The sequence below is a fragment of the Mercenaria mercenaria genome, chromosome 15 (genome assembly GCF_021730395.1).
Source record: "Mercenaria mercenaria strain notata chromosome 15, MADL_Memer_1, whole genome shotgun sequence".
Taxonomy (NCBI): domain Eukaryota; kingdom Metazoa; phylum Mollusca; class Bivalvia; order Venerida; family Veneridae; genus Mercenaria; species Mercenaria mercenaria.
The window spans coordinates 53,271,762-53,843,113 of record NC_069375.1 but is presented as its reverse complement, the minus strand read 5'-3'; the positions used below and the strand labels follow the sequence as shown (position 1 = coordinate 53,843,113).

Here is a 571,352-nt window from a genome sequence, read left to right as displayed (position 1 = left end):
AGTGCCATTCGTTTAATGCCCCTTGTTGCATACATACATGGTAACTTAGACTAGAATAACGAGATAAATTCCATTGTCGGACTTTCGGGGTGTTCCAACCCATATCGCCTGATATACCATCATTTGGTGAATATTGCCAACACCAAGAAAAACTCGCGTTATTATTATTATTATTATACCAGATTTATATAGCGCCCTTTTCATAACCAATTTCACGTTCAAAGGCGCTTTACATAGTTCAAATGCAGCCACACAGGGCGCATAATTCATCCTCTACTAGTACAGACACAGAGCGATCTGACCAGAGGGACAGAGTGAGACAAAGCCCCCACGACAGAGAGATCAGAAATCAGATACAGGCTAGTCCGGCTAACTTAGCCTAGCTCGTTTCTAATAGACAGCTGGTTCTTTAACGTGCCCAGTGTATAGCACTGATACACGCATTGCTCTATTATGAATGGCTTCGATACATGGATATGATCGAAACCCCCAGAGAGGAGCACTATAACTGATAACTCGCCACTGATACCTTGCCAAACCGTGGAATCATACAATTCTTTAAAAAACATCATATGACCTAATGCACGAACGGCACTCTGAGCAACAGGCTTAATAGTAATATCATAATTAAACAACACCTAGGTAGGCAAATCTATCAACAATATTAATCTGATTCATTCAACACATTTTGATTGGGGCCGAAAATGTACAACATTATTTTTAATTGCATTAACATGCATGCCATTCAAAGTCATTTAGTAGCACTTGTTACATCAGCAGACTCAGACAGTTACACAATATCACCATTGTAGGACGTGATACAAATTTTCTCGTCTCCAACGGAGACAGCTTTCTCAAATGATTTAAGATAAAGTGACAAATCTTTTATGAACAACTGAGGTGAAAGTATACATCCCTGACGTAAATCACAAGTATCATCAAACCATTCTGTCTAAGGGTAATCCTTATTAACGACTTTACAGACATAACGATTTTACAGTGTCAGACATCTTACCAGTTATGCCTATATCAGATAGACGTTCCCATGATATATATTTCTATTGATAGTACTGGGTACATAGGTCTTTTTGAAATCTACAAAGGCACAAAATGATGTTTGACGTAGCCTTTTCCACGATCCATATTATAACTCATGCAGGCAAAATTAAGAAATACTGGTTTGAATTGTAATGAAATTAATTTATTAAATTGTATTACTAGTATGCTTAATGACAGCCAATTATATCTAATTACATATCATAAAAATTATATAACTCCTCATGTAGCTCTGACCTTGATCAATGTTGAATTGGTACATTCTAAGAACACAGTCTGCTGCCTTATACAGCAATAGTAATGTCGTGGTGATCAGACTTTCGTGCAGAAGTAAGAACTTTTTTAAATAACGTTTCCCGAAAAACATGAGCAAAAATCAAAAACATGCACTCTTACTGCTTTCTCTTGCTTTTGGAATAACTATTAATAGCATGGCGGCCAGCTAAACCTACCCATATTTTCCCTGCTCTCTGATATTGACATATTCTTTCTTTTATTTACTGTTATTTCTAAGAAAAATCAGTTTTTAGGGTCAAAAGTTGTATAGGGGGAGGGGGCAAAGCATAGCTGTCCCCACCCACCCTCAAAATTGGAAAGACCCGGCCCCTGGGCCCCACCCCAAACTACAACTATGATATTCCTTATTTTCTAATTCGCTTTGCTCAAGCGAAATAAAATATTTCAGTTATCAATTTATTTAATAAATCAGTCTATTGCATTATGTTATCTTTTTTGTAACTTGAAAATTATACTTTTTCTGTTTCATGAGCAATAAAATCTTAGTAGTGGATTTGTGGGTGGGCAATCGATATTACACGAAATACTAGTATTATTCCTAGCAGCGTCCAATACATAGTTCCCGCTTATCCTTTTATATTAACACATATCGTAAACGTGCAACCATTTCTTTTTCTTTTTTTTTTTTTAATATAGCACCAAATTACTGTGTTTCATCTATACCTGTGAGACCGTGTGCAAAAATACTTATTTTGCACGTGCTTTCTGTGGTTCAGTAGTCTTTCCCCACACGTATATATACAATGGCTGTTAAAATAACTTATGCCATAACTTCAAACTTAGTAGTCAACAAAGACATACTTAGTTACATCATTTATAGAATAAAAGTACAATTTCACTCCAACATGATGGTATAAGATATGGCTGAAGAATCAAAATATTAGTTTTCAATAAGATATATCAAAATAAATGTACATGTAAATATTATACTTTTAAGCATTTTATTTCTCTGGGAATCACCATGAAACAGTCAATTTGTTGGTGTATAATGCCGTAGCAAATTATTTGATCATGGATATTAAATGATTACGTTCAGGTCTGCAAAAAGTCTTGTCCTCTTATGTAATTTAGATAAAACTCCTGAAAATTTTGCAGCATATATGTATACTTCAAACAAGAAGTAATGACTGAGTACCAAGCAATCTACGTTGCATAATATAGACACCTTAGGTACAATGCTTTAGATAAGCCGTGTATGTTGCTCCTGTCACTTGGAAGAAGATGTTATAAATAGGCTGGCAATATGTTTTGTGAAACATATCCCTAGGAGGTAGACTTTGGTGACTCTGATACAATTTCTTGTTATCTTTTTTTTTTAAAATTTAATAGTCATATATACTTTCGTTTCAAACTATATGCTTTAAACGACGCAGCAATACCAGTTTCAAAAATAATAAAAAAGATTTGACAGCTTTTTGTTTTGAAAAAGCTATATAGTTCAATACTCAAGGAATAAAGTACATAAATATCGTAAAGCGGAACGACCATTGTTCCACATGCTATTCTGCTATTTTAAAGCTACAATCTTTATCTAATTCCAAAAATATTCGGCATATGTTTGACATATAATAAGGCACTATTTTGACATGTTCACATCAAATTTTGTCGTAAAAAGCTAGTTATTTAATATAATAAGACACTAGTTGAACATATCAACATAGCATATTGACATAATAGCATAGCTGTTTAACAGAATGACACGCTCTATGGAGAACACACCATGAAATGTTGAAATAAGACGGTTACTGTATTCCATATTAAATGATCATCGAAATCAAAAATGGTGTAGTGAAATCAATATGATTGTTGATATAGAAAACATCGCCAGTCTTGAGTTTAGGAATCATTAAAACACAAAACACTACAAACTGATACTTTGTATGATGATAAAGTACTACCACATGTGAATTTTCAAGAACCGTCAGGAATCTATATATTGATAATCACTTAACTTGGAATAAAAAGATAGATCAAATGTGCATCAATGTTTCATGGACGATAACTTTACTAAACTTAAACTTGCAATGTTTATTATAATTCATACATTTTCCCTTTATTTAATTATGGCTGTGTCGTATAGGGTAGTGCATCTGCCTACAGCTAAAGTAGGATCATCTTTTAAGCTGACATTATGACACCCTCAGCGGACCTATTTTAACAATGGAAGCCTAAGATCGGTATCAAATGAAGATTTCGAAAGTCCGAGACCAGAAGCTGCAATATATGATACTAGTAGGTTATTCTCAATTTGTGATCCCAAGATGTAGAATGAACTCCGTTATGAAATTAGAAAATGTGATACTTTAGTCAATAATAAAAAATATCATACATGAAACTATGTAAGCAAGGTATCAGACATGGCTTGAAGGGTGTTAATTAAACATTTTAATAATATTAATTGTAAGTGGGTAATGTGGCCCTACAAGATTCAGTGAAACTGCTTTAGGAACACATGAGTTCTATATAGGCCATTTCTTTGCAAATTTGATGTCACTTTAATTTAAGATCATTTGTTTTTGTTTGCAAATTTAATGTCGCTTAAAGATCAATTTTTGCTGTGGGATATTGTGACCAGGCTTATAACATATAGCTCCCTCGGAAACTGTTGTATGGTAAGCGTTTTGGTCACTGGGGTCAAGGTCACGGTCGCTGTTATTAAAAGTAGAAAAAACTGTTTCTGTTCAAAAGCTTTACTAAGGAATAGGATATTGCGTCCATACTTGGACTTTAGGAAGCTTGCATGGTTTTAGCTGTATTTTGGGTTGCTTAGGTGAAGGTCAAGAATATTGTTACTAAAAACAAAGAAGTGGTTTTCTCTCAATAACTTCAGTTAGGAATGGGGTAAGCAAACCAAACCTGGTAAACAGGTAACTTCCATTGAGACCAATTGTTTTTGCGCTTTATTTTAGGTAGCTTGGGTCAAAGTCATTGTTACTAAATATAGAACAATGTTTTTTATCAATTATTTAGAATGAGAAGCTTTCAAAGAGCATTTAAGTGTTTTTGTTTTTACAGGCAGAGAATGCTTCCCTATCCCGTTCGGCGGGGGTTAACCAATTCACTGAATTTGTTTGTTATTATTAGGACATATTGCACATGTCGAAAAGCACATGTCGAACTATTAATTGGACAGCACAAACTAGAAATGCACCGGACAAACTAGTAAACGTACATAACAATTTATATACAAGACAAATTATGATATTTACCAAATGTATTAGGATAAAGCACATGACGAACTAGTAATCATTATGTCAAGACAGTCTAGGCGTTCCATAGATATCGAGTTAATTGTCTTACTATTGTCTGATTTGACAGCTTAGGTTATTGATAGGATATCTTCAACTAATCCAAGGCAAACTATACTTAGTGCTGCCTTTAAAAACAACAGTTCTACAATCTTTTATTAATTCTCATGCTAAAAAGTTTAGTGAAACCTATGAATACAACTTATAACACAAAGTAAGTAAATATAAAAGTCGATATAAAATGTACATATATCAATATCATAAACCTTATTTTATCTGACTTCTTTTATAATTCATTCTAGGTGATTTTAGCCACAAAATAGCATTTAATTCTGGATAGTTATAGTCACGATATTGCACTGCAATTAATTCTAGATGATTGTTGTCAGGAAATTGTGACTTTAGCCACAAAATTGCATTTTATTCTAGATGACTGTAGTCACGATATTCGGTTCATTCTAGGTGAATTTAGTCACGAAATTGCAATTTATTACAGATGAAAGTAGTCACGATATTTGTCTTATTGGTGGCGGTAGTAACTTTATTTCGATTCATTCTAGATGTCTGTAGTTTCGATATTTTAATTCCCTCTAGTATCGAAATTCATTTTAGATGACTATTGCCATGATATTGCAATTCATTCTGCTTAGGTGCCTATAGTCACGGCATTGTTATTCATTTTAGTGCTTAGGTGGCTGTGTCATGCTAATGTAATTCCTTCTAGCGCGCAGGTGACTTTAGTCATGAAACTGTAATTCATTCTAGTGCTTAGGTTACTGTGGCCATGGTACAGCAATTCATTCTAGTACTTAGGTGGCTGTGTCAAGGAACTGTAATTCATTCTAGTGCTCAGGTTACTGCGGTCATGGTACTGTAATTCATTCTAGTGCTTAGGTTACTGTGGCCATGGTACAGTAATTCATTTTAGTACTTAGGTGGCTGTGTCATGGAACTGTAATTCATTCTAGTGCTTAGGTTGCTGCGGTCATGGTACTGTAATTCATTCTAGTGTTTATGTGACTATAGTCATGGCATTGTTATTCATTCTAGTACTTAGGTGGCTGTGTCATGGAACTGTAATTCATTCTAGTGCTTAGGTTACTGTGGCCATGGTACTGTAATTCATTCTAGTGCTTAGGTTACTGTGGCCATGATACTGTAATTCATTCTAGTGCTTAGGTGACCGTGCTTACACTTCAGTTGTCCTCCAGATAACTAGTAGCAAGGGTATAATACCAACACACACCACCTTATTTATCATAATGCGGAAACTATTGCTTTTGTACCGTCTCGCCAGACTATGTTCCAACTTGTTTAAATACGTTAACAAAAATAATACAGTTGTTTCACAGTCTTGTCATTTATCTCTGGAAACTGAGATAATTTCAGTACATGTAATTGACATGCTGGAAAAATGTTTTCAGAAACCTGTAATCAATGTAATGTAATATTGACTCTTAAATATATCCCCGCTATAAAGTTATTAACCGGGACAAATAAATCAAGCCAGTTAAAACATTTCTATGATATGTACGTTTGATAATTGGTGTATAACGCAAATACGATTGTTTTTCGTAAAAGAATGGTATGTGTCTTTTTAGATAGTATGTAAGCTTGTGCATTCTTTGAAAGCTCTTTTAAATCTCTTCCCTAAGAATATAAAACAAATATGATCATAGAGCATACGAAAACGAAAGAATATAAATCACGTAATGGAATACAGGGGGTAGAACGTAACTGGTGTCTTTCGGCGGTTTAAGTAAGAAAATTGTGTCTATCGGGTAAATATGGTGGATTTTGTTGACAAATCATCACCCTAGGGCGGATATTTTGCCAAGTATATGAGTTTTTCTTTTATTTCGGAAAAACTGCATGCGTGCGTTCTGTGACCACGCTATTTAATTATATACTTGAAATAGTTCAAGTCCGTCTCAAGGCCACTTTCCCAACGATTTTTGTAAAACAATAATTCTAAAGCCATCATAAATTTGGTCGAACTAGTACTGTTTTTTACAAAATTCGTTGGGAAAGTGGCCTTGAAAAGCACTTGAACTATTTATCTCCGTATAAAGCGTTCAATAATTCTTTTACGGCGCCAGGTACAGACTCGGGGTGAATTGTTGGGAGGAGATACACAGCGTAGTCACAGAATGTGCGCATGCAATGTTTCCAAAGTAAAAGAAAAACTAACATACATGGAAAAATATCAGCCCTACGGTGATGATTTGTCAACCAAATCCGCCATATTTACCCGTTAGGCACAATTTTCTCACTAAAGCCACCGAAAGTTACCATTTACGTCCTACCTTTAATTCCAGGATCAAGGCTTGGGATAACCACATACATTCAAAATTTTAATGCATTTCATACGGTATTCTCTGTCTGAGGTGAACTTTCACCATTTTTTTTTTTAAATGCTTTGTTTTATTTTAGTGGTATTTTTGTTTGGTCCCTGCAAATATAAAGATTTAAAATTTAAGTAGTCATGTTTACGCGTTCGATTAAATAGAAGTGACGACATAACGTCATTAGATGGACCTATTGTTATTTGGTGATTTGGTAGCTTTTATCGGGACAAAGATTGGAATTTTATTTAGATAACTCGAGCCCATTTATAGAAAGTTTTAAGCTGTGAGTATCGTTTACACTGTTTTCGTTATTTTCGTCTTCGAGGACATAACGGTGTACAAGGAGTGGTCATTGCTAGTAATATTTACTGAAATACTCCTGTCTGAATTCTACAATAAAGTACAGACCAAAAGCAAGTGATGTTCTGTTTCAACAATTAATATTCATTGAACAATTAAGACATTGTCCTGTAGTTTGAGGGGTAGTATCGTATCGTATCCACCCGTTTCAATAGCAGATCATGAGATTTTAGCATTACTATTCTGAAACGTAACTCACTGTTTACTGTGTTTGAATATGATGAATATATATTTAAAAAGCTTCGTTTGATTAGAGAAAATTGAACTTGGATTGTAGATTGATTAACCACCATGTTCAAGGCAAGGCCGGAAAGCCTGACAGTATGTTATTTTCTTTTTATATGAAAGCCATCTCCAAGGCTTTCATAACGCTGAAAGACTTTTTTATCGAATCACCATTGAAAAAGATATGGCAGTTTGAAATTTAAGAAAATGGCAGTTAATGGAGACAGTCATTTTAGTGTGTACGACGTCATTTACACACTCTTGAATCCTTTATTTAGCAAATAACCTTTTAAATAGTTTAATTCCGTAAGTTTTTTGAGTGTAAGATGTAAAACATGGTAATTTCTTTCGTTTCAGCTTGAAGAAGTAGATAAATTATTTTACAGAAATAAGTAAATATAGTTCAAATATGTATTTAGAAACTGACTAGATCCGACATTTTGTTTTTTGTTGCCATGGAAACAAAATGGCCGCCATTTTGATCAAATATTTAAATGCTCATAACTTTCTCATTCTGAGCCGATTTTAAAATTTCTTTCACTTTATTAAATAGTTCATGAAACCATAGCAGACGTAGGCCTAATTATCATAAGAACAACACTGCCTTTCCCTTTAAAGAAAGATATTTTTTAGTTGGAAAGCTCTTTTTTCTGTTGTATGTTTTAGAAAAATATCCAACATGTGTTGAAATATTGTCAGTTGTACGTACCAAGCCGTCCCCAGGAGATTCTAAAATTTCTATCCAGACTTCCACATTATACATACAAGACAAATGTCTGATAAATACCTACCTGGGGCACCAGCGGGAAGTTAGCAGTAGAACAGTAACAGCAGTAACAGCAGTATTACTGCTATTACTGTTGTAAAGTTATAGCAGTAACAACAGTATTACTGCTGTTACTGTTGGCAGTTTTAGCAACAACAACAATATTACTAATGCTACTATTGGAAGTTATAGCAGTACCAACAGTAGTTGGAAGTTGCGCAAAGTACAACATGAAATAAATTTTATCAATGTATGCATTATTAGCCATCGAAAAATTTTCAAAGCTGTTCTTTTTATAATATTTTTGTCTTTTTATGTCTCAGGAAACGGGCTTCAATCCCTCGTGCTGCTGTTATTCACAACTTTTATGCAGGCTTTAGGATGCATTTCACGATATCGATATATTGTTGGTATGTTTGTTCAAAAAGTCCTACATATTACATTGCCGGCGGATGTTCATGATACCAATGGCATCATATTTTTTTTTTAAGTTTTTATAATGTCCGAAATGGGCTCAAATCTTTATTACTGCTGTAATTCACAGCGTCCAATGGGATTTTGGGATGAAATAAAACATGTTGATATACTGCTGGTATGTATGTAAAAGTAGCCGACGGATATTCAGGATGCCGACGGCATACGTCCAAAGAAGGCCTCATCGAGAAATTAGAACATGTTTTCATACTCAGTTAATGCTTTATTCTGCACCGAAACGATGCCCTTAAGCCAATGTATGGTCATTTTAGGTCATTGTTGGGGTCTTTATAAGATTCGAAATGAAATCAGTTTCAGCACTTTATGCATAATATTTCGACAAAGAATAGTGAAATGTCCGGAAAATCTTAATTTAAAGCATTTTATAGGTGTACGGAAATGGGCTCGAATCCTTGTTACTGCTGTTATTCTCAGCGTCCAAGAGGACTTGAGGATGAATCAAACCAGATGGATATATATTGCTGGTATGTATGTTCAAATAAAAGTATATATTTCATTGCCAATGGATATTAATTATACCGACGGCATACGTCCAAAGAATACCACATCACGAAATTGGAACATGCTTTGGTGGTCAGTTACTGCTGTTTTCTGCGCCGAAACGATGCCCTTAAAACAATTTTTGGTCATCTTAAGTCATCATTAGGGCCTTTATGAGAATGATTTTCGTTTCAGCAATTTATGCATAATGTGCCGACGTCGAACAGTGTAATGTGTTGAAAATCGTAATTTAAAGCATTTATCAGGTGTCCAAAAGTGGGCCCGAATTCTAATTACTGCTGTAATTCACAGCGCTAAGGTGGACTAGAGGATAAATGAAACCATGTGGATATATTACTGCTATGTATGTCCAAACGATAGTATATATTTCATTGCCGACGGGGTTCCAGGATGCCGACGACATACGTCCAAAGAAGGCCTCATCACGAAATCGAAACCCGTTTTGGTGCTCAGTTACTGCAGTATTCTGCGCCGAAACGATGCTCTTAATTAAGCCAATATTTGAGCAACTTAGGTCAACGTTGAGACTTTCATAATATATGAAGTGAACTTAGTTACAGCAATTTATGCAAAATGTGCTGACGAAGAATAGTGAAATGTATTAAAAATCTTGATTTTAAGCAAGTTTTAGGTGTCCGAAAATAGTCTCGAATCCTTGTTACTGCTGTAATTCGCAGCGTCCATGAGTACTTGAGGATAAATCAAACTATGTGGATATATTGCTAGTATGTATGTGCAAATAAAAGTACATATTGCATTGCCGACCGATTTTCAGTATGCCGACGGCATACTTCGAAAAAACGCCTCATCACAAAATTGAAACATATTTTGGTGCTTAGATGCTGCTGTATTCTGCGCCGAAACGATGCACATGAGCCACGATTTGGTCTCTTGAAGTCATTGATGAAGTCTCTGTTATATACAAAATAAAATTAGTTCTAGCAGTTCATGCTTTATATTACTGTGAAGAACGGTAAAATATGTTGAAAATCGTAATTTTAAGCATTTTTCAGACGTCCAAAAATAGGCTCGAATCCTTGTTACTGCTGTAATTCACAGTGTCCTGAAATACTTGAGGATAAATAAAACCATGTAGATATATTGCTTGTGCATATGTTCAAATGAAAGTATATACAACACTGCCGGCGGACTTGAAGAATGCCGACGGCATACGCCCAAAGAAGACTTCATCTGTAATCTGGAAAATATTTTGGTGGTCAGTTACTGCTGTATTTTGCGCCGAAACAGTCCCCTGAAACAATTATTTAGTCATCTAATGACATGGTTGAGTCCTTTATGAGATATAATATGAATTTAGTTTTAGCAATTTGTGCAATATGTGCCGACGAAGAACAATGAAATGTGTTGAAAATCGTAATTTCCTGCATTTTTCATGTGTCCGAAAATGGGTTCGAATCCTTGTTACTGCTGTAATCCACAGCGTCCAGGAGGACATGAGGATGAATCAAACTATGTGGATATATTGCTAGTATGTATGTGCAAATAAAAGTACATATTGGATTGCCGACCGATTTTCATGATGCCGACGGCATACGTCGAAAACACGCCTCATCACAAAATTGAAACATATTTTGGTGCTTAGATGCTGCTGCATTCTGCGCCGAAACGATGAATATGAGACACGTTTTGGTCTCCTAAGGTCATTGATGAAGTCTCTGTTATATACAAAATCAAATTAGTTTCAGCAGTTTATGCTTTATATTACTGCGAAGAACGGTAAAATCTGTTGAAAATCGTAATTTTAAGCATTTTTCAGACGTCCAAAAATGGACTCGAATCCTTATTACTGCTGTAATTCACAGCATCCTGAAAGACTTGGGGATAAATAAAAACATGGGGATATATTGCTTGTGCATATGTTCAAATGAAAGTATATACAACACTGCCGGCGGATTTGAAGAATGCCGACGGCATACGTCTAAAGAAGACCTCATCTATAATCTGGAACATGTTTTGGTGGTCAGTTACTGCTGTATTTTGCGCCGAAACGATCCCCTCAATCAATTATTTAGTCATGTAATGTCATTGTTGTGGCCTTTATGAGATATAAAATGAATTAAGTTTTAGTAATTTATGCAATATGTGCCGTCGAAGAACAATGAAATGTGTTGAAAATCGTAATTACAAGCATTTTTCAGGTCTCCGAAAATGGGCTCAAATCCTTGTTACTGCTGTAATCCACAGCGTCCAGGAGGACTTGAGGATGAATCAAACTATGTGAATATATTGCTGGTATGTATGATCAAATAAAAGTACATATTGGATTGCCGTCCGATTTTCAGGATGCCGACGGCATACATCGAAATCACGCCTCATCACAAAATTGAAATATATTTTGGTGCTTAGATGCTGCTGTATTCTACCCCGAAACGATGCCCATGAGACACAATTTGGTCTCTTAAGCTCATTGAAGAAGTCTCTGTTATATACAAAATAAAATTAGTTTTAGCAGATTATGCTTTATATTACTGCGAAGAACGGTAAAATCTGATGAAAATCGTAATTCTGAGCATTTTTCAGATGTTCAAAAATGGGCTCGAATCCTTGTTACTGCTGTAATTCACAGCGTCTTGAAGGACTTGAGGATAAATAAAACCATGTGGATATATTGTTTGTGCATATGTTCAAATGACAGTATATACAACATTGTCGGCGGATTTGAAGAATGCCGACGGCATACGCCTAAAGAAGACCTCATCTGTAATCTGGAACCTGTTTTGCTGGTCAGTTACTGCTGTATTTTGCGCCGAAACGATCCTCTCAATCAATTATTTAGTCATCTAATGTCGTTGTTGATGCTTTTTTGAGATATAAAATGAAATTAGTTTTAGCAATTTATGCAATATGTACCGGCGAAAAACAATGAAATGTGTTGAAAATCGTAATTTCAAGCATTTTTCAGGTGTCCGAAATTGGGCTCGAATTCTTGTTACTGCTGTAATCCACAGCGTCCAGGAGGACATGAAGAAGAATCAAACTATGTGGATATATTGCTGGCATGTATGTCCAAATAAAAGTACATATTGCAGTGCCGACCGATTTTCATGATGCCGACGGCATACGTCGAAAACACACCTCATCACAGAATTGAAACATATTTTGGTGCTTAGATGCTGCTGTATTCTGCACCGAAACGATGCACATGAGACACGTTTTGGTCTCCTAAGGTCATTGGTGAAGTCTCTGTTATATACAAAATAAAATTAGTTTCAGCTGTTTATGCTTTATATTACTGCGAAGAACGGTAAAATCTGTTGAAAATCGTAATTTTAAGCATTTCTCAAATGTTCAAAAATGGGCTCGAATCCTTGTTACTGCTGTAATTCACAGCTTCCTGAAGGACTTGAGGATCAATAAAACCATGTGGATATATTGCTTGTACTTATTTTCAAATAATAATACATTTCATATTGCCGACGGATCTTACAGCATACGTCCAAATAAGACTTTATGTCTAAGCTGGAACATGTTTTTGGTGCTCAGTTACATCTGTATTCTACCCCAAAACGGTGCCCTCAAACCAATATTTGGTCATCTTATTTTCGAGGCCTTTATGAGATATAAAATGAATTGAGTTTAAACAATTTATTCTTTATGTGCCGACGAAGAGCGACGAAACGTGTTAAAAATCGTAATTTTATGCATTTTTCGGGTGTCCGAAATGAGCTCGAATCCTTGTTACTGCTTTAATTCACAACTTCAAGGAGGAATTAAGAATAATCAAGAAACAAGATCTTACTTTTCTTTATATTAATTTAGCTCTGAAATGTTCTTCAAGAATCTGTAAAGCACAGACATTTAAACCGTGTCCTGTTGTGTACTTCCAATTTTATTAACGTCATGTAGAATGAATACTTTTTAGTCTATTTATCCCTTAAAACATGTCAACAATACGACACGCACATTTGTCTCCTTTTATCATCATTTTAAGATAATAGATTTAATTAATTGATAAATTTGGATGTTTTAACCACACCCGAGTTAAAACGAAATGGAACCCGAAAATTACGGCATGGAACGGATTTTACTGTTTTCCGCTGTTCGGTCCTTTTTACGCGATGAAATATAAATTGAAATATGACTGATTTTCAGGTTAAATGCTTGAATTTCATCTCTGTATTGTACTCAATATGATTGACTGATACAAATATTATAATCTTATACGCAAACACACTTTGTCAAAAAGATGCATTGAACGAGAATGCCTTTATAAAAAATATCGTAGTAGACCGCAGTTATATAAAGGTAGTGACTAGCGTCCGGTAACCGGACCCGGAGTCTAGAGGTCCGGTAACCGATATACTTATAGTGTTATGTACTGTGTTATTAATGTATAAGATCAAAGAACGATATAATTTGTTGTCATGAAGTTGTCTTTAAGTACTTTTTGTAAATATTTTTGTAAACAGCTCTCGCTCGGACATATATTGAATATGAAATTATAAAATAATTTTGGCGATTTCCATAAGTTATAATACTGTTACTTACTTTAGCAGTACAACGAATTCAGCAATTTATGAGCACAAAAAACAGTCTAAGTATTAAAGTAAAAGCATAAGTTTATTATTTTAATCCTTCATCATGTAAAAACACAAAATTGATGAAAGATCAGGCCTACATTACTACGCACAGTATTGGTATTAATAATCAATTAAATTAGCAATAGTGTTTTTATAGTCCTGAACGGTTTATCATACTATTTTGTTTCTGGTCAGTTGCAATGTACAGTTGTATTTAGAACAAGAAAAAGAAAGCGAAATCTGTTTCTGATGAATAAACGAACTTTGCAAATAACATTTTCAGAAGTATTCATTATTCATCCTAATTATTACTGGAGCTCTAGCTAGACGTTGTCAAATTTATAGGTTAGCAGTTCATAATGTGATATGAACTATCATTATATACATTATTATGATTTATCCTCCTCCAGGATGCTGTGAATTACAGCAATAACGAGGATTTGAGCCTATTTTTGAAAATCTGAAAAAATGCTCAAAATTACGATTTTCAACACATTTAACCCTTCCTCGCCGGAATACAAGGCATAAACTGTTAAAATTGATTTTATTTTGTATATAATAAAGACTTCAACGATGACCTAAGAAGACCAAATCGTGACTCATGTGCATCGTTTCGGCGCAATTCTAATACACCAAATCTAAGAACAAAAACATGTTTCAATTTTGTGATAAGACGTTTTTGTTTCGACGTATGCCGTCGGCATCCTGAAAATCCACCGGCAATGCAATATGTACTTTTATTTGGACATACATACCAGCAATATATCCACATAGTTTGATTCATCCTCAAGTCCTCATGGACGCTGTGAATTACAGCAGTAACAAGGATTCGAGCCCATTTTCGGACACCTAAAAATTGCTTAAAATCAAGATCTTCAACACATTTCATTATTCTTCGACGGCACATATTGCATAAATTGCTAAAACTAAATTCATTTTATATCTCATAAAGGCCTCAACAATGATATTAGATGACTAAATAATAGTTTGAGGGGATCGTTTCGGAGCAAAATACAGCAGTAATTCACCACCAGAACATGTTTTAGATTATAGATGAGGTATTCTTTAAAAGTATGCCGTCGGCATTCTTCAAATCCGCCGGCAATGTTGTATATACTATCATTTGAACATATACACAAGCAATATATCCACATGATTTAATTTATTCTCAAGTCCTTCAGGACGCTGTGAATTACAGCAGTAACAAGGATTCGAGCCCATTTTTGGACGTCTGAAAAATGCTTAAAATTACGATTTTCAACAGATTTTGCCGTTCTTCGCAGTAATATAAAGCATAAACTGCTAAAACTAATTTTATTTTGTATATAATAGAGACTTCATCAATGACCTTAGGAGACCAAATCGTGTCTCATGTGTATCGTTTCGGCGCAGAATACAGCAGCATCTAAGCACCAAAATATATTTCAATTTTGTGATGAGGCGTTGATTCGACGTATGCCGTCGACATTCTGAAAATCCGCCGGCAATGCAATATGTTCTTTTATTTGGACATACATACCAGCAATATATCCACATAGTTTGATTCATCCTCAAATCCCCATGGACGCTGTGAATTACAGCAGTAACAAGGATTCGCGCCCATTTTCGGACACATAAAAATTGCTTAAAATCAAGATTTTCAATACATTTCACTGTTCTTCGTCGGCACATTTTGCACAAATTGCTGTAACTAAATTTACTTCATATATTATGAAAGTCTCAACGATGACATTAGATGATTAAATAATGGTTTGAGGGGATCGTTTCGACGCAAAATACAGCAGTAACTGACCACCAAAGCATGTTCCAGATTACAGATGAGGTCTTCTTTAGACGTATGCCGTCGGCATTCTTCAAAACCGCCGACAATGTTGTATATACTATCATTTGAACATATGCACAAGCAATATATCCACATGATTTTATTTATCCTCAAGTACTTCAGGACGCTGTGATTTACAGCAGTAACAAGGATTCGAGCCCATTTTTTGACGTCTGAAAAATGTTTTCAACAGATTTTGCCGTTCTTCGTAGTAATATAAAGTATAATCTGCTAAAACTAATTTGATTTTGTATATAATAGGGACTTCATTAATGACTTTAGGATACCAAATCGTGTCTCCTATGTATCGTTTCGGCGCAGAATACAGCAGCATCTAAGCATCAAAATATGTTTCAATTTTGTGATGAGGCGTTGTTTCGTCGTCTGCCTTCGGCATCCTGAAAATCGGTGGGCAATGCAATATATACTTTTAATTGGACATACATACCAGCAATATATCCACATAGTTTGATTTATCCTCAAGTCCCCATGGACGCTGTGAATTACAGCAGTAACAAGGATTCGCGCCCATTTTCGGACACCTAAAAATTGCTTAAAATCAAGATTTTCAATACATTTCACTGTTCTTCGTCGGCACATTTATATTTATTTATGCATAAATTTAAACTTAATTCAACAATGACATTAGATGACTAAATAATTGTTTGAGAGGATCGTTTCGACGCAAAATACAGCAGTAACTGACCACCAAAACATGTTCCAGATTACAGATAAGGTCTTCTTTGGACGTATGCCGTCGGCATTCTTCAAATCCGCCGGCAGTGTTGTATATACTATCATTTGAACATATGCACAAGCAATATATCCCCATGGTTTTATTTATCCTCAAGTCCTTAAGGACGCTGTGAATTACAGCAGTAACAAGGATTCGAGCTCATTTTTGGACGTCTGAAAAATGCTTAAAATTACGATTTTCAACAGATTTTGCCGTTCTTCGCAGTAATATAAAGCATAAACTGCTAAAACTAATTTTATTTTGTATATAATAGAGACTTCATCAATGACCTTAGGAGACCAAATCGTGTCTCATGTGTATCTATTTCGTGATGAGGTCTTCTTTGGACGTATGCCGTCGGCATCCTGAAACACCGTCGGCAATGAAATATATGCTATCCGTAATACTGAATTACATATTGGCCTCTATGATTCTTATGGTCCAAGAATATAAGTACATTTGTAACTGTTTTAGTTTCCTGGTTTTTATTTCGCTTCTTTCGGGCGTATCATGCCCTATTCAAAAGGGCACTCTTGTTGAAATAAACGAACCAATGTTGTGTCATTTTGCAATTTTCATCCAAGAATAACATTGAACATGTAGTAGAACTTAAATTTGCTGCAGTAACAGCAAGACATGAATTTGCACTAACACACTGCAATTTAGTGACATTCAGCCAACGCAGATAATCGGAGGACCCCCACGACAGACGGCTGCACGTGCAATGGTAAGATGTTTACAGAGCAGCGTCTTATAAGGTAAAGTATTGGGAGGACAGTTTGTGAAGACTGCGTGTAATGGTTATTGCTAACGGAGATCCAATATACCAATTTCGGTGTTATGTGCTTCACAGTATTTTTCTCATTTGTTATTCTCTGTCTGGATTAGTCAAAAACATGCGTGGATTAACACCTTTGATATGGATTTTTATTAAAAGTTCTATATACTTTTGAAGCAATTATGTGTTTTCAAAATAAAAGTAAATGGAAATACAATGTACTTGAGAACTGTGGTATTCATAGATTTTATCAGCTCGGTTGCGAGTCTCACTATAAAATTCAACTGACGTCAAATCAGGGACAACAATTTTAAAACTGAAATTTTATTCTAAACAGCCATAGGGGAATCAGAATTAATGTAAAAAAAACTTAAAGCTACTCGTCCACGGTTTGGGTGAAATTTTTAAACATGTTCAATCCATCAAGCTTGGCATACAATTTATATATGGCAATGAAAAATTATGGAGTCGGTGAAAATAAAAGTTAGATTTTGGTTAAATGCAACAAGAATGTGAATTTTCAGCATTATTTCAAAAGCGTTGCGACGGTTAACTACCTTCTGCACAATATGTTTAATTATTTATAAAAAATATCTTGCAATAATCTTATGTCAATAAGTTTGTACCGCTAGTAACTTTCAGAATATCTACGTTTTATAGATTTTTGAGAGAAATAATTGTTCGCTTAAAATGTCTGGGTTAGTCTCTTTAAACATGTTCTCGTTTTTCATCAAAATATTTTTTTATTCTATGCAAGATTGAAAAAAATGCATACATATTCAAAATCTCCATGAAACGTCTTTCTGCATTATCCAGGCAGATGGAACATGCTCGCATACTGCACTAAGATATTAGAACATACCTTTTTATTTGATGTGATCGGCTGGAAAAGTGCAATGTGTAACTTAAGTAATTGAGTAAAGGGAGAAAGAACGATAAATCGAACCATATTTTTTTTTAAATTGTTGTTTTGTTTTAGAAGATTGTTTTTTTTCTCTCTCCATATATTATTGATTGAGGTGATATATGATGTTTGGTTGCCGTGCAACGTGACTTGTAGGCCTATCAAATCACTACATTAATGATTTAATTAAAATAGCCTTAAGATATACATGATTTATGGCATACTGTAAGAGCTGATGCTTTAAAGTGAACGCTTCTTGCGTTGGCAAATAACTGATAAAAATTGCTTATGCTGGCCAAAGGCCTTTCCGTCGCAATTCTTAATTCTTCTAAATATTTTTTTTCTGTTACATACTAGTACATTTGTATTTCATATTTATCTAACAAAGACACACATGGAGAAACATGTGTCTCGTGGCAAACAAGCTTTTTAAGACGGTAAATGTAATTTTGGGAGACATAATTATGAAAATAAATAGATGAAAATTCAATACCATGTGAGCAAGATGTAAAATGTACCGTTCGTACATATCTACAATAGCACAAAATAGTTCTCACTAAAGTAAATTTTTGTTTTAATTTTCACAATTTACAAATAAAAAAATAATAAGACAGCATTTTTATAGAGAAGAATTATGAGTTTTTGTATTGAAAGAGTATGAACAAAATTTTTAATAACATTGGGGCGTACATAATTTCTACACACTTTTATTGTGCAATTTTCATTAATGTACCACTGTGCCAGAGAAACACCTATAATTTTATGATGCAACGTGGAATAGTAATCACCATGACAATCCATTTACTTTACAAAATATTTAAAGCGTTTATACTGCTAAGACTTTCGTATCAATTAAATATATGCATTATGATACCTTAAATTTAGAATTTTGAAAGGACAGTTTTCTTTTCATTTTGTCACTCGCAATCATACGATACGGCATGTCCTAAGTGGCTTATATTGAATTTCAAACAAAATTATGATACAAAAGCAATAAAATACCTAAAATGTTTACATGATGCTACTCAAAATAGACAAGTATGTCTGTGAAACACAATCATTTTCTAGAGAAGTTGACATGTTCGAAAATACATATTTTGTCCTTTAAACATGTACTTTGAATATGCATGCTTTGTTGTGTGCTTTAAAACATAAACTTAGACTATCCATGCTCTGTTGTGTCCTTTGAAACATATACTTTGTCCATGCTCTAGTTTGTCTTTCATAACAAATACTTTGACTGTCCATGCTGTATTTTATCCGATATAACATATGTTTTGACTGTCCATTCTCTATTTTATCGTTTATAACAAATATTTTATATGTCCATTTACTTTTTCATCCTTTATAACGTATGCTTTGACTGACCATTCTCTGTTTTATCCTTTATAACATATGCTTTGACTGTCCATTCTCTGTTTTATCCATTATAACATATACTTTGACTGTGCATTCTCTGTTTTATCCTTTATAACATATACTTTGACTGTCCATTCTCTGTTTTATCCTTTATAACATATACTTTGACTCTCCATTCTCAATTTTGTTCGTTATAACAAATACTTTGACTGTTCATTCTCTGTTTTGTCCCTTATAGCATATACTTTGACTCTTAGTTCTCTATGTTATCCGTTATGGCAAGTACTTCGACTGTCTTTCTCTATTTTGTCCGTTATAACAAATACTTTGAGTGTTCATTCTTTATTTTGTTAATTATAGCATATACTTTATCCATTGTAACTTTTACTTTGACTGTCAATTCACTATTTGATCCATTATAACAAATACTTTGTAAATTCTCTGTTTTGTCCTTTATAACATTTCTTTCAAAAGTATTTTTTAAAGAAGTTTGTAATGGTTATGTGTCTAACATACCAGGTAATGCAGGTAACGAACAATGGTTACCGTGAAACATATATGAAAAACAACAGCATTATTTAGTTTTCTGACTGATATTTTCTCTTTCATTTTTTCCCCATTGTTTTGACATGTGCACGCGTCGTAACTGGCTTAAATTAATGTGAGGCACATAATGATCTTAATCAAAGTGATAAAACATTATTTTAAAAAAAGTTGTTTGATGTCCTCTACGAAATAACCCCTGCAAAAAGTCTAACCTACGTCTTGTGAACAAGTTCATAGCCATACTCTAGGATGTATAAAATTCAAAAATGAAAATTCGACGAAGGAAGATAACCAAACACGTTACATGCCAACGTTTTATAGATTTTTATTTCGTAGAATAAAGTAAAATAAATATAAATGCAGAGATTCTTTCACACGCAACAATTGCAAAAAGGGAAAATTTACTTTGAAATATCTACCAAACAGTGACTAGAAAACACTGACAATACTTCTTAAATGCACTGATACATCCAAGAAATGCTTTAAGAGCCATAATTATTTTAAATTTTGTAGATTTAAGTATTTATTCACAATAAAAGCAGGATGTAAAACCAAACGTTACACAGTAAATCAGACGTTTAATTGATTTACAGGCATTTTGTCTTCTAATATTGATGATAATAACATATAACTTTCCGACATTACTTACTAAATAGGATATGTCCGCCATGTCGGTGCCGAATGAAACTCGTTCTTGACATACATATATAATCAGAATTAATAATGTGGATTTACAGAATCTTGTCATGTGTCAATCAGTTTAACACGATCAAAAGTAGTCTTCAGTGACGGAAACCAAAATGGACTGTAAAATTATAGAGGAACTATGTTAACATTTTAACTGATTTGGCAATGACGAAGATGCCGTTTAAAAAGATTCTGATCAGACTGTTTGATCAACGATACCGAAAAGGTAAGTTTTTTTAATACCCTAAGCATGCATAATAACTTCGCTTTTTTCTGTTTTCTTGTTATACAAAGCAGTCTACAAAAAACCTACACGTTTAATTGTGAAACGTATGCAGTGGCGCTAAATTAACAATTGGCGTATTAAAGCATTATTATTTATTTAATATCCTCCACAATGTGAAGATTGCATATAGAATAAGAATACAAACAAGACAAAGAAACAGTACAAACTACAAAAGTCCAGTCACATCAACACATATAAATCAAATGCATTATTAAACGATCATTCTGCAAACAAGTGTAGATATAATTATACATAATATAAAAAAAAAGTCCGTATAAGAGAATAAAAAATGACTTATACATGTACTGACATAAACCTAAACATACATTAACATATAAGCGGTTTAGAACGCGAGTATGACAATAAAAGTAGGCTAGAAGCCAGCAGAATACATTCAAATATGCACGCACATCGCACTTTACCATTCTTATGTCTAAATGATTGTGTCAGTGATCACGTAAAATTCACATTGCAGCTAATAAGACATACAATCATGTACACCCAAAAATATATTAAGAAAACTATTGTTCCTTTATAACTGCTTTCTGATTATCTTACGACACATTCATATGTTACTCAAACAAAAACACGTTTTTATGGCTAGTTATTCTAACTTTACTTAAACTTGGTAGTTAAACTGCGACTGATTTCTTTAAGATGATTACCTAAAATTGCTCCAGAGATATTTTGTTCTCTTTCAAAAGTAATCAGTATGATACCATTGAATTCTGGCTGAAGCAAATATTTTGATGATAGTTTGATGAAAGTTTTCATGACAAAAAAACTGTGAAATGGTGGCAGGTTTTTATGCCACTACAGTTTTAGGGTAAGTTGACAAATCTGTAAGAAGATCCTTTGGAACTTTAATAGAAATTTCCTTTTAAAATGATGTTCAAATTGAAAAAATCTAAATTCGTAAGGTCTGCATCCTATCAAGTAATTTAATTACTATTTGTATTTTTTACTTATGGGATATAACTATACCTAATATACATTTGTATTTCCATCTCCTTTTTATATTCTGTATCATTTTCACATTCATGATATAGTCGAAAATATACCGTGCGCAGAAATGAACAACCTTCAATTAAAATAAGCTTGAATTCCACAAAATATAGGGATCATGTTCTAACATCAGATGAAGAATGTGACTGTAGAACACCCCATCCCCGAACCCCCGTTAAATTTGACCGCTGTGGCCGCCAACCCGAACAACCCTCTTTGATATTATTAAATGAAGACTTTAGAATTGAATACTCAATAGAAATAGAAAATAAAAAAATTAAGATGATAATTAAATTTTGTATACCAACTGAAGCGTCATTTGGATATAACTGCATTAAAAAAACAAAGGAGAGAGGGGATTGGTCCGCCTTCAAATTTAGCATGGATACTTTGTAGGTGTGTGAGGGGGTGTTCACCAAATTGAATTAATCTGTTACCGCGTCTAAAGTCTCTTGTGTTTGAATTTTTAAAATCAATGAATAGAAATAAATTATCTACCTCAACTACTCTTTACTAAACAACGTCTTTCAGTGATATTATTATGTAAGCTAACTGCGACAGGTTATAAGATCTGACATATCATTGTCCATAAAAACATGAGATTTTAAATTGAATTGATGGATATTTCAGTTTCCTATTTTTCTTTAACACAAAGTTGTACAAATGAAGGATCAATATGGCTGAAGAATAGTTTATTGCCTGTTCATTATGAAACCCTTATTTTCAGTTATAATGCGCATTAGTCAAAGCAAGGCAGTTGTGGATCTGCAAAGGATTACATCTTCATATTTTTGTCCTGCAGTGGTAATTTATTATAATACAGGCTCATACTGACCAAATTGGATTGAAATTTGATATAGCTTTAACGCAGTTTACATTCTTTGGTCATGCGCGAAATTTTACGTCCGTTACTAAGTAAAAGGGTGGGTGTAAATTCATCTATAATGTCACTATAAAATATCTGATAACTGGAGATTCAAGTAGAAAGAAAGAAAGAAAAAGAAAAGAGAAAAGAAACAAACGAAAAAGCTATATGTCGAACGAACAAATATTTAGATGTTAGAAAATTATTTTCTTTACTTCAGATATTAGGCAGCAGTTTAAATCCCGACTTTGATCTTCTTTTTGGATATTTCTGTGTTTGATGTATCTTATATAGAACCAAATTCCGGTGTTTTTATCTTTGACTTTAGTTAACTGCCCTCACGTTTCATGATTTATAAAGTCGGAGCCCGACTACATTTCCTTTGTTATTTGTATACCAGTATTACATTTACTTAAATGTTAATATGGATATTGTTGTATATTCATATACAATTTTACAAAACTAACATGGTCTAAAGTCACTTTATTCTCATTATGGATTTTAATATATTTCTGATCAAGTCCTTCTGGGAATTCACTTTGATATTTCCTTAATTGCAATTGAATGTATATCTAAAGTCTAATGGGAAATTATAAAACTTGTGATGTTCGATCTTGCCGCAAGTATTTCATAAAGGAGACAATTTCATTATATCATAAAGTGTTATCCTATGGTGGCAAAAAGGTGACATGTGATTTTTGTGCTTAAAAAAAGACGTACAACGGTCACATCCTTTTTGAGGATAATAAAGCAAGGTACTAAGTCTCGAAATGTCTAGTTTATAAGCAGAAATTTCGAGATAAAAGTTCGTATTTTAAGTTAATAAGTACGAAATGTTGAGTTAGTATATTGAAATTTCGAGAAAATAGGAAATATCAACATGGCACTTCTGCTCTTTCGTACTTTAGATGTGATATTATATTTCCCATATATGTTTGACTGTTTCGTGATATTTTTTACCAAAATAAAAATTGACAAACACTTTTGCTAGGTTTCTGTAATTTCCAAAAGAAAAACTATATAAAGAAATAGATAAAAATATAAAACATGTCAATGTTTTATGACTTTTTAAACAAAATAATGACATGCCATCTTTAAGCGACATTATTACTAAAATAATTGTTTATCGATCCATTTTGAAGATTTTAACATCATTTTCTTACATTCGCAGTTTATAAACAAACTAAAATTAATTTATTTCAGATATAAGCCCCTCTTCCTGTAATTAATACAATTATGTTTCGCTCTTCCTGTGAGTTTCTTGATCTGTATTTTTTTTTCTCTCAGATGTATCTTGACTTACATATTTGTGTTTTTTTTCTATTTTTTCTTCCTGTAATTTATCTTGTTTTTCCCTTCTTACGGTTTCACTTGCATTGCTACTTCTACCTTATGCTTTCTGGCCAATCGTCATGTGATTTTTCTTGCTCTGAACCATCTGTCTGTGATATCATTATTATACTCTTTCTTTCCCACATGTGCTTTATTATGGTCCGTCCCATATTCCTGTGATTTCTCATTCTCTGACCAATCTTCTTGTGATTTATCATATTGTGTCCCATCTTCCTGTGATTTCTCATGCTCTGTTCAATCTTTTTGTGATTTCCAATGTTCTGTCCAATCTTTCTATGATATCCCATGTTTGTGCTCTCTCTAATCTTTCTGTGATTCATTATACCCTGTCAAATCTTCCTGTGAATTCTCATGCTCACGTTCTGTCTAACCAGTTTTCTGATTTCTCAGGTTCTTTTCTGATGTTCTATTCCATCTTCATCTTATTTTTTATGCTTTTTGTGGTTTCCTATGTTTGTCCATTCATGATGTAACTTTTCTTCCTCTGATTTCACGTCCAGTTATTTTCTTGCTCTGTCATTTTCTCTTATGATTTTTAGTGTTATGTTCGTAACTCTGTCTTATCTTCTTGTACTTTATTTTGCTGTGTCCTTCTTTCTCGCGATTTCTCTTGCTGTGTTCTAAATTCCTCGGGGAGTTCTCTTGTTATTTCTTTTTTTCTTTCATTTATCTTGCTCTGGCCTTATTCCTGTAGTTTATCTTACTCTGTCCCTTATCTTTTTGATTTCTACCTGTTGCTTACCTCTTGTCTCCTGGGGAACTTCACTGTCTCTTTTGGACTTTTATCTCCACTTTATCTTCTGCAGGTAAGCATTTCTCACCGCTCTGATATGCATTACAATAATCAGTAACTTCTGACAAATCAAAACGTTTATGATGCCATAACTTTTCTAGTTTGGTTGTAAGGTCAAACACATTTTTCTCACTTACTGTCACTGCTGGGAAAAATGACAGAAACTATTATCTGACAAAGAAAAACTTACCTGTGTCAATATTCTCAGCGATGTATCGGTGTTTCCGCATATAAGTCTTGTTTTCTCAGCTGTATTCTGTATTGTAATCCCAGTGAAAGTTATCCAATGGCTATCTTTCAATAAAAAATATCTTTAGATATTTACTTCAAATGTATAAAATCCTCAGTAAAGTTATTTAACCGAATATATAACTTAAGTTTGCATACAGCGCTACATTCCAAATTAAACGAAAACAACCAGTTCTTTAGGGTAGCACACATTTATACTGTATTTACTATACATGTATACACTGTGTGTAATATCTAAACCCTAATGCATATTACTGTTATACACATGGACTTGTTAATTGTATTACGAAGTAATACTTCATGTTTATAAATATGAAATTTGGATCTAATATACCTTTAAAATATTTATTTTTATATTTAATGTCACTACTTTATGTTTTTGCAGTTCTGTTGGTAACGTATGGCAATAAATTAGTTAGGTACCGTCTATAATTGTTTAATCATTTCTAAATGGAACTGATAGAATTGAAGGGGCCGAATGTTTGTAATATTTTAGGACTAAGTCCTCGACAAGATATCTCTTTAATCATTCCCTGTACGACAATTTATTTAGACGGTCTGCCAGTCTTTCTTTAAACATTCCCAAATGATTGCTGCTCTCATTCATGTCTTGGTGACCCTACAAATGACTTATACAGAACCAAGGACAACTCTGTCAATAAATGAAATATAATAGGCCTACTTTAGTTTTTCTCTCTACCAAAACTTGCTTACTACCTTATCTTGGTCTCAAAGAGATCACGGTGAGCTTTTAGAATGGTTGGATGTCCGTTCATCGTTCGTCCACAACACTCTACTGTGAGCACCAACTTTAACACAATGTATACGGCTATAAGACCTCAGTAACTTTTTATTTTTTACCAAACCCTACCAGTACCTCGAGATTCCTAGCGCTTGAGTTATCATTTAAAAAAAACATGATTACCACTAGTGCCTTTATTTCTTCACCAGTCATAATCATGTTTAGGGACAAAAATCTTAAGTTTGTTTACGGACTGATCGAATATGTCCGTCTAGGGTTATGTGTCCTTTATTGGCCAAAAATGATATATTTTTCTTGCACTTCATTTCTCAATAAGTCACAATGGCATTTTCAAACAATGTCTGTCCATTTAGTTCGATTTGGGTAAGATCAGAGAGGTAAATTCAAAGTTATATATGCTCTTGGTTTACCTGTACACTCTCTTGCACTCATTTCTTTACCTATCATTATATTTAGATTTTTTATTATGAACATTAATTTTAGAACCAGGAGCTGTTGATTTATCAAAATCGATGTAATTCACTAAATTTAAGAAATGATAAGTTCTCAAACGTGGTTTATCGTAGAATAACCCGAGTTTCGAGTTCTTATGCGTAAGAATATATCACGAAGGCCGCATACGAACTAAAAATATTGGGTTATTCTACGATAAATCACACTTGGGAACTTATTATTTCGATTCTAACACGAAATACAAGTATCAACAGTGTTAGAAAATATGGAAACTACTTTTTACGACCGTGCAATGCACCTGAATCGGATGACGTCATTGCACGCGAGTGGTTTATTGCAGAATAACCCGAGATTTTGCTCTATATGTATGTAGGTTATTTGCTGGTCGTGTTAGAATAATACTTTAACCGTCATTTTTCATCAATCTTAATTACATATAGACAGAATGTGAATTCCAATTAAATCTTGATCATCTTATATTGTGGACCAGTTCGATTATGATGACCGAGAATAAGGTGTTTTTTATTAAGCATGTATTGTTCTATAGAATCAAACACAGTTCAGTTTTTTCACCAATATTAATCAGTTTGAGTGCGCGGGCGTATGAGGGCCTGTCAAGTTAGACTATTAATCAGTTTGAGTGCGCGGGCGTATGAGGGCCTGTCAAGTTAGACTATTAATCAGTTTGAGTGCGCGGGCGTATGAGGGCCTGTCAAGTTAGACTATTAATCAGTTTGAGTGCGCGGGCGTATGAGGGCCTGTCAAGTTAGACTATTAATCAGTTTGAGTGCGCGGGCGTATGAGGGCCTGTCAAGTTAGACTTTTGTTAAGGTCACACATTCTCTTGATCATGTAATAACTGTCGACTGTAACTCACATATTGCAAGTTTCAAGTTTATTACATTTTCATCTAGAAGATCTTAGACCCATATGGCATACACATTTATATTAGACAAATATTGCAACAAATATTAAATACATATGCCATAAAATCGTTATATTGTCTTCATCTATCCGTTTGTTCCCTTAGGAATAATGGTATCTACGTTCACTTTGTTGTTCCTAGATAGTTTTTTTCCTATTATCAAACCTGTCTGGATAATACGGAAGCTTAAAATGGACACCGGAATGACGCCTTAATATATTTTCACATTCAAGATGGTTGTAAGTCGTTTTGCGTAAGTCGACCTGGATTCTCTTGTTATCGGGTTATGTCGAATAAACTCGTGATACAAAACTATATCAACACAATGTACCTTTATTCAAGCTTAACTGATAACAACATTGAGACGTTTGTCGCCAAACCGTTTGTCTATATGCGACAAAAAGAAGGTTGGCATACAATGTCTAAATTTAATTAGGATAGGGAAAGAAATGAATACGCCAGAGAGTACAGGTAAAACAAGAGCAGATAACTTTGCATTTACCCGGTGGTACTCCGGTCTAGCACAAATCGAACCTAAATGAGATCTTACATGGATAGACATTGTGAGAAAATTTCATTATGACTAGTTGAGAAATGAAAGTGCTAGAGAAATATTACATTTTTCGATCAGTCGAGGACACACAACTCTAGACGCACTTCTCTGATCAGTCATAAACACAACATATTTGATCGGTGACTTCAGGTTATACATATTCTGTCTATATATGATCATGACAGATAAAGAGTAAACATGGTTTAAAGTTGCATGTTAATGATAGTTCTAGCGCCGGGACTCTCGGTAAAAATTCAAAGTTACTGAGAACTTAAAGCCGTATACATTAATATTGAATTTATTGAACGAGTTGAATAAAGTAATAAATTTTTTATCAGTTTTATTCAACTCGTTTAATAAAGTCAATGTGGAAAGTCACAAATGTAATATTCTTTTTATCTGTCGGGACGTATTTTGTTTTACTTTCTTTAACTACATGTATTATAAACAAGTCAATTTGACCAACGTCTCCTTACATGGAGTATACTCCTCAACTATGCTCTAGCCTTACAATCATATTGCTTCAAATAATTACCCGTGAGAGGGGAAGGTTATTGACCAGGCAGCTCGCGATTATTCTATGGCCAATAGAGTATTAACCATAATTTGCTACTAAAGCCTACTGGCTTATCATATGAGCGTGTTTGTTATAAATGAGTTATTAATCATTTAAGTTGAAAAGAAATGTTATTAAATGTTCTTATTGGGATGTCTCTTTCTCAAAAGTAAAATAATAAGATCTTCAAACCGCTTTATACAGAAAAAAGATAACATTATTATCCATTCTAATATGACTAGAAATTCTCAAATGATCACAATGATATTATGTTGATGTCATGTAGACGTGATATTTAGCGCCATGTATACGTAGAGAAATAACGATTTCAAATTTGATCATTTTACTTAAAACATGTTTAAGACGAAATGTCACATCGCACAATTGTCTTGATTAATTTATATACACACTGAGTTGGTTAATTGCTTTGTAGAAAAGTTGATTACTTTGATTAAAATTTTGCTATTCTGGGAAAGAAATCGTCAGCTATGGGACAAAATGCATGTTTTGTGTTCAACCCATTACGTTTAATAAGTTCCTCTTTACCTGGGAGTGCGTCGGCGGGGCAGATATGGGACTTCATGACACTTAGCTATAAGGATGCTCTGGTTTGTTTTTTTATTTCCAGCCTGCTTCGCCGTTCCTTTAATGGTGTTTCTCTTGGTTTTCTGGCTTCTACAAAGTGTTATGGTTCTATGGGTTTTCATTTATACAGTTGGTGTGCACGTCTGTACATTAACTGCTATCCCTATTTCTATGCGGAGTGGTGTATTTCTGTCTAGGCTCTTTGTGTGTGCCGTTTCCTGTTGGACTATTGACCGTTGTTTCAACTGTAGTTGTCGTATTTGATCCATTTTCCGTTTTTTTCTTTATGGCCACTGCAGGACCTATGTCAGTAGATCTATGACTTGAAAATGTTTTGCTTCTGGTCTTTTATTAAAAACAATTAAACCATAATCACTTAAACGAATCCGTAGTGCAGTGATGTCCAGCTTAATTTTAAAGATTGGTTTGTCAGAATAATGTGTATATTTGATTTATTATTGACATAACACATAAACACAGATAGTGCTTGACTCCCTTGCTATAATTATTGTTGAATTGCTGTTAATAATAGAATTTTGGTCATTTGTCGCTGTTTTGGGTTCATTATGTCAATAGCTGGATCCCAGCATCACACATTATGTCATATACAATAGTTAAAGGGAACAAGTTATTTGTTAGAGCAAGTACTCGTTGTAAATTTGGACCAATCAGAACACATTCTATATATAGCACCAATCAAAGCTGACAGAGAGAATTACGGTCCATCCGTCTGAAAGGGCGGATGGACCTTAATTAAACTTAAATAGACAGACAAACAGAGAGATCATTCGGTATCCAGCGATAGAAGAAGACACATCGAGGATTCAACTAATAATTTATCCAAGTACCTTGATGAGGAAGTTATTGCAACTACACTATCAGGCCAGCGGATAAATTATTAAAAAGAAAACTTTTGAAGTTCATAGACCAAAGAAGAGTTGCAGAATTTCAACAAGGTTTCGAGCTACAGGGCCAGCGCATAGGAATTTTACCTTAAGGGTAGTTGAATGCAATAGACGATAGCATATTTAGGCTGAGCATCGGAAAGCTGATGCAGAGACATAGGTTTTGGTGATCTATTGAGTTCCAGCTTATAGCCGAGGTTCAGCGTTATTGGCGAAGTACAGCCAAGGCATCATGATTATACCTGTAGTTGAATGCTATAAGAGATAGTATATAGGTGCTGAGCATCCAGGAGTCAGGGCAATCTTACTGAGTTGCATTTTTAATTAAGAGAACATAGGCTGAGCATCTATGCGATGGGACTCGTACGTTGTTGTTCAAAGACATTGTCTGAAGGGAACTTCGACACACAAACCAGTTAGGTATAGTATCTCCAGCCTATAGGAGTTTAAGCTGCTGAATTTTAGTTGAGGTTTAATAGTTGAAACAGTGAGTGATTTTGCCTGATCCCTGAAATTATCTAGCTCATAATTGAAATCATTTACGAATCAATGGTACACGAATCATTTAGGAAAGGTAGCCAGAGGAAATTTTTATATATGAGATATTTGATCTCACCAGCGTTTTAACAAAGGACATTCTACATTGTCAGCTGCTCTAAGACATAGTCACCTTAGCGATTGGGCCAATTTGATTGTTCAAGATACTGAAGGCGTAGGCACTTCCCTGTGTCATATAACTCGTATCCTGACATGGTTGACATTTGCAGTTTATATATGATACTGAAATCTTTGTCATAAATTCTTGTCTTGCTATTTTCTACAACGCAAATGAAATCGCTTGCATTCGATATATAAGTGATCACCAGACACAAAGGGTTAGAGCTGGTTTTTCATTGGTGAAAGAACGTTATATAAAACAAATGCACTTTCCTTTTATTGCATGCCCTTACAGTGATTTTAAAGGTAGTGATTTTGATCAAGTAGTTGATTTGATCGGAAGTCAGAAGTCGGATAATTACCACTAAGATCTGTTATTTCTGGAAAGTGTACTTCCTATTTTCTGTTGTTAGAATTAGCTTAATTGTGAGCATATATTTCATGCTGTTAGTTATAAATGGCGTTTGACCTTATTATTAATATTTTTGAACACTTTATAGCAAGAATATTTTTGCTCATCTGTCTTTTTAAATTTTTCAAGATAAAAGTAGCGAGAAAAAAATATCAGAAGTAAGATGATGTAACAAAATACACAGTGAACTTTAAAGAAAAATACTTGTCATTTGTAACTCTAATCTTTGTCAGTTACTCAACTTTATCCAGGTATTGTTATTTCCAGTGAAAGCATTTTTGCTTTGTTTTTGGCGTTAAGGTATTTCTGCACGTTTGATAACCGGAAGTGATTGCGTAACCTCATTAATCCGGAAAACGTAGAATAAAGCCTGGATTTGGCGTACGGTAATGAAAACCATTTTATGAATTAATGGCAACCCGCGATTAGATTTATTACAATGACACTGTTACTCTCTTTCTAAAGTTAAAATATGATAATAAAACATCTGATATGTTAAATAATTTAAAATAATGTTTGAAAATTAGCTTGAAATGTGCGGTTCACTTTAATTATAGTCAAATATCTCAAAAATAAGCACATGGACCTATACATTTTATTTTACCAGATTACAGACAATATGTTTACTTACGACTCTGAGAAGTTTCATAAAAATCTACATTGTACAAAAAATTTTCTATTCGCGAATATATTTTGAATTTTATGAATTTTCCCATAGACTCTCATTATAAAAAATTGCGTGAGGTCCAAATTTTTCATATCAGTCTGGCAAAAAATCAAGGACACGAGCCTATCCTTTTTATTTGCTGAATTTTTAAGTATGTTCTGAACTTTTGAGAAATCAGGGTTTTATCAAAGTCTACTGTTGAAAAAAAAAATTCAATCTCAACGTGCAGTACTACCATAATAGTATACGATCATGTGTAATATTGAAAGTAGTATTTTTGTTTAATTATTACATGAACTGTTTACTGTAACTCTAATCGGACAAAGGAATTACATGTAGATAAAGATAGAAAAGCAAAAACACAGGTTCAGGAAGTTGAAAACAAAGTATTTTCATATCAGACTTATAGGAAACTCGAACAATTTTAAGGCTGATGCTGAAGACATAGAAAACGTAAAGCCCTCAGGTAATGAAACAGGTCGGGCAAAGGGTAGGCACATGTGGTTAAACGATAATAGGTCAGAGTTATCAAGAACAAACTTGCAGTGTTTGGACGTGGCATGTCCAGTGTGTAAGAAGCAGCTCTACAAGGAAATTAAAAGTTCGAGGACCATGACTTGCAATGTGCCCGGACAAGACATCTGTGTTAAATTTGTCAAAGATCGTACAGGAAAGTAAAGTATCTATCAAGACACAGGATAAGATAGATGTTCTTGATTCATCCAAACAAAAAGGTATGGCGATGTAAGGAGGGTTAGCTATTGAAAAGGAATAGCAGGAAGTTGACGTACCAAAAACATGTTCAGGACTGATCAGTAAATGTGAAGAGACAATGATAGAGACACTGTAAAATCGATTGACAGATACCTAAAATAACTGGAGAAAAGTATCAGTCTACAATTGAGACAGTGTTGCAGAAAAATAACAATGAAGTTACTTGTCAGAATATTGTTAAATGTTGAAACAGTTATTTAAATTATATTAAAGGAATGAATGTTAAATGAGGTCAAGCGGGCGCTTAAAAGACAGTTTATTTATTTATTTATTTATTTATTTAGGTTTTACGGCGCACCAACACAGTATAGGTTATATGGCGCCAAACAGGACTACAAATCTTGGTTTCACATCTCATTTACATCGAAATAAAAACATGAGGTATGGAATCAAAATTTGCATACCTGCTGGAATCACAGAGTTACAGCAAAACCAAATGTTAAGATCCTATTAGTCGACTCTTACGATCACTCAATGGTAAGGCGGTGGTTCAAATTCTTTTCATACACAGACAACGTTGGGTGGTTAAAACCCAATTTTCACTGGTCATTGAACATTTTCTGTTAGATTAAATTACAAAGATATATTATTTTTCTACATAAATGTTACAAGTGGAAAAACTGCTAATTTAACTGAACTTGATTTGTAGTAGGTGTTTGATTCACAAGTAATAAATCTAATTATTTTTACTGATATAAATAATTTGATGAAAAATTGCTGTGAACACCTGGACCTTTACATGGAAGTGTTTTGTGTTTTGATAGCAATTGTCACATTGCCTAATTGACACCGTGTCTTACAATATACAGTAGGTACATGTATGTTGCTGGCCTGTTTATCTAGTCACTAATTAGCTGTCATTATCAATAATCCTATTGTACTATTCTCAATGCTCGAACATGGTAACTTTATCTTTAAAAAAGTAATGCAATCAAAGTATTCAATTGACCAGTATTGACCACTACATGTACTGATCAGGAATTTTGCGTATGACCAAAATTTGAATTGACCAGTACCGTCCATTTCAGTGAGTGTATTAATTTATAGTAATAAAATCTTTAATTAATTTAATATAAAGGCTACTGTGTAAGAAGATAAAAGCATTGAATAAACTAGTATTGACCAGTCTAAGTATATTGTCCAAAATGGAGCCTGACCAGGATACATTGCCAAGGACCAAAATTGAATCGACCAGTATTGACCACTATACTTTTTAATGAATAAAACTTTATATTATTCAAATTACTTTATTATCTTTTTATTACTATTAAAGCCTGTGCTAATCTTTGAATGTACATTATGTAAAAGTGTTGAATAAACCAGTATTGACCAACCATGAGTGACCATAGTATTGAATTGACCAGTATTGACCGGTTTTAACCAGTATTGACCGCCAAACCGGTCCATACTCATATTGACCGGTTTTTTGCCAACATTGTACACATATCGTCCCAGAACCACATGGGGCCTTAAAAGACAGCTCAAATAAACATTGAGTTATATTGGAGAAACATAAAAAAGGTTCTTCTCTGAAACTGAGAGGCACGGAGCTTAGATATTTTACATGTTGCATTGTCTAGTGGACCTTTACTAAGATTGTTCAGTCCATTTAAAGCCACGCTCTGGGGTCATATAGTTTTTATATGTGTTATATATAGGAATAAAAATACTTAAAAAAATATCTGATCATATTTCCTAGACTTATTAATTAAAATTACCCGATGACCCAAATAATTAGGGGTCACTTGACTGTGACCTTGACCTAGTTTCTTGTTTTTTTAAGGTTATAATGCAGTAATTCGGTCAGAAAGAAGTCCCTAATAAATATATCCTAATTTTTGCATTTGCGCGTAAATCGAGGGCCAAATGGGCATTATTTCACTCGTGAAATGAATTTTACATAAACTAGGACACTTTACTTTTCATGCTAATATTCGCATGTTTTCGAGTGGGGTGTTTATTCTGCGGACCGCTTTCTAAAATGCGGCAAAATGAGGGTACCTGACTTCAGATGACTTGCATTTCACTGCATACTATTCAATACCCCTTTTTCTTTTCGTTTTCTTGAAGCAAATGTATGGATATCTTGCGGAAAATAGGTCTACGACGGAGTGAAAATCTAGAAACTGTAACAAAATTGTTCTGAAGTAGCTGAATTTTATATGAAACAAAGAACAATTTCTTTCATTGCTATATAGCCTTAAGATACAACCTTGAAATTTAGATGACATACAGTTCTTAAAACTGACTTTCAGTGATCATGAATGTGACGTACTGACCTACTTTCTTAATATTTTAGCATATTAGTTTGACATTTGTATTACTCAGGTGAGCGGTCCAGGGTCTTCATGACCCTCTTGTTTTGTCATGTGACACTTTTAAAAGATACCGATATAAATTGATGTTATATCTGGAAAATGAAGCCCAACTTTAATATGTGATAAATATGTTTCCAGTGACAGGTGGAAACGATAGCAGCGTAAATTTTCGAATATACGAAAAGCGAATGTCATAATCGCCCCTGTATTTGACATTTTCAATGTGAAATTACCCGATGTATACAATTGTAGTCACAGAAAAATTAAGAAGTCTCCCGAGAACACGTTAAACGTTCTTATAGATTTTATGTCTATGTCTCTTTAAACGATTATTGTCGATCTTATTTATGTCCCTTTAAACGAATAACGCCATTTGTAATAAGATCATCAGCAAACACAGTGTTACTCCCCCTTATCTGTCCCTACTAATCAGTAGTGGCGATGGTTTAATATTTACAGACTAGACAAAAAATCCCACAAAAAATGCTTCCAGGTCTGTGATTTTAACAGAATTCAGCTGTCTCCGGTATACTCGGGTTTGAAATGAGAGAGGTGCATGCATTCCCTATCTTTCCGGCAAATTCAAACACCCAGTAATTCGACGCCCCAGAATTAGAATGGCGTAAGTGTTAGTTACGCCCTTTTATGAATCATACATTTTTTGAAACTACACACCAAGGGGCATAATTCTGTAAAAAAAAAATTTTCGTCACAAACTGCTGTGTTGACCAAATTCACCAATAATAAAAGGGCGTAAGTGAAAAGTTTTTCAGAATCCTAATAACAGAAGGGCGTATCTGCACTTAATTGTTGTACCAGAAAAGTCCACTTACGCCCTTAGAATTAGAAGGGCGTATCTGTCATAGACAGTTTTTGTCATTTTGCCGAAAAGTATGATTTTCCACTTACGCCCTTCTAATTCTGGGGCGTCGAATTATTACAAGTTCTTTTTCTACCCGGCTACCATCATTCTCTGGAATTCTTTGCCGGCTGACATTGCTCAGGCACCTACCCTGGACCAGTTTAGGCAAGGGGTAACCAAACTGGGCCAGGACTTCTGAGTGACCAGGCTGTTTTTAATCCTTTTACTGTACATTTCGCCTTTTTATTAGCACTAGAGTGGGTAGACCAATGTTCGGCGTAAAAACTACATATTTTAAATCTAAAAACTGATTTTACATTATATTACCGTACTTTTTTATCGTCAGTTTGTAGAACAATCTTTGAGTATTCAACCATATTATTTACATATTTCTAGTCACGTAATAGGCGGGAGCTAAAAATAGTACCAGTAAAACTTGTGCGGTTCATGCGGAAGTATACCAACGCTCGGGGTACGGCATATTAATCTGCAGGTTGTAATTTTGAGCTATTTATGTATTAAGGTGAAGTATAAGACATATCAGGCCCGTGTGCAGGATTTGTTTGCTGGGGTGGGTTCGGGAGGGCTATCCCTTCCCAACTGCGAAATTTTCTAATATGGCACATAAATAGATGCATTTTCCTGCTACCTGAAACACCTTTAAGGATGCATGAATGTATCATATATTTAAGGAAAAGTCTACTTTTTAATCATTTCATCAAGCCTTTTCAATGTATGTATGATTGTACAGTCACAGTGTATGGACTTATTTTTCTGTATGATACATGTGAATAGGTGTGTATTTTATGCTTCTTTGACTGTACAAACTATAACATCACAGCACATATTAAATGATATTTTTATGTATAAAACCCCTAATAAGTAACGAGTTTTAGATGCGTTTTGTAAGATTTACTGAGAAACTACTTTTAAAACTCTGAGAGTTTTTAAGTAAGGTTATTGGACCCAAAAGAGTAAATTTGATACAGTAGTTTCAAATTCATAATTGTTGTAAAATAAAAAGATAGGATAAATATCTATCAATTTAATAAATTTGGGGAATGTGCCTTAATGTAAAAACAAAATTCAACCATCATAATGTTTCAATTTTCAGATTCATTTTAAGATTTACTTAACAAAACCAACAATGTTCTGATCATTTTATAACACTTCCAAAGAGTAAAAGACATAATAGTTTCTCCACTACACAATCAAGTACGGATCAAGCGATCAACGAAGCATGCACAGATAAACTTTTACCTGTGACATGCCTGGGGCTAATTTCCACTACCGAACACGGTTTTATGGCTCTTTAGCCTGTGTATTGCTGTCAAATCAAGCCAGTTGCGCTGGTGTATAAATTTGTTAATCGAGTAATAGTAATAAAAATCGTAACTAGCCAGCCAGCTGGGGGGCCCCGGGCCCCCTGGCCCCCCACCTGGACACGTGCCTGCATATCTAACACAAGACGTAGGTTGTATTGATTAACTGATTTTTAAGTACGTAAACATGTACGTAAATTACCCCTTTCTCTATTCTGCATCTATAAGTTGAATAAACACATTTTATACAACAATTATCTTAAGAAATTCATTTGAAGATAATTTATATCACAGTTCTGTGAGTCTAACTTCAAGAAATCAATAAATTATGATATTTGATGATTTATTTCCATTATTTTTGGAAATCTTTTCAAAAGTGTCATTAGTCCACATAGTATATCAGTTACTTCGACAGCATAAGCTACAGAAAAGTGCAGTACAATGGGTCCGTATAAAATGCCATAATAAGGGTTTATAGTTTATTTAAGTATAAAGAAATAAAATAATTAAAAAGAAAAATGCCTTTTTTCTCCATAATTCGGCCTGCAAGCTACTTTTTTAATACCTGTTTTACCAGAAAATTTGTTTTAATGAGAGTAGAACACAAAACTGAACGGCTTTCAGCCTTGCATCATCTGCTCTACTGTGACCACGTGACCATACCGGAAATGAATCGCACTTGGATAAAATTACGCGTGATGTAAACAAACGAAAAGGGACTCATAAAAGCTGATATTTTAAATATATATTAAGAAATTCCCAGAGAAACGTGATGATACGCCGAGCGTTGGTATGCGCCGAGCATTGGTCTGCCCACTCTATCAGCTTTGTCTCAAATTCTCACAAATACTTTATGTATTACTTTATTTCTCCTTTACATTCCTGCTTTTAAACTCTTATGCACTGACGCGCTCCTGCATAAAATACTCGCAAGGGTGTCATGCAGTATTTATAGATAGATAGAGAGGTGCTAAGACTACGCTTAAACCCCGCTATATTAGGACGGTAGTACTGGGTAGGCTTTTCCAAAGAATGACTGTGTAGAAAAAGAAGGAATACTTAAAATAGCTGGCAGAGGTGTGAATTTTCCTGAAGGAAAGTGGGTGCATGTGGCGCATCGTTCTCACGGGCACCACAAGATATATTAAAGGAACCGGCACCGCCATCGCCATGTACAGGGCTGTCTAGAGGTCTGGTAATCAATATGAATACTGAAAAGGTACTTACAAAGACTAAAAGAGAAGACTATCTTTAAAAAAAAACGGGAGATGATTTCAAACATTTGCATTCATTGTCGCTTTCAATACATTGTGACAGGAAACAGAAGTATTTAAATCCTTAATCCCCGCAAATTTGATAAATATAATAATCAGCAATTTGTATGCAGTAATTAGAAGCATTTTCAAGTCTTGTTTTTCTGGTGACTGATGAATTGATTTTAAAATAATAAACTTAATGTTTTCTTTAGTATAGATTTAAGATATAGATTAATAGTTAATACTAATTTGTTTTAGCTTGATTGTGATGAAAGCTTCAAGCTTATTGTAACCACTCTAGAGTCTGCTTCCTGCAAAAAACAGTACTCAGGTGTCATATGAGAATTCATGGTCATGACCCCAGTGGGGCTCGAACCAACGACCCCTGGATTGAGCGGCCGACACATTATCTACTAGACCACCACTCCCCTTTAGACAGAGACTGTGCTCATTAATTGTTGAATTTGTTTTACTACTTGAGTAAATAAATAACGATGACTACCAGAAATAGCTGTTAAAATTTCTTATTACACCTGTTTTGAAAAAAGTTACATATTGTGGAATGCCATTGTCCATTTATTGGTCAGTTAACAATTTCCATTTCTGGATTCTAAGTTCACAAAGCATAAAAGCTGTAGCTTTCAATTTTTACCAGATGACTGAGCACCATGTCAGTATGTTAAAGGACGAGTTGATCACAGTGATCTGAAGGCTGGTAGTGGTTTTGGACTCCAAGTCATGATGTTTAATAGCTATGGCTTTCAAACTTAGCAAATGATTAAAGAAGATTAATGATACAGGAATATCCCTATTGATTTTTGGGTTAATGGCTTAAAGGTCAAGGTCATATAGTAATCCTGGCCTAATTTCTGGTATTTTTGTTTTCATTTCTGGTCTCAAAGTCACAAAGTATAATGGCTACAGTTTTCAAACTTACATAATGACTAAGCACTGCTTGAGTAGGATCCCACCTCCCTCCCCCCACCGCACACACACACACAAACTCTGCCTTTAAATCAGCAGATATAATTATGTTTACCTTTTTATGTTAATTTGCTGTTGAATCATACTTACCATACTCACTCACTCACTCACTCACTCACTCACTAGATTTAACTGATAAACATCATTTTTAAGCTTGTTGATTGGTGTAATATAACATTTAAGGAAATTATGCTAGAAAGATGGACACAAGATTTTGTAGTGGCCAATGTTGCTTTATAGTCCAGAGAGGTCTGTTCAAAGGGTTCAGAGAGTTATGCACTTTAGCAAATGTGTGTCATTTTTGAATATACCTATGCCTGATTTTAAGCCTATAAATTTAGTGCTTTAAAGTCATTTTGCTTCCATTATATCAATCAGTAACCAAGATATAATGGACATTATGCCCATTCCCCAATTCATTATATTGCATTTAGCCTCAATATGCCACATTTTGCATCATTACTTACAAAAATATACATAACTGTATTAAGGCACTCTGCAACATATTTCAATGTGCTATCAAAAGAAATGTCCATGTTTTTAATTTAAAGATGGAAGAATGATAAACTGAATATTTTATTTAATACTAGACTGGCTTCCATCCCTATGATTTCTCATATGTAAGTTTTCTTTATTAATAGTGGAAGTAACTCTAGCAGGTTATTTCTATACTGACAATTTTATTGCCCCTGGCTCAATGCTTCAAATTTACTGATAAAGTGTTTGCAGTATTAAAAGAATAACCATGCAGCCAGGGAGCCAGGCTGATTTAATTCAATGAACTATATATTGGACTAAACCCTACTCTATGAAACTCAAATAATGTTTGTATCATTACAATATAAAAATAAGGTCAGAAACTCCAATAAATATATTCTAAATGCATTGATTTTAGTAGATATTCTTTTCTTACGCAAGACATGTTTTGTGTTTGTATCAAAACTCATGAAAACATATGTGCTGTGTGTGTAGAGTTTCTACGAGTATAGATAGAGCGCTACAGGTGAACCTCTCTGTAAAATCCATTAAATCTGTCTGCAATCATTTTCTCTACTACTCTCCATTTAATAGTTTACCTGGCACTCTTCCATTCTACAACATTACATTCATACTCTTGTGTATTTTATATGGAATTTATTCCTTGTTTACACTGTGTAAGTAATTTTACTTATTTTCAGTATTACTAAATAACTGAATATTAATATTAGAAATGTACTTTATGTAGATGATTTCAATAAAGAGAGAATTCAGGCCTTACAAAAGTGTTTATGATAGAATCTGTATGCCTGATGCAGCAGCAGCATTGTGATGATAAAATCATGCAATCTGTGTTCCACCCTGCATGATAATGCATGATTATGATTCAGCTGACAACATTACAAGTTTTGCTATGTCTAACTCGTGGAAGAAAGGTTTGCTCTTTTGCATTGTTATTTGCAGAATTCCCTTTTTTATAGAACATTTATGCTGAGTTATGGAAAAGGAAATTATTGGAATGGTTTGGAGTTTGCAGTGATAGAGAGAAATAAAAAAAAGTTTGATTCTGCCTGCCGGTCATAATATTTTCTTTGAATTTAACACAGCAAAATGTATAGAGTATAATTATTCAGTCTTGCTTTTTCAGTTTAAGTGTAACAGTTGCTGGTGCTGCCTCAGTCATTACATTTGAAAGTGCTTGTACAAATGGGTGGTTTACAAAATAATGAGGTTTTTTCCTTCTCTCACCTTACTTGAATTCATTTCAGTTTTAGAACATATTTTTGGGCTAACTATGTATATTGAAACAATGAAGTCAATAATTGTGAGAAAAAAAGCAGTTTTAAAAGTTATATTAATTATATAGCTATATTTGTCCCCTGTGCACAGCTAAAAGTGATATTTTACATGAAGGCTAGTTTTCAACTGTATTTTATTTTTTCAAACCAAGGCTTTATTGTTATAGCTTTTATTTTTTGATGTAACCTAAACTTTGCTTATTTTTGGCAAAACACTTTTTTTCATAAATTACATCTTGTTCTACCCGGGCGGGGCATATGTTCTCCATGACAATTTGATTAGAAGACATTGTGTCTGAAATCATTCATCCTCCACCTCTGATAATTCATGTGGGGAAGTTGGCAGTTACTTGCTGAGAACAGGTTTGTACTGGAACAGAATCCAGGAACACTGGTTAGGTTAACTGCCCGCCTTTATATGACTGAAATACTGTTGAAAAATGGCGTTAAACCCAAAACAAACAAACAAATATCTTGTTCTAACAAATATTTCACACCTTGTGTCCTAATGTTTTTCTAAGACCTTCAACGTTTTAGCTATAAAGGTAAAATGTATTTTTTGTTGAATCTTGATGCATTGTCTATAGACCCAAAAATGTCCCCTGTGCACATTTTCAATAGTTAAGTGTCAGAATTCTTTTATTCATTAAATAAAATTGTTTTTTACTTTATTTTTCTGGAAATGGAGTTACAAGAGATAAAAAAGCAACTCTCAACTTCATATAACATTCACAAAGCCAAAAGTTGTGTCCCCTGTGCACCCTTTTTAGACATTCATCAGTTACCTTGGCATTACTGAAATATGTGGTGGCAGTTTTATATTCTTAAAATTTAGACATTACTGCATAATTTAACATTGTATTTGCACCGAACAATATAAAATTCATTGTTTACATTTTTGTACCCCCCACCGACAACAAAGTTGTAAGGGGGAGGTATACTGGTTTCAGGTTGTCTGTCTGTCTGTCTGTCCGTAGACGCAATCTTGTGCGCACCATCTCTCCTCATCCCCTTGACACAATTTAATGAAACTTCACACAAGTGATCAGTAACAACAGTAATTGTGCATGGGGCATGTTAGGTTTTTTCAGAAAAAAAATTGCAGAGTTACGGGACTTTGTTTTTTGTACTATACTATATACATAGACACAATCTTGTGCAAACTATCTCGCCTCATCCCCTTGACACAATTTAATGAAACCTCACACAAGTGATCAGTCACAACAGTAGTTGTGCATGGGGCATGTTAGGTTCTTTCAACAACAAAAATTGCAGAGTTATGGGACTTTGTTTCTTGTTAACATACTATGTACATACAGTCTGCATATGCAATCTTGTGTGCGCCTAATCTTCCGAACCCTTGCACACAATTTAATGAAACTTCACACAAGTGATCAGTACCGACCCTAGTTGTGCAAGGTGCATGTTATGTTCTTTTAGATAAATATTCTGCATAGTTATGGGACTTTGTTTTTTGTTACTATACTGTATACATACAGTCTATATTAACATACAGTCCACATAATTATGCAATCTTGTGTGCGTAAAATTGCAATGTACTGTGTCAGTGCATGCGGGGGGTACATTCATCACATTTAGTGATAGCTCTAGTTTTCGAAGTGGCCAGTTTTCAAGTTAAAAAACTGAACCATCAAATTTATTGCTATTTTACCTTAATGTTAATGTAACCAGTGAATGTTATGTAGTGAAAGAATTTTACTTACTATGAATATATTCTAGAAATATACTTTTTGTTGCAATTTGTCCCATGTACACCTTTTCAGTAACATTACAAATTATGTATGAATTTTATTATCCCATTTTACCATTCATTAGATTTTCTTTGTATGAAGCAATGCATGTACGGTTACAGTGTCTTAATTATGCTTAAAGTCACTTATTTTACATGCTCATGAATTGTAATGTTTTTAATGTGAAAATTTTCTATTTTGAAGTGACAAATGTATTTTGTAGAAAATCCTAATTGTTTCATAAGGTATGTTTAAGTTGATCACCAATAATTTTTTTTAAGAACAGAAAACTAATAAAAATGAATATAACACTGATTTTCAATATGTGTCCCCTGTGCAACTGTGAAATAGCTCAATTTGAATTGAATGGACAATTTTGGAAATTAAAATTACTGGACATTCTTGAAGTCAATCATCCATACGTGAAGCCTTGTCTAGATTAGGACTGGGACGATTACTCGGTTAATCACATCCGATTCGATTACTAGGTGAAACCAGTTTTAATTTTGCAAAACCACTAATCGCTGTTAAGCAAGAAACACCCTACTCTACATAAAAATGTGTACTGCTGTATGTATACACTTTTCTGTTAAAACTTATCAACATAATCAATTGTGTCGTGATATGTTTAAAATAGAATACACCAAAATATGTCTTATTAATTATCAAACTGCTTGCAAACAATAAAGTCTGAAAGTTCCTTAAGAAGTAAACTGCCAGAAGTACATTGATACGGTCGTCAGGGAAGAAAACAGCATTTTTAATATTTTGAATTCATCCCAGCCCTAGTCTAAATATCTTCTCAGCAGTTTTCCCCTTGCCTTTGAATCCATCCCTTCATCCATCCGGAAAGCCTTGTCTAGATAATTATCTTCCCAGCAGTTGTGCCAGCATACAGTAGTTGTCCTTTTGAAATGTCTTGTCCAGATAAATCCTCAAACATCTTCAAAGGGTCTGGCCCAAACCTACAGAAATATAACACTATGAAGTAAACTTATGCATATTGTCAAAAATACATGTATCTGACATGCAAAGTTAAGGCCCTTAAAATGTTAAAAGTTTTACAATTGGTGCAGTTCTCCAAATAACTCCTTGTAATTTGCCCAGAGCTTAATAGAAATATATCACTTTCAAGTGAAAATGTGCTTATTACAGTTGTAAGATCCAGGAGTTATTGCTTTTTGAAGTGTTACCCAGACTGCAAAATGCAGCATTTTGTAAAATGGTTCAACAGTTTTCAAGGTGACAAAAATTCATTACTACCGTGGGCAGTCATTAAGTTCCCAGACTGTGTTAAACTTAAAAATATACAAATTACTTCACCCAGTTTAAATTTGGACTATTTTCTGTTAAATTTTCAAAGTTTTGATGAAAATAAAGATACCTAAAGGTAAATTTAATATGATTTTCATATGTACGGTGAATAACCTACAGAGCATTTCAAACATCAGGTAGTGGTGCTATGTTTTCAAAGTTTTCCCCATTTTATTGAAAGCACGGTATGTGGTGTTTGACAACAGTTTCCAAAAAGGTATTCTGTGCTATGCTTTAAGTCCCATGTAGGCACTACTCAGACATTCACCTTGAGCTTGTCATCGTGCAGACTTGATTTTGTGTAAATCAGTGTTCTGTCTTGGTAATATAGCCAAGTCAGCAGGCCTGAGGCACAGACTATATTCGGAATGATTATAACACTCATATTATAGAAAATTGAGTGTTATAAATATGTCCTCCACATGATGGCTTTGAGCGTTATCTTGATGGAAGATAAATTTCTCCATTTGGAGAAATGTGTACTTGTTAGTGTTACTCCTACCAGAAAATAAAACTTAACCTTTACCCTAATTAATCCCCCGCTAGAATGGTGAGGGGTTATAGGAATGGTCTTCGTCCGTCCTTCTGTCCGTCCATCTGTCCGTAACACTTCATGTCTGCTCCATATCTCCTTAACCCCTAGAAGGATTTTCATGAAACTTGGGTCAAATGATCACCTCATCAAGACGATATGCAGAACTCTTGAGTCAGTCTTATCAGCTCAAGGTCAAGGTCACAACTCTAAGTCAAAGGTTTTAGCCTTCCATTTTGTGTCCGCTCTGTATCTTCTAAACCCCTTGAAGAAATTTTATAAAACTTGGGTCAAATGATCACCTTAACAAGTCGATGTGCAGAACCCATGAGTCAGCCATGCTGGCTCAGGTCAAGGTCACAACTTAGGGTTAAAGGTTTGAGCCTTCCATTCTGTGTCCACTCTGTATCTCCTAAACCCCTTGAAGAATTTTCATCAAACTTTGGTCAAATGATCACTTTTACCCTGCTTATTAATCTCCCGCCACAAATGGTGGGGAGGGTTATAGGAATGGTCTTCGTCCGTCCTTCCGTGTGTTCGTATGTCTGTCCGTAACACTTCGTGTCCGCTCCATATCTCCTAAACCCCTTGAAGGATTTTCATGAAACTTGGGTCAAATGATCACCTCATCAAGACAATGTGCAGAACTCATGAGTCAGTCTTGTTGGCTCAAGGTCAAGGTCACAACTAAGGGTTAAAGGTTTGAGCCTTCCATTTTGTGTCCGCTCTGTATCTCCTAAACCCCTTGAAGGATTTTCATCAAACTTTGGTCAAATGATCACCTCATCAAGGCAATGTGCAGAAATCAAGAGTCAGCCATGTTGGCTCAAGGTCAAGGTCACAACTTGGGGTCAAAGGTTTGAGCCTTCCATTTTGTGTCCGCTCTGTATCTCCTAATCCCCTTGAAGGATTCATATGAAACCTTGGTCAAATGATCACCTACCCAAGACAATGTACAGAATTCATGAGTCAGTCATGCTTACTCAAGGTCAAGGTCACAACTCAAGGTCAAAGGTTTTAGCCTTCCATTTCGTGTCCGCTCTGTATCTCCTAAATCCCTTGAAGGAGTTTTATAAAACTTAGGTCATTGATCCCCTTATCAAGACGATGTGCATAACTTATGCATCAGCCATGATGGCTCAAGGTCAAGGTCACATTTTACGGTCAAAGTTTTGAGCCTTCCATTTTGTGTCCACTCTGTATCTCCTAAACCCCTTGTAGGATTTAAATCAAACTTGGGTGAAATGGTCACCTCATCAAGAACTCATGAGTCAGCCATGTGAACTCAAGGTCAAGGTCACAACTCAAGGTCAAAGGCTTGACCTATGTATCTCCTAAACCCCTTGAAGGATTTTCATGAAACTTTGGTCAAATGATCACCTCATCAAGACGATTTGCAGATTTCATAAGTCGGCCATGTCAGTTCTAGGTCAAGGTCATAGCTTAAGGTCAAAGGTTTACCCTTTCACTATCCATAACAGTGGCAGGGGATTTAGCTGTCTTTCAGACTGCCTTGTTTCTAAAATGGACTGGCCTAACATTCAATTTAAGCAGTACCACTTATTATACAAAGGGGTATTCACTGAAAATTTTCTGACTGAATAACGAACAGTGCAGACCATGCACATGCATGCAGGCTGATCTTGGTCTGCACTGTTCGCAAAGGCAGAATCACTTGCCGCCGGCAGGCAAATGGTTAATAACAGCATGCCGCTGTGTGTGTTTCAACATTGGCTTGTTTTGAATAAGTTTTTGTTTCAAGTATCTGTTTCCCTTGCTTATTTCTAAATTGTTATTCTGTGCAAAATGTCAAAAGCTCAATTGGACACGGAGCATATATTAAATTTACATCTTGCAAAATGTTTTTCATATTGCTGATTATATGCGGATGAATAAAAACAGCTTGTGAATCTTTTAACACGATGTATTACAATTTATTTTACAATTTTATGTAAGTTAGAAATTTGGCTCCATATTGTTATAGATATGTTAATTTTTAAGGTAATACACAACTAAAATACAACAGGCATAAACCACAAAATAAAACGGGATCCTATGGAGGTCCGTCATAGACACTACAATGGTTTGATGTTTTTATGGCAAATGCAGAAAGTATCCACTTTCGAAATTAAAAAGCAAAAATTTAGCAACATATTTCCCAAGGTTCGATAAAGCTCTACCAGGTATGCCAATTATAAACTAATTATAACATACTGCTTCAATAAAAAAATCCAGAAATCAGGCATGATAGTTACTCAAGATGATCTTAGGTATAGAACTGAACACTTTATGATTTTGTTTTTAAGGTAATGGACCCATAATGACTGTCAGCAATTTTAGCTCATTTACGTATCATCTGTATGCAATTTTGAGACTTTGAACACTTGCTTACCATCATGGTCACACATTGCCAGCCATATAGTGCAAGACTTATCCAAATCCACAAATACAGGAAACATTGTTTCTCTTATCCATTTTTCTTTTGTCTGAAAATCTCTGGTAATATTTTGACCTCATACTTCCATCAATTCTTAGAATAATCGAGCGCGCTGTCAACAGACTGCTCTTGTTTCAGTTTATTTCTCTCGTTTTGCTCTAGTTTTTGTGCATAATTTTGTTCCCACCATAGGTTTGTAACAGAATCAAACTTGATATACTAATACATGCTTAAATACATCTGAAAATATTACTAAATGACATACCATTTTATTGCTGTTTTTTTTTCTTCATTCTTGTTCTTTATTTTATATATACCAGTATTGGCATGGTAACTGTGTCCAAGATATATTTGGGGAGCCTGCATTGGTTTACTCATAGAGCTTGTTTTGTGTATCATCACACTCCCTGATTACTTAAATAAAATTATATCTGTATTAGTTGTATCAAACAATACAGCACTAGCAAAAATACTCAGCAAAATTATCCTTCTTACTCTGATCAAAATCACCTCTGTAATGTACCATTTATAACTAGAACTTGCTGTTTATTTTACTGCTCACCTCTGTAGTGTACTATAACTGTTTGTTTTACAGCTCACCTCTGTTATAAAAAAATATTCTGTTTGTTTTACAGCTCACCTCTGTTATAAAAAATATTCTGTTTGTTTACTGCTCACCTCTGTAATGTACCATTAAAAGAAGATGCTGTTCCTTTTACAGCTCACCTCTGTAAAGTACCTTTTAAAGAACATGCTGTTGATTTTACAACTCAACTCTCTGTAGTGTACCATTTAAAGAACATGCTGTTGATTTTACAACTCACCTCTCTGTAGTGTACCATTAAAAGAACATGCTGTTCGTTTTACAGGTCACCTCTGTAATATACAGTTACAAGAACATGCTGTTCCTTGTAACTGCTCACCTCTCTGTAATGTACCATTAAAAGATCATGCTGTTCGTTTTACAGCTCAATTCTGTAATGTACCATTAAAAGATCATGCTGTTCGTTTTACAGCTCAATTCTGTAATGTACCTTTAAAAGATCATGCTGTTCGTTTTACAGCTCACCTCTCTGTAATGTACCATTAAAAGATCATGCTGTTCGTTTTACAGCTCAATTCTGTAATGTACCTTTAAAAGATCATGCTGTTCGTTTTACAGCTCACCTCTCTGTAATGTACCATTAAAAGATCATGCAGGGCCTCCGTGGCCGAGTGGTTAAGGTCGCTGACTTCAAATCACTTACCCCTCATCGATGTGGGTTCGAGCCTCACTCGGGGCGTTGAATTCTTCATGTGAGGAAGCCATCCAGCTGGCTTACGGAAGGTCGGTGGTTCTACCCAGGTGCCCGCTCGTGATGAAATAATGCACGGAGGGGCACCTGGGGTGTTCCTCCACTATCAAAGCTGGAAAGTCGCCATATGACCTAAAATGTGTCGGTGCGATGTTAAACCCAACCAAAAAAAAAAAAACCATAAAATAAAAGATCATGCTGTTCGTTTTACAGCTCAGTTCTGTAAAGTACCATTAAAAGATCATGCTGTTCGTTTTACAGCTCACCTCTCTGTAATGTATCATTAGAAGATCATGCTGTTCGTTTTGCAGCTCAACTCTCTGTAATGTACCATTAGAAGAACATGCTGTTCGTTTTACAGCTCAACTCTGTAATGTACCATTAAAAGAACATGCTGTTCGTTTTACAGCTCAACTCTGTAATGTATCATTACAGGAGTGGAGTTCGTTTCACAGCTCACCTCTGTAATGTATCATTACAGGAGTGGAGTTCGTTTCACAGCTCCCCTCTGTAATGTATCATTACAGGAGTGGAGTTCGTTTCACAGCTCACCTCTGTTATGTACCATTAGCTCACCTCTGTTATGTACCATTACAAGAGTGGAGTTCGTTTCACAGCTCACCTCTGTTATGTACCATTACAAGAGTGGAATTCGTTTCACAGCTCACCTCTGTTATGTACCATTAGCTCACCTCTGTTATGTACCATTACAAGAGTGGAATTCGTTTCACAGCTCACCTCTGTTATGTACCATTACAAGAGTGGAATTCGTTTCACAGCTCACCTCTGTTATGTACCATTACAGGAGTGGAGTTCGTTTCACAGCTCACCTCTGTTATGTACCATTACAGGAGTGGAGTTCGTTTCACAGCTCACCTCTGTTATGTACCATTACAGGAGTGGAGTTCGTTTCACAGCTCACCTCTGTTATGTACCATTACAGGAGTGGAATTCGTTTCACAGCTCACCTCTGTTATGTACCATTACAGGTAGTGTTGTTACAGCTCACCTCTGTATTACCATTCAAATGCGTTCGTTTCACCTCCCTCTGTAGTACCTTACAGGGTGGGTTGTTTCACAGCTCACCTCTGTTATGTATCATTACAAGAGTGGAGTTTGTTTCACAGCTCACCTCTGTTATGTACCATTACAGGAGTGGAGTTCGTTTCACAGCTCACCTCTGTAATGTACCGTTTCACAGCTCACCTCTGTTATGTAGCATTACAGGAGTGGAGTTCGTTTCACAGCTCACCTCTGTTATGTACCATTACAGAGTGGAGTTCGTTTACAGTCACCTGTTATGTCTTCGGTATTCACAGCTCACCTCTGTATGTACCATTACAGGAGTGGAGTTCGTTTCACAGCTCACCTCTGTTATGTACCATTACAAGAGTGGAGTTCTGTTTACAGAGCTCACCTCTGTTATGTACCATTACAAGAGTGGAATTCGTTTCACAGCTCACCTCTGTTATGTACCATTACAAGAGTGGAGTTCGTTTCACAGCTCACCTCTGTTATGTACCATTAAAAAGTGTGCAGTTTGTTTTACAGCTCACCTCTGTAATATACCATTTCTATAATATGTGTTTGTTTACCATTCTCCTCTGGAACATTCTTTCAGATTGTTTTCAGATAAGAGTAGTAGCGTATTAAATGAACTCGATATATTTCAGGAATGGTCATTTCTACATAACTGGAATTTAACATTCATAAAATATCTTTTTTACCATTATCTGTAATTTTCAGATAGTTTTAAAAACTGTTCTTTTTAAGTGAACTATATCAAATTATAGAGAGCTATCACTATCGCTCTTGACCAGCATTATATATTGGTACATAGAAACTGTTTGGAAGTTTGAAACACTTTCTCTAGTAATTATATTGCATCCATATGTGGTGGAGTTTGACACACATTCTACCAGATTTATATTGGATCCAGAACATGTGGACATTTTGACAACTTTCACCAGTATTTATATTGCATCCAGTACATGATGGAAGTTTGACTAACTTCACTAGTATTTATATTGGCATCCAGAATGTGGTGGAAGTTTGACACACTTTCACCAGTATTTATATTGGCATCCAGAACATGTTGGACATTTTGACATACTTTCACCAGTATTTATATTTGCATCCAGTACATGATGGAAGTTTGACTAACTTCACTAGTATTTATATTGGCATCCAGAACATGGTGGATACTTCGACACACTTTCACCAGTATTTATATTGGCATCCAGAGCATGGTGGACATTTTGACACACTTTCACTTTGTCTCTGTTATGGCTTCATGGATTTGCTTCAGACTTGAAACACTTGTTTCTCATCATCACTTATATCATATGACACAAGGGCAATAACTCTGGCACAAAACAATCATTAATTATGCCCCTTTTTTATTTAGAATCCCTGGTTAATGTTTTGGTATATTATCTCTGTTATTACTAAATGTATTTGATTCAAATTGAAAGTAGTTGTTCCACATCCATCATCATGGGGTATAGTATTGTAAAACATTATTGGGAGACAGTTTGGGCTAACAGTATCTTTTGAATAAAGTCTGTGAAACTTTTCACATAAAAGGGTAGGGATTCCGTGCGGGGCTTCAAGATTGCTATCAGTATATTCAGAAATGTTTTCTTTGACGGAATTACACCCTGATACGATACATTATAGTGAATATATACCTTATATGCTAGATTTTCACCAGTTTTATTCTTCATTTAAAGGCACATGAATTTTGTAAGTGTTAAAAACAAATGTAATTTACCTTTCAGAATGTGGGAGTATGCCTTCAAAGAAGGAATACGATCTTGTTTCGGATGATGGATATGACAACAAAATTCCGCTACACAATGATGACGCATTTCAGCATGGCATCCACTTCCAGGCAAAGGTATCTATAGAAGGCAGAAGAAAGTGGTTTATAGAATTCACTTCTTAATTGATATGCCTTTATGATAATGTTTTTATTTTCATTTAATTTATAAAAATTCAGTCATTGCATTGATTTAGTCTAGTGTTTCTTACAAAATGTACCGGTATTTAAAGTTATTATATTGGACATATCATGGGATCACTAACATGTGGAGATGGTGTCGTGTGATCACCCGATGGGGTCAGAAAGGCTGAATGTCCACAAAACTTGTATGCTCTATACTTTGCGCAGCTTTTATCCAGTTGCCACAAAACAAAGTGAACACTTTTATGGGTAATCAATCTTGGCCATGTTAGAGTATTTTTTCTCAGAACAAAACCAGATTTGTACGGAATGAAACATGTGGAGATACAAACTATAAAATCTAAACCTAATTTGATGTCTGTATTTGTCAGATGATGTATCAATGAAATAAAAAATCTTTCAGTAACATCCCTTAACTAGAAATATTTTATCATTGATCTTTATACAGCCTACAGCTAAACCGTATCAGTTTTTAGAGTTATTGCCCTTGAATTACTAAAATGGCTAAAAACTGACAACATTTTAAAAGTCAAAATTATTTTGCTGTGACTGGCATATATAGTGACCATGGAATTCTTGTTTTATTTCTGTATTTTGTGAAAGAATAAATGTCCAGGAAGTTGCATTGCAACTGAGACTTTGTATTGAAGACAAGAAACTGAAGACATGTCAGTGCAATGAATACAGGCTGACTCGGACCATGGCTGATTCGGACCAAATTTACTTGGCTTATTCAGCCCAAATTGTTTAAGTTTTCCTGGCACTAATGTCTTGAGTAAAAATAATATTTATGAGTATTAAGTTTAATGTCTGATACAAAGAACAATTGAAGTCCTTATTTAAATGCATAAATGATGCATTTTAGTTTGTCAAAACTTCTTACCTGTTTGTATGGTGTATATTATATGTCCTTACTTCAAGTTAAACCACTATATAAGCTATAATCAACATTATTTTCTGAAAATTGCTGAACCATCCAAATTTATGGTCATTATTGACTGTTAAATAAAAGTTTGTGGTCTGAATCAGCCAAAATATATGGTCATTATCTACTTTTATTCAAAGTATGTGGTCCGAATCAGCCAAAATATTTGGTCCGAATCAGCCACGGTCTGAATCAGCCTGTTTCCCAGTGCAATGATTGTCCTCTTTAAAATCCCTGTTAAACATGTACCAGTGCATGTTTTCTGCTGAATTATTATCTAACTATCTAATGTGAATTTACATCTCTGCAATTTCAAGAGGGTATTGCCCAAATTCAAATGTTTGAAATTCTGAACTTTTCTGATAGGGCACATTTTTAAGGACTTAGAAGAAATTGATAATGAAAAATTGGCACGAATATTCCTCCCATAAAGATAAACTTTTTGTGTTTATATGTAACATCGTTTAAATATTGGCACCTATGTCGGACTGTAATCGGTTCCAAGGAGATGTGAATAGGTGATCTCTTCGGGTGGTAAGAGAAGAAATGCACAAGGTTTTTGTCGTTGTTTAATTACTGCATACTTTTTTTATAGGTCATTTACAGGACTTAGATTTGTTTTATTTGTTTAAACCTGTGTGAATCTTATAAAACATTTCTTCTGCCTTGTTGTTATTTACATCTTGTTTTTTATGCCCCCCTGTGTGAAAGACCCTGGAGGTATATACTGTTTGAACTGTCTGTCCATCATTCTGTCTATTTGTCCCACTTTCTTATGTACTCAACTTGAACAGTTTTCATCCAGTTTATATGAAACTTGGTATACATCATCAACAGTGGATATATGCATTTTATCAGGAATTTTATGTTGTTCTTCTATGCACATCAACCAAGCTGTCTTACCATGTGTATGTATGGTAACTCGTTGTGTCTGTGATGCCACAGTGTGTGTATGTTAACAGTGCCATGTTATATACCTGATAACCTCTTGTTTTAGTTATGACACATAGTGTGTAAGAAAACTGTTTCAGGAAAGATTTAATGTTTATGTTGGTTTCATTGGCCTGAATTAATGTATGTGTTCTTTTTTTACAGTATATAGGTACACTTGATGTTCCAAGACCTAGCAGTAGAGTGGAAATTGTTGCTGCCATGAGAAGAATTCGGGTAAATATTAAGCTTATATATCTGAGACTGTTTTCCTATAGGTTAATATGTTTGTCTGACCTATCAACATATTTCAGTAAGTCTGTCTATTGATTATGCTTTGCAATGTCTGTCTGTTTGTCTTGTGATCTTGCTCTACTACTTTTCAGTATGTCTGTCTGTTTGTCTTGTGATCATGTTCTACTACTATTCAGTATGTCTGTCTGTTTGCCGTGTGATCATGTTCTGCTACTATTCAATATGTCTGTCTGTTTGCCATGTGATCATGTTTTACTACTATTCAGTATGTCTGTCTGTTTGCCCTGTGATCATGTTCTACTACTATTCAGTATGTCTGTCTGTCTGTCCCGTGATCATGTTCTACTACTATTCAGTATGTCTGTCTGTTTGCCCTGTGATCATGTTCTACTACTATTCAGTATGTCTGTCTGTCTGTCCCGTGATCATGTTCTACTACTATTCAGTATGTCTGTCTGTTTGCCCTGTGATCATGTTCTACTACTTTTCAGTATGTCTGTCTGTTTGTCCTGTGATCATGTTCTACTACTTTTCAGTATGTCTGTCTGTTTGCCCTGTGATCATGTTCTACTACTTTTCAGTATGTCTGTCTGTCTATCTGTCCCGTGATCATGTTCTACTACTATTCAGTATGTCTGTCTGTTTGCCCTGTGATCATGTTCTACTACTTTTCAGTATGTCTGTCTGTTTGCCCTGTGATCATGTTCTACTACTTTTCAGTATGTCTGTCTGTCTGTTTGTCCTGTGATCATGTTCTACTACTATCCAGTATGTCTGTCTGTTTGCCCTGTGATCATGTTCTACTACTTTTCAGTATGTCTGTGTGTTTGCCCTATGATCATGTTCTACTACTTTTCAGTATGTCTGTCTATTTGCCCTGTGATCATGTTCTACTACTATTCAGTGTGTCTGTCTGTTTGTCCTGTGATCATGTTCTGCTACTATCCAGTATGTCTGTCTGTTTGCCCTATGATCATGTTCTACTACTTTTCAGTATGTCTGTCTGTTTGCCCTGTGATCATGTTCTACTACTATTCAGTATGTCTGTCTGTTGGCCCTGTGATCATGTTCTGCTACTATTCAGTATGTCTGTCTGTTTGCCCTGTGATCATGTTCTACTACTTTTCAGTATGTCTGTCTGTTTGCCCTGTGATCATGTTCTACTACTATTCCATATGTCTGTCTGTTTGCCCTGTGATCATGTTCTGCTACTATTCAGTATGTCTGTCTGTTTGCCCTGTGATCATGTTCTACTACTTTTCAGTATGTCTGTCTGTTTGCCCTGTGATCATGTTCTACTACTATTCAATATGTCTGTCTGTTTGCCCTGTGATCATGTTCTACTACTTTTCAGTATGTCTGTCTGTTTGCCCTGTGATCATGTTCTACTACTATTCAGTATGTCTGTATGTTTATCCTGAGATCTTGTTCTACTACTTTTCAGTATGTCTGTCTGTTTACCCTGAGATCTTGCTCTACTACTTTTCAGTATGTCTGTCTGTTTGTCCTGTGATCATGTTCTGCTACTATTCAGTATGTCTGTCTGTTTGCCCTGTGATCATGTTCTACTACTTTTCAGTATGTCTGTCAGTTTGTCCTGTGATCATGTTTGACTACTTTCTAGTGTGTTGATCTGAGTGTTTGTGTGGCTTTGTTTTACTATATATCTTTTATATATAATCATGCTTTACTACCGCTAAGTATGTCTGTTTGTGATATGATCATATTTCATAGCAGTTAGCTGTGTTTGACTGCTTGGTCTATGATCATCTTTCATTGCAGTTCAGTATGTCCTGTGTTCATGTTTCATTGCAGTTCAGTATGTCCTGTGATCAAGTTTCCCTGAAGTTCTTTATGTCTGCCTATTTGCTTAATATTCTTGTTTCATTGCAGTTCAGTATGCCCTATGTTCATGTTTCATTGCACTTAAGTATCTCCTGTGTTCATGTTTCACTGTAGTTCAGTATGTCATGTGATCATGTTTCATTGCAGTTCAGTATGCCCTATGTTCATGTTTCATTGCACTTAAGTATCTCCTGTGTTCATGTTTCACTGCAGTTCAGTATGTCATGTGATCATGTTTCATTGCAGTTCAGTATGCCCTGTGATCATGTTTCATTGCAGTTCGGTATGCCCTGTGTTCATGTTTCATTGCACTTAAGTATCTCCTGTGTTCATGTTTCACTGCAGTTCAGTATGTCCTGTGATCATGTTTCATTGCAGTTCAGTATGCCATGTGTTCATGTTTCATTGCACTTAAGTATCTCCTGTGTTCATGTTTCATTGCAGTTCAGTATGCCCTGTGATCATCTTTCATTGCAGTTCGGTATGCCCTGTGTTCATGTTTCATTGCACTTAAGTATCTCCTGTATTCATGTTTCACTGCAGTTCAGTATGTCCTGTGATCATGTTTCATTGCAGTTCAGTATGCCATGTGTTCATGTTTCATTGCACTTAAGTATCTCCTGTGTTTATGTTTCACTGCAGTTCAATATGTCCTGTGATCATGTTTTGTTGCAGTTCAGTATGTCCTGTGATCAAGTTTCACTGTAGTTCTTTATGTCTGCCTATTTGCTGTATGATAATGTTTTATTGCAGTCTAGTATGTCCTATGATCATGCTTCATTGCAGTTCAGTATGCCCTGTGATCATGTTTCATTGCAGTTCAGTATGCCCTGTGATCATGTTTCATTGCAGTTCAGTATTCCCTGTGATCATGTTTAATTGCAGTTCAGTATGCCCTGTGATCATGTTTCATTGCAGTTAAGTATCTCCTGTGATCTTGTTTCACTGCAGTCTAGTATGTCCTATGATGTTGTTTCATTGCAATTCAGTATGTCTTGTGATTATGTTTATTGCATTTCAGCATGTCCTGTGTTCATGTTTCATTGCAGTTCAGTATGCCCTGTGATCATGCTTCATTGTAGTTCAGTATGTCCTGTGATCATGCTTCATTGCAGTTCAGTATGTCCTGTGATCATGCTTCATTGCAGTTCAGTATGTCCTGTGATCATGTTTCCTTGCAGTTCAGTATGTCCTGTGTTCATGTTTCATGGCAGTTCAGCGTGTCCTGTGAGCATGTTTCGTTGCAGTTCAGTATGTCCTGTGATCAAGTTTCATTGTAGTTCTTTATTTCTGCCTATTTGCAGTATGATGATGTTTTATTGCAATTCAGTATGTCCTGTGATCATGTTTCATTGCAGTTCAGCATGTCCTGTGATCATGTTTCCTTGCAGTTCAGTATGTCCTGTGTTCATGTTTTACTGGAGTTCAGTATGTCCCGCGATCAAGTTTCATTGCAGTTCATTATTCCTGTGATCATGTTTCACTGCAGTTCAGTATGCCCTGTGATCAAGTTTCATTGCAGTTCAGTATGTCCTGTGTTCATGTTTCATTGCAGTTCAGTATGTCCTGTGATCAAGTTTCATTGCAGTTCAGTATGTCCTGTGATCATGTTTCATTGCAGTTCAGTATCTTCTGTGTTCATGTTTCACTGCAATTCAGCATGTCCTGTGATCATGTCTTATTGCAGATCTTTATGTCTGCAACAAGTGATTGATGACCATGCTTCGTTTGTAAAAAGATATATCTGAACATGTACCACTAACCGATCATTATGAAAACATACGTCAGAAATAGACATTAGCAGCTAGAAAGGGACTAAGTTATCCAAACTAGTGTACACTTGTTATCCAATCTGTGAGGTTCATGTTTCTGCTACACTCAACATTTTTGTCCTTTTTAGCTACACTATTCAGAGAATAGGGGGGCTATTCTACCCGCCCTAGCATCGGCGTCACTTTGTTACTATTGCATATACCTTACTGTTAGTTCACATAAACATTGTCCAGCATACAAACAAAGTATGTGCACAGGCTGGGCCCATTATACCCAAGGTCAAGGTTACAAACTTGTCATATTTGGAATTATTTTCATGTTAAATTTTTTCGAAATCTTTGTTTATATACATATCTTTGGTACTTTAAAAGATAATGACTTGAAATTAAAAATATTTCTTTATAATCATCATCTGCATGTGTGGTTACAATCCCCATAACTCTTATTTTATTTTTGACAGAATTATGCCCCCTTTGTACTTAATGTTTTTTTTGCAATCTTCACTTTCTGGATATAACTTAGTACAATATAAGATAAAGACTTTAAACTTAATATGAGCCGTGCCATGAGAAAACCAACATAGTGGCTTTGCGACCAGCATGGATCCAGACCAGCCTGCGCATCCACGCAGTCTGGTCAGGCTCCATGCTGTTCACTTTTAAAGCCTATTGGAATCGGAGAAACTGTTAGCGAACAGCATGGAGCCTGACCAGACTGCACAGATGCGCAGGCTGGTCTGGATCCATGCTGGTCGCAAAGCCACTATGTTGGTTTTCTCATGGCACGGCTCATATGTATCTTTATCATCATCATCTGTATGTGTGGTAACAATCCCCTTAACTCTGATTTGTATTTTTGACCAAATTATGTCCCTTTGATACTTAAATATTTTGACAAACTTCGTTTTCTGGACATAACTTTGGTACTATATAAGATAATGACTTGAAACACAAAATATATCTTTACCATCATCATCTGCATGTGTGGTAACAATCACAATAACTCTAATTTGTGTTCTTGACAGAATTATGCCTCTTGGTGTATCTTCCTTTTAAAAGTAGAGGTCTCTTATTCATGTTATTGGACATATATTCATTTTACTGTCTAATTGCGAAATAGTGGAGCGCGCTGTCTTACGGACAGCTCTTGTTAAATATTTAGATGTTTTGTACATATCTCAGTTGATGCATACTTACACCAGAGATTATCATTTAGTATATACACACCAATTAAGTCAAAATAGTTTGATTTAACAATAAAAATGAAATTTTAGAACACCTGACACAAAACTCAACAATTTCTGTGAGTTTAGAAGACATATTATAACTAAATACCATTCAGATCGAAATGCCAGTGTTGTGAATCAATTTATTAATTTATTTTGCAACTTTTGAAATAATAATTTTAATAAGTGTATTATTGCATAATTTGATTTAACTCTTTATTTTGACATGTTATTAACAATTACTTATTCTAAATGTATGTAAATGTTAGATGTGTTATCAAGCAATTTGAAAAGATATTGCCCTAAAAAAACTAGATGTTTTGATAGGAGATATGTAAAATTCATTAGGTACGGATACAATAGGGTTATTATTATGCCCCCCTTCGAAGAAGGAGGGGTATATTGTTTTGCAGATGTCGGTCTGTCAGTCTGTCTGTCTGTCGGTCTGTATGTAGACCAATCCGTTTCAGGATGATAACTCAAGAACGCTTGGGCCTAGGATCATGAAAGTTGATAGGAAGGTTGTTCATCACCTGCAGATGACCCCTATTGATTTTGAGATCTGTATGTCAAAGGTCAAGGTCACAGTGACCCTGAACAATTAAACGGTTTCCGGATGATAACTCAAGAATGCTTGGGCCTAGGATCATGAAAGTTGGTAGGGGGGTTGATCATGACCAGCAGATGACCCCTATTGATTTTGAGGTCAATATGTCAAAGTTCAAGGTCACAGTGACCCAGAACTGTTAAACGTTTTCTGGATGATAACTCAAGATTGCTTGGGCCTAGGATCGTGAAAGTTGATATGGAGGTTGGTCATCACCAGCAGATGACCCCTATTGATTTTGAGGTCAGTAGGTCAAAGTTCAAGGTCACAGTGACCAGGAACAGTAAAACAGTTTCCGGGCGATAACTCAAGAACACTTGGGCCTAGGATCAGGAAAATTGATAGGAAGATTGATCATGACCAGCAGATGACCCCTATTGATTTTGAGATCAGTATGTCAAAGTTCAAGGTCAGAGTGACCCGGAACAGTTTAATGGTTTCCGGATGATAACTCAAGATTGCTTGGGCCTAGGATCGTGAAAGTTGATAGGGAGGTTTGTCATGACCAGCAGATGACCCCTATTGATTTTGAGATCAATATGTCAAAGTTGGAAGGTTTGTCATGACCAGCAGATGACCCCTATTGATTTTGAGATCAGTATGTCAAAGTTCAAGGTCACAGTGACCCGGAACAGTTTAACGGTTTCCGGGTGATAACTCAAAAACGCTTGGGCCTAGGATCATGAAAGTTGATAGGGAGGTTTGTCATGACCAGCAGATGACCCTATTGATTTTGAGATCAGTAGGCCAAAGTTCAAGGTCACAGTGACCAGGAACAATAAAACGGTTTCCGGGCGATAACTCAAGAACGCTTGGGCCTAGGATCAGGAAAATTGATAGGGAGATTGATCATGACCAGCAGATCACCCCTATTGATTTTGAGGTTATTTGGTCAAAGTTCAAGGACAGATTGGCCAGGAACAGTTAAAACGGTTTCTGGACGATAACTTGAGAACACTTGGGCCAAGGGTCATGAAAGATGATAGTGAGGTTCATCATGACCAGCAGATGACCCCTATTGATTTTAAGATCAGTAGGTCAAAGGTCAAGGTTACAGTGACCCAGAACATTTTAACCATTTCCAGACAATGACTTGAGAATGCTTGGGCCTAGGATCATGAAACTTGATAGGGAGGTTGGTCATGATCTGTAGATGACCCCTATAGATTTTGAGATCTGTAGGCTAAAGGTCAAGGTCACATTGACCCGGGACAGTTAAACCCTTTCCAGACAATACCTTGAGAACACTTGGGCCTAGGATCACTAAACTTGATAGGGAGGTTGATCATGACCAGGAGATGACCCCTGTTGATTTTGAGGTCAATAGGTCAAAGGTCAATGTCACATTGAACCAGAACAGAAGAACTTTTGTTTACAGTGAGCAAATAATTTCTGTTCCTTGTGCAATTACTGAATGCATCAAAGGGGACATTTCGTGTTAGATGAGCTCTTGTTGTAATAGAAGCTTGATCTGGGATGCTTTATTCAACTCCATTGGGTTTTTGCCAGATTGAATCTCACAAGGCGGGCAAGGTCTGAGTGTGATCCTACCTTGTAAAATCCACGAGAGCCGAATACAAAATCCCAGATCTAGCTACTGTTTATGCAAATAGAGGTATTTATTTCACCATATTTTAATTTTTATTTGTCATAAAACATGTTTTCATTACTTCGTTTGAATATCAATGATATAATACAGAATGCATGCATTACAGCACCAATTGTTCTGCTTGTAACTATTTAGTCCAGTTCTTTGATAGGTTGAATGCTACACTGTGATTACTGTTACAGTGTAATAGGATACTTGGTCTGCAAGTAGGAGTCCCTTCAATGCTTATATAATTGATACCTGACCACACTGTAGGGAGTACATGTCACTTTCTCTCTCACTTTTGTCCATTTCTTAAAGATTAGACATAATGACTATGAACTGCGTGAGCAACAGTGAAGAATAAGGTTTTCTAGTTAATAACTAGCAGTCTATAGTCTTTTGGGTGAATATTGTGAAATTTGGATATTTCTCAATGAACACTGAAAAATCTGGACAGCTGGAAGCAAAAAACTTGGATATGTTATTGATTCTATCTGTTTTTGTTGTATATTTTTAGAACACAAATGAACAAATTGTAATGTGCTGCAACATTTATTTTTATTGCTTAAGCAAAGAACATAGTTACAACATCTGCAAGCACAGTTTTTCGCTCACCAAGTGCATGTGATGAGCTAATATGATAATTTACCATTTTGTCATCCATCCATCCATTGTTTGTCTGTCCATCTTTACTTTTCTTCAAATGACATCTCCCCTGAAACAAATGGTCAGAATTGCACCAAACTTGGTTAGTAACATCCAGCTATGGTCCTCTATCAAGTTTGTTGGAATGTTACAGCTTGGCACCTAAGTGCTTGATGTATCTTCATCAAAATGTTCTGTAGTATTATTATAAGGTCCTCTCTAAAGTGTGTTCAATTTTGGGTGCTTGGCCCCTTTGGGGGGCAGCTAGAGCTAAAAATAGAAAACAACCTTTGACTTTTTCTCATGAAATGCTTGCTGGATCTTCATTAAACTGGGTCTGTAGCATCATTATAAGGTCCTCTCCCTATGTTGTTCAAATTGGGGCGCTTGGTCCCTTTTAGGGGCCGCTAGAGGTAAAAATAGAAATACTTGAACTTCTCATCAACTGTTTGATGGGACTTCATCAAATTTGATTTGTACATCATTTTAAGGTCATTTCTCAGATTTCTTCAAATTAGGGAGCTTGGTCCCTTTTAGGGAATACTAAATCAAACCTTGAAATACCTATGAATGAATTCTTCTCATGTACTGCTTGACTGATCTTCATGAGACTTGTTTTGTAACATCTAGGGCAATATCTATGGTCTTAAGGAGAGGAATTCCAAAAATAAAACCACAAGTGCAACTTCACATACTGAGGATGGACATACAGAGAAGGGTAAACCTAAGTGTACCCCAAAACCAGATAACAAAAATAGAAAAATATTATCTTTGATTGTAAGAATAAAATAAGACATGATTCTGCAGGAATACCCCACACCTTGCCCACCCACCAACCTCGCCCCATGTCCTTTTGTCCGTCTGTCTAAATTTGTATCTAAAGTGTCTAGAGGGTCTAAAAGCTTGTGTCACCCATATCTCAAAAAGTATTTCACTTGGAGTCAGAAAACTCTATAGGAAAATTGTTCAGCATTTGATGTCATGCAGTTGTAGTTTTATGTGGGATTTAACCCCACTTCCACCTCCTATCCAACCCCGTACCCCCTAAAATGTTCAAATAAAAAACTGTTTTTACTCTTTCAGTTTCCTTTATTTATCTTGTAACGATAGGTTTTGTATATTACAGTATGAGTTTAAAGCAAAGGGAATTAAAAAGAAGAAAGTTGATCTTACAGTGTCAGTGGAAGGCGTCAAGGTGTCCATCAGCAAGAAAAAGAAGGTGAGTAACTCTAGCATCGCAGGCTTGTTATATGTGTATTAACTGCGGCCTGGAGACCACAGGTATATTGGAATGCAATAAGTAGAGTAGCACATGGAGACTGGGTGATTTCACGTGACTTTTTACCGATATGCAATTGGCTTATCGCATTTATGGAACGCCGTTTTTGCATTATAGCTGACACTCTGTATGATATATAGAGAAATGCTTGTGACCTGAATTCCTCATTCATTATATTTCATATAATTTATTCAAGTTTTCAGCAATAATCAGTATTAATACCTAGTGGTGCATAAGGGAATTTTTTTTAATTGCTCTTCAATTTCCTGGATTAAGGTCTTGTGTTGTTTTGCTCTATATGTCAACGAAGTCCAGGGGAAGGCATGAATCACATTTATGACAGCTGTAGTAAAGTATTTCAATAGTCAAGGAAAGTGACCAGTTGAGCTAAAAGTTATGTTATACATGAAAGGAAAATATAGTTAATTTTTGCTAAAAACAATAACTTTCAAAATTAAGAAATACAGTTATCATTGATCTACTTGTAAAACATGTAGAATGGAGTAATATTTCCTACATTAAAGCGTAATGGTATGATAAACACAAGCACACTATTCACCCGTAAGTTACTTTTTAGCTCACCTGTCACAAAGTGACAAGGTGAGCTTTTGTGATCGCGCGGTGTCCGTCGTCCGTCCGTCCGTCAGTGCGTCCGTGCGTGCATCCGTAAACTTTTGCTTGTGACCACTCTAGAGGTCACATTTTTCATGGGATCTTTATGAAAGTTGGTCAGAATGTTCATCTTGATGATATCTAGGTCAAGTTCGAAACTGGGTCACGTGCCGTCAAAAACTAGGTCAGTAGGTCTAAAAATAGAAATACCTTGTGACCTCTCTAGAGGCCATAATTTTCAATGGATCTTCATGAAAATTGGTCAGAATGTTCATCTTGATGATATCTAGGTCAAGTTAGAAACTGGGTCACGTGCGGTCAAAAACTAGGTCAGTAGGTCTAAAAATAGAAAAACCTTGTGACCTCTCTAGAGGCCATATATTTCGCAAGATCTTCATGAAAGTTTGTCAGAACGTTCACCTTGATGATATCTAGGTCAGGTTCGAAACTGGGTCACGTGCCATCAAAAACAAGGTCAGTAGGTCAAATAATAGAAAAACATTTTGACCTGTCTAAAGGCCATATTTTTCATGGGATCTGTATGAAAGTTGGTCTGAATGTTCATCTTGATGATATCTAGGTCAAGTTCGAAACTGGGTCACGTGCCGTCAAAAACTAGGTCAGTAGGTCCGAAAATAGAAAAACCTTGTGACCTTTCTAGAGGCCATATATTTCACAAGATCTTCATGAAAATTGGTCAGAACATTCACCTTGATGATATCTAGGTCAAGTTCGAAACTGGGTCACGTGCCTTCAAAAACTAGGTCAGTAGGTCAGATAATAAAAAAACCTTGTGACCTCTCTAAAGGCCATATTTTTCATGGGATCTGTGTGAAAGTTGGTCTGAATGTTCATCTTGATGATATCTAGGTCAAGTTCGAAACTGGGTCACGTGCCATCAAAAACTAGGTCAGTAGGTCTAAAAATAGAAAAACCTTGTGACCTCTCTAGAGGCCATATATTTCATGAAATCTTCATGAAAATTTGTCAGAATGTTCACCTTGATGATATCTTAGTCTAGTTTGAAAGTGGATCACGTGCCATCAAAAACTAGGTCAGTAGGTCAAATAATTAGAAAAACCTTGTGACCTAACTAGAGGCCATATTTTCCATGGGATCTGTATGAAAGTTGGTCTGAATGTTCATCTTGATTATATCTAGGTCAAGTTTGAAAGTGGGTCACGTACCATCAAAAACTAGGTCAGTAGGTCAAATAATAGAAAAACCTTGTGACCTCTCTAAAGGCCATATTTTTCAATGGATCTTCATGAAAGTTGGACTGAATGTTCATTTTGATGATATCTAGGTCAGATTCGAAACAGGGTCATGTGTGGTCAAAAACTAGGTCATTAGGTCTAAAAATAGAAAAACCTTGTGACCTCTCTAGAGGCCATACTTGTGAATGGATCTCCATAAAAATTGGTCAGAATGTTCACCTTGATGATATCTAAGTCAAGTTCGAAAGTGGGTCACATGCCATCAAAAAGTAAGTCAGTAGGTCAAATAATGAAAAAACGTTGTGACCTCTCTAGAGGCCATATTTTTCATGGGATCTGTATGAAAGTTGGTCTGAATGTTTATCTTGATGATATCTAGGTCAAGTTCGAAACTGGGTCAAATGCGATCAAAAACTAGGTCAGTAGGTCTTGAAATACAAAAACCTTGTGACCTCTCTGGAAGCCATACCCTTGAATGGATCTTCATGAAAATTGGTCAGAATGTTCACCTTGATAATATCTAGGTCAAGTTTGAAACAGGGTCACGTGCCTTAAAAAACTAGGTCAATAGGTCAAATAATAGAAAAACCTTGTGACCTCTCTAGAGACCATATTTTTCAATGGATCTTCATGAAAATTGGTCAGAATTTTTATCTTGATAATATCTAGGTCAAGTTCAAAACTGGGTCACATGAGCTCAAAAACTAGGTCACTATGTCAAATAATAGAAAAAATGACGTCATACTCAAAACTAGATCATGTGGGAAGAGGTGAGCGATTCAGGACCATCATGGTCCTCTTGTTAGACAGAGTGGTCACACATACATCCATAACAATTTCTGGTCTGTATAACTTCTGGTCGCAGGATATCTTTTGACTTATAGGTATTTGGTTTAGGTCAGAGGTAGGCATATCTTCTATATTCTCACAGAGATATAGGTACCTGCTTTTTTGTCTTAAGGGCTGGGGGTATTTGATAAATTCTCAGGGTGTGTGGAGCAACTGGTATCTGCTATATTCTCGGAGGGTTACTGTTGTCTGCTATATTCTTAGATGGCAAAGGATATCTGCTATATTCTACGAGGGGTAGAGGTATCTGCTATATATTTCTTTGAGGGCAAGGGATATCCACTATATTCTACAAAGGCTAGGGGTATCTGCTATATTCAAGGAGGGCTTGGGCTGTCTGCTATATTCTAAGAGGGCTAGGGGTAAATGCTATATTCTAATAGGGCAAGGACTATCTGCTATATTCAAGGAGGGCTTGGGCTGTCTGCTATATTCTAAAAGGGCTAGGGGTAAATGCTATATTCTAATAGGGCAAGGGCTATCTGCTATATTCTAGTAGAGTATCTGCTATATTCTCAGAGGGCTAGGGATATCAGCTATATTCTCAGTGGGCAAAGGTATCTGCTGTATTCCCAGAGGGCAAGGGGTATCTGATATATTCTCAGAGGGAAAGGGGTATCTGCTATATTCTCACAGGGCAAGGGGTATCTGCTATATTCTCAGAGGGCAAGGGGTATCTGCTATATTCTCAGAGGGCAAGGGGTATCTGCTATATTCTCAGAGGGCAAGGGGTATCTGCTATATTCTCAGAGGGCAAGGGGTATCTGCTATATTCTCAGAGGGCAAGTGGTATCTGCTATATTCTCAGAGAGCAAGGGGTATCTGCTATATTCTTGAAGGGCAAGTGGTATCTGCTATATTCTCAGAGAGCAAGGGGTATCTGCTATATTCTTGAAGGGCAAGTGGTATCTGCTGTATTCTCAGAGGGCAAGTGGTATCTACTATATTCTCAGAGAGCAAGGGGTATCTGCTATATTCTTGAAGGGCAAGGGGTATCTGCTATATTCTCAGAGGGCAAGGGGTATCTGCTATATTCTCAGAGGGCAAGTGGTATCTGCTATATTCTCAGAGGGCAAGTGGTATCTACTATATTCTCAGAGAGCAAGGGGTATCTGCTATATTCTTGAAGGGCAAGGGGTATCTGCTATATTCTCAGAGAGCAAGGGGTATCTGCTATATTCTTGAAGGGCAAGTGGTATCTGCTATATTCTTGAAGGGCAAGGGGTATCTGCTATATTCTCAGAGGGCAAGGGGTATCTGCTATATTCTCAGAGGGCAAATGGTATCTACTATATTCTCAGAGAGCAAGGGGTATCTGCTATATTCTTGAAGGGCAAGGGGTATCTGCTATATTCTCAGAGAGCGAGTGGTATCGGCTGTATTCTCAGAGGGCAATGGGGTATCTGCTATAATCTCAGAGAGCAATGGGTATCTGCTATATTCTCAGAGGGCAAGGGGTATCTGCTACATTCTCAGATGGCAAGGGGTATCTGCTATATTCTCAGATGGCAAGGGATATCTGCTATATTCTCAGTGGGCAAGGGGTATCTGCTATATTCTCAGAGGGCAAGGGATATCTGATATATTCTCAGAGGGCAAGGGGTATCTGCTATATTCTCAGAGAGCTTGGGTATCTGCTATATTCTTGGAGGACAAGGTGTGTCTGCTATATTCTTGGAGGGCAAGGGTATCTGCTATATTCTCTGAGGCCAAGGGTATCTGCTGTAGTTTCAGAGGGCAAGGGGTATCTGCTATATTCTTGGAGGGCAAGGGTATCTGCTATATTCTCAGAGGGCAAGTGTATCTGCTATATTTTTGAAGGACAAGGTGTGTCTGCTATATTCTTGAAGGGAAAGGGGTATCTGCTATAGTTTCAGAGGGAAAGGGGTATCTGCTATATTCTTGGTGGGAAAGGAGTATCTGCTATATTCTTGGAGCGAAAGGGGTATCTGCTATATTCTCAGAGGGCAAGGGGTATCTGCTATATTCTTCAAGGGCAAGGGGTATCTGCTATGTTCTCAGAGGGCAAGGGGTATCTGCCATATTCTTCAAGGGCAAGGGGTATCTGCTATATTCCTGGAGGGCAAGGGTATCTGCTATATTCTTGGAGGGCAAGGGCTATCTGCTATATTCTCAGATGGCAATGGGTATCTGCTATATTCTCAGAAGGTAAGGGGTATCTGCTACATTCTTGGAGGGCAAGGGATATCTGCTATACTTTCAGAGGGCAAGGGATATCTGCTATATTCTCAGAGGGCAAGGGTATCTGCTATATTCTCAGTGGGCAAGGGTATCTGCTGTTTTCCCAGAGGGCAAGTGGTATCTGATATATTCTCAGAGGGAAAGGGGTATCTGCTATATTCTCATATGACAAGCAAGGGGTTTCTGCTATATTCTCAGAGGGCAAGGGGTATCTGCTATATTCTCAGATGGCAATGGGTATCTGCTATATTCTCAGAGGGCAAGGGGTATCTGCTATATTCTTGGAGGGCAAGGGATATCTGCTATACTTTCAGAGGGCAAGGGGTATCTGCTATATTCTCAGAGGGCAAGGATATCTGCTATATTCTTGGAGGGCAAGGGGTATCTGCTATATTTTCAGAGGGCAAGGAGTATCTGCTATATTCTTGGAGGGCAAGGGATATCTGCTATACTTTCAGAGGGCAGCGGTATCTGCTATATTCTCAGAGGGCAAGGGTATCTGCTATATTCTTGGAGGGCAAGGGTATCTGCTATATTCTCAGAGGGCAAGTGTATCTGCTATATTCTTGGAGGACAAGGTGTGTCTGCTATATTCTTGAAGGGAAAGGGGTATCTGCTATAGTTTCAGAGGGAAAGGGGTATCTGCTATATTCTTGGTGGGAAAGGAGTATCTGCTATATTCTTGGATGGCAAGGGGTATCTGCTATATTCTCAGAGGGCAAGGGGTATCTGCTATATTCTTCAAGGGCAAGGGGTATCTGCTATGTTCTCAGAGGGCAAGGGGTATCTGCTATATTCTTCAAGGGCAAGGGGTATCTGCTATATTCCTAGAGGGCAAGGGTATCTGCTATATTCTTGGAGGGCAAGGGCTATCTGCTATATTCTCAGATGGCAATGGGTATCTGCTATATTCTCAGAAGGTAAGGGGTATCTGCTACATTCTTGGAGGGCAAGGGATATCTGCTATACTTTCAGAGGGCAAGGGATATCTGCTATATTCTCAGAGGGCAAGGGTATCTGCTATATTCTCAGTGGGCAAGGGTATCTGCTGTATTCCCAGAGGGCAAGTGGTATCTGATATATTCTCAGAGGGAAAGGGGTATCTGCTATATTCTCAGAGGGCAAGCAAGGGGTATCTGCTATATTCTCAGAGGGCAAGGGGTATCTGCTATATTCTCAGATGGCAATGGGTATCTGCTATATTCTCAGAGGGCAAGGGGTATCTGCTATATTCTTGGAGGGCAAGGGATATCTGCTATACTTTTAGAGGGCAAGGGGTATCTGCTATATTCTCAGAGGGCAAGGGTATCTGCTATATTCTTGGAGGGCAAGGGGTATCTGCTATATTTTCAGAGGGCAAGGGGTATCTGCTATATTCTTGGAGGGCAAGAGGTATCTGCTATATTCTCAGAGAGCAAGGGGTATCTGCTATATTCTTGAAGGGCAAGTGGTATCTGCTATATTCTCAGAGAGCAAGGGGTATCTGCTATACTTTCAGAGGGCAAGGGGTTTCTGCTATATTCTCAGAGGGCAAGGGTATCTGCTATATTCTCAGAGGGCAAGGGGTATCTGCTATATTCTCAGAGGGCAAGGGGTATCTGCTATATTCTTGGAGGGCAAGGGATATCTGCTTTATTCTCAGATGGCAATGGATATCTGCTGTATTCTCAGAGGGCAAGGGGTATCTGCTATATTCTTGGAGGGCAAGGGATATTTGCTATACTTTCAGAGGGCAAGGGGTATCTGCTATATTTTCAGAGGGCAAGGGGTATCTACTATATTCTCAGAGGGCAAGGATTTCTGCTATATTCTCAGAGGGCAGGGGGTATCTGCTATATTCTTCAAGGGCAAGTGGTATCTGCTATATTCTCAGAGGGCAAGGGTATCTGCTATATTCTTGGAGGGAAAGGGGTATCTACTATATTCGCAGAGAGCGAAAGGTATCTGCTATATTCTCAGAGGGCAGGGGGTATCTGCTATAATCTTAAAGAGCAAGGGTATCTGCTATATTCTTGGAGGACAAGGGGTGTCTGCAATATTCTCAGAGAGCAAGGGTATCTGCTATATTCTCTGAGGGCAAGGGTATCTGCTATATTCTTGGAGGGAAAGTGGTATCTGCTATATTCTTGGATGGCAAGAGATATCTGCTATATTCTTAGAGGGAAAGGGGTATCTGCTTTATTCTCTGAGGGCAAGGTGTATCTGCTATATTCTCAGAGGGCAAGGATATCTGCTATATTCTTGGAGGGCATCGGGTATCTGCTATATTCTCAGATAGCAATATGTATCTGCTGTACTTTCAGAGGGCAAGGGGTATCTGCTATATTCTCTGAGGGCAAGGGTATCTGATATATTCTCAGAAGGCAAGGGGTATCTGCTAAATTCTCAGAGGGCAAGGGTATCTGCTATATTCTCAGAGGGCAAGTGGTATCTGCTATATTCTCAGAGGGCAATGGGTATCTGCTATACTTTCAGAGGGCAAGGGGTTTCTGCTATATTCTCAGAGGGCAGGGGTATCTGCTATATTCTCAGAGGGCAAGGGGTATCTGCTTTATTCTCAGAGGCCAAGGGTATCTGCTATATTCTCAGAGGGCAAGGGGTATCTGCTATATTCTCAGAAGGCAAGGGTATCTGCTATATTTTCAGAGGGCAAGGGGTATCTGCTATATTCTTAGTGGGCATGGGGTATCTTCTGTATTCTCAGAGGGCAAGGGGTATCTGCTATTTTCTTGGATGGCAAGGGGTATCTGCTATATTCCTGGAGGGCAAGGGGTATCTGCTATATTCTCAGAAGGCAAGGGATATCTGCTATATTCTCAGAAGGCAAGGGTATCTGCTATATTCTCAGAGGGCAAGGGGTATTTGCTATATTCTCAGAGGGCAATGGGTATCTGCTATACTTTCAGAGGGCAAGGGGTTTCTGCTATATTCTCAGAGGGCAAGGGTATCTGCTATATTCTCAGAGGGCAAGGGTATCTGCTATATTCTCAGAGGGCAAAGCGTATCTGCTATATTCTCAGAAGGCAAGGGTATCTGCCATATTTTCAGAGGGCAAGGGGTATCTGCTATATTCTTAGAGGGCATGGAGTATCTTCTGTATTCTCAGAGGGCAAGGGGTATCTGCTATATTCCTGGAGGGCAAGGGGTATCTGCTATATTCTCAGAGGGCAAGGGGTGTCTGCTATATTCTTAGAGGGCATAGGGTATCTTCTATATTCTTGGATGGCAAGGGGTATCTGCTATATTCCTGGAGTGCAAGGAGTATCTGCTATATTCCCAGAGGGAAAGGGGTATCTGCTATATTCTCAGAGGGCAAGCAAGGGGTATCTGCTATATTCTCAGAGGGCAAGGGGTATCTGCTATATTCTCAGATGGCAATGGGTATCTGCTGTATTCTCAGAGGGCAAGGGGTATCTGCTATATTCTTGGAGGGCAAGGGATATCTGCTATACTTTCAGAGGGCAAGGGGTATCTGCTATATTTTCAGAGGGCAAGGGGTATCTGCTATATTCTTGGAGGGCAAGGGATATCTGCTGTACTTTCAGAGGGCAGCGGTATCTGCTATATTCTCAGAGGGCAAGGGTATCTGCTATATTCTTGGAGGGCAATGGGTATCTGCTATACTTTCAGAGGGCAAGGGGTTTCTGCTATATTCTCAGAGGGCAAGGGTATCTGCTATATTCTCAGAGGGCAAGGGGTATCTGCTATATTCTCAGAGGGCAAGGGGTATCTGCTATATTCTTGGAGGGCAAGGGATATCTGCTTTATTCTCAGATGGCAATGGGTATCTGCTATATTCTCAGAGGGCAAGGGGTATCTGCTATATTCTTGGAGGGCAAGGGATATTTGCTATACTTTCAGAGGGCAAGGGGTATCTGCTATATTCTCAGAGGGCAAGGGGTATCTACTATATTCTCAGAGGGCAAGGATTTCTGCTATATTCTCAGAGGGCAGGGGGTATCTGCTATATTCTTCAAGGGCAAGTGATATCTGCTATATTCTCAGAGGGCAAGGGTATCTGCTATATTCTTGGAGGGAAAGGGGTATCTACTATATTCTCAGAGAGCGAAAGGTATCTGCTATATTCTCAGAGGGCAGGGGGTATCTGCTATAATCTTAAAGAGCAAGGGTATCTGCTATATTCTTGGAGGACAAGGGGTGTCTGCAATATTCTCAGAGAGCAAGGGTATCTACTATATTCTCTGAGGGCAAGGGTATCTGCTATATTCTTGGAGGGAAAGTGGCATCTGCTATATTCTTGGATGGCAAGAGATATCTGCTATATTCTTGGAGGGAAAGGGGTGTCTGCTTTATTCTCTGAGGGCAAGGTGTATCTGCTATATTCTCAGAGGGCAAGGATATCTGCTATATTCTTGGAGGGCATCGGGTATCTGCTATATTCTCAGATGGCAATATGTATCTGCTGTACTTTCAGAGGGCAAGGGGTATCTGCTATATTCTCTGAGAGCAAGGGTATCTGCTATATTCTCAGAAGGCAAGGGGTATCTGCTAAATTCTCAGAGGGCAAGGGTATCTGCTATATTCTCAGAGGGCAAGTGGTATCTGCTATATTCTCAGAGGGCAATGGGTATCTGCTATACTTTCAGAGGGCAAGGGGTTTCTGCTATATTCTCAGAGGGCAAGGGTATCTGCTATATTCTTAGAGGGCAAGGGGTATCTGCTTTATTCTCAGAGGCCAAGGGTATCTGCTATATTCTCAGAGGGCAAGGGGTATCTGCTATATTCTCAGAAGGCAAGGGTATCTGCTATATTTTCAGAGGGCAAGGGGTATCTGCTATATTCTTAGTGGGCATGGGGTATCTTCTGTATTCTCAGAGGGCAAGGGGTATCTGCTATATTCTTGGATGGCAAGGGGTATCTGCTATATTCCTGGAGGGCAAGGGGTATCTGCTATATTCTCAGAAGGCAAGGGATATCTGCTATATTCTCAGAAGGCAAGGGGTATCTGCTATATTCTCAGAGGGCAAGGGGTATTTGCTATATTCTCAGAGGGCAATGGGTATCTGCTATACTTTCAGAGGGCAAGGGGTTTCTGCTATATTCTCAGAGGGCAAGGGTATCTGCTATATTCTCAGAGGGCAAGGGTATCTGCTATATTCTCAGAGGGCAAAGCGTATCTGCTATATTCTCAGAAGGCAAGGGTATCTGCCTTATTTTCAAAGGGCAAGGGGTATCTGCTATATTCTTAGAGGGCATGGAGTATCTTCTGTATTCTCAGAGGGCAAGGGGTATCTGCTATATTCCTGGAGGGCAAGGGGTATCTGCTATATTCTCAGAGGGCAAGGGGTGTCTGCTATATTCTTAGAGGGCATGGGGTATCTTCTATATTCTTGGATAGCAAGGGGTATCTGCTATATTCCTGGAGGGCAAGGAGTATCTGCTATATTACCAGAGGGCAAGGGGTATCTGCTATATTCCCATAGGGCAAGGGGTGTTTGCTATATTCTTTTAGATAGCCTTAGTTTAGTTATCTGTGTTAACGTTTCTGACATTATATATAATTCTTTTATGTGAAACTGCATATGGTAACATTTTCTTTGTAGCTCAGTGTTAGATTGATTTACTTACAGAATGCAGGTTGTGTGTATTTTGTCTACAGTTGTTTTCTTCCACAATCCAGCTGTGAGAGAAATATCTGTTACTCTGGGAGGATATTTACATAATTTAATTAAAATGGAACTGTGATTGAAGCTTTTAACTGATTTCATTAATCAATCAACTGTTTGTGGTAATTAATCCCTTAGAGGATTGCATTCTTATCAAAGCTGATTGTTTTCTCTTAATCATTGTTAAATGGATTCTACTGTCACTAGGTTTCCTGACTGATTGCTGCCCTGAGAGGTTTTATGAAACACAAGATAGCTTATATGCTGGTGCTGGTAATGTGTGTATATGCTGGTGCTGGTAATCCTATTTTCTACACCAAACAAGTTATGGGGCTATATGCCATTATTCCAGAATATTGCATATTTTTGCAGATGCTCTCACCTAAACCATTAGGGACCAAACTTGGTCAGTAGCACCCTTTGAGCTGCATTTCTTAAATTTCTCCCACTGGTTCCACTTGACTGCATTTTTCTGGGAGCTGCAAAAGCTTAAAATAGAAAAACCTTCACCCGCTTAGCTCAATAAGGAGAGCCAGACCTACAGATCTCGGGGTCGCAAGTTCGATCCCCGAGCGGGGCATATGTTCTCTTTGACGATTTGATAAAAGACATTGTGTCTGACATCATTTGTCCACCACCTCTGATTCATATGGGGAAGTTGGCAGTTACTTGCGGAGAACAGGTTTGTACTGTAACAGAATCGAGAAACACTGGTTAGGTTGACTGCCCACCATTACATAAGTGAAATACTGTTGAGAAAAAACAACATTAAACCCAAAACAAACAGACAAATAAAGAAAAATCTTCAGAGGACTACTTCTTGTGTATGCACCATGTAACCTTTGATGGACCTTTTTCAAGTTTGTTCACATGGTTCCATTTGATTGCATTTAGGGGCTACCGAAGCTAAAAATAGACAAACCTTCATTAAGCACTTGAAGGATTTTCAGAAAACTTGGCCTGATACAAGGTTAAAACTTCAATTCTGTTGAACAGCTTAGGTTATCATCAATTGTTGTTTGTTTTAAATGAAGACAGCATAAACTCATATATCAAATTCTTAAAATTATATGAAATGAGTCTGTTAGATGTAGATTCTTGTCATTTTCTTAAGATCTGTTTGTCTAACTGATCGTTCTCTTTACATCTTCTCTTAAAAAGTTGTTTTTCTTTTATCTTTGATTTTTGCCATTACTCAATGATTTGCAACTGATATATCAGGACCGAAAGTAGATCACTTTTTGCAACGGAAATTTGAATTTCGTAGATTTCCATTAAATTTTCATTATCATGCAGGGAGAAAGTGTATCTGGTACTATCATTGATGTGATAGGCATCTAGTAGCTCTGTCTGTAAGAAGTTCTGAGATTTTTAAAAAATGTTCTCGAGTCAGTCCATGCCGACAATTCCTATTTATCATATTTACTTTATTTTACGAAGGGATGGTGAAAAATAAGAGCAAGTTTAAGAGTACCCTTTTACTGAGGATCAGCTAAGAGCGAAAACTTTCTGTCTCCTTCAAGAAAATTCGATAATTTCCAAGACATTTTTTCTCCCAACTGGGTAATCTTGTTTCAGTGTTAATGGAATAGTGTGGCATGTCCTGTCACATTTGTATTGGTGCTGGCATGTAACAAATGTTTATGCGTTAATTTAATAGTGTAAAAGATCAATATACCGTCTCCATATACTGTCTCCAAAATGTACAAGTCCAATTTGTCTGTACATTTTCTTATCTTTATTATGTGCTCCTAGCAAAGATATTTATAGAAATGATTTTAATCTGAAACTGCAACTTTTGGGAGGCACAGTGGTGTTAGGAAAGAGCTTCTGTGTTTTTTTAGGAATGTAGGGGTAGCATAACTGTTTTTCTTTGTTTACAAAAGGCTGTCTTGCTCTGTGACACAGATTACTAAGATTATTAATTCCCAGTTTGTAGAGAAGACGTACTTTATCAAGATCTATAGATACCATGGTAATAATTGCTGTTTGCTGTTTTTCTTCCAGAGACTGCCACAGTGGTATGATGATAGTAAACTGTTGATTGTACACCATCCTATATATAGGTTTGTATATTTCTACACAGTGGAATGACCAAATGTTGATTGTACATACAGAGACTGATGGTACCTGAAAAATCATGGTTTTATGTTTGAAAACTTGATACTTGAGTACCTCAATTTTACAAAAATCTAGTTCATTCTTTATTGTCTCACGATGAAAGGCAATATTTAATCTGAAAAGGTGTAGGACTATTTAGTGATCTGGACATGGTATGCATAGATTCTGATGTGCTTCAAACAAAATCTACTTCATATATATAAGTTATTGCTCAATCAAAAATGCTAAACATGATTTTCAATTTTCAAACAAATTAATTCAAAGGTAGACATGGTATTATTACTGTTGATAATTTATACTAGGTAATTCTCTGATTCTATCAAATGGTTCTGCTTGGCATCTAGAAAAGGCAGGTAAAGCTGAAAAAAAGGAAAACCTTTGAATGACTTCTCATGAATAACTTGAAAGATTGTCACAAAACTCAGTTTGTAATATCCTTCTAAATGCTCAGAATTAATAGTGTTTGTGAGCACCCTATGTCTGTCATCCGTCATTGTCCATTGTCAGTATGTTCATCTATGCAAACATTTTACTTAAACTTCACTTTCCTTCTGAAACTACTGGTCAGACACACACGGAACTTGGTCTGTAGCATCCTGGAACTTGACTGCACCTAGGGGCTGCAAGAGTTGAAATAGAATAACCTTTAAACAACTTCTTCTCTTGTACCACAGGATGAATCTTCACTAAACTTGGACTTTTTCAGACTTGTTCAGATGGTTCCACTTAACTGTACCGATTGGTCAAAAGAGCTAAAAATAGAAGAAAGATTTTAAACAATTTCTTCTCAATTGATTTTCACTGAGTTGGTCTGTAGCTTTCTGGGATTAACTTTACTCATATTTCTTCAAATGGTTCTATAAAAACTGCACTTAATGGCCCACAGAATTATAAATAGTTCAACCTTTTGTAAACCACTTGATGGATGTTCACCAAACTTAGAGACAAAAACATGGATCTATCTCGACTTTTTTCAAAAGATTCCACTTAACTGCACTTATTTGCCACAAAAGCTAAAAATAGAAAAGTATTGAAGCAACTCGCTTGATGGATGTTTACCAGACTTTGTCAGAAGCATCATGTTACAGACTTTTCACAAATTGTTCAGATGGTTTTGCTTGACTGCTTTTGATAGCCACCAGAACTCAAAATAGAAAAACCTTAAAATGACTACGTAGGCCTAAAAAAAAATTCTTTGTTTCCGGTAACAGGCTCAGAAAAATTAGGGTAGGTAGGTCGGAAAATATTTTTTTTTTTTGGAAATTTTTTTTATTAAGTGGGACTTTTCGGAAATTATTTTTGTGTCAAAAAATGAATACAAATAAGGGGATTATACCTTTAGAGCATCAGTAAGTTGATTTCTAACATCACTGACCATGTTTAAAGCAGAAAAAGTGCAGTTTTGCAACTTTTTGACAAAAAGTTGAAAAAAATTTCTCCAAAGCAATAAAAACATTTAGGGTTGGGCCAAAAATTTAGGGTAGGTCGGGATACCAGAAACGAACAATTTTTTTTTTTACGCCTTAACAAGAACCACGTCATGCATTTCCACATTTCCACCAAACTTGGTCAATAGTATCTTAGAAAGGGATAATTCTCAGATTTGTTCAATTGGTTTACCTTGACTGCATTTAATGGTGTCAAGAGCTAAAGATAGAAAAACTTTTAAACAACTTCTCTTTTAACCTCTTGATATGTGTACATGAAACTTTGAAATTTTGATAGGTAATCATAACTTTTAATTCTTTTTAATAAAATTCTCAGGATATATAGTTGATATTGTTTGACAGGTAACATGCCAACTTGCAGTCAGATTCATGCAGTAAATCTTCATATAATTTCTTTGTATGTTCCTTTCGTGATTTGCTACCAAGGAGGGCTCAGTCCCAGTCAGTAACAGCCATTGCTGCTATGTGTTGGATTTATAAATATATAATTGAAAACTTACCTTGTTTGAAAGTATTCAGTTTCAAAATAGTTTCATGCAATCTTACCTTGGGTGGTCCTGTACCAAAATAGTTTTAATCATCACAACCACATTGAATTATAGTTGAATTGTGGAACTCTGGTGAGCGATCTAGGGCCCTTTTTTTGTCAAACAAAAAACAGTGCAAGTAGAAAATCTTGCTAAATATCACTTCATTTTGCTAGTTTGCAAGCATAGATATGTACCATGAAATAACTGTTTCTTTTACCTCTACCAAAATTGTTAACACCATGTTGATTTTTAGCCCACCATCATGATGATGGTGGGCTATTAAAATCACTCTGCGTCCGTGGTCCGTCCGTCCGTCATTCCGTCCGTCCGTCCGTCCGTCCGTCCGTTAACAATTTCTCGTTATCGCATCTCCTCAGAAACTACTGGGGGGATTTTGACCAAACTTTGTCAGAATGATGTATTGGTACCCTAGTTGTGTCCCCATGAAAATCAGACTGGTTCAACAATTTTTGAGTGAGTTATGGCCCTTTGTTTATTTCTATAATTTATATAGATTTATATAGGGAAAAACTTTGAAAACCTTCTTGTCCAAAACCACAGAGCCTAGGGCTTTGATATTTGGTATGAAGCATCATCTAGTGGTCCTCTACCAAGATGATTCAAATTATTTCTCTGGGGTCAAATATGGCCCCGCCCTGGGGGTCACATGGTTTATATAGATTATATAGGGAAAAACTTTGAATAACTCTTGTCCAAAACCACAGGGCCTAGGGCTTTGATATTTTGTATGTGACTTCATCTAGTGGTCTTCAACTAAGATTGTTCAAATTATACCCTAGGGTCAAATATGGCCCGCCCTGGGGGTCATATGGTTTACATAGACTTATATAGGGAAAAACTTTGAAAATCTTCTTGTCCAAACCACAAAGCCTAGGGCTTTGATACTTGTAATGTAGCATCATCTAGTGGTTCTCTACCAAGTTTGTTCAAATTATCCTCCTAGGGTTAAATATGGCCCCGCCCCGGGGTCACATGGTTCATATAGACTTATATAGGGAAAAGCTTTTAAAATGTCTTGTCAGTAACTACATACATTCAAACTTGGACCACATGTATTATTTTTGAGTGGCAAGATGAACCTTGACATGAGTTGACCTTGATTTTGACCTAGTGACCTACTTTCACATTTCTGTAGCTACAGCCTTCAAATTTGGACCACATGCATAATTTTGTGCACTGGAAAAAACTTTGACCTTTATTTTGACCTAGTGACCTACTTTCACATTTTTGAAGGTACAGGCATCAAATTTGGACCATATGCATAGTTTCGTGTTTCAAAATGAAATTTGACATTGATTTTGACCTAGTGACCTACTTTCACATTTCTCAAGCTACAGCCTTCAAATTGGATACATGCATAGTTTTGTTTACTGAAAAAAACTTTGACCTTGACATTGACCTAGTGACCTACTTTCTCATTTTGAAGATACAGGCTTCAATTTGGACCACATGCATAGTTTTGTATTCTGAAATAAATTTGACCTTGATTTTGACCTAGTGACCTACTTTTACATTTCTCAAGCTACAGCCTTCAATTTGGACCACTTGCATAGTTTTGTGTACTGAAATGACCTTTGACCTTTACATTGACCTAGTGACCTACTTTCACATTTTTAAGGTACAGGCTTCAAATTTGGACCACATGCATAGTTTTGTATTCCGAAATAAAATTTGACCTTGATTTTGACCTAGTGACCTACTTTTACATTTCTCAAGCTACAGCCTTCAGATTTGGACCACATGCATAGTTTTGTGTACCGAAACAAACTTTGACCTTTACATTGACCTAGTGACCTACTTTCACATTTTTGAAGTACAGGCTTCATATTTGGACCACATGCATAGTTTTGTATTCCGAAGTAAAATTTGACCTTGATTTTGACCTAGTGACCTACTTTTACATTTCTCAAGCTACAGCCTTCAAATTTGGACCACTTGCATAGATTTGTGTTGTGTACGGAAATGAAATTTGACCTTGAGCTAGTCAGTAAGTCTTGAAATTTGGAACACTCAAAAATGGCACATTGGTGGGCGCCAAGATCACTCTGTGATCTCTTGTTTTAAAAAGAATTCTGCCATTATATAATTATTTTTGAGGTTCTGTTTTTTGTGTGCCCATTGTTGAGAGAGTGGTGTGTATATTTTAGGATATTCTACGTATCACATGACTCCCAAGACTTGAAGATCTGGAGTTACATTGCAAGAGATGGACCAACTAACGTGTTTAAATGTAATGTTTTCAAGTCTTATAAAAAGGTAATAAAATATATATAAAAAGGTAATAAAATGTAATAAAACGTATAAAGTTATTATAGTCAGATATTGATCAAGTAATATAGTGTGTGTGACAGGCATGATCTGGTGAGGAATTAAATTTTACTATTTCCATTTTTCCGTTTTCAATTAGTTGATAAGTGAACAATTTTTGATATAAAGTATTGAACAGAAGCTCATTCAATATATGATTAATTTATAAGATCAGTGTTATTTCAATCAAGCATTCTTTGTAGTACATTTGTACACATGTATGACAGATGGTTTATAGTGATGAAAAGTTAATTAAGTGTGGTATTTTTCCTGAAATAGTTTAGTTACTTCATATTATGATTAAATATTTGTAATAAAAGTCTGTTCATTTTAGTTGAAAGTTTAATTTGTATTTTACAGGAGCAAGCGATGCGTATTGTTCGAACAATTGGTCAGGCGTTTGAAGTGTGCCATAAGCTGAGTGTTGCACAGACTGTCCCCTGTCAACATGAAAAAGTAGAAACTTTAAGTAACCAGTCTGTTGAGATAGATAAAGTTAAAAGTAAGTAAGACGTGTTGCATAATACTTATATTCATTGTGTAGGTTATTGCTGACTGACAGCAAAGTAAGAGTCCCAATTTCAAACAAATGATTTCATTTAAAGATATGCTAGTATAACTATAAGCAGTTGATGTTCAGGCTGTTTACATCAGGCAATATTCTGCTTCCTTGAACAGATATGGTAATGCATCTGTTCCTAGACAGCTAATTAAGTTGCAGTCATTCTAATGGGGATTTTTCATGCGATACCAATTAATCACAATTAATCATAGATGGCGTGAAAGTTGTCCATTCTGGAATTGAGGAAGAGTAGAAATGTTCTTTCAGCCGTAACAGATATCAGAATAAGATATAAAAGTATGTAGGTCATGCTAAAAGATTTGTTTGTTTGTAAATAGTAATTTAGACCTTCAAGGGTAGAGAGGGTAGATAGCTGTGGCCCGACGTACGGCTTTAGTATACCTGGATTTTCTGGTATGAAAAAAATTCATTCCCCTTGATGGATTGTCACTACTACTGGATTGCTTGATGGATTGGCACAACTACTGGATTACTTGATAGATTGTCACTACTACTGGATTGCTTGATGGATTGATATGTCACTACTATTGGAATGCTTGATGGGTTGTCACTACTACTGGATTGCTTGATGGTTTGTCACAACTACTGGATTGCTTGATGGAGTGTCACAACTACTGGATTACTTGATGGATTGTCACTATTACTGGATTGTTTGATGGATTATCACTTCTACCAGATCGCTTGATGGATTGTCACTACTACTGGATTGCTTGATGGATTGTCACAACTACTGGATTGCTTGATGGAGTGTCACAACTACTGGATTACTTGATGGATTGTCACTATTACTGGATTGTTTGATGGATTATCACTACTACCAGATCACTTGATGGATTGTCACTACTACTGGATTGCTTGATGGATTGTCACAACTACTGGATTACTTGATGGATTGTCACTACTACTGGATTTTTTGATGGATTGTCACTACTACTGGATTGCTTGATGGATTGTCACAACTACTGGATTGCTTGATGGTTTGTCACTACTACTGGATTGCTTGATGGTTTGTCACTACAACTGGATTGCTTGATGGATTGTCACTACTACTGGATTGTTTGATGGATTGTCACTACTACTGGATTACTTGATGGTTGGTCACTACTACTGGATTGCTTGATGGATTGTCACTACTACTAGATTGTTTGATGGATTGTCACAACTACTGGATTGCTTGATGGTTTGTCACTACTACTGGATTGCTTGATGGATTGTCACTACTACTGGATTACTTGATGGTTTGTCACTACTACTGGATTGCTTGATGGATTGTCACTACTACTGGATTACTTGATGGATTGTCACTACTACTGGATTGCTTGATGGATTGTCACTACTACTGGATTACTTAATGGATTGTCACTACTACTGGATTGCTTGATGGATTGTCAGTGCTACTGGATTGCTTGATTGGTTGTCACTACTACTAGATTACATGATGGATTGTCACAACTACTGGATTACTTGATGGTTTGTCACAACTACTGGATTACTTGATGGTTTGTCACTACTACTGGATTACTTGATGGATTGTCACAACTACTGGATTACTTGATGGATTGTCACTACTACTGGATTGCTTGATGGTTTGTCACAACTACTGGATTACTTGATGGATTGTCACTACTACTTGATTACTTGATGGATTGTCACTACTACTGGATTGCTTGATGGTTTGTCACTACTACTGGATTGCTTGATGGATTGTCACTACCACTGGATTACTTGATGGTTTGTCACTACTACTGGATTGCTTGATGGATTGTCACTACTACTGGATTGCTTGATGGATTGTCACTACTACTGGATTACTTAATGGATTGTCACTACTACTGGATTGCTTGATGGATTGTCAATGCTACTGGATTACTTGATTGGTTGTCACTACTACTGGATTACTTGATGGATTGTCAATGCTACTGGATTACTTGATTGGTTGTCACTACTACTGGATTACTTGATGGTTTGTCACAACTACTGGATTACTTGATGGTTTGTCACTACTACTGGATTACTTGATGGATTGTCACAACTACTGGATTACTTGATGGATTGTCACTACTACTGGATTGCTTGATGGTTTGTCACAACTACTGGATTTCTTGATGGATTGTCACTACTACTGGATTACTTGATGGATTGTCACTACTACTTGATTACTTGATGGATTGTCACTACTACTGGATTACTTGATGGATTGTCACTACTACTGGATTGTTTGGTGGATTGTCACTACTACTGGATTGCTTGATGGATTGTCACTACTACTGGATTGCTTGATGGTTTGTCACTACTACTGGATTTTTTGATGGATTGTCACTACTACTGGATTGCTTGATGGATTGTCACTGCTACTAGATTGCTTGATTGGTTGTCACTACTACTGGATTACTTGATGGATTGACATGTCACTACTATTGGATTGCTTGATTGGTTGTCACTACTACTGGATTACTTGATGGATTGACATGTCACTACTATTGGAATGCTTGATAGGTTGTCACTACTACTGGATTGCTTGATGGTTTGTTACAACTACTGGATTACTTGATGGATTGTCACAACTACTGGATTGTTTGGTGGATTGTCACTACTACTGGATTGCTTGATGGTTTGTCACTACTACTGGATTGCTTGATGGAGTGTCACAACTACTGGATTACTTGATGGATTGTCACTATTACTGGATTGCTTGATGGATTGTCACTACTACTGGATTGCTTGATGCATTGTCAATGCTACTGGATTTCTTTATGGATTGTCACAACTACTGGATTACTTGATGGATTGTCACTACAACTGGATTGTTTGATGGATTATCACTACTACTGGATTGCTTGATGAATTGACATGTCACTACTACTGGATTACTTGATGGGTTGTCACTACTACTGGAATGCTTGATGGATTGTCACTACTACTGGATTGCTTGATGGAGTGTCACAACTACTGGATTACTTGATGGATTGTCACTACTACTGGATTGCTTGATGGATTATCACTACTACTGGATTGTTTGATGGATTGACATGTCACTACTATTGGAATGCTTGATGGGTTGTCACTACTACTGGATTGCTTGATGGATTGTCACTACTACTGGATTGCTTGATGGATTGTCACTACTACTGGATTGCTTGATGGAGTGTCACAACTACTGGATTACTTGATGGAGTGTCACTACTATTTGATTGCTTGATGGATTATCACTACTACTGGATTGCTTGATGGGTTGTCACTACTACCGGATTGCTTGATGGATCATCACTACTACTGGATTGCTTGATGGATTGTCAATACTACTGGATTGCTTGATGCTTTGTCACTTATCACATTATCACTACTGCTGAATTGCTTGATGGATTGCCACTACTACTGGATTGCTTGATGGATTGTCACTACTACTGGATTACTTAATGGATTGTCACTACTACTGGATTGCTTGATGGATTGTCAATGCTACTGGTTAACTTAATTTATTGTCACTACTACTGGATTGCTTGATGGATTGTCAGTGCTACTGGATTGCTTGATGGATTGTCAATGCTACTGGATTGCTTGTTGGTTTGTCACTATAACTGGATTGCTTGATGGATTGTCAATACTACTGGATTACTTAATGGATTGTCACTACTACTTCATTGCTTGATGGATTGTCAGTGCTACTGGATTGCTTGATGGATTGTCAATGCTACTGTATTACTTGATGGTTGGTCACTATAACTGGAGTACTTGATGGATTGTCACTACTCCTGGATTACTTGATGGATTATCACTACTACCGTATTACTTGATGAATTATCACTACTACTGGATTACTTGATGGATTATCACTACTACTGGATTGCTTGATGGATTATCACTACTACTGGATTGCTTGATGGATTATCACTACTACTGGATTACTTGATGGATTATCACTACTACTGTATTACTTGATGGATTATCACTACTACTGGATTGCTTGATGGATTATCACTACTACTGGATTGCTTGATGGATTGTCACTATTACTGGATTACTTGATGGATTATCACTACTACTGGATTACTTGATGGATTATCACTACTACTGGATTGCTTGATGGATTATCACTACTACTGGATTGCTTGATGGATTGTCACTATTACTGGATTACTTGATGGATTATCACTACTACTGGATTACTTGATGGATTATCACTACTACTGTATTACTTGATGGATTATCACTACTACTGGATTACTTGATGGATCATTACTACTTCTGGATTTCTTGTTGTTTGTCTGTCCTACTTGAGTGCATTGTAGATTATATGTACAAATTGAAGATTGTCAGTACTGCTGGTATTATTGCTGGATTAACACTACTGGAAGGATTCTGTGCTGACTTAAATCTTAAATATACGACCATGTATGATTTTGTTAATTTCTTTGTGAACAAGAAAGCTATAATAAAATTACTTGTGTTTGCTGTTTGCACATTTCTGATGTGATTGCATGTTTCAGTTGTAAGCAATAGGAAAGTTCCTGAGGTCATCAGTTGTAAGCAGTAGGAAAGTTGCTGAGGTCATCACTTATTTCAGTTGTAAGCAGCAGGAAAGTTGCTGAGGTCATCACTAGTTTCAGTTGCGAGGAAAGTTGCTGAGCTCATCACTAGTTTCAGTTGCAAGCAGTAGGAAAGTTGCTGAGGTCATCACTTATTTCAGTTGTAAGCAGTAGGAAAGTTGCTGAGCTCATCACTTGTTTCAGTTGTAAGTAGTAGGAAAGTTGCTGAGTTATCACTAGTTTCAGTTGTAAGCAGTAGGGAAGTTGCTGAGCTCATCACTAGTTTCAGTTGTAAGCAGTAGGAAAGTTGCTGAGCTCATCACTTTTTTCAGTTGTAAGCAGTAGGAAAGTTGCTGAGCTCATCACTAGTTTCAGTTGTAAGGAAAGTTGCTGAGCTCATCACTAGTTTTAGTTGTAAGTAGTAGAAAAGTTGCTGAGCTCATCACTAGTTTCAGTTGTAAGCAGTAGGAAAGTTTCAGTTGTAAGCAATAGGAAAGTTGCCGAGGTCATCACTAGTTTCAGTTGTAAGCAGTAGGAATGTTGCCGAGGTCATCACTTATTTCAGTTGTAAGCAGTAGGAAAGTTGCCAAGGTCATCACTTGTTTCAGTTGTAAGCAGTAGGGAAGTTGCTGAGCTCATTACTAGTTTAAGTTGTAAGCAGTAGGAAAGTTGCCGAGGTCATCACTTATTTCAGTTGTAAGCAGTTGGAAAGTTGCCGAGGTCATCACTTATTTCAGTTGTAAGCAGTAGGAAAGTTGCCAAGGTCATCATTTGTTTCAGTTGTAAGCAGTAGGAAAGTTGCTGAACTCATCACTAGTTTAAGTTGTAAGCAGTAGGAAAGTTGCCGAGGTCATCACTTATTTCAGTTGTAAGCAGTAGGAAAGTTGCCGAGGTCATCACTTGTTTCAGTTGTAAGCAGTAGGAAAGTTGCCGAGCTCATCACTAGTTTCAGTTGTAAGCAGTAGGAAAGTGGCCGAGGTCATCACTAGTTTCAGTTGTAAGCAGTAGGAAAGTTGCCGAGGTCATCACTTGTTTCAGTTGTAAGCAGTAGGAAAGTTGCCGAGGTCATCACTTGTTTCAGTTGTAAGCAGTAGGAAAGTTGCCGAGGTCATCACTTGTTTCAGTTGTAAGCAGTAGGAAAACAGTAGGAAAGTATCTCATGACTTATAATTAAGTGTAGTAAATTGTTTAAGAGCATTTCCCTGCACTGGGATATAATGGAGACAATTTTTCATTAACCATGTTGGAACTGATTAAGAATTTTGCTGAGATGAGACAGTCAAATAGCAAGATTACGTGCCAAACAGATGTTAAAGATAGGCATTTAAGTTGTCTGTTACACGGTATGAGTCAAATATGTGTACAAAATTATGTGTTACATTATGATTAATGATTTCACTGTGCCAAATTTGTCTCAATCTCGCAGAGATCTTTCCTTTTCTAATGTCAGAAAGAAATAAAGAAGCAAATTGCTTATTGATTTAGTTTCTAGATTTTCTATAATTTTGTGCAGGCCTCTAAGAATTTTTACACAAGATAATTTATTTTCTATGATATTCATCTGCCAAACTGATATTTGTTATATTTTCCTGAAACTGTTAATCGGGCTGATGTTTCTATAGACTGTGAGTGGATTAGATATTGCATGGCTGCCACACTATTTGATATGAACATAAAAGCTTCATTTCTTGTCATTTCCTTTTATGGTAAATTGTTATCTCATTTTTTTGCCATAGGTTTGAATATTTGATTAACACATTAAAAAAACTTTACTGATTCCAGTATTAAGTCCCCTATTGGTTGAAAACCAGTTTTGGGGGCTATAGGATCTGTCTGTCCATCTGTCCGCAATTTTGTGTCCAGTCCATAACTCTGTTATTCATCAAGGGATTTTAATATTACTTGGCACAATTGTTCCCCATGATGAGACAAGGTGTCATGTGCAAAACTTGGACCCCTAGTTCAAAAGTCAAGGTCACACTGATTAAAAGTCAACAGGGCTTTTTTCTGTTTGGTCTGTAACTCAACAATACATATTTATTTTACTTGGTACAAATGTACTCCATAAGACAATGTGTCATGCACAACTTTCAAACCCCTAGCCTAAAGGTCAAGATCACACTTGGCAGTCAAATGTTAACATGGCATGACCAGGGTCTGTTTTGTGTCAGGTCCAGAATTTGGTCATCCATCAAGGGATTACAATATTACTTGGCATAGATACTCCCCATAATCAGACGACATGTCATGCGCAATACCCAGAACCCTAACGCAAAGGTAAAGGTCACACTTGGAGGTCAAATGCCAATAGGGTTTTTATCCTGTATGGTCAATAACTCTGTCATCTATTAAGGGATTTTAATATTACCTGATACAAATGTTTCCCAACCAAGATAAACAACTGGAGCAAAATGAGAACACATATAAAGCAGGCTGGAATTATTTGCTGAGATACATACAGAGTGTATGGATATACCAAATTTGATTATCAACAATCATACAAAATTGTCAAGTAACTTTAATGTAATATATAAAGAAGATATCAAGTTGATTCAATTACCTCGGCATACAATATATCATCATCCTCGCCAAGGAATTATGGTAATCACTTGGATGATAGGAGAATGTGCTTCCAGAGTTCCATGTCATTACCAGGATAATTGCCTGTTAAATTCATTGCTGGCTTATAACCTAGTGACAATTCAATTACAGGGAAATAATATCAGGACAACAAGCAGCAGTTTGCATGTCAGTGAACACACAATATCTTCATTGCTTTCTCACAGAACACCGGAAATATTTATTGTCCCCAGTAAGAGGATTTTAAAGTTCTATAAAACTTTTAATTTTTTGTTGAAAACAGAAGAAACAGTTGTCCAAACAGAGAGTATCAAAATGACATTGTTGATAAACCCTACTTTCAATATTGCACATGATAAGTGCTATAAATGGAGGAAATCAAAAACAGTAGATTCAATAATACTTCCTACTAATTGAACCAAGTACTGAAACCTTTGACAAATATATAAGAAAGCAATAATCATAAGTCAGATTTTACAAAATGTAGATTTATTATGTACAAAGCAAAATACATCGCAGCTACTTTATAAAATTGTACGCTGATAAAACCTGCTAAAACAAGCTAATTCTCTGTTAACCTTAGGGTGAGAATGGAAGTGTAGAAGTTGGATACTCTAGTTTCTTAGTTTAAAGGCACAATTAGTCATTCGCTTTTATAGACAATATCATACCTTTGCCTGTTGGTATGTCAAACAGCGAAACATTTCAGAATATACAATCCTTTAACAATTGCTAACTGACAAGTTGCATCTACAGTAGCTGAAATAAATTATTCGTTGATTGAGGGCTTAGAGTGAAACTGATCTATCTGCTTCTATTTCTATATACAGATAGACCAGTTTCATGTAAACAAAAGATGATTTGTCAATTGAAGCCAAGTTTATTTCACAAAGAATGTTGTTGTTTGATTTCTTTCACATGATAAAATCAAGGTATACAGTTATCAGAAATGTTTATCGTTTATTTGTATTTAAACTATGCTGGCTTCTGGAATTTGCCAGATATCTAATCATAGAACACCATATTAGATTACACATTCCAGTTTCAATGCTGGTAAATAATTAAATGAGATGTTATTCATACCAGTAATTATATAGAATACAAATACAGATCATGTTGATAGTATTATATTTATATGAAGAATGCTTCATCAAATCTATATTCTCCATATAATTATGTTAGTTACATGTGACCAACTTAATTTGAAATTAAAGTAGTCATGTAACAGCTTGTTAATCCAAAGAGCCCCTAAAACTGAATTGTCTACACCAGGGAGACTCTCCATCAATTAACTTTAACTCTGGTCTAAACAATAGAGTGTTTACAGCAGACGGGACATTATACATGCAAAGCAGCAAATAGAAGTTATAACTTTGTCTTGTTTTATTTGTTCTTTTTTTCTGAAATGTAATTGTTACTTAAATATCACTTCTAGAATATTCCAGTTAAACCTAAACATCACAGAATGTAATATAGTATATACTGCTCAATAACTATTATAGACCACGAGTGCTATTATTTAAGAAAAGTAACCAAATCGGCCTAGGCACTTTGGAATTATGGCCCTTGAAACTTGTTTTTGATAATCAAAGCGCTCAAAGTCTGAGAAGGCATCATATACTTCTATTCAGATGATTAGGCAGTTGTGGGACTGACATGCGCTTTTCTCAAAAGCAGCTCTAGCTATATCTATCTTACTAGCTGTACTGCCATGTTTTCATAATGATTTGTACAGTCTACTAGTACCTTTATAGTTTCCAGTGATTTAGTTTACAACATCCATTTGCCAAACCAGCTCCCATGGAAATTTTCTGCTGACCAGTTTAAACTTTTTTCTCAGAGTCATCTTTGTTAAAAACACTATAGAATCAGATTTTTAGATAAACTGTTGTAAAAAAAAGTCACCATGTACAAATGTGCCAAATTCAGAAAATGTCTTTTACTGTTTTTGGACAATTTTTATAAGTAAGATACGAAACATGCATAAATCATTGAAAAACCAGGTTTAGAGCCATCTTGTTGCTGAATATACTCCAGTAGAAAAACCTGGTTCAGAGCCATCTTGTTGCTGAATATGCCCCAGTAGAAAAACCTGGTTCAGAGCCATCTTGTTGCTGAATATACTCCAGTAGAAAAACCTGGTTCAGAGCCATCTTGTTGCTGAATATACTCCAGTAGAAAAACCTGGTTCAGAGCCATCTTGTTGCTGAATATACTGCAGTAGAAAAACCTGGTTCAGAGCCATCTTGTTGCTGAATATACTCCAGTAGAAAAACCTGGTTCAGAGCCATCTTGTTGCTGAATATACTCCAGTAGAAAAACCTGGTCTAGAGCCATCTTGTTGCTGAATATACTCCAGTTCTCCCTGTAGTTTAAAACAGTATGCTGTCCAATATATAACTTTGCCAGGTTTATGAAAATAATAAATTTAAGTCACAGTAAAGTTGGATTTTTGTCCTTATTCAATTTCTTTTTCCTTTTTCCTTTATCTTTTTGTAGCATGTTTACTTCAAACACAAAATCATTGACAGTGCTGTGATTCATTAGACTTAACAAAAAGAATTGTGGGAGTTCTCGGAAATTATTTTTGTGTAAAAAATCAATACAAATAAGGGGGTTATGCCTTTAGAGCATCAGTTAGTTGATTTCTAACATCACTGACCATGTTTAAAGCATAAAAAGTGCAGTTTTGCAACTTTTTGTTTAAAAGTTGAAAAAACAATCTGAAAGGCCATAAAAACATTTAGGGTCAGGCCAAAAATTTAGGGCAGGTCGGGATACTGGAATTTTTTTTTCTCAGGCCTTATGAACATGCAGTTAATAGATTAAACTTAACATCTAAAATAGAACATTAACAAACAAATATGCAGAACACACATCTGTGGGGATGAGAAGATCATGTATGATTCCACAAGTAGATTACAGTCTCTGTTATTGCTCAGTACTATGTATTGGGCACTAAAGATGGGACTGTAGCTTGTACATATACTCCATACAAGCAATTAACAAGAGACATATTCTTCTTTATATTGTCTCTATGGACAATTTCTTGTTATGTCTCCCCAAGGAGACATATTGTTTTTGCCCTGTCCGTCCTTCCGTCCGTCCATCCGTCCGTCCGTACGTCACACTTCATTTCCGAGCAATAACTGGGGAACCATTTGACCTAGAACCTTCAAACTTCATAGGGTTGTAGGGCTGCTGGAGTAGACGACCCCTATTGTTTTTGGGGTCACTGCGTCAAGGTCAAGGTCACAGGGGCCTGAACATTGAAAACCATTTCCGATCAATAACTAGAGAACCACTTGACCCAAAATGTTGAAACTTCATAGGATGATTGGTCATGAAGAGTAGATGACCCCTATTGATTTTGGGGTCACTCCGTCAAAGGTCAAGGTCAAAGGGGCCTGAACATTGAAAACCATTTCCGATCAATAACTAGAGAACCACTTGACCCAGAATGTTGAAACTTCATAGGATGATTGGTCATGAAGAGTACATGACCCCTATTGATTTTGGGGTCACTCCATTAAAGGTCAAGGTCACAGGGGCCTGAACATTGAAAACTATTTCTGGTCAGTAGCTTGAGAACCACTTGACCCAGAATGTTGAAACTTAATAAGATGATTGTTCATGCAAAGTAGATGACCCCTAACGATTTTGGGGTCACTCTGTGAAAGGTCAAGGTCACAGGAGCCTGAACATTGAAAACCATTTCCGGTCAGTAACTTGAGAACCACTTGACCCAGAATGATGAAACTTCATAGGATGATTGGTCATGCAAAGTAGATAACCCCTAACGATTTTAGGGTCACTCTGTTAAAGGTCAAGGCCACAGGGGCCTGAACATGGAAAACCATTTCCAATCAATAACTTGAGAACCTCTCGACCCAGAATGTTGAAACTTCATATGTAAAATCATTTTTTGGAAATAACTTGAGAACCACTTGACCTACAATGTTGAAACTTAATAGGATGATTGGACATGCAGAGTAGATGACCCCTATTTATTTTGAGGTCACTTGATCAAAGGTCAAGGTCACAGAAGCCTGAACAGTGACTTGAGAACCACTAGGCCAAGAGTGTTGAAATTTAGCGGGATGACTGGACATGCCAAGTAGATGATCCCTATTGCAGCCAACCATCAGTGTCTCTTTGACTTTCGCTCCTGATCCCTATTGACTTCTTGCCTATAGGACTTTGCATTGGGGGAGACATGCGCTTTTTTACAAAAGCATTTTCTAGTTTTCTAAGCTCCTGTGCTAGAAAGTTATTATCCATTATGCAACCAAAAAACATATACAAGAAATTTTATCCTTTGTATGGAATTCCTTGCTAATATTTTTGACATATTTCAGCTAAATTACCTGAAGTGTCACTGTTGTGTTATCTTAAAAAGATAGAAACAAGTTACAATCAGTCGTAAACCATTAAAGAAAGCAATACTTCATACATTTTACTGCAAGAAATGTCATGTTTATGGAGGTGAACAATTCATTTATGACTTTGATTTTCCTGGACTAGATCACTGCCATGTTTTAGTGTCTTTCTGTTTATATCTATTGTCTAATCATTCTGGTTGTATCAGTGTACAGCAGTACTGATCAGAAAAGCTGAACATCTAACTAACCATTCTAAAAATTACATGTTTTGCTAAACATTAAGACATAGTATTTTGCATGATTCCCCAAGAAGGTGACAAGTTGATCATTTTCCTGAAAATTGACTGTATTGTCTGTAAGTATTTACCTGGCACTCATTAATCTTATTCAATAATTTTTGGCATTTACGTTATTCAGCACTGTATTTGTACCCTGAAAATATCTTCATTAAATAAATTATTTTCATTCGCTCTATACTTTTCCTTTGAAAATTATGATGTTCATTTTGTATGAACAGCAAAAGGAAAGACGGTAACAGGCTACTGTTTTGATGACGTCCTCGTATAGTCAGGGAGAACATTCCTTAGATGACGTCGCAGTTGTTCCGTCTGGTGAACGCAATGGCCGGGAAGCTGATTTTAATGTTAAATGCAACAAAATGCGTGCAATCTATAATATCACTTTGTTTAAAAATGGAAAGGAAATATAATGTAAATATAAGAAATGAATTAATTTCTTCTGGGGTTCATGCGAAATGAACTACAGAATAGGATCGGAAAATTAAGCTCGAATTGCTAGCGCAATTCATGTTTTTGGAGATCCTATTCTGTCGTTCATTTTGCATTAACTCCGAAAAAAATTATTTCTCAAAAAACTGGTATAGTTATCCAATGGCATGCTGGCGTAGTGGTAGCACTTCAACTTCTGTGCATGTTACCATGGGTTCAGATTCAGTCCAGACCATTTTTCTAATTCAGTGTTATTGTATTGATATTACTTTTTAGCTCACCTGTCACATAGTGACAAGGTGAGCTTTTGTGATCACCCTTCGTCCGTCGTCCGTCGTCAGTCCGTGCGTCCGTCCATGCGTGCGTCAACAGTTTCTTGTCTGCACGATTGTGGTTTCATTTATGATTTTTTTGAAACTTTCTTGAACTGGCCAGATCCCATTATGGGTTCAGAGTTATGGCCCCTGAAAGGGCCAAAATCAGCTATTTTGACCTTGTCTGCACAATAGCAGCTTCATTTATGATTTGATTTTTTACCAGACTGGCACACAACTTGTATCACCATAAGATCTTGGTTCCTTTCTTGAACTGGCCAGATCCCATTATGGGTTCCAGAGTTATGGCCCCTGAAAAGGCTAGAATTAGCTATTTTGACCTTGTCTGCACAATAGCAGCTTCATTTATGATTTGATTTTAACCAAACTTGCACACTACTTGTATCACTATAAGATCTTGGTTCCTTTCTTGAACTGGCTAGATTCCATGATGGGTTCCAGAGTTATGGCCCCTGAAAGGGCCAGAATCAGCTATTTTGACCTTGTCTGCACAATAGTAGCTTCATTTATGATTTGAATTTAATAAAACTTGCATAAAACTTGTATTGCCATAAGATCTTAGTTCCTTTGTTGAACCGGCCAGATCCCATAATGGGTTCTAGAGTTATGGCCCCTGAAAGGGCCAGAATTAGCTATTTTGACCTTGTCTGCACAATAGCAACTTCATTTATGATTTGATTTTAACCAAACTTGCACACAACTTGTATCACCACAAGATCTTGATTCCTTTCTTGAACTGGCCAGATTCCATCATGGGTTCCAGAGTTATGGGCCCTTAAAGGTCCAAAATTGGCTGTTTTGGCTTTTACAGCCATATAGAGACTTCATTTATGGTTTAATTTGATACAAACTTTCAAAATATCTTCAACAACAATAAATCTTGGATTCCATGACAAATCAGATCCAATTGTAGATTCCAGAGTTATTTTATATCTGATTACCTGCCTTGATTGTAGTCAAAATGGATTTATATCAGTAAGTACTTATAGGACTTATTTGAAATTTCATTATTGTCATTAGTTGGACTGAGCCAATCAGGGTAGATAACTATGGACTGATTTTATGTCAAATTACCTCCCTTTATTTCAAATTAAAATTGGTATATCTCCGTAACTAATGAAGATACTGATCTGAAATTTCATTTATGTCAACAGATTTATTTGGCAGATCCTTCTTTTGTTCACTTAAATAATTTTCTTTTTGATTATTTCCCTTTTACGTTAATATAAATAGCTTATTTTTAGTAACTTTTTTATTAAAGGCCGTAGGGAAAAACCAAGACGACTTTTCTGTGGTACAACATGGATGGTACCTCCAATTTTAGGTGTATTTTGACATATCTGTACCTTGTAAGAATTTTTTTTTCTTTTTGTTTAAATTTCTTTCCTTTGTTGTTCTTGTCCTTTGGACTTAGATATTTTTTCTGAGGACCTTCTTGTCCTCAAGTGCAATGATAACAGGTGAGCGATATAGGGCCATCATGGCCCTCTTGTAGTCTTATTTTATGAAAAATGTGCTGGTGCTAGTTCCTTGAATTATCACACTTGTCCGATCCTGAAGATTTTAGTTAGCATTTTATAGAGCAGTTTACTGACGTGTGTTAAATGTTGAATAATAAAGTGTTTATTACAATAAATGAATGATAAATCATGATCAGTGTGACATTTTTCCCATCTGTCAGTGTTTCACAAGCTTCAGTGTGCGTGAACAAGCCTCAGTGTTTCACAAGCCTCAGTGTGCATCCACAAGCCTCAGTGTGCATCTGCAAGCCTCAGTGTGCATCCACAAGCCTCAGTGTGCATCCACATGCCTCAGTGTGCATCTGCAAGCCTCAGTGTGCATCCACAAGCCTCAGTGTTTCACAAGCCTCAGTGTGTGTCCACAAGCCTCAGTGTGCATCTGCAAGCCTCAGTGTGCATCCACACACCTCAGTGTGCATCTGCAAGCCTCAGTGTGCATCCACAAGCCTCAGTGTTTCACACGCTTCAGTGAGCATGCACAAGTCTCGGTGTGCGTGCACAAGCCTCAGTGTACACAAGCATCAGTGTGCACAAGCCCCGGTACAGGTGCACAAACTTCAGTGTACACAAGCGTCAGTGTGCACAAGCCCCAGTACAAGTGCACAAACTTAAGTGTACACAAGCGTCAGTGCACACAAGCTTCAGTGTATTCAAACCTCATTGCATAAAAGCCTCAGTTCACACAAGCTTCAGTCTCTCAAAACCAAGAAATAGTTTAAATTAATAAAGTAACGTCACACTAATCTCTTTCTCCCATTAATTTTTGCTTCACAATAATGTGCTTCTATTTGCTGGATCAGATTCTGCGTTGTTGACAGGACACCAATGATCAATTTTCTCTGATTGGAATAACAGTTGTCAAGTGGTGCGATAACGCATTAACAAACTCATTGATTACAGAATCGTTTGTGAAATGGCCAAACACAAAGTGACTGGTAGGAAATTTTCCCCAGTTTTAGTCGATATCATTTAGGTTAAAGAGAAGTGTGCCTCAACTTATATGTAAAAATATCTTGATATTTAAAACAAATAGGAATATCATTGTGTTAATCAGTAAGAAAAACTTGTATATTTATATATTTTTAAGCTGTAAAGTAAAGCAAAAATTCTAATGTGAATTGCAGACTTCAAAAGAAACAAATTAGAACCATGGCACTGATTTCACTACTTATATAACAAAGAAAAATATTACACGGTTTTCAATACTTATATAACAAAGAATATTACACTGTTTTCACTATTTATATAACAACGCATATCACACTGTTTTCACTATTTATTTAACAGTGTATCACATTCTGTCACATTGTATTCACTACTTAAATATCAAAGCATATCACAATCTATTATGCTGTTTTCATATCTTATATAACAAAGCATATAAATATCACATTTAGTCACATTGTATCCACAACTTATATAACAAAGCATATCACATTCTATGACATTGTTTTCACTACTTAATTGCAAACTGTATCACAGTGTATCACATTGCTTTCACAACAAAAAAGTGAATCACATTATTTTCACTACCTTTGTAACAAAATGTATCACATTGATTCACATCTTGTGTTACAGAGTGTATTACACTGTTTTCAATACTTACATAATGTGGCCTCAACGCGAAACTAGTCTATCTGCTTCTATTTCTATATACACATAGACTAGTTTCGCATTGAGGCCACGAATTAAGGAAATGTATCACATTGTATGGCACATAGCTTTTATTACTTATATAACAGTAAATCACATTGTTTTCACTACTTATGTAAGAAAGTGTATCACATTGTTTCCACTACAAACAAGTCTACTACAGTGTATAGCATTGTTTCCACTACTTATATAACTAACTGTATCTTATTGTTTTAACTACTTATATATCTGACTGTATCACATTGTTTTACCTACTTATGGCACAGAATGCTTACTCAGTCAAAAGAAAACAAAAGAGGTAAATGTGACTGTGTGTTACTTCACTGGGGCTTTTCTCATCACTACTTAGCTCGTCATGTCCAGACTTGGTCAAGTGTATAAGCTCTGTGTTACCTTCAAAAGGGTGAAAAAAAATTCAAGTAGATTATATGTTCTAGTTCTTTTCAAATAATTAGTGTCAGTTTAGTATTAGGCCAGAATTGAAACTGTGTAAAAACTTGTCCATAAGAATTAAGTCATAATTTTAAAAAAATGTTGAGAAGTTTGAATGAATAACAAAGCAAGATTCACTTGTTAAAAAAAGTATACATTTTTTTCCTGCTTCTGTAAAACAGAAGTCTTATGGTCTATATAAACAATGTATGTAAAAGTACCATATGCCTCAAGTGTAATGTTCCGAATTATTGTTTAATTTTCCTTAATTATTCCTTCATGACGGCATGTAATTGCTGGCTCTCTGGTTAATTTAAATTATCTGGATGCAAGCAGATACAAATCTTCTAGGAAGGGAAATAATCAGAATATAAGAGTATAAAGATAAAAGGTCAATATTTTCTATCAGGCTCTGGAACATTAATGCATCCCAAAGCTCAGACACTTCTATTCTTATGTAAATAACATGAAGTCATTAGGCTAAAACCAATCTTCCATTGCTCAAATTGCCATGGAAATAAATGTTAAGACATTTATTGCTCTATTTAGCAAGCTGAATTGATTTCAAAGATTGCTGGAAGCTACTGAATAAAGTTCATAGACCATACATAATGTATACAGCAGATATTTTAGATAGGTATGCAGTGTTCATAGACCATACATAATGGGTACAGCAGATTTTTAGATGCAGCATTATGTAGGCATTTGTTTAATGTTCTTAGACCATACATAATGGGTACAAATATTTATATACAGCATTATGTAGGTTGTTATGTTTTGTTCATGTATGATACATAACGGGTACAGCAGATATTCATATACAGCATTATGTAGGCATTTATTTAAAGTTCTTAGACTGTACATAAAGGATATAACAGGTATTTATATACAGCATTATGTAGGTCATTGTGTAGTGTTAATAGATCATACATAATGTGTACAGCAGATATTTAAACACAGCATTATGTGGGCATTTGTTTAAAGTTTCTAGAACATACATAAAGGGTATCATAACAAATTAACAGGATTTATATACAGCATTATGTAGGCATTTGATTTAAAGTCTAGACACTATATACATAATTGATTACAGCAGTATCATTGTGTAATGTTATAGAATCTTGTCAATTTAGCGATATAATGGTACAACAGATATTTAACTATATATATGATGGGTCACTTTGTTCAAGATTTTAATATATAGTGTATTCAGTCGATATTTAGATACAGCATAATGTGGGCAGATTTTAGTAAATGTTATTGATATAATGTGTACAGCAGATATTTAAATACAGTATTGTGAAGTTCATAGGCCATACATAATGTGTACAGCAGATATTTAAATACAGTATTGTGAAGTTCATAGGCCATACATAAATACATACAGCAGATATTTTAATACAGTATTGTGAAGTTCATAGGCCATACATAATGTGTACAGCAGATATTTAAATACAGTATTGTGAAGTTCATAGGCCATACATAATGTGTACAGCAGATATTTAAATACAGTATTGTGAAGTTCATAGGCCATACATAAATACATACAGCAGATATTTTAATACAGTATTGTGAAGTTCATAGGCCATACATAATGTGTACAGCAGATATTTAAATACAGTATTGTGAAGTTCATAGGCCATACATAAATACATACAGCAGATATTTATAATTACACAGCATTTTGACTCTCAGTCGTACATTTATTATGTAGATGAGTCTGTAATGCTCTCAGACCATAATTATATAATGTGTACAGATATTTAGATATAGATGTACACTTTTAACAGTGGCTTTCAGTCATACATTTATAGGGTACATGAAGTATGTAATATTGTAACAAATTTCGGTGGGTGCTAATATTTATCCGAGCAGTCTAGATAAAAATACACTAATATCATAAAAAGACAAGAAAGTATAAGAATGCAATAACACTAAAATGATAGTACTTAAAATGCCGTATATATAATTTTTCTAATGACTGCTTGTCAAACTGATTTTGTAGTGAAATGCCTATTATATAAATATTCCTCAAGCTATCTGCTTAGTGATTTAAAAAGAATGATTCGAAAGTGATTAGCTTATAAAAGAATCAGAAGAATAATTAAAGATACTTAAAATGCCAAGAACTACAATACAAATGTATATAAAAAGATAACCCTTAGCTTACAGCAAAATACCTTACTAAAATAACCACCAGAATGCCACGACCCAGGTTTCTATGACCAGTAAAGACACAGAATGCCCTTATCTGTTCTTTGTAGGAATATCAGCCTAAAGTCCTGGTGCAACTAGTATTGACCTTACGCCAGTGTTGATTGACAGGTTCCAACTGACCAATCAGATAACAGAACTGATAAGCCTTGTTGTTAGCCGCCATTTTGTCTGTCAAACTTAGTGCCGGACTCGCCAGTCAAAGAATATAAATACCACCGAAAAATCTTCCAAAATGATAAAAGGTGACGTTATGACACCTTTACATCAGACACAGGGAAGAGAGTGTAATACTGGAGCACTTCCCTATTCCAAATCCACTCTCAGTTTAATAGACAGCGTAAACTTCGTCTAAAATTCCAGAAAAAATAGCATATTTTGTATATTAAAAGAAGATATGTTCTTAAACAAAAAATTATACATTCATTCTGTATACTTTATAAAGAAATTTGGTAGGCTCAAACATTGTTTTAAGCTGCGATGCACCGGTATATGTCTTGAAATATGAGTATGGACTATATTATCGCCTTGGACTATATCTTATTTATTTATCATTTACACATTTTAATTCAAATAAGAGAACTTTCTTTACTTATACTTAAAACACATCATGTCTAAGTGTTAGACATTAAATGCTATTGATCTGAATAATGTTAAACAATGGTATGAGCATCTTAAATGAGTTCCGGTATTTCGAAATCCGATGTTTCTTAAATGACACAAGTGACAATTTTTACATGTAAATTACCTTATTTAATTTATCTTTAATTTATCTAATTATTAGCTCACCTGTCACAAAGTGACAAGGTGAGCTTTTCTGATCGTGCGGTGTCCAACTTCCGTCCGTGCGTGTGTCCGTCCGTAAACTTTTGATTGTGACCACTCTAGAGATCACATTTTTCATGGGATCTTTATGAAAGTTGGTCAGAATGTTTATCTTGATGATATCTAGGTCAAGTTCGCAACTGGGTCACGTGCCGTCAAAAACTAGGTCAGTAGGTCTAAAAATAGAAAACCTTGTGACCTCTCTAGAGGCCATATATTTCACAAGGTCTTCATGAAAATTGGTCAGAATGTTCACCTTGATGATATCTAGGTCAAGTTCGAAAGTGGGTCACGTGCCTTCAAAAACTAGGTCAGTAGGTCTAAAAATAGAAAAAAACTTGTGACCTCTCTAGAGGCCATATATTTCACAAGATCTTCATGAAAATTGGTCAGAACGTTCATCTTGATGATATCTAGGTCAAGTTCGAAACTGGGTCACGTGCCATCAAAAACTAGGTCAGTAGGTCAAATAATAGAAAAACCTTGTGACCTGGGATCTGTATGAAAGTTGGTCAGAATGTTCATCTTGATGATATCTAGGTCAAGTTCGAAACTGGGTCACGTGCCTTCAAAAACTAGGTCAGTAGGTCTAAAAATAGAAAAACCTTGTGACCTCTCTAGAGGCCATATATTTCATGAGATCTTCATAAAAATTGGTCAGAATATTCATCTTGATGATATCTAGGTCAAGTTCGAAAGTGGGTCACGTGCCTTCAAAAACTAGGTCAGTAGGTCAAATAATAAAAAAACCTTGTGACTCCTTGGCCCATATTTTTCATGGATCTGATAAAAGTGTTGAATTTCATTTTGATGAACTAGGTTAAGTTCGAAAAGTGGTCACTGCCTTCAAAATAGTCATAGGTCAAATAATAAAAAAACCCTTGGACTCCTAAAGGCATTTTTTCAGGATCGTATGAAAAATTGGTCTAATTTTCATCTTGTTTATCTAGGTCAAGTCGAAACGGGGTCAACTGCGTCAAAAACTAGATAGTCTAAAAATAGAAAAACCTTGGGACCTCTAGAGGCCATACTTGTGAAAGAATCTTCATGAAAATTGGTCAGAATGTTCCCCTTTAAGAATTGGGTAAAGTTTGAAACGGGGGAAAACTGCGTTCAAAAATAGGTCAGTAGTCAAATAATAGAAAAACCTTGTACCTCTCTAGGGCCATACTTTCATGGGATCTGTATGAAAGTGGTCTGAATGTTCATCTTTGATTTATTCAAGTTGAAACGGGTTCAACTGTGGTAAAAAAATAGGTCATAGGTCAAAATATTAAATCTTTGACCCCTCTAGAGGCATATTTTTCAATGGATTTTCAGAAAATTAAATCTGAAGTCATCTTGATGAATCTAGGCAGATTCGAAACGGGTCACATGCGGTCAAAAACTAGGCCAGTAGGTATAAAAATAGAAAAACCTTGTGACCTCTCTAGGGCCATATTTTTTATGAGATTTCATGAAAATGGTGAGATGTTCCCTTGATGATATCTAGGTAAAGTTCAAAACAGGGTCACGTCCCTTCGAAAACTAGGTCAAAGGTAAAATAATAGAAAAAAACCTTGTGACCTCTCTAGGCCCAAATATTTTTCAATGGATCTTCATGAAAATTGGTCAGAATTTTTATCTTGAAAATACCAGGTCAAGTTCAAAACCAGGCACTATTTTAAAAATAATAGAAAAAAACAACGTCATACTCAAAACTGGGTAAAGTGGGAAGAGGTGAGCGATTCAGGACCATCATGGTCCTCTTTTTTTGAAATAGGATTCAGAATCCACAGTCTGATTTCAACCTTAATTAATAAAAATCAGTGTTCTAGTCTGCTTAATATAGTCATACCCTACATGATTTCCGGGAAATCGAAATTTGACGTTTCTATAATGAAAAAAAAAAAACGGACAATAAACCCCCCCCCCCCAACAAAATCAGCAAAAATGGTTTCAGAGTTTCCCCGTCTTTTTTACGTGTTTTCCGCTCGGCCCCCTGCCTTGTTTAGTTTTCCTCATACTCGGGTGCAGTTCCCGGCTTTTAACAACAAGGGTATTTTTGTTTTTTGTAGAATTTATGTTCGCTACAGAACATCCCTTATTAACGGTTGTTTTTGGGTCTTTTCACTTTAGAAAACGTGTGAATTGAGGTAGCGTATGCCGAAATCAACTAGAATGTCCGGCAAAATATTTCTGCCGTCGCCATTTGATTCCTTTGTTTGTCGGGCCTAGCATGAATTGTTCCCCCTGAAAACTGGTAGGCGTGGCTATAGGCTATCTGGTGTAAGGTCAATTATAAGCCACAAGACTCTTAAAATGCCACTAGAGTACTACGACCCGGGCCTCCAATGCCTTTCAATATATCTAGCTAAAGAAAACCTTTCTTTTGCTTTAAAATTGTCTACTTGGCACTGTCGTCCCAAAGTCCCAGCTTGACTAGTGCAACAAATAAATAATTAAATAATTAATTATTTTCGATGTGTCTCCTTCGAATACCAACAGCAAACTCAGGGTCATCTAAAGTGAAGCCAAGTCCTTTGACTTGCTTCTTGATCTGCGTATGCGCTAACATACTTATCCAATGGAAATTCTTCTAGGAAATGCGTAATGCTACTGAACATAACTATGTAAAACGTCCACTGATTGGATAAAAACACTTACTTTCATTTCTAATGAACACCGTCCTGACAATGACTGATTATACATGTACGAAAGTGCATCATAAACAGAAGAATTATAAATGATCTAACGAAAAATGAATACAATCAATGCTTTAATTTACTTCAAATAAGTACAGAAAGTGATTGAACAGCAAAATAAAGGGGAAAGAACTATGTAGCACCTATCGAAAGCAGTTTTGTTAAAAGGCAGCAATTTTAAGGAACGACCTTATTGGAGTTTCAGGGGCATTTTGTCACAATATTCATAGACCATATATATTTGGGATATGAGATGTTTTATGTCCTTCAGTTTGTCTGTCTGCCTGTTGGTTTGTCTCAAAATACTTATGGGATTACATCCAAACTAAGAAAGTCTCAGACTGTAGGAAAATGTAAAAGATGAAGGAAACATTATTTTTGTGTTATTAATCTAATATCAATTTTTTGTTTAACTTCTGAGATAAGGGTAGTGTTGCATTAGGTGTTGAATGAAAACAAAATGAAGGACGAGAAAGTATGCTGTCACCTTGACTGTGACAGCTCATTCATCTTTTGCAAGGGAAAGAAAATAAAAGAGCATTAAAAATCTTTATAAAATCACAACATTATATTTTGGTAATTTCCCTGTCTATTTTTATAAACAATAAGGTCTAGTGTTGTCCTCATCTTTGCAGTTTTTTTCAATTTCACACTCTGATCTGTGGCACTGTATTGTTAGTATCCGCAGTAACTATCGTGCTGGCGGAGCTATAGGCAAGTGTAAGGTTGCATAGATAAATTGTGAATGTAATGTTAGATTATGCTGCTAGGTAATGTAAATTTGTTGTTCTATGAGGTAATGTAAATGTGTCGATATAATTATGAAGTAATGTAAATGTGTCAATATAATTATGAGGTAAGGTAAATGTGCCGATGTAATTATGAGGTAATGTAAATGTGTCGATATAATTATGAGGTAATGTAAATGTGTCAATATAATTATGAGGTAAGGTAAATGTGTCGATATAATTATGAGGTAAGGTTAATGTAATATTTTGTTTGCTCCTAAGTAATGTAAATGTAATGTTATATTTACAGGTAAAGATGAAGAAGAAAAGTCTTCATTGAGCAGAAGTAACCATGACAGTTCTCCTAGTACCCCTCAAGCCATGCCCCCAAATGAACTGGTCATTAAACAGAACCATCAGAAAATCTATCAGATTGTTTCTTCTCAAGTAAGTGATATAGTATGCTGCTATTTTACCAGGTGGTTAACTCTTACCCTGCTTAATTTCTATAATTAGCTTGTCCATCTTTCTATTTGGACAGTATTATTTACTGTTAAAAGGGGTGCATACCAAAAAGATACTGACTGAATGGCGAACAGTGTAGATCTTGATCAGACTGCATGGAGAAGGCAGAGGCAAAGTCAGAGTCAATCTTGTCTAGAATGATAAGTGTAAGCAGGACAAAACAGAATTAGACTAATGTCAACAAAATTTTAGTAGTGGGCTCGCAGTTTCTCGACTTCCCTTTATAAAAAGTACTACCACCAAAATGTAATAGGCTCAGTGAAAATAATAATGTTGTATAACAAAAGAAATTGTTTGTTTTTAGCTCATCTGATTTTTTGAAAAAAAATGATGAGTTATTGTCATCACTTGATTGGTGTCGGCATCTGCGCCGGCGTCCCGGGTTTAAAAGTTTTTGTTTAGGTCAGCTTTTCTCCAAAACTATCAAAGCTATTGCTTTAAAAACTTGCAACACCTTGTTCACCATCATAGCTGACCCTGTACAGCAAGAAAAATAACTCCATCCGTTTTTTGCAAGATTTATGGCTCCTTTTGTACTTAGAAAATATCAGATTTCTTGGTTAAGTTTTATGTTTAGGTCAACTTTTTCTCCTAAACTATCAAAGCTATTGCTTTGAAACTTGCAACACTTGTTCACCATCATAAGCTGACCCTGTACATCAAGAAACATAACTCCATTCTGCTTTTTGCAATAATTATTGCCCCTTTTGGACTTAGAAAATCAGTTTTCTTGGTTAAGTTTTATGTTTAGGTCAGCTTTTCTCCTAAACTGTCAAAGCTATTGCTTTAAAACTTGCAACAGTTTTTCACCATCATAAGCGGACGCTGTACATCAAGAAACATAACTCTGTCCTGCTTTTTGCAAGAATGATGGCCCTTTTTAGACTTAGAAAATCATGGGTAGGACAATATTTCTGTTATGAAAAAAAATCAGATGAGCGTCAGCACCCGCAAGGCGGTGCTCTTGTTATAAACTAACAATAAAGAAAATATTTTATTTTGAAGAATAAAATAATTATATTGTATCATGTGAACATTGTTGAAACATTTGTTACAATAGAAACTGACTCTTGACAAATAAATTAGTCTCGCACCATGCACAAAAGTGTTTAGTCTTTTGTTTTTGTTGTTATTGTAAGGAAGCTGAGAAGGGACAAGTAATGACTTTAACCTTCAGCAGCCAGAACATGTAGCTTAATAATGAAATTCTTAAAACTACTGAAAACTGAAAAAAAATAATTCCAGTGCAGATGATAGGACAGTCTTGTTTGTCAAAACCTGGAATCCAGAAGGAAAATTCCTGGAGAAATAATAGGCTTGTTTACTTTTAAGTACTACTTCACCTGACAATGAATATGACAGCAGTTTTAAATGCTCAGGTTGTAGTCTGTCCAGTGTCCCTTGGGTAATGAGCAAACACATGTTGATCTAGTTAATCATAGAGACAATGTCCCCTGTTCCTTACCTCATAGTTTACACAGACCAGACATTGTTAACCGGCAGCATGAGAATACATAATTCTTCTATAATCAACTGTCATGTTAAATAAATGCTTACAGATACTGAACAATGTATTGCTTATGAAAATAGGCTCACTAATTCCCCATAGGACACCACATTGAGGAAGTACAGCTTCTCATAACTAAGAAATGGTAGAAAAAATAAATGCTACTGATCACTGCTATAACTGGATATAAACTGCTTCAGGATTTTAGAGGCAGTTTACATTTCAGAGGAGAAAGCCAAAATCTTATTTAAGCAGATAATATGTTATTTTATTGTATAATAATTATTGTAATAGAATACAGTCGTGTAAAATTTGAAAATCAGCTGAAAATAAAAACTCATAAAGATATGAGTGTAACAATAAAGGCATAATATTTCAAGTAGATAAAAAAGTCTGAAAATATGATAAGTGTAATCGGCTTTTTAAACTCACCTGGACTTTGTTTATAGGGTCAGCTGTTAGTAAGATGGAAAATTTTGAGACGTTCTATATAAAATATAGAAAAACCTGTATTCAAGCATATTACTTGCACAAGTTCCTTAAAATATTCAACAGAAACACACTTTTCTATCCAGGCTATCCATGACCTAAAAGTGTGCCCTTGGTATACTATGCAGAAATGGATACACTATGCTAATTGGTACCAAGAGAGCTCTTGCCCTTTACTAGGTCACTGTTCGTTGTTTATCCACCATTGATATATGTCTCATTTCCTGCGAGAAATTCATTAAACATCCTTTTGTCTGTGTTTTATAGATTTTTAGAAGTTTTTTGCAACACTGCACCCTTTGGGTTTTTGCTCTTTGGTCAAGAGGTAATTTCAATTTTATATACACTAACTACCACTGATGAAGCTATTTGGGAAACTGTATATCTCGAGTCTCCAGTTACATGGCTGCTGCAGCAGCAAAATTATGAGAGGATGCTGACGTTTTAGGGCACACTGCAATAGGTCAATCTTGTCTCTAAATTCTCCTGTTTTAAATACCCTTACCCATTCATAAACAGTGGCTTTAGATGGGGAAGAATAACCTTAACCAGATATAAATTCATGTAGTTAGATGGTCTGGCATCTGTCGTCTATTGTCTGTTGCTCATTGTCAAGCATCCTGTGTCAGCAGTTTTACTTAAATATCTTGTTCTCTGAAGCTACTGGTTAGAATTACACCAAACCTGGTCTTGCATCCTGGCAAGGTCTTCTCTGAAATTTGCTCAAATAGTTTATTTATTTACATGTAATGAAACATTTTATTTGTCATACTACAAAATTAATATTGTTGCTGTGTAAGCATGTCTGAATTTTCCATTTCTAAGTAAATTTGAGTTTACTAGCTGAGCTGTCAAATTAAAAGGTAGGAATAAAAGTATGGAAGCAAACTGCAGGACAAATCAGTTTGACACACCATCTGTAACAGTTAAAATCATTGTGGCAGCACCTTAAATATTATGGCGGGGGGTTATAGGAATGGTCTCCATCCATCCTTCCATCCCTCCATCCTTCTGTCCTTCCATCCTTCCATAACATTTTGTGTCCGCTCTGTATCTCCTAAACCCTTGAAGGATTTTCATGAAACTTGGGTCAAATGGTCACCTCATCAAGACGATGTGCATACCCATGAGTCAGCCATGTCGGCTCAAGGTCAAGGTCTCAACTCAAGGTCAAAGGTTTGAGCCTACCATTTCATGTCTGCTCTGTATCTCTTAAACCTCTTGAAGGATAATTATGAAACTTGGATTAAATGATCACCTCATCAGGACGATGTGCAGAACTCATGAGTCGGCCATGTTGGCTTAAGGTCAAGGTCACAACTCAGGGTCAAAGGTTTGAGCCTTCCATTTTGTGTCCGCTCTGTATCTCCTAAAGCCCTTGAAGGATTTTCATCAAACTTAGGTCAGATGTCACCTCATCAAGATGATGTGCAGAATTGATGAGTCAGCCATGCTGGCTCAAGGTCAAGGTCACAACTTAGAGTCAAAGGTTTGAGCCTTCCATTTTGTATCCATTCTGTATCTCCTAAACCCCTTGAAGGATTTACATTAAAAATTGTTCAAATGATCACCTCATCAAGAACTCATGAGTCAGCCATGTCAACTCAAGGTCAAGGTCCCCAAGTCAAGGTCAAAGGTTGAGCTCTGATCTCCTAAACCCCTTTTAGGGTTTCATTTAAATTTGGGTCAATGATCACGTCATCTAGACGTGTGCAGAATTCATGGGTCAGCCATGTCAGTTCAAGGTCAAGGTCACAGCTCAAGGTCAAAGGTTTACCCTTTCACTATCCATAGCAGCGGGGGATTTAGCTGTCTTTCAGACTGCCTTGTTACTATTACATTGCATTATAACATTATATATATTTCTAATATGTTTGTTTCTGTTAAAACATGCTTACGCTAAAATGATTCACGTAAACGTGCGATGACGTCAATGTTTTCATTTGCAACCAAGAAAGAGGGCTACTATATTTTTCAGCTGTTTTAGATTAAGGGCATATTAGAATTGAAATAATGTATAGCAAAACAGTGTTTTACTTAAATACATTCAAAATCAGTTATATGTCGCCAGAATAATTCACTCGGTCCGTGCCCTCCTGAAATTATTCTGCAGATGTAAACCCTTCTATTGTATATTAATAAGGTTAAAACATGGTTTTTCTATACATTATTTAAGAAATATATATATTTTATCATTAATGTCACACAGTTCACGTGTAACATATCTGAAACAATTTAGAGCAGTTTTGCTTATTCATTGCAAATCAAAGTGGTATCTGTCAGAACCATTTATATCTGTTTTGGTTACTGTATTTGATACAGTATCGAAGGGTAATGTATCTGGTTAACCAGAACATTCTTAATGGTAGTAATTGATGCAATAACAACTGTATATGGCATTTAGGTCACTCATCTGGTACTGGCAGATTGGCAGATGTGATTACACTGTGTTTTCACTTTGATCAACCTGAGTCAGGTAGGGAGTTGTAGTGAGTTTTGGGTTTTCTGCTACAAACTTCAGAAAATAATTGATTCCACATGCAGGAAAACTAGCCACAAAACTTTTCAAGTATCTGCCAAAAAAATAAATGCAAAAGCAGAAATTATTACTTGTAAACGAATGAAAAAGCAATTAATAGTTATTGTTTGAGGAACTGCTTGAAAGCCGTTGATTTGATATGAATTGCATCATTAAGCCATTCATTATGCTTAAAATAATTTTTAAAACCAGACCAATATTGAAAAAGCTATGACAATTTGAAATTTAGGAAAATGGCTAACAATGGAGGCCATTTTTATAGTGTTTATTTAAGAAATAATTATAGCAAAAGAGTACTTTAACACGCTTTATGCACGATGGGTGGTTATACCTTGGGCGTAATAATTTCACGAGGGCAAAGCCCAAGTGAAATCATTTGTACGACGTATTACCGCCCAAGTGTATAAATAGTGTTAAAACACAGTTTTGCTATAAATGATTTCAATTCTAATATGCCTTTAATCTAAAACAGTTGATAAAATATTGTAGCGCTCTTTTTTTGGTTGCAACAAAAACTTTGATGTCACCTCACGTTAATGTGACATCATTCTAGCGTAAGCGTGTTTTAACAAAGACAAGCATATTAGAATGCACAATTTATTCACTCCGGAATTATTTATTTATGAAATAGCCTTTTATAGAGATAAATTATGATAGTTTATTGTGTTAAAGATGTAAAGCCCAACGATATGTTTTGTTCTAGTTGTAAAAGTAGAAAAATTATTTTTCAGAATGAAATAAACATCTTGAAATAAATCAAATCTGCCATTTTGTTTTCTATTACCTTGGAAACAAGATGGCTGCCATTTTGATAAAAATTGAAATGTCTGTAACGTTCTCATTTTTAAGGTAGTTTTAACAAAAATTACTTCCTTCAAGTATTTAAGAGGACCTTGCAGGCAAAATGCACATTAAACCAATATTGTCTTTCCCTTTGATTTCCAGCATATAATTGTCAATTTACATACATCTTGGAAAGTCACAAATTTCATAGCTTGTCTGGGGTTTAGCATGCTTGACAATTTTCTTCCATGAATGAATAAAACTTCTTTAGTTGATGAGAAAACAGTCACCAGAACAAAGTCTGTTACTGGTGAAACATAAGGAATGAGATTTTAACAGTCACTAGAATAAAGTCTGTTACTGGTGAAACTAGGAATGAGTTTATTTACAGCCTAGTGTGAGGCTATTTGCCTTTAGTTGCTATATTTTCTCAGATGTCCATATAATACATCATACTGTATTGACAATCTTATAATATTTCCACAAAATCAATTGGATTTGCATACTTTAGCTGTTTGGAATTTTCTGAGATACTTTTACATGAGTTTTTGATAGGTTTTGGTTAAATTGTGACAGACTTTACGACTTGATGTCTCATTTTATATCTTCCTGTATTTTCATGATCAATAAGAGCACTTCTTGAGACAAGTTGCTGTTATAAGACTTAAGTGTAATTTGGAGTAAAGATGGAAACTATCAGTTTTATCACAGTTTGATCCAGTTTTATATTTTAGTAAGTCTGGCACGGATGTCGTATTTGAAATATTTGACTCCCTCCTCTGAAGAACTCATCAAAAACATTGTGATTTTATGATTTAGATGTGCCGCAGCCCACACTTTCAGTTAAATATAGTTTCAGAAAATCCATGGGGAAGAGTATGGTGTAAATCATTAAAGACTGTTGCATGCAGAAACAGCAAAAACAAATTAGTTCAAAAACTAGTCCAATTAATATAATTATGCATATTGTTGATCATATCAGAATTATTTCTCTCTGTTAAAAGCCATTACCTTCATGGTACAAAGACTATTATGTGCAGAAACTGAATATTGCTCCTTGTTTTACAGAGTTATTGCCCTTTGATTATTCAACAGTATACTGTAGTACAATTCTTAGTTCAGTTAACATTCTAGAGGTCACAATAATATATAAATTTTCATGAAACTTGGTCGCTATGTAGAATTATTTATAAAAATGACTTCATCTAAGACTGACAGATATCTTTAGAAGTAAAATGTCTCTTCATATCTAGTGAATTTAAGTTGCAGTAATATGGAAGGGTTAACTTTCTGTAATCTATCTAAAAATGGCATTGAACTCAACACATAACGAGAGGCATAATCTTATAAGGAATGTTCAGAAATAAACTTGTGTGTCTAGACATTTGTAATAAGACAATACCCTTGACTATTGTTATGCAAGTTACTGTAAATTATCAATAGCATTTAAGTTATATTTTTCTACAGGGTTCAATGACTTGAGATATTTATCATCTGACTGCTGACTGTGGTGGATGATACAGTTGACCTTAGTTCATTCTAATACAGACAAAATCCAAGTATAATTTATCAGTATAATAGTTCAACACCCTCACCACCTCCCCCCCCCCCCCCCCCCCCCCCCCCACACACACACACAAAAAAAATAATTGAATACCGATAATTCAAATGCTTGATCTGGACCAGCAGTCCAGACAGATGTTTTTTTATAGTGCATTTCACACCTTTTCACTGGAACAGACAAGATGGGTGCCAAAATATTTGCATCTATAGAATCATTTCCGAATGTCACCTTTCATTAATTATATTGATTGACAGGTGTTTCATCGGTGCACATTTTTATTGCATATATGTACCATTTACTTTAAGGAAGGGACAACACATACATATGCCAGTAGTTGAGTAACGCCTCGGTGTCTCAAACTATTGATAACTCAAACTAATTTTGCCAGTCCCAGTGAGTTTGAGAGAACAAAGTGTGACTGTTAAAAATAGGCGTAGGAGCGAGTTTAACTGAGGGGGGGGGGGAGCGACCTTTTTCGACTGGGGAGCCCGCGGGCTGGCAAGGGATCCCCAGTGCATTCATGACAAAGCCTTGTCCAGGGGCCATAGGCCCCCTCAAGCCCCTGTGTAACCTCTGTAGGCATACGACTACGCACTGAACTGTCTGCAGTGTAACTTAAGCAGTCAAAATATGTATTGTTTTAATCAAGCGTGCCATTTTTTTTTTTTACAGTCTTTGGTTTTTAAGCCCTGGATATACAATCAAATAGCGCTGCATTTGTCTAATTGTGATATAAAGTTGTGGAAATACTATTTCCCTAATGAATAGACAATGAAAAATATAAATACATGTTTTAATGCTTAAACAGGCTAAATACTTACATTGATTTTGCAGACGCTCAAATCAGAACTGTAGTGATGCGCTCAATATTATATTCTTTTTATAAAATATAATCGAACAATCCTCAGTTTGTACGAGGCTTCAGTACTCACCTTACGGAAAGAGACAAGTCAGAATGCAAGGAAAGACAAAATGCAAATCACAAATCAGGTTGAAAAGAATTATATGATACTAAATAAATGTTGTAATAGACTGCAAGTTATATATTGGGGGGTGGGTGGGGGGTGCAAACTATAGTTCAGCCCCCCCCCCCCCCCCCCACCTCCATCCTAGCTTTTGGGGCCCAGGCTTGATGTACAGCAAGCTTATCTGAAGAATTAGCTTTTGATAATATTTGGAATCACTGATACTAAAAGTAGAAAAAAGGTCACTGTAACTAAAACTTTTTGTAGTCTCTATTGTACATGTTGACAGCTGTAGTTTGTAATGTGATATTTGTGTAACTTCTGTTATACATGTTGACAGCAACAGTAGTTTGTAATGTGATATTTGTGTAGCCTCTGTTATACATGTTGACAGCAGCTGTAGTTTGTAATGTGATATTTGTGTAGCCTCTGTTGTACATGTTGACAGCAGCTGTAGTTTATACTGTGATATTTGTGTAGCCTTTGTTGTACATATTGACAGCAGCAGTAGTTTTTAATGTGATATTTGTGTAGCCTATGTTCTACATGTTGACAGCAGTAGCTATAGTTCATAATGTGATATTTGTGTAGCCTCTGTTGTACATGATGACAGCAGCTGTAGTTTATACTGTGATATTTTATGTACATGTTGACAGCAGCTGTAGTTTATAATGTGATATTTGTGTAGCCTCTGTTGTACATGTTGACAGCAGCTGTAGTTTGTAATGTCATATTTGTGTAGCCTTTGTTGTACATGTTGACAGCAGCTGTAGTTTGTAATGAGGTATTTGCTTAGCCTCTGTTTACAGCATCTGTAATAATATTTGTCTGATCTCTGTAGAACATATTGACAGCAACTTTAGCTTGTGATGAGAAAGTTACATAGCTTCTATTGAACATGTTGACAGCAGCTGTAGCTTGTAATGGGATTTGCTTAGCCTCTATTGAACATGTTGACAGCAGCTGTAGCTTGTAATGGGATTTGCTTAGCCTCTATTGAACATGTTGACAGCAGCTGTAGCTTGTAATGAGGGATTTGCTTAGCCTCTGTTGAACATGTTGACAGCAGCTGTAGCTTGTAATGAGGGATTTGCTTAGCCTCTATTGAACATGTTGACAGCAGCTGTAGCTTGTAATGAGGGATTTGCTTAGCCTCTGTTGACAGCAGCTGTAGCTTGTAATGGGATTTGCTTAGCCTCTATTGAACATGTTGACAGCAGCTGTAGCTTGTAATGGGATTTGCTTAGCCTCTGTTGACAGCAGCTGTAGCTTGTAATGGGATTTGCTTAGCCTCTATTGACAGCAGCTGTAGCTTGTAATGGGATTTGCTTAGCCTCTATTGAACATGTTGACAGCAGCTGTAGCTTGTAATGGGATTTGCTTAGCCTCTATTGAACATGTTGACAGCAGCTGTAGCTTGTAATGGGGATTTGCTTAGCTCGTGAAGCAGCTGGCTTGTATGGGGTTTGCTTAGCCTCTATTGAACATGTTGACAGCAGGTTTAGCTTGTAATGGGATTTGCTTAGCCTCTGTTGACAGCAGCTGTAGCTTGTAATGGGATTTGCTTAGCCTCTATTGACAGCAGCCCGTAGCTTGTAATGGGATTTGCTTAGCCTCTATTGAAAATGTTGACAGCAGCTGTAGCTTTTAATGGGGTTGCTTAAATTATTGAAAGTTCTTTATTTAATACACTTAGACCCCTCACATCACCCTTAACATGTTGACAGCAACTGGGAACTTGTGACATTGATAGCCTTTTCTTTATATTATGTCTCCACCACACAGTGTGTGGGAGACTAGATTTACCTGTCTGGATGTCTTGTCTTCATAAAGATTGTCACACTCTAAGTCGAAAATTTCTCACAACGACTTTACAAATGGACAAAAGGTTTGACATAAAACCTCCCGGCCAAGTTGATAACTAGCCCCAAAACGGGCCCCGGGACTTTGGAATTAGGGGCCCCTTTATTACCCAAAATCCTCTTTTCGCATGCTTCCCCGTACAGGATTTGCTGCATGAAAGCGCATGCGAAATTAGTATATAGGTACATTTTGGGGCACGAAAGGGGATTGCGAAAGATGTTTGCAGTTGTGGAGACATGCGCTTTTCTCAAAGCATCTCTAGTTTCCCTTTGCTGATTCTTCTTAATGTTTCAGGCAATTAAAAACATGTAAAATGTTCTTCAAAAAGGAGCCCAGAGGGAAATTAAAATGCAGTGAGTACAGAAACTTTCACCCTGGGAAAAATGTTTGATGTATGTTTTAATTCAATGAGCATTTTACATTGTAGAATGTTTTTTTTCTAAACAGGAATTCAGCCAAACAAACATGTGAAAAATGTAGCATCATCAGAAATTTTATAATTATTTGAATACCCTGTTTAATAAATTTAAGACGAAAACAAATTGATTTACAAATCTACATAATGGTAATTCTGCATGTTAGGATCAAGTCATCTTCTATAATACAGTGTATGATTGCTACCATATTAACCAGAATTTTACGAAATTTGTTTGTACAATACTAAAGCAATTCCGCATAAAGTAGAATAAAATGTAATACATTCTCGTCAATAATAAAAACAATTCCTTATCCTCTTCTGCTAAATCTACATGTAAGTGAAATTGACCGTGTATTACTACTGCACAGTATTGTAGCCATAACAGTATATCACTCTTGGGTTCCGTGAACAATATGTTATGTTGATCTTACGTTTTCTTAAGACTTTCTCCAGCAAAATGTACACCCTCCATCTTCTTTCAATCCATGTTTTGATAACAAAAATTGCATCGTTTGTCCAATGAATTTCGTAAACTTCTGGCTAATTTGGTAACGATTATACACAGTGTATTATGTGGAATCCTGACTGAATACGACATAAAAAAGACAGGGTCAAAAATATAGGTCACAAAAATCTTGACACGGGAAATAAATCAAAATAAGGCTTTCATGTCTTCGTGAAAGCAGATGTCTTAAAACATAGACAAATATCTCAAAAATAAATAAACAGAACTACCGGTATATATTTTATTTGAACATACAGTAGATGTTGTGTTGATTTACACTTTTGAAAGTGCCATTAAAAGCAACATTGAAGAAATTTCTGTATATTAAAATGTCATCTAAATTGTTATTTTTCCAAAGACTTGCATGAGGAGCCACTTTTTCATATCAGTATAGCAAAAAATCAAGCACAGACAAAATCTTTTTTTTTTCAGGTCAAATTTTCTAGATATATTTTTATTTAAAGTTTTGAAAAATATAATTGAGCCAAATTCTACATCATAGAAAAGTCTTTGATCCAAAATTTATAAAACTATCTAAATTTAAAGGAACTACCAATTTCATATGAAGATGAATTTCCAGCCTATTCTGATGCCGATGCCTTTACAGTAGATATTGCGGATCACCTCAAATGTTTTGAGACAAAAAATACAAACAAAATAAAAATTTTGTTAAACACACAAAGGGAAATCTTTAATTTGAATATGTTATGACATTGTCAGTAAGTATGACGACTACCGTTTTATTAATTTTCTACACTCACTAGTGTTCTATAAAGCCTAAAAAGAAATTCTTTTTTTCTGGTAAAATGCTCAAAAAAATTAGGACAGGTTGTAGAAAATTTTTTTATTAAGTGAGACTTTTTCAAGAATTATTTTTGTGTGAAAAAATGTATACAAATAAGGGGGTTATGCCTTTAGAGCATCAGTAAGTTAATTTCTAACATCACTGACCATGTTTAAAGCATAAAAAGTGCAGTTTTGCAATTTTTGTTAAAAGTTGAAAAAAAAATATTCTCCAAGGCTATAAAAACATTTAGGGTCGTGCCAAAAATTTAGGGTAGGTCAGGATACGGGAAACAAACATTTTTTTTTAAAGCCCAACAGCATTAACTCATTATGAATTCTTATGTTGAGATGTCAAATAGGCAAAAGTTCAGGATGTGTTTATGCATCTGTCTGTTATTTTGGGAGTAAAAAGTCTGCCTGCTTAGTTCAAGAGGGACAGTGCAGATCTATGCATCACGGGGTCTTGAATTTGATCCTAATGCAAAGCTTATGTTTTCTGTAACGATTTGATAAACGTCGTATCTGAAATAATTTGTCCTCCGCCTCTGTTTCATGTGGGGAAGTCGGCAGTTACTTGCGGAGAACAGGTTTGTACTGGTTCAAAATCCAGGAACACTGGTTAGGTTAGCTGCCCTCCATTACACTACTGAAATACTGTTGAAAAACGGTGTCAACCCTTACAGAAGAAAAAGGCCTGCTGCGTACTCTTGCTGTGTACATACTGCGTATATGATGCGTACATGATGTGTACTTAAATCAAGGGCTTTAAATAGTACGCAGGATATACACCGCACATACACCGATAGTACGTTTGTAGTACACTTTTGACATGCAAATGAGCTCTGCCGCGTACTACTTGCTGCGTACATGCTGTGGACTACATAGTACACAGGATGTACGCTGGAGGAAATTAGTATGCAGGAAATAGTACGCAGCATGTACGTGGCACATGCACTTTTCACATGCAAATGAGCCTGCGGTGTACTACCCCTGTGGCGTACATGCTGTGTACTCCTGCGGCGTACATGCTGTGTACTCCTGGCCCGAGTCCTGCGGCGTACATGCTGTGTACTCCTGCTGCATACATGCTGTGTACTCTTGTGGCAAAACTGCTGTGATACTGTAAATTCCTTACCCCACCAACTTTCGTATGCAAATGCTGATCATTTGGACAGCAAAAAACAGAAAAAAGATAAGTGACATGCATCAATAAGTATTTACCCTTACCAAAATAATGTAGATTGATGTTATCAAATAAATTAGTATGCTTTTCTTCATCCACTTTTCAATGAAATAAATCAATTTTTGTAGCATGTAATTTGGTAAACATTTGAAGAAAATGGCATAACTGCATCAAGGGGAAACAACTTTAATGCAACTAAATATAAGTGTTATGATTTATTATAGACGATGTGTGCATAGTATGTATTTATTTTGATTAAAATCCATCTGAGAACAATCTAGGACTGGAATTATATAAGCATTTATACACTTTTACGTCCGTAAAAAGTAGCGCACCAAAAAATTTTGGATTGAGTTTTTCCAATGGGGCGAGCGCAATTAGCCAAAAACGTTCTGAAAATATACGAGCGGCAAATCTGATGAACAACTTTTTAATTTGGTGAGGCCTTAATGAGTTAACATAATGAGCATTAAAGCCTTTATAAAACATGATAGAATGGTGTTTTGCTTAAGAGTATTCAAATAACAGTGAGAGCTGTTAATTCTTCTCATTCGGGCGCTGTTGAGGCATTATCTTGATAATTATTTCATGTATTACAAAATGTAATGCAACGAAGTTCAAATAAGGCTTTTTAATTATCCAAGTTAGAAAACTCCAGGATTAATTCAAAATGAAAAGAATATATTTTTACACTGCATGCAAGGTGCAACTCAGAAATCACTAAGATGTAAGCTTCACAAATGAACATTGCAAATAGTTTGGCAAATTTTCATTGTTCAGAATACTGGTAATCTGAACTATTCTATGCTATTAAGATAAAAGTTACTCGGAAATCAAGTTCTTGCTTCCAAAAAAAAAAAAAATGTACAAATCCTTCCTGCATGAAGTGTACTTCAGACTTTTACCTAAAAAAATTCAAATTATAAACACCAAAAGAAAATGAACAAGTCCCTCACGCTTATATGAAGTTTACTTCAGACTTTAACTTATAAAAAAAAACTAAGTATAAATGCCAAAAGAAATTGTACAAGTCTTTCCCGCGTATATGAAGTGTACTGCACAAATTTCAAAGTATCTGCGGTGTACATGCAGTGTACTATTTTCTTGTACAAGTCCCTCCTGCGTACATGCAGTGTACTCCTTAAATTTTCAGAGTCTGTGCTGCGTACTTGAAGTGTACTAGTGACCTCCTGCGTACATGCTGTGTACTCGTCGAAATAGTATGCGGCATGTACGCGGCATGCGGTGTATGTAAAATGTACTCCTCTGGCGTCCTACTGTGTTCGCGGCATATACACAGCAAATACGCAGCATGTACACCACAGAGGCTTGCTTCTGTAAGGGAAACCCAAAACAAACAAAATATTGGGAATAAAGAAAGTAATCCTGTCACATCAAGCTCATTTATAAAAATTGTAAATATCCTTAATCCAGATAGCAGAAAGTAATTAACAGGACTTTCACTTGACTTTTGGTAAAATTTTCAGCTCAGTTTCAAAATTTGAATACATACGATACTGCTATAGTACAAGTGCCATAGTAAGCAGCTGTCATCTAAGGGAGGTAATTACAGCAGAAAAACATGTATAAGACAGAAGTGTAATTATGTATCTTTGTTGTATAATGCTCGTACTTACCAGAATTTCTGTAGCAAGGTAGAATTATCACATTGACTTGTGTGGGACAGTAAATATAGTCAAATAGTGGAGAATACTGTTGACTGGTGATGAGCCACAATTGGCAATGTTTTTTCCAGTATATACTCTTCAGTCTCTGACTGTGTAAATTTGCATGCAAACCTCCATATCATGTATTTATTGTTCAATGATTGTTTACAGGGTCAGACTGGGAGTACAATGCTCATGTCACCTCTCAATGATGAGGATGATGATATAATTGCTTCTGACCAGCCAATCAGTGCACAGCATCAAGTTCAGTTGCTACGACAACAGGTAGAACATGAGCATCAGCAAGCACAGGTTGCTGTGGCCCAGGTCCATCTTCTCAAAGATCAGCTTGCTGCTGAAACTGCTGCCAGGATTGAATCCCAGGTAAACCTATTTGTAACTCGCTGTCTTGGATAAAACCTCAGGTCATAAGACTGTCATTTATACAGTCTGTGTAGGAAGTATGTTTAATTAAGTCAAGTACTTGTTCTGCTAAATCAATATCAAACCATAGAATTCAAAAAGTGGTAATACAAATTTCTATTGTTTTCAAAACATCCAGTTATGTCTTCTGCATGTAGTGTGGGAGATATATTGATTTAGTGCTGTGCATCTGTCTGTCACAAAGTTTGTCCATGCAACTTCATCGACACCACAGGACGGATCAACTTCAAACTCCACAAGAGAGATCATTGCCAAAAGCCTAGTTGTGCATATCGCAAGCATTTTCTGGTTTGTTGATTTTCAGTGGAGTTATGGCCCTTAATTGATTTATTTAATGTTATTCTGTTTTGGTCACTTCTTTTATATCATTGGGCAGATTTCCACTAAACCTTTCAGGAGTGATCAGTGCCTTATTATGCATATTTTTGATTATTTTCAGTGGAGTTATGGCCCTTGATTCATCAAATTTTATGATGTTTTTGCCACTTCTGTTACATTATTGTAGGGATTTGCATCAAACCTTACTGGAGTTATCAGTGCCAGACCATTTTGTGCAGATTATCGAGATTTTCTTCTTCAGTGATTTTCAGTACAGTTATTACCCTTTATTTGTGTTATTTTACCTGGTCCTGGCATCTACTAATACTGTGTTACTTTCCTTGTCTTACAGACATCTTAAATAAATTTCAATAACTATTCTGTTTAACCTGCTCAGTGGGAGTTTATGAAAATGGTTCTATAAACTAAATTTGAAAATTTCACAAAAATAACATTTAAATACATTTATAAAAAGTGTAGATCTGTTCTCTCGGAATATGTAGGTAAAAAACAAACAAACAACAAAGTGCGTAAAGGTCATTATGTCTATACATAAATTTACCTGTCTTTTCTCCATTTTAAGAGAAACATGTGATCCTATATAAAAAAAACCAAAATGATTATTACAGGTTTAGGTTTAAAAGCTTGCCTAAAATATATATGTTAGGTTACTAACCATAGATATTACAGTATAAACAGGAGTAAGATAAGTGTATATAACTTGTATTGTAGGCACGCACACATCAGCTGTTGTTACAGAATAGAGACTTGCTCGACCATATGAAACAGATTTTGTCCCGCTTGCAGACACTAGAGATGCAGTCGAACAGCTCACAGGAAACACAGAAGATGATTGAACAGGTAAAATTCAGTATTTCATGGTAGACATTTAGTCCCATTAACCTTTAGCCTGCTGGCGGCAAGTGATTTTGTTTTGCGACCAGTGCCGACCAAGATCAGCAGACTGATCATGTTCTGCACTGTTTGCTGTTCAGTCAGTAAATTTTCAGTGAATACCTCTTTGAATAATAAATGGCATTGCCCAAATTGAATGATGAACATGTCCATTTTAGAAATTTAGCAGGCTAAAGGTTAAAGCCAAAGGTTTGAAATGAGCTGATGGCAAAAATAGATACTCTGGCCTTCATAACCCATCATGCAGCTTCAGTATATTTCTTTTAATAACTTCTTCTTTCAAACCACTTGATGGTTCTCAACTTAACCTGTTAAAATGATGAAATGGTTACACATCAGATTCTAGCAACAGGTCTTACAAGAATTAAAATTAGAAAAAAAGCACTTTTAGCAACTTCTCTTTCATTTCAAAAACATCTCTAACTTCACTGAACACTTAAATGCCAACAGAGTTGAAACTGTTTAGTTCAGGTTGATATGGAACTTTTATAAGTTGTTCACATAATGTTACAACCTCATAGTTTAAGAGCTAAACTTAGAGCAATCTGTTTGCAGGTCATAAACACTGATTTGTCAAAAATATCTGCAGTTAATAAGGAAACAGTTTCAGATAATTGATTGAGCATTATGAAAATTTCAAGCTCTAATCATTACCCTGCTAAACTTTTATAATGAACATGTCCATCTTTCAATTAGCTGTTAAAAGGGATGCTTACAAAAAGATACTGACTGAACAGCGAAAGTACTGATCATGATCATGATCTACACTGGTTGCAAAGACAGACTCAGTTCTGTCCAGCATTGTAAGTGCTAATGATATAGTAAAAAATACTGATATTTTAGAAAACTGTCTGCTTTTGTTGAAACATTCAGAATTTTTCCAGGTTGTATAGGTGTAGGGATAATGCATGTTTTTTTCATGTAATAACATCTGCAGAATTCTGAGGGATTGGTTTGTGCCCCAGCCTGCTAGGGTGAGGGTACCAGAGTATCCCAACGGATTCTGAAGATGTTATAACACAAATGAACATGTGGTAATGCTATTCTAGCATAAAACTTGTAAAAATAAATAAATGAATATAATGTCCCTTAACATCATTAAATTACCATGAAATGGGCAGGAATGTCTGCACATGTGTTACACGTTGACATCATTTCCTTTTGAATTATCCATTTTGGGGCCGTAGTATGTTTACGCTTTGCCACAGAACGCACATATATAAAAAGGTGTTTTAACAGCACGCAAGCGTGAGAATCTCTCTGTTAAAGCACATCTTTTCTCATGTTATAATACCCCCAGAAAGTGGCAAGAATAGCAGTTTTATACTAGAATATATTATAAATTATTTTCCTGTTTCAGAAGTGGCTAGAAAAGCCAGTGAAATTAACGTTTTGAAAATACTTTCATATTACAAAAAAATATGTAATTTAAACAAGAAATGTCTTTTAGCCAAACTAGACCCAGTCAGAATTTCTATACTTGTTGCATCTGTACTTAGAATGTCGTGACTGGTTGTAATCAATATGCTTAAACAGAACAACACCCATTCTTAAACAGAACATGATGGTTTTTTGTAGGGTTTCCACATTTCTTGCCAGAACTTTGTTAACATCAGTTTACAGCTGTGCAACACTTTTTTAAATTTTTTAGCCTATGGTGTTGGATTTTTTGTTTGGTCTAACATCACTACATGCAGTTATAGGTCATCTGGTGACATTCTAACTTTTCATGGTGGAGGAAGACTACAGGCACCACTCATGACATTATTTCTACCTGGGTAGAGCAGCCAACTTTCAGTAAGCTTATAGGATAGCTTCCTCATCTGAAAGAGTTCTATACCTCATATAAGGTTTCTGTCTCACAAGGATGAAAGGCAAGTGGTCAGCGACCTTAACCACTCAGCCACAGTGGCCCCTTCAAAATGTTGTGAGTTACCTTCTGTGTCGTAACTAAAGTTTGGTTATTCTCAAACTGTAGTTTATTTTTAGCTCATCTGATTTTTTGAAAAAAAATGATGAGTTATTGTCATCACTTGAGCGGTTGTCGGCGTCGGCGTCGGCGTCTGCGTCAGCGTTGCCTGGTTAAGTTTTATGTTTAGGTCAGCTTTTCTCCTAAACTATCAAAGCTATTGCTTTGAAACTTGGAATACTTGTTCACCATCATAAGCTGACCCTGTATAGCAAGTAACATAACTCCATCTTGCTTTTTGCAAGATTTATGGCCCCTTTTGTACTTAGAAAATATCAGATTTCTTGGTTAAGTTTTATGTTTAGGTCAACTTTTCTCCTAAACTATCAAAGCTATTGCTTTGAAACTTGGAATACTTGTTCACCATCATAAGCAGACCCTGTACATCAAGAAACATAACTCCATCTTCCTTTTTGCAAGATTTATTGCCCCTTTTGGACTTAGAAAATCAGTTTTCTTGGTTAAGTTTTATGTTTAGGTCAGCTTTTATCCAAAACTATCAAAGCTATTGCTTTAAAACTTGCAACACTTGTTCACCATCATAAGTTGACCCTGTACAGCAAGAAACATAACTCTGTCCTGCTGTTTGCAAGATTTATTGCCCCTTTTGGACTTAGAAATATCAGATTTCTCGGTTAGTTTTATGTTTAGGTCAACTTTTTCTCTTAAACTATCAAAGCTATTGTTTTGGGAAACTTGCAACACTTGTTCACCATCATAAGCTGACCCTGTACAGCCAGCAACATAACTCCATCCTGCTTTTTGCAATAATTATTGCCCCTTTTGGACTTAGAAAATCATTTTCTTGGTTGAGTATTATGTTTAAGTCAACTTTTCTCATAAACTATCAAAGCTATTGCTTTAAAACTTGCAACAGTTTTTCACCATCATAAGTGGACACTGTACATCAAGAAACATAACTCTATCCTGCTTTTTGCAAGAATGATGGCCCTTTTTAGACTTAGAAAATCATGGGTAGGACAATATTTCTATTACACAAAAAAAATCAGATGAGCGTCAGCACCCGCAACGCGGTGCTCTTGTGTTATGGATGTATTACAGCAAGACTTGATTTTCCTTAAACATTAGCCCTTTTCCTAAAGTTACCAAACCCCATGTCATTGCAACAGCATTATTTTACCATTAGCACATTTTGACATTGATTTGTATTATAAGCAGCAGAATTTTATCATTCTCAGATTCTGATTCGACAGCCATATTTTACATTTCTCATATTCTGACATGCATTTGCATTAAAACAGGAGAGTTTATCATTCTCAGATACTTGCAAGCTTTTTCATGTGAAAAATCAAATTTTATCATTCTCAGATTTAGAGATGCATTTGCATTACGAAAGTGAAGTGTCATCAGTCTCAGATTTTAACATTTTTGCATTTCATCAGTAGAATTTTGTCATTTTCATTGTCTGACGGTTGTTTCGGTGTCTTACTACAGTATGCCTCAGGTTTCCTCTAAGTTGAAAAGGAATTTCTTCAATTCCTATGTATACTTAGAAAATTATATATTGCTTAAAAACAGTGTACTAAACAAAAAAATCCATTTGCTATTGAACTTCCTGTCAGCAATTAAGGCACATGCCTTAAATTTTCCTCAGATATGCCAGTGGATGGTAGTTCAGATAGACCAAATAGTGGTTCCAAACATTAGAAAACCTTTTTTTCTTGTGTGTGTGTGTGGGGGGGGGGGGTTAGGTATGGGAGGGACAAGTCTGCCCCCTCAACCACAGTCAGTTTATGCACACTACTTAAGCACAAGTTAAGCTAACTATTTGTCATACACTTAAGGCGTTAATAGTTGATGAAATCAAGTATCACTCACCCTGTTCACTTACATCTTCAAGTTGTCTAAGTTTTGAATGAGTATACACATTTTAAAGGCATATAGTTGAATTTTTTTTTCACTAGGTCAAGTCTCATAACTCTGACATGCATTTTGGCCAAATTATGCCCCCTTATCCTTATTAAAGTTTTGCATGCATGTTACTATCTCCACAACTAATGTAGATATTGAACTGAAACTTCACATGTGTCTTCGGGGTTATAAAATTAGGTGATAGCATCAAGTCCCATAACTCTGACATGTATTTTGGTCAAATTATGCCCCCTTTTGGACTTAGAAAATCTTGGTTAAAGTTTTGCATGCAAGTACATACAGCTATCATTTAAAAGCATGTATAAAAGTCCCAGCTATTCTGCTCACACTGGGGCCTGCGTCACACCTTGGTTAAAGTTATGCACGCAAGTACATACAGCTATTATTTAAAAGCATATATTTTATTTTTTTATTTTTTTTTCTAGGTCAATAACCAACCTATCTGGGTCAAGTTCCATAACTCTGACATGCATTTTGGACAAATTGTGCCCCTTTTTGGACTTAGAAAATCCTGATTAAAGTTTTGCATGCATATTACTGTCTCAAACACTAATGCATATATTGAATTGAAACTTCACATGTTTCTTTGGATTTATAAAACCAGGTGATAGCATCAAGTCCCATAACTCTGACATGTATTTTGCAAAACTATGTCCCCTTTTGAAATTAACTTCTGGTTAAAGTTTTGCATGTAAATTACTATCTCCAAAACTAATGCAGATACTGGATTGAAACTCTATAGATATTTTAACATTTAGGGTATTCCTGCGTCTGGGACAACAATTTGAATAGTCAAGCACTGGCTGTCTTACGGACAGCTTTTGTTTCTTTTTAAAATGGTTTAATATGTGTAATTACCTCTCAGAATTTGTCCACTTTTGCATGAAGTTTTCATGGATTTTTATAAAGTATCCAATCAAAGAAATGATAAAAAAAAACCTTTAAAAGATGTGTCTACAGTGTACTAAGTTTGGTCACAGCAAAGATTTCCCTCATTTTTTTCAAGTTCATTGTTTTGTAAGTTCATTGTTTCTTGACATAAGAAAGGAAAAGTATAGAAAGTCAGGTATGCTATTGTTTACTTGGACTTCACCACATCTAAGACAATGGTGAAATCCATGAATCAGTTTGTATGTAACTAGTGTAGTTGTAGAAACTGAACTAAAGCTGAAGTTTTATTGTTTCATTTCCATGTAAAGCTCGTGGCAGACAGTTAATTGATCAGTGTTTGACAGTACTCACAGAGTGTTTTTTTTTGTGTTCTTTTTCAGGGAATTTCAGTCCCCGACATGACAACACCACAGAGTGGACCTGTGTACTTGCCTAGAACATTGCTGCCTCACTCTGACCATATGTTAACTACACAAGATCTGTGTTTGACTGAAGACAAGAAATCATTGTTTGATACAGACTCGCCAGACAGTGGACATCGTGAAATGTCCAGTGACAGTCTCTCACTTACACTACAGCAGGCAGACTTTCCATTCTGGGCCATGTCTCATGATGATAGATTGAAATACAGTTTCGGTTTTGGTTCCCCTGTAAAGTATAAGCAGATGAGTTATGAAATGACAGCTGTCGTAAACAGTAACCCATTTGCCAACAGTAGGGAAGATATTTGTGACCAAGATGTTTTGGATTTTACGAATATGGGAGCTGTCTCAAAAGGATTGGGAGGGGATGAGAAGGACAGTAGCGTTGGTGTAACTCCAAAGCTTAAGCCACCGCCTGAGTTTCGAAATTTTGAATCTTTCAGAAATTCACAAGTATCTGATGACTCAAGTAACTCATCTAATTCTGAAACAGACTCTCTGAAAGATGGGATTGTGAATTTCACAGATAGTGATTATTACTCCCACACAGGAAGTAGTTTTCACACACAATCCATGGACCAGTCTGTCCCGCCATTTGTCAACAGCACAGAATATGTACAGTCTGCAGCTGTTTTGAGGCCTAAGTTGGAATACCACTGTAACAATTTCACAGATGGAAAAACAATAATGCAAAAGTATTTTGACGATGTAGGACGGTCAAAAAGACAGGCAAGTTTCTCAGATGAAGACAACACTGAGAGTTATGATGAAGTTCAAGCTCAGTCCCCGCCTCCGCCATACACAGACCTGCAACCAGTGTTTGAAGACTGATAGATTAAGTCTTGCAGTGTGTATAGAGAGGAGAGACAGGGAGAGACTTGCCTTCCTACTCTATAACTAAAATAATGTATATATCTTGTATATACATACAGAAGATATTTTGTATTGTATATACTTCAATGCTTCATCAGATCATTGCTCACAATCAGAACTGGTTGTTTATAATTGGAAAAGGTGTAATAGCCATCTAAAGTGGTTGTTAATAATTAGAAAAGGTGTACTAGCCGTCTAAAGTGATTATTTATAATTGGAAAAGGTGTAATCGCCATCCAAAGTGGTTGTATATAATTGGAAAAGGTGTAATAGCCATCTAAAGTGGTTATTTATAATTGGAAAAGGTGTAATCGCCATCCAAAGTGGTTATTTATAATTGGAAAAGGTGTAATAGCCATCTAAAGTGGTTATTTATAATTGGAAAAGGTGTAATCGCCATCCAAAGTGGTTGTATATAATTGGAAAAGGTGTAATCGCCAACCAAAGTGGTTATTCATAATTGGAAAAGGTGTAATAGCTATCTAAAGTGGTTATTTATGATTAGTAAAGTTGTAATCGCTATCTGAAGTGGTTGTCTATAGTTGGAAAAGGTGTAAAAGCCATTTAAAGTGGTTGTGTATAATTGGAAAAGGTGTAATAGCCATCTAATGTGGTTGTCTGTGATTGGAAACTGTGTAATAGCCATCTTAAATGGTTGCTATGATTGGAAACTGTGTAATAGCCATTTAAAGTGGTTGTCTATGATTAGAAGTGGTTGTCTATCATTTGAAAATGTTGTGAGAGCTATGTGACAAATTAATTGCAATAACTTTTAGCTCGATTATACGAAGTATGGAGAGCTATCCTACTTGACCCGGCATCGGCGTCCTTCCGCGTCCACACTTTGGTTAAAGTTTGATGCACTTTCTCTTTATCTTTGTTATTTCTTGACGGATTTACTTCACACTTAAAATAGTTGTTCCTCATCATCACCCACATCATATGGCACAAGGGTCATAACTCTTGCTATAAAATTTCATGAATTATCCCCCCTTTTACTTAGAATCTGAGGTTAAAGTTTTGGTGCACTTTCACTTTATCTTAGTTTTTACTGAATGGATTTGATTCAAACTTAAAACAGTTGTTCAACATTATCACGCACATCATATGACACAAGGGCCATAACTCTTGCACCAGTATTTCATGAATTATCCCCCCACCCTTTTTTACTTAGAATTTCAGGTTAAAGTTTTGGTGCACTTTCACTTTATCTTAGGTATTACTAAATGGATTTGATTCAAACTGAAAGTAGTTGTTCCACATCATCTCCCACATCATATGACACAAGGTCTACAACTCGGGTACGAATATTTAATTAATTATTCCCCCTTTTACTTAGAATTTCGGGTTGAAGTTTTGATGCACTTTCTCTCTATCTCAGGTATAACTAAATGGATTTGATTCAAACTTAAAATAGTTGTTGAACATAATCCCTTAAATCATATGACACAAGGGCCATAATTCTTGCTCTAGTATTTCATGAATTATCCCCCCGTTTTACTTATAATTTCAGGTTAAAGTTTTGATGCACTTTCACTATATCTCAGTTGTTACTGAATGGATTTGATTCAAACTTAAAGAAGTTGTTCCACCTTATTACCCACATCATATGACACAAGGTCCATAACTCTGGCACCAGTTTTTCATGAATTATGCCCCCTTTTACTTAGAATTAAAGGTTAATTTTGATGCATTTTCACTATATCTCAATTATTACAAAATGGATTTGATTAAACATGACACAAGGTGCATCACTCTTGCACCAATATTTTATGAATTATATGTCCCCTTTTTGCTTAGAATTATACTTATTTAATGTTTTGATACACTTGATCCTTATCTCTCTTGTTACTTAATACGTTCGACACTTATCCAATATCTTCATCCACATTGGAATCATTAAACACTCCAGTGACAGCTCCAGCTTCATCAAATATGCCCAGTTTCACTATCCAGCATCGAAATAGTCGGGCGCGCTGTCTCATGTGACAGCTCTTGTTGTTACTGCATTTCAATTAAAAAAGAGATATGATTTAAGGACTGTAATTTTATTGCCACTAGTTCTTCAAGAAACTGGTTGTTTGATTTGGTGTTATGTCAGAGATTCCAAAAAGTTGTACGAGCAAATATGTATTTTATGCCAAACATAATTGTATGGCTTTAGTTCAAAATTGTTTTAAAATACCAGAAACTTCAGTCATGTTAATATGTGATAAAGCTGACATCATTAAAATGAAATATAAATTTGGAAATCATTTTTTAATTAGTTTAGACTTATTTTTACTTGTAAAACCAGCAATTCTTAACAATTTCTTAAATATTTGAATTCGTAAAACACTTAATAGCTGTTATACTGGAGCTTTTGTACACATTATACAAAAGGTAGATTTCACTCAAAAATTTCAAAAAGACCTCAGCTCTTGCTTATATATTGTATAAAGGTCATTATGAGTTTTTGAAGTTTGGAGCAACATTAAGCATGAATTTAGGACAGACAGCAGGTAGGATTATTCAAGTAGTAATGGTGCATGGTCAACAACACAACCATCAAAGCTTGTCCATACACATTTACATGCATGTAGATTGAAAATTACATGCATATAGATTCGACAAATACCTTTTCATGTTAACTAGTTTGTACTAGTAGATAATAAAGGTGTTTAAACTAAATGTGTCTGTGTTTTGAATGTCCAAAGTTTTTCCTGTATAGCGACTCAAATGTTAGTAGAAAGTGAAGTTATATATCCCTCATATTCTCCAATATGACTTGATTACGTTGATACACAAGCAAAATGAAAGCATTTATAAAAGATAAAACTTAGCCATACACCATAAAGTAAAAGTGGAACAAGCCTGGAAATTCCAAGGTATGTGCATTAATATTACTTCACCTTGCGTAACATGCGCTGCGAAATAGGGAATAGGACATACTCTTTTTTTTTTTTTTTTTTTTTTTTTTTTTTCTTTTTTTTTTTTTCATTTCAAATCCTACAGACATCCCATACTGATAAGCTGGCCATTGAATCAGTTGATGTTATGCCTGGCAAGATAATTTTGCATCAGCCGAGTAGTATGTGGCCATGCAATATGTTGCATCAGGTTACCGGGAAAGGAATCACCACTAGATAGAGAACAGTGACAAGATAATGCTGCACATGTAGATTGTATGGAATGACCAGATCTGTTTTTTATCCCCACATCCATTTTTCTGCCTAAACTTTTAACACTACCTCCAACAAATAGATTCCACTCCAACAATCATCAGCAAAACTTGCAATGCAACAGCAGAAAACTGCTACCTTACCATCAGCAAGTCTATAATCAAAATGTGACTGTCGCTTAACAACACCATTATTGTTCACTGGGCACGAGACAAAAATAAATGACGATGAGCCCAGAGCTGTCAAATTATTGACGGCCTGAACCTTATTATGTCTCCCACTTGCAGTCTGGGTACATATGGGAGACATATTGATTAGTACTGTCTGTCTGTCACAAAGTTTGTCCATGCAACTCCTCAGACACCACCAGACGGATTTACACCAGACTTCACATGAGTGATTATTGCCAAACCTAGTTGTGCATATCATCAGTACCAGTTCAATGATTTTCAGTGGAGTTATGGCCCTTGATGATGTTTTGGTCACTTTGATATTACTTGCTCAAGCTACCACCATTACTACTTGCTAGGACATGTCATCATTCATCCAGACCAGGACCACAATGGAAATAAGGGGATTCACACTCCTTTTTTTGTGTCATCCTGGGTATATGAATACATGTCCTGGTATTTTGCAATTATTGGTATTTTATGTTAGTAATGATTCTTAATTGTCTTTCAATATGTTTTAATTCTTAGTCATTGTATAAATGTATGTGATATTTGAAATTCTTAATTTGTGTTGAACCATACTTTGTATTTGATATACTAAAATAAATAACAAAAAAAATATAGGGAAGATTTCCACCAAACCTAACAGGAGTGATCAGTGCCAAGCCTCATGTTACATATTTTTGGCATTTTCTGGTTCGATAATTTTCAGTGGAATTTGATTTATCAAATTTTATGATGTTTTGGCCTCTGTTTTATTTATTATTTGGCAGAATTCCATAAAATCTTACAGGTGTTATCAGTGCCAAGCCTAATTATGCATATTATGATCATGTTCCAGTTCAGTGATTTTCAATGGAGTTATGGCTCTTGGTTTGTCATATTTTACCTTCTAATGGCAACTTCCAATACCACTTGGAGGAATTACACCAAACTTCACAAAAGTGATCACTACCATGCCTAGTGGTACATATCAGCAGGATGTTCCACTTTGATGTTTTTCAGCAAAATTATGGCCCTTGATTTGTCGAATCTTATTATTATTACTATTATTATTATTATTTATATAGCGCCCTTTTCATGATCAATTTCACGTTCAAAGGCGCTTTACATAGTTCAAATGCAGCCACACAGGGCGCATAATTCATCCTCTACTAGTACAGACACAGAGCGATCTGACCAGAGGGACATAGTGAGACAAAGCCCCCACGACAGAGAGATCAGAAATCAGATACAGGCTTGTCCGGCTAACTTAGCCTAGCTTGTTGCGAATAGACAGCCTGGTTCTTTAACGTGCCCAGTGTATAACACTGATACCCGCAAGGATTGCCTGGGTTCCTGACCAGTACACCTCTAGTTGGGTGGGAAACACTGAAAAGCGTTTCTGAAAATTCCCGAGTAGCTGCCGGGGATCAAACCCCCGACCTCAGGATTGGAAGGCCAGTGTGCAAACCACTGAGCTATCCGTCCACCATCTTATGATGTTTTCGTCACTAGGGCAGACTTTCAGGAAACCATAAAGGACTGATCAGTGCCAAGTTTCATTATGCAGATTATTAGCATGTTTTGCATAAGTGTTTTTCATTGGAGTTTTGGTCGGAAAGTCAAAGGTCAATGTCATAGTGATTACGAGACTGAAAAAGTGACAACCCACCAAGGAAGGCATACGTGTTTTACAAAATTTATGGTAATTTTGATTTGTCATATTTTTGCTGTATACAATTTAACTAAACTTCACCAAACCTTACAAGTGATTAGTGTGAAACCTAGTTGTGCATATCACTGCCATGTTCTGATTAAATTATGTTTGATCTGTTCTACTTCTCCCATATACCACTGCTTGGAATTTTACCAAACCTCACAGGAGTTACCACTGCCAAGACTAGTTTTGTATATAGTTGGAATGTTATGGTTTAGTGATTTTGCCTGGAGTTATGGTCCTGAATTTGTGGTATTTTACAAATTCTGCATGGTAAGTGGTGGGAGACATGCGTTATTCATAAAAATCAATCTCTAGTTGTGTTTGTTTACCTCTATGCTCAAACATTTACGAACAGTTTATAGATAAGCCATACTGAATTGCAGTAATTGTAGCTGTTGTTTGACGAGCACTATCTCTGATGCTTCCAGATCGTTGAAAATGATGTCACAGATGGTGGTATGACAATTAAACTATCTTGCAACTTCACTGATACTTATGCCCATCACAAGAATTCTAATGTTCCTCGAAACCTTTGCATCTTTCTTTAACTTCCATTCGGAAGAATCTGAAAAAATCTACATGAATATTGTCAGAACCTTTGATATAACTGGCTGACAAAATATCTCTCTGTTCAGACACCAAACCCACGTATTACGAGCTAAGTCATCTAAAAATTCCAATTAATTTATTGGATAGCAATATTTTTGTGAGATTAACGGCAAACTTCACATGCCCAAGATGATAAGGTGTCTATGGGCGGCGGTTACCGCCAAAATTAGTAAATATACAATTCATTCATAAACAAGTCAGTCAGTGCAGTGTATTTCAACGCCGTCTAGTCTAAAATTCCATCCCGTCCAATAAATTTGCATTCAACGCATTGTATTTTGAAACCATTTAGTACAACACTTCATTCCATCCATCTAAACATGGAACGATGCATTGAAAAGCTTGTTGCGATGCACCGTAATATAAAATCATCCAACAAAACATGATACCATGCAACTCAATGTGAAGCCGTTTAACACAACATGAGTACGTACAGTGTAAAATGAAATGATTTATTATAACTTGACGCCGTCTAATGCATATTGAAACCGCTTTGTGTAATTAAGAGCGGTGTATAAAAACTTGATGCCATGCAGTGCAATATGGAATGATATTTAGGTAAATATTACACAATGCCTGCTGACTGTTTACAATTTACTCACTGGACACTCCCATTTTGCTTACTGGTATAGTAATCATTATTCTGCACCTTTAACACGCTTGTTGACAATGATCACGTTGTTGACAATGATACCATCTTGCTGACAATGATACCATGTGTGCTAGAAGTTTACACTCTTTGCTGCTTAGACCTGATGTCTATTATCATAATTTCATTTGGCAAAAGACAGTGCCGTGTACCGTATTGGAATATTTCAACATGCCAGGACTGTAATAATGCAACGTTGCCACTGTTACAATGCCCACAGAAGAAATTACACGATGTTACACTCAATATGAAATGCAATCAGCCACTAAGCAAGTTGAAAGTAAGCGTATGCAAAGTGCAAACATTGCACTCACATTTTGAAACGGGGCGCAAGTTCGTGGTTTTCACGAAAGGTAAACGGGAATATCGGCCTATAACGGATTTTAATTAGCTCTTGGCTAAGTGTCAAAACAATCATATGACTCAAGTTCATATTCTACATGTTCAAAATGACAGTTTGACACATTATTAGCAATCTGCAAAATTTGTCCTTAACAGCCACTTAATTTGTGAAATCTCAGGAATTTCAACTGTAATCTTCCATTTATAAACACGTCACTTGTAATAAACGCAACATTAAAAATAAATAAAGTTAAGGACAAATGGCGATTTGCAAAAAGAGGAAGTAACTATTGTTAGATCTCTATACATATTCGGATATCCTCGATAATCTTTCCGGCAAATAATTATTCAAGTAGGGACAAGCAGTCTGAAAGACAGCTAAATTCTCCACCACTGCTATGGATAGTGAAAGGTAAACCTTTGACCTTTAGCTGTGACTTTGACCTTGAACTGAATGGCTGACTCATGAATTTCTGCACAACGTCTTGATGAGGTGATTATTTGACCCAAGTTTCATAAAATCCTCAAGGGGTTAGGAGATACAGAGCTCAACCTTTGACCTTGAGTTGTGACCTTGACCTTGAGTTGACTGGCTGACTATGAGTTCTTGATGAGGTGATCATTTGACCCAAGTTGATGAAAATCCTTCAGGGGTTAGGAGATACAGAGTGGGACACAAAATGGAAGGCTCAAACCTTTGACCCTAAGGTATGACCTTGAGCCGGCATGGCTGACTCAATTCTGCACAACTCGTTTTGATGCGGTGATCATTTGACCCAAGTTTTATAAAATTCCTTCAGAGTTTAGAGATATAGAGGGGACACAAAATGGAAGGCTCAAACCTTTGACTTTGAGTTGTGACCTTGCCCTTGAGCCAGCAGGCTGACTCAGAGTTCTGCACATCGCTTGTGAGGTGATCATTTGACCAAAGTTTAAAATGAATCCTTCAAGGGAATTAGGAGATACAGAGCAGAAACAAAATGGAAGTCAAACTTTGACCTTCATTGTGACCTTGACCTTGAGTCGGCATGGCTGACTCATGAGCTCTGCACATTGCCTTGATAAGGGATCATTTGACCCAAGTTGATGAAAATCCTTCAAGGGGTTTAGGAGATATAGAGCGGACACAAAATGAAGCTCTAACCTTTGACCTAAGTTGTGACCTTGACCTTGAGCCGGCATGGCTGACTTATGGGTTCTGCACATCATCTTGCTGAGGTGATCATTTGACCCAAGTTTATTCAAATTCCTTCAAGGGTTTAGGGAGATATAGAGCGGACACAAAATGAAGGTCAAACCTTTGACCTTGAGTTGTGACCTTGACCTTGGGACAAGGCTGACTCATGGGTTTCTGCACATCGTCTGATGAGATGACATTTGACCCAAGTTTCATGAAAATCCTTCAGGGATTAGAGATTTTGGAGCGACACGAAAGTGTTACGGACAGACGGACGGAAGGACGAAGGACTGACTGAAGGACGGAAGGACGGACGGACGGAGACCATTCCTATAACCCCCAACCACTTGTGGCGGGGGATTAAAAAACACGACCACTTGAACATAGCGCCCCCTGTTATCAAAATGTGACATATACTTTTGAAATGACATTATGCTTACTCCTATTTTGCCTAGTGCCTGATTACATTTTCCTTACTGGTTGATCACTTCGTGAATTTTGTTCTTGGATGCACCAGATTAACCAGTATAACCATAGCATGTTGAAATATTCCAATACGGTACACGGCACTGTCATTTTGCCAAATGAAATTATGATATAGACATCAGGGTCTAAGCAGCAAAGAAGTTGTAACTTCCAGCACGCATGGTATCATTGTCAAAAAGCATGGTATCATTGTCAACAAGCGTGGTATCATTGTCAACAAGCGTGTTAAAGGTGCCAGCATGCATGATTACTATACCAGTAAGCACAATGGGAGTGTCAGTGAGTAAATTGTAACAGTCAGCAGGCATTGTGTAATATTTACCTAAATATCATTCCATAGTGCAATGTGAAGACGTTTAACGCAACATGAGTTCGTGCAGTGTAAAATGAAATGATTCATTAAAGCGTGGCACCGTCTAATGCATTCTGAAACCGTGTCGTGTGATTTGGAGCGGCGTATCAAAATCATGCAGCCAAATGTGAAGCCGTTTAACGAAACATGAGTTCGTGCATTGTAATAAGACTATCAGTTCAATATAGATTCTGGATCAGTTTTACATAAGAATATCTTAAAATTTGTCCTAAAATCGACCTAATGGTAAAGTTCTAACATTTAATTTTACTCTGTTCCTGCGATTTATCTGACTTATTTTCGTGAAACATCTTTCTTCTTAGTTTAAGCTTAGTCAGAAGTATGCTTCGTGAATCAGACTCAGTAATAGAAATAATAATGACAAAATTAACAAACACTAAACATTTCCCGAGTTAACAAGTGAATGAAGTATTGCCATGCAATACAAAGTCCCCTACTTGGAAGGCACCTAATTTTCTCTACTGCAGTATAACATCATGAACTGATATCTGTCAATGATGTATAAACAATATTGTACTATTATATACAATATGTTATAACAACACGGATTAAAATGTGCATATATAAAAACCCACAGTTGTTTTCATATTGAAATGTTTTTGCCGATTATAAAAAAGTTATCATATAAGTTATTTATAGTACCAACAAAGGGAAATTAATCCTAAAAAAAAATCTATATAATATAAGTCCACAAGAAACTCTTTACCAGGTAGAGATAGGTCAAAATACACCTAAAAAATGGATGTAGCATGCATGTTGTACCACAGAAAAGTGGTCTCGATTTTTCTCTACGGCCAATAATAAGAAAAGTTACAATAAAATCTATTTATAGTAAAACAAAGGGACGTAATTCTAAAAACAAGGGTGCCTCATAGTGGTGAACATTTGGTCCAAGTTACATCAAAATCCCTCAATGCATGAAGAAGAAATGCTCCGGACAAAGTCATTCTTGAATTTGACCTTCGAATCTAAATATGACCTTGACCTTAGACCTAGGGACCTGATTTTGCGCACGACAATCCGTCTTATGTTGGTGAACATTTGTGCCAAGTTACATCAAAATCCCTCCATGCATGAAGAAGAAATGCTCCAGACAAAGTCATTCTTGTGTCTGACCTTTGGTCTCTAAGTGTGACCTTGACATTAGACCCTGGGCTTGGGTTTTGCGCATAACATTTTGTCTCATCCAGGGGAATATTTGTGCCAACTGATATCTAAATCCTGTTTTGCATGACAAAGTTTCAGACTGGACAGAAAAAAAATCCTACTGACTTTTGATCTCAAAGTGTGACCTTGACCTTTAAGCTAGGGTACTGGGTGTTGCGCATGACAGGTCATCTCATCATGGGGAACAATTATGCCAAGTGATATTGTAATCCCTTGATGGATGACAGAGTTCTGGATCGGACAGGAAAAAAAATTATTGACCTTTGACCTCCAATTGTGACCTTGACCTTTGAGCTAAGGGTCGGGGATTTGCGCACAACATGTCGTCTCATCATGGGGAACATTTGTGCCAAGTAATATTAAAATCCCTTAATGAATGTCAGAGTTATGGACCGGACACGAAACAGACCCTGTTCATGCTATGTTAACATTTGACTGCTAAGTGTGACCTTGACCTTTAAGCTAGGGGTCTGAAAGTTGTGCATGACACATCGTCTTATTATGAGGTACATTTGTGCCAAGTAATATTAAAATCCCTTCATGGACGGCAGAGTTATGGACCGGACAGGAAAAAATCCCTGTTGACCTTTGACCTCAAATTGTGACCTTGACCTTTAAGCTAGGTGTCTAGGTTTTGTGCATGACACGTCTTTTCATCATGGGGAACATTTGTGCAAAGTAATATTAAAATCCCTTCATGGATGGGAGAGTTATGGACCGGACAGGAAAAAAGCCCTATTGACCTTTGACCTCCAACTGTGACCTTGACCTTTGAGCTAGGGGTCCGGGTTTTGCGCATGACACGTCGTCTCATCATGGGGAACATTTGTGCCAAGTAATATTAAAATCCTTCCATGGATGGGAGAGTTATGGACCGGACAGGAAAAAAGCCCTGTTGACCTTTGACCTCCAATTGTGACCTTGACCTTTGAGCTAGGGGTCCGGGTCTTGCGCACGACACGTCGTCTCATCATGGGAAACATTTGTGCCAAGTAATATTAAAATCCCATCATGGATGACAGAGTTATGGACCAGACACGAAATTGCGGACGGACGGACAGACGGACGGAATGACGGAAAAGCGCATTCCTATAGTCCCCGAAACTGGTTTTCAACCAGTAGGGGACTAATTATTCATCATATAAAACTAGAGCTATCACTAAAGGTGATGAATGTACCCCCCGCATGCACTGACACAGTACATTGCAATTTGACGCACACAAGATTGCATAATTATGTGGACTGTATGTATATAGACTGTATGTATATAGTATAGTAACAAAAAACAAAGTCCCATACCTATGCAGAATATTTATCTAAAAGAATGTAACATGCACCATGCACAACTAGGGTTGGTACTGATCACTTGTGTGAAGTTTCATTAAAATGTGTGTAAGGGTTTGGTAGATTAGGCACGCACAAGATTGCATATGCAGACTGTATGTACATAGTATGTTAACAAGAAACAAAGTCCCATAACTCTGCAATTTTTGTCGCTGAAAGAACCTAGCATGCCCCATGCACAACTACTGTTGTTACTGATCACTTGTGTGAAGTTTCATTAAATTGTGTCAAGGGGATGAGGAGAGATGGTGCGCACAAGATTGTGTCTATGTATATAGTATAGTAACAAAAAAACAAAGTCCCATAACTCTGCGAATTATTTTTCTGAAAGAACCTAACATGCCCCATGCACAACTACTGTTGTTACTGATCACTTGTGTGAAGTGTCATTAAATTGTGTCAAGGGGATGAGGAGAGATGGTGCGCACAAGATTGCGTCTATGTATATAGTATAGTAACAAAAAAACAAAGTCCCATAACTCTGCAATTTTTTTTTCTAAAAGAACCTAACATGCCCCATGCACAACTACTGTTGGTACTGATCACTTGTGTGAAGTTTCATTAATTTCTGTCAAGGGGATAAGGAGAGATGGTGCGCACAAGATTGCGTCTACGGACAGACGGACAGACAGACAGACAACCTGAAACCAGTATACAACCCCCATACAATAAATGTTAACATGTTTATGGTTTTAGACAGTATGTAATTACATGTACTTCACTGTGCAATGTTTTGTCAATTTTTTTTGTTTATTGTTTTTTTTCGGGAATGGGTGGGGGCGGAAGATCTTATGCCGTTTCTAAACAGTATTTCATTTAAGTTGGACAGTCAGTTTCCTGGATTTCATACAAGTATTAACTTTATCTCTACAAGTATCTGCTACGCTCGCTCGGTTCACAAATCCCCTTACAGGTCGTATGAAGTCCAGGAAACTGACTGTCCAACTTAAATGAAATACTGTTTTAAAATGGCGTAAGATCTTCCTCCACCCTCCCCCCATCCCCGATATAAACCAACAAATAAACAAACAAACATTGCACTGTACAGTGAAGTAAATGTAATTTTGACATACTGTCTAAACATACAGTGAAGTACATGTAATATTGACATACTGTCTAAAAACATATGTTTACATTGATATTATATGTTTAATAATTAACTCTGGAAATTTTTTAGTGTTTGTTAATTTTTAATTATTATTTCTATTACTGAGTCTGATTCACGAAGCATACTGCTGACAAAGCTTAAACTAAGAAGAAAGATGTTTCACGAAAATCCATTAGACGACGTCAAGTTATAATAAATCATTTCATTTTACACTGCACGTACTCGTGTTAAACGGCTTCACATTGAGCTGCATGGTATCAGGTTTTGTTAAATGATTTCATAGTACGGTGCATCGCAAAGTTTTTCGATGCATCGTTCTATGTTTAGGTGTTGTGTTAAATAGTTTCAAAACGCAATGCGTTGAATGCAAACTTATTGGACGGGATGGAGTTTTAGACTTGGCGGCGTTGACATGCACTGCATTGACTGACTTGTTTATGAATGGATTGTATATATATTAATTTTGGCTGTAACCTCCGCCCATACAAGTATCTGCTAAATGGGAGGAAATAAAAAGGACAATAAGAGGAAAAATAGTGACGAATCTATGAACGATGAGCGAAAATCAGGTCGGTATACGCAAACACTCGAGGGAACAACTGTTGTTAGTAGCATTTTGAAAGTGACAAATTCAGTGTTATGTAGAAGAAAGATGTTTCACGAAAATAAGGTCCCTTTCAATATTTAGATAAATCGCAGGTACTGTTTAAAATTAAATGTTAGAATTTTACCACAAGGTCGGTTTTAGGACAAATTTTAAGATATTCTTATGTAAAACTGATCCAGAATCTATATTTATAGCAGGTCAAACTTATGAACTGATAGTCTTATTAACCCTTTACAATGCACATACTCGTCTTTCGTTTAACGGCTTCACATTTGGCTGCATGGCATCAAATTTTGATACGCCGCTCCAAATCACACAACATGGTTTCAGTATGCATTAGACGGTGCCACGCTTTAATGAATCATTTCATTTTACACTGCACGAACTCATGTTGCGTTAAACGTCTCGCATTGCACTGCATGGCATCAAGTTTTAATACACCGCTCTTAATTACACAAAGCGGTTTCAATATGCATTAGACGGCGTCAAGTTGTAATAAATCATTTCATTTTACACTGCACGTACTCATGTTGTGTTAAATGGCTTCACATTGAGCTGCATGGTATCATGTTTTGTTGGATGATTTCATATTACGGTGCATCGCAACAAGTTTTTCAATGCATCGTTCCATGTTTAGATGGATGGAATGAAGTTTTGTATTAAATGGTTTCAATATACAATGCGTTGAATGCAAATATATTGGACGGGATGGAGTTTTAGACTAGACGGCGTTGAAATGCTATGCACTGACTGACTTGTTTATGAATGGATTGTATATTTACTAATTTTGGCGGTCACCGCCGCTCATATTATTCAATGTCGTGTCATTCATATTTTAAAATTTTGCTACTGTTATTGTATATGTCGTTATTCTTATGGTATGTTCGATATTCTTATGGTAAAAGTCATTATTGTTATTCTATATTTCGTTATTGTTATTGTATCTTTGATATGTTATTCAATGTCATGTCATTCATATTCTAAGTCTTACCATTGTTATTGTATATGTCGTTATTCTTATTGTATGTACGATATTCTTAGAATAACAATGGTAAGATAGATACCATATTTAGTATTTTATTTCAGGTGGTAATTATGTTAATAAAAATGGTATTGAAAACAATCTCATCAGTTTTTATGGAATCGATTTCAATAAAATATGGTTTTGATGGCAGCCATTTTGGATTTCTAAATAGAAAAAAATGCCAAAAGGAGCGGAGGTCAATGTATAAACTCTATCCAATGAACAAAATAAAGCAAGATAACCTTGAATAAACCCAAATACAATGTTCATTACTGTTCCTTTTCGAAATTTGACACTGGCGGCCATTTCCTCTCGTTCATGATAACCTCATTTGCTGGTAGTACATGAAAGTCATGTCTTATCATTGCACGATAATCTCCTGGCAGTTTGTGGTAAATATTTCTGTGATGCACTTATATTAGACAATCAGTACTTTAGTACTTGTACGTGCAAGCCTGCGTAAATAATTACTTGCGCAGTCCCGAGCATCTTCGGAGATCTGTTATTTAAAACTTGCGTTTGACTAGTAGGAAAAATGTTCTCGGCATAGAAACTTCTTGTTTAATCTTTACCCTGCTTAATTTTTAAAATGGACTGGTCCATCTTACAATTTGGGCAGTACCACTTATCTTTCAAAAAGATGTACACTGAAAATGTACCGACTGAATATGCAAGCACAGGTCGCAAATGCAGAATCACTTGCCGCCAGCAGGCTAAAGGTTAATGGACTGAACGTTCGTAATGGAAGTATACATATGGAATTCTTATAAGGCAAATGTTGCTTTGTTGAATATAAGAATACTACAAGTAACTTCCCACTTTCGTTGTTTTAGTACATAAAGAGCTCTGTGATAAAGCAGAAGGCATGGCGAACAAAACGCAGATCTAACTTATGCCAAGACAGGAGCAGGTTCAAAATGTTAAGGATAAAATTACGATTTATGTGTGATTAAGAAGAGCTTTTATTCTTAATTTGTAAAATAACAATGAACAAATACGCTAAAGCGATATCTTCACCCATTGTATAACAAATTCACCTTCGCTTATCTGCGTGTCGACTGTAAAAGAAACAAGAACATTAATTAATATATTGTATTAGAATTTACTATTCTCTAATTTTTTTCTATGATGTTGACTGCTATGAAATACAATTTTCTATACGTTTATGTTGAATTTAGATTCTTTGTGTTGAGAATGGGTAGAAACGTTACGGTGCTTAATGTAGCTCTTCCGTTGTAAAATATTTTGACAGCACAAGTTTCTCATATCTCCAAGTTAGTATATCTTAATTCATCGGAACATGTCAACATCGTTTCTACAGCAATGCCAGAGTTTGAAGCATCTTAGGACTTTTTATACATGATGAACAAACGGTGGTGTGATTTTGTGCTTTACTAGTGATTTTTACTATCACGGGAAACTATATGAACAAAAATCTCAATTACTTTATCATGATGGTTGTCCAATCAAGATATTTAAAAACTTGCGTTTGTGGCACTGTCGATCAAGCCTGTTTTAGGCATTATACATTAATTACCTTTTTTAGACTAGCTCGGTATGATTGATACTTCACACACTAACTTCATGTCTTACCATTTCTGTCAAAGAACCGGAAGATGTAAGGCATGTCGGTGTGGTCAATCACGAAGTCCTGGTTCACGTCTAGATTCAGGAACAACTTGACCCCTTGCTGAACTTCACCTAGATTATCCAGTATCCATAAGTCTACAAACTCAGTCGATGTGACGTTTCCGTTTTCTGTAAATATAATATCAAACAGTGATCGTCTTTAAGTTCTCTTACTAAATCAATAAAACGCCTATCTTTCGTTCAAACGTTAAGAAAGTTTTTCACACGGAAGATATTAAATTTATCACGTTTTCATAAAATGAATACAAATGAAATTGCTGATTACATCCTTACTTTTGCATCAAATGATCATTGTGATTACCTAGCGTGTCAGTCTGTCAAAATTAAGGCACGCCGCTAATAGATAAACAAACTAACACGTTAACAGCGGTTTTGGATTAACAAGTGACACTTTTAATCCAGCAAAAAATTTGCTGTTCGGTTTTCGGAAGTCAATTTTAGTGTTGAAATATAACGGTCCTTCAAAAATCGTCCGTTTTCAGAATTCGGAAGTTCCGGTGTTTAGAAAGTTAAAGATAAATAGAAATAAAAACAGAAAAAAAACGGGACATTGAGTTTCGTGCGGTTTTCGAAGGTTTCCGGTTTTTGGTTTTTGGAAGTTACACTGTATCATCTCAATTACAAACCGTGGAAATATTCAGTTTAGAGCATACTTACGATCTGTATCAAAGTCGTGAAACACTTGCTCGAATTCGTCGTAAAGCAACATCATGTTACTGTCTTTATCAGCCAGTTTGAAAATGAGCCTCGCTTGAGGACTGTCGTCTATTTGTCCATTTTCGCCATGAATCGGTACCCCACACCTATAGACAAGAATATATGTCAAACATTTCAAGAATGAAGTAATCAGTTTCTAGCGGAATAAACTCAACCAGAAAAAAGTAGAAATCAAAATGTGTCTAATTAATTAGCAATTTTAACATGCCAATAATTATATACATACGATGGTATCAATTTTGAGACAATAGACAACGATGTTTGATGATGTTTGATGCTTGCAATATCAAGAATTTTGTATTTCATCAACTGTTGTCGCCAACATATTTGCATGGCACTCATATTTCATGTGAAAGATAAGGCACTATGAATAATTTATAGTAAGAAGTTAACATGTAGTCAACTGGTTATTCAATTTGAAGAAAAAAAAACGGCTTACGTCACATGTAACAGGGACAAAGTGAACAGTTGAAAGAGAAAACAAATCTGAAAAAAAAAACGAAAATAGTGAGTAAGTACTAGTTAGGTTTTACAACGCCAAAAACTGTTTTACTGATTTACTTACTGAAAAATAAACCTAATTAAATGAGCACCGGAATGTACCAGTACTTAATATATGAAATATATCTATGTTATTTCATCATTCAAGTTTATCCTACTAAAGGATCTTTATATATAATATATTAATTTCTTTTTGATGTAACAATGTTTTGCTCAAGATACATAAATTGAAATCTCTGTCTAAATGCTTAAAATTACTACATTATAATGTATAAACTATGTAGACTTACCATATTTGAGTACAGATAACAACTGAAATCACCGACACTAATAGGACATTAAGTGCACAAATTATCTACTTACATGTATAATGTATTTATGGTTTTGTGTAGTGATTCCATAAAGAAGAGTCCACTTTACGCAGCAACGGAGATCATTGCGTGCATTTAAGGGCGAAAAAAACATATAGCAAATGAGAAAGCGCATGTTAGTTACTGATGCTTAGTTTGGATGTATTAACTGATATCTGGTCAATTTTTCATTACCATATTACTTTATATAGGTTGTAGTTATTTTCCAGTACCTTTAGAGATTAATTCCGCCACCGTGATTAAATTTAAAATTTATTGTTAGTCAACATTTTGACAGTATAAAATTAATTACTGAAAGTGTAAGTCTTAGAGATAGTGTAGAACCCATTCATTGTTACTGTAGGTTCAATATCGATGGAATCCGTGAACGGCTTCCGGACCAGGGTTTAAACAGGTTTTGCCAGCGAAATAGCTACAGAATAACCTAGAACCCTATGGAATCCCGGTGCGACATGCTTTTTGCTCTTTGCTTTTTGCGTTTTGCTATTTGCTTTTTGCGTTTTGCTCTTTGCTCTTTGCTCTTTGCTTTTTGCGTTTTGCTATTTGCTTTTTGCGTTTTGCTCTTTGCTTTTTGCGTGTTGCTATTTGCGTTCTGCTTTTTCGTCAGTTTCTTCTGAATTTGGTGCCATATGTCACAATGCAAACGGTAAAAGATGTTGGAGATTGGCTTGATGCCAATGGATTGGGGGGCTATAGGGATAAAATTTCCAGCCCTAACTTTAGCTGGGTATGTGAATATTGTAATTAAATTACAATGATTCCGAGTCACGGTTCAGACTTAATAGCTAATGTGGAGATGAGTTGTAAAAGCAGTCCAGTTAACTCTGACAGGAGAGCAGTGCTGGCAGCAAGGGGACCCGGTTTCACATTTTTCTCACTATATGATTTTGTGACATTTGATGTCTGCACTTTCATACATATCAAATGTGTGTATATGTATCTGCACACAATGACCAGTAGGGAATGCAATCCTGGGGTTATTATGGCAGTTTACTAAATCTTGCAATTGTCAACAAGTAACATACTTTATACTACAATATATTGCAGTGGTTTTAAAGTGGACATCAGTCTAACCTTACTTCTGTATTCAATTTGATAAAATTTGAAAAAGGAGGTATAACTTGTGATCAAAGTATACATGTATTAGTTTATGTTTATAAATAATAGCTACTGCTGAGTTTTTTAATTATCCTTTGCCATTTTTTTATTCATTTTTTATGCATTTTATGATTTACTTTACTACTTTGCTGTATCAGTATTTTACATAAGATTAAACAATATTATAGTCTTTTTTTTATTTTTTAATTATAGAAAATGTATCTTTTTCTGAAGGATTTCATACATATGTAATATTTAATATTTAGATAAATGTCTCTGTTGCTAAGGGATCACTTCTTGTAGTGTAAAGAAACACACTTACTCTTGTAAGAATTCTAGGTGCAAGTCCTAGCAAGAAGCCCTTTGCATATTGACAGATCTTTATATGCACATAAACTGCTAAGCAGTTATCTAGCCTGACTAAAATGTGCAGTTTTTAATTTTTTTAAGCAAAATGAGTATTATTCATATAAATGAACATTTCAGTTTCCTACTAAATTTTCAGTTTTTATCCTTGACAAGATATTAAATAGAAATAAATTTAGGCGTATAAAAATTGTTTGTTACTAGTATCCCGACCTCCCCTAAATTTTTGGCCCGCCCCTAAATGTTTTTATGACCTTTTGAGAATATTTTTTTCATTTTTTTAAAAAAAAATTTGCAAAGCTGCACTTTTTTATGCTTTAAAACATGGTCAGTGATGTTAGAAATCAACTAACTAATGTTCTAAAAGGCATAACTGCCTTATTTGTATTCATTTTTTGACACAAAAATAATTTCTGAAAAATCACCCCCCTCCTCAAAAAAAAAAATGTTCCGACCTACCTACCCTAATTTTTTTAGCATGTTACCGGAAACAAAGAATTTTTTAGGCCTTACTGATTGAATTAATACTGAAAGTGCAGAAGGACCCATTACATATGCAGAAAAATGGCTAAAAACACTGCAAAGTCATAAATACTTGTGTCAGACTAATTTCATGGATTTCATGTTTGTGAATTAATCATTTTATCTTCCATAAAGTTAATTTATATCCATGGTTTCTGGTCCCCCTTAATACAATGACACAAAAGTTCAAAGTATTAAGTATTATCTGATCAAGTCAGGGGTGTCATTGGATGCCACCCAACTCATTGTTCCCAGATTTTGGATATATACAGTGTGTCATCAGAAAAAAATGTCAAAGTTTAAAAATTTACCCTGGAACTTCCCATCTTATCATGAAAAATGAAGCATATACATGTTGTTATTATTTGAAGATATGGATTCTATTTCCATAATCTTAAGTATGGTTCAAAATATTCAAAAATTATACTTGTGAGTAACTGTCAGAAAAGTTTTATAATAGTTTTTTTTTGTAGCCTTACTTATTGAAGTAATATATAGAACAGAACAGAACAGAACAGAAATTTTATTTTAGACTTGAGCATTATGCTCCTCGTCCATAAAACATGATACAATCAAATATATATGTTATACCTCATGTTGTCATGTATTATGACTTGAGAGAAATGAATTAAATTGAAATTGAACAATCAACAGTTTATTCAAACAATCATTTTAGCACCTGTCGATAATCCCATTAATGTAGATGTGATTAGATTAGCACATTGTTAATTGATTGTTATTAAATGAAATAAACAAACTAGTACTGATTATCATACAGTTTTAAAATCATATCAAAGTAAATTTTCGAATAAGTATTACACAATATCTTTTTCAATATGATATCGAGGTTATTGACAAGCATTTGCAGACAGACAGACAGATACTTTATTCACCCAAGGTATATAATATACAACATGAGGATATGCAATATGTTTTTTTTAAACAATGTAGTGTTTGTTCCGGTAGCAGTCAACAGAATATAAAATATGAAGCTAATAAGTTAGCAGTATACACAAGTGCCAAGGGGGAACTCGTAGAATCGTTTTCTCATAAACTCATTTACATAGGTGCAAATTACTTGTAATCATTCTATTCAAGATTATATCTGATCATATCTGGTTCTTTAACACACATATTTAATTATAAACACATGTAACAATACACTAATAAGCAAAGTTATATTACTATAATATGCAGTTAAACAGATTCTAGAAAATTCCTGTCTTTGGTTTAGAATTAATTAAAATTCTGACTCCATACCAATGAAAAAAATCAGGCTCCAAGTCAGATTTAAAATATATATATATATTTATATCACTCTGAATGACATATCCTTGGTTCAGAAACTGCATTTAGGTTTAATATTTTATAATTTATTATATAATAAGGTTTTTGTATATCATAACATAAACACTTTTTTTCTGAGCAGCATTTCTTTCATCATTTATATATTGGACACTGCTGAAGAAGAGTGCCAGATTAATTCTGTGTAGAGTATGTAAATTGTTACTTCAATATGTTATTCTGATAATTTGTTGAAATCCTCTTAGAATTCAGAATTAAGCAATCACAAATTGCAAAATTTTACGGGGGAGGACCCATACTCCCCCCATACAGAAATAATACAACACTATCTCAAAATTCTGGTGTGTTTAAGAATATGCTTCTTTAAACATTATCAATCAACTGTCATTAAAAAAATAAAAATACTTTTAAGCAGATGTTAATGTTTCTTTCGTTTATGATCAATCATTTATCATATCAAAGTTTTTTTGTAGCTAAAAAATGTCAGCCCAGAGATGTTTATATGCTGTTACGGACGCGACCATCGGGAAAATAAAAACAGCGTCATTTAAGTTATGGTACATACAGTAGCCAGAACTAAGTTTCTTGAATCTTGAACTCAGAAAAAGTGTGACAAGAAATCATTAACATTTATTTATTATTACCGTTATAAAGTTTGATTAATGCAACAATCAACAAGATTTTGAATAAAATAATTATAAAGATATGAATAAAAGTTGTAAATATATATATATAACCTTGGACTTTACACTTTCTTTTGAGAGGAGTAAAGTCCTAGGGTGTATTGTCAAGAAGTGTAAAGAACCTACATTTGTTGTATTATGCAGTTGAACATCTACAAGGCATCCATCACTGCATATTATAGTCACTTTTTATTTGTTGATGCTGTAAAAGATGCAAATGGATGTGCAAATCGCAAAAAGCATAAAGCAAGAAGCAAAGCGCAAAGAGCAAATCGCAAAAAGCAAAACGCAATAAGCATAACGCAAAGCGCAAAGAGCAAATCGCAAAAAGCAAAACGCAATAAGCATAACGCAAAGAGCAAAAAGCATGTCGCACCGGGATTCCATAAGAACCCTGATATTGTTTCGTTACTTCGAAAAGAAAAGGCTTTATGCACATATTCTAAAAATTGAGTGAATTTAGGTAATCTCGCGATAAAAGGCAAAGGGTTTTCTGGTATAATTTTATTGATAAATGTTCGGTTTACGGCGGGAGTGGGGGTGGGGATGGGGTGCAGTATATATATTGTTCATATAGAATAAGGACATAATTCGGGACTTAAAGGTATTTAGGGGTTTTTGTTTGGAAGAGGTTGTGGTATTTATACAAGTGTACTTGTTTCTATGCGACACGAGTACAGTAATGACTGAAGGATCTTCATTATTCTATTTCAGGGCCAGAAATAATGTCACAAACTTAAACTGAGATTCTAACATAAAGTTTTATTGATGGTTTATGCAATACAGAAAAAAAACTCTTAACATTGAGCGATATTTATAGGCAGCGCCAAAATTAATAAATACACAATCCACCCATTAATAAGTCATTCAGGGCTGTGCATTTCAACGCCGTCTAGTCTAAAACTCCATCTCGCCCATACAGCCGTTCTAAATAACATGAGTACGTGCAGTGTCAAATGATATGAGGTTATTTAATTAACAGTGTTGAGTACAATACTAAATTCTATTGGACCCGTACACAGAAGTAATTATCTTTTGGACGAGGCGGACCAAATATGGGTAATTACTGCTGTGTACGAGTCCAACTGAATACAGTACTGTACTCAACAGTGTTTACCTCTTTATTTCAAACCATAACACAAAAAAAGAATTGACAGAAGTACAAATATTCAAACGATTTCAAATGACGATTGGAATCATTTCAAAATGCTCTACAGCAAACATTAAAAGTCTCATAATATGTATGTAAATGCTAGAAGTGTGTTATATCATGCTTTTACTTAACAGCGCCTAAAGTGTTGAAAACAACTTTTCATTAATTTTTAAACGGAACCATGACCATCGTATAGGAAATGTTCTCACTAAGAAAATGAGTATTCACTCCCATTATCGCAATTTTATTTTTTAATTTTACAGGTGTCTGCAGACGAAAGTCAACATACTAGAGAAGTAATACCGAACGACTACTCGTCCACAAATATGGATATTTTGGACTCCAGTCCCGAAATATGAAAAAAATATCGCTTTGTTTTTTGGACTGTAGGTTTCTGATATTGTAATTTATATATCACCTATGTATTTTCAGCCAACTGGAAGCTTTAAATTCTATCACATGATTACACACTAGAAGCCAGTATTATACTCTGCGATTTAAAATGCATTTACATTTTCCTAAGTATGTATAGCAACATCCGAAATCTACAATCCACAAACTCCATGTTTTTTCATACTGGACTCGAGTCCCAAAAATCCACATTTTTTTTCATATTGGACGAGACAACTCTTTCGATTTTCTTAAAAAGTGTCATTTGGAATTGTAAAAAGATCCAACTAAAGAAAATTTACAATCAGTTAAAATTTTGAGAGCAAAAGCGCGTAGAACTGGCAAACAAAAAGTCTTGGTAATCATTCCTTTCTAAACTAAAGCAGTAAAACTTTAAAAAATGCGATAACTTTTGTTAATTTTGAGCGTAACATGTCAGTAAGTGTTAGCACTTATTTTCTTAGTTAGAACGTTTCCTATCCGATTATGGTTTTGGTTCAGAATTTCATGAAAGTTGTTTTCGATTATTTTAGCACTGGGAGTAGACTAAATGCTGGAAAATTATGTGCGTTGTTGTTTGTCATTTCAAATCTTTCTTTTTTATAGAGTGAAATAAAGAGGTAATTTAACAGTGAGTCAAAATACTGAATTCAATTAGACTCGTACATAGCAATAATAACCCATTGAAAACGTTGATTATAATTGTTTGATGAAGAGGGGGTTTTTTTAAAAGAAGATTGTCACCAAGTGTTTGCAAAATCTTCTTTTGTATATGCAATGGACTGATTTGATTTGGATAAATGACCCAAGTTTCAGGTTTTTCTTTACTACTAATTTTGCGAATCCCATCCCATTTTTTTTAACTGATAATCTGGAATTTAGTTTAGAAACGAATGATTACCAAGACTTTCAGATTGCTTGTTCTATGCGCTTTTGCTCTCAAAATTTTAACTGATTGTAAATTTTCTTTAGTTGGATCTTTGTACAGATTTGTTATTCATACTGAATTTTAATGGCAGCTCTGTGCGTTTCTGAACAGCGGTCTTACAGTCATCATTATATCACGGTTTATTTTCATGTTTACAATTTCTTGAAGTTTTCGAAATGGACTTATCAGCAATATCGGATAGAATAATAGAAAACCAATCAACAAAATCATTAAAATCTGTGAAATTCTCCAAAGTCATCTTTATCTTTTTCATTGTGACATAGCGCTTGAAATTGCTTCCAATCAGCTTTATCAAATTTAAAATATAAAGGGTGGTCTGAAGGTAGACTTAAATAATAATTCGAAAATGGCCACTGTTATGAAAGTCATCTAGTACTTTCCATTCAAAATATTCAGTTGACAAATTGTAAAATCATGTGAAGAAAAGTTACCTGTTGCAGGATAAAGGTGTTTTATTTTTATTTATCATGTAATAAACAGAGAGCATTTCTTTCAATAAATGTTTAAATCATTTGACCTCTAGAGTTGCGGTCAGTACAGCCCCAAAACTAATGATGACCATTAAAATTTCCCATAAGAATTTTTAGACTTTGACGACGATGTATTTTGATACTTTGGTATATTTTATACTACTGGCAGTGTTGATCTAGCTGCTGAATTTTGATCAAGTTGATTCATAGGATTAGTTGCACTTTTTTGATTTTCTTTTTTAATGTCGGGGACAAGTATAGAATCTGTTTGTGTAGACGCATCAATATACTGCGTTGTTTTGCTGGTGTTAGATTTTGTTATTGACGGTGAAATGTTTTAAGGTTTTAAGTGGTGGAAGTGTAAATCTATTTCTTGAAATTTGTCTAGCTTCCGGGAATCCAATGCCCTGTGTGAACTTAACATGGAGAACCTCTTTTTCTTTTCGATCTTCCATGTTTTGCAGTGACGAGACTTGGCTGAATGTTGCTCGCTGCAATTCAAACAAAGCAATAGACGACTGCAGGTATCTGTTATCTGTTATCTCCGTGTTTTCACCGCCTTTATAGACGAACCACTTTTCGTGTCTGAATCGTCCCACAACCACGAATTAACATAAACAAAATATGTCCAACTGTCTATTATGATTGAAAAATCGTCTTACATTAGATGACTAGGCTGATGCAGTTTTGTACCCATTATCATGATTAAGGCTTTCTGCCAGATTAATAATTGTTTTTAAATGTCTATAACGTTCATTATGAAGATTGAACAACAGACGTCTGCATTGGAATTCTAGATCTGAGAGCTTTTCAAAATGGTTTTTATACTTCCACGTTCTACATATGTGTGTACAGTCTATAATAATGTTAATTTTGTCATAAACGGTAGATTCTTCCCAGTTATAATAATCAAGCTGCAACAGTTCATACTTTATCTCACTAATGATTGGTTTACGCGTCGCAGATAGGACACCACAGTGAAAAATGAAATGTTCGAGTGTCTCTGAGGCATCTAAGCACAGGCGACAAATGTCATTTATTTTATTTTGATTAAAAACTGCACGATTTGTCTGTAAGATATAGACTCCACACATTACTTTCAGTTTTACCGGAATTCTGTTTGCCTCGTATGCCGATTTCGTTGGTATTTGTACTAGTGGATGTGGTTTATTTGGCTCCATTTCTCTACAATTCATATGTTTCAGAGTTTTGCTACTTCTAGAATTGCATGTGCCCAGACTTTATTTACCTTAGTATTAACAGTTCTTTTCCATTTTGATTGTTCAATAATTCTTCTGGGTCCCCAAGATCGTATTTCCGAAATATTTTCTTTACCTCAATAAATTAGCTCGCACTCTTGACTGATTTAACGCTGAGCTGACACCTGGCTAAACGCTTTTCCACCGACTCCTCGCTTTGTCTGCATACGCCATTAAACAAAATTAATGCCTTTTTGTGGATTTGCGCTTCTACAGGGAGGTAGCCGCTCAAGATGTAAACTGCTGCATCTGACGTGTTTGTTGGTAGGGTGAGAAGTTGCTTAATTAGTCTCTTTTGAAATACTTCCAGTTTTTCAGTAAGACCTTTTCCAGGTAATACGATTTCAAGACCATATAATAATATCGGCGTAACGTACACTTTAAGTATGTGTAGAGCAGATTGAATATCTAGTCCACTTGTTCCGTGAAGTCCTGCAGTCATAAAACTATATACCGTCTTTCTCGCTTTCTGAATGTTATGAGACACATTTTCTTCAGCAGTACCATTGACTGTTGTTGACCTTTTAATACCAAGATGGGTGCTGGTCTCTACGTTAGATATTGGGTTTCCGTAAATACTATAATTATTTGGAGAATTGGTATCATGCTGATGAGAATGACCATTTTGACTGCACTTTGGGCAGATGTACTCATCTTTACAGTTCTTCTCGTTGTGGCCAAACAATTGTAGCACTAAAGAGAATGTGGTATATAAGTACTGACTTTTGTACCAAGATAGCCAACATTTACGAAAGAAGGAAAGAAGGTAGAAATGAAATGCCAATTGTAAGAATGATAGTGTTTGCTTTGATTTCTTTGCCTAGTCGTTTGATTTTGATGCGTCTAGCAGCAGTGACATATTGTGCAGTAAGTTCTTGCACAATATTCGTCTCTGATACCCAGGCAAAATCAGGACAACGAATGACCCCTCAGACAGTTCAAGAGGGAGAAAAAAAGAAGACCGTATACTGTGATACACCTGAACCCCAAAGTACGGTGTGCAAACCACTTACATAGGTGATTGAAAAATGATGTAATGCTAAGTAGATTATATGCTTGAGTTGGTCTTTCGACCTTCATGAGCAGGGCCTCTGTTCGCAATTTCTTTACAGAATTTGTTAAATTCATATAGATGTAAAGCACCAGCTACACTCTCGAGTGTTTTCTCTAACACAAAAGGAGAGATGATTGTCCGTATCGTCCATGGACTGAATCAGCAGACATCTAGGGAGAACAATTTTGAAGTTGATAGCCATCAAAGTCTGTTTCGATATGTGGTCGTTTATTTTTATTTATATTTTCCATATTAAATGATTTAGATTCGACAAGCGCAGTCCCCACCCGCCGCGGAGTCCAGCAAGGGAACATATAAACAGAGCGGATATCCAGCTCATACATATTAGGGATACTGTAGTGATATACTCGGCCAGGTATTTTGCAGTCTTGTTTATTGGAACTGGTATCCTTTTGTGAACAGAACGCCACAATTCTCAGATTTAAAATATATCGACAAATTACGAGCACGTTGTATAATCCCGGAGTCAAAATCCATATAACTTTGTCAAATGTGGTAATATTACAAAAATAAAGACGCTTATGTGAGGTCAAAGGTTGATATCATAAAACTGGTTCTAAGTTTAACATCTTACGATTCGTTATATATTTTGAAATATGTAATATATTACAGTAGTATATAACGAGGCGTTTCGGAGAGTTGGGGCAGCGGTGCAGCGGGGCAGCGGGGATTTTAACCGTTTAACCCCAACCGACATAATCCCTTTTTTTTTCCCCCTTACCCCCTTCAATGCGAAATCTTGGGAGTGTGGTCGAATTCAAATCTTATAAAAAAGTTTTGAATTTTTTAAATTCTGGCAAAATTGTTAAATACAACCAAAGGGTGCTGCGCCCTTTGTTCCATTATAAAAAAGTTTACGTCACCTTATACAAGCTACAAAGTAATGTTATCCATATGATTCATTTTGGGGATATTAAAATATTTTACGCCGTTTTTAAATTTCTTTAGTTCTGATTTGTGTGAAGACAAGCGCGGTCTTAAAAAAATTATTTAAAAATTAAAAAAAAAAGTAAAAAAAGGGAATTTTTGTATAATATAAACGAAAGGATAAGCGCATTTTACTAATTATTATTTGCACGTTTTATTTCTTATTTATTTCCATTTTTTTTAGTGACTGAAAAAAAACACCCGCCCCGGGTTTTACAAATGCACGATTATATTTTTTCTTTTCATTTTTGACTATAACAGAGAAAAACTATGCGCTTAGTTTTTCAAAAAATATCCAGTCAACGGAGCATTTAAAAAATTAATTTGAATTTAAATTTTTAAAAAAAATCAGAAAAAGCAAAGTCTGTTTAAAGGTTTTACAAAATTACACAAACAGAAAATTTTCCCCTTCAATATCAACTGGCTTTTTAGTTATCGAAAAGGGCGGTAATCAAAAAAAAAAAATTCACTAATATTTTAATTTTAAAAATAACATTCAAGTTTTTGGCTGCTTCTAGAAAGTAAAATTTGGGATTTCCATGTACATATTTTTTCATTATTTCAACCGCATTTATTGATCTTTCTAGGCTATATTGACAACGGAAATTTTCCTAATTCACAAAACTGCCAAGTCGGCGTTTGTTTCGGTCCCCTATGCTATTTGCAAAATCTTAGATGTAGTTTAAAAAAAACTTTATGCTTAGTCCCCAAATATTTCAGATCCGTACAATAATAAGGGAAAAACCCCCCCAGATAGCAAAAGAAAAAATTTTTGTTTTCATATTCATTTTTTAAAAATACAAGGGGTTTTTTTTATTTGCTTTTATTCTATGTTATTAACCCTTAAATGGATTGTGGGGACAACGGGATTAAAGAAAAAAAAACGCCCCCGAAGTACAAAAAAATAATCTTTTTGTAAAAAAAATAAAACAATAAAAAACTTCTATTGTAGGATGTAAAACTACCTTAGTAACGTTTTTCTAAGGAAAAAACCCCGGCATTTATGGGAAAAAAGGCAATGAAAAGGAAAAGTTTTAAAAGGTTATAATGATGAACGAATATTGGGGGGAACCCTTTTTTGTTTTTTTTTTCTCCCCACTGCCCGTCGGATAGGAAAAAAAAAAGCCAAAAAACTTGTGTTACACAGGCGGGTTTTTAAATCCTTTTGTCCTATTTCTAAATATTCTTGTCTATTTTTCAACAAAAATATTTTTAAAAATCCATCCTTTATCAAAATGTATAATTTTCCCCCACGGGGATGGTCAAATGTTTAAGTGTTTACCATCTGTAAGCAAAGGGTTCCCAAAAGATTGCCTTATTGCTTTTCAATTAATTGCAGGAGCTGTTTTTTTAAAAAGTTTTTCTGACAAGGCACAAAAAACTCAAAAATTAAATGACGTCCCCGTTTCAGAAATAGAAAGTTACAATGACCTGCCATTGTGCGTTTAAGTCATTTGGATTTAGTTTCTTACATTGTTCTAGGCAGAAAAAAAAATGGCGTGTAAAACATTTGTTTTTTTTATATTTTTTAATGAAATGATAGTTAAACAAATTGAAGGGTATTGATTACCACTTTTTGTACACTTATTGAAACAATTAGACGGACTTTTTCTGGGGGACGGAAAATTAAGCCACCAAACAAAGTTTTGTCACGACAAAAATTAACAATTATGTCCCCGTTTATTAAAAACTGGGCTATTAAACCCTTGGTTACAAGTTTTAATTTAAAAAATAAGATTTTTGAACAAAAATTTAAAGTGAACATTTTGCTATATATTAAGAAAATTTACTCATGAATAAAAACTTTAAAACGCAGTTAATCTTTTCCCCATTCCAGTCTGGGGATTACAGGAAATGCTGGGGGCCCCCTTGAAACCCCGTTTCCGGGTTGAGTGAATCAAAAACCTATAAATACAAAGAAATGCGCTTTTCTAAATTTCCAACTCACGCGGCAGAGGGCCAAATCTCACAAAGTCATTTTGCAAATATCTTGTTTTATTAAAGAAGAAAAAATGAAAAATATCATAATAGATCAGGAATTTATCTAAAAAAAATGAACTTATTTTAAAAAACCGACAACAAAAAAAAAAAATTTTTTATGCAAATACAAAAGCCTTACATTAACAGCAGTATATTAATTTGCCTTTAAAATCGCTATAGGGCCCAAAGTTTAAGTGCATTTCTTAATCATTTTGATTTCAATAAATATACTCTAATAACAACATTAAAAGCAGTTAATTGTTCCATTCCAGTCGGGGGTTACGTAAAAATGATGTGGGGTCCCTTAAAAACCGTTCGGATGAGTGCAATCAAAAGATTTTTAAATATCAAAGATTTATGATTTTTGTCCCCAATATCTAGATTGCCCCAATAAATCGGAAAATCCAGAGGGTCAAAAATTAATGTTTTGTTTTTAATTCTTTTTTATTTTCAGGTTTTTTTGTTTTTATTTCTTTTATTCAAAAGATTTTTTTCCCACTTTAAGCGCAGTCGTTGACAATGGGGTTTAAAAGAAAAAAACCTCCCCAGGGGGAGTAACGTAAAAATAATTCTATGTTTTTAAAAAAAAGTAAGTGGCATTCTTATATATAGGTTAAACACTACCTCTTTGTCCTTTAAACCCGATTTATGGAGAAAAGTGTAAAACTAAGTAAAAAACATTAAAAAATTTGTTATGTAGAACAAAAATTATTTTAGTATTTAAAAAGGCCCCGCCTTGCGGGTGTGCGCTATCTGATTTTTTTTTTGTGTAATAGAAATATTGTCCTCCCCATTTTTTTCAAAAGTCTAAAAAGGGCCCCTCATTTTTGCCAAAAAGCAGGTTAGATTTTTTGTTTTTTGTTTTTCAGTGTCATTTTGGGGATGGTGAAAAAAACTGTTGCAATTTTTTTAAAGCAATGTTTGTGTTTAGGGGGAAAGTTGCTTAAACATAATATCAACCAAGAAAATGATTTTCTAAGCCCAAAGGGGCAATAATTATTGCAAAAAAAGCGGGGGGAGTTATGTTGCTTGCTGTACGGGTCGTTATGAGGGTGAACAAGTGTTGCAATTTTTCAAACAATGCCTTTGATTTTTAAGAAAAAAAGTTGCCCCAAAAACAAAAAAAAATTTAAAACCAAGAATTGATATTTTCTTTTTCCAAAAGGGGCCTAAATCTTGCAAAAATAGGATGGAGTCATGTTCTTGCTGTACAGGGTAATTATGATGGTGAACGTGTTGCAAGTTTTAAAGCAATGCTTGACGTTTGGGGGGAAAAGCTGCCCTAAACATAAAACTTAAAAAAAAAACAAACCAAAAAGGGGTAATAATTCTTGCAAAAGAAAGTGGAGTTATTTTTTTTTGAGTACAGGGTTGTTATGATGGGAAAAAGTTTCCCAAGTTTCAAAGCAAAGCTTTGTTTGTTTAGGAAAAAAAAGTGACCTAAACAAAAAAATTAACAGGCAACGCCGACGCAGCGCGACGCCGCCCCCGACGCCGCCCCGACCCCGACGCCGACGCGACAACCGTCAAGTGTGAAAATAATCTCTTTTTTTTTTCAAAAAAATCAGATGGCAAAAAAACAAAACGAAAATTTTAAAAATTAAAAGCGTTAAAGGGTACTAAATTAACTGAAAAATGTTAACTTTAAAAAAATCAAAGCGTAAAAACGTACTGAAGTAATTTAAGGTTTTTAAAAAATTAATGTTCTTAAAATTGTAAAACTAAAACGGGGTGGTTGTATTAAAAAGCGTTAAAAGTACTTTTTTTATTTCAGGGAGAGACCTTCCCTGTTATCGGGGAAGATCATTAAAACCCAATCCCCCAAAGGTTTTAAACGGTTTTACTAGAAAATTTTTTTATACAAGTTAATTCAATTTTCCCCATGATTTATCAAAAAGAAAAAAGTCTTTATAAAACTTACTTTAATTTCTGTCTTTTTCCCCAAAGGATTATTTATAAAAAAAAATTATCAAAAAAAGTCACTTTAAAACATCTCCTCTTTAAATTAGCAAAAATTTTACAAAAAACTGAAAAAAACTTTACCCCGTTTAATTTTTAATTGAAAATGGGAAATTTAAAGTTAAAAAAGAGTCAGGGGGGTTAACAAAGACTTATTCTATTGTAGAAAAAAAACACGTGGCATTCCTTTTGGGGATACAACCTCATTGTTGTTATTTAATGTGAAGAATAACACCGAGTTTGTAAAAAAAACTTTGAGGGGTTTTTAAAACAAAAGCTTTGAAAGTACTTTAATTTAGTCGGAGACACAAAAACTTCCTGAGGTTAAAAAAATGTTCGTTTAAATAGAAAAATCGTCGCATTGACAAAAAACTTCCAGAATGCAAAAAAACTCGTTTTTTTCCCTTAAAATTTAACCGGGATTTAACATTTTTTGAGGCTGTGTAGTAATAAATATCTATTTATTTTAAATTTTAAAAATACGAAGTATATTAAATGGACGAAGCAAATGTTTTTTTCCCCACAACACCAAGTGTGTGTATACTCGAGTTTCTTTAAAATTTAAAGTATGCTAGGTACGTGTAGTAGCTAGATTGTCGCTTTCATACATTGTCTCGGGTGTAGCAAGGTTGGTCCCCCCCCAAAGGGATATATTGTTTGAATAATAAACCGAGCTGAAAACCCCAAAGCGCTTATATCGATAACAAAATTTGTCCCCGGGGAGAGCTGTTTACTTATTATGGCATATCTAGCGGTATTGCGACGAAAAGCTGTTGTTTGAAGGGGGGGAAAATGAAAGGTTTTGGCTGTATGCACGAGTTAAGACATGTTCATGTTACAAGTGAAAGTAAAGACTATGAGAATCTCGATAAAAAAACAACCCCGCCGGAGGAGAAACGTTTGGGGGAGCCAAAAAGCTTTTAAACGCAGCACGCTGCTAAAAATAAGAAACGAATTAAAACTAAACGTTGACAATTTTTTTTCCTCACGGGCAAAAAATGAGGAGGAACTTCAGTTTAAAAGTAAAAAAATTGATCCCCCTCTCGAATTTTTAAAAAACGAGATGTCATTATAGAACCATGTAATTGTACTTGGAAATGAAAAGTGTTGTTTCCCGGGGGAGACGGAAATAAAAATTTTTGGCTGTATCCCGAGCTTATAGACTTTTTCATGTTAAAAGTGAAATGTAAAGCTATCGAAAATCTCGCATGAAAAACAATCAATCCCCTGGAGGAGAAGCGTTTTGGGGGTTTCCCAAAAGGGTTTCTAACGCAGCCGCAGGCTTAAAATAGACGAATATAAAAAAAACTAACACGTGCTTTTTTTTTCCCCACTGGAAAAAATGACGGAGAAACTTCAGTTTAAAAGTAAAAAAGAGTGATCCCCACACGGAGGAAAAAGGATTATCAAGTAGAACCTTTTTACCTAACAATTCGGGGCAGTTCCTCCAAAAGGAATTTTTATCCATTGGTCTTTTACCTTCGTTCATATACTCATTTACATTTTCCATAAAGCATTTACTTAAACTGAAGATAAACTGGTCGTTTTTTAAATAATCTGAACGAAATTTAAATTATAGCCGGGGTTTTTTATGATTACTATGCGTGTAGTTAAATGTACTAAAAAAAAAATATAAGAAATAGTGTCTTTAAAAATATCGTAGTCTATAAAAAATGTTCTTTTAAATGTAGCGATATATTTTGGGTCGTTATGTTAAAGTTTTTCAACTTTTTTCTTTTCATGCAAAATTATATAAAAAACAAGAAAAATAGTTTGAATTTAGGATCGTAAAAAACAGTTTTCTGTAAATTTTAAATGAACCGTATTTTTTTAAAGGGACTTCTGGTTAAAAAAAATGCGCAAGCAAATTTTATTGATCATATCTTAAAATTTTAATTAAAAAACAAAGCGTTGAAATAACTTTTTTTTATTTATTTCAGTGGGGAAAAGATCTTTTTTGTTTTGAGAACATAGTATCTTTGTGTTATAAAACCAAAAAATTTGAATTTGTTTTGACAGAAACGATGAATTTTTTTTTTGGTTGACGTATTGGGTACACAATAAAATAATCGTTTTCCCTTTATCGTTTTTTTTTTCTTCAACATCGTTTTAAAAATTGAAATCATGCCTTTTATAAGGTCTCAAACATTTCAAAATGAGAATTGCATAACGATATTCGTTTCGTCGGGGGAAATAAGATTTTGTTTTTTTCCTTCTTAAGAGGGAAAAAACCAATTATATTAAAGTTCTTGGCCCCCTTCGTAAATCTTTGACTAAACGCTATTTCCACATTCTCGGAAATAAGACCCAGTCACTTTCACTGTTGCCTCAATTTCAAATTCACTTTGAAAAGAACATATCGATAAAAGTGTTTTAAAAAGAAAAAAAGTCTCTTTTTTTAACCCCCTGTTTTTGCTTCCTGGAAAAAATGGGGGCGTTTTTTTGCAAGAGGGGTTTTACGGTCATGCCCAACAGTAATATAACGGTTGTTGGTCTTTCAACAGTCGAAAATTTTTTTCCCACTAGATCCAATGCAATCCCATCTTTTATATTATTTAAAACTGCTTTTCGGCCTGTTTTTTAAAAAAGCGTGTATTTGATGAAAAAATCAGCAAAAAGCTATTTCTTTTTAAAAAAAATTTAAGATATTTCCCTTTAAAACGAACTAGAAAAACACGATGTAGGTAGTGAAGGGCTCAATGATTTACTTTAACAGTGCGTTTCAAATTCAGTTAATAATACAAAATAAATCGTACATAGCATGGGAAAGGACTGTTTGTTAGTTTAAAAGGGAAACGGGCAGTTTCCAATATTTCTAAGAAGTAAGTTAAGTAAAAAATTAAAATTTAAAACTTTAAAAAGTTGTATATATGTAGTTATTTCTATTATCAAAACCGGGGTTAATTGGCCCTTTCCAGTTGAGGATTCTGTGCAATGCTGTGGGTCACTAAAAAACACAAAACCAGATGAGCGTATTCATCTTTAAAAATACTGAATATTTGAAAATCAGTGTTTTTCATGTTCTTTAACAGTCAGAGTAAAATTCTTTAAAATTTCCGATTTCGCGAATTAAAACAAACGGGTGATCACGTATGGCGCTTCCCGCTACGAGATAGAAAAGATAAGTAGAAAGAAACAATAAAACATTCATGGGATCCCTAGTTTTTAGTCATTTTTTTCTGAAAACCCGTATTGTAGTCTGGTCCCCGAATTCTATGAAAAAGTTGTACGGTTTGTATAATTTTGTCTGTCTTTTCATGAAAAAAAAAACATGAGTTTAAAAAAATATGGGTTTGAGAAACATTGGGGACGCAAAAAGAAAATTTTTTAATCCCTTTAAAAAAAAACCAACACTTATTTCCCCCCATGTCTTTTTACTTTTTTATTTGGATATTAGTATTGCTATGTGAAAACCCTCTACATTTTCGTTTTCGTTTGAATAGTAAATAGATTATTACTGGCGCGTGGCTATCTTTCAAATCTGAAAGGCGTTTAGCAAAAAAAAAAAACTTAGCTGGGCAAAAAATTGCCATTACTTTAACAAAAAACTTTTTTTGGGGTTATCATTGTTCTTAATATCAATAGTCTTTACAAAAACTTCTTAGGTTTACAAAAAAGTTGATTAGCGTTTACAAAACTTCCCCGGATGATAAAATATCCCAAATCCCCTTTAACAAAAATTCCTGGAGTTTACAAAACTGCCCCCCGTTAATCAAAAAACGTCGACATTGACAAAACTTACCAGAATGCAAAAAAAACTCGATTTTTTACACTTAAAATTTAAGGGGTTTTTAACTTTTTTTGGGACTTTTCGCGCAAAAACATCATTAGTCTTTAAAAAACCCCCCTACAACTCTATACAAAAGTTGATTGCGTTTACAAACTTCCCGAAGAAAAAAATATGCCATTACCTTTAAAAAAAAATTTCCTAGAGTTTAAAAAACTGACTCGATTAATAAAAAAAAATCGATCGACATGACAAAACTTACCCGAATGAAACAAAAATCGATTTTTTCACATAAAATTTAGGGTTTTAACATTTTTTGTGACTTTCGCCAAAAAAAAACATAAGTCTTTAAAAAAAACTTACTTAGGTTATAAAAAAAAATTGATTAGGTTTAAAAAAAATTTACCGGATGCATCAAAATATGCCTTAGCTTTAACAAAAATTTCCCTGAGAGTTTACAAAAATGACTCGATTAATAAAAAAAAAACGTTTGACAATGACAAAAACTTCCCGAATGCAACAAAAAATTTTTTTTTTACACTATAAAATTTTAAAGGGTTTAAAACATTTTTTGGGGCGTTCGCGCAAAAATGCAAAGTCTTTACAAAAAACTTATTAGGTTATACAAAAATTTGATTAGGTTAAAAAAATTACCCGGTGCATCAAAATATGCCATTATTTAAACAAAATTTCCCTGAGAGTTTACAAAAAGACTCGATTAATAAAAAAAATCGATTGACAATGACAAAAATCACCCAAATGCAAAAAAAAAACTTTTTTTTTTTACACTTAAATTTAACGGATTTAACATTTTTTGAGGCTGTTGCGCAAAAAAAGCTTAGTTTTTAAAAAAATTACTTAGGTTATCAAAAGTTGTTAGCGTTTACAAAAACTTCCCCGAATGCAAAAAATTTATGCCATTCCCTTTTTAAAAAAACTTCCTGAGATTTTACAAAAACGGGACTCGTTTAAATACAAAAAATGATCGACATTGACAAAAACTTACCCGAATGAACAAAAACTCGTTTTTTTTACATATATAATTTAAACGGGTTTAAAACATTTTTTTGACTTTTCCCCCAAAAACATCATTAGTCTTTACAAAAACTTACTAACTTATACAAAATTTGTTCGCGTTTAAAAAAAATTACCCGAATGAAACAAAATTGCCTTCCCTTTGTCATTGAAGCCCATGACCCAAAGTACCATTTAAGGAGGGGGTGTTGCGAGCGGGATTTGGCGAGTTTGTACCACCCACAAAAAAGTCCCCTTGGTTTGTCACTCAATGGTATTCCCGCGCGGTTTATTATCTTTTTATTTTCCCCTTTAAAATTTATCCCCGCTTTATTATCCCCCCTTAGGGGTGTTTTTCCCAGGACACAATGCAAAAACTCGATTTTTACATTTTAAAATTAACGGGATTTAACATTTTTGTGGCTTTCGCGCAAAAATGTCATTAGTCTTTACAAAAACATAAAACTTATCAAAAAAATTGATTGCGTTTAAAAAAAACTTATGAATGCAAAAAAAAAAAAAAAATATCCCTTTCCTTGGGTACACTATGGCTACGGTTGCGTAAACTCCCCGTTCTTAAAAACTGCTTGGGCAAGCCCCAGAAAGCCCCCGGGGTGTGAACATTCACACCAAAAAGTCTGAGACCGGGGGCCTTGGGGGCCCTTGACCGAAGCAGTTCCAAGAGCGGGGGGGGAGTTGGCTCTTACAAAAAATTGATTAGCGTTTACAAAAATTCCTGAATGAAAAAAATTCCCTTTCCCTTGGCTACAATGGCTACGGTTGCGTCAATCTCCGTCTTTGGGAATGCTTCGGTAAAAGGCACCAGCAAGCGCCCTGGGTGTGAAATTCACCCCATGCTACTGGCCCAGGGCGTTTTGGGGTGTTGCCCGAAGCAGTTCCAAGGACGGAGAGTTGACGCTTTCAAAAAATTGATTGCGTTTACAAAACTTCCTGAAGCCCCCCAAAATATCCTTTTTCCCTTTGGGCTCCCTATGGTCGAGTTGGTCAACTCCCTTTCCTTGGAATGCTTGGGTAAAAGGCACCAGAAAGCGCCCTGGGTGTAAACATTCCCCCAAAAGCTATGAGACCAGGGGCTTGCTGGTGCCTTGCCCGAAGCGTTCCAGGACGGAATTTTGACGAAACTGTAGCCTAGTGTACCCAAGGAAATGGATTTTTTTGTTGATTCGGGTAAGTTTTTGTAACGCTAATCTTTTTTTTGTATGAGTTAGTATGTTTTTGAAAAGATAATGCCATTTTTGGGGATCCCACAAAAAATGTTAAACCCCGTTAAGTTATATGTGTAAAAATCGGTTTTGCATTGGTGTCCGTGGTGTAACACCCTAAGGGGAGATAAATGAGCGGAGATAATTGGGGAAGATAATTATGATATGAAACCGCTTTGGGGAAATCCCAGTTGGTGAAAAACCAAGGCGATTTCTTGTGGGGGTATAAAGCTCGCCAACCCGCTGCAACACCTTCCCCTTTAAAGGTACTTGGATCATGGATTCAAGGCAAAGGAAAATGGCTATTTTTTTTGATTCGGGTAAGTTTTTGTAAACGCGAATAATTTTTTGTATAGGTTAGAAAGTTTTTGAAAAGACTAATAGTTTTTGGGCGAATGTCAAAAAATGTTAAATCCTTTTTAATTTTTGTGAAAAAAATCGAGTTTTTGTTTGCTTCGGGTAATTTTTTTAATTCGATCGATTTTTTGTTTTAAATCGAGTGTTTTTGTAAAACTCTAGGAAGTTTTTGAAAAGGTAAGGGTTTTTTGTTGCATTGGGTAGTTTTTGTAAACGCTAATCAATTTTTTGTATAACCAAAGAAAGTTTTTTTTAAGATAATGCTTTTTTTGGCAAAAACACCCTCAAAAAATTTTAAAATCCGTTAAATTTATAGTGAAAAAAAAAGATTTTTTTGTTGCATTGGGTGGTTTTTGTCTTTGTCAATCGTTTTTTTGTTTAATCGAGTCAGTTTTTTTTAACCTCGGGAATTTTTGTTAAAGGTAAGGGATTTTTGATGCATCGGGTAATTTTTTGTAAACGCTAATCAATTTTTTTGAAAACCAAGAGTTTTTTGAAAGTTATGTTTTTTTGCGCGAACAGCCTCAAAAAATGTTAAATCCCGTTAAATTATATTGTAAAAAAACGAGTTTTTTTGTTGCTTCGGGTGTTTTTGTCATTGTCAAACGTTTTTTTTGTTTTATCGAGTGTTTTTGTAAACTTCAGGAATTTTTTGTTAAAAGAATGGCTTTTTTTGATGCCCCCCGGGTAATTTTTGAAAACGTAATCAACTTTTTGTATAACCTAAGTAAGTTTTTGTAAAGACTTTTGTTTTTTTTGCGCGAATAGTCAAAAAAAAATTTTTAAAACCCCTTTAAATTTATAATTTAAAAAATCGAGTTTTTGTTGTTTTCGGGAGTTTTTGTCAATGTCGATCGATTTTTTGTTTAATGGTCAGTTTTTGAAAATCTCAGGAAGTTTTTTTAAAAGGAAAGGGCTTTTTTTTGCATTCGGGTAATTTTGTAAACGCGAATAAACTTTTTGTTAGGTTAGTAAGTTTTTGAAAAGATAATGATGTTTTTGCGCGAATAGTCAAAAAAAAGTTAAATCCGTTAAATTTTTAGTGAAAAAAATCGGTTTTTGTTGCTTTGGGTAAGTTTTTGTCAATGTCGATCGTTTTTTTTGTTTTAATCGAGCAGTTTTGTAAATTTCGGGAAGTTTTTGTTAAAGGTATTGGCATATTTTGTTTGCATCGGGTAAGTTTTTGTAACGCAAATCAACTTTTTTGTATAACCTAAGTAAGTTTTTGTAAGACTATTGTTTTAATGATACTAATGTATCCCACAAAAAGAAGTTTTTTTTTAAAGGTAAGGGCATATTTTGTTGCACTAGCTAAGTTTTTTTTTTTTTCTAAACCCCTTCAGTTTGAAAAATGCCCCGGCGCCAGTAAAAATCTATTCATCTATTCAGCGAAAAGAAAAGGGGAGAGGTTTTCAGCTATGCAATACAATATCCCCAAAAAAAATGTTTTAAAAACATGGGGATGAAAATGAAGTGTTGGTTTATTTAAGGCTTTTTAAAAATTTTTTTAGGCGAATGTTTCTCAAAGTCTGTTTTATAAAAACTGTTTTTGTTTCAGAAAAGCGAGAAAACTTTATCAAACATCGTACAAATTTTCATAGAATTCGGGGGGACCCGACTATCAGTAGGATTCTCTGAAAATTGTCGTAAAAACTGGGATCACCCGTGAATGTTTTTTGTTTGTCTTTTACTTATTTCTATCTCGTATCGGTAAAGCTTGCCAACGTGATCACCCCTTTGTTTTAATTTGCGGAAATCGGAAATTGTAAAAAAACTATTTTTTTGACTGTTTTAAAGTAACTATGAAAAAAAACGATATTTCAAATATTCATGTATTTTTTAAAGATGAATACGCCATTGGATTCGTGTTTTAAGTGACCACACGTCATTGCCCCAGCAATCCCCAGTGGAAAGGACCAGATTTAACGCGTTTTGATAAGAAATAAACAACAATATGTATCTAACATTATTAAAGTTATAAATTTGATTTTGTACTTAAATTACTTCTTGAAAAATTTGGAAAAAAATGTCCACGTTGCCGTTAAGCTAACAATCAGTCCTTCCGATGTATTTCGATTTTATTAATGTATTTTTTAATGATTTTTTTAAGCGCACTGTGTAAAGTAAAAAGCATTGGCCATTAAATACCTACTATCGTGTTATTTTAGGTTTCGTTTAAAGGAAATTCTTAATTTCTTTAAACAGAAATAGCTTTTTTCTGTTTGTGTTCATCAAATACACGCAAAAGTATGAAAAAAGGCGAAGAAGCAGTTTTAATAAAATAAAAGAGGATGGTTGATTGGATTATGTGGAAAAATATTTCTGATGTTTTAAAGACCCTACTCCGTTATATTAGTGTTTGGACTATGAGCCGTTTTTAAACTGGCTCTTGCAAAATAAAAGCCCCAATTTTCCCGGAAGCATAAAACAGTGGTTAAGAAAAAAAAAACATTTTTTAAATTTTTTTAAAAAAAACTTTGTCGTTTGATTCGTTTCATAAGGGGGAATTTGAAAATTGAGGAAAAACAGGAAAGTGACTGGGGACTTATATTTCCGGAATGTGGAATTTTGCGTTTTTTTTCAAGATGTGATCGAAGTGGTGGCCCAAAAACTCAATATAAATTTGGGTTTCCGTCTTGGAAGGATAAAAAATAAAAAATTTTTCGCGTACGAAAAAAGTAGATATCGGATGCAATTCTTCATTTTGAACTGTTGAGGCTTATAGAAAGGGATGATTTCAATTTGTAAAAAATTGTTGAGAAATAAAATACGATAAAGGGAAAACGATTTTTTATTTGTGTCACCAATTTCGTAACCCAAAAATTCATGTTTTGTCAAAACAAATTCAAATTATGGGTTTTATAACACAAAGGTTTTAATTTCTTCAAAATACAAGAAAGATCTTCCCGACTGAAAAAAATAAAAAAAAGTTATTTTTAACGTTTTGATTAAAAACCCTTCAAACTTTTACGTATGTATCATAAGAATTAGCTTGGCATTTTAACCCCGAATTCCCGTTAAAGAATCGGTTCATTTAAAAATTACAGAAAGTGTTTGTAGCGATCCTAAAATTTAAATATTTATTGTTTTTATATAAATTTTGCATGAAAAAAAAAAAAAAAATTTAAAAAACTTTTCATTAACGACCCCAAAATTCGTACATTAGACGAAAAGGTTCTATTAGATCTATTGTATTTAGACCGACACTATTTTTATATTATTTTTTTTTAGTTATTTAACTACACATGCATATGTAACTCTATAAAACTTTGGTATAATTCAAAATTTGTTCGATTTTTGATAGAACGACACGTTGTATTCATGTTTAAGTAAAACGTTTTATGGAAACTGTAATGAGTATATGAACGAAGGTAAAAACCCTATTGGATAAAAAGTTCCTTGTTGGAGGAATCTGCCCCCGAATTGTTAGGGAAAGGTTCTACTTGATAGATCTTTCTTCTCGTGTGGTGATCACTCTTTTACTTTTAAAATGAAGTTTCTCCCCATTTTTGCCAGTGGGGAAAAAAAAGTCTACGTGTTAGTTTATTTACGTATTCGTCTATTTTTAAACCTGGTGCTGCGTTTTTGAAAAGTTCGGCTACCCTCAAAAAAGCTTTCTCCAGGGGGGATTGATTGTTTTTAGCGAGATTCTCGTGTCTTTAATTTCACTTGTAACATGAAATGTCTTAATGCTGTGCTTCATGTCCAAAACCTTTCATTTCCCCTTCCCCGGCAAACAACAGCTTTTCAGTTTCCAAGTACAATTAATGGTTCTTAAATGACAAAATTTGTTTTTTAAAATTGTAGATGGGTTGATCAATTTTTTTACTTTTAACTGAAGTTTTCCCCCGTCATTTTCGCCAGTGAGGAAAGAAAATTGTCAAAAGTGTTTGTTTTAAATTTAAGTGTGTTTATTTTTAGCGCGTGCTGGTTAGAAAGCTTCTGGCTCCCTCAAAAAAGTTCTCCTCCAGGCGGGATTGTTTTTCATGCGAGATTCTCGTAGTCTTTCTTTCACTTGTAAAATGAAAATGTTAAAAATGCTCGTGCATACTGTCCAAAAAATTTTTTCGTCCCCCCTCAAAAAAACAGGGCTTTTCTCTCAATACGTTATGTTCGCCATAATAATTAAACGCTTACTTATTCTTCTGGTTTCAAATTTTTTATCGTATAAAGGCTTTGGCTTGCAGCTCGGTTTATTTTTCAAAAAAGTATGATCCTTTGTGACAGCCAACCTTTTCTACACCGAGACAAGTGTGATGAAAAGCGACGATTCTGGATCTAGACGTCTAGCATCTTTTTAAATTTTAAAAAAGAATCGAGTATCACACACTTTGGGGTTGTCGAGGGCAAACATTTGCTTCGTCCATTTTATACGTTCGTTTTTTAAATTAAAAGATAAATAGATATTTATTACTACAAGCCTCAAAAAATGTTAAAACCCCTTTAAAATTTTTTAGTGTAAAAAATCGGTTTTTGTTGATTCTGGTAAGTTTTTGTCAAAGTCGATCGATTTTTGATTAATCAATCAGTTTTGTAAACTTCAGGAAGTTTTTGTGTTCTCCGATGAAATAATAAAGTACTTTCAACGCTTTGATTAAAAAACCCCTCAAAATTTTAGTTCAAAGTCGGTGTTATTTTCACAATTAAAAATAACAACAATGAGGTATGTTCATTCCTATAAAGGAATCCCCGTGTTGTTTTTTTTACAATAGAGATAAGTTTTGTTAAAACCCCTGATCTTTTTAACTTAATTCGATTGTCAGATTAAAATATTAAAACGGGGTAATAGTTTTTCGTTTTTTGTAATTTTTGTAATTTTAAAGGAGGGATGTTTAAAGTGACTTTTATGATAATTTTTTCTTCTTTATAAATAATCTCTTTGGGAGAATGAAGAAAATTAAAATAAGTTTTATAGAAGACTTTCCTTCTTTATGATACAATCATTGAGAATTTTAATTAACTTGTTATAAAATTGTTAGTATAAAAGCGTTAAACCTTTGGTATTGGTTATAATGATTTCCCCCGAATAACGAGGAAGGTCTTCTCCGTCTGAATAATAAAAGTACTTTCAAGCTTTGATTCAACCCCGCCCCCCGTTTTGTTTTACAATTTTTAAAAAAACATTAATTTTAAATCCTTTTAAAAAACTTCAGTCGTTTGCGCTTTTATTTTTAACGTTTAACATTTTCAGTTAATTTAGTACCCTTCAAAGCTTTTATTTTTAAACTTTTCGTTTTTTTTTTATAATTTAAAACTAATTTTCTTCTACGTAAAAACTTTTTAATGTTTTTTACTTTGTTTACATTTTTTCCCATATTTTTCGGGAACGTGACAATAGGGGGTGTATTTTCCTATATTATAATGCCCCTTACGTTTTTTACAATCTAGAGATTGTTTTACGTTCTCGGTGGCGGTTTTACTTTAAACCCGATTTCAAAAGTGCGCATTTTAAATGGTTAAGTATCTTAGAAAAAAAGCAAAAAAAACAAAAAAAACCGTGTATAAAAAATTGAAAATAAAAACAAAAATTAATTTTTTGACCTTGGATGTTTCCGTATTATTGTAGAATCTGAGATATTGGGTATCTATAATATAATCTTTTGTTATTATGGTTTTGATTCACTCATCCGGAATCGGGTTTCAAGGGACCCCCCAGTCATTTACGTAATCCCCCGACTGGGGAAAGGAACAGATTATGCGTTTTTAATGTTTTTATTTATGAGTATAATTTTATTGATATATGCAAAAATGATTAAGAAAAGTGACTTAAACTTTGCCCGTTTTTGGGTTTATGGCAAATTATAATATGTGTTAAAGTAAAGGGGTTTTGTATTTTGCATAAAAACTTTTTTTGTTTGTTGTCGGATTTGAAAAGTAAAGGGATCATTTTGTAGATAAATTCTGATCTATTGCAGATATTTTTCATTTTTTTTATCTTTAATAAAACACGAGTATTTGCAAAAAGTGACTTTGTGAGATTTGGCCATCTGCCGCGTGAGTTGGTAAAATTTGAAAAACTGCATTTCTTTGTATATTATAGGGCTTTGATTAAACCCCTCCGGAATGGGTTTTAAGGGGGGCCCCCCAGTCATTTACTGTAATCCCCGACTGGAAGGAAAAGTTACGCGTTTGAATGTTGTTATTCGAGATAATTTTTTTAAATATATTTCAAAGTGTTCACTTTTAAAGTTTGTTCATAAAAGCTTATTTGATAAAATTAAACGTTGTACCAGGGTTTAATAGCCTGTTTTAAAATGAATCGGTACATAAGTTTTTTAATTATTTGCGTGACTAAAAACTTCTGTTAGGTGGTTAAGTCCCTCCTCCGAAGTCCGTCTAATTGTTTTTAATAAGTGTACAAAAGTGGTAATGCAATACCTTCAATTTGTTTAACTTATTACATTATTAAATAAAAAAACTCAAGTGATTATACACGCCATTTTGTTTCTGCCTGTAATGCGAATGTAAAAAAACTATATCCCGAAATGACTTAAAAGCACAATGGCGTATTGAATTGCAAATTTGATAAGCGGTTTCGTCTTTTTAAATTTTTGGTTTTTTGTGCCCTTTTCATGAGAAAAACTTTAATAAAAAAAGCTCCTGCAAATTAAATTTAAAAAGCAAAAGAGGCAGATCAGTTTGGAACCCTTTTCTTACGAGGGTACACATTAAGACATTTGACCCTTCCCGTGGGAAAAAAATTTTAAAAATTTTGTAAAGGATCTTTCGTGTTTTAAAAAAATTTTTGTTGTATTAGACGAGAATATTTAGAAGATAGTGACTAGAGGATTTTTTAAAAACCCGCTGTGTAACACAAGTTGTTTGGGCTTTTTTTTTTTTATCCGACGGACAGTGTGGGGTGAAAAAAAAAAAAACAAGGGTTTCCCAACAAATTTTTGTTCTATCATTTAATCTGTAAAACTTTTCCCTTTATTGCATTATTTGCCCATAAATGCGGTGTTTTCCTTACGATTTTCGTTAAATAGAGGTAGTGTTATCCTACAATAGAATGTTTTTATTGTTTTATTTTTTTACAATAGGATTAGTTTTTGGTACTTCGGTGGCGTTTTTTTTTTTAAACCCCATTGTCGACGAAGCGCATTTTAAGGGGTTTTTTATCATAGAATAAAAGAAATAAAAAAAAACCCCCTTTTATTTTAAAATGAATATGAAACAAAACTTTTACGTTTGTCTATCTGGTTTTTTCCTTTTATTGTACGGTCTGAAAATTGGGTATCTAAGTCTAAAATTTTTGTTAACTACATCTAAGATTTTGCAAAAATGCTGGGGGACCGGGAAAAAAACGCCGATTGTGCGTTTTTTGGTGAATTAGGAAAAATTTCCGTTTTTACTTTTGCCATAGAAAGATCAAAAAAAGGTCGGTTTTAAAATAATTAAAAATATGTCATGGAAAGTCAAATTTACTTTTCTGAGAAAACAGCCAAAAATTGAAAGTTATTTACAAAATGGAAAAAAATTTTGTGAATTTATTGTTTGTGTTTTCCCCCCTTTATCGCTTAACTAAAAAACTCATGGGTGATATTTAAGGTAAAAATTTTTGTTTTGTGTAATTATTATAACATCTAAACAGACATTTTCTTTATTGTTTTTAAACATTTAAATTTAAATTAAATTTTTTTTAAAAGCCGGTGAGGATATTGTTAAGACTAAGGCTTTGTTTGGTCTGTATCTAGTATAAAATGAAAAAAAAAGAATTAAACGTTGCATTTGTAAAACGGCTGCGGGTGTTATTTTTTGTCATTAAAATAATGGGAAATAAATAAAAATAATGTAAAGTGCAAATTTAATATAGAAAAATGCGTTTCGCTTTCGTTTATTTATACAGAAAATTTTCCCTTTTGTACTTTTTTTTTTTATTTTTAAATAATTTTTTAAGACCCCGCTTGTCTTCACACAAATCAGAATGAAAAAGAAATTAAAAACGGTCGTAGATAATTTTAATTCCCAAAAAGAAACTAGTTTGGGTAAAATACTTTTTTAGCATTTATAAAGGGGCGTATAATTTATTTTAAAGGAACAAAGGGTCGCCCCTTAGGTTGTTTGTTTTGAAAATTTTGCCAGAATTAAAAATTCATTCATTTCTATATGATCTTGATTCGGACCCCCACTCCAACGATTACGCATTGAAAGGGGGTTTAGCCGGTTTTGGGGTTTTGTCGGTTTTGGGATTAAGTCGGATTAAAATGCCCGCTGCCCCCCTGCCCGTGCCCCAACTCTCCCAAACGCCCCCGTTTTATACACTTATTACCTACCCCCTGTCTATCGCTTTTGCCCTCAACAGCCGATTACATTATCTAACCGCTGTCGTATTACTTGCACTGAGGACACGAAACACAAACGAACGGACGGATGACAGACGCTGCAATTACTATGTATCGCTCCCCCCGGGGCATAAAAATGTGTTTTTTTTCGGGGCTAAGGGAAAAAAAACTTCTGGATGTCTATTTCCCGGGGGGCGAGGGGAATCATCTATGATGTGATGTTTCGAGATACATGGTACGGAAGTCATTAGGAGGGACATGTTTCAGGACTAATGGTACAGGGGGAAAACTTAGGTGTACAGTTTCCAGGGGGCTACATGGTACGGGGCAAAATCTAGATTGTATGTTTCCAGGACTACTGGTACAGGAAAACATCTAGGTTTAACATGTTTCAGAGACTACATGGTACAGGGAAATCATCTAGGATGAACATGTTTCAGAGACTACATGGTACAGGGAAATCATCTAGGATGTACATGTTTCACAGACTACATGGTACAGGAAAATCATTAGGGTAAAAGTTTCCCGGATACATGGGACAGGGAAAAACATTAGGATTAACATGTTTCCCGGACTACTGGGACAGGAAAAAAATCTAGGATGTACTTTTTTGAGATACATGGTACAGGGAATCATCTAGGATTTACTGTTTAGGGCTACATGGGACAGGGGGAAATCTCAGGATGTACATGTTTCCAGGATTTTATGGTCGGGAAATATTAGGGTGAAATGTTTTTTGGGCTACTGGTAAGGGAAATCATCTAGGATGTACATGTTTCCAGGAATACATGGTACAGGAAAATCATCTAGGATGTACATGTTTCCAGGACTTGTTCGTGTGCAAAATTACAGGCGGGTGCCCTTTAATTATGAGTGAACGTGATGAAAAAAAATTTGACCCGGCGTTCTTTGGCAGTTGACAAAGCCAAAGGAAGGTTTGAGGAAAGTGATAAGTTTGAACAAATTCTTTAACGCTTAGAAATTACTGTAAACAATCAAATTAGATTAGAACATCTTGCGCTGCTTCACTGAACAGACAGCCCAGACCTGTTTTCAATCTCCGCCAGACCAGGCCACAGGAATTCACGTCGGTCCCGAGCAGGTCTCCGCCGAGGGTTCTGCAATCAGTGATTTGCAGGAGAAATTTAATTCTATTCGTTTATCGGGGATAAAGGGAAAGCTTCCGGCCATTTAAAATTGCATGATCCGTACAGGAATAAAAAAGGGAAGACAACCCGGTCTTAAAAAAGCACTTTTTAAGTGTGGTAGATAGTGGAACAGTAAACAAATGCTTGCCCGTCGGGTGTCCCCTTTTGGATTTAGATCCTATTATACCGTTTAGCTGCTAATATAGAAAATTTTGCAGGATGAATATTCGGCCCTACTAGTAAAAGGTCGTTTTGACACAAATACCGCTAACTTGTTCCGCGCACTCACTGAGGGCACATCAGGGTTTACTGAGAGAAATATTTATAACGTACGAGTTGCAGCAGAACTTTCCAGTATTTGCACTAGGTACAGCGGTAATACACGGCCACAGTCTTCACGTGAAGGATTTTTATACACCGGGATATCAGGGTGCTAGTGAAGGATATTATGGTGGTTTGGGTAGAGGCAATTACCGTGGTAGATTTGACAGTTTTGAGGGTCACAGAAACAGATTTCCAGGTCACTTCAATAAAGGCCGAAGTGAGTCGCAAGACGAACAGTAATTTTAATAGTTCACTATGAGAAATAATTTATTCTGGACAAATATAGGAACTAATGAACAGGTTTAACAATGGTTAGAAAAGGATGTACAATTCATTCAGTGAAAACACTGATAATTTTGAGTTTAAAAACAAGTCATTTTCAGATAAAGAAAGAAAATTCTTAGATACTTAAATAAACAATCTGTTTTTACAAGGTTATACAGACATTTGCGAATCAAAATCAAATTACATATCACAATTAACTGTGTACCTAAGGAAAACGGTGGTTTTCGTATCGTAATAGACCTACGTCATTTAAATTCCAAATGTACCGCACCCACATTTACTAATCGGACGATATTAAAACAGTAATATCTATCGTTCAGTCTAAAGATTATATGGTAACTGCAGGTATAAAAAAAATGTTCTTTTATCATATACCTATTCATGCTAGTCATCAAGAATATTTAGGTTTTAAGTACAAAGACGTGTTTTACAAGTGGACTGTTCTTCCTTTTGGGCATTGTTGCAGCCCATACTTCTTTTATAAAGTTATACGTGAAGTTGTTAAATATTTACGGTCATTGGGCCTTCGTGTTGTCGTATACGTAGATGATTTCATCATATCTTGAACATTAGACAATACTGCACGTGATAAGGAACTTTTATTGACAGTTTTAGCTAAGTTAGGTCTTACAGTGAATTACGAAAAATCATCTTTGAGTCCAGAACTTGTTAAACAGGATATTGGTTACATTATCGATAATTCGTGGGAAGAAACATTAATAAGTATTAGACCAGAGCGTATTCGTATTTTAAGAAAAGACATAAGCAGGGTATCGCGACGTGGATTCGCGGGTGCGTGCGCGTGAATTGGCAAAAATTGCTGGTCATTGTGTCTCTATGTCTAGATGTGTTTTACCAGGAAAGTTATTACTGCGGAATGTTTATAAATTAATACAGACACGACAGTCGTGGCAAGATACATTAAATATTGATCGTTATTCATTTGAGGATTTATCTTGGTGGTTTCATTCTGCGCAAAATTGGAACGCAGTAGGGGCTACTTAATCATTCTTCAGTTGACTTTTAGATAGTAACGGACGCATCTGGTTACGGGTGGGGAGCATGAATTCCTCACCACGAAGCCCATGGGCTTTGGGACGATTCGATGACATACAGAAGTTCAAACTGCCGCGAACTGTCAGCGGTGTTGATGGGGCTTCTATCCTTCATACACAAATTGGAAGGAAAACATGTTCTGGTACTTTTCGGACAACATAACTACAGCTTTTCTCAACAACATGCTAAAATGCGCGTTACCTGTCTGGAGTAGACAATTGGAATGCAGACCATTTATCCCGAATAAAGTCTACGTACGAATGGAAACTTCACCCCAACTTATTCAAAATGTTAGAAGTAGTGTGGGGTCCACACGACATAGATCGCTTCGCGTCGATAATGACAACGCAACTACTACTGTACAAATCAATGTTTTGGGACCCTCTGACATACGGCGTGGATGCCTTGGCACAAACCGATTTGGGATTGATGAACAATTTTGTAAATCCTCCTTTTGCATTGGTACCAAAAGTTCTGGATATAGTATGTGCACAGCAGGTAATAGCAACATTGATAGCTCCAAACTGGGAAGGAAAGCATTGGTATCAAAATCTTCTGTCAATGCTGATAGACAAACCTATACGACTTCCATTATCAAACAGACTGTTTTAGCAGTAGGACCCAGAGCAGAACCAATCAAAATCAGGCACTGGCAAATATATGCTTGGAGGATTTGTGGTCAAGCAGGTTAAGATGCTTGGGTTGGTCAACAAGAGCCGCGCGTCAAGCAGTTCATTGTTTAGCAGAATCTACTATGCGAACCTATAATTTATATGTAAACCGTTTCATCGATTTTTGTAAGAACAGAGGTATTGACTTCACTGAAAATGAAAAAGTTGAACATTTGGCAGAATGTTTGTGTGAAATAGCTGATACGTTGGAACGACCTGAATCTATGCTAAATATAGTAAGTGCAGCAATATCGTTTTTATTCCATTCAATTAATAAGTGGTCACGAACTCAAAACCCAGATATTAAACGCTAAATGATTGCACTAACTAAAACTGGAACAAAGCGTCCAATGATCAGACAGAAACCCATGCCAGTTGAAAAGTTTATAAATTTGTTTGTTGAATTAGGGGACAATAACACTTTAACTATTGCAGATTTGCGAATGAAATGTGTGACATTATTTGCAAAAGTGTTAATGACACGACCGTCGGATTTAGTTCCAAAAGCAAACAAAGTGATTTAACGCTTCAGCGGGTTGTTCTATCAACCAATGATTTAGAATTTAATGAGGATGACTCTTTAACAATTACCTTTTGGGGTATTAAAAATGACACGAAAAGACTGGGATTTACAGTAGAGATACCTCATAGTACCGATCATGTAACGGATCATGTACAGTGCTTGAAAACATACATTGATCGGACAAATTCTTTTCGAAATCCGCACCAAAGACCGATATTCATTTCGTTACGCTAACCACATACAGCTATTACCAGTGACACAATCGGTAATATTCTAGAAAATGCAATCAAACGTGCAGGATTAGAAGGCTATACTGCAAAATCTTTTAGACCAACAGACGCAACAATGGCAGTGTCCCAAGAGATTTTACCTGAAACTGTTATGAAAATCGGTCGTTGGAAGACTAAGGAGGTCTTTTTACATCACTGTGTGCACGGGAGAGTTCCAGAATCATACACAAATAAAAACATTTTAGGTAGTTGAGAGTAATGAACAGTAGTAGTACGCGAGAACTGGACTCGTTTTATATATAACAACTAGTCATTGTGATATATGTATATACAGTACAGATACAGTTATGGAAATGCAAATCATGTACATACAGTTTATTTTAACACGTTTAATTGTTGAATTTACCATTAATTTGTGTACATTACTCATACACATTGTTTAGTGAAGTTCTCTAAATTAAGCACACAGTATTTTATTTTTAAAAAAATAAGGTGAGATTTAACGAATATTTGCAATAAATAGTAGTTAAAGGAACTATTTTTGTTGACGCGCACTTAACGGAAGTGCGCATAGATATATCATCTTGTTCGTGTGCAAACTATTGTTAATCCAGTGAATATTCTATGGATATACCTTGGGATTAGATGGATACAACTACATAGATAAGAAGACCCGCCATACACGGACATGAGAAGCACACAGTATTTTATTTCAAAACACAAGGTGAAATTTAACGAATATTTGCAATAAAGTGTATTTCAGCGGCTCGAATCTGTTTTCCAGGTTCTACTGGTAAAGCATCTTGTTACAGCGGCTACAAGGAAAGCATCTAATAGCTAATTATTTAAATACGAAGTAATTTTTCTTAGCTCCAAATCTAAAGTTTGCCACTTTGGTCAAATACATGTATATCTTGAAGATTGCCTGCGTTTGGCAATGCGGTTGCAAAGAGATTCTAGTTCAAAACTATTAACTATCGAGTTCAAAATTAATAAAATGTGTGTGAAAAAGGTAAACGTTAGTTTCAGAAGATATGGCTTTATAAGAGAAGTTCAGCATTTATCAAAATATGACATACTGAAAACATACAGATTTACAGAATATACAATTTCACAATATCACTTCACGGAAGTAAAATTATACGTGCTGATAAAGTAAAAGTACACATATATTCAAGCAGACCACAGTTTTTTCAATGTATGTAATTGCATGTTCAAACTTTCCAGAAAAGACAGACACCGCTGTTTGTAAGGGGCACATGTCACTATTTCCATGCGTAGGGCTTTACAGGTATGGGCGAAGAGTATCTGAATGTAGGCGGCCTTACACTGTACGATAAAGGAGTCTCTGGCAGTTCTATTGATTGAAAATCATCATTGTTCCAGGTTATATCCTCTACCACATCAAATGTCAAGACAGAACTGCAAAAAATACTTTCATATATTTCATGAAGAGGCTCCGAAAAAAAGGTAAAGTGAAGCAATAATGATGAAGTAAGAGGCTCAGCGAGCTCTAAAGAAAGGTGAAGCAATAATGATGAAGTAAGAGGATCCGCGAGCTCTGAAGAAAGGTGAAGCCATAATGATGAAGTGAGAGGATCCGCGAGCTCTGAAGAAAGGTGAAGCAATAATAATGAAGAAAGAGGCTCAGCGAGCTCTGAAAAAAGGTGAAGCAATAACGATGAAGTGAGAGGATCCGCAAACACCGAAGAAATGATAAAGTAAGGAGCTCACTAAGCTCCGAAAAAAGTGACGCAATAATGATAGAGAGTATCGGCGGGATCTAATGAAAGGTGCAGTAAGTGGCCTGGTAGGCTTCAAAGAAAGGTGAAGCGATAATGAAGAATTAAGAGGCTCTGAAGAAAGATGAGGCGAGAGGCTTGTCGGGCTCTGAAGAAAAATGAAGCGAGAATGATTATGTAGGAGGCCCGGCGTGCTATGAAGAAATATGAAGTAAGAGGCTCAGTGGGCTTTGAAGAAAATGAAGTCAGCGGTTCCACGGGCTCTGAAGAAAGGTTAAGCAAGCCTGTTGAAGAAAGAGGCTCAGCGGGATCTGAAGAAAGGTGAAATCAGAAAACGGTTTGTTCTAAAAAAAGGCGAAGTGAAACCCTCGACGGGCTCTGAAGAAAGGAGAAGGAAGAATGATGAAGAAAGAGGCTCGGTGGACTCTGAAGAAAGATGAAGTGAGAAATATGGGAGTTCTGAAGAAAGGCGGAGTGAAAGGCTCGACGGACTCTGGAGAAGGTGAAGCAAAAATGATATAGCGAGAGACTCGGAAGGCTCTGAATCAAAATGAAACAAGAATAATGAAGTAAGAGACTCGGTGCGCTGTTAAGAAAGATGAAGTGAGAGACTCGGCGGGCTCTAAAGAAAAGTGAAGCAAGAATGATGAAGAAAGATGCACAGCGGGCTCTGAAGACAGCTGACGTGAGAAATTGGCGGGTTCTGAAAAAAGTCAAAGTAAGAGATTAAGTGGGCTCTGAAGAAAGATGAAGTAAGAACGATGAAGTAAGAGGTTCGGCGCACTCTAGAGAAAGATGAAATGAGAGGCTCGGAAGATTCTAAAGAAAGGCAAAATGAAAGGCTCGACGACAGACTCTGAAGAAAGGTGAAGTAAGAATGATATAGCGAGAGACTCAGCGGGCTCTAAAGAAAAGTGGTTATTGACTTGGCGGGCTCTAAAGGAAGGTGGAGCTTGAATGAAGTAAGGGGCTCTGTGGGGATTGAAGAAAGATGAAGTGAGTGGCGGCTCTGCGGGGTCTGAAGAAAGATCTTCAAAGAGAGACTCTGAAGAAAGGTGAAGTAAGAGGCTCGGCTGGCTCTGAAGAATGGTTAGCAAGAATGATGAAATAACAGATTCTGAAGGCTCTGAAGAAAGATAAAGCAAGAATGATGAAGCAAGAGCATCGGTGAATTGCAAAGAAACATGAAGCAAAAATGATGAAGTAAGACACTCGACAGTCTCTTGAGAAAGGTGAAACAAGACTGAAACTGAAGTGTTTTATTTTTACAGGATTTCTGACACTACCATGTCAGTTTTTTTACTTAAGGTCCATTTGGTTGAGTCCTTCCAAATTTCCATGTTTGAAAATTTTGAATATACTGTTTAATTTGTCTAAGACATTATACATAAATTAACTAATGGTTATTTCTGATTGAAATGAAATTGTTTTCATTATAGAAATAAAACAAGCGTCGGACTCCAATTTACAATGTGACTTCTGTATTAAACGATGTTTTAAATCTGATTCACGTGTACAGGTTTAGCTGAGTGTAAAATCTTACTCGTTGTCTACGCTCGCTACCTCATCATCCGGACTCCAGTTCTGGTCTTTCTTCACAGGCTTTCCCATATACCAAATATTTCTGAAAATAAACATCTCCATTCATATTCTATTTAAGTCGACTTCCAATATACACTAAAACTGTCGGGGCTATGTAGGGAATCGCATATTTCGATAACATATTCTAGTAATCATCGTATTGCAGATAATTCACGGGTTATGATCATTTGAACATTTGAAATAATAAAAACTATAAGAAGAACCTTTGGAAACATAAGAAGAAATGAACAAATAACAACTCCACTGGTCCTTAACATCGATTAGATAACCCTTTGATCCCAAATGACAATATAATATAACATTAAGGCAGTCTGAAAGACAGCTATATTCCCCGCCACTAAATATTATTTCTAGAGCGACGCAGCGGGGCGCCCCGCCCTGCCATTTTTTACTGCCGCCACGCTGCCCTTAAAATGTGCACTCTTGCCTTTGATCTTCTGCTAAATCCCGCCAATTTCCCTGTTGACATGCCTCGACGATTTTTTTGATCAGCAAATTACGTCACGGCGAGTGCACACAGGTAATGAGAATCGATGAAGTGTTAAAGCTAATTGATAAAAAGTATGGATCCTGTGAAATTGCAAAAAGGCGTTCCTAAGCGGCCAGCTGATTACCGAGCACGTGAAAAGTGCCCCAGATTTCTTTGTGCAAAATTTAAATTAGACCGTTGTTTAGTACAATAACAAGTATATATCAATGCAGTTTGACTCTACTGTAATTTAAACTAGAAAATGCACAAATTTTAATGAATATCGGAGGTAAAAGTAAGTTTAGAATGTCCGTTCACGAGTCTTATTACTCCCGATGTCGTATGCAATTTTTCCATATTTCCTTCAAAAAAGCTGACAGTCGGTGTAATTTTTATGATGAGAAACATCAAAATTTGAGGACCTATCTCTGGTTTATCCTAGTGGGTCATGTAAACTGAGTAAAAACTACTTTCAGACAACATTCCGAAAGTGTACCAGTATCCGGATAGTATATTTTGGATATGCGTTTTAGTAAACTTTAACCTGACTGTAATAACACTTTTCTGTTAATAAAATATTGATGAAAGACCTGATCAGTACAGCATGACTTTTGATAATTATTAGTTTACAATGGGACCTGAAACAGGCCTTTAACTATGTTGTTTACAACATGATCTTGGTTTCAAGATTAAGCTTATATTAAGTCCCTCCACTATTTCATATGAATGTAGGACATTTGCCCCCCAGGACATTTGCACCCCCCCCCCCCCCCCCAATAAAAAAATGTACTACCAGACATTTGCCCCCAGTTGAAATGGCAGAAAGGACATTTGCACCCCACTTCTTATTTTTAGAATGGACATTTGCCCCCCTCCCCCCAATATTTTTGTCCTATGTGCCAGTAGATATACTGTGTTTTATGTTGTTTTATTATCAAAATTACTCTAAAGGGCAAATTTCAGCAAAACAAAAACTATTTTATTGATAAATATTTGATGAATATGTAAATTACATTCAGGTGTTAAGGTAAATAATAGCCTATTATTGAGTTATAAAAGTGCCCATACGAAAAAGAAATTTAATAAAAGGTCAATAAAAGGCAAACAAAGGGCTAGCAAAAGGTACTTCTATGTTTTGTTAAAACCTTTTATAAGCCTTTCATTTAACAAAATACTAACAAAAGACTATTAAGGATTTTGTGAGTAATACATTTTGTTTACCTTTTGTTTCAGATACTGCCTTTTATTAATGTTTCATTACACTTAGAATTTGAAATTTACCTTTTATTAGCATTTGATTGGACTTATATTCTTAAATGTTGCCATTTGTTTGTATTTCATTCCACTTAGAATCAACACTTACATATTTTGTTTGTATTTCATTACACTTGCTTTCAAAAACAAGAAGTTTTGTTCATATTTCAATACATTTGTAGGTTTGGACGACTTGTTTCACAAAATCTAGCATAAACAAATTAGTTTCATATTTCATTGATATTGGCTAAATACTGCTGCTGCTGTTTTGAATTTAGAGCTACATCTACCATTCACTATGTTCTTCATATACATAATTACACTTCTGACGATTGCAAAGGTTTGTCAGTAAGTAAATGGCTACTGAGCACTTGCAAATGCATAATATTCTTTATCATACATAATCAGCTTTAAGAGAGACAATCTATAAACAGAGACCACTTAAATAATAATTAAAACTTCTCCTGAAAAAACAATTCCAATGTTTTTCTCATTCCATAGAATTCCTTAGAATTTTTTAAGATAATGCAAAGTTTTCCTAGTAAGATTTTTTTTATTTAAATTGCAGCAAAGATTATATTGAAAATCTTAAGATCTGTTTGGATTATACTAGGTATCCAAATTAATTGAAATGAAACAAGGAATCTAACTAATTAAAATTTATGTCAATGTTTTCATTTTGTATATTAAAATGATGTTAATTAGAATTTTATTATAATTAATATAACAAGATATATCATTGAAAATAGGTCCTATTTATAAATTATATAAGCTATTTATTTTTGGTTACTGAACACCTCAAACAACAGCACCAGATAATAGGCATTAAAAGTCATTTCATAAGTACAACAAATTGTAAATGATATTATGCTTTTGATGTAATGTTACATCCTCATAAATGAATTAGTCTATTCTTTTGATGACTGGCAGTGATTAATTATCCTGCTTTTACAGCCACTTGATATACTGCTGTTCAATGTATACACATGTGTTAACACACAGAGATACAGCTTATCTGATCAAGATAAGGACCAATGAAAATACAGGCTTCTGAACCGTTTTACACCTGTACTGCAAAAAATAATCCCCATCTTTCTGCTTGTTTTTTTTTTCTCTGAGATCTTTGCAAATGCTGTGAGCAAATAAATGGTCAAATTTCCCCATGAACTGTATACTTATATATTTTAAGAACATAGATATTCCCTTCAGTAACTATATATTGTACCAAAGAAAATGGCTCATGAGTACAAAAATTTGAATGTAAACAGGAAGTTCGTTGTTCATGTTGTTGGAGGTAAATGGAATAAAGCTAACTTGAAACTCTAAAATGCTTTTAGAGAGATATCAGGTAAGAGTTTCAAACTTTCTAATGTAAAATTTAAGTTTTACAGCTATATGTCACAGATCTTGAATAAATAGTCTGAAGCAGGAACTTTATTCATCTCAGTAGATTGAACTTTCGATCGCCTGGTTACAGGTAACTTTTTCAGGTAAATGTGAATGATAGATAATTTATAATGCTTCTAAGAAAACAGTTAAATATTCAATACTTAATTGTTGCAGTTCTCAATTATTTTTTTTAAAAAAGTACAAATATGTTAGTAAAATCACTCTGAACCTAGGACTTACAACAGCCTATAAACATTTTCAGATGAAACAGTACCTGTGCATATATCTAGTTATTAGAGGTATATGCCTATATGTATGAATTGATGTAGTTGGAGAAATCAGATCGCTTCAGTACATGACTATGCTACAGGATGATACAAGATCACAGACAGAAATTCGATCAAGGATCAAACATAAATTACATAATACTTCAACTAAATTGTAAGTTAAATTTGCAAACAGTCTTATACTATACAATTACTATAAAAGGTTGATAAATTGTTTATTTGTTGGGGTTAGCCTCACACTGAATTTAAAGGTTGATCCCTAATACACCAATATTTTGTCAGTTCTAAATTCTAAAATTTCTTTTTACGATTGTCTGATAATAAAAAAAAAAAAAACAACAAAAAACTTGCATTATTTTATGGTGAAGCAGATGAGAGATAGTACCCACAGATGGTGCTCTCAATATTTTCATTTCAGTGTCCAATAAATAAATAAATAAATAAATGGTTTTTGATACATGTAGAATGTTTAAAACTGGCTTTAGAGTTGTTATTTCACATACTACTGTACTAAGTTAGGAATATTGTATTGCCTAAAATTATATTTTAATCGCAATTACTAATATAACTCATTTCTGTAATTATGTTATATCATTTTCAGAAATGAATGGCTGGAATGAAGTTCCTGACCCTGGTGATGATTTTGGAAAAGCAAAGAGACATTCTGATGCCACCTTGTATTGAGCCTGCAATACTCCAAAATGATTTTGTTGTATTCATAATTTTCTATCAAATAATCTTTTAGTTTAATTTTCAAATTTAAGCTAAGTGAGTTTTTATTATTCTTAACCACAAGTGTAAAAGCCGCTGGCAGATGTGTTATTCCCTTTGAATTTTATTCTTTTGTTTTTTATGAAACCCAGATCTGTCTCAAACATTAGATTAAAATAATTTTGTAATGATACTATTTCTTCTTTTTTTGTTTTGTGTCAATATCAGCAATGTTTTCCAATGGTTTTCCATCAAACCTTTCCAAACTTTTGCAAAGAATTCTTCTAAAAAATTCCTTCAACTTTAATGCGATGATTTCCAATGTTCAAGAGTTCCCTGGAATTTCAACTGCATTTTCACAGGGCTGCTCCCATGGGTATGTGAGTTTAAATTTAAATTAATTTTCAGACTTTTTTTTTTCATGCCGTTTTTCCAAACTTTTCCATGGAACATGTACAGACGGGTGTTTTTGTGACATAAACACTTTCTAGTTTTAGTTTATGTTTGGGATCATGCAAGATATCTGGACAGTTTTTTTTTACTTCAAAATAAAGAATTTATTTAATTCGGCAAAACAACATTTTGGTTATCTTACAGTATTTGTTCATTGCTGTGAAATTGATAATTGCATGCATTTAAATAACTTTTTACATTATTCTTTTGATCATAAATATATGTATAAAAATGTATATATTGATTTGTCAATAGTGGTTTCATTAATGTGTTCTTACGAAACTTAAATAAAAGGCAATTGATGATATACCTTTTATTTATGTTTTGATAAAGGTCTCTCTGCCTTTTATTCATATTTTGTTTCCTATATTTTTTTTTGCAGTTTGTTTCTCATATATAATGAATGTGAATGCCTTTTATTAGTATTTTGTTACTACCTTTTATTCATGTTTTGTTTCTTTGAAACAAAATATTAATAAAAGGTCTCTCTGCCTTTTATTCATATTTTGTTTCCTATATTTTATTTGCAATTTGTTTCTCATGTAATGAATGTGAATGCCTTTTGTTAGTATTTTGTTACTACCTTTTATTCATGTTTTATTTGCCTTTTGTTATCTCATTTGCATATCATTTGCTAGGCTAATAAAAGGTCTTCAAAACATAACATTTTATTTGCCTTTTGTTTCAGCCTTTTGTTACCCATTTTTTTTCGTATGGGTGCTCATAACAATGTTATAGTTTTTTTAATTTGTGCCATGTTTTTAACACTTAAACTTGTTAATTTGGCAATTATCTACTAGAAAGATATAAAAAACAAAGACATTGTTATCTGCAATATGATAATTATCTTCTACTAAGTTCCTAAACAATCACTAGGGGACGAAAATATTGGGGGGCAAATGTCCGTTTCGGAAATAAGCACTGGGGTGCAAATGTCCTATGTACCATTTCAACTGGGGTGGGGGCAAATGTCCAGCAGTCCACTTTTTTACTGGGGGCAAATGTCCTGGGGGCAAATGTCCGGATCCCATTTCATATTCATATGAATAAGTTGACATTCTTGGTGACATTTTTAAGAGAAAGGCTTGAATGGTTTAACCTAAACTATAAAGTAAGTGAAAAGCCTTTGTAAACTTTGTTACTGGTTTCGGGAAGATTTGCCACTTTATTCCGTGACATTTCTTATAAGTGTGCAATAAAGATAAATGGAATACATATTAACTATAGACATATAGAAATGCAACTACTGCTATGGTAACTTTCACGTCTAAAAGATCACCCTGCCCCTTTCGGACAGCACCCTGCCCTTTTTGCAGTAACTCTGTGATTCCAGCAGGTATGCAAATTTTGATTCCATATCTCATGTTTTTATTTCGATGTAAATGAGATGTGGAACCAAAATTTGTAGTCCTGTTTGGCGCCATATAACCTATACTGTGTTGGTGCGGCGTAAAACCCAAATAAATAAATAAATAAATGCCCTTTTTGAGCTCTAGAAATAACACTACTGGCACTGTTATGGATAGTAAAACTTAAAGGGTGGAATCATTAAACATTCGACGATGATTCGAGTTGTGACCTTGACCATAAACTGGCAGGGGTGAATTTTGAATTCTGCACATTGTCTTGATGAAGGGAATATTTCAGCCAAGTCAAATTAAAATCATTTAATGGGTTTAGAAGATACAGAGCAGACATAAAATGGAAGGCTCAAACCTTTGACCTCGAGTTGTGACTTTGACCCTGAGCCAACATGACTGACTCATGAGTTCTGCACATCGTCTTGATAAGGTGATCAGTTGCCCTAAGTTTCATACAAATCCTTCAAAGGGTTTAGGAGATACAGAGCGGACACCAAATGGAAGGTCAAACATTTGATCCCGAGTTGTGACCTTGACCTTAAGCCGCACTGGCTGACTTGTGAGTTCTGCACATCGTCTTGATGAGGTGATCATTTGACCCAAGTTTCTTGAAATTCCTTCAATGGGTTTAGGAGATACATTGCAGACACAAAATTGAAGGCTCAAACATTTTACCACGAGTTGTGACCTTGCCTCTGAGCCGACACGACTGACTCATAAGTTCTGCATATAGTCTTGATGAGGTGATCTTTTACCCCAAGTTTCATAAAAATCTTTTAAGGGGTTTAAGAGATACAGAGCGGGACACAAAAAGAAAGGCCCAAACCCTTGACCTTGACCTTATGCCGACATGGCTGACTCATAAGTTCTGTACATTGTCTTGATGAGGAGATCATTTAGTCCAATTTTCATGAAAATCATTCAAGGCGTTTAGGAGATACAAAGCGGACACAAAATTAAAGGCTCAAATCTTTGACCTTGAGTTGCGACTTTGACCCTGAGTCAACATGGTTGACTCTTCAGTTCTGCACATCGTCTTGATGAGGTGATCAGTTGCCGCAAGTTTCATGAAAATCTTTCCAAGTGTTTAGGAGATACAGAGTGGAAGCAAAAAGAAAGGCTCAAACCTTTGACCTTGACTTGTGACCTTGACCTTAAGCGAACATGGCTGACTCATAAGTTCTACATATTGTCTTGGTGAGGTGATCATTTAACCCAAGTTTCATGAAAATCCTTCAAGGAGTTTAGGAGATATAGAGCGGACACAAAATGGTTTACGCATGGGTTCTGCACTTTGTCTTGATAAGGTGATCATTTGACCCAAGTTTCATTATTATTCTTTACGGGTTTAGGAGATACAGAGCAGACACGAAATCGAAGGCTCAAATCTTTGACCTTGAGTTGTGACCTTGACCTTGAGCCGACATGCCTGACTTATGGGGTTCTGCACACCGTCTAAATGAGGTGATCATTTGACTCAAGTTTCATAAAAATCCTATAAGGAGTTTAGGAGATACAGAGCAGAGAAGAAATGTTACGGACAGAAGGACAGGGACCATTCCTATAACCTCCCCTCTCCCCACCGCCACACAAACTCGTGGCGGGGGATTAACAAAACAAGTCCAGAAAACCGCACGGAGATATAAAGTGGTGAATAGCTGTTTGATAACAAGATGTGGCATTTAAAAGGTCCCCATATTTTTAACGTCTTTTACCTGATCAGGGACCTCGTTTCCTTAGTGTATGTGATTATTCAAGTATAACCTGAATAGCTGAATGTTTAACAGTCAATTCTAAAATGAAAGCAAAATAGCATGGCTATTAGTAGTTGGGTACTGAAAGAAAACCTACTTCATATTAAACCTGACGACAGGCGGCGTTTCCGGTTCTGGTGTATCACAGTATACGATCTTCTTTTTTTTCTCCCTCTTGAACTGTCTGAAATTACAAACTGGTTCATTAAAGGCAAAGCAGAAATAATGTAAAAAAAATGTCCGTTCATTATATTAGATTGTCATCGGAAATACATAAAAATGCACTGAAAGTAGGATTCCACTACTGTATAGAATCATACACAGTAAACGTTTGGCGAACATCTACAGTACCTGCATCTTACAATACACACAAAATCATATCGAGGGCTTGGCGCAAAACTATTGTATCTTGTTCTTTATTTATATACACTTACAATAGTTTTGCACCAAGCCCTCGATATGGTCAGATCATAAAATCACCTTACAATACAAATAACTTATCCGGTCAAATCATTTTAACACAACATAATGCGGTCAAATTGTCTAACAACAGACAAAACATAATATGGCCAAATCATCTTACAATACACATAAAATCATATGGTCGGATAATCAAATCACCTTACAATACAAATAACTTATCTGGTCAAATCATCTTAAAATACACACGACATAATACGGTCAAATTATCTAACAACAGATAAAACATAACATAATGTGGTCAAATCATCTTAAATATATACACAAAACATCTGTTCAAAGCATCATACACGCAACACAATACACACAACATCAGTTGGTCTTATAATACACACAACACAATACGCACCACATTAACTGGTCAGTCATCTTACAATACACACAACACAATAAACACTCATGAGCTGGTCAATCATCTTACAATACACACAACACAATAAACACAACATCTGCTGGTCAAATCATCTTATAATACACACAACACAATACACACATCTGCTGGTCAATCATCTTACAATACACACAACACAATACACACAACATCAGCTGGTCAATCATCTTACAATACACACAACACAATACACACAACATCTGCTGGTCAAATCATCTTATAATACACACAACACAATACACACTCATCAGCTGGTCAATCATCTTACAATACACACAACACAATACACACAACATCAGCTGGTCAATCATCTTACAATACACACAACACAATAAACACAACATCTGCTGGTCAAATCATCTTATAATACACACAACACAATACACACAATATTAGCTGGTCAATCATCTTACCATACACACAACACAATACACACAACATCAGCTGGTCAATCATCTTACAATACACACAACACAATACACACAACATCAGCTTGTCAATCATTTTACAATACACACAACACAATACACACAACATCAGCTTGTCAATCATTTTACAATACACACAACACAATACACACAACATCAACTTGTCAATCATCTTACAATACACATAAAATCATCAGGTTATATCATCGCACAGTAATACAAATCATCTAGTTAGAGTATCTTACAGTATTCATAATTTTAACATGTCCAAAACATTGTGGAATGATACTTACTTCACTTGGGTATTAATTATATTTTACTCGGACTTTATCATAGACTCCCTGTGTAAAATCTCAAACTTTTAACTAAAATAAAGGTATTACATTGAAACAATATGTCAATGAAACTTCAAAGTTGTGTTGTCTGTAGCATCATCTGGGGCATGTGCAGTGAAAAATCTTAATTTGATTTCTAAAGTAGTGTGATATTTATTTCTAAAGTCACTATATGTTCATTGTAAATATACTTCATTATACCCAAGTGGAAACTGGCAGGTACTCGAAAATGCTGCTCTCTGATTGGTCAATTAGAACCCCTAATATACTGTGATGTCATGATAAAGTTATGAATTCAAAGAAATTTTCAGAAATGAAATACCTGTCCCAGACAAGGTAGACTCCGGCTACGATGAGAATGACCCCGACCAGTGAAGCAAGGGTCACTACAGTAAACAGCTGCCAGTTTATTTTCTCGTCAGATGCCGGCACCATTACTTTCAAATGTAATAAATATTGTATAATCATATATATACACATACTATTTCAGACTTTGTTGAAATACATTTAGACTTTTTAAGGTAATGAGAAGTTGTAGGTCCACATAGCAGTCATACAGGAAATGTTACACTCACCCAGGACCAACTTAACAGTTGTTTATTTAGAGGTTAATGCACACCAGAGCCGGGCCGGGAGGTGATACTCGGCCCGGAAAATGAATAATGTCCACTTTCGATTTGAACCGGTTCTATTTCCCGACTTTCGAAAATCCGCACAACATGAAATGCTTTGGCTCTGCAAATCAACCTGTATACTTACAAGGTATAATTATTTCTGAATGGAACTTCATTATCCGATTTTTGAAAGAAAGTCTTAGATTTGTTACAGAAAGTAAATCTTTCTTTGTTTACATTTCTTGTATAGTTCCGGTCATTAGCGCCGCCTCGGAAGAATTATTGGCTCTTTTTTCAACTCGCCTCCAAAAAGAGAGGGAGCCAGTGTTCGCAGGCCGTGTAATGGTTAGTATTGTAGGGATAACGCATGTTTTTCTAACATCTGCAAAATCCTGAGGGATTGGTTGGTGCCCGAGCCCGGTAGGGCGAGGATACCAACGTATCCCGAGGGATTCTGAAATCGTTATAACATGAAATGATCATGCGCTAACGCTATTCTAGCATAAAACACCTAAAAAGTAATAAATGAATACATTGTCCCTCAACGTCATCAAATTTCCGTGAAATGTGCGGGAATGTCAGAGTTTTTTTTTCACGTTGACGTCATTTCCAATTGAATTATCCGTTTTGGGGCCGTTATATAAAAAGGTATTTTAACAGCACAAGAGCGCGAGAATCTCTCTATCAACACACGTTTTCTCTTTTACTAAAACATTCCCGAAAAGAGACAAAAACAGTAAATTTATGTTATGATTTATAGTGTTCTCTTTTACACTCTTCGACAGATTTTGTCAGGTCTTGAATCCTGAAATCCGGATTTGAATTAATAAAGGCCAGCAACTCACCATTACATAATTCTCTATCCCGAGTCATCAAACCCTCAGTGGTATATCCATCTGGACATTGCTTACACGTGGTCTGCCCAACCTCGTCCTGGTAATACCCGAGTGCACAAAGTTCACAGTAGTTATTTACAGCATACGCCCCTTTACCACAATGTACTACAATCATAAAATAAAACTGAAATAAAACACAAAACACATACATACATACAAAAGAAATCAAAACTTGAATTTCAAAAGAAAAACGTATGTTAAAATTTTATATTAAATAATCAAGAGCACAACCTGCGGGTGCCAACGCTCGTCTGCAAGTGCTGGACAATATGTTAAAAAAAGAGTAATGATTCTTGGCCTTCTTACTCATCTTAACTGATGACAAAAATATATGAGGTTTCAAAGCTATAGTAAGTATTGAAGAAAAGTGAGCTTAAACAAAAAATTAACCATGAAATTCATTTTTCAGTACAAAAATGGCCGCTATTCTGAAAAATGCAGATTATAGTTTTGGTTCTTGGTCTACTTATTTATCGAATGATCATTAACAAGTGTGCAAACTTTCAAAGCTGTAGCTCTTATAGTTTTAAGAAAAAATGAACCTAAACGAAAATCGATTTTTCTAAGTACAAAAAGGGCCATAATTCTGACAAAATGATTATCAGAACTATGGTTCTTGGCCTACATAATCAACTGATGATGATATACAGGTGTGGAAAGTTTCAATGCAACAGCTCTTCTTATAGATTTAAGAAAAAATGGACATAAACAAAAAAAAAATTAACCAAGAAAATCAAAATTTCTAATTACACAAAGGGCCATAATTCTGACAAAATGCTTATCTGAGTTATTGTTCTTGGCCTACATAATCAACTGATGATGATATACAGGTGTGGAAAGTTTCAATGCAACAGCTCGTCTTATAGTTTGGGGGAAAAGGTGGACTTAAACAAACAAAATAACCGACTCTATCAGGTGACGATAATACCTCATATATTTTTCTCAAAAATCAGACAAGCTAAAAACTGTAAAGTCTTTAACAAATACTCCTACATTAAAAAAGTCTGTTACATATTGTAAAAAAAAATACATACAACAATAGTGCATAACTGGTATATATCCGTGAGAACATTGTGATGTACCATCTACTGAAGAACTGTTCACTTCAACGTCATAGTCAACCCCATCATACTGTACAGTTAACTCACGCTGTTCTATATACAGTTCCATGCTGTTGAGAAAGTCCACTAATAAGTTGTAGCAATCATCTGTACCTGTATTTCAAATCGTTAGAGGTTGTTGCTGATCTTAACCAACATTTAGAACATGACAAACTCGACTAGTGAATCGCCAATGTGAAGTCTCCGTCGAGGTGTTAAAAACCTTACTTATCCATGCCGCTTATACAGCTATTTACACCTTGTGAAATGCATAAGACCAATACTATTCCATTAAAGCTTGTTTATGTCTAATTTCAGGAAGTTCATGCTCCAAATTCTTCCATTTTTAAATCTGAAGGACCAAATTCATCTGTGTAAGTAAACACGTGAGGGCCTATATTCATCAATGTTAATGTCTAAAACTTGGATTTCAGGATCCATATTCATCAAAGTTAAAGTCTGAAACGTAGATTTCAGTGCCCATATTGATCAATGTTAAAGTTAACTTTTAAAACTTAGATTCCAGGGCACATATTGATCAAAAAGTCTGAAACGTAGATTTCAGTGCCCATATTGATTAATGTTAAAGTTTAAAACTTAGATTTCAGGGCACATATTGATCAATATTAAAAGTCTGAAACGTAGATTTCAGTGCCCATATTGATCAATGTTAAAGTTTAAAACTTAGATTTCAGGGCACATATTCATCAATGTTAAAGTTTAAAACTTGGATTTCAGGGCACATATTCATCAATATTAAAGTCTGAAACTTAGATTTCAAGGCCAATATTCATCAATGTTAAAGTCGAAACTTGACAGTTCTAGATTTGCGATCGAAAAGTTATTGATTTGCTACAATTATATCAATATAGCATAATTATATCGATGTTGTTCCGCTGTTGTCATTTCAAAGTTAACGCGAACTTCCATTACAATCTGTACTAATGTAAAAGTGACAGAGCAAGAAGAAAAATAGCGAAAGTCTAGTACATAATATCTGACTTTAAAAGTTGATGGACACGCGGCAGGTATGAATACTTAAAAATAAAATAGTGCTATCCTCGGAAGTAGAATTTTAGTTCTGCCGATAAATCACACGTTTGATAACTTACCTGTTGTCGGTTCACATGTGACTGTTGACGTAAACATCACAGAAGAACCAGTGTCACGTTTTTTACGTGAAGACTGAATGACAAGGGAGACAATCGTCTCTACTAGAGTACACCTGCCTGTACTTATACAGCCGGTTTCATGTAATTTACCATTTACAACATCTATGATGGACGTCCTCGTTGTTGCATCCAATGATGACAAAAGATATTCCGCCGAGTAATGCATTGTATTCAGCAGCGCTTTATTTTTCGCTAAAAATAGAATTTGTCAAAGTATACATGATTTGTAACAAAGACGTTCAAACGTTCTTATTCAAATATGCGTGAATTTTCATACTGTACAGGTTGACTCAACTGAGTATGGTACCCGGAGAAAAGGTAAGAAAATCGCAGTCTGTAATTTAAGCGCCATGCATTTCAGCATGGCTACTAAATTCTAGCACACTTCTAGAATATGGTAGTGTTCCTAGGCAACGTAATGCTATTATCATACGTTCAACAAATGATACATAACGATGAGGTGCATAAGGAGAAAGGCAATGCTGTTAATGGTTATTTTTGTTTACCTACCAGTGCATGAAGGTATAAGATCATATGGATTGTATCCATTGTTTATACTCCAAGTATATCCAGTCTCTGTGCCACAAACAGGGTTTAGGTATATATCATTATCAAAGTCATAGCCGTCATGACATGCAGGTGCACATGCACGGGTTTTATTATCTGTCCAGTCACAGTTCATGTCCCCGTAATCAACACTTGTTGGGTTTATAGAGCATTCTAAAATAAAACAGTATATCAAAATGATTATAGATTCATATCACTGCTTGAAATGTAAAAATGAAACGGAACATCCATTCTTCTAATATCATTTAAAATTGTAACGACTTTATTAATTAAATCAAATATTAGACAGGTACGGTATATATTTCATTATTTATATGAGATACATCACTGCATATTTAACAAAGATTTTAGTCTTACTGTGCCGAGTTACTCTTACTGTTCCATTAACCTTTTATGCTTTGTTTACTAAATCAAGGCCTCTGCATTGTTTATTGTCTTATTAACGAAGGTTCAAGGTTCAGATGTACAGGAATTGAATCACGAGGTCGTTCGCAAACATTTACTATAGTAACTACATGTTTTCTTTATATATATCTAGCTAACGTGAATCTGCTCGCGAACCTTAACAGGTTATCTCATGGCAGAAATATGCCACCATAAGTTTTAGTAACAATGATAGGGATTCAAGCAACCCAAAATACATCTAAAACTATGACCTCAACGTAAGCGTCCTAAATTCCAGCTTTGATCACAATATCGTATTCCTTACTTAAAGAAGCAGATTTTTTCTGTTTTTCGTAACGGCGACCTTGACATCGACCCCAGTGACCAGAACGCCTACCGTATATCAGTTTCTAAGAATAAGCTAAGTCACAATATCCCATAGTGAAAATGGATCCTAAAATGCCGTTGAAGTTGGCTGCGCAGAAATACCTTAATAGTAAACATTTCATAAGTATTAAGGACCATAACTCATGTCAGTGTTCCTGGAGCAATTTCTCTGAATCTTGCAAGGCCACATTTCCATGTAACAGTTATTTTTTTACAGTGTTTTAGTAAAATCCTTCAAATGGATTAACACTATTTATGTAATATATATGTAGTGGTAACATGATTGACCATCAATCCAGAGGTCCGAGGTTCGAATCCCGGTCCTGGCACTGGAAATTTCTGAGATACTCTTCAGTACAGTTGCAAAGGGCCATAAATTTTGTCTTCCTTTACCAGTCTGAATGAAACTTGTCTTGGTTTCCTTTTTCATTTATTGGACAAATGAATTGAACCGTGTTAGAATTCTATTTTGATTCTTTATGATAAGAGTCACGGATACCTACACAACATCTTTTGATGAAAAATAAAACGTTTACATATCGAAAACATGGAAGAATTACTTTCTCCCAGCTGTCTATCACAGTGAAAGATTCTATTCTAATGAAGAAAAAAATGAATATATAACCCATTCCTGCCTCACCGTTCACACAAACTGTGCCAGTTTCACACGCTATAACATCGTCACTATTTCCCTGACATTCTGTTCCACCATTGATAGGCAAAGGGTTGTCACAGACACGTGCCCGCTGTTGAACGCCTGTTCCACAACTTACTGAACAAGACCCGGTGATATCCCAGTTGGTCCAGCCACCATGCACTGTCAAACAAAATATTAAATCAATACATTCTCTACGAAAGACCTGACAATAATGATCTATTATATCGTTAATACAGAGGGAATGCATCCGAAATGAAACAATATCCTCTTGTGTAGTATATTCATCAGTATGATCCACAGGTTCCTTTCTCAGTATCATTTGTTTTTAGGTTATACAAATCTATTTTATGTCGATTATGAGGCAAGTTCTACTACTTATATTAATCACTCTCGACACCTCATACCTTGTGCAATCCACCGCTACGAGGATATGAGGCAAGAAAAGCCAGTTTCCCCTTTTAGAGCTGAGCGCCAAGCAAGGGAGCTACTGGAATCATTATTAACGTCTGTGGTGTGTAGTGGTCGATGACCCTTTTTAAGAGCGTTACACGGTACCGTACCGGGTAACAAGTTTTTACGTAGGATATTGGGGGATTCTGAGAGACCGCCATCTTGGAGAATTGTACATTTCATGCTTAGCAGCTGCGCAGCAGTATTTAGAGGTTTTTAGGGGTTTAACAGGGTTTTAGTCACACGTGTGCGGTCAATAACAAACGGGGCGCTTTATTGGCGTTGTCGGCTGGATTGATTTCAGTGCTGGGTGGGAAATTTGTTTGGAAACGGTTGTTGAAAATCGCGACAGTACGAGTCAGGGAAATGGGGACTCACGTTTGCGCGCGAAGTTGTGTTTCCTAATTTCAGGCATCCGGAGTCAATCGGACGGGGAAAATTTACAAAGCGTCGTTTGTTTAAGGGGTCGGCTAACGATTTGTGACTTTGGCGGTTGTGTTTGATAGTTTGGGATGATTTTTGCGGTTCGTGAAACTTCGTAAGTTTTCGGACGTCTCCGTAGAAATATTGTGGGATTACTCGCGCATGCGCGCGGACGTGTAGAAGCAAGTGGTTCCAAAAAAATAATAACACACGTCAAGAGTGACAGCAGCTGTCAAAATAATTGTTTGAAACCGTGGATTAGGGCATGTTCAGTATTTCGGCAAATAGTGAATCGAACTGTTCTAGGAATATGTGACAGTCTGTGATAACTGATAAGTTCCGGGGGAACTGATATCAGTTGTGAGACGGTGTTGCAGTATTTTATATATCTCACGGGTGTAGCGTGAAATTGGTGATAGTTATTTTAACAGTGACTGTGTTGTGCATTGAATTCCTCGTAGGAATAGTGGACTTTTAGAGTTATATAGTGTACTGAGGTGCAATTTGGAAGGAGGCAGGGGCGGTTCAAGTCACCTTTTAATGTCCAGAGGTGGTGCAAGATAGAACGGCGGTAAGAAGTCTGGTTGTAAGAAGACCTGCAGACAAGGCACGATCGTTCATTTATATTTTTGCTGAGGCGTAAAAGCAACCAAGCAGTTTCTATGCAGACAAGTCTTGTCCAGATGTCACTGAGCCCAACTCTGTCCATCATTTAGGTGGCGACTTGGTCTGTGTAGAAGAGGGTAACTGATATTAGGTGTACTTGTTTCGTTCCATTGACAGTGGTACTGTTATTGAGAGCTGTGCAGAAGTGACTTTAGCCCGTGGCTTTAGTCAATGTGTCAGTAATCTGTTTGGATTTTGCGGCGGTGGGGAAACACAGGAGTAAATCGGAGAAGGCGGCAGTTTCTGATGGAGAGTCAGGCAGTGATAATGATTCGGAGCATAGAAAATCGATGAAAAGTATGAAGAAAAGGAAGGCGGCAAAGCGTAGTGTGCCAGTGTCGGACACTTCATATGGGGATAGCAGTTCTGAAGAAGAGTTTAGGTGTAAGAAGCGCAGGAAATACAGTGGTTTGCAGTCGTTGCCAAAGAATCTGGTGTTTGATGGTAACATGTGAATGGATAGATGAAGAGTGTGCTGTCTTTGTTTGTGTTTAAAAGGGAAGGCGGCAGATTACTATGCAACGATTACAGAAAGAAATGATCAACTGTCATATAGGTGTCTCATGAAGACATTGGAACTGCGGTTTTGGGCGAGAGAACTTGTGGAAACAGCACAGCTGCATTTCCAGCAGGCTGTGCAAGAAGAAGACGAAAGTTTGGAGGACCTGCCCATCCCATTCCTGATTGGTTACCCAGATATTATTGTACAAATAATATATAATATAGCATATTTGAATTAAATAGAATGGAGGACCGTATTCTGACCCTAGCTACTCGTGCGTTCCGTGATTTGCCCCAAGTGGTATACAAATGAACAGGCCGTAATACGGTTCTGTCAAGGATTGTACGACAAGGCAGCAGGTCTAGATGTTGGCATGGCGAAGTATGAGATAATTGAAGAGGCCATGGAGCACGTGAAATGGTACCAGCACGTGCATCAAATGGTTTATGGAAAAACAAAGGTCACGTGTCATACACATGAACCGGAAATGAAGGGTCCAAGGATCTGTGAGACCAGAGTAAGTCGTGCTGCATCAAGTTTGACTAGAGCAGAGGTAGAGGCGATAGTTAAGAAAACAGTGGAAAAGTTGGTGTTTTTTTTGCAGAAATGGCCAGGGAGCGTAACGATGGTGACAGGCGATCAGTTGGTCCTGATGTTTGCTACCAGTGTGGTAAAACAGGTCATTTCAGACGAAATTAACCAGAACGTTGATGTTACAGTTGTCAGGCAAAAGGACATTTGAAGAGGAATTGTCCGGAAGGTCAAGGTCAGCATCAGAAAGACAGGAGTGATGTAAACTGGGTTTGTTCTAACAATAATACAAACGAAACCAGAGCGGTTTGCTGTGTGGAGAGACCAAGGGTTGCAAAAGAGGCGGTTGGAGAACCAGAAGTGAATTGTGGCAGTCCTCGTAGGACTGTGACGGGAAGGCAGCATATGCGGTCAGAAGCAACACAAACAGGTAGGTGTGTGACGGTCAGCGGAAGTGAAGGAAAGCAGTCAGGTAATGAAGCTGCAGCTGGGAGGACTAAAGTGGCGTTCACCAGGGAAGCAGATATTCAAGCCGGTAATTGTGGGCGGTCAGATGGTTATGGTGTAACGGAGTTAGCAGGGATCTTTAAGCTGTCATCAGCATCAAGATTTAAAGTGAACACCCAAGTGGGTAGTACAGATGTTCAGGCAGTGGTGGCAATCTGACTAAAGTACATATCCTATTACGCTACGCATAGGATCTGAGAACGACCTATTCATTGCCTCGTTCTGACGACCCTTTCGCTAGCCAATCAGAGCCTAACTTACAACATCTTGCAAATCTACCTGTAGCCTTGACTTTTGATATTTACAATTTTTATGTCATAATGTACCAGATAGCCGGTTAGCTCAGTCGGTAGGCCACTTGCTTTGTAAGCGAGGGGTCCCGGGTTCGAGCCCTGGAATGACTGCACATTTTTCTTACTCTTTGACATTCGAACAAGTAATCTGATTGGATAAAATAAAAATAGCAATACTGGAAATCCAAAATATACAGAAGACGAATGTGAATGGGTCGTTCTCAGATCTTCGTTTAGAAGATCAAGTACTTTAGTCAGATTGGCAGTGGTGGATACGGCGGCGGAGGTCACGATTATTTCAGAGGAGGTGTTTAAGACTCTGAAGATTCGACCAAGGATTGTTAAGGATGTAAAGATGTTGACTACTGGTAAGGAGCTGTCCATGAATGGATTTATAGCGCGGGTCCAGTCAGGCTGCAGATTGGTTCCAAAGTGTACAAAGAATACCCGAACGTGGCACCAATAGAACAAGACATGTTGTTGGGGCTCGACTTGTTGTACGAAAGAGCAGTTCTGAACATGACAAAGCGAACGATGATTTTTGATAATGAAGTTATACCACTAATGGTGGAGAAGTTTCCTGGAAATCCGCTCGTAGCGGGGATTACGGTATGCAGGGATGTGCCATCGGAGTTTGCAGTCTGCATTAAATGTCAGGAAAACAGGGGAAGCAGTGGCGCTGCGAGGTTTGCTGGTAAAAGGCAGAGTCAAGGAGTTTGCAGGGAGCAGAAGACTAGAACACCGAGAAAGGCTGTGGGTTTAGGAAAAGGTCAGCAGAGGTACTCAGACAGGGGCGGAAAAATAATGCAATTCCAGGGGGACTGTTTGAAAAAACAGGTGCATCAAAAGTCAGCAGAATGGGATTGCTGGGAGGAAGGACCAGGACAGGAAGCGCCAGGTAGGATCGGCTCAGGAGGCAGAGCCCTCACCCCGGCAGTTTTAAGCAGCAACACAGAGATGCGGGACAGGGACGTTGTACGCCTCTTGTGTGGTGATGTCGTGGATGTTAGCGAAGAACCTGAAATTTCAAGACATATGTAGTTCGAGTCAAGTATGACACAAGAATTGCAGTTGCAGGGTAGTATCAGGGTAATACCTGGAAATGAGAAGTAAGACATCAAATAAAAAGGGCCTCAGAGGCCATGGAATATTAAAATCATCGGGGAGCAGTAAAGACAGGCCAGAGTTGTTTTTGGTAGATGTTGGCTATGGACATTGCTGGATGTAATTTCTTGGTAGTATAGGCATGAAATGGTAAGATAGTGCACAGGAGTAGCTGTGGCAGCCAGTAGGGGCGTAGTTGAGTGGTTGAATTCAACTATGAAGGCAGTGTCGGGAGCAGTTGTCGCATGTCACGAGATCAAAGAATGGCTAATTACGAGACTGAAGGTGGTAGCCTTTCGACGATGATTTATCGTTGTAGATGGTGGTGACAAGGAGAGAATGTCTCGGGAAGTTGTACTGGAGCGCTAGATGAGGGAAGTCCACAGGTATAGTTGTCTCCGGAGGTGCAGCAGGGCGTGCAAAAGGTGTATGGACTAAATCTGTTGTGGGACAGTCTATGTCGTATCTCTTAAGATCTTGTATATGGAGCAGAGCAGGTGCGGCAGGAGGACAAGTGGTTGCAAATGCTGGGGTCGTGGAGTCATGCAGAAGTCAGGAAGTTGGAAGCTGTGCATCTGAGTCGACAGGTAGTGATGACTAAAGAAGCAACAGTAGCAAACTCTTCTCTACAAGTAGAGAGGTTTGTTAAGGTGGGAGGCCAGTAAATTCTGTGTAAGGATGACATTCGTAATGTGACTGTCACGGGTTATGTGTCATATTTTTCAGGAATGGCAGGAATTTGTGGTCTACCTTGAAGGTTGGCTAAGAAGACGTTGCAGTCTGCCATGTCGGTAGACTGAGAGAGAGTTGTGATTGGCCTAGTAGGTCGAATCAAGGAGGGGGTTGCCTCGTAGGCAACTTGCAAACTGTCAGTCGCTTGCGGATGTTTGCATTTTTAGTACTGGTTAAACTTCCAAATAGCTGGAACTGCCCAGGGACGGAGTGCGTTGAACTGACCGCCATTGATTCTGGATTTATTTTACATAATGGCGTACAAATTTCCACATTTTTCAAATTCATGGGATTCAAAATTCTAATATTTGGATGGCATATTGAGCAATAGGGTAGGCTACACTCCTTTCGGGATAAAGTGGGGGGGTTGTAGTGGTCGATGACCCTTTTAAGAGAGTTACACGGTACTACACCGGGTAATGGGTTTTAACGTAGGATATTGGAGTATTCTGAGAGACCGCCATCTTGGAGAATTGTACATTTCATGCTTAGCTTTAGGTGTAACGCGGCCGGGAATCGAAGCCAAGTTTTTAGGTTGCCCGCACACTTATGAATACCTTTCATTGAAAGATTGTAAACTATACTTAAATGTTTACACATGTCCCTCATAAGCAAAGTCATTCAGCTAATACGGTTAATAATTTCTTTTGCAGACATGTAGATGAACTACTCTCTTCTTTGATCACAAGAATACAGCTATCAACTCTGAGAAATGAAATATCATTAGTTAAAATATATACATACCTACAAGGAGCTCACATAAGTCCCCGGTATATCCATCTGCACAGGTGCATGTATACGACTGCAAGCCATCTGTACAAGTGCCATTATTCTGACAGATATGTCCTTCACAGTCATCTATCTCTGTTTCACAGATCGTACCTGTATATCCGGACAGACATGCGCAGGTGAAGCCATTCATGAAGTAAGCGCAAGAACCACCATTCTGACACGGTGAACTTGAACAGTTGTTGGTTGCTGATTGAAAAAAAATCGACATGTGTGACCTAAGGAAAGCGATCTTTTCCATCCAACAATAATGGAACCGATTTTTTTAATTAAATTTGACGTATAAAGCTGACTTTATATTCCTATCAATTAGTAATGAACAATCTCAATTTCAGGCGGTAAATATGTGGATATGCAGTCCGCAAGCCGGTACAGTTAGAAATAGAAACTGATGAAAAATAATTTAGCCCAAATAATGTGTGTATTACCATCACAACTGGAGAATGTGATAACAAAGGATCCCTCATGTTGCGTAAACTGCTTCCACTGCACGAGGTCACCACTCACATCCGCTACACATGTACCGGTGTGATTACTGTCCGGTAGAAGAAGGTATGACAACATGTGGAGCTGGGACACAGATCCCTGAAATCCGTCACCTATAACACATAACTAAAATATTTCTGTGACATTTAAAGCAAGATTTTCTACGAACAATATTTTTTGGGATCTAAAGTTCACCATCTTCCTTACTTATAATGCAACATGGGAGCCATTATAAGGCTGATATCGGCGATGAAATACATTACGGAATTCACACAACTCTACTGAGTCACTTTACTGCTGATATCGGCGATAAAATGCATTTCGGAATTCACACAACTCTGGTCACTTTACTTCTGATATCGGCGATAAAATGCATTTCGGAATTCACACAACTCTGGTCGTTATATACACGAATATTGGCGATAAAATACATTTACACAACTCTGGTCACTATACCGCTGATATCAGCGATAAAATGCATTACGGGATTCACACAACTGCTGATGTCGGCGTTATAATGCATCATGTGACCCATACAACTTGCGCAAAATATTTAATTTCCATATTGTGTAAGTTTAATATGCATCTATAAGGTAGACAAGCCACATAACAAGACAAACGAATACAAATACACAGGTTTTAACCTACACCGACGTCCTGCTCAATGTAGAAATGGCGTATCTTATCCAAGAACATTATTAAGATTGTAGATATACTAACCGCCGACTGCGAGGGTAACCGGACTAGTCACGTTCTCTGTAATTGATCTATTCGTTGGCACATGTAACACCACAGTGTCGCCTAGGTATATGCGCATGTCTTGTTTAGTGTGAGATACTGTCAGTTTCCTCCAGACAGTGCTATCTGAGATATCCACATTGCTAACGTATTGTCCACTGATTTCAAATAAACAAAGGAATAAATATTCATTGGTTTATACATGTACGTTTGTAGCATCAGAAAGCAGCTTATATTTGTCATCTGACTAACTGACTGATTTGCCAGTTTTTATGTAATTAAGCGCTCATTTCAAAAGTAGGCCTACTTCATAATGCACACTGGCAGAAATACAAAATGGCATATAAGGAGTTAGCTTATATCGGAAAAAAAGACATCTGGAATGATTTTCACTTTGAAATGAATATATTAGGCCCTGTTATAAATACACATGTACCATGAAAACAAACCTTTTCAGTTGGAGAACAAGTGAGTTTGTGTTTCCTATTGACATTATTGGTGCCTCATGACTCTCTGACAATGTGATGATTTCGTCACACATGTAACACTGAAGCCAGAAGCTCAATGTGAATGTGGAAATATTTTGCAGCTCCGTTGTTACATATACTGGTGTAGAATTAGTGTCCGGTGCAGTAAACAATACGTCAAAATCTACAGTTAACAAAACCGTTGAATTAAAGTAGTGTGGCTACATTACATGTTCAAGAAATACCTTTCTTTGTACCGGTAGGTAAGAAACGGCAACACAAAATATACTACAGTCCGTCTTTTGCGTACCTTATTCACATATCACAATATTAAGTGAAAATTCTTTCTTTTCTTTGCCGGTGCCGACAAGTTTGACACACTATGCAAAAGATGCTGACTGAGCTTTTTTTAAGAAATCAGTGTTGTTAAAAAGCATATTAATAGAAGTACATACATTATTGTACTTAAAGTAACAACACCATGTACTTGACATTAATATAGTCTACTTTATACCGGTTTATCAGCTCTTGAAGCTTGCTCGAACCATTCTCAAGTTCAGTTCCTTGGAAGATCCTTTACTGGTGTCATATGTGGAGGAAAGAAGTCAATGGGTTTCTACAAATCTCTCCAGATTCTTGCATATTATCTGGACTCTAACTGACTGAATGTCGATCGATTCTTTAGATTCTGGTACTTACCTTGACACTCACTGACTGAAGTAGCTGGATTACTTCAGATTTTTTGTAGTTAACTTGAACCTCACTGACTGAAGTCGATGGATTTCTTCAGATTTTTGTACTTATCTTGACACTCACTGACTGAAGTCGATGGATTTCGTCAGATTCAAGCACTTACCATAACACTCATTGACCTTCAAATTCTGGTAATTACCTTGACACTCACTGACTGAAGTCGGTGGATTTCTTCTGATTTGTGTATTTACCTTGACACTCACTGACTGAAGTCGATGGATTTCGTCAGATTCAAGTACCTACCATAACACTCATTGATCTTCAAATTCTGGTAATTACCTTGACACTCACTGACTGAAGTCGATGGGTTTCTTCTGATTTGTGTATTTACCTTGACAATCACTGACTGAAGTCGAAGCGGGAGTGAATGTGGTCTGTGAGGCAGGGCATTGTGTACACTGGGTACTGCTACTCGTATCACTATATGATCCCATCTCACATGCAGAACAGGGTGGAGTACCACTCTCAGAATAATAGCCTGCAGCACACCCTTCTGAAAAAATACTCGCGTTTACATACACTATATTATAATCGAACTCTAAAAACCAGACCTAAGTTTCATTTTCAAATTCTTTCATTTTATTTAATCCGTGAATAAAGAATATTTGCGCATGTAGGTCACTTTTTGGCTTCCTGAAGGTGGTCTTTACAGTCAGACCTGTGAAAATACACACAACTTCGCTCTAAAAACTGATTGTTTCTATCCTAAATTAAACACGTGCATTACAGTCACAACAGGTTTCCATGTTAATTCAGTTGTCAATTATTCAGTCCTAAAGATATAAGGATGTTTTGTTTCTGTCCAAATGTTGTTTGAAATATTTCTGTTTAACAAGAGGGCCATGAAGGCCCTGTATCGCTCACCTGACCAATTGACCTAAAGATCATCAAGATCAACATTCTGACCAAGTTTCATTAAGATATGGTCATAAATGTAGCCTCTAAAGTGTTAATTAGCTTTTCCTTTGATTTGACCCGGTGACCTAGTTTTTGACCCCACATGACCCAGATTCAAACTTTACCTAAAGATCATCAAGATTAACATTATGACTAAGTTTCATTAAGATAGGGCCAAAATTGTGACCTCTAGAGTGTTAACAAGCTTTTACTTTGATTTAACCTGGTGACCTAGTTTTTGATCCCACGTGACCAAGATTTGAACTTGACCTATGGATCATCAAGGTTAACATTCTGACCAAGTTTCATTTAGGTATGGTCATAAATGTGGCCTCTAGAGTGTTAACTAGCTTTTCCTTTGATTTGACCCTGTGACCTAGTTTTAACCCTACATAACCCAGATTCAAACTGGACCTTGAGATCGTCAAGTTTAACATTCTGACCAAGTTTCATGAAGATATTTTCATAAATGTGACCTCTACAGTGTTAACAAGCTGTTCCTTTGATTTGACCTGGTGACCTAGTTTTTGACCCCAAATGATCCAATAACAAACTCGTCCAAGATTTTATTGAGGGTAACATTCTGACCAAGTTTCATTAAGATTGGGCTAAAATTGTGACCTCTAGAGTGTTAACAAGCTTTCCCTTTGATCTGACCTGGTGACCTAGTTTTTGACCCCAGATGACCCAATATCAAACTCGTCCAAGATTTTATTGAGGGTAACATTCTGACGTTTCATTAAGATTGGGCCAAAATAGTGACCTCTAGAGTGTTAACAAGCTTTTCTTTGACCTGACCTGGTGACCTAGTTTTGGGCCCCAGATGACCCAATATCGAACACGTCCAAGATTTTATTAAGGGTAACATTCTGACCAAGTTTCATTAAGATGTGGCCAAAATTGTGACCTCTAGAGTGTTAACAAGCTTTTCCTTTGATTTGACCTGGTGACCTAGTTTTTGACCCAAGATGACCCAATATCGAACTCGTTCAAGATTTTATTGAGGGTAACATTCTGACCAAGTTTCATTAAGATTAGGTCAAAATTGTGACCTCTAGAGTGTTAACAGTCAAATTGTTGACGGCGGACGGACGAACGGACGGACGGACGGACGACGACGGACGACGGACACAGGGCGATCACAAAAGCTCACCTTGTGCTCAGGTGAGCCAAAAAGAAGAACAAAAATTAAACTTTTAATACCAGTGGATATATAACCCTATTCGCCTTAACGTTCGGTCCATATTTTAAAAAGAACAAAAAAAAAAACCCAAATTACACCAGACCATTGAAAGCATGAAAATTGAACAGCATATAAAACGTGTATATAATTATAAATCTACTGATTTTGACATAAATTCCAGAATAGGACTGCATAAAGGGACCACACTTTCGGGCAGTTCATCGCCTTTAAAAACTCACCGATTTCAAAGAACTGTTACATATCTTCGTTTTGGTGCATTTGCAATAATGGCCCAGTACTGTAATCTCGCAAAACTAGGATCAACATAGATTCCAGCAATTGCTTATATTCATTTTCTTTACAAATGACATTCATTTTAAAGGGGAGAGTATGTTTTTAAGAACAGTTTACGTATCCAGTCGTACGGGACAGTACGGGACAGTACGGTAAAACATGTACTGGACAAATAGATTGTTGGTAAAGGTGTTGTTCGTTTACCAAAGACGATATAACCTAATAACTTGACATCAACATGTTTTCGAAATAAACTGACACAAAACACAAGTTGGTGAAATGGAATTATTAAATGTATCGAGTACGAAAATTACTGATTCCTCTGTCAATCATGTGTCACATCTAATTTATCATACAATACAGCTTATACAATATCAATTTATTGATTCAGTTTATTTTCTACCAAACCCCAAAATGCAAAAGTACATTTTTGTATCTGTTACAAAAACAGTGTCACTGCCAACCAATTGACCAGCGTCTTATATACATCGGCTTTCAAGAACAGGTTTACAACATTTATTAGAGCAGGATCAATTGCTTTAATTGGTCTCTCAAATTCCATTCTCTAACCCTGTCCACCAGAGCAGGGTCAATTGGCCTCTCAACCCTCAAACTCTGATCACCAGAGCAGCGTTCAGTTAGAAATGAAATATCACAATATCTATCAAAAACAAAAAACTAGGAACTGTGCTGAAATCAAAAGAAATATATAGTCCACTATCAAAATAATATATCAAAGCGGGGTTAATTACAAAACCTAAACAAAGTAATAAAACATACATTTCTATATTGAGATCTACCAACAGATCTCTAGTACAATATAGCAAAAAATGAAAAATGTCCTAAAATGTTGTTTAAATGTGATTACCCATCTCTCAAATCAGTACCGTGCAGGGAGAAAATTTACCTGATGGGAAATTGTAATTTCGGGCCAACTTAAGACGACAATTTATTTCTATATTTTCGAGAGATAGTTTCAAACATCATTAGAATATTAGTGTAATATATATATTGGCAAAAACACTAGGCAGGTAATCCAGTGAAACAAAAGATGTTATTACCTATACACAGTGACAGTGCGGAGGCTGCTCGGGTTTCAGTGGTGCTACCCTCGGGACATTGTATGCAGCTGGTTTGTCTCGGTGTGTCCTGATAGTAACCCATCGGACATGCAATACATAAACTTGTCATATTGTCCATATAATAGCCAGCATTACATTTCACTGTAAATATAATAGCCAGCATTACATTTCACTGTAAATATAATAGCCTGCATTACATTTCACTGTAAATGTAATAGCCAGCATTACATTTTACTGTAAATATAATAGCCATCATTACATTTCACAGTAAATATAATAGCCAGCATTACATTTCACTGTAATAAGGAACAAATAAAACTTTTCATTTCATATTGGAGACAAAAAATAATTCTGAGTCACATCGGCTCAAGTATCAACTTAAGACGTACTTAAAATGAATAATTTTAAATTCTTAGAAGATTAGTTGTTTATGACATAAATCAAGGAAAGATCAGTCTTGGCTTATTTATCTTACCAAATATCTAAGGCATTTCTATCTTGAATGGAAACAGCCAAGTTTTAAACAACTCACCACATTTAGAAGTTTTTGTATCGTAACCGCTGCCTGCCTCACATACAACATAAGGTTGGGACACTTCAATATTCTCTGGTGTGTTGTTCTCAACACCAACATCAATTGTCAAGTTCTCATATAGCTCACTGGATTTTGTTATATATATGATATCACTTCTAAGGGATGCAATATTTACTGAAGTCATGTTTGGCGGCAGATGTATGCTCAATTCAAACATGGCAGAATCAGATCTTTTCCGTCGCACAGAGTCAGCACAGATATCCTGCAAGTAATGAAGGATCACATCACAGGCGGTATGCAAGAAATAAAGTATCACATCACAGGCAGTATGCAAATAATAAAATTTCAAACCACAGACAGTCTGCAAGTAATAAAGGATCACATCACAGACAGTATGCAAGTACATAATAAAATTTCAAACCACAGACAGTGTGCAAGTAATAAAATTTCAAACCGCAGATAGTCTGCCAGTAATAAAATTCCAAACCACGGATAGTCTGCAAGTAATAAAGTTTCACACCACAGGCAGCCTGAAAGTAATAAAATTTCAAACAACAGACAGTCTGTAAGTAATAAAATTTCAAACCACAGATAGTCTGTAAGTAGTAAAGTATCACACCACAGACAGCCTGAAAGTAATACAATTTCAAACCACAGACAGTCTGTAAGTAATAAAATTTCAAACCACAGATAGTCTGTAAGTAGTAAAGTATCACACCACAGACAGTCTGCAAGTAATGAAATTTCACACCACAGACACTCTGCAAGTAATAAAATTTCAAACCACAGACAGTCTGTAAGTAATAAAATTTCAAACCACAGACAGTCTGTAAGTAATAAAATTTCAAACCACAAACAGTCTGTAAGTAGTAAGTATCACACCACAGACAGTCTACAAGTAATAAAATTTCAAACCACAGACAGTCTGTAAGTAATATAATTTTAAACCACAGACAGTCTGTAAGTAGTAAAGTTTCACACCACAGACAGTCTGTAAGTAGTAAAGTATCACACCACAGACAGTCTGTAAGTAAAAAATTTTTAAACCACAGACAGTCTGTAAGTAGTAAAGTATCACACCACAGACAGTCTGCAAGTAATGACATTTCACACCACAGACACACTGCAAGTAATAAAATTTAAAACCACAGACAGTCTGTAAATAGTAAAATTTAAAACCACAGACAGTCTGTAAGCAGTAAAGTATCACACGACAGACAGTCTGCAAGTAATAAAATTTAAAACCACAGACAGTCTGTAAGTAGTAACGTTTCAGACCACAGACAGTCTGTAAGTAGTAAAGTATCACACCACAGGCAGTCTGCAAGTAATGAAATTTCAAACCACAGATAGTCTGTAATTTTTAAAGTATCACACCACAGAGAGTCTGTAAGTAGTACAATTTCACACCACAGACAGTCTGTAAGTAGTAAAGTATCACACCACAGACAGTCTGCAAGTAATGAAATTTCAAACCACAGACAGTCTGCAAATAATATAATTTAACACCACAGATAGTCTGCAAGTAATTTCACACCACAGACAGTCTGCAAGTAATAGAATGTAACACTACAGACTGACTGTAAGTACTAAAGGATCACCCCACTGACAATCTGCAAGTAATAAAATTTCACACCACAGAAAATTAAAGAGTTTCACATCACAGAGTCTGCAAATAAAGCAACAAGTTCGCCACAAAAAGGCATGTTACATAAACACTCACGCTTTGCAAAGATTCGCAGTTGAGAAGAACGTTTATAAATACTCAGGTATTTAGAATAGTAGAATAAAACAAATTTTCCTTTTAGAAGAATTTCAGCTAAAATAGATGAAAGATGTTTTCAACTATCCAGAAATTTACGGCAGTATGAGGATAGCTAATGCATAGTTTATAAAATAAGTGTGCAGACCGTATATGTACCTGTATGTCTGTGACGTTGCAAAATGGCGACTGACAAACCGGTTGAAGCGCTAGTTTGAAAGTTTGCAAGAGATCACCGTGTAAAGTCTCGTTGTTGAGTGCAGTACAGTCATCAATATTACCATACTCTATCCCGGCCGTCAGATACAGCATAGTCCGTGCATCCTCCTCTAAAATATAACAATTCTTAACATCTCTTTAAGCTATATTAGCTATTTATAAAACATGAAAATAACAATAAACCGCACGAATAAAACAAAAATAATCTACTAAGCCCATTATAACCTCATTCTTGGACAAAACTAACCTTTGGGTGTGAGGTTCTGTTTCTAGACCCGGTCTAAAATAGTTCGAACACTATAACTAACGTATTGCTCAGCAGCAGCGGATTCTTTGTAACCGCTCTTTATAAGAAGCTGTGATTAGCGGAGAAATTAGCACGGAAGATATAGAAAGAGTAACTACGTTCACGGAATTCTGATTATAAAATAACTCGGAAGAACCTCAGTTTTGGTTGCATCTCGTCTCGAGTTAGGTTTCCTTATACGCATGGGCGTGGTAGATTTACCTTTTCCCGTGCGGAAGTTTTTAAGGCTATCGCACCAACAAATACTTAGAGTAATTGCACACGGAGGTTTTATTTGAAGAAGCACCTTCACAATACAGCCACTCCCCAACGCAGTTTCAACCAAGAAAATAAATTTTGTTTATTGTACCTTGGCAGTTTGGAAGTTCGCCATCGTTTGTCCAGTAACCGGACTGTCCGCAGACAATGAGAGTGTCGTACACAGCTACCTCATCAAAATCCGTGCTTGTGTCGTTGGTGACAACAAACCCCTCCTCACAGGTCATGTGACACACAGTGCCCAACTCCCACGTGTCACAATCAAGCACACCATTCATCGGATTGTTTATAGTCGGACATGTATCTATTGCTGCATTAAATGTTTTTGATAAATATTAAAACAGAATGCGCTACAAACAGACAAGACGATACATTTTTTCTCAAATCGTCAGTGTGAAAATAAAGTCATGTTCGTCAGCTAGGATATTTTGCTTAACAACTAGATGTGATCAATGAATTTTAAAGTTACAAGGAACATGGCTAATTGCAGGATTATTGAAGGCAGAAAATGAGGATTATGAGCAAAATGTTGGGATATTAGATACAAATAATGTACAACACGAAAAAGAAAACAACAATGATGCATAAAAATCCCAATGGGCGTGCAAACCGAAATGGTGCGAGTTCTATAACATAAAATTCCATAACTTCTTAGAAGAAATTATTCTGTTGCTTTTAAACTGCGGCTTTGTCCTGTAGTGATATGCAGGTAGCCACGAGACACAAACTCATTATTTTCAGTTGGAACTTACATACATTTATTCGTTCCATCTTTAAACTATTACATGATAACAACAATACGGGATATATCTTCACTCACTATGCTTCTTACCTTCACAATTTGGCTGTTGCTGGAAGTTCCATTGCCCAACTGGTATGCTTGTATTCTCCAGTCCACATACTGCCGAGGCCTGACCATTGAGAATGGTTCCTTCCTCGCAATAGAAATCGCAACTAGCACCTAGTATTCTACCATTGGGACAAACAGCTGTCATGTACGGAACTTCTTCTAGCTCTGGGCATGAAATCTCTGTAATGATTTTAGGTTTTTAAGATTTGATTGTAACACGTTTTATAATATTTCAAAATACTAAAACTGTTTATATTCATTGTAACTCCCATCGCCTAAAAATTGTATCACCTGTTACAGGACCAGGATAATCGCCGAATCTTGGTAATTCACACATGGTAGAGGTCCACTAGACAATGCTACATGCCAAATATCTAAGCTCTGTGCATTGTGGTTCAAGACGAGAAGACGTTTTAAAGGTTTTCCCTATACAACTCTATCTAAAACTAAGTTTGCCCCAGGGTGGGGCCAATATCAACCCTAAACCTAAACCCTAACCATAAACCCTAACCTAACCCTAACCCTAGAGCGGATTGATTCCGAAAATTTCGAATGTGAATATTAAATTCATAATTATTCTAGAATCCGTTGCTACTTGTTTGTGTTGTTTAAAACAGGAGTCCACAGTTGCTCACACTCACACAATACCAAGATTATAAAAATAAACATGGACTATTTTTAACACGTCCATATTATTTGTGTGATGCAGTCACATAGAAATAGAAGAAAAACTCAAACGACGCAAGGTTGAAACTTGAAGCTTAATTTATAGCTATAGATCAAAAAAAAGATAACAAAATGGCGTCCTATGATTTTTTTTCAAACTTTGACGCCAAAATTTCAAAAAGAACATTAGATTACAGCTTTAAGTATTTTTACAACAAAGATCAAGAATGAATTGACACGACCGTTGTATCAGTTAAGATACGGACACGGGACTCATTCAACTGTTAATTATATAGTTTCGTAGTCAGACAACACTGGACCACAGTAACACTGGATTTTACTACATCCGCTCTACGAATTATTTTTTATTTGTTTGTTTGTTTGTTAGCATATCTAAAGTCGCCTCTGGAAAACCATATGGGCGACTCCTCCATAAGACCGTTTGTAGGAAGATGGTGGACCACTGCTCTACAAATCTCATATGTGTATGTGTGTATGTAAACTTATTTATAGTTTATCACATTTTATTGCTTCTGAAATACGACAATGCAGTCATTATCTCAGTATCTATGCTTAAATATTGAAGAAAAAAATCTGAAACACCATTCGTTATTTTGCCATAACAGACTTACTTTGTACGCTTGCACAATTAAATATTTAATTGATAATAATTAATTTAATATAGAATTATATCTGTTATTTTTTGAATTTTGATATGTTTTTGCAACATGTTCATCTAATGTAAATACGCCTAAATTGAAAAAAGCACCGATGCACGTGCGTCTTATCCCAGTGTTTAATCATTTAGATGGAGGTGCGGAGGATCGAACTCACAACCTTCTGGTTCGTGGTTAGGCAGTGTTATCTATCTATCTATCTTTTTATACTGCAGCACTCCTCTTTGCGAGTATTATGTGCAGCTGCGCGCCTGTACAAGAAATTTAAAAGTATAATGGATAGGAGGATAAAAGTAATACACGATGTGTATTGCAAGCATGAATACAGTTGATAGAGTTAAAAACAAGAAGGATTTACAGATAAAAGCAGTTTAAAAACAGGTCTATCATGTTAAGCTGTGTGTACAAGTTTGGTCAGACCCTGCTTAAACTGGTTCAGGGTGGGGGCTTGCACAAGTTGTACTGGAAGGGAATTCCAAAGCACTATGGTGGCTGGAAAGAAAGAGTACTTATAGTAATTACAGGGAGTGAGGATCTGAGTATAGGAGTGGGGATGCATATGTCTTGTTAGACGGAATGGGGGGCTGACATAGGGAGGGAGTGATACAGCAACCAAACCATTCACTATTTTGTAAAACATAAGGAGGCGTGAATCAGATCTCCTATCTTCAAGGGTACGCCATCTCAGCTGACATAGCATGTTTGTGACACTGCTGTAAGGGGAGTATTCATGATTAACCCATCGCGCTGCCCTCCGCTGAATCATTTCGATCTGGTGGATGTTTTGTTGGGTGTAATGGTTCCAAACACAGCTAGCATATTCTAGCTGTGGCCTGACAAGGGCTTTATAAGCTACTTCTCGAACTTTTGGGTTTTTGCATGGGATATTTGGCTTCATGAAGTTAAGTGTTCGGGTAGCTTTGGACGTGACTAAATTGATGTGTTTATTCTAATTATGATCTGAGGATATAGTGACCCCAAGGTACTTTGCATCAGGAACTGTTTCCAAGACTTGGCTATGGAGTGTGTACTTTGATTTGAAAGGTTTTTTTTTACCTTGTTATGTTCATAACAGTGCATTTTGAGGGGTTAAACTCCATGTCTCACTTACTTTCCCATAGCTGTAACCTATTTAAGTCTTGCTGGAGGATGTTTTCTTGGGCAGAACTATTCACAGTTAAATAGACAGCAGTGTCATCAGCGAATAAGTGAACCTGTGAAATCAGATTTTCAGGCAGGTCATTTACGTAGAGTAAGTATTGAAGGGGGCCTAGGACGGAGCCCTGTGGGACTCCGGACGTTACTGGAACTTCCTCTGATGTTTCACCATTCACAAGGACAGATTGGCGCCTGCCAATCAAGAAAGACTTGACCCATTGCAACGTGGTGCCCTGAACACCATGCTGATGAAGTTTGTACATAAGTTTCAGATGGTTAACCTTGTCAAATGCTTTAGAGAATTCCAGAAGGATAAGGTCCGTCTGGTGGCCTTGAATTAAGTTTCGAGGTAGATCTTCTACAAGTTCGAGTAACTGAGTTTCGCATGACCTTTTCTCTCTGAACCCATGCTGTAGGTCATAGGGGACATTGTTAACCTGGAAGTGCTTGGTAATATTAGAGGTTATGATGTGTTCCAGTAACTTACAGAGAATACAAAAGGATAATTTGCGCCCTTCTTAAACAGAGGAGTGACATTGGCCTTGGACCAGTCAGCAGGGATAGTGCCCGTGTCGAGGGTCCTTTGAAAGAGCTTAGTGACTTGTGGTGAGATTTGTTCACTAAGATTTTTAAGAAGGATCGGCTTTAGACCATCGGGACCACATGCTTTATTTATTTTGAGGGATGAAAGGAGGAGTTTCTGAACACCATTTATGCCTATAGTGACCTTTGGCATTAGGGGATATTTTGGCTGGTAATCAGTTGGTATAGAGAGTAGAGACTGCACTTTCATTTTACAGAGTTGGACCAATTTGAGAGGTGACATTGGGGTGAACACAGATTGGAATTGACGATTGAGGGTATTGGCCTTCTTTTTATCATCCGTATGAAGTTGACCTTTTTCTAGAAGAGGGGAAATGCCTTGGGAGTCTTGCTTGGCATTTTGGCAAGGGAGAAAAGTTTCTTACGAGAGAAGTTTTGACCTGTTTGTGGGTTATCCGGATCATCTTGACATTCCAGGACATAATCTATGTAACTGTCATGGGCTTGTTTGATATTTTTCCTAACAAGATTTTTAAAATTTATGTAATGTTGTTTGACCTTTGGGTTGGTGTTATTTTTGACCTTTTGGAACATCTTATTTCGTTTCCTAATCTGACGTTTAATGCTTTGGGTAATCCATGGTAGTTGGGGTCTTGAGCCTATTCTCTTGGTTGGTGTTACCAATGGACCCGCTCTACATATCTTTGCCAATAGTCCTTCTAGTCTCCTGTGCTATTTATGGAAGCGCGTTCCGATTGGTGCTATGTAATTTGGTCTTTTCTGATTAACGTATTTTTCAACGAGTACCTTCTCTAGGTTGAAGGTCAGTATATCAAATCCTTCTTTGTTTCATATAAAAAAACGACAACTTCATGTCCTATTTACGTATCTTTATAGAACAACCCTTTTTCCTACACATATTTTTCGTGAAAGTTCTATCATAAATCAAAATATAGGGTGTTGAATAGTTCCCAGTAAAATGCCAGTTAGCTGCGGATAGCTACCCTAAAAATGGCGCATATTTGCTCTTCTCCGCACAATAAACCCCTACTTTCAGTTTTGATTTGCAAAACTTGCCATATGGGGTGCATAAACATGAAAACCGTCTCAATTCATGCAGAATGTATTCTAGCAGTGAAAACGTGTGATAAAAGCCCTCGTTCTATACGAATTTGCGAAAACAATGGGAAAATTATAGGATCTACTAGTATTTTCTTTGGACTTCTTACGACTACACCATGGAAGCACATTTTCAACCGAATTACTGACCTTATTCCTATAAGAAGCAGGAACCAGCTATTGTAATTAAGCCGAATACCCAACTGTTACTTTTTACTCTAATTTACAAAGACACATAACAACGTTAAAAACGTTCAAATATTATCTGTGCTAAAAATACGTGTAAAATATACAATATTTTTACAATAATTAAGCCAGCAGAAATAACTCACGTTTTACGATTACTGTGAACGAACATGTCGCGGTATTATTCATCACATCTGTGGAACTATATTCTACATCGTACTTTCCCACCTGCAGATCACTGCCTGACACTGGACCGGATGTTTGAAATACTGGAACTGGTGATCCACTGTTATCTGTCGCTAGCAACGATAGGACATGCATGGGCATCAACATTTTGAGAACAGAAAGAAACAGTTTGCATGCCTCCATAGAAAATAATAATTCTGGATTAAAACACTTGCCACTGAAAGTTCAATATCACTTACTGGATGAACGCTTCTGCAGTGTATGATGTGAAGTTAATTTTAAAGGTATATTAGGTCGAAATTTCTATTTAAAAACATGAACAATTACTTCATATTGTTTAGGTAAACATAATTGTAACAAGTTTATATGTATTAACAGTACTATGCATTAGGTTTGAAATAGAACACAATGTATACATGTATAGATTTACACAGTATAAATGTGTACTAGCCCTATAAAACAGGCTGCTTTTTAACGGCCAACTGTAACTGAATGACATTTCATTATGAATGTAGTTCTATATGCAAACTTAATTTATATTTTTTGAAGCGTTACATACATTTGGTCAGGATTTTAAACATTTGAAGTAAATATGCAAAGATAAAATATTTTAATGAACGATTGCCATTGGATATCTTTAAGCTGAAGTTAGCTCGGGTAAGTAAACTACTGACTAATCTATTTGCGCAACTTAGTTACGCTGAACTTATGTATATTATATGTTTATGTAAGTCAAAATATCATAGAAAAGACATTTACCGATTGGTTTGTCCCAGAACACGTGCCCAGATTCCTGCAATTGTTCAGCATAACCTGTGACCACGAACGGGCAGTCTGTGTAGACAGGGGCAGACGTGTCTGTAAGCAAAATATGGTTGCAACAACTATTCCATCCACAAAAGAACAATTGAATGACACTATTAGGTAGCATTTTGAACCTTTTCTTCTTCATTTTCAATATTAACAAAACAAATACTAAATGAGAACTGTTCATTGCACTCAAACTGAACAAATCGAGGGCTGAGCGCGAAACTATTGTATCTTGTTCTTTTTTTGGCTAGACTTTAGAATCTGTCCGTAGCTATTCTCGTTATTTGGGCATTCTTTTATTTATCGATATGGATATGGTAGCATGGATATATTTTCCTCGCCAGGTTTAGAAAATGCGGGGGGTGTGGGGGGCAGCAGCCCCCCAATTATGAAATATACAAACTAAAAAAGCCTTACCTTTATTTAAACCATACAGGTACTGGATATTGCAAATTATGCAGATTTTACCTACGGACAGATTCTAAAAGTGCTCCCTTTTTTTATATACAGTTACAATAGTTTCGCGCTCAGCCCACGAAATACTCTATGAGGTGTCATTGAATAAATACTTAATGAGGCCTATTCACTGTACCCACTTATACTCCATGAGAACAGTTCATTGCACTCACGAAGGGCAACATTCACTGAACACACGCTCACTAAGAGCAGTTCACTGTATACATAAGACAGCACTCACTGAGGTCGCTAGACAAAGCACTCAACGAACAAATACTGAATGAGGACTTGTCGTAGTATTCACTAAAGATAGCACTCACTGAACAATACTCCTTTGAGAATTGTACATTGTAGTCACTACATGTAGTACTCACTGGAAATTCGTTTATTGAGCAAATACTCAATGAGGACTATTCGTTAGAAATGCACTTACCTAAAAATACACTATAAAAACAGTTCACAGTACCCACTAAATGTAGCATTCACTGAACAAATACTCAGTGGGAAAATGTTCGTATAGAGACAGCATTCACTGAACAAATACTCAGTGGGAAAATGTTCGTATAGAGACAGCATTCACTGAACCAAATACTTAATGGGAACAGTTCCCTGTACTCAGTTAGTATTTGTATCAGTGTCTGTGTGCTGTACTCAGAGTTAGTATTTGTATCAGTGTCTGTGTGCGGTACTCAGAGTTAGTATTTGTATCAGCGTCTGTGTGCGGTACTCAGAGTTAGTATTTGTATCAGCGTCTGTGTGCGGTACTCAGAGTTACTATTTGTATAAGCGTCTGTGTGCGGTACTCAGAGTTAGTATTTGTATCAGTGTCTGTGTGCGGTACTCAGAGTTACTATTTGTATCAGCGTCTGTGTGCGGTACTCAGAGTTAGTATTTGTATCAGTGTCTGTGTGCGGTACTCAGAGTTAGTATTTGTATCAGTGTCTGTGTGCGGTACTCAGAGTTAGTATTTGTATCAGTGTCTGTGTGCGGTACTCACTTACTATAGCACTCGTTCTTGAACTTAGTTTTATGAAATTAATAGATCAGAGACAATATTAGAAATCAAGTTTTTAAAAGAAATTAGAGATAAGGCATTGTTTTCGCGTATTTCAGGTCCAACGTGCGTTCACAGCAATACAAGACCTGTACTCGTGTATGCTTGATATGAGTTTTCATTTTAATTATTACTGTACATACCGTAACACAATGGTGTATCACCAACCCAGGTTTCATTGTCTGTGCACAGTTTTATAGGGTTGTATCCTGGCAACATATCATACCCATCTATACATGTATACGTGCAATTACTGCCATAGTAATTCTCATTGCTGCATGAGATGTTTACCACACCAATCTGGTCTCCGACTGGGTACAGAGCAGGGCACTGTATTTCTATAAATGTTAAAAAAATTTGATTCTCAATATCCATATGACTATGCAACACAAAATATCAATAACTGTTTACAATATTCACTTAGCTTCGTCATTAAGTCGATGTTAGGTGCGACAAATGTAGAAGGTACTTTACTTATGTATACAAAATCCATTCAAGAGATTTACTTACTCTGACAATAAGGCGCTGTTGCAGTATCCCACTCGCCTGACATTTGACATTCCCTCATCTTCGCTCCAATCAGCACGTGACCAGTATAGCAACCAAATTCACAAACGGTTCCAAATCGCATCTCGTAACCAACGTTGCAGAGTTTCCAGCCGTCAATCAAAGCATCCCACTGGCTACATCTGATAACTGAATAAACAATATATTTGAAACTTATTGTCACTTTTTGCGAAGCCCTGGCAAATGGCTTATGTTATGTCTGAAATAAACAACTAATAGTTTTAGAATAATTATCAGCGACTACATTACAATTTTTTTCAAATTTTTATTTATCTAATAATATCACAATGGTAATGAAAGCACAAACATTAAACCTTTATAACGAAAACTGACAAGTTTTTGCAAGCTTCACAGAATAAAAGGTGTGTTCTATCAAACGGCATATAAATCATTGAAAACTAAATATATTGTATCAAAATGTGATGTCGGTCATTATATATCTGAAGCAACAAAAAATTGACTCCCCAACCCAAAATTTTTATTGGTCAGACGGTCCGGATATCCAAAATTTCATGGACGGATAAAAATACGTTTGACAAATTGTGCTGATTCAAAGACAGTTTTACAGCATTTGGTGGTAGTTTACCATGATTTTATTTCTTATCAAATTAAACAACTGATGGCTTTAGAATAGGTACTCAAAGTTTAGCGTTCCTCCCATCTACGTTAACAGCGACTGTAATGAGAATTTATTTCCAGATGTGTTGATCAGATTGCTACAATGTATCTTATGGTAAAGAAAGCAAAAATAAAAAAAACCTTTACAACGAATATTGGAAACAAATGTTTGCAAGTTCGAATGAATATTAACTTTAAAAGAAAATTTTTAAATATAAACCTTCGACAGTAATATTAAAAGAGCACGATGCATAGTTGCCACTGTTATCTCGTGCATGGTACATTATTGTTGTCACTCCCTCACCGAACATGCTCCCCGAGGATAGACCAGTTCGTGTTTTTCTGTATCAGTAATAGAAAGAAAACAAATTGAAAAATACTTTAGCTTTTGTTAACATGATCATATAAAATTAATTGGCGAATGTTTTGAACAGAGAAGGTAATTTAATCTATGAATGGAAGAAAAACGTCATAAAAAACGTAAAAGAATAAGTAAATATTCACGTAGTCATTTCATATTCCGTGAAGAGGATATTTCTTGGCTAAGAGAATACGAGAAGTTTTTCCAAAACTATTTTTCGCGACAAATTTATTCTAAAATTGTATTTTTGACTGAAAAAAAAGAGGACACTGAGAGTGTGTTGACGGTATACATACCTGATTTCATCGTTACTGTTGTCATTTACGACAATAGAATCTTCGTTCCAAGATACAGACGCGCTTTGTGTCGCTGGATCGGCGATTTTATGTATATTTGAAGGACACGTGATGGTCGGTTGGATAGTGTCCCGTGTCGGCGTTGATCGCCCATCTCCAGCTAACTTTACAGGGAGGCATGCTCTGGCCGTGTGTATACATATCACCAAAGTAAGACACAGCATATATAACTGTCGCATCATTTACCACGTGGCTTATCTAAAAAAATATATGTGTGCGATGAGATACAACATTTTTAAAATTTAATTTAGGTCCCCATTTCTTGTGTTCAACAACCATTTGAATGGTGATTTCTTTCAACAAAATTTGAACTGTTATTTTGTTAAACAAACATTTTAACGGTGATTTCTTTCAACAATCATTTGAACGGTTATTTTGTTAGACAACCATTTTAACGATAATTTCTTTCAACAACATTTGAACGGTTATTTTGTTAAACAACCACTTTAACGGTGAACAACTATGCATTTGAGCGGTTATTTCTTTAAACAACCATTTTAACGATGATTTCTTTCAATAATTATTTGAATGGTTATTTTGTTCAACAACCACTTTTAACGGTGATACGGTCCAGCAACCATTTGAACGATAATAAGTTAAATAACCATTTGAACTTCAACAATCATTTTAGCGGTGATTTTGTTCAACTATCATTTTTTACGGCGATATATTCAATATCAAAATATTTATAAAGATAATTTTAAAATGCACGTTATCATCTTTAATGCAAGTGTAGTGTACTAAATGAAACCTAACAATATATAAAGGATTTTAAAAATGAATGTATCAAGCTGAAACTAATCAAATCATTTCTGCCATATATTTTCTTAAGTTCTGTTATATAACCTTACCTCTGAGTTCAGTAAAAACTATCCAAAACACATCATCTTTTACACCCGTGTTTATTGTTAAATGTGAACTCAATATCTAGAATAATGACAAAATAATAAAATCAGTTTTATTCTGCGCCTTATTATTTTTACATATATATTTATTGTCAAACATTGAAATAAAGATATGTTAGATTAATAGGGAATGGTGCCAATCATTATTGTCACAATAAAATGTTGAAACAATCAGATAGTATCGTTATATTACACCTTTAATGAGACGTCCGAATACTTCGATCATTCAATAGATAATTGATTAACACTTCTTTATACGGATATTTTATACATCTCTCCATAGATTTGATTTTTGATGTAAGTATTTTCATTGTTTTATTAACATATAGATCTATTTCTATAAAATCATACAAATACCGAAAGATTTTTATTTTATTTAATATACCAATACATTTTATTAAGTACAAATGTGTCCGCATTTTTTACGACACAACGTGTGAGAATACTGTGAACAGAGCACCGTCTATTCTTGGTTTATTCAAAACATTTTCAGCCATTTTCTTCATTATTGCAGCATGCTTTTCACGGTGGTGTACCTGTTACCAGTAATGATGGCAACGCAACATGAACTGTGTGACGCGGCTATAGCTCCCACCTGGGATCAGTGTAACTGTACCTTTGAAGAATGGCAAACTTGGGGAGAATGTACTGTGGAGTGTTTCGGACAAAGGTAGGTTTCAGTATCTTTCATATAAAATTATAACCAATGACTAGGTAAATCTATATCATACAGCTACGTGACGTCATTACATCCACTGCAGGTTAAGACTTTTTATGTGCCTTTATTGCCAATATAAATTTATGATATACAGTATGTTGGTACATATAACACATTACAATTACATTAATGTTGGAAGTATTTTCCTTTGAACTGTATGTAAACTCGTCTTTTTAACTGTTCTGTAACATACTAAATGAATATGTAATAAAGAAAACATCTTGGGTACTAGATATAAAATAGAGACGTCTATGTACTAAATATGAATACACTTTTCATTTTCTTTCAGATTTAGCTTTCTCAAAAATGTTTCCTTTGAAAATTGTATGTTTATGTTTTGTTACCTTGTTTGTAAACGTACATACTACAACCGTATGATTCCCGAATCCGTGATTCCGGTCTAAGAATAGAGCCCATTATACCATACTTGCTGTGCCAACATTTCAGAGTAAGGGAGCGTGATGTAACATTTGGCGATTATGAGGACTGTAACGATTTCACAGACTGTGCTACAATAGACGAACGATATGAGTGGGGGAGTTGTAATACAGTCTGTCAAAACAATGGGGCTCCTACAGGAAACCTAACTGTACCTTGTACATGTGACTTTGGTTACTACGGATCCTGCTGTACTGAAAGTAAGCAAAATTTAAACGGTTTTCGTTTTAAATAACATAACTTTCTTTCTAGTGACAAACTGTAGCCTGGAACTATATTTGAATGCCTTTGTAGGTTTTAATGGGTCAGTTCATTTTAACTCACCAGAGCATGAAAAGCTCGGGGTGAGCTATAATGATCATTTAATGTCCATCGTACGTCGCCCGTCCGTCCGTCCGTTCGTCCATCCATACTTTTCTTTAAAATATCATTTGGTTGAAGTTGATGAAACTTGGCCTGGATGTTTCTTGGATGGTCCTCTATCAAGGTAGTTCAATTTTTTTATTCAATGCAGAACTCTGGATGGCGTGGCAACAGAAAAGAAATGATTTAAAAATCCAACTTCTCAGAAACCACTTGTTGGATTTAAAATATTTGACAGAAATGTTCCTTGAATGACCCCCTTTCAAAGTTGTCCAAACTATTCAGAATCCTCGAAAAACAGGACAACTGGAACATCGAAAATTTTCTTGTTAGAAGCTGCAAGCCCACTTTAATAACAGTTTCACAGGAACGTTCCTTGTTTGACCTTCTCCCAAGATTGTTCTTTTATTGATTCGTCGAAAAACATGGCCGCCAAGGGGCGTGGCCACGTTTACTTATATGTGTATAGCGGGAACTTTAAACATATTTTTATCAGAAACGGCTGGTCCGATTTTGAAATAATTTCATGCGAATGGTCCTTACGTATAACATAACCAAGGCTGTTCAAATTGTTCTGATTAATCAAAACGGCTTTGTCACATTTCCTCTATATGCATATAATGGGAACTTTAAAAAATCTTCTTGGCTAAAACCGTAATGCACTGAGCTTAGATAATTGGCATGAAGCTTTGTGTAGTGACCTTTTACCATGTTTGTTGTCCCTGGAATCAAATATGACACCGTCTGGGGTCGCTTGTTTATATAAGATACACTTTAAAACTCCTCTTGTCAAAAACCTCGAGCCCTTGAGCTTAGATATTCGATATGCAGCTTGAAGATATTCTTAGATTAGATATTCGGTATGCAGCTTTGTATAGTCGTCCTTCACCAAGTTTGTTCCATTCATGTCCCTGGGATCAAAATTTGACCCGCCCGAGGGTCACATGTTTATAATAGAAAAACTCATCTTGTCTAAAACCTTGAGCCCTTAAAATGGCCCTGGCCGGCGGAAGAAAAACTTGAACGAATTGTGTGATGACTTGCTCAGACAGTTTAAATAGCTATATATATATATATATATAGTGTTACATGCGACCCTCTTCCCCTCTCATTACCACCTTAACATATTTGTTCCTGATTTTCAACCATATTGTATTATAGTAGCTGCACCCTTAATTGATAATGCAAATATGACCAGATGTTGCATACTATTACACCATGGAATGTGTAAAGTCATGAGCATTCGCCTTTTCGCATGGCCTATAGACTATAGGCAACCTGTATTAATTTGAGCCATTGATCTACATAGTCAGTAGGCCCACTTGTTAGTGTTGCATGGTATTGTCTTGTACTACTATTCAGGAGTGGACTGTGGAGCCCCAGAAAGCATAGACAATGGCGCTGTGTCCTACCCCGCAACAGACTACGGTAGTGCCGCAATGTATACCTGTAACACCCTGTATAACCTCACCAATGGTGACGCTGTACGTTTCTGCCAGAACAATTTCACATGGAGTGGAAAGACACCGGAGTGTATATGTATGTATGTTTCTAACAGCCTTTTCCATTTCATAAATTATGACATCTAAATATTATTAAGGAAGTATTGTTGAAATGCATAAATGTATAGTATTTAAGCGACAAAATTAAGTAAGCATATTGTACATAGAAAGAAATCACGAAATCGGAATTATCCTCACTGTTTCCTTTAATGGAAGTATACTCTAACCGGCCATGCATTAGCTTTTAACCCAGTAACATTTTAGACTTCCTTAAAACAATAATGTTAAGAACAGTTTCACAAAGTTATGTTAAATAAAATACTAGCAAGCGATATCGGGGTAAAATAAAAGTTGCTGAATTCAAAAATAAAACGCTCCTGGAGATGTAACCGTATTTTTCAAAACACTAGCTGTAAACCACTGCAGTAGCACACCATGTATGAACGGAGCAACATGCGTGAATCTACTCGGTGACTACCGGTGTGACTGTGCTCAGGGGTGGAGTGGACAACTCTGTGAGACTGGTAAGTCTAACAAGCTTTAATGTTATTTCAATTTGTCTTGAAAATGAAATACGAAAATAGATTATAGCTAAATACTAGTTTACATTATTGTATTTAAATAATCAACGGTAACACTTAATTTGTGCAATACGACATGTCGCTGATAGATTAAGTGTCTCTTGGAACAGTACGTTTGTCTTTTTGTTTAAGTCGCAGAAACACGGTTCAGGTCATATGGAGACTTTCCTGCTTTTATTATGATAAAGGAAAACCACATATGCACCATATGCCTAAGGCAGCAGGATAAAACCAGGCTAGACACCATATGACAGGGACAAATGACCTTAACAAACATCTTGAAATATGATGTGTAGTCGTTTGTTTAGTTTAGAAGATAGTTTTGCTCAGGTTTTGGTAGATGTAGATTAGACTGTTATCATTCTCTCGAAATTCAGGTGGAATACAAATACAGGAAGTTTCACACAATAGTGACTAAACTCGTGTCTAAAATATAGTTATTGAGAATTTAGTACTGAAATGCTGATATCATTTCACTTCAGACGTCCAGCCTCCAGTTGTTTATGAATGTAGCGACAATGTGATTCTTAACGCTACAAAATCAACAGTTCAGTACAACTGGACTATTCCTGTGTTTACAGACCCGATGGGAACAGAGTTAAATATCACATCGAATATCTCTCCAGGGTTCATGTTTACCTGGGGTGACCATACAGTGACATATTCGGCAACTAAACTGCTAAATGGTCTACAAACGAACTGTACATTTCAAGTAAAAATAAGACGTAAGTAAGAATTTCTACTGAAGAAATCTGAACATTCAAAAAGACAAGAATTTAAATATAAAAATTAGGGCGGCGTTTCACTGTGCAGGTACAATTTACAATCAACAATAGAAAAAAGCATAGGATGCTATTTTTGTCAAACATGATCAGCAACTTCTCAGTATTTCAATAATTTCAATGATTCTATTACTTCAGCCACACCTTGTGACGATTTAAATGTTCCTGTGAATGGTACACGGATATGTAACGGCTGGAGGACGGATTATGGGCGCATCTGTATGATGACCTGCCTGCAAAATTACACACTTGGACCGTCCTTCAGTTTCCGAACATGGCGCACGTGTGGAGCTTCCGGCACGTGGATACCGGCAACCCCATTTCCGGATTGCTCTTGTATGAAATCTTACATCTATTTGTAAAGCTTTGCATCAAGTAATAGTCTATAAAAATCAAAATATTAATTCTCTTTTTTAATCCAACATATATAAGATTAGGATTATCTGCTACTTGATTTATTTTCTCTACAGCAGAGCAAAGTGTCTCAAGAAAGGTAACTCTCTTTGTCTTTTCTCTCTCAACTTTTCTGAAATTGGACCCCTTGAACATTGTTGTCAAAATATAGTTGAAAAAATAACAAAAAGTAGACTCTCGTGGTAACACATTATAGTTGCCGAAAATCCCCGATTATTAAATGAAAACTTTTAGACGTTTCAAAACAAGAGGGTCATGATGACCCTGGATCGCTCACCTGAGTAATATGAGCTACATGTTTCAAATGTCAAACTGATGATTTTTAGAAACTGTTTAGAAGATTTTCCGATGTACAATCAAGTAATCCCTGGGGCAGGGCCAATTTTACCCCCGGGTTAATGATTTGAACAAAGTTTGTAGAAGTCTACTAGGCAATGTTTCATATCAAATATCTAAGATCTCGGACTTCTGGTTTATTTTTAGCAAATTTATGAAGATTTCCTTATGTATAATCAAGTAACCCCTGGGGCTGGGTCAATTTGACCCTGGAGGGTCAAGATTTGAACAAATTTTGTAGAGGTCCACTAGGCAATGCTACATGTCAAATATCTAAACTCTAGGCCTTCTGGTTTATTTTTAGAAAATTTTGAAGATTTTTCTATGTATAATCAAGTAACCCCATGGGGCAGGGTCAATTTGACCCCGGGGGTCATGATTTGAATAAATTTTGTACAGGTCTACTAAGCAATGCTACATGTCAAATATCTAAGATTTAGGCCTTCTGGTTTATTTTTAGAAATTTTTTGAAGATTTTCGTATATAAAATCAAGTGACCCCTGGGATGGGGTCAAATTTGACCCCGGGGGCCATGATTGAAAAATTTTTGCAGAGGTCCACTAGGCAATGCTACATGTCAAATATCTAAGACCTAGGCCTTCTGGTTTATTTTTACAAAATTTTTGAAGATTTTCCTATATAAAATCAAGTGACCCCTGGGGCGGGGTCAATTTTGATCACGGGGGTCATGATTTGAACAAATTTCGTAAAGGTCCGCTAGGCAATGCTACATGTCAAATATCTAAGATCTAGGCCTTCTGGTTTATTTTTTTAAAAATTTTTGAAGATTTTCCTATATAAAATCAAGTGACCCCTGGGGCGGGGTCAATTTTGACCCCGGGGTCATGATTTGAAAATTTTTTGTAGAGGTCCACTAGGCAATGCTACATGTCAAATATCTAAGCTCAAGGCCTTTTGGTTTATTTTTCAAACTTTTTTGAAGATTTTCCTATAGAAATCTATGTAAAATCAGGTGACCCCTGGGGCAGGGTCAATTTTGACCCCGGGGTCATGATTTGAACAACTTTAGTAGAGGTCCACTAGGCAATGCTACATGTCAAATATCTAAGCTCTAGGGCTTCTGGTTTTTGAGAAGAAGATTTTTAAAGATTTTCCTATGTAAAATCAAGTGGCCCCTGGGGTGTCAATTTTAACCTCGGGGTCACGATTTGAACAAATTTGGTAGAGGTCCACTAGGCAATGCTTCACACCAAATATCTAAGCTCTAGGGCTTCTGGTTTTTGAGAAGAAGATTTTTAAAGTTTTTCCTTTTGGTTGCTGTGGCAACCAGAGTTCTGCATTGAATTCAATTCTTTGAACAATTTTTGTAGAGCTTCACCTATGGAACATTCCGTGAAGTTTGGATGAAATTTGCCAAGCGGTTTAGGAGGAGATGTTGTTTAAAGGAAAGTGTGGACGGACGCCGGACAGTGAGCGATCACAATAGCTCACCCCGAGCACTTTGTGCTCAGGTGAGCTAAAAAGACCAGTATCAGTATCAAATTCATTTGAAAAGGCTGAACTGTATATAAAATTTTGCTTAAATGTTTGATTTTGATTGAATATAACTCGCAATTATCTTTAATTATGTGTGATGTTGAATTATCTCTTAAATCTTTTTATCACATGACTGACATCGCGGGAGTGTAATAAATCTTTGACATCAGCATTATTTAAAGTATAGAAAACGTTAATCAAATTGACTTGTTTATAATAGTTTTAGAAAGTAGAATAACTGTGAAACATGTGATGAAAAGAATAATACATCTGTGTCTTTCCACATTGAATTTATCAAACTTGCTGAATAAAATTGATAAAATGCTCGGCAGAGTCTGGCATTTTATCATATTATTCAACTTGCTTAATAAATTCAATATATGAAAGACACTCATGTAATATCCTCTACATCTACTGCTGTTGTGCTGACTTCGTTTATAAATTAGAGTAGACTTTGTTTTAAGGTCATTGATAAAAACTATCTAAATGCCAAATATACTGACAATAGTGTACCTAAAGTAAAGAAAAAAACTTTTGACCTCAGAGGGATTTGAACTGACACCCTTCCGTTCAACAGACCAAAAAGTAACTTTTGGACCAACCCCCTCAACCACTACACCACTGTGAAATTTTCTTAGTGTGAAGATTAATTAAGTTATGCTGATCTTTAACGTGACCCATGCGACCCTATATATAATCCTAGCTGTGTTTTTTTCTAGGCCAAGTTTTATTTCAATATATCCCTGCAAACTTTAGTTATTGAGTGGAAACTGTTTTTTTTACTTTTTTGCAACAGTGATCTTGACCTTGAATCTACTGACCTCATATGCAATTGCAAATTCCATCTCCATGCAAGCTACCTATATACCAAGTTTGATTTGAAGGTCACTTCTAAAACAAGTTATTGAGCAGAAAGCGGAAGTTGACGCATAACTGTTATAAAGTTTATGAATCATTCTGAAGCTACTTAGTGGAAAAGTATAGAGACCAGCACCATCTAGAAATACATAAATCTGTTTCCTTCAAATGGATGTGACCGTGACCTTTGACTAAGAAACATCAAAATCAAGATGGCTACATTGTGAATTTTCTTTTCTTTTCAACTAACAGTCACTGTAATCTTAACCTTTGACCACTGACCTCAAAATCAGTAGGGGTCATTCACTGCCCATTTGGTTCATCTACTGCCCACAATGTGCCTGCAAAGTTTGAGGTTCACAGGCCAAATTGCTCCCAAAATATTGACAGGAAGTTATTTTTGTAGTAACAAGTAATGTGACCTTGACCTTTGACCTAAAGCCCTCAAATCACTAAGGGTCATCCCATACATGTGATCTCCTGTGCGGGAGGGTCAAAATCCCGATTTTTTCACCTTGCCTTCCGTCTCCCGACCAAAACCATAATTCTCCCGCTTTTCAAAAAAAAAAAAAAAAAATCAGTATTATGACTTGGTTGATAATTACCGAGGAGTGCCAAACATGTTTACACAGTAAATCAAAGTGTCACCAACTGTTGTGTATTATACATGTTTGACACACATGTAGCTGGAGGAAAGAGTTGTTTTTCACAGGTGAATTTTGAAAACATGATTGTTTTGATAAGGGATTAAACAAGCAGGGCCTTTTCCACCTGTCTCACGGGGCCGAATATCAACCCACTCAACTGATGCCAATTAGGCTCCATTTTTTACCAATCTGAACTAAAAAAAACTCCCAGTCATAAGAAATAATTCCCAGCTGAAATGAATTTTTGATTATTCAAAGAAAAGTTTTGTTCGGTAATAAAATCACATAAATAATTGTTGGAAAATCCAACCCGTTACTATTTTTAGAACATGAATGTTATTTCCCCTTATTATTATTATTATTATTATTATTATACCAGATTTATATAGCGCCCTTTTCATGATCAATTTCACGTTCAAAGGCACTTTACATAGTTCAAGTGCAGCCACACAGGTACAGACACAGAGTGATCTGACCAGAGGGACAGAGTGAGACAAACCCCCACGACAGAGAGATCAGAAATCAGATACATGCTTGTCCGGCTAACTTAGCCTGGCTCATTGCGAAAAGACAGCCTGGTTCTTTAACGTGCCCAGTGTATAGCACTGATACACGCAAGGATTGCCTGGGTTCCTGACCAGTACACCTCTACTTGGGTGGGAAACACTGAAAAGCATTTCTGAAAATTTGTGAGTAGCTGCCGGGGATCGAACCCCGGACCTCAGGATTGGAAGGCCAGTGTGCAAACCACTGAGCTATCCGTCCACCACAGATATGCAGTTGTACGCCATTTTCTTCCAATGTTTACCAAATTAATTTGCTACTAAAATCGTACTTATTTCATTGAAAATTGGGTGAAAACACACACTCATTTATATGATAACATCAATCTACATTATTTGGTAAGGGTAAAGACATGTTGATGCATTTCTGTTTTCTGCTTTTTATGTCAAAATCATAAATGATCAGTATTTTTATATGAAAGTGGGTGGGGTTAGGCCTAAAATTTACATAATTTATGAGTTGTGTTCAGACCAATTCAGAGCTTTGGGTTTTTTTGGTTTTTTCAGTCTTCGAGTAGAATAATGTTAATGCATGTTCACCACCATTTCAGACTTTGTTTCAACAAATTTTATCTGTTTAAAAGAAAGTTTTAAAGTTATAACAATAACAGGGAGCTTCTGTAAGACAGCATGCTCGACTTTTCTCAGTGATTGACTCTGAATTAAAGCTTTGCCAGTAAAAGGGGCAAATAAAGCTTTGCCAGTAAAAGGGGCAAAATAGTCAATAGCTTTGAATGTAACAGAGATATTGGACATTATATAAAACTTTTAACTAAAAACTGTAAGTTAAAAAGTGGCATAACTCTATCAAAATTTAAATCAAGAGATATGAGGATTGTTTCTTTTGGTGTAAACTTATGCATTATTGTGTGGCCTAAAATGTTGGATTTTGTCTCTAATTTTTGTGTCTGCGCGCTTAATTTATGTCAATAAAAAATCTCCAGTTTTGAGACCCCAATTCCAGCTGAAAAATGGCAAACCTCCAGTTTTGGAATTTTGAACTTATCACATGTATGGACATCCACTGCCCACACACAATGTGCCTGGGAAGAATGGTAGAATAACAGGTTTCCAAGAAACTGAGCAGAAAATGTTTTCATAATATCAGTCACTTTAACCTTGACCTATGATCCTATGATATTAACAAGAGCACTGCCTTGCGGGTGCAGACACTCATCTGATTGTGTTGTCCCTGTATAATCGGAATATTATCATACTGTAAACACACATATTTTCATGAGGTAAACATTTTGCGAATTTGAAATTTTAAGTAACTTTGCAAGGTTTAATATTCTTGAAACTGGAAAAATGGTATCCTGTTTTAATTAGAATTATACTAATTGTAAATATTTACATGAGGATTAATTTTTGCGTAGGGCCTCGCAGATATTGTGAAAATTAAACCCTTGCAAAAATTTCTGCTTTTACAGTATCCATGATTTTCTTAGTCCAAAAGGAGCCATAATTCCTGCAAAAAGCAGGATGGAGTTATGTTATGAAGTTATATTCCTTGCTGTACAGGGTCAGCTATTGATGGTGAACAGGTGTTGTAAGTTTCTAAGCAATAGCTAAATGATAGTTTAGGAGAAAAGCTGACCTAAACATAAAACTTAACCAGGCAACGCGAAAGCCAACGCCGATGTCGATCAAGTGACTCATCTTTTTTTTTTTTAAATCTGATGAGCTAAAAAATGAACAAGGGTCAGATGAGCTAAAAATCAACAGGGGTCATATACTCTGCATGTCCAATTATCCTATGAAGTTTCAATATTCTGGGTCAAATAGTTTTCAAGTTACTGTGGAATCATTAATATTCATGGGGGACTAATTTTCGTGGATTTCCTGGTTGAGTCAATCCATGTAATGTAATCGCAATGAATAAGTAAAATTCCCGTTCATTTCATGTTCAAAAGTTGTAATCCACGAATTCATATCCCCACGAAATTGCTGTTCTGACCAAAACCACGAAATTTCATGCCCATGAAATTAAATGATTTCACAGTATTGATTAGAAATGGTTTCCCATATTCATGTGACCTTTAATGGAGTGACCCAAAAAACAATAGCGGTTGCCTACTCTATAAGTCCTGCCACCATATTATGTTTTGTAGGTAGTAGGTCAAATGGTTCTCCAATTATTAACTGGAAATGAAGTGTTACGGACAGACGGGGCAAAAACAGTATGACATTGTCTTGAGAGACATAAATATCTGACTATAATGAATGTTGAAATGATTGTAATTTTCGTTAGATCAGCCCACTGAAAAGTGCCCTCTTGATCCAGCAGCACCATGCCCCTTTTAAGTCCTGGAAAAAACATTAGTAAGTTAAATAATTTTTTGCAGTTTTATAACTTACATATTGTGGACCCGATATATACTGTGGACTGGTTACTGTGACTCTCGCGCTTTGACCTGGTTGTGTCTGAAAGTTGAAATGGAAAATCCTTAAATTTAACTTTGTCCATCATATCTGACCAGCTAAAACACATAATTTTTTACAGAGAAAACTGATTTAATTACTTTACCATTAAAAAAACAAGAGCTCATAGAACACAAAATGCCCCCTTTATGCATTCAATAACTGCACAAGAAACAGAAACTATTTGGTCAATGTATACTAAGTTCTACTGTTCTGGGTTAATGTGACCTTGACCTTTGACCTTTTGACCTCAAGATCAATAGGGTCATCTGCTGGTCATGATCAACTTCCCTATAAAGTTTTGTGATCCTAGGCCAAAGCATTTTCAACTTATCCTCTGGAAATGGTTTAACTGTTCTGGGTTAATGAGACCTTGACTTCGACCTACTGACCTCAAAGTCAATAAGGGTCATCTGCTGGTCATGACCAACTTCCCTTTCAACTTTCATGTTCCGAGGCCCAAGAGTTCTTGAATCATAATTCAGAAACTGTTAACCTGTTCCCGGGCCTTTAGTCTACTGACCTCAAAATCAATAGGGCCATCTGCTGGTCATGATCAACTTCCCTATAAAGTTTCATGATCCTAGGCCCAAGCATTCTCAATTTATCGTCTGCACATCATGATAAACCACTAGCCCAAGCGTTTTCAAGTTATTGTCCAGAAACTGTTTAACTGTTCCTGGTCTCTGTGAACTTGACCTTCAACATACTGACCTCAGAATCAATAGGGGTCATATGCTGGTCATGACCAACCTCCCTATCAACTTTCATGAGTTCTTGAGTTATCATCTGGACACCATTTTACTGTTCTGGGTCACTGTGACCTTGCTCTTTGACCTACTAATCTCAAAATCAATAGGGTCATCTGCTGGTTATGACCAACTTCCCTATCATACAGAAACGGATTTGTCTACATGCAGACCAACCGACACCTGCAAAACAATATACCCCTTCTCCTTCGAAGGGGGGCATAAAAACTTACATCAATTATTTCAATGAGCTTGTTCATTTTTTAACCTCGCTAGAACAATGACACTTCTGCAGGTTATCTACCCAGAAGGCCTAATTGTAAAAGGGCCCATTAACCCGAAAGTCAACCTTTATAACGATGCTTGATGTTCCACATCAGCCAATCAGAAAATCTGTTGTCGTCTAGACCAGAAGGTCAAAACGGAAGATTATCCAACATTTTGCTCCAACACTGACAAAAACAAATAATTGGAATGTCTCTGCACATTTTAAGTTTTAATCAATACCGTTTGGTTTTAATATGATACAGTGAAAGTGCGCTGAAACTTTAACGTGAAATTTCAAATAAAAGAGGGATAGTTAATCAAGTTTTGACCCTTCTGTCAAAAGATGCAGGTGACCTTGATGATGTGGGACAATTACTTTAACCCTTACCCAGCTAAATTTCTATTATGAACTTTTCCATCTTTCAATTTGTACAGTAACCATTAACTGCTGAAAGGGGTCCTTACCAAACACATACAGACTGAATGGCCAACAATGCAGATCATGACCAGACTGCATGGATGTGCAAGCTGATCATGATCTACATGGGTTGCAATGGCAAAATCAGTCTTGTCCAGCATAAGGGTTAAGTTTGATTCAAATCCCTTGTGTAATAACAGAGATACAGAGAAAATGCATTGATCAAAAGTAACCTAAAACTAGAAGATGCTTTTGTAAACAAGAGGGCCAAGATGGCCCTAGGTCGCTCACCTAAGAAACACTCCATAACAGTGTAAAACATGTTTGACCTAGTGATTTCATGGAAACAAATATTCTGACCAATTTTCATTAAGATTGGACCAAAAAATTGGTCTCTTGCGATAAAACAAGCATTTTCTTAGATATGACCTAGTTTTTGACCCTAGATGACCCATGTTCAAACTCGACCTAGATTTTATCAAGGCAATCATTCTGACCAAAATTCATGAAGATCAACTGAAAAATACAGCCTCTATCACATACAGAAGTTTTTTCTTTGATTTGACCAAGTGACCTAGTTTTTGACCTCATATGACCTATATTCAAATGCGACCTAGATTTCATTAAGGCAATCAACCTGACTAAATTTCATAAAAATCAATTGAAAAAAAAACAGTCTCTATCGCATACACAAGATTTTTCTTTAATTTGACCTAGTGACCTAGTTTTTGACCTCAGATAACCCATATTCAAAATCGACCTAGATTTCATCAAGGCAATCACTCTGACCAAATTTCATGAAGATCAATTGAAAAATACATCCTCTATTGCATACACAATGTTTTTCTTCGATTTGACCTAGTGACCTAGTTTTTGATCCCAGATGACCCATTTTCGAACTCGGCCTAGATTTTATCAAGGTAATAATTCTGGCTAAATTTCATTAAGATCAGTTGAAAAATACAGCCTCTATTGCATACACAAGGTTTTTCTTTGATTTGACCTAGTGACCTAGTTTTTGACCCAGATGACCCATTTTCAAATTTGGTCTAAATTTCATCAAGGTAATCATTCTGACCAAAATTCATGAAGATCAATTGAAAAATACAGCCTCCATAGCATACACAAGGTTTTTACGTGATATGACCTAGTGACCTAGTTTTTGACCCCAGATGACCCATTTTCGAACTCGGCCTAGATTTCATCAAGGTAATCATTCTGACCAATTTTCATGAAGATCAATTGAAAAATACCGCCTCTATCGCATACACAAGGTTTTTCTTTGATTTGACCTAGTGACCTAGTTTTTGACCCGAGATGACCCATTTTCGAACTCGGCCTAGATTTCATCAAGGCAATCATTCTGACCAAAATTCATGAAGATCAATTGAAAAATACAGCCTCTATCGCATACACAAGGTTTTTCTTTGATTTGACCTAGTGACCTAGTTTTTGACCCAAGATGACCCATTTTCGAACTCGGCCTAGATTTCATCAAGGCTATCATTCTGACCAATATTCATGAAGAAGAATTGAAAAATACAGCCTCTATCGCATACACAAGGTTTTTCTTTGATTTGACCTAGTGACCTAGTTTTTGACCCCAGATGACCCATTTTCGAACTCGGCCTAGATTTCATCAAGGTTATCATTCTGACCAATATTCATGAAGATTAATTGAAAAATACTGCCTCTATCGCATACACAAGGTTTTTCTTTGATTTGACCTAGTGACCTAGTTTTTGACTCGAGATGACCCATTTTCGAACTTGGCCTAGATTTCATCAAAGTTATCATTCTGACCAATATTCATGAAGATTAAATGAAAAATACAGCCTCTATCGCATACACAAGGTTTTTCTTTGATTTGACCTAGTGACCTAGTTTTTGACCCGAGATGACCCATTTTCGAACTCGGCCTAGATTTCATCAAGGTTATCATTCTGACCAATATTCATGAAGATTAATTGAAAAATACAGCCTCTATCGCATACACAAGCTAAATGTTGACAGACGACGGACGACAGACGACAGACGACAGACGACGGACGACAGACGCCGGACATCGAGCGATCAGAAAAACTCACCTGAGCATTGCTCAGGTGAGCTAAAAAACAAAACAAATGTATTAGTTTTCCGACCAACCAGAAAGGTAAGACAGACTGACAGAAAACGCCTTCACAATATGATTTGTAATTTAAAGAGTGTTAGTTGTTTCTACGTCTGTATTTATTTCAGTGCGTGTGTTCTCCACAGAAGACGCCGTTGTTTATCAACCAGAGTACACAAGCTACCTGTACGAGACGCCGTGCGAGGGCGCTGCAACACAGTCAGCTCTGAAACAGCTTTACATTAACGAGCTGAAGCAGCACTATGGTCTTTCAGCTTTTTGTACAAATAACATAGAGGGCTGTGTACCAGAAAATGTGAACGTTACTTGCCACACATAGAAAACACGATAGTTGTAGGTGTACTTTTAAAAGGAATGCTGTACATAATACAGGCAGACTTTTATGTAATCATCAAACCTTTGTTATCAAGTCCTAAATGAATACCAAGTTCATTATTTATACGGAAATATTAAAAAAGTATGCTTTTATGCTGCATAACTCATTATTGTTTTCAATTTCATTCTTTGATGTGAAGTAAGTGTTCTGGTTGTATAGGATGCTCATTGGTCGGGTCGGTAACCAGCATGATTTTGATGTAGTCTTATTGCTCTTACTCTTAAAGCAATTCTTAGGTATTGTAAAGCTCCTGATAGAATCTTTTAATTACCTCTGTATTTCAAGATTTTGTGGTGTTGGGATAAATAAGATATATTGAACACAAAATACTGTGACAAATAAAAACAACAGCACCGCCTACGGGTGCAAACGCTCGTCTGCAAGTGCTGGACAATATGTAAGAAAAGAGTTTTAGTTCAAATTTTCTAAGTACAAAAAGGGCCATAAATCTGACAAAATGCAGATTTGTGTTATGGTTCTTGACCTACATAGTCACCTAATGATAACCAGTATAAACAAGTGTGCAAAGTTTCAAAGCTGTAGCTTTTATAGTTTTTGAGAAAAGGTGACCTAAACAAAAATTTTAACCAAGAAACACAAATTTTATAAGTACAAAAAGGGCCATAATTCTGATAAAATGCATATCAGAGTTATGATTCTTGACCTACATAGTTCCCTTATGATTATAAACAAGTGTGCAAAGTTTCATAGCTGTAGTTCTCATAGTGTTTGAGAAAAGGTGGACCTAAACATTGACAATTAAGAACTATTGATTTATATTTATTTCATCAATTTAAAAATGACATTTAAACAAAAACATCTACAACACAGAGTTCACAAAAAATAGATTCTATTGTAAAGATAATGAGTATATTTTACAACCTGCAAAAATTCAGTGCAGACTTGGGATGTAAGCTCAAAAGTTTACCCTCCAATTATGTAAATACAACACATATCAGATTAACTTGGTATAGTAACACAGTTTATTTAAACTATTAGGAATACTGAGTGGGAAAAAAGTGGATATATTGATTCACGATTCATTAACAACATTTTCCATTAATGACTCTTTTCTTCTGTTGCAAGCTTATTTGATGAGCTTATACCTATAACTGTTTCTTTTTTCAAATTTTGTAAAATAAAATGAAAATGTGACAAACGATTATGTTAAATAAAACTTTACAATGGAAATATGTTATCTGTACGTCTGTTTAGAGGAGGGTTAGATGGGGTGGCACTGACTTAATTGTAGCTCCTAGTGTAATTGTGTCCACAATCAAAACACACTGTATATGTGACAAGTGTCCCTGTACATGCCTGACTGTATATGTGACAAGTGTCCCTGTACATGCCTGCATGCCTGACTGTATATGTGACAAGTGTCCCTGTGCATGCCTGCATGCCTGACTGTATATGTGACAAGTGTCCCTGTGCATGCCTGCATGCCTGACTGTATATGTGACAAGTGTCCCTGTGCATGCCTGACTGTATATGTGACAAGTGCCCCTGTGCATGCCTGACTGTATATGTGACAAGTGTCCCTGTGCATGCCTGCATGCCTGACTGTATATGTGACAAGTGTCCCTGCAAATGCCTGCATGCCTGACTGTATATGTGACAAGTGTCCCTGTACATGCCTGCATGCCTGACTGTATATGTGACAAGTGTCCTGACTGTATATGTGACAAGTGCCCCTGTGCATGCCTGCATGCCTGACTGTATATGTGACAAGTGTCCCTGTGCATGCCTGCATGCCTGACTGTATATGTGACAAGTGTCCCTGTGCATGCCTGCATGCCTGACTGTATATGTGACAAGTGCCCCTGTGCATGCCTGCATGCCCGACTGTATATGTGACAAGTGTCCCTGTACATGTCTGCATGCCTGACTGTATATGTGACAAGTGTCCCTGTACATGCCTGCATGCCTGACTGTATATGTGACAAGTGTCCCTGTGCATGCCTGACTGTATATGTGACAAGTGCCCCTGTGCATGCCTGCATGTCTAACTGTATATGTGACAAGTGTCCCTGTACATGCCTGCATGCCTGACTGTATATGTGACAAGTGTCCCTGTACATGCCTGCATGCCTGGCTGTATCAAAAGGTCAGATGGCAGAACGTTCATCAAATCTTAGCAAAGGTAAATGCGATATTATATCTGTCTCTGTTACAAAAACACTCTGAAAACCTAACCTTCCAAAACCAGAATTCTCTGAAACTTGGACAATTTTCAAAGACCTGAGTTTTTCTCTTTCAAATTCAATATAAAACAAGAGGGCCATGATGGCCCTATATCGCTCACCTGTTATCATTGCACTTGAGGACAAGAAGGTCCTCAGAAAAAATATCTAAGTCCAAAGGACAGTAACAACAAAGGGAAGAAATTTAACCAAAAAGAAAAGAAAATTCTTACAAGGTACAGATATGTCAAAATACACCTACAAATTGGAGGTACCATCCATGTCGTACCACAGAAAAGTGGTCTCAGTTTTTCCCACGGCCAATAATAAAAAAGTTACTAAAAATAAGCTATTTATAGTAACGTAAAAGGGAAGTAATTAAAAAAAAATTTATTGCAAGTGAAGAAAAGAAGGATCTGCCAAATAAATCTGTTGACATAAATGAAATTTCAGATCAGTATCTTCATTAGTTACGGAGATATACCCATTTTAATTTGAAATAAAGGGAGGTAATTTGACATAAAATCAGTCCATAGTTATCTACCCTGATTGGCTCAGTCCAACTAATGACAATAATGAAATTTCAAATAAGTACTATAAGTACTTACTGATATAAATCCATTTTGATTACAATCAGGGGAGGTAATCAGATATAAAATAACTCTGAACCTACGCTTGGATCTGATTTGTCATGGAATCCGAGAATTATTGTTGTTGAAGTTATTTTGGAAGTTTGTATCAAATAAAACCATAAATGAAGTCTCTATATGGCTGAAAAAGCCAAAATAGCCAATTTTGGACCTTTAAGGGGCCATAACTCTGGAACCCATGAAGAAATCTGGCCAGTTCAAGAAAGGAACCAAGATCTTGTGGTGATACAAGTTGTGTGCAAGTTTGGTTAAAATCGAATCATAAATGAAGCTGCTATTGCGCAGACAAGGTCAAAATAGCTAATTTTGGCCCTTTCAGTGGCCATAACTCTGGAACCCATAATGGGATCTGGCCAGTTCAAGAAAGGAACCGAGATCTTATGGTGATACAAGTTGTGTGCCAGTTTGGTAAAAATCAAATCATAAAAAATATAGCTGCTACTGTGCAGACAAGGTCAAAATAGCTAATTTTGGCTCTTTCAGGGGCCATAACTCTAGAAACCCATAATGGAATCTCGCCAGTTCAAGAAAGGAACCAAGATCTTATGGTGATACAAGTTGTTTGCCAGTTCGGTTAAAATCAAATCATAAATGAAGCTGCTATTGTGCAGACAAGGTCAAAATGGCTAATTTTGGCCCTTTCAGGGGCCATAACTCTGGAACCCATTATGGGATCTGGCTGGTTCAAGAAAGAAACCAAGATCTTATGGTGATACAAGTTGTGTGCCAGTTTGGTAAAAATCAAATCATAAATAAAGCTGCTACTGTGCAGACAAGGTCAAAATAGTTAATTTTGGCCCTTTCAGGGGCCATTACTCTGGAACCCATAATGGAATCTGGCCAGTTCAAGTAAGGAACTATGATCTTATGGTGATACAAGTTGTGTGTAAGTTTTGTAAAAATCAAATCATAAATAAAGTTGCTATTGTGCAGACAAGGTCAAAATAGCTAATTTTGGCCCTTTCAGGGGCCATAACTCTGGAACCCATAATGGGATCTGGCCAGTTCATGAAAGGAACCGAGATCTTATGGTGATACAAGTTGTGTGCAAGTTTGGTTAAAATAAAACCATAAATGAAACCTCTATCGTGCAGACAAGAGATTGTGGACGGACGACGGCGATCACAAAAGCTCACCCTGTCACTACGTGACAGGTGAGCTAAAAAGCACAATGAATACTGGAACAGAATTCTAAAAACTGGATGGTTTGTCATGGCCACAAAAGAATATTATACATAAAAACTCCTCTGAAAACTAGCAGTAGGTGTCAAACGTTTGTGTATTGTCACTTTGATTTGATTTTATAAGCATAATCTCAGGTGAAAAACATTTATCTGTGTGTTTGTACTTTGTATATTGGCAATAAAGTGCAAAATATCTTAAGTACTGTTTATCAGGTAATTTTTCATAAAACAACTTTGTTTTTAATACAAAAAGACAAATATTTTTATTAATTATTAAATATTGATATTCACATGATACATGTTCCATGATTTATAAGAGCTTGTATTCATATCTCCATGATAAGAGAAACATTCTTTTGATAATAAAGTATCATTTTAAGTGATGTTTTCTGTTAGAAATGATTCAGTTTAAATATATTACAGAGAGATACAATACATATTTTGAAAAGACATTGAACATCAAATGAAATAAATCAGACAATACATATATAAACCCTCTCATAAATTTGTTCAAAATCCTCTGAAAACCTGAATCCTCTGAAAACCGTACTTTTGACTTGGTCCGGTTCTCAGAATTTTTACTGTATATTGTAAAAAGTTTGAAGAACAACAATTACACTATTTGTTTACTAAAAGAACTGAAAACTATTATTCTTTCTTATCTAAATCAACAAATATACTCTAATATGAGGCAATGTAATACACAAACTAACTGAATAAAAAATCTTTAAAAAATAAGGTCACTTTAACTCAGGAGAAAAACTTCTATAAACCACAGGAGAAATCTGTCAAAATTTGTATGAAAAAGACTAGTATTACACTATGGAATGAAAAAACACCTTCTTCTCAGGGTTGGTCAAGGAAAGTGTACAGTCAAGGGAAGTGTACAGTCCGGCCAATAAAAGTGCAGTCGATGGATGTTAACAGTCAAGGGATGTTTACAGTCAAGGAACACATACAGTCAATGAAAGTGTACAGTTACAGAAAGTGTACAATCAGGGGATGTGTACAATTACAGAAAGTGTACAGTCCGAGAATGTGTACAGTTACAGAAAGTGTACAGTCAGGGGACGTGTATAGTTACGGAAAGTGTACAGTCAGGGGACGTGTATAGTTACGGAAAGTGTACAGTCAGGGGACGTGTATAGTTACGGAAAGTGTACAGTCAGGGGACATGTATAGTTACAGAAAGTGTACAGTCAGGGGACATGTATAGTTACAGAAAGTGTACAGTCAGGGGACGTGTATAGTTACGGAAAGTGTACAGTCAGGGGACGTGTATAGTTACAGAAAGTGTACAGTCAGGGGACGTGTATAGTTACGGAAAGTGTACAGTCAGGGGACGTGTATAGTTACGGAAAGTGTACAGTCAGGGGACGTGTATAGTTACGGAAAGTGTACAGTCAGGGGACGTGTATAGTTACGGAAAGTGTACAGTCAGGGGACGTGTATAGTTACGGAAAGTGTACAGTCAGGGGACATGTACAGTTAAGGAAAGTGTACAGTCAGGGGATGTGTACAGTTACAGAAAGTGTACGGTCAGCCAGGGCTCACGCTGTCAGTCGACATTATCGCCATTTGCGATTATTTAATTTAAATGGCGAATATTTTTTCATTTTGGCGGTAGTAACTGGCGATTATTTTATTTAATAGCTGCATAAATAATTACGTCAAGTGAGACAGTAACCCACGGTAGAAAATCGATAGAGCGGACTGTTTATTACCTCGTGTATTCCAAACACGTGTCAACTTATAATGCCGATAACATTGCCTAAGGCGGTAGTATGCAGACGACAATTAAACCGATTATAAGCGAAAGTTAATCTTACCTATCTAGCTATCAATCAGATTGAACTAACAGGCTACTTTTTTGGAACATTTTAAAACGCCAAAGCAAATTTTCTTCAACTCTATATTAGGCAGACGACAAACCAATTTGTACGGGCAGTTTTCCGATGAAAAATTAAATTGCCATCTATAGCTACCGCTAATTTAATTATCTTTAAAAACATATTATAAACTGACCTAACTTTCGACGATTTCAAAGTATCTTTAATCAGGATATGTGTTTTTAAACTGATATGAAATTGTTGGAAGCAAAAAAACTATTTCTTCGAATTTTCAGAATTTATAAAGAACGCGAATTAGTTGAAATATTACAAATCAGATATTTTTAATAGTCTATTTTTTTACCAAAACAATTCCAATAAATGTTTGTTTTGCATATTAATTAAAAAATATCTCGGGAAACCCAGTCCTGTTTCTATTTTTAGAAACAATGGCCGATAAGGGCAAACTAAAATAATCAACAAATAAATTTGCTTGCACACTGTAATTAGCGTAAGTAAAAACTTCTAAACTACTTAAAAATTAGTATATTTATTGAATAAAGCATCAAAAACTTGTTGACAAAAAGCTATAATTCAGTAGTGTGCATAGATGCCAAATATCACGTATTTTCGTGACCTAATTGTTTTGTACTTTTCGAGCAATTTCAGTGCAGTTATGGTAAAAAAAATCATGGAAACACTTTTGATATATATAATGAAAAAGTATAAACATGAGTGATACTCAAAGACATGGTAAACTTTCCATTGTGTGCAACTGTGTCCATACTGAGTGTGCATGAGGCTAATTTAGCCATTACCCAGTCCATAATGTCAGTCAATATGCAACCATTTCAGCTGCTTTACACAAACTAAATACGTGTCCTGTAAATGCCTTCAAAATCCATCAGAATATAGCACTTTAAACATTTATAGTGGGACCCCGGCACCAATATTTGGAGGTATTTCACCTGAATCCCTTATCTCCACACCCACTGTAGGGGTCTACTGCTTTTCTGCTTGTTAAAGCAATTAAGAAAATATATATATGTTAAAATTCATCATTTTTATTTTATTAAAATTGCCCGCAAAGATCCGCATCAATTTTGGCTATTAATTTTTCATAGGTTAAAAAGTTGGCTATTATTTTTTGGAGGACAGTGTGAGCCCTGGTCAGGGGATGTGTACAGTTAAGGAAAGTGTACAGTCAGGGGATGTGTACAGTTACAGAAAGTGTACAGTCAGGGGATGTGTACAGTTGAGGAAAGTGTACAGTCAGGGGATGTGTACAGTTAAGGAAAGTGTACAGTCAGGGGATGTGTACAGTTAAGGAAAGTGTACAGTCAGGGGATGTGTACAGTTACAGAAAGTGTACAGTCAGGGGATGTGTACAGTTAAGGAAAGTGTACAGTCAGGGGATGTGTACAGTTACAGAAAGTGTACAGTCAGGGGATGTGTACAGTTAAGGAAAGTGTACAATCAGGGGATGTGTACAGTTACAGAAAGTGTACAGTCCGAGAATGTGTACAGTTACAGAAAGTGTACAGTCAGGGGATGTGTACAGTTAAGGAAAGTGTACAATCAGGGGATGTGTACAGTTACAGAAAGTGTACAGTCCGAGAATGTGTACAGTTACAGAAAGTGTACAGTCAGGGGATGTGTACAGTTAAGGAAAGTGTACAGTCAGGGGATGTGTACAGTTAAGGAAAGTGTACAGTCAGGGGATGTGTACAGTTACAGAAAGTGTACAGTCAGGGGATGTGTACAGTTAAGGAAAGTGTACAGTCAGGGGATGTGTACAGTTACAGAAAGTGTACAGTCAGGGGATGTGTACAGTTAAGGAAAGTGTACAGTCAGGGGATGTGTACAGTTACAGAAAGTGTACAGTCAGGGGATGTGTACAGTTAAGGAAAGTGTACAATCAGGGGATGTGTACAGTTACAGAAAGTGTACAGTCCGAGAATGTGTACAGTTACAGAAAGTGTACAGTCAGGGGATGTGTACAGTTAAGGAAAGTGTACAGTCAGGGGATGTGTACAGTTAAGGAAAGTGTACAGTCAGGGGATGTGTACAGTTACAGAAAGTGTACAGTCAGGGGATGTGTACAGTTAAGGAAAGTGTACAGTCAGGGGATGTGTACAGTTACAGAAAGTGTACAGTCAGGGGATGTGTACAGTTAAGGAAAGTGTACAGTCAGGGGATGTGTACAGTTACAGAAAGTGTACAGTCAGGGGATGTGTACAGTTATGCACCTGTCAATATTTTGCCCGCCCAGGGGGGCGGTGGGCTGACCCAGGGGAATTTGACATTTCAAAAAATATGTTGTCTAAATCCCCACCCTAGAGACAACCTTTTTGTCTAAATCCCACCCTAGAGCCTTGTTGGTACATCAAATGTTTGTCTAATTCCCGCCTGTCGGGAATGGCCTTCTGTCTAAAGTCCCGTGTATGCCCGCCGCTCCCCCGGGCGGGCAAAATATTGACAGGTGCATTAAGGAAAGTGTACAGTCAGGGGATGTGTACAGTTAAGGAAAGTGTACAATCAGGGGATGTGTACAGTTACAGAAAGTGTACAGTCCGAGAATGTGTACAGTTAAAGAAAGTGTACAGTCAGGGGATGTGTACAGTTAAGGAAAGTGTAAAGTCAGGGGATGTGTACAGTTAATGGAAGTGTACAGCCAGGGGATGTCAATGGATACATTTTAAAGAGTCAAAGGATGAGCAGTCCAGGAATGTATACAAGTCCAGGAATGTATACAAGTCAAGGGATGTGTACAGTGAAGGGATGTGTACAGTCAAGGTATGTGTACAGTCAAGGAATGTATACAGTCAAGCGATGTTTACAGTGAAGGGATGTGTGAATGTGTTAAGTAAAGGAATGTATACAGTCGAGGGATGTAAACAGGCAGATCAATGAATGTGTACAGTCAAGGAATTTGTACAGTCAAAGGATGTATACAGTCAAGGAATGTGAACAGTCAAGGAATGTGTACAGTCGAGGAATTTGGCCCAATGCAATAGACCACTGCCCCACAGTGAAATTTTTTAAGTATGAAGATTAATTAAGTTATATTGACCTTGAACTTGACCCGACTGACCCCATATATAATCCTAACCTTGGCTTTTCTATGAACTACCTATAGGCCTAATTTAATTTCAATATATCAATGCAAAGTTAATGAGCAGAAACTGTTTTCTTTTCTATATTTAGCAATCAATCTTGACCTTGAGCCTAGTAATCTCATATTTGATTCCAAACTCTGTCTTTATGTAAGCTATGTATATACCAAGTTTCATTTGAATCAGCCACTCCTAACTAAAGTTTTTGAGCAGAAACCAAGTTGATGCCACCCACCCGGCCAACAACATTTTCCAATCTAATAACCAGTTTTTTGAAAACCTGGTTAATGAATACCGTATAGCGGGTTATTTCTACGGGGGATTATTTCTGCGGTCTCTCAGTAGAATCACAACAATATTTCCAGCAGAATATTCATCCAGCAAAAATTTAAAACGCAAAAATATCTGCATTTTTCATCAATGTTGTTTCAAGATATGTTATCCGAAATAATCCAAAGTTCACAATGGCATGGTCTAATTATTTGAAATTACCGTCGTCATCTAACAATTACTGATAATGGTATAATTAGGTGTGATGGTCAATCAAAATCCTAACTGTTAATCCCTCAGAAAACGTTTCTTTTATTTTTTTTTTATTTATTTTTTTTTGTGAATGTACTAAACTGAGTGAATTTCACTTGAATCCCTTTATGAACATCTTCCGAAATATACCTTAGTAACCTTTATGCTTGTGTAACTGTTATCCCGATATACTATAGTTCACAGTTGTAATGTGTACAATTGTTGTTAGACTTATATTTGTTCAATTCACATGTTGTTATATCCTACAATGTATTCATTTAAAGCAAAGCTACTTAACTTAGTTTATTGTTTTCATTCACACGACGTCCGATTCATGCGGGGAACTACTTCCCCCTTGGTATCGAAAATGCAGAAATTTCACTTCCTTTTATGTGAAAACGCAGACATTAAACACGCAGAAATTTCTTTCACAAATTTTAGGGCCAAAACACAGAATATTTTGACCGCAGAAATAACCCGCTATACGGTAAGACCCGAACAAACAAGAGCACTGCCTTGTGGGTGCAGACACTCCTCTTATTTTTTTGTCTCTGTATAGTGGAAATATTGTCCTTCCCATTATTTTCTAAGTCCAAAAGGGGCCATAATTCTTGCAAAAAGTAATGTAGAGTTACCGTACTTGCTGTGCAGTCAGCTTTTAATGGCGAATAACTGCTCCCAAGTTTTAAGGTAATAGCTTTGACCATTAAGGAGAAAAGTTGACCTAAACGCAAAACTTAACTAAGAAATCTAATATTTTCTAAGTACAAAAGGGGCCATAATTCTTGCAAAAAGCAGGATAGAGTTATGTTTCTTGCTGTACAGAGTCAACTAATGATGGTGAACAAGTGTTGCATGCTGTATGTTATATGGTATCCAAAACTGAACTTGACTACCGAGGCATGTCCATTATATTAGAAAACACAAACGCATTGATCAGTTACCCAGTTAAACCTACAACTTAAATTGGGAAACAAAATTAAACTGGTCAAAATGAATATTGTTTTAAAAGATTCACTTTATAAAACAAGAGGGCCATGAAGGCCCTGTATCGCTCCCCTGACCTATTGACCTAAAGATCATCAAGATTAATATTCTGACCAAGTTTCATTAAGATACAGTCATAAATGTGGCCTCTAAAGTGTCAACAAGCTTTTCCTTTGATTTGACCTAGTGACCTAGTTTTTGACCCCACATGACCCAGATTTGAACTTGACTTATAGGTCATCAAGCTTAACATTCTGACAAAGTTTCATTAAGATATGGTCATAAATGTGGCATCTACAGTGTAAACTAGCTTTTCCTTTGATTTGACCTGATGACCTAGTTTTTGATCCTACATGACCCATATTCAAACAGGACATTGAGATCATCAAGATTAACATTAGACCAAGTTTCATGAAGATACAGTCACAAAATGTGGCTTCTACAGTGTTAACAAGCTTTTCCTTTGATTTGACCTGGTGACCTAGTTCTTGACCCCGGATGACCCAATATCAAACTTGTCCAAGACTTTATTGAGGGTAACATTCTGATCAAGTTTAATTAAGATTGGCCCCAACTTGTGAGCTCTAGAGTGTTAACAACCTTTTCCTTTGATTTGACCCAGTGACCTAGTTTTTGACCCCAGATGACGCAATATCAAACTCGTCCAAGATTTTATTGAGGGTAACATTCTGACCAAGTTTCATTAAGATTGGGCCAAAATTGTGACCTCTATAGTGTTAACAATCTTATCCTTTGATTTGACCTGGTGACCTAGTTTTTGATCCCAGATGACCCAATATCAAATTAGTCCAAGATTTTATTAAGGTTAACATTCTGACCAAGTTTCATTAAGTTTGGGCCAAAATTGTGACCTCTATAGTGTTAACAAGCTTATCCTTTGATTTGACCTGGTGGCCTAGTTTTTGATCGCAGATGACCCAATATTAAACTCGTCTAAGATTTTATTAAGGATAACATTCTGACCAAGTTTCATTAAGATTGGGCCAAAAATGTGACCTCTAGAGTGTTAACAAGCTTATCCTTTGATCTGACCTGGTGACCTAGTTTTTGACCCCAGATGACCCAATATCAAACTCGTCCAAGATTTTATTGAGGGTAACATTCTGACTAAGTTTCATTAAGATTAAGCAAAATTGTGACCTCTAGAGTGTTAACAGTCAAATTGTTGACGCCGACGTCGACGCCAAACGACGGACACAGGGCGATCACAAAGCATTTTGTGCTCAGGTGAGCTAAAAAGTCAGACCTTATGTGGCACACTGGTAGTAAATGGGATACAGTTCAAGGAATAATGTAAAATATATCTGCACAGTGAGATGATAAATAGTAAAGATTTAACATTTCTATAAATCACAATATTATATTTCTTCTTTGTACATTCACAACAGACATATATACTATGACTAGGCTTGAGTATTGAACACTTCAATATTGAACAATGTTTGACGGCAGGTAGGATAACTTTGAGTATTCTAGATCTCACACATTTCAGCTGATTTCCTCCTAGATCACAACGCTGTCCTTTCATTGTAGATAACCTCTACTTCATTATTGATCAATGAAGATTTATCTGTATCTGAGAGGCCTGGAGGTAATGACCTGTTCTTTAGTCTTGCTATAGCAGCTGCATCAGAACTTTTCATTTTACTCTTCCTCTTTAAAGTGCTTTCACCAGCCTAGAATAGAAACACTGCATTGATTGAGACAGCTTTAAAGTGCTTTCACCAGCCTAGAATGAAACACCGCATTGAGACAGCTTTAAAGTGCTTTCATCAGCCTAGAATTGAAACACCGCATTGAGACAGCTTTAAAGTGCTTTCACCAGCCTAGAATTGAAACACCGCATTGAGACAGCTTTCAAGTGCTTTCACCAGCCTAGAACTGAAACACTGCATTGATTGAGACAGCTTTAAAGTGCTCTCACCAGCCTAGAATTGAAACACTGCATTGAGACAGCTTTAAAGTGCTTTCACAAGCCTAGAATTGAAACACCGCATTGAGACAGCTTTCAAGTGCTTTCACCAGCCTAGAATTGAAACACCGCATTGAGACAGCTTTAAAGTGCTTTCACCAGCCTAGATTTGAAACACCGCATTGAGACAGCTTTGAAGTGCTTTCACCAGCCTAGAATTGAAACACCGCATTGAGACAGCTCTGAAGTGCTTTTTTACAAGCCTAGATTTGAAACACTGCATTGAGACAGCTCTGAAGTGCTTTTTTATGAGTCTAGATTTGAAGCACTGCATTGAGACAGCTCTCAAGTGCTTTTACAAGCCTAGAATTGAAACACTGCATTGAGACAGCTTTAAAGTGCTCTCACCAGCCTAGAATTGAAACACTGCATTGAGACAGCTTTAAAGTGCTCTCACCAGCCTAGAATTGAAACACTGCATTGAGACAGCTTTAAAGTGCTTTCATCAGCCTAGAATTGAAACACTGCATTGAGACAGCTTTAAAGTGCTTTCACCAGCCTAGAATTGAAACACTGCATTGAGACAGCTTTAAAGTGCTTTCACCCGCCTAGAATTGAAACACTGCATTGAGACAGCTTTAAAGTGCTCTCACCAGCCTAGAATTGAAACACTGCATTGAGACAGCTTTAAAGTGCTCTCACCAGCCTAGAATTGAAACACTGCATTGAGACAGCTTTCAAGAGCTCTCACCAGCCTAGAATTGAAACACTGCATTGAGACAGCTTTCAAGTGCTTTCATCAGCCTAGAATTGAAACACCGCATTGAGACAGCTTTAAAGTGCTTTCACCAGCCTAGAATTGAAACACCGCATTGAGACAGCTTTCAAGTGCTTTCATCAGCCTAGAATTGAAACACTGCACAGAGACAGCTTTAAAGTGCTTTCACCAGCCTAGAATTGAAACACCGCATTGAGACAGCTTTCAAGTGCTTTCATCAGCCTAGAATTGAAACACCGCATTGAGACAGCTTTGAAGTGCTTTCACCAGCCTAGAATTGAAACACCGCATTGAGACAGCTTTGAAGTGCTTTCACTCGCCTAGAATTGAAACACTGCACAGAGACAGCTTTAAAGTGCTTTCACCAGCCTAGAATTGAAACACTGCATTGAGACAGCTTTCAAGTGCTTACATCAGCCTAGAATTGAAACACTGCACAGAGACAGCTTTAAAGTGCTTTCACCAGCCTAGAATTGAAACACTGCATTGAGACAGCTTTAAAGTGCTTTCACCCGCCTAGAATTGAAACATTGCATTGAGACAGCTTTGAAGTGCTTTCACCAGCCTAGAATTGAAACACCGCATTGAGACAGCTTTGAAGTGCTTTCACTCGCCTAGAATTGAAACACTGCACAGAGACAGCTTTAAAGTGCTCTCACCAGCCTAGAACTGAAACACTGCACTGAGACAGCTTTAAAGTGCTTTCACCAGCCTAGAATTGAAACACTGCATTGAGACAGCTTTAAAGTGCTCTCACCAGCCTAGAACTGAAACACTGCACTGAGACAGCTTTAAAGTGCTTTCACCAGCCTAGAACTGAAACACTGCATTGAGACAACTTTAAAGTGCTTTCATCAGCCTAGAATTGAAACACTGCACTGAGACAGCTTTAAAGTGCTTTCACCCGCCTAGAATTGAAACATTGCATTGAGACAGCTTTAAAGTGCTTTCACCCGCCTAGAATTGAAACATTGCATTGAGACAGCTTTCAAGTGCTTTCACCAGCCTAGAACTGAAACACTGCATTGAGACAGCTTTCAAGTGCTTTCACCAGCCTAGAACTGAAACACTGCATTGAGACAGCTTTAAAGTGCTTTCACCAGCCTAGAACTGAAACACTGCATTGAGACAGCTTTAAAGTGCTCTCACCAGCCTAGAATTGAAACACCGCATTGAGACAGCTTTAAAGTGCTCTCACCAGCCTAGAATTGAAACACCGCACTGAGACAGCTTTAAAGTGCTCTCACCAGCCTAGAATTGAAACACCGCACTGAGACAACTTTAAAGTGCTTTCACCAGCCTAGAATTGAAACACCGCATTGAGACAGCTTTCAAGTGCTTTCACCAGCCTAGAATTGAAACATTGCATTGAGACAGCTTTAAAGTGCTTTCACCCGCCTAGAATTGAAACACTGCATTGAGACAGCTTTCAAGTGCTTTCATCAGCCTAGAATTGAAACACCGCATTGAGACAGCTTTAAAGTGCTTTCACCCGCCTAGAATTGAAACATTGCATTGAGACAGCTTTGAAGTGCTTTCACCCGCCTAGAATTGAAACACTGCACTGAGACAGCTTTGAAGTGCTTTCATCAGCCTAGAATTGAAACACCCGCCTAGAATTGAAACACTGCATTGAGACAGCTTTAAAGTGCTTTCATCAGCCTAGAATTGAAACACCGCATTGAGACAGCTTTAAAGTGCTTTCATCAGCCTAGAATTGAAACATTGCATTGAGACAGCTTTAAAGTGCTTTCACCCGCCTAGAATTGAAACAATGCATTGAGACAGCTTTAAAGTGCTTTCATCAGCCTAGAATTGAAACACCGCATTGAGACAGCTTTCAAGTGCTTTCATCAGCCTAGAATTGAAACACCGCATTGAGACAGCTTTAAAGTGCTTTCATCAGCCTAGAATTGAAACACTGCATTGAGACAGCTTTAAAGCGCTTTCACCCGCCTAGAAATGAAACACTGCATTGAGACAGCTTTAAAGTGCTTTCATCAGCCTAGAATTGAAACACCGCATTGAGACAGCTTTGAAGTGCTTTCATCAGCCTAGAACTGAAACACCGCATTGAGACAGCTTTGAAGTGCTTTCACCCGCCTAGAATTGGAACACTGCATTGAGACAGCTTTGAAGTGCTTTCACCAGCCTAGAATTGAAACATTGCATTGAGACAGCTTTCAAGTGCTTTCACCCGCCTAGAATTGAAACATTGCATTGAGACAGCTTTCAAGTGCTTTCACCCGCCTAGAATTGAAACATTGCATTGAGACAGCTTTCAAGTGCTTTCACCCGCCTAGAACTGAAACACTGCATTGAGACAGCTTTCAAGTGCTTTCACCAGCCTAAAACTGAAACACTGCATTGAGACAGCTTTCAAGTGCTTTCACCAGCCTAGAACTGAAACACTGCATTGAGACAGCTTTCAAGTGCTTTCACCAGCCTAGAATTGAAACACTGCATTGAGACAGCTTTCAAGTGCTTTCACCAGCCTAGAATTGAAACACTGCATTGAGACAGCTTTCAAGTGCTCTCACCAGCCTAGAATTGAAACACCGCATTGAGACAGCTTTCAAGTGCTTTCACCAGCCTAGATTTGAAACACCGCACTGAGACAGCTTTAAAGTGCTTTCACCCGCCTAGAATTGAAACACTGCATTGAGACACCTTTAAAGTGCTTTCACCAGCCTAGAATTGAAACATTGCATTGAGACAGCTTTAAAGTGCTTTCACCCGCCTAGAATTGAAACACTGCATTGAGATCACCCGCCTAGAATTGAAACACTGCACTCAGACAGCTTTGAAGTGCTTTCATCAGCCTAGAATTGGAACACCGCACTGAGACAGCTTTAAAGTGCTTTCACCAGCCTAGAATTGAAACACTACATTGAGACAGCTTTAAAGTGCTTTCACCCGCCTAGAATTGAAACACCGCATTGAGACAGCTTTAAAGTGCTTTCACCAGCCTAGAATTGAAACACTGCATTGAGACAGCTTTAAAGTGCTTTCACCAGCCTAGAATTGAAACACCGCATTGAGACAGCTTTAAAGTGCTTTCATCAGCCTAGAATTGAAACATTGCATTGAGACAGCTTTCAAGTGCTTTCATCAGCCTAGAATTGAAACACCGCATTGAGGCAGCTTTCAAGTGCTTTCATCAGCCTAGAATTGAAACACCGCATTGAAACACCGCATTGAGACAGCTTTAAAGTGCTTTCACCAGCCTAGAATTGAAACACTGCACTGAGACAGCTTTTAAGTGCTTTCACCAGCCTAGAATTGAAACACCGCATTGAGACAGCTTTAAAGTGCTTTCAAGCCTAGAACTGAAACACCGCATTGAGACAGCTTTAAAGTGCTTTCACCGCCTAGAATTGAACACCTTGCATGAGACAGCTTTAAAGTGCTTTCACCCGCCTAGAATTGAAACATTGCATTGAGACAGCTTTAAAGTGCTTTCACCCGCCTAGAATTGAAACATTGCATTGAGACAGCTTTCAAGTGCTTTCATCAGCCTAGAATTGAAACACCGCATTGAGACAGCTTTCAAGTGCTTTCATCAGCCTAGAATTGAAACACCGCATTGAGACAGCTTTCAAGTGCTTTCATCCAGCCTAGAATTGAAACACGCATTGAGACAGCTTTAAAAGTGCTTTCATCAGCCTAGAATTGAAACATGCATTGAGACAGCTTTAAAGGCTTTCACCGCCTAGAATTGAAACACTGCATTGAGACAGCTTTAAATGCTTTCACCAGCCTAGAATTGAAACACTGCATTGAGACAGCTTTGAAGTGCTTTCATCAGCTAGAATTGAAACACTGCATTGAACAGCTTTGAAGTGCTTTCACCAGCCTAGAATTGAAACACGCTTGACAGCTAGTGCTTACGCAGATTGAACACGCATTGGACCTTTAAGTGCTTTCACCGCCTAGAATTGGAACACTGCATTGAGACAGCTTTGAAGTGCTTTCACCAGCCTAGAATTGGAACACTGCATTGAGACAGCTTTGAAGTGCTTTCACCCGCCTAGAATTGAAACACTGCATTGAGACAGCTTTGAAGTGCTTTCACCAGCCTAGAATTGAAACACTGCATTGAGACAGCTTTGAAGTGCTTTCACCAGCCTAGAATTGAAACACCGCACTGAGACAGCTTTGAAGTGCTTCACAGCCTAGAATTGAAACACTGCATTGAGACAGCTTTAAGTGCTTTCACCTAGATGACACTGCATGAACACTTGAAAGTTCACCCACTAGAATTGAACAGCATTGACAGTTAAGTGCTTTCATCGCCTAGAACTGAAACACGCATTGAGACAGCTTTAAAGTGCTTTCACCAGCCTAGAATTGAAACACTGCATTGAGACAGCTTTCAAGTGCTTTCACACGCCTAGAATTGAAACACTGCATTGAGACAGCTTTAAGTGCTTTCACAGCCTAGAATTGAAACACTGCATTGAGACAGCTTTAAAGTGCTTTCACCAGCCTAGAATGAAACACTGCATTGAGACAGCTTTAAAGTGCTTTCACCAGCCTAGAATTGAAACACTGCATTGAGACAGCTTGAAAGTGCTTCACCAGCCTAGAATTGAAACACGCATTGAGACAGCTTTAAAGTGCTTTCACAGCCTAGAATTGAAAACACTGCATTGAGACAGCTTTAAAGTGCTCTCACCAGCCTAGAATTGAAACACCGCATTGAGACAGCTTTAAAGTGCTTTCACCAGCCTAGAATTGAAACACCGCATTGAGACAGCTTTAAAGTGCTTTCACCAGCCTAGAATTGAAACACCGCATTGAGACAGCTTTCAAGTGCTTTCACCCGCCTAGAATTGAAACACTGCATTGAGACAGCTTTCAAGTGCTTTCATCAGCCTAGAATTGAAACACCGCATTGAGACAGCTTTGAAGTGCTTTCACCAGCCTAGAATTGAAACACCGCATTGAGACAGCTTTGAAGTGCTTTCACCAGCCTAGAATTGAAACACCGCATTGAGACAGCTTTGAAGTGCTTTCACCAGCCTAGATTTGAAACACCGCATTGAGACAGCTTTCAAGTGCTTTCACCAGCCTAGATTTGAAACACCGCATTGAGACAGCTTTCAAGTGCTTTCACCAGCCTAGATTTGAAACATCGCATTGAGACAGCTTTGAAGTGCTTTCACACAGCCTAGATTGAAACACCGCATTGAGACAGCTTTGAAGTGCATTCACCAGCCTAGATTTGAAACACCGCATTGAGACAGCTTTCAAGTGCTTTCACCAGCCTAGATTTGAAACACCGCACTGAGACAGCTTTAAAGTGCTTTCACCAGCCTAGATTTGAAACACCGCATTGAGACAGCTTTAAGTGCTTCACCAGCCTAGATTGAAACACCGCATTGAGACAGCTTTAAAGTGATTCACCAGCCTAGAATTGAAACACCGCATTGAGACAGCTTTTTAAAGTGCTTTCACCAGCCAGAATTGAAACACGCATTGAGACAGCTTTAAAGTGCTTTCACCAGCCTAGAATTGAAACACTGCATTGAGACAGCTTTAAAGTGCTTCACCAGCCTAGAATGAAACACTGCATTGAGACACTTAAAGTGCTTTCTCAGCCTAGAATTGAAACACTGCACTGAGACAGCTTTAAAGTGCTTTCACCCGCCTAGAATTGAAACATGCATTGAGACAGCTTTAAAGTGCTTTCACCGCCTAGAATTGAAACATTGCATTGAGACAGCTTCAAGGCTTTCACAGCCTAGACTGAACACTGCATTGAGACAGCTTTCAAGTGCTTCACAGCCTAGAATGAAACACTGCATTGAGACAGCTTAAAGTGCTTTCACCAGCTAGAACTGAAACCTGCATTGAGACAGCTTTAAAGTGCTCTCACCAGCCTAGAATTGAAATACCGCATGAGACAGCTTTAAAGTGCTCTCACCAGCCTAGAATTGAAACACCGCACTGAGACAGCTTTAAATGCTCTCACCAGCTAGAATGAAACACCGCACTGAGACAACTTTAAGTGCTTTCACCAGCCTAGAATGAAACACCGCATTGAGACAGCTTTCAGTGCTTCACCGCCTAGAATTGAACATTGCATTGAGACAGCTTAAAGTGCTTCACCCGCCTAGAATGAAACACTGCATGAGACAGCTTTCAAGTGCTTTCATCAGCTAAATGAAACACCGCATTGAGACAGCTTTAAAGGCTTCACCCCCGAATTGAAACATTGATTGAGACAGCTTGAAGTGCTTTCACCCGCCTAGAATTGAAACACTGCACTGAGACAGCTTTAAGTGCTTTCATCAGCCTAGAATTGAAACACCGCAATTGCAGGGACAGCTTTAAAGTGTTTCATCAGCCTAGAATTGAAACACCGCATTGGACAGCTTAAAGTGCTTTCACAGCCTAGAATTGAAACATGCATTGAGACAGCTTTAAAGTGCTTTCACCCGCTAGAATTGAAACAAGCTTTGAGACAGCTTTAAATGCTTTCATCAGCCTAGAATTGAAACACCGCATGAACAGCTTTAAGTGCTTCATCACCTAGAATTGAAACACGCATGAGACAGCTTTAAGCTTTCATCAGCTAGAATTGAAACACTGCATTGAGACAGCTTTAAAGCGCTTTCACCGCCTAGAAATGAAACACGCATTGAGACAGCTTAAGGCTTTCATCACTAGAATTGAAACACCGCATGAGACAGCTTTGAAGTGCTTTCATCAGCCTAGAACTGAAACACCGCATTGACAGCTTTGAAGGCTTTCACCGCCTAGAATGAAACTGCATTGAGACAGCTTTGAAGTGCTTTCACAGCCTAGAATGAAACATGCATGAGACAGCTTTCAAGTGCTTTCACCGCCTAGATTGAAACATTGCTTGAGACAGCTTTCAAGTGCTTCACCCGCCTAGAATGAAACATGCATAGACAGCTTTCAAGTGCTTTCACCCCTAGAACTGAACACTGCATTGAGACAGCTTTCAGTGCTTTCACCAGCCTAAAACTGAACAGCATTGAGACAGCTTTCAAGTGCTTTCACCACCAGAACTGAAACATGCATTGAGACGTTTCAAGTGCTTTCACCAGCCTAGAATGAAACACTGCATTGAGACAGCTTTCAAGTGCTTCACCAGCCTAAATTGAACACTGCATTGAGACAGCTTCAAGTGCTCTCACCAGCTAAATTGAAACACCGCATTGAGACAGCTTCAAGTGCTTCACCAGCCTAGATTGAAACACCGCATGAGACAGCTTAAGTGCTTCACCCCTAGAATTGAAACACTGCATGAGACACCTTAAAGTGCTTTCACGCTAGAATTGAAACATTGCATTGAGACAGCTTAAAGTGCTTTCACCGCCTAGAATTGAAACACGCATTGGATCACCCGCCTAGATTGAAACACTGCACTCAACAGCTTTGAAGTGCTTTCATCAGCTAGAATTGGAACACCGCACTGAGACAGCTTTAAAGTGCTTTCACCAGCCTAGAATTGAAACAACATTGGACAGTTAAAGTGCTTCACCCGCCTAGAATTGAAACACCGCATTGAGACAGCTTTAAAGTGCTTTCACCAGCCAGAATTGAAACACTGCTGAGACAGCTTTAAAGTGCTTTCACCAGCCTAGAATTGAAACACGCATTGAGACAGCTTTAAAGTGCTTTCATCAGCTAGAATTGAAACATTGCATTGAGACAGCTTAAGTGCTTCATCAGCCTAGATTGAAACACGCATTGAGGCAGCTTTCAAGTGCTTTCATCAGCCTAATGAACACCGCATTGAAACCGCATTGAGACAGCTTTAAAGTGCTTCACCAGCCTAATTGAAACATGCACTGAGACAGCTTTAAGTGCTTTCACCACCTAGATTGAAACACCGCATTGAGACAGCTTTAAAGTGCTTTCATGAGCCTAGAACTGAAACACCGCATTGAGACAGCTTTAAAGTGCTTTCACCCGCCTAGAATTGAAACATGCATTGAGACAGCTTAAAGTGCTTTCACCCGCCTGAATTGAAACATTGCATTGAGACAGCTTTAAAGTGCTTTCACCGCCTAGAATTGAAACATTGCATGAGACAGCTTTCAAGTGCTTCATCAGCCTAGAATTGAAACACCGCATTAGACAGCTTCAAGTGCTTTCATCAGCCTAGAATTGAAACACCGATTGAGCAGTTTCAAGTGCTTTCATCAGCCTAGAATTGAAACACTGCATTGAGACAGCTTTCAAGTGCTTTCATCAGCCTAGAATTGAAACATTGCATTGAGACAGCTTTAAAGCGCTTTCACCCGCCTAGAATTGAAACACTGCATTGAGACAGCTTTGAAGTGCTTTCATCAGCCTAGAAATGAAACACTGCATTGAGACAGCTTTGAAGTGCTTTCATCAGCCTAGAATTGAAACACTGCATTGCACAGCTTTGAAGGCTTTCACCGCCTAAATTGAACACTGCATTGACACAGCTTGAAGGCTTTCACCCGCCTAGAATTGAACACTGCATGAGAAGCTTTGAAGTGCTTCACCGCTAGAATTGGAACACTGCATTGAGACAGCTTTGAAGTGCTTTCACCCGCCTAGAATTGAAACACTGCATTGAGACAGCTTTGAAGTGCTTTCACCAGCCTAGAATTGAAACACTGCATTGAGACAGCTTTGAAGTGCTTTCACCAGCCTAGAATTGAAACACTGCACTGAGACAGCTTTGAAGTGCTTTCACCAGCCTAGAATTGAAACACCGCACTGAGACAGCTTTGAAGTGCTTTCATCAGCCTAGAACTGAAACACCGCATTGAGACAGCTTTAAAGTGCTTTCACCGGCCTAGAATTGAAACATTGCATTGAGACAGCTTTCAAGTGCTTTCACCCGCCTAGAATTGAAACATTGCATTGAGACAGCTTTCAAGTGCTTTCACAGCTAGAACTGAAACACTGCATTGAGACAGCTTTCAAGTGCTTTCACACCTAGAACTGAAACACTGCATTGAGACAGCTTTAAAGTGCTTTCACCGCCTAGAACTGAAACACTGCATTGAGACAGCTTTAAAGTGCTTCACCAGCCTAGAATTGAACACCGCATTGAGACAGCTTTAAAGTGCTTCACCAGCCTAGAATGAAACACCGCATTGAGACAGCTTTAAAGTGCTTCACACCTAGAATGAAACACCGCATGAGACAGCTTTAAAGTGCTTTCACCAGCCTAGAATTGAAACACCGCATTGAGACAGCTTTAAAGTCTTCACCAGCCTAGAATTGAAACACCGCATTGAGACAGCTTTCAAGTGCTTCACCCGCCTAGAATTGAAACACTGCATTGAGACAGCTTTCAGTGCTTTCATCAGCCTAGAATGAAACACCGCATGAGACAGCTTTGAAGTGCTTCACAGCTAGATTGAAACACCGCATTGAGACGCTTGAAGTGCTTCACCAGCCTAGAATTGAAACACCGCATTGAGACAGCTTTGAAGTGCTTTCACCAGCCTAGATTTGAAACACCGCATTGAACAGCTTCAAGTGCTTTCACCAGCCTAGATTTGAAACACCGCATTGAGACAGCTTTAAGTGCTTTCACCAGCCAGATTGAAACATCGCATTGAGACAGCTTTGAAGTGCTTTCACCAGCCTAGATTTGAAACACCGCATTGAGACAGCTTGAATGCATTCACCAGCCTGATTGAAACACCGCATTGAGACGCTTTCAGTGCTTTCACCAGCCTAGATTTGAAACACCGCACTGAGACAGCTTTAAAGTGCTTTCACCAGCCTAGATTTGAAACACCGCATTGAGACAGCTTTAAAGTGCTCTCACCAGCCTAGATTTGAAACACCGCATTGAGACAGCTTTAAAGTGATTTCACCAGCCTAGAATTGAAACACCGCATTGAGACAGCTTTTTTTAAAGTGCTTTCACCAGCCCAGAATTGAAACACCGCATTGAGACAGCTTTAAAGTGCTTTCACCAGCCTAGAATTGAAACACTGCATTGAGACAGCTTTTTTTAAAGTGCTTCCACCAGCCTAGAATAGAAACACTGCATTGACAAAGATGACCTTTGAGTATTTTCTCGCATGATTACAATATATCCCTGATCGTGTCTTAAACTTGACAAAAACAAGCATTAACATTTCTTGCAGTCCGGACTGGCATTTCTTGTGATTTACTCATGCAGGCAAAACTCACGTAGCATCCAAATAACAGGTGCCTCTCATTATGTTAATGACAATAATTAATGATTCTTACACTGATAATATATTCAAGTTACTTTTTCAGGTCAGACTAAAATATAAACCTTTGCATAAAGATCCCTCTCTGGTGAAAATGCCATGGTAACAGACATTTACTCAATCACTAAATGTTTTTCATAGGAACTACAACATTTACACTCAAAGTCACTTCATGTTTCGCAAAATAAGCACAATACATTATCCTCTTATGAAAATGACCTAGTAACTGTCACTAAATGTTTCATATTAGAAGCACAAAGAAATCTATCTCCATGATAACAGTCATGGTCTAAGATCACTTAATGTTTCATATTGTAACCATGATAATTACCCAAGTAAGTGCTATACCTTCTTGAGGAAAAGGCCATGGCAACAGTCACTAATGTTTCCCATTAGAGCCAAAAATAGATAATGCTATGATTCAAAAATGCCATATAGTAACAGACATTGCAACAGCAAAGTTCTCATTTCAACCATGATATTTACCTGAGCATATAGAGTATCCTCAGATGAGAATGCCATGGTAACAGACATTGACTCAAGGTCACTTGATGATGGTTCTTCATAATATGCAGGATTACTCTTCATTGTAGTTGGGGCAGCCAATCCAGAGTAGGATGGATTTTCCAATCCTATGTAAACATAAACATTTGCATTTTACATCACATCTATCATCTAAAGAGTAAATATAAATATTTTTACTGCACATGTTTACTAACTATGGTAACAAATTAGCACTGAATTTAAATGTATATGAGCTCCATGAGGCCAACAATACCAGAGGTCATTAGAGCTGGCATACTTCTGGGTGTACAAAACATCCAAATTTTATACCTCCAATGATGGTATGACAAATATGTACAAACTAAAATTTATTTAATGATATCTTTGCAAGCTTTCTCTTCAAGAGTGGTCAAAATAAGGCTGACAGAAGAAACTACGACCTTAGAATGCATCAGTAATAAGTGTTTGGAAGGAAATGATGTCAACATTATCAGACAATACTGATTTTCCAGTGTATTACAAGAACTTCCAATGATGCTGTATATCATACTTTAATCTTGTATTCATTAATACAGTAGAGTGGAACACATGAGCCTTTGCGCTAATACCTCTCCTAGTTTGTCAAATTAATTTTTACCTTAAGGCACACCAGCCTTGTATAAAAACCTCTAAGTATAGTCTAAACATTACAAGCAAATTTGCACATCAACATCTTTAATAAAATACTAGTTCTGAAAACTAAAGCACATACATGTTATACTATGCCTTGACTTCAAATCAGCTGAAATGAATACAAACCTATACTATACACACCTAGAAATGCTTCTTTGATGCGGCGTCCGTGACTGGACATCATATCTCCACTCTCTTCAGTCATAAATGACCTATCAGTACTCTGTAGTGCAGATATAAACAACATTCTCTTTTGATATCCATATATTATATAAATGATAATGAATTACCACAAATATTCAAACCAATAACAAACATTCAAAACATGTCTCAACGATATTTCTTAGGATGCATTGGTCACAGTATATTCCAACTTAACAACTTATCTGGAATGGCATTTATTATTACAAACAAGCAAATTCAGTGAATAAAAATCTCGGCCAAACAATGGTGTCCCCTCCCCTGAAGAAGCATTATCTAAAAAAAAGCACTTAAATTGAATTTGGTCTCTTTCCTTACTAAATAACTGATCGAAAACCATTTTTCTATTAATAGTAACAATGGCCTTGACCCAACCTACCCAAAATGAAAGAAAGAAAAACATTGGCTACCTATTTACCAGGTTTATTCTGCTTACCTCATTCCTAACTGAAGTTATTAAGAGAAAATCATCTTTCTATCTTGAGTAACAATGATCCTGACCTTGACACGAGCAACCCAAAATAGGCCATAGATTTAGTCTTACTCAACCAGTCTGAATGAAACCTACAGGGCTGCATTGCCCTGTATCAGTTAACATTCCTACCATGTTTGATTGAAATCTTTCTAATAATGTCTGAGATATAACTCTGGACGGACAAACAAGAGCTGTCACAGGAGTGACGAATTATGTCCCCACAATACAGCCTTGTCACAGAAGTAAGCCAATGTCAAAGTCAAACCTCAAAACAAATATGGGTCATCTGCTAGTCATGATCAACCTCCCTATTAAGTTATGATGTTACACCTGTTTACCAAACATTATTTAAACTTGTCAAGACCTTCATGAGTTATTGTCCGGAAACCATGAAAACCAACAGACCGACCAACAGAACAACAGACAGACAAGCTCATGCCTACATACCCAACGAACGAAGTTTGTGGGGATATAATGATGACATGAGAACATGGCTGTATAATGAGGCAATGATGATGACATGAAAACAAAGCTGTATGATGAGACAATGATGTTGACATGAGAACATGGTTGTATGATGAGGCAATGATGTTGTTATGAGAACATGGCTGTATGATGAGGCAATGATGTTGACATGAGAACATGACTGTATGATGAGGCAATGATGTTGACATGAGAACATGGCTGTATGATGAGACAATGATGCTGACATGAGAACATGGCTGTATGATGAGACAATGTTGTTGAGATAAGATCATGGCTGTATGATGAGACAATGATGTTGACATGAGAACATGGCTGTATGATACAGACAATGATGTTGACATGAGAACATGGCTGTATGATGTGACAACAATGTCGACATGAGAAAATGGCTGTATGATGAGACAATGATGTTGACATGAGAACATGGCTGTATGATGAGACAATGATGTTGACATGAGAACATGGCTGTATGATGAGACAATGTTGTTGAGATAAGATCATGGCTGTATGATGAGACAATGATGTTGACATGAGAACATGGCTGTATGATGTGACAATGATGTTGACATGAGAACATGGCTGTATGATGTGACAACAATGTCGACATGAGAAAATGGCTGTATGATGAGACAATGATGTTGACATGAGAACATGGCTGTATGATGAGACAATGATGTTGACATGAGAACATGGCTGTATGATGAGGCAATGATGTCGACATGAGAACATGGCTGTATGATGAGACAATGATGTTGACATGAGAACATGGCTATATGATGTGACAACAATGTTGACATGAGAACATGGCTGTATGATAAGACAATGATGTTGACATGAAAACATGGCTGTATGATGAGGAAGATGTTGACATGAGAACATGGCTGTATGATGAGACAATGATGTTGACATGAGAGCATGGCTGTATGATAAGACAATGATGTTGACATGAGAACATGGCTGTATGATGTGACAATGATGTTGACATGAGAACTTGGCTGTATGATGTGACAACAATGTTGATATGAGAACATGGCTGTATGATGAGACAATGATATTGACATGAGAACATGGCTGTATTGATGAGACAATGATGTTGACACGAGAATATGGCTGTATTATGAGGCAATGATGTTGACATAAGAACATGGCTGTATGATGAGACAATGATGTTGACATGAGAACATGGCTGTATGATAAGACAATGATGTTGACATGAGAACATGGCTGTATGATGAGACAATGATGTACCTGATCATACTGATGCTGAGGTGAATGAAATCTCACTTCGTCACCATAGATATCTACAGAATCTGTCCCATCTTCTGCTGCTTTTGCTACAGCTGGCCTAGTACTGCAATAATACACATGGCAGAAAACTTAAACATTTTTAAAGATAAACTACATCCTATATAACTTTGATATTAACTTATATTATCTGTAACAGCTGTACATGCGTGACTTTATCTCTCTGAAAATACAGTACACATTAAAATTAGTTACCGCAGCAGAATGTACGCCCAGTTTGTAAAACAGCAGAAGTTACAAAAACTTAACTCTTTTATATGAAGGTTCTAGTTAATGTCAAATAACAATACTGAGTTTGAGCTTTCATTTTTTATAAAGGCTTGGCCTCATATTTCAGGTAAAATTGTCTGTGGTTTCATTCAGTAGTTTTCAAGCTCTATAAAAATATTTACTTTACCATGATATATGATAAGATGGTGTAACAAGTGAGTAGTAAATGAACAATGACACATGTATACCTTGGTCTATCTAGCTGTCCATACATACCTTGGTCTATCTAGCTGTCCATACATACCTTGGTCTATCTAGCTGTCCATACATACCTTGGTCTATCTAGCTGTCCATACATACCTTGGTCTATCTAGCTGTCCATACATGTTGTTTGCATTTGTATCTTCCAAGGCTTCCTCTCTAATCACTGAAATATACATGCAGGTCCAGATTACCATATGCAGAATGGGAAGTTTCAACTAGTAGTTATCCAGTACAACAACTCAAACTTGAGCTATCACTCAAAGTGGTTCATTTTTTTTTTTTTTTTTTTTTTTTTTTTTATTTAACATCGCACCGACACATGATAGGTCATATAGCGACTTTCCAGCTTTAATGGTGGAGGAAGACCCCAGGTGCCCCTTCGTGCATTATTTCATCACAAGCGGGCACCTGGGTATAACCACCGACCTTCCGTAACCCAGCTGGATGGCTTCCTCACATGAAGAATTCAACGCCCCGAGTGAGGCTCGAACCCACATCGATGAGGGGCAAGTGATTTGAAGTCAGCGACCTTAACCACTCGGCCATGGAGGCCCCTCAAAGTGGTTCATAACCCCATAAAAAGCCTTGTTTGAAAAAAGTTTTTTATAGTTATAAATGATACTCGTTGTACCTTTAATATACGTTCAAATTGGGAGATAATTTTGTATTTATTCAAGAAAGTGTTATGGTTCTTTCCAGTTTACATCATTTTTATCTATCACTGTGTCAAGTCAAACAGAATTCAACAGCTTTGAAGTTCTTGTAAAGAAAAAGTAATTGCAGGAAGTTTTATATACAACAATTATTCACTTCACTGTCATCTTACACTGTGTTGTTAAATTAATTCTGTTAAGTGGAATCAAAGTTAGTGCCTTAAAATTATTGAAATAACTCATAATTTTTTTTCAAAAAATCAGATGAGCTAAAAAAATATACAAAAAAATTAAAAGGCTCAAATGGGCCTAAGTTGCTCACCTGAAGAGGACCTTGGCTATCTGATATTGCTTCCCAATTGGTTTGGTGAAAATCATATAAACACTAAATTAACAACAAGAGTAGTTTAAAGGCATTTCAATTTTTAAATCTAGCTGTCCATACAAGGGGCCCCCAAGTGCCTATTGACAAAAGTTTGTACAGGACCTTAAGCTGATGCTAAACATCAAGTTTGAAGATGATCTATCCAGCCATTCATGAAGTCTTTTAAAGGCATTTCTATTTTAAGCTCAAGCTGCGGCTTAAAGGGACCAAGTTTCTCCACTGGAACAAATTTAGGAGAGGACCTTATATCAAGTTTGATAAAGATCCATCAAGTAGTTTATGAGAAGCAGTCGTTTAAAAGTTTTACTATTTTTAGCTCTAGCAGACACTAAAAGGGACCAAGCACCTCTACCTGAAATAAAATTGAGAGAGAACCTTAAAATGATGCTAGCGACCAAGTTCGCTGAAGATCCATCTAGCAGTTCAATAGAAGAAGTGGTTTACGGGTACTTATATTTTTAGCTTTAGCAGCCCCTAACTGGAGCCAACTGTCCCCATTTGAATAAATTTGAGAGAGGACCTTATGATGATGCTTTAGAGCAAGTCTGTTTGAGATCCATCCAGCAGTTCAAGAGAACCTGTCGTTTAAAGATATTTGTATTTTTACGGTAGCTCATTCACCACTCAAAGTGCCCTCATTCGAACAAAATTGAGACAGGACCTTATAATGATGTTACAGACCAAGTTTGATCCATCCAGCAGCTCATGAGAAAAAGTTGTTCAAAAGTATTTATATTTTTTGCTACAATGACCCAGAAAATAGGCAAACTGTTCCCAGATGAACAAATTCAAGAGAGGACATTTTGATGATGCTACAGACAATGTTATATGTAGATCCATCAAGCTGTTCATGGGAAGAAGTTGTTTCAAGTTTTTTTCTTATTTTAGCTCTGGCGGCCCCTAAAAGGGGCTAAGGTGACCCATTTGTATAAACTTGATAGAGGTCCATGCAAGGATGCTACTCACCAAGTTTGGTGTAAATCTGACCAGTAGTTTCAGAGAAGATGTTTAAGAAAAATGTTGACGCAGGATCATGGTCCATGAAGGAGACAGATGCCGGAACATCCACCTATACTAATAGCTCACCCTGAACAAAGTTCATATGTGCTAAAAAGAGAGATAACTTTTTCTTTATTTAAGACAGACTTATGGTGCCTTTCAATTTCTCTTTTAAACATGTATCATAACATAGTGCATTAATTTCTCTTCAGCTAAATAAATGTCTTTCTTCTAAAATTAGATTTTGATCAAGTAAGAGATATGTCTGAAACATTAACATCTCATTATTTACACTTACCTGTGCTCACTTTATAGTGCTTAAAATATATTAGATTTTCAGTCTATCCAGAAATGTCCATTTTGAGAAATTTTCCATGTGAAAAGGAAATTAATTTTGTTAAAATAAAATGATCCTACAAACATGTTGTAAGTTTCAAAGTGACACCTATGCTGAATCCATAGATGGGATACTCTAGGATGGGACAGGGACAAACCAGACTGTACAAAGTGATTCCAATATAGCATCCTCCCCAAAATAATGTTTAGTTGTGGTATAGTAAGTCTGGATCATTTGTCTTTCAAAGGAAAATAAATCTCACAACAATAAATGGACAGTCAACTCTACCTGTTATAAATCTTTGAACAAATATCTACTGTAGTTATAAACAATATAAAGACAAACTTAATTAAAAGACATAGAAGAAACATAATGCATTTGTGTGAGAATGATCACCTTTAGATTTCTCGTCTGACTGAGTTCTCCTCTTCATACACAGGCATCCGCCAATCAACAGTACGATGAGAAACAGTACAAATCCTGATACCCCACCCCCTATAATGACTGGCAGATTGAGAGGTTCACTGTCATCACCAGTCTGCAGTAATGGAGGACCATCAGTTACCGGTCTCCTGGTTACCGGAACTACTGGACGCTGTGTAGTGTTTGGTATAGCTGGAGCTGAAATCATTCAGGAAAATGCTTAAAGTTGTACACTTGGAAACTGCAGTCATAAAGAAAGAGAAACTGAAGGACTTCAACACAAGCCTGTAGGCAGTATGATACAATGGGAACAAGCTGTAGTAGCAAAACATAATTATGGTTACATTCAGCTACATTCCACAGCAAATAAATATGATAATTATGCTTTTGCTAGGAAACATCTTCTTATTCATCCTACATTAAATTCTAGGAACTGCCATTAAGAATCAGAGACTTTGAAAAATATTTACAAAATCTGTGCAGGAGGGCAGCCACAGAAAATCTATAAGCGATGTCATTAAGGTAGTTCTGCACGTTTGGATCAAAACTTTTTCTACAATGTAGAATTTGATTAAACGCCAATTTTTCAAAACTTCAGAATGTATCTAGAAAATTCAGCAAATAAAAAAGATAGGGTCGTGTACTTGATGTTTTGCTAGATTGATTTGAAAAATTTGGACCTCACGCAATATTTCATAATGAGAGTCTATAGGAAAATCATAAGTTTCATAACATTTTCGCGAATAGATTTTTTTCTACAATGTAGATTTAGATGAAACTTCTCACAGTTGTAAATAAACACACGGTCTATAATTTGGTGAAATAAAATGTATAGGTCCGTGTGCTTATTGTTGAGATATTTGACCATGATTAAAGGGAACCGGACATTTCACGTTGATTTTAAGACATTATTTGTAATATTTTAACGTACCATATGTTTTAATATCATATTTTGACTTTAGAAATATAGCAACAGTGTCATTGTAATAAATTTACGCACAGGTTTCGATTTATTCATAAACTGATTTTCATTTCCCTACGCCGAACCCAGGCATTATTCTACGTTTTCCGGATAAATGACGTTACGCCATCACTTCCGGTTTATCAAATGTGCAGAACTACCTTAACTAGATATACCTGGACAATGTGTTTGTGCATTATCCAAGTAAAACAACAGCTGTTTGTAAAACATATAAGGCCCAATATCAGAGCCAATGGGTGTGTAATTTTGTAAGGTATGACCTTGACCTGTCAAAACGACACCAAAAAAACAGGGGTCATCTAATGACTTCAGGCAGCCATCCTACTGACTGACAACCAAAGTTTTCTTCAATTACTGAGCAGAAACCATTTTAATCCCAGGTCAACATGACACTTATCTTTGACCTACTGACTCCTAAAATAATAGGGATCATCTAACCATTCCCAATCACCCTATGAAGTTTACTGACTACAAGCCTAGGTGTTCTTTATTTATTGAACAGAAACCATTTTCAGTCTCAAGGTCCCTGTGACCTTGATCTTTGACCTACTGACCCCCAAAACAAAAAGGGTCATCTACTGACCACAAGCGATCACCCTATAAATTTTAACAATTTTAGTCTAAAGTTTTCTTTTGCTATTGTCTTTGTCTCAAGGTCACTATGACCTTGACCTTTGTCCTGATATCGAAAACAAATGTGGTCATCTACTGACCACAGGCAATCATCCTATAGAGTTTTAAATCCTAGTAAAAAGTAAGCTCTAGTTACTGATCACAAAATGAAATGGGTCTATCAGAGGACTGACAAACAGACCAACAACAAGTATTACAACATACCACCTCTTCTTCCAACAGGATGGTGGTAGGCATAATGAACAAAGTATGTTCAAGGTCAAGTTACATCAAAATTCCTGACAGGGCATCATTTCAAAATGCATGAAACAACAAAAATGAAAGTAAACATCGAGTATTATCAGTGGCATATGAATGTTTGATACTTACATGTAACAGCCTCCATGGTAACATGTTGACCATACCCTGCTGCTGTTGCTGCCAATACTGATATGTTGTATATATGCCCAGACTGGAGGTCTGATAATGTAGCTGCTGTTTTACTTGTGGTTACATTTAACATGTCTGCTGCAACATTTTCTTCTGTGGAAAATCAAACTCTTTTAAAAATAATTTATGATCAAAGTTGAATCTATGTAATCACATATATGTCTGCTACAAAATGAAAGCTAGATCTACATGACACAAAAATATAAGCAAACTAAGAATTTAGCAAGTGGAAAACAATATCAAAGAAACTCTGTTTAATGCAAGGTAAATTTATAAAATACAAACCTATGTCAGTATTAAGTATATTTGTAAGAACATCCTGTAGATTCAAGCATAACTTTCCAACACTGATATGTTCAATATTCATCCAATCAAATATGGCATTACTTGATATGTTCATAATTTGTGTCAACTCATCTGATTGGAGGATATCTGTTTCGTTTTGCACTTCCTTGTATAAAGTTTTGTTGTGTAAAATGATATCACAGATGTTGGCTAAAGGTTGAATTAATCCTTCAGTCAAGGTTTCTTCAAAATTATCAAAAATATTCTTCAGTAAGTTCAAGTTGTTAAGAAGCTCTGATATGTGTTCCCCTAAGGTTGGCTTAGACAATGAAAAAGGTGTCGTCACAACTGCTGTACCGACGGAATGATACAAAACAAGATAATTTGTAATGACGCCATTGGTTACTTCAGGTGGTTTCCATGACAGCATCAAAGTTGTAGATGATGCTGTATAGCTGAGGTCCGCCACAGGTCCAGGGTCTGTATAAAGAGAAACAACAGCCATGTAACATCATGTACTCCATTGTTTAAAAATATGAAATTTTAAAAATGTTTTATATTCAGGTAATGTAACGTACCTGAATGCCATTCATCACTTCTGTAAAACTATCCCTGCAATTTCCATGTAAAATTGGTAAGAAAAAACTAAACAGCACATACATTGCTATAACTAATTCACAGATATCAACTGCTTTCAAGATAACAACTTGCTTACAGTAAACATCACTAAAACAACCTAAAATGTATATAGAAAATTTCTCGTTATAAGGGATAATTTCAAATGTCCTGATTTTTGCCTGTCTTTGTTCTATGTAAAACAATCAAATTCAATGAATTGGTATCCCCCGCCGAAAGGGTCTGTGGTGAGGAATGGCAAAAAAATATATCCGGCAAAAAGTTAAGGATGTTAATAAGAAGCAAATAATTTCATTAGTCAAAATCAATTTAACAGAAAACAAATGTTTAATTAAAGAGTACATAATAAATGTATGATACTTTGATCCTGACTAAAGAATTTATTTTGAATGGGATATGCTTACTGTAATAAGCTTAGCTTTTAAAATTAAATGCAGTTAATTGAAATGCGAGGTGGGGGAATGGTACAACTTGCATGTTGATATTAGTATTCAAGGAAGGTTTGAAAAAAATCTAAAATAAGGCATGAAAAAAAATAATTATTTTTTTTAGAGGGGGGAGGGGGGTTGGGAGGGGGAGGGGGTGTGACCAAGGCATGTTGGTGACCAGGTGTGGGTGAACAACTTCACATATTAACAATAACTGTTCAGGGAAAAGAAATGAAAGAAATTTAATGAAATTCTGCCAAACGGTAAGTTTGTTATGTACAAATATGTGGATTTTTAGACAATTAAAGGGCAATAACTCTGAAGTTACAAAAGAAATCCCTACATAACTGTGTGTGCACAACCACATTATAGTGCTATAAATTCTGTTTAAGTTTCATAGTTCTAGGTCAAATATATCAAAAGTTATGATGCATAAATTGCCATATTTATAGTACCCTATATAGTTATCACTAGAAACTTCTAAGGGCCATAACTCTGGTGTTACTTGGGCAATCTGACTGAAACTTGATGGGCCCCATAACCTCATAGTGGTGAGCATGTATATGACGTTTGTTTGAAAAAAATCTAAAATAAGGAATTATTTTTTTTTTGGGGGGGGGGGGGGAGGGGGAGGGGGTGAGATCAAGGTAAGGGGGTGACCAGGTGTGGGAAAACAACTTCACATGTTTACAATATATGTTCATGGAAAAAAATGAAAGAAATTTAATGAAATTCTACCAAATGGTAAGTTTGTTATGTACAAATTTGTGGATTTTTATAAAATTAAACGGAGCAATAACTCTTAATTTACTAAATAAATCTGAACGAAATTGTGTGTACACAACCACATTATGGTGATCAGAAAGACGGACGGACAACACCAAAACTATATCCCTCCGACTTTCGTCGGGGGATAATAAAATGGTTACATGTAACAACACTATTATAGCAAATTACTGGACATATTTCCAGAAACACATTTTCAAATCCAATTGTTAAAAAAATACTCTGAAAGATCACTGGATATATAGTGAACCCCTCAAAAGTCATAATCAGTTTATAAAAAAATTTAATGTAACTATGTTTCTTATTTTTCTACAAATGTTTAATATTGAATAAATGTTGTTTTTTTTTGCTACAGCCTTACGACCATACAATACTAAATGGTTTGCATGTATGTAATGATAGTGTAACCAGCACTTACATGCCAGCAAAGTCTACCTGGCACCCCCCCATATCAGGTGACTCTAGGTTTAAATGATGCACCAGACAGTTCTAAAACTACACACTTTAATGTTCAATGTTGTTTTCAAAGGCACTGACTAGGCGTCTACTGTAACTCTCAATTATAGAAGTGTTAACTATTAACAAACAAAATCAACTTAATGTATATATAACACAAAGTATGTGTACTTACATGACTGTTCAGTTTGTACTGTTATATTGTCAGTGTACGGCCCAACACCATTCGTCACCTGGTCAGTGAATGCTGCTACACATACACCATAGGTTGTGTATGGATCCAAGTCACTGCAAGAATAGATCATCTCATAATATTGTCTGCTGTATTGGGTTATCTTTTTCAAATTTCAATCACCTTTTACCAGCTACTTTTGTAAACAGGGTTTAAACACTGGTACTACAATTATCTTACCAGTATGTTTGTGAAATCCTGATGCATCTTGAAACATATGGAAAGGAGTCAAATAAATCCAAATGCTAGCCAATAAAAGAACTTTTCCTCCAGCTCCCAACAAGAATCAGACTACTTTAAGCCCTCATGAGGTTGTGTAAGGCAAAATTACTTGAAGTTAGTTTAAAGTCATCAAAATCTGAGTATCAAACTAGCCGCATAGGCCTAATCGTGCTACCACATTTGAATGTTCTTGGTCAAGTGGTTCTCAAGCTTTTAAGCGGCTTGTCCAATATGGTTTTCTCAGCTGAGTACTCATTCAAATATATCTCTGTATTGTACAGTGCAATGTTAAATAACCCTTTTATTAAATACCTATTTTATTTTAGTTTAAATTAAAAATGATTCACTGAATATTGTATTTCTGCCTTTTCTGTATTTTCCAGATTTCAAGACGCATAATCAAACTCTGTACTTCACCCGATTTACATTTGTACCATTTTCGGGCTTTATTGTATGTTAAGCATGGTACTGTTGAACCGTCCAAATACGGAAAAATACAGGTCTTTTTGTACGCATGTGCGCCCAATACAGTAATATATTGTACAGTCACGTGTTGCAAATAAACATTCATTGGATAAATAAAATAGATATAGAATAAAAAACTTTTCCTCCAGCTCCCAACAAGAATCAGTACTTTAAGCCCTCTTGAGGTTGTGTAAGGCAAACTTACTTGAAGTTAGTTTAAAGTCATCAAAATCTGAGTATCAAACTAGCCAACTTAGCACTGGCATAAGTGGAATTCTATTCTAGTAAAATTGAATGCACTGCAACCTTGACTTTTGCAGCCCACCGCTTCTTTGTGGGTGGGAGGGGGTTGCATAATAAATCATGTGTAATGAAATTCTTTATTAAATAAATTGCTCCTTAGCAATACTTGTACATAAAACACTGACTTGTTTCATAACAAAAGAAAGTTCACTGATCTGATCACATACCTTATAACAGTAGTTAGATTGAGCACACCAAGAGAACGGACCTGGGAGATGTTGTAATCAGAATGTTGCCAGTACTGTACTATAAACCCTGATAATTCACTGTTCCAGTCAGCAGCAGGGGGAGGCTGAAATGACAATGGTTCAACTCACAGGTGATTCATGTTATATACTCATTATGTACAGGTAAATACTACATGGGTTGTTCAAAATGTGCTGAACTTTGCTGTTGCAAAATTTATAATGTAGAAATTAAATGACATGTAAATGTTCAAACTCCTCAGTTCGCAAATATACCACAGACAAACAAATAAATTCCTTCATTTTGCCAACATTTAACAAGAGCACCGCCTTGCAGGTGCTGACGCTCATCTGATTTTTTTGTATAATAGAAATATTGTCCTACCCATGATTTTCTAAGTCTAAAAAGGGCCATCATTCTTGCAAAAAGCAGGATAGAGTTATGTTTCTTGATGTACAGCGTCCGCTTATGATGGTAAAAAACTGTTGCAAGTTTTAAAGCAATAGCTTTGATAGTTTATGAGAAAAGCTGACTTAAACATAATACTCAACCAAGAAAACTGATTTTCTAAGTCCAAAAGGGGCAATAATTATTGCAAAAAGCAGGATGGAGTTATGTTTCTTGATGTACAGGGTCAGCTTATGATGGTGAACAAGTGTTGCAAGTTTCAAAGAAATAGCTTTGATAGTTAATGGAAAAAGTTGACCTAAACATAAAACTTAACCAAGAAATCTGATATTTTCTAAGTCCAAAAGGGGCCATAAATCTTGCAAAACACAGGATGGAGTTATGTTTCTTGCTGTACAGGGTCAGCTTATGATGGTGAACAAGAGTTGCAAGTTTCAAAGCAATAGCTTTGATTTTAGGAGAAGAGCTGACCTAAACATAAAACTTAACCAAGAAAACTGATTTTCTAAGTCCAAAAGGGGCAATAATTCTTGCAAAAAGCAGGATGGAGTTATGTTTCTTGATGTACAGGGTCAGCTTATGGTGGTAAAAAAGTGTTGCAAGTTTCAAAGCAATAGCTTTGATAGTTTAGGAGAAAAGTTGACCTAAACATAAAACGTAACCAAGAAATCTGATATTTTCTAAGTACAAAAGGGGCCATAAATCTTGCAAAAAGCAGGATGGAGTTATGTTTCTTGCTGTACAGGGTCAGCTTATGATGGTGAACAAGTGTTGCAAGTTTCAAAGCAATAGCTCTGATTGTTTAGGAGAAAAGCTGACCTAAACATAAAACTTAACCAGGCAACGCCGACGCCAACGCTGATCAAGTGATGACAATAACTCATCTTTTTTTTTTCAAAAAATCAGATGAGCTAATAAAATGAACTCTATCAATACTATAGATTTCAAACAAGTTCTAACAAATCTCTTGCAGGAACTGACTAACTTCTCTATTATTATATCAGTGAAAGACAAATGGTTTAATTTTTTTCATTATGGAAATCCTTTCTTCTATTTTTAGCATGGTCTCAAGGTACTGAGACTGTTAAACAAGATTACACTTTGTAACAAGTTCAAGCACCAAATAAACAGTAAATACTATATTATGAAAGAATCAACTGCCATTAAACATATTATAAACTTCATCTCTAAGACTGACATTATTTCTCTTTGAATGAAATAACAATTCTGTTGCTAAAAAGCCCAAGTTACTTCTGAATAGAATTGAAAAACCTACTTGCCACTTCACCAAGATGGCAGAATCTGACTGGACCTCTGCTGTTAGATTGAGAGGAGCTCTAGCTGGAGCTGAAAAATACAACCAGTCTAAATTAAATATTGCCATGGTCAAACAATAACTTACCGTGTAGAGTGATTGTCTGTAATTCAAAGACTATCACCAAAACATTTACAAACATATTTTAAAAAATAAAGATTAAAATCTTAAATCTCATTAGGCATTCTAATAAAAGGATATAATCTGTTTACATCAATTTTGAAAGTAAAACATTTCAGTGGTAAATAAAGATAACTTATGTCCTTCCAAAGACACTACAGCATCATGGTAATATTCAAGCAAGAGAGATTTACAGATCTTATAAAAATGTTAATTACCATTATTTAAATGAACTGCAGCATAGGAGATGGTTTATATCCATTATATTGGTTAATTATTTTATAAAGCACAATCATCATGAAAGTTTAGACTTTAAGAGGGAATCACCTGTAGGCAATGTCCTCACAGTAGCACCTTCACTTGCTTCCCCTAACCCACCAGCATTCTCTGCAACCACCTTCACCATATACCATGTCCAGGGGTGAAGGTCACTGATATTTACCTGAAGGTCAAGAGAATCAATGACCTCTTCACCTAAAGGTGTGCTCACATTGTGAAGTAACCAGTACCTAACATAATAGCGTTTTATTGGTCCATTCTGTTCCTGTTGAGCAACTGCCTGAAAAAGTTTGAAACTTTTAGACAGTCATACAACTAAATACCTTAATTAAATACTTCTATTTCAAATTTGATAATTAAAACATGCCTGAAAATTGATATTATTTCACAGAACGTTAACTAAATAACAAGAAAAAATATAGGTCATTTAGTGACCAGACATTTTACACATTTAATACACTGAAAAATGAGTGTTAATGTGACTAACCTCCCATGAAACTTGTACCACATAAGGTGTAAGAGCCTTGGCCTTAACTGCATTAGGCCGTCCAGTAGGGGCTGTAATCATATAATACAAGTTAACAGCCATGAAAATGATGGCTGAAGACATGTTTAAATTAAAGCCCAACAACACTGTTATTTGGTTTATAGTCTTCTAGTGTTTCTGATAGCTGAAGACATGTAAGACAATATTATCAATAAACTGCTATATATAACAATTCCCTAATGTTTTATGACTCTACGTCAAATAGTTTTTAGATACATGCGACACCAACTTGTATGTCATTTATGCATATTTTTGACAATCATGGGTCATAACTCTGGTCTGACTGATCCGAAACAAAATCCCAGGTGAACAATTCACATGCTGAATAATATTCCTATGATGTTTCATGACCCTAGGTCAAATACTTTTTTTAGATATCCTTTGCGCACTGGTAACGTAGTGAAATGTGTAAAATTTTTGAGTCTTCAAAAACAGCCAATCTTTACAGTGAATACCTATAACACTTTTAAACGAGGAAATATTATCTATCCTCAAAACCTGTCCCCATTTTAGCGTAGGAACCCTGAAACTTTTCTTTTTTCACTTTTAATTCCTGAAATTGAAACATTTATTACTTATGGTTCTGAAAAGCAGTCTTAACATTTTCTTTCACTATTTTAATATTTCACCTGTACAATTCATGATAAATAAATTTTGTTAGGAATGTCTTTATTTAAAATACCTATTTTTATCGATATTAATCAATAAACGGTCAAATCTGCATAATTTGAGCATTCTTGAGAAAACCCTGACCTATTTAAATTCCAATCACGCATAAAGCCTTATAAGACAAACATAAGACTTATGTAGATTTGGAGACAATATATGGGTTATCTCGATAAAATTATAAAAGTGATCAATAAAATCGATCTTATTGGTAATATCGATCATTATTGATTATTTATGAAATACGTATTTGAACGTTGTGGGTATGTTGGCAAAAGTTAGGACTCGTTCTGCAATACCCGAAAGAACACTGTATCATTGAAGAACGTATATTTGTTTTTTTTTTATACGCTTTTAAACGGTAAATGAAGTCATTATAATGAAAGTCTGCTCTTGAGCTGAAGAAACAACTACAACCGAGAAGAACATATTCGGGTTCATTTTAACGTTGTTGAACGTATTTTTATTTCAAAATACGTCAATTCAACGGTCCGGTTTTAAAACCTCAAACAAGAACTGTCACTAATGGTGAAAAATGCCCCCGTAGCACCTTGACCTTTGACCTGGTGACTCCAAAGTCAGTAGGGGTGGTGTACTCAATAAGTACTATCAGCATGTGAAGTTTGAAGGTCCTGGGTGAAGTGGGTTGAATGTAAAGTGCCTTCATGCAAAAAGTTAACATTGGCCCCTGTGACCTTGACCTTTGACCTGGTGACCCCAAAGTCAGTAGGGTTGGTGTACTCATAAAGTACTATCAGCAAGTGAAGTTTGAAGGTACTGGGTGCAGTGGTTCGCGAGTGCCTTCATGCAAAAAGTTAATGTTGGCCCCTGTGACCTTGACCTTTGACCTGGTGACCCCAAAGTCAGTAGGGGTGGTGTACTCAATAAGTACTATCAGCATATGAAGTTTGAAGGTCCTTGGTGCAGTGGTTCGCGAGTAAAATGCCTTCATGCAAAAAGTTAAGGTTGGCCCCTGTGACCTTGACATTTGATCTGGTGACCCCAAAGTCAGTAAGGGTGGTGTACTCAATAAGTACTATCAGCACGTGAAGTTTGAAGGTCCTGGGTGCAGTGGTTCGAGAGTAACGTGCCTTCATGCAAAAAGTTAACATTGGCCCCTGTGACCTTGACCTTTGACCTGATGACCCCAAAGTCAGTAGGAGTGGTGTACTCAATAAGTACTATCAGCATGTGAAGTTGAAGGTCCTGGGTGCAGTGGTTCGCGAGTAAAATGCCTTCATGCAAAAAGTTAACGTTGGCCCCTGTGACCTTGACCTTTGACCTGGTGACCCCAAAGTCAGAAGGGATGGTGTACTTAATAAGTACTATCAGCATTTGAAGTTTGAAGGTCCTGGGTGCAGTGGTTCGCGAGTAAAGTGCCTTCATGCAAAAAGTTAACGTCGGCCCCTGTGACCTTGACCTTCGACCTGGTGACCCCAAAGTCAGTAGGGGTGGTGTACTCAATAAGTACTATCAGCATATGATGTTTGAAGGTCCTGGGTGCAGTGGTTCGCGAGTAAAATGCCTTCATGCAAAAAGTTAACGTTGGCCCCTGTGACCTTGACCTTTGACCTGGTGACCCCAAAGTCAGTAGGGGTAGTATACTCAATAAGTACTATCAGCATGTGAAGTTTGAAGGTCCTGGGTGCAGTGGTTCGCGAGTAAAGTGCCTTCATGCAAAAAGTTAACGTTGTGACGAACAAACTAACTAACTAACTAACGAACGGACGGACAGTTGAAAACTAATATGCCTCCCTTCGGGGGCATAAAAAAGGCACCCATCTCGTAACGTAACAGGCAACAGGCAATCGCTGTAAAGATTGGCCAGGTGTGAAAAGGATATATGCCACACAAACTTTTATGCCCTTTTATGCATATTTTTTACTAATTCTGTTCTGGCTGAGTGATATCTCCAACAAAAGACCAGGGCCCATATTCATAAAGCTCCTAAGGGAAAATTTTCCCTAAGGAACTAACTAAGGGAAAAGTTCCAAAGCGTTTTGTGAACAATCGGCGAGATATTTGAAAGGTCTAACAATATTGTCTCATAGAGTCTGGCATAGTAATGAAGATTATCAATAAATCTTATAAAGTTTACACTTTTCTTTTGTGCTATGTTGTTTAGGAAATTTACAAAGTTTAGGATTTTCCTAAGTTTTCTCCTTAGGAGCTTTATGAATACGGGCCCAGATGCAAAGCTTCACATGCTGAATAATAGTCCATACTTTTTGAAATACATGTGACACAAAACTTAAGCAGTTTTTATACATATTTTTTTACTAAGTCAAGGGACATAACACTGGTCTGGCTGTGTCGGATCCCAATAAAAACATAACATGCAGAACTTCCCATGTTGAATAACAATCATGTGAGGTTTGATGACTCCGAGTCAAATACTTTTTGAGATATGCATAACACAAAATGGGTGGAGAGACATACAGCCGGACAAGGGCAACTCCAAGTGTTACCCCAAAAATTTTGGAGTGCACAACAATACAAAAATGTCATAGTATAAGAGAGAACTGAGATTTTAAAAGATATCAGTAAGCCAAGAATCAAGAAAACACCTGAACACCAATTAAGAGTACCTGTTTGTGAAGTTCTTGTCTCAGCTATATTCGACCAATTCCCCCAAAGCACCTGGTCACCCTCCATTGTGGCACCCCGTACCTCCAGTGTATACCATGTGTATGGGGTGAGGTCACGTATAATGTAGTCATGGTTGGCATCATTATCACTGCTAACAATGATTGTTCTGTCTGAAATATTGATTGTTTAATCTGAAATAATGGTTGTTCAATCTGAAGTAAGATTGTTTTGTCTGAAATTATGATTATTTTATAAAAATGACTGTTTTGTCTGAAATAATGACTGTTCTATCTGTAATAATAAATAAATTACCTATAAAGATTGTTCTATCTAAAATAATAATGTTTTATTTTAAATTGTAATTGACCAACCTTATATAATAATTAATCTACCTGAAGTAATGATAATTTCTCTATATTAGGCCTAGGAAGAATTCCCCCAAGAACTATAGACCAAGTCATACATTTTTATTATATAGACATCTGCTCTTTACTCTTTACTGAAAATACCAGTTTTTATTACAACATTCATTGTTATTTAACATGTTTGCTTAATCAAGGTAAAAAAAAAAAAGAACTTAGACATAAAACCCATACTTGACAAAATTGTAAAAAAGTTAGCTGAAGTACAGCTATTGTAAAAGCATCATTTAAGTTAAATACTTTAGAACTCATACAGTAACAACTCAGTTTTTATTCAAATTTTAAAAATGACTAACAACTTAATTATACAGTAGGCAGTTTTAAGCCATATTGGAAAGTTTCTGAGTCCGAACTGGTTATGCTTTAAAATATGGTGTAGCATCAAAACAGCTCATCCAGCCATATATATAACCAGACTTTGGACTATCCTAAATTTTATAATATGCAAAAGAAAAGTTCTTAACGTCTGAGGAATGGATTCTAAAAACTTTTAATGCAGTCCCAACAGTCTATAATATATAGGGAATCATGGAAGGAGGTATGTAGAAGTGCTTCATAAATTTCAGAAAGTGATTAAAATATATCAAAGGACATATGGAATAAACTTGACCAACAAATTATTAAACAAATTAAACATCTTGATTTAAGCATTGCACCACTGTAAAATTTATCAAATCAAACATCTGTTAAAATAAAATACAGGTCATTGAACATGTACATATGTCTGTCCAAGATAAAACAAAAACCACTCATAATTCGTTATATTCATACCTTGTAATTCATTTTTCTTTCTTAAGTTGATCTGGTATTTTTTGATGCGTCCATTTGTAGTTAAAGGAATTTCCCAGCCAATGGTTATATTATAAGCTTTTATGTCCATAACTTGCAAATTGCGAGGTGCTGAGGGTCCTGGTATATAAAAACATAAAACAACTGTGACAATTTCTATAAAAGGTTTCTCCTAAATTAAAGTAAACAGTCATATATAGGTCATAAAGCACTAACAAATTCAACAAAGGGAATCTGAGAGGTAAAACAGACAGGATCCATTTTCATTTTATTTTCAGCTAAGATAAGATAAAAAAAATAAGATAAACTCTATTTAACATGGATTGCACAGTAGCAGAGTCCACTGTAGCTATATACTGTAGCAGAGTCCACAGTAGTAATGTCCACTGCAGAAAAGTCCACTGTAGCAGAAAGCTCTGTAGCAGTGTGCACTGTATCAGAGCGGGTCCATTGTAGCAGAGTGAGTGAAATGTAGCATACAGTTCTGTAGCAGTGTGTAACAGAATGTACACTTGCAGAGTGCACAATAGTAGAGCAGAGTCCACTGTAGCAGAGTGCATAGTCCACTATATCAGAGTGCACAGCATGTGAGTCCACTGCATCAGAATCCACTGAAGCAAACTGCACAGCATGTGAGTCCACTGTAGCAGAGTCCACTGTTACAAACTTATTTTAATTATAAGGAATCTTACCAGCATCATAAGTTTGTGCAGATAATATATTGCTGATGTCACTGGTTCCTGCATCATTTACTGCTGATACCATAAACACATAGCGTGAAGCCGGATCTAAATCCTCCACCAAATACTTAGCTGTATCAGATTCAACTTCTGTTTTCAGATAAGGTCTTGAGGTATCTATCCTGAAATGAGAGTTAGTCTTTTTATAAACAGGGCAAGTTACATTTTAACACTTTTTACTTGTTTTCAATCTAATTTAGAAATGTATCAACAAAATATTAAAACAATTAAGAGAAGTGATTGAATACACATACATAGCTGGAGACAGATCCTATAAGCCATTGCTGTTCCAGTTAAACAACTACCTTCAACATACGAAAGAAATTTACCCCCAGCAAGGGCTTAAAACCAACACAGAACTTCAGCTATCCACTGTCCTATGAACCATGACAACATGATGCTTGTAGCAGGTATTATGTCTATATAAATGAACTGACCATTTACGGTATGAAATGTAGACACGATCTACTGGTGTCTGTGGCTGTCTTTGCTCTATGGACCATGACAACATGACGCTTGTGGCTGACACTGTTTCAGCTTTCTGTAGCACAGGAGGGCTTGGACGTGCTGTAACATAATGCTAATATATCAAAATGTAAGTCAAAGCCTTGAGACACCTTTCTATACAGCCAAAGATTCTCCAAACATTAAATTAAATCCTGGATGTACAAATGGTAGACTGACATGTGAAAATGTTCCAAAAATATAAGGTTGTACCTGTTACTTACAACATTTAAAGATTGCATATCATGTGCTTTTAGATACAATACTTATCTAGTAAATAGATTGTAATTACCAGATACAACCTTTCAGTATTAACAACTGTAAAAAGACATATATACAATTTCTTACATAACATCAGCTCAATAAACATATAGGGGCCTCCGTGGCTGAGTGGTTAAAATCGCTGACTTCAAATCACTTGCCCCTTACCAAAAAGGTTCACTTGAAGTGTAGAAGAGCTGGCTTACTGAATGTCGGTGGTTCTTACCCAAGTGCCCACCCCTGATGAAATAATGCCCTGGGGGGAACCTGAGGTTTTCCTACACCATCAAAAGCTGGAAAGTTGCCATATGACTGTAATTGTGTCAGTCTAACGTTAAACCCAGCAAAAACAGAGTAATAAATACATGGCAATGAGTAAAATCAGTATTTAATATATTTTGCTGGGAGGTAAAGAAATGGATACAAGCAGTTTCTGAGAGGAATCTGTAAAAGCATGTCTGCTCTCTAAGTCGAACAGTTTTCATCAGATCAGCAAGTTTGGTGAAGATCAGATGAAAACTGTTTGACTTAGAGAGCGGACAAGGCAAAATGCGCAGTTTTTTTCTAGCAATTCAAGGGCCATAATCCAAGAGTGCCTGGGGCGATTTGGCTGGTTATCGAACTTGGCCAAGATATAATGCCCACAAACATTTTCAGCAAATTTGGTGAAGATCCGATGAAAACTGTTTCACTTAGAGAGCAGACATGCTTTGGATGCCCCCCGCCACCGACAGGCGTATAAAAAGTACTGTCTTTTAATTATGCCCTTTTACACCCCAGATGTCAATATCTACACAGCATTTAGGCAAACAATTACTAAACTGAGAGAGATTGAAGGATGGACAGCAAAATACAGTGTCAAGTCTAAACAGGAAGGGGAGACAATAGAAACTGACTCTTACTTATAATATATATATCTATATCCCGCTGACTGACTCCAGCTGCATTAATACCTTTACAGGAGTATACACCTGAAATATGAATTATACACAAATCATATCATGATCTGCTGTTTCATTTTATAAGATTATTCTTCACTTTCACGTTTTAGTGCCATAAAAGACCTTAAAAATGCTTCACAGATTTGCACCAAATTTCAATTACAATGTAATGAATGAATTAATTTAAAATTAATTTATTCCATCATTATACAAATTGAGTTAGTTCTTTAATTTAGTTTCTGGACTTTTATCTTGGTCTCACTGTAATAATGACAAATATTACATTAAAAACAGTTTCGTCTCGGGTTTAACTTTCACAAGTGACAAAGTTCGCAGTGACAGCAATTGGTTCTGGTCTTAGCTTCTTGAGAAAAAAAAAATCACAGTGAGAACAGTTGGTTCTTGGGTCTTACCTTCATGAGTATCCACCTTCAGAGAGAGCAGTTGCTTTTGGGGTCAAACCTTCAAAAGTGACAAACTTCACTGTGAGAAAAGTTGGTTCTCTGGTCATACCTTCATGTTGACAGACTTCACAGTTAGAACAGTTGGTTCTGTGGTTTTACCTTCAAGCTGACAAACCTCACAGTAAGAGCAGTTTCTTCTGTGGTCATACCTTCATGCTGACAAATTTCACAGTGAGAACAGTTGGTTCTGTGGTCTAACCTTCATGCTGACAAATTTCACAATTAGAACAGTTGGTTCTGTGGTCTTACCTTCATGCTGACAAACTTCACAGTGAGAACAGTTGGTTCTGTGGTCATACCTTCATGCTGACAAATTTCACAATTAGAACAGTTGGTTCTGTGGTCGTATGCTCACAAATTTTACAATGAGAACAGCTGGTACTGTGGTTTTACCTTCATGCTGACAAATTTCATAGTGAAAACAGTTGGTTCTCTGGTCATACCTTCATGCTGACAAACTTCACAGTGAGAACAGTTGGTTCTGTGGTCTAACCGTCATGCTGACAAATTTCACAATTAGAACAGTTGGTTCTGTGGTCTTACCTTCATGCTGACAAACTTCACAGTGAGAACAGTTGGTTCTGTGGTCATACCTTCATGCTGACAAATTTCACAATTAGAACAGTTGGTTCTGTGGTCTTATGCTCACAAATTTTACAATGAGAACAGCTAGTACTGTGGTTTTACCTTCATGCTGACAAATTTCATAGTGAAAACAGTTGGTTCTCTGGTCATACCTTCATGCTGACAAACTTCACAGTGAGAACAGTTGGTTCTGTGGTCTAACCTTCAAGTTGACAAATTTCACAATTAGAACAGTTGGTTCTGTGGTCTTATGCTCACAAATTTTACAATGAGAACAGCTGGTACTGTGGTTTTACCTTCATGCTGACAAACCTCACAGTGAGAACAGTTGGTTCTGTGGTCTTACCTTCATGCTGACAAACTTCATAGAGACAACAGTTGGTCTAACAATAATGAATGACAAATTGTAAAGTGAGAAGAGTTGGTTCTGTGGTCATACCTTGATGCTGACAAATTTCACAATTAGAACAGTTGGTTCTGTGGTCTTATGCTCACAAATTTTACAATGAGAACAGCTGGTACTGTGGTTTTACCTTCATGCTGACAAACCTCACAGTGAGAACAGTCGTTCTGTGGTCTTACCTTCATGCTGACAAACTTCATAGAGACAACAGTTGGTCTAACAATAATGAATGACAAATTGTAAAGTGAGAAAAGTTGGTTCTGTGGTCTTGCCTTCAAGTTGACAAATTTCATAGAGACAACAGTTGGTCTAACAATAATGAAAGACAAACTGTAAAGTGAGAAAAGTTGGTTCTGTGGTCTTACCTTCATGCTGACAAACTTCACTGTGAGAATAGTTGGTTCTGGGACCATACCTTCAGGCTGACAAACTTCACAGCGAGAATAATTGGATCTGTGGTCTTACCTCCATGTTGCTCACAAATTTCACAGTGAGAAAAATTGGTTCTATAGTCTTACCTTCATGCTGACAGACCTCACAGTTAGAACAGTCCGTTTTGTAGTCTAAACGACTGACAAAGGTTACAGGGAGAACAGTTGGTTCTTAGGTCTAACCAAAATGAATGGCAAATTCTAAAGTTAGGAAAGTTGCTTCTGTTTTTTACCTTCATGCTGACAATTTCACAATGAGAACAGTTGGTTCTGTGATCTTACCTTCATGCTGACAAATTTCACAGTGAGAACAGTTGGTTCTGTGGTCATACCTTCATGCTGACAAATTTTACAGTGAGAACAGTTGGTTCTGTGATCTTACCTCCATGGTGACAAATTTCACAGTGAGAACAGTTGGTTCTGTGGTCTTACCTTCATGCTGACAAATTTCACAGTGAGAACAGTTGGTTCTGTGGTCTTACCTTCATGCTGACAAACTTCACAGTGAGAACAGTTGGTTCTGTGGTCTTTCCTTCATGCTGACAAACTTCACAGTGAGAACAGTTGTTTCTTTGGTCTAATCATAATGAATGAGAAACTTTAAAGCAAGAATAGCTGGATTTGTGGTCTTACCATAATCACTGAATGACAAACTTCAGCAAAAACATTTGGTTTTATTGTCTTACCTTCATCACTAAGAGTTACAAATTTGACAATGAGAACAGTTGGTTCTGGAATAGATATTCTTCCATCTTTACTTGGAACAATTAACTGTCTATTGAAGAACCATTCTATACTAGGTGATGGTATTCCAGTGACACGACATTTGAGCTGTATATTCTCTCCTAAGTACAGCAGTGGTACTCCTTCTATCTTCTGTACTTTTGGTGAAACTAACAGAAACAAAGAATAATACAGGTAATAGATATTCTACATAAAATTTCCAAAGAATGGTTATTTTTTACCTTTCTAACACTCTTTGTGTGGCGTACAATTGTGAAATGCGACAATCTGTATAAAACTGAGAAACGGAACAATTTGAGTATATATTTGCTATAGGACAGAGGTGGAGGACATTTAATTTAAAACACAAATTCTTTTATCAGATTGTCATGTGGAACATGTGTCTTGCCATGGGATCACACTCATAACCCCATGATCTGTAGATCTGCTCTCTCCCTAATGAGCTAAGCGGACGGGCTTTGATAAATTGGAATATAATATTATGAAATCTTTTGGTAGATCATTTCTCTGAAATTATTCTAATTAAATCTGACCAATCATTTAGGAGATGTTATTTTGACATTTTAGTATTTTTAGCTCTAGCATCCACAAGAAAAGGAATATCACTTGTTTTGTTATGAAGCAATATGAGATAAACATTTTACATTAAACTCAGTCAATGACGATATCCAAATCCACAGATAACAAGTAGCTTTTATCATTCAAAGAGTTGTATTCTGAGACATAAAATTCTTGAGAAATTAGCAAAACAGTAAAGAATTATGGAAGCTATAGTTTATTTGGTTTACTGTTATTGGTATATAGATTATGTGGTACTCATACCAGTCATACTGCAGTTCAATACAACCATGAGACAGTGTATCAATCATTATCTCCCAATCAAACATACCTCTTACTGTGACAGTGGCTTCAGCCCTCTTCATTCCTTCTTCATTGCTAGCTGTACAGGAATATGTACCAACATGCATCCAGCTCACTTCTAATAACAGTAACTGTTCACCGTTCAGTGACAATAAAGTATTTCGTGGAAACAGAGAGCTGCCCTGAAGTAAAACATCTAGACTTCTAACATCACAAGTACAGTATAAACTGAAATTGTTGAACGCAACTTCATATACAGATGACAGGCACTGTTAAATTTACTTTTCAGTCTTATCTGAAAAAAATCCTTAATTGAAAAAGTTAAAATAAGAAATAATTCCGGTATCTTGCAAAAGTATCAACGTTTATCTAACAAATGATAACATGTTATGGAAACTGTTAACAAGAGCACTGCCTGCAGGTGCCATCGCTTGTCTGCAAGTGCCCGACAACATGTAAGAAAAGAGTTATAGTTCAGATTGTGCAAAAAGGGCAATTATTCTGACAAAATGCAAGTAGAGTTATGGCTCTTGGCCTACATAGCCCCTAATGATGATAAACAAATGTGCAAAGTTTCTCATACAATAACTTGCATTAAACATCCATGTGATCTCATACAAGAATTTGCATCAAATTGCTACGTGAAGTCATGACTTGCATCAAAATGCCATGTGATCTCATACAATAACTTGCATTAAATTGCCATGTGAACTCATACAATAACTTGCATCAAACTGCAATGTGATCTCATATGATAACTTGCATTGAACTGCCATGTGAACTCATACAATAACTTGCATCAAATTGTCATGTGAACTCATACAATAACTTGCATTAAATTGCCATGTGAACTCATACAATAACTTGCATCAAACTGCAATGTGATCTCATATGATAATTTGCATTGAACTGCTATGTGAACTCATAAAATAACTTGTATCAAATTACCATGTGATTAAGCTGCATCAAATCGGTATGTGAAGTCATAACATGCATCAAATTGCTATGTCAACTCATACAACAACTTGCATCAAAATGTCATGTGATCTCATATAATAACTTACATCAAATTGCCAGATGAACTCATACAATAATTTGCATCAAACTGCGACGTGAACTCATACAATAATTTGCATCAAATTGCCATGTGAACTCATACTATAATTTGCATCAAATTGCCATGTGAACTCATACAATAACTTGCCATGTGATCTCACACAATAACTGGCATTGATCTCATACAATAAACTGTATCAAAATGTCATGGGAACTCATACAATAGCTTGCATTAAACATCCAAGTGAACTCAAACAATAACTTGCATTTAACATCCAAGTTAACTCACATTACAACTTGCATCAAATAGCCATGTGAACTCATACAATAATATGCATTAAACATCCATGCATTCTTCTACAATAACTTTTGACAGTAAGCATTTAACAGTAAGGAGATCCCATGCAATAACTCGCATTAAACATCAATACAATCTCGTACAATAACTTGCATTTAACATTCAGGTGATCCCATGTAATGACTCCCATTAAATATCCATGCCATATCATACAATAACTTGCATTAAACATTTATGCATCTCAAAAAAATAACTAACATTAAACAGTCAGGTGATCTCATACAATCACGCACATTAAAAATCTATGTGATCTTATACAATAACTTTGCAATAATCAGCCATATGTCCAATACAACGACTCACATTAAACAGCCATATGTAAAATACAATGACTCGCATTAAACAGTCATGTAAATTCATACAATAACTTGAATTAAATAGCTATACAATTCCATATAATAACATACATTTAACAGACATGACTTTGTGACTTCATGTAATAACTTACAATAAAAAGCCATGTGATCTCATGTAGTAACTTACATTAAACAGCCATGTGATCTCATGTAGTAACTGACAATAAACAGCCATGTGATCTCATGTAGTAACTTGCAATAAACAGCCATGTGATCTCATGTAGTAACTTGCATTAAACAGCCATGTGATCTCATGTAGTAACTCACATTAAACAGCCATGTGAACTCATGTAGTAACTTACATTAAACAGCCATGTGATCTCTGGTTTAGGGAAGCCATTAGCAATACAAGTCAATGTCAGATTTCTACCGATGTTGACAACCTGGTCTTCTGGCTTTTCAAGAAAATATGGTCTCACTGGAAAAAATAAATATTGTTTAAACAATTAAAGGTCATGTGGCAACATTCCAGCTTTGATGGTTGGAGGAAGACCCTGGCTGTCCCTCCATGCATTATTTCATCAAGGGCGGGCACCCGGGTAGAACAACCGACCTTCAGTATGGCAGCTGGATGGCTTCCTCACATGAAGAATTCAACTCCCAGAATGAAGCTCGAACCCACATCAGTGAGGGGCAAGTGATTTGAAGTCAGCAACCTGAACCACTCAGCCATGGAGGCCCCTTATATAACAATGAGACTAATCATTTGACCTATTATTTCTAACATGTGATGTAAATACACAAGCCTGCATCTATGACACTACCAAGCAAACAAAATTTCTAATTAATAAGTGTCCATGCAATATATCCTGAAACAAAAACAACTAGAGTTGTCACAGGAGTGACGAATTATACCCCCACAATATAGCCTTGTCATAAAACTAAGCCAATGTCAAAGCCTAACTTGCTTGACCTTTGACCTACTGACCACAAAATCAATAAAGGTCATCTGCTAGTCATGAACAACCTCCCTATGAAGTTTCATGATCCTCCGCCCAAGCGTTCTCAAGTTATTGTCCGTAAAAGGTTTAAATGACCTTTGACCTTTGGAACTCAAAATCAGTATGGGTCATCTGCTTGACATGACCAACCTCCAGATTAAGTTTCCTGATCCTAGTCCCAAGCATTCTCAAGTCCGAAAACTGTTTAAATGTTCCGGGTCACTATGACCTTGACCTGTGACCTACTGACCTCAAAATCATTAGGGGTCATCTGCTAGTCATAACCAACCTCCCTATCAATTTTCATGATCCTAGGCCAAAGCATTCTCAAGTTGTCATCTGGAAACCGTTTAACTGTTCCAAGTCACTGTGACCTTGACCTTTGACCTACTGACCTACTGACTTCAAAGTATTATTTGACCTGTATTTCATGATGTTACACCTGTGTACCAAAATTTATGATCCTAGGCCCAAGCATTCTCAAGTTATCATCCGGAAACCATTTAACTGTTCCGAGCCACAGTGACCTTGACCTTTGACCTACAGACCTCAAAGTCAAACTTGACATGCATTTCATGATGTTACACCTGTGTACTAAAATTTATGATCCTAGGCCCAATCGTTCTCAAGTTATCATCCGCAAACCATTTAATTGTTCTGAGTCCCTGTGACCCTGACCTTTGACCTACAGACCTCAAAGTCAAACTTGACCTGCATTTTATGATGTTACACCTGTGTACCAAATTTTATGATCCTTGGCCAAATCGTTCTCAAGTTATCATCCGGAAACCATTTAAATGTTCCGAGCCAGTGACCTTGACCTTTGACCTACAGAGCTCAAAGTCAAACTTGACTTGCATTTTATGATGTTATACCTGTATACCAAAATTTATGATCCTAGGCCCAAGCGTTCTCAAGTTATCATCCGGAAACTGTTCAACTGTTCAGGGTCACTGTGACCTTGACCTTTGACCTACTGACCCCAAATTCGAACTTTACCTGTATTTTCTGATGTTACTTCTGTGTACCAAAAATTATTAAAATTGGTCGAGCCTTTCTTGAGTTATCATCCGGAAACCAAGCAAAACCAATGGACCGACCAACCGACCACCAAGCTCACTCCTATATACGCCCCCCTCCCCCCGAAACTTCGTTTTGTGGGGGTATAATAAGATATATATATTCTGCCACATGTGCAAGCTGTTTAAATGGTTTAAGTTATCCTCTGGACATAAAGTATGACAGACAAACTGAACCTTTGAGCTCCACTTGTGACCTTGGCCTAGTAACCTGACTCATATGTTCTAAACATTGTCTCACTGCCACCTACCAATATGCCAAGTTTAATCCATACTTTGAATAGCAATTAACTTATTCCCTAGATTTGACCTCTCAGCTCAATTTATAAAAATAGTAATGGATAAATGAGTATAAAACATGTGTTTATTTGCAACAAACATTTCCATATAGACCAATAATGATGTGAGAAAACTGTGCAGCCAGACCAAGATTAGAATCTGAGGTGTTACAGTACCAATGGGATGATCTACTAAATGAGTAACAAGACAGCTTGCTGGTAAATAAATTCTTGAAGTTATATACAGTGACAGTAGCCATACATGCATACCACACTAGTTTTGAAGGTACATACTGTGACAGTAACAATACATGTATACTTTTAATTCTGTTGAAGGTACACCTGCAACCATAAATGCAGAGACACACAACTGTTATTCTTTAGGTTTTATGTGATGCTTCAGGAATCCCCAATTTTATGAACGTTGGTCACATCAGTTTTTTTTTATTTTAAAACATTGTGGAAAAAGAACGAAAGAATTTCAAATATTTCAGACTTCAAAATGTTTCTTGATGCTTTATACGATGGCTGTAACTCAATGTGTACATACTCATTAAGAGGGTTGTGAAGATCAAACCAAGGGGAATTTTCTTGCCAGGTAAAAAAGCTTACACCTGAAGCCTTTACTTGCAAACATTCTTTTTCATATTAGCAGGTACTGGGTAAATGCATGAAGATGCCTTCATTGATTTTTAATTGCTCCATGTTAACTTTGAATTATTTTTATATCATAACAAGTGACTGACCTAGTACTTCAAGTGTTCCCTCATTTTCTGTGTCTCCAGCCATATTTGAAGCATGACAAAGATAGGTACCAGAATCCTCAACTCTCACCGAGGTGATATATAGACCATTGTGTAACTGTGTAAACCTATCACCCATTGTAATTGCTGCAGAATCTGAATAAAAAATACATGTAATCTATATAATCTTGTAAATAATCAGTTCTATAGACAAACAGGAGACATGAAATGAAGCTTGCCAAGTTGTTTTTTTTTATTCAAAAAAAATATTTCCCATCTGATCATAATGCAATTTATATCTCATCTGATCTCACCATCATAACACAGTCTATCTCCCATCTAACTGTAATACAATCAATATCCCATCTCATCATCTCATCATAACACAGTCTATCTCCCATCTCATTGTAACACAATCAATATCTCATCTCATCATAACACAGTCAATCTCCCATCTCACTATTACACAATCAATATCTCATCTCATCATAACCCAATTAGTATCACATCTCATCATAAAACCATTTCCCACCTCATCATAACAAAATCAATCTCTCTTCTCAACAGAATACAGTCAATCACTCATCTCAACACAACACAGTCAATCTCTCATCTCAAAATAACACAGTCAATCTCTCATCTCAACATAACACTGTCAATCTCTTATCTCAACATAACAAAGTCAATCTCTCATCTCAACACAACACAGTCAATCTCTCATCTCAAAATAACACAGTCAATGTCTTATCTCAACATAACACTGTCAATCTCTCATCTCAACACAACACAGTCAATCTCTCACCTCAAAATAACACAGTCAATCTCTCATCTCAACATAACACTGTCAATCTCTTATCTCAACAGAACATAGTCAATCTCTCATCTCAACACAACACAGTCAATCTCTAATCTCAAAATAACACAGTCAATCTCTCATCTCAAAATAACACTGTAAATCTCTTATCTCAACAGAACAGTCTCAATCTCTTATCTCAACATAATACTGTCAATCTCTCATCTCAACACAACACAGTCAACCTCTTATCCCAAAATAACACATTCAATCTCTCATCTCAACACAACACTGTCAATCTCTTATCTCAAAATAACACAGTCAATATCTCATCTCAAAATTACACTGTCAATCTCTTATCTCAACATCACACTGTCAATTTCTCATCTAAACAGAACACTGTCAATCTCTCATCTCAACAGGACACTGTCAATCTCTCATCTCAACAAAACACTGTCAATCTCTCATCTCAACAGAACACTGTCAATCTCTCATCTCAACACAACACTGTCAATCCCTCATCTCAACAGAACACTGTCAATCTCTCATCTCAACATAACACAGTCAATCTCTCATCTCAACAGAACACTGTCAATCTCTCATCTCAACAGAACACTGTCAATCTCTTATCTCAACAGAACACTGTCAATCTCTCATCTCAACAGAACACTGTCAATCTCTCATCTCAACAGAATACAGTCAATCTCTCATCATACTACAAACAATTTCCCACCTCATCATAACACAATCAATCTCTCATCTTAACATAACATAATCAATATCCAACCTAATAAGGAATACATAAATATCATTTTAAGTAATAATAAGGAAGTTCTGAGAATCAATCTCTGCAACTTACTCCCTTCTTACCTTGCAACTTAAAATTCTGAATGTTAAATTTTTAACAAAAATTTCTTTGTGTGCAAAGTTTGCCAACAAATTATGTGTGACATAAGCACCCAACTGATATCTGCATGTCAGCAAATTATGTGTGACATAAGCAGAGACATGGTATCTGGATGTTGACAAATTATGTGTGACATAAGCATAGAGTCTGACATGGTATCAGCATACACTTATATTACACAATTACATTACTGGAAAGTGTACGTATATTTCTTTAATATTTATCACTGTACAAGACTTAAAAGAAACAACATGGTATATCATTAGGTTCGCATAATAGACCGTAAACATTGTACAGTAAAGTTTCTCTTTCTAAAAATATAATCCTTCACCTAAAATGACCAGTCTTTAAAGAACCAAATATTTTCCTGCATATTTCAATGGTTGCAAGGGTATATACCACATGGTATAACAGAACAGACTTCACTTTATACCATGTTATTGTAGGGTCAGGGGCACTATCGTCCGCTCATCTGTTTTTACGCTCATTAGTTTCGACGCCATTTTTGTTTTACTTCCTCGTTGTTATAAGTGACTGTGCACTACGTTATACTACGCTTGGTTGCACCGTAAACAAACAATACTTTGCTCTTATTTAACCATGTGGAAAGTCAGAGATACTACGGTAAGTTTATCATGTGGAAAGTCAGAGATAGTATGGTAAGTTTATCAAGTGGAAAGTCAAAGATACTACGGTAAGTTTATCAAGTGGAAAGTCAGAGATAGTACGGTAAGTTTATCATGTGGGAAGTCAGAGATACTACGGTAAGTTTATCATGTGGAAAGTCAGAGATAGTACGGTAAGTTTATCAAGTGGAAAGTCAGAGATACTACGGTAAGTTTATCATGTGGAAAGTCAGAGATACTACGGTAAGTTTATCATGTGGAAAGTCAGAGATACTACGGTAAGTTTATCATGTGGAAAGTCAGAGATAGTACGGTAAGTTTATCATGTGGAAAGTCAGAGATAGTACGGTAAGTTTATCATGTGGAAAGTCAGAGATAGTACGGTAAGTTTATCATTCATTATGGTATAATTTTATGTATTTTAGCTAATGACAAAATTTCCAGTTTTTTATGATCCCAATTCTTGTACTAGCAGAATCTGGAAATGTCAGCTCTGTGTCCTCTGGGTGCTTCAACTATTTTTCAATGTCACGTGACACTGTTGTGACCAAAATAATGTACAACGTACCAAAAATATTCACTGTTATGTATACTGTACTGTTTATCGCATTAGAAAACATTAATTGGCATTTAATTAAATATGATTTTGTTGCTATTTTCTAGTCTGTTGTTAACATTTATATGATAAGTTCTGGCTAATTTTTTTTCTCCTTTATCTTTTTCAGATCTCTAGACCAAGTACAGATGCTATTCCCCAACATCCATGGTCAAGGCAATGGAGAAGGTGAGAGAGACTGGGGCACACATCAAGACCACTGCTAGGGAGTATGGAATACCAGAAACATCTTTGAGGCATAAGCTTAGTGGCAGAGTAAATCCAGAGGCCAGAACCATCCCCATTGTTCTCACAAGAGGAAGAAGCTCATTTCGTGGAATATTTAAAGTTCATGGCTCTTTGTAGGTATGGTTACAGTCGCTCTGAGGTTCTAGACATGGCATCTGAATATGCTGTCTGCATGGGTAAAAGGGACAGTGACCACCCATTGTCATTTCAATGGTACACAAACTTTATGTCTCGTTGGCCAGAGCTAAAGGTCCTTAAACCCAGCAGCCTAGAGATTCAGAGAGCCAAAGCAACAACTGTGGACTGTGTAAGCAATTACTACAGAGAGTCTTGGTCTATTCTGTCAAAATACAACTTGTCAGACAGGCCAGGAAGGATCTACAACGTTGAAGAGAAGGGTCTATCAACATCCCATAAACCTCCAGGTGTTGTAATAGGTGTTGCCTTTCAGCCTCAAGCCGTAACATCAGGATCAAGGCAAACAGTAACTGTCATTGGGTGTGGAAATGCTTTGGGACACAGTGTTCCACCTTTCTTTATCTTCCCAGAAGCACGCATGTAACAGGAACTGTTAGATGGTGGTTGCCCAGGAGTTGACACTGATGTGTCTGAATCAGGCTGGAGTAACAGTACAATTTTCAGGAAATATATTTCAGATCATTTGTTGAAGTACTTACCTGCGCATTCTGAGGACAATCCAGTGTTGATTATGTACGATGGCCATACATCACACATCAACATCAACTTGATAAACTGGTCTAAAACACAGAACCTGATTTTGTTCATATTGCCAGCACATACAAGTCATGTTCTACAACCATTAGACATTGGTTGCTTTGGACCATTTGAAAGGATATACAACAAAGTGAGTCACAAGTTTATGCATGACAACTGTGGAAAGAGTATTACAAGGTATAACACCTGTGAACTGGGTTGCTCAGCATATACCAAAGCCTTGTCTCCAGAAAATTTATGCTCATCATTTACAAAAGCGAGTATATATCCCTTCAATCCTGATGTTGTAGATCCTGCAAACTTCAAACCATCTGAACCGCTTCAGCAGGACAGTGATCACAAACAAAATCTTAGTGATGTTGGACCAACACAGTCAGAACCTCAAAGTTCATCTGATTTCTTCACCGCCAAAGAGGCCACAGTCAGAATAGGCTTACCTTTATACCATGCTATTGTAGGGTCAGGATCACTATAAATACCACATGACATAAAAGAACAGGCTTACCTTTATACCATGTTATTGTAGGGTCTGGATCACTATAAATACCACATGACATAAAAGGACAGACTAACCTTTATACCATGTCATAGTAGGGTCTGGATCACTATAAATACCACATGACAAAAAAGAACAGGCTTACCATTATACCATGTTCCTGTAGGGTTGTGATCACTATATATACAACGTGGCATAAAAGAACAAGCTTACCTTTATACCATGTTCCTGTAGGGTTGTGATCACTATATATACCAAATGGCATAAAAGAACAAGCTTACCTTTATACCATGTTACTGTAGGGTTGTGATCACTATATATACAACGTGGCATAAAAGAACAGGCTTACCTTTATACCATGTTACTGTAGGGTTGTGATCACTATATATACAACGTGGCATAAAAGAACAAGCTTACCTTTATACCATGTTCCTGTAGGGTTGTGATCACTATATATACCAAATGGCATAAAAGAACAAGCTTACCTTTATACCATGTTACTGTAGGGTTGTGATCACTATATATACAACATGCAATAAAAGAACAGGCTTACCATTATACCATGTTACTGTAGGGTTGTGATCACTATATATACAACATGGCATAAAAGAACAGGCTTACCTTTATACCATGTTACTGTAGGGTTGTGATCACTATATATACAACATGGCATAAAAGAACAGGCTTACCTTTATACCATGTTATTGTAGGGTTGTGATCACTATAATATTATATATCACATGGCATAAAAGAAAGGCTTACCATTATACCATGTTACTGTAGGGTTGTGATCACTATATATACAACATGGCATAAAAGAACAGACTTACCTTTATACCATGTTATTTTAGGGTCTGGATCACTATATATACCGCATGGTATAAGAACAGCATCTCCTTTACTTGCTACTGTATGACCTACCGACTCTAATACAACTGGTGGCACTGTAAATATATTGCACAAACATTATTAATTTATAAGGTATAAAATCTCTCTTCAGTTGATTTTCATAATTAGAGGTGACTATTACAACTTTATACTTATTGTAAAAAAGAGCACTGCAATACTGATATATAATACTGTAGGAAAGACTACTGCAATACTAATGAACTGCTGCCAGGACAACTGTGATTTTGTTGATATTGCAGTCAAACCACTATGATACTATTGATATTACAAAGTGGACCACTGCAATACAATTGATACTGCAGTCAGACCACTGTGCTACGGTTGCTGACACCAGTGAAAACAAATATGTACAAAGTACCTTCATATACACTCTAGTCTGTATGACACCAGTGAAAACAAATATGTACGGAGTACCTTAACATACACCCAACTATGTATGACACCAGTGGAAACAAATACGTACACTGTATGACACCAGTGAAAACAAGAGGACCATGATGGTCCTGAATCGCTCACCTGTCCCCATGTGACCCAGTTTTGAACTGAGTATGACGTCGTTTTTTTCTATTATTTGACATTGTGACCTAGTTTTTGAGCTCATGTGACCCAGTTTTGAACTTGACCTAGATATCATAAAGATAAAAATTCTGACCAATTTTCATGAAGATCCATTGAAAAATATGGCCTCTAGAGAGGTCACAAGGTTTTTCTATTATCTGATCTAATGACCTAGTTTTTGAAAGCACGTGACCCAGTTTTGAACTTGACCTAGATATCATCAAGGTGAACATTCTGACTAACTTTCCATTGAAAAGTATGGCCTCTAGAGAGGTCACAAGGTTTTTCTATTTTTAGACCTACTGACCTAGTTTTGGACCGCACGTGACCCAGTTTCAAACTTGACCTAGATATCATCAAGATGAACATTCAGACCAACTTTCATACAGATCCCATGAAAAATATGGCCTCTAGAGAGGTCACAAGGTTTTTTTTATTATTTGACCTACTGACCTTGTTTTTGACGGCACGTGACCAAGTTTCAAACTTGAACATTCTGACTATCTCTCATGAAGATCCATTGAAAAGTTTGGCCTCTAAAAAGGTCAAAAGGTTTTTCTATTTTTAGACCTACTGACCTAGTTTTGGACCGCACGTGACCCAGTTTCAAACCTGACCTAGATATCATCTAGATGAACATTCTGACCAATTTTCATAAAAATCCCATGAAAAATGTGACCTCTAGAGTGGTCACAAGCAAAATTTACACACGGACGGACGGACGATGGACGCTGCGCGATCACAAAAGCTCACCTTGTCACTTTGTGACATGTGAGCTAACAAATACGTACCAAGTACCTTAACATACACTCTTGTCTGTAAATATGTACCAAATACCTTCACATACATCCTAGTTTGTAAATATGTACCAAGAACCTTCACATACACCCTAGTTTGTAAATATGTACCAAGAACCTTCACATACACCCTAGTTTGTAAATACGTACCAAGAACCTTCACATACACCCTAGTCTGTAAATACGTACCAAGTACCTTAACATACACCCTAGTCTGTAAATACGTACCAAGAACCTTCACATACACCCTAGTCTGTAAATACGTACAAAGTACCTTCACATACACCCTAGTCTGTAAATACGTACCAAGTACCTTCACATACACCCTAGTCTGTAAATACGTACCAAGAACCTTCACATACACCCTAGTCTGTAAATACGTACCAAATACCTTCACATACACCCTAGTCTGTAAATATGTACCAAGAACCTTCACATACACCCTAGTCTGTAAATACGTACCAAGTACCTTCACATACACCCTAGCCTGTAAATACGTACCAAGTACCTTCACATACACCCTAGTCTGTAAATACGTACCAAGTACCTTCACATACACCCTAGTCTGTAAATACGTACCCAGTACCTTCACATACACCCTAACCTGTAAATACCTACCAAGTACCTTCACATACACTCTAGTCTGTAAATACGTACCAAGTACCTTCACATACACCCTAGTCTGTAAATATGTACCCAGTACCTTCACATACACCCTAGTCTGTAAATACGTACCCAGTACTTTCACATACACCCTAGTCTGTAAATACGTACCCAGTACCTTCACATACACCCTAGTCTGTATTGTACTGTATCTGTTAACAGCACGACATGTGTAGGTTCCTTCGTTACCCTTGTTTATGTTCCCTATCCACAGTTCCTGGTTACCCTGTCTACATAAGAAAACTCAGTTTTAGTTTACAGTAAACACATAACATCTTCATACAAACCTACCTTACTCCTTGTAAAGTCTGCATAACATTAAAAAATTGCATTTCTGCTTTTTTCATCACCAATAATACATTAATCAAACAGAACTAACATGTATTTTAAATATATGCATGTCATTAGTTTAGAATAACTGTAGTAACTGTAACCAAACCATTGAAATTAATGTAAAACTACAGAATGTGTATGCTTGTAAAGTTATGTTCTAAGGTTAAATAGATTTTGCTCAAATAACAGATATTTGTCTCTCAGCTATTCGGGTTTTGTTTTTGAAATTTTTAAATGAAGCAAACTTGTGTCATGGAAACTGTCTGGTACAGATTGTTAGTGTGTATTTATACATCTGTTTAAAGCTATTATGGTCAGGTAAAACTACTAGAGGATAAAAACTTGAAATTTACCTGAATGAAATAGTCTCTGATACAGTAAGAACTTCATTTTCAAACAACCAGGTGATCTCTGGGAAAGGATCCCCTTGAACGTAACATGTCAGTTGTGCAAGCTTCCCTTTCTCAATAGTGAGACCCACAGGTGGTTCAACAAATATTGGAGCACCTGAAATATAAACATGATAATGGCAGTAACCTATCTGACTTTGCACCACTTTAATGGGTCAATTCCTTATCTTTAAGTTACTCTTAACATAACAAAACCCACAGGACCTGCAGCTTTTGTTCCATTTATCACTTGATAACAGCAGTATTAATTCTTAAGAAGACTTCACACAATCAGTATCAAACAAATGGATGGAGATTTTTTTACCTTATAATGCTTATTTACTGCACAGCTTTGGCAGAATCAACAAATTTCTTTCCTTCACTTCCTTGTAGCAGTCTATGCAGGGTGACTAACACTTAATTACTTTCTTCAGCAGTCTAAATGGCATTTTAGTCTAGTAGTTCAGTAGTTCACTAATTTGGTGGTCCAAAATAACCCCATTCAGCAGCCTCTATGCCATTTTAGTCTGCTTGTCTTAAAGAGTTAGTTTATTTGACAGCTTAAAGGACATTTTAGTTGGGTGGTCAAAAAAGATATTTTAATTTGGTGGTCCAAAATAACTTTATTCGGCAGCATCAAGGACTCTTTAATATGTAGTCCAAAATAACTTTATTCTGTAGCCTCTAAGACACTTTAATTTGGTTGACCAGAAGAATTAGTTTATTTGACATTCCAGTCTTGTGGTCTTTAGAACTGAATGTGACATTCAACTGATTACATTTGCAAACATCTGTTTACAGGAACATCAACTAACCTCCAACGCTAACTGTAGCTGACACCGAGGTACGTGAAGATGGTACAGCATATGTATTGGTAGCAACACAGAAATATTCGCCCTCATCTATTTTCTGTATATTCTTAAACCGTATGTTCCAGAAGCCTTCAACTGTTGTCACAACCTGTACTGCATGCTCACCTGAAAAACAGATCCACATACACTCTCCTCTACTGATATTTATAAAGCCTAACACAAAAATTGAAACAAAACGACCTTCCTATGCTGACCCATTTGATTATTTGATAACCTTGCTGTTATAAACATTTGCATTCTGGATTTTCAAAACTTAGACAGAAAGATAAGAGGGCCAAAGTGGCCCCAAGTTGCTGACATGAAACTAACTCATGAATGGTAACAACTCTATTTAGTGTAAAAACACGAAACAGGTCAAGTACCCCTATTTGAACAAATCTGAGAGGATGTTACAGACAAAACTTTATGAAGATCTGCCAGAAAATGTCATTTTAAGCTATTTCTATTTTTGGCTAAAGTGTCTGTATCATGTAACTGTGTAACAAAATAGGCATTTTTTTATCAATGTATCATGTAACACTGTCTGTTGGAACACTTACTTATCCTTAGGACAAAGTAAGCATTATGCCTGTATCATGTAACATTGGCTGTTGGAACACTTACCTGTCCTATGGACAAAGTAAGCATTATGCCTGTATCATGTAACACTGCCTTTGGGACAAAGTAAGCATTATGCCTGTATCATGTAACACTGTCTTTGGGACAAAGTAAGCATTATCCCTGTATCATGTAACATTGGCTGTTGGAACACTTACCTGTCCTTGGGACAAAGTAAGCATTATCTTTGTATCATGTAACACTGCCTTTGGAACTAAGTAAGCATTATGCCTGTATCATGTAACACTGCCTTTGGGACAAAGTAAGCATTATGCCTGTATCATGTAACATTGGCTATTGGAACACTTACCTGTCCTTGGGACAAAGTAAGCATTATCTCTGTATCATGTAACATTGGCTGTTGGAACACTTACTGTCCTTGGGACAAAGTAAGCATTATCCCTGTATCATGTAACACTGACTGTTGTAACACTTACTTATCCTTGGAACAAAGTAAGCATTATCTCTGTATCATGTAACACTGCCTTTGGGACAAAGTAAGCATTATGCCTGTATCATGTAACACTGCCTTTGGGACAAAGTAAGCATTATCTCTGTATCATGTAACACTGCCTTTGGGACAAAGTAAGCATTATCCCTGTATCATGTAACATTGGCTGTTGGAACACTTACTGTCCTTGGGACAAAGTAAGCATTATCTCTGTATCATGTAACATTGGCTGTTGGAACACTTACTGTCCTTGGGACAAAGTAAGCATTATCCCTGTATCATGTAACACTGACTGTTGGAACACTTTCTTATCTTGGAACAAAGTAAGCATTATCTCTGTATCATGTAACACTGCCTTTGGGACAAAGTAAGCATTATGCCTGTATCATGTAACATTGGCTGTTGGAACACTTACCTGTCCTTGGGACAAAGTAAGCATTATCTCTGTATCATGTAACACTGTCCTTGGAACAAAGTAAGCATTATGCCTGTATCATGTAACACTGCCTTTGGGACAAAGTAAGCATTATCCCTGTATCATGTAACATTGGCTGTTGGAACACTAACTGTCCTTGGGACAAAGTAAGCATTATGCCTGTATCATGTAACACTGCCTTTGGGACAAAGTAAGCATTATCCCTGTATCATGTAACACTGGCTGTTGGAACACTTATTTCTCAGCATTATCTCAGTAACAGGTGACACTGGAACTGGAATTCTTACCTGTCCTTGGAACGAAGAGAGCATTATCCTTGTACCACGTAACGCTGGCTGTCGGAACACTAAACGGTGGAGAACACTTCAGTGTTGCTTGTAAACCAGCAATCACATATAAATCTTCAGGCTGCTGGACAAAATCTATGTCAATTCCTGAAATACAACAGCTTAACTGAAGGTAGTGCACCCATAATGACAATATGAAATTTCCATGCGATTACTCATACTTTGCATGTGATCACAGCATCCATCAGCCATAACAGAAAAATATTTTTTACAATAGGAAAATGTCAAAATTGCCTACAGAGAATATGTAAACGAACAGAAATGGCAATTGTCATTATGGGTCCATAACCTTTATATGATTTTTATAGCAATGAGATAGTGGAAAGTATTTTATGACCAGGGCTTTGGTAATTTTGAAATATCCAATCCAAAATTCTACTAAAAATCACCCAACACTAAGGCAGATTATTAATAGAACAATGTGATTTTATTGTTGCATATTAATAATTAATTATTATTAATTCACATTGGTTCCAGATGGATACAATCATATGTACGCTGATAAATTGCACAGGTGCTTCTCAATAAAAAGGAAGGAGTGTCTGGGTGATCAGGATGCTCTTGTGATGTCATATATAAATATCACATCATAGAAAAGACTTGAAAAAGTAACTCAAGGACATTATGTGTTTCTCCATGCAGATATTAATTCAAATTGTTGAATGAATGAGTCCAGTAGCAGTGTTAGAATGGTATGCTATAGCAGCTAAAACCAATCAGTTAGCCTGATGTAAGGACTGAGCTACAGGAAGGTTGTATACTTACTTGCTATAGTTACAGAAATACTTGGAGTACGAGCAATGCCTAGGGGATTCGTTCCTTCACACACATACTGTCCTTCATCCGAGAGTTGTGTAAATGGTCTGTGTAGGGATCCATTCATCAACACAAAGAAATCTGCTATCTCACTGACAGGTGTGTTACCTTTATACCAGGCCACATCAACCTGAGGTTTGCCAGTGATAGGACAGTCTAGAAGCAACGGCTGGCTCAGGGCTGCTGTTACATTAGCATTCACTAATTCATCTATAACATAAGGGACAGACTCCACTTCTGTAAAGTGAAAAAAGTTTATTACGTAAATGCAGTTATATAGTCCTATCTCTATGCTAGCCTCAAGTAGGGGCACTGCATAGAAAACATCTACTGTAGTTTCAAACTTGAAGGATCATCTCTTTTTTACATGACCTACCACAGTTGAAGGAGAATTCTCTACAGCATTTCTGTGAGAGGGGAATCAATTCAACAAGTTTAAATATTCATCAATATGTTATTGTTCTCATTGTAATCCCCAAAAACAAACTTAGATGACAACTGAGATGACAACAACAACTGTTGCCATTTTGCTATAAACTGTGACATCTGTGGCACAGTTGACTTACAATATAAATTTATATATTCATTTGACAAAAAACAACATTTATACTACTGGAACCAGTAGCCGGACAAATTTTCAAATTTTGGCTCCATTATTTCCCAAAAAAATATTTGACATAAATGAAACCCACACTGCATAACTTTCAGCTGCTTCTGCACCCTATGTTTTAATCAGCATCACGTTGTGACGTAAAATATGGGTTCCACGGGGCCTCAAAATGGGGTCACAAAAAGAAGTTATTTTCCCCGTGTGGTAAACCAGTAGCCAGACAAATATTTAGACAGTGTTTTGCTGTTATTTTGATATCAAAATAAGTAATTAAACTTTTTTTTACACATTTCTTTATCATTAATCTCTCCAAAAATGCACATGAAAGATAATCCGACTATAAATAGCAGCTATGAAAGCAAAGAGAGGCTGACTGTAAAAAAGTAGAATTTCATCTAACATGAATTCTTGATAATTCAAATAGATATAGAATAAACGGTACCATAATCCTAGCCTCCAATTCTAGGATTACGGAAGTTCCGTATTCCTAGACAACCCTATGAGAATAGGCTAGGATTACGGAAGTATTTAAGAGGAATCAAATGCATAAATGATGTTATAAACTTACTTGTTTCAATTAAAATAGCGATTTTTCATGTCTGCCGTATTATTTTGTGTTATCGATCCGCCATTTTTGGTTGGTAAAATATAGGTGGACAATTATTTATGCGCTGTTGATGAAAGATTTTTAATGATAAAAGTTATAATCTTCTTAATGAAAATAGTAATGTTGCAATTTTTCAATGTTTACATAATTGTACAACTACATCCGGGCTACATCACGAGATGGCGCTCAGTTCGTAGCTCAGTTCTTTTTCTTTTCAATTTCTATAAAAAAATAATCGTCTTTTTTTTTAAAAAAAAAATATTGTAATTTTGTTTTTTGTTTAGAGTACGTTATTATTTCATAGTCATGATTTTGCATTTTTTCTTTCATTTTTAATCGTTCTTCTATCTCTATTTTTTTCTTTTCTCTTTCTTCTTTTACTAACCCACCAAAATGGCGGATCGATAACACGAAATAATACGACAGGCATGAAAAGGCGCTATTTTAAGTGAAATAAGTAAGTTTATAACATCATTTATACATGTCCTAAAATATATTTGATGTCTCTTAAATACTTCCGTAATTCTAGCCTATCCCCATGGGGTTTTCTAGAAATACGGAACTTCCGTAATCCTAGAATCGGAGGCTAGGATTACGGTACCGTAACCCTAGCCACTGCCATAAAATTAGTGCAAAAATCGACAGCCCTGCATTTTATGTAACAATTACTATGAAATTAAAAGTAGCACAGGTTATCAGCAGACAATCAATATGTAGTTTATTTCTTCCCCACTTGATACCTCAACAAGTGTAAGGTATTGCGCAGGCACAATGCTATCTACATGCCCCATTAAGACAGAAAGTTGTTTTGTGAAATGAAGAACAAACATTCAAATGATCCAGATGAAACAACTGCATGAATAACACCGAAAAAAAGCAGTAATTACATGTGTCCGGAAACTGGTCCTGTCCGGATACCGGTTCCCAATCAGTAATTGATGTTGATAAATGTATATATTCAAGTCTTATTATTGGTATGTTAATAATTTTATAAGTAAATAACGTGATTACATGAATTACTTAATTCGCCGATTTAATGTGGAACACCTAATCATGCATTTTGCATATGCGAGTTTTTGCTATATTTGAATAATAATGACACATACATTGTAGACAGTCAATTTAATATATTTTAAACTGACGTAAAAAAAAATAAAATCTGCCATCAGCAAATGTTTCACATTTTTTAAATTTTTCATTCTTATCAACGGCCGCAAGGAAAATTCTGATACAGGCATACAATATTTTGCCGATTATCACTCTTAAAGTCTGTTAAAATACTGGAAATGGTTCAAATAGATGGTAAGGTATTATTTATTTCATGTTTGAAAAATTTAATATTTTTTTTATCACTAGATTATAAAATAACCCTTACAGATGCAAGCCTCTGTGGCGTACATGCTGCGTATTTGCTGTGTATATGCCGCGAACACAGTAGTACACCAGAGGAGTACATTTTACATACACCGCATGCTGCGAACTATTTCGACGAGTACACAGCATGTACGCAGGAGGTCACTAGTACACTTCAAGTACGCAGCACAGACTCTGAAAATTTAAGGAGTACACTGCATGTACGCAGGAGGGACTTGTACAAGAAAATAGTACACTGCATGTACACCGCAGATACTTTGAAATTTGTGCAGTACACTTCATATATGCGGGAGGGACTTGTTCATTTTTTTTTGGTGTTTATACTTTGAATTTTTTTAGGTAAAAGTCTGAAGTACACTTCATGCAGGAAGGATTTGTACATTTTTTTTTTTTTGGAAGCAAGAACTTGATTTCCGAGTAACTTTTATCTTAATAGCATAGAATAGTTCAGATTACCGGTATTCTGAACAATGAAAATTTGCCAAACTATTTGCAATGTTCATTTGTGAAGCTTACATCTTAGTGATTTCTGAGCTGCATCTTGCATGCAGTGTAAAAATATATTCTTTTTCATTCTGAATTAATCCTGGAGCTTTCTAACTTGGATAATTGAAAAGCCTTATTTGAACTTCGTTGCATTACATTTTGTCATACATGAAATAATTACCAAGATAATGCCTCAACAGCGCCCGAATGAGAAGAATTAATAGCTCTCACTGTTATTTGAATACTCTTAAGCAAAACACCACTCTATCAAGTTTTATAAAGGCTTTAATGCTCATTATGTTAACTCATTAAGGCCTCACCAAATTAAAAAGTTGTTCATCGGATTTGCCACTCGTATATTTTCAGAACGTTTTTGGCTAATTGCCCTCGCCCCATTGGAAAAAATCAATCCTAACTTTTTTGGTGCGCTACTTTTTACGGATGTAAAAGTGTATAAATGCTTATTTATTTTATGTTTTTCGGTGGTTTATCGAAATATAACGGTGAATTATATCCTGATAAACTCACTGGCCACTCAGTGAAAATTATCAAATCTGATACCCAGATTAACGTCAAAAAGTTTACCGAGCGTACTGAAAGCCGGAAACAATATGATGATGATGTCGTTAAAATGACGTCATCTTTGCGATGCTTACTGATAAAATTTCCCGCAAATTTCGACATTTTATTGAAATAAACACAACAAAAGTAGAGTTTTAGACATAAAATAAACAGAAAAATTGTTGGTATCGATGTAATATCACGGTAATTTCACTTGTGAACACCAAAAGTTGTTATTTTCACTCGTGGCTGCGCCACTCGTGAAAATATCACTTTTGGTGCCCACTCGGTGGAATTATAACGTGATATTACACCAAAACCAACAATTATCCTCTATATAATTCCAGTCCTAGATTGTTCTCAGATGGATTTTAATCAAAATAATACATACTACGCACACATCATCTATAATAAATCATAACACTTATATTTAGTTGCATTAAAGTTGTTTCCCCTTGATGCAGTTACGCCATTTTCTTCAAATGTTTACCAAATTACATGCTACAAAAATTGATTTATTTCATTGAAAAGTGGATGAAGAAAAGCATACTAATTTATTTGATAACATCAATCTACATTATTTTGGTAAGGGTAAATACTTATTGATGCATGTCACTTTTCTTTTTTCTGTTTTTTTTTCTGTCCAAATGATCAGCATTTGCATATGAAAGTTGGTGGGGTAAGGAATTTACATTATCACAGCAGTTTCGCCACAAGAGTACACAGCATGTATGCAGCAGGAGTACACAGCATGTACGCCGCAGGACTCAGGCCGGAGTACACAGCATGTACGCTGCAGGAGTACACAGCATGTACGCCGCAGGGGTAGTACACCGCAGGCTCATTTGCATGTGAAAAGTGTATGTGCCGCATACATGCTGCGTACTATTTCCCGCATACTAAATTCCTCCAGCGTACATCCTGTGTACCATGTAGTCCACAGCATGTACGCAGCAAGTAGTACGCGGCAGAGCTCATTTGCATGTCAAAAGTGTACTACAAACGTACTATCGGTGTATGTGCGGTGTATATCCTGCATACTATTTAAAGCCCTTGATTTCAGTACACATCATGTACGCATCATATACGCTGTATGTACACAGCAAGAGTATGCAGCAGGCCTTTTTCTTCTGTAAGGGAAGACCCTCAAGTCAACATCCACAACCTACTAAAAATTATTTGCAGGGCATTTTGTTCCTCCACACTATAAGTGCACAATTTTATCACCACAACAATAAATTATGCTGTATTATCTGGAAATTTGATATTTGTCTTAGATTTAAATAAACATCAATTTTTGTATTCATCTATTCGTACTCATGTCATAAACTTCTAGTACAATGTCATGTTCGCATGAAACCACATTGTGTTATGAAAAGTAAACAAACTCTTTGTTGGTTATTATTTTGGGTTCAAATCCGACCATGACCACTGAACAATTTCCTGGTTGAAGGCATTCAATTTTGTTTGTAAAAACACGTCCTGCAAGCGTCTATACAAATGCATGTGTAGCTATGACGTAACAAGAACCTTACATCTGAGACAAAAAACGAACAATCTGAGAGATATTTGAAGACCATGGCTGTGTCTTCATTTGACTTTTAAAACACTAAAATAAATAATCTTAGAATTTAAATAACTTTTGCACTGTGAAGATACTGAAACAAGAGGACCATGATGGTCCTGAATCGCTCACCTCTTCCCACATGACCCAGTTTTGAGTATGACGTCTTTTTCTATTATTTGACATAGTGACCTAGTTTTTAGCTCATGTGACCCAGTTTTGAACTTGACCTAGATATTATCAAGATAAAAATTCTGACCAATTTTCATGAAGATCCATTGAAAAATATGGTCTCTAGAGACGTCACAAGGTTTTTCTATTATTTGACCTATTGACCTAGTTTTCAAAGGTACGTGACCCTGTTTTGAACTTTACCTAGATATCATCAAGGTGAACATTCTAACTAATTTTCATGAAGATCTCATGAAAAATATGGCCTCTAGAGAGGTCACAAGGTTTTTCTCATTTTAGACCTACTGACCTAGTTTTTGACCGCACATGACCCAGTTTCAAACTTGACCTAGATATCATCAAGATGAACATTCAGACCAACTTTCATACAGATCCCATGAAAAGTATGGCCTCTAGAGAGGTCACAAGGTTTTTTTATTATTTGACCTACTGACCTAGTTTTTTAGGGCACGTGACCCAGTTTCAAACTTGACCTAGATATCATCAAGGTGAACATTCTGACCAATTTTCATGAAGATCCATTCAAGGGTATGGCCTCTAGAGAGGTCACAAGGTTTTTCTATTTCAAGACCTACTGACCTAGTTTTTGATCACAGTTGACCCAGTTTCAAACTTGACCTATATATCATCAAGATAACATTCAGACCAACTTTCATACAGATCCCATGAAAAATATGGCCTCTAGAGAGGTCACAATGTTTTTTCAATATTTGACCTACTGACCTACTTTTAGACGGCACGTGACCCACTTTCGAACTTGACCTAGATATCATCAAGATGAACATTCTGACCAATTTTTATGGAGATCCATTCACAAGTATGGCCTCTGGAGAGGTCACAAGGTTTTTCTATTTTTAGACCTACTGACTTAGTTTTTGACCGCACATGACCCTGTTTCGAATATGACCTAGATATCATCAAGCTGAACATTCTGACCAACTTTCATACAGATCCCATGAAAAATATGGCCTTTAGAGAGGTCACAAGGTTTTTCTATTATTTGACCTACTGACCTAGTTTTTGAGGGCACGTGACCCACTTTCGAACTTGACCTAGATATCATCAAGGTGAACATTCTGACCAATTTTCATGAAGCTCTCATGAAATATATGGCCTCTAGAGGGGTCACAAGATTTTTCTATTTTTAAATCTACTGACCTATTTTTTGACTGCACATGATCCAGTTTCGAACTTGACCTAGATATCATCAAGATGAACATTCAGACCAACTTTCATACAGATCCCATGAAAAATATGGCCTTTAGAGAGGTCACAAGGTTTTTCTATTATTTGACCTACTGATCTAGTTTTTAATGGCACGTGACCCAGTTTCAAACTTGACCTAGATATTATCAAGGTGAACGTTCTGACCAGTTTTCAGGAAGATCTTGTGAAATATATGGCCTCTAGAGAGGTCACAAGGTTTTTCTATTTTTAGACCTACTGACCTAGTTTTTGATGGCACGTGACCCAGTTTCAAATTTGACCTAGATATCATCAAGTTGAACATTCTGACCAATTTTCATGAAGATCTCATGAAATATATGGCCTCTAAAGTGGTCACAAGCAAAAGTTTACGGACGGATGCATGGACGGACAGACGGACGCCGTGCGATCACAAAAGCTCACCTTGTCACTTTGTGACAGGTGAGCTAAAAAATAATGGTAGTTATCATTTAAATCCAGGTTAACACTTGCCGCATGCTCCCCTTTAAGGACAACTTGTTTGGTGAGGTGGCTGGAATAAGACCCTTGGAATTACACCATGAACACAGGCTTGCCTCCTGGAGGTATGCAAGTCTCCTTGGTTATAACTGTTTCAAAAGGTAGCTAATTCAAAGATAATTGTTTACAATTCTAACAGCATGATTCATATATTTACTCAGCAGGAGATTGTTTTCTTAATGACAATCATAACAAAATTAGTAAGTTACTCACAACCCTTAGTAGCAAATAACAACAAGAGTATAGAAAACCTTGTCAACTATCCACTCCTTACATCAACAGCAATCAGACATAAGTATATTGGCAATCTTAGATCTTATTTCTATAGTCATGTAAAAAATAAGTACTTTTTTGTATTGGATATTGAAGAGTGACAATTACGTCCCATAAAAATGAAGCTAATTCAATATTAATATATGATTGTAATAATTTCATCTTTTGTTTATTATTTTAAATTATGACATTTCCATGGTAACAGTCAGTGAAGTCCTTTTGGTCGGAGGCTTTGCTGCTCCTTCTGGACCTTGGCGCTCCGTTCGGAGCTGCACTCCCTTCGACAGATACACTTGACTCCACCCATTGTTACCATTGGGGTAAAAATACCTTGATTTTATCATACTTTTGTCAGAGTGTTGTTGGATGTTTGGAAATTAAATATTAAACTTGTACGGAGTTGTGCTTTACGTTACATTATACTGTAATTTCTGCACATTTAATGATCTAACGTTTTCACTTGTATGTTAACTAGAATTCCAATAAAAAATTGAATATGTGACATAATGACCCAGTAATAATGAAGTAAAGTTTGTCACACATTTCAACAGCATGTATAGATCAAATAAATATAATTGCAACTAAGGTCATGTAAGGCCTCTTATACTGTGGCACATAATTATGTCAGAATAATTTGTATATCTAATATATTGATAACGTAACACATAAGCACAGATAGTGCTTGACTCCCTTTTCATGTTGTCATTGCTATAATTATTGTTGAATTGCTGTAAATAATAGAATCTGGGTCATTTGTGGCTGATTTGGGTTCATTATGTGGATAGCTGAATCCCAGCATCACACATTATGTCATGTACAAAAGTTAAAGGGAACCAGATATTTGATAGAGCTAGTACTCGTTGTAAAACGCTATGTTTAAATTTGGACTAATCAGAAACAAGTTCTAAAAGTAGCACGCATGCCGAGGTATAAATAAGTAGATGGATGACGGAGAGAGCATTCGGTATCCAGCGGTTGAAGAAGACACATCGAGGATTCAACTAATAATTTATCCCCGTACCTTGATAAGGAGGTTATTACAACTACCCTGTCAGGACGGATAAATTATTAAAAAGAAGACTTTGGAAGTTCATAAACTAAAGAAGAATTGCAGAATTTCAAAAAGGTTTCAAGCTATAGGGCCAGCGCATATGAGTTTTACCTTAAAGGTAATTGAATGCTATAGACGACAGCAAATATAGGCTGAGCATTGGAAAGCTGAGACAGAGACCCAGTGTTTAATAATCTACTGAGATAGTAGGAGAGTTCCAGCTTATAGACGGGGTTCAGCATTATTGGCGAAGTACAGCCAAGGCATCGGGAATATATCAAGGATAGTATATAGGCACTGAGCATTCCAGGAGTCTGGGCATTTATATAGTTGTAACTTCAACTAAGAGGACAAAGGCCGAGCATCTACGTGATAGGACTCGTATGTTGTGGATTCAAAGACATTGTCTGACGGGAACTTCAACAAAAAGACCAGTCAAGTATAGAGTCTCCAGCCTATAGGAGTTTGAGGTAATTCAAAATTGTTAGTTTGAAACATTTAGTGATTTGCCTGATCCCTGAAATTGTCTAGCTCATAATTGAAATTATTTACAAATCATTGGTACACGAATCATTTAGGCAAGGTAGCCAGAGGAAAATTCTATATATGAGATATATGGTCTCTACAACTATACGTTTAAACAAAGGGCATTCTACATCATTTGTCAGCTAGTCTAAGACATAGTCATCTTAGCGATTGGACCCATTTCATTGTTAAAGATACTAAAGGTGTAGGTACTTCCCTGGGTCATATAACTCGTATCCTGACAAATTAAGTAAAATATTTCTATACATGTAGTCTGAACTACCTGCATGAACTTAGCCAGAGTAGCCAGAGTTAGGGTTAGGGTTAGGGTTGGTTTCTGGCTACTCTGGCTGCTCTGGCTAAATTACCACATCTGTCTGAACTTACTATGCTGAACATTCACTCACAAGACATAATAACCAACCACAAATGAATAGTCTTTTTCTTATAAAAATAAAAGAAACTTCCAGTATATTTAGTTTAAACAGTATTTCTATTAAAAGAGCTGTCACAGGAGACAGCGCGCTTGACTATTTCGATGCTGGATACTGAAACTGGGCACATCTGAGGAAACTAGAGCTGTCACTGGAGTGTTTAATGACTCCAATTGTGGATGAAGATATTGCACAATAGCTTGAGTCTATGTCAAAAATATCAACTTAAAGTAATAAGAGAGGTAAAGATAAAATGTATCAAAACACTATATAAGTATATCCTAAGCAAAAAGGGGCATAATTCATTAAATATTGGTGCCAGGGTTATGCACCTTGTGTCATATGGTGATGGTGATGATGTTGAACAACTATTTAAAGTTTAAATCAAATCCATTCAGTAATAACAGAGACAGAGTGAAAGTGCATCAAAACTTTAACCTAAAATTCTAAGTAAAAAGGGGGAATAATTCATGAAAAATTGGTCCCAGAGTTATGCATCTTGTGTCACCTAAAAATCTAAGTGAAAAGGGGGCAAAATTCTATGTAAAAAGGGGAAATAATTCTTGAAAAATTGGTCCCAGAGTTATGCATCTTGTGTCATGATAAGGGTAATGATGTTGAACAATTGTTTAAGTTTGAATCAAATCCATTCAGTAATAACAGAGATAGAGTGAAAATGCATAAAACTTTAACCTGAAATTCTAAGTAAAAAGGGGGAATAATTCATGAAAAAATGGTGCCAGAGTTATGCACCTTGTGTCATATGATGTGGGTGATGATGTTGAACAACTATTTTAAGTTTGAATCAAATCCATTCAGTAATAACAGAAATAGAGTGAAAGTGCATCAAAACTTTAACCTGAAAATCTAAGTGAAAAGGGGGGATAATTCATGAAATATTGGTGCCAGTGTTATGGCCCTTATGTCAGATGATGTGGATGATGATGAGGAATAAGTATTTCAAGTTTGAATCAAATCCATCAAGTAATTACAGAGATAAGTTGGAAAAAGAGAAAGTGTAAACTTCAACCAAGGTGGGGACGCGGAAAGACGCCGATGCCGATGCCGGGTTGAGTAGGATAGCTCTCCTTATACTTCGTATAGTCCAGCTAAAAATAAGCATAACATGATACAGCATTTCTGCAACTGAAATAAGGATTAGGAAAAAAGTTACAATGTAACTTATTGTGTCCTTCTAGTATATTTGAATTTAGTATTTGTTATCAACCTGTTGTCACCTCGTCTTCCATTGGTTCTGTTGTAACCTGTATTTTTTCATTATCATGAACAATTTTCTTGTACTTATTTCTTAAAATGTAATACCAACTTGGACATTTAATCTTGTAGAAAAGTTGTTTGCTCTACATGTATTTGTGTGGTCTTTTTTGATCAAATGTTGCACAGTTATCAATTTCTTTCATCTTAACCCTTTACCACACAGAACAGGGGTGTTAGCATAATTATGTGATTTCACACACTTATGTAAAATATGATTATTTTAATATTTTCTGTTAGTTTGACATTATTTTTGTCAATGTAAGATTTTAGGAAATTAAATTCTCTTTCAAATGGTACTAAATTCACTACAGTTTCCCATTTAACAAGAAGCTGCATTCAATAAACGCTTGGCATCCGGTGGCATCCTTGTCGATACAAAGCAACCTAAGTCCAAAACAACATCAAGTTAAAGGTCAAACTGAAATCAGGTGATGTCTGAAGATGAGGAATGGTCACAGGTTACATCTGCATTAGTATCAAGTCATTCTAGCTGGAACAACTGATACAGGGACTGGAATGCGGCATTTATCTTATCTAATGCTGTCGTCCAATCGAACCGTATGCTGTAGGTTATTCTGCTATTGCTCACCCACGTACAGTTTAACTTGTCCTTTCAGTGAAAATCTGGGAGAGCACTTGTTGAATTTTTTGTTGAAAACAAAAGTTCTGCCATGAAATTATTGCCTGCATCTGTTTTTAAATGGAAAATATCTACATCAATGTTATTTTTCGCCCTGTATAAATGGCTAAATCTAGTCTTGTCTTACCCAGAGAGAAAGATGTCGTTTTTTACATGATATTTGCCTTGTTGATTCAGAGTATTTAGAACAATAAAATTAGGACATATTTTAATGAAAATAGCAAGTCGAAACTGTAAACTGTTGCCTGAAAATATTTGTTTATGATATTGTTTTGTTCTTCACCAGTTAAATGCGTGTTAAACCTAGATGATTTTCTGCAGTTTATCTAAAAGTTTGGAATACTAAATATAACTTCGTTGTCGGCCTTTTTTTGTTTAAATTTCATTGTTATCTTTATTTAAATACATTGTATTTTTCACACATCAGTTTTAAGATTAAATTAATTAAACTAATTTTTGGAGTTTAAACAACAATTTCGTTTGAAACATTTTCTGCGTTCAAGAAGAATGTTTGTTTCTGTATGTAGAAATCTGACATTATAAACAATAATTATAATTATGGCTCTACAAGATTAAGAAAAGTGTCAGCTTTGTTTTTTTTTTTCATTTTATTTATTCAAATCCAACAAAACTCGGTCCTTTGATAAAGGTTTGAAGTTATGTGGTAAAATATTTCTTCAGGGAAGTGAGCTCGAGTTAATTCATAATAATTAAGCATATCACCACATGCAGTCGCATGATGTTTTTCCTTCAGAATCCCTTTAGATCAATCTCTGATCATCTAATTATCGCCACTTAACATGTCACTGGTAAACCCTTTGAACAAAAAGTGTTATAGCTCCATGATTAACATGAGGTAATATGCTAATTACACGCTAATGGATAGTGACGAAAACAAAATATCGATCGCTAACGACTGGTTGATATTTACAGGTATGGACGACAGCATAATACAGATAAATGTATTGATTTATACGGATTGTCTACTCCCCGTATTAGACCTTCCTGATTCTAGTAAGGGGTATTGATGCTAGACGAAACGGTCCCATTTGGTTAACCAAGAGATGGCCTATACAAAGCAAAGGTCAAGGTCAAGGTCAAACTGAGGTCAGGTGATGTTTGAAGATGAGGAATGGTCACAGGTTACATCTGCATCAGTATCAAGTCATTCTAGTAAGGAGTATTGATGCTAGATGAAACGGTCCCATTTGGTTAACTAGGAGATGGCCTATACAAAGCAACCTAAGTCCAAAACGAGGTCAAGATCAAGATGAAACTGAGGTCAGGTGATGTTTGAAGATGAGGAATGGTCACAGTTTACATCTGCATTAGTATCAAGTCATTCTAGTAAGGGGTATTGATGCTAGACAAAACGGTCCCATTTGGTTAACCTCAGACGGACGGACGGCCAGAACAATCACTATATGCCTCCCGCATCAGTAGATGCCGGGGGCATGAAAAGTGCTAAGTAAGTGAAATATATCTTTGGACATAAATTCCTGTTTTTGGATTGGTTTCAAATTCATATTTGGGCTAAATATTAAAATATTTTTAGATAATATTACGTAATTTATTGCTGATCATTATAGTCAACACATCTCAGGTGACTTCCATTACACTTAATGTCATAAAATATTCGGAAGCCGCTGTCCTGTTTTCCGGAGCACATCCGGTGATCTAAGGCCATTTAGTACAAGCTGCCATATACACAAACTGCCAACCAACTTGTTGTTTATATCAATCACGCATGACCTTTACGACCGTACATATTTGAAAATATTTAGGTTTTTACTGGCTGTTATTTTTAGAACAAGAAAAGTCCAGCGCACTCACTAGCTGTAGTAGTTTTCCTAGTCATTTTCCTTGATGCAGCGTTTGTGGTAGGAATTGATTGCAAATAACTGGATAAATCTAAATAGCAACCCCATGTTGTTTAATGCAAAGACTGATGACGAAATCCCATACTTACCATTAGTAAACATCCAGAATTCCTTTCTTTTGGAAAAAGGTAAAAACAAAGTGATTGATTATGAGACACGGGAATATAGGTATTTGTTCAAATGGCTGATAGATATATGTATCTATCTGGCAATCGATAAACACGGGTAAATACCAATCTGTTTAGTTATCGATAGACATGGGAATATACGTATCTATCCCACAATCGATAAACACGGGTAAATACCAATCTGTTTAGTTATCGATAGACATGGGAATATACATATCTATCCCACAATCCATAAACATGGGTAAATACCAATCTGTTTAGTTATCGATAGACATAGGAATATACATATCTATCCGGCAATTGATAAACATGGGTAAATACCAATCTGTTTAGTTATCGATAGACATAGGAATATACGTATCTATCTGGCAATCGATAAACACAGGAAAATACCAATCTGTTTAGTTATCAGAAGACACAGGAATATACGTATCTATCCGGCAATTGATAAACACGGGTAAATACAGATCTGTTTAGTTATCGATAGACACAGGAATATACGCATAGGTGTGGTAAAGGGTTCAGTAAAATAAGTGTAATTGTGTATAATTGATCTGACATAAAAAAAATTGACTGTGGAAAATAGAGTTCACTACATCCAATCATATTACATTTATTTTTTGTTATTTTTGGACGTAAAAAGGGTTCTGTATAACCAAGGTTTTGCTAAAACCAAGTTCGCTATATGTGTCATTTTTATATGGAACATAGAAGGATGAAAACTATGGGAATTTTTTTGTGTTTGTTTTATAAAAGGTTATTACTGTATATAGATACCATGCAATCTCATTCTCAGTACAGAATCATATTCTTCATTTATTATACAGCCTGTCTCCTGAATACATGCCTATCTCCTGGACACAACCCTGTCTCCTGAATACATGCCTATCTCCTGGACACAACCCTGTCTCCTGAATACATGCCTATCTCCTGGACACAACCCTGACTCCTGGACAAAACCCTGTCTCCTGGATACATGCCTTTCTCCTGGTCACAACCCTGTCTCCTGGACACAACCCTATCTCCTGAATACATGCCTATCTCCTGGACACAACCCTTTCTCCTGAATACATGCCTATCTCCTGGACACAACCCTGTCTCCTGAATACATGCCTATCTCCTGGTCACAACCCTATCTCCTGAACACAACCCTGTCTCCTGAATACATGCCTATCTCCTGGACACAACCCTATCTCCTGAATACATGCCTATCTCCTGGACACAACCCTGTCTCCTGAATACATGCCTATCTCCTATACACAACCCTGTCTCCTGAATACATGCCTATCTCCTGGACACAACCCTATCTCTTGGACACAACCCTATCTCCTGGACACAACCTTGTCTCCTGAATACATGCCTATCTCCTGGACACAACCCTGTCTCCTGAATACATGCCTATCTCCTGGTCACAACCCTGTCTCCTGAATACATGCCTATCTCCTGGACACAACCCTGTCTCCTGAATACATGTCTATCTCCTGGTCACAACCCTGTCTCCTGAACACAACCCTGTCTCCTGAATACATGCCTATCTCCTGGACACAACCCTGTCTCCTGAATGCATGTCTATCTCCTTGTCACAACCCTGTCTCCTGAACACAACCCTGTCTCCTGAATACATGCCTATCTCCTGGACACAACCCTGTCTCCTGAATACATGCCTATTTCCTGGTCACAACCCTGTCTCCTGAACACAACCCTGTCTCCTGAATACATGCCTATCTCCTGGACACAACCCTGTCTCCTGAATACATGCCTATCTCCTGGTCACAACCCTGTCTCCTGAACACAACCCTGTCTCCTGAATACATGCCTATCTCCTGGACACAACCCTGTCTCCTGAATACATGCCTATCTCCTGGTCACAACCCTGTCTCCTGAACACAACCCTGTCTCCTGAATACATGCCTATCTCCTGGACACAACCCTATCTCCTGAATACATGCCTATCTCCTGGACACAACCCTGTCTCCTGAATACATGCCTATCTCCTGGACACAACCCTGACTCCTGGACAAAACCCTGTCTCCTGGATACATGCCTTTCTCCTGGTCACAACCCTGTCTCCTGGACACAACCCTATCTCCTGGACACAACCCTGTCTCCTGAATACATGCCTATCTCCTGGACAAAACCCTATCTCCTGAATACATGCCTATCTCCTGGACACAATCCTGTCTCCTGAATACATGCCTATCTCCTGGACACAACCCTGTCTCCTGAATACATGCCTATCTCCTGGACACAACCCTATCTCTTGGACACAACCCTATCTCCTGGACACAACCCTGTCTCCTGGGTTATAACTGTTTCAAAACATTACATCATCAACTTGCTAATTAAAAGACAATTGTTTACAAGTCTAACAACATGATTCATATATTTACTCTGCTGAAGACTGTTTCATAACTTACTCACACTGCGAAAAAAGGGTCAATATACGGGAGTGTACGGTCCCGTATATTTCGAAAATACGGGAGTATACGGGGTGTATATTATAAATATACGGACCTAGTATACAATCCTGTATTCGGAACATCTAGTATACGGGAAGTCCGTATATTTGTCATGCATATACGGGATCCCGTATACGCCGAATATACATACATGTATATTTCCCGTATATATTAAATATACGAGTTTTCAAAAAAATCAATAAGAAATGGTGTTTATTAGTGTTCTGCTTTAACATAGATTTTATTTCCATGTATTCGAAGGGTCTTTGAAATTTATCCGGTATACTTGTCGTATTTTAGAATATACGGAACATGTATACGAGCCTGTATATTCCGGATATACGTAGTATACGGAGCCCGTATTTTTGACATATACGGACTGCAACTGCATCTAATATACGGGACATATACGGACCTGTATTTTCTAATATACGGGCATCGGATTTTTTCCGTATACGCATGATATACTAAGTATACGGATCCCGTACTTTTGACATATACGGGGCATATACGGAACTGTATTTTTTGATATACGGGCTACGGACTTGTCCCGTATATGCAAGGTATACGTAATATACGGATCCCGTACATGTGACATACACGGAATTTATTTGCATCTGATATAAGGGGATATACGGAACTGTGTTTTGTTGATATACGGGCCGGGGTTTTTCCCGTATATGCAAGATATACGTAGGATACAGATCCCGTATTTGTGTCACATACAGACTGAATTTGTTTTTTCGTATACGGGAAATACACGAACAGTATTGTTGAAATATACGTTGACCAGATTTTTCCCGTATATGCACTGTCCCGTACTTTTTTTTTATTAGAACTAATCTGGTATATGGGGCACACACTGAAAGATGACATAGAATGAAGGTTAAACAAACCTTTAGCAGAATACGGTATGTTAGGAAAAATCAAGACAAAGACAGGGTATGAGAAAAACATTATCATCAATGGAGACAAGTCAGATTAAATTAACATTACATAAAACATAAATACTTAAAAAAAAAAAAAAAAAAAAAAAAAAAAAACAGTTGTTTTTTTTCTCGTACGATTATGCGTTATTTTTATTTTTTGTCCAAATGAAATAAGCAGAAAATGTAATTGTTGCATACCAGACGGGGATTTCCGGTATTTTTACCGGTGCTGGAAAAATCCATCCGGGTGTAAGATGACTCTCGTGCTTTAAATGACGTATTACGAACTACATATATGGAGATGATTCATGTAGTTATATTTTCTTTCAAAAACGAAATAAAAATCCAATACCTTGACAGTTCCTCTTGGTTCCTGATAATATATTTCTCGATTCAAAGGACGTTATTTTATCAAAAATTCATAACGTTACGCTGCAACTGATAAAACAAAATCGGAACTAAACATTGTTATTTGTCTATGAAACGTCATGACATTTTTCCTGTTTACGGACGTTGCTTTCCCGCGCTTTGTTTAATTACGCTGCTATAAGAAATAATTCTATAAAGAAGCCATTCGCTTGATTTTATTATTATTATTATTATTATTTCTTCATGTCGGTATGCAAGAAAAATATTCTGTCACTGGTTATAGGTGCAGATGTGAATATCCGGCTCTCGGCTAAATAGTTACCCTCGAAGCCGGAACATCCCATCTGCACTTACAACCAGTGAAAGAATCTTATAGCAATCAATAACATTATGCATTTTTAGATGTTCGTTTCTAATTGAAAAAAAAACACCGTTAACGCAACAAATCAGTAAAGTAACACTTCTTTATTACTGTTTATAATTGTTTCGTTATTCCAGTGAATGTTGATTCCCACTATAGGCTTTTCGATTTGCCGTCTGCTAAAAGAGCAGTACATCCTTTCTAATGTCTGAAGATGTATTCAAATTTAGCGCTTTGAAAAGATGCATGATGCATTCTGTGTTGGCATTCAATATGTAAGCAGGTTACAAATGATGCACCCCATGGAAATCTTCAGTTTCATGATCTCAATAAATGTAAGCTTTTGTCTGCTGAGGTACGAATGTCACTGAGTACGATGGCTCATCTGGGCTGTCTGTCAGCATCTACTGACCAAACTTCTCACATAAGCGTATTCTCTATCTTGAAAACAAATCGTCGTCCAGTTGGAGTTAATTGAAAAATCTCTTGTGTCAACCTGAAATAGAATTTGCACGCATTAAAGGTTATATAAATGGACTCTTGTAGTTAACAGATATAGAGAATGGTATATTTTAACGTTATAAATGATGTGAAAAATATGAAAAATGAAATGACGTGTGGGCAGGGATGACATCATTTAAGTGCTCATTTCGCGCAAAAGAAACTAGATAAACAGTCATCTTATTTAAAGTGTTTCATTTGCGTTTAATAGTTATATTACGTTAAAATCTATCCCCAACATTATATTTTATATATAATGCATGGTGTTCATAGTGCCGACACACGCAGCCACAACATTTTGAAGAATTGTCTTCAAACTGACAAAGTCACGACAAAAGTAGAGAAGATATTTTCAAGAGAGATTCTACAAAAGCATATTAAGTGCAGCGATGTGATCTAAATAACACTTTCCCATTCTATTTCTACTAAAATGTAAAAAAATACATCCACTATTTAAACGAAAGCTAGCTTAAACACAAACATTCGTAGCCATTTTTTGTAGCAAAAAATAGAGTCACATAACATGTTCGTCGTTATTATGCTATATTAGTGTTCTATAACCTGTCCGCCATTACGCGATTCATTTTATTTCAAACATTTCTTAAAAACGTGGTAAATTAGCAAATTCTGTACGATATATTTGCCACTATTTTTTTTTTTTTTTATTAAATGATCTGGAGAGTTTTCAAGAATTTCCAGTCTTGCGCTCAGTGTAATATTCTCACTAAGATTTATTTTAGACAAGTAAAATGATTCACCAAAAACGTCTTATCTCTTCATGTTAAAATGCTTTTATTCAGCAGTCCTGTATTCAAGTATGAAATAGAAAACAAGTATAATTGTTAGACACATGTATCCAATCTTATAGATTAACCTAAATGAAATATTAAAAGATATCAATCAATATAATTTACATTATTTCGTATAAGTGTTACCGAATACTAGTATTCGATACTATCAGATCATAAAGGCTATCTTTCAAATTGAAGTTTGGTCATATTACGAACAACAGAATAGGAATTTTTGTTTCTCAACTATTTAAAAATACCATATCAAGAGAAAATAAAAGATGACAGCGTCAGGCATCGAACACGGACTGCCGCGGCAATAAAGAAGTTTTCCGCTGTCGTTACCATTAACGCTGAGGAGGGTTTGATGTTCAATGTGCATTAAATTTACAAACGCTTTTCAATTTTCATCATAAAAAGTAGTTCAAACAATTAATTCTCATTTTCTGTAACATATAGTCTGTCAGAAATTAAGAAATATAGCATTAATTTCCAGAGATTTAAAAAAATGTCGAACTTTGCCTTTAATGCCTGTATTTGGTATTCTTTTAATTTTTAGTTTGAAAATTGCGTTATCTTTTTTTCCCTCCAAGATTGCACACAGTTAGAATTAACATAAAATAATCTAACTGTGCCAACTATTTTATCACACTTTAAATTTCATTGTGTATTACAACATTGCCTAGGGATAAGCATTACCCGATTAGTGTTGTTTCAGGGTGGGTCATAAAATATGTTAATACACTTATAGGTATTTTTATGGTTTTTACATTGTATTTATGCATCATCTTATTCTGTCTTTGTATCGTCTTTTTTCTCGGGAATTTAGTTATATGATTTTTACAGTTATTTCACTTGACAAATTTGATATCATTGGAGAGAAAATTTTAACACAAGCTAGAAAAAGATTTTTTGCTGTATTTTTGTTGTATATAAAAACACTGCTTAGAAAACTAAATTTTAAGTACGTCATTTTGCGCTCCGCTAAAAAAAAAGACGTTTGTGGTCATGGCTGCAAAATAGGTAGTAACAGAAAACTGAAGATATACCAATCTTTCGGAAATACATATGTAAATTATGAAAATTTCGTAATAGTCCGTTGAAAATCGGTAGGTGGTGTACATTTGAAATAAAAGACTTAGCTACGCAATTACTTATATTGTGTACATATATATAATAATATGAGCGGGGCCATGGGAAAACCAACATAGTGCGTTTGCGGCCAGCCTGGATCCAGACCAGCCCGCGCATCCAGGATCTTTGTTGTTCGCCTTCAAACCTTATTGCAATTAGAGAAACTGTTAGCGAACAACATGGATCCTGACCAGCCTGCGCATTTGGATCCATGCAGGTCTCAAAGCCGCTATGTTGGTTTTCTCATGGCGCGGCTCATATGTTTAATATCATGTTTCATATATTTACATGAAAGTAAACTTAAGTGTTAGATGTATAATATCTAACGATTTCTAAATATTTCATGATATGTTTTAAGATCGAAATTACAGACATACTCGATTTTTTTCTAACAAATGACTTTTTTGTTCTCAGAATGATTGAATATGCACGCGCGCAGGTCTATCTGTGCACGTGAACAGGTCTGGTTAGAGTAAAAACACATTTACATGCACAAATCGACCTTCCGGCGAGATTTTTAATGTTCTTACAGTTGTTTCAAAATATATAAACCCTAGGCAAACAAAAGATCTAGAGTAGGTGTGTATTTTTTCCATATTGAAAGATAATAAAACTTTCAAAAATTCTGAAATTTTATTATAACCAACCTTTTTTGATATGATACTACGAAACAATAATACGCATCACAACCGCTTACATTTTAGTCTAGAAAAGCATTATTTTGTCAGTTAGATTACCCATTTTCTAAAGATAAAAGATCGTTAATACTAACTTCATGAATGCTTTCATGAGATTCCAGTTTTGATCGAATGAATGAATGTACGTGCCGCCTAATTCGTAAAGAAGTTAGCCGCGGCTACTTTGCTTCTGCGAAATATATTTTTTTCTTTACAACTTTTTTTCTCGTTTAACCACAATGGTATTCATGAAATATTTTTGCACGATATTTTCTTTTAATTCAAACACTTGCAACATTAGCTTTTGGTGACTGAAATTTTTGTCTACTAATGAATGAAAGAATGAATGAAATAATTGTTGAATTAATTGTGCTTGAATGACTGAATGAATGAAAGATTTCACGAATGAATGAAACTACTTAACGGCTATTCTGAATTTCCTTTTTCATATTATAATTATATAATTTAATAATTTAGTAAATAGACAATTTTTACTGACGCTAGCAATTAAAAGAGTATTTCGTTTGAAGTGTATTATTTCATCTACATAATTTACATTAAATATTTATCTTTAAATCGCAGCAACTCGTATTCCCGATTGATTAAAAAAAAAAAACAGAGAACAGGAGAATTACAAGGCTAACTCTATTTTCATACAACCTTTCGACTATTTATTAAGTCTTCATCAGGAAGTCAACAAATATGATTATGAAATAAACAACGCCATGAATTTAAGTATTTCATGATCTGCCTGTTACAAAAAGAATTCATATTGAGAAAAAAAACCTGTCTAATTCAGTTAATCAAAAATTCAATCAAATAAATACTTACCCGAGCCTTCGTCTTCCTCTGCAGAATAACGCTAATGACAAGACATTTTTGCAATATACAGATTAGTGCGTGCGGTCACTTCAACCAGATGTTATCACCTCGGGCTAGATGAATGCGCGCTGATTGGCCGATTCCATTAAACGGCAGAGGGTTAAATTAGGCCATGCCCATTATCTCATAAAATTAATTAATATGCATACAATTAGTATCAATTAATGTTGCAGTAAAACTGTGCCGCAGAACCTACATGTACAATTTATTTACGAAAAGATCGATGAATGAGTGCAAACTTATATAGCATTTTGATGAAGTCTATGTTAGACGATTGTATTTATTTTCTTAATATGTCCGTAAGTATTGACCTGGCACTCATTAATCTTTGCAAATATTTTCGGGCGTTTTCGTTAATTTACCTAATATTTGTATCCTGAAAATAACCATATTTTACAGCTAACCAATGTCACGGTGGGTTTGATTTCCAGGCACGTTACCACGGGTATCATTTTTTAAAAATATAATATAATGTTAACGATACCTGTTTTATTTTTACATAAATTTATGTATCATGTTTTTTTTTTAAAAAAATAGTGTTTTCTCTTGTAGTATTTATATTCTAGTACGCGTATGACGGATAACATGCCTTTTTATCTAAAATACTTTAAACAAATTATTCTACTTTGTTACAACGAGTAAATATGATAACTTTTAGTAAATAGACCATAAATATCACGATACGTTTGATCAATTAAGTGGTATTGGTAAGTTCGCGTATAAAATTTGGGGGAAAAGGTATGGTCAGAGGTAGGATTCGAACCCACGGCCCTGATATTGGCAGCAACACCGCTTGTCCACTCAGTTACCTGCACGTGCAACAGTATATCAATTAAGAGTTATATAATGTAATATTTATATTGCTATTTGTGATTGAACACTGAAAATCAATTTACGGAAATATACGAAATATTCATGAGTGCCAAGTCACTACCAACGGAAACTACAACCACGAGAAATAACTTGGAACAGTGTATACTACGGTAGCATAGAGGGGACATGTTCGCACTTGTTAGCTATCACGTTCGCTTGTGTTAGCCAACACGTTCGTACGTGGTAGCAAACACGTGCGCACGTGATAAATAAAATGTTTCCTATGTCCCCGCTATGCAACCGTAGTATACATAGAAGCATCCGCGGAATTATTTTTAAAATACGAACACATATTTCACTTAGTAGTTCATAAGTAACAGCTAAAATTATACAAAGAAGTATAAAATACATTTTATAGCTCTCTGAATTGAACTAAACTGACTGACTACGGTTAATTATGTGCTTTCTTAATAATCAAAATGCCATGTTATCTACACGTTGGTTTAAGGGTCCGACCTAGCTGAATGGGGCCTCAGTGGCCGAGTGGTTTAGATCGCTGACTTCAAACAACTTGCCCCTCACCAATATGGGTCTGAGCCTCATTCGGGGTGTTGAATTCTCCATGTGAGGAAGCCATCAAGCTGGCTTACGGAAGGTCGGTGGGGCTACCCAGGTGCCAGCTCGTGATAAAATATTGCACAGAGGAATCAATTTCATAAGTAAAGTATCAACACACGTCTTTGGTGTTATATTCTACGTAAGGTCTTATATTATTTCTGAATAAAACAGGGATGGATTAGTTGATTATTTTTTTCTATACTAGTAATTATTTGCATTGTATACATGAGCGTTGGAAATGTGCAGCAGAAAGAGTAATTGATGCATGCATTTAATTTTTACAACGGCGATGATACACGAATGTGTTTATCACTAAGATAAATCAGGATGAATGAATTTTTTTCTCAATCGGATATTTAGAATGAATGTAATTCGGAAACGCGCAAGAAGAAATGATGGATTTATTCATGTCTTAGATTTTATACCTGTTTTTAGCCCGCGAATGTTTTTATCAGTTCGTGAGATATTAGTGCTATACATCTATTCATTCATTCATTCAAAAACATGCAAAACGTTTGGCCTTTGAAATTGTCGGATAATATAATCACTACATATATTGATTGCATTGCTTATCATTCATAATGATTTTTCATTAGTATCGACAAGGAAAGAAATTGATAGCTTAATCAATCCTAATTGCTTGTATTGAAAAAGACGAAGAAGAAATACATGCAAGATACAAGAAGAAAGGATGAATTATTTGCGGTCTTTGATTTTATATTTGCGATGGTCAGCGAATGTTTATTTTTCAATTTTGGACGCACAAGAACAAAAATGAATTATTCCATGCCTTGATTTTCCATTTGAACGAGTTTACTACAAGAAATCCATCTTCTTCTATCAATATTAAAGGGCCTTGACGCCAGATTTTAGCTAATATGATCTTTCTTTAAAAATGAAAATTGGTCATATTATGAACATTAGAACAAGCTATTCTTTGCACACTTTTTTATTAAAAGAATGTTAAACAAAGCAAAAGATATTTATGAGTTGGGAATCGAACCCGGATTGCCTAGGCAATATAAAGCCCCTAAACATCTTCACCAGCACACCACGGAGGAATTTGTACGACCCGTTTAAATAAAGCTTTATAATTAACGCAGTTTACCTTCGGTACCCCGTGACAAACGTTTTCAGTCTAATAAAGATTATGAATGAAAAATTTAGTGAATATCGGGACTGGATTCTTTGTCTGTATACACTGAATGTAGAAATTATGAAAACACGAAGGAATATATATTGTACATTGTAGAAAGTTTGAAACATGGAAGGAAGGATGAATTAATCAATGTCGTTGATTTTCATACGGCAAAGTACAAGTTTGAAAACATGCAAAACGTTTGACCTTTGAAATGGCCGGAGAATATAATTTTCACTACACATATTGATTGCATCCCGTATTTTGTAAATATACAAATTATTTAAATCCCGTATTTCCGGCATATACGGGACATATATGGAGTTGTATACCAAGCATATACGGGACATATACGTCCCGTATTTTCGAAATATACAAATTATTTAAATCCCGTATTCCCGGCATATACAGAAAATATACGAAATTGTATACGAAGAATATACGGGAAATTTAATCCCTGTATTTTCGAAATATACAAACTATACATATCCCGTATATCCAGAATATACGGGAAATATACGGAGTTGTATACAAAGAATATACGGGAAATATAAGTCCCGTATTTTCAAAATATACAAATTATTTAAATCCCGTATTTCTGGAATATACGGGAATAATACGGAGTTGTATACCAAGCATATACGGGACATATACGTGCCGTATTTTCGAAATATACAAATTATTTAAATACTGTATTTCCGGCATATACGGGAAATATACGGAGTTGTATACGAAGAATATACGGGAAATTTAATCCCTGTATTTTCGAAATATACAAACTATACATATCCCGTATATCCAGAATATACGGGAAATATACGGGGTTGTATATGAAACATATACGGGAAATATACGTCCCGTATTTTCGTAATATACGGATTTATATATTCCCGTACACCAGACATATACGGGAATATACGGTGTTGTATACGATCAGAATAACCCTTTTTAGAATTTCCCGTATTTCAATAATATACGGGGTATCGTATACTAAGAATTCCGTATTTCATAGTAAACGGAAATCCGTATTTTATTAGTATACGGACTTTTAAATATACAAGCCCCGTACACGCCCGTATTTTAGTTTTCCTGTATTTCTTCCCGTATACGGGTAATATACGGGATCCCGTACACTCCCGTATATTAACTCTTTTTTCGCAGTGTCACCATCCTGAGTTGCAAATAACAACAGTATAGAAAACGTTGTCAACCATCCACTCCTTACATCAACAGCAATCAGACATGAAGTAGAAAAGTTGTTTGCCCTAAATGTTTTTGTGTGGTCTTTTTTTTTATTTAATGTTGCATAGTTGTCAATTTGCTTCATCTTAAGTGAATAACTGTTGTTGTGTATTACTGACCTGACATATGTATACTGCAGTTTATAAAACATACTGAAAACACGTACGACTGATATATTTTTCTATGACAGATTAACATAAAATCATTTTAATCAGCAGACACAAAAAAATGGACTTTGTGGAAAATAGTGTTTGCTACATCCAATCACTTTACAATTATTTTTTATTTTTGGACCTGAAAAAGGGTTCTGTATAACCAAGGTTTTGCTAAAACCAAGTTCGCTATATGTGTCATTTTTATGTGAAACACAGAAGGATGAAAACTGAGGGTATTTTTTTGTTTGTTTTTTTTCCATGGATTCCTTATAACAATGTTTGCTATATTTCAGTTTAACTGAATAATATTAATCATTTAGTATAGATAACCTGTGTGTTACATTTACTCTATTCTAATTCTAAGCCTTTACTAAAATTTGAGGTGGCAGGCACTAATCCTGCACGTGAAATAATGCATACAGTGAAACCTGTATTAAGAAGCGAGTATATAAGATAGTGAAACTCTCTGGTTGCTACAGGCAGGTGGCTGCTTAAGATATCAGCTTGGGAACTTAGCTGACTGGCTGCATAATACAGATGACCACTAAATCAGATTCAACTGTATAACTTGAGGCTTAACAGGAGGGCCATGATGGTCCTGGAAAGCCCACCTGAAATTCACAGCTGGATTGAACTAGTCCTGGAGGGGGTCACCCTTTTTTGAAATCTGACAAGCAGTTTTTGAAAAGATTTTCAAGGTATTCCAAATAGCTGTACAGTGCAGACTAGCCCAGCTCCTGGCCACCATGTTTTCAGACAAATCAGAATAACCTGAAAGAATCTGAAAGTAGGATAACAGTTTTTATGGAGAAGATTTTCAAAGTTTTCCATAAAACCTTACACAGAAAACTAGCCTAGCCCGCTAGTGGCCATCTTTTTTAACAAACAGAATTATTTTAAACAATTTGGTAGACTGGTCACCTAAGAAATACTCCTGTAAAGTTATTTTGAAATAGAGCCAGTGGTTTCTGAGAAAACTCCTAAAGTTTATTCCTTTTGGTTCCCATGGCAACTGGAATTCTGCATGGATAACCTATATTCAAAGGAATCTGAAATGGGACTACCCAAGAAACATCTCTGTGAAGTCTGGTTGAAACTAGCTTAGTGATTAAGGAGGAAGTATTCTTTTAAAGAAATTCTGGATGACAGATGGACTAAGGAAGGATAACTGTTGTGTGAGCTACTGAAGTTATATGCCCTTTTAATAGAAGCTATGGAGCCACACAAATTTAACCTTATTTATTTATTTATTTGATCTTTGACTGTTATATGTAACCTTGACCTTAGTAACCAGGGTCATGTGCTCTGCTCATTAACTTGTTGAGGTAAAACTTGATGTTAGTTTCATTAAAATCTTTCTTAGACGATATGCAGACACAAAGTAAAGCTAGTTTACCTAGACCTTCAAGTGTGACCTTGACCTTGGACATAGTGACTTTGGTTGTGTGCTCTACACATTTTCTTAATAAGGTAAACAACTGATACTAGTTTTCTGAAAAGCTTCCCAGTGTTTTAGAATTTATGTTGTGGACATGGAATTCAGCTATTTGAATTTTGACCTCAAAGTCTGACCTTGAATTTGGACTATATATATACCAGTACAAAGGGTCAACAAGAGTGTCAGACTGTCACAAAATATGTCCGTCATTGAACTTGGTCTAATTCAAGGGCCATAATCCAAGAGTGCCTGGGACGATTTTGTGTGGTTATCAAACTCGGCCCAAGACATTTTATGCCCACAAACATTGTCAGCAAGTTTGGTGAAGATCAGATGAAAACTGTTCAACTTGGACAGCGGACAAGGCTAAATTTGTAGTTTTTCGAGTAATTCAAGGGCCATAATCCAAGAGTGCCAGGGGCGATCTGGATGGTAATTGATCTAGGCTGAGATATTATGCCCACAAACATTATCAGCAAGTTTGGTGAAGATCGGATGAAAACTGTTCGACTTGCTAAACTTGCAGTTTTTTGAGTAATTCAAGGGCCATAATCCAAGAGTGCCTGGGGCAATTTGGCTGGTTATCGAACTTGGCCGAGGTATAAGAGAGCGGACATGCTTTGGACACCAACCGCCCGCCATGACATGTGTTCACATAATATGCCCAACTCTTTCAGAGACAGGCATATAAAAATGGGTCACAAGTAACAGATTCAAAGTTATATTTATATTTAAAAAAAAAATGACATTTTTGGATCAGTAAACAGGGTTACATAAATTATGTTTAGGCCCTTTCAATGCAGTTTCTGAAAAGGTACAGGTCTAAAACATTTTGTGCAGTATCAGAAAGGTTTTACTTTATTTAAGTTTTATGCTATATCTTAACATAATAAACACCATATCATAACCTAGGTTGTTGTTCATATTTATTACGCATAACACAGTTTAATACAAGATAATGTAATTGTGTGAGAGTCATAGAAAATATAAATTCTGAAAGCTTAAAAATTGATGCTTAAACTTCTTTCAATTTCAATGCCATAATTATCTTTCCAAACAGTTTAGCCTTAACAATGGTTTACCTGCAGTTTGCATGAGAACACGTCGACTCCTTACGTCTATTTTCAGTACTGGATTCCTGGCCACACAATTGTATGCACCATCAAGATGTGGCTTTGCTCTCAGAATCAGCTTCATAGAATACTGGCTGTGAAAATACAGTAATTCAGTTTAACTGCTGACACTATATTTACAATTTCTGTCAAAAAAGACTAACTAAATCCCATAATTCTCTCTACCCAAAAAGGCTAACTACTCTGGTTAAGGTGGGGGGAGAGGTGGGAAAAGACGTTGGGGACTGACCTCATAGGATACTAAGAGACAATATCAAACAGTTTCTACTACATAAATATAGGGAAAAGTAACCACATCCTCTGGCAGCCATTTTTTTTGATAAAGCAGAATAATTTGTAAAATTTTCGTAAAGTCACCAAAGAAACAATTGTGGAAAACTATTTGAAAACTGTTTCCAATATATACATACAGGGAAAAATGACCATGCTCCCCTGGCGGCCATGGTTTTTTTTATCAAAATAATTTGAACAATCTTGGAAAAGGATCACACAAGGACCATTTACGTGAAATTATTTTATAATTAGGCCAGCAGTTTCATGCAAAAACATGTTTAAAATGAATTTCACTAATTGCCTATAGGGAAAAGTGACCACACCTTGTAGCTGCTATGTTTTATGATAAATCAAAATAATTTGAACAATCTTGTCAGAGGATCACACAAGGACCATTCGTGTGAAATTACTTTAAAATTAGGCCAGTGGTTTCTGACCAGGAGTTAGAGCGAACTGGAGCGTCTCCTGTATCTTGCACTATCCTCCCACTATGATTACTAACAGTCTTCTGGAGGAGTCGCTCATATAGGTTACCGGTGGCGACTATAAATAAACTTATATACAAACAAACAAATTGACAAGGAGATTTTTAAAGTTTCTGCCATATACATATAGCGAAAAGTGACCATGCCCACTGGCAACCATGTTCATTGTTGAATCAGAAAAATTTGAAAAAGTCTTCATAAAGGGTCACCAAAGGAACATAAATTTTGTGTAAAATTTTTCAAAATTGGGCCTTCAACATTTGACATGTAAAACTTTGATATGAATACATAAATGTATGTAATGCTAGCAACTGACAGTTGTAATAAATATAACACTTATAATGATGGAAACCATTCTCTCTTTTCAGTGAAAATGATCTTGAACTAGACATGGGTAACTCCAATACAATCTAACCTTTCTCCTGAAAACTGCTATTCACACACCAAGTTTGGTGACAATCTTACACCCATACTAACGATACTGAGCAAAAACCATTTTTCCATTTTCAACCCCAGAGGCCCAAAATGCAATCCAAGCTGTCATCTCCACCTAAGCTACCTACAAAATAAGTTTTCACCATATTAATGTCTTATTCCTAACTAAACTGACTGAACAGAAACCTTTTTTTCTATTTTTAGTAGCAGTGACCTTTATACGAGTGAATCTAAATAAAATTCCAACTTTGTCTCTATAACAACCATATACTCACCAAGCTTTGTGGCAACCTCCTATTCTATTTTAAGTAACAGTGACATGGACCTTGACCAAAAGCTTCAAATGCAACTCCATTTGGTATCTCCATATAAGCTACCTATAAATCTTATTCCTAACTAAAGTAATCCAACAGACTTCATTTTTCCATTTTTTAATAACAGCCACCTTAACTCTGACTCCTGTGCCACAAATGCAACCCCAACTGTAATCTCAAACTATTGTAAAAAATGCAACCCCAACTGTAATCTCAAACTATTGTAAAAAATGCAACCACAACTGTAATCTCAAACTATTGTAAAAATGCAACCCAAACTGTAATCTCAAACTATTGTAAAAAATGCAACCACAACTGTAATCTCAAACTATTGTAAAAAATGCAACCCAAACTGTAATCTCAAACTATTGTAAAAAATGCAACCACAACTGTAATCTCAAACTATTGTAAAAAATGCAACCCCAACTGTCATCTCAAACTATTGTAAAAAATGCAACCACAACTGTCATCTCAAACTAGTGCCACAAATGCAACCCCAACTGTAATCTCAATCTATTGTAAAAAATGCAACCACAACTGTAATCTCAAACTATTGTAAAAAATGCAACCACAACTGTAATCTCAAACTATTGTAAAAAATGCAACCCAAACTGTAATCTCAAACTATTGTAAAAAATGCAACCACAACTGTAATCTCAAACTATTGTAAAAAATGCAACCCAAACTGTAATCTCAAACTATTGTAAAAAAATGCAACCACAACTGTAATCTCAAACTATTGTAAAAAAATGCAACCCAAACTGTAATCTCAAACTATTGTAAAAATGCAACCACAACTGTATCTCAAACTATTGTAAAAAATGCAACCCAAACTGTAATCTCAAACTATTGTAAAAAATGCAACCACAACTGTAATCTCAAACTACTGTAAAAAATGCAACCCAAACTGTCATCTCAAACTATTGTAAAAAATGCAACCACAACTGTCATCTCAAACTAGTGCCACAAATGCAACCCCAACTGTAATCTCAAACTATTGTAAAAAATGCAACCCCAACTGTCATCTCCAACTACAGCCACAAATGCAACCCCAACTGTCATCTCAAACTATTGTAAAAAATGCAACCCCAACTGTCATCTCAAACTATTGTAAAAAATGCAACCCCAACTGTCATCTCAAACTATTGTAAAAAATGCAACCCCAACTGTCATCTCAAACTATTGTAAAAAATGCAACCCCAACTGTAATCTCAAACTATTGTAAAAAATGCAACCCCAACTGTCATCTCAAACTATTGTAAAAAATGCAACCCCAACTGTCATCTCAAACTATTGTAAAAAATGCAACCCCAACTGTCATCTCAAACTATTGCCACAAATGCAACTCCAACTGTCATCTCAAACTATTGTAAAAAATGCAACCCAAACTGACATCTCAAACTATTGCCACAAATGCAACCCAAACTGACATCTCAAACTATTGCCACAAATGCAACCCCAACTGTCATCTCAAACTATTGTAAAAAATGCAACCCCAACTGTCATCTCAAACTATTGTAAAAAATGCAACCCCAACTGTCATCTCAAACTATTGTAAAAAATGCAACCCCAACTGACATCTCAAACTATTGCCACAAATGCAACCCAAACTGACATCTCAAACTATTGCCACAAATGCAACCCCAACTGTCATCTCAAACTATTGTAAAAAATGCAACCCCAACTGTCATCTCAAACTATTGTAAAAAATGCAACCCCAACTGTCATCTCAAACTATTGTAAAAAATGCAACCACAACTGTCATCTCAAACTATTGTAAACAAGAGGGCCAAGATGGCCCTAGGTCGCTCACCTAAGAAACACTCCATAACAGTGTAAAACATGTTTGACCTAGTGATTTCATGGAAACAACTATTCTGACCAATTTTCATTAAGATTGGACCAAAAAATTGGTCTCTTGCGATAAAACAAGCATTTTTTTAGATATGACCTAGTTTTTGACCCTAGATGACCCATGTTCAAACTCGACCTAGATTTTATCAAGGCAATCATTCTGACCAAAATTCATGAAGATCAATTAAAAAATACAGCCTCTATCACATACACAAGCTTTTTTCTTTGATTTGACCAAGTGACCTAGTTTTTGACCTCAGATGACCCATATTCAAATTCGACCTAGATTTCATTAAGGCAATCATCCTGACCAAATTTCATAAAAATCAATTGAAAAAAAACAGTCTCTATCGCATACACAAGATTTTTCTTTAATTTGACCTAGTGACCTAGTTTTTGACCTCAGATAACCCATATTAAAAATCGACCTAGATTTCATCAAGGCAATCACTCTGACCAATTTTCATGAAGATCAATTGAAAACTACATCCTCTATTGCATACACAATGTTTTTCTTCGATTTGACCTAGTGACCTAGCTTTTGACCCCAGATGACCCATTTTCGAACTTGGCCTAGATTTTATCAAGGTAATCATTCTGGCTAAATTTCATGAAGATCAGTTGAAAAATACAGCCTCTATCGCATACACAAGGTTTTTCCTTAATTTGACCTAGTGACCTAGTTTTTGACCCCAGATGACCCATTTTTGAACTCGGCCTAGATTTCATCAAGGTAATCATTCTGACCAAAATTCATGAAGATCATTTGAAAAATACAGCCTCTATTGCATACACAAGGTTTTTCTTTGATTTGACCTAGTGACCTAGTTTTTGACCCGAGATGACCCATTTTCGAACTCGGCCTAGATTTTATCAAGGCAATCATTCTGACCAAAATTCATGAAGATCAATTGAAAAATACAGCCTCTATCGCATACACAAGGTTTTTCTTTGATTTGACCTAGTGACCTAGTTTTTAACCCAAGATGACCCATTTTCGAACTCTGCCTAGATTTCATCAAGGTTATCATTCTGACCAATATTCATGAAGAATAATTGAAAAATACAGCCTCTATCGCATACACAAGGTTTTTCTTTGATTTGAACTAGTGACCTAGTTTTTGACCCGAGATGACCCATTTTCGAACTCGGCCTAGATTTCATCAAGGCAATCATTCTGACCAATATTCATGAAGATCAATTGAAAAGTACAGCCTCTATCGCATACACAAGGTTTTTCTTTGATTTGACCTAGTGACCTAGTTTTTGACCCGAGATGACCCATTTTCGAACTCGGCCAAGATTTCATCAAGGCAATCATTCTGACCAATATTCATGAAGATCAATTGAAAATACAGCCTCTATCGCATACACAAGGTTTTTCTTTGATTTGACCTAGTGACCTAGTTTTGACCCGAGATGACCCATTTTCGAACTCGGCCTAGATTTTCATCAAGGCAATCATTCTGACCAATATTCATGAAGATCAATTGAAAAATACAGCCTCTATCGCATACACAAGGTTTTTCCTTTATTTGACCTAGTGACCTAGTTTTTGACCCCAGATGACCCATTTTTCGAACTCGGCCTAGATTTCATCAAGGCAATCATTCTGACCAAATTCATGAAGATCAATTTGAAAATACAGCCTCTATAGCATACACAAGGTTTTTCTTTGATTTGACCTGGTGACCTAGTTTTTGACCCGAGATGACCCATTTTCGAACTCGGCCTAGATTTCATCAAGACAATCATTCAGACCAATATTCATGAAGATCAATTGAAAAATACAGCCTCTATCGCATACACAAGGTTTTTCTTTGATTTGACCTAGTGACCTAGTTTTTAACCCAAGATGACCCATTTTCGAACTCTGCCTAGATTTCATCAAGGTTATCATTCTGACCAATATTCATGAAGATCAATTGAAAAATACAGCCTCTATCGCACACACAAGGTTTTTCTTTGATTTGAACTAGTGACCTAGTTTTTGACCCGAGATGACCCATTTTCGAACTCGGCCTAGATTTCATCAAGGCAATCATTCTGACCAATAATAATGAAGATCAATTGAAAAGTACAGCCTCTATCGCATACACAAGGTTTTTCTTTGATTTGACCTAGTGACCTAGTTTTTGACCCGAGATGACCCATTTTCGAACTCGGCCTAGATTTGATCAAGGCAATCATTCTGACCAATATTCATGAAGATTAATTGAAAAATACAGCCTCTATCGCATACACAAGGTTTTTCTTTGATTTTACCTGGTGACCTAGTTTTTGACCCGAGATGACCCATTTTCGAACTCGGCCTAGATTTCATCAAGGCAATCATTCAGACCAATATTCATGAAGATCAATTGAAAAATACAGCCTCTATAGCATACACAAGGTTTTTCTTTGATTTGACCTGGTGACCTAGTTTTTGACCCGAGATGACCCATTTTCGAACTCGGCCTAGATTTCATCAAGGTTATCATTCTGACCAATATTCATGAAGATTAATTGAAAAATACAGCCTCTATCGCACACACAAGGTTTTTCTTTGATTTGACCTAGTGACCTAGTTTTTGACCCGAGATGACCCATTTTCGAACTCGGGCTAGATTTCATCAAGGTTATCATTCTGACCAATATTCATGAAGATTAATTGAAAAATACAGCCTCTATCGCATACACAAGCTAAATGTTGACAGACGACAGACGACGGACGACGGACGCCGGACATCGAGCGATCAGAAAAACTCACCTGAGCATTGCTCAGGTGAGCTAAAAATGCAACCCCAACTGACATCTCAAACTATTGTAAAAAATGCAACCCCAACTGTCATCTCAAACTATTGTAAAAAATGCAACCCCAACTGTCATCTCAAACTATTGTAAAAAATGCAACCCCAACTGTCATCTCAAACTATTGTAAAAAATGCAACCCCAACTGTCATCTCAAACTATTGTAAAAAATGCAACCCCAACTGACATCTCAAACTATTGCCACAAATGCAACCCCAACTGTCATCTCAAACTATTGTAAAAAATGCAACCCCAACTGTCATCTCAAACTATTGTAAAAAATGCAACCCCAACTGTCATCTCAAACTATTGTAAACAAGAGGGCCAAGATGGCCCTAGGTCGCTCACCTAAGAAACACTCCATAACAGTGTAAAACATGTTTGACCTAGTGATTTCAAGGAAACAAATATTCTGACCAATTTTCATTAAAATTGGACCAAAAAATTGGTCTCTTGCGATAAAACAAGCATTTTCTTAGATATGACTTAGTTTTTGACCCTAGATCACCCATGTTCAAACTCGACCTAGATTTTATCAAGGCAATCATTCTGACCAAAATTCATGAAGATCAACTGAAAAATACAGCCTCTATCACATACAGAAGTTTTTTCTTTGATTTGACCAAGTGACCTAGTTTTTGACCTCAGATGACCCATATTCAAATTCGACCTAGATTTCATTAAGGCAATCAACCTGACCAAATTTCATAAAAATCAATTGAAAAAAACAGTCTCTATCGCATACACAAGATTTTTCTTTAATTTGACCTAGTGACCTAGTTTTTGACCTCAGATAACCCATATTCAAAATCGACCTAGATTTCATCAAGACAATCATTCTGACCAAATTTCATACAGATCAATTGAAAAATACATCCTCTATTGCATACACAATGTTTTTCTTCGATTTGACCTAGTGACCTAGTTTTTGACCCGAGATGACCCATTTTCGAACACGGCCTAGATTTTATCAAGGTAATCATTCCGGCTAAATTTCATGAAGATCAGTTGAAAAATACAGCCTCTACTGCATACACAAGGTTTTTCTTTGATTTGACCTAGTGACCTAGTTTTTGACCCCAGATGACCTATTTTCGAACTTGGTCTAAATTTCATCAAGGTAATCATTCTGACCAAAATTCATGAAGATCAATTGAAAAATACAGCCTCTATCGCATACACAAGGTTTTTACGTGATATGACCTAGTGACCTAGTTTTTGACCCGAGATGACCCATTTTCGAACTCGGCCTAGATTTCATCAAGGTAATCATTCTGACCAAAATTCATGAAGATCAATTGAAAAATACCGCCTCTATCGCATACACAAGGTTTTTCTTTGATTTGACCTAGTGACCTAGTTTTTGACCCCAGATGACCCATTTTCGAACTCGGCCTAGATTTCATCAAGGTTATCATTCTGACCAATATTCATGAAGAAGAATTGAAAAATACAGCCTCTATCGCATACACAAGGTTTTTCTTTGATTTGACCTAGTGACCTAGTTTTTGACCCGAGATGACCCATTTTCGAACTTGGCCTAGATTTCATCAAAGTTATCATTCTGACCAATATTCATGAAGATTAAATGAAAAATACAGCCTCTATCGCATACACAAGGTTTTTCTTTGATTTGACCTAGTGACCTAGTTTTTGACCCGAGATGACCCATTTTCGAACTCGGCCTAGATTTCATCAAGGTTATCATTCTGACCAATATTCATGAAGATTAATTGAAAAATACAGCCTCTATCGCATACACAAGCTAAATGTTGACAGACGACAGACGACAGACGACAGACGACGGACGACGGACGCCGGACATTGAGCGATCAGAAAAACTCATATTACTCAGGTGAGCTAAAAATGCAACCCCAACTGTCATCTCAAACTATTGTAAAAAATGCAACCCCAACTGTCATCTCAAACTTAACTACCAAAAAAGCATGTTCACCACTATACCTCATTGCTTACTAAAGATATGGACAGGAAACCATTTTTTTGTTTTATAAAAACAATGACCTTGACATTCATTCAAGTGACCATAAATATAAATCAACCTTAGACTCCATGAAAGCTATCTACATATCAAGTTTGGTGACAGCAATTGCACACAAAGTAAAAATATTGTGCAGAAACCATTTTTCTATCTGTAGTAACAGTGTCATTGATCCCTAAATCTCATCTGCATCGAAGCTACCTATAAAACCAAATTTCACAACTATATCTTATGCTTAACTTAAGTCACTAAGTGGAAACAGTCTTACTTTTTCCAGTGACAATGACCTTGATCTTGAACTGAATGACTCTCGTTGTCTCGATAAAAGCTCTCTACACAACAGGTTTGGTGACATTAGGTGTACCCTAAATAAAGATATCGTGTGAAAGATATCTATATCAGTAACTGTGACCTTATTCAGTATACTAGTGGTCCAAAATGCAATCCTGACATCTCTACCTAAGCTACATACACCAAGTTTCAACAATGTAATATTATCTCATTTCTAAATAAAGTTACACTGAGGAAACCATTATATTTTTATTTTTTGTAACCATTAGATTGCTGCTTTTTTTAAAAATTATTTAACATCAAAACTTATGCTGCATGTATAATGGCTACCAGGCATTGTTCCATGTTTATAAGATAAATGCCGTTACACCCTCACTTCTGGTGAATAAAACATCATAACTACCTCAAAGTACAATTTTCTTTTATTGATCAGGTGTTAGTTATTAAATGCAATATTCATCCAGGTTTATTTAAATATTTTAGGCACAATTGGACTGCATGGAGTACAATATTGAACAATATTTAAAGTAAGACTTACATGATAAGAGACTGTTTACTGTATCCCCCATATGTAGCACTGTATTGTTCACCCCCAGTGAACACCTCTCCATCTCTCTCCCAGTATATCTCCGGTGCAGGTGCACTTTGTCCAGTGATACAGTCAAATGATACCACTTCATCTTCAAGCACATTCACCGGTGTTGGACTAACTTCAAACATCTTTATGTCTGTAACAAAATCAAAACAAAACCGATGTGACATATTTCATACAGGTTTTGGCATGACATGATTAAAATGCAAACTCTTAAAACTGTTTATTTTATGTTTTCCAGTGAATTATAGAGTTTTCTCAGTGAAATAAAAGTGATAATCCACAGTTTTGAAACAGTAGATTATCTTTTTTTATTACATGAGTACCTATAAATAGTAACAAATTTGTGTTGAAAATTCTCCCATTATCGCATTGCGTCATGCATTATCACATTATCATAATAAGCCCCGGGGCCATTATCGATAATGGCCCTGGCGTTAGCGCGGGAAATTAACGTCTGTAAACAGAAATGACGTCATGGCGTTTCGTGGAGGTAAAACAGCGAATATTTCCGTTTTATTTTATCATCTTGAGCGTAACATCGTGTATTCTTCGTGAAATATCGTATTTTATCCCTAAATTATGCAATAAGCAAGAAAGTACAACCTTCCAGGTATTTGATTTTATACAGTAAATAGACTCTTATACAAATAATATAGAAACTGAAAAGCTGAAATTTATTGTGCCAGAAGATGCAAGTACCCATAAAAATGACACAAAAAAAAACATTTCTTACTATATTATAGGTAAACATGTAATAAACAGGTAAATACATGGGAGAGCGGTGCCTTTGAGTGATAATGGCCCTGGAAGAAGATAATAGCCCTCGGGCTAAAGCCCTCGGGCTATTATCACCTTGCCAGGGCCATTATCACTCAAAGGCACCGCTCTCCCATTTATTAACCTATACATATTTTTCACTGTTTTTGCCGAACTAGTTCCAGTCCTCCGTCGCGACTGAAGTCAAATTGTATACCGAGCGTTATGAATACCGGGGACCATAATGATGATAACGTCATTTGTGTTATGCTTTCTGTTGATCTTTCCCGCCATTTTCGACATTTTATAAATTACGCAACAGAAGTAGAGTTTTACACATGAAATAAAAAGAAAATTTGTTTGTGTCAGTGAAATATCAATTTTATTTCACTCGTGAGCACCAAAAAAGTCATTTTATTTTATACTTACTAATGAAATACAGTTTTCTATCAGTTGAATATTTTTATATCTCATCACTCACACTGTGAAAATATAAAATCTATATTTTCACACTGTGAGAGATATAGCTCCGCCTCCTCATACATTGGTGTATGAATTATAAATTATTTGCTTCAAACAGGATGAAAATTGTAGTCACACTTTGTTCTTTACAGTATATTTCTCGATTCAAATTATTTTACTTAATGAGAATTTCATAACGTTATGCAGCAAAAAATAAAATAAAATGGAACTTTATGTTGTGTGCGTCTTTCTAACGTCAGAACAGGTCTGACGTCATGTCTGTTTACGCGCGTCCGTTTCCCACGCTGAGATGAAAATTGTTAAAAAATGCGCATCTCAGCGTAATTCAGCATAAAATAAAAAGAAAATTTGTTTGTTTTTCGTGAATATAGAATATATCTCACCTTGAAGTGAGAAACTTTTCACATTTTCACTCGCACTGCACGCTCGTGAAAATATTGGAAATTTTCTCAATTCTCAGTGAGATATATTCCATATTCACTCAAAACAAACAAATATCCTCTATTTCACGAGTGGCGTATGCTCACTTGTGAAATAAAATTGATATTCACTGAAACAAACAAATATCCTCTATATCATCTGCCATTACGGTGATAATTTGTTGGCATTCAACCAGCATTTTTCACTGAGAATGAAAAGTGGGTAATGAGAATGAGAAAGAGGGTGAAGCCCATACAAAGTTGTTTCTGGCCAAACGGAAAATGGCAAATAATATTACAAGTGCTTATAAACCCTGGAGCTGTAAACCAGTTAAATAAATGTTATATCATAACACAGCAGCCAAAAACCTTAAATAAGTGGAACAATTTCACACATTTTGAAACAAGATGGTATGTTCTTAAAATATCTTAGCGGCATCATTCAGTACACAAATATTTGTCCATTTTAAACTAACATTCAAATATATCAAAATGAAAATTCTACCTATTTTTAAGTAAACCGTACATGACTTATATATGGAAATTTCTTAGACTAAGGTGGTAAATCTGATTTTGTCAATTAATGTCTTTTAATTTAAACTTCTGACTGTTCCCTGGGTGCTAAGTACACATATTATCACTGGAGGTGTTTTCAAAATATAATAAAAGTGACATTAAATCCATCTTGCAGTATTCCTGCAAAAATGTATTTAAGAACTGTTTGCTTCCGTGTTCATTAAATACATGAGGAAGGAATGTGTCTTTTCATAGAATACAATATCTTTCAGAAAAATTATTTAGTAACTTTGCATTATTAGTAAGGGCTATAGATCTAGTTTTTCTCCTGCAGACTATAGTAAATAAGGCGGAGAAAAGTCTTACAGGCATGAAACACTGTTGCAGATGGAGACACTAACACTGTGTCATCACTGGAATCAAGTACAACACATGTATAGTTGCCAAGGTCATCAGTGTTTACTGAAGGTACAAACAAAGTTCCATTAGGGAACACAGAACACTTTGGATCGACTTCGAGGTCATTGAGTTTCCACTGTATTATGAGACCTTCTCTAGAGTTAGTTGTGAGATTCCTGGCAGAACACGCTAGGAACAGATCCTGTCCAAACACTATCGCCTTATTTTCTGGTGTATCATCAAACACTGAAAAAGTGAGGAAAGAAAAATAGGCATATAAACAGTAAAACATGCATATTTCCTTCTACAAACCATTTGTAGTGAACCTTTTTTCATTTCTGAAAAAAAAACAACAACAAAAAACAAACCAATTCAGTGACTTTATATCCCCCACCAAATAGGTTGTTTTGTGAATGAGGACTATATTTTGAAGGATCTATGATTTGTAGTATGAAAGTACCATTCAATGATTTGTTGGTTCAGTTTTTTAACAAAATCAAGGAGTAAAAAATCTGCCCTATAGTGATCCTTACTTGTATTAAATTTCACGAAGGTCCATCAATGGGTTACTTTGTTTTGTGGAAATTTATGAACTTAGAAACAATTAAACGGCAACAACTCTGTAGTTACTGAAGGAATTCTGATGAAAGATGTGCAAGCACTACTACCCTATAGTGATCTGTAGACATTTGTGTAAAGTTTCATGAAGATCCATCAAAGGACTACTTCGTTATGTGGGAATTTATGGATTGTGAATGAATCAAAGGGCAATAACTCTAGGTTAATGAAGTGATCATGACAAATTTGTGCATGCACCACAGCCATATAGTGATCTACATCTATATAAATTTTCATGATGGTCCATCAATATGTTACTTAGGTAGCTATTTTTACCCAATCAAGTGGGAAAACTCTTTTACCAATTCAAGATTGATAATACTATATGTGAGCAAAGGTCATGTCCTAATCAATCAATAACTGAGGTTTGCTGATTCTAGGGAATATATTTCTTGAATTATAAGCATTTCATTTTTTTTACTGAATTAATGGGGAAAACTCTGCTTTTACTCGGTCAATGGAGATAATACAACATGTGAGCAAAGGTCCTTTGCTAATTAATCATTATGTGAAGTTTGGTGATTCTAGCTGAAATACTTTTTGAATTATAAGCAATTTCACTTTTTTACCAAACAAGGGGAAATAAACTGTTTATACAAGATCAAGGGGGAAAATATAAAATGTGGGCAAAGGTCATGTGCTATTTGATGATTATGTGAGGTTTGGTTACTGTAGCTGAAATACCTTCTGAATTTCGGATGGCCCAACGTATGGACAGATGGACAAACAGCCAGATGGACAAAGCTGAAACTAGTTAGGGGTATATGTGCAGATAATTTGCTAAGACTGTTTCCTGCTGCATCTCTAGGTAAAATCATGTCCATTTCTTCAGTTTTGACCCTAACTCTGCAAAACCCATGTTTAACTACAGACTGATCAAGTACAAATAATGGGCTGGAGATTTATGTAAGGAATCATGTTATATAAAATCTACTTTTTAATTTGTCCATTGAGAAAATTATTCAGCCAAGGAAAATGACTATTGACCCTAATTTGAAAATTACTGACAGAGATAAGTCAGTTAAGGTGTTAAACAAGAAGAAGATTTTACATTTTTTAGTGCAGTTGCACTATTTTGCATGTTGATGTTATCTGTCATATTCATTTATTATTTTATTTGGCAGGAGAAACGTTGGTAAAATTATAAGTAAAATCATATTTGAATTTAAAGAATATATCTTATAACATATGCTCAGTGCACATATCTTCAAGTGCTTATGCAACAGACTACCAGACAGGACAAGGAAGGAATGGACACTTGACTGGTTTCCAGTATACAACTGGATAAATGGTCATTAGAGCAAACACTTGTAATAAATCCTAGAATTATGTAACTAATCCTGTAAGATCACTTCAAAATGCAGAATGTACGTATGAAGATTGAAAGCATTTGGCTGTACAGATTTAGAAAAACCTGCTGACATGCAAAACTTTTGTGACACAGACAGAGACCCCAATGCCGATGAAAGGCTGACAACAAATTAAAGCAAATGGTTTTGCATTTTAAAGGATTAATGACAAAGCCAGCATCGTAAAAAGAAATCTGTTTTTAAAAGTTACTTTACAATGTAGATCTAGTAAAAAAAATTGTGACTTGCGAAATATTTTGTATCTTTTCCCCCTCTAATAGATTTCCGTTATTCGTTAAACATTATGTCGTCAAAAAGATCACAAGGTATAATTTTTGTGTTTTAGCCATTTAATCAACAAAAATGGTTTAAAACCTGTTTACTTAAACATGTACTGTGTGATATCATTCTTCTAATATCGGATAACAATTTTTTGATAAATCATGTCCAAAGAAATGGCAAACTTTGCCTTACAGCTGATTACGATTCCCCAGCTTTGCTTATAATTATAAGAAAGCTTACCAATTTGTGCAGTGAGATGCTGGGTAGACATCACTAAAATTGCAATCATAAAATGCAACATGTTCTGTATTCAGAGCAGTCTTCAACACTCAGTTGTTATCCTTGACCTCAATCAGGACAGGCTGTCTCCGCCTCTTTTCATTACTTGATATTACTTCCTGAAATAGTAATATTCGTATGTAATTGTACCCTACTTCAGTAAAAAAAAAATAACATGAAACATCTTAAATCTTTGTAATCTTTTTAAATATTTCTCAGCTTTTGGAAGCACCGATTTTCAACGGTTGTTCAGACCAATGGTCCTATTAACAAAGTCTTTATTAGCATACAAACATTAAAAAGCTTGCAGAAGCACTTCATGAACACTTTCTTAACATACTAACTTTAAGCAACACTTCATAAACCATTCTCATACAGACCCCACAGGCTTTCTCTAGCTCAGATGCACATATTTATATTATTGTGAATACTTTATGACTTACCTTCAAGTCTGCTGTAAACCTTTGGCCCAGCAATTATCCATTTAACAGAAATTAATAAATGCACTTAAACCCTGCCCTTTGCATGAATTATTATCAGAAGCTGAAATCTTTCAAGAAGAGAAATGATAGATTATACCAGCATCTCAAGATTATTCTATTTAACTTAGTGTTCATCTTGAAAATGACAACTTAATGAATAATTTATCAGGAATCAATAAAACACTAATTAACTTAAATCATGTAAAAGTTCCCATATTGAAAACAAAACAGGCATTTAGACATTGATGTAATACAGCAACCAATATGGTAGACGAGACCTACAGGACAAGATTAGGCTACCAACAAATCGAGAGAAAAATAATTGAAACACCAATTGATGTCTCCCCCCTCTCCCAACCCCGGAAATCTTAAAAGAAGTCATTTTTCTTCTGCAGTGTGCACATTCATATTTAATGAAGATAATCAATAAAGTGGTAGATATATAATGCAATCAGGGACATTGCCAATTCATTCTAACTGCAATCTAGTACATCAATAATAAATGAAATATCCATCAAACCAACCTGATAAAAGGTAACATAAACGAACAGATGTGTCTCAATTGTAATTTCAAAACAAAAAAAAATGTCTGAACAAACAAATTTGTCTGAATTGTGATTTGAAAACAAGCAATTTTTTGTCTTTGTAATGATGCTATAGACCAAGTTTGATGAAGATCCATCAAGCAGTTCATGAGAAGAAGATCTTTACAGCTTTTTCTATTTTTAGCTCTGGCAGCCCTTAAAAGGGGCTAAGGTGAACCATTTAAATGCACTTGATCGAGATCCATGCCAGGATGCTACTGATCAAGTTTGGTGTAATTCTAACCAGTAGATGATGTTTAAGTGAAAATGTTGACGCAGGATGACGAGTGCCGGACCATCCACCTATACTAATATCTCACCCAGAACAAGGTGAGCTAAAACAATTACTGGGAAAACACCAGAGGGATAAGTTTGGATGATGCAAATGAGGGATACTAATTTAGAATATCAAGAAACTAAACTGAAAGTTGAAAAAAATACAGGTGCAGGAGAGCAGGGTATAGGGGTGCAGGATACTAAGATTAATACAATATCCAGAAACTGAACTGAAAGTGAAACAAGAAACATGGCAATGCCACAAAAACCAGGTTTTCAATGTTTGCAGAAACTGTTTTACTATTTTAGTAACAAAGACCTTAACTAGAGTGACAATCTCTGTTTTAATAAAATCTAAAAGTTTGGCGACAATAGGTCTATCAAAACTAAAGATACCGAGTGGAAATCATTGTCTCTTTTTGGCAACAATGACATTGACCTTGACCAAAGTGACATAAAATACTATCCCAATCTTTGTTTTGATAAAAGCTATTTATACACAAAGTTTGCTGACAATACATGTACTCAACCTAAAGATATTGAGGGAAAACCATTTTTCTATTTTGAGAAACAGTGACCCCCAACACAAACCAAAGACATTTCTTCACATAAGCTTGCTAAACACCAAGTGTGGTGACTGTAAGTCAATTTTAAATAAGGTTCCAAACCAGATATCACCTTTTTGATAAGTAAACTGAAATTTTTGTGTCCCCAAAATGTTTTGCATGGGAGCACTTAAAATTTGCCCTTGTCCGTACATCTATCTGTTCATCAGTCTGAATTTACGCTGTGCATATCTCAACAAGCATTTTGTCATCAAGAGTCATCAAACCACAAATGAATGTTATTCTGAATGTGTACCTGATGTTTCAATTTGGAATTCACACAACTAGAGAAGAGTTATGGTCCTTGACTTGCATAAAAAAGAGCCTAAAAGTTTGTTTCACATGTGTCTCAAAAAGTATTTGATCTAGGATTATGAAACACTGCAGGAATATTATTCAGCATGCGAAGTTGTGCACCAGATTTTGTTTGAGATTTCACACAGCCAGACCAGTGTTATGGCCCTTGATATACTAAAAAATATGCATAGAAGGATATAAAAAGTTGTGTCAAACCATATTTGACCTAGGATCATGAAACACAATAGGAATATTAGTCAGCATGTGAATTTGTGCATGTGGGGTTTAGCTTGGTATTCTGTCTCTCAGCCCTGAAGTTTGGCCCTTGATATAGTCGAAAGTATGCATAAAGGGTATACAAGTTTGTATTTTGATGTAGCATCATAAAACATTTCAGGATCATTATATAGCATGTGATGTTGTGCACCTGATGTTATGTGTGGGATTTCACTCAGCCAGACCAGAGTTACAGTCCTTGACTTGGTGAAAAATACACATGTATAAAGTGCTTAAAAGAATTTTACTTCCATCTACAGTAACAGGAAGTAGGGGCAACAATGTACTATGGACACACATCTGTTCTTTTCTGTTTTTGTAATTCTGACCTTGACCCTATGTCACCTAAATATCTCTTTTTTATTACAAAAAAGGTAATGCCCAGACCAGGATTTAAAGTACTACCTGTCTGTTCAACATCCCTTACAGAAGCAAGCCTCTGTGGCGTACATGCTGCGTATTTGCTGTGTATATGCCGCGAACACAGTAGTACGCCAGAGGAGTACATTTTACATACACCGCATGCCGCATACATGCCGCGTACTATTTCGACGAGTACACAGCATGTACGCAGGAGGTCACTAGTACATTTCAAGTACGCAGCACAGACTCTGAAAATTTAAGGAGTACACTGCATGTACGCAGGAGGGACTTGTACAAGAAAATAGTACACTGCATGTACACCACAGATACTTTGAAATTTGTGCAGTACACTTCATATACGCTTATACTCAGTTTTTTTTTTATAAGTTAAAGTCTGAAGTAAACTTCATATACGTGGGAGGGACTTGTTCATTTTCTTTTGGTGTTTATACTTTGATTTTTTTTAGGTAAAAGTCTGAAGTACACTTCATGCAGGAAGGATTTGTACATTTTTTTTTTTTTTTTTGGAAGCAAGAACTTGATTTCCGAGTAACTTTTATCTTAATAGCATAGAATAGTTCAGATTACCAGTATTCTGAACAATGAAAATTTGCCATTTACTATTTGCAATGTTCATTTGTGAAGCTTACGTCTTAGTGATTTCTGAGCTGCACCTTGCATGCAGTGTAAAAATATATTCTTTTTCATTTTGAATTAATCCTGGAGCTTTCTAACTTGGATAATTGAAAAGCCTTATTTGAACTTCGTTGCATTACATTTTGTAATACATGAAATAATTACCAAGATAATGCCTCAACAGCACCCGAATGAGAAGAATTAATAGCTCTCACTGTTATTTGAATACTCTTAAGCAAAACACCATTCTATCATGTTTTATAAAGGCTTTAATGCTCATTATGTTAACTCATTAAGGCCTCACCAGATTAAAAAGTTGTTCATCGGATTTGCCGCTCATATATTTTCAGAACGTTTTTGGCGAATTGCGCTCGCCCCATTGGAAAAAATCAATCCAAAATTTTTTGGTGCGCTACATTTTACGGACGTAAAAGTGTATAAATGCTTGTATAATTCCAGTCCTAGATTGTTCTCAGATGGATTTTAATCAAAATAAATACATACTACGCACACATTGTCTATAATAAATCATAACACTTATATTTAGTTGCATTAAAGTTGTTTCCCCTTGATGCAGTTACGCCATTTTCTTCAAATGTTTACCAAATTACATGCTACAAAAATTGATTTATTTCATTGAAAAGTGGATGAAGAAAAGCATACTAATTTATTTGATAACATCAATCTACATTATTTTGGTAAGGGTAAATACTTATTGATGCATGTCACTTATCTTTTTTCTGTTTTTTTCTGTCCAAATGATCAGCATTTGCATACAATAGTTGGTGGGGTAAGGAATTTACATTATCACAGCAGTTTCGCCACAAGAGTACACAGCATGTATGCAGCAGGAGTACACAGCATGTACGCCGCAGGACTCGGGCCAGGAGTACACAGCATGTACGCCGCAGGAGTACACCACTGTATGCCGCAGGAGTACACAGCATGTACGCCGCAGGGGTAGTACACCGCAGGCTCATTTGCATGTGAAAAGTGTATGTGCCGCGTACATGCTGCGTACTATTTCCCGCATACTAAATTCCTCCAGCGTACATACTGTGTACTATGTAGTCCACAGCATGTACGCAGAAAGTAGTACGCGGCAGAGCTCATTTGCATGTCAAAAGTGTACTACAAACGTACTATCGGTGTATGTGCGGTGTATATCCTGCGTACTGTTTAAAGCCCTTGATTTCAGTACACATCATGTACGCATCATATACGCTGTATGTACACAGCAAGAGTACGCAGCAGGCCTTTTTCTTCTGTAAAGGATTACAAAAGGTACAAGAGACCAGTGGCATAGTCCACTGTGTCAAATTGGAATTTTCAAACTATGCAAAATAATTAAGTTGTCTCATTCCTAGCTAAAGTTACTGAGCTTGTCTGTTTCATTTCTCAGAGAAGTCTATTGCGAACTGTTCCATTTATCAGGACAATTATTTTTTTTACTTACACCAAACAATATGCAATTTCATTAGTTTGTTTTGTCAAAACATAAAATTTGGCAGAAAATTCAATTGCCAATATAGCTGTTCCTTCAAGGTACAAATATTAATGCTCATTCAACATTTGAAACTCCAGAGATATCCTAATTAGTATATTATATTGTGACACAAACAGGAACCATTCATGCACGAGTGTCTGTTAAATATGCCCATTTCTTATAATTCCTTACCTGGTACTTCAGCTCTTGTGTAACTCTTATGTTAGTACCAAAAGTTTTTGCTATAATAATTTACTCTAATCATTAAAATAACCAACTCACCAATAAGAACAATTCTAAGAACTGCAGTCAGTGGACAACCAAACATTTTCATGACAACCCTAACCCTCTAAAACAGCCAGATGTTTTCTTAATGAACTAAAACTTCTGGGGTGTGGAATTATCAATATTTTTCACTTGTCCATGAACACCTAAAATTCCACTTGCCAGCAGTCAAAATTCACTCGTCCGGAATTTCAACATTAAAAGCTGCATGAAACTGCTATTTTGGACAATGATCTACAGGTAGTAACAAAAGCAAGCATAATACAATGCAGAATCTGTTACTGTAACTGCGACAAAAAATAAGCTATCAACACTTTCACCTACATACAAAACTGAAGTCGTGTCCGCAAGGCTAGGGAACATTCAACAGATACAGTATAACAAAATACCATGCCCAAATAGTTGGTCTTGCATGCCAGCTGTATTCAGAAAATTAAGACTCTTGAAATGTTCTGGCTTGTTTTGAATCATACACGTGATTTCTTTGTGTTTTTACATTTTGTTTTTGCTTGACTGTTGACTCCTGCTTTTTGTCAGCGGCCGAAGTTCTAACAACAAGTCTGCCCAAAACTTTGTGAGAATTATTCAAGTTTAGGGATTCTATTTGTCGAGTTAATGGCTGCAAGACCTAGACCTAGAGCTAATCAGAACGCGGAAAGTGATGCTAAATTTAGACTAAGTGTAAGGTTTTTCCATAACTGCAGCATTTGAGAGGCCCTAAATTTTTCTTCCTTTTTCTCAATTAAAATTTTTATACCTAAAAATGTATGCTTGTCGGTGAACAAACAAAATGACAAAACGCACTTGCCCCCTGTCAACAAGTCCCAAGTCAGACAAGTGGACATAGAAATTCAATACCGCTGAACTTGTAACCAGTTGTACTATTTCATCATCATCATCTTCAGTAATTGCATCACTCTAGAAGAGTTCTAGAAAAGTATACTCGCAACTTGAATACAATACTGTACATGCACAGCTGCAAGGGACAACAATTTACATATAAAAGACTAAAATTCTCTCTTTGTACACAGTTTAAAAAACTGATAAAATGAGGACTGGCATTTAGAATGTGTTGATCCTTAAAGCCCCCTAGCGTAGGCTGATTTACGGCACATTGAGGCAGGCGGTTCCAAAGGACAACTGTGACTGGGAAGAAGCTGTGTTGGTAGGCAGATTTGCTACAGATGATTTGGTTGTACTGTTCGTTGTGGATTCTGGCTGATCTTGATTGCCGTAGAGGAGGATCAGGAATAATGTTGACAAGATAATGTCTAATTTTATATAACATGGTTACTCTGGACATATTGCATCTGTACTGAAGTGTGTCCCACGGGAGTTCATGGAGCATATTTGAGACTGAACTTGTTTGTTGGTAGTTGTTTCTGACGAACCTTGCAGCTCTTTGCTGAATCATCTCCAGCAGGCTGATGTGGCTGTTAGCATACATGTAGGACCACACAGTGGAAGCATACTCCACCATGGGTCAAACGTATGTCTTGTAGGCTGTTGCTTTGGCACTTGGTGGACTTGAGAGGATGCTCCAGAGGATGAATCCCATGGTGGAGTTGGCCTTTTTGGTGATGTTATTTATATCGGTTTTGCAAGAGAGATCTGGTGTGATGGTGACTCCGAGATACTGAGCACCTTCTTTAGGTTTCAGCCGTGTTCCATGGATGTTGTGTAGTCAAACTGATTTGGTTTGTTGGTTATGTGAACAACTTCACATTGTCAGGATTAAATGACATAAGCCACTCACGTTCCGAGTCTTGCAAACAATCAAGATTGTGTTTGGGTTAATTGGGGTCTTCCTGGCTCCTGATTTGTCTGTACATTAGACATTCGTCTACTAAAAGGTGGACTGGTGATCTGACTCTCAAAGGTAAGTTGTTAATGTACATATGGAAGAAAAGAGGGCCAAGATGAGACAGTAAGGAAGAATTTCTGTTTAAAATTAAGAACAGGTACAGTTGATACAACACAATAAAGAAATGGTTACTGTTTTCTATTCTAATGACATAAATTGCTTCAGTCAGGACACATTGATTGAGAGGAATTTAAGACGCTTTCCTACAGAGGTGAATGCCATGTAACTGTTTTCTGGCTAATCTCATTGCGATATGTCCTTGAGCAAGGCACTTAATAGTGACTGCCCTAGCTGATGAACTTGTACCAGCAAATTGCGACCGCGGCCCCAATAATTTGCCCAAAAACGATTTTTTTGTATATTCATAAGTTGGAGTCGCAGGTCCGCGGACCCAATATTTTGTATAGTATATTAAATTTTGCTTCACGTTAAACAATACACGCTGTCCAGATTAGTGTGTTACCGTGGTGACGGTGACACGATCGGGGATGTTAATTGGAGTCATACACATGTGTCCGTGATTGGACTTAATTACGCATGAACAAATCAGCATGTTTTTAATTGGCATGTCTTTAGTCAATGGAATGTTTAAGCTATACCCAGCCGCAAAGATCTAAGATGTTAACTTATAAAATTCAGAAAAATAATTATCTTGCTTTTATTTAACGAAAGAGGTAAGTATTAAGATTTATCACACCGCTAAGATGTAAGGAATTAATTACATAAATTGTTTTTACTCAAAAAATAATATTTCAAACAAAAATAAGAAATGAATGTAACATGAATGATTATTGTTCAATACATTAAGTACAAAAAAAAAAACATACATGTATTCTTTGTATTGCGTTATACATTATTAATTCTGATAAGAGTTTATTAAACTTTATTTTGCTTATAGTCATGTAAATAGTAAGAAAATACTGGAGACTTGAGATGCGATTCAGTACCCTTAAAATGCACCAGAACTCGCCATTTATGATCCTGTTTTAAAAAAAAATCAGGGGGAGGTCCCCCTTACCGGAGGGGGATGCCCCCTCCCGTACCTACCCCCTCCCCACCCCTCGCGGCCCTAATATCAAACACCTTCCGACGCCCCTGAGTATAAGTTTCTACATCTTTAATTGTAAAGGGTTAGACATGCACACAGTAAAGGAAGATAGATCTATATAGATGGACAAATTAATGGTTTTGCTGTTCTTAATATAGGGCCACTTAAAAGCAAAGCTGATGTACATTGTTTCACAAGATGATGGTAAATAAAATTACCTTATATTCACCTCAACTGATTCTACATAAGCACGAAAATATTGTGTCTATTTTATTTTTAATGTGAATAAATGAAAAATTTATTTCTTTCACTCCTTTTCAATTGCAACATGATTTGCCACAATGTACATAATATTTGGAAACAGGCAATAGCTGCAAGTATCAATGAGAAGGCTCGGAATTTTGAGAAAGAGGCATATTTACATTCCTTATTATCGCGAAATTATATGACAAATGCAAATGTGTAAATATATAAGAAATGTCAGTGAAAAATGTGCTTGTCGTAACATTGCCTGTATAAAACATAATATGTTGATTGTAATTTTATTCAATGTCATTCTTGCTAGCTCATACCAATAATAATTTACTGAATTATACCTCCGGTTGACAACCCAATCCGCCATTTGTAAACAGCTCCGCCCACTGCTGAAGGTCAGAGAGAACTAACTGAATTTCCATGGGCTTTCTGTCTGTGACCTATAATAAAACAACAGTAATATACCTGATGATCACTGTAACTGGATACCTAGCTTGACGCACAGTACAGTACAGTACAGTACAGTACAGTATCAATACAACACAACATTGTATTAATACAATACAATACAATACAATACAATACAATACAATACTGTAATATGGTAAAATACGATGCATAGGTCCGTGTGCTTGTTTTTAAGATTGTTAAAGAGATATACGCATTTCAAGCTACGGAATTAATAAAAATGTAAAACTTTTTAATATTATGTTTATATACTTATATTTATCAAAACAAATATGTTGCTGCAATTCTTATGGACTTATCCAAAGCCTTTGCCTATTTGCCTTATGAATAGTTGCTACTAAAATTAAAATATTATGGTTTATCAGAGTCTGCTCTAGATTTAATTGAGAAATAATGTATAGAAAACCCGTGCTTTAACGTTACTAATACACGAAAAGTGGTTATACGTCCGCGGAGTGAATGAGTGAATTATTCTGCCGACGTATAACCGATTTTGAGTGTATTAATTCAAGTAAAACACGATTTTTCTATACATTATTCCGATTCTAATCTGCCCTTTAACTAAAACTTTAGTAAAAAATAGAGATCTAGTAGCGCTCTTTCTTGGTCGCAACACAAAGACATTGACGTCATCGCACGTTAACGTGACGTAATTTAAATGTAAGAGTGTTCTAACAGAAATATGCTATGGAAATTAGAATAAATGTTATTTAAGCAACAGAAAACAATGTGTAAAGTTATGATCATTTTCTACTAAATTCCTTGATATTATTAAAGGTGTATCCCAGGGTTTTATTCTAGGCCATTTTCTTTTTGATGATAATACTCTTTCAAAATCAGATTATGATATAAAAAAATGTTGTAAAATCTTTTGAAAATAATAGCATCACTCTAATTAAATGGATCTCAGACAATCAAATAAAGGGAAACCCATATAAGTTTCTGCCAACAGCAATTGGGAAAAGGACTAAAATGAAAATATAAGCTTCTGTTTTGATGACATTCAAATAAATTGTGATAAAAATGTAAAAATGCTTGGCGTGACCATTGATTTTCAATTAGAATTTGATGTTCATATTTCAAATATATGTAAAAAAGCTTCCAGGCAGTTAAATGTTTTAAAACGAATGGGTAAAAATCTATGTAAACTTGGCAAATTAAACATCTATCACCCTTTCATCCTCTCCAACTTTAATTACTGCCACCTGACTTGGCATTTCTGTGGAGAGGTAAACGCAAAAAGCTAGAAAAAAATCCAACAAAGGGCTCTTGTATTCATTTACAACGATTTTACTTCCGACTATGACACTTTACTTTTAAACACATGTGAAGGGTATTTAACTGAATATGAATGTTGAGAGACTTTAAAAGAAATTAATAATGAAAAGAGTTACTAAGTCGAAATTTCTAGTTACGTACCTCGACATTTCGAGTTACTAACTACAATAGTTTACGTTGATGTATAAGTCCTGGCCAAGATTAGATACCTGGTGTATCCATCGGGTATTATGATGACCGGGCAGCGTTTGCTCATAAAAATATCACCATTTAAACCAAGTTTAAGTCTGGTTTCCGACCTAGTTTGAGCCCATACGGGTAGGAAATATAGACATACCATACATGAACGTGTCGTAATGAGTCTGACCAAGATTGGGTACCTAGAATATCTAGATTTTGAGGAGAGGTCATGGAAGATGGCCGGGAAGTATTCAAACTTAAAATATATCACTATTTTGACCATATCTGGAAGGTTTTTGAGAGCCCCTACCACCTTAACATGACATACATGTAAATGAAGGTATGTATCCTGGATACAGTTTGAAATCTGGAGTAGCTCTAGAGGCTATGGGGTAGGTCATACATTGATATATGGTAGTATATGTTCAAGTCGCTACATGTTGGGTACAATATATGAATGTGAAGATAGATGATTCCATTTCGAAGAGTCAAAAGTCGTCTATTGCATTTTTGGCCTTTGACAATGGACAGACGTTTAAATTTACGGATAAAAGGTCAAGATACGAAGTCGAAATTTCATGTTATCAACTCGAAATTTCGAGTTACGTAATACGGTAGATACTTAGTAACTTGTAACTCGAAATTTCGACTTAGTAACTCGAAATTTCGAGTTAATAAATAAAACAAACATCGTTAATAAACACAGATATGAAACTATGTAATGACGAAAAGATTAATTGGACATCTGAATTGGCAAAAACACTTGGCATGATATTCTCGAACAGTATTGATAAAAATGTAGACCGTAATCTAGACCCAAAATTAAATAGCTTCAAAAGCTATATGAAACAATGGGAACACAGAAAACTAACATTACTAGGAAATATTACAGTAATAAAACCCTTTGTATTACCGAAAGTTATGTATATCCCTTTACATTTTTACCGAGTCCGTGTAGAAAAATTAAAGAAAATAATTAAAATAATGTATAACTGCATATGGAACAACAAACTGGAAAAAAATAAACGAGATGTACTACAACTTGATTAATGAGAGCGTAGGACTAAAAATGAAAGATATTAAATATTTTTGTACTTGGGTAAAACGATTTATGTGTAACAGCGAAAGTGCGCTTTGGTGTACATTTTGCAACGCAATTCTTATAACAGTAGCGGTGTGTGTGTGGATGGGGGGGGGGGGGGGGGGGGCGTGGAGATTGAGGGCAGTTGGTATTATCAAATTATTACCAGCATTAAGACAGACCTATAAGAGTCACTTAAAAAGAAAGCATTATCTACACTCCTACAGACAACCTGCTAAATGAAATTCAGACAGCTAAAACATCAAACAAAATACTATACATCAAACAATTAAACGTAAAACTAAAACCAGAAATAAAATTTGAAAAGAAATATGGAACTATTTTGGTAAACAATAACATAAAATAACATAAATGGAACGTAGTTTGTGGACAATTTTTTAAAGCAAAGATAGACACAAAGATAAAAAACTTCTAGTATTAAGTTTTAATGAGAACAGTTCCAACTAATAAGTATTTGTTCAAAGTAAACAAACTTATGTGACGTTTGTAACATGTAAGTGGGAAGTATAGAACACCTTTTTTGGGGGTGTACTCATGTTCAAATTTTGTGGAACAGATTAAGTAACTTTCTTGCAGGAAAGGGAACATCGGTCTTTTTTGAATCTAGAATATATATGTTTTGGCATTTTGCAGAAGGGGTTAAAAAGCAATATCATAATTTTCATTAATTATTTGATGAAATATCTTATTTTTCTGAGGTTTCCGTATTCGACCATTTTGTTATTATATTTAAATATCAGAATTTGTCTAGAAAAAGAAAAAGCAATTATGCAAAAAAAAAATAATAATAAAAAATAAAAGAAATAAAATAATAAAAAATGTGATAACCATTAAAAAAAAGGGTATTTCTTAAATCTATATAATAGTATGTATCCTTACCACGTACAGCACAGAGACACGTGCAAAAAGATATTGGAAATAAACTAATCATGAGAACACATGGGTATACGCTATTCTTTCTTTCTCTCTTTTTCTATTTTTATATGCTTAACTTTACAGTTTTTCTTACTTTTAACGCCTTCATGATCATACAAAGTGGATACACTTTTTGACATACAAAACAATTTTATAAGCAAAACTGAATAGGAAATAATTGCACTTTTTATGTATCTCTAAGAGATTACTTCTGTTTTGTTTTATTATTTGATAGATCTGTAGAAAAACAAGTGTAATATGCATTATGTATGTCTGTCATAAAAGGGAAAATAAAAAATATAAAAAAAACCCCGAGCGTCAAGAGATTGCGGTTTATTTTTAGCTTAAGCGAAAGACACTTTGTTATTCCCCACAGAAGGCGGATGGATATAGTTTTGGCGTTGTTCGTCCGTCCTTCTGTCTGTCTTTCCGCCCGTCTGTCCGGAGCCATAATCTAGGAAGTGGCAGTTTGGAATATTTAAATAAAGCTTTACATACATAGGTACCACTTTTGGGAAATGCGGCCTGTCAAGTTTCAGTCAGATTGCCCAAGTAACACCAGAGTTATGGCCCTAAGTGATTAATATTGTTTACTATATAGGTTACCATAAATATGGCAATTTCTGCTTCATAACTCGTGACATATTTGACAAAGAACTATGAAAACTAGATTGAATTTAGATCACCGTAATAAGGTAGCGCGCACACACACTTTCGTTAGAATCTCTTTAGAAACTATGAACATTTATTATCATCGTGTGATTTTGTGTACCCACACCCGGTCACCCCCTCCCCATCCCATGCCACATTTTATTTATTTATTTATTTATTTATTTAACCTGCCATGAATATTTATTAACATGCAAAGTTGTACCCTCCCCCACCTCGCTCCTCCACCCAGTCACCCCACCACCCCGATCATGCACCCCACCCCAACATTTTTTCTCCAATTTTTATTTTCCATCAATATTTATCAACATGTGAAGTTCTGTACCCTCAACCGGTCGCCTCCAAAAATATTTTTTCATTCCTTTTATTTTTATTTTTGAAACTTGCCATGAATATTTATATATCAACATGTGAAGTTTTAACGCCTCCCCAACTCCGTCCCCACATCCGTTCCAGATTTCTTACTTGATTGTGCTCTCTTAATGACATCTGTTCTTTTAAGTTCTTTTGCAAGTCTTTTCAACCTGATTGATGTTCAGACATTATTTTGGGGCACGGCGTGTAGTATTTGTTACTAATATATTTTCTCTGATATTCTGTCCCTAAAATTATTTTTATTTTGAAATCATCATCAAAAGCAGAGAGCTTCTTTATATATAAATCTTGACATTGTTAAATGTGCAAAATCGTAATCAAAATTTAAGAGTAAATCCAAGAATTTATACGTTTTTGTTTTGTTTTTGTTGGGTTTCGTACGTCATATGGCGACTTTCCAGCTTTGATGGTGAGAAAGACCTCAGGTGCCCCTCCGTGCATCATTTCATCACGAGCTGGCACCTGGATAGAACCACCGACCTTCCGAAAGCCAGCTGGATGGCTTCCTCACACGAAGAATTCAACGCCCCGAATGAGGCTCGAACCCACATTGGTGAGGGGTAAATGGAGGCTTAATTTGGCAACATGAGGTGTTTTTTTTCTCACATTCTTTAATTATTTCTTCCTTTTTAGTTCCTCTTTATCTTGTGATTGTTCTTTTAATGTAATATCTCATTTCTGCAACTGCAAACGATTTCGTCCATATTTCCCCCACTTGTTCTTCGTAAACCGTTAAACCACTTGATTTGATAAAGCTATCGCCAGTAATTAACATCAGACTAATAACTAGACTGACAATTTGAAAAAAAAAAATCGAATATGGTATTTTTTATTAATATAATAGCGACAAAAGCCAGTCTATTTCAGAAATTTTCCCAGGTAAGATTATCATAAAACTGGATATAGAATGTAGACTGGCTACATTCACATAGAAAAATTAATATCGTCGAAAAAAAAAACGATTTAGATGAGTTGCACTGCTATAAAACTTCCAGAACATCTTAGTTAGCGAAAATTCTCATTAATGGTTTTTAAATAGCTAAATTTGAGCAGTTTGCCAAATCAATACTAAAAAATCCACCACCGCCTGTGATCTCGAAAAAAGAACTTCCTATTTCTGATTGGTGATCGATAGAGAAATGTTTATTGTCTAACAAATAAATTAGGAAGCACTTTAGATACAATCAATTAATTCAAGAAATGAAATGAATGACACACGGAAATTCCTAGTGGGACGGTTCCATTTTTACCCTCCACCTACGCAAATGTCAAGTCTACCACGTCAAAGTTCTCCGAACATAACGCACTATCGTCGAGAAGTCAGAATATAGTTATCATGTGTTACGATAAAAAGCATAGATCTGTTATTTGAAAGTTTATAACAATTACCAGTTATTTTCATACTTTTGGATTCAAAATGGATTCTCCCAATTAGTTTGTGAATCAGGTAGTTCTACTAACTTGGCCAAAAGGTCACACAGTAGCAGAGAAAACGGTGAGTGTTTTTGAAATTGTGTTTTGTAGCTTTGTTTGCTAGTACAATGTTGATATTACTTGTTGTTAATGCTGAACTTGTAAGAGTTTATGGTGTATGAGAAAATAAAGTTTGTTTATCTTATCATGTTTCATGTAGGTTGTTGAGGGCGGTAAGTAGAGAACTACCAGTTTTTCCGAGTCTAAGAGTGATTATATTGTAGTTGATCTGTTGATTGGTAAATTCTTTTGATGTCATGTGCAGTGATAGAAAAGTCGATGTTTATATAAATTGTAAAGTGCCACTCCCAACAGTCTGTTACATTCCCCATCTTTCAAAAAACCTTGACAAATCACTGAAGAGTGAGAAGTGTTAACATTTCTATTGCTATACTGTCATTAATTAAAATTTTATCATTATGTATGGTAGTTATATATATAATATATATATATATGACCCTAGTCTTTTCAACAACTCTGATGATTGTCCTGTTATATGTGAACTATTTCAGTTCCAGTGTAGATCTACTCAACAATTCCAGTTCCACAGTGATGACAGTCCTGTTATATGTGAGCTATTTCAGTTCCAGTGTAGATCTACTCAGCAATTCCAGTTCCATAGTGATGACAGTCCTGTTATATGTGAGCTATTTCAGTTCCAGTGTAGATCTACTCAGCAATTCCAGTTCCATAGTGATGACAGTCCTGTTATATGTGAACTATTTCAGTTCCAGTGTAGATCTACTCAACAATTCCAATTCAAAAGTGATGACAGTCCTGTTATATGTGAGCTGTTTCAGTTCCAGTGTAGATCTACTCAGCAATTCCAGTTCCATAGTGATGACAGTCCTGTTATATGTGAACTATTTCAGTTCCAGTGTAGATCTACTCAACAATTCCAATTCAAAAGTGATGACAGTCCTGTTATATGTGAGCTATTTCAGTTCCAGTGTAGATATACTCAGTAATTTCAGTTCAAAAGCTATGACAGTCCTATTATATGTGAGCTGTTTCAGTTCCAGTGTAGATATACTCAGTAATTTCAGTTCAATAGTGATGACAGTCCTGTTATATGTGAGCTATTTCAGTTCCAGTGTAGATCCACTCAGCAATTCCAGTTCCATAGTGATGACAGTCCTGTTATATGTGAACTATTTCAGTTCCAGTGTAGATCTACTCAACAATTCCAATTCAAAAGTGATGACAGTCCTGTTATATGTGAGCTATTTCAGTTCCAGTGTAGATATACTCAGTAATTTCAGTTCAAAAGCTATGACAGTCCTATTATATGTGAGCTGTTTCAGTTCCAGTGTAGATCTACTCAGCAATTCCAGTTCCATAGTGATGACAGTCCTGTTATATGTGAGCTATTTCAGTTCCAGTGTAGATCTACTCAGCAATTCCAGTTCCATAGTGATGACAGTCCTGTTATATGTGAGCTATTTCAGTTCCAGTGTAGATCTACTCAGCAATTCCAGTTCCATAGTGATGACAGTCCTGTTATATGTGAGCTGTTTCAGTTCCAGTGTAGATCTACTCAGCAATTCCAGTTCCATAGTGATGACAGTGCTGCTATATGTGAGCTATTTCAGTTCCAGTGTAAATCTACTCAGCAATTCCAGTTCTTTAGTGAAGTATCCTCATCTCAAACTGCATTTAAGTTTCAGTGGCGACATCTCTCTACACAGTGGCATTTTTGTTTCAATTTTAGTATATACCTCAGTATGCAAAGTGGCATTTCTGTTTCAGTACCTCCATTTGCAAAGTGGCATTTTTGTTTCATTTCTAGTATATATCTCAATATGCGAAGTGGCATTTCTGTTTCAGTACCAGTGTGTACCTCCATCAGCAAAGTGGCATTTTTGTTTCAGTTCTAGAATATATCTCAATATGCGAAGTGGCATTTCTGTTTCAGTACCAGTGTGTACCTTCATCTGCAAAGTGGCATTTTTGTTTCAGTTCTAGTATATACTTCAGTATGCGAAGTGGCATTTCTGTTTCAGGCCAGTGTGTACCTCCATCTGCAAAGTGGCATTTTTGTTTCAGTTTTTATATATACCTCAGTATGCAAAGTGTCATTTCAGTTTCAGTACCAGTGTATATCTCAATCTCCAAAGTGGCACTTCTGTTTCAGTACCAGTGTGTAGCTCCATCTGCAAAGTGGCATTTCTGTTTCAGTACCAGTGTATTCCTCAATCTGCAAAGTGGCATTTCTGTTTCAGTACCAGTGTATATCTCAGTCTGCAAAGTGGCATTTCTGTTGAAGTACCAGTGTATATCTCAGTCTGCAAAGTGGCATTTCTGTTTCAGTACCAGTGTATACCTCAGTCTCCGAAGTGGCACTTCTGTTTCAGTACCAGTGTATATCTCAGTCTGCAAAGTGGCACTTCTGTTTCAGTACCAGTGTATATCTTAATCTGCAAAGTGGCATTTCTGTTTCAGTACCAGTGTGTACCTCAATCTGCAAAGTGGCATTTCTGTTTCAATACCAGTGTGTACCTCAATCTGCAAAGTGGCATTTCTGTTTCAGTACCAGTGTATACCTCAGTCTGCAAAGTGGCATTTATGTTTCAGTACCAGTGTATATCTCAGTCTGCAAAGTGGCATTTCTGTTTCAGTACCAGTGTATATCTCAGTCTGCAAAGTGGCGTTTCTGTTTAAGTACCAGTGTGTACCTCAAGCTGCAAAGTAGCACTTATGTTTCAGTTGTTTTATAAACCTGAGGCAACACAATGATATTTCCCTTTTAGTTCATACCACAATCCACAGAGTGAGATTTCCCTAAAGTTCTAGTGCAGACCTCAGTCTACATAGTGGCATTTTTCCTCCAGTTCTGCATATACCTTAGTCTACACAATGACATTTCATTGTAAGTTTATGTATAGGACCTAAATCAGCACAATGGTATTTCTTTCAGTCCAAGACCTCAATCACATAGTGACATAAATTTATTGAACTCTTTTAGTTCCTTTGAGTATAGTCCTCAGTTATTTCTCTTTCAGCTCCTGCACAGACCTCAGTCAACACAAGGTTGCAGTATTTATCAGTTCCGGTATATACCTTAATCACATAATCACACAGTAGTATTTTTATGGCCCCCTTGTAAGGAGAGGGGTTATATTGTTTTGTCCCTTGGTTGTAGGGCAGTTTGTTGGTCTGTGTGGAGTTATCTGACCTTCTCAGAGAGTGTTTGTGTATGTGTTTTCGGTGTCTGCTTATAGCAGTAACCACAATGCCCAATGTGCTGTACATGTTAGACTCATCACATGATACCCTGCTAAGTCATATTTTACTGGCAGCAAGCTGACCAGTCCTAGACTGACCGACTTAAGACTGACCAGGCAGCAAGCTGACCAGTCCTAGACTGACCAGTCCTAGACTGACCGACTTAAGTTAAGTACCTTCACAAACGTACTGTTATATCAGCGTGATCATTTCCATCTTGTCACTACATAGTTGCTGATTTCCTGTTACAATTAAATATTTGATTTCCTGTTACAATATTTTATGAATAAAGTCTTGTTGAGTGTTTTTAAGTACTTTGACCCAGTATCATACATGCTCATTAACCCTTACCCTTCTGAATTTCTATAATGAACTGGTCAATCTTTCAGTTAAAAGGGTCGCTTACCAAAAGAGATACTGACTGAATGGTGAACAGTGTAGATCATGATCAGACTGCATGGATGTGCAGGCTGATCATGATCTACACTGGTTGCAAAGGCAGAATTAGTAATGTCCAGCATGATAAGGGTTAAAAGTAACTTAAAACACACCTGTTATTAACTGGTTGCAAGCAAAACAGTTCATGATGGACAAAACAGTTCACCAAGAGTTTTGCTCAGGTAAGTATTCGGATAAGTATTTTCAATCCAACAATCAATTGGTGCCAAATATGTTAAAGATCTTTGTTGTAAAAGTTAGCTTGAACGAAGAACAGGCCTTGTGAATCGTATTTAAAACTAATTAACATATATTAAGAAAGTTATGGCAAGTTAAAAGTGTGATTTTTTTTTTTAAATGCGAAAAGGAACATTTATCACATGTATATTTAATGCATTTCGTTCATGCTACTTTTTATAGAAACAAAGATCTTTAACATATTTGATACCAACTGATTGTTGGATTGAAAATACTTACCCCAATACAGATCCATGTAAAAATATTGGAGAACTGTTTTGTCAGCCGTGAACTAGCTGTTTTGCTCGTAACCAAAGTACAAATACTTTTTGTCAGATAACAATGAGTTATGAACTTGATTTCATTACAAAAACAAGAGATCACAGAGTGATCTTGGCGTCCACCAATGTGCCATTTTTGAGTGTTCCAAATTTCAAGACTTATTGACTAGCTCAAGGTCAAATTTCATTTCCGTACACAACACTGTGCATGTGGTCCAAATTCGAAAGCTGTAGCTTGAGAAATGTGAAAGTAGGTCACTAGATCAATTTCAAGGACGAAATGTGAAAGTAGGTCACTAGGTCAAAATCAAGGTCAAATTACACTTCAGAACACAAATTTATGCATGTGGTCCAAATTCAAAGCCTGTACTTTCAAAAATGTGAAAGTAGGTCACTAGGTCAATATCAAGGTCAAAGTTTGTTTCGGTACACAATCCTATGCATGTGGTCTAAATTTGAAGCCTGTAGCTACAGAAATGTGAAAGTAGGTCACTAGGTCAATCTTAAGGTCAAAGTTCATTTCAGTACACAAAACTATGCATGTGGTCCAAATTTGAAGCCTGTACCTTCAAAAATGTGAAAGTAGGTCACTAAGTCAATGTCAAAGTTCTTTTCAGTGCACAAAACTATGCATGTGGTCCAAATTTGAAGGCTGTAGCTACAGAAATGTGAAAGTAGGTCACCAGGTCAAAATCAAGGTCAACTCATGTCAAGGTTCATCTTGCCACTCAAAACCATACATGTGGTCCAAATTTGAATGTTGTAGGTTATTGACAAGAAGATTTTAAAATATTTTCCCTATATAAGTCTATATGCACCATGGGCCCCCAGGACGGGGCCATATTTGACCCTGGGGGGATAATTTGAACAAACTTGGTAGAGAACCACTTGATGATGCTACATTACAAATGCCAAAGCCCTAGGCTTTGTGGTTTGGACAAGAAGATTTTCAAAGATTTTCCCTATACAAGTCTATGTAAACCCTGTGACCCCTGGGGCGGGGCCATATTTGACCCTAGGGGGATAATTTGAACAATCTTAGTAGAAGACCACTAGATGATGTCATATACAAAATATCAAAGCCCTAGGCCCTGTGGTTTTGAACAAGAGGTTTTTCAAAGTTTTTTCCTATATATAAGTCTATATAAACCATGTGACCCCTGGGGCGGGGCCATATTAAACCCCAAGGAAATAATTTGAATAATCTTGGTAGAGGACCACTAGATAATGCTTCATACATAATATCAAAGCCCTAGGCTCTGTGGTTTTGGACAAGAAGATTTTCAAAGTTTTTCCCTATATAAATCTATGTAAATTATAGAAATAAACAAAGGGCCATAACTCACTAAAAAATTGTTGAACCAGTCTGATTTTCAGGGTGACACAACTAGGGTATCAATACATCATTCTGACAGAGTTTGGTCAAAATCCACCCGGTAGTTTCTGAGGAGATGCGATAACGAGAAATTGTTAACGGACGGAAGGACGGACGGACTGACGGACGGACGGACGGAAGGATGACGGACCACGGACGCAGAGTGATTTGAATAGCCCACCATCTGATGATGGTGGGCTAAAGATGCATCCACACGTCAAACACCGAAAAAAGATTAACTATTTATTTATTTTTGTCAACTGGTTCCGAGTATTCTTCTCCTTCATCAGGATATTCAGATAATTTGTTCAACTAAAATCACAAAAGACACAAAACTGCTCTTCCCCGCCATACAAATAATTTTGAACTGTGCATACAGCCACACCCTTTTTGACCAGGTCATGTTTGAATGTCTGTAACTCATTATAAATATTGCATTTTGTTGGTAAGTTGGATATTATTTTTAAGGTTGACGTTAATACAATAGCCCGACATTGAAAAGTGTATTAAATATCCTGAGATAATTGTTCGTTTTCCTATTTTTAGCCTACCATCATTCAAATCACTCTGCGTCCGTGGTCCGTCCGTCCGTCATTCCGTCCGTTAACAATTTCTCGTTATCGCATCTCCTCAGAAACTACCATGGGTATTTTGACCAAACTTTGTCAGAATGATGTATTGGTACGCTAGTTGTGTCCCCCTGAAAATCAGACTGGTTCAACAATTCATGAGTGAGTTATGGCCCTTTGTTTATTTCTATAATTTACATAGATTTATATAGGGAAAAACTTTGAAAACCTTCTTGTCCAAAACCTGGTGACAGAGCCTAGGGCTTTGATATTTGGTATGAAGCATCATCTAGTGGTCCTCTACCAATACCATTCAAATTATTTCCTTGGGGTCAAATATGGCCCTGCCCCGAGGGTCACATGGTTTATATAGACTTATATAGGGAAAAACTTTAAAAAACCTCTTGTTCAAAACCACAGGGCCTAGGGCTTTGATATTTTGTATGTGACATCATCTAGTGGTCTTCTACTAAGATTGTTCAAATTATCCCCCTCGGGTCAAATATGGCCCCGCCCTGGGGGTCATATGGTTTACATAGACTTATATAGGGAAAAGCTTTGAAAATCTTCTTGTCCAAACCACAAAGCTTAGGGCTTTGATATTTGTAATGTAGCATCATCTAGTGTTTCTCTACCAAGTTTTTTTTCAAATTATCCTCCTAGGGTCAAATATGGCCCCGCCCCGGTGGTCACATGGTTCATATAGACTTATATAGGGAAAAGCTTTTAAAACCTTCTTGTCAATAACTACAACATTCAAATTTGGACCATATGTATATTTTTGAGTGGCAAGATGAACCTTTACATGAGTTGACCTTGATTTTGACCTAGTGACCTACTTTCACATTTCTGTAGCTACAGCCTTCAAATTTGGACCACATGCATAGTTTTGTGCACCGGAAAAAACTTTGACCTTGATGTTGACCTAGTGACCTACTTTCACATTTTTGAAGGTACAGGCGTCAAATTTGGACTATATGCATAGTTCTGTGTTTCGAAATGAAATTTGACCTTGATTTTGACCTAGTGACCTACTTTCACATTTCTCAAGCTACAGCCTTCAAATTTGGACCACATGCATAGTTTTGTGTACCGAAAAAAACTTTGACCTTGACATTGACCTAGTGACCTACTTTCACATTTTTGAAGGTACAGTCTTCAAATTTGGACCACATGCATAAATTTGTGTTTCGAAATGAAATTTGACCTTGATTTTGACCTAGTGACCTACTTTCACATTTTCTCAAGCTATACAGCCTTCAAATTTGGACCACATGCATAGTTTTGTGCACCTGAAAACACTTTGACCTTGACCTAGTGACCTAAATAAAATTTGACCTTTATTTTGACCTAGTGACCTACTTCTACATTTCTCAAGCTACAGCCTTCAAATTTGGACCAGTTGCATAGTTTTGTGTACCGAAATGAACTTTGACCTTTAGATTGACCTACTTTCACATTTCTGTAGCTACAGGCTTCAAATTTGGACAACATGCATAGATTTGTGTTCTGAAGTGAAATTTGACCTTGATTTTGACCTAGTGACCTACTTACACATTTCTCAAGCTATAGCCTTCAAATTTGGACCACTTGCAAAGTTTTGTGTACCAAATTAAACTTTGACCTTTAGATTGACCTAGTGACCTACTTTCAAATTTCTCAAACTACAGCCTTCAAACTTGATGCACATGCATAGTTTTGTGTACAAAGAACTTTGTCCTTGAAATTGATCTAGTGACCTACTTTCATATTTCTCAAGCTACAGCTTTCGAATTTGAACCACATGCACAGTGTTGTGTACAGAAATGAGCTAGTCAATAAGTCTTGAAATTTGGAACACTCAAAAATGGCACATTGGTGGGCGCCAAGATCACTTTATGATCTCTTGTTAAACAAAATCACATTTTTAACTGGCCATAACTTTCTAAATACGTGTTAGTTTTAAACGGAAAAAACATGATATGTTCTTCATTCTTTCTACCTTTTATAGAAACGAAACAAAGATCATTAACTTAAATGATACCAACTGATTATTGGATAGAAAAAACTTACCCCAGTACAGATCTGGGCAAAAATCTTTGAGAACTGTTTTGTCAGCCACAGACTGTTTTGCTCGTAACTGGTTAACGGGTGTTATTAAACATGAAAATTCCGTCAACGATATTTAGTATTACAAAATTCTCTAAACTATTTTCTCCCATCCAAGCTTTACAAACTTTACCTCTTCTTAATAGTAGTATTTTTTTGGAATTCTGATTGTCCTATTATTAGACATTTGCAAATTAAGACAAAGTGGACTGTGGACACCTAAGATGAATGATGTTTTAAAGGGGCACCTTAATGTAACTAAATTATAATATGTGTGGTAGGAAATACATGCCCATGATGATGAAAATGTCTGACTTCTTATGCCACCACTTTTCAGTGGGGGATATAGATTTGGCTTTGTATGTCTTTCCTTCGGATCTGTACGCCAGAGAAAAATAGTGTTATACATATCAACAAAAGTTTATGACCTACTATTATCACACTTCATAACATTACAAGGTATGCATCTGGGACAAAGTGATCAAGATTAGCTAGGGTGATTGCCCAGGGTCCTTCGTTGTCATCCCACATAAACAGTTTCATTTTGAACACTTCAGAGGTTACAGTTCTGGCCCAATGCAGTCGTATTGCGCCTTGAGCAGGATGTTTTTCTTCACAAAATGTCGAATGAGAATGAAATGTAGTCTGCTACGACTATTTAAGGTTAAGAAAGTTTTTTTACTAGTGACTTAGTTTTTAATCAAGGATAACACAATATTCAAATTGATTTAGTTTTTATGATGACAAATATTCTGACTAAATTTCATATACTTTTAGATAAAACAGGAAATATTGCCGCTATAATGCTAAAAAGGTTTTTCTCTGATTCATCCTTTATGGTCTAGTTATTGATGACTGAGTTTTAAACTTGACCCGGATTTTATAAAAAGACAAACTTTCTGACCATTTTATTAGCTCAGGAAGAAAATAGGCTTTAAGAGTGTTAAGAATGTAGTATATAAACTTGGTCAGAATGTTATTCTCAATAAAATCTTGGATAAGTTCGATATAGGGTCATCTGGGTTCAAAAACTAGGTCACCAGTTCAAACCAAAGGAAAAGCTTGTTAACACTTTAGAGGTCAAAATTTATGCCCAATCTTAATGAAACTTGGTCAGAATGTTACCCTCAATAAAATCTTGGACAAGTTCGATATTGGGTCATCTGGGGTCAAAAACTAGGTCACCAGGTCAAATCAAAGGAAAAGCTTGTTAACACTGTAGAGGCCACATTTATGACTATATCTTCATGAAACTTGATCAGAATGTTAATCTTGATGATCTTTAGGGTATATTTGAATCTAGGTCATATGGGATCAAAAACTAGGTCACCAGGTCAAATCAAAGGAAAAGTTAGTTAACAGTCTAGAGGTCACAGTTTTGGCCTAATCTTAATGAAACTTGGTCAGAATCTTATTCTCAATAAAATCTTGGACGAATTTGATATTGGGTCATCTGGGGTCAAAAAATAGGTCACCAGGTCAAATCAAAGGAAAAGCTTGTTATAACTGTAGAGGCCACATTTATATCTGTAACTTCATGAAACTTGGTCAGAATGTTAATCTTGATGATCTTTAGGGTAAGTTTGAATCTGGGTCATCTGGGGTCAAATACTAGGTCAACAGGTCAAATCAAAGGAAAAGTTAGTTAACACTCTAAAGGCCACATTTATGACCATATATTAATGAAACTTTTTCAGAATATTAATCTTAATGATCTTTAGGTCAGATTCAAATCTAGGTCAGGTGGGTTCAAAAACTAGGTCACCAGGTGAAATTAAATGAAAAGCTAGTTAACACTCTAGAGGCCACATTTATGACCATATTTTAATGAAACTTTGTCAGAATGTTAATCCCGATGATCTAGAGGTAAAGTTCAAATCTGGGTCAGATGGGGTCAAAAACTAGGTCACCAGGTCAAATCAGAGGAAAAGCTTGTTAACACTCTAGAGGCCACATTTATGGCAATATCTCTATGAAACTTGGTCAGAATGTTAATCTTGATGATCTTTAGGCAAGGTCAAATCTGGGTCAAGTTGGGTCAAAAACTAGATCACCAGGTCAAAAAATTAAAGGAAAAACTTGTTAACACTCTAGAGGCTACATTTATGATGTATCTTCATGAATCTTGGTCAGAAAGTTAACCTTCATGATCTTTAGATAAAATTCGAATCTGGGTGATGTGGGTTTAAAAACTAGGTCACCAGGCCAAATCAAAGGAGAAGCAAGTTAACACTCTAGAGGCCACATTTATGACCGTATCTTAATGAAACTTTGTTAGAATGTTAATCTTTAGGATCTTTAGGTCAAGTTCCAATGTGAATCAGGTGGGGTCAAAAACTAGGTCCCCAGGTTAAATCAAAGGAAAAGCTTGTTAACACTCTAGAGGTCACAATTTTGGCCCAATGTTAATGAAACTTGGTCAGAATGTTACCCTCAGTAAAGTCTTGGATGAATTCGATATTGGATCATCTGAGGTCAAGAACTAGGTCACCAGGTCAGATCAAAGGAAAAGCTTGTTAACACTCTAGAGGCCACATTCATGGCTATATATCTCTATGGAACGTAATCAGAATGTTTGTCTTGATAACCTCTAGGTCAAGTTCGAATCTGGATCATGTGGGATCAAGAACTAGGTCGCCAGGTCAAAAATTCAAAGGAAAAACTTGTTAACACTCTAGAGGTCACATTTATGACTGTATCTTCATGAATCTTGGTCAGAATGTTAACCTTGATGGTCTTTAGGTCATTGTTCGAATCTGGGTCATGTGGGGTTAGAACTAGGTCACTAGGTCAAATCAAAGGAAAAGCTAGTTAACGTTTTAGAGGCCACATTTATGACCATATCTTAATGAAACTTGGTTAGAATGTTAATCTTGATGATCTGATCTTTAGGTCCATAGGTCAGGTGAGCGATACAGTGCCTTCAGGGCCCTCTTGTATTGAACATACTAATATTGACACAAAGTATGTCTAGCTGTATTTTACACAGTGTTTTCAGGAGGGTAAAATTTAGCTCAAATGGTTACTGTATGTGATAACAGCTTAATTCTGATAGCTTTGAACAACTTATGTTCATGACACCAGGTTGTTAATTTTCAGCTGCTGAAGGAAACTTAGAATCATTCCCAAACTGATTTTATAACAATACTGCACCCAGTAGGTTTGAGAAATTTGAAAAACAAGGTCAGTGGGTCATGTCCTAGGTCAATAGGTCATGTCCAAACAGAGAAATGTCCTAAATGTAGATCTGCATGATTGTTTTACCTTTGTAAAGATTAAATGAAATGAAAACAAATAATGACACCTGATGTCATAAATAGTTAGCTTCAAGTTCTTGGCAATTGAAATATCTCAAAATTATTAAGCACAATGTCATAGACCTGTAGTTAATTGATAATGTCATATTTAACCATATGACAGAACAGAGATGCCAACTCGTGTTACATTTTAGTGTTACATTTTAGTATCGTACACAGAGAGAAATTGCCGTAACATTTTTGCTTATAATTTCCTTATTACTTGACTGATGTGTTTGAAGAAAGTATCGAAAATATGTGGCAGATGCTTAGTGCTGAAGAAAGCACTTGTTTTCCTGTCTTCAATGCTTTTTATCTTATTTTAATCTTTCAAGTAATAAAAAAGATATAAGCAAAATTGTTGGCAACCCTGTTGAGGATAGGTAAATTATACAACTGTGAAAAGTTTCATTAAATTCTACAGTGTAAATTTTTTTCTACTCTTGAACAAAAAGTTGTTGTCACAATTTCCCATTTGACTCCCATAATGAAAACTTGTAATAGGTATAGACACAGATAATCATAATAACAATTATTTGGAATTTTTTGTATTTCAGGTATAATTGATGGCACTTGTAAGATATTGAAAATTAAGGATGGCACGTTACCGAGGCCGAACTCGACCGTTCTGTGTTCCAACAACAGCAGCTAAACACAGCAATGACAAGGAAGATTCTGTATGTATCTGTTTGCAATAGTTTTATATATTTTATTGGCTAATTAAAGCAAACCCATGTGTGTGAAATTTACCTTACATTAGTATATTTGTATATTCTTCATTTTTGTTTCTTTTAATACAGCTAATGTGCCCCATGTGGTTCTGGGACGATCTGTGTATGAAAAGAATTGGAACCACTGCCTTACCCTTGCATGATCATAAGAGGCGACTTATAGGGTCTTAACACTTGGTTTTGCTGTAACTCTGTGATTCCAGCAGGTATGCAAATTTTGATTCCATACCTGAAGTTTTTATTTCGATGTAAATGAGATGTGGAACCAAAATTTGTAGTCCTGTTTGGGGCCATATAACCTATACTGTGTTGGTGCGCCGTAAAACCCAAATAAATAAATAAATAAATAAATTTATTACAGCTAATGTACTATATATGTTGCTTTTTAGATATATGCTAGTTACGCAATTCTATGCAAGTGTTTCTGTTTCTATAAGTATTTTGATGCTTCAAGTACCTCTGGTGCTTTCAGTAATTTTGGTGCTTTAAGTACGTCTGGTGCTTTCAGTAATTTTGATATATCTAGTAACTGCTTTTAGTAGTTTTGGTGCTTTAAGTACCTCTGGTGCTTTCAGTAATTTTGATGTATCTAGTAACTGCTTTTAGTAATTTTTGTGCTTTAAGTACCTCTGGTGCTTTCAGTAATTTTGATGTATCTAGTAACTGCTTTTAGTAATTTTGGTGCTTTTAGTACCTCTGGTGCTTGAGTACTTGCTTTCAGTAATTTGTTGCTTTGTGTACCCGTGGTGCTTTCAGTATTTTGTGATTTTAGCACCTCTGGTGCTTTCAGTATCTTTGGTGTTTTAAGTATATTTTGTGCTTTTAGCACCAGTGGTGCTTTCAATATTTTTGGTGCTTTGAGTGCCTCTGGTGCATTCAGTATTTTTTGTGCTTTTAGCACCTCTGGTGCTTTCAGTATCTGGTGCTTTAAGTATATTTTGTGCTTCTAGCACCTTTGGTGTTTTTTTTTAGCTTCACTGGTGCTTTCAATATTTTTGGTGCTTTGAGTGCCTCTTGTGCTTTCAATATTTTTGGTGCTTTGAGAGCCTCTGGTGCTTTCAGTAATTTTGATGCTTTAAGCTTCATTGGTGTTTCACTATTTTTTTGTTTTGAGCACCTAGTGCTGTCAGTATTTCTCATGCTTTTAGCACCTCTGGTGGTTTCAGTATTTTTGGTGCATTTAGTATCTTTGCTGCTTTCAGTTATTATGGTGTTTCAAGTCTTGGTATTTTCATCAATTTTAGTGCTTCACCTACCTGTGGCGCTTTTGGTATATTTGTGCTTCAGCTATGTCTACAAGTGTTTAAATCTGTTAGTACCTTTGGTGCATCATTTACCATTCTGGTGCTTTCACATGGATTTATTATACTGTAATATATAGCATTTTTATCTCATTTAGTATTGGTTAGCAGATGACACTGGGTAAGTAGGCTGTAGCAATCAAATGATGCACTTTTTAGCTCACCTGAGCACGAAGTGCTCAAGTGAGCTATTTTGACCTGTCAATGTCTGGTGTCCTTCGCCGTGCGTCATCCGGCGTCCATCAACATTTGCCTTGTGAACACTCTAGAGGCCACAGTTGTGACCAAATCTTTATGAAACTTGGTCAGAATGTTTGTCTTGATGATATCTAGATCAGATTTAAAACTGGGTCATGTGGAGTCAAAAACTAGGTCAGTAGACCAGATCAAAGGAAAAGTTTATTAACACTCTAGAGTCCACAGTTTAAGTTTGAAACTCATGGGAGTTGGTCAGAAGGTTTGTCTTGATGACCTCTAGGTCAGTTTTGAATCTGGGTCAAAAACTAGGTCACCCAGTCAAATCAAAGGAAAGGCTTGATAACACTAGAGGCCATAGTTGTGACCCAATCTTTATGAAACTTGTTCAAAATGTAAACTTTGTCTTGATGATTTCTAGGCCAAATTTGAAACTGGGTCATGTTGGGTCAAAAACTAGGTCAGTAAGCCAGATCAAAGGAAAATCTTATTAACACTCTAGAGGCCACAGTTTAAGTTTGAAACTCATGATAAACAGTCAGAATGTTTGTCTTGATGATCTCTAGGTCAAGTTAGAATCTGGGTCATATGGGGTCAAAACCTAGGTCACCCAGTCAAATAAAAGGAAAAGTTTGTTAACAAGCTAGAGGCCACATTTATGCCCTTGTCTTAATGAAACTTGGTCAGAATGTTTATCTTGATGATCTTAAGCCCAAGTTTGAATCTGGGTCATGTGGGGTCAAAAACTAGGTCACTTGGGCAGATCAAAGGAAAATCTTATGAACACTCTAAGAGTCCATAGTTAAAGTTTGAAACTCATGGGAATTGGTCAGAATAATTGTCTTATAGGTCAACTTTGAATCTGGGTCATCTAGGGTCAAAAACTAGGTCACCTGGACAATCAAAGGAAAAGCTTGTTAATATTCTAGAGGTCACATTTATGATCCCATCTTCATGAAACTTAGTCAGAATCTTGATGATCTTAAGGCCAAGTTTGAATCAGCGGGATGTAGATGTATCTTATGTACATATCCATGCTAAATTTTGTGGCAAATGATCCATTTCCTAGAAACGTAAGGACAAATAAGTTGGGGATGAAACGTGAATTTTTTCACATCAGTGTCTGTTTAGACTCATTTCTTTTCTCTGACCAAAACCATATTGTCTCTGCCATCGTAAATTATATTTATAAATGACATGTGATCTGCCAAAACATAAAATGTGTCCAGAAAATTCCTAATTTGAATGTTATGCCAATTTTGGAAAAGTGCGGCAGGCACTTCTAAAAATATTGGGGCATAAATTTGGTCCAAAACTAGACAAATGGACAATGGAAGAACAGAGAATCTAAAGGGCAAAAACTAAATGCCCCCATGATACTGTAATAATTTGACTTTATAGTATTGTAAAATAAAAGGGACCAAACCTTTCTTACGCTTTAAATATCCATCCATTATGGTGGCATATTTCTGCCACAAAATAGGTAGGTAGCTGTTGTGATACTTCAAGAAATTATCATGATAAATCGAAGTTTTCCAACAAGAGTCTCAATAGTCAAAAGTTTCCTGTAAATATTATTGGAATGATTTTGTGTGTTATCATGTTTAACATACTGCAAAGATCAAAGGAAAACTGCCGCACTATGCGATAATGTGTGTTACCATGTTTAACATACTGCAAAGATCAAAGAAAAACTGCCACACTATGCGATAATGTGTGTTACTATGTTTAACGTACTGCAAAGATCAAAGGAAAATTGCCGCACAATGCGATAAACATTATAATCTCGATACCATTTGTGTAAGTGCCCGTTGTGGACAGCTGCCATTTACTAGCTAGACAGTTATTTCAATATAAAGTCAGAAACTATCATGATATTTCGAAATTTTCTGTAGTTATTTTAATAGCCTAATGTTTCCTGGAAACATGAAGCATATCTACAGAAAATAATTTATTGTGAAAATGTTTTCAGTAAAATGGAGAACTTAGAAAGTATAGCTCATAAATGATCAAACAAGAGAATGTTAATAGTTCTTATATGTACGTAAAAACCTATTTTTTCCCACAAACAACACTTTGAAAAAAATAACATATCAAGCAGCATAGAACGGAAAGAAAATGCAATTTTCCAAAAGCATAATGTTTGGGAGATACAGTTAAATTAAAATGCTTCAATTGACCTGAACAATCGTGTACTAGAGTTTAAGATTATCTGCGAAGATAAACTGATTGCTAAACTATTTGATCTTTGTGAATATAAAATATAATCGTACAAATGCGAGTTATGGTTAGTTATGGGCCAAATCTATGTCCTGATACTTTAAGAAGTGCCTGCGGCACCTCGAAAGGGCTGCGGCACTTTTCCAAAATTGGTATAACGCTCAAATTCGGAATTTTCTGGACACATTTTATATTTTAGCATATCACATGTCATTTATAAATATAATTTATGACAACAGAGACGACATCGTTTGGGTCAGCGAAAAGAAATGAGTCTAAACAGTCACTGATGTGACAGAATTCACGTTTCATTCCCAGCTTATTTGTCCTTGCGTTTCTAGGAAATTGATCATTTGCCACAAAATTTAGCAAGAATATGTACATAAGGTACATCTACACCCCGCTACATTCCCCGATTTTTTAATAAATGCTTCGTGCAGTAATAAAATGACAAAATCACTCACCGAACTCGCTCGTTCTGTAAACATTGGCGAAGTACCTGGGGTACCGGAAGCGAAGTGCCTTCATTCCTCGTCGGCACATGCGGTACCGCAGACACTGTTTAGTACCCGTGATTTATATAGTAGAAATGTTCAGGTGAGATTTGAAGTGGTTGGTTAATAAAAAAAAGTCGCTTTAATAGTACATTTGGTCGTAAGTACGATGCTGACTGTACTAGCTGTATTTGTTATTACCATTGATTCACTGACTGAGTTGACAATCCACTGTATTACTACCTTCTCAGTAATCAGTAAATTGATTTTCTGTATATCCCAATTAACTATTGTGAAATAATTAGTCAATGACAGTAAGTATGGTGATATTGATGTTCTCTCTAACTTAAGCCTGATTTGTATGATACAAACTTATTTACAGCAGATAAGATCCAAAATAGGGAGCATTGAGGAAAGTTGATTTGATTAGCTTAGGAACGTTGAATTAATGACGCCAGTTTTTTCTGAAAGGTCAGTGTTTTTGTATCATGTTTCAAGTGCAGTCTCAGACAACTTAGGTGTGTTCCCTTTCAGAGCAGTATTTGGAGGGACAGCAAGACAAAATTGGGGTAGGAGAAGTAGAACAATCTTGCATTATCACACTTGAAGTATAGGCTAGTTTTGGTAGTTTGATGAAAACACTTTCTAAATTTGTTTTCTGAAGCAAGTATTTATTCAATATTTGTTTTCTAATCAGAATATCTTACCAAATTTTGTCTTTAGGTAGCCAGTAAGTCATTAGGTCAAAAGAAAAATTTTGTAATTGTGATGTTAAGTTCTTTGGAAAATATTTCATTCTATTGCTACACATACTCTATTACAGTATTTTATATGAGAATTTCCTTGCAATATTACCTAAGTTATTGTACATATGAATTTAGATACTGTCTGGATAAATAGTGTTTGAATTTAGTGGACATTTTTATGGATTAGTTTAATTTTATCGGGTGGGCGGGGATGGTAATTAAATAATTACTTGTTATGGCCTTATAGACTATGGTAACCATACACATAGTTATGATATTATTGTATGTATATGTGAAGCAAGTGTTTTCATGGAAGATTTAGAAGTTCTTGTTATGAACTTGGAGCAATATTTAAGTAAACTGGCATTTGGCATTCTGCAATGACAAGAGTGAAATGCTAATTACAGGGCTGTATGTTTTATGATACCAGTAGACATTGATTGTCTCAGTACAGGCCTGATTTACCAACTTCACTCACACACAAACATGTATACTAGTATTGTTGGCAGTGGGTTTTTATTTTGGAAATGAATGGATTTTTATTACACTGTATAATGTAAATATGAATGGACTGAGATAAATGTGGATAATGAATATAGTCTCCTGTGTGAAATAAGTTAAGATTAATGAGGAACTTTTACATATAAGGTAACAAAGTTCTATATTTGTTATGATATTTTTATCAAGAGGAAATGTTAATAAAGTGCAATACATGTGTTATTATCATAATGAGGTGTTTACCTGTCCTCGGCATGAAGGTAATGGTAACAAAGGTCTTTATTTATTATGTTGGAAATGTTAACCAGGTACTGTATTTATGATACCCCTGATGCATTTGATTCAAATTTAGAACAAACATTTGAGGTGATAATGTCAGTTTACACACTAAGTTCTATAACTCTGCTTCTGATTTTGACAAGATTATTCTCCTTTTTGATTTAGAAAATTTCACAAAAAATCTCTGAAACAAATGGAAGTATCATGCATTTGAAATTGAAAACAACTGGAAAGGATCATATTTCAAGTTTCACATATCAGGTCAAATAATTCTGATTTTTGTTTTGACAAAATTATTTCTGTTTTTCATACTGAAAATGGCCATAAATTAACATTTGATATTTCTAAAACCTATACATGTGTAACGATTACTGAATGCATAAAGGGAAGTAATTCCATTAATATACAAATTTGTAAACCTGTCAATTGTCATTGGAGTAAAATGACAGTATATAGGCGCAATTAATCACCTTTGGTGATGAGCTAGCTTTTCACCGACGGGGTTTGTGTGTGTCTGTCCGTGTGGATGCCAGTACATGGCACTAAAACGTTACACATGCATATACTGAAACTTCACAGAAACTTTAAGAAGATATAGTTTACATATCAATTTGTATTTACTCTTGTCATTTATTTTGACAAAATTATTTCCCCTTTTATCTAGCAAATACAGCAGAATTATGCAGAGTAGATGACGCCTATTGATTTTAGGGTCACTCTATTAAAGGTCAAGGTCACAGGGGTCTGAACAAGGAAAACCATTTCCAATTAATAACTTGAGAAGCACTTGACCCAGAATGTTGAAACTTCATAGGATGATTGGACATGCAGAGTAGATGACCCCTACTGATTTTGGGGTCACTTGATTAAAGGTCAAGGTCACAGGGGTCTGAACATGAAAAACCATTTCCATTTCATAACTTGAGAACCACTAGGCCTAGAATGTTAAAACTGAGTGGGATGGTTGGACAAAGATGATCCCTATTGCAGCCAACCATTAGTCTCTTTGACTTTTGCTCTTGTCCCCTATTGACTTCTTGCCTATACGACTTTGCATTGGGGGAGACCTGCGCTTTTCTACAAAAGCATCTTCTAGTTATTAATTTCTTTAGAAATTATCTTAAACTTACGAAGGTATTGCACTGAACTTCAAAAATGTTGTAAGTATCATAAAGCAACTTCATGTCCAAGGTCCCATAATACTGACTTTAACATTACCTCTGACTTTAAATTACTTTTCTTTTTGCACTAAAGTGCTATTTTATTTAATAAAACCGCATCTTCACACAATTTTGAATCATAACACAATAATACACTCTGGCAACTCAAGTTCTATATAAAGTCTGTGTTTTATTTAGAAGTCTTGACAAAATTACTCCCACTTATTGACTTTCAAGACTGGTGTTGGCAAAATTATTGCTTTCCTTAAATAGCTCTTAAACCAAATATGTCTTCATGCACCTTTTTACATTGTTGGATCATAATGCAATAATACACACCTGAGGTCAAATTTTATATTAACTCTGTGTTTTATGTTGACACAGTTATTTCCCCTTTCGGACTTTCAGTGTGGTAATAAGCAAAATAATTGTTTTCCTTAAAGCACTCTGAGACCAGTGAAGATATTTTGTTGGAATTTTAATTTAACATGTTGTCAATGTTGGCTCATCACGTAGTTGAGATAAGAGATTTTTTTTTTTCAAAATTGTTTCCCCTTACATTTTATTTGATTTTTCACATTTTTGTAAGAGAATGACATTAAATCAACTGAAGGGAATTTATTGTAACATTATGAAGAGGAACTAAAAGTCACAATAACCGTAACTCTGCTGTGAACATTTAAAGATTATGGCATTACTTTGACTTTACTGAAGGTAATTTAACATGACCTAACACTAAGAAAGATAAATGAACATAACAGTTAAGACCCATACACAATTTCTATACAAAATTTTGCAATTCTTTTTAATTTTTCACATTTTCAGTATTGAAGAGAATGACATCAATTCCATTAAATGGATTTTAATATAAGGAATTGAAGACACATTTACCAAAAATGATAAAGTTATCTGCCCTTTCGCACTTCATTTCAATAATTCTGAGGCAATAAGCTGAAAAGCCCTATCAGCAAAAATGTAACAAAAAATTTATGACAAAATTTTTAGTAAGATTTCGAATTACAATGAGATATTCCACATTGCTCTTTCTGCAATATGCGGCTTTTGACAGTAGAAGTCTACCTTATTTTTTAACTGCCCTCGTATTTACCAATTTACATTTATATTCCAAGAAAAGATTTCAGGGGCATTTATCATTTACAATAAGAGGCCAGTTATTTATGAAACCTATATAGATATAACCACTATTGATACAACAACCTTAGGATAAGGAAATTAGCAAACCTCAGTGGTTTTATACCATAAAATTTAACTAATTGGGCAAATAGCTAATAAACCAAAACACTTTATAAATCATTTTATACACAGTGTTTGATAGGATGCTAGGTCAATCCGCAGTCAACTGTTTGTGAAACTTAAACAATATACATTCTGAACCTGTAAGTACTCTTAATTCTTTGAGGTTCCAGAGGCTTTCATCTGGAACCTTTGTCTTTATTTATTTGTATTTTTAGGTGTTTTAAGGTGATTTTCTGTCCAGAAGTTTTATTTGACTATGCCTATAGTAATATGGTTACCATTTTATAAAAATGGATCATTGAATCTGATTATTTTATGCATGTTTACATAATTATGTAACTGACAAGGATATTGTTCTATTACATTTTCTTGCTTTGAACTCAAGATGTTTAGCTCATCTGACAGCTATTAAAGAGTACATGGTCTTAAATAGTTGGTGAATTGTGTACCTGGTGCTCTGTTTGGGTTTCACTCAGCCAGACTAGAATTATGGTCCTTGACTTAGAGAAAAATACACATTAAGTGCTTAAAAGTTTATGTTGCATATATCTTAAAAAATATTTGACCTAAAATCACGAAACCATGTAGGAATATTATTCAGCTGTTTTGTTTTGGATTTCATTCTGCAAGACTGAAGTTATTGCCATTGACTTGATTATAAATATGCATAATAAGGGCACAAAAGTTCTTTTGTTTCACATGTATCTCAAAAAGTATTTGAGCTAGAATCATAAAACATTAGAGGACTGTGATATAGCATGCACCTGGTGCTCTGTTTGGGATTTCACTCAGCCAGACCAGAGATTTGGTCATTGACTTAGTTAAAAATTTTGCCTAGAGTCATAAAACCATGTGCAGTGACAGGAGGAGTTGGGTGGAGTTGGGGGTGGAGAGGTGGACACCAGTGTCTTACTGACAAACATCTAATCTTAAAATGACCTCTCTCAAACTATTGGTCAGAATTTCACCAAATTTGGTCAGAATCATTCTGGCATATTCCTCTATCAAATTTATTCAAATATTTCAGATTGATCCCTTTAATGGGCTGTCAGAGCTAAAAATAGATACAAACTTTAAATGACTTCTTCTCATGAACTGCTTGATGGATCTTCATCAAACTTAGTTTGTAGCATCTTTACAAGGTCTTCTCCCAAGTTTATTTAAATGGGGGAGTTTAGCACCTATTAGGGGCCACTAGAGTTAAAAATAGAAAAAAAAAACCCATTTAAATGACTACTCTTCATAAAACACTTGATGCATCTTCATCAGACTTAGTTTGTAGCATCATTGTAAGGTCCTCTCCAATTTCTTTTAGGGGCCACGCTGAAAATAGAAACACCTTTTAATGACTTCTCATATATAGCATAATGGATCTTCAGCAAACTTGGTCTTTAGATCCTCTCTAAAACTTCTTCAAATAGGGGTACTCAGCCACCTTATCAGGTTCACTAGAGCTAAATATAGAAATACCTTAAAATTATTTCTCATGATCTGCTGGATGCATCTTCACCAAACTCCGTCATTATGTTTAGTTCCTCTCCCAATTGTATGAAAATGGGGGCACTTGGTCTCTTTTAGAGTCTGCTACAGCTAAAATAGAACCATTATAAAAAAGACCCTTCAAAATACCCTCAGCCTGCTCCAGTTATCTGTGTGTGTTTTTCCAGCCAATATTAAAGATAAGAACAGAAAAACAATTATGGTGTTTGAACTGTTTGTCATCTATCACACTAATTTATATACAAAAATGTAATTAACTACTACTGCCTCTGGAAAAAGTAGTGTATTTGTTCAGTTCTATAAATGAAGGGTATAAGTGGTAGTGGTGGTGGGATGTTTGCATCATGGCAAAAGTTATCCAGGGTTCAAATTTAAGCTCAAATACTCGCAAAATGCGAGTGACTTTTGCCCAAGCTAGCAAAATTTTGCAAGTGCAAAATCTCAAGTAGAAATTACGACGGTTTTAATTTCTTTAACTTTCAGTTTCGATCTGTTGTAAATTATGCATTTAATGATGATATTTCACACAGTACACACCGATTGATGACGTTTTTACATAGTGCGTGGACTGTTTGCAGATTTTGATTATGCAACACGGTAACTACCGGTATGCGCGCACACGATATTTGATAACCAGTCAGATCAGATTAGTATCTCTAGAGTTATGGCCCTTGAATTCATCGAAAATCATGAAAACTGACAGTGTTTCTCAGTTACTAAAGTATTTTTTCTTTGATCTCAACCATACTTATACAGAATATGCATCTCTGTAAAATCTAGTCCCAGTTCAGTTGGTTTGGATAAAATTTGATATCTGTAGAGCTATTGCCCCAAAATTAGTCAAAATTTAGAAATTTCAAATCTTGCGAGCTCAGAAAGCAGTCAGAAGTAATCTGCTGTGAAAGGCATATGTTGTGACAGTTTGGTATTCTTGTTCAATACTGTTGTATAAATTTGGTAGGCAACGACTAATGATTATGAAGGTTTAGTTGCAGGGTATAATTTACTTGATTGCCCTCATTATGTAGTAATTATTTTATAGATAATTGGATGTAAATTGGTTCTAGTTACTAAGTGTAAATTATCCAGTTATCATTGGATAAAATGTTTTTTTATTATATCGTTTAATGTCTGTCTCATTTTATGGTCTGTGACATTTCGATTGTTTGTCATTGAGCTGAAGTCAACATATTTATGTTTCTGTTTTGGTAAAATGGGATGTATTATGTGATGGTGCGTGCTTCTGTTTGTCTGTCTGTCTTTCCATCAATCCATGTCCTGAGCGTAACTTAAAAACCATTCAAGATTTTGTCTCTAAACTTGGCATATAGGTAGGTGGTGAAAAGAGGATGAGCAGAGTTTAAAAAGTGTGTCTTAGGTCAGAGGTTAAGGTCACATATTTAGCTCAAAGGATCACTAGAGCAGATCAAAGGAAAATCTTGTAAACACTCTAGAGAACACATTTTAAGTCTGAAACTCATTGGTCAGAATGTCTGTCTTGATAAAATCTAGGTCAAGTTTGAATATGGTTTATCTGGGCTCAAAAACTAGGTCACCTGGTCAAATTAAAGAAAACCTGTGTTTGTTCAATAGGGGCTGCATTTTCAATTGGATCTTCGTGAAGTTTGGTCAGAATGATGTTCTTGATGAAGTCTGAAAATTGCTCATCTGGGGTCAAAAACTAGGTCTCTAGACCAAATTAAAGGAAAAACTTGTTTACACTCTAGAGACCACTTTTTTACTACAAACTTCAGGAAACTTTGTCAGAATATTTGTATTTTCATGAAATCTTGGACCAGTTATAATCTGAGTCATGTGGGGTCAAAAACTAGGTCAAATCAAAGAAACTGCTTGTTTACACTCAAGAGGCCACATTTTTAGTCCAATCTTGATGAAGGTTGGTCAGAATATTTATCTTAATGAAATCTCGGTCGGTTCAAAAATTGGGTCATGTTGGGTTAAAAACTAGGTCACTAGGTCAAATTGAAGAAAAACCTTGATTAAACTCTAGAAGCCACATTTTTGCTCCAATCTTCATGAAACCTGGTCAGAATGTTAATCTCCTTGAATCTGGGTCATGTGGTGTCAAAAACTGGGTCACTAGGTCAAACATGTTTACACTGTTATGGTGTGTTACTCAGGTGAGTGATTTAGGGCCATCTTGGCCCTCTTGTTTCATGCAGTCCATGTATTATTACCATCATGGAAATACAAAAGAATACAGTTATTTTTTGGTGCGTCTTTAAACAAAATTTAGCCACTCAGAGGTTTTGAACACCCAAAAAATTATCCCCAGTTTACCCTTGCCCAAATTTAGCAGAAAACATTCAACGTAATGTTAAGAACAGTTTGACTGTGTTCAGGTTTTGACGTTTACATTATAAAAAAACAGTGCAGAAAGTATAGCTGGAATTCCTTGGAAACGGAGAAGCCATTTCTGTTGAACAGAGTGGTAACAAGTTTGTTTGTATATGAGTTTTTTTATAGTCACCGCCGGTAACCTATATAGGTGACTCCTCCAGAAGACTGTTAGTAATGTTAGTAGGAGGATAGTGGAAGATACAGAAGACATTCTATTTCCAGAAGCTTCCCTAGTTCTTTAGCTTGCCAGTTGTAAAGCACCCATACACGGGACTCTTATTCCAGTGATAGTAAATTTTAGTTGTAAGAGTGGGGGCTGGAACTTACGACCCCTAGTACGTTTTATAGTGAGACAGTGTTACCACTGGACCACTGCATCCGCTCTAGTGATAACAAGGGTAACTATGTGTAGGTTTTGTTTCAGGTTTAAATGTCATTTGTCTATACTAGCCTTGTTAGTGCATCAACAATTTTCTTTACATATTATATGACCAAATAGTATTTTATTTGGTCATAAAGTATATTTGGTATAAAGCATGGCACTGTAGTGAAGTTGTTTTGTCCACAAACCTTAAATAAGGGAAACATTTTCTTGCATCCCAGACACGATTTCCCCGTGTTTCTACAGATGCTAGAAAAACTTGTCTTACATCCCGGGATGTAAGATGACTCACATGCTTGGAAATACTGCTCTGAAGTAAAGCATTCGTTTTACTTTATTTCTTTTATTTATTGAAGAATATGGCATGCAAGAAAAAGAATCTATCACTAATTTGAAGTTCCAATGGAAATTTAAGGCTCTCTGGTCACTGTTTTGTGGGAACAAGGCTCTCTGAACAGTTGCCCTTGAGCCAGATATTTCCGTCTGCACCTTAACCAGTGAAAGATTCCTGTATAATTATAGTGTAAATCAGGAGAGACACTTAATTACGACTGTGGAAGCATCATGACAGGGGAACTGTTCTGGTGAGAGACATTATAATGTGTGAAAGTATAAGTTGTTATTTTGCTGTATATACTAGCTGTTATCTTGCATAATCTGGTAGCAAGGAGTATTGTATTTACTCATAAAGTCATCATAGATTAATGTAATCAGTCATATCTGTGTAATATACTGTATTATATACATAATGGTATGAGGAAACCATCTCACACTGCCTGTTCACTGCCAAATACACGTACATCAATGTTGAAGTTTTCTAGCTGTATGACTTTACGTCTTATTAACAGAGAAAAAGGGGCAAATACTAAGTGTTTGTCTTCTGTGATATGCATCCAAAAAATGATGGGTAGACACTTAAGCTTACATTTTCTGGTTAAAAATAAATTTCATATAGAAGGACATAATTACCATTATGCTTAGTAAGCATGCATATGTAATGCTCAGGTGAGTTTTTGTGATCGCTCGATGTCCAGCGTCCAGAGTCTGTCGTCTGTCTGTCTGTCTGTCAACATTTAGCTTGTGTATGCGATACAGGCTGTATTTTTCACTTGATCTTCATGAAATTTTGTCAGAATCAATATCTTGAAGAAATCTAGGCCAAGTTCGAAAATGGGTCATCTAGGGTCAAAAACTAGGTCACTAGGCCAAATCAAAGAAAATCCTTGTGTATGCGATAGAGGCTGTATTTTTCAATTGAACTTCATGAATTTTGATCAGAATGATAACCTTGATGAAATCTAGGCCAAGTTCGAAAATGGGTCATCTGGGGTCAAAAACTAGGTCACTAGGTCAAATCATAGAAAAACCTTGTGTATGCGATGGAGGCTGTATTTTTCAACTGATCTTCATAAATTTTGTCAGAATGATTGCCTTGATGAAATCTAGGCCAAGTTTGAAAATGGGTCATGTGGGGTCAAAAACTAGGTCACTAGGCCAAATCAAAGAAAAACCTTGTGTATGCGATAGGAGCTGTATTTTTCAATTGATCTTCATGAAATTGCCTTTATGAATGCTAGGTCAAGTTTGAATATGGGTCATCTTGGGTCAAAAACTAGGTCACTAGGTCAAATCAAAGAAAAACCTTGTGTATGCAATAGGGGCTGCATTTTACACCGGATCTTCATGAAATTCGATCAGAATGTTTGTTTGGATCAAATCTAGGAGCAATTTGAATATGGGTCATCTAGGGTCAAAAACTAGGTCACTAGGTCAAATCAAAGAAAATCCTTGTGTATGCGATAGAGGCTGTATTTTTCAATTGAACTTCATGAATTTTGATCAGAATGATAACCTTGATGAAATCTAGGCCAAGTTCGAAAATGGGTCATCTGGGGTCAAAAACTAGGTCACTAGGTCAAATCATAGAAAAACCTTGTGTATGCGATGGAGGCTGTATTTTTCAACTGATCTTCATAAATTTTGTCAGAATGATTGCCTTGATGAAATCTAGGCCAAGTTTGAAAATGGGTCATGTGGGGTCAAAAACTAGGTCACTAGGCCAAATCAAAGAAAAACCTTGTGTATGCGATAGGAGCTGTATTTTTCAATTGATCTTCATGAAATTGCCTTGATGAATGCTAGGTCAAGTTTGAATATGGGTCATCTTGGGTCAAAAACTAGGTCACTAGGTCAAATCAAAGAAAAACCTTGTGTATGCAATAGGGGCTGCATTTTACACCGGATCTTCATGAAATTCGATCAGAATGTTTGTTTGGATGAAATCTAGGAGCAATTTGAATATGGGTCATTTAGGGTAAAAAACTAGGACACCCGGTCAAATTAAAGATTTTTACACTAGATATTCATAAAATTTAGTCAGAATGATTGCCTTGATGAAATCTAGTTCAAGTTAGAATATGAGTCATCAGGGGTCAAAAACAGGTCACAAGGTCAAATTAAAGAAAAACCTTGTGTATGCAATAGAGACTGTATTTTTGAATTGATCTTCATGAAATTTTGTCAGAATGACTGCCTTTATGAAATTAAGGTCAAGTTTGAATATGGGTCATCTTGGGTCAAAAAGTAGGTCACTAGGACAAATCAAAGAAGAACGTTTTGTATGCGATATAGGCTGTATTCTTCAATAGAGGTTGATGAAATTTGGTCAGAATGATTGCCTTGATCAAATCTAGGTCAGGTTCGAATGTAGGTTATCTTGGCTCAAAAACTAGGTCACTAGGTCAAATTGAAGAAAATACTTGTTTACACTTAAGAGACCATATTGTTGGTCCAATCTTAATGAAAATTAGTCAGAATATTTGTTTCCATTAAATCACTAGGTCAAACATGTTTACACTGTTATGGTGTGTTTCTCAGGTGAGCTACCTAGGGCCATCTTGGCCCTCTTGTTTTTCGTATTTTTTATGTGTGACCAAAATTAGCTATTTTGCCAAAAGTATATATTCTTTGGCATTACCATTTCGTATACATAAAAAAACATCTGCAATATCCTTATTGGTTGGTACCCTAACCTATCAGGGTGAGAGATACAAATGTATCGCAAGGAATTCTGCACATGTTACAAATTTCAAAAATACATTAATGCAACTCTAGGCTAAAACAAACACAAATGTTTCTGTTAGTCCATATTAGATGACATCTTCATGATATTTGTGTTTTAGATACTGGTTTTCTGGTACTGTGATAACAAGTTTGTGTTAGCGGTTTGAAGGTGCTAATGAGGTAGTACAGGTATATATTTTTCCAGAGTGAAGTCTTTGTGTGAAAAAATATTTGTCTTTAGATACTTGTCAAAATATCTCAGAGATATCCAATTTTTGGCCATGAAGATGGAGCAACATTGATCACTAACGTTTCCCTGCGGAAAACGATTCTAAAACTTTCTTTTTAACTGCTCTAGACTGAAAACAAGTAACCACCCTGAAAAGGGACAAAAACAGCTGTTTTTTATTAGCTCACCTGTCACAAAGTGACAAGGTGAGCTTTTGTGATCGTGCGGCGTCCGTCGTCCGTGCGTGCGTGCGTGCGTCCGTCCGTCCGTAAACTTTTGCTTGTGACCACTCTAGAGGTCACATTTTTCATGGGATCTTTATGAAAGTTGGTCAGAATGTTCATCTTGATGATATCTAGATCAAGTTCGAAACTGGGTGACGTGCCGATAAAAACTAGGTCAGTAGATCTAAAAATAGAAAAACCTTGTGACCTCTCTAGAGGCCATATATTTCACAAGATTTTCATGAAAATTGGTCAGAACGTTCACCTTGATGATATCTAAATCAAGTTTGAAACTGGGTCACATGCCATCAAAAACTAGGTCAGTAGGTCAAATAATAGAAAAACCTTGTGACCTCTCTAAAGGCCATATTTTTCATTGGATCTGTATGAAAGTTGGTCTGAATGTTCATCTTGATGATATCTAGGTCAAGTTCGAAACTGGGTCACGTGCGGTCAAAAACTAGGTCAGTAGGTCTAAAAATAGGAAAACCTTGTGACCTCTCTAGAGGCCATATATTTCATGAGATCTTCATGAAAATTGGTCAGAATGTTCAACTTGATGATATCTAGATCAAGTTCGAAAGTGGGTCACGTGCCATCAAAAACTAGGTCAGTAGGTCAAGTAATAGAAAAACCTTGTGACCTCTCTAGAGGCAATATTTTTCATGGGATCTGTATGAAAGTTGGTCTGAATGTTCATCTTGATGATATCTAGGTCAAGTTCGAAACAAGGTCATGTGCGGTTAAAAACTAGGTCAGTAGGTCTAAAAATAGAAAAACCTTGTGACCTCTCTAGAGGCCATACTTATGAATGGATCTCCATAAAAATTGGTCAGAATGTTCATCTTGATGATATCTAGGTCAAGTTCTGGCCTATTTTTGACCGCACGTGACCCAGTTTCGAAACTGACCTAGATATCATCAAGGTGAACATTCAGATCAATTTTCATGAACATCCATTGAAAAATATGGCCTCTAGAGAAGTCAAAAGATTTTAATAATTTTAGACCTACTGACCTAGTTTTTGACCGCAGTTGACCCGGTTTCAAACCTGACCTAGATATCATCAAGATGAACATTCAGACCAACTTTCATACAGATCCCATGAAAAGTATGGCCTCTAGAGAGGTCACAAGGTTTTTTTATTATTTGACCTACTGACCTTGTTTTTTAAGGCACGTGACCCAGTTTCAAACTTGACCTAGATATCATCAAGGTGAACATTCTGACCAATTTTATTGGAGATCCATTCACAAGTATGGCCTCTAGAGAGGTCACAAGGTTGTTCTATTTTTAGACCTACTGACCTAGTTTTTGACCGCACATGACCCTGTTTCGAACTTGACCTAGATATCATCAAGATGAACATTCAGACCAATTTTCATACAGATCCCATGAAAAATATGGCCTTTAGAGAGGTCACAAGGTTTTTCTATTATTTGACCTACTGACCTAGTTTTTGAAGGCACGTCTCCCATTTTCGAAATTGACCTAGATATCATCAAGATGAACATTCAGACCAACTTTCATACAGATCCCATAAAAAATATAGCCTCTAGAGAGGTCACAAGGTTTTTCTATTATTTGACCTACTGACCTAGTTTTTGATGGCACGTGACCCACTTTCAAACTTGACCTAGATATCATCAAGTTGAACATTCTGACCAATTTTCATGAAGATGTAATGAAATATATGGCCTCTAGAGAGGTCACAAGGTTTTTCTATTTTTAGACCTACTGACCTAGTTTTTGACCGCACGTGACCCAGTTTCGAACTTGACCTAGATATTACCAAGACAAACATTCAGACCAACTTTCATACAGATCCCATGAAAAATATGGCCTTTAGAGAGGTCACAAGGTTTTTCTATTATTTGACCTACTGACCTAGTTTTTGAGGGCACGTGACCCAGTTTCGAACTTGACCTAGATATCATCAAGGTGAACGTTCTGATCAATTTTCATGAAGATCTTGTGAAATATATGGCCTCTAGAGAGGTCACAAGGTTTTTCTATTTTTAGACCTACTGACCTAGTTTATGAAGGCACGTGACCCAGTTTCGAACTTGACCTAGATATCATCAAGGTGAACAATCTGACCAATTTTCATGAAGATCTTATGAAATATATGGCCTCTAGAGAGGTCACAAGGTTTTTCTATTTTTAGACCTACTGACCTAGTTTTTGATGGCACGTGACCCAGTTTCGAACTTGATCTAGATATCATCAAGATGAACATTCTGACCAACTTTCATAAAGATCCCATGAAAAATGTGACCTCTAGAGTGGTCACAAGCAAAAGTTTACGGACGCACGCACGCACGCACGCACTGACGCACGGACGGACGACGGACACGGCGTGTTCACAAAAGCTCACCTTGTCACTTTGTGACAGGTGAGCTGAAAACGTTGTGACCTCTCTAGAGGCCATATTTTTCATGGGATCTGTATGAAAGTTGGTCTGAATGTTTATCTTGATGATATATAGATCAAGTTTGAAACTGGGTTAACTGCGGTCAAAAACTAGGTCAGTAGGTCTAAAATTAGAAAACTCTTTTGACCTCTCTAGAGGCCATATTTTTTCAATGGATCTTCATGAAAATTGATCTGAATGTTCACCTTGATGAGATCTAGGTCAGTTTCGAAACTGGGTCACGTATGGTCAAAAACTAGGCCAGTAGGTATAAAAATAGAAAAACCTTGTGACCTCTCTAGAGGCCATATTTTTCATGAGATCTTCATGAAAATTAGTGAGAATTTTCACCTTGATGATATCTAGGTAATATTCAAAACAGGGTCACGTACCTTCGAAAACTAGGTCCATAGGTCAAATAATAGAAGAACCTTGTGACCTCTCTAGAGACCATAATTTTCAATGGATCTTCATGAAAATTGGTCAGAACTTTTATCTCGATAATATCTAGGTCAAGTTCAAAACTGGGTCACATGAGCTCAAAAACTAGGTCACTATGTCAAATAATAGAAAAAACGACGTCATACTCAAAACTGGGTCATGTGGGAAGAGGTGAGCGATTCAGGACCATCATGGTCCTCTTGTTTAGACATTAGCTGCACATTTTGGTATAAGAATTTCAAACTCCACTTAAAATCATAGAAAGAAAGAGTTCTTTTGCATGAAAATTGAACAGGATATAAAACATTGTACAAAATGATTGACAAGTAGTTGATATATGCTTTGAATTTGGAGAAAAAAAAATCAATATAATAGAAGTCCAAACAAAACTCCTTACCAGGTAGAGATAGGTCAAAATACACCTAAAAATTGGATGTAACATGCATGTTGTACCACAGGTTTGTGAAAAAGGAGCAGATTTCTAGTGTATGTGACAGATTTGTGAGTTGAAGTATAGTGTTAGCATTATGTGGCAGGTTTGTGAAAGAGGAGCAGATTTATAGTATATGACAGGTTTATGAAAGAGGAGCAAATTGCTATGGTGTGTGACAGGTTTATGAAAAAAGAGCAAATTGCTATGGTGTGTGACAGGTTTATGAAAGAGGAGCAAATTGCTATGGTGTGTGACAGGTTTATGAAAAAAGAGCAAATTGCTATGGTGTGTGACAGGTTTATGAAAGAGGAGCAAATTGCTATGGTGTGTGACAGGTTTATGAAAAAAGAGCAGATAGCTAGGATATGTGATGGGTTTGTGAAAGAGGAGCAGATAGCTAGGATATGTCACAGGTTTGCGAAACATTGCTTGGGTGTGTGCCAGATTTTAAAAAGAATGTATGGTATGTCACAGGTTTCTGAAAAGTTGAGAAGATTGCCAAGGTTACAGTAAATAATTAGTGTGACAGATTTTTGAAAGAGGAACTGAAACTTTATATGTGGACATATATACAATATATATATATATAATATATGTCTTCCAGCCACACTTAATATTAACTATTACTGCCCCTGTGTTATGTGCAGTCTGTTATGGTCTCTCAAATTGTTATCTTGAAATACTTTGCTTTTCATAAACTGATTAACTGATTTTAACTATATAGTAAAATAACTTCGGAATTACCATTTCGCCGTAAAAATAGTAACCATTCGAAGCTGGCATTACAATCAAATAAATAATTAGGGTGTCAGTGTAAGAAAGTTTTCCAATAAGGAAATGGATGTAGCAGATTTTGTTCTGTTGACATTAAAACCTTCCAGACAGTTATATTAGCCATTTACAAACATTCCAACTGCTTAAAATTAAATGTTTAGTTGGCTTATTACAATTTTGTTTACTAATTTAAATACATAAAACATTATATGTTAAAACACATTGAAATTTAACAAAACAAAACTTTAATGTATCCGAACTGGGAGACAATCAAAATCCCCTTGATCAAAATCCCCTACACTGAAAAATGACAGGGTGTTACAAAATCCCCTTCATACTTTTGCAGGGGGTATACCTCTGTGAATTTTACTTATTTCATCAAGTTCAAATACAACTATATACAATTTAAAAGTCTATTGCATAAAGCACGTAAATATAATGTCTTTAGCAAACATAATATAATTTGGAGCACTGATATCTATATATCTATAATGAAAATCACAGATGGGATTATGATACCCACTGCAGAAGTATGAAGGGGATTTTGTAACACCCAATCATTTTTCAGTGGAGGGGATTTTGATCAAGGGGATTTTGATTTGTTAACTTATTTAGCATTGGAACAAGGAAGAGTTCTGTGACTCTTTTCCTTGTGTGTTTTATAAGTCATTATATTCATTGGTTTTAATTTCTGTGTTAACACTTTTGAATATTTGACCGCTGCTAACATCTGAAATCTCTTGTTATTAGCTCACCTGAACAATTGTGATCGCTCACCGTCCAGTGTCTGTCAGCCGTCTGTCTGGCCACACTTTTCTTTAAACAACATCTCTTCTGTAGTGAAACCATTTTGTACGAGGGGTGATCACGAAGTTTGTATAAATATACTGTGATTTGTGTTCTATTGCTAATAAAGAATTGAAAATATACTACAATAATGTGATAATGAATTATGATACTCCCTAATAGATATTATACGAATCTATTAAAAAGTTTGATAGTTACATCGATCCCAAAATAGTCACTATGTGTTACTTAGCACACACCAAGAACGTAAACGACATCAAATAATGTCACACATCATCCAGGTCCAATGAACGGCGCACTTTCTCTACGTAGTCACCTCGCAAGGCTATACATTTCTGATGTCTTACAATCCACTTGGTAAATGTCTCCCGGTACATGTCTGTGTCAAGTTGTAAAACTTTTCAACTTCCCTTACAGAAGAAAAAGGCCTGCTGCGTACTCTTGCTGTGTACATACAGCGTATATGATGCGTACATGATGTGTACTGAAATCAAGGGCTTTAAATAGTACGCAGGATATACACCGCACATACACCGATAGTACGTTTGTAGTACACTTTTGACATGCAAATGAGCTCTGCCGCATACTACTTGCTGCGTACATGCTGTGGACTACATAGTACACATGATGTACGCTGGAGGAATTTAGTATGCGGGAAATAGTACGCAGCATGTACGCGGCACATACACTTTTCACATGCAAATGAGCCTGCGGTGTACTACCCCTGCGGCGTACATGCTGTGTACTCCTGCGGCGTACATACTGTGTACTCCTGCGGCGTACATGCTGTGTACTCCTGGCCCGAGTCTTGTGGCGTACATGCTGTGTACTCCTGCTGCATACATGCTGTGTACTCTTGTGGCGAAACTGCTGTGATAATGTAAGTTCCTTACCCCACCAACTTTTGTATGCAAATGCTGATCATTTGGACAGAAAAAAAGAACAGAAAAAAGATAAGTGACATGCATCAATAAGTATTTACCCTTACCAAAATAATGTAGATTGATGTTATCAAATAAATTAGTATGCTTTTCTTCATCCACTTTTCAATGAAATAAATCAATTTTTGTAGCATGTAATTTGGTAAACATTTGAAGAAAATGGCGTAGCTGCATCAAGGGGAAACAACTTTAATGCAACTAAATATAAGTGTTATGATTTATTATAGACGATGTGTGCGTAGTATGTATTTATTATACGCCCGAAGGGACGTATTATGTTATGACGCTGGTGTCCGTCTGTCTGTTTGTCCGTCTGTCCGTTAGCAATTTCGTGTCCGCTCTGTAACTCTTGAACCCCTTGAAGGATTTCAAGGAAACTTTACACAAATGTTCACCACACCAAGACGATGTGCAGAGCGCAGGTTTTGGATGTCTCGCTTCAAGGTCAAGGTCACACTTGGGAGTCAAAGGTCATATCAGTTTATTTCGTGTCCACTCTGTAACTCTTGAACCCCTTGAAAGATTTCAAAGAAACTTGACACAAATGTTCACCACACCAAGACGACATGCAGAGTGCATGTTCCGGATGACTTGCTTCAAGGTCAAGGTCACACTTAGGGGTCAAATGTCATATCAGTTTGTTTCGTGTCCGCTCTGTAACTCTTGAACTGCTGGAAGGATTCCAAAGAAACTTGGCAGAAATGTTCACCACATTGTAACGATGTGCAGAGCGCATGTTCCGGATGACTCACTTCAAGGTCAAGGTCACACTTAAGGGTCAAAGGTCATATATGACTTTGCTTTGTGTATATTGCTCTGTATTGCAGTGCTCTTGTTTTTATTTGGCAGATCTCTTTTTTGTACTTACAATAATTTTTTTTTTTTAATTACTTCCCTTTTATGTTACTATAAATAGCATATTTTGAAACTTTTTTATTATTGGCTGTAGGGAAAAACCGAGACCACTTTTCTGTGGTACAACATGGATGGTACCTCCAATTGTAAGGTGTATTTTTACATACCTGTACCTGATAAGGATTTTTTTGTAGACTTTGAATATTTTTTTTTGTGGACTTAGATTTGTTTTTTGAAGTTTTCCTTTTGTTGTTCCAGTCCTTTGGGGCTACAACAGTCAAGTTCTTAAAATTTTGCTCCCATCCTATGATGTAAGCCTTCGGGCGTATATTGCCCCGCTTGGCGGCGCTCTTGTTTTGATTAAAATCCATCTGAGAACAATCTAGGACTGGAATTATGTAAGCATTTATACACTTTTACGTCCGTAAAAAGTAACGCACGAAAAAATTTTGGATTGATTTTTTCCAATGGGGCGAGCGCAATTAGCCAAAAACGTTCTGAAAATATACGAGCGGCAAATCTGATGAACAACTTTTTAATTTGGCAAGGCCTTAATGAGTTAACATAATGAGCATTAAAGCCTTTATAAAACATGATAGAATGGTGTTTTGCTTAAGAGTATTCAAATAACAGTGAGAGCTATTAATTCTTCTCATTCGGGCGCTGTTGAGGCATTATCTTGGTATTTATTTCATGTGTTACAAAATGTAATGCAACGAAGTTCAAATAAGGCTTTTCAATTATCCAAGTTAGAAAGCTCCAGGATTAATTCAAAATGAAAAAGAATATATTTTTACACTGCATGCAAGGTGCAGCTCAGAAATCACTAAGATGTAAGCTTCAAAAATGAACATTGCAAATAGTTTGGCAAATTTTCATTGTTCAGAATACCGGTAATCTGAACTATTCTATGCTATTAAGATAAAAGTTACTCGGAAATCAAGTTCTTGCTTCCAAAAAAAAAAAATGTACAAATCCTTCCTGCATGAAGTGTACTTCAGACTTTTACCTAAAAAAATTCAAAGTATAAACACCAAAAGAACATGAACAAGTCCCTCCCACATATATGAAGTTTACTTCAGACTTTAACTTATAAAAAAAGCAAACTAAGTATAAATGCCAAAAGAAATTGTACAAATCTTTCCCGCATATATGAAGTGTACTGCACAAATTTCAAAGTATCTGCGGTGTACATGCAGTGTACTATTTTCTTGTACAAGTCCCTCCTGCGTACATGCAGTGTACTCCTTAAATTTTCAGAGTCTGTGCTGCGTACTTGAAGTGTACTAGTGACCTCCTGCGTACATGCTGTGTACTCGTCGAAATAGTATGCGGCATGTACGCAGCATGCGGTGTATGTGAAATGTACTCCTCTGGCGTACTACTGTGTTCGCGGCATATACACAGCAAATAAGCAGCATGTACGCCACAGAGGCTTGCTTCTGTAAGGGTTGTTGCCAATATCAAATCAGCAACGTCTTGGAAGCGTTGTCCTCGGGGGAAGTCTTAATCTCGGAAAATGTTCTGAAATCCATGGGCGCTAAGTCAGGGATGTAGGGAGGGTGTTCCAAGAGTTTAAATCCCAGTAAAGTAATTTCTAACTGTGTACAGTTGGCCCTTAGATGTGCAGGAGCATTATCCTGATGCAGGATTACCACATCCAGGTCCAAAGCCGGCCGTTTCCTCTTTTGATAAGAGCATTGACGAGATCCTATTTAATACCTGAAAATCAATGTGTTTCAGTCAGCAATGCTGGCGGTGATTTTTAAATACAAGCAAGTATTTTAATATAAAATAAAGTAAATACTATTATATGAACATTTTAATTTTATATCTTTATATTTTATTAATAAATTTATTAGTTACATACGTGGGTTGCATAGATATTGACTGTTGCGTAATAGTCAGCATTCACCGTTCTGCCGTCTTTGACTCTGTGCCGAAGGATCATCCCGTAGTGATCCATGAAGAAAATGAACATCTCTTTTCCGCAGCTTCTTTGAACCCGAGCTTTCTTTGGTGGCAGTGTTCTTGGAGTTTTCCATACCAACGATTGGGCCTTCGTCTCTCCGGATTATAGTGATGAAGCCAAAATTTGTCTGTAGTCACTATTCTATCAAGGAATTTGCCACCTGCAGCGTACCACTCCAAGAATGCAGCTGAACACCTTGCACGTGTCTGCTTTTCTTCATCTGATAGCAACTTCGGGACCCAGTGCGCAATGACTTTCAACATACCTAGCTCTTTCGTAAGGATCCCGTGCGTAGTTGAAAGAGATATGTCGAGTTCACTCAGTCTGGCAATCTGTCTCAAAGTTTTTCATCTGTCTTTCTGGATGATACCCCTCACTTTTTCTTCAACACTTGGAACCACTATCAAAGGCCTATATCTTCTCTCTTATCGTCTTCAATTGATTTCCTGCCATTCTTGAATCTTTTGTGCCATTTGTAGACAACTCCCGAGCCAAACTCCTTCAAATTATCGCACATTTTCATAATTTCAATCATTTCAGCTGGTGTCTTTCCTATTCCGACACAAAATTTATTGACGCTCCTAAATTCAATGTCTCCAGTTGACGTCATGACTCAAGTACGGTTTCCTTGACTGTTCAAACAAACAAGTTGCTATTTTCAAACCGGATGTAGAAAACAACGTTGAAGTTTACGTAAATGACATCATGATGTTGATGTTGAACGTTTAAGATTTGTGCAGATTTTTACTGTTAAGAAAGATGTAAAAATGGTATTATTTAAGGTGAATGAATGATAAAAAATATACACATTTTGGCGTGTGCTGACTAGGGCCTGATGGGTTGCCAAGGATACCGTTAATTGTAGCTACAGTTGGCCGATTATTATTTCGCTCCATATTTTATCTACAATTAAATTGATCTTTTTGATAATGCAGTTTCAGATATATTGGTATAAAAATAAATAAGTTAAGAGCAATTTGTACGAACTTCGCGATCACCCCTCATAGAACTGTTGATGAAACTTGGTCTGGATGTTCTCTGGGTGGTTCCCTTCCAAAGTTATTCATATGGTTCCGCTTGGTGGCAGCCCAGCAGAGCTAAAAATAGAAAAATCTTCAAACAACATCTCATCCTGAACTGCTGGTCTGATTTTGAAATAATTTCACACAAGTTGTTCTTATGTAACCCTCTACCAAGATTGTTCAAATTATACAGATTCATCAAAAAACATGGCCGCCAGAGGGCATGGTCACCTTTTCCCTGTATGTATATAGTGGAAACATCAAATATCTATGAAAGTGCTTGCCTGGTTTAAAAATAGTTTCACACAAATGGTCAGTGTGTGACCCTCTACCAACAGTTTTCAGATCATTTCCATTCGTCAAAGAACATTGCCGCCAGGTGGCTTGGAAACTTTAAAAATCTTCTTGTATGAAACTGGTGGCTCAAAAACTACAGTGCAGCCTCTACAGAGCGGCCCTCTGTACAGCAAAAACCTCTCCACAACAGCATCATCAAAATTTCCCATAGCTGAAATTTACTATCAATTTAACCGCTATAGAGCAACAACCTCTCAACAGAGGTCAATATCTGCATCTCCCAAAGGGTATTGCTCTGCAGAGGTTGCACTGTACTGTCCCGGTTTTAAAATGATTTCACACAACGAAATGGTCCTTGTGTGACTTTCTGCCAAGATTTTTCAACTTTTTCCGATTCATCAAAAGAAACATATGGCTGCTTGTGCATAGGTCATCAAGATAGATGAAAGAAAACTAAATGAACTGATTTGAGGTGGAAGTTCATATTATATAATAACATTATTTCTAGTTTTACATTGGAACTGTAACATGTATGCATTTCTGTGACACAAGCAAATTAGTGGCTTTTGATTTCTATGAAAAGTGGCTGTTATTTTCTGTAAAAGATGGTTCAGTAATGTTAAGTTAAAGGTAAAAATTACTGTTAAAGGGCCTTGACTATTAGTTCTGTAAAAGGGGACAGCTGATTTCTGTGAAAAATGACTGTTAACTTCTGTGCAAGGTAGCTGTTTATTTCTTTATAAGTCAGCTGTTAATTTTGGAAAACAACTGTTAAAATTCTTAAAAATGGGGCTGTGGATATCAATAAAAGGCAGTAATTAATTTCTGGAAATGGTAGCTGTTGATTTCTGTCAAAGGAAGAATGTGGCTTTTAATTTTTGTAAAATATTGGTATTAATTTCTTAAAAAGGTTGCAACTGATATCTGTAAAAGGCAGCTGTTACTTTCTGTAATAATTATTTGTTAAATATCATCTGGAAGGAGTGGCTGTTAATTTCTGTAACAGGTGGCTGTTGATGTCTATAAAAGGCGGGTATTAATTTCTGTAAGAAGTGGATATTTATATGTGAGAGGTTAAATTCTCCAAAATGGAACCAGTTAATTACTGTAAAAAGTGCTAATTTCTGTAATAGGCTTCTATTAATTTTTATGCCCCCTGAAGGAAGGCATATAGTTTTTGAACCGTCTGTCTGTCTGTCAGTCTGTCGGTCTGTCAGTCTGTCCGCAATTTTCGTGTCCGGTCCATATCTTTGTCATCGATGGATGGATTTTCAAATAACTTGGCATGAATGTGTACCACAGTAAGACGACGTGTCGCGCGCAAGACCCAGGTCCGTAGCTCAAAGGTCAAGGTCACACTTATACATTAAAGGATAGTGCATTGATGGGCGTGTCCGGTCCATATCTTTGTCATCGATGGATGGATTTTCAAATAACTTGGCATGAATGTGTACCACAGTAAGACGACATGTCGCGTGCAAGACCCAGGTCCGTAGCTCAAAGGTCAAGGTCACACTTAGACATTAAAGGATAGTGCATTGATGGGCGTGTTCGGTCCATATCTTTGTCATCGATGGATGGATTTTCAAATAACTTGGCATGAATGTGTACCACAGTAAGACGACATGTCGCACGCAAGACCCAGGTCCGTAGCTCAAAGGTCAAGGTCACACTTAGACATTAAAGGATAGTGCATTGATGGGCGTGTCCGGTCCATATCTTTGTCAACCATGGATGGATTTTCAAATAACTTGGCATGAATGTGTACCACAGTAAGACGACGTGTCGCGCGCAAGACCCAGGTCCGTAGCTCAAAGGTCAAGGTCACACTTAGACGTTAAAGGTCATTTTTCATGATAGTGCATTGATGGGCGTGTCCGGTCCATATCTTTGTCATTCATGCATGGATTTTAAAATAACTACGCATGAATGTGTGGCACAGTAAGACGATGTGTCGCACGCAAGACCCAGCTCCGTAGGTCAAAGGTCCTAAACTCAAACATCGGCCATAACTACTCATTCAAAGTGCCATCGGGGGCATATGTCATCCTATGGAGACAGCTCTTGTTGTAAACTGTAATTTTTAACAGTAAAATGTGGATGTTAATTTCTGTAAATGTTCTGTTAATTTCTTTGAAAGGTGGCTGCTAGTTCTGTTAGACATGTTAGCTTCCCTTCAGTTGAGACACCTTGACCTTCGCAAAAGGCAGCTGTTGATTTCTTCTAAAGGTGACTGTTAATATCTGTAAAAGGCAGCTGCTGATTTCTTCAAAAGATGGCTGTTAATTTCTGTCAAATGCAGTTGTTGATTCTGTTCATTACTATAAAAGGTTCCAGTTACTGTTTATTTCTGTAAGATATTGCTGTTTTTATGCCCCCGAAGGGAGGCATATAGTTTTTGAACTGTCGGTCTGTCAGTCTGTCCGCAATTTTCGTGTTCGGTCCATATCTTTGTCATCCATGGATGGATTTTCAAATAACTTGGCATGAATGTGTACCACGCAAGACCCAGGTCCGTAGCTCAAAGGTCAAGGTCACACTTAGACGTTAAAGGATAGTGCATTGATGGGCGTGTCCGGTCCATATCTTTGTCATCCATGGATGGATTTTCAAATAACTTTGCATGAATGTGTACCACAGTAAGACGATGTGTCGCTCACAAGACCCAGGTCCGTAGCTCAAAGGTCAAGGTCACACTTAGACGTTAAAGGTCATATTTCATGATAGTGCATTGATGGGCGTGTCCGGTCCATATCTTTATCATTCATGCATGGATTTTAAAATAACTATGCATGAAGGTGTGGCACAGTAAGACGATGTGTCGCGCGCAAGACCCAGCTTCGTAGGTCAAAGGTCCTAAACTCTAACATCGGCCATAACTATTCATTCAAAGTGCCATCGGGGGCATATGTCATCCTATGGAGACAGCTCTTTTTTTTTTCTGTAGTAGATACACCTTCAGGACATAATATATAGGTTGTATTTTCTGTGGTAGGTACACTTTCAGGACATATATTGGTTGTATTTTCTGTGGTAGGTACACTTTCAGGACATATATTGGTTGTATTTCCTGTGGTAGGTACACTTTCAGGACATATATTGGTTGTATTTTCTGTGGTAGGTACACTTTCAGGAAATAATTATATAGGTTTTATTTTCTGTGGTAGGTACACTTTCAGGACATAATATATAGGTTGTATTTTCTGTGGTAGGTACACATTTAGGATATGTATAGGTTGTATTTTCTGTGGTAGGTACACATTTAGGACATGTATAGGTTGTATTTTCTGTGGTAGGTACACATTTAGGACATGTATAGGTTGTATTTTCTGTGGTAGGTACACATTAAGGACATGTATAGGTTGTATTTTCTGTGGTAGGTACTCATTCAGGACAATAATAGGTTGTATTTTCTGTGGTAGGTACACTTTCAGTACAATAATAGGTTGTATTTTCTGTGGTAGGTACACTTTCAGTACAATAATAGGTTGTATTTTCTGTGGTAGGTACACTTTCAGGACATAAATAGGTTGTATTTTCTGTGGTAGGTACACATTTAGGACATCTATAGGTACTTTTATCTGTTGTAGGTATGCATGTGGGAAATATGAGGTGATATAGTTTACATTAATTTTAATATTATATTAATTATATCTTGAAAAATAAAGAAAAAATTAGGAAAAGAGGAATATTTGGCTTATTATTGTGTTTATTATTTAGGTGATAATTATGTAGATGAATATTTTAAGTATAAATTTCCTGTTACATCAAATGATGTCAGATGACTTAAATGCCTTTGTTTATGAATGGATATTAAGTGTAAAACTTGTTGTGACTTCCTGAACAAAAATTTCCTTTGACGTCTCCATGCATACCACAGCATACATATTTATATTTGATAAAATTTGTGTGTAGACATAACAACAGTTGGATATTCTTTGCAAGCTACTTTGTAATTTAACAAAAAAATATGGTAAATATAATTATCATTTTTGAGACACCAAAGTATTAGCAGTATGAGATGAAAATATGTTTTATAGAAATTAATATCTGCTAAATTAAGAATTAATGTGTTCATCTTTAGCATTGATTGTAAGTGAACAATGATTTCAGGTTGACCACCTAGATTTATCTTTATTGTCGGTCTATCACGTTTCCAGGGTAGCACTGATTATGTGTTTATCTTGATTTCATAATTGTATGTTTAAAATAATTCCAGGGTATCCACATGGATGATCAAGGGTCGCCGATATCTCCTGTGATATCTCCAGTAAGAACAGCAGTGTCCCCAGTCTTTCCTATCATCTCTGCAGGGTCAAGGCCAGCAAGGTCAGAGGGAGATGTTGTCAGCATGAGACATGGGGTCACCGTAACCAAAATCCCAAAAAATAAAATAGACAATACAGTGGTTCCAAAGCCTCATAACAGAAGATTTACAGAAGATCCAGTTACACAGAAAAGTATAAGTTCTGTAGTTAAACAAACTGAAGGCATACAGTTAGATGAGAGTGATTTAACTAACAAAAGAGTGACAGATGAAATACAGAAATGCAATATAGATAGGAGAGGTAGAAATAGACCTAGACTGAGCTTACCTGTGCCAGTGACACTTCGTGTTGATGAAGACGAAGGTCTTGATGTAGGAGATAGTAATTCAGACTTGTTTATAGCTAGCTCACAGGAATGTCTGCAAGACAGTAGTAAACAAAAGCAGAACAACCTTGATAAAGATCTGTTGCATGTCGATACAGAGGAATCTTCAGGAGAAGAAAGTTCTGATTCAGAAAATGTAGAGTTTTCAGTAAGCAGTGAAACAGAAGGTAAAACTGCTGAGCATGTCAAACGGTCTAAAGTAAAAGACTCCAAAAAGAAAAAGTTACAAAGTCTGCTACCATTATTAAAACGAAGTCAGAGTCTTGGATGTAACACAGATTTAGTTCAGGAAGATTCAGAACATGCTAAGCAATGTATGGAAGGAAAACTGTCAGTGGTATGTATAAAACTTAGTTAAGACATATCATAAACAGGTTTAGTTATAGAATCGTATTCAAATGACAATGTTTGCATTTCTTATCAATGTTCTGAATGATAAATCTTTTTTCAAGTAATATCTGTGCAACTTTGGAAGAGAAATATAATATGCTCCAGGTGCCAAAAGTTCCAGAGGCAGTAGAAGTTGATTGCATTAATCAATTTAACAGATGATAAATAGTTCTTCTTAGGTCTTTAAAAGTGGATAGAAAAAGCACACCCAGACAACTGGTTCAGGCTGAGGGTACTTTGGAGTATCTCTTTAAAATGGTTCTATTTTAAGCTCACCTGTCACGTAGTGACAAGGTGAGCTTTTGTGATCACCCATCCTTCGTCTGTCCATCCACAATTTTTTGCGAACACAATAGAGACCACATTTTGCAATTAATTAGTCCCCTACTGGTTGAAAACCAGTTTCGGGGACTATAGGAATGCACTTTTCCATCATTCCGTCCGTCCACAATTTCGTGTCCAGTCCATAACTCTTTTATCCATGAAGGGATTTTAATATTACTTGGCACAAATGCTCCCCATGATGAGATGACATGTCATGCACAAAACCCGGACCCCTAGCTTAAAGTCAAGGTCACAATTGGAGGTCAAAGGTCAACAGGGCTTTTTTCCTGTCCGGTCCATAACTCTCCCATCCATGAAAGGATTTTAATATCACTTGGCACAATCGTACTCCATAATAAGACAATGTGTCATGCACAACTTTCAGACCCCTAGCTCAAAGGTCAAGGTCACACTTGGCAGTCAAATGGTAACATGGCATGAACAGGGTCTGTTTCGTGTCTGGTCAATAACTCTTTCATCCATGTAGGGATTTAAATATTACTTGACACAAATGTTCCCCATGATGAGACGAAGTGTCTTGTGCAAAACCCGGACCCCTAGCTCAAAGGTCAAGGTCACAATTGGAGGCCAAAGGTCAATAGGGTTTTTTTCCTGTCCAGTCCAGAACTCTGTCATCCATCAAGGGATTACAATATTACTTGGCATAAATGTTCCCCATGATGAGACGACGTGTCTTGCGCAACACCCAGAACCCTAGCTTAAAGGTCAAGGTCACACTGAGATCAAAGGTCAATATGATTTTTTTTCCTGTCCGGTCCATAACTTTGTCATGCAAAACAGAATGAATTTGTCTGGAGCATTTCTTCTTTATGCATAGAGGGATTTTAATGTAATTTGGCACAAATGTTCACCACCATGAGACAAATTGTCTTGCGCCAGAACCAGGTCCCTAGGTCTAAGGTCAAGGTCATACTTAGAGGTCAAAGGTCAAATTCAAGAATGACTTTGTCCCGAGCATTTCTTCATGCATGGAGGGATTTTGATGTAACTTGGCACAAATGTTCACCGCCATTTCTGCCTTAAATTAATGGGGCATGGAGATAGCACTGCGCATGCGCAGTAGTTCACACTTGCCAAGGTATCAAGTGGGGAAGAAATAATTAAGCTATGCTATGATTGCCTGCTGATAACATGTTCTACTTTTAATTTCATGGTAAAAGTTACGTAAGATGCAAGGCTGTCGATTTTTGCACTAATTTTATTCTATATCTATTGGAATTATCAAGAATTTGTGTTAGACGAAATTCGAGTTTTTTATAGTCGACCTCGGTTTGCTTTCGTAGTTGCTATTGAAAGTCGGGTTATGTTGCATGTGCAATTTTGAAGAGGTGAATGATAAAGAAATGTGTAGAAATAGTTTAATTACTTATTTTGATATCAAATTAATAGCAAAACACCGTGAAAATATTTTTTACCTGACGGGGAAAATAACTTCTTTTAGTGACCACATTTGAGGCCCCATGGAACCCATATTTTACGTCACAACGCGATGCTGATTACAACATTGGATGCAGAAGGAGCTGAATTTTGTGCAGTGTGGGCTTCATTTATGTCAAATATCTTTTTAGGGAGTTATGGAGCCGAAATATGTAAATGTGTCCGGAAAATGGTTCCCAACCAGTATACCTAAACACATTTTTAAGTAGGGCTGTCATTGATTGGGTCTTAGGCATATCGACGATACAAATATCGACGATACTGATATATCGGAAGACAAATATCGACGATACATCGATATATCGATTACAAAGTTAGATTAACAACCAGTTTGTTCATGTGCATGCTATATACCTTCTTGTTATAAGTTAATGTTATTTTTAGCTCACCTGTCACAAAGTGACAAGGTGAGCTTTTGTGATCATGCGGTGTCCGTCGTCCGTCCGTGCGTGCGTGCGTCCATAAACTTTTGCTTGTGACCACTCTAGAGGTCACATTTTTCATGGGATCTTTATGAAAATTGGTCAGAATGTTTATCTTGATGATATCTAGGTCAAGTTCGAAACTGGGTCACGTGCCTTCAAAAACTAGGTCAGTAGGTCTAAAAATAGAAAAACCTTGTGACCTCTCTAGAGGCCATATATTTCACAAGATCTTCATGAAAATCGGTCAGAATGTTCACCTTGATGATATCTAGGTCAAGTTCGAAACTGGATCACGTGCCTTCAAAAACTAGGTCAGTAGGTCTAAAAATAGAAAAACCTTGTGACCTCTCTAGAGGCCATATATTTCAAAAGATCTTCATGAAAATTGGTCAGAACATTCACCTTGATGATATCTAGGTCAAGTTCGAAACTGGGTCACGTGCCTTCAAAATCTAGGTCAGTAGGTCAAATAATAGAAAAACCTTTTGACCTCTCTAAACACCATATTTTTCATAGGATCTGTATGAAAGTTGGTCTGAATATTCATCTTGTTGATATCTAGGTCAAGTTCGAAACTGGGTCAAAAACTAGGTCAGTAGGTCTAAAAATAGAAAAACCTTGTGACCTCTCTAGAGGCCATATATTTCACAAGATTTTCATGAAAATTGGTCAGAACGTTCACCTTGATGATATCTAGGTCAAGTTTGAAACTGGGTCTCGTGCCTTCAAAATCTAGGTCAAATAATAGAAAAACCTTGTGACCTCTCTTAAGGCCATATTTTTCATGGGATCTGTATGAAAGTTGGTCTGAATGTTCATCTTGTTGATATCTAGGCCAGGTTCGAAACTGGGTCACGTGCAGTCAAAAACTAGGTCAGTAGGTCTAAAAATAGAAAAACCTTGTGACCTCTCTAGAGGCCATATATTTCATGAGATCTTCATGAAAATTGGTCAGAATGTTCACCTTGATGATATCTAGGTCAGGTTCGAAAGTGGGTCACATGCCATCAAAAACTAGGTCATTATGTCAAATAATAGAAAAACCTTGTGACCTCTCTAGAAGCCATATTTTTCATGGGATCTGTTTGAAAGTTGGTCTGAATGTTGAACTTGATGATATCTAGGTCAAAATCGAAAGTCGGTCACATGCCTTCAAAAACTAGGTCAGTAGGTCAAATAATAGAAAAACCTTTTGACCTCTCTACAGGCCATATTTTTCATGGGATCTGTATGAAAATTGGTCTGAATGTTCATCTTGATGATATCTAGGTCTAGTTTGAAACAGGGTCATGTGCGATCAAAAACTAGGTCAGTAGGTCTAAAAATAGAAAAACCTTGTGACCTCTCTAGAGGCCATACTTTTGAATGGATCTCCATAGACATTGGTCAGAATGTTCACCTTGATGATATCTAGGTCAAGTTTGAAACTGGGTCACGTGCCATAAAAAACTAGGTCAGTAGGTCAAATAATAAAAAACATTGTGACCTCTCTAGAGGCCATACTTTTCATGGGATCTGTATGAAAGTTGGTCTGAATGTTCATCTTGATGATGTCTAGGTCAAATTTGAAACTGGGTCAACTGCGGTCAAAAACTAGGTCAGTAGGTCTAAAATTATTAAAATCTTTTGACCTCTCTAGAGGCCATATTTTTCAATGGATGTTCATGAAAATTGATCTGAATGTTCACCTTGATGATATCTAGGTCAGTTTCGAAACTGGGTCACATGCGGTCAAAAACTAGGCCAGTAGGTATAAAAATAGAAAAACCTTGTGACCTCTCTAGAGGCCATATTTTTCATGAGATCTTCATGAAAGTTAGTTAGAGTATTCATCTTGATGATATCTAGGTAAAATTCAAAACAGGGTCAGGTACCTTCGAAAACTAGGTCAACAGGTCAAATAATAGAAAAACCTTGTGACCTCTCTTGAGACCATATTTTTCAATGGATCTTCATGAAAATTGGTCAGAATTTTTATCTTGATAATATCTGGGTCAAGTTCAAAACTGGGTCACATGAGCTCAAAATCTAGGTCACTATGTCAAATAATAGAAAAAAACGACGTCATACTCAAAACTGGGTCATGTGGGAAGAGGTGAGCGATTCAGGACCATCATGGTCCTATTGTTTGTTTTATTGCCTACTTTTCATATTACTGTTTGATTGTGTTGTATTTGTGTTTATGAAATAAATAAAAATTAATAAAGACTGCTACCGTACAAGTTTAGACATGACCTTTTTAGACAACTTCTGTTACTTAGGCCACATATTTGCAGACAGAAAAGTTATTTTTGTAGGGATAACGCATGTTTTTTCGTGTTATATATATAACATCTGCAGAATCCCTAGGGATTGGTTGGTGCCTGAGCCCGTTAGGGCGAGGGTACCAACGTATCCCGAGGGATTCTGCAGATAGTTATAACACAAAATGAACATGCGCTAACGCTATTCTAGCATGAAACGCGTAAAAACTGATAAATGAATACATTGTCACTCAACGTCATTAAATTTCCACGAAAATGCGCGGGAATGTCTGAGTTATTTATTTACGTTGACGTCATTTCGTTTTGAATTATCCGTTTTGGGGCCGAATGGCGTTTACGCTTTGCCACGGAACGCACATATATAAAAAGGTGTTATAACAGCACGCGAGCGCGAGAATCTCCTTGTTAACACACGTTTTCTGTCCTGTTAACACACCCCCGAAAAGTGACAATAACAGCAGTTTTATGCTAGAAAGAGTGTTTATTTGGACAGATTTTTTTTCCTGTAAAATATCGATTTTTAAAAATGAGAATCGATAATTGATCGACCAAAAAATATCGTTGATATATCGATATCGTTTCTATCAATGACAGCCCTATTTTTAAGGGATAAAAAAAACATGAGAAAAGTAAGGGTTATGAGTTTCTGCCTGTCACATTTGTTTACTTCAGAGTTACATTAATGTTTTTCATGTTGTAAACAGAGTCAGTTGAACAAACATCATCTTTAATTGGAGCGACGTCAATGTCTTAAGTATATACCAGAGACATGACATTATATTTTCACTCACATGACTCAAACATGTTACAAAACATTAATGGCTTTGTAGAGCAAAATGTATTTGTAGTAGTGAATCTTCATACAATAATGTATTATCACTATCATAAAACTTGTTAGAGAAGAGAGCACCTGTGTGGTGGATTATTTAACACAATGATAGAAGACAGTTGTGTGTGGTGGTTGAGTCACTGTGTTGCTCACACTTTGTCCATCTCATATATAAAGGAAGCAGGCAGGGAGATTGCAGCGCACAGTTTAATATTTACATGATACAGTAAAATGTTGAAAATTTGGTTTACTTTAAAACAAGAGAGACTAAGAAAGGTAGGGCTTCTTTGAAGTCTTGTTAAAATTAATGTATCTGACTTTTGATTATTTATTAGACAGAGAAATAAATACATTCTGTATGTAAAAATAGAGGGTTGGGTAATGCCATTTGTATCTATAGTTAATGTAAAATGTTTCAGGATAAAATGCGAGAGGCAGGTGATGTAAAACGAATGATTCATAAAACATGCAGTGCTGATGCAGCCATGATGGCCACAGACGTTCTTCCTATTGACCCGCAGGAATTTGTGAAAAATAAACAAAAATCTTCAATGTAAGTTACTTCTTATTTGTTGAAAAGAATGATGTGCTCGTTCAAATTTAATCTTTAAATCTCTAGCTTGTTTCAATGAGAAAAGAATATTCTTAGTAGTTAAATGAAAGTGGAATGTTTCTATTCCTTTATAGTGAAGTCATCAAAGTATGCTATTGTTCTGTTCAATTAACAGGTGATGTGGTACAGATTAATCACTGTTGTAATTATTTCACAGAAATATTTTGTTGCTGGCCGGTGAGATTTTGTGGTAATATTGACATTATGTAACATGTTTTATAAATTGTTTTGTACAGAGCAAAGAACATGCGTAAAAAGTTCCAGAAGTTAAAGAGACGCAATACAGATTCCCTACTTGGTGCTGCAATTTTGAGCGTAAGGGGTACAACGAAAATCACTCAATCCAATGCAATAGAATGGGCAACTTCATTTGAAGCTTTACTCTATGATAAAAGTAAGTACCTATTCCCATTAGTTGTAATCCCTGATAAAAGTATCCATTTCCCTTCATCAGCTTCTTCCAGATTAAGCTATAAAATATTGTATTGGCTTAGTTATGGTGGCTGATTTTTGCCCTTTCATTATTTTATTCTGTCACAATGATATACGATGTTATGGCACCCCGCTGAACGTCCTCATGGTGCCCCAGCAACGTTTGCCATAAGCCCCAACCCGCCTGACATTGCCTCACGGAATATCGCACTGCCAGACATTATCTTTTTGCCTCCTGGAATGATGTTATATTAATTAGATAGGAAATAAAAGTTAGTAAGCTTTGATAATTATGATATATTTGTTAGTCCCAGGTGTTACCAGAGGAAATTACTCACCCTTACCACCACACCTCTCCCCCACCCCAGCCTTCAATCCATCAGTTAATCTATCAGTGACACTTCTAATTACAAGATTTTTTATGACATATTGACAGACAGAGGGAAAAATGCATTCGTCTATGTTCCTGCCCATCTGTCAGTGCATCTAAATTTTGTTGTCGTACATAGGGTATGCTTGTGTCGGAAAGATTCATGTGATCCTGACCGTTGCCCAACCCCCTCAGACAAGTGTGACATTGATCTTTCATGTAGAGATCAGCCACCATATTTAGTAGAATTTAGAAATAATCAATTATTTGGCAGACAGTTAAATTACAAATGTGTCAGTTTTAGGAATGTGTGGGATTTAGACAACCTTACTTTAAATGTTTGTTAGTTTGAAGAAAGAAGGAAATCTGGATTAAGGCAGTAAGTGAATGTAAGGAGATGTTCAGATGGGACCTCAAATTTTAAATTACTAATATGAAAAACAATTAAAATTTAATATATGTTGATTATATATAAAGTTTGAGACCAAGTATAATTCTTAGTCTTGCTTCAATCATTTTTAGGCATATCATTTCTGAAACTTACTTAATTTCCATGAGGCCGATCTTGGAAATAGTCCTACCTATCAAGTCATTGATAAATATTTTATCTTCAATTATAACTGGATTATTGCAGGCAGAACTTTAAAATCACAATAAAAATACATGCATATTGTATGACAATGGAAAATGTTTTAAATGCAATAAGATCAATTAAGATCCACCTTTTAAGCTGAAATTTAGATATAATGTCATTTATACCATATCACACATTGATCATATATTAAAACAAGAAACAGCTGTGAGTATTTATTATGAAAATTAACATTACAAGGAAATGACTTATCACTAAGATTTTTACCAAACAGTTACTTCAGTGTTCCTTTTAACTTGACCCAAAACCATCAAACTTTATAGGGTGATAGGACTTAGGAGTAGATGACCCCTATCATTTTTGTGGTCACTCGAACAAAGGTCAAGTCACAGGGGCCTGAATAAAGAAAATTCTTTCTTATCAATAACTTAGAACCCTTTAACCCAGAATGTTGAAACTTTGTAGGACGATTGGACATGCAGAGTAGATTACCCCTATTAATTGTGGGGTCACTTGATCAAAGGTCAAGGTCACAGGGGCAGAACATGGAAAACCGTTTCCAATCCATAACTTGAGAACCGCTAGACCCAATATGTTGAAACTTCATAGGATGATTGGATATGCCGAGTAGGTGATCCCTGTTTGAGCCAAACATTGTGTCTCTTTGACTTTCGCTCATGTCCCCTATTGATGTTTTGCCTATTACTACTGTGCTTTTGGGGAGACAGTAGCTTCTTCAGTTATTTGTGTCATTGATTGATCTCTAGTACTTTATATATATTATAAAGTAAAAGTTATTCTTTTATATGAGATTACATGTATATAGAAATTTTATGAGACTTAAAGTAAAGGCTGTGCTATTTTATATTGTCTAGAAAATTTTGGAAACTTTAAGGCTATTTTGTTTCAGACTGTATAAAAAATTTGTGATAATTAAAGATTATTTTGTTTTAGATGGTTTAGAAATGTTCAGGAACTTCCTAAAGTCAGAGTTCAGTGAAGAAAACATTGAGTTTTGGGTAGCCTGTGAAGAATTCAAGACAGTTCGGACAAATAAGCTTGTATCTAGAGCACAAAAAATTTACAGCGACTTTATAGCTATCAAATCACCAAAACAGGTAATGTAGCTTTAATTACCATTGTAAGTGTATGATAATGAATAGTCTGCAGAACTTTACATTTCATGCTTGAAGGAGAGGTAGTGTCTTTGTTAAGTTATTGGAGCAATGTTGATACTCCGTAGGGGAAACTTCCTGTTTGAGAAGTCAACCACTGGGTTTTTCCCTACTTCCTGAATGGGAAACTTGATACTAAATATAGTAACTTGCTTCCTGTTTGTTAAGTAAAATCATTCCTTTTTTACTTATTTCATTCAAAAGGCCCTGTGCATAAGAGTATGCATGATATCATTAAATGAAACACACCATTGTAAACTTGACAAGTATTATATCTAAATTTCTACTGTTAAAAATTTTTTTCAAATATCCTAATAAAATTTTTTCTTTAACATTAAATATTACATTCAAAATTTCCTGAATTGGAATCTTAACTTCCCCATTGGGAAGCTTGTTACATATTTTGACTGAATGCCATTCAATGTAAATATTTTGTTTCCTGTTGGAGAAGTAGGAAAAAGCTATGAATTGACTTCCCAAACAGGAAGTTTCCCCTACTGATACTGGTGTTGCCTTGTTTTACCAGAAATGCAAAACATATTCATGGTACAGAAACACATAATGACCCAAGTAAAAACGGGTTAACATTGACCTTGGTAAGTTACTGAATGTGATGCTGGTCCTTGAAAACTTGAAAATGACTGAAAGGAAAAAAGATAGCTGAAGACATACTTGAATTTTGAAAAAAATTCTTGAATCTCAAATAAAATCCTTAAATTTCAACCAGAAGTCTGAAAAGCAGTCTGTCAGCAACTTCTTAAGTGGAAAGATGGAATTTGAAAATCTAAGGGAAAAAAAACTGAAAGTAACATATTAGAAAATAATGATATTTGGTCACTTAATAATCTGATATGCATCAGTAGCTGTCATAAAACACAGTATTTTATCACAGCTTACACAGAGTGCAGTTTCTACTACAATATCCCCGTTTTAGAAAAAGTTGATAAAAGTTGTTTTGACTAAAATTCAAAACTCAGTTTCAAGAAAACTAGTCCTTGAAAAAGCAGAAAAAGTGTTTATTCTGCTTGCTAACAGGCATAATATGTCCAGTTAGTTTTTGCTCCTGCGATTTTGCTACTCCCATTTAAGACAACAGCAGTTAATTGGATTAATCATTAAAGAAGTTTTAAATCAAATTGTATTTAAAAATTGAGGATGCAGGTTTTGTCTATTTCAGGTAAATCTTGATTCAAAAACAAGATTACAGACAGTGACGAGCTTGGAAAACCCAACACGAGATATATTCAAAGAAGCACAGAAACGTATACAGTTCCTTATGGAAAACGACTCTTACAAACGATTCATTGATTCAGATGCGTATAAATATTTGATTCGCAGAAATTCTAGTACTGACGGAAGATGAAGGAAAACAGGGACTTGATAATGATATTACCAAGGCTTTGTAAGCTACTATAGACCAGATATCTATCTGGATACTGTACTTTGGGAAATCTTTGCAGAGATAAACCTTGGCTAAATATACCAAAACCCATCAAGTAATTTGGTTTCCGCAATATTCATCATTTTACATACCTAAGAATAAATTGTCCTAAAATAACAAGTTCTGTTATGTTACTATTTATAGTAATGTATATAGGTTTTTCTTTGATCTTTTCTGGATAATACCGGTATATTTAACAGTAATATGATTTTGATATAGACTGTAAGGGGTCTTTGTGGCTGAGTGGTTGAAGTTGCTGACTTTGAGTTAATTGCCCCTAACCATTGTGAGCTGGAACTTTGCTTAAGGTGTAAAATTCTTTCGCAAGAGAAAACCATCAAGCTGGCTTATGGAAGGTTAGTAGTTCTATCCAGGTGCCTGCCTGTACCTAAAATAATGCCCAGTAGATTTTCTAGGAGTTTTCTCTACCACCTAAAGCTTGAAAGTTGTTTTATTACCTAAACTCGTGTCTATGTTACTTAGAATCCAACAAAACAAATAACATGAACTGTACCAACATTGTATGTTATAAGGATTAAACTGAAAGTTTTATAACATGTATGAACAAGAGCTCTGCCAAGCGAGGCAATATACGCTCAAAGGGTTATATTAGATGAGGACAGAAGCCATATTTAAAGGAAAAGCAAAATTTAATAATTTTTTATTTGGTGCGAGGTGTGTGGGGCCTATATTCCAAGTTTCAAGACAATACCTTTAATATTTTTCAATTAATGCTCTGGACACAAAGTATGATGGGCATATTTGACCTTGACCTTTGACCTACCACCCTGGTTCATGCACTTTTCACATCATCTCATCACCACCTACCTACATCCCAACTTTGAAATCAGTACCTTGAATGGATAATAATTTAGGCTCTGGACACTTATTGAAATACAGATCTGACATTTGAGCTCAAATTATGACCTTGACCCTAAACCTACAGACGAGGTTTATGTTCTCTGCACATCATCTCATCACCACCTACCTACATGCCAAGTTTGAAGTCGATACCTTGAATGGTTAATAAGTAATGCTCCGTTCATGAAATAGGGCAGATTTGAGCTTAATTTGTGACCTTGACCTTTGACCTACAGACCTGGTTCGTATGCTTTGCGCATCATCTCATTGCCACCTACCTACATGCCAAGTTTGAAGTCAATACCTTGAGTGGTTAATAAGTTATGCTCCGTTCACGAAATAGGGCAGATTTGAGCTTAATTTGTGACCTTGACCTTTGACCTACAGACCTGGTTCGTATGCTTTGCGCATCATCTCATTGCCACCTACCTACATGCCAAGTTTGAAGTCAATACCTTGAATGGTTAATAAGTTATGCTCCGTTCACGAAATAGGGCAGATTTGAGCTTAATTTGTGACCTTGACCTTTGACCTACAGACCTGGTTCGTATGCTTTGCGTATCATCTCATTGCCACCTACCTACATGCTAAGTTTGAAGTCAATACCTTGCATGGTTATTTAGTTACCTGGACACCAAATATGATGGACAGTTTTGACCTTTTAGCTCAGCTGGTGACCTTGACCTACAGAGCCTGTTCAAGCACTCTGCACCTCGTCTTATCACCTTCTACCAATAGTCTTATCACCTTCTACCAATATACCAAGTTTAAAGTCAATACCTTTAATGGCTTAAAGTTATGCTCTGGACAAAAATTATGACGGATGGACAGATGCATGCGCCATCACGTAATACATCCGGTTATTTTCAAAACGGGCATACATTGTGTATTGATTGAGGTTTTGTCAGATTCCTTAAAAGTTTGACTTTCATACAGCTTATGTTGTTCTGTTAGCTGTGTTATCAGATTGAAAGCAAGTAGATCTAGTTGTTACCTTTTTATACATGTATGTTTAGCTCTTCTTGTTACCAGTAGATAAAATGTTTTATAATTACTTTGTATTTTATATTGAATCAAATGTGCAATAAATTGTTTTTAAAGTTATAAGTGAGTTGGTTTTTTGTTTAGTGTTTTAAAGGGAAGTAATACTTCATAATAAGTAGAATTTAGTGAAAGCCTCTCTAGGACTTAATCATTCACAACACTTTAACAGTTTGACATTTTTGAGAACTACCTATTATAGTAAACTTAACACTCAGCAGAGGGTCACACAAGAGACATTCCTATGAAATCATTTTTAAACATGGCCAATGGCTTTTGAACAGAATTTTTTTATAGTTTCTTTTCATTGCTATGGCAACCAGTGTTCTGTTGTTTTTTGACATACATTTCCTTAATTTTTCACATTTTCCTATAAACTTGCAAAAAAACTTTCATTGACATCTAGGTAATACAAATGGTTGCTTTATCTGATGACCATTAAATACATGTTTGTTCCTAATATTAGAAAATATTTTTCCATGTCATCATATCTGTAAATGTACGAAGATTGAAAAATAAATTATATAAAACAAGAGGACACATGAACTGAGTACAACGTTGTTTATTCTGACCAATTTTCATGAAGATCCATTGAAAAATATGGCCTCTAGAGAGGTCACAAGGTATCTCTATTATTTGACATAATGACCTAGTTTTTGAAGGCATGTGACCCATTTTTAGCCCACCATCATCAGATGGTGGGCTATTCAAATCACTCTGCGTCCGTGGTCCGTCGTCCTTCCGTCCGTCCGTCATTCCGTCCGTCCTTCCGTTAACAATTTCTCGTTATCGCATCTCCTCAGAAACTACCAGGGGGATTTTGACCAAACTTTGTCAGAATGATGTATTGGTACCCTAGTTGTGTCCCCCTGAAAATCAGACTGGTTCAACAATTTTTGAATGAGTTATGGCCCTTTGTTTATTTCTATAATTTACATAGATTTATATAGGGAAAAACTTTGAAAATCTTCTTGTCCAAAACCACAGAGCCTAGGGCTTTGATATTTGGTATGAAGCATCATCTAGTGGTCCTCTACCAAGATGATTCAAATTTTTTCCCTTGGGTCTAATATGGCCCTGCCCCGGGGGTCACATGGTTTATATAGACTTGTATAGGGAAAAACTTTGAAAAACCTCTTGTTCAAAACCACAGGGCCTAGGGCTTTGATATTTTGTTTGTGACATCATTTAGTGGTCTTCTGCTAAGATTGTTCAAATTATCCCCCTAGGGTCAAATATGACCCCGCCCCGGGGGTCACATGGTTTACATAGACTTATATAGGGAAAAACTTTGAAAATTTTCTGGTCCAAACCACAAAGACTAGGGCTTTGGCATTTTTAATGTAGTGGTTCTCTACCAAGTTTGTTCAAATTATCCCCTTAGGGTCAAATATGGCCCCGCCCTGGGGGTCACATGGTTCATATAGACTTGTATAGGGAAAAGCTTTTAAAATCTTCTTGTCAATAACTTACAACATTCAGATTTGGACCACATGTATGGTTTTGAGTGGCAAGATGAACCTTGACATGAGTTGACCTTGATTTCGACCTAGTGACCTACTTTCACATTTCTGTAGCTACAGCCTTCAAATTTGGACCACGTGCATAGTTTTGTGCACTGAAAAAAACTTTGACCTTGACATTGACCTAGTGACCTACTTTCACATTTTTGAAGGTACAGGCTTCAAATTTGGACCACATGCATAGTTTCATGTTCTGAAATGAAATTTGACCTTGATTTTGACCTAGTGACCTACTTTCACATTTCTCAAGCTACAGCCTTCAAATTTGGACCACATGCATAGTTTTGTATGCCGAAACAAACATTGACCTTTACATTGACCTAGTGACCTACTTTCACATTTTTGAAGGTACAGGCTTCAAATTTGGACCACATGCATAGTTCTGTGTTCCGAAATAAAATTTGACCTTGATTTTGACCTAGTGACCTACTTTCACATTTCTCAAGCTACAGCCTTCAAATTTGGACAACTTGCATAGTTTTGTGTACCGAAATGAACTTTGACCTTAAGATTGACCTAGTGACCTACTTTCACATGTCTGTAGCTACAGGCTTCAAATTTAGACCACATGCATAGGATTGTGTAACGAAACAAACTTTGACCTTGACATTGACCTACTTTCACATTTTTGAAGGTACAGGCTTTAAACTTGGACCACATGCATAGATTTGTGTTCTGAAGTGTAATTTGACCTTGATTTTGACCTAGTGACCAACTTTCACATTTCTCAAGCTACAGCCTTCAAATGGACCACTTGCATAGTTTTGTGTACCGAAATAAACTTTGACCTTAAGATTGACCTAGTGACCTACTTCCAAATTTCTCAAACTACAGCCTTCAAACTTGTTGCACATGCAAAGTTTTGTGTACAAAGAACTTTGTCCTTGAAATTGATCTAGTGACCTACTTTCACATTACTCCGGCTACAGCTTTCGAATTTGGACCATTGCACAGTGTTGTGTACGGAAATGAAATTTGACCTTGAGCTAGTCAGTAAGTCTTGAAATTTGGAACACTCAAAAATGGCACATTGGTGGGCGCCAAGATCACTCTGTGATCTCTTGTTGTACTTGACCTAGATATCATCAAGGTGAACATTCTCACCAATTTTCATGAAGATCTCATGAAAAATATGGCCTCCAGAAAGGTCACAAGCTTTTTCTATTTTTAGACCTACAGTAAAACATCACTCGCTCGAGGTCGCAAGGGGATGAGCAAAATGCTCGAGTTATCCATGGTTTCGAGCGACCCATACATTGACCAACATACGAAGAAAATTGAAGTTTGCTTTACCAGTTGTCATCGGGACCATTTGCCTAGAAAATGGTGATGCGTAATGATAACATACTTGTGACGTCTAAAAAAAGGTATTACAAACGTTATCTATGATAGACGTTTCAATATGTAATTTGTAAATGTCACATGTGAAGAAACAACTAAGACTTTTTTTATTAACAAGTGCATATCAGAATTATCGTTTCCATTTTATGAAAAGGCTTTATTTCCTTCATTTGCATGCAAAGAACTGCTGATTAAAATACTAAGATCTCATAACCATCTTCTCGATTCCGAAGAAAAAATGTTTTAAGTAATCAGTAATTGATCAAAATTTGATCAATAAAAGTTTTCTTCAACCTTTTATCAATAATTAATCTCTTTATAAGATGAAATATACCGCCAAACAAACATCTAAGATAGTTGGGGAGTAGACCATGCAATTCTCACGGTGTCTTCTTTGATCTGTTGATGTCGGCACACATTAAAAGAAACAGTTGTCAAACAGGTTAAACCCAGTTTCTGATGGCAGGTGTCAAAAATTTGGGCAAATTTAAGTTATGTTATTTAAGTCACAGAAAGTGTCAGTAATAATATTATGTTTCTAAAGTCTTGGTTTTGAAAACTACAAGTAAAATTAAGTGGATTTAAGGAAATTACTGAGCCAGTCAAGGTAAGATCTTTCTTAAGGTCAAAAAAGAATGTGTAAGCTGAAATCCCTACTGTTAATTTGTGCTTGCCCGTGGAAAAACGGAATGCAAAAACGCACTTGTCCGCCGTCTGAAAGTCTCGAGTCGGACATAGGAATTCCACATCTGAAGGAATTATGTTTAATTAATTTGTTTGTTTGGTAATTAATGGCGATTAAATGATCAAGGATAAAGTGATGATAATTGTTGCTTTAAACTTCCATACATGCAGATCAATTAGTCAAGTATACCTCGTTGGCGATAAACAAATGTGTCAGCGTTTAGAAGGGGTAATTATGCCTCTGGGCAAATACACTTCCTGCTACCAACTTTGCACGTTTTTGTCGATAAAACTACGTATGTTCCAACAGTTTACGGACATATTTTTGCAATATTTTTTTTGTAGCATTTTTATAAATTAATCGCCATTTTCTATCACCAAAAATTCCGTTTTAATCGACACTTTAATAAAATAATCGCCATTTGGCGATAATGTCGATTGGCAGCACGAGCACTGCACGGTATGTGAAAATGTTTAATTAATCGATACATTCTGACCGCCGAAGGTTTGAACAATTTTTGACACCTCTGCTCGAGTTTGTTGGAAGAAACAAAGAATAAATTAATGCACAGGGTCCAGGTGTCATGCTCGAGCGATCGAGTTATCGATGCTCAACCCGGCCATGGTAATTTCACATAGAAAATAGAAGGAAATAGGCCGGGACCACATTAATTGCTCGAGCAAGCCCGGGTGCTCGAGTCATCGATGCTCGAGCGAGCGGTGTTTCACTGTACTGACCTAGTTTTTGACCGCACTTGACCCAGTTTTGAACTTGACCTAGATATCACCACGGTGAACATTCTCACCAATTTTCATGAAGATCTCATGAAAAATATGGCTTCCAGAGAGGTCACAAGGTTTTTCTCTGTTTAGACCTAGTGACCTAGTTTTTGACAGCACATGACCCGGTTTCAAACTTGACCTAGATATCATCAAGATGAACATTCACACCAACTTTCATACAGATCCCATGAAAAATATGGCCTCTAGAGTGGTCACAAGGTTTTTCTATTATTTGACCTACTGACCTAGTTTTTGACCGTACGTGACCCAGTTTTGAACATGACCTAGATATCATCAAGTTGAACATTTTGACCAATTTTCATGCAGATCCTATGAAAAATATGAGAGAGGTCACAAGGTTTTTTTTATTATTTGACCTAATGACCTAGTTTTGGACCGGACGTGACCCAGTTTCAAATTTGACTTAGATATCATCAAGTTGAACATTCTGACCAATTTTCATGAAGATCTATTGAAAAATATGGCCTCTAGTGAGGTCACAAGGATTTTCTATTTTTAGATCTACTGACCTAGTTTTGGATCCCAGTTGACCCAGCAGCTTTCGACACTAACTTTTTTGCCAGGTATCCCGAAGGAATACCTGCTGGGAAATTTAGGAATCCCAGCTGAAAATTAGGAGTCCCTGATAACAAAATGTGGTAAGAACATGAAAAAACTAAAATCTAACAAACACAACTGTTTACAGTACTACATGTATTTTATTTCCACTTTATTTCCATTTTACATCAATGACAACAATAGCTTGTATGACTTTTGCTGTAAAAGAATAATGTCATTTCTGTCCAAGTCCTCTTCCCCCTCATCTTCACTACCATCGCACTCCTCTGCCATTTGTTGTAGTTCGTCTAAATGTATGCCGCCTAGTTCATTCCCCCTTATAACCCCCTTATTTGTAATCATTTTTTTGACATAAAAAAAATTCCGAAAAGTCTCCCTTAAATAAAAAAAAAAAATTCAAAAAAAAAAAAAAAATGTTCTGACCTACCTACCCTAATTTTTTGAGCATGTTACCAGATACAAAGATTTTTTAGGCCTTATTAATGCAACTCCCATAGACTATCTAAAACTAGTACATTGGTCATAACAGATTTTCTTAAACATTTCATATTTTAGTTGTTTTATTTTGCACATTGCCTAAAAGTGGGTGGGGTTTAGTGTTTGCATGCTTTTATTATCAGCAAATTCTTCTAAATAAGAGCTGCTTTGGCAACAGTGATCATACTTTTCGTAAATGCAGACGTTTTATTGGCTTTTTATTTTAGTTTGTACTAGAAAAATCTTGTAAGAAATGATAACAAGAGATCACAGAGTGATCTTGGCGCCCACCAATGTGCCATTTTGGAGTGTTCCAAATTTCAAGACTTACTGACTAGCTCAAGGTCAAATTTCATTTCCGTACACAACACTGTGCATGTGGTCCAAATTTGAAAGCTGTAGCTTGAGAAATGTGAAAGTAGGTCACTAGATCAATCTTAAGGTCAAAGTTTAATTTGGTACACAAAACTATGCAAGTGGTCCAAATTTGAAGGCTTAGCTTGAGAAATGTGTAAGTAGGTCACTAGGTCAAAATCAAGGGTCAAATTTCACTTCAGAACACAAATCTATGCATGTGGTCCAAATCTGAAGCCTGTACCTTCAAAAATGTGAAAGTAGGTCACTAGGTCAATGTCAAGGTCAAAGTTTGTTTCGGTACACAATCCTATGCATGTGGTCTAAATTTGAAGCCTGTAGCTACAGAAATGTGAAAGTAGGTCACTAGGTCAATCTTAAGGTCAAAGTTCATTTCGGTACACAAAACTATGCATGTGGTCCGAATTTGAAGGCTGTAGCTTGAGAAATGTGAAAGTAGGTCACTAGGTCAAAATCAAGGTCAAATTTTATTTCAGAATACAGAACTATGCATGTGGTCCAAATTTGAAGCTTGTACCTTCAAAAATGTGAAAGTAGGTCACTAGGTCAATGTAAAGGTCAAAGTTTGTTTCGGTACATAAAACCATGTATGTGGTCCAAATTTGAAGGCTGTAGCTTGAGAAATGGGAAAGTAGGTCACTGGGTCAAAATCAAGGTCAAATTTCATTTCGGAACACAAAACTATGCATGTGGTCCAAATTTGAAGACTGTACCTTCAAAATGTGAAAGTAGGTCACTAGGTCAAAATCAATGTCAAATTTCATTTTGAAACACGGAACTATGCATATGGTCCAAATTTGATACCTGTACCTTCAAAAATGTGAAAGTAGGTCACTAGGTCAAAATCAAGGTCAAAGTTTTTTCAAGTGCACAAAACTATGCATGTGGTCCAAATTTGAAGGCTGTAGCTACAGAAATGTGAAAGTAGGTCACTAGGTCAAAATCAAGGTCAACTCATGTCAAGGTTCATCTTGCCTCTCAAAAATATACATGTCCAAATTTGAATGTTGTAGTTATTGACAAGAAGATTTTAAAAGCTTTTCCCAATATAAGTCTATATGAACCATGTGACCCCCGGGGCGGGGCCATATTTGACCCTAGGGGGATAATTCGAACAAACTTGGTAGAGAACCACTAGATGATGCTACATTACAAGTATCAAAGCCCTAGGCTTTGTGGTTTGACAAGAAGATTTTCAAAGTTTTTCCCTATATAAGTCTATGTAAACCATATGACCCCCAGGGTGGGGCCATATTTGACCCTAGGGGTATAACTTGAATAATCTTAGTTGAAGACCACTAGATGATGTCACATACAAAATATCAAAGCCCTAGGCCCTATAGTTTTGGATAAGAGGTTTTTCAAAGTTTTTCCCTATACAAGTCTATATAAACCATGTGACCCCCAGGGCGGGGCCATATTTGACCCCAGAGAAATAATTTGAATCATCTTGGTAGAGGACCACTAGATAATGCTTCATACCAAATATCAAAGCCCTAGGCTCTGTGGTTTTGGACAAGGAGGTTTTCAAAGTTTTTTCCTATATAAATCTATGTAAATTATAGAAATAAACAAAGGGCCATAACTCACTCATAAATTGTTGAACCAGTCTGATTTTCAGGGGGACACAACTAGGGTACCAATACATCATTCTGATAAAGTTTGGTCAAAATCCCCCCAGTAGTTTCTGAGGAGATGCGATAACGAGAAATTGTTAACGGACGGACGGACGGACGGACTGACGGACGGACGGAATGACGGACGGACGGACCACGGACGCAGAGTGATTTTAATAGCCCACCATCTGATGATGGTGGGCTAAAAATATTCGAAAATGTCGGTCTAGAAAACGAGTGACAAATACGAAAAACAAAAGTAACAGTTAAAGTTCTTGAAAAGATAACTGTTTTAACTTTATTTCCTCATCATACCACGTATAATTTCTGTTTATTTAATTTGTTTGCCCAAACAAAGCGTCGGCAATGATAATAAATTTGTTATAGACCGTAACGGCCGACCGGCTCATGTAATCGTATCGAGCACACAAAATAATGGTACAAACACGATAATCTAAGGCTGCATTGTTTATCAATTAACTTGTAAACATTGATCAATAAACACCTTTGATAATGACAAGGCATATTGTACTAAATACAAACCGCGAGATGAGCACGTGTCATTTGGCGCGTGGCGTGACTGTCATCTGTCGGTAGCTAATTAACATAAGACGCTCCGCCTACTGCCATATTTCCGCTTGTGCCGGCGAACAATATTGAAATTCACTTGGATTCTGATTGACAGGGGGCAGAACTATCGAACTTGGAACGCTTCTAAGCAAATTTCCGCGAGTCAAGCCGACGCACGTGCCGTAATTTATGCGGGTAAAATACGAGTTCTTCTCGATTTTCGCGGGTCAAAACCCGGGACCTCGGGTCAACTGAACGCCCTGGAAGCCTTAGCAAAAGACCGATGTTTGAGCGAACAAGACTGGGGAATTTCATTTTTTTTAGAATCATATTTTATCTGAAAATCAAGAGTCCCGACGGAACACCGAAATTGTGAACTTTAGGATCCCTTGCGGATTTTTGGTGTCCTCGGGATCCCGGGACACCGTTAGTGTCGAACGCTGCCCAGTTTCAAACTTGACCTAGATATCATCAAGATGAACATTCTGACCAATTTTCATGCAGATCCCATGAAAAATATGGCCTCTACACAGGTCACAAGGTTTTTCTATTATTTGACCTACTGACCTAGATTTGGACCTCACGTGACCCAGTTTCGAACCTGACCTAGATATCATCAAGATGAACATTCTGACCAATTTTCATGCAGATCTCATGAAAAATATGACGTCTAGAGAGGTCACAAGGTTTTTCTATTATTTGACATACATGTGTACTGACCTAGTTTTTGACCGCAGATGACCCAGTTTCGAATTTAACCTAAATATCATCAAGGTGAACATTCTGACCAATTTTCATGCAGATCCCATGAAAAATACGGCCTCTACAGAGGTCACAAGATTTTTCTATTATTTGGCCTACTGACCTAGTTTTTGACCGCACGTGACCCAGTTTCGAACTTGACCTAGATATCATCAAGATGAACATTCAGACCAACTTCCATACAGATCCCATGAAAAATACGGCCTTTAGAGAGGTCACAAGGTTTTTCTATTATTTGACCTACTGACCTAGTTTTTGAGGGCACATGACCCAGTTTCGAACTTGACATAGATATCATCAAGATGAACATTCTGACCAATTTTCATGAAGATCTTATTAAATATATGGCCTCTAGAGAGGTCACAAGGTATTTCTATTTTTAGATCTACTAACCTAGTTTTTGACCGCACGTGACCCAGTTTCAAACTTGACCTAGATATCATCAAGATGAACATTCTGACCAATTTTCATAAATCATAAAGACCCCATGAAAAATGTGACCTCTAGATTGGTCACAAGCAAAAGTTTACGCACGCACGCACGGACGCTGCGCGATCACAAAAGCTCACTTTGTGACAGGTGAGCTAAAAAAGACAACAGTGTTCTGCATGGGACAGAATTCTTTGAACTATCCATGCCAAGTTTCAGAGAAGAAAATGTTGACAATGGACAGACAGTGAATGATCACATTGTATTCTGATGAGCTTATAAAACATACCCAAGACTAATAGTTTGACAGTTACATTCATATTGTAGAAATTTAGTGCTATACAATCTGCAGTAAAACTACAGAAATTTAACAGAAATCTTGGAAAAAAAATACTGTTTATTCAAATCAACATTTATTAACTTAAAACAATGGATGATATGAACATTATATCTTTACAGGTAAATCCAGGTCACATTTCCTATGCAGTCACATTTAAAATCATGATGATTTGTGACCTTGTGGTAAAGCTACATTACACATTTATCACACTTTTTTTGTTTGGTTAAATCTTCAGTTATATTTCATTTCTGTTGAGAATCTTTTAGCTGTGCTAACCGTTCAAGACAAGCTTTACATGGTGCTTTCAGGTAGTCATCATTTCCTCTCTCTGCTACCTTCAAACCTCGTTCACATGCAGTCTGTGCTTCACTGAATCTTTTTGTTCTGATATACAGAGCTCCAAGATTTGAGAGAAAGGCAGACTGCATCAGACTTTGAGCTTTACCACTAAGTTTAATGCCCTCGTTCAATAAACTTTCAGCTTTCTCATACTCCTGCAGCATTATCTGACACGTAGCTATATCATTCATTATCACAAATGTGTTATCATCATTGCTGCCTAATGTTGACCGAGAAATTTCCAGAGATTTCAGCATGAGCGATTCAGCAGCTTTAAAATCTCGTTGCTGGAGATGATAGTTAGCTAAATGTTTTAAAGCTTTCCCTAGTAACACTTTAGTATTGTCTTCCTCTTCCTTTATCTTGGCTGTATCTGCTGGTTTATTATCTGATCCAGCTGCTGGTTTCTCTCCCAATTTAGTTTCCTGTTCAGTTATACAGTGCTTGAGTCCCTGGACAGCGAGATCTGTACGACCGCTGTACAGGTATATTGTAGCAAGTTTCAGTGACATCTCTATCATAGCATTATCATTCTCTGACATCCCTAAACTTAATGCTAATTTCATTGTGTCCTTGAAGACCAACTCTGCTGTTTTCAGATCCCCCATTTCCATGGACAGGTTAGCTATCTGATCATAGATAAATACTCTATGATTTAAATGGTCATCTTTAGTTATCTTTTTGTCATTCAGGAAATCTGTCGACCTTGTAAGTGCCTCATGAAATGCTTTACTGGCCTCAGCAATGTTGCCATTCTGTTTAGCAACAATTCCTTTGGAAACTATCTGTCGAACTTGATCTTTCTCACTCATTTCTTCCTGTTTCTTCATTCCAAAGCCAAGAAATGCCAATGCTGGTCCGAGTGCTACTGTCCTCAGCTGGTAGGACTTTCTGAAAATATATGTAAAACATGTAAAAACAATTAAGACTGGTAATATAAGAACAGGATTTGAGCAACACAAATGCCCTCCCAATGGCATACATGGCACTTTGGATACTTACTAGCAGGCTGTACAATTAAACACTAAGCAAAAGCTACATATAGTTTTAGTAACTAATCAATTTGACTTTTACATATATAAAACTCCCCTTCAGAATTTTAGTTTGGAAATGTGACTTAGTCTGTGAAGTACACAGAAAATAGAATATCAACAAGAAATGTGAAAATTTGAGAAAACTACATTTTTTAAACTTTGCATTGATATATGCATAATACCAATTCACCGAACTATACGTTAAGGTGAGAAATGTATAACTGAAATACTGAGGTACACGCCTGGGAAACAATAGAGCTACCTCTTTCAGAGGTATACAGTAAAACACTGTGTTGCAACTTCCGAGCTACTGGTAGTACATGTTACGAGAAAAAAAGCATCAACAAAGGTTTATGTCATAACAAGAGCTGTCGGAGGACAGCAACGCTTGACTATTCAATAGCCTTGTCAACTAAATGAATACAAAAGTCTAAAGAGGGGCAGAACTTTGTTAACATGCAAAACAGGGTTATGGAACCTGCACAGTGCTTATCAGCCCATGACAGTGGACAAGGGTGTAAAGTGTCAATCCATTCCCATAAGTGGGTACTGAGATACCAGCTTACATACAAGAATTTAACCAAAAACTGGTAAGTTGAAAAAGGGGCATGATATTATTAAAATGCAAAGTAGAGTTATTGAGCCTTTGTACTGTGTCATATTATGACAGTGAACATGTGTGTGAAGTTTCAATCCATTCCCTTTAGTGGATAATGAGATATCAGCTTACATATAAAAACTTAACCAAAAACTGCTAAGTGAAAAAGGGGCATAATTTTGAAACAAGAGATCACAGAGTGATCTTGGCGCCCACCAATGTGCCATTTTTGAGTGTTCCAAATTTCAAGACTTACTGACTAGCTCAAGGTCAAATTTCATTTCCATACACAACACTGTGCATGTGGTCCAAATTTGAAAGCTGTAGCTTTTCTTTGTACACAAAACTATGCATGTCCATCAAGTTTGAAGGCTGTAGTTTGAGAAATTTGAAAGTAGGTCACTAGGTCAATCTTAAGGTCAAAGTTTATTTCGGTACACAAAACTATGAAAGTGGTCCAAATTTGAAGGCTGTAGCTTGAGAAATGTGAAAGTAGGTCACTAGGTCAAAATCAAGGTCAAATTACACTTCAGAACACAAATCTATGCATGTGGTCCAAATTAAAAGCCTGTACCTTCAAAAATGTGAAAGTAGGTCACTAGGTCAATGTCAAGGTCAAAGTTTGTTTCGGTACACAATCCTAGGCATGTGGTCTAAATTTGAAGCCTGTAGCAACAGAAATGTGAAAGTAGGTCATTAGGTCAATCTTAAGGTCAAATTTTATTTCGGTACACAAAACTATGAAAGTGGTCCAAATTTGAAGGCTGTAGCTTGAGAAATGTGAAAGTAGGTCACTAGGTCAAAATCAATGTCAAATTACACTTCAGAACACAAATCTATGCATGTGGTCCAAATTTGAAGCCTGTACCTTCAAAAATGTGAAAGTAGGTCACTAGGTCAATGTCAAGGTCAAAGTTCTTTTCAGTGCACAAAACTATGCATGTGGTCCAAATTTGAAGGCTGTAGCTACAGAAATGTGAAAGTAGGTCACTAGGTCAAATCAAGGTCACTCATGTCAAGGTTCATCTTGCCATCAAAACATACTGTGGTCCAAATTTGAATGTTGTAGGTATTGACAAGAATTTTACAAGCTTTCACTATATAAGCATATGAACATGTGACCCTTAGGCGGGCCATATTGACCCTAGGGGATATTGAACAAACTTGGTAGAGACCACTAATGATGCTACATTCAAATGCCAAAGCCTAGGCTTTGTGGTTTGGACAAGAAGATTTTCAAAGTTTTTCCCTGTATAAGTCTATGTAAACCATGTGACCCCCGGGGCGGGGCCATATTTAACCCTAGGGGGATGATTTGAACAATCTTAGTAGAAGACCACTAGATGATGTAACATACAAAATATCAAAGCCCTAGGCCCTGTGGTTTTGAGCAAGAGGTTTTTCAAAGTTTTTCCCTATATAAGTCTATATAAACAATGTGACCCCCAGGGCGGGGCCATATTAGACCCCAGGGAAATAATTTGAATCATCTCGGTAGAGGACCACTAGATGATGCTTCATACCAAATATCAAAGCCCTAGGCTCTGTGGTTTTGGACAAGAAGATTTTCAAAGTTTTTCCCTATATAAATCTATGTAAATTATAGAAATAAACAAAGGGCCCCAACTCAGTCAAACAAGAGCTGTCTGATGACAGCGCGCTCGACCATTCGAAGAATTGATTGAAGAATGGGGTCAAAATATTTCCACAGATATTCAGACAAAAGAAATAAATAGATTAGACAAACAATGTTCCTGTATTACTTTGATTTCGATAAGTCTTGCACTAAATGGCAATATATGAGCCAATTTCAAAGTCCAAAAAGGGCCATAATTCAGTCAAAATAGTTATGTACTCTTGCCTACAGATGTAAATCATAATGATAAGCAAGTGTTCAAAGTTTAAAAGCCATATGTCAAATAGTTTTGACAAAACATGGACTTGTATGAAAACAGAACCAATTTCAAAGTCCAAAAAGGGCCATAATTCAGCCAAAATGGATGACAGAGTTAATATGTTCTCTTTCCTACAGACAGAGAGACTGTTATACTAAACAAGTGATAAAAGTTCCAGAGCCATATGTCAAACTCTTTACAAAAAAATGAACTGGTACGAAAATCTTAACCAAGATTTCTAAGTCAAAAGGGGCCATAATTCAGCCAAAATCCTAGATGGAGTTATGTACTCTTGCCTATAACTGGACATGGTGATGGTAAACAGGTGTTGAAAGTTTCAAAGCTTTATCTCAAAAGACTTTGTCAAAATATGAACTGGTATGAAATATTAACCCAGATTTCTAAGTCAAAAAGGGCCATAATTCTGCCAAAATCCTTGATGGAGTTATGTGCTCTTGCCTATAACTGGACATGGTGATGGTAAACAAGTGTTGAAAGTTTCAAAGCTTTATCTCAAAAGACTTTGTCTAAATATGAATTGGTACGAAAAACTTAACCAAGATTTCTAAGTCGAAAGGGGCCATAATTCAGCCAAAATCCCTGATGGAGTTATGTACTCTTGCCTATAACTGGCCATAGTGATGGTTAACAAGTGTTGAAAGTTTCAAAGCTTTATCTTAAAAGACTTTGTCAAAATATGAACTGGTACGAAAAACTTAACCATGATTTCTAAGTCAAAAGGGGCCATAATTCAGCCAAAATCCTTGATGGAGTTATGTGCTCTTGCCTATAACTGGCCATGATGATGGTAAACAAGTGTTGAAAGTTTCAAAGCTTTATCTCAAAAGACTTTGTCAAAATGTGGACTGGTACGAAAAACTTAACCAAGGTGTGACGCCGACGCCGAAGCTGACGCCAACGCCGTGGTGAGTAGGATAGCTCTACTTATTCTTCGAATAGTCGAGCTAAAAATGTTGAACCAGTCTGATTTTCAGGAGGACACAACTAGGGTACCAATACATCATTCTGACAAATTTTGGTCAAAATCCCCCTGGTAGTTTCTGAGGAGATGTGATAACGAGAAACTGTTAACGGACGGAAGGACGGACGGACGGACTGATGCACGGACGGACAGATGGAAGGACGACGGACCACGGACGCAGAGTGATTTGAATAGCCCACCATCTGATGATGGTGGGCTAAAAATGCAAAGTAGAGTTATGGGACCTGCACAGTGCATGTCAGATCATGACATTGAGCAAGTGTATGAAGTTTCAATCCATTCCCATTAGTGGATAATGAGATACCAGCTTACATACAAAAACTTAACCAAAATTTCTAAGTCGAAAAGGGCATAATTTTGTAAACAAGAGATCACAGAGTGATCTTGGCGCCCACCAATGTGCCATTTTTGAGTGTTCCAAATTTCAAGACTTACTGACTAGCTCAAGGTCAAATTTCATTTCCGTACACAACAGTGTGCATGTGGTCCAAATTCGAAAGCTGTAGCTTGAGAAATGTGAAAGTAGGTCACTAGATCAATTTCAAGGACGAAATGTGAAAGTAGGTCACTAGGTCAAAATCAAGGTTAAATTACACTTCAGAACACAAATTTATGCATGTGGTCCAAATTTAAAGCCTGTACCTTCAAAAATGTGAAAGTAGGTCACTAGGTCAATGTCAAGGTCAAAGTTTGTTTCGGTACACAATCCTATGCATGTGGTCTAAATTTTAAGCCTGTAGCTACAGAAATGTGAAAGTAGGCCACTAGGTCAATCTTAAGGTCAAAGTTCATTTCGGTACACAAAACTATGCAAGTGGTCCAAATTTGAAGGCTGTAGCTTGAGAAATGTGAAAGAAGGTCACTAGGTCAAAATCAAGGTCAAATTTTATTTCGGAACACAGAACTATGCATGTGTTCCAAATTTGAAGCCTGTACCTTCAAAAATGTGAAAGTAGGTCACTATGTCAATGTAAAGGTCAAAGTTTGTTTCGGTACACAAAACTATGCATGTGGTCCAAATTTGAAGGCTGTAGCTTGAGAAATGTGAAAGTAGGTCAGTAGGTCAAAATCAAGGTCAAATTCCATTTCAGAACACGAAACTATGCATGTGGTCCAAATTTGAAGCCTGTACCTTCAAAAATGTGAAAGTAGGTCACTAGGTCAATGTCAAGGTCAAAGTTTGTTTCGGTGCACAAAACTATGCATGTGGTCCAAATTTGAAGGCAGTAGCTACAGAAATGTGAAAGTAGGTCACTAGGTCAAAATCAAGGTCAACTCATGTCAAGGTTCATCTTGCCACTCAAAACCATACATGTGGTCCAAATTTGAATGTTGTAGGTTATTGACAAGATTTTAAAATCTTTTCCCTATATAAGTCTATATGAACCATGTGACCCCCCAGGGCGGGGCCATATTTGACCCTAGGGGGATAATTTGAACAAACTTGGTAGAGAACCACTAGATGATGCTACATTACAAATGCCAAAGCCCTAGGCTTTGTGGTTTGGACTAGAAGATTTTCAAAGTTTTTCCCTATATAAGTCTTAGTAGAAGACCACTAGATGATGTCATATACAAAATATCAAAGCCCTAGGCCCTGTGGTTTTGAACAAGAGGTTTTTCAAAGTTTTTCCCTATATAAGTCTATATAAACCATGTGACCCCCGGGGCGGGGCCATATTAGACCCCAAGGAAATAATTTGAATCATCTTGGTAGAGGACCACTAGATGATGCTTCATACCAAATATCAAAGCCCTAGGCTCTGTGGTTTTGGACAAGAAGATTTTCAAAGTTTTTCCCTATATAAATCTATGTAAATTATAGAAATAAACAAAGGGCCATAACTCACTAAAAAATTGTTGAACCAGTCTGATTTTCAGGAGGACACAACTAGGGTACCAATACATCATTCTGACAAAGTTTGGTTAAAATCCCCCCGGTAGTTTCTGAGGAGATGCCATAACGAGAAATTGTTAACAGACGGAAGGACGGACGGACGGACGGAAGGACGACGGACCACGGACGCAGAGTGATTTGAATAGCCCACCATCTGATGATGGTGGGCTAAAAAGCAAAATAGAGTTATGGAACCTGTACGATGTAAGTCAGTTGATCACAGTGAATAAGTGTTTCAATCCATTCCCACAAGTGGTTACTGAGATACCAGCTTACATACAAAACCTTAACCAAATCAGGACGCGGATGCTGGCGCTGACGTGGACGCCGACGCACAGGCAAGTCAATAGCTCGACTATTCAAAGAATAGTCGAGCTAAAAACTAAATCTGATCAATATTTGTGTTAAAGTTTCAGTTGTTTTGTATCACATTCAATGTTGTTGTTCCGAGACAAATTTTGACAAACAGAAGTTTCGACAAAGTGTTGCATTAGAAGATATGGTACACTGAAAGTAATGAAAACTGATAGAAATCCCCTATTAGCATGCTTATGGCATGCTCTTAATATGATCACAAAAGTAAGAAATTAAAATGTCATAAACATCTTTTACAAATGTAAACCCAGACTTAAAGAATTAAACACAGGTCTGAACCAAAGCAAGTATTTGTATACAGGTAATTTATTACAGTGCATGTAAGTTTCGTGTGACTGTTAATTTATTTTGGTCTGATCATACAAATCATATGGGTAGTTTTACTATGTGATGTATATGAATGACACTGAAAAAAACAACAACCTATTAACAGTAGCCCAATAAAGGAAAATCTTAATAACCAAAAACTGTGACTCAGCAGGAAGAGATAATCAGCATGCCCTCAGCTGTTTAATTAGCGTATGTTTTGGTGATTTAAGTGTGTTCGGTGTGTTTTGGTGACTCTGATAGCCAGTATTTTTTTTTGCATTATAGAATATACTGAGCGTAGGTGACGACTATAAAACGGGTTTCGTTACAATTTGAACATATTTTTATATATGCACTTTTTCACCATCAATGCACTTTAGGTTATAACACATTAAATAGTTGTTGTTCTTTATTCTATATAAAATTGACCTATTTCCAATGACCGCAGCACACATCAGGACCCATAAATTTCTGTAACTTACATTTTCTTGAAGAATATTGTCAGTGCTAACTAAAAATCAAAAGAAAAGTGGGGGTCATGTTTGATGCAAGAAAAATAATTTCAGTCAAACACACAAACTGCAAAATCAGCTAAAATATGAGACCCCAAATTATACTGGTGTATGATCTAAGTTTCCATGAAAAATTTTGTCATGTTGTTATTTCATTATGAAAATGTTACCTACATGTCAAGCATAGTTTAGCAAAAAAATTGCAAAGAAAGTAAGGAAAATAGCTCTACAGAGCAAAATAACTGAGGACTATTTGTATCCGCCATTATGCGACTACCATTTTTTTTCACGCCATTTTTCTATTTAGTGTCTGTATGCCTATAAGAAAACTTTTTTCTCTGACACTATATATGCCAGTTTCATTTGAAATGTACAAGAAACCCAAATGCATGAAAAAATACCAGGTTTTAGCTTGATATCAACAGTTTCCAAGGTTTTACGGCATTTTCAGTACCATAAGACAAAGCGTCAGATTTTGTCAAAAATAGCTGTCGCGACATTATTTTGAAGCAGTTACCCTAAATGCAGCCTTGTTTTGCCCTGTTTTGACATTTTCTACTCTGACCTGCATGCAAATTACACATTTAAACTGTTAAATATGTTCACTTTTACCTCTGATGGCCAGAAAATAGCAATCAGTAGCCTATAAATATGCAGTTTTTGAAAAAAATACACTCAAAACAGTGAAAATGTAATATTTTTGGGTTTTATCCTCATTTTCAACAAAATTGCAAATACAGTCGGCATTGTATTAAGAGACCACGCAAGGGACTGCTAAGAAGTGGTCTCTTAATGGAATGGTCTCTTAATGGATTTCAGTTAGATGAAAAGAAAAAATATTTTTAACTGTTAATGTAACTGTATTTATTATGAACATACAAGTATGGTTTAAAAATTTATTTTAACATCGTGAACACTTTTCCAAGTCCACAATCAGTATAAATTATGGCTAGATTGTTTGTCAGTTCGACTGATACAAAGGTTAATTGCATTCAGTCATGTGCAAAACGTACTCGCTAATTACACAAATGCAGAAATGCCCGGTAGAATTTGGTACCCGGCCGCTTAATAGATACTTTTGTCGAATATTTTACCTGTCGGGACTTCATTAATGTGGTCGCTAGTCGTTTAATAAAAATGTCGTTTAATGGAATGAATTTATTTACTGAAAACGTTCGGGAGGGATTTTGACCGGTCGTTTAATACAAAAATCGCTTAATAGAGGTGGTCACAAGTACGATGTCGACTGTAATTTGTCATTTTCTATCAAATTCTTATCAACGTAGCCCATTTCCACATCATCTTGCCAGATTTCATTTTTTACCAATGTCATCTTATAGGTTATAACACACTAAATAGTTGTTGTTCTTTATTCTATATAAAATTGACCTATTTCCAATGACAGCAGCACACATCAGGACCCATTTTAAATTTCTGTAACTTACATTTTCTTGAAGAATATTGTCAGTGCTAACTAAAAATCAAAAGAAAAGTGGGGGTCATGTTTGATGCAAGAAAAATAATTTCAGTCAAACACACAAACTGCAAAATCAGCTAAAAAATGAGACCCCAAATTATACTGGTGGTGTATGATCTAAGTTTTCATGAAAAATTTTGTCATGTTGTTATTTCATTATGAAAATGTTACCTATATGTCAAGCATAGATCTGTCATGTGATTTTAACAAAAAAAAAAATGCAAAGAAAATAAGGAAAATAGCTCTACAGAGCAAAAAAACTGAGGACTATTTGTATCCGCCATTATGCGACTACCATTTTTTTCGCGCCATTTTTCTTTTTACTGTCTGTATGCCTTTAAAGATGGGCATCTGTGTAATTGACACTAGGAAATTTAGATTTTAAATTAGCACCTACCTCTGGATCTCTGGTATCAATTGACGATTCTGTAACCATTCTGTCAAATGACACTGGTCCTGACAACTGACATCCGGATTCAGATAACAAATCATAACTATCATAAATTGATAAATTTTACTTGTATGGAACATTTTCCTGTGAACTGATCCCTGCTATGTACTGCACTTATTATCGAAGGTGGGTACCAGAATTGGATTTTTGTCACAGGAAGTGATGATCTGGTTTAATATAGTCATAAGCATATCAATTTAGGTACCTGGTTTATGACATGCACAGTACAAAGCTAGGGTTCCAGTGCAAGCAAGTGTTCCCAGTGTCAGTTTCAAAGATGCCAATCTTAAATTTTAATGCTTAGCCTTACATTTTGAGAAAAAAAATCAAACACCAAAATAGAAAGAAAGGGTTGTTTTAGAAAATTGAACAGCATATGAAACAAAATATATATCACTACAAAACAATTGTCAGTATATTGATATACAGTTGAATATCGTTACCTCGATATCGGTTAGCTCGATACTCCGGTTAGCACGATGTGTTTTAGTTGTCCCGAATTTTTCCTATATATTTTAATGTAATTATTTATCATTACCTCGATATGATTAGCTCGATATTTTGTTTAGCTCGATGAGATTTTTCAGTCCCGTCAACTTACCTGTACTGTTTTTACACCTGGTTTCGTCAATATCACAGCTTGTCAAAACATACCCATGCAATTTGAAAGGTGTGAAAATCAACCTATTGTTTTCCAGAGATGTATTCATCATAATCAAGTTAGTTTGTGTGTGTTGTTTTGTTTGTTATTTAATCTTTAATCCAACTTAAATGTCAGAAAGTTTGCATTTAATTCCCAATAATTAGTCTTACAAAACAGCGTCCAATATAACAACTAATTTGGATGAAATAATTTTCTGTCTGACGGAGTAAAATTCAGCTATTTAGGATTGAGTAAACAATATGCGTATTAAACTGGCAAAATTTCGTTATCAAAGTACAGTCAAAATGACTACTAAACTAGGTACATAACCGCTGCATTCAGACTTGTTTAGGGAAAGAATAAAATGCTAATGTTTTAATAAATGTATATTCTGAAAATTTAAAAAGTTGTATGTATGTATGTAGCATTGAATTAAGATGTTTTATTTGTCAATAAAATAAAAATCGTATTTACGTTTTATTTCATTTCTTTCCCTTTCAATCCTCTGAAAAAACATTGGATATAATGACCATAAAGAAGTCCGACACAAGTACAAAGTAGTCCCAGATAGTCGATATCGTTACGTCGAACTTCGGATACGTCGATGCAATTTTTACAGTCCCTTGAATATCGAGGTAACGGTATTCGACTGTATATATTGAATTGTAGAAAAGGACTGTATAAAGGGGCCACACTTTTGGACAGTTCAACACGTTTAAAAATGCAAAATTTTCAAAGTACCTTTACATGTCTTTGTTTTGATGCAAATGCAATAATGTCCCAGTGCTGAAATTTCACATAACTAGGCGGAATGTCTTTTCAACTTTCAGCAATTATTTATTTTTATTTCTCTACAAATTGCATTCACATTTAAAGGGGGATAACTTTTTCAGAATATTTTAAGTATCCATTGTTGGGCAGTACAGCTGAACATGTAATGGTCAAGCAGATGGTTGGTAAAGTCTAAAGATACTGTTTGTATATCAAGTATTTCTGTGTTTTGATGATATTCTCCCAAACCTTAAAGAGCACTGGTGGTACAAAAGGTGTATTTTTAAATCATGCTGTATTGTTTTATCATCATCACCTATGCTCAGCACGTATTATAATGCTGCAAAATACTGGTTAAAAGTTGGCAGGGACGAAGGAGGTCGAGGGGTGTCCTGACCCTTAGTGTCTTTGGCCAAGCCTGTGACCCTACTAATAAACTGTACGATAAGATAACAGATATCATGTATGTTGGAAGTGTCTAGCCATCCAGTAATCAATTTCTTAATGAATAAGTAATGATTTATTACAATTTTACCTGTTGTTTATTTGAGATACCAATACTTATCTGCAAACAAAATTTTGTGTGAATATATTATACCAAAGTATATTTTTAACTGCCTCGAATAGATTATTGCATTTTTAGCAGATAAAACGAGTTTGCCACAATCTATAATGGCGAATTGAATAAGAGGAGATGATTACGTTGTTGTCGTCTTGTTGTTAGAGAGCGTTCTTTACATACATGTATGTGCCACGAACTTGATGGTTTATCAAGCAGTCCATATCCATTGTATTCAAAATAATTATTCCAAAACCAGAAGAGATGTTTTCTAATGAATACTTTTCGATATAATTCCCATGTTGTTTCTATAACAAATGAAATAGACACACTCTGCACTGATTCATTCACTATTGGTAATTTGGTATGCACCACATTTTCATTCTACATGCATTTTTTTTCTTCCATATTTTTTTGTACAAAACAACTTCTATATTACTAACCGATACTGATTCTACATATATAAATTGATTTTTATTGTGGTTATTATTACTATTATTATTTTGAAGAAATCAATATCAGTTAAAGAATAAAAATACAAAAATATATTTATTCGGATTCATTTTCAAATATAAGAACTAATCAGTTTTGATAAGAACATGAAATTAATCATGAAACCATTGTAAAATATACAACATATTTACCAAAGTCATTCAGTTTCATAATTTGGAATAAAATCATTATAATTAAAAACAGCTACTAATAAAATTACTAATAAAATATTTCATTTTAATATTTTGACAGTGTAATTCTATTTTTAAACAAGAGCTCATAGAACACAAAATACCCCCCTTGATGCATTCAGTAATTGCACAAGGAACAGAAGTTATTTGGTCACTTTAAACGAAAGTTCTACTGCTCTGTGTCAATGTGCTGGTCATGATCAACCTCCCTATTAAGTTTAATGATCCTAGGCCCCAGCGTTCTCAAGTTATCATCCTGAAATGGTTCAAGGTCAATGCGACCTTGACCTTTATCCTACTGACCTCAAAATCAATAGAGGTCATCTCTGGTCTATCAACCTTCATGATCCTAGGCCCAAGCGTTCTTGAGTTATCATCTGGAAACCCTTTAACTGTTCTGGATCACTGTGACATTGACCTACTGACCTCAAAATCAGTTGGGATCATCTGCTGGTCATGATTAACCTCCCTGTCAACTTTCATGATCCTAGGCCCAAGCATTTTAGAGTTATAATCGTGAAACTGTTCAACTGTTCCTGTTCACTGTGAACTTGACCTTTGACCTACAGATCTCAAAATCAACCGGAGTTATCTGCTTATTTTGACCAACCTACCTATCAACTTTCATGATCCTAGGCCCATGTGTTCCTGATTTATCACCCAAATACCATTTAACTGTTCCGGGTCACTGTGACCTTGACCTTTGACCTCCTGACCTTAAAATCAATAGGGGTAATCCTAGCACAAGCATTCTTGAGTTATCATCAGGAAACCGTTTAACTGTTCCGGGTCACTGTGACCTTGACCTTTGACCTCACAATCAATAGTGGTCATCTGCTGGTCATGACCAACCTCCCTATCAACTTTCATGATCCTAGGCCCAAGCATTCTTGAGTTATCATTCGGAAACCGTGTAACTGTTCCGGGTCACTGTGACCTTGACCTTTGACCTACTAATCTCAAAATCAATAGGGGTCATCTGCTGGTTATGATCAACCTCCCTATCAACTTACATGATCCTAAGCACATGCGTTCTTGAGTTATCATCCGGAAATGGATTGGTCTAAATACCGACCGACAGACCGACGACTGACATCAGCAAAACAATATTGCCCTCCTTCTTCAAAATTAAAAAAGTTGGACCATGATGAGAGCACCTTCTTGTGGTATGGCCTGGATGCATATGAACTGTGGACTGCCTGGTATCTCATCAGTTGGTGACAGTGATGTAACTAAACACTCTCTAACAACAAGATGACAATGACACTATCATCCTCTTCTATTTGTTTAGCCATTACTGCTTTTAGCATATATTCATTTTATCAGCTGAAAAAGCAGTAATCTATTCAAGATGATTAAAATTATACTTTGGTATGTACTTATTTACTTACTTAATCCTCTTCGTTCTGGGGAGCACCTAAGGCCTTCACCGAGGAATGCCATCTCTGTCTGTTAGCTGACATTTGACTTATCTGGCCCCCAAGTTCAACTCCTTTTCAACTGATCGTCTCCAGGTCTCCTTTGGTCGCCCTCTGTTTCCTTTACCTGCTGGTGTGCATGGCATGGAGACCTTCTAAATTGTTGATGTTTCCATTTTGTTGACATGGCCAATCCCGGTTGATCTTCTTTCTTTAATCATCGTGGAAACTGCTAATGTTGCTGTTCTTTGATATAGATCACTGCTGTTTATAGTGTTTGGACAAAAGATCTTTAGAATTCTCCATATACTAAGCATCTTGTCTGGAATACATCCAGTTATATGTGTGATGTTCTTGGTCACTTTCTAGGACTCAGAACCATATCGGAGGACTCCGATGTTTTTGCTCTTGAAAATCCTGATAAATTTTGGTTTTGGTGTTGATTTTGGTTGATCTTCAGATGTTCCTTAATTTTGCGAAGGCTGTTCGGGCTTTTGCAATTCTGCTCTCCACAACAGCGGTAGAATCTCCATCAGCCATGATTTTGCTGCCGAGATAGACAAATTCTTCTACTTCTTCTATTTTGGTGTTAATTATAGTGACATCTTGCTGTATCTTTGAGTTGACTGATCTTCATCAGCATTGTCTTTCCTACATGTAGTTGATGTTTAGGCGTACATGTATCTGTCTGCCATACTTTGGTATGTATTCACACAAAATTTTGTTTGCAGATAAGCAGTGTCACTGTACCGTACCGATATCCTAAGTAAACTAGAGCTGCTTTTGAGAAAAGCGCATGGCTCCCACAACTGCCTTATCATCTAAATAGTAAGTCAGTCTTTATATACTGTTTACTCACTACAAATATACCTTTGAAGAGTAAAAAGGCTGATTTTGGGTAATTCAAGGGCCATAATTTCGATGTGCTAGTTATTGAACTTGGCCGAGGACTTACGGTCAAACACATTTTGTTCAAGTTTGGTGAAGATCGGATGAGAAATGTTCGACTTGGAGCGCGGACAAGAGTAAAAAGGCCTATTTTCTGTAATTCAAGGGCCATAATTCCAAAGTGTCTGGGCCGATTTGGCTGCTTATCAAACTTGGCTGAGGACTTATAGTCAAACACATTTTGTTTACGTTTGGTGAAGATCGGAGGAGAAATGTTCGACTTTGAGCGAGATAAGAGTAAAAAGGCAAATTTTCAGTAATTCAAGGGCCATAATTCTGAAGTGCCTGGGCCAATTTGGATAGTTATCAAACTTGGCCGAGGACTTATGGTCAAACACATTTTGTTTATGTTTGGTGAAGATTGGATTAGAAATATTTGACTTAAGAGTGCAGACAAGAGTAAAAAGGCCGATTTTCTGTAATTCAAGGGCGATAACTCCAAAATGCCTGGACCAATTTGGTTAGTTATCGATCTTGGCCGAGGTCTTATGGTCAAACACATTTTATTAAAGTTTGGTGAAGAGCGGATGAGAAATGTTTGACTTGAGTGCGGACAAGTTTGTGACAGACACACAGACTGGAGTCAATCAATATGTCTCCCACACCACTGTGTGGTGGGAGACATAATAACAGGAACAGTTATATTATATATATAATATATTCATTAGGAAATCAATTACCGTACACAGTGTTCTGCCAACGATTAAAAATGGTGGGGACAAATGTCCCCTTGGTATGAAAAGTGTGGGGACATTTTCTAAATGTTGGGAACAACAACTTTTGACCATATGTTATTGAAATAAATCAGTAATGCACCTGTCAATATTTTGCCCGCCCAGGGGGGCGGCGGGCTGACCCAGGGGAATTTGACATTTCAAAAAAAATGTTGTCTAAATCCCCACCCTAGAGACAACATTTTTTGTCTAAATCCCACCCTAGAGCCTTGTTGGTACATCAAATGTTTGTCTAATTCCCGCCTGTCAGGAATGGCCTTCTGTCTAAAGTCCCGTGTATGCCCGCCGCTCCCCCGGGCGGGCAAAATATTGACAGGTGCATAACATTACTACAATTGAAGTCTTTATTGTAGTCCAACCATTGGTACTCTTTAAATCAACCCTCCTGAAATTTGAATTCACTTTTCTTTTTGGCTTCATCCGAATTTTCTTTTTGGTTCGATCTTGTGGTCTATTTTCAGTCAACGGAATTGCTTTCAATTTCAACCCCAGAGACAGTGGGTGAGGAACTGTAAGCAACAGTGGGTGGAGAACGGTAAATAACATCGGGATCTGTGTGGTCCATGGGTCTGTTAATGAAGCGACATAGCTGTAAATCATTAGACTGAATTTTTTTCTTGTCTGCAGATACAGAAACATAGCTTACAATTGTTCATAATTTTGTTTCTTCGCTGACAGGTCAAAGTGACGTTTTTGCGGGAAACTCTTATACCATATATTGGGTTACGGAAGAAATGTACATGAACGATTCGTACTCAGTTCTTGTTGTCCTACACAAACATTTGTCCTCGAAATTTTCGTAACATAACTGATGCTTCCAGACCAATTTTAGCGCAACAATCGTAATTTTTAAGAGAGATTCTCGCAATATCGCAGTCTCGGCAGAACACTGTAGATGGCTTGAAAATCCCCAAAGAATTTGCTACAGCTAGGCGTCCGGTTATCGGAAGGCTAGACACTTCGATAAAATTTATTTTGAGTCAGCAACTAATTTAAAAAATACATTTATTACTTCGTGTGTTTAGGCAATAACTTTGGAAGTTTTCCAAGATCGCTTGTGAATCTGGAACTCCAAAAAATGCATTTACATGTTGTATTTGCAAAGGAAATATAAGGTTTCATCCGAAAGTATATTTTAGTAAATTTTAGCACTGTGGTGGCAGCCATATTTGTTTATGTAAGTTAAGTGTTAGTTTCGAATATTAAAAGATCTCATCTTCCACTAAACACAATGATTAACAAACAATAAGATAATTCTAAATTGACGCAACAATAAACAGTTTATCGCACTGTCATGAATATTTTCGTTATAAAATCTAAAATATTATGCGAAAATATGACTACTTTTAATAGTTTTCAGATTTAACAAATTTTCAGAGATTTGACTTGTGGCGGGAAAGGAAGTGTAAAGAACAAATAATAGAAGTCCAAATTGGTGTTATCAGTTACTTTTAAAGACATATGTAATGTTTTAAACCGTTGCAGTGGTTGTCATGCAATAATGTCCGATTCATCAGAGAAGAAAGACACTATCAAGAAGCACGTGCGTGCACTGCTCATTTCTTCGCCTGCCCCACTTACTGTTCAAGAATTAGAGAGAGATTTTTACAACTTTATTGGAGTGCGACTAGCCTATAGAGAGGTTGGATATGCTTCAATTGAGGATTTTCTTAGGTAATTTCGGCCACAGTTTAATGTATTATTTTTATCGAAATGAACACTACTGGCACCTCCAGGATCCATATGTCTATGTCTATGCTATAGCCCCTTCTCAAATTATATGCATGCTTTACATTCCATTGCCAGAACGAGGCTGAGATGGGTCAGTTGTAAACATTATCTCAGAGCAGTATTACTGCTTCCAGTGTTAAAGTACACTGTTTATGATAAGATAGGAAAACACACAAAGTTTAATAATAATTTACTTTTAATGTGTTCCAAAGTGTAATTCAAATGACTGATGTTATTTTAATCTGAGTTTTTATAAATTTTCCAAAGATGAATTGGGTAGTTAAAATCAGGCGAGATGTGTGTCAGTGAGTGATTTCCAGGTATATAAATATTCATTATAATCACATTTTTTGTATTTTCGAAAATGAAGTTTGCAGTCAAATAATTTTTTTCAAAAATAAACAAACTTCATTAAAGAAGGTTATTAGAGTAAATAGTATATTTGCTAGTAAAATGCATTTCCAATTTTACCATATTTATTCTTTATACCATAGATTTCTGTTGTTGTTTTCTGAACAGATCTCTAAGTCAGCAGTTGTTTGTTCCTAGCACTTCAAAAATGAAAATTATACAGGCTGACCACAACTTAAACCAAGACGAATTTCAAAAAAGAACACTTAGTCTAATAGTAAGAAAAATAAAATAATTGCTGACATTATGTTTTGTATTGTACTTCAGTCATTTCAGTTTTCAGAAATGAAGGAGGCTGTTTTCAAATTCCTTTAATTTATTTATTTTCTGACAAAAAATGTGAAACAATGGACAGTACAAAAGAACCATCTACAACTGGAGGAAGAACATTGACAGCAGTCCTACTTTATGTTGAACAAGGACCGGAAATATCAACACTGAAGGACTGGAGCTGCGCTAGAAAAATTAAGAATGTATTGCTTTAGCCAGCCAACTTAAAACATTTAAACTTAAATGCTTTGTTATTTCTCCACAATTGTTGAGTTTGTTTTTCACTGTAGTCCAGCCAATCTTGTTTCTATATGATGATCATTTCTTTTCCCTGAATTTAACTTGAAGGTATTTGATCTTTAATAGCCCAAGTGGAGGGATCTCTAGTCGGATCATAGACCTGTCTGTCTGGACTTGTATCTAACCAGGGTGCCCTAAAACTGACAACCAAATAAGGGTTTTTAAATGGTTTTCACAGACTTAAGCATACCGTTTGGCTGCTGTTGGTACATAAGCTAGCCTGTGTTGGTGTCACTTAATATATATGAAATAATATGGTTAGGAAAGAATCTGACTGCTCTGAACAAACTTTACCATGTAAACAACTTACTAGCCCCAATAGTACAAGCAATCAGTGTTTATAATCAGAACTTAAAAGCTGGCCACTTCTACAGCTGCATAAATTGACCAATTAGTTACAGTTTTAGAGATAAGATGTGTATTGATGATTTAGTTTCATACAGGTAAACAAGCTGAAAAACAACAACAACGAAAGTATAGATATTTGATCTTACTTTAAAAATAGTGTATGTAGCTTTCACTATAATATTCATAAATATTCTTTAGAAGAGAACTTGTAAGTTCCAATATAATCTTCAGCAGAAAAAAAATGTTATATTAGGGATTAAACTGGTATATATCACTATCACTATAGTAGCTGCCATTCTGCTTATCAGCAATGTTTACAACTGACCCATCTCAGCCTCGCTCTGGGAATCTCATTCAATATTCAGGAGATAATATTAAGAAGGGCCTATACTGCTTAACAATTGTTATCGATTATGACTAGCAGGCGCTTTGTCAGGGATAGCTGTTAAAAATAATAAGAAAACAGAGATTATGTGCATCTCAAAGATAAAGCAAAAACTATTTTACAGGTCCGGTTAAAAAGTAAAACTAAAAGCAGGAAGTTGAATTAGAATTGATAGAAGGGTGGTAGCTGCCCAACAAATACTTCTAAGTTGGGACTAGCTTGCAAAGACACAGGGAGACTGTTCCACAGAAGGCTTCTGGGGAAAAAAAGAGTCTGCATGATAATGTGTCTTTGAATACGGTATCAAGAAGTTCAAGTTTCTAGTAGGTCTTTTAAAGGTGGCTGTGGTCAACAAAAGCAAGGTGTTGTTGGATCTTGTATAACTTAACTATAACATAGTAACTGAGCTGATCTTACGGCGTTGTTCTAGGGTTTGCCAATTTAGTTCATTTATCATTTTGGAGACACTACTGGTGTAATTGTAGTCATTATAGACATATCTTGCTGCAGATCTTTGAACTTGCTCAATTTTATGGGTTAGGTATTTTTGCCATGGATGCCATATGGTGGAACAGTACTCTAACTGGGGTCTAACATAGGTTTTATATGCAACCTCTTTGACTCTTTTATATTAATTGTTTTTAGGTAGTCCAAATAATAGGACATGTATATCGGGACAGCATGATAACATTTGACTGTCGCTGTCCCATCACGTCCAAACTTATTCTGCATATTTCTGTTGGGAAATCCTTATACACAGCTACAGCTTTGAAACTTTGCACACTTGTTTATCATTTGTGGACTGTGTAGGCCATAATTCTGATATAGATTTTGTTGGAATTATGGCCCTTATTATGCCCCCGCCTTAAAATGGGGGGCGGGGATATAGTGTTTCCCCTGTCCGTGTGTGTGTTCAGGAAAGGGTGATTTCTTGTCCGGTCCAATTTCGGAATAATTTGACACAAATGATGAGCATGGATAGACTATGTGCCATGCGCAAAACCATTTCACTAGCTCAAAGGTCAAGGTCACAGTCCTTGGTTGAACTTAGCCAATTTTCACTACATATATACTTGATAATGTGGTCTTCGTGTCTGGTCCATAACTTTGACATGCATGGTCCGATTTCAAAATAATTTGACACAAATGATAAGCATGGATAGACGATGTGTCGTGCGCAAAACCATTTCCCTAGCTCAAAGGTCAAGGTCACAGTCCATGGTTGAACTTAGCTAATTTTCACTACATGTACATATACAGATTAGTAAATTTTCTGGTTTTCCTACAATATTTTTTATTTTTTAAATAAATAGGGCCAAGGGTCCTTCTTTTAGTTTGTGAGCAATACCATGCCTGTGACACTTATATATGCCTGTAGTGGAAAATTGGTATTTAATGTTCTCACACGATATAAAGTGAAGAATGCTGTTTTTAATCTCTTTTAACTGTTTATACTCTTCTTTTTAATAACACTGTTGTCTTGATTTTTCAACACTTAGGGCTGTGGATCGTCAGACATCTGGTGATCCGATCAGATCTGCGAGTCTGGGCTGACGATTCACACTTATGTTTAATGTTTTGCTCATTAATTAAAGTCAGGTTTCGCGGGTGGACTACTGTAATGTTCAGCCATTCTTGCAGATGAACGATATGACGTCGGGCATTAAGATCACAATATCTAGTATTAATTTCTGATTTTTTGATCAGGAAACCTTACTTGTTGGAAAGAAGTTTCGTATCTAGCTTTTTATTGAATTTAATTTCTCAAAAAATAAATGTTCATTCAGTTTTGACAGATTTCAAATTAATTTTAGAAAATAAGACCGATGCTAACTGTACCTAAGACATTTGTCTACATCCGGTTTAGAATCTGACAACGCGTAATTGTCTTAGATGTGCAAAAAATGCATTGAACACGTTTAATGTGGCTTTAATTTAGTTTTATTGATATAATTTTACGTATTACATGTATTTATGAAAAAGATCGCGATCCAACGATCTCGACAATGACGAATATCCGTACTCGAACTTTTGATCGAATTCGTGGATATCTGAGTACTCGGATACTCGTTACAGCCCTATCAACAATTCACAAATACATTAGTATTGCACTTCACAAATACATTAGTATTGCTTTTACACTCTTGTACATTTCTTTTAAATTTCTCGCACAGACGCGCACCTGCACATAATACTCGGAAAGAGGGCGTGGCAGTATAAATAGATAGATAGATAGATAGATAGATAGATAGTGACCTTTCTCGTGTTGCTGGGGTATCCATGTCTGTGACACATTTCTAGTTTTACTTAGAACATTTGAGTTTCTTGGTTAAAATTTTTGTTTAGGTCCATCTTTCCTCAAAAATTAAAAGTTGCAACTTTGCACACTTGTTTATCATCATTAGATGACTACATAGGCCAAGAACCATAACTCTAACCTGCATTTTGTAAAAATTTTGGCCCTTTTTGTACCTAGAAAATTTGAGTATCTTGGTTAAAATTTTTGTTTAGGACCACCTTTTCTCAAAAACTATAAGAACTACAACTTTGAAACTTTCGAAGAAGGAGGGGTATATTGTTTTGCAGATGTTGATCAATCAAATGCATGTCCACACATATTCCTTTGATCTGCTAAAAGCGGCTTGCATTAAAAGAAAAGTTGCAGGGTTCGAATTTAAGCTCGCATACTCGCGAAATGCGAGTGCAAATTTCAAACTGCGAGGTGAGATTTCAGACACCAGCATTTTTTTGCGAGTGAAAATTTTTGGCCGAATAATGTGCATTTCTAACGGTCGTCTCGATCTTACACTGTTCTTTCTTTAACAACTCGCGGTCATTGCAGCGCATTGTCATTTGCAGAACGAATTTCGGAGCACTCTTTCATCTTTTGTTGTAAACGGAAGTTTACACTCGATACATGTCCCGTGCGCATGTCTTTCCATCTGCTGACAAGTACCTGCGTTAATTTTGATGACGTTTACCGCATCTGGTGGGTTTTTTGTTAATCTATAATAAGTTACTATTTACATAGCGCAGATACGATTGGCTTGACTCGTCATGTGGATGTTTGTGTAGGGTTGGATACCGGTTCCCAGTATCGGTACAATACCGAATAATCACTTTGAAAAGTACCGGTATATACCGTTTTGTAAAAGAACCGGTTCCGATTTCGGTATTTCCATAAAAGGAAAAACAAAATTCTTACAAAATCTGCGGCAAAATAAAGCAGAAATTTAAGCAAATATCGTAATAACGCGATCGACATTGTTTACTGTGATACCGCTCACTCAGAGTAACCTCCCTTGACATGGAGAGCTAACCGTGCGAATAGTTTCGTATGCTAAATATTACCTGAAATACTTCTTTTCCCGTCGTTTTAAACAACGCAAACCAATACATAATTTCAAAATATACGACACTATTTTTCTTTGTAGTTTTCTTTTAAAATCAATGAAAAAAAATGATGTAAATAAAAAAATTACGAGACTAAGCTGTAACCTACGTAAACAAATAATCGGTTTTCGCGAACCATTAGAAATAATGTTATTGTTGGAATGTTGGTTCTTTCAAGCGTTTTTAAGGTTATTGTTCAGTTAAAAATGTGTTGCAAAGTGTTTCACTTTAAAAACATTACTAGTCAACCTAGTCCAAGATTATCATGAGTGAGAATTAGTCTGACTTGTTAGAGGGGTAATTTGAAAGCTAATAAGTGTTTAGTTAACAGTTCTAGACAGTACTGAGCTTTAAAAGCATTACTACAGTGAGTGTATTCATAGATTTAAATTGCATAGTGAGCGAGGTATCTGCTCTAGATTTTTATTTTGGAAAACTAGTCTGCAAGATAGGTTTATTTTTTACTCTTTCATAATCTAATACATACAACATTCCATTAACAGATTTAAAATGTTTATTTATCACAGCAAATTTTCATGTATATATACTTACATAGATGTATATAATACTAAGCAAATCATTGCTTATGTAATGTACTACAAAGCATGGTATCGGTATCGTTAAAAATACCGTATCGTTTCGTTGGTATCGGTTTCGGTATCGGACCGCTTCGTCCTTAACGATATCCAACCCTAAGTTTGTGTTAATGTTGTTATAAAGTGACAAGTCGCGGAAAATGCAAGTTGTTTTTTCATTTAGCAAGTTAAAAAAAATACCATTTGCGAAAAAATGCAAGTAGAAAATATGGCTAAATTCGAACCCTGAAGTTGTTAACAGGTTTAGCCCAGTTTCTTTTAATGCAGGTGTCAAAAACGTGTGTGGATTTCAGTTAAGTTATTTTTGTGATGTGTCAATAGTATGTTTCTAAATTCTGGGTTAGGTGGATGTTTTACAGTGTTTTTAAAAGAACAAGTAAATAAAACTTCCATCATCTAAATGAAACTGGGTGAGGTAATATACTGCTTTTGTAATGTATAACCCTACAGCTTAGTTATCAAAGACATAACGGCTGAAAATCGCTTTTACACTTTTTACATGTTGCCTAATTAGGCAGAGCCTAAATTATGCCATCATGTGTATTCAAGTCAACAGGCTGATAATGGTACTCTAATTTAAAAATAAAAATGAAAAGTAAACTGGTTGAATGCAAATTAGTCAGTCTGCAACCAGCCATTTTCATGTAGTTAAAATTTCTAAAAATAAAGCTGCTTCCAAGTCATTCTTTCACCATGGAGGCTCCTTGAACATATTGACAAACGCAGTGTAAAAGACTTTACTGCGTTGCTGATTGGCCAAATATAATTGCCCTTGGTATAACGGATGATTTGATTTGCTTTCATTCTCCTTTTGAAAGTCTCACAAGTACCTGAAGTAGGTGGGGCTTAAATTCTGTTTTGACACAAACAAGTTTGATAATCAGTAATAAGCGAATATGATTCAAACAATCAGGCGTCTTGAATTTTACTTTCAGATTAATTTTGAGCAAAGTTAGAAGCATCAAACACAAGGCTGGATTCAGTGTTGATTAATCCTCGTGTAATCTTAACCGATATGCATGAAACTAGGGGTGGGCGATATACCGCGGTAGACCGGTTATTGCGATGTTTTTTCCGACGATACGATATTGCGATATGATTTTCGAATACCGGTTATTTTATAACATTAAGTAACACTAACGTAAACCAAGAAGATTCACAAAAAATCCTTTTCTTGCCAGCACGATTCAACTTTGTTTTCATTTTTCTCCTTTCATTTCCGGTGCAGGTAGCAGACTGGTTTACAGCTATTTTACGGACCCAATTCCACATAATAAAAGCAATAAGAAAATTATAATTATAATTTCGTACTTGTTAGTAATTTTTCTATCAACTAGAATTTATTATTCATACAACAGCTATACCACTTTCCTCGTTTATAATCGGTGAAATGAGCAACCTGTGTTATATGATTGTATCCGTAAACCGAATGTAGTGCCGCACAATAAACTAAATAATATTTTGACGCAGTCTACTTTCGCTTTTGAATATCCGGTAATCGGCATGATAGCAACATGTCGGACTTCGAGATTGTTGAAAATAAAGGCAAAATCATCAACAGTTAATAGTATTTGTGTATGACAAATTGACAATACTCCCCATAGTCTAGTCAAAACTTTTTAATTTTTTTTGTTTACTGGTATTTTTATTTATTGAGAAGGTGGAGCAAACACTCGTGTTGTTGATACTAGTCATTTTACTCATTTTTAATTGAATAAATTAAAAAAAAAAACATTACGATTCATCATGTTTTTGTTCATTAAATGACTGGTACAATATATCCCAGTATATTGCAATATCCACATACAATATTGCAATATATCGCAATACCAATTTTCGTGGCAATACCCACCCCTACATGAAACACACATGCTTCTCTCCTTCCAAAAACATTAACAATCAGTGTCCAATATAGGCATCAGTATCTGCATACAGTTATATTCAGCAGTTTCAAATATTATGATCACTGTTTACAGACCTAATTTAGATGGCAATCTTCATTAACATGTCCTTTAGTTTAAGTGTGGTATTGTCTACTTCATGAATAACTAACTGCAGCACAATTTATTTGCATAGCAACTGAAGCATCAGCACTCAACACTGTCTTCACATGGCTGTACAGGGTGTGACTAACATATAGATAATGCAGTCACTATATCTTACAAATTATCTATCCTTTGCCATTAATTGTAATTTATGTTTTCCAGAACCCTAGGTGGATACAGACACTCCGAGGTAAACTAACTCTTTACATGTATGTACAGATAATCTGTCCCATTTTCACTGTATATTTATGCTTTCCAGAGATATAGATGATGCAGTCACTATCTCTTACAAGAATGGAGTGATGGTATTAAAGGCCAATGCAGATGAAACAACCAAACATATAGAAAAACTTGTGTCCAAACAGAGAGTTACAAACAAAAAGAAATATGCAGTATATCGCCGAGGGGGTGGTGGTCCTCCCAGAATGTACCAGGGATCTAATCGATATCCCCCAAGGCGTGCAGCTCCAAACCTGGCTCCACCTACGCCTGTTGTATCACCTTATGTACGGAGGCAGATGAAGGAACTTTTCCGATCATTTCCACATGGTGTACCAGTCACACATTTAGACAGCGCATTTTCTAGAGTCTATGGAACAGGCATTAACTATCGTAACTTTGGCTTTCAAAATCAGTACGAGTTTTTGCAGTCATTAAAAGATATAATAACAGTTGAAGAGTTTGATAGAGGAGAATGGCGTGTATTGCCTGTGGGTTACAACAAAATTCCTCTCACACAACCTACACAACCAGAAATTGTCCACAATGATAGAAAGACTGACCATCAGACAACACAACCAGTGCAACAACCTACCTCTTATAGACAAACACTGGCAAACAACCAGAAAAGACCATCAAAGGGAAGAGGTACATAGCTATTTCAGTTCAAAATTTTTAGCTCAACTATTCAAAGAATAGAAGAGCTATCCTACTCGCTCCAGCGTCGGCGTGAGCGTCACACAAATGTTAAAGTTTGCGTACCACCTCAAATATTTTCAAAGTCCATTGAGATATTGCTTTCATATTTTGCATACTTGTTTACCATCATGACCCCAGTCTGTAAAAAGGAGGAGGCAACTCTATCAAGCATTTTGACTGAATTATGGCCCCTTTTCGACTTCGAATAAATGTTTAAAGTTTGCATACCACCCCAAATATTTTCAAAGTCCATTGAGATATTGCTTTCATATTTTGCATACTTGTTTACCATCATGACCCCAGTCTGTATAAAGGAGGAGGCAACTCTATCAAGCATTTTGACTGAATTATGGCCCCTTTTCGACTTAGAATATGCTTATTGTAATGTTATTTACTCATTGCTTATATTATACTATCAAGCACTGAGAATAGTCGAGCGCACTGTCTGCTGACAGCTCTTGTTAATTTACTGCATTTTCTTTATCTCAAACTTCTTTACAGAGGTTCTTTGTATCTTTTTTAATGATTAAATTAATTTGTAAATCTTGACCAGGTTTTTCACCCCCAGAATGGTACTTTGCACCCCCAGCTTTGGAGACAGCTGTTATATATCTCTTAGTGAGGGGGTGCAAAAGTGCAAGAATAACTCAGTTTTCACCCCCAAATTTAAATGCCAGTTGGAACACTGTTGACTGAGTGGATATCAGAGTCGTAAGACTTTGCAAATTTGTTGTTAACTTTTTACTTTGTAACTTTTCAGGTCGGAGAAGAGAAAATTCAGGTGATATTGATGTTACAGTAGGACAAGATGCACAAAGTGTATGCTCGACTAACTCCCGCAATGAGGAGCAGCTGGAGAGAGAAATACAACAGGTTAGCACTGTACAATTATATTAATCTTCGCAGAATGAAATGAAGCCATATATAGACCATTTTGTCCACCAGTGTTGGCTTTTTACCTGAATGGTTTCTTAAAAAGCTAGCATATAGATATTATGTTACACTTCTTGTTGGTGACAGGATACTGGGTATATGCTGTCGAGGAAAAACATATCAGGCGAGAGCAAGATTTTATCTTGCCTGCTACCCTTTACTTCCATGCTGCAATCAAAATATTTTGTAAATTATTAAATCTACTTACAGTGCAGACTGGAATCCAGCAATCATTTGTTTGGTCATCATGTTTTGTTTATACAAATGTAATTGATTAACACTAGCCATAAAACGCACAATGACCTGTATTTTGAATGATTCACAAAACACAAAAACTCACTTATACAGGTTATGAACTGGGTTAGATCAGAAACACAAAAAAGCTTTCTGTTTCATCCTTTTGAAAATCATCAGATTTCACGATGTCAGAAATGACTTGAAACTTCGGCTTTCTTCCCGTTTCCTGTTAAATCCTTTATCTTACATGTAGATTAAATGATCATACAGCAAACTGCTGTGTAACAGATATGTTAATTCCTTTGTTTTACTATGACTTAACTTAAAACAATATTTCAACGCCTACCCCATACAGAGTTATTGTTCTTCTATCAAACTTTTTTTCCAACTTCACGATCCTAAATTAAGTAGGAGAATAAAAACGGTACTCTTGGAAACAATATCTCTAGCTGGAGCTAATTAATAATCTGACTTGATTCAATTATGCCAGCGATGCAGCAGCCGTTTTGTTTTAATCCAAATTCATATCTGAAATGTACTTGCAGGATATTGAATATATCCTGTCTCCATGTGACGTCTATTGACCAATAGAAATGCAAGAAACTTGTAGGAGGCGAGATAATTTTAAATATCAGGAACTGTAAGACCTTGTAATACTGATATAGTATTAGTTAGACCAGATCAAGAGGGGCTAAACCATAAATGTTTAATAATGTCTTGGCCGTTGTCTGTATTCTGGTTTCGTTACTGTTAGCTCACCTGAACCAAGGGTTCAAGATGAGCCAGTAGTACATCAGTGTTGGAAGGTAGGTATATATTACAAAAGTAAACTTATTTTTCTTTCTTTCAGGTATTAGAGAAGAAAACAAATGGAATTTGGGCCAGTCGTTTCCCATTTGAATTTGTAGTAAGTTCTTGTTTGTTGAAAATGCTAACAAATTTAATTTGAAAAGAACTCAGCTACATGTTGAATGTGATTTTTAGACTGAAAACAGTTTCTTTTCAATAGCTAATATAAAGGCTTAAGCCTACAGTCTACAAAATGCATAGGATGATTGCCTGTAGGGCCCCTATTGTAACTGAAGTCTGTAGGTCAAAGGTCATATTGTTCTCCGGACTGAAAATGGGAGAGACTATATTGAGGGGCAAAAAAGCATTGTGAACAGCTCTTGTTCTTAATCAGTTGATATCTGACCTGAGTATATAAAGATGTTGTTTTTATAGGAGTTACATGGAAGGCCTCTGGATTATAGAGAACATGGGTATCTTAGTGTGATAGACTTCTTATCTGCCATGCCAGACATAGTGCGGACAGTACGACCTAATCCACATGGCGACTGGATGCTGTACGATGCTAGATTACCAGATTCTAACAGTAAAGGTAACTTTTAGATGTAAAAGTTAACTTTTCTTTCGTTTTCAGAAATTTTGCAGGTGTACGTGTTCTGTTTCACTGGTTATTTCTGTGATAACAATTGCTTTGCAGGTTAGGATTAGTGATTTTTACATAAGATCAAGCTGTTCCATTATGCACAGTGTACCATGTCACTTGTGGATTACTTTCTAACAAATACTGTACAGGAGAAAAGACGTCAGTTCCTTTGTAACACATGTCAGGTAACTTGTAAATACTCCTAAATAATATTGTTTCAATAGGATTTCAAATTATGTCTCTCCCCCACTGGGGGAGACATATTGTTTTTGCCCTGTCCATCTGTCACACTTCATTTCCAATCAATAACTGGAGAACCATCTGACCTAGAACCTTCAGATTTCATAGGATGGCAGGGCTTATGGAGTAAACATCCCCTATTGATTTTGGGGTCACTGATAAAGGTCAAGGTCACAGGGGCCTGAACATGGAAAACCATTTCTGATCAATAACTTGAGAACCACTTGACCCAGAATGTTGAAACTTCATAGAATGATTGGACATGCAGAGTAAATGACCTTTATTGAGTTTGGGGTCACTCTGTTAAAGGTCAAGGTCACAGGGTCCTGAACATGGAAAACCATTTCTGGTCAGAAACTTGAGAACCACTTGACCCAGAATGTTGAAACTTCATAGAGTGATAGGACTTACAGAATAGATAACCCCTGTTGTTTTTGGGGTCCCTCTATTAAATGTCAAGGTCGCAGCGGACAGAACATGGAAATCCATTTCCAATCAATAATTTGAGAACCATTTGACCTAGAACCTTCAAATTTCATAGGATGATAAAATTTACAGAGTAGATGACCACTAATGTTTTTGGGGTTACTCCATCAAAGGTCAAGGTCACAGGGGGCTGAAAACTGTTTTCAATCAATAACTTGAGAACCACATGACCCAGAATGTTGAAACTTAATAGGATGATTATACCCCCACCAAACAATTGTTTGGGGAGTGGGGGTTGGGGGCTATAGGGGTCAGTTTTGTCGCATCACATCTCGTTGCGTCCCGAAATCTATATCTCAGTTATTACTTAATGGATTGGTTTCAGACTTAAAATAGATATTCCACCTTATCAACCACATCATGCGACACAAGGTGCATAACTCTGACACCATTTTTTCATGAATTATGCCCCCTTTTACTTAGAAATTAAGGTTTATTTTGATGCATTTTCACTATATCTCAGTTATTACTAAATGCATTTGTTTCAAACTTGAAGTAGTTGTTCCACATCATCACCCACATCATATGACACAAGGAGCATAACTCTTGCACCAATATTTCCTGAATTATGCCCTCTTTTTGCTTAGAATTATACTTGTATGTATAGTGTTTTGATACACTTTATCTGTACCTCTCTTATTATTTGATATTTTTTAACACAGACTCAAACTATTGTGGAATATTCATCCACCATTGGAGTCATTAAACACTCCCGTGACAGTTCTTGATAGATTTAAATGTTTTTGATACACAAGTGTGACATCATAAAATACAGGTAAAGTTTGACTTTGTCTACAAACCACCAATTTTATATGTAGTTATGGCCCCTTTCCAACAAAATTTGTCAAATCTATGGTTGCCGGACAATAACACACAAAAGGCTTGACAGATTTAGATAACTTTTGGTACATAGGTGTAACATCATAAAATACAGGTCAAGTTTGATTTAAATTGCACCTTATTGTGGCCATGTCTTTCTTATGTTTTCCATTCTTCTGTGACAAGACCATATTGTTTGGGGTATTCGTCACTCCTGTGACAGTTCTAGTTGGAGATGCAGAGTAGATGACCCCTACTGATTTTAGGGTCACTTGATCAGAGGTTAAGGTCACAGGGGTCTGAAAATGGAAAACCGTTTCCAATTCAGAACTTGAACCACTAGGCCCAGAATGTTGAAACCTAGTGGGGTGATTTGACATGCCAAGTATATGATCCCTATTGCAGCCAGCCATCAGTGTCTCTTTGACTTTTGCGCCCGTCCCCTATTGACTTCTTGCCTATACGACTATGTGTTGAGGGACACATGCGCTTTTCTACAAAAGCATCTTCTAGTTATTCTTATGTGTTAAGTTGTTGTCAGTTTTCAGATAACAGTTGACATTACCAGAGCTCCAGATAAGGGCTGTTTTTCTGTAAATATGGGTAATTTTAATTCCCATTTAAGATTTTGAGATCTGGCCGTAACATAAGGCGTAAAAAAAAATTGTTTGTTTCTGGTAACATGCTAGAAACAAGGGAGCTACTGGTACCATTTTTCACGTCTTTGGTATGACGCGGCTGAGGATCGTACCCACGACCTCCCGCACGCTAAGTGGACGCTCTACCACTTGGCTATCGAGGCTGTTAAAAAAATTCTCTAAGGCCTTAAAAACATTTAGGGTCGGGCCAAAAATTATGGGTAGGTCTTGATACCTGAAACAAATAAAAAAATTTTTACGTCTTGGTGTTTTCAAATTTGGTAATCTATGATCTGCTAAATCCTGCTCTTTACCTTTCATATTCTGTAGCTCAGCTCAATACGTCACGGCTCGTGCAGAAAGGTGGCAGGTACTAGTGGAGTGTTAAAATCAATCGATACTAGAATTGATCCTGTGTTATATCGAAAAGGCACAAATTAACAAATTGTCTGGAAGCAGCCATAGCATGTGAAAAGTGCCCTGTCAAATTACATCATGCAGGCTTAAACTAGATGGAATTAGAGACTGCTGTTTTGTATATATATTAGTGGAAGTTTAGAATGTCCGTTTAACTTCTAATTACACCAATTTCATTTACAATATTTAGGTCATCTGAGCAAGAATGGCTCATGTTGAGCTATTGTGATCATGCTTGGTCTGTTGTGCATGTGTGCAGACATTCTAACATTTCAGGTTTATGGGGTATTTCTTTTGTTAGCTTCAGGGCTACTAGCCCCTTAACCCTTTGTTCACGGAATGTTTTATATTGTTCTCTGTACTATTAGATAGCTCTTAAACCCTGAAAGTTCACTTGAATGTCCGTCTGTCGTCAGCAATTTCTTTAAACAACATCTCCAAAACCACTGAATGGATTTTGATGAAACATGACCTGGATGTACTTTGGGTGGTTTTCTACCAAAATTGTTCAAACAGTTCTGTTCGGTTGCCCATAGGGTTCGCCAGAGCTAAAATTATTAAGGTATGGACACTTTGTATGCATTTTTATATGCCCGTTTTTGAAAATTATTATTACATGTATTGCCTATTTGTAGAATCGGAGATGTCTCGAAGCCGACATTGTAGTGCTAAAGCAATGGAAACTGAAGTCAAAGAGGCTATACAGATTATTCTCAGCAGTCGACCATGTGGTATTCCTGTCAAAGATTTTCCTGATGTCTACAAGGTTTGTTGTTACTAGGTCTAAAATATTAAATGTTTTGCCAATGTGGCGTTAATATCTTTAAAATAAATGTTGCTTGTTGAACATTGTTATAAATGTCCATTTTGATAGCAACACGCTGTGTCTGTTGTGTGTCCGTCCGTCAAGTCGTCCTTCCGTCATCAACAGTTGTGTTTAAAAGACATCTCCAAAACCACTGAATGGATTTTGATGACACTTGGCCTGGATGTTCCTTGGGTGGTTCTCTAGCAAATATGTTCAAACGGTTCCACTTGGTTGCACATAGGGGTGCTCTCTCTCTCTCTAAATGGATTTGAGTCATACTTAAAACAGTTGTTCCACATTATCACTCACATCATATGACACAAGATGCATAGCTCTGTCAGCAATATTTCATGAATAATGCTCCCTTTGTACCTAAAATTATGTCCCCACCCCCACTAGGAGTGATATTGTTTTTGCCCCGTCAGGCTGTCCGTGTGTCACATTTCATTTTCGATCAATAGCTTGAGAACCGTTTCACCTGCAACCTTTAAACCCCAGTTATTTTTAGGTCACTCTTAGAATTCAAGGTAACAGGGGCCAGAACATGGAAACGGTTTCTGATCTGTAGCTTGAGGACCACTTGACCCAGAACATTGAAACTTCATGGGATGATTGGACATACCTAGCAGATGAAGACTATTGACCTTTGGGCATTTCTTTCAGAGGTCAAGGTCTTAGGGACCAGAAAATGGAAAACTGTTTCCAGTTTATAACTTTACAACCACTTGACCCAGAAGGTTGAAACATCATATGATGATTGGACATGTCCAGTAGATGATCCCTATTGTATTTAAGTCACTAAACCAACATCAGTGTCTTTTTGACTTTCACTCCTGTCCCCTATTGATTTCTTGCTTACTTTGTCTTGATTTTCTTGATTACTATGTGCTTTTCTACAAAAGCATGTTCTAGTTTCAGGTTGTGATGCACTTTTGCCCTATTTCAGTTTATACTAACTGGGTTTAAAATAATTTTTCCACATTATTGGTCTTATGAGATGATACTCGTGCAGAAATTTTCCATGAGCTATTTCTCTTTTGTACTAAGTTTGTATTTTGATACACTTACAGGCTATGTACTATCTCTGATATGACTAACTATTTTTGACTCTAACTTAAAAAATTGTTCTGTTTCTTCATTCATGTAGGAGTCATTAAACACTCCTGACCAGTGATAGCTCCAGCTTCCAAAAAAGATGTGCCCTATTTCGCTATCAAGGGGGCTGTCTCCTGTGACAGCTCTTGATCTAGTTTCTTGTGTTTCTATATAATGTTTAGTAGTATCCCTACAGTAAGCAGCCACCTGTATTAAGCATCCAATGAAATAACTTTCTGAATTGGCATTTCGTTCAGTCCTTTGGCTGGCTGTTTACTACAGGTTTAACTGTATGCTAATTATAAAGTAATGTATTCTCTTTGTAAAGGAATATACCGGCAGAAAATTAGCAGTGACAGATCTTGGATTTGACTCTCCAGAGGACCTATTCCTGTCCCTTGCTGACTCTATACTTCAGTTTGCATACAATGGCAGTGGTAATGTATAAGTACAGATATCTTCCACATTAAAATTTTACATGCAGGAATGTTGAATGTTGATTTATTTTTCTGTCCCCCAAAATTTGGGGGAGGGGGCGAGGGTGGGGGGTGGGGTGGGGTGCACTTAGAGTTGCCCTTGTCTGTTCGTCCATCTGAATTTGTGTCATTCAAATCTCAAAAAAGTATTTGATCAAGAGCCATCATACCTCACAGGATTGTTATTCAGCCCAGGTATCAATGCACAGTTATTGCCCTTGATTTAGTCAAAAATACATATATAAAGGGCCTAAGTTTGTGTCGCATGTATCTCAAAACTTACTTGACCCAGTATTATGAAATATTGCAGGAATATTATTCAGCATGTGATTTTTTGCATCTAGGGTATTGTTAGAGATATCACTCAGTCATACCAGAATTATAAACCTAGACTTGGTAAAAAAAATAAGCATAAAAGGCATAGAAGTTGTGTTGCTTATATCTCAAAAAGTATATGACATAGGGTCATGAAACATCATAGGAATATTCAGCATGTAAAGTTGCGCATCTGGGATTTTGTTCTGTATTTTTATCAGTCAGACCAGAGCTGTGTCCTTGATTGTTTAAATATGCATAAATGGGATACAAGTTTGTGTCACATGTATCTCAAAAAGTATTTGACCTAGTCTTAAAACATTAGGGATTGTTATATAGCATGTGAAGTTGCACACCTTGTGTTCTGTTTGGGATTTCACTCAGCCAGATTAGAGTTTTGGTCCTTGACTTAGTGAACAATACACATAAAGTGGTTGTGTTAATAAATCACCTAGAGTCATGAAACCATGCAGGAATATTATCCAGCATGTGAATATGTGCACTTGGGTTTTTTTAGTTTTTTTTTTCACTCTGCAAGACCAGAGCTATGGCCCTTGTCAAAAAATAAAAGTTTGTACCACATGTATGTCAGAATGTACTTTACTCCAGTCATAAAACATTAGAAGATTGTTTTATAGCTTATGAAGTTTTGCACTGTGTGTTCTCTTTGGGATTTTACTCGACTAGACCAGAGTTATGGTCCTTGATGGTATATCCATTTATTATCCCCCACCGAAGGTTGAGGATACAGATTTGGCAATGTCAATGCCTGCATGTGTCTGTGATTCCGTCTGTTTGTCCCAAATTGAAAATGCTTATTATTCAAAAAATATTTTAGCTAGAATTACCAAACTTCACATATTTATTATTTTGCACATGACCTTTTCTCGTATTTAGTATTATCCCCTTTGACCCGGAAAAGTCTGGTACAACTAGTAGGGATTTTTATACGCTCATTTGAAAAATGGGACATATTATGGGAATGCCCCTGGCAGGCAGGCGGTTGGCTGGGCGGGCGGCAGCGTCCAGACTTTGTCCGGAGCATAACTTCTTCATGCATGGAGGGATTTTGATTAAACTTGGCACAATCGTTCACCATTATGAGACGGAGTATCGTGCGCAAGAACGAGGTCCCTAGGTTTAAGGTCAAGGTCACACTTAGAAGTCAAAGGTCAAATTCAAGAATGACTGTCCGGAACATATTTTCTTCATGCATGGAGGGATTTTGATGTAACTTGGCACAATTGTTCACCATCATGAGGCAGAGTGTCATGCGCAAGAACCAGGTCCCTAGGTCTAAGGTCAAGGTCAAGGTCACACTTAGAGGTCAAAGGATACAAGAATGAAAACTTTGTAAAACTGGAGTATTGCTTCTTCATGCATGGAGTGATTTTGATATAACTTGGCACAAATATTCACCACCATGAGATGGAGTGTCATGCACAAGAGCCAGGTCCCTAGGTCTAAGGTCAAGGTCACACTTAGAGGCCAAAGGTCAGATACAAGAATGACTTTGTCCGGAGCATGTCTTCTTCATGCATGGAGTGATTTTGATGTAACTTGGCACAATTGTTCACCATTATGAGACAGTGTCATGCGCAAGAACCAGGTCCCTAGGTCTAAGTTCAAGGTCACAGAGGTCAAAGGATACAAGAATGAAAACTTTGTCCGGAGCATTTCTTCTTCATGCATGGAGGGATTTTGATATAACTTGGCACAAATGTTCACCACCATGAGTCTGAGTGTCATGCACAAGAACCAGGTCTCTAGGTGTAAGGGCCATGGTCACACTTGGAGGCCAAATGTCAGATACAAAAATGACTTTGTCCAGAGCATTTCTTCTTCATGCATGGAGGGATTTTGATGTAACTTTGCACAATTGTACACCATCATGAGACAGAGTGTCATGCGCAGGTCTCTTCTTTAGAATTACTTCCCTTTGTTGTTACTATAAATAGCTTATATTGTAACTTTTTCATTACTAGTCGTAGGGAAAAATCGAGACCACTTTTCTGTAGTACAACATGCATGTTTCATCCAATTTTGAGGTGTATTTTGACCTATCTCTACCTGGTAAGGATTTTTGTGTGGATTTAGAATTATTTTTATTTAAGATTAACTTCCCTTAGTTGTTACTATAAATGACTTATATTGTAACTTTTTTTTTATAATTGACCGTAGGGAAAAACCAAGACCACTTTTCTGTGGTACAACATAAATGTTACTTTCAAATTTTAGGTGTATTTTAAGGTATCTCTGCCTGGTAAGGAGCTTTATTGTGGATTAGAAAGACTAAAGAATTACAATAATTACTACACAACCACAGAATTAAAATTCCATTTGCAAATACAGGTGCTAGTGTAAAGAAGTTTACTATGTCTGGCATATATTGTGACATTCTGGCACTCTTGTTGACTTACCTAAGTAACCTGATGATGGATCTTTATGAAGCTATACACAAATGTTTATCTCTATAGGGTGGTGATGTAGGCACAGTTTTGTCAGGATCACTTCAGTAACCAGAGTTGTTATCCATAAATTTACACATAACAAAGTAATCCATTGATGGATCTCCATGAAATTAAATACAAATATAGATCACTGTAGGATGGTGGTGCTTGCACACCTTTCATCAGGATCTAACCAGTAACTGCAGAGTTATTGCCCTTTGTTGTAGAATTTATAAATTCTCACAAAACAAAGTAACCCATTGATGGATCTTCATGAAACTTTAGACAAATGTAGATCACTATTGAATAAAGAAATGATGTGTATTTTAACATTCTATAAAGAAATGTTATTATATTTGATAGAAATGCAGATGTATTTTAGTATTCTGTGTAGAAATGCAGATGTATTCCATAATTCAATGAAGAAATGTTCGTGTATTTGATTGTTTATTAAAGGAATGCTGATGTATTTGCAGAAATGTTGATGTATTCCATGGATATTGAGATCAGAGAAACAGAACAAGAAACTAGTCCTTCAGTATCACCAACATTACCTCAAGCAAATGATTATCCTGCAGATGCAGTAGGTATGTAATTTCCTTATTGTCACCACATAGAGCAATGAAGGCAGTTATTGACACCATGTTTGTTTTTAGCTCGACTATTCAAAGAATAGTCTAGCTATTCTACTCACCCTGGCGTTGGCGTTGGTGTTGGCGTCACACCTTGGTTAAGTTTTTGCATGCAAGTACATACAGCCATCAATTAAAGGCATATAGCTTTGAAACTTATTTTTTCTTTTTCTAGGTCAATTACCAACCTCTCAGGGTCAAGTCCCATAACTCTGACATGTATTTTGAGCAAATTATGCCCCCTTTTGGACTTAGAAAATTTTGGTTAAAGTTTTACATGCAGGTTACTATCTCCAAAACTAATGCAGATATTGATTTGAAACTTCACATGTGTCTTCGGGGTTATAAAACTAGTTGATAGCAGCAAGTCCCATAACTCTGACCTTCCTTTTTGCCAAATTATGCCCCCTTTTGGACTTAGAAAATTTGGTTAAAGTTTTGCGTGCAAGTACATACAGCTATTTCTAAAAGGCGTATAGATTTGAAACTTATTTTTTCTTTTACTAGATCAATTACCAACCTCACTGGGTCAAGTCCCATAACTCTGACATGTATTTTGAGCAAATTATGCCCCCTTTTAGACTTAGAAAATTTTGGTTAAAGTTTTACATGCAAGTTACTATCTCCAAAACTAATGCAGATATTGATTTGAAACTTTACATGTGTCTTCGGGGTTTTAAAACTAGTTGATAGCAGCAAGTCCCATAACTCTGACCTTCATTTTGGCCAAATTATGCCCCCTTTTGGACTTAGCAAATTCTGGTTAAAGTTTTGCGTGCAAGTACATACAGCTATTACTAAAAGGCATATAGATTTGAAACTTATTTTTTCTTTTTCTAGATCATTTACTAACGTCACTGGATCAAGTCCCATAACTCTTACATGTATTTTGAGCAAATTATTCCCGTTTTTGGACTTAGAAAATCCTGGTTAAAGTTTTGCGTGCAAGTACATACAGCAATTACTAAAAGGCATATAGATTTGAAACTTATTTTTTTCTTTTTCTAGATCAATTACCAACCTCACTGGGTCAAGTCCCATAACTCGGGCATGTATTTTGGGCAAATTATGCCCCCTTTTGGACTTTGAAAATTCTGGTTAAAGTTTTACATGCAAGTTTCTATCTCTAAAACTAATGCAGATATTGAATGAAACTTCACATGTGCCTTTGGGGTTATAAAACTAGTTGATAGCAGCAAGTCCATAACTGATATGCATTTTGGTGAAATTATGCCCCCTTTTGAACTTAAAACTCTTTTGATATTTAACCTTTTTGGGTAATATTTTCCTGCTTCTGGGACAATATTTCGAATAGTCGAGCTTGGCTGTCTTACGGACAGCTTTTGTTAGCTCACCTGTCACGTAGTCAAAGATATTTTGCTGAATTTTGGCCCTTTTCTGACTTTTTGACATCAGTTAAGTTTTTTTTGTATCAGTCCAGATTTTGTCTAAACTGTTTGACATATGGCTTTGAAACTTTGACCACTTGTTTACCATTATAGTCTCCATAATTATGTAGGCAAGACTACATAACTAGGAAATGGATTTTGGCTCAGTTATGGCATTTTTTTATGCCCCTGAAGAGAGGCATATTAGTTTTCAACTGTCTGTCCGTCCGTTTGTTAGTTCGTTCATTCGTCACAACGTTAACTTTTTGCCTTCATATAACTTTTTGCATGAAGGCACCTTACTCGAGAACCACTGCACCCAGGACCTTCAAACATCACATGCTGATAGTAATTATTGAGTACACGACCCCTACTGACTTTAGGGTCACCAGGTCAAAGGTCAAGGCGCTGCGGGGGACATTTTTCACCATTAGTGACAGCTCTTGTTTTGTCATAGAAATTAGAAATCTGAAAATGATATTTTGACCCCATACTTACATCAGTTCTTTAAATAGTCTAGGGGGCTATCAACAGGCAGCTCTTGTTGACACTGGCTGTACAGTGCAGGGACAAGGTTGTTGTTAAAGACATTATTACTGCTTTGTTTTTCATTTCTTATTAAAGTATTTTTAATTTCAGGTCCTGGTTGTCATTTTGTACCAGTGATGTTACCCAATCCAGAACAATATGTAGAACTGTATGTGACCAATGTTGTCAATCCTGGACTGTTCTGGGTTATGTTACGTCATAAAACAAAGTCTCTAGCCCTTGAAGCTCTGATGGACCACCTTGAGTAAGTCTCAGTGTTCATGCATGACCTCCCCCTACATCTCTCTGTCTGAATTTGTGCCTGTGGGAAAAATCTCAAGTCTCAAAAAGTATTTGACTGAAAGTGATTAGGCATCATGGGATATTTGCTCATTTGTGCACTTGGGATTTCACTTAGTATGACCAGAGTTATGGTCCTTCACTTAGGCTGACAGGTACATAAAGGGCCTAGGGTTTGTATCACATGTATCTTGAGAATTATTTGACCTTGAGTCATGAAATATTACAGGATATTGTTCAGCATATGAGGTTGTAAACCTGGGGTTTGTTCGGGATATCACTTTAGTCAAATCAGAGTTTTGACCCTTGACTTGTAAAAAAAAAAGAAGAGAAAGTTTATGTCACATATACATCTCAAAAAGTATTTAACCAAGTATTTGGGATTTCAGTCTGCACAACCAGAGTTATTGACTTTGTCAAAAAGTAAGCATAAAGGTTCTCAGGACTATCCAGGTTACTAAGTCCAAGTTCAAGGTCACACTAAGAGTCAAAGATCAGTTGGCACAAATTTGTGTCTGCATCTCTTTTTAACCACTGGAATGATTTCATGAAACTAGCATCCAATGTTAACATCATGTCAACTTGCAGTATGCACAAGCTTAGTCGAAGGACTAAGGTCAGCTCACACCTGAAGGTTAAAGGTTGTGATTACAACGTTTTACTTTCCCTGTATCAAAGCTACAAGTTAGTGATTGTCACACTTAGGAGCTTTGAATGACATTTGTATTGAAAATTTGACAGCTGAAATGTGTGAAAAAACAAAAGTTGCTTAGTTAATATAATTGTGATTAGTTACTGATCAGCAGATAATGTACACGTGTTTTACAGCTTTGTGTATTTTGCATTGTTTATTATACAGTTATTCAGGGTTCCCACGGTCAGGGAAAAGTCAGGGAAAAACATATTTTTTTCAAGGTCAGGGAAAAGTCAGGGAATTTTGTAATTGGTCAGGGAAATTTGGAAATTGGGCAGAAGTCAGGGAAAGGTCAGGGAAATTCGGAATTACAGGTGGAGGGTTTAGGAATCAATTTGTAAAAAGCAGAAAGAATGTAATAAAAGGCTATGGCAGTTTCTTAAATTTTAGTTTAAACCTATCAGTTTTGCAAATATCTTAGTTAGCACTATAAAATTATTCTGTATTTGATTTCCAATTATTATAGTCTATCTATAAGACTGTTTAACAAAACTAGTGTAGAAATTTAACAGAAAATATAAGACTGTAGAACATAATTTTGTTAAGCAAGCTTATATCCCTTCTGTTTGCTTCGAACAGTGCCATGTTTTACAAATGCTATGAAATGTGTAGTCCTGCATAGTTGAAAAGTTACTACATCGTAAAATGTACTGACATAAAAGCCGTAACAGTTACTGTTACTTTCTGTCAGTTATGCTTGCATGGAAATTTGACTAAGGAATGCTGAGGAAAGTTCTTTCCAGTTGGAATAGTAACTCAGCATTACAATTCTTAGCTCATCTGATTTTTTGAGAGAAAAAAAGATAAGTTATTGTCATCACTTGACCTGCATTAGCGTTGGCGTCAGCGTTGCCTGGTTAAGTTTTATGTTTAGGTCAGCTTTTCTCCTAAACTATCAAAGCTATTGTGTTAAAACTTGCAACACTTGTTCACCATCAAAAGTTGACATGTACAACAAGAAACATAACTCCATCCTGCTTTTTGCAAGAATTATGGTCCCTTTTGGACTTTAAAATATCAGATTTCTTGGTTATGTTTTGCGTTTAGGTTTTCTCCTTAATGGACAAAGCTATTGCTTTAAAACTTGAAGCATTTATTCGCCATTAAAAGCTGACTCTGCACAGTAAGTACCATAACTCTACATTGCTTTTTGAAAGAATTATGGCCCCTTTTGGACTTAGAAAATCATTGGTAGGACAATATTTCACAGAGACAAAAAAATCAGATGATTGTCTGTACCCGAAAGGCAGTGCTCTTGTTAATCATATTAAATGATAACACGTTCACTTGTTGCAGCTGCAGCAGTTTAGTTAATTTCAGGTTTTATTTTTGGTGAAAGTATTATTTATTCCATACTACTAAGTTCAGAAATTTTTAACTTTAGAAAATAAACTGGCATGTCTAATTGAATTCATGTCTGATCTTATATTATTATTTTTACAATGCAAATTGAACTACACAGTAATATAAAACAAAACAAATAACTTCCACATATATTGCAGCATACATGACTATGTTATTAAGTCTGCAAGGGGCCTACCATTTTAGTAAAAAAATGCTATTTTCTATAAAAATTATGTATGAATAAGGGCAATTATTCACAGAATGTTATACATTCGTTTGAACTTATCCGGTAGTAAAACCCAAAACATGGTCATAGGTAGTCTTTCAGCGAATAATATGGACTTTTTTGCCTGTTGCATCTCATTACAATACTATAGTGGTTTGTTTAACTGGAACAAACTTTATTTACACCATTGTTATCATTATAACAAGAAAGGTGACAAAATTTAGCTGATACAGAGAATTGACGCCAGTATTTATAAATCTATGCCCAGCTAAACTTGTGAACACAGAGCGTTCTGGTCAGGGAAAATTGGACTTTGGTCAGGGAAAAGTCAGTGAAAAGTCAGGGAATTTTATATTCTCTGCTTTGTGGGAACCCTGTTATTGACTGATATTGAGGTCAATATGTGTTTTTATGGACCTGTAAAAGCGATATTGCATCTGAGGTCAATATCATTTTTTCAGGTCCGTAAAAACACATATTGACCGAAACATAAGTATATAATTGTTATATTATATGCCCTTCTCAAATGCATTCATTTGAATGGCCCATATTTCTTGCATACAAGAAAAAAGTGATATCACAAGAGTCATTATCACCTTTGCAGGTCAATATCGCTTTTTGCGACCAATAAAATGAGTGCATTTGAGAAGGGTATATAATATCAGTATATAATCAAATGCTGAAATATTTTTTAACTTTTGCCTCTAGTCTTAAATGAACTGGGTCATCTAGTTTTGGACTGGTGCCCTTCCGAGCCTGAAGTAATCGTTGGAGGGACACGTAGTTCCTGCCTTCACAGTGAAAAGCTGGAAAGTCACATACAACTTATAATTGTTTTGATGTTATGTCAGAACCAGTAAAGACAAAACAAAAAGAAAAAACCAGATTTATGGTCAGTGTGAGAAGGGTAATCTGTCTGACCACTTGTTTGTGTAGAGTGAATGTATATGTTACAGTGAGGTGTATGTATATGTTACAGTGAGGTGTATGTATATAATACAGTGAAGTGTATGTATATGTTACAGTGAGGTGTATGAGAAGGGTAACTTGTCTGACCACTTGTCTGTGTAGTTGAATGTATATGTTACAGTGAGGTGTATGTATATGTTACAGTGAGGTGTATGTATATTTGTACAGTGAGGTGTATGTATATGTTACAGTGAAGTGTATGTATATGTTACAGTGAGGTGTATGTATATGTTACAGTGAGGTGTATGTATATGTTACAGTGAAGTGTATGTATATAATACAGTGAAGTGTATGTATATGTTACAGTAAGGTGTATGAGAAGGGTAACTTGTCTGACCACTTGTTTGTGTAGTTGAATGTATATGTTACAGTGAGGTGTATATATATAATACAGTGAAGTGTATGTGTATGTTACAGTGAGGTGTATGTATATGTTACAGTGACGTTTATGTATATGTTACAGTGACGTGTATGTATATGTTAAGTGACGTGTATGTATATTTTACAGTGACGTGTATGAGAAGGACAGAGAAGCAGATATGTACAGGATGCCAGAGAATTTGATGGTGCCAGGGCAAGTGTGTGCCACATTATTCCCGGAGGATAACAACTGGCATAGAGGTGTGATCACTGGCAGCAATGAAGAAGGATTTATTGAAGTCTACTATGTGGATTATGGCAACACTAATTTTGTACAGAAAAGTACCATCAGATTTCTAAAGTAAGTGTGGTCTGAAAGTCTGTTTCATCTCATTTTGGACCTCACCTTTGGGCTGATATGAATCAAAGAAAAAAAGCTTGTTTTATAAATTAAAAAAAGTCACCCTCACGAAATTCAAGGATTTTTGCAGGTGATACAATTAAAACATGTACCCTAAGCCTGTTAAGATAATCTTATTTTATCCGAGTTAATGTTATTATTGTCACCATTTATTTTCCTGTACTTTGTCGGAGCATGGCAAACCAACATCTATAAAGTTTGGAGAGTGACCGGGTGGTGGAGATGATAAAATACAGTGAAAGAAAAAGAAAAATGTCTGCTGAGAAAAGAAAATTTAAGCAGAACGAATATGATTAAATAAAAAGAAAATGTAGTGTACAAGAGAATATTATTTGTCGACTGTGTGTTATGTTTGCAATTTGTTGTACATAACAGTTCTTTCATAAAAGTGACAGTATTAAAAATGTCATAAAGATAGTAGTAGTTTTATTAGGGCAAGTGACTGTTCACTAAAGGCTACTAGTCCTTCAGGGCGAGTGGTGTGAAAAAAAAATTTACACCCCTGTGAATAAGCTGTTTTTATGTTGGTTTCAGGAGTGAATTCCTTACCTTACCAGCACAGGCAGTACAAGCACGACTTGCCAACACACATCCACCAACAGGTGTTACTGGAGTAAGTTTCCCAGTCAAGTATCATATGTTTCTCGAGATCTTGTTTCAGCCCAAATTTGTTAATGGATTATATCTGATCTGTGGGTTCGAGCCTCGCTTGGGGTGATGAATAATTCTTCATGTGAGGGAGCCATCCAGCTGGTTTTAAAAACTGAAGGTCAGTGGTTCTACCCAGGTTCCCGCTCGTGATGAAATAATGCACAGGGACACCTCAGTCTTCCTCCACCATCAAAGCTGGAAAGTCGCCATATGACCTATGATTGTGTTGGTGCGACATTAAACCCAACAAAATAAATAAAGAAAATATATGATAGAGAGAACTATACAAATTCAATCACCACTAACCTAATAAGATTAGTTTTGATGCTGCTTTATATACACACTGGAATTGTACTACACATTCGTACTGGTTCAACTTTTGCATATATACTCAAATCTCTGTTAATCAGCAGTAACGTTTTAGTCTTTTTAACTGATTGGGACCAGAGAAGCTGTTTTTCTCTCTCTGAAAGTGGATCTTGAGGATACACTGAATATATAGAGATAGTTTGCATAAAGGGATATACTAGTAATCAAATTCAGAACACTTGACTTTTCGATACGTGAGATCCGCTAGGATTCAAGTTTGTATTATAAAATATTATATGATAGAGAGAATTTATACTAACTAAATCACCACCGCAGTATACTAGACCAATTACGGCAAAGCGCCTAGATGTACAAGCTAGCGCACACATGCCACAGGAAGCCCACTAACCCAATAAGATTAGTTTATAGATATGCCCATTTTTGGACTTAGCTGTTTTTGGCAAAGTTTTTGTATGTAAGCTTGTATCTCATTAATCACTTGTGGGAATTGTTTGAAACTTTGCACACCTGTTTACTGTGATTGCAGTGCAATAGGTTACTTAACTCTGTTTGCTTTTGGACTAAATTATGCCCCTTTTTGCTGTTTCCTTTTATCTCATTTAGCATCAGAAGAGTGAAGAGTACTTTGACCCAAAGTTGTACTTGTTTATATCTCTTTTCATTACTTTAATATTTTTTTGCAGCAAAGCTTTTAAATAGTTGTTGCTACCCTCTGACAGCTCTTGTTGATATAAGGACAAATCATTTTTACTTAATATCTTGTGAAACAAGCTGTTGTGTATTTTCAGAAGTGGAAAAACAAAAGCAGAAGTCGTTTGCTAGAACTGACATGTCATCGTCCGTTAGTGGCTTACATCTGTGATGTGAAGGTATATATTTATGGCAATTCCAGAATTGTTTATAGTTTAGGGGGTGGAGTGTATCTTACTAACCGGAGGTTGGTGGGGTCCATAATATCATAATTATGGTTGATGGGGTCCATCAGAAAATCATAATTATGGGTAGTGGTCCTGACAAAAATTGTCTTTATGGGTGATGGGTTGATTGTAAAAATAAAAAAAAAAGAAATTGCAGGGTGGGTGTATGATCATCTCTAAATTAATTACGGACATTTTCCGTTCTTTTTAAGTACAAGTCGCTACTTTACTGACCGTGATACATGGGCTGTAATTTTGACATCACTGACCCAGAATGTATGGTTTTCTTTTATCTCTGTTCAGTAAATATTCTTTTTGTCTCGTATCTTCCTGTTGAATTTGCAGTCTGGATCATGCTTTTAAATTTCATTAAGAGCAACCTTGACCGCCGAAAATATTATGTCAATCATCATTTCCTGACATATAGTGGAGCAGCTTAGTGTGAAAATCCAAGGAAATATTTCACTTGATGATACAAGTATGAAATTTATACTAAATGTTCATCATATGGTCCCGATTCAAAAATGATCGAGGGCCATCTAAAAATCATCCATTTTCAAGATGGCCACCAAATTTCAAAATGGCTGTCAGAATTGAGGCATTTTTCATATAATCAGGATCTGTAAGTTTCTAAAATATCATATTTGTTGGGATGTAACATGTTTTTCCCTATCAGTTTGTTCCCATAAGCTGAGTTTTATTTTTAATGTTGCCTTTTCCAAATATCGACCCATTTAAGAAGGTCGCCATTTTAAAATGACCGCTAGACTTTTAGATAACGCTCTTATAACGGCCAAGTATGAGTCTTCTACTTTCAGTGCTATAACCATCGACTATTGATTAGATCCTGGTCCCAGATAAATCTGAAAACATATTATTATGATACTGGCCTGAAATAAGCTAATATGGTTTATATGGACGTCTCTTCTTTTCAATCTCTTCTCTGTTCTATCCTGCATTTCTTGCTCTGTTTCACTGAGAAACAGTCTCAAAATCATGACAGTACTGAACCACTGCTAATCAGCTAAAACAAAATCTTTAATTAAATGATATGTGTAATGATTTTATAGAATGAACTACAAACACTACAAGGGCACACTGATATAGTTAATAATGTTATGTTTTTCAGCATAGGGTTCAGTGACAACTTCAATACGTATATGTATATAAAAAAACAAAAAAAACAAGTCATATCCCATACAGCAAAATGTTAAAATATATATTGAAGGCGGTAAAAGGATAGTTCCTTGGCCTTCAAATTATAATAGTACATACTTTGTATTAGCAGATACCAAATTTGAATATATCATTGTAAGTTGTATCTGTGCTTTTGTTTATGTTCTATTTCAAACTCTTGATAATGTTGAAAAGAGTTTAATAGAAGACCTCCTAAACTATGGAATAGCTTTCTTAAGATGCGTTGAAAATAAAACTAAACTATTTAGTTTTCGTGCGGATAAAACAAGACGTATCACTAATGGTGATGAATACCCCCAGATATCAGCTTATTGTCAGAGGAACAGGGTTATTGAAATATGATACATTGCTTTGTATATTGTACAGGAAGAAAATGTACAAAGACGCACAAAAATGGTGTGCGAAACTGTATAAGATGTCCATACTTCACTGCTGTACCTTAAAAAGAAGAAAGTAGATCAAGATCAAGGTCACTGAAAATCAGTTTTGAAATGTTTGTTCAAAACTGTACAAGTGGTTCGAATTTTGTGGCAATATCTTAAAAAAGGAAGAAATTAAGTCAGTAGGTCAAGGTCATGGACAAGGGACCATGTAATCTGCTTTTTAATTTTGTCTTTTGGCAGTTTCTGTGATATGAAGGCTCCATAACCACAAATCAAATCAAGCCTGCAACATTTTCGTTTATGTCGTGTTTTGAGACCTGTGGGTTTCCACTTTCTTATTTTAATATATCACCAAGGGTCATAAACTAGTTATACTTAACAAATAAAGTATGTTAAAAAATCCAATGTAACTCTGTTCGTATTTCAAACAAATAAAGGGCAACAACTTAGTCAAAAATCATTCAAATGGAACGTGTTTTGCACATGCATAACTACACTTGGTACCAATGATAATAGTAAATAACAAGGTGTGATAAAAGTCTGGCATACAATGACTGATAAGTAGCGCGGACATTTTTCCATATACATATATAGAAAAAAATAATAAAGGGCTATAACTATGTGAAAAATAATTCAAATGGAACATGCTTTGCACATGTTTGTACAACTTGACATGGTACGAATAATAATTGCAAGGTTTGATAAAAGTCTCGCATATGATGACCGAGAAATAGCGCGGACAAAAGTTTTCCATATACATATAAAGAAAGAAAAATAAAGGGTCATAACTAAGTGAAAAATCAACATGCGCAACTTGGCTTTGTACTGATAATAATTACAAGGTTTGATTAAAAACTGGCAAATAATTGCTGAGAAATAGCGCAGACAAATTCCGTATACAGACGGACGGACTGGAATCCAGAATAGCCCCTAGATATCTCGGGGTATAATGATAACTGTGCAAACCAATAAAATGATCATAGCAACAAAAGGTGCCGATATTGTTTGCAATTGATATATAAACAGAAATGCGCTTACTCCATGCAATCACGAAGAAGCCGATAATCGTATATTTGTTCATGCAAAGCATGCCTCATTGACAGGAAACCGAACAATTACAATTATTAGTTAGTTCTTGCTACGGCAGTGTATTGATGTTTTGTGGCTTGCTTACTTGGTCCTCACTCAGAGGCATTGCCATTGTTTCTTGCTTTTACCCGTTGCGACACTGTTTCTGCATTTGTCGACAAAGGCGAGAAATCTGCATGGCAGGAATGGAATGTTTGTGAAACAGCTATAGTTCAAAGTATTTCATAGTCCCAGTGTTGCCAAATACACAATAACTGAGTAGGAAATGGATACATTAGAAAATGTTTTAGTTAGTTTATACATAATTTATTTTAGGTTGATTGTGAAGGAAGTTCTACAGCTTATATTAATCACTCTCGACACCTCATTCCTGATGGTATCCATCGCCACGAGAGTATGAGAGAAGAGGCCAATTTCCCCTTTAAATGCTGAGCGCCAAGCAAGGGAGCTACTGGTACCATTTTTCACGTCTTTGGTATGACGCGGCCGGGGATCGAACCCACGACCTCCCACACTCGAAGCGGACGCTCTACCACTAGGCTATCGAGGCGGTTAATTTTAGTTATATTGTATGCTCGATCAAGCACGACATGCAAGATGGATGAAGCTCGACTTCATTTGTTTGCCCGGAAACAAAGAGTGTATAATTCGATTCCACCAACAAAAGGTACTCTGAAACAATTCATCAAGCGAGCAATTTTTCAGACAGGCCATGTCTGGGTAAAGCAGCTGTTACCATGCAGCAACTGCCGCCTCCGTCAAACCCGGGATGGCTGAAGCAGGACAATGTGTGGATCCCTTATCGGATGGTATTGGCGGTTATATCTGAATGTTTCCAGGTCCTTCAAAGGTGTGGCTGCAAAAGGACTTCCTGTACTGGAAATTGCAAGTGCCACCACTTAGGTCTGTTATGCACAGCAATTTGATGTTGCAACTGTTAAGAAAATGACTAAATGCAGTATATGCATATTTCTTTTTGTTTCGGTTAGAACACGATTTCCGATGTGTATAGTTTCATGGGTATAGTAAATCAACAGAAATAGTTTCTTAAGGCTTGCCTTATAAGAAAATGTTGCTCTTGACTGTGCAAGTGCTCACGCTGTCTTATTTCTTTATCACCTCGTGGTTTATAAGACGCATTTTCTAACGATGTTAATTTATTGCATTGAATGTAATCTGAGTGTAATGTATATAAAACTTACATTGGTTGGTGTGCTCCAGATTTTACCATTGTTCGAAAACAAAACTGCAAGTTATAAAAACTTAAGTGTTGAGATGTCTAAGCCATGAGCTTAGTCATACAAAATTGATTACAAATTAAAAGAATGAATACTACAGATTGATATTCTGTTCTAAACTGAAACGGAAGTATATAAATAAAACCAAGGAGCTGCGTTCAATAAACGCTTGATGCCCCCAGTGGCATCCTTGTCGGTAGATTTTGTACCAAACGAGGTCAAGGTCAAACGAGGTCAAGGTCAAATTGAGGTCAGGTGATGTTTGAAGATGAGGAATGGTCACAGTTTACATCTGTATTTGTATCAATTCATTCTTGTAAGGGGTATTGATGCTAGACGAAACGGTCCCATTTGGTTAACTAAGAGATGGCCCATATAAAGCAACCTAAGTCCAAAATGAGGTCAAGATCAAGGTCAAGCTGAGGTCAGGTGATGTCTGAAGATGAGGAATGGTCACAGGTTACATCTGTATTAGTATCAAATCATTCTAGTAAGGGGTATTGATGCAAGACGAAACGGTCCCATTTGGTTAACCTCGCGTGGACGAACGGACGAACGAACAAACGGACGGACGGACAGGACAATCACTATATGTCTCCGGCATCAGTAGATGCTGGGGTCATAGAAATGCTATCGTTTTAATGTATTACATGATTGCTTCAAATAAAGTACTGAAAAGTAAAAACAAAATGGCGGCCATTTTGTTTTCGCGGCGGCCATCTTGAAAACGACATTATTTCAAGTGGCCCTTGATCTTATGTTAAAGCGTATGCCAGGTAGTTACTGTACTGTAAATTTGATGCTTGTATCATCAACTGAAGTATTTTTGCAATATCCTGCTTCACTAATAATAGAATGGTGTCACCGAATGTTTACTGCATATAGTTGATAAAATCTGTGATGTGTATAAATAGATATTTGTTATGCTTTGGTACTTTCACACAGAATTTTATATACCAGTTGTGGCCATTTCGCATACGCACCAAAACTGGACCCATATTTTGTGATCACGCTGTTCCCGTTGTACGTCTGTTCGTCTTTGCTTCCGTTTAAATTCTTGTCTGGGCTGTAGCTCTGCTATCCATAAAGGGATTTTGAAATAACTTGGCATAAATGTTCACCATAATGAGCTGACTTGTCGTGCGCAAGACCCAGAACCCTAGCTCCAAGGTCAAAAGGTCACACTTAGAGGTCAAAGGTTAACAGGGTCTGTTTCATGTCTGGTCCATAATTCTGCCATCCATGAAGGGATTTTGAAATAATTTTGCATAAATGTTTACCATAATGAGACAATATGCAAGACCCAGACCCTTAGCTCCAAGGTCAAAGTCACACTTAAAGGTCAATGTTAACAAGGTCTGTTTCTTGTCTTGCCCATAACTCTGCCATTTATCAAGGGATTTGAAAATGATTTGACACAAATGTTAACCATATTGAGGTTTGTCACGCTTAATGGCCCGGGTCTCTCAGGTCAAGGTTAAGGTCACAAAATGAGTCGGACTGAAACTATTTTGGAGTAATTTGTGCAGACAACTGTAGCATTCTTCGGCACACTTCATGGGCATTTGTTGCTAATAGTGACAGTTCTTGTATTTATTATGAATTACAAGAACTTCCTTGTTTGGAGGACATCAAGAAGATTATATTTTGAAACAAATTGTCAAATTAAAAAATGCTGTGATTTTACTATTTGACTAATTGTTAAGGTCTTAAAGGTGGATAATCAGATTTTGGCCATGTAACGGATTTGTTCGAAACTTTAGCATCTGATCATTTACACTCATTTATGTTCACTTAACACTTAATACAAATTAGATTTTCACTGGAGGTATTTTTAAAATTTCATTTTCCTATCCTGGTTGCCCAACCAAGATAGAGTTATTTTATCATAAGTATAAATTTGATAAACATACTTTGCCTAAGGAAATGTATAAATATTAGACATATTGTAATATATTTGTAAAATATTTGCATTAAAAATTATGTATTTAGATGGAATTCATTAGAAACGCAAGTTTGAAAAATTATTATTACCTCCCTTTGCCTATCTTGGTTGCGCAACCAAGATAGATTGGAAATAAATGAATTCAGAAGCTACACCCACATTTAAAACTTGCATTTTGGTTCAGATTGTTCAATAGTTGATATGTCTATCAAATGCAAATGTAAAACTAGACATTGTATCGAAATAAAAAGAAATACCCAGCTTTTTATATACTTTCATATTAAAGGGGAGTAATTACAAAATTTTATAAAAATAATAAAATATACATTTCATTTGTGTATGACATCACATTATTATGATGTAATAGTTTCACTTCTGAATCATACCCGAGCATATTTTCTCTTACGGAATTTCACAGAAATCAAAATGGCTCAGTTGGTAGGTCCGTACAACATATTTACCATAATTTTGTTATTAATTAATTTTTGTGCCCCCCCACCCACCCACCCATGAGTGGTGGGGGCATATAGATTTTGTCTTGTCCATGCGTCTGTCTGTCCGAAGTTCGTGACGCTCCTTGCTCGAAAAGTATCTGATATAAATTGATGAAACCTTGCATGAGTCTTTATCATGATATGAACTTGCGCACCTCCTATTTCTCGTCTGGCTCCGCTCCCTATTTTCAGAGTTATAGCCCCTGAAATAGTCAAAAATGCACATTTTCACCTTGTGACATGCCTAGCTCAAAAAGTATTTGATGTAGATTCATGAAACCTTGCATGAGTCTTAATCATGATATGAACTTGTGCACCTCCTACTTTTCATTTGGGTCCGCCCCCTATTTTCAGAGTTACGGCCCCTGAAATAGTCAAAAATGCACATTTTCACCTTGTGACATGCCTAGCTCAAAAAGTATTTGATATAGATGAGTCTTAATCATGATATGAACTTGCACACCTCCTATTTTTCATTTAGGTCCTCCCCCTATTTTTAGAGTTATTGCCCCTGAAATAGTCAAAAATGTACATTTTCACCTTGTGACGCACCTAGCTCAAAAAGTATTTAATATAAATGGTTGAAAACTTGCATCAGTCTTTATCATGATATTAACTTGCACACCTCTAATTTTTTGCTGGCTCCACCCCCTATGGCCCCTGAAATAGTAAAAAAAATGCACTTTTTCACCTAATTAAGTGCCTAGCTCAAAAAGTATTAGATGTAAATTCAGGAAACCTTGCTGGAGTCCTTAATGTGATGTGACCTTGTACACTTGGCATTCTTCTTGAGAATCTTAGCTCTTATTACAGAGTTATGGCCCTTGAAATAGCCAAAATAGTGGATTTTTTGTTTGTGATGCTCATAGTTCAAAAAGTATAGGGCCTAGAATAATGAATCCTTTCCATAAAATGTTTGTTGAGGCTATACCCCATTAAGACTGCAAACATTTGAATTATTGCCCCTTATTTGTGACAAATGTACCAGTGGGGGTACACCCTGTGTCCTACAGACACATTCTAGTTGAAAAGTTCTTTTACTGCTGGCTCTGGGATAGTTTGTATATAACGGAACAGGGCTAGAAACACTTCTGTTACAACCACAGGGGATAAAATGTAACAGACATATAACATAGCATTGCAGAATCATATATATGTTGTTTGCTAAATGTTTATATACAGTAGTTGCTGCAGATTGTGTTAGAATTACTGGTTAAATGTTGTAAGACTTCCAGCTGTGGTCTAGTGGTTAATGAGTCAGTCACTCAACAAGGTGGTGGGTTTGAGCCCAGCGACCACATCTCATATGACACCAGAACTGGTTTTTCCAGGAAACAGACAAGGCAATGGTTAAATGAAAGTTTTCATCAAAGTAAAGCTGAAACAAATAGTAGAAACTAAATTTACTTTGGACATGAATAATGTATGTCATAGCATACTGGAAACACAAAACAGATGTTATGTTTGATGATTTATTATAATGCATTACAGAGTCAGAAGATGTCATTGTGTTTAACTGATACAAACCAACCAAACGTGGATGTGCACATCAATGATGTAATGGTTAGTGAAGGACTGGCCATTTTTATACCTGATGCAGAATTACAAACACCTACACACCCTAACAAACATTCCATGGTAAGTGAGAACTATTAGAGTGATATTTTTGCTGATACACAATATTACAAACAGCAACAGATGCAAACAGACATTCCATGGTAAGTGAGAACTGTTAGAGTAATATTTTTGCTGATACACAATATTACAAACAGCAACAGATGCAAACAGACATTCCATGGTAAGTGAGAACTATTAGAGTGATATTTTTGCTGATACACAATATTACAAACAGCAACAGATGCAAACAGACATTCCATGGTAAGTGAGAACTATTAGAGTGATATTTTTGCTGATACACAATATTACAAACAGCAACAGATGCAAACAGACATTCCATGGTAAGTGAGAACTATTAGAGTGATATTTTGACTGGTTAGTTTCTACTGATTCAGGATATTACAAACAGCAACAGATGCAAACAGACATTCCATGGTAAGTGAGAATTTCAGAGTGATATTTTGACTGATACATGATACTACAAACAGCAACAGATGCAAACAGACATTCCATGGTAAGTGAGAATTTCAGAGTGATATTTTGACTAATACATGATATTACAAACAGCAACAGATGCAAAGGGACATTCCATGACATTGGCCAACAGAACTACATTACAAGAGTGATATATTGACTAGCAAGTTTATACAGATAAAGGATATTGTGCCTGTATTATATGTACCTTGAGACTGCATAAATCCTCATGTATTGTCAGGTTAAATCTTATGGTGATAGTCAGTTTTTGAACAGTGTGTAATTTAGCATATGTGGTGTTCATTTGTATGTGGTTTGGTGCAAGATTGATTGCAGAATTGCCCAAGGATCAAGGATGATAGATCTTACACAATGGACTGCTGTCTAATCAAGGATAGTGTGTGTTACACAGTGAACTGCAATCTGATCAAGGGAGATTTGTATTACACTGTGAACTGCAGTCTTTGATCAAGAAAAGCTTGTGATTACACAGTAGACTGTGGTCTCTGATCAAGGGGGATTTGTATTCACAGTTAATTGCTGTCTTTTATCAAGGGAGATTTATATTACATAATTGAGAGTGCCAGTCTACAGATCTCAGGGTCGTGAGTTGGTCCTCTGGCTAGATTAAAGACAATGTCTGGAATCAGTCATCCGCTACCTCTGATTCACAAGGCAAAGTTGGCAGTTACTCTGGTACAGAATCCGGGAACATTGGTTAGGTTAACTGCCTGCTGTTGAAACTGAAAGACTGTTAAAAACAGTGTTAAACTGAAAAGAAACAAACAAACAAAATATTACACATTGGACTGCAGTTTTTGATCCAGAGTGATTTGTATTACACAGTGGACTGTGGCCATTAATCAAGCATGATATATATTAGATATTAATCAAGGGTGATCTGTATTACATAGTGACTGCAGTCTTTGATCAAGGATGATTTATATTACACACTGGACTGCAGTCTTTATTAAGGGATATTTATATATGGCCACAGTAACTCTGAGGCCTATGGAAAAAGAGTCGCACCCCTCCCAGCCCCATGACGGATGGATTCCAGCGCCATTTTTGGGGTGTCAAAAAAAAAAAGAAGTGAAAACAATGCATATTTTCATACCATATATAACAATTTGTACACAAGACCATTTGCACTAATTAGTGCCGACTGGTGGCTGTTTAAAGCTTAGAAAACATCGGTCTTTGTGACAAAACTAACCCATACCAACACAATTAGAATGTGTTATAAACCCCTTACAACACAATTATGATTGAAAAAAATACCCCAACCAACACAATTTTATCCCTTGTACCCCCCACCCACCGAATTTTTCCTGGAACAGTCCTAATTATGGATATGCTTCAAGCTGAAAATAGTTATTTCTCATTATCATCCACATCATATGGCACAAGGGTTATAACTCTTTCACTATCATTTATCCCCCCTTTTTAATTAGAATTTCAGCTTTTTGTTAGTGATGTGCTGATGATCGATTATAATTGAAAATCATCTTTAAATACGTATTTACAGCAGATTGAAACTGAAAGTAAAAGAAATTAAAACTATCGTAATTTCTATTTGAGATTTTGCAATCACTAAATTTTGCGAGTTTGAGCAAATGTCACGCACATTTTTCAAAATGTACTTGCATTTTGTGAGTATGCGAGTTTAAATTCGAACCCAGAATAAAGTTTCTCAAAATGGCGACAGATCAAATCTGACTGTTGGATAGATCCTTCTCACCACGGCGTCATCAACGTCACACCTTGGTTAAGTTTTTCGTACTAGTCCACATTTTGACAAAATTGTTTGAGATAAAGCTTTGAAACGTTTAACACTTTTGTACCTTTACCATGTCCAGTTTTAGGCAAGAGTACAGAATCCATCAAGGATTTGGCTGAATTATGGCCCATTTTAACTTACAAATCTCGGTTTTCAAACCAGTTCATATTTTGTGTAAACTGTTTGACATATGTCTTTGAAACTTTTATCACTTGTTTGTTATAACAGTCTCTCTATCTGTAGGCAAGAGTAAATAAATTTGTTAACTATTTTGGCTGAATTATGGCCCTTTCTGGACTTGGAAATTGGTACAAGTCCATGTTTTGTCAAAACTATTTGACATGTGGCTTTAAAACTTTGAACACATGTTTATCATCATGGCTTGTCTGTAGGCAAGAGTACATATCTCTGTCAACTAGTCGAGCACGCTGTCAACAGACAGCTCTTGTTCCATATCCTGACAATGCATATCTCATTTGGGGAAATATTATGGTTTACAGGAAGAAATAGTTACGTATTTCAAAATATATTTGGCACAGACATAGGCTGTTGTCAAATATCTTCATCCACACTGTCCGGTAACAGCTCCAGCTTCCTCAGATGTGCCCATTTTCACTATCCAGTATTGAAATAGTCGAGCAGACTGTCTCCTGTGACACGTCTTGTTACGAAAAATCATGAGTTATGTAATGATTGCTACTTGTTAATGTGGCATCTGTGTATGTTTATTTTTCTATTTGGCAGTAAAACCTTAAGCATGTTTTGAACAACTTCATCTTTTAATAAAATGAATATGAGAAATCATGAATACAGTCTAACATGCCTTAATTGCAACTTGAATTGGCAGTCACCTGACGTTAACGGTCAGTTTGAGACGCCCCCGACGAAATACTTTAATTTGGTGGTCATCTGCGGTTCACGGATTTAACATGTTGCTAAATTGCAAGCCGTGTCCATAGCAACAGACAAGAATCAATCACCGATGACAGACACGTGACGTCGAAGTTAATCGAAGGGCCGATAGACAATAGAAGTTGTATATTTCAATTTGATGTGCAATGATGACATTTTGAGAAACACATGATTGCTAAGTTTCACGTGACCTCACCACAAAAACGACAAAATGACATGAGCTTCTCAATTCAAACTGATAACCAACGGTGTGATAATATCCTCTTTTTGTTACAATCAAATGGCCAGTAATTACCGGCAATTAGCATGTCACTGCATGTCAGTTTTGTTGTTCACAGTTCGATCTCGGTTAAAGATAATACTCGATCTTTGATTAGTATTATAATATTTTTGATTTTTTAAATAAAAATTCTTTCATCGAAATACTATTAAATTTATATGAAATCAATTTTGTTTGATAGAAATATAAACCACTCAATCTTTTAGGGAATATTACAGCAATCTTAGATTTTAGCGTAGACAGTAAGTGCGGAAAGTAGCTTCCCTTTACGAAAATGGCGAAATTCATAAACAAACTTGTTTTGAAGTTGGAAAATCGTCTGTGACAAATATTGTTGTAAAAAAACACCTTGGAGTTGTTGATTGCAAAGAAGACCATTCGTATTGCAAAGGCAAATGCACGTCAATGTATCCTGGTAAAATAATAAGAGTAAAACGAAAAAGAAATGAGGCTAAAGTCATGATTGAACACTGGTCAGAATTCTGAAATATATATATACTGGCTGCCCCTTTGATCAGCGATCACCTGGCTTTAGCGGCCAAGTTGTCTGTTTCCCCTGGCTGGCTGCTTAAGACAGGTTAGACTGTGCAGCGAGATATAGTTTGAAAACATGTATCAAAATGCGCAAACATTTGAATTAGGAGAAAAAACTCTTGACACCACAATTTACATGATATTTTAACGAAATTACTGTCATCCTGTAGTAAAACTCTTGCACAGCACATTGAAACTAGTTAACAATCTATATGAATGAAAGTATAAGACAGAAAATGAAAATTTATAATTTGAAACCAGTGATAGCTGCACCACAGAAATGTCGATAGCTCCTTTCCTTATCACCACTTATTGGTGGTGGCGCTAGGGTTTAGTAGCCGTGTAAATAATAATTAAATATTTTTTCATTTTTGATAAGACATGTTATACTAAATGGCTATATATGGCTTTCATATCATTGAAATGCTCTAAAGGACTGAAAATGAGGTCTCGAGATTTCATAGTTTATATGAAATAAAGAATGGTCAGTAGATAAGGTCAAGGTCCTATCATATTTGAGACAGTAAATTACACGCCTATTTACCTCAGACAGGCCATCATTGGGGGTTGGGAAATACTTGTTTTACAAAGTACTCTTGTATCATCTTATTCTTGTAAAAAATGAGCATTCAGGTTTTGCTTTGACCTTGAAAAGTACTTTAATCTGAAAACTGTTTGAAGTGGCAAAATCCTAGAAACCTGAAACCAGAATGTTGAAAATAACTGCCTGAATTTCAACCAAAATTCCTTGAAAGAATGTTCTGTCAGCATTTTGTTTTGTAGAAAGAATAAATTTTAACAAAGAAATGGAAAAAATGAAAATAATTTGAAAGAAAACAATGATATTTGGTCACATAATGATCTAGTATGCAACAGTAGCAGTCATTAAAGAGCATTTTATCACTGTTTACACAAAGTGCAATTTCTACTATAACAATTACCTGGTTGCTGAAAGTTACTGGGTGAATAGTCCTTGAAAAAGTAAAAAAAAAAAGTACTTGAGAAATTCTTGAACACTACTTGAATTTTTTCATGCATATTCTGTATGAACCATGCCAGTGCAGCCATTGGTGCTTTGATATATCTTGGCACAATTTTAAGAGAATAATGTTATTATATTGAACAGTGTCAAGTAACATAACTATCTGAAGTGCTGACAGACTGCAGGCTGTTTATAGGTGCATTCAGAGTTTGCAAAAAGATATCCTGGGCTGCATTTTCTAATGACAATTTACCATAGATTTAAAATAATTTGTTTTTCAGAGTAACATCATTCGATATTTCCTACTGTTAAAGTTAGCTGATCCAAATAAGCCAACTTGTTAGGTTTATTGATCCAATAACATTTAAATAATTATTAGACTGAATTACTGTATATACTTGAATCAGATCAATTGTTTGGCTCACTGCCAGCAAGTTTCAATACCCAGTTGTTTGATTTGCTATGATAGATCAATTGGTCATCTGCCAAGTGTATATATTATAACTTGTGACTTCACTGTCACCTTTTCATTAACAGTTGAAACTTTCTCCTAGCCAAGTTAGTAATTATTGTATTGTTTCTTTTCTTTGTTTAGCAATTCAATACATCTCCTCATAGACTGTGTCCCCATTTATAAATAATTTTTACCAGTATGTGCATTTCATTTGAAACGTCGACGCTTGTGCAAACATATATGAGCAAAATTTAACCTACAAACCTGTTTTCTGCAAATAACTTCCAACTTCCCCACATGAATCAGTGGTGGAGGACAAAACTAATGTTTTCAGGTACAGTGTCTTTTATCAAATCGTCATGGAAAACATGGGCCCCATGCAGGGATCGAACTCATGACCCCGCTAAGTGGGAAGTTTATTTTTCACCTTTAGTGAATTCAATTATTTTTTTGAATGATAGAAATGCAATTAGATTGTGTTGTGTCACAGTGTATGCAAAAGTAGAATTTAATGGGGTGGGCAGCTAGGGAGTGTTCTAGATATTGATTGGTAGTTATTATATTTTGACAGTGCTAATTCTTGTGCATTTTCCTTTTCATGAAAAACTGATACAGTCAGTGAAGGTTATTGTCCCCCATTTTTCGAAGGAACAAAATGGGGGTATAGAAGTAAGCTGCATCCTTCCTTCTGTCCATCCATCGGTCACACTTTGTGTCTGGTCCATAGCTATGCCATCCATAAAGAGATTTTGAAATAATTTGGCATAAATGTTCCCCATAATGAGATGACGTGCCATGTGCAAGACTCAGACTTCTAGCTTCAAGGTCAAGGTCACTCTTAGTTAACAGGATATATTTCCTGTCCAGTCCATCAAGGGATTTTGAAATTACTTGGCACAATTTTCCTTGGCATCTCATTCATGATTGAATCTTTAGCCATCAATGTAGGAGGGAAGGAATGCCTCTTCCTTTTAATGGATAACAAAGCTACATGTACATTTTTCCGATCCTCGATATGATGTGACCAGGGAGTGAACCAAAGTTCTGAAGCACGAGAAGGAGATGCTGTACCACTAGACTGCCGATAATTAGATGTTTTGAAAGCTGTTGTATTGATAAAAGTTTCTGATTATTCAGTGAAATGATGAACATTGTTGCTGTTTGTTACAAAACGATAAAAGAAATTGTTCATCTGCTTTGTCAGGTTAACTTTAATACAGTCACAATCACTACAAATAATAAAGACAGATATTATTTCTAACTTTTATTGAGAAATAAAACTAATAACTTAACAAATTTAAGAGTAACAACTAGAAGACAATGTTATTTAAATGCCTATAAGCTTGAGATATTACAGCAAAAACATTTTCCTTTGAGATTGCCAGAAAATCTACTGAAAAGCGAAATAAGAATTTATCATTCCGATAATGCCAGTAGGCTTACTACCTAATCACTTGCTTTGTAACATATATTGTAATCACATGCTGTTTGTCCAATAAAATATTGTTTAAACCAATGCCAGTGGGTAGAGCAAAATACCATAGATCTTAGAGGTCATGAATTTGATATCTGGGCAATGCAGGTATTCCTGAAGTCTGTCAACCTCCATCTCTGATTTGTTTTGGAAAGTTGTCAGTTACACTGGTCATGTTAAGTAGCAGCTACTGTTGAAAACATTGTGTTCAACCCTGAATCAGATCAAACCTTACAGATGTTGTTGCTGAACATAATTAATGATGTAACTTCAGAATAATACCAAAAAGTTTGCATCCAAAAGGTAACAGAAATCAGTGTACTGAGTGTTAAATTGAAAGTTCAAATTAAAAGATGGTGTACTAAACTAAAGAGCTATGGATTAGGGAAGAAATATTTAAACATAAATAAAATCATGAAAAATGACTAAGAAACAATCGACTTGTGAAAGAAAGTTAACTTGGACCAGCTGAACCTGATACAAGTCCTAAAATATTTCATTGTTTTTCAGCAGATAGATTGTTTACTGTTCAGAAGATCCAGATCATGTTGTAACTACCTCTGATATAGCCAGTAATGCAACACAATAACATCTAAAAGTTAAATCTTGTATATTCCAAACTTAGTTAATGAATTTCATATAATTTTTCATTTTTTTTTTTTTTTTTTTTTTATCTTAAAAAATGTTTGATGTTTATTCAGCAACATACAAAGAGTCAGTGGTTTGGCTTCAAATTAAGATGAAATGTTTTTTTTTTTCTGACATGGTGATTGTACAGTTAAGATGTATTATAAACATTTCTGATATGAGCATGTTTGTGATTAGTTTAAATATAATATTCTTTCCTCTGGTAGAGAATTGTAACAGACTTCAAATATTATAACAAATAAAAATAGTTCAATACATAAAACAGATCATAAAAAGTTATAACAGATTACATGAATATTTCATATTGTAAATGCAAGTTTCTATAAACAAAATGAGTGTATGGTGTACTACACAGCTTTGTTACAATAAACTTGAACATTAGATGTCACTCAAATGTGAAAAAGTCAAATTGTAATCTTTCATTTACTGTCCATTTAGTGACACTGAGTGCTTGTATATAATAGACTTTCCTATAAAAATCATTTTTCTCAGTTCTGTGTCAACATGTTAGCTTTTTGATCTGTAGATGTAGAACTACAGCAGTCGTAGAGAACTTGCAATGTCGATACATGTAAGTAAAGTAAGTTCTCAACAATAATAAATATTTGCTTAATTCCACGTTTTAAATGACTAACCCACACATTCTAGGTGAAAAATGATTATTCTCAAAAATCCATAAAAAGTGAGTAAGTACTCTGAAAGTGACTAGTAGTATAAACTTATTGACAGAAGATTTTTGCAAGATACACTTATAAATAACCAAAATTGTTGTGCGGAAGGTAATAAACCATTGCAAAGCTTTTGAAATAATGCAAAAATTTACATTCTTCTTTCATTTTTACCATTATCTAACTTTTGCTTTTACTCACTCTATCATTTTTCAGTGTCATATATTCATTCTATGCCTCATGTGGTGGAAATAAACATGTTGGAAAAATTTCACCCAAACTGTGGACTTCTAGCTTTAAAACCTGAAATTTTGGCTTTACAAGTACATTTGAAGTAGAATGGGCAGACTTCTAATTGATATAATTTTGATACCTTAGCCATTAAATTTTATTAAAATAATCACTTCTTAAATGTGTGAGTGCCCATAACACAACCTTTCTGCTGTTCCCTGCAGTATCTTTATTATTTTCAGGGAAAGTGTTTATTGTATTAAAGGATTGGTCAGACACTATCCTGTTATTTGAAATGCCTTTACTGTTTTAGATTACAAAGTCTAGTGTAATATTATATCATGTAGCGTACATGGCATCTTCTTGTCAGTCTGGACCTACAGGTTAAAAAATTCACTGCAACACAAAGTTATTAATTAAGATATTCATGAAATTTGATGGTACCTTCCGCAGTTGCTACCATGAGAAGTTTGTCTGGTGTCACAGAAATGTATTTGATAATATCTTCTGTGAACAAAGACTTTTTCAGTTCACCTTTGTTAGTGAGGACATCAATTTTACCCATACGTTTATCAGCAACAAGAACATTACCCTGACTGTCTGTGCAGACAAGGTCTGGACCATCGTATATTTCTGCCTCCTCATCACTATTCCCATATTCAAACAACAATTCACCTGTGTTGTCAAAGCCAGTGACATTGTGATTTCCAGGATCTGCCACATAGAAATTTCCTAGGTTGTTGTCAACTGCTATGCAATGAGGCTTTTCAAGAATGTACATGCCTAGGTCTTGGTAATCTTCGTTTGTTATCCTACGCTTCAGGAACCCCTGATGATCATACAGGCTGATATTACCACCAGCCTTTGATGTCATTTTACCAAAATTGGTCACATGAGAGTAGCGGTTGGAAGCAACTATCAGATTCCCCAATTGGTCTGAAGTGACAAAGTTCAGTCCATAGTTTTCAATCTGCATATTGGCAAGAATTTTTCCTGAGCCATCATTTTTCATAACTCTGACTTTGTATCTGTTATCACCCCTTGCCACAGTCAGTGCCACTTTACCATCACTTGCAACTGAATGTATTGTCCACCCAGCTGGTACAGGTACCTGGCCTCGAATAATGCCCCGTTTCTCTAGCAAATATACTATCTGATAGTTTCCTGAAGATGCACCAACAATCATATCACCATACTTGTTTATTCCAATGCCTTTAAGGCACTCTTGCTGAATTGTATGGGGAAGAGTTATTTCCCTTTTTGGGTTCTCTAATGTGAAGGTATTTTCAGCTTCGTATTCTGCCTCTTCAACTTCTTCTCGGAACTTAACATTCCTTAGTGAATCACTGTTGTTACTTAGTGTCAACATTTTAACATCACTTCCAGTGGTAGAACCAAGTTGTTCACTTTCTACTTCATAATCATCAGTTGGTTGTAAAGTTTCATCAGTTTCAGCATTATCCAGTACTTCACTTTCATGTCCAGAATCTACATACACTTGCTCAGCAACTTTACTACTGTCTGATTCTGGATTTTCTTCAATTGTTTTCAGTTCTCCAAACATGTTGCACACTGTTTCTATGGCAACGTTTGGCTCAGTTAGCTTCACTCTCTGTGGAGTCATGGAATCAGTAAGTAAAGGCTCCTCACAGAGTTCTCTTACACGCTTTCCGACCTTCTTTCTCATGAGCACTTTCTCTTCAAATGAACCATATGACAGAAGTTTCTCTGTAAAGTCACTAACTCCATCAATAGCAGCAAGATGCATTTGAAGATCTTTTCTTCTCTCGTGAATGTCATCTAGATGTTGTGCATGTCTCCTGTCTATTTCCTCCAATAATACATTCTCATATTGTGCTATTAGTTCGCTCAGATACTTTGTCCGCTTCTTAACAATTTGATGAAGTTCTTTTTGTTGTTCAATTGTGTTTTGTTCTGCCTTCTGTAGACTGATCATTGCCTCTTGTAGTTGTGTGGCATCATTCTGCAATTCTTCCAGAGGTTGTTTTATTTTGTTTTGGAAATTTTCTGCAACAGCAACCATTTCTGCACAGCGATGTTCTTCATGGTATGACAGATGACAGTCCCCACATACAGCTGTATCACAGTCCACACAGAACAGGGCACTTATATCCAGGGGGTCGTAATAGGAGCAGCAACGAGGAACTACATGTCCAACCTTTGCAGATTCCTCGTACTCTGTACGTATTGCATGCTCTTCCATAGTTTCAAGCTGATGATCACTTGTGTCTGCTTGTTCCATGTGCAAGTCTGTACATTCTCTACATAGAAAGTCACCACAGTTTATACAGAAACCTTTTGCATCAATAAAATTTCCCCCATTTTTACATATGGTGCATATTTTGTCCTTTTGCTGAGAGTTTGTAGATGGACTGACAAGTCTTTGAGCGAGTAAGTTATCTGAGAGGTTGTTAGTTCCCTTTTCCTGGTTGATGGTTTCAGTTCCACAGATAGGACACCAGTATGAGCCATTGTGATTGTGTTCTAGCATGTACTTGTCGATACATTGTTGACAGAAAGAGTGGAAACAGACAAGGTATTTTGGTTGTTTAAACTCCTCCTCACATAGTTTACAGCAAAGGAAGTCACGTGGTATAACTTCACACTCGCTCTGCACATCCATCATGGCTGAAATATACAAAATAGAATAAATGTAACTTCCATTACAACTCCATTTACAGGATTAATGTTATCCTCCATGTCCAGATAATTATACTGTTGTGACAGATTATAACAGACCGTAATGCCAGGTACATGTTTTACATTCATAGATTTAATACTGATTTGTTACTGGTAAATCCCTGATTTCTGTACTAAGGTTATGTATTATGTAACATGCTTTTCATTGCTTTATTATATCTTGTGAGTTCCTAAGAATTTTTAATTAAATTGATGCCTTGAAGGTCAAGGTCACAAGTATATATATCACAGAGATGTATCAGCAGTTTGCTTTTTTGTATCAAAGGATCTTAGGCCTTTAAAAGACAAGCTGAAGGCCAGTGTGTTCTTTGTGCATATCTTTGTACTTTTAGATGTGTATCAACAGTTTCTTTAAATAAAATGTCAAATTGATTCAATTAATTTAAATCAATGTAAGAACATACCTGCTTGATATCATGATGAATTGGTCAATATTTAAAAACCAAGTTACTTTTAGAAATTCCACTGTTTATTATTTTGTTATCCAATATGAATATAATAGAATGGATTCAATCATTTTAAATTTTCCCTATCTTTAAAGGGCATCATTGAAGTACACAAATTTTCTTATTTTGCTTCACCGGCAACTCCATGAATAAACTTTGCTAATCTGGAGTCCTTTTCATATTTACTCTCTATCCTATATAAGTTCACAAATCAAATATTTACTAAAGGACTTTAAAATTGAAGGTGTGAGCATACTGTGTTAGATTGACTATATCATTTGTGAGATATAACTTGTTATTGCAGTAAAAATAAAATGAAATGCAAGGTAGAAGGTTGGTCTAAAAGTAGATGTTGGAAAATTAATGTACTGTTTGAATATTGATATTAGATATAATTGTTGTTAAACAAGAAATGTTCAGTATAGCCATGTACATGCTTAATTTGTAGAAATTTCTCTTTCCTTTTTTATATACTGTGAAGTTGCAATAGGTTTTGATAGACTTTGCTGACTTGAGCAGTTAATTTCATCCCTGGTCAGTGTCCATATAATTTCATCCCTGGCCAGTTTCCATATAATTTCTGTGTTTGTATTGCTTGAAATCCTAGATACCTTGAGCGTTTTTAAAGCTGTACACATTTGAGATTTAACTAGTATTCAAATTCATTGACAAAGATCAAACCTGGTTTCTGTCTAATTTCAGAACCCTCGAAATATATATGTATATAAAAAGAAATGGATCAACTATATTGTTTAACGTTTAGTCTGCTGGTGGCAAGTGATTCTGCCTTTTGTGACCAGTGCAGGCTGATCATAGTCTGCACTGTTCGCTGTTCAGTCAGTAAATTTTCTGTGAACACCCCTTCAAATGATACTTCACAAATTGAATGATGGACCAGTCCATTTTTAGAAATTTAGCAGGCTCAAGGTTAAAGTAGGTACACTATTTGTCAGACTCTGTGGTTTGTGTTTAAGAATTCAAAACCCTGGCTGAATGCCTTAATGGTTTATTTGCCTGATAGCTTCCCATTCAATAAGGGTTAAGTTATCAATAATATCTGATGTAAATCCTGGCTGCATACAATACAAGCAATTGTTATTTAGAGATCACAGGAAACTTTATAGGATTAAATTTGAATACAATGGGATTATGCTGGGATAGATTTTTTGCTTTATTTAACTTACACTTGATTACAACTGATTAGCCATTTATTAATTAATCCGAATACTGCCCCACTGTTTAAGGTCACAGGTTCAGGTTATATTTCTGTGATGTAGGAGACAGTTCCTGCTGGACTGACATGTGCTGTACTTACCCATCTTTTGCCTAAACAAAGTAGGAAGTCAAGCATTATATATTAATAGAATAACCAAGAACGTTGCAGGGGCATGGAACCCCATAGGCACTAGCCCAAGTAGTTAAATACCCAAGCATGTGAACAATGAACCATGGTAAATCAGACAGTAATCAACTTAAAGACCTTGTTCATTGCCATTCTGACTCAGTTAATTCAAGATGTCATGCGACAGTTTCAGATTTGCATCTGTCAAATGTTTAATTAAACCTCACAATATTCTTCAGCATGATTGTGAAGTTGCTGCATGATGTTTTAATTAGGATTTTACAGCCAGAGTTATGACACTTGATTTAGTCAAAACAATTCATACAGTGCACCAGTTTCATACATTTAGTTTTTAACTTGACTGAGATTAAATAGTAGGGCTATTGTAATCACCCTTTCGTCGGCATCTCAAAGTTCATGTAAAGTTTTGCATGTAGACCAAATGATACCAAGCTTCTCTCATGTTCAAGGCATCATGAGATGACCTTATTTGGCAAGTTAAATATCTCTAGTTTTATTTTGTCAAAATTACGCCCCTTTTTAACTTGCATGTAAGCAGGTTTCTCAGAAACCACTAGGCCAAATGCTTTCAAACTTTAATTAAGCTCTTCTCTGATGAAAGCTTGGATCGCATTTCAGTTACTAAAGTCTGCTTCCTTGAAAACCCAAGACTTAATGTCTTGAGAAAGGGAGGCTCAAAAACCATGACACCCAACCCACTAGGTCACCATTCCCTTAAAGTTAAATAGTCTTGTATTGTCAACAAGTAATAAGGGAGGAGACAGTGAATGTAAGTAGGAGCACTTGAATATCTTCTGGACACACATTGTTTAAATATGTATAGTTTAATGTAAGGCATGATAACAACAAAACTGCCTACCTTCTGAAATCTCCTTCATTAGATGGTAGTATGTGAGTATATGATTAGTATTAACTACACACACACATCATAGTGTTTTATTTATTGCACCATGATTGCTACTGATAGTATTATCCAGGATGTTTGCCAGCAAGTCTTTCATACAGAAATTTTGCCAAATGTTGACATACAATGTTTATTTCAGCATATCCTATCACAGGTTTCACAGACTGTCACTTAAATAGTTATTGAATATATTGATCTTGAAATGCAATTAAATGAAAATAGCCAGTAAATATTGCTTTCTGCTGGATGGAACAAGTTAATTATCACTGCTGTATTGCTGTGACTGGAACATTACACCACTTTAATCAATCAGTATTGATATATTCCAGTCCATAGTGACTTTCTACTTCATGTAAAAACAGTCACACACATTAACCAGCTGGTAGTAGAGATTTTACCTTCAATTGTATAAATCCAATACATTAATTCATTCAGCACAAATAGATTAAAATTAAAAATCAATGCAATATTGAAAATGAATTGCAGGGTCTGTTATGTGGAAATTGATCACAACACTGTAATAAGTTAAGTAGGCTTAATGTCTGCATATATAGTGGTGTAACTCCATACTGAATGTATACATTCACAATCTGATTGTCACAAATATATATAACACCTCTTGTGTTTAATATTTTCAAGTCCTTGGAAGGTAAAGAAGTTCAATAAAAGAAGTTCAATAAATTTAACAATTGTGACATAGTATAAATATGGGTGTAATAAATTAAGTATTATCATTGCAACTTATTAGTGGTGTTGGAGGGTCCTTTAGCTTTCTAAGCTTGTGCCTAGACTTATTGTGGTCTCCAAAATTGATGGAGTGGTCCATCCGAATTTGCATATAATTATCTCAAAAAGTTTTTGACCTTGAGTCTTCAAACCTCAAAATATTGTTACTCAGCATGTGAAGTTGTTTACTTGGGATTTCTCACGGCTAAACCAGAGTTATTACCCTTGACTTAGTAAAACATATGCATAAAAAGGGCCTGAAAGTTTGTGTTGCATGTATCTCAAAAAGTATTTTACATAGGATTATGAAACATTACAGAAATATTATTCAGCCTGTAAAGTTTATGCGCCTGGGTTTTTTTTTTTGAGATTTCACTCAGCAGACCAGAGATAATGCACCCGACTTAGTCAAAAATATGCATAAAATGGCATAAAAGTTTATGTCACACATATCTGAAATGTATTTGACCTAGGGTCATAAAAAATCATAGGAATATTGTTCAGTGTGTAAAGTTGTGTAGATAAGGGAGTGTGCGGATCCCTTGTGCAACTTGTTTGCATAAGTATAGATAGGAGAGTGTTTGGACTCCTTGTGCAACTTGTTTGTGTAAGTTTAGATAAGGGAGTGTGTGGACTCCTTGAACAGCTTGTCTGCACATGTATAGCTATGAGTGTGTGGATCCCTTGTGCAACTTGTTTATGTAAGTTTAGATAAGGGAGTGTGTGGACCCCTTGTACAACTTGTTTGTTTAAGTTATGATAAGGGAGTGTGTGGACCCTGTGTGCAGTTTATTTGCATGAGTATAGGTAAGGGAGTGTGTGGACCATATGTGTAGTTTGTTTGCATGAGTATAGATAAGAGAGTGTGTGGACACCATGTACACTTTGTTTGCATGAGTGTAGATAAGGGAGTGTGTGGACCCCATGTGCAATTTCTTTGCATGAGTATAGATAAGGGAGTGTGTGGACCCCATGGGCAATTTCTTTGCATGAGTATAGATAAGGGAGTGTGTGGACCCCATGGGCAATTTCTTTGCATGAGTGTAGATAAGGGTGTGTGTGGACCCCATGTGCAGTTTGTTTGCATGAGTGTAGATAATGCAAATGTGGACTCTGTGTGCAGTTTGCTAGCACAAGCAAGAATAACATGGTGAAAGGATTTTTGTGTCCCCGAAAATTTTGGAGTGGGGGGGGGTACATTTACCCTTGTCCCTTCATCTGTCCATTCTTCTGTCCATCCAAATTTATGTTGTGCATATCTCAAAAGGTATTTGACCTACAGTCATGAAACAGAAAATAGGATTGTTATTCAGCATGTGAAGGTTTGTGTCAGATTTCTCTCTGTAAGCCCTTAAGAGTCAGAAGTAAGTGTTAAGAGCGTAAAACTTTGTGTCACACATAGACAGAAAGTAGGAGCACCAGTTTCCTGTGGTCCTTTATAAAGTGCTCTAAAGTCAGGAACATTCCACTTGTTAATACTGTCACACCTTGCAACAAAGCAGAAAATAAAATCTAGTTGTTTATGGTACAATACAAGTTGTGTAGTGGGAATAAGCCCTGCTATGAACAATATAAATGCATCTGTTTGGTATTACTGAAATAATGCTGTTAAAATTGACATGTTAATTTGACTGAATAGCAGTTTATACACCATCCGCCCACAAAAATCCTGAGGGATCATAATTCTTTGTGTCTTGAGTTGGTCTTGATGTAGAGATTTAAAAAATCTTTGAATTAACTGTTCAATATTGTCTTACACGACAAAACCAGCGCTATCAACATCAGGTTATTTTACTGAGAATTGTTACTAATATTTAACTGGCAGCTTCCTTACATTGTCAATATTCCACCTGCATTATAGAGAACTGGCCTCTCAACATTGCATTTCATCTTCATTATAGAGAATTACATTATCACCTTGAGCACTTTGTGTATGTGTTGATCACTGTGTGTCCAGCAACATCAGTCTTGTTAACACTCTAGAGGTCACAATTTTGGCCAAATCTGGATGAAACTTGGTCATAATGTTACCCTCAATAAAAACTTAGTTGAGCTTGTTTCTGGTTTATCTGGGGTCAAAAAGTAGGCCACTAGGTTAATTAATAGGAAAACCTTGGTAACACTCTAGAGGCCACATTTTCTATCTCATCTTCTTAAAACTTTGTCAAATTGTCTTGATGACATCTATGTCAGTTTGAAACTGGGTTACCTGAGTTCTTAAATTAGGTCTCTAGGTCAAATTATGGAGTAACCTTCTTTGAAGAATCAGGGGTACATGTATATTGCTGTACACCTGTCCAGTGAACAGTTTCTGCCCAATAACTTGAGAACCGCTTGACCGAGAAACTTGAAACTTTGTAGCATGATTGGGCTTAAAAAGTAGATGTCCCTATTGTTATTTGGGTCAGTTGGTCAAAGGTCAAAGTCACAGGGGCCTGAAGCTTGAAAACAGTTTCTGCCCATTTACTGGAGGACCACTGGACTCGATCTTTTAAACTTGATAGCATGATTGGCTTATGAAGTAGATGACCCCAGTTGTTTTAGGGTCATTAGGTTAAAGGTCAGTGTCACAGGGGAATGAACCTTGAAAATGGTTTCCATTTAATCCAGAACCTTCAAACTTAATGGCATGTTTGAGTTTACAAAGTTGATGACCCCTTTTGTTTTCAGGGTCGGTAAGTCAAAGGGCAAGGTCACAGGGGCCTGAACCTTGAAAATGGTTTCTGCCCAATAATTTGAGAACCACTTGATCTAGAATTTAAACTTGGTAGCAGTTGAGCTATTGAAGAAATGACCCGTATCGTTTTTAGTGTCAGTAGTTCAAAGGTCAAGGTGGAAAAGGACCTGAACATAGAAAACGGTTTACCCTCAATAAATTGAGAACCACTTTCAAACTTGATAGCATGATTTAGGCTTATGAATTGATGACCTATTGTTTTTGGGGAGTAGTAGGTCAAAGGTCAAGGTCATAATGATCAAGGGACTGAAAATGGGACAAGCCATCATTGGGTGCATATGTGTTTGTTTATGATACTAGGTATGCAAGTAATTGCCAAGTCTAAAGGGAAGTTACAACGTTATGTATTTGTGGTTTACAAGATCATGCTTCATTCCCTTTACCACTTTCTTAAGATTTTTTGGATGTCTAAGAATTGGAAAGAATGAAGACATATTTACCTTTCCTGATTTTTTTCTCAAGTTTCCAGTCTTGTATCTCCAAATCTGTGTTCCCTGAAGCCCAAGCTTGTTCCTCCATATTTATTGTCTCAGCGGATTGTCATGTGTAATATATATCAAGTCTTTACTAAATCTGAAATGTATTAAATATATAATTTAGTAACTAACAAAGGTCTTCAAGTTGTCCTCATGGGAGAAGTTATTAAAGCTTCCACGCCTCGCGATTTATGTTAATTCCAGTGTTTCAACAGAACGCGAATGATAAGAAGAAGAATGTTTTACAAAGTTCTTCTGTAGTTTATAAGATATTCTAACATGGCCAGAAAGGAGATCAAGTGTTGTATATTCTGCAATAAACAATGGTTGATGTGCTGACTGGTCAGAAGACATTATGACATGATGTTCAGTTCATTACTACTAGGGATTTAATGTTTATCATGATATTTCTATAAGCATGCTAGAATTTCTGTGTTTTTGAACGCTAGACCATAGTAAGTCACAGACTGACCACACAAAGGCCTTGATTATGTAAGAGATAGAAAAGCTTGCTGTTGTATGAAGTTGATGTAAAATAGACATGCACTTCAACTGTAATTGATAAGACATTGCATTTCTTGGTAAAACGTTAAAAAATGATATTATGATGAAAGTCTGGATGCATACCCCCTTTAAATACAGAGTAATAAAAAGGAAATATAATTTGAGGACTCAGAGTGAAACGATTGTAACTGTATATGGATACAGAACAAAAAACAAAAGTTTTGCACTGACCCCACAATATATTATTGAAACTGCCAGTGTAAACAGAAATAGTAAATCTTTATTTCTGCAAGTTCTATACATAATGATTAAACTGGAAACCTACAAAAAATGAGTGCAATTTTGTGTCCTTGTAGTTCTCCTGAAACCTGAAATACTAAAAATCTCATATGAGCCAGGCTATAAAAATGGTTTCTTGAGCATGTGCTTTTAAATGCATGGTTACAGTGTCTAAGCATTACACAGAAAATAGAAACTTACAGGCAATTGTTTGATTAATCCATCCATTTTGAACAAGTTTATATAAAGTTCTCCTGTTGCAGTTCAGTTCAGACTAATACCTCATTTACAATACAAACAATACATTGTCTGCTTTAATTTTCATTTGGACAATGAATAATAAATTATTGTGGATTAAACCATCCACCATTAGAGATATAAATTATCTGTACTATTAAATTTCTCATTGGTTTAGTTTGAGTAAAGCATAGTCTGACACTGTACACAAGGTTGTAACATTCCACATTGACTGTTAAGACTACTGCCGCAAACGAGTCCACCTTCATGAGAAAGAATAGTCTACGAACGTGCACATCCCAAACTATACTAATATAAGAGTCTAACTGAACAAGAAACGCCATGATATTACACCTTACTATCCTTCTTACAGCAGAGTTTGAAGGAAAGTTATGCATATTTTAACCAAATCATCTTTGTGATCATTTTGTTGCAGTGGTCTGATATTTTTAGCAGTTTCTTGTTTAGAATTTTTCCTACTAGTCTATGATACCAGTACCTATAATGATCCAGTAAATGAATTTTATGTATTAACAACTGATGACAATTTCATGCATAGAATCAACATTTCTTACATGAAAGTCATTCTGAAATTATGACTGAAATGTCTAGGTTAGCAGCTCTCAAATACAGAAATATATGATACACTGACACTTCTAGACAACATCAGAAATGGCCATATTAACGATTTGACGAGGTTCAAAAAATATCCATATACCCTTGCCTTGTTACGGACCACTGATGGATATGTTTTTTGTGTGTGCAAATAATTTTTCGTGTATAAAAAACTGACATGTATTGCATAATCCCAGATATTTTTATGCCCCCGGCATCTATTGATGCGGGAGGCATATTGTGATTGTCCTGTCCGTCCATCCGTTCGTTCGTTCATCAGTATGAGATTAACCAAATGGGACCGTTTCGTCTAGCATCGATACCCCTTACTAGAATGACTTGATACTAATGCAGATGTAACCTGTGACCATTCCTCATCTTCAGACATCACCTGACCTCAGTTTGACCTTGACCTCATTTTGGACTTAGGTTGCTTTATATGGGCCATCTCTTGGTTAACCAAATGGGACCGTTCCGTCTAGCATGACAATACCGCTTACAAGAATGAATTGATACTAATACAGGTGTAACCTGTGACCATTTCTCATCTTCAAACATCACCTGACCTCAGTTTGACCTTGACCTCGTTTTGGACTTAGGTTGCTTAGTATCGACAAGGATGCCAGCGGGGGCATCAAGCGTTTATTGAACGCAGCTCCTTGTTAAATAGTAGAAAGGGCAATAAAAAAGAAAAGATGTACATACTCTTAAATGGGATGACCTCTGAGCATGAACCATGAATGTAGACCATAAAAGATACGACATTTGTTTTCAACTTAAGCCTATATACTTGCATTTTCATTACTTCTTGAAAAGCTGAAGGTCATCTGACATCATTGTTTGTGTTGTCAAAAACATATATATGCCTTATGGGAGTATATAACCAGGCTGGTAACATTGCCCAATCGGGCTTACGACACAAAAAGTAGTATTTCTTGAAAAATAATGAAGATATTTCTTTCAGACTTGGTCCATTTATTAAGCATAACAAATAATACAAATTAGAATAAAAATAACTTGGTTGCTTTCAGGTTTGGTAGAATTATTTCCCCTTTTCAGATTTTTATGACGCATAATCTTTGAAGTCCAAAAAAAAATATGTTCTTATCCTAAGTTTAAAACAAAAAAGGGTTCAATGGCTTACTAATGCTCTAAATTATTGCGCTAGTAAATGAATGTATACATTTTACTCTGCTTTCACTTACAACATTATTGAGAAATGTTAGTTCTAAAAACATTGCTCGCCCGCCCGCTTAGCTCAGTAGGTAGAGCGTCGGTCTACGGATCGCGGGGTCGTGAGTTCGATCCTCGGGCGGGGCATATGTTCTCCGTGACTATTTGATAAATGACATTGTGTCTGAAATCATTAGTCCTCCACCTCTGATTCATGTGGGGAAGTTGGCAGTTACTTGCGGAGAACAGGTTTGTACTGGTACAGAATCCAGGAACACTGGTTAGGTTAACTGCCCGCCGTTACATGACTGAAATACTGTTGAAAAACGGCGTTAAACCCAAAACAAACAAACAAATACATTGCTCACACATCTGCACTAGAAACAAAGTATTTACTCTAAATACATAGAATAAAGGTATTGGCGCACAAGTTTGGAGCAATAGAAAGCCACTGAACCTTTTCTGTTTTAAACATTGCATTAAAACATATATTATTTGGACTTCAAAAATTATGCATCATAAAATACTGAAAAAGGGAAGTAATTCTAACAAAACTGAAGGCAACAAAGTTATTTCTATCTTGTTAAGCATTATATGGTATGCTTAGTTATTTCTATCTTGTTAAGCATTATATGGTGTGCTTAATAAATGGACCCAGTTTGAAAGAAATAGCTTCATTATTTTTCAAGAAATGCTACTTTTTGTGTCATAAGCCCGATCGGGCAATGTTACCAGCCTGATAACTAGGGGTGTAACGATACATCGAACTATCGATGCATTGCGATACTAAGTGTCCCGATAGCACGCATCGATAGAAAAGTCACGATCCAATAACAATCGCCGATAGTTCCTTCAACAATCGATAGTTTCGATAGTTTTGAAATTTTAGTAAATACAGAAATAATTTATAATTTATAAACCAAGAAACAGAGTCAGCTTTCATTTGCGCCTCGGAAAATGTTTACGTCTCCATTACAATAATTACCCTCACGGAATTAAACTACCATAAAGGACTGAGAAGTCTGGGAGATAATTAATAAATTTAGTTTCTTAGAATTAAATATGTTTAAATAACCTGTTAATTTTAGATGAGAAAATGTACTATGGACATGGAGAAAGAAGGCTAATTGTATTATACAGCAAACTGTTCGGTAGGGCCCTTCATTTAGTGATGGTACACCTTAATCCGATCCGTTCATTTTCGTCTTTTTCGATGCTTTGGGTTATTAAACATGTTGACATTCGCAACAAAATGGCCGATTCGTTTGAGTATACCTTGCATAGGTTTATTGTTTTACTTATTGTTCCAAAGCCTAGGAAGGCAAGAAATATTTAATGTTAGAATTATTTCTGTCCGTTTCAGTTATACAAACATCTCAATGTGTGTTAACAGCAATTATAAACAGTGCCATCTGTTACACTGTGTAACAATGCCAGTTGGTAGCTTTACTGTATAAAATATGATGGCCGATAACTATTGCAATAGTATCGCAATAGTAACCTGCAATAGAATAGTATCGCAATAGTTTTTAAGCAATATCAATAGTATTGCAATAGTCAAAATTGGCCTCAATAGTCACCCCTACTGATAACAATGTACCCTGTGTCCTAGGGATATACAGGAATGTGTCGGAGTGCTAAATGTGTGTAGTGATACACCTTGCTGTATACCTGGATAGTGGACTGTTAGACGTGATAAGGTTGATCCTTGGTCTAACATAGATATCTTATATGTAATCCTGTTTTGCACCATTGAACAGACTACTGATTGTGGGTTTTACAAACTCTCCAAACTGTCCCTCTTCAACCAAATAGCCTTATCCTGATAATAAATTATGTCTTAAATATTTTAGTATATTGGCATGTTTACAGTAACTTAACATTAAATGTATCTTTAGTAAGTTATTCCCCTATTGCATCTTACTGTATATAGCAAAATTATATGTCTGTTGTAAATTATTTTCCTATTGCAACTGGCTGTATACAGCAACTTTACATCACATCTATAGTAAATTATTCCCCTATTGGTGCTGGCTGTATACAGCAACTTTACATTACATCTGTAGTAAATTATTCCCCTATTGCTACTGGCTGTATACAGCAACTTTACATTATGTATCTCTAATAAATTATTTCCCTATTGCTACTGGTTGTATACAGCAACTTTACATTACGTATCTGTTGTAAATTATTCCCCTATTGCTACTGGCTGTATACAGCAACTTTACATCACATCTGTAGTAAATTATTCCCCTATTGCTACTGGCTGTATACAGCAACTTTACATCACATCTGTAGTAAATTATTCCCCTATTGCTACTGGCTGTATACAGCAACTTTACATTACGTATCTGTTGTAAATTATTCCCCAATTGCTACTGGCTGTATACAGCAACTTTACATTACATCTGTAGTAAATTATTCCCCTTCACTAAACATTTTTGTTAAAAGAATATTAAGATGAATAAAACTTTACCACAGAGAAGACATCTAGATTGTTTTAAAAAAAAAAAAATTTTTTTACCTCCAGTTCAAAATAGATCCATAATTATTGTAACATGGTATTAATAAGTTAATAAGAAATCGTATTAGCAAGGATAAATTAAACTGTATTCACAATATTTGTGAAAGATTTTAATCCCTCTATGATATACAAAGATATTTGAGAATATGGGCAAATACATTAAATTGTATGTTTAATTCCATTTCCGTTAAGTTGATCTCAAATGAAAAGTTTTTGTATTTCTCACATTTTTATGAAGCTGTCACAATTATTGTTAAATGTTTGAGCCAAGTAAAAGGGTTTATTTTCAAAATTTATGTTAACATTAAAATCATTCAGCTGTCCAAAGAAGTGGAAGTAAAATATTTAAAGTGATTGGCCCTCAAAATGAATACATTAACGGATTTTTAGTTAAATATTTTCATTATTATTATTTGACAATTACATAAAATTTTAGAATATAGAATTAATGGGTCTATAAAAGCATAATGTATTAATTAATAAATATATAAGATTGGAAGTTCGTGTAGCTTGGCTGTTTTGGGCTGTAGTATTGTTTAAGAGAACATTAATAGATATCAAGATTTTTTTTTTTACTAAGAGGGGAAGGGCCTGGGGCTTTTATTAATCCCCCGCCGTGGCGGAGGGATTATAGGAATGGTCTGCGTCCGTCCTTCCGTCTGTCCTTCCGTCCGTCCGTCCGTCCTTCCGTCCGTAACACTTTCGTGTCCGCTCCATATCTCCTAAACCCCTTGAAGGATTTTCATCAAACTTGGGTCAAATGATCACCTCATCAAGACGATGTGCAGAACCCATGAGTCAGCCTTGTCGGTTCAAGGTCAAGGTCACAACTCAAGGTCAAAGGTTTGAGCCTGCCATTTTGTGTCCGCTCTATATCTCCTAAACCCCTTGAAGGAATTTTATAAAACTTGGGTCAAATGCTCACCTCATCAAGACGATGTGCAGAACCCATGAGTCAGCCATGCCAGCTCAAGGTCAAGGTCACAACTTTGGGTCAAAGGTTTGAGCCTTCCATTTTGTGTCCGCTCTATATCTCTTAAACCCCTTGAAGGAATTTTATAAAACTTGGGTCAAATGATCACCTCATCAAGACGATGTGCAGAACCCATGAGTCAGTCATGCCGGCTCAAGGTCAAGGTCACAACTTGGGGTCAAAGGTTTGAGCCTTCCATTTTGTGTCCGCTCTATATCTCCTAAACCCCTTGAAGGATTTTCATCAGACTTGGGTCAAACGATCACCTCATCAAGGCGATGTACAGAACTTATGAGTCAGCCATGTCGGCTCAAGGTCAAGGTCACAACTGAAGGTCAAAGGTTTGAGCCTTCCATTTCATGTCTGCTCTATATCTCCTAAACCCCTTGAAGGAATTTTATAAAACTTGGGTCAAATGATTACCTCATCAGAACGATGTGCAGAAATTATGAGTCAACCATGCCAGCTAAAGGTCAAGGTCGCAACTAAGGCTAGAAGGTTTGAGCCTTCCATTTTGGTGTCCACTCTGTATCTCCTAAACCCCTTGAAGGATTTTCATCAAACTTGGGTCAAATGATCACCTCATCAAGAACTCATGAGTCAGCCATGTCAACTCGAGGTCAAGGTCACAACTGAAGGTCAAAGGTTTCAGCTCTGTATCTCCTAAACCCCTTGAAGGATTTTCATGAAACTTGGGTCAAATGATCACCTCATCAAGACGTTGTGCAGAATTCATGAGTCAGCCATGTCAGTTCAAGGTTAAGGTCACAGCTAAAATCAAAGGTTTACCCTTTCACTATCCATAGCAGTGGCGGGGGATTTAGCTGTCGTTCAGACTGCCTTGTTTGTATGGAAGAGGGTGGGGGAAATTGCTGGGTATTTGGGGGCAAAGGTAGCACAGTTTTTGATAAGTCTATTATAAAGGAAAACTATTTTATTAATAAAATAAGTGGAGGAAGGCCTTTAAAATGCCTGGGAGTACTATAGAAGAACGACATCCTGCGATACCCCAGGTCTGTATGATGTCTTTCACTTTAGTAGGAATAATGTATCTAAATCATTCAAATTTTGTTCCATAGCAGCTTATCAGAATTATTAGACATGTCAGAAAAATAAACCTCAGAACAAACTGATGGACTTAAAATAAACACTGATGAAAATGTAAAAAAGAAGGGAAAAAGTTGTTTATTATAACTATATTGTATTTTTACAAATTGACTGACCTGAATCCAGCTGTATATTCCATTGTTGCATGTATAGATCTAAACTGTATAATGACCATTCACAAATAATCTTAGGTTATTCAGATATATCAGAGAAAGAAACAATCTTATTGTTTGTGATTTCTTAAAAAGTGAGCAATTAAATAATTACATGGAGACTTTTGTTAGTTTATGAAGATTGGCATGTTAGCTAATTACTAGGTTTAGAAATTCTGTTTTAAAGTTAAAATTAACACATACCATAAGAGAGTATAAAGAAGCATGCCAAGTATGGTTGCAATCTAGACAAACCTTCAAGAAAAAAATGACCGAAGATAAGTTGTAATTTTCAGTAACTGATGTTGGTCAACTTTGAGAAATCTATGTAAGTAAGGATAAAAATATGGATCACAATATAGAGTCTCAGATTTTCAGTTTTAAAATACTGCTGAAAATTGGCAGTATGTTCTGTTAAGGAAAATATATGAAAGAAAAAAACTATTGCTTGGTTACATGAAAGTGTTTTGTTTAATATGTGCAGATATATACAGATATAACACTTGTTTATATTTATATATTGTGCCCACAAGTCATTGCAGGCATGTGACTGTATGTGCATTTATATATTGTGTCCACAGTCATTGCATGCATTTGACTGTATGTGCATCCGTTGCCATTCATTTATGTGTTTATACCAGTTTTGATTGTAATTAAAAAAAATAAAAGGAAAATATTACTTACCATGATGTTAGATTTAATATAAGATAAGTATTCCCCACTAGGACCATTGTTAAGCAGTTATGTTATTGCTGTGATGATTAAACTATATAACAGTTGATAATTATGCACTAACAACTTTGTCAGATAATAGGGGTGGGTCATTTCATGATAGATCTTTAATTAGCACAATAAGTTATTGTCTCTATCAAATCGAAATAAATATTATATTGAGACGAATATTGTATAGATATTAAATAACTGATAGCCTTTGATTTGGCAATATTTGCTTGTTGATTTTTATACAAAGAACAATACACCAGGTGTGTTTGCATTATATTCACACTAAAAAAAATATGCTCTCAAAAAGTAAAATTTTCATTTCAGACTGTATCATTCTTGTTTTGTTTGATCCATTCTTTAGGTGGTTTGGAGATGGAAAAATCTATTGAATGTTTTCTTATCATGTTTATTAAGAAGAGGTTGTAATTTCAGTATTTGTACGGTGCCGCTAAGTGGCAACAATTGGAAACAAAAATAAATACGCACACAAATTAAAATCTTTAAAAAGTTTTTTCTAACCAGTGATATAATACAAACATGATGACATGTGAATATTCTTAAACATGTCTCCTAGTTAGATGGGAGATACTAGACCATAGGGACTTCTATGATAATCGTTTTCCCTTGTTTTAACCAACTTGGTTGTAACTTTGTCACTAACCCATTCTTGAAGAGAAATGTGTGACTATCTGGTTCTACAATAATGTTAGCAGTTAATGAGGTAGTTCGCTGTATCAGAGGTTATACTTGTGTTTTCAGGAACCAGATTATGGCCATGTATTTGGATGGAGTACTACAGATACACCTAGACTGCCTAAAGTAGCACAAGATTTGTCCCAGTCTGAATCCAAAGAAGTCGTTGAACAGACACACTGTTATGTTAAATGGTAGGTACTTCTTGCATAGTTGTTGTGATTACACTGGATCTTCATGAAATTTGATCACAATGTTTGTCTGGATGAAATCTAGGTGAAGTTGGAATGTGGGTCACCTGGTGTCAAAAACTAGGTCACCTGGTCAAATCCAGGAAAACCTTTGCATATGCGATAGAGGCTGTATTTTTAGCTCACCTGTCATACAGTGACAGGGTGAGCTGTTGTGATCACCCATTCACAATTTCTTGTGAACACGATTATGACACATTTTGCAATCAACTTTAATCAGACTTGCTCATAACTTATATTGGCATAATATCTCGGTTCCTTTCGAAAACTGGCCAAATCCCATCTTGGGTTCCAGAGATATGACCCCTTAAAGGGCCAAAATTTGCTATTTTGGCTTTTGCAGCCATAAAAAGACTTCATTATGTCTCCCACCACACAGTGGTGTGGGAGACATATTGATTTACTCCAGTCTGTGTGTCCGTCTGTCTGTCTGTCTGTCACAAAGCTTGTCCGCACTCTTTAAGTCGAACATTTCTCATCCGTTTTCACCAAACTTGAACAAAATGTGTTTGACCATGAGACCTCAGCCAAGTTCGATAACTAGCCAAATCTGTCCAGGCATTTTAGAATTACGGCCCTTGAATTATCAAAAATTGGACTTTTTAGCTCGACTATTCGAAGAATAAGTAGAGCTATCCTACTCACCACGGCGTCGGCGTCACACCTTGGTTAAGTTTTTCGTACCAGTCCACATTTTGACAAAGTCTTTTGAGATAAAGCTTTGAAACTTTCAACACTTGTTTACCATCATCATGGCCAGTTATAGGCAAGAGCACATAACTCCATCAAGGATTTTGGCTGAATTATGGCCCCTTTTGACTTAGAAATCATGGTTAAGTTTTTCGTACCAGTTCATATTTTGACAAAGTCTTTTAAGACAAAGCTTTGAAACTTTCAACACTTGTTTACCATCACCATGGCCAGTTATAGGCAAGAGTACATAACTCCATCAGGGATTTTGGCTGAATTATGGCCCCTTTCGACTTAGAAATCTTGGTTAAGTTTTTCGTACCAGTTCATATTTAGACAAAGTCTTTTGAGATAAAGCTTTGAAACTTTTATCACTTGTTTACCATCACCATGCCCAGTTATAGGCAAGAGCACATAACTCCATCAAGGATTTTGGCTGAATTATGGCCCTTTTTGACTTAGAAATCTGGGTTAATATTCCGTACCAGTTCATATTTTGACGAAGTCTTTTGAGATAAAGCTTTGAAACTTTCAACACATGTTTACCATCACCATGTCCAGTTATAGGCAAGAGTACATAACTCCATCATGGATTTTGGCTGAATTATGGCCCCTTTTGACTTAGAAATCTTGGTTAAGTTTTTCGTACCAGTTCATATTTTTTGTAAAGTGTTTGACATATGGCTTTGAAACTTTTATCACTTGTTTAGTATAATAGTCTCTATCTGTAGGAAAGAGTACATAACTCTGTCCTCTATTCTGGATGAATTATGGCCCTTTTTGGACTTCGAAATTGGTTCTGTTTTCATACAAGTCCATGTTTTGTCAAAACTATTTGACATATGGCTTTTAAACTTTGAACACTTGTTTATCATTATGATTTCCATCTGTAGGCAAGAGTACATAACTATTTTGACTGAATTATGGCCCTTTTTGGACTTTGAAATTGGCTCATACATTGCCATTTAGTGCAAGACTTATCGAAATCAAAGAAATACAGGAACATTGTTTGTCTGATCTATTTATTTCTTTTGTCTGAATATCTGTGGAAATATTTTGACCCCATTCTTCAATAAATGCTTCGAATAGTCGAGCGCGCTGTCATCAGACAGCTCTTGTTACTCTTGTCCGCACTCTTGAGTCGAACATTTCTCATCAGATCTTCACCAAATTGAACAAAATATGTTTGATCATGAGACCTCGGCCAAGTTTGATAACTAGCCAGATCGGTCTAGGCATTTTGGAGTTAGGCCCTTGAATTACCGAAAAATCGGCCTTTTTAGTAAAATTACACTTGTCCGCACTCTAAGTCAAACATTTCTCATCCGATCTTCACCAAACTTAAACAAAATGTGTTTGACCGTAAGACCTCAGACAAGTTCGATAATGAGCCAAATCGGTCCAGGCATTTTGGAGTTCTGGCCCTTGAATTGTAGTGAGTAAACAGTATATAAAGACTGACTTGCTATTTAGATGATTAGGCAGTTGTGGGAGACATTTGCTTTTTTCAAAAGCAGCTCTAGTTTATGGTTTGATTTGATACACAAACTTGCAAAATATCTTCAACAACAATAAATCTTGGATTCCATGATGAATCTATCAGATCCAATAATAGGTTCTGGAGTTACGGCCCCTGATAGAGCCAAAATTTGTTAATTTTTACCTTGTGAACACGATAGAAGTGACATTTTATATTTGATTTTATATAGAGGTTTGCTTTGATTTGATACAAACTTGCACAGAATGATTATCTTGATGATCTCTAGGCCTGGATCGAAACTGGGTCCTGTTGGGTCAAAAACTAGGTCACTAGGTCAAGTCAAAGGAAAAGCTTGTTAACACCCCAGAGGCTACATATATGACCCTATTTTCATGAATCTTTGTCAGAATGTTTATCTGGATGATTTCTAGGCCAAAATCGAAACTGGGTCAGATGGGGTCAAAAACTAGGTCACCCGGTCAAATCAAAGGAAAAGCTTGTTAACACTCTTGTTCATTTGATGTGCATGAAAATTAGTCAGAATGTTTATCTGCATGAAATGTCAGATGAGTTTTTATCTGGGTCATGTAGGGGCAAAAACTAGGTCACCAGGTCAAATAAGAAAAAAAAGCTTGTTTACACTCAAGAGGCTACATTTTTTGGTCTAATCTTAATGAAAATCGGTCAGAATATTTTTTCTGCATGAAATCACTAGGTAAAACATGTTTACACTGTAATTGTTTGTTACCATCTTGGCCCTCTTGTTCAGTTAATCTTCATGAAATTTGGTCAGAATGATTGCCTTGATGAAATCTAACCCAATTCCAATTGGGGTCATCTGGGGTCAAAAACTAGGCCACTAAGTCGAATCAAAGGAAAACCTTGTGTATGCAGTAGGGACTGCATTTAACACCGGATCATCGTGAAATTTGATCACAATGTTTGTCTGGATGAAATCTAGGTGAACTTCGAATATGGGTCATCTAGGGTCAAAAACTAGGTCACCCAGTCAGATTAAAGAAAAACCTTGTGTATGCAATAGTGGCTGTATTTTACCCTGGATATTCATGAAATTTGATCAAGCTGTTGTCAGGTGAGCGACCTAGGACCATTGGTTCTTTTGATCTGGGCTAATACACATGTCATATCTATAACATGTATAAAAAGATCCTTTTGAAGTGTTGAACACTATCCAGGAAAGCAGACTAGGTTTGTGATAGGTAATGAAATGTAGAGTACCTTTTGATCCCTCAGTGCTGGCTTTAGAGGAAGCATATATGATCCCAAAGGACCAGAAAATACACTTTGAAAAAGTCATTCATCCATCACCAGTCTGGAGGATGTTAATTTATTGTAAACACTGATACATAACTGAAATACATAGTTGTAAAGTTTACAACCTTAAATGCAAAGAGGTAAAAGAAGGTATAGAAAAATAAACGTTTCTAAATTAATATTAGGTTACATGGAGATATGTTGTTATGTTACAGGATGCAAGTTGACGAGTCATGTGTCCTTCATTTAATCAACTTAAACAGACAAGCTTACATTGTATCTGCAGAAATCTCAGAACTGTTTTGGGAGGAAGATATCCTTACATCCATGGTGAGTGTAACTATATAGTTTACTGTAAATTGTCCAAGGTCGTGGTGAGTGTAACTATAGAGTTTACTGTAAATTGTCCAAGGTCGTGGTTAGTGTAACTAGAGTTTACTGTAAATTGTCCAAGGCCGTGGTGAGTGTAACTGTAGAGTTTACTGTAAATTGTCCAAGGTCATGGTTAGTGTAACTGTAGAGTTTACTGTAAATTGTCCAAGGTCATGGTGAGTGTAACTATAGAGTTTACTGTAAATTGTCCAAGGCCATGGTGAGTGTAACTATAGAGTTTACTGTATAGAGTTTACTGTAAATTGTCCAAGTCCATGGTGAGTGTAACTATAGAGTTTACTGTAAATTGTCCAAGGCCGTGGTGAGTGTAACTATAGAGTTTACTGTAAATTGTCCAAGGCCGTGGTGAGTGTAACTATAGAGTTTACTGTAAAACTGTAAATTGTCCAAGGCTGTGGTGAGTGTAACTATAGAGTTCACTGTAAATTGTCCAAGTCCATGGTGAGTGTAACTATAGAGTTTACTGTAAATTGTCCAAGGTTGTGGTGAGTGTAACTATAGAGTTTACTGTCAATTGTCCAAGTCCTTGGTGAGTGTAACTATAGAGTTTACTGTAAATTGTCCAAGTCCGTGGTGAATGTAACTATAGAGTTTACTGTAAATTGTCCAAGTCCGTGGTGAGTGTAACTATAGAGTTTACTGTAAACTATCCAAGTATATTTTACTTAATAGTTTACTGTAAATTGTCCAAGTTCATGGTGAGTATAACTATATAGTTTACTGTAAATTGTCCAAGTTTGTGGCAAGTATATTCATATAAGTTACTGTAAACTGTCCAAGTCCGTGGTGAGTATAATTATATAGTGTACTGTAATGTTTGTTTAGTGGTTCCACGAAATATCTTTGTGTGTTACAAGGTTGTTGTATGTTACAAAGTTGTTTTACCTGCCCGCTTAACTCAGTAGGGAGAGCGTTTGTCTACGGAACGCGGGGTCGCGAGTTTGATCCCTGGGAGGGACGTATGTTTTTCGTGACGATTTGATAAAAGACATTTTGTCTGACATCATTCATCCTCCACCTCTGGTAATTCATGTGGGGAAGTTGGCAGTTACTTGCGGAGAACAGGTTTGTACTGGTATGGAATCCAGGAACACTGGTTAGGTTAACTGCCCGCTGTTACATGACTGAAATACTGTTGAAAAATGGTGTTTAACCCAAAAGTTGTTGTAGCATGGTTCCACTGTAAATCTTTGTTACAGTGTTGCTGTAAAGTGGTTCCATTTTACATCTGGATCACAGGTGCTAGTCAAGTCTTGGTGCCCATATAAGTTTCCCCACATTTAAAAAACAAGAGCTCCGCCAAGCAATATGTGCCCGAAGGGTTACATCAGAGGATGGGAGCAAAATTTAAAGAACTTAACTGTTGAAGCCCAAAGGACAGGAAAAACAAAGGGAAGAAATTCACAAAAGTCCCCCTAAAAAATCGTAACCAGGTATGTCAAAATACACCTAATATTGGAGGCACCATCAATGTTGTATCACAGAAAAGTGGTCTCGCTTTTTCCCTACGGCCAATGAAAAAAAAGTTTCAAATTAAGCTATTTATAGTAACATAAAAGGGAAGTAATTCAAAATTTTTAAGTGTGACCTTGACTTTGAAGCGAGTCATCCAAAACATGTGCTCTGCACGTCGTCTTGGTGTGATGAACATTTGTGCCAAGTTTCTTTGAAATCCTTCAAGCAGTTCAAGAGTTACAGAGCGGACACAAAACAAACTGATATGACCTTTGACCCCTAAGTGTGACCTTGACCTTGAAGAGAGACATCCAAAACATGCGCTCTGCACATTGTCTCAGTGTGGTGAATATTCGTGTCAAGTTTCTTTGAAATCCTTTAAGGGGTTCAAGGGTTACAGAGCGTACTTGGCATCTTGGAGTTTAAATGAGTTTTAATGGGGGGACCCATACGAGCATCTTTGATCTGGATGTAATAGGTTGTTTGGAATGTTTCAGTTGAAGAAAAAGAGGATGGAGGTAGAAAAGAGAGTTGTTAGCAGTGATGAGTTTCCGGACCTGTTCCAAGAACTTATGAAGTAAGATCTGCTATATGTATATATAGTAACAAATCTGTAACCAAAGTTTAAAAGCTGGTATTATGGAGTTACCATGTTTGTCACTCCATGCACCTGTTATAACTCCTGAAAAGAAGTGCATTTAGTTCATTTTTTTGTAATTCTAAGATACAGATTGGAGATGATTAAATCCACAAATTTCAAAACCTGTGTTTATGCCCTCCTTCAAAGAAGCGGAGGTATATTGCTCTGCACCTGCCGGTCGCATTAGAGTGAACAATTTCTGTCCCATAAATTGAGAACCACTTTACCCAGGAACATTAAACTTGATAGATTGATTGGGGTTATGAAGTAGATGACCCCTATAGTTTTTTTAGATCAAAGGTCATAGGACAAGGTTCCTAAACATTGAAAATTTTATGATTTGAGTATGTTCAAAAATATCCATCGAATCCTCGAAGAATAATTATGTGAAGCAAAAAACAATCATTTTATTATGTATCATCATATTCATAGTATTTACTGCATTTCAGTTCTGTCAGCACTGTTCAAACATATCTGTTTTGATATGGTTCAAAGGCCAGAAATTTGATTGGAAAGTGATGAAAGTGTTGTCATGATAACCTAGCTGATGTCAGCATAAATGTTGATGTGGTCACGTGTAGTCATGTTTGCCTAGATGATGTCAGCATAAATGTTGATGTGGTGTAGTCATGATTGCCCAGATGATGTCAGTATAAATGTTGGTGTGGTGTAGACATGATTACCTAGCTGATGTCAGCATAAATGTTGGTGTGGTGTAGTCACATTTGGAGTGCTGGATCTTTGTCTGTGCGATACATTTCAATGACTTTTGCTTTCAGGTACAAGGTAAAGTCTGTGATGTGTAACGGTGCTACCAAGCAACAATTTTTATCTCTATATAAACTAGACAGGTATGTTAGAAACTATCTATTTTATAACTAAGTATTGCATAAACTAGGTCTAAGCTCAAGGTGACACTTAGAGGTCAACGGTCAGATTCAAAAATGGCTGGAGCATTTCTTCTTCATGCATGGAGGTATTTTGATGTAACTTGGCACAAATGTTCATGCGCAAGAACCAGGTCCCTAGGTCTAAGGTCAAGGTCACACTTAGAGCCAAAAGGTCAGATACAAGAATGACTGACCGGAGCATTTTTTCTTTATGCATGGAGGGATTTTATGTATCTTGGCACATATGTGAACCATCATGAGATAGTGTCATTTCAAGAACCAGGTCCCTGGGTCTAAGGTCTGGGTCACGCTAACAAAATGTGTTTGACCATAAGTTCTCGGCCAAGTTCAAAAACTAGCCAAATCGGACCAGGCACTTTTGAATTATGGCCCTTGAATTACTGATCGGGAACAATCATCCAAACCATCCAGACCTCCTAGACTTTACTGATCAGAACCATTCACCCAAACCACTTTGAATCACTAAATGATTATGCAGTTGTGGGAGACATGTACTTTTCTCAAAAACAGCTCTAGTTACTTAATATATTTGACTCCAACATAAGCTGTTGTCCATTATCATCATCCACATTGGCATTAAACAATCATTGATAGCTCCAGATATCATAGGTGTGCTCTGTGTTAATATCCATCATCAAAATAGTTTAGTTTGCTGTCTCCTGTGACAGCTGTTTTTAGCTCACCTTTGTGCTTGAGGTGAGTTATTATCAGTCACTGTATGGTGTCAGTCCACACTTTTCTTCAAACAACATGTCCTCTGAAACAGTGTGGTGGAAGTTGATGAAACTTGGCCTTTAGGTTCCTTGGTGGTCTTCTTCCAAAATTGTTCAAACCGTTACACTTTGTTGCACATAGCGAAAGCTAAAAATAGTAAAATCTTCAAACAACATCTTTCCCTGACCCGCTAGTCTGATCTTGAAATAATTTCACACAAATGGTCCTTGTGTAATCCTCTGCCAAGATTATACAAATTATTCAGATCTTTCAAAAAACATGGCCGCAAGAGGCTGTTGCCACTTTTCCCTATAGAAACTTAAAAAAAGTTCTTTTATGAAACTACTGGCCCGATTTTGAAATAATTTCACGCAATTGGTCCTGATGTCACCCTCTACCAAGATTGTTGAAATTATTTCCATTTGTCAAAAAACATTGCCGCCTCATTTTTCCTTATATGTATATATTGGAAAATTTTAAATCTGTAGGCCCAATTTAAAAAAAATATACACACAAATGTTTCTTTGGTGACCCATAACAAAGATAAAATTATTATGTTTCGTCAAAAAACATGGCAGCTAGGGTATGTGGTCATTTTTCCCTATATGTATGTAGTAGAAACTGTTTAATATTGTCTCTTCATGTCCTATGTCTTCCCATATTTATTATGCCCCCCTTTGAAAAAGGAGGGGTATATTGTTTTGCAGATGTCGGTCAGTCGGTCGGTCGGTAGGTCTGTCGGTCGGTCGGAATGTAGACCTATCCGTTTCCGGATGATAACTCAAGAACGCTAAGGCCTAGGATCATGAAAGTTGATAGGGAGGTTGGTCATCACCAGCAGATGACCCCTATTGATTTTGAGGTCTGTATGTCAAAGGTCAAGGTCACAGTGACCCTGAATAGTAAAACGGTTTCCAGATGATAACTCAAGAACACTTGGGCCTAGGATCATGAAAGTTGATAGGGAGGTTGATAATGACCATCGGATGACCCCTATTGATTTTGAGGTCAGTATGTTAAAGGTCAAGGTCACAGTGACCCTGAACAGTAAAACGGTTTCCGGATGATAACTAAAGAACGCTTGGGCCAAGGGTCACGAAAGTTGATAGGGAGGTTGATCATCACCAGCAGATGACCCCTATTGATTTTGAGGTCTGTATGTCAAAGGTCAAGGTCACAGTGACCCTGAATAGTAAAATGGTTTTCGGATGATAACTCAAGAACACTTGGGCCTAGGATCATGAAAGTTGATAGGGAGGTTGGTAATGACCAGCGGATGACCCCTATTGATTTTGAGGTCAGTATGTTAAAGGTCAAGGTCACAGTGACCCTGAACAGTAAAACAGTTTCCGGATGATAGCTCAAGAACGCTTAGGCCTAGGGTCACGAAAGTTGATAGGGAGGTTGATCATGACCAGCAGGTGACCCCTATTGATTTTGAGGTCAGTATGTCAAAGGTCAAGGTCACAGTGACCAGGAACAGTAAAATGGTTTCCAGGCAATAACTCAAGAACGCTTGGGCCTAGTGTCAAGAAAATTGATTGTTAGGTTGGCCATGACCAGCAGATGACCCCTATTGATTTTGAGGTCATTAGGTCAGAGGTCAAGGTCACATTGGCTAGGAACAGTCAAATGGTTTCTGATCTTCTTGTCCAAAACCATAGGGCCCAGGGATTTGATATTTGGTATGTAGCAAAATCTAGTGGTCCTCTACCAAGATTGTTCAGATTATTTCCCTGGGGTCAAATATGGCCCCACCCCGGGGGTCACATGGTTTATATAGACTTATATAGGAAAAAAAATTGAAAATCTTGTCCAAACCACAAAGTCTGTGGCTTTGGTATTTTGTAATGTAGCATCATTTAGTGGTTCTCTACCGAGTTTGTTCAAGTTATCCCTCTTGGGTCAGATATGGCCCTGCCTCAGAGGTCAAATGGTTCATATAGACTTATATAGGGAAAAACTTAGAATCTTCATGTCCATAACTTACATCATTCAAATTTGGACCACATGTATAGTTTTGAGTGGCAAGATGAACCTTGACATGAGTTGACCTTGATCTTGACCTATTGACCTACCTCCACATTTCTTTACCTACAGCCTTCAAATTTGGACCACATGCATAGGTTTGTGTACTGAAAAAAACTTTGACCTTGTTATTGACCTAGTGACCTACTGTCACATTTTTGAAGGTACAGGCTTCAAATTTGGACCACATGGATAGTTTTTTGTTCCAAAATAAAATTTGACCTTGATTTTGACCTAGTGACCTACTTTCACATTTCTCAAGCTACAGCCTTCAAATTTTGACCACAAGCATAGTTTTGTGTACTGAAATGAACTTTGATCTTGAGATTGACCTACTGACCTACTTTCACATTTCCGAAGGTACAGGCTTCAAATTTGGACCACTTGCATAGTTTTGTGTTCTGAAATAAAATTTGACCTTGATTTTGACCTAGTGACCTACTTTCACATTTCTCAAGCTACAACCTTCAAATTTGAACCACATGCATAGTTTTGTGTACCGAAATGAACTTTGATCATGAGATTGACCTAGTGACCTTTTTTCACATTTTTGAAGGAACATGCTTCAAATTTGGACTGCATGCATATTTTTGTGTTCTGAATTGAAATTTTACATTGATTTTTATCTATTACCTACTTTCACATTTCTTAAGCTACAGCCTCCAAATTTGAAGCACATGCATAGTTCTGTCTACCGAAATGAACTTTACCTTGAAATTGATCTAGTGACCTGCTTTCACATTTCTCAAGCCACCGCTTTCAAATTTGGACCACATACACATTGTTTTGTACCTAAATGAAATTTGACCTTGATTTTGACCTTGAGCTAGTATTGAAATTTGGAACATTCAAAAATGGCTCAGTGGATGGCGCCAAGATCAATCTGTAATCTCTTGTAAGGTTAATAGGTTAAAGGTCAAGGTCAGATTAAACCAGAATGGTAGAATTTTGTTTACTGTGAGCAAATAATTTCTGTTCCTTGTGCAATTACTGAATGCATCAAGGGGGGCATTTCGTGTTCGACGAGCTCTTGTTTAGTAGATATTTTTGAAATATTCTTGTTGGAAAACACTGGCACTGCTTCAGACATTTTCCTTGCATAAACATCTATCAACACTGGTCAGGCAAGCAGCATAACTCAGGTGAGCAATCTAGGTCCATCAAGGCCCTCTGGTTTATGCTTACACCCCTTCCATTGTCCCTTAAAAATATCTTCACATTTTTAGCTCACCTGTCACAAAGTGACAAGGTGAGCTTTTGTGATCGCGCAGTGTCCGTCGTCCGTCCGTCCGTCCGTAAACTTTTTGCTTGTGACCACTCTAGAGGTCACATTTTTCATGGGATCTTTATGAAAATTGGTCAGAATGTTCATCTTGATGATATCTAGGTCAAGTTCGAAACTGGGTCACGTGCGGTCAAAAACTAGGTCAGTAGGTCTAAAAATAGAAAAACCTTGTGACCACTCTAGAGGTCACATTTTTCATGTGATCTTCATGAAAGTTGGTCAGAATGTTCATCTTGATGATATCTAGGTCAAGTTCGAAACTGGGTCACATGCAGTCAAAAACTAGGTCAGTAGGTCTAAAAATAGAAAAACCTTGTGACCACTCTAGAGGTCACATTTTTCATGGGATCTTCATGAAAGTTGGTCAGAATGTTCATCTTGATCATATCTAGGTCAAGTTCGAAACTGGGTCACGTGCCATCAAAAACTAGGTCAGTAGGTCTAAAAATAGAAAAACCTTGTGACCACTCTAGAGGTCACATTTTTCATGGGATCTTCATGAAAGTTGGTCAGATTGTTCATCTTGATGATATCTAGGTCAAGTTCGAAACTGGGTCAAGTGCCTTCAAAAACTAGGTCAGTAGGTCTAAAAATAGAAAAACCTTGTGACCACTCTAGAGGTCACATTTTTCACGGGATCTTCATGAAAGTTGGTCAGAATGTTCATCTTGATGATATCTAGGTCAAGTTTGAAACTGGGTCACGTGCGGTCAAAAACTAGGTCAGTAGGTCTAAAAATAGAAAAACCTTGTGACCACTCTAGAGGTCACATTTTTCATGGGATCTTCATGAAAGTTGGTCAGAATGTTCATCTTGATGATATCTAGGTCATGTTCGAAACTGGGTCACGTGCGGTCAAAAACTAGGTCAGTAGGTCTAAAAATAGAAAAACCTTGTGACCACTCTAGAGGTCACATTTTTCATGGGATCTTTATGAAAGTTGGTCAGAATGTTCATCTTGATGATATCTAGGTCAAGTTCGAAACTTGGTCACGTGCCTTCAAAAACTAGGTCAGTAGGTCTAAAAATAGAAAAACCTTGTGACCACTCTAGAGGTCACATTTTTCATGGGATCTTCATGAATGTTGGTCAGAATGTTCATCTTGATGATATCTAGGTCAAGTTTGAAACTTGGTCATGTGCGGTCAAAAACTAGGTCAGTAGGTCTAAAAATAGAAAAACCTTGTGACCACTCTAGAGGTCACATTTTTCATGGGATCTTTATGAAAGTTGGTCAGAATGTTCATCTTGATGATATCTAGGTCAAGTTCGAAACTGGGTCACGTGCCTTAAAAAACTAGGTCAGTAGGTCTAAAAATAGAAAAACATTGTGACCACTCTAGAGATCACATTTTTCATGGGATCTTCATGAAAGTTGGTCAAAAACGATGTCATACTCAAAACTGGGTCATGTGGGAAGAGGTGAGCGATTCAGGACCATCATGGTCCTCTTGTTAGCAAATCTGGATCTTGCAATTACTCGAAAAGATTCAAGCTAGGTTAATAAAACTTGGTGTGTATATAGAGGGCAATATGTAGATAATGCATGTATAATGAAAGTTTGTTTCTGCCCCATAACTTTGAATTGCATTGAAGGATTTTTTTATTACTACACGGGAATATTTCCCATGATTAGGTTATTCATAGATCAAGTAAAATTTGTTTCCACTCTGTAACTTTTATGTGCATTGATTGATTCTCTTAATAGTTTACTTGTTACATTGTTGCCAACAACTACAAGGGCCAAACACTAACAGACTTCAATACCGGTAGGGGACTTTTGTTTTGTCACTGCAGTACTCGGTAACTTGTTTTTCGTACTTTCGCCAAAGTGGTTTTGGGGTATAAATCACATTTGATGATAGCTCTAGTTGTATTTACAGTTTGCCGAAGATATTACAAGTGTTTGAGCATGAAAGTGAGACACTGTTGACAGCTGTACAGGAATTGATTATGAAGTTTGACCCGGACAGTCCATACTGGAAGGTAAATCTTATATACCTGGTGTAACAATACTCCTGGTAGCAGGGCTCCAGATAAGATGCATATTGGCATAAATTACACTTTGAAATAATGCATATACACGTCTGATAATCTTTTAGCATATAAAAAAGGAAATATGAAATTACAGAAAGGCACGCAGTGACTTTTTACTAGCGTAAACAAAATCTGAATCGTCAGGATGCTTTACGTAACAGAGTACCGTTGGCATTAATTCTCCAACATTGAATGGTACTGTATGAAACCTAGGTTAAACTATATTATATACTCAATGTGTGCCTAAATCAAATAGTTCGGAATTGTGTCTCCCACACCACTGTGGTGGGAGACATTGATTTACTCTTGTGTGTCTGTCTGCTACAAATCTTGTCCGTACTCTTTTAAGTCGTACATTTCTCATCTGATCTTCACCAAACTTGAACAAAATGTTTTTGCCAATAAGTCCTCAGACAAGTTCGATAACTAGCCAAAACGACCAAGGCACATCAGAATTATGGCCCTTGAATTACTGAAAATCGCTCTGTACACACGATGCCGGTTTCTGCACTGTAAATCATTGGTGCATGGTTGATTCAGATACATAACTGTTCAGATGATTAGGCAGTTGTGGGAGACATGTTTTTTTCTCAAAAGCAGCTCTACTTAATGCTTCGGGACCCCTTTATAATGCTGTCATTGGGGTCCAAGACCCGCGATTTAGCAGGGTTAAAGTTATAAAACGAGTTGGCCATATATACCTTATATATATGCAATACCCCACCCTCCCGTAATGATTAGATGTACTTTGAATGCTACTTCATGTTGTATGAGAAATCCTTTGTGCATAAACGGGATATTTATTTACCATATATGCTACTGGAGCAGAGCTCCGGAAATTTTGGTAACTCAATCGGTCCGAAACGAAAATCATGACATCGGCGCTACCCCACCCACCGCATTCCCAATATTACATATTTTGTAAAACGTGATAGGGTAAAGAAATAAGCATGTTATGCATTAAAACTGAGTTACCAGTCACCGCGCGTTACCATACAATGAAGACAGTTATTCAGTGTTATGTGTGATCGTTACTTTGTTTAAATTTCGATGTTTTTCCGAGATAATACGAGGCATTGACACCGTGTGCGTAACTAGTCTAAAAGCCAACGCACGTGACTTCGATACCGTATACACGGCAGATACTTTGTGATGTTTCCTCATGGCAGATACTTTGTGATGTTTCCTCATGGCAGATACTTTGTGATGTTTCCTCATTCTTTGACGGAATGCTATAAAATACAATGCCTGAGGGGAAAATGTTTGAGATGTGTGTGTAAAAGTGCTCTGATCATTTTTGCCAATTACATATGGATTAGTGAGGGATAAAATGTCAAAAAGTACATGAAGATGAAGCTTATGAGATGGACTGCAAGATGCTGAAATTTGACTAAAAAGAGAGTTTTAACTTTGGAGATATTAGTGAAAATATGAATTTTTCTTTGTCTTTCCTTTGTTCACATTGAGAGACCTGGATCACATGGATTAAGGAAAAACTTGAAGTACATAATAGTGATCAGTGCAGCTATTATCATTGGATTATAAACACTATTGTGTTGTGAAGTGTATATGGGTCTGGTGATTGATTGGAGATAATTATAGTTTACAGTAGCATAAAGGAATTGCTGTAACAGGAATGAAATAATACCTGTCAAGTCAGTGATTTACAGTTAAAATTTCAAGGTCAATTGCCTTAAATCTAACCGTTAGTGAAAACCAAAACACTGAAGAAATTTAAGTAAAATGAATCCAAAAGGTGCAGTTACATCTTCATCTGCTGGTCCAGCCCAAAGTCAAGGAGGTGCAAAAGGGGCAAACAAACCATTATTAAAAACACAACAAACACAAAACAAAACAACAGGACAACAACCAACAAAACAAGCTAAACGAACATTATCGGAACTAAGTGACACTAGCAATGAGAGCATGAACTTATCAGTGATTCAAAATCAGCTTGATATAATGCAGGAATCAATGCTTAGGAAGGAAGACATAGAAACATTAATAACAAACACTACCACACAAATAATGAGCAAAATGGAGGAGAAAATTTTAGAGACAGTCAGTTCCAAAGTAGAAGAAAAAACCAGATACTTACAGGATCAACTAACAACACTGAAATTTGACAATGATAACTTGAAAGATATATTAGATAAAAAGGATGAGGAATACAACAAGAAAATAGAAGAAATAGAAGAGAGACTACTGAAATCTGAGGACATGTGCATAGAGGCCAACAGAAAGGCAAACAGAAATGAACAATATTCAAGGAAAAATAACATAAAAATATATGACGTTATAGAAGAAAGAAATGAAACCCAAATAAAGCTTACCGAAAAAGTTCAGGGCATTCTTAAAAAGGAGAATGTGAATTTAAGAGAGGAAGATATTAGTGCCATACACAGGTTACCAACCAAACCCGGACATATAAGACCTGTCATTATTAAAACAGTGAACAATACTGTTAAAACAGCAGTGATGAGGAAGAGGAGGAATATGAGGGATGCTGGGCATAGAATTGCGGATGATGTCACAATAATGAACTCTGGACTTATAAATAGATTAACACTTCATAGGGAGCAGTATATGGGGAAACATTGACTGGCGAACGCGTAAAATTTGACGTGTACGACAATATAGATGAGGCATTGAGAAAGGCTCGCGAGAAGAAAGAAGCGGACAGAAGAAGGGGATTAGAGGGACAGAGCGCTTCTAGAAGTTAATCAATTAAATATGACTGAGAAGAATTTTGTGTTGGGACTGTTTTGAATATGTAAATTTACTTTGGTGGAAAAATATGTTAAAAGCTGCAAATTTAGTATGATTTAAACTTATTTGTAAATATATGCTTTAAAGAATATGCAGAGATATGAATTTTTCATGTCTTGATATGTGCTGATGTCTGGTATTTCAACAATGAACTCTCCCATTCCCCCCCCCCTCCCCCTCTCTGCCCCCCCCCCCCCCCCATCATTAGACTTACTTATGCTCCACACCACCTCAACCCACACCCTTCCTGGTTCAGATATTGGAAGATATATGCCATATGTAAGCAACTTGTTTCTTTGTGTACAGATATCCATTGTAAAGGTAGCTGGAATAAAGGTTGCTGGTATTTGTCTATCATTCTGTTTTAACAGCATAAGATGTAAATACATTTTGTTTACAAAGGTTAGATAAATGTCTGAATAGTACTGTAATGTATCTTTAGGTTTGTTGGTATACTATTATGTTTTTAGTCACAGAAAAGTACATTTTACATTGGTCAGAATTGTAAAGCCTGATAGGATTTGAATAGAAAAATATACATGTTTGATAATTCTTGTAAATTACAAACAGAATAAATGTCACTAAACTCACTATGCATTTAAGTGAATCGATACAGAAGAATTTGCAAAGCAACTTACGCAGCAAAAGTCATGTTTAAATGAGCATTTTATTGTACAGTGTGGTTCAGATTTATTTATTTTTTTTTTTTGGTTTATGCTATACAGTAGAACCTTAAAATTTAATAGAAATAATGTAAAATTTATTTTAGTAAATGGACATGTATAAACAAGTAGTCATAGTCAGCAAATATTCTAAAATGCTTTTTGTCTTTAAAAAACTTTATACAATTGATGATATACTCAAAGAATACTTTTTAGTTGTGAAACCATATGTAATTGTGCAAAATCAATGCACAGGCCGTTATGCTGTTACTAACTGTTTATTTAGTTTGTTTTTCGTTCATGTGTTATATGTTAAGCTGTTCGATTATATGGCATTTAATTTGTGATAGTATAGATGTACTGAAAGGTAGAAAGATGTGGATTGCCTTTTATAACAGTATTAGTAAGCTACTGAACATTTCTAGTCAGTATGAGTAATATAAAATTTGTCTCATACAACTGCCGGGGTCTAAACAATAATAGTAAAAGAATTGATATTTTTAATTTCCTGAAAAAACAGAATGCTGAATTTTATTGTTTACAAGATTGTCATTTTACTGATGGTTTAGAAAAAGTTATTTACTCACAATGGGATGGAGACTGCTATTTTTCTCATGGTACTTCAAATTCTAGAGGTGTTTGCATTTTATTGAAAAAGAATATTCCAACTGTTGTACACTCAGTTGAGCGAGATACTACTGGTAACTGTCTATTCTTAGATATTAGTTATGATGGGAAAAGATTTACTTTATGTAATATTTATGGTCCAAATGCTGACAAACCTAGTTTCTATTCTGATGTATTTAATCGTATAGATACAATCGGTAATGATTCGTACATTGTTTGTGGAGACTATAACCTTGTATTAGATGTTGACAAAGATTATATGAATTACAGATCTGTTGATAATAATAGAAAAGCTAGGGAAAAAATCTGTACAATTATAAGGGAACGAAATTTAGTTGATACATTTAGAATTATTAATGGTGATGAAAAACGTTTTACTTGGAGGCGGATGAATTCTACACAGCAAGGTAGACTTGACTTTTTTCTAACATCAGAAAACTTGCTGTCAAAAATTAAGGAGTCTTCTATTGGAATCTCTTACCGGTCTGATCATTCTGTTGTATGTTTAGAATTGGTATTCAATGAGATTGAACATGGTAAACCTCTATGGAAATTTAATAATTCATTGCTGTATGATAGAAATTATTTAGAGTGTATAAATGATAAAATTGACGAGATTAAAAAGCAGTACTGTTTACCTGTATATTGTTTAGAGAATGTACTTAGTATAGACAACAATGATATTCAGTTTGTTATAAATGATCAGTTATTTCTGGAAACTTTATTAATGGAAATAAGGGGAAAAACCATTGCATACTCAAGTTATAAGAAGAAACAGAGAGTTTCACGTGAAAAAAATTTAGTAAACAAAATAGAAAATATAGAAAAGAACTTAGATGAGAATAACAAAGAAGAATTACTGAATTTACAAAATGAATTGCAAATAATAAGAGCAGAAAATATGAAAGGATATGTAATAAGATCTAGAGCAAAGTTCATAGATGAGGGTGAAAAGCCTTCAAGTTATTTCTGCAATCTAGAAAAACAGTATTGTACAAGCAAAGTTATTCCATTTATAGAAAAAGAAGATGGTACTGTGCTGTCAAATCAGTCAGATATTTTAAATGAAGCTTGTTCTTTTTATAAAAATATGTATTCTAAAAATGTTTTAGAAAAGTTGTATGATATAGAAAATGACTTAAAAGATATTGCTGTTAAGAAGTTGTCTAGAGAAGAAGCAGATAGTTTAGAAGGTCTATTAACTTATAGTGAAATGCTCAACACCCTGAAAAAAATGAAAAATGATAAGTCTCCAGGTTCAGATGGATTTACTGTAGAATTTTTAAAAGTTTTTTGGATGAAACTTGGTCATTTTGTTGTAAGATCTATTAATTATGCATTTACTATTGGTTCCCTATCTGTTACTCAGAAACAAGGAATAATAACATGTATTCCAAAAGAAAATAAACCCAGAAAAATTTTTAAAAAACCTCAGACCTCTTACATTGTTAAATGTTATCTATAAGTTAGCCTCTGGATCTATTGCAAATAGACTGAAGTCTGTATTACCAAAAACTAATAAATCATGACCAGACTGGTTTTTTACAGGGTAGATACATAGGAGAAAATATTAGGCTACTGTATGATATAATGAAAATAACAGAAGAAAGAAAGATTCCTGGACTATTAATTACAGTAGATTATGAGAAAGCATTTGATACATTATCCTTTAATTTCATTGAAAAAGCTTTCAATTTTTTTAATTTTGGAACCACATTCAAGGAATGGCTTAGATTGTTTCTACATAATACTATGACTTCAGTACAACTTAATGGATTCCTATCAGATTTCTTCAAAGTAGAACGAGGCTGCCGCCAAGGAGATCCAATTAGTCCTTATATTTTTATATTGTGTGCCGAAATAATTGCTATTAAAATAAGAAATTCTGAGAAAATAAAAGGTATAACTATTGATGAAGTTGAGTATAAAATATCTCAATTTGCTGATGATACTTCACTCTTGTTGGATGGCTCGGAAGAGTCTTTACGTGCAGCCCTAGATATGCTACATGAATTTTCATATTATTCTGGTCTAAAAGTTAATTTTGAGAAGACTAATGTTATTTGGATAGGTGCAATGAAATACAGTACCCGATCTATAAAGACAAAGTACAAACTATCTTGGGGTACTACAAGGTTTAAAGTACTTGGTATTATTTTTGATGTAGATCTTGATAATATGATAATGCTTAATTTCAATGATAAGTTAGAAAATGTTAAAAGGATGATATCCTACTGGAACAGAAGATTACTTACTCCTATTGGAAAAATTACTGTTGTAAAATCATTGTTAGTTCCTCTCTTTACAAATTTGTTTATAATTTTGCCAACACCACCTAAAATATTTATGGATAATTTAAACAAATTGTTATATGACTTTGTATGGAATGGCCCATATAAAATAAAGTGCTCTGTTGTTGTCAAAAATTATGAAGAAGGAGGGCTAAAAATGGTGGATATTTATAAATATGAACAAAGTATGAAAATGTCATGGATAAGAAAAGCTTTTAATGGAACTGGAAAGTGTTATGTGTTGTTAAAATCAATATTTGACTTACATAGAATTGTTAATCTTGGAAATTTGTATTGCGAAAAATATAATGAAAAGGCTAGGAAACAAATTCTGGTGTGATGTGTTAAGAAGTTTTATCTCTTATATGGATAAGATGCCTGTTGAAACTGTAGATGAACTTCTTGCAATGCCATTATTTTATAACAGCTGTTTTAAAATTGGTAACAAAGGTGTATTTGATAAAAGTATGTTTGATAGAGGTTTTAGATTTGTTAAAGATTTAATATCAGACACAGGTGAATTTGTAGATATATCTTACTTAGAACAGTGTATTGGTAAAAGGTTAAATTTTGTATTTTATGAAGGTTTAAAAAGTACTATAAAATCCTATTTAAGAACATGTAATATTAGAATAAGTGGTAATTGTAGTTGCTATGGACCTGTTGTTTCTTGTTATGTTTCAAAAGTTTTTATTTTCAAATATGGCAAATAAGCATGTGTATAATGTACTGATTGCAAACAATGATATACCTACTAGTCAAGTTAAATGGAACCAATGTTTTAATAATATTGAATGGAAGTATGCCTATAAATCTGTATTTCTCATGACAAGAGATTCTTACATTCAGTGGTTACAATTACGAATACTCCACAGAATTATTGGTACTAAGTCTTTATTATATCATATGAATATTGTAACTGATAATCTTTGTACTTTTTGTAAAGAAGAGGAAGAAACAATTATACATCTGTTCTGGTCTTGTACTTGTATTCAAAATTTATTGCAAGAAGTGAAAAATGTTTTATTGAATAATGGAATAACTATTCAAATAAGAGCAGAAGACTTTATTATAGGAAATTGTGAAAAAAAAATTAAAAAATTTTACGTTTTGTTCTTACAAATTAAGAAATATATTTTCGCTTGTAAAAGAAAAGAGATTGTACCAAGTTTTTATGGTTTAAAAGGTTATTTGAATTGTGCCTGGCAAGTATACAGAAGCACCAATATAAAAGAAATAGAAAGAGATAACTGGGCAGTTGTACAGCCTTTTATTGTCAGTCCACATACTTAATCAACATTTAATATTATAATCTGTTGCCATTAGATTAGTAAATTGTTTTTCAATTATTTAGAATAATCAATACAGCTTAATCATTTCTTCTTTCTATGTACTTTTTTTGTTTGTTTCAATAACCTGATAGTACTTATTAAAGAGGTTTCTTTTTCCTTTTAAAGTAAAGTTGAACTACGTTTTTCTAGAAAAAGACATGTACATGTTAATCTTTGAATGTTATATATGTTAAAAGTAGGAGAAATCTTTGAATGTTATATGTAATATGTGAATATTTTAATGTTGTATATGTTACATATTGAAATATAAATGTAAATTTTGTGATGAATAAACGGGCCTTAAACGTGGTTCCAAAAAAAAAAAAATAAAAAAAAAAAAATAAAATACAATGCGTCAAAGTGAGTTACACGACACATATTCTCTGCTAAACAGCCTCAGTATTTAAAGAATACTCTGCCGTGGACCGAATGTGTACGTTATTTGAACGCTGAGATCGAATTTCCCGCATGTATAGTACTAAAACGTCACGCGGGTTGGCCACGGATATTTCATTTCACTTACGTTGTATTTCAATAAGCAACTACATTTTATAAAGTTATATGTTCTCTTCTGATGTAAACAAAATTTCATTTTGAAACGTTTTTTAAAAGACCAATTTGATAAACAGTGCCACTCCGGTTTTCTTTATCATTCGTGGTTGCCCGTCCATTTTTTTCTTTTTTGTACAGTCGGGTTGCAAAGACGATTTTCTGCATTTGTTTCAACTGGAGCCCCAACAAATGAATCATGTAATTTTTTCAAATCAAGTAATTATAAAAATTATTTTTATCGGTTTTCGGTGTGATGTCTCATTAAATCAAAGACCTATAATGTACAATTATTATTATAGCTCTTTGATTAAATGCAGCGACCATTTGTTTATTACCGTGATCAAACATAGCCTTTTGAAATAAACCATCCGTCGGATTCTAAATAAAAGAAGTGGATCCCCGTCGAAATGATTTGGATCCAGTCAGAAACGTTAGGAAACCAGTCAAAAATGTTTAATACACCACAGTCGGCTGTCTGCAAACATTAAAGGATGTGCCGCGCGAGCACTGATTGCGTCACGCGCTAATTACGGACCGATTATCAAGTGACAATCAGACTGATTGACACGTTTATTGATTATCTGAAGGTGCGACCAACAATTTCCTACTTGGCAGGTGATCGTGTATTGAGATATCAGACCGAAATTTATACTTTTCTCCATTTTTACGGGACCGATTTTTTTCGTTTTTTTTCACTTCACGAATCGGTCTGAAAAGTCAAAAATCGGTCCAAAACCGACAAACCGGCAAATTTCCGAAGCCCTGTACTGGAGAATATGAAAAAAAAGATTAGAACATTGTGTCAGCTTCCCATTTAGTCGTGATTCTTAAAGAAAGTTGAAACTGTGTATCCTGGAAATAAACATGTAAACTGTGTGAGAAGGGCGTGGTCGTGAAGATTACAATCATTGCAACAGTGTAGCTGAAGGGGTTTTTAAACATGTGGAATAATAAAAATACTACAAGAGAAAAACGCGGACAAATTTAAAAATTGTTCACATAGAAAATGGATAATATAAACAATCTCAATATGGCTTTCAGTGCATGGAAACTTCGTTAGTTCAAATGTACTGAATGGAATAATTACAAAAAACAGCTGCATTTTATTACAAAAATGGGCATGCTTTTTATACCCTCCGCACGGGGTATACTGGTTTCAGGTTGTCTTAGTCTGTCTGTCTGTCTGTCTGTCTGTCTGTCTGTAGAGGCAATCTTGTGTGCGCCTAATCTCCTCATCCCCTTGACACAATTTAATGAAACTTCACACAAGTGATCAGTAGTGACCCTAGTTGTGCATGGTGCATGTTAGGTTCTTTCAGAAAATTTTCTGCAGAGTTATGGGACTTTGTTTTTTTGTTACTAATCTATATACATAGAGTCTGCATATGCCATCTTGTGCACCCCAAAATTTCCTGAACCCATGCACACAATTTAATGAAACTTCACACAAGTGATCAGTAGTGACCCTAGTTGCGCATGGTGCGTGTTAGGTTTTTACAGAAAAATATTCTGCAGAGTTATGGGACTTTGTTTTTTGTTACTATACTATACTATATACATAGAGTCTGCATATGCAGTCTTGTGTGCACCAAATATCCTGAACCCATTGACACAGTTTAATGAAACTTCACAAGTGATCAGTAGTGACCCTAGTTGTGCGTGGTGCATGTTAGGTTCTTTTAGAAAAATATCCTGCAGAGCTATGGGACTTTGTTTTTTTGTTACTATTCAATATACGTAGAGTCTGCATATCGTCGCCTCAACGCGAAACTAGTCTATGTGTATATAGAAATAGAAGCAGATAGACTAGTTTCGCGTTGAGGCCACGATATGCAATCTTGTGCTTGCCTGATCTCCTGAACCCTTACACACAATTTAATGAAACTTCACACAAGTGATCAGTACCAGCCCAAGTTGTGCATAAAGGATATTATGTTCTTTCAGAAAAAAAATCTTCAGTTATTGATTATTTTACCTCGCCTGTCACATAGTGACAGGGTGAACTTTCGTGGTCGCAATTTGTCCGTCGTCCGTCCGTTCACAATTTCTTATGAAAATGATGAGACCACATTTTGCAATTAGTTTGAATCAAACTTGCACACAACTTGTATTGGCATAATATCTCGGTTCCTTTCAAAAACTGGCCAAATCCCTTCATGGATTTCAGAGTTATGGCCCCTTAAAGTGCCAAAAATTGCTATTTTTGGCTTCTGAACACGATAGAGACCACATTTTGCAATCAACTTTTATCAAACTTGCACACAACTTGTATTGGCATAATATCTCGGTTCCTTTCGAAAACTGGCCAGATCCGATCATGGGTTCTAGAGTTATGGTCCCTTAAAGGGCCAAAATTTGCTATTTTGGCTTTTGCAGCCATATAGAGACTTCATTGTACCCCCCGACAACAAAGTTGTAAGGGGGGGTATACTGGTTTCAGGTTGTCTGTCTGTCTGTCTGTCTGTCTGTCCGTCCGTCTGTCCGTAGACGCAGTCTTGTGCGCACCATCTCTCCTTATCCCCTTGACAGAATTTAATGAAACTTCACAAAAGTGATCAGTACCAACAGTAGTTGTGCATGGGGCATGTTAGGTTCTTTTAGAAAAAAAATTTGCAGAGTTATGGGACTTTGTTTTTTTTTTTTGTTACTATACTATATACATAGACACAATCTTGTGCGCACCATCTCTCCTCATCCCCTTGACACAATTTAATGAAACTTCACACAAGTGATCAGTACCAACATTAGTTGTGCATGGGGCATGTTAGGTTCTTTTAGAAAAAAAATTTGCAGAGTTATGGGACTTTGTTTTTTTGTTACTATACTATATACATAGACACAATCTTGTGCGCACCATCTCTCCTCATCCCCTTGACACAATTTAATGAAACTTCACACAAGTGATCAGTACCAACATTAGTTGTGCATGGGGCATGTTAGGTTCTTTTAGAAAAAAAATTTGCAGTTATGGGACTTTGTTTTTTTGTTACTATACTATATACATAGACACAATCTTGTGCGCACCATCTCTCCTCATCCCCTTGACACAATTTAATGAAACTTCACACAAGTGATCAGTACCAACAGTAGTTGTGCATGGGGCATGTTAGGTTCTTTTAGAAAAAAAATTTGCAGAGTTATGGGACTTTGTTTTTTTGTTACTATACTATATACATAGACACAATCTTGTGCGCACCATCTCTCCTCATCCCCTTGACACAATTTAATGAAACTTCACACAAGTGATCAGTAACAACAGTAGTTGTGCATGGGGCATGTTAGGTTCTTTCAGAAAAAAAATTTGCAGAGTTATGGGACTTTGTTTTTTTTTGTTACTATACTATATACATAGACACAATCTTGTGCGCACCATATCTCCTCATCCCCTTGACACAATTTAATGAAACTTCACACAAGTGATCAGTACCAACCCTAGTTGTGCATGGTGCATGTTACATTCTTTTAGATAAATATTCTGCATAGTTATGGGACTTTGTTTTTAGCTCATCTGATTTTTTGAAAAAAAATGATGAGTTATTGTCATCACTTGAGCGGTTGTCGGCGTCGGCGTCTGCGTCGGCGTTGCCTGGTTAAGTTTTATGTTTAGGTCAGCTTTTCTCCTAAACTATCAAAGCTATTGCTTTGAAACTTGGAATACTTGTTCACCATCATAAGCTGACCCTGTATAGCAAGAAACATAACTCCATCTTGCTTTTTGCAAGATTTATGGCCCCTTTTGTACTTAGAAAATATCAGATTTCTTGGTTAAGTTTATGTTTAGGTCAACTTTTCTCCTAAACTATCAAAGCTATTGCTTTGAAACTTGGAATACTTGTTCACCATCATAAGCAGACCCTGTACATGAAGAAACATAACTCCATCTTGCTTTTTGCAAGATTTATGGCCCCTTTTGGACTTAGAAAATCAGTTTTCTTGGTTAAGTTTTATGTTTAGGTCAGCTTTTATCCTAAACTATCAAAGCTATTGCTTTAAAACTTGCAACACTTGTTCACCATCATAAGTTGACCCTGTACAGCAAGAAACATAACTCCATCCTGCTTTTTGCAAGATTTATGGCCCCTTTTGGACTTAGAAAATATCAGATTTCTTGGTTAAGTTTTATGTTTAGGTCAACTTTTTCTCTTAAACTATCAAAGCTTTTGCTTTGAAACTTGCAACACTTGTTGACCATCATAAGCTGACCCTGTACAGCATGCAACATAACTCCATCCTGCTTTTTGCAATAATTATTGCCCTTTTTGGACTTAGAAAATAATTTTCTTGGTTGAGTATTATGTTTAAGTCAACTTTTCTCATAAACTATCAAAGCTATTGCTTTAAAACTTGCAACAGTTTTTCACCATCATAAGTGGACACTGAACATCAAGAAACATAACTCTAACCTGCTTTTTGCAAGAATGATGGCCCTTTTTAGACTTAGAAAATCATGGGTAGGACAATATTTCTATTACACAAAAAAAAATCAGATGAGCGTCAGCACCCGCAAGGCGGTGCTCTTGTTTGTTACTATACTGTATACATACATTCTATATACATACAGTCCACATAATTATGCAATCTTGTGTGCGTCAAATTGCAATGTACTGTGTCAGTGCATGCGGGGGGTACATTCATCACCTTTAGTGATAGCTCTAGTTTCTGGTTTGATTTGATACAAACTTGCAAAATATCTTCAACAACAATAAATCTTGGATTCCATGATGAATCTATCAGATCAAAGATTCCGGAGTTACGGTCCCTGATTGAATTTGTTAATTTTTACCTTGTGAACAAGATTGAAGTGACATTTTATATTTGATTTTAACCACACTTACACACAACTTAAGTCACAATAAGATCTCAGTTTCTTTCAAAAACCAGCTATATTCCATCATGGGTTCTGGAGTTACTCCCCTGAAAGTTGAAAAATTTTCTAGTTTGGCCCTTTCAGACATATAAAGATTTCATTTATGCTTTGATTTGATACAAACTTGCATAGAATGATTATCTTGATGATTTCTAGGCCTGGATCGAAACTGGGTCATTTTGGGTCAAAAACTAGGTCATTGGGTCAAAGCAAAGGAAAAGCTTGTTAACAACCTAGAGGGCACATTTATGACCTAACTTTCATGGAACTTGGTCAGAATGTTTATCTTGGTGATATCTAGGCCAGATTTGAAACTGGGTCATATGGGGTCAAAACCTAGGTCACCCGGTCAAATCAAAGGTAAAGCTTGTTAACACTCTTGAGGCCACATTTATGACCCTATCTTCATGAATCTTGGTCATAATGTTTATCTTGATGATTCCTAGACTAAGTTCGAAACTGGGTTATATTGGATTAAAAACTAGGTCACCAGGTCAAATCGAAGGAAAAGCTTGTTAACACTTGTGTTCATTTAATGTGCATGAATCTTAATCAGAATGTTTGTGTGCAATAAATATCGGATGAATTTTTATCTGGGTCATGTAGGGTCTTAAACTAGGTCACCACGTCAAATCAAAGAATAAGCTTGTTTACACTGAAGGGGCTACGTTTTTTGGTCCAATCTTAATGAAAATTGGTCAGAATATTTGTCTCCATGAAATCACTAGGTAAAACATGTTTACACTGTTATTGTGTGTTACTCAGGTGAGTGACTTAGGGCCATCTTGGCCCTCTTGTTTTGGCTTGTCAACACGATAGAGACAACATTTTGCAATCGATTATAATCAGACTTGCATACAACTTGTATTGGCATAGTATCTCAGTTTCTTTCAAAAACTAGCCAGATCCCATCCTGGTTTGCAGAGTTATGACCCCTTAAAGGGCCAAAATTTGCTATTTTGGCTTTTGCAGCCATATAGTGGTGGACGGATAGCTCAGTGGTTTGCACACTGGCCTTCCAATCCTGAGGTCGGGGGTTCGATCCCCGGCAGCTACTCGGGAATTTTCAGAAATGCTTTTCAGTGTTTCCCACCCAACTAGAGGTGTACTGGTCAGGAACCCAGGCAATCCTTGCGTGTATCAGTGCTATACACTGAGCACGTTAAAGAACCAGGCTGTCTGTTCGCAACGAGCTAGGCTAAGTTAGCCGGACAAGCCTGTATCTGATTTCTGATCTCTCTGTCGTGGGGGCTTTGTCTCACTCTGTCCCTCTGGTCAGGTCGCTCTGTGTCTGTTCTAGTAGAGGATGAATTATGCGCCCTGTGTGGCTGCATTTGAACTATGTAAAGTGCCTTTGAACGTGAAATTGATCATGAAAAGGGCGCTATATAAATCTGGTATAGTAATAATAGAGACTTCATTTATGGTTTAATTTGATACAAACTTGCAAAATATCTTCAACAACAATAAATTTTGGATTCCATGATGAATCTGTCAGAGTGTAAAGAGATAGTTCAGGTGAACACAATTAATTAATGATGTATATTTCAGAGTGGTGAAGCTGTTGAGGAGAAATGTGAAGAACCATTTCAAGATGAGGACTCCAGTGAACAACCTTTATCCTTAGAGGGAAAACAAATGGCTCTGCAAGCTCTCCAGATTAAAAGGTATGTTTTTATCTTTCTCACTACCTGGTAGAGGAACATAATGATCTGTCAGTGGTTGTAGATGCAGTTAGGAATACCTGGTTTGACGGTAACTGTTTTGGCTGTTACGAGGCTCTGCCAAGTTACCGCCAAAACAGTTAACCTAGAGCTGTGTATTCACATCTGCATTTACAACCAGTGGTAGATTTTATACCCCCGAAGGTGGGCATATAAAAATTGCACTGCTTGTCTGTCCATCTATGTAAATATAACTCTGCCATCAAGAAAGGGATTTTGATATAACTTTGCATAAATGGGTAGGGCATTTGTCACTAATAGTGACAGCTCTTGTTTTTAGCTCACCTGTCACATAGTGACAAGGTGAACTTTTGTGATCACCCTTTGTCCTTCAGCGTTGCCCGTCCACTATTTCTTGTGAACATGATAGAGTCTACATTTTGCAATCAATTTTAATCAAACTTGCACACAACTTGTATTGGCCTAATATCTCTGTTCCTTTCGAAAACTGGCCAGATCCCATCATGGGTTTCAGAGTTACGGTCCCTTTAAGGCCTAAAATTTGCTATTTTAGCTTTTACAGCCAATTAATTCATGGTTTGATTTGATACAAACTTGCAAAATATCTTTAACAGCAATAGATCTTGGATTCCATAATGAATCCATCAGATTCAATCATAGGTATTGGAGTTATGGCCCCTTATTGACCACTGAAAGAGCAAAAAAAAAATTAAAAAATGTTACCTTGTGAACACGATAGAAGTGACATTTTACATTCGATTTTAATCACACTTACACACAAGTCACAATAAGATCTCGGTTCCTTTCGAAAACAGGCTAGATTCCATCACGGGTTCTAAAGTTTTCAGGATTTTCTATTTTGGCCCTTTCAGCCAAATAGAGGTTTCATTTATACTTTGGTTTGAGACAAAACTTGCACAGAATGTTTATCTTGATGATCTCTAGGCTAAGTTCGAAACTGGGTCTTGTGAGGTCAAAAACTAGGTCACTAGGTCAAATCAAAGGAAAAGTTTGTTAACACCCTAGAGACCACATTCATGATCCTATCTTGATGAAACTTGGTCAGAATGTTTATCTTGATGATTCCTAGGCCAAGATTAAAACTGGGTCAGATAAGAGCTTTGCTAGTTGGCTTGTAAGATTCAAATTATGACATATGTTGATTTATACCAAGAGATCCACATCCTTCTGTTAAACTATAACAGTGAAACTTTATCTGCATAGAAAAACTTTTCAATTCTCATCTACCAGGTTTATTCAAATCATGACCCCTGGGGTCACATAGATATACGTAGTTGTAAACTTCAAATCTTCTGGAACCACATGGTACAGACCTTGCATATGCATGTAGCATATTTAACAGGTGAGCGATATAGGGTCATCATGACCCTCCTGTTTTGCATACTTCTTTCTTACAGTGGAGTATTTTAATAACTAATGACTTTAGTTAGGGATGACATGTGGCAATGAAACATCTATGATTGTTGTATTTGTACTTCTGGATAGCTTCATTGGATACAGTCAAATATGTATAACAGAACTTAGCCCTTTATTTAAGCCGAACATCATGGTGTGATGAAAAGTTTGGAAATCTAGTTTTAGTGGAATTTCCAGATTTCTTGTTAATTTATCAAAAGGAAAATTTTATGTAAACAAGTTCACTCTGTCAGAAAACAGTAAAACCTGCTTTAGGGGTCACCTCTATTAAGCAGCCAACCTGACAGCCAGTGTCTCATTTCCCAAAATGGTCATTCATTCTATAAATTACCTGCATTAAGCAGCCTTTTTTTTCCCACTCCCTTGGCTGGCTGCTTAAGACGGGTTTTACTGTATATGTCGCTTCTCATTCCATGCCCTGACTTTGACACCTATTTTTAGCTCACCTGTCACATAGTGACAAGGTGAGCTTTTGTGATCACCCTTCATCCGTTGTCAGTCTGTCCGTGCATCAACAATTTCTTGTCTGCACGATAGTGGTTTCATTTATGATCTTATTTTAACCAAACTTGCACACAACTTGTATCACCATAAGATCTCGGTTCCTTTCTTGAAATGGCCAGATCTCATTATGGGTTCCAGAGTTATGGCCCATGAAGGGCCAAAATTAGCTATTTTGACCTTGTCTGCACAATAGCAGCTTCATTATGTCTCCCACCACACAGTGGTGTGGGAGACATATTGATTTACTCCAGTCTGTGTTTGTGTCTGTCACAAAGCTTGTCTGCACTCTAAGTCGAACATTTCTCATCCGATCTTCACCAAACTTCAACAAAATGTGTCTGCCGATAAGTGCTCAGCCAAGTTCGATAACTAGCCAAATCGGCCTAGGCACTTTGGAATTATGGCCCTTGAATTACCGAAAAATGCTCAGATTTTAGGCGCATTCCTGGAGCCAAAAGGACCCCTATACTACTCATGAGTAGTATAGGGGTCCTTTTGGCATGAGTAGTACAGGGGTCCTTTTGGCTCCAGGAATGCGCATGCAGTCTATAGGAGTCCTTTTGACTTGATGAATGTGCATGCGTTCTAGTAGGGCAAGTTCGATAATGAGCCAAATTGGTACAGGCACTTTGGAGTTATGGCCCTTGAATTACCGAAAATCGGCCTTTTTACTCTTGTCCGTGCTCTAAGTCGAACATTTCTCATCCGATCATCACCAAACTAACAAAATGTGTTTGACCATAGGTCCGCGGCCAAGTTTGATAACTAGCCAAATCGACCCAGGTACTTTGGAATTATGGCCCTTGAATTACCAAAAATCGGCCTTTTTATTCTCGTCCGCGCTATAAGTCCAACATTTCTCACCCGATCTTCACCAAACCTTTACCAAATGTTTTTTTACCATAACTCTTTGACCAGGTTCATTAACTAGCCAAATTGCCCGAGGCACTCCAGAATTATGGCCATTGAATTACCCAAAATCGACCTTTTTGCTCTTAAGGGTATATTTGTAGTGAGTAAACAGTATATAAAGACTGACTTGCTATTTAGATGATTAGGCAGTTGTGGGAGACATGCGCTTTTCTCAAAAGCAACTCTAGTTTATGATTTGATTTTTACAAAACTTGCACACAACTTGTATCACCATAAGATCTTGGTTCCTTTTTTGAACTGGCCAGATTCCATTATGGGTTCCAGAGTTATGGCCCCTGAAAGGGCCAAAATTAGCTATTTTGACCTTATCTGCACAATAGCAGCTTCATTTATGATTTTATTTTAACCAAACTTGCGCACAATTTGTATCACCATAAGATCTTGGTTCCTTTTTTGAACCGGTCAGATCTCTTAATTAGTTCCAGGGTTATGGACCCTGAAAGGGCCAAAATTAGCTAATTTGACCTTGTCTGCACAATAGAAGCTTTATTGACTTTAACCAATCTTACACACAACTTGTATTACCACAAGATATTGGTTCCTTTCTTGAACTGGCCAGATTCCATTATGGGTTCCGGAGTTATGGCCCCTGATAAGGCCAGAATTAGCTATTTTGACCTTGTCTGCAGAATAGCAGCCTCATTTATGATTTGAATTTAATCAAACTTGCACAAAACTTGTGTCAACATAAGATCTTGGTTCCTTTCTTGAACCGGCCAGATCCCATAATGGGTTCCAGAGTTGTTCCCTGGAAGGGCCAAAATTAGCTATTTTGTTATCAAAATGGATTTATATCAGTAAGTACTTTTAGGACTCATTTGAAATTTCATTATTGCTTTTAGTTGGACTGAAACAATCAGGAAAGATAACTATGGACTGATTTTATGTTAAATTACTTCCCTTCATTTCAAATTAAATCTCCATAACAAATGAAAGTACTGATCGGAAATTTCATTTATGCTGTCAGATTGACTTGGACAGTCAGTGAAGATACATTTTGACTGAATTTATGACAAATTACCTCCCTTTATTTTTTATGTAAATGAATATACCTAGCAGCTTCTAATGAGATTGGTTTGAAATGTTATTTATGTCTTCCATGGTAAGAAATAGTCATGTTAGATAACTATTGATTGAACGTTTATCAATATGAATACTTTTCTAATATATTGTTAATTACCTCCCCAGATTTCAATAAATATGGATTTATCTCAGTAAGTATTTATAGGACTCATTTGAAATTTCATTATTGTCATTAGCTGGACTGAAACAATCAGGGTAGATAACTATGGACTGATTTTATGTCAAATTACCTCCCTGTATTTGAAATTAAAATGGATCTATCTCGGTAACCAATGAAGGTTCTGATTTGAAATGTCATTTATGCCATCAGATTGTCTCGAACAATCAGGGTAGATAACTTTTGCCTGAATATATGACAGATTACATCCCTTTATTTCATGTAAATGAATTACCTCGGCAGAATCTAATGAGATTGGTTTTAAATGTTATTTAAGTCATCCAGGGTAAGAAATAGTCATGCTAGTACAAAAATGCAGCATTTGAGTGTAGGATACTCAAACGTGATATTGAAATTGGCCCTGACTAGTATGTGACCCATAGGTCAAAAGGGACTGTTACAACAAAATGTTTATCCTGATCATATTTTATGTGTATGCCTATGTGATTGTCAAAACTTAATCTTATCATTTAGAGCAATGGTACTCAGGTGAGCGATATAGGGCCATCATGGCCCTCTTGTTCAAGATTTTAATCATGTTTTCAATCTATCATACCTTCGGCCGCTGAACCACAATATGTGCTAATATTCAATAAAATAACACAGTTACCACTGTGTAATTGGTTCACATAGTGGCACACACACAACAAAAAGCAGATTTACATGGATCTCCAAACTGAACCTAGGAGCCTTTATATCCAGATTTCCAGTTCAATCAAGAATTTTTCACCCTTGACATATGTAACGTGTAAACATGGTCTGAAATATTTTCAATATAACATTACAGAAAGAGGATATTACAGTCTATGATGAACAACCCTAGCCTGCAGGACGAGGTGGTTAATCAATTAAACAACTGTGAGGTGGAAATTATGATGATTAAACAGGAACTGCAGGAACAACTATCTACTGGTGTGTCATTTGTTGTTTCACTGTGCATTGTTTATACTTTGATACTTATGCTAATATATCATGATTGTACGGTGAATACAGTATGCTTAAATTTGATGTACTGAAATGTTCTAGATATATGCTCTTAGGGCTGTCATTGATTGGGTCTTAGGCGTATCGACGATACCGATATATCAGAAGACAAATATCGACGATACATCGATATATTGGTTATTAAGTTAGATTAACGACCTATTTGTTCATATGCTTACTATATACCTTCCTGTAAATGCTATTTTAAGTTTTATTGCCTACTTTCCATATTTCTGTTTGATTGTGTTGTATTTGTATTTATGAAATAAAAGAAATACATAAAAATTAATAACATCTTTCATTTTTATTTTGCCTTCACTCCTTTTTTGCATTTATCCAAATTTACAACTTTGTGAACTTTAGTTGTTTTTTAGGGTCTGAGTGCTTATTTGGTAGTTTTTTCTCTCTGTAAAATATCGATTTTTGAAAATGGGAATCGATAATCGATCGACAAAAAAATATCGTTGATACATCGATATCGTTTCTATCGATGACAGCCCTATATGCTCTGCAGGAAGTGTTTCAGGTTCTAGCATTTTTGTATGCCTATGAAACATGGTGTATAGTTTGGGCACCAGTGTCCACTGAAGTTGTCTCTAACTTTAACAGGTTTTATCCAATGTTCGCCAAACTTAGTCACAATGATTTTTGCTATAATATCTTGGAAAAGTTTGACAACCAGCTGGAAAAGTCTCAGTCAGTCTTAAGTTGTGGCCATTGAATTATGTAAAATTGCAAATATTGATAGTGTCCACCTATTAATGTTGGTAGTTCTTACGTAGTGTAGGTAACTTGGACAGAATGTTTTTGGCATATTATCTTAGCCAAGTTTGAGAACTAGCCAGATAGACTATTAGTCTTTGTTGCTCTAGAGTTATTGCCCTTGAATTAGTCAATTTTGTGAAAATTTGTAACCTAGTCTGCTCAATAAGTAGTTTATGTCTGCAGTCTTGGCATTTTCATATCTAAAATTTCAGGGTCTAATGGGTCTGCAGAGAAGACTGGTTCCCAGAAATCGTCAGAACCTTTTAAGAAAGAATTGCAGGAAACCAGTTCAGATCAGACTGACAGAGAGACTGAGAACCAGAGAGTTATACAGAATATTATAGCATCATCTTCCAAGGTATGCTCAGTTCTATAAAATTTAATGTATTCTAGGTGTTTCCTTGTTAAAGATAAGAGTTGAATTGCAAAAAAAAGTATATTTCATATAATACCACTTAAATGTCATTTTAGAATACAATATTAGTCAAATAAAAAAGGTTTTCTTTTATATGTCCTTTGTGATTGTTTCAGCCTATTGCAGCAGCAAACATCATGACAAAACCAGTCACAAGTACAACTGTAACAAAACCTGTAACCAGCCCAAGCCAGTCTAGTAACCAGTCAAATTTGAATGAGATTTTTATGTCCCAGCCTACAACAGGAAGTCTACCAGGAATGTTGGGTGCACAGAACATGGCATTTATGCAGCAGCAGCAGAGAATGTTCAACCCAATGTTTATGGCACAAGCCAGTTTACCTCATACAGGAATGGGAGATATGACTAACTCGATGATGGCTGGAAATCTAGGGCTAGGGGCTGGTTTGAACCCGGGCTTTCATCCAGGACTTCTACCTCAGTTAAACCCATTCCTGCTTCCGTTACAAGGTGGACATGGTGTAAACATGTCTGATGTCGCAAACATGAATCCAATGGGGACAGTGCCATCTGTTGGAAGGGGTCAGCCCCTTAACCCTAGTAGTGTAGGGATATTGCCAGGGTTACTACCCTTGCTTCAAAATATGTCTGTTGGAAGAGGGGGCAGGGGTTCAAACCAGTGACTAGGAGAAGAAACAGTATGAACAGTATGTGGGTATTCAGTCAGGTATTGTTTGAGGCTCAAGTGCAAATATCATCAAGTCTTTCCTTGTATATATAATTTGTTCAGTTATGTTGGTTTTATCCTTTTTTGTATATTTGCTGTTTTAAAAGCCATTGTGATTTTGTTGACAACTTTTGATTTAGTAGTTGAAGTATGTTGTCCTTGGTATAGGCAGTATATTAGAAGTTCTAATACAGATATTTCTTTACTTTTAGACAATTGTTGGATTTTTTTTTAATTTCTGTAAACTTTTATGTTTAGAGCAGATGTGCTGATTAATAAGGTGCTATTTGGGAGTGCTGTTTATATTCTGTTCCAAGTTATTATTATCTGATGGTATAGAGAGGTCATCTAGTGGAAAACAAAATGGTTCTTACTTTGTTGGATATGTACACTGTCATTACTGTCTGTCATTAAATTTGATTTTAAACTTTTATAAAAATTGTTGCATTTGCTTTGTTCCCTTCAACAGAAACTGGTCATAAAAATACAATGCTTCAGCTAGGATAAATGACCATATATGACTGCTAGTTTACCTTGGTAGTTAGAATCAAGTGTTTGGCAGTGAAGCTCTGTAGTTAGAATCAGGTGTTTGGCAATTAAAGTGACATTATGCGCATCTTGCTGCACATACTGTGTTTTTATGCCCCGGAAGGGAGGCATATTAGTTTTCAACTGTCCATCCATTTGTTGGTTCGTCACAACGTTAACTTCTTGCATGAATGCACTTTACTCGTGAACCATTGCACCCAGGACCTTCAAACTTTACATGCTGATAGTACTTATTGAGTACACGACCCCTGCTGACTGTGGCGTTACCAGGTCAAAGGTCAAGGTCACAGGGGCCAATGTTAACTTTTTGCATGAAGGCACTTTACTCGCGAACCACTGCACCAAGGACTTTCAAACTTCACGTACTGATAGTACTTATTGAGTACACAACCCTTACTGACTTTGGGGTCACCAGGTCAAGGTCACAGGGGCCAATGTTAACTTTTTGCATGAAGGCACGTTACTTGCGAACCACTGCACCCAGGACCTTCAGACTTCACATGCTGATAGTACTTATTGAGTACATGACCCCTACTGGCTTTGGGGTCACCAGGTCAAAGGTCAAGGCACTGCGGGGGCATTTGTCACCATTAGTGACAACTCTTGTTGGTTAATGTTTTATAAAAGCAGTTTTCAGTTGCTGTGCATTTAAATGTGTTTAACTATAATGCCACATTAGTATTTATACCCCCACCAAACATGTTTGAGGGGGCTATATAGGAGTCAGTTTTGTCGTGTCCCGTCCCGTCCCGTCACGTCCCGAAATCTATTATCTCAGTTATTACCAAATGGATTTGATTCAAACTTAAAATACATGTTCCACCTTATCACCCACATCATGTGACACAAGGTGCATAACTCTTGACACCAAGTTTTCATGAATTATGTCCCCTTTTACTTAGAATTTAGGGTTAATTTTGCTGTATTTTCACTCTATCTCAGTTATTACTAAATGGATTTGATTCAAACTAAAAATAGATGTTCCACCTCATCACCCACATCATGTGACATAAGGTGCATAACTCTGACACCAATTTTTTTTATGAATTATGCCCCTTTTTACTTAGAATTTAAGGTTGATTTTGATGTATTTTCACTATATCTCAGTTACTACTGAATGGATTTGATTCAAACTTAAAATAGATGTTCCACCTCATCACCCACATCATGTGACACAAGGTGCATAACTCTGACACCAAGTTTTCATGAATTATGTCCCCTTTTACTTAGAATTTAAGGTTAATTTTTGAGTCGGCTAAGGCTGAAAGCCTTTTGACGAGTCCTTGCTATCCAACGATTCTCTAAATGGACCGAATAACATGTGAAGGGATGTAGTTCCATTAGATTTCTCAAATTTCAAACAGTTCACTGCATGAATGAAGTTAAGTTGTGTCAATTCCCTTTGCTATGACCAATATACGATGTAATCTGTCATATTTATGACTTGTAATTGTGCAATTCTCGAATGTAACTCACTAAGCATAAATGTGCATTTTAAGAATTGCGCAGGCTTACAAAGCTTGGGTAACATCCAGCGAAAGACAAAAAATAGTTCCAGCAGGGCTCCAGATAAGATGCGTATTAGCGTAAATTACGTATAGAAATAATGCAAATACGCATGTCTAATAATTTCTAAGCTTATAAAAACGTATATAAAATTACAGAAACGCACACAATGCTTTTTTAAAAACAAAATCTGAATCGTCTGGATGTGTTAGGTAACATAGCCGATCAGCCTTAATTCTCCCACATTGAACGTAAACACGCATCGTATGACTTCTATAAACTTTGCGTGGGTTGAATTTTGCAGTCAGTAAACGGATAAATTATCGGAAGAAGAAGCTCTTACTGGTTTGTTTAGTTACTACTGATATTAAAAATGATTTTAATTCTTATTTTTCGAGAAATAAACAAATCGGCGAAACATTAAATTGTATTTTCTTGTAGTTTTTGAAATCGAAAGTAGATCGTCTATGTTTGGCGAAACGAAACAACTTTTTTATGAAAAGATTTAAATAAGAGGTAATTTAACAGTGCCAAACACCTGATTCTAACTACAGAGCTTGAGTGCCAAACACCTGATTCTAACTACAGCGCTTCACTGCCAAACACCCGATTCTGCCTTCTGAGCTTAACTGCCAAATACCCTGATTCTAACTACAGAGCTTAACTGTCAAACACCTTATTCTACATTCTGAGCTTAACTGCCAAATACCCTGATTCTAACTACAGAGCTTAACTGTCAAACACCTTATTCTACCTTCTGAGCTTAACTGCCAAAAACCGGATTCAAACTACAGAGCTTAACTGTCAAACACCTTATTCTACCTTCTGAGCTTAACTGCCAAATACCCGGATTCTAACTACAGAGCTTAACTGTCAAACACCTTATTCTACCTTCTGAGCTTAACTGCGAAACACCTCATTCAAACTACAGAGCTTAAAGTGGAATTATATGCATTTTCAAGTAAAAATCCAGTTGAAATAGATGTGTGTGCAAAAAGGGTGAAGGAAATAATTGCTTTCAACCCAACATACCAAATTCTTCCTGTTACCAGTACAAAACAATAACTTTCCAAATATGACTTTTATTTTGACTGGGGCAGTCTTTTTAAGAAAAGTCAAACAGTATGCAGGAGTATCCCTTCAACTTCAGAATCTACCTATACATAAGGGAGATCACCGAGTAGAAGATTGAAGAAAATAACTATTATTTTATTAGTCCAATTTCTTTATTTCTAAAGCACCAATTTCAACTAGAACTGTCACAGGAGTGACTCATACCCCCACCATACGGTCTTGTCACAGAAGAATGGCAACCATAAGAAATCTTAAAAATACTTAGTCTTTGGAGTACTTCATCCTGGGCTTCCACATGTAAGTAATAATTGTGAACTTTTCGAAAACTGACCAGATCCCATCATGTGTTCCAGAGTTATGCTGTTTTTGGCTTGAGAACACGATAGAGACCACATTTTGAAATTGATTATAATCAAACTTGCACACAACTTTTATTGGCATAAAATTTCGGTTCCTTTTGAAAGCCAGATCCCGTCATGGGTTCCAGAGTTATGGCCCCTTAAAAGGCCAAAATTGTCTATTTTTGGCTTGTGAACAGGATAGAGACCACATTTTGCAAACACTTGTATTGGCATAATATCTCGGTTCCTTTCGAAAACTGACAAGATCCCATCATTGGTTCAAGATTTATGGCCCCTTTAAGGGCCAATATTTGCTATTCTTGCTTTTGCAGCCATATAGAAACTTCATTTATGGTTTAATTTGATACAAACTTGCAAAATATTTTTAACAACAATAGATCTTGGATTCCATGATGAATCAGGCAGATCCAGTTATGGGTTTCAGAGTTACGACCCCTGAAAGAGCCAAAATTTGTTAATTTTACCTTGTGAACACAATAAAAGTGACATTTTACAATCTAGTTTAACCACCCTTACACACAATTTAAGTCACAATAATATCTCGGTTCCTTTAGATACCGGCTAGATTCGATCATGGGCTCTAAGAGTTACTGCCCCTAAAAGGGGCAAATTTTCTATATTGGTCCTTTCAGCCATATAAAGTTTTCATTTATGCTTTGATTTGATACAAACTTGCATAGAATGTTTATAGATGATCTTCAGGCCAAGTTCGAAACTTGGTCATGTGGGGTCAAAAACTAGGTAACCAGGTCAAATCAAAGGAAAAGCTTGTTAACACCCTGGAGGCCACATTTTTGACCCTGTTTTCATGAAACTTGGTCAGAATGTTTATCTTGATGATTCCTATGCCAAGTTTAAAACTGGGTTATGTGGGGAAACTAGGTCACCCAGTCAAATGAAAGGAACAGCTTGTTAACACTCTTTAGGCCACATTTATGACCCTAACTTCATAAAACTGGGTCAGAATTAGGGCTGGGGACGATTTCAAAATTTTGAAACCAGTCATTTGCATGAAATCAAATTGAACCGGTCAATCGGCTGCCATATTGAAAATGCTCTCTTTCTTTCTGATGACCATATCGAGGTACTTCCAGCAGCTGACTTCATTAGGAACTTATGGATTTTATCGTTTGCAAGCAGTTTGATAATTAAAAGTCATATTTTGGTGTATTTCAATTTAAATATATCACGACGGGCAATCCAAGACTTGATTATGTTGATTGATGTGTTTTAACAGAAATGTACTGCTGGTCAAAGAAATATAAAAAGAGTGATTAGCAGTTTTGCAAAACTGAAACTGGTTTCACCTAGTAATGGAATCGGATCCGAGTAATCGTCCCAGTCCAAGTCGGAATGTTCATCTTGATGATTTCTAGGCCAAGTTAGAAACTGGGTCATATGGGATCAAAAACTAGGTCACTACTCAAATCAAAGGAAAAGCTTGTTAACACTGTAGAGGCCACATTTATGACCCTGTCTTCATGAAACTTGGTCAGAATGATTATCTTGATGATTCAAAGGCCAAGTTTAACAGGTGAGCGATACAGGGTCATTACAGTAGCACTGGGACTGTGATCACTGAAGTGCCTCCTCCACCACGTGCATCTTCATGCAGTGACATGAACAATAACAGTGTACCTTCATTTGTACATTAAAATACTGTGTTGAAAAGTGAAAATACTTTGGACATTGCATTAGTGTTGTAAGCATTGATAGCACTGTAAGTGTTCTTTTGCCGCTGGTGAAAAGTGCTTTAAAATCAAAATAAGTGCTTAAATTTTGCCACTCGAAGTCTGTATGAAGCCTAAGAGTTGTGGCCACTTTAAAGGCCAAAATTTGCTATTTTGGCTTTTGCAGCCATATGGAGACCATTTATGGTTGTATTTGATACAAACTCGCAAGATAACGACAATACATCTTAGATCCCATGATAAATCCGGCAGATCCAGTCATAGGTTCTGGAGTTACGGCCCCTATTTGACCCCTGAAAGAGCCAAAACTTGTTAATTGTGACACTGACCTACTGACCCCTAAAAACAAAAGGGGTCATCTTGACATACCAACACCAAGAACAATTAGAACTGTCACAGGAGTGACGAATAATACCCCACAATACGGCTTTGTCACAGAAGTATGGCAAATTTTAAGTTGGAAAGAGGCCATAACTACGTCAAACAAGGAGCTGCGTTCAATAAACGCTTGATGCCCCCGGTAGCATCCTTGTCGATACAAAGCAACCGAAGTCCAAAACAAGGTCAAGGTCAAACTGAGGTCAGGTGATGTTTGAAGATGAGGAATGGTCACAGGTTACATCTGTATTAGTATCAATTCATTCTTGTAAGCTGTACTGATGCTAGACGAAACGGTCCCATTTGGTTAACCAAGAGATGGCCGATATAAAGCAACCTAAGTCAAAAATGAGGTCAAGGTCAAACTGAGGTCAGGTGATGTCTGAAGATGAGGAATGGTCACAGGTTACATCTGCATTAGTATCAAGTCATTCTAGTAAGGGGTATTGATGCTAGACGAAACGGTCCCATTTGGTTAACCTTGTACGGATGGACGGACGGACAGGACAATCGGTAGATGCCGGGGGCATAAAAATTTGTGGATTGTAGCCAAACTTTACATATAATAGTGTATTTTATGATGTTACACCTGTGTACTAGAAATTATTTAAATCTGTCGCCTTTCATAAGTTATTGTTTGGAAACCACAAGTTTGGCAAATTTTAAGTTGGAAAGAGGCCATAACTACGTCAAAATATTTGTGGTTTGTAACCAAAGTCGAATTTGACCTGTATTTTATGATGTTACACCTGTGTACCAAAAAATATTTAAATCTGTGAAGCCTTTCACGAGTGATTATCCAGAAACCATGAAATCCAACTGACCGACCGACAAGCTCACTCTTATATACCCACCAAACTTTGTTTGTGGGGGTATAATTAGGCCAAAGCTCTCTAGGTATTGACTGGAAATCATTGTTTCCAAAAGATATACTTACCTGGGCATGTTTTACCTCCTGAAACAACAGTTTTAATACCGAGTGTCAAGAAAGGGAGCTACCAGTACAACTTTTCACATCATACCGAGGAGCAACTCGTGCATTCTGAGTGCACACTACCATTGAGCTATTAAGGCAGTACACAGACCAACCAACATTAGCAAACAAGAGGGTCATGATGACCAGATCACTCACCTGAGTAATATGAGCTACATGTTTCAAATGTCAAACTGATGCTAAAATATTAAGAAAGTAGGTCAATTCATGGTCAGTTTTAAGGTCTGTGTGCAAAACTGTACATGTCATCCAAATTTCAAGGCTGTAGTTTAAAAAACAAGGAAGTAAGTCAAGGTCATAGTCAAGTGACCCCTAATTACTTTGGGTCATCAGGTAATTATAATTATAAACAGTCTAGGAAATATGATCAGATAATTTTTTTAAAGTATTTTTTCCTATATAACTCTTATAAAAAAAAAAAAGTGACCCCGGTGCAGGCCTGGGTCATGATTTGAACAATCTTAGTAAAGACCACTAGAAAATGCCACATGTAAAATATCTAAGCTCTCTGCCTCTCAGTTTCAGAGAACCATATTTTTTTATGTTTTTCTTATAGTACAGAACTATGTAAATTCAAGGGACCAGGGGCGGGACCAATATTGACCCTGGGATCATAACTTGAATACCCTTGGTAAAAGTCCACTAGACAATGCCACATACCAAATATCTAAGCTCTAGGTCTTCCGGTTTCAGAGAAGATTTTTGAAATTCACAATAGTCATATAGGGGAAATAAGCCCCGTCCCCTAGCGGACATGTTTTTCAACGAAATAGAATGGCTTAAGCAATTTTGGTAGAAAGTCACCTAGAGATTATTTAACCGTAAACTTCAATGTCAGATACTGCCAATTGCTGCTAAATGTCTTCGTATCATCACAATTTGTAAAATATATTGTTCAAACTGGAGAAAAGTGTAATCGTATCCGGATATAATATTTTGGGTAAATATCGAGCTGTGTTATGAAATTTTAAGAAAAAAACTAAAAACAAACTGAAACTGGTAGACTATACTGTCAGTACATCAATCATTAGCCGACTCAGGCCATTCAGGCCTTTGATGTTGTATTTTCACTATATCTCAGTTATTACTAAATGGATTTGATTCAAACTTAAAATAGTTGTTCCACCACACCACCTACATCATGTGACATAAGGTGCTTAACTCTGACATAAATTTTTTATGAATTATGTCCCCTTTTACTTTAAATTTAAGGTTGATTTTGATGTATTTTCACTATATCTCAGTTATTACAAAATGGATTTGATTCAAACTTAAAATAGATGTTCCACCTCATCACCCTCATCATGTGACACAAGGTGCATAACTCTGACACCAATTTTTCATGAATTATGCCCCTTTTTACTTAGAATTTAAGGTTAATTTTTATGTATTTTCACTATATCTCAGTTACTACTGAATGGATTTGATTCAGACTTAAAATAGATGTTCCACCTCATCACCCACATCATGTGACACAAGGTGCATAACTCTGACACTAATTTTTCTTGAATTGTCTCCCTTTTACCTAGAATTTAAGGTTAATTTTGATGTATTTTCACTATATCTCATTCTGATTGGCTTAGAGCAAAGGGAAGTAACCTTTTTTTAACTTTTGTATGGAGTTTCTTCACCTTAAATTCCAGGAATTAGTCTATTTTTAGAAATCCTATTTTTAGATTTTCAATATTTTAGGTATTTTTCTAACTTTTTTATTATAAGTCCTATGTAAAAAGTAAATACATTTTTCTGTGGTAACATGGGTCGGTAAGACACTTTTTTGTATTCACTTTTAGTGTATCTCTAATATTAGAGATTTAATATATTTACTAGTATTACTATACTAGTATTATACTATTATTACTTACATGTGGAAGCCCAGGATGAAGTACTCCAAAGACTAAGTATTTTTAAGATTTCTTATGGTTGCCATTCTTCTGTGACAAGACCGTATGGTGGGGGTATGAGTCACTCCTGTGACAGTTCTAGTTGAAATTGGTGCTTTAGAAATAAAGAAATTGGACTAATAAAATAATAGTTATTTTCTTCAATCTTCTACTCGGTGATCTCCCTTATGTATAGGTAGATTCTGAAGTTGAAGGGATACTCCTGCATACTGTTTGACTTTTCTTAAAAAGACTGCCCCAGTCAAAATAAAAGTCATATTTGGAAAGTTATTGTTTTGTACTGGTAACAGGAAGAATTTGGTATGTTGGGTTGAAAGCAATTATTTCCTTCACCCTTTTTGCACACACATCTATTTCAACTGGATTTTTACTTGAAAATGCATATAATTCCACTTTAAGCTCTGTAGTTTGAATGAGGTGTTTCGCAGTTAAGCTCAGAAGGTAGAATAAGGTGTTTGACAGTTAAGCTCTGTAGTTAGAATAGGGGTATTTGGCAGTTAAGCTCAGAAGGTAGAATAAGGTGTTTGACAGTTAAGCTCTGTAGTTTGAATCCGGTTTTTGGCAGTTAAGCTCAGAAGGTAGAATAAGGTGTTTGACAGTTAAGCTCTGTAGTTAGAATCAGGGTATTTGGCAGTTAAGCTCAGAATGTAGAATAAGGTGTTTGACAGTTAAGCTCTGTAGTTAGAATCAGGGTATTTGGCAGTTAAGCTCAGAAGGCAGAATCGGGTGTTTGGCAGTGAAGCGCTGTAGTTAGAATCAGGTGTTTGGCACTCAAGCTCTGTAGTTAGAATCAGGTGTTTGGCACTCAAGCTCTGTAGTTAGAATCAGGTGTTTGGCAGTTAAGCTCTGTAGTTAAAATCAGGTGTTTGGCAGTTAAGCTCTATTGTTAGAATCCGGTTTTTGGCAGTTAAGCTCTGAAGTTAGAATCAGGTGTTTGGCAGTTAAGCTCTATTGTTAGAATCCGGTTTTTGGCAGTTAAGCTCTGAAGTTAGAATCAGGTGTTTGGCAGTTAAGCTCTATTGTTAGAATCCGGTTTTTGGCAGTTAAGCTCTGAAGTTAGAATCAGGTGTTTGACAGTTAAGCTTTGTAGTTAGAATCAGGTCTTTCGCAGTTAAGCTTTATTTAGAATCAGGGGTTTGGCAGTTAAGCTCAGAAGTTAAAATCAGATTTTGGCAGTTTACCTCGGTTGTTAGCCTGGCTGCATGGTTATTTTTTATATAAATATAAATAGGTAGAATCAGGTGTTTGACAGTTAAGCTCTGTTGTTAGAATCAGGTGTTTGGCAGTTAAGCTCAGAAGTTAAAATCAGATTTTGGCAGTTTACCTCGGTTGTTAGTCTGGCTGCATGGTTATTTTTATATAAATACTGGAAACATTTTATAAGAAAATTTTAAGCCTCCAAAATAGCACAACTTTATCTGATGGCTGAACCTGTGTTTGGGGCCAGGGGCAATAAAAAATGTCAATGTAGAAACAACCTGCTGGAGTTACTTCCCTCTTAATGAAGAAAATAAGAACAAACATAGGGACGGGAGCCAGTCTACTCGGTTGTTAGAATCAGATTTTTGGCAGTTTAGCTCAGTAAGTAAAATCGTGTCTTTGACTGTTTACCTCAGTAGTTAGAATCAGATTTTTGGCAGTTAAGCTCAGTAGATTAAATCAGCTTTTTGGCTGAGATTATCTAAATAGTAGAATCAGGTCTTTGTAAATTAAGCCAGGTCTTTGGCAGTTTAGCTCTAAAGGTAGAACTAGGTCTTTAACAGTTTAGCTCAGTAAGTGGAATCAGGTCTTCGGCAGATTAGCAAAAAAGGTAGAATCGGCCCATTGGCAGTTTGGCACAAGGGTAGAATCAGGTCTTTGGCGGTTTAGCTCAGAAAGTAGAATAGGATCTTTGACAGTTTAGCTCAGTGGTAAAAATAAGATTTTTGGAAGTTTAGCAAAAAGGTAGAATCATGTCTTTGTAAATTATGCTCGGTGGGTAAAATCAGGTCTTTAGCAGTTTAGCTCAGTAAATAGAACCAGATCTTTGGTTTATATCTTGGGCGAGGTGCTTGTTTTCCTGATGTTTTATTGAAACTTTTTGTAAAACGCATCTTCTTCAACCCCTTAATAGCCCAGCTGAGCCGAAGGCTCATGGTGAGCTATTAGGATCGATGAATGTCCGTCACAGAAATCGGCAGAAAAATCTCTTGACAAGAAGATAAAACTTTTATATTATTTGTTCCAGTCACGTTCAAATAGGTTGAACTGTATTGGGGACAAATCTACTATTATGACTGGTTCCCTGCTCTATGACTAGGTACCAAATGCTAAACATGGCTTCCAGAAAGTGTGTTTTCAACAAGAAATGGCTAATTTCTTATCCCTGGGTGATGGACATGGATGATAAAAGAAAAACTTGGTGCCGTTTGTGTGAAAGACATAAACATCAGCAGCATGGGGGAGACAGCGCTGAAATCTCATGCAAAGAGTGACAAACATTTAAAAATGCAGCAGTTTCATCCGGAACGAATTGTTGTTGCACTATTTTTAGCTCAACTGTCCTGTTTTGTGATTGTCCGTCGTCCGTCCATCGTCGTCTGTTTACGATTTCTTGTGAACAGGATATTTTGCAGTCAATTTTAATTAAAATTGCACACAACTTGTATTGGCGTACTGTATTGGCGTACTGTCTCGGTTCCTTTCGAAAACTGGCCAGACCCAGTCATTGGTTCCAGAGTTATGGCCCCTTGAAGGGCTTGTGAACATGATAGAGACCACATTTTGCAATCAATTTTAATCAAGCTTGTATTGGCATAATATCTCGGTTCTTTTCGAAAACTGACCAGATCCCATCATGTGTTCCAGAGTTATGCTGTTTTTGGCTTGAGAACACGATAGAGACCACATTTTGAAATTGATTATAATCAAACTTGCACACAACTTTTATTGGCATAAAATTTCGGTTCCTTTTGAAAGCCAGATCCCGTCATGGGTTCCAGAGTTATGGCCCCTTAAAAGGCCAAAATTGTCTATTTTTGGCTTGTGAACAGGATAGAGACCACATTTTGCAAACACTTGTATTGGCATAATATCTCGGTTCCTTTCGAAAACTGACAAGATCCCATCATTGGTTCAAGATTTATGGCCCCTTTAAGGGCCAATATTTGCTATTCTTGCTTTTGCAGCCATATAGAAACTTCATTTATGGTTTAATTTGATACAAACTTGCAAAATATTTTTAACAACAATAGATCTTGGATTCCATGATGAATCAGGCAGATCCAGTTATGGGTTTCAGAGTTACGACCCCTGAAAGAGCCAAAATTTGTTAATTTTACCTTGTGAACACAATAAAAGTGACATTTTACAATCTAGTTTAACCACCCTTACACACAATTTAAGTCACAATAATATCTCGGTTCCTTTAGATACCGGCTAGATTCGATCATGGGCTCTAAGAGTTACTGCCCCTAAAAGGGGCAAATTTTCTATATTGGTCCTTTCAGCCATATAAAGTTTTCATTTATGCTTTGATTTGATACAAACTTGCATAGAATGTTTATAGATGATCTTCAGGCCAAGTTCGAAACTTGGTCATGTGGGGTCAAAAACTAGGTAACCAGGTCAAATCAAAGGAAAAGCTTGTTAACACCCTGGAGGCCACATTTTTGACCCTGTTTTCATGAAACTTGGTCAGAATGTTTATCTTGATGATTCCTATGCCAAGTTTAAAACTGGGTTATGTGGGGAAACTAGGTCACCCAGTCAAATGAAAGGAACAGCTTGTTAACACTCTTTAGGCCACATTTATGACCCTAACTTCATAAAACTGGGTCAGAATTAGGGCTGGGACGATTTCAAAATTTTGAAACCAGTCATTTGCATGAAATCAAATTGAACCGGTCAATCGGCTGCCATATTGAAAATGCTCTTTTCTTTCCTGATGACCATATCGAGGTACTTCCAGCAGCTGACTTCATTAGGAACTTATGGATTTTATCGTTTGCAAGCAGTTTGATAATTAAAAGTCATATTTTGGTGTATTTCAATTTAAATATATCACGACGGGCAATCCAAGACTTGATTATGTTGATTGATGTGTTTTAACAGAAATGTACTGCTGGTCAAAGAAATATAAAAAGATAAAGTACGATTCGTGATGTTTATTGTTTAAAGAGTGATTAGCAGTTTTGCAAAACTGAAACTGGTTTCACCTAGTAATGGAATCGGATCCGAGTAATCGTCCCAGTCCAAGTCGGAATGTTCATCTTGATGATTTCTAGGCCAAGTTAGAAACTGGGTCATATGGGATCAAAAACTAGGTCACTACTCAAATCAAAGGAAAAGCTTGTTAACACTGTAGAGGCCACATTTATGACCCTGTCTTCATGAAACTTGGTCAGAATGATTATCTTGATGATTCAAAGGCCAAGTTTAACAGGTGAGCGATACAGGGTCATTACAGTAGCACTGGGACTGTGATCACTGAAGTGCCTCCTCCACCACGTGCATCTTCATGCAGTGACATGAACAATAACAGTGTACCTTCATTTGTACATTAAAATACTGTGTTGAAAAGTGAAATACTTTGGACATTGCATTAGTGTTGTAACGCATTGATAGGCACTGTAAGTGTTCTTTTGCCGCTGGTGAAAAGTGCTTTAAAATCAAAATAAAGTGCTTAAATTTTGCCACTCGAAGTCTGTATGAAGCCTAAGAGTTGTGGCCACTTTAAAGGCCAAAATTTGCTATTTTGGCTTTTGCAGCCATATGGAGACCATTTATGGTTGTATTTGATACAAACTCGCAAGATAACGACAATACATCTTAGATCCCATGATAAATCCGGCAGATCCAGTCATAGGTTCTGGAGTTACAGCCCCTATTTGACCCCTGAAAGAGCCAAAACTTGTTAATTGTGACACTGACCTACTGACCCCTAAAAACAAAAGGGGTCATCTTGACATACCAACACCAAGAACAATTAGAACTGTCACAGGAGTGACGAATAATACCCCACAATACGGCTTTGTCACAGAAGTATGGCAAATTTTAAGTTGGAAAGAGGCCATAACTACGACAAACAAGGAGCTGCGTTCAATAAACACTTGATGCCCCCGGTGGCATCCTTGTCGATACAAAGCAACCGAAGTCCAAAACAAGGTCAAGGTCAAACTGAGGTCAGGTGATGTTTGAAGATGAGGAATGGTCACAGGTTACATCTGTATTAGTATCAATTCATTCTTGTAAGCTGTATTGATGCTAGACGAAACGGTCCCATTTGGTTAACCAAGAGATGGCCCATATAAAGCAACCTAAGTCAAAAATGAGGTCAGGTGATGTCTGAAGATGAGGAATGGTCACAGGTTACATATGCATTAGTATCAAGTCATTCTAGTAAGGGGTATTGATGCTAGACGAAACGGTCCCATTTGGTTAACCTTGTACGGATGGACGGACGGACAGCACAATTGGTAGATGCCGGGGGCATAAAAATTTTTGGTTTGTAGCCAAACTTTACATATGATAGTGTATTTTATGATGTTACACCTGTGTACCAGAAATTATTTAAATCTGTCGCCTTTCATAAGTTATTGTTTGGAAACCACAAGTTTGGCAAATTTTAAGTTGGAAAGAGGCCATAACTACGTCAAAATATTTGTGGTTTGTAACCAAAGTCGAATTTGACCTATATTTTATGATGTTACACCTGTGTACCAAAAAATATTTAAATCTGTGAAGCCTTTCACGAGTGATTATCCAGAAACCATGAAATCCAACTGACCGACCGACAAGCTCACTCTTATATACCCACCAAACTTTGTTTGTGGGGGTATAATTAGGCCAAAGCTCTCTAGGTATTGACTGGAAATCATTGTTTCCAAAAGATATACTTACCTGGGCTTGTTTTACCTCCTGAAACAACAGTTTTAATACCGAGTGTCAAGAAAGGGAAGTACAACTTTTCACATCATACCGAGGAGCAACTCGTGCATTCTGAGTGCACACTACCATTGAGCTATTAAGGCAGTACACAGACCAACCAACATTAGCAAACAAGAGGGTCATGATGACCAGATCACTCACCTGAGTAATATGAGCTACATGTTTCAAATGTCAAACTGATGCTAAAATATTAAGAAAGTAGGTCAATTCATGGTCAGTTTTAAGGTCTGTGTGCAAAACTGTACATGTCATCCAAATTTCAAGGCTGTAGTTTAAAAAACAAGGAAGTAGGTCAAGGTCATAGTCAAGTGACCCCTAATTACTTTAGGTCATCAGGTAATTATAATTATAAACAGTCTAGGAAATATGATCAGATAATTTTTTTAAAGTATTTTTTCCTATATAACTCTTATAAAAAAAAAAGTGACCCCGGTGCAGGCCTGGGTCATGATTTGAACAATCTTAGTAAAGACCACTAGAAAATGCCACGTAAAATATCTAAGCTCTCTGCCTCTCAGTTTCAGAGAACAATATTTTTTTGTTTTTCTTATAGTACAGAACTATGTAAATTCAAGGGACCACGGGGCGGGACCAATATTGACCCTGGGATCATAACTTGAATACCCTTGGTAAAAGTCCACTAGACAATGCCACATACCAAATATCTAAGCTCTAGGTCTTCCGGTTTCAGAGAAGATTTTTGAAATTCACAATAGTCATATAGGGGAAATAAGCCCCGTCCCCTAGCGGACATGTTTTTCAACGAAACAGAATGGCTTAAGCAATTTTGGTAGAAAGTCACCTAGAGATTATTTCTTCAAAATATTTTTGAAATCTGTTTCTGAGAAGATTTTTTTTTAAAGATTTTCCTTCCAGTTGCAATGGCAACCACAGTTCTGAATAAATTTTAATTCTTTGGGCAATTTGGAAGAGGGGCCACCCAAGGATCATTTCTGTGAAGTTTGGTGTAAATCTGCCCAGTGGTTTTGAAAAAGATTTTTGAAATGTACAATATAGCCATTGAGGGAAATTAATCCCTGCCCCCTGGCAGCCATGTTTTTTACCAAAATAGAACAGCTTAAGCAATTTTGGTAGAAAGTCACCTAGAGATCATTTCTTCAAAATATTTCTGAAATCTGGGTAACAGTTTCTGAGAAGATTTTTAAAGATTTTCCTTTCCATTACCATGGCAACCACAGTTCTGAATGGACTTTAATACTTTGAGGGCCACCCAAAATCCATTCCTGTGAAGTTTGGTGTAAACCTGGCCAGTAGTTCTGAAGAAGATTTATTTAGAAATTGTTGATGGACACACAACAGACATCAAGCAGTCACAGAAGCTCAGGTAAGCTAAAAACAATATATCATTTTTCTGAAGGGTGACATAAAAGTTTTAGAGAATGTGTTTTTTCACATGTTGACATATTATTTCCAATTCTTTTGACCATCAATCAGTCAAAAATGTTTTTCCAGGTTATGACTTAACCGGTCAAAGCATGGCCAGTTAAGGAATGTGGGACAAGCGACGTAGAGGATCTACATTTACAATGTTTTACTGAATATTGAGAAATAAGATTAGATTTTGTTATATTAAGGTTGTTTATTAAACCAGTAATAACTAGTCAACATGAAGATATCTGTGACCCAGAGCTCATCTCATCCGGTATATACTGAACAAAATTACATGGACACCTGTCCTAACCTACAGATTACCTGGTCAAAAACTTCAAGTTTCAAAGCATTTTTTTTTTCACTGTTGCATTTGTTAATATGAAATGTCTAAAATTTATCCCTAATAACCTACTATCATATCAAAGTTTTGCAGTAATGTAGGTACATTGAGGCTGTTGCCAAGGAATTTTCTAAGTAACACTTGAAAAGGAAAATTTATCTTTAAGCAGAAGCACTTTTTGGACCTTGTGTTCTGCCATTTCCTGTCTGACTACGTCACTTCTTCCGTATTATTCAACCAGATGTAGAAATGTCAGCAAGCACTGGGTTTTTGTTCTGGTACAATGGAGAATGTGTTTATGATTCTATAATGTTTGTCAGCATTTTACAGAGTAAATATTTGCTGACCATCCTCCTTGTCAATAGAACAGTTTAACCTTGGTATGAATATCACAGTCAGTGTGTTCTTTACAACTTTATCCCAGTTTCAATGTTTCCTCATTCTAGCATATCAAAATCATCTCTCTGAAAGATAAACAACACCATTGTCAATTTTGTGACAGAACATAGTTACATAAAAAGAAAGCGTTGTTTTATATGAAAATTTAACAGCATAGAGAACAATATATACTGAAGTTGTATTGTATTGGACGAAGAAGGAATACTACTGATAAATACATTGTCTGTCTATAATTCAGCAACTGCCATGTTGCACGGTTTCACCTACAGCTGATCAAAACTTATGCTTCCATCATGAACACACTCTAAATGTTTACCATAAGGATTTTTTGTCTTTGTCGGGTTTAACGTCACACAAACACAATTATACGTCATATGGCAACTTTCCAGCTTTGATGGTGGAGGAAGACCCTAGGTGCCCCTCCGTGCATGCATGGGCATGCATCTGGGTAGAACCACCTACTTCCATAAGTCGAATGGATGGATTCCTCACAAATCCAAATTGGTGATGGGTAAGTGATAGGAAATCAGAAACCTTGACTGCTTGGTCACAAAGGTCCCCTTGCCACAATGAAAATGCAGGATAGACAACAAAGAAGACTGACAATGTAATACATTACCATCTCATTGTAATTGAGCACATGTTTCTTGATTGCAGAAGTGTCTGTCCATGTAACAAAGTCCTCCATTTGTCTGCAATAACCAAGAAATAGCATGTTCATGAAACTTGGTATTAAACTACAGCTGTACGTTAATTCTTCTGTGTGAATGACCATGTAATAATCTTTAAACATACAAATCAAATGTTAAGTCATGTCCAAACTAGAGCTGCTTTTGAGAAAAGTGCATGTCTCCCGCAGCTGCCTAATCATCTGAATAGTATGTCTTTATATACTGTTTAATCACAGAAAATATACCTTTGATAGTTTTGGAGTAAGTTTTGGAGTAAATGGCCTTTCATTATGTATCTGAGTCAACCATGCACCAAGACATGTATCACTGGCATCAGTATTTTCGGTAATTCAAGGACCATAATTCCGAAGTGCCTGGGCCAATTTGGCTAGTTATCGAACTTGGCCGAGGAATTATTGTCAAACACATTTTGTTCAAGTTTGATGAAGATCGGATGAGAACTGTTCGACTTAAGAGTGCAGACAAGATTTGTGACAGACACACAGACAGGAGTAAATCAGTAAGTCTCCTACACCACTGTGTGGTAGGAGACATAATAATTCTAGGAAGCAGACCATGTTATAATCAAAACTGGATGGACAATTCTATGCTAATGGTTACAAATTCTAGGAAGCAGACCATGTTATAATCAAAACTGGATAGACAATTCTATGCTAATGGTTACATTTAAGATTACCTTTTAATTAAAGCAAATGAATAAATGTTTGTCTGTTTTAGGTTAAGCACTGTTTTTCAATATCATTTAAGTTATGTAACGGTAGACAGTTATTAACTTATCCTGTGTTCCTGGACTTTGAAGCTGTACTACCCTATTCTCGTTCAAGTAACTGCCCAGCTTGAATCAGAGATGGAGGAAAAGTGTTTCAGACACATTTGTCTTTCTGTGGTAACTTGTCTTAAAAGCCATTTTGGCCATATCCCTTGACTGACTGGCTGCTTAAGTCAGGTCAGAAATAGTGCTATGACATTAACATCCTTACCTTGTGACTAAGAAAGCTGGGTCTGTTACAACCTCCGGTCCTACTCGAACATCTACACAATGTCAAGGTACATAACGTGTATAGTGGGTATATTTTGCTCCATTTATTCCAGTTTCATAAGAGAAGCCATGACAGCCCTAGAACTCTTGCTATCAAAGAAACATCTTTAACAAAGTACATCAAAAAATGGCCTGCATATTAAAAGGAAATATATCTGAAGTTTTCAATAAATCCATACAAGGAAAATTAGCAGCCCCACCCCACCAACAGCCACTGCTGTTGTTGTTTTTTTCTCTACAAATTAAGATGGCTTTAACAATTGGGTAGAAGGTTTCCAAAGGAATATTTCTGTGAAATTACTTCTATATATCTGATATAGGAAGAGGCAGCATCTGAAAAATTATCTATTTTTACTTAAAAAAAAAAAAAAGTAAAATAAAATATAGTGTAAAAAAAAGGTTCTAGTCCCCCTTCCAAACTTCCCTTTAAAAAACATATATGCCAATCATTTGTAGCGTGCACAGCCTGGCTCAGTATATCAGTATATAAAATATAATATAAATTTTCCAATGGGCTTGCTTGTTGACTGATTGAAACAAATCATTTTAAAAAGATTGGTTGCATGTAAAATAATTAATGCGGATCAATCTGTCTCAGTTTAACTGATAATGAGCACTCAAATTCTGTGGATGGGATCCTGTTGTATGGACATTCACAACAAATGCAATGCCCAAGGTGAATACCATACATAAGCTCTACTAATATACCACTAGATGTCAAGTTCCTATCGTCATGGCACTTAAACGAAATGCAATGTTTTGAGTAAGGACTCAGACTGTGATAGGACGTCAAGAACCCAGTAGTATATGCTAATATATTGTACTATTTGTTTTCACAGCAAAGTTAATCACTCGATAGCTTGGTAGATTCTATAATATATCTATTCTGACGACTCCTCCGTAGCCAGGTTCTGATTCCCTGGTATTTATAAGCTTTTATCCAACTGCATTTAATGAGCGCTCAATGATTATGACGAAATCAAGCTAAAAGAAATTTGTCCTTAATTTGTGTATTTTTCCTAATTAGAGCCTCAAACTATCGTAATTAATGTACCAGTAGATAGAACTTTCTTTTCTAAGAATTCAGAAAAGATTAATGTATATTTCTTTAAGTCTATCATCTAAAATACTGAATTATGACGGATCACTGGTGGGTTGAAATAGTGGTGCGAATATGATTGGTTCTAACTATTATTGGTACGAATTATAAGGTATGCGGCAACTAAATCATATATAAATCCTAATAGGGGCATCTCGCCACAAATTCGTGTTATATTATTGAAGTGAAGTCATATCAGTGATAACTGTAAATCTAATAAGAACAACACTATTTTTTATGTAAAAGATACGTCCCTGTTCTATGAATGTAGTTGCAGCTTTCAACCTCTCCGCCATGTGATTTCTCACCATAACCACTGGTAAACGCCGTCTGCAAATGGAGGAAAAACAACACTGTGTAATGTATTATCAATTTCATGTAATGGCTTTATCTCCCGCGATGTCAAACGTGATAATATCAAAATAATAGATATGTTTATTTCATCTGTGTATCAATGATACAAATCGTATTTTGGAACAACTCAATTTGGTACTGTTATCATTCTAAGAAAATGGTGTAACTACTCAGAAAATAGTTCCTCTGCTTGATGTTGAATAATGAAGTTTTGAGTAAAAGACCTGCAACAAATGGCATAATTTAATACAGGAGATATGAAACAGTAGGTACATGTACAATTTGACAGTACGAGAATGTCAAAATATGCATGAAATGACTTCTTGATAGGGCCAGTTTTGCCTGTTTGCGGCCATATAGAGAGTACTCTTCATATGCATGTAATTTGGTTCAAGATGATGGAAAAAAGAGCCTGTCAACCACATGTTTATTGTGGCTGGAACTTTTTTCTCTCAAATAGTTCTGTTGAGTGCAGACAAATTTGCAATAGTGTACAGTGTCTTTATAGAACATATAGTAACAAGAGCTGTCAACTATTTCGATGCTGGCACATCTAAGGAAGCTGTAACGTGTGGATGAAGATACTGGACAATAGCTTCAGTTTATGTCAAAAGTATTAAGAAATAACAGAGATACAGATAAAGTGTATCAAAACATTAATTATGTATAAAAGGGACATAACCTATGGAAAATTCCTGCAAGAGTAATGCACCATGTGACATATCACGTGACTAATAATGTGGAATAACTATTTTTTAAGTTTGAATCAAATCTATTTAGTAATAACTGAGATAAGGCAAAAGTGCATCACAACTTGAACCTGAAATGCTAAGTTAAAAGAGGGCATTGCGCACAATATTTTGCTGCCAGCATTATGGACCTTGTGTCATGGCGGGCATGATGATTTGGAACAACCATTTTAAGTTTGAATCAAATCCATTTAGTGATCCCTCAGATAGAGTGAAAACGCACCAAAACTTAACCTGAAATTCTAGGTAAAAAGGGGTGATAGTTCAAGAAATATTGGTTAAAGAGTTATGGCCTTTGTGCCATAGTTATGGCCCTTGTGTCATATGATGTGGGTGATGATGAAGAATTATTATTTCAAGTTTGAAACAAATTCATCAAGGAATTACACAGATAAAGAGAAAGTGCATCAAAACTTTAACCAAGGTGCGGATGTGGAAGGACTCCAATGCCGGGTCGAGTAGAACAGCTCTCCATACTTTGCATATTCAAGCTAAAAATAACTGTGGTCTTAGGTTATGTAGTATATTTTTAATTTGGCACTGGAACTTAAATCATTGTTATGTCTGTAAAAAGTAGAGCACCAACATATGGAGGTTTTTTCAAACAATAGCTGTCTGTTGACAGTGCGCTTGACTAATCGAAGAATTGATCAAAGTATGGGGTCAAAATATTACCAGATATATTCAGACAAAAGAAGAAAAATAGATAAGACAATGTACCAGTATTTGCGAATTCGTATAAGCCTTGCACTATATGGCAATGTGTGACCATGATGGTAAGCAAGTGTTCAAAGTTTCAAAGCCATATATCAAACAGTTTAGACAAAATATGGAATGGTATGTCAAACTTAACTAATTTCTATGTCAAAAAAGGGCCATAACTGAGCTAAAGTCCTTGTCCTAGCTAAGTAGCCTTGCCTACATATGTAGGTTATGATGGACCAGGTAAACAAGTGGTCAAAGTTTCAAAGCTATATGATAAACAGGTTAAGCAAAATATGGACTGGTATGAAACTTTTCCAAGTCCAAAAAAGAGCCATATTCAGCCAAAATAGTTGACAGAGTTATGTACTCTTGCCTACAGATGGAGATCATGACAATAAACAAGTGTTTAAAGTTTCAAAGACACATGTCAAATAGTTTTGACAAATCCTGGACTTTTTTGTACCAATTTCCAAGTCCAAAAAGGGCCATAATTCAGCCGAAATAGTTGACAGAGTTTGGTACTCTTGCATACAGATAGAAATTGTTATAATAAACAAGTGATAAAAGTATCAAAGCCATATGTGAAACACTTTACAAAAAATACGAACTTGTACGAAAAACTTTGAAAGTTAAAAGGGACCATAATTCAGCCAAAATCCTTGATGGGGTTATGTACTCTTGCCTAAAACTGGACAAGGTGTTGAAAGCTTCAAAGCTTTATCTCAAAAGGTTTTGTTAAAATGTGGACTGGTATGAAAAACTTAACCAAGGTGTGATGCCGACGCCGTAGTGAGTAGGATAGCTCTTGTTCTTCGAATAGTCAAGTTAAAAACAAAAACTTTTGATGTGTTTCTGAAATCCAATGAACAACTTATCAATCTGGTTAGGCCTAATGGTGATAAAATTTTATCTTACCTGCAAAATGATGAAGCATTTACATCATCGGCTAGAGCTAAACTTCTTTTTGTTGGTATCAAACCCATGCAATGTCTGAAAAAAACATGCACATTTTAAAGCTCACATAATTTCAGAATCATAATAAAAACTATAATGTATCTTTAGAACACAGGGTGTGCCCCACTGGTACATTTGTCACAAATCAGGGGCAATAATTCAAATATTTGTCTTAAGGGGGTATAGTCTCAACAAACTTTTCATATTAAAGGATTCATTATTCTAGACAATATACTTTTTGAGCTATGAGCATCACAAACAAAACTAGAATGTGTCTGTAGGACCCAGGGTGTGCCCCCCACTGGTACATTTGTCACAAATAAGGGGACATAATTTAAAGGTTTGCAGTCTTAATGGGGTAAAGCCTCAACAAACATTTCATGAAAAGGACTATCATTATTCTAGGCCATATACATTTTGAGCTATGAGCATCACAAACAAAAAAATCTACTATTTTGACTATTTCAAGGGCTGTAACTCTGTAATAAGCCCTAAGATTCTCAAGAAAAATGCCAAGTGTGCAAGGTCACATCATAATAAAGACTCAAACAAGGTTTCATGAATTTACATCAAATACTTTTTGAGCTATGCACATAATTAGGTGAAAATGTTCATTTTTTGACTATTTCAGGGGCCATAACTCTGAAAATAGAGGACGGAGGCAGACAGAAAATAGGAGGCTCTCAAGTTCATATCATGATAAAGACTCATGCAATGTTTAATCAATTTATATGTAATACTTTCTGAGCTTGGTGTGTCACAAGGTGAAAATGTGTAATTTTGACTATTTCAGGGGCTATAACTCTGAAAATAGGGGGTGGAGGCGACTAAAAAGTGAAGGTGCATAAGTTCATATCATTATAAAGACTCATACAAGGTTTTATCAATTTGTATGAAATACTTTTTGAGTTAGGCGCGTCACAAGGTGAAAATTGCATTTTTTTACTATTTCAGGGGCCATAATTCTGCAAATAGGCGGCCGGCCCATATGAAAATTAGGAGGTGTGCAAGTTCATATCATGATAAAGACTCATGCAAGGTTTAATAAATTTATATTAAATACTTTTTGAGGTAGGCGCGTCACAAGGTGAAAATGTGCATTTTTGACTATTTCAGGGGCCATAACTCTAAAAATAGGGCATGGACCCAGATCAAAAATAGAAGGTGCGCAAGTTCATATCATGATTAAGACTCATGCAAGGTTTCATGAATCTATGTCAAATACTTTTTGAGCTACGCGTGTCACAAGGTGAAAATGTGCATTTTTGACTATTTCAGGGGCCGTAACTCTGGAAATATGGGGCGGAGCCAGACGAAAATAGGAGGTGCGCAAGTTCATATCATGATAAAGACTCATGCAAGGTTTCATCCACTTATATCGAATACTTTTTGAGCTAGGCGCGTCACGAACTTCGAACGGATGGAAGGACTGACGGACGGACGGCTGCCCATACGATTTATGTATTATGGTGGTCATTCCATTGTTTGAAAACAATAGAATGACCACTTAAGGAACAAAAGAATTAAGTGGTTACTGAATGAATACAAAGGATTTCTAATGTCCTAGGCTACACCTCCTACCACCTACGGTACCAATCGTGTGCTCGGATGGACGCACACACGGACAAGAGCAAATCTATATGCCCCCACCACTCATGGGGGGAGGGGAGGGGCACAAAAATCCACTATTTTGGCTATTTCAAGGGCTATAACTCTGTTATTAGCAAAAAAATCTCAAGAGGAATGCCAAGTGTGCAAGGTCACATCATGATAAAGACTCATGCAAGGTTTCATGAATTTACATCAAATACTTTTTGAGCTAGGCATGCCATTATGGGGCCATAACTTTGGAAATAGGGGGTGGAGCCAGACAAAAAACTAGGAACTGCACAAGTTTATATCATGATTAAGACTCATGCAAGTTTTTATCAACTTATATCAAATACTTTTTGAGCCAGGTGCATCATAATGTGAAAATGTGCATTTTTGACTATTTCAGGGGCCAGAACTCTGGAAATGTAGGGTGGAACCAGATGGAAAAATAGGAGATGCGCAAGTTCATATCATGATAAAGACTCATGCATGGTTTCATCAGTTTATATGAAACATTTTTTTAACTAGGCACGCCACAAGGTGAAAATGTGCATTTTTTACTATTTCAGGAACCATAGGGGACAGAGGCAGACGAAAAATAGGAGGTCCGCAAGTTCATATCATGATAAAGACTCATGCAGGGTTTCAATAATTTATATCAAATACTTTTTGAGCTAGTTATATCACAAGGCGAAAATGTGCATTTTTGGATATTTCAGGGGTCATAACTCTGAAAACAGGAGGCAGAGCCAGAGGGAAAATAGAAGGTGTGCAAGTTCATATCATGATAAAGACTCATGCAAGGTTTCATCAATTTATGTCAAATACTTATTGAGCTAGGCGCATCACAAATTTTCGGATGGACCCTTGCATGCACGGACAAGACCAAATCTATATGCCCCAATCACTCACAGTGGGGGCACAAAAAGCATTTATTTATTTTGTTGGGTTTAACGTCGCACCGACACAATTTTAGGTCATATGGCGACTTTCCAGCTTTAATGGTGGAGGAAGACCCCAGGTGCCCCTCCGTGCACAATTTCATCACGAGCGGGCACCTGGGTAGAACCACCGACCTTCCGTAAGCCAGCTGGATGGCTTCCTCACATGAAGAATTCTACGCCCCAAATGAGGTTTCGAACCCACATCGATGAGGGGCAAATGGTTTGAAGTCAACGACTCTAACCACTCGGCCACGGAGGCCCCTGGCACAAAAAGCAGAAAACCAGAAATGCGGACAAGCATTAAACCACACTTCATTAAGGTAGTTCTGCACGTTTGGATCAAAATTTTTTCTACACTGATTTGAAAACTCAGGACATCACGCAAGTTTTCACAATGGAAGTCTATGGGAAAATCGAAATTTTCGTAACATTTGCAAATAGAATTTTTTCTACAAAGTAGATTTTAATGACACTTCTCCTAGTCATTAATAAAAAAACAGGCTCACTAAAAACTCAACTACCCATGTGCTGTCGAAACAAACACCAGGCTCACTGAAAACCCAACTACACCTGTGTGCTGTCGAAACAAACACCAGACTCACTGAAAACCCAACGACCCCTGTGTGCTGTCAAAACAAACACCAGGCTCACTGAAAGCCCAACTACCCCTGTGTGCTGTAAACAAAAACCAGGCTCACTGAATACCCAACTACCCCTGTTGCTGTCGAAACAAACCCAGGCTCATGAAACCATCCCTGTGTGCTGCTGAAACAAAAACCAGGCTCACTGAAAACCCAACTACCCCTGTGTGCTGTCGAAACAAACACCAGGCTCACTGAAAACCCAACTACCCCTGTGTGCTGTCGAAACAAACACCAGGCTCACTGAAAACCCAACTACCCCTGTGTGCTGTCAAAACAAACACCAGGCTCACTGAAAACCCAACTACCCCTGTGTGCTGTCGAAACAAACACCAGGCTCACTGAAAACCCAACTACCCGTGTGCTGTTAAAACAAACACCAGACTCACTGAAAACCCAACTATACCTGTGTGCTGTTAAAACAAACACCAGACTCACTGAAAACCCAACTGCCCCTGTGTGCTGTTAAAACAAACACCAGGCTCACTAAAAGCCCATCTACCCCTGTGTGCTGTCAAAACAATCTATGGTTTCACTGAAAACCCACTCGGTCCAACTACCCCCTGTGTGCTGTCCCAGCATTTGTCGGGAACACTGATACACACAGTGTTCTAGATTATAGAATATCCCATAAACTGCACTCCTTTCAAAAGTTGAACAAACATATGTAGATCAATTATGTTAATGAGTTGTGATTCCCAGGACTAATTTCAACTGTAACATAAATATCAAGTGGTTTTAAGATTTTACATCTCAAAAACAGGAAACTGACAGAGAGATATGTATACAAATAACAAATAATTACTTACAATATGATATCAGCTTTGTTACAAAGGGCACACTTTTCAACAGCTACAGAATTCTGATTTCAAACAAAAAAACTCACTTCCTGAATTGCCAATTAAACTGTCATGTTTCAAAGAATGTTTTGACGTTTTAAACAGCAACTCTCTTATGCATTTCCTATTTTTTTTTACATATTGAATACCATAACATGCTTGAGGTAATTAGCCAATATTGCAATTAGCCAGTTTTATATGCAGTCTTGGTTGTTTTTTATGCAATAACAGACCACGGACATGTGAGTCTCGTATTTTGCCAATTTCTGTCAAACATGGATGAACACATGATGAAAATGTTCCAGTCCTACAGTTTTTACAGTTTTTTTGCTGGCACATCAAAGTTTCCGACAGCAAATATTTTAGTAAGATTTATTCACAGAGTGGCAATGGGGGACAGCTTCTGTTTACAAATAAAGCAATTTATTAGCACCTTTACTTGATTCTTTTTGCAAGAATGTGACTTTGAATATATTCAGTATGGTAAAGCAGTTCTTGTTGGAAGTTACTGTGACATTTCATGTGTAGGTTACTAACTGAGTATGAGGTGTTCATGAATTGAAGATACCCGCGCTCGTGCAAATCGTGACACCGGGAGTGCGTGGGTATTTTCAATTCATGAACACCGATCTATGAGGTACCGGTAAGTAACTGACTTACACAACGTCGTATTAATTTGTTAGTTTTATTAATAAGTATTTTCTTCCCCCAGTCAGAAAAGAAAAATGATTGTGGGAATTTAAGAATTTTCAGTCTTCTGGTTACTATGACCTAGACCTTTGACCTATTAACACCAAAAACAGTAAAGATCCTCCTCAACTGGTCCTAACTCATCATATAAAGCTTGAAAAGTGTAAACTTTTTGACTACAGAGTCCAGAACCAGAAATTAAATTATGTCCCCATGACCTTGACTTTTGTGACACTGACACCCAAAAACATTGGGAAACTTCCACTACCTGCACTTAGTCATTGTGTAAAGTTTGAAACACTGAAGCTATTATACTTTATGTATTAGTGTCAGGAAAAAAAAAATATTGTAAGATGGACTCACAATGCCATTCCATAATGTCCTGATTTTTTTTTAAACCAGTGTTTTAAAATGCATTTCAAATTCTGCTGACTGAAAGTTTTTCACTTAATAATTATGTAAATATTGTATTTTTAGATCTAATGAATAGATTGCTCATGATCATCCATCATGAAATATGCCTCTAATTAATGCATTTTAAAACGGGCAAACTTACAGTTATCATATGAATACATTATAACAAAGTGTCAATTAATTCAACTGCAGTCGCAGTACAACAGTCAACATACAACAGTATTCCCATACCCTATAGGTCTTGACCATTTCAACTTGAGTAAACATGCTGTTTTTGTTGAATACCATCATGAATATTAAACAGACAATGACAAATGACGGATAAACACATTCACAACACGTCAATAACTTTCACACACTAAAATATAATTAAGCTAAGAGTCTCATTGAAGAAGAACTTCTGAAATTTCAAAGTTCTCTTAAATTCTGCATAAAAGGTCTAGTTTTGTTCAATTTAACCATTTTAAAACTTAAAACACTGTACATGAAATACACTTACAATTTTTCTAAAAACTGATTGGTTGCTTCTAAACGAAAGGGATCTTTCACATCCAGTTCTTTAATTTTACGAGCCAGCTCTCGAACTTGTCTTGATAACTTGTTGTACCTGTAATGTAAACAGAGGTAAAAGAGGCTGTGTGATATCAGGGCACTAGATAACTTTTGTGGACAGGTACCCATACCCTCAGGAAGGGGAAGTTTTAGCCATGTATATGTAACTACTTTTCACACTTATTAATACTGTTTTCAATCATTCCTAACTGATTTACCTATAATTGCAACAGTAATCTTCCTTAGAGGCACTATAATATAACAAAAAAGAGAGTTCATAATCTAGTTGTGTCAAACAAGCTATCATCAGGGGAATTTTCCTCTGAGAAAGGGGAAAAAAACATATTATTTTAGGAGGGGAATGGTACCCACATTCGGCCCCAAAAATGGCCAAACAAGTGCCCCGGATATTTGTACTATACCTGTAATGTAAACAGAGGTCTAAGAGGCTGTGTGATATTTGTACTTTACATGTGATGTATACAGAGGTATAAGAGACTGAGTGACATTTGTACTATACCTGTAAAGTAAACAGAGGTATAAGAGGCTGTGTGACATTTGTACTTTACCTGTAATGTAAACAGAGATATAAGAGGCTGTGTGACATTTGTACTTTACATGTAATGTAAACAGAGATATAAGAGGCTGTGTGACATTTGTACTTTACATGTAATGTAAACAGAGGTATAAGAGGCTGTGTGACATTTGTACTTTACATGTAATGTAAACAGAGGTATAAGAGGCTGTGTGACATTTGTACTATACCTGTAATGTAAACAGAGGTATGTGAGGCTATGTGACATTTGTACTATACCTGTAATGTAAACAGAGGTATTTGAGGCTGTGTGACATTTGTACTTTACATGTAATGTAAACAGAGGTATAAGAGGCTGTGTGACATTTGTACTGTACATGTAATGTAAACAGAGATGTAAGAGACTGTGTGACATTTGTACTTTACATGTAATGTATACAGAGGTTTAAGAGGCTGTATGACATTTGTACTATACCTGTAATGTATACAGAGGTTTAAGAGGCTGTATGACATTTATACTATACCTGTAATGTAAACAGAGGTATAAAAGACTGAGTGACATTTGTACTTCACCTGTAATTTAAACAGAGGTATAAGAGGCTGTGTGACATTTGTACTATACCTGTAATGTAAACAGAGGTGTAAGAGGCTGTGTGACATTTGTACTACACCTGTAATGTAAACAGAGGTATAAAAGACTGAGTGACATTTGTACTTCACCTGTAATGTAAACAGAGGTATAAGAGGCTGTGTGACATTTGTACTATACCTGTAATGTATACAGAGGTATAAGAGGCTGTGTGACATTTGTACTATACCTGTAATGTAAACAGAGGTGTAAGAGGCTGTGTGACATTTGTACTTTACATGTAATGTATACAGAGGTTTAAGAGGCTGTATGACATTTGTACTATACCTGTAATGTAAACAGAGGTGTAAGAGGCTGTGTGACATTTGTATTTAACATGTAATGTATACAGAGGTTTAAGAGGCTGTATGACATTTGTACTATACCTGTAATGTAAACAGAGGTATAAGAGGCTGCTTGACATTTGTACTTCACCTGTAATGTAAACAGAGGTATAAAAGGCTGTGTGACATTTGTTCTATACCTGTAATGTAAACAGAGGTGTAAGAGGCTGTGTGACATTTGTACTTTACATGTAATGTATACAGAGGTTTAAGAGGCTGTATGACATTTGTACTATACCTGTAATGTAAACAGAGGTATAAGAGGCTGCGTGACATTTGTACTTCACCTGTAATGTAAACAGAGGTATAAAAGGCTGTGTGACATTTGTTCTATACCTGTAATGTAAACAGAGGTGTAAGAGGCTGTGTGACATTTGTACTTTACATGTAATGTATACAGAGGTGTAAGATACTGTGTGATATTTGTACTATTCCTGTAATGTAAACAGAGGTATAAAAGGCTGCGTGACATTTGTACTTCACCTGTAATGTAAACAGAGGTATAAAAGGCTGCGTGACATTTGTACTATACCTGTAATGTAAACAGAGGTGTAAGAGGCTGTGTGACATTTGTACTTTACATGTAATGTATACAGAGGTTTAAGATACTGTGTGATATTTGTACTATTCCTGTAATGTAAACAGAGGTATAAGAGGCTGTGTGATATTTGTACTATACCTGTAATGTAAACAGAGGAATAAAAGACTGCGTGACATTTGTACTATACCTGTAATGTATATAGAGGTATAAGAGGCTGTGTGACATTTGTATTTTACATGTAATGTATACAGAGGTTTAAGATACTGTGTGATATTTGTACTATTCCTGTAATGTAAACAGAGGAATAAAAGACTGCGTGACATTTGTACTTCACCTGTAATGTAAACAGAGGAATAAAAGACTGCGTGACATTTGTACTTCACCTGTAATATAAACAGAGGTATAAGAGGCTGTGTGATATTTGTACTATACCTGAAATGTAAATAGAGGTATAAGAGGCTGTGTGACATTTGTATTTTACATGTAATATATACAGAGGTTTAAGATACTGTGTGATATTTGTACTATTCCTGTAATGTAAACAAAGGAATAAAAGACTACGTGACATTTGTACTTCACCTGTAATGCAAACAGAGGAATAAAAGACTGCGTGACATTTGTACTTCACCTGTAATGTAAACAGAGGAATAAAAGACTGAGTGACATTTGTACTATACCTGTAATGTAAATAGAGGTATAAGAGGCTGTATGCCATTTGTATTTTACATGTAATGTAAACAGAGGTATAAGAGGCTATGTGACATTTGTATTTTACATGTAATGTAAACAGAGGTATAAGAGGCTGTGTGACATTTGTACTTCACCTGTAATGTAAACAGAGGTATAAGAGGCTGTGTGATATTTGTACTTCACCTGTAATGTAAACAGAGGTATAAGAGGCTGTGTGATATTTGTATTTTACATGTAATTTAAACAGAGGTATAAGAGTTTGTGTGACATTTGTACTATACCTGTAATATAAACAGAGGTATAAGAGGCTGTGTGACATTTGTACTTTACATGTAATGTATACAGAGGTATAAGAGGCTGTGTGACATTTGTACTATACCTGTAATGTAAACAGAGGTATAAGAGGCTGTGTGACATTTGCATTTTACATGTAATTTAAACAGAGGTATAAGAGTTTGTGTGACATTTGTACTATACCTGTAATATAAACAGAGGTATAAGAGGCTGTATGCCATTTGTATTTTACATGTAATTTAAACAGAGGTATAAGTGTTTGTGTGACATTTGTACTTCACTTGTAATGTAAACAGAGGTATAAGAGGCTGTGTGACATTTGTACTATACCTGTAATGTAAACAGAGGTATAAGAGGCTGTGTGATATTTGTACTTTACCTGTAATGTAAATAGAGGTATAAGAGGCTGTGTGACATTTGTATTTTACATGTAATTTAAACAGAGGTATAAGAGTTTGTGTGACATTTGTACTATACCTGTAATATAAACAGAGGTATAAAAGGCTGTGTGCCATTTGTATTTTACATGTAATTTAAACAGAGGTATAAGTGTTTGTGTGACATTTGTACTTCACTTGTAATGTAAACAGAGGTATAAGAGGCTGTGTGACATTTGTACTATACCTGTAATCTAAACAGAGGTATAAGAGTTTGTGTGACATTTGTACTTCACTTGTAATGTAAACAGAGGTATAAAGGCTGTGTGACATTTGTACTATACCTGTAATGTAAACAGAGGTATAAGAGGCTGTGTGACATTTGTATTTTACATGTAATCTAAACAGAGGTATAAGAGTTTGTGTGACATTTGTACTTCACTTGTAATGTAAACAGAGGTATAAAGGCTGTGTGACATTTGTACTTCACCTGTAATGTTAACAGAGGTATAAGAGGCTGTGTGACATTTGTACTTCACTTGTAATGTAAACAGAGGTATAAAGGCTGTGTGACATTTGTACTATACCTGTAATGTAAACAGAGGTATAAGAGGCTGTGTGACATTTGTATTTTACATGTAATTTAAACAGAGGTATAAGTGTTTGTGTGACATTTGTATTTCACTTGAAATGTAAACAGAGGTATAAGAGGCTGTGTGATATTTGTACTATACCTGTAATGTTAACAGAGGTATAAGAGACTGAGTGACATTTGTACTTCATGTGTAATGTAAACAGAGGTATAAGAGGCTGTGTGATATTTGTACTATACCTGTAATGTAAACAGAGGTATAAGAGGCTGTGTGACATTTGTACTTTACCTGTAATGTAAACAGAGGTAAAAGAGGCTGTGTGACATTTGTACTGTACCTGTAATGTAAACAGAGGTATAAGAGGTTGTGTGACATTTGTGCTATACCTGTAATGTAGACAGAGGAATAAGAGGTTGTGTGACATTTCTGCTATACCTGTAATGTAAACAGAGGAATAAGAGGTTGTGTGACATTTGTACTATACATGTAATGTAAACAGAGGAATAAGAGGTTGTGTTGTGTGACATTTGTACTATACTTGTAATGTAAACTGAGGAATTGCAGGGGGAGGGGTGCAGACCCCCAAGTGCCTGTGGTCTATGTTATAACACAATTCAATTTTTGAAGCCAGGTTAAACCTAACCCTAACTTTTAGTCAGTACTTTTTGGTGGTGTGTACCTACTCTATGGAATGTTTCATACGGAAAAGAGTTTTTCAAGGATTTCATCATTTTTACAGATGTAAATACACGGACAATCCATAAATTAAAAAGATGTTTCAGTCTCAGCGATTTTTTTTGCCATTTTGGGAAAGCGTCCGCGTCCGGACGATTTGGGAAAAATAGCGTCGTTTTCATCCTAATTGGGAATTTTGTGTAACATACAAAATTACAATAACCCCTTTCCTGGATCTAATCGAGTTACACTAGAGCTAGTGTTCTGACCATGACAACATGATACAGTGGCCTGACTCTGAGATAACGATGGTTGTTCTAAAGGCACACATTCAACTGGAGTTACACAAGAGTTCTCCTGACTCTGACATGAAAACGACACCGATGTCGACGATTCAACGGACGTTTCCTCAGTCAGAACAGGCTGTGAAGATGCCCGTGAGAATCTGAACTCCACAAGGCTTTTGCAGCCAGCAAGCTTGGATTTTGTCAGCCTTTGAACATTATATTTGCTGTTGTGACTCATTGTTCGCACAGTTTGTCACTGGTTCTACAGAAAAAGATCGTGGAAACCGGTTACCGAAAACAATGCATGGTGCGATTGATTAAATTCGCGCTTGTGATGACAGAGAACATGTTCTGAATTTTAATCCAGTATTTGCCCTTTGGTGGCAGGGGAGCGGTTTCGTAATTTGGCCCCGGTCGATTTTCTGTATAAACAGGACAGGGTAGATATAAAGGCATATCTATCTTACTGGTTATTTATCATTATTAATTCTTTAATATATCTGGGGAATGAGAAACGGTTAATGATTCTACATGGCGGGTGTTTTAAAATTCCTAGCTCCGTACTTCCGGTTGAGGCTAAAACATAAACATCAGAACAAAAAGTCGACCAGACGCTCGGCTGTTATCCATCCACTTTTTTTCAAGTGAAAATTAGGGAAATAAAGTGGTGGTTGGGAGACACATTCCACACCACCTGGGTATGCATCTATGTTCGCACTATACATATATGCTACAAAATTGGATTTAAAAATACAAAATGGATGAATGGCAGAGTTCAAAGTGAGGCCCGGTTAGGCTAATTTTGGTCTATAAAATTTGGGTGATTTGGCCAATTTTCACTACATCTGGCATGGAAAGCGACAGGTGCATAGGACCGGAGAGTCGTCTTTATGTAGTCTATAGTATCTGCAATAGTCCATAGTAGTTTCAAAGAAAAATAAGCAAAAACGAGATTTCTACGGATATTTCAACACTGGTACCCACACGTCAATGTGGAATTCGCAAATCTGCACTCCCCTGCCACCTTTGGTCAAAATGAATGCGGGTCAGGACGGCCCAAATCCAAAACGGCCCATACCAAGACGGCCCAGTCCAGGACGGCCCAGATATATTAAATATACCGTAATATACCGTAATGACAAATTAAAGATGCTATTTTGTAAGATCATAGTTGATTTAGATTAAAATTATATTAAGGGACAATTATTTTTTCTGATTTAATAATCGCTATTCACTTCTTAATTGCTAGAATAAAATAATTTATTTTTGCTTTTTAAGTGTCTAATGATCGTATCTATATAACGATATAAAATAAATTTAAATAAGACATAAAAGTTAAAATAAAAGATATGGCTTATTTTCGTACTTCCTATCCATATTTATTTATCTTTTATGGGCATTTAATTGCTTTAATTGCTTTAAAAATTAATTAATGTTCATTTTATAGATGTTTTTTTCGTGTCCTGCCCTGTTGTCCAATTATATGTATAATAAAATTTGTTGTCATTTTTGCTATGTAAATAAATAAAACATAAATAAAAAGAATTATTTGAAATTCTTGGTTTTCTTGCTTATTAATGAAAACTGGTCCGTCATGGTATGGGCCGTCTTGGTTTTGGGCCGTTTTAGTGTAGGACCGTCATGGATTTGGGCCGTTTTGACCCGTCACCGGTCAAAATTAGCGAACACTCGATTAAAATTCGGAACATACTTTTTATAATCGGCGAATTTCACGATGTCGGGACAGCAGCAGTTTCAAAAATGTTTGTACGTCATTTTTGGGAATAATTTGGTCGGAAATTGGGAAAAATGGTCATTTTTTTCAATTGGGAAAGGGTCCGTTTTACGGACCCTATTAAAGAAGGAAAAAAATCGCTGAGTCTATAAATAAAATTTACAGACTGAGTAAATGAAATCTTTTAAAATTACAATTTAAATCAAAACCGCAAGTTTAAACTTAAAGATTTAAATGAAGGTTACATGTATATGTGCTTTTCTGTCAGTATTGATGATTTTGAATTTTCGAAAAATATGAAAAAAACAAGAGCTGTCCGTAAGACAGCACGCTCCACTATTCGGCGATTTGACAGTAAAATGAACATATGTCTCAATAAGAGACCTCTACTTTAAAAGGAAGATACTCCAAGGGGCATAATTCTGTCAAAAACACCAATTAGAGTTATTGGGATTGTTACCACATATGCAGATGATGATGGTAAAGATACATTTTGATTTTCAAGTCATTTTCTTATATAGTACCAAAGTTATGTCCAGAAAACGAAGTATGAAAGGGGCATAATTTCGTCAAAAATACAAATCAGAGATATAGGAATTGTTACCACACATGCAGATGATGATGATAAAGATACATAATTTTAAGTTTCAAGTCTTTATCTTATACTGTACTA

General features: G+C 36.2%; 10 protein-coding genes and 1 long non-coding RNA gene across 21 annotated transcripts in view; 5 read left to right on the top strand and 6 right to left on the bottom strand.

Annotated features, from left to right (window-relative positions):
• Positions 1-20,756: 20,756 nt before the first annotated feature.
• On the top strand, positions 20,757-127,669 carry LOC123554828 (carboxyl-terminal PDZ ligand of neuronal nitric oxide synthase protein-like). 4 transcript variants are annotated; one of them, XR_008367465.1, is made up of 12 exons: positions 20,757-20,895; positions 51,097-51,215; positions 53,302-53,373; positions 62,204-62,296; positions 74,871-74,929; positions 79,131-79,239; positions 79,651-79,792; positions 102,791-102,927; positions 117,446-117,658; positions 118,769-118,897; positions 124,085-125,140; positions 125,264-127,669. XR_008367465.1 is itself a non-coding variant. In XM_045345188.2 (11 exons), exons 1-11 carry the CDS (start codon positions 20,835-20,837, stop codon positions 124,955-124,957), a joined length of 2,007 nt encoding a protein of 668 aa, XP_045201123.1. In that variant the 5' UTR covers positions 20,757-20,834; the 3' UTR covers positions 124,958-127,669. The 4 variants fall into 4 exon arrangements, 3 of the variants coding, with proteins under 3 accessions (XP_045201123.1, XP_045201139.1, XP_045201131.1); XM_045345188.2 differs by having other exon boundaries at positions 124,085-127,669; XM_045345204.2 differs by lacking the exon at positions 20,757-20,895 and adding an exon at positions 37,892-38,191 and having other exon boundaries at positions 124,085-127,669.
• Positions 127,670-139,856: 12,187 nt separating this feature from the next.
• On the bottom strand, positions 139,857-142,111 carry LOC123561848 (uncharacterized). The gene is made up of 5 exons (XM_045354504.2): positions 142,077-142,111; positions 141,725-141,771; positions 141,226-141,371; positions 140,512-140,676; positions 139,857-139,976 (listed from the first exon to the last, which is right to left on the bottom strand). Exons 1-5 carry the CDS (start codon positions 142,077-142,079, stop codon positions 139,918-139,920), a joined length of 420 nt encoding a protein of 139 aa, XP_045210439.2. The 5' UTR covers positions 142,080-142,111; the 3' UTR covers positions 139,857-139,917.
• A 33,703-nt stretch (positions 142,112-175,814) lies between these two features.
• Positions 175,815-219,155, bottom strand: LOC123554822 (sushi, von Willebrand factor type A, EGF and pentraxin domain-containing protein 1-like). The gene is made up of 26 exons (XM_045345175.2): positions 219,004-219,155; positions 218,093-218,350; positions 217,656-217,777; positions 216,761-216,946; positions 216,394-216,588; positions 214,690-214,788; positions 213,891-214,043; positions 209,378-209,575; positions 208,637-208,855; positions 207,921-208,090; positions 205,997-206,261; positions 205,444-205,605; positions 202,340-202,501; positions 201,238-201,439; positions 200,771-200,946; positions 199,993-200,163; positions 199,520-199,753; positions 193,550-193,726; positions 192,082-192,291; positions 191,512-191,763; positions 190,334-190,513; positions 189,249-189,404; positions 188,112-188,226; positions 186,253-186,339; positions 178,419-178,499; positions 175,815-176,555 (listed from the first exon to the last, which is right to left on the bottom strand). The coding sequence occupies exons 2-26, from the start codon at positions 218,332-218,334 to the stop codon at positions 176,399-176,401; spliced, it is 4,371 nt and encodes a 1,456-aa protein (XP_045201110.2). The 5' UTR covers positions 218,335-218,350; positions 219,004-219,155; the 3' UTR covers positions 175,815-176,398.
• Positions 180,993-182,722, top strand: LOC128549088 (uncharacterized). Its single transcript, XR_008367467.1, has 3 exons — positions 180,993-181,548; positions 181,852-182,030; positions 182,478-182,722. It is a non-coding gene; the product is annotated as an uncharacterized LOC128549088 (long non-coding RNA).
• A 79-nt stretch (positions 219,156-219,234) lies between the features above and the next one.
• Positions 219,235-234,210, top strand: LOC123554793 (sushi, von Willebrand factor type A, EGF and pentraxin domain-containing protein 1-like). Its single transcript, XM_045345150.2, has 8 exons — positions 219,235-219,354; positions 219,572-219,727; positions 220,223-220,413; positions 221,939-222,115; positions 222,489-222,602; positions 223,142-223,384; positions 223,580-223,777; positions 233,850-234,210. Exons 2-8 carry the CDS (start codon positions 219,573-219,575, stop codon positions 234,059-234,061), a joined length of 1,290 nt encoding a protein of 429 aa, XP_045201085.2. The 5' UTR covers positions 219,235-219,354; position 219,572; the 3' UTR covers positions 234,062-234,210.
• A 672-nt stretch (positions 234,211-234,882) lies between these two features.
• LOC123564528 (hemicentin-1-like) lies at positions 234,883-350,916 on the bottom strand. Of its 3 annotated transcripts, none has more exons than XM_053525281.1 (33): positions 350,818-350,916; positions 341,981-342,138; positions 339,459-339,737; positions 336,862-337,051; positions 327,832-327,956; positions 299,867-300,154; positions 299,042-299,188; positions 297,214-297,375; positions 296,363-296,516; positions 295,788-295,906; positions 293,580-293,693; positions 288,352-288,504; positions 285,610-285,725; positions 283,566-283,719; positions 282,619-282,825; positions 280,011-280,079; positions 278,781-278,910; positions 278,296-278,465; positions 277,586-277,723; positions 276,392-276,562; positions 273,078-273,148; positions 272,639-272,870; positions 272,153-272,223; positions 270,450-270,574; positions 269,236-269,348; positions 266,755-267,234; positions 266,410-266,562; positions 264,399-264,623; positions 261,725-261,791; positions 261,098-261,200; positions 258,814-258,910; positions 257,998-258,143; positions 234,883-246,286 (listed from the first exon to the last, which is right to left on the bottom strand). In XM_053525281.1, the coding sequence occupies exons 2-33, from the start codon at positions 342,039-342,041 to the stop codon at positions 246,119-246,121; spliced, it is 4,998 nt and encodes a 1,665-aa protein (XP_053381256.1). In that variant the 5' UTR covers positions 342,042-342,138; positions 350,818-350,916; the 3' UTR covers positions 234,883-246,118. The 3 variants fall into 3 exon arrangements, with proteins under 3 accessions (XP_053381256.1, XP_053381258.1, XP_053381257.1); XM_053525283.1 differs by having other exon boundaries at positions 258,829-258,910; XM_053525282.1 differs by having other exon boundaries at positions 350,794-350,851.
• Positions 350,917-356,785: 5,869 nt separating this feature from the next.
• On the top strand, positions 356,786-411,974 carry LOC123554778 (regulator of G-protein signaling 3-like). Of its 3 annotated transcripts, XM_045345122.2 has the most exons (7): positions 356,786-356,958; positions 369,003-369,122; positions 399,260-400,030; positions 405,803-405,936; positions 406,233-406,390; positions 408,345-408,508; positions 409,743-411,974. In XM_045345122.2, exons 2-7 carry the CDS (start codon positions 369,042-369,044, stop codon positions 409,926-409,928), a joined length of 1,494 nt encoding a protein of 497 aa, XP_045201057.2. In that variant the 5' UTR covers positions 356,786-356,958; positions 369,003-369,041; the 3' UTR covers positions 409,929-411,974. The 3 variants fall into 3 exon arrangements, with proteins under 3 accessions (XP_045201057.2, XP_045201073.2, XP_045201066.2); XM_045345138.2 differs by lacking the exons at positions 356,786-356,958; positions 369,003-369,122 and adding an exon at positions 374,633-374,780; XM_045345131.2 differs by lacking the exons at positions 356,786-356,958; positions 369,003-369,122 and adding an exon at positions 398,861-399,013.
• A 9,469-nt stretch (positions 411,975-421,443) lies between these two features.
• LOC123554804 (tetratricopeptide repeat protein 19, mitochondrial-like) lies at positions 421,444-438,225 on the bottom strand. Its single transcript, XM_045345158.2, has 2 exons — positions 438,046-438,225; positions 421,444-422,617 (listed from the first exon to the last, which is right to left on the bottom strand). Exons 1-2 carry the CDS (start codon positions 438,198-438,200, stop codon positions 421,630-421,632), a joined length of 1,143 nt encoding a protein of 380 aa, XP_045201093.2. The 5' UTR covers positions 438,201-438,225; the 3' UTR covers positions 421,444-421,629.
• Positions 438,226-438,374: 149 nt separating this feature from the next.
• LOC123564456 (tudor domain-containing protein 5-like) lies at positions 438,375-537,440 on the top strand. Its single transcript, XM_053525279.1, has 22 exons — positions 438,375-438,707; positions 446,772-447,379; positions 448,191-448,303; positions 449,451-449,507; positions 449,825-449,981; positions 453,268-453,398; positions 454,864-454,972; positions 458,253-458,363; positions 460,436-460,589; positions 464,366-464,578; positions 465,173-465,251; positions 466,408-466,488; positions 474,374-474,520; positions 501,356-501,483; positions 505,201-505,315; positions 507,331-507,410; positions 508,253-508,324; positions 514,295-514,397; positions 529,099-529,214; positions 534,134-534,258; positions 535,308-535,453; positions 535,627-537,440. Exons 1-22 carry the CDS (start codon positions 438,535-438,537, stop codon positions 536,152-536,154), a joined length of 3,546 nt encoding a protein of 1,181 aa, XP_053381254.1. The 5' UTR covers positions 438,375-438,534; the 3' UTR covers positions 536,155-537,440.
• Positions 482,033-500,695, bottom strand: LOC123554764 (tripartite motif-containing protein 2-like). Of its 4 annotated transcripts, none has more exons than XM_045345079.2 (3): positions 500,558-500,695; positions 492,274-492,406; positions 482,033-485,585 (listed from the first exon to the last, which is right to left on the bottom strand). In XM_045345079.2, exons 2-3 carry the CDS (start codon positions 492,350-492,352, stop codon positions 483,349-483,351), a joined length of 2,316 nt encoding a protein of 771 aa, XP_045201014.2. In that variant the 5' UTR covers positions 492,353-492,406; positions 500,558-500,695; the 3' UTR covers positions 482,033-483,348. The 4 variants fall into 4 exon arrangements, with proteins under 4 accessions (XP_045201014.2, XP_045201025.2, XP_045201036.2 ...); XM_045345090.2 differs by lacking the exon at positions 500,558-500,695 and adding an exon at positions 499,838-499,961; XM_045345101.2 differs by lacking the exons at positions 492,274-492,406; positions 500,558-500,695 and adding an exon at positions 488,326-488,953.
• Positions 537,441-552,164: 14,724 nt separating the features above from the next.
• LOC123554811 (U3 small nucleolar ribonucleoprotein protein IMP3-like) overlaps positions 552,165-571,352 on the bottom strand; it is a 21,872-nt gene continuing 2,684 nt past the window's right edge. The window contains exons 2-7 of the mRNA XM_045345166.2: positions 563,928-564,035; positions 558,269-558,343; positions 555,796-555,875; positions 554,388-554,439; positions 553,335-553,407; positions 552,165-552,780 (exon numbers count right to left, since the gene is read on the bottom strand). Of these exons, the coding sequence (XP_045201101.2) occupies positions 552,754-552,780; positions 553,335-553,407; positions 554,388-554,439; positions 555,796-555,875; positions 558,269-558,343; positions 563,928-564,035 (415 nt within the window). The 3' untranslated portion in view covers positions 552,165-552,753. The remainder of the gene's footprint in view (positions 552,781-553,334; positions 553,408-554,387; positions 554,440-555,795; positions 555,876-558,268; positions 558,344-563,927; positions 564,036-571,352) is intronic.

Coding starts and splice junctions, on each gene's coding strand:
- LOC123554778 (XM_045345122.2), top strand. CDS start 369,042: ATGGCACGTTACCGAGGCCGAACTCGACCGTTCTGTGTTCCAACAACA. Junction 369,123..399,259: donor GCAATGACAAGGAAGATTCT/GTATGTATCTGT, acceptor AAATAATTCCAG/GGTATCCACATGGATGATCA. Junction 406,391..408,344: donor AGCTTTACTCTATGATAAAA/GTAAGTACCTAT, acceptor ATTTTGTTTTAG/ATGGTTTAGAAATGTTCAGG.
- LOC123554804 (XM_045345158.2), bottom strand. CDS start 438,200: ATGGCTGCCACCACAGTGCTAAAATTTACTAAAATATACTTTCGGATG. Junction 422,618..438,045: donor TTATTGCCTAAACACACGAA/GTAATAAATGTA, acceptor ATATATTTTCAG/AAAGTCCTACCAGCTGAGGA.
- LOC123554793 (XM_045345150.2), top strand. CDS start 219,573: ATGCTTTTCACGGTGGTGTACCTGTTACCAGTAATGATGGCAACGCAA. Junction 222,116..222,488: donor AAAGACACCGGAGTGTATAT/GTATGTATGTTT, acceptor TCAAAACACTAG/CTGTAAACCACTGCAGTAGC. Junction 223,778..233,849: donor CCCATTTCCGGATTGCTCTT/GTATGAAATCTT, acceptor TATTTATTTCAG/TGCGTGTGTTCTCCACAGAA.
- LOC123564528 (XM_053525281.1), bottom strand. CDS start 342,041: ATGTTGCATTTTATGATTGCAATTTTAGTGATGTCTACCCAGCATCTC. Junction 285,726..288,351: donor GGGAACACTTGAAGTACTAG/GTCAGTCACTTG, acceptor TATTTTTTCCAG/TGAGACCATATTTTCTTGAA. Junction 261,792..264,398: donor GTCAGACGAGAAATCTAAAG/GTGATCATTCTC, acceptor TGTATATTTCAG/TGATTAGAGAGGAAGCCTTG.
- LOC123554828 (XM_045345188.2), top strand. CDS start 20,835: ATGACGAAGATGCCGTTTAAAAAGATTCTGATCAGACTGTTTGATCAA. Junction 62,297..74,870: donor CCATCAGCAAGAAAAAGAAG/GTGAGTAACTCT, acceptor TTTTTCTTCCAG/AGACTGCCACAGTGGTATGA. Junction 117,659..118,768: donor CTGCCAGGATTGAATCCCAG/GTAAACCTATTT, acceptor CTTGTATTGTAG/GCACGCACACATCAGCTGTT.
- LOC123564456 (XM_053525279.1), top strand. CDS start 438,535: ATGTCCGATTCATCAGAGAAGAAAGACACTATCAAGAAGCACGTGCGT. Junction 453,399..454,863: donor ATTTTCCTGATGTCTACAAG/GTTTGTTGTTAC, acceptor CTCTTTGTAAAG/GAATATACCGGCAGAAAATT. Junction 501,484..505,200: donor ACACACTGTTATGTTAAATG/GTAGGTACTTCT, acceptor GTTATGTTACAG/GATGCAAGTTGACGAGTCAT.
- LOC123561848 (XM_045354504.2), bottom strand. Junction 141,372..141,724: donor TTGTCCCTGTTACATGTGAC/GTAAGCCGTTTT, acceptor TCTTGTCTATAG/GTGTGGGGTACCGATTCATG. Junction 139,977..140,511: donor CCGGTTCTTTGACAGAAATG/GTAAGACATGAA, acceptor TTTCTTTTACAG/TCGACACGCAGATAAGCGAA.
- LOC123554764 (XM_045345079.2), bottom strand. CDS start 492,352: ATGGAGGAACAAGCTTGGGCTTCAGGGAACACAGATTTGGAGATACAA. Junction 485,586..492,273: donor TGAGAAAAAAATCAGGAAAG/GTAAATATGTCT, acceptor TGTATATTTCAG/CCATGATGGATGTGCAGAGC.
- LOC123554822 (XM_045345175.2), bottom strand. CDS start 218,334: ATGATGCGACAGTTATATATGCTGTGTCTTACTTTGGTGATATGTATA. Junction 206,262..207,920: donor GCAACGTCACAGACATACAG/GTACATATACGG, acceptor CATTACTTGCAG/GATATCTGTGCTGACTCTGT. Junction 178,500..186,252: donor GTCGTCAGGTTTAATATGAA/GTAGGTTTTCTT, acceptor GTTTATTTTCAG/AAATATTTGGTATATGGGAA.